General features: G+C 41.1%; 1 protein-coding gene across 1 annotated transcript; it reads left to right on the forward strand.

Moving 5' to 3' along the window:
• The first annotated feature begins 2,375 nt into the window (after positions 1-2,375).
• EXT1 (exostosin glycosyltransferase 1) lies at positions 2,376-275,512 on the forward strand. Its single transcript, XM_081070072.1, has 12 exons — positions 2,376-2,456; positions 2,583-4,173; positions 241,592-241,685; positions 243,184-243,291; positions 248,073-248,192; positions 255,478-255,610; positions 258,016-258,134; positions 259,473-259,568; positions 264,249-264,338; positions 269,591-269,751; positions 271,959-272,130; positions 274,971-275,512. The coding sequence occupies exons 2-12, from the start codon at positions 3,212-3,214 to the stop codon at positions 275,154-275,156; spliced, it is 2,241 nt and encodes a 746-aa protein (XP_080926198.1). The 5' UTR covers positions 2,376-2,456; positions 2,583-3,211; the 3' UTR covers positions 275,157-275,512.
• The last annotated feature ends 189,097 nt before the right edge of the window (positions 275,513-464,609 follow it).

Here is a 464,609-nt window from a genome sequence, read left to right on the forward strand (position 1 = left end):
CCTTCCAATCAGTGATTGTGTTCCACCTGTGTCAGGAACTACCCTGGGCCTTGGGGATTCAGAAGTGAGTAAGGCAGGCAGGGCTCCTGCTCTCAGCCAGCTCCCCTTACAAGGAAGAAATACAGACAGTAAACCAGCAACCAAATTACAAGGGATTTCAGCGCATGTGAAGGGCAGGGAAGAAAACAAAACAGAGGGAGATGCCATGATGGTGCCATTGTAGGGGCGACTTTAGATTCCAGTTATATTTTGAAATGTCACACACGTAGAACAATTTACAGTTTACAAATTCAAAGAGGCTGGCAAGAAAAGTATTATTATTTTGACTTTTTTACATGAGAAAATGAGGTTTGGTGAGAGTAAGCCATATACCCAAGGCAATAGTCAGTGATACATCTGGGGTCTGAATCCAAGTTTTCTCTAATTTTCAGTACCAAAGTTTTTCTCACAATATGCACCGCTGTGGAATGTGAGAGGAGGGCTGGGGAGCAGTCAGGCGTGGGATGAGGCCATCAGCAATGCTTAGGCAAGGCGAGGGAGAGAATGCAAGAGAACAAGGACAGTAGCTGGCTCCCCTTAAGGTCACACAGGACAACTGGTGGGATATAGAGGGGCTGCAATCCCCACAACCCCAACTTCCATAGGACCCAGATACTCTGTCCTAATCTCAGCAGTCCCCTGCGTGTCATGTGGTTTCAATCAGTGCATTAATCTGCATTGTAGTCATATCTGGAAGATGACTAGATCCTCATTTCAGTCCCAGGCCTCTCCAAACTGTGAGGGGGTACAAGTCAGATCTGGAAAAGCTACCTCATCTTTGGCACGGCAGAAATAGGGAGAGGCTTCAGGAATGTACAGTAATGTCCCAACCATGCCCCTTCCTCACTTTATTAAAATAAATCTGAAACAACAAATGTCTAAAATTTTCCACTCAATCTGCCTTGTTGTAACTTTGCCCTTCGTCCACACCCACTGGACTGGTTTTTTTTTTTTTTTTTTTTTGTAGCCTGAGGGAAGCTGGGAAGTGTCTGTCCCCAGCTCTCAGACACTCCCATAATAAACAATCACTAAACAGCTTGCTGCCCTAGGCAACTGTTTGTCCAGCCTGGCGGGGTAGGCAATGGGGTGGGAGGTGTTCTCTGTAAAGCAGAAGTCAGGCTGGAGGCCCGGGGAGCTCAGCTTGGACCAGAAACAGTTTGGGAGCCTCCACCATCTTTATGGTCCTGGAGCAAAGCACCTTTAGAGGGACTGCAGGTCTTCATCTGAATTGTCCGGTGACGTTCCCTGGGGGTGTGGAAGGACAGTTGAAGGAAGGACCAACCATCTTGCACTAATTTTAAATAAGGTCATTTCCTGCTTCCAGTTTCCCTTCTACAGCTGGGACAGTTGGCAGTTCTAGTCATCCATCGTAAGAGACATCTTACAAACCACCATCACCACAAAAAGAGTAACATCACTTTAGGGAGTGGGACAAATTAACCAGTTTCCCCTCAGCCATTAGAACATCTATTTTTTTTTAAATTTGTTTTCTTGGATGCTTTCTACAGAACAGACTTTCTACAGAATAGAAGGGACTTGGGGAAGTGAGGAAAGGATACTCAGGAAGATAATGAGGATTTAGGATAGGTGCCGTCTCTCAGCACAGACAGGAAGAATTGCAACCATGGGATCAACCCTTCGGATTGTAACATTTCCTCTTTATTCTTGGAGTTTGGGGTGTCTCTTTGGGGGAAGGAATAACAAAGGATGGGCTAGGTAGGGAATAAGGGACCTATTTAAATGCTTGGTGGGAAATAAAAAATACTGGGCCTCGAGGGTGCAAGGTGGGCGGGGAGAGGCACATTTCTGGTTGGCGATCGCTTTCCACCAAGTCTTTTCTTTCCTCCTCCACCCCTCGGGCTCGTCCCACTGTTCCGTTTTCGAGCATCCTCTCCGGGATCCCGCGCACTCCCAGCCGCCGGCTCGGGGAGGCGCTCTCGGCGGGGAGCCGAGGGACGGGATTCTCCAGGGCGCCCGGGGCAACCCGAGCAGCGGGGCCCGGGGAGCGCCGGCCGGTCCCGGGCACCCGGCCGCCGCGGAGCCTCCTCCGGGCGGCGCTAATTGCCGGCGCGTCCCAGGCCGGGGACCAGGCCCGGGTGATCCGAGGGGCCGCGGGGCTTGCCCGGGGCCACCCCACGGCCAGCCCGCCCGCCCGCCCGCGGTACAGACACCCCGCGTCCCCGCGCCCCCCGCGCCGCGCCGGCGCCTCGGCCGCCGGCCGGGGGTTATGAATGGGCGCAGCGGAAGCACCGCCCACCCCGGACGTGACGCTCGGCCAATGGCAGCGCGGGCTGCGTGGATGGATGAGGTCAGCGCTGTCGTGTCGGGAATGGAATGTGTAAGTGTAACATTCAGAACCGGGTAACATTCGGCGACCGAACGCGGCGGTCGGCAGCGATCGCGCGGGGCCCTGCGAAGCGCCGCTCGGGGCCGGCACTGCCCGCGGGGAGGACGCGCCGCCGCCGTCACCCAGCGCCGCCGCCGCCGCCGCCGCCGCCTGCAGCCGGGCCGCCGCCGCGCGTCCCGGGGGCCGGCCCCGCGAGCGCAGGAGTCCACACCGCCGGAGTCTTGGAGCCGCTGCAGAAGGGAATCAAAGAGACATGCAGGGATTTGTGAGGTTACGGCGCCCCAGCTGCAGGCTGCACTAGCCGGCTGAGCCCGGGGCTCGGCGGACTTGTGGGAACCCGAGTGCTCTGCACGGGGGTGCGGATGAGTTGAAGTTGCTTTCCCGGGGCTCGTTCTCCACGCTGCCGAGAGGAATCCGCGAGGCAAGGAAATCACTTCGTCTTGCCATTGATTGGGCATCGGGAGCTTTTTTTTTTTTTTTTTTCCTTTTCCTTCCCCCCCCCCCTCTTTCTTTTCCTCCGTCTTGTTGCATGCAAGAAAATTACAGTCCGCGGCTCGCCCGCCCTGGGTGTGCAATAGTCAGCCCCGCTGCCTCGCGTCCATTGTGCAGCCCAAAGATGAAAGACCGAAGGGGAGAAAGTTAAAGAAATCGCCCACATGCGCTGGATCAGTCCACGGCTTGGGGAAAGGCATCCAGAGAAGGTGGGAGCGGAGAGTTTGAAGTCTTTACAGGCGGGAAGATGGCGGACTGGAGCTGAAAGTGTTGATTGGGAAACTTGGGTGATTCTTGTGTTTATTTACAATCCTCTTGACCCAGGCAGGACACATGCAGGCCAAAAAACGCTATTTCATCCTGCTCTCAGCTGGCTCTTGTCTCGCCCTTTTGTTTTATTTCGGAGGCTTGCACTTTAGGGCATCGAGGAGCCACAGCCGGAGAGAAGAGCCCAGCGGTCGGAATGGCTTGCACCATCCGAGCCCAGACCATTTCTGGCCCCGCTTCCCGGACGCTCTGCGCCCCTTCGTTCCCTGGGATCCATTGGAAAATGAGAATTCCAACGTGCACATTTCCCCCCGGCAGAAGCGAGACGCCAACTCGAGCATCTACAAAGGCAAGAGGTGCCGCATGGAGTCCTGCTTCGATTTCACCCTTTGCAAGAAAAACGGCTTCAAAGTCTACGTATACCCGCAGCAAAAAGGGGAGAAAATCGCCGAAAGTTACCAAAACATTCTAGCGGCCATCGAGGGCTCCAGGTTCTACACCTCGGACCCCAGCCAGGCGTGCCTCTTTGTCCTGAGTCTGGATACTTTAGACAGAGACCAGTTGTCACCTCAGTATGTGCACAATTTGAGATCCAAAGTGCAGAGTCTCCACTTGTGGAACAATGGTAGGAATCATTTAATTTTTAATTTATATTCTGGCACCTGGCCTGACTACACCGAGGACGTGGGGTTTGACATCGGCCAGGCCATGCTGGCCAAAGCCAGCATCAGTACTGAAAACTTCCGACCCAACTTTGATGTGTCTATTCCCCTCTTTTCTAAGGATCATCCCAGGACAGGAGGGGAGAGGGGGTTTTTGAAGTTTAACACCATCCCTCCTCTCAGGAAGTACATGCTGGTCTTCAAGGGGAAGAGGTACCTGACAGGGATAGGATCAGACACCAGGAATGCCTTATATCACGTCCATAACGGGGAGGACGTCCTGCTCCTCACAACCTGCAAGCATGGCAAAGACTGGCAAAAGCACAAGGATTCTCGCTGTGACAGAGACAACACAGAGTATGAGAAGTAAGTGGCTGGCTGAGGGGGTCTCTGCCGGATCAGCCCTGGGCCCTGCCCACCTTGTCCAGGTGTGAGATGGGGGCATTCGGGTGGGGCGTAGGACCCCTCTGTACTCGTCCTTCCTGTTCTGAGCCTGGCACTCAGCTGCCGGCTCAAGGTGTGAGCTGGCAGCTAGGAGCTGGGGACCCAGAGTCAGAGCTCCTGGGGCAAACAGAAAAGCCTGGAGCACTTTCCTGGGCCAAGTAGGTGACAGTGTCTCCCTCTTGCTTGGAAAACCTTCAGGGCCATGTGTCTCCTGTGAAAGGTGTGGGTTTGACCCAAGTGTGGAAACTGCTTCACCAGCAGGTGCTGGGAAGGTGTTTGTGAGGGGTGGGGGGGGCGGGTGGTATCTAGGGCCCCCGAGAGGCTCTGAATCCACCCACAGTCTGGAGACCTTCCCCCAAGATTGATGCTTTCTTTGCCTTTCTCACAAGCAGGGGGAACTGCTTTCCCTGGGATTTTCCTAGGCTCCAATTGTCATCTTTACTTGAGCCTTATATTTCTGTTAGCAGTGGAAATGTTTTGCTTTTAGCTACTAAACTTTCTGTGCCTCTCTCTTCCTACCCCCATGGCATTGCCTTTTATGAAGGGAGAATATAAGTTGGTTGGGGTGGCCTTTGAGTCTTTCTTTCTTTCTTTCTTTCTTTCTTTCTTTCTTTCTTTCTTTCTTTCTTTCTTTCTTTCTTTCTTTCTTTCTTTCTTTCTTTCTTTCTCTCTCTCTCTCTCTCTCTCTCTCTCTCTCTCTCTCTCTCTCTCTCTTTCTTAAATTCATTCATTCATTCATTCATTCATGTCTATTTGTTTGTATGCATATAGCCTGTCCGGTTTCTAGAAGAAGCTGTTTTTAAAATCTGGGCCTCAGCCCCACTGCTGTAAACTCCAGTTGCTAATTTAGATTTCCCTATCCCTTTTGTCTATTTGCATATAAATCGGAGACTGTTACACTTTGAATGGCTTGTGAAGCCTCCTTTCCCTCTGTAGTGAGGCACGTTTTGTCCAGTTGCTAAGTAACTGAGTTGCTTACTTTGTAGCCTTTCTCACTCTTCCTTTTTCCTTCTCTTTGACAGTAACTGACACACAGGATTAGGGGTCAAAACTAGTCACAAACTTGCTTTAACTTGAGCTTGGCGGGTCTGTTTCTTAGTAGATGGGGTCGGTACCCCAGACTCACTTGTATCTGGCTATGAAAGAGGTAGTGAGTTCCTGCAGTGCATTTCCACGTTACGCCAGTTAAGAACCAGAGCAGCCTTGTGCTACCCATGGAAGGAAGGGGAACCTCTCAGCTGAGTACAAGAGGAACTGGCAGAGGTTGGCAGATTTTGCAGTTGATTCATGAAATGTAGAATAGGGGAAACGCTTCGCAAACCTGATTGGAACAGGGGAACAGGAAGGGGTATGATGGGATAGAGGCCCTGAAATGAAAGGTTTATTGTTGTCTGTGGATTTCCTCAGACACTCGGGCCTCTGTAGGAGTGATTGGAAGGGACATTAAAGTCCTCCTGTACTTGATCGGAGACAGTGGAGGAGAAAGTGTCCCACACTCAGATTCCCCAACTCCCAACACCTTGCTTTTCAAGCATAAGAAAAGCCTAAGGCTAGCGTCAATTAGGAATCTATATGTTACTCTTCTTCAGGGGAAGTTATATGTGAATTTTGAGTGCAGTTGCAATGGATTAAAATTTTGTCACAAAAGAAACAAACTGATTCCTAATGAACTGCTTTGTTTACACGACGTTTACATTGACCTATCCCGGTGGGTGCTTGTAAGAAAAAAAACCGCTTATAGCCTTTCAGGAATTTCTTTGTCTGGCTTATGGTGGAGTAACTCGAGATGAAGTCTAACCTTTCAGTGTCTTCCAACGCAAGCCTCACCGACTTTTGTAGCAAGATCCTGGTGGTCTTTATTTTTCTAAAGGCGCTGGAGCTGAGATCTTACCATAGGAAATTTGAAATATACATTTATTTGGGAAGCACCCTCAATCCAAGAAAACAGTCCTACCTTCTTTACTCTCTTACTCCCAAAATAAACATTAAATCTCTACAGCCTCTGCTGAAGCTTTTTCTAGAGATTGGCAATGAAAGAAGGAGTTGATTTCCTAGAAACTTTAATTTTTGCTAATTAAATTTAATTTTTGATTTCTTTGTGATTGAGCCAAGAAATCTGACACCCACACCCTACCCTTGTTTTGGTTGATGTTTAAAGACCACAAGGGGTCAGGACCTCAGGCTTGGGCCTCATCAGAAAAGTGGCATTGAGTTAGGAAAGCAAGTTTTCTCTCTTTTCTCCCGAACAGGGGAGCAGGGATTTCTTGAGCAGAGTCTCTCTGGATTTTCAACCTGTCCACCTTTTGCACACTTTCCAGTTTTAACCTTGTTTACTAGGATAGGATGGTGCTGCAGAATGCCTGGTCTACGTGCAGTTTTAACTCATTCCTCTCATTGAGTTGTCAGAACTCTGAGAAATGGTGCTGGCAAACATGATGTCCTTTTACTATTGACTTTGGGACACAAGAAGGTGAAAAATGAGCCCTGAATCTTGAGATCAAGTGAAATAAGACAGAAAAAGTCAAGAACCATACGACTTCATGAACTGTGGGATATAAAACCACAGGCAAAAAAGGAACAAGGCAAACACATAAAGAAACAAAAACTCATAGACACAGACAACAGTTTAGTGGTTACCAAGGAGTAAAGGGAAGAGGGGGTGGTAGAAGAGGATAAAGGGGGTCAAATAGGTGGTGATGGAAGGAGAACTGACTCTGGGTGGTGAACACATAATGCAATAAACAGATGAGGTGTTATAGAATTGTCCACTTGAAACCTATGTAGTTTTGTTGACCATTGTCACCCCAATAAATTAAAAAAAAAAAAAAAAGAAAAGCAAGGAAAGAAAAGAGTGAGCCCTGTAATGTGGCCAGAACGCTCTTGCAGAGGAAGTAATGCCTGTTGTGTTCTCAAGGGAGAACAGCTACTATGCTTCCTGTGCTGATGTTTTCTGTAAGTCAGCCTTGCATCTGCGAGATGCAGAACTCCAGAAATCCAGTGCTGACCTCCCCAGGGCTTTTAGAGAAGGAGGTGATGTTGAAGGTAGTCCGTAGAAGTCATCGAAGTTGGACTTTGCACACAGACGCATTGTGTGACTTTGGATGCGTTACCTTGAAGGTTAGTTTATCCTTTCGCGGAATGGGTTGTAGACTCCTTCAGGGGTGCTCTAAGCATTCATCTTGTTGTGGCGTGGAAAAACACGGTCAGTTTTCATCTACTTCTTCTTTTTTTTTATCAGCAAGTACCTCTGAAAACGCTTCAGTTTAATTTGCTGTCACAAGCAACGCCATGTAAATTGGGTTTGGACTTGTGGGGTCTGATAATCAGATTGAACATTTAGGGTATCATGGCGGAGTTAGGATACTATAGGATGTATGCAAGTGTGTCAACTAAGAAAAAGTTACTTTCAGTGAAATTTAATGTTAGGCGACGATAAAGATCTCGTGCTAAATGGTCGAGGACATTCATCTCACCTGCGCTTTGGTGAAACTCAGACATTTGTTATTAGAAGTATAGAGAGCGACATGGAATAAAGAAAAACACTTTTCTCTTGTAAGAGAGCAGTGCGTTTTATCCAGAATTCCAGAATTATGTTAAAACAGCCATCTTTATGACAGTGATAATTAATTTTCATCAGTTACATATATTAACAGATGTAGATGACTCTGACTAAAATAAGTTGCTGCAGTGATTAGATGATTGGTAATGAGGCTTTACAGAAATTCTTTCTATTTTACATTCTTGGAACTTCTTATGCGTCCTTCCAGAATCACTGTATTTTTTGCATGACTTTTGTCGTGCAATCCTTTCACAGGGCATGATTGCGAAACTTCAAATTCGGCTTTCTGAAATAGAAGAAAGAGAAGGAAATGAGAGGTGGCTTCTATCTTTGACCCCTCCAAGGAAAGCAGTAGTGAATATTTTAAGCAGCTCTTCTGGGAACTGGCAGGGTTCTGTGCCCGCCTTTTGGACATCTTTTCCTGTGTTTATTGAAAGTACCTCGCTATCCTGGTATTTTTAAGGGTCTTGAAACTAAGTGATCATTCAGCTCCAACATCCTCATCTTACAGGTTTGGAAACTGAGGGATAGAATGTTCTTAAGGGATTTGCTTCAAGTCAGAGAGCGAGGTAGAGAGAGGCAGGGGTAGCCCTAGCATTCAAGCTTTCTGAATTTTTCCCTCTGACCTAGAATCTTCCACTGTCTGTTACAGACACACCTGCAAGCTCTGCAGACACTAGACCCTTATTGATGGTATTTCTTAGGGAATTTCTCTTGGAATCCTTTGGGAAGCTGATGAAGACTTTGGACAAACTTTGCAAAACAAAACACACGCACGTAACAATTTGTTATAAAGTTTTAGGGGTTGACACAGCCCCTACTAAGGGCATCCTCCACTTACAAACTCTTGCTCTAGGGCTTACGTTTTGCTTTTCTTTGCTAACGAAGATGTCAAGATGTCAGTCCCGGAGCTTTTTAGTTTAGGAGTTTTTTGGACCTTTCAGTTTGTCCCTAAGAAGTGTAGGGTCTAGGCTGGGAATTAACTGAATGGTAAGTTGCATTCAGGTGCATTTACAGCTAAAAGAAGTTGTACACAAGACACATAGTAATTTTTAAATGATTATTTGCTTATTCCTCATTATCCCAGACTATATTAGCAGACACCCTGAGCAAGTGCGTGGTGCAGCAGGGAACCTTAGAGGACGGTTTTCTTCCTCCAAAATGAAAGGTAGAAATTGTACTTTTCAGGTTTTGTTTGTTTTGTTTGTTTTTTTTTCAATAGTTTACTTAAATTTTTTTTAATTTTAATTTTTTAATTTTTTATTGGTGAATATTGGGGAACAATGTGTTTTTCCTGGAACCATCAGCTCCAAGTCAAGTTGTTGTTTTCAGTCTAGTTGTGGAGGGTGCAGCTCACTGGCCCATGTGGGAATTGAACCAGCGACTTTGGTGTTACGATCACTGTGCTTTAACGAACTGAGCCAATCGGCCTCCCCATACTTCTCACATTTTAAATGTAAAATATTAGCACCTTTTCCCCAACAGGTGTATCAAAGCATTTCTAAAATAAATCACATAAGCACAGTGTAAAAACAGATAGGGCCAGCCCTGTGCAAAAGTATGAAGTTGGCAAGCACGTCTCTCGCTGAGGTTCTAGTTCTCTCTGCTTCCCCCTTTCTCACCTCCTCTGAACTTGCCTTTTTGAAAACACCTGAGAGCCTCATGTATAAGGACCCTACGAGTGTAGGTTGGGGGGTTGTGTGCTGCTTCTAGGGACATTTGCATTTTGATTGAGTGCAGTTCAACAAATGAAGGTTTAGAGTGGAATCGGTGACTTAGCGAGGAGCCTGCAGGATTTTATCATATAGAAAATGGCTTGCTGCTAAGGCTTCCACAGGCCCCGCCTCTGGGAGGCCACCTTTGGTCCCCCTGACTGTGACAGCAGCTTTGAATGGGACAGACTTGGCAAAGGGGGAGCTCTCACACCCTCAGGTGGTGTTTGTTCTCTTTGTCTGAAGGCAGATGTGCCTCTCCAGAACACTTGTTAGAAACACCTGCCAGCAATGACCTTGAGTATCCTAATGTCACACCAGAGGTTGTGTTTGATAGGGCCTGGCTGCTGTGCCTCACACCCATCTTGCAAGGTGTCTTGACAGGCCATTTTACAGGTGTGTAAACTGAGGCCAGTTGTGGTGAGGTGCTTTGTCTAAGGCTGCCCAGCTTGCAAGTGGCTGAACTAAGGCTCCCGGTTCTCCCGTTTTCACTGAGGCTTGCTTCTACCTCATGACATTCACTTTTCAGTACAGCCTCTTCAGAACAAACCAGGTCCGGCTAAGTGGTCATTGGATTCTGCTGTCTTCTGAACATGTTCCATGTTCAGACGTGAACATGGGAGCTGGTGTTCCCATGAGCTTAAGGACAAAGCGCTTTTACTTAGAGCCCTTTCACCTGTGACCATGTTCCTTTAATAAACGGGACACCCTCAAAACCAGAAGGTTTATCGAATGCTTGTTACTTAAATTTACCTTCATTGGCTCTTTTAAGCCTTTCAACAACAGTATGAAGTGGGTTAAACCCCCATTTTACAGACTGGAATGCAGGCCCGGAGACAGTGAAGTAAGAATCCCAAAGTCACATCTAGGGAGTCCATGGCGGTGTTTTAACCAGGGTCTTGGATTCCCGAGACCATTCTCTTTCCTCCACAAACTATTACCATCTTAAAGAATCAAACAAAATGTCTACCTGTTTACATGGTAGTTATTAGTGAGTTCAGTGTAATTCAGGTATTTGTGCATCCGATCTGATTTCCATTGCTGTCCCTTATAAACATGTTTCCCATGAGGGGTTGAGAATTGGCTCAGAGGTGTGATAAAAATGCACCTAAGTCTGACAGTAAAGCATTGAGCGCCTCGAAGTTTTCTACTCTAGGAGTTTTATAACCTTGTCTACATAGATTCCGCTTTTGATTCTCTCCTAGAGCTCCTCTAAGAAAAGTGGGCAAGGGAACCAACCGTGTATGACCTTGCCCTCACTGATCGCACCCTGCAGGGGTGCCTTCTGTAGTTGTAGGTGAATGGTGAGATGGGATAGCAGTGACTGTTGTCCCTGGGGGACAGTGTGAGCCAACGGAAGTGGTAGAACCGCGGGAAGATTCCATTTCTGACAGAATGGGCCAGGTTTCTGGAACACACCCCACCATGGCTGCCATGTCCTCAGGCTCCCTAAAGAAAAACGGGGCTGAAAAAACTATCAATAGCATATGCAAAGCCTTTGTGGAAAACTGGGGAAACTCAGACGATATGAATATGAAAATAAATTTCTTCTTTAATCCCTATGGTAAGCGCTCCCTACTATTATTATTAAACGGTGTAGTCGGCCTGTTATAACACACATATATCAGGAATGCCAAAAAAAAAATGTATACAAGTGGACACTTGGGTCAGCGTTGCTCAAGGAGTAGTTCGCCGTCATCAGAAGTGTCTGGACGCTGATGGGAACCACTTTGAGCACCTCTTGTCATTGCAGAAGTCCAATGTGACTTGCATTCATCTTTGGTTATTGGTATCTATGGAGTATTGCAATTTTAATACGCTTTTTTCCTTTCTTAAAATGTGTATACATTGTTTTTGGCACCCTCTGTACATAAACTGCTCTATGATTAGATCTTTTTATCGCTCAGATCCAAGTACCTTTTATAGATATGGTAATCATTACTTAATTAATAGTAAGTAAATAATGAATTCAGTACATTTTCTTTAAGTGCCTTGTTTGTGCCAGACACATAGGCTCAGGAACTGGGGCCACCGCAGGGAGCAAACTCCTGCTCATTCTCACCTTTCTTGTCTGTTGGTTTTATCAACTTGAAGTCAGGCTTTAAATGCATTTTTGAATGTTGCTTTTTTTTCTTGACAGTATCCAAAAGCATTTTCCTCATTGACTAAATAGGAAAATCCTCTTAAAATATTAAAATAGGATTTTTAAGGGGCTGCAGGATGCTTTTTTGTTTATAACTCATAGTTTTGTTTATAACTCATTATTTAACCATTGACATTTTCTTAGAGATTTAACTTGTTCCTCATCCCTTTTTTTTTGTTTGTTTTTAATAAATAAGTCTGTGATGAATCTTACTGTATTGAGTATTTGTTTTCTTTTCGACCAGGATCTCTCTCAGAAACCAACACAGAACTTCTTCTCCCTCACCCCCAACCCAGTCTTTTGGGAAGAATAGCTATTTTTTGAGGTGAGGCCAAGCACCCATTTCAGTGGAGTAGCCAACATTAAATGACTGCTTAGATAAACATTTGTAGGTGTTAATTGGTCCTACATGGGATCTTTGAAGCTCCCACAACTTCTGTTTCCTTTGAAGTTTTGTTTTTGTTGGAGCCATAAACCTCCATGCCTTTCTTACTGAGCATGCGTCTTCTTTCTTTCTCCCTGCAGTATACAGCCTTTCCTGGGTTTCAGAACCTGCAGGCTTAACCTAGGTTGATGTCATTCTGTTAGCTAACTGTGTCAGTTAATCAAGGCCCTCTTTCTATTTTCTCTTTGATTGTTGACTCCATGGTCCATTGGAGGTGAATTGGGGCTTAGGTTTACCTCTGGGCATCCAGGTAAGGAAGGTCTGGGATTCCAAGTGGAAATGAAGCACTATTGCAAGTGATTTAAAAACTGAGACAGAAAACAAAGGGAACCTAAGTGTATGCCTAGTTATGTTCAGGGCTTTTGCATTGTAGTTGCCTTGAACCGCAGTGAGACTTGTGGGGATATACTTCCTCATTTTATGTGCCCTCTTGTCTTCTGGGAATCTCATTAGAAGAAAGCCTGTGACCCTGCACCAGGGAAGGAACTGACCCACACGGAGTCCTGTAAGCCTCAGTTTCCACATCTGCAAATGGGGATCGCAACATTCGTGCACAGGGTCGTTCAAATGAAGTGAAGGGTGTGAAGGTACCTAGTAACTCCTGAGTGTTCTACAAGGTGTTGTTATTACTAAAAGCCATCTCCCTGCCATTTTCTAATCAATCTCAGTGGTTCGCTTAGTTTCATAACTTGGCTGTTATCAAACAGGCCACAGAAATGATTCTGCTCATCTCTTCCTCGATACTGAATCCACAGGAAATTGTGGCCGGTGCCTTGGAAGCCCAGCCATTGTTTGTGTGGGCTGTGGAAAGACCTACCTGGGTCCTTCAAGCTGGAGCTTGCAGGTGGGGTGGCGCAGGGTGGGAGCAGATGGGGGCAGTCAGGCACTTACTTGACTGTATATCTTCCAAGTTCCCTGGTTGACTCCTCTAAAAATGCAGGTTACCCCTTTTGCAGTTGACTTTGTCGCCTTCATCAGTTGAGGGTGACATTTGGGGGGACACGTCATCCGCACGGAGCTCAGCTACACGGTAGCCTCACAGGCTCTTAGGTTGCAAAGAGCAGAAAATCACTCAGGCCACCTTAAGTACGTCACAGGATATATTGTGAGGTGACAGGGAACACACTGAACTGGAACTGGTTCCAGTACGTTCTTAGGACCCAGCGCAATACCTGGGATTACTGGCTCCTTTATTTCCCTTCTGGGCCTGTGTAGCTTCCTTGTCTAGAAGAGTGTTCCTGGGTGTGTCTTTCAACCCCTGGCCAGTCTTTCCTGAATCCTCTCTTCCAGGCTCTGGAGGAAGCCATTCTGATTGCTTTGCTGTGACCACGACTCCTTCTGGGAGAGCCATTCATAGGAGGCCACGTCTTAGGTGTGATGTGACCTCATCATTGAAAAGACTGCCCCGTCACATTGCCATTCTTGATTTAATTAGTGGCAGTCCTTTTGCAAAGGACAGCCTAAAGTTGCTTCCTGGAACAGAGGACTGTGGTTGGGGAAAGTTGGCTGTGGCAGGTGCTGTTGAAGCCATATCCTGTTGGCACTGACCTGTTCGAGCCCAGTTGATGATGGTGACAGTAACAGCTAGTATTTCTGTAGCGTGTACTGTGTGTTGAGTCATGAGCAGTAGTATCTTCTGTAATCTCGGTGTCCAACTTCGCAGGAAGATACTCATTTTAGATGCAAAATGGAGGCGGAGAATCTTTAAAAGTGATTTTCCTCAGAGCATGCACCTAGGATATGCCCCGAGGTCACCTGACTTCTGAACCTGCATTCTTCACTGTAGCTTCGGCACAGCTGGAACTGATGTCAGAAAGGCCACACAATCACAGTGTGATGGATGGATAGAGAGTATCATTTGGGTTTCTCACCTAGCATTTATTTCATCTTAACTTTAGAGGGACAATTCTCACCAGTTTGGCAATCTGGTTTCGCAGCGCGCAGTAGATGAGAAGCAGTAAATTTAAAGAGAGCGCAATTCTTGTAGACAGATCTGGGAAGAAGGGACAGCTGGCAAGCCGAATGCAAGGGAGCAGGCCAGGAAATTATAAATGTAACGGCCAGAAGAACGAAAGAAGCACTGCCATTTAAGAACAGCTGGCCCGGAGCCCGAGAGTGTGTCCTGCAGACACTTCTGGAGTCTGCCTGTAAATCCCACCCCCTAGCCCCGTGCCTGTCACCAACCTGAGCTTCTGTAAATATTTAATGGACTACACCACTGTGCCGTGTTGACCCTGCGTGATCACTTGTGTACACTGTCCTTTGTTTAAGAAAGTGGAGCAACCAGGAATGCATTCTACAACTCCTTTTCCCCAGACGGTGAACATGAAAGTGTTTGGGGGCTCCTAAGAATAAATTCTCCATTTGAAAACTTCCTACCCAGCTTAGCAAGTTCTCCCAGGGCTCCGGGCCTGTGGGGGTCTCCTTTGAGTTAGCATTGCGGTCCTGGTGCTGGCCGCTAACTCAGATTTCTGGGGTTTTATGACACCTCTCTGCACTTGTTATGAGCAGTCAAGTTTCCTGGCATTGTGGTGCATGCTTATGATGCTAGTGATTCTTGATTGACAGGTGCCCAGAGTGGGCCATGGGCTCAGGTAAAGAAAATGGCCCTGGATCATTCTGGCCCGCCTGCCCGAGGTATTGGGGCATATGGCGGTTGGGGATTGGAGAAGGGAGGTGCCCATGAGAGGATGAGGGGACATCTGATCTGTTACTAAGGGGTTGCCCTGGCAGGTATGTTGGGGCGCATGTCATTAGCCTGCTTTTCCCACCTTCCCGGGGTGCCCAGGATGGGGGCTGACGGGTGGAGGTATAGAATGGATTGCACACTTCCTAAATATATTCCAGAACCCTGACAGATGGGTGGAAATCATGTACAGCTCAGCTGATAAAAGACATGACCATGCCACCTTTGTAGTTGCACTTGCCCCAGAGGCTTCTGGTATCACATGACAGCAAGGTGAGAGTGCTCCAGCTCAGCCTGCCTTTCCATCACCAGCCCAGTGGCCGAACCACATTATTCCTCTGTCTCCCTCGTCTCTCTTTTTTGAAAAGCTGCACCCTACCCCCAGCTCCATATGTTACGTCTTCCAGAGTCACTTCCTTGATGGCCTCAGATGTGGACAAATTCTCCTGGTATGTGCTCTTAGAGAACATGTAATACTTGCTGCAGCTGTGGTTTTCTATTCATTTAGCTATTTGTTTTTCTGTCTCCCCAGTAGATTGTACAGGTCCTGAGGGGAGAATTCATGTTGACTTTTCATTAATGTACTCAACAAATACTTGTCGAACACCTACTCTGTGCAGGCACTGGGGATGGGGATTGAGCAGTGAGCAAAACAGACACATCCCTGCCCTCTGGATGTGTATTGCCTGGTGGCTGGAAGCTGATACCATGCCACTTATGGCTCCTTAGAAGGCGCTAGATGCTGTGAAGAAAAGCAGCTCATGGACAGGGTTTAAGTCAGTGGATCCCTATCTAGGGGGGCCCAGGCCTTACTCCCAGCCAATCAGACTCTAGGGATAAAGTTTCAGGTTTTGCAAAAGCTTACAAGGTGATGTGGGTGCAGGATGAGAGTGGAGGTGAGGGTTTTGCAGTTTAAAACACGGAGGGGAAGGAAGGCCTCATTGGGAAAGTGACATTGAGCTCACTCACCGATGTATTGTCACAGCCTAGCACTGAACCGAGGTACCCAGTTTGAATAAATGAAAAAAAAATCACATTTATTTAACCAGTGGAAATGTTACCCCTGTTGATCATGTATTCAAAGGATGAATTCTGCAGATTTCACTGTCTGGTTTACAGCACAGGCCTCCCTTGCGTAAGCTAAGCTCTTTTCCATCGTTTGCTGATTCACCGAGAGTTTTTTTTTGTCTTCAAACGGGATGTTTCTGCCAATAAACCTTTTTTCCCCCAAGATAGTTTCTTTCTTTTTTCTTTTTTCACTCTTCTGTTGGATATGAGTATCAGTGAAACCAAATTAAAAATGAACTGAGGGGGTTTACTGCATACTATGAATCGAAAGAGTTTTTTTACAGGGGAAACCATGATGGTCTTTTTAGCATTTAATTTTAACAGTCTGTAGGTATTGGGACTTTTTGTCCCTCCTTCATTGCAACTTTTTCCCCAAGTGGTTGGTTGCATATAACTTTTGGCTTACGTTTTTTTTTTTTGTTGTTGCTCAGGTTACATCCAAACTCTGTTAACTGATATTGAAGCATTGCCCCAGAGTATATAATAACATAGTGCTTAATTGAGCTATCAGACTTCTGATGAATTCATATTGAGATTTACCATTTAATTAAAAAGCGAAGGGGAAGAAAAAGCAGAGGGAAGGTGTACGATTGTTTCTCCCACTGGCCTCCATTTTCTGCCTGTAAAACCTGGCTTGTTTCTGTTAGCTCGTATGGGATTTTGCATCAAAGGACTCAAGGTATGTAGATAAAATGGAGAATGCACTGTATCTCTATCACTTGGCTTCTTAGTAGGTCTTTATAAAATGGATTCAGATTTGGTAGCAATCCTGCGACACTTGATGAAGTCTGAATTATGTTTTATGTTTTTACAAAGCTTGGTAAGGTCATTTACCCAAATGATTTTTAGGTCTGTGTATGTGCACCAATCTGAAAAATCTAATCAGAGAGGTTCTAATACTGTAATGCTTTTGCTTTGCTGAGAGGCAGAGAATAAATTTTTCTTGAAAACACCCATTTCTTATGTATCCTGCATGCTCCTTTAAAATTCACACTGCATTAAAAAAGCCACCTTTAAGCAACACCTTTTATAACTGCATTTTTAAGTATGCAAGTGCAATGTTGCAAACCTGTAGGGCAGTCAGTCTTTTATTGATTGAAAGAGTAGAAATGTATAATATTTTCTGTACTTAGAATGTAGAGTTATGTTACATATTTGAAAAAAATTGAACAGTATTTTATGCTAAGGTAAAATTATATTCCTGAATGTTTAGTACAGTTAAAAGATAGAGTAGTATTTTTCCTGCACTTATTTTAAACTTAGCTACTATGTCTGAGTCCCGCAAGTAGGATGAAAGAGGGCAAAAAAAATTATCAAAGTAAATCATTTTGTATTGATACTGTTGACGTGTAACATTGTATTAATTTTAGGCATACAACATAGCGATTTGGTATATGTCTGTCTATATTGCAAAATGCTTACCTCAGCAAGTTTAGTTAGTATCCATCACCTCACATAGTTACAATTTTTTTTCTTGTGATGAGAATTTTCCAGGTCTGTTCTCTGAGCAACTTTCCTATATACAATATAGTATTATTATCTGTATAGTCAGGTGTTTCTGAACGACTGGAATTGTTCTGAGAAATGCGTCATTAGGTGATTTCATCACTGGGAACGTCAGAGTGCGCTTACCCAAACCTAGATGATATCTCCTTCTACACACCTGGACTCCATGACGTAGCCTATTGCTCCTTGGCTACAAGCCTGCACAGCCTGTTACTGTACAAAACAACGTGAGATTAAATCAAGCCCAAGAGAAAAGGGTGCAATCAAGAGACGTGGTAAACACGAGATGTGTGAAGGCTGCTACCGGTGTAACACGGTATACTGTTTGACAGTAACCTTTTTTTTTTTTTTTTTAAGTAGAAAGAGTACACTGTAAAATAATGATAAAAAGTATAGTATAGTAAATACACAAACCAGTAATAGTCGTTTATTGTCATTATCAGGTATTATGTACTGTACGTAATCGGAGGTGTTCTAATTTTATACAACTGGCAGCACAGTAGGTTTGTTTGCACCAACATCACCACAGACATGTAATGCGTTGCGCTACAATGTTACTATGGTTGCCGTGTCACTAGGTGATAGGAATTTTTCAGCTCTGTTATAATCTCATTGGACCACTGGCATAGATGCGGTCTGCTGTTGACTGAAAACTTGTTGTGCGGTGCCTGAGTGTAGTTACCATGCTGTACATTTCATCCCCAGGACTTCTTTGTCTTATAACTGGAAGCTTGTACCTTTGGACCACTTTCACCTATTTCGCCCATCCCTCCACCTCTTGCCTCTGGCAACCAGCAATCTGTTTTCTGTATCTATGATTTCAGTTTTTTTGAGATTCCACATATAAATGAGATCATACAATATTTGTCTTTCTCTGTCTGACTTATTTCACTTAGCATAATTCCCTCAAGGTCCGTCCATGTTGTCACAAATGGTAGGATTTCCATGTTGTCACAAATAGTATTCTGTGTGTGATGTTGTCACAAATAGTATTCTGTGTGTGTGTGTGTGTGTGTGTGTATATATAAATATGATATATGTTTTCCAAATATATATGACAATGGGTGATCTTCATTCATCCATTGATGGATACTTAGGTTGTTTCCATGTCTTGGCTCTTGTAAATAATGCTGTCAGAAGAAATCTTAAGTTTCTATAAAAATAAGCTAAGAAACAAGCAGCCTTCAATTCAAAGTATGAAGTAGATATTCTAGGGCATGTTGGCGACGGAGCCTCTTTAGGCCTCAGCTTTCCTTGTCTGCTTTTCCTGTACAGAGACCTATGAGCTCATTGCTGATTGTGTACGTACAGAGTATATCTGTATGTCTGTTGTTGTCTGCATGATGTTCAATCATGTTATGATGATGTCAGATAGTTTTGTCTGGAGCGAAAAGTAATAAGAATGTGGAAGTGACTTTGAAGAACTAGTGTAATTCTTGCATCATATAGATAAAGAAATGAGAGCCAGGGAAGTTTGGCAACTTGCCCAAGGTCATGTGGCCTGTGTGACAGAACCGGGAGTAGAACACACATCTCTTGATGTCCAGCCATGCATTGCCTGGCGTTTATGCACATGGGCTCTGGACATTGGTAGCTTGATTTGCAATAGAAGCTCTCCCATAGCTGTGAAATCTTGGGCGGCTTACTTCTCTGCTTTCTTCCCTTGTGAAGTGGAGATAATAATAATTCCTACATCACAGGGTTGTTACTGTGAGAATTAAATGAGTAATATTACACATAATATACTTAGCACAGAGCTTGGTACATAGTAAGCACTCAATAAATAACCATTGTTACTGTCATTATTTTGTCTGTTCCGTTATACCACGTGAGACTTTTAGGCTCCTATAATTTCAGTCTTACCCCTTGTGTGTGTTTACCATTGTTTTCATTTCATTTCTTTCATTTGACCTATCTGTTTACAGCTCATTATAATTGTAATGTGCAATAGGATACAGTAGCTTGCCAGTCATATAGAAGCTCAAGGTGGTTTGGCAAGTGCCCAGAATTCCAACCACCTGTTGTAACTGTTGCCAAAATGCAATAGATTTTCATTTCCCGTTAAGTCGTTCAACCAAGGATTCACATCATTCATATGACTTTGTCTTTAAAAAAAAAAATTCTTTCTCCTTTTGCAAAAGTATCGTGTTTCCCACCAGTTCTGGGAAGCAGCGTAATCACGTGGGTCTTCTTTTTCCTGCCTGGTGAAAATGCATTAGAAAGGTGGCAGCTGTGCCAGTGGGATCACCTGAAATGACTTTCTGAGATAAAACGGAGCAAGATAGGAAGATAAAACCAGTTTTTTTCTTCTCTATCAATTCAGGTAGCCAAACTGGGTGATCCCATCATGATGGGGCACTTAAGCGAAGCAGGAAGCGATAGCAGTGAACAACTTTCTACTTTCAACAGTTTCTGCGGCTCTTAACAATTGACGCCTTTTAGGATGGCATTATCCACAGCCACTGGTGCTAGACCTGCATACCGTGTTACGTTTAAGCAGCGTGTGACTGTCCTTCAGGATAAACTTCTCATCGCAGTCAGATTGAATGTCAGCGGTGTAACTTTTAGCCGGTGTTGTGCAGACCTGGGAGGGTTCAGACACATCGTAGCTTATATTTTCATTCTTTTCTCTCAGAGGGCACAGCTGCAGTTATGAACAAACACATTGTAAAAGCTTTCTTATAACACCATGTCTGCTACCAAATCCAGATGTGGTCTGATTCCTACTGGATTCCACACTGTAGCTTACTGTGATGGGGATGTACCACAGGTCATACCTTGTCCCTTGAAATGCCACCATATCCAAAAAAGAAGAAAAAGAAAAAGAGCATGTTAGAACAGGATTACATCCTGTCGTAAATCACAGAATCATATAGAGTGTTCTTTAACAGCAGCTTTTGAAACAGAGACTCTAGTGAATGGTTCACCCAGTAAACTGCGACTTTCTTGTCCTCATTTCAAATTTGACATTACTTGGCTTCAGACAAGAAGCTGGTGTATATTTTCTGCAGAACAGTGACGGATAGGCCTGTGTTTGCACGTGGAATACATATTTCAAATCCAAATTTTTTTTTTCTGGGAACATTATTGGGTCAGTATTGGATATTATTTTCTACCAAGAATCAAGATGCTCTTTTTAAAAGTACTATTTATCTTTCTTTTTGGTCCCCCTCTTTTAGTCCCAAATCCTCTTATTGCTTCTCCAATAAATACAAAATAGCCCTTCTTTCTCCCAGTAAGCTGACTTGTAGATTCACATAGCCGTGAGATGAAACTACTGTATTGTATTTCCAGTTAACTCATTTAATTAGGTGAGGTGAATTAATTGGAATTTTTGGACATGTTTCTGAAAGCCTAAAAGACTCTGTTTTGGAATTCCCAGGTATGGTGGCTTGCGAGCTCACTCTCTCAGTTTAATCCTGTTCAGGACGTGGCATAAGACCTATCATTTGAAGCCTGTCATTTGAGTTCCTCTTGGGGGTATAAAAATGGTCTAGTAATTTTTCAGATAGCAGAGCATAAATCAGTAGGCCATTTGGCCTGCCCTTCAGCCCAGGGCATTCTTTGGTAACCGCCAGCCTCAGCGGCCAAAGCCTTGAGAAAGCCTTTCTCTGTCCAGACTGTGCAGGTGAAATGGTGTCTAAGGGTTAGTTTCCAGCACCTGTGGAAGGACTCACTGAAGTTTTTCTCCCCGCTCTGTTCTCTCACCCAGTATAATTTTAGGGGTCTGGGCATGCAGGCTTTATGTCCTGTGAATCAGGGGCTGGGGAAATTCTGCAACTTAGACTGGCAGCAGTTTTAAACCTTAGAGCATTCTACTTGGTGCTGTAATCACTTAGTTTTGATCTCTCTGGGTGTAGACACTTTCTGAGGGAAAGCTAGTTCATTCTCTCTGCATGCCAGAGTTCACCCCCCACTGCAACTGTGTGCTCGATAGGTGCTGAGTTAAGTGTTACTATTGTTGATGAGCCCGTCCTTTCTTTAATCTAGAAATTCTAGAACCAGAACAGATGGAGGCATATTCTGGAAGTTTCCATGTCCTTCTTTAGTTTTCTTTGGCATAGTCTTTTTCAAACATAGATCAAGGAAGTCAGACCCAAAAAATCTTGGTATCAAAGTACACAGTACTTCCTTTCATGGTAGGAAAATTCACCCGGTAGCTTCTTTCTCTCTACCAGTTGCCTCCAGATAGCTTTTAATCATAGTTAATTTGGATGTTTCACAGTTTTTATTCTATGTGGACACAAATCTGTTAAGTCTTGTCTCAAGACTTCTGTATTTGTTTTTAATCTGTTTCCCAGGCATTAGCCCATCCTTAAGAAATACTTGTCAAATGAGTACCATTGGTCATGGTGGCCAGTTAGTGCAAAAAGAAAGACTTTTGGAATTGAATTATTAGAATTCTTTAATTTTGTTTGGAATCATCAGTCCAAAGGGCATGTGGGCATGTTAAATAGAAAAATGAGAGAGAGAAAAATAAAAGTTTAGAAGGACCCTGCCTCCCTTGAGGGTCAGCGTAGCATGCATCAAATTAGAGATTCACCAAAGTCAGATGATTTGCAATATTGAAACAGTTTGCACCTTTGATTGTCATTTCCATTCCGAGTAGGTTCCCGGTTGCATTCTGTAATATCCCTAAAAGCCTGCTTTATGAACTTGCACTCGATGTATTGTGTAAGATGGGCCTCAGTGCTTGGCCAGCTATACAGTTGTTTTTTAAAATTTTTCGATTATAGTTGACATTCAACATTATTTCATGTTCGTTTCGGTATGGTTTCTAGTACTTGGAATCTTGCTTCTTTTTGGGGTGCAGGCTGAGAGAGCAAAGTCACTGAAGAGAATCGTGGTGGAACTCGCCAGGCATCTCCACAATAGAAGAACCCTCTGTTCGTTCCTTTGGTGCTTCAGTTCCCCCTCCAAGGAGGGGACCAATTGTGCTGTGGGGACCAGAACCTCAGCCCTCACTGTCTGCTGATGAATGGGGCTCCAGCATGCTGTGCTCAGCCAACCACTTGTGGAACAATCAGTTTTCCTGGACTTCAATCCCTTAGCATATATATATGCAGGAGGGGCAGGGGTACAATTCTGTGGCCTCATCCACAGGGGACATGGTTTCCCACAGATTGATTTCAGTATCCACACATCATCCCTAGACCACTGCGTCCTTTTTTGCAGGCCTTTGGCGGACACTTGTCTGCAGAGCCGCACCTGGCACCTCCCACTACCACTGGCAAAGGATGGATTTTACACACCTCTTTTTCCTGGATACTTTCTAGCGGGTTATCAGGGACAATCAGAGGCACTTTGTGGCTGTTCTGAAAGCCCTCCCTCCGTTATGAGTCACACCACCCTGTTCTTTGCTTCTTCCTTTTAGTTACCCTTTTTTTTGCAGTAACCCTCCCTTCTTCCTGTGAAGGCTTATGCTCACCTGGGTGCGCACGCGCATGCACACACACACACACACACACACACACACACAGAGGCACGCACGCACACGCTTCCTGTCTCCTGACCCTCGCGCATCCTACCTCAATCCCCCAACAGCCATTCAAGTCTGGCTCATAAGGGTTCTCAGGTCAGAAGCTTGGTTTTACATCAAACTTTTAAGATACAGCCACCCAAGAGTTGCATCATCAACCACAATCTGGTGAATGTTTCGAAAGAAAAAAACTTTTTTTTTTTTTAAAATCCAGATTGCAGATTGCAGAAGTAATACCTGAGCTTTGTTCAAAGTGCCAACATAACAGAAAATGAAAGTTCCCTAGGTCTCCCCTTTACCGCCTTTAACAGTTGAGTGTTTCTTTTTTCTAGGCACATGGCATATTATTTTCTTGAAAAATAGGATAATTTTGTAATTTCTCTTTTCAATCACTTAATTATATCAAGCATGGTTCCATGCCAGTATAGATGTACCTGTCCCTTATCAGCTATAGGCTTATGAAAGTAATCATTTGGTTAGGTTATAACAGAGTGTAAAATGTGACATTTGATTTCGATTACCGTCTCTGTATATTCACTCTTGATTCTTGTCCTGAGAACGAGGAGTACCATATATCTATATCTATATCTATCTATATATATATATATATATATATATATATATATATATATATACATACTTTTTTTTAGCAAAATGAGGTGTTTTTTTGTGGGGGGGGGGATAACTAGTTTAAATGCTTTACTTTCTCAGTTGCCCATTCCTGTTTAAAAATCTATTTAAAGGCTAAAAGAGCATTTGGATTTTAATTGCTTTTTTTTAATGTGAAAATAATATATAGTTTACCTTTTCCATGTAGCCTGAAGACCAAAGTCCACTATCCAAAAAGACTGTCAGCCTCACGCAAAGGAATAAATGAAAGCTTTCCCTGAATCAGAAATACTCTGAGGTTCAGAATTGCAGATAGCCGAAAGTGAGCTATGACCCCTTAAGAAAGTGTGATTGGAAAAGGTTTGTTGATATTCTTTGTGGAAAGTTGGTTGCCAGATACAATTGCAAGCTGTTTTACATTCCTGCACATGGTGCTTTCAGAAGGTCTGTTTATTTTCTCTCTTGACATTAGTGAGTACAGACCATAACTGGCTAGATGATATCAAAGTCTAAGACCCGCCTGGAGAGTGGGTCTTACTATGTGATCAAAAGCAAACAAGAAAGCAAAAGCGAAGGACGGAAAAAAAAAAGTAAAAGGATACCACATTTTTCTCATTGTGGGACGAAAATGCTGCATGCTGAATTTTCACTTTCTAATTCGAACTGACAGTTGAACAGATATGATTTATTTCTTTGAGGTCTGGAAAAAATGGTTAAATTTTGTTCTTTTCTGTCTCCCCCCACTTTTTTTTTTTAAGAGTATGGGTGTATTAAGTCAGATAGCCACTTAATAACATGTCTTTCTATGATAAGTGCTTGCAGGTTAAGTCTGAACCATGCTAGAAATTACTTTGTGTTTTTCTGATATAGCAGAAATGAACGTGGTTCATTCCATCTCAACAGCTTTACCCAAATGGGTCAGAATGGACTGGCCTGATTTCATAAAGGAGGGCTAATACAGGGTCTGCTTTAATCCAGGTGCCAGTAAAACACATTGATTTTTTTTCCCCTCACCTCCAGCCTTTATATTTCCATGAACATTGGCCTTAATTTCCCCCCAGCAAGTCTATGAATGACCTTGTTCAAGTATCTCTTGCTGTCTTTAGCTTCCAAGTAGTAAGTCTGGCAATATTTCCTTTCTCAGCTCAGCCGGAGGAAAAAAGAGGTATTCCGCAGTTGTTGCTTGATACATTTACTTTCTACCTGCTGGCTTCAAAGAGTATTAATTTTTATGTGCTCCTTGTGCATTGTGTTTAATTAAAAGCAGTTCTATTCACAGAGGTACTTGTACAATTTTTTTCCCCCTGAAATGAATAAAACAAATAGGCATCTGGTATTTGTTTTGTATAACACGATCCCCATAAAATGAAGAATAATAAAACATAATTATCTGTAAAGGGTTGTTTTATAAGTCTGAGAATGGGCTTGTTTCTACCAGGTTTTTAAATTCTACTCATACGATAAAGAATCTCTTTGTCCATTAATACATAACAGCATTAACAACAAAAGCTTCCCAATTACGTACATGAAGCCAACTTACCTTTTATTAAACAATTTTTTTTCTATTACAGTATACATGATGAAAGCTTGTCACCACATTCCTTCTAGGTAAACACGTTAGATTGAAGGAAAATACTTATTTTCTGTTCTATATATTCCGTCCAATTGGGATAGCTTTATTTCTGATTTTCCCCCATAATTAACGAAACAATTCTATAGTCAGTTGCTGAATGTTTTTAGGCCACAGACCACTCTGTGGATTCTAAAACCTCCTTTTGGAAAAGTCAACACTTCCAACTTTTACATTGGTTTGTGTAGGGTGATAGGCCTTCTGATCCTTGGTTCCAAAGCCCTGGCAATACCTGATAGTTATTTTGAAAACTTCATCTGAAGCTAAGGTTTTCGCGTTAGTATATGAGTAGCTGATGACAGAATTTTGCTCAGTGGTATTGCTCATTGGATTTAATGTCAGGGTTCGACTCCTTCCTAGAAATGGAGGTACACTCTCATCTAAGGTTTAAAAAAAAAATCAGATTGTGGGAGGTATACAAATTATTAATTTCAGAGGTGGATTTGCTGTCAGAGTTGATGGCAGTGCCTGCATTCCTGGGGGTTCCTGTTCCCAAGACTTTTTATGTTTATCCAGCGCTAGGCACGAGCCTGGAAGTGGCGAATTTATCCTCTGAGGTTGTGTCCACTGCTGCAAGAATAAAAGAAGCAGTAACAAAGTCATGCAGTGCAGTATTTCAGGATGACAGTTTTATGTGCTTGTGTGATGTTGCAGATTCTTGTATGTGATATCGACCCTTTTCTTTTGAATCAAAGCACAGGGTTTTACTGGAGAAGGGAGGCTTCAGAAATAACTGAGTCTAGCCCCAAATCAAGCCTCGAAAGAATTATCCCATGCTGTCTACTATTAAGCTAATTGCTTACAGGAAGTAAAAGTACATATAGCTAATATTTATATCCAATTTGAAGAGTGATTTCTAATTTTAGACTTCTAACCCCTTTTTACCTTTTTACGCTGAAACATTCATATTATTATGAATGCAAGTTGAATGAAGTAGACATAGATACTTGGTTTCCCCTTCATGTTAGCATCTATTGGAGAATGGCTAGCTTAAAATAAGAGCATCCTCATCCAAAGGGAGCCTAAATATTCCAATTCCAGATCTGTAGGCACTTTGCGTGTTTATTTGAAATACCATTTGTGAACATACTTGGCAACTTGAAAGTGCCCAATTAAAAAGCTCTGTAGAAAGAGGAAGTCTGCGGATGTGCAATTAGTCTTTAGGATTCAGAGTGTTTCCTTTATGTCTTAGAAGGCCATAATATGAGATCTCTGGACACAGTAGTTTTATGCCAGGTGCTTAGAATAGAAAGCATTTCCGGGATGGATTATTTCTGTACTTTTGCCCCTAAAATGGTTTACATAAAGAGACTCCCAACTCCATCAAGATACTGGTGATGTGCAAAAAAATTTGGTGGTGTACTTTCCAAAATTTTACGCAACTGATAACTGTAAGTAGCCATATAAGTGATAGATGATACTTCACCATTATCCAAGAATGCTTAAGTTCTCAGACTCTGTATTTTGTTCGATTGACAGCCTTACCTCTCCCAACTTTTTTTTTTTTCTTTTAAAAGAGATGCAGATTGGGTGCCAGAGAATATGCCCAATATTGTGCTCTTCCTTACTAAAAAATGAAGCCTCACCAAGTAGAACCAGATGAGCCGTAAATTCTGAGATTATTTATAGTGTTTATTACAGAGAGACCAAAAACACTAAGCACTTAATAGCTTTCCTTATTTACAAGTCAGATTCATCTAAGGGATATTCTTCTTTTATTTTTCTGGTGCTGGAAGTGTTCCTTTAAAATAGATTATCAGGGAGGATACACAGTGACACAAAGTTTGTTGGCTGTAAAATGCAGAATGGATGAAGCTTTCCTTTTTTAATGCTCTGCAACAAAAAAAGATCCATTTTTATTTAAGTAAAAACACTGCTTTTTACCTAAATGAAGCCTCTCTCTCTCTCTCTCTCTCTCTCTCTCTCTCTCTCTCACACACACACACACACACACACACGTAACAGGACAGATAAATGTATGGGAATATGTGGCTCTTATTTCCCAATTATATAATGGATTCATTCCATTAAAGTTTGCGGTAAAGTGAATGTCTATTAATGTCTATTAAGTGAATTATTTTCCCCCTGTGACTTCTGTAGAAATGGTGTTGTCTTCCACTAGGCTTTGAATGTAAAATGTTTTCATGTAAGAATGCCAAGAAAAAAAAAAACGAAAGAAAAGAAACAAAAGAACAACCCTTTAAATACCATAAATCTAAAAGAAACACTAACTTTCTGATGAAGCTTCTTATGACTCTCAAAATAGTGCCTGTCAGTTAAACGATGGTATATGACTTTAATAACAAAACGGCAGTACAGGAGAGTATCACCATGCTGAAAGTGTAACTTTTCCCCCTCACCCTTGTCTCATTGTTCCCATGGGAGAGAGAACTGTGACCAAAGCTTTAGTAAATAGGTTATTTTCATAGCCTCAGCATTCTTGTGTCCATACTATATAAATTTGACATCCCAAGTTTTCTTCTGTTAACTCAAATATATAAGCTGAATATACTCACCTCTTTTTAAACATTTTCACCTAACCCTTCACCAACTTGTTACAATGTCTTTGCAGGAAGATACATATATATATATATATATATATATATATGCTTAACAATGTAAACTTTTACAACTCGTTAGCAATTAAGTATCATCTGAGTTCCTTTCAATTAACATCTGTTGGGATGCAACATGGGTTGTGTAGGGCACTGTGCTTTGGGCCCCCAGCCCAAGTACCTGATGTGTGTTAAGAACTAACTGTCTAGGGGTGGCCGGTTATCTCGTTTGGGTAGAGTGGGGTGCTAATGACACCAAGGTTGCTGGTTCCATCCCCACATGGGCCACTGTGAGCTACACCCTCCTTACAAAAAAATAAAATAAGAACTGTCTATCAGGAAGTTATTGTGCTTAACACACACTATCTTAATTAATCCTTGTTTAAGCTCTGTGGGGTATACATTAGACAGATCTCCGTTTTATAGATGAGGGCAGGGAGGCTTAGACTTGGTAAATGACTTGTTCAGAGCCACTCGAACAAGAAGCAGGGTTAGCATTTGACCCCAGCTCAGGTCGGGTTCTAGAACGTGGGTGCTTACGTCACGCCATGCCCTGGGTCTGGCCTGGGCTGTGCTTTCAGAGCCATCCGGGATTCTTCAAAACACTGACGTGCATGGACTCAGCCTCTCGAGGACCTGGGCTCTGGGCTTCTGTGTCTGGAAGATTATACTCATGACCCTGATGCCTGAATTCTATAGCATGTCCAGCTTAGTTTCTCCCTTGGTTGTTGAATTGTTGAAGGAAGATCTGATACCCTCCGTCTTTGAGCTTGCAGTCCCGTGAGAGAGACGGATGTGTGTACAACCAAGCCTGAGCAGGATGTGTTAGGACAAGGTCTCTGGTAGTGTCTTAGTTGGTTCGGGCTGCTATACCAAAATACCACAGTCGGGTGACTTATAAACAGCACGGATTTACTTGTCATATTTCTGGAGGCTGGAAGTCCAAGATAAGGGTGCCGGCATGGTTGGGTTTGGGTGAAGTTCTTTGGGTTGTAGACTGCCGACTTCTCCTATATCCTTACATAGTGGACGGAGAGGGGAATCTCTATGGAACCTCTTTCGGAAGGGCATTAATCCCATTTATGGGAATTCTGCCCTCACGATTACCTCCCAAAGGTCCCATCTCCTAATTTCATCACCTTGGGGGTTAAGTTTCAACTTACGAATTTGGGGGGAACACAAACATTCAGACCGTAGCAGATAGTATAGACTTCATGCTCTGTAGTAATCTAGAGAATAGTCACTTCAGCGAGTCCTGTTGATTCTAGTTCAGAAAAGTCCTTTGCATCTTTAACTACGTAAACCCTATAGTTACCAGATAGCCTTGGTCTAGGTTCTCCTGAAAGTTCAAGTTGGGGACCTTGAACCTTCCACATTCAGAGTGTCTAGGAGAGCTTGTCAAATACAAAAAGACCAGTCATTTGTATTTCTTCAATTTTCTCCCCAAACTAACGGGGACATTCCTGAGGAGCCATCTTACTAGGGTTATTAGGTCTCAGTTCGGGGAGAAGGCATTCGCTAGGGCCAACCAGGCTGGTGTGATGGTCTCTGTTCTCTTTCACCTTTTTCTTACTGAGACTTATTGAGCAGAAACTAGTGCTTGATTCCTGAGTTTAGGAAACCTCTGTTGAGCTGCATACTATGTACTGTGCAGTGAGAACACCAGCATGACAATGGCTAGTTAGGAGGCAATTAAACCAATCTAGGCTAGGAAGAGAGGTGTCGAGGTATCAACCAGAGCATAGGCAGAACACTTGTCTGCTGGTGATAACTGGGGTTTAGTTCTTGAGTTCTTTATATTCAGAATGTAGGATTTAGGGCCAGGCGGGCTTTGACAACCAGGATCATTAAACACTTGGGTGACTGGCCACTTTGTAAGAAGATACATTCCTGGCAGCTAATCAGAGCAGTGGGGGCGAGATGAAGAGTGTTTAATAGAACAGTGTTCTCCATACCTGTTCTTTAATTGTGGAGGACTGTTCTGTGGATTTATACATTCATGCATTGAATATGCACTTATTAAGTGCTTTCAGTGTGCCACCCTCATTCAAAAGTCTAAATTTCAGGGGTAGCCGGGTGGCTCAGTTGGTTAGAGCGCGAGCTCTGAACAACGGGGTTGCCGGTTCGATTCCCACATGGGCCAGTGAGCTGCGCCCTCCACAACTGGATTGAAGACAATGAGCTGCTGCTGAGCTTCCGGAGGGGCAGCCGGATGGCTCAGTTGGTTAGAGCGCAAGCTCTCAACAACAAAGTTGCTGGTTCAATTCCCTCACGGGATGGTGGGTTGAGCCTAAAGATTGAAAATGGCAACTGGACTTGGAGCGGAGCTGTGCCCGCCACAACTAGGTTGAAGGACAGCGACTTGGAGCTGATGGGTCCTGGAGAAACACACTGTTCCCCAATATTCCCCAATTAAAATTTAAAAAAAAGGTCTAAATTTCAAACATGGTTCTTAGATTACTCAAGTTCAGAGTTTAGCTAAAAGCATTGTTGTATCCTGAGAAGGAATTTCATCAAATTATAAGCTTAAAATAAAGGGGGAGTCTGTCTTTCCATCCCCCAAGCCCCACCAGTTCTACTTTTGGTTGGTCTTGTCAGTCTGCTCTAGGAAGTATAAAAATTTCTTGAGCCGTAAGTACCATCCTCCACAGAGTGTCTTGATAACACAGATTGAGCAACTGGAAGAATTTAATCGTTCGTGCTAGCCTCACTGTTCTGAGATTTCAGACTTCTGTCCCTCACCACAAGCTTAATGCTTTATTTTCTGTTTTCAGTTTCAGAAGAACTTTAGAATGAATGAGGGAAATTCATTGATGTTGGGGAGACCAGCAAAGATGTGATCGGTGATATAGATAGGGGCGACTTGTGAGAAAGGTATTTGAAGTTAGATTTAAAAAAATAGGGTCAGCTCACTCCTGCAGCTAATATAAGATTGTACGTTAGCTATATCTTAATAAAAATCTTAAAAGAAACAAATATGGTCAGCTCACTAGTAATTGCATTTAGTCCAAAATGGTGTTTTGGGTTGCATTTTCTGTAAGTTTGGAACGTTTTTGTTATAGAGAATATCGACACCCACATTTTCCTAAATTAGCCCATCCCTTGATTGCTGAAAAACCAATGCTGTGGACATCTGATAAAATATCCTTGTTTTAGCATATTCCATCTTACTATGACTTTATAATAGTTTTATTTCTAGAGAGTTTTGTTCATATTGGTTTGATTGAGAAAGAGCAGACAGACCTTAGTAGAAGACAATTTTAGAATTTTCCAAACAATAAAGTCAAAGGTTTACAGTTGTAATGTTAAGATGCCCTCTCGATGTGCACAGTTTTAGAAACATTCTTTTTTCCCAGGTGTGAAGAACAATGATTCCTAGGACAATGGTGAGATTTACCACATGAAAATTGTCCTTTTTGCATTGTCTTATACATAGTGCATGATGTAAAGAGTTAGAAATAAATACATCCCTGGACACAACAGGCCTCAGCTAAAACATCTACTATTTTTAATACATTTTGCTATTTTTGGCCTGGCACGGTGTCTTAGGGTGAGAAAAGCCATCCACTTGCCTTGGTCTGAGGTCATACGTAGCTGTCAGTGCTCGATAATGGAGGTGATGATGTTATAGTTCTAAAATAAGTGAAAATTGACATTTCTTGTCTCCATGATTGGGGCTGCAAGCATGCTACCATTTTTATGCTATTAATCACACTCTTCTTTTAGTAGAATTCCCTTCCCTTCCTCCTCCCCCCGAAATTAGATGCCATGATTTAATATATCTAACTAATCCATGGCTAAAATCCTGTGATTTTTGTTTTGTTCTCCCGTTTTTGTGACAATGTTGAGAGGCAGCCAAGTAGTGTAGGGGTTGGATTGAAAGAGAAAATGGAGCCGTTGTCATCCCCCAGGGACAAGGTAAGAGACTGTTAATACATTAATGGTAGGAGAGCTCCTGCAGAAAATCGGAAGGTACAATTAAATGGGGCTATTAAAAGCACGCCAGTATCAATTCATTAAATGGTGGTGGCGATGTCTGTCTACTCATGGGACGCAGTGTTTTCAGGGAGGAGAGCAGAAGCACAATGACAGGAAGACTGCCAGGGAAGAGACATAGTTACTTGGATGTCTGCTCCCCTCACTCCTTGCTTCAGGGCAGATTCCCTGATGAAAAGACTTATGGAAGGAAAGGTCCCCAAATACCCTTCTATTCTATAGACACTGGGACTGAAAAATGGGCCATTTTGGGAGTGATCTGGTATTTCATTCTGAAGCACCCCAGATTTTATAGCAGATACCCGTGTAGACTACATCTGCTTGGATTAGAATATTTCTATTCCAAGTGGATACTGAATGCATATTTGGCAATCTTTTGTGAAAAACTGCCAAAAAAAAATGTTTCTTTTTTTTTAGGGAAACAATGTGTTTTAAAAATCACTTGGCATTTGATTACCTGAGTGACCTAGTGAGAAATGTCAAGGCTTGAGTTTAGCCATTCAGCGTGTTTGATGTAAAACAGTATAGTTTGTAGTGTGGTGGGAATTCTGTCCTGGCATCTCCATGTCAGTTAACTACCTCAGCCCCCTGTTTCCTCATCGTTAAAATGGGGATCCAAGTATCTGTCTTATTACAGTTGCTCTGTGAGATTAAATGGGATATGGAATGGAGAGCATTTAGCCCAGTGCCTGGCGTAAGATAAATACTCTCCCCCCAAATATTAACTAGTTTTATTATCAATTTAATTTTAGAACCAAAAATATATATCTAAAGACTTAGTGATCTATCTACTGAAGCGTTAGCCTTGAGGAAGCTGAACCCCAGGGGAATGAGGAGTTCATTAGTGGAAGAGCCAGGATTAGAACCCACATCTTAGGATTTCCACTGGATCATGGTGCCTCCCCCATTGTATGGGGTTGTTCTGCATTTTGTAAAGGTGAATGTGCCCGTAAGAATTTTCTGTCTCATGTCCTGAGCCTTACACAGCTCAGAGGGACCACGTGAACTTTTCCATTTGGCCTCAACACCTCCTCTGACCCCTATTATTGTATATGATGTATGACTTTCATATGTTGAAGAAAGTCGTTTTCAGTTCTCCATTGCTCAGGTTCTTTTGGAGGCAAAAATCCATGCAATTCTGCAGGCAGTCTCATTGTCTGAGTTTTAAAGACCTACCTTCCGAGAAAAATTCATATATTTTTATCGTGCTTGAGGCCTGCAAAGGACCAGTGATAAAAGAAAAGCAAGTATTTGATTAAAATCAATCTCCCTTCAAGACTAATGTTTCAGTCTCCACCAGGCCTTCTTCAAGGGAATGTCAGTATGGTTTTGCTGATGGCTACATCCAATGGATGGGGACTTAAAAGAAAAGTCAGTTATTTTCTTAATTCGTCTGTTAGCTTCCAGACTGATACAGGATCTGAGAAACAGTGTCAGATAGTAGAAGAAGCCGGGTGCTTACAAAATGGATGACATGTCTTGTACTTTTAGGAAACCGCTATTTGATCAGATTTCAGGATGGTACGAAGTTCCCATTGGTAACAGGCAAGTGGCGTTTATCAGCTGAACAACTCAGGAAGCATAGATGATTTGAACTAGTGGAGTCTTCCTCTATGCAGCTTTCTGCATTGCTTTTGTGCCTCTCTGACGTCTCTGGAATAGTCACATTTTAAGTTCCAGTCTCGTTGCATTGCTATTTTCATGGCCCCGTGTGTCATCTACCACTAGCCTCACCCTCACCTAATGTTTTACTCACCTTTCTCTTTTTCAAGATGCGGCTATGGCACTACCTCTGAGGAAGAGCATCTTCCCTTCCTCTGTCCATCCATCCATACTGGCTGAGAGGCCCCTATCTTTGGGATTCCACAGCACCCTAGTTTTGCTTCTTCTCTTACCCCTTATGGTGCAGCATTATACTTGTATTACAATCATCTGATTAGGGGTCTCTCTTTCATATTACACTGTGAGCTCTCTGGAGACAGGGACCACTTTTGTATTTTCATCCAGTGCCAAGCGGGGTGCCTCTAGGTAGAGACAGCCAGTAGTGACTGTTCATTGAATATGTCAATGGATCCCTTTCTGCCCAAACCTGGCTTCCCTGAATTTGTATGCCCTGGTAACCTTTTGTAAATGAAACTATTTTGATATAATTAGCCGTTTCTATTCTTCTTTTTTACTGAAATAATTTTTTATTTTCACATAAATCTTGTTATGTCTACTCTCCACTCCCCCACCCCCGCACCCAAAGTGACTTATGCTTTTCTTTTTTAATTTTTGGAGGGGTGTGTACAAGACAGAATATAATGCAAGCTAAATCCGGGTCTATTCAACTTGGCTAGACTCTTTTAGCCTTCTAGAATGTTGAGAAAGTAATTAGTGGTGGTGGTGGCGGTGGTGGCGGTGGCGGCAGCGAGGCGGGGTTTAGGGGAGGGGAGGAGGTGTTAGAAGAAATGACTGAGATTCTTTGTATCCAAAAGAATGTTTCTCCTTGGTGATGAGGTAGGCATTGTCACCCTTCTGAATACGTCCTTAAACAAAGTACAAAAACACCAGCCGGTGAAACAATGACCAGCCGCCCTCCCTTTGGGATTGCAATATCTTTATGGGTAAGTTTAGAAATGGGTTTCCTGTTCTGGTCTTTGGCGAATCATAATGTTGAGTGGCAGGCTAACCTTTGAACTTTCTGTGGTTTTGACATCAAAAGAAATTCTGTGCTTTACCAAAAAAGTTTTAGTCAAGGAATTAATACTCTTAACGGCACAGAGGGAAGTTAGCATTAGACTTGTAGATGTGGTGGAAAAATTAGTATCTTTCGTTTGCTCAGTTTATTTGGTTTTTTAAAAATTGATTTTTTTTTTAAAAGCTGGGGAGGTCAAATTTCCCTAATCTTGCAGCACGTTGGCTTTAATACCCATAAAATTATTTTTCCTATACAAAATTGGATTTGATGGAAATTTTTTTTGTGGATGATTTCAATATTCCCCTGATTATCCAATACATCTAACGGTGTTAATTTTACTCATGAAAAATCTCGATTATGAGGGAAATGTTTTTAGTAACATTTTTACAGCATATGACAACTTTAATAGCAAAAACTAGAATCTGTGTGTGATTTTAGCATAACTTTTAATGAAATTCAAAATCTTAACTCTTGTTTTGGCAGCAAAATTTTGCACAGAGTAGATTCTTAATAGTGAATTGAATCCAGTTTGACTGTTTTTTGTGGTTTCAAAATCTAATCTATGTTTCAGTTTGGCCTTCACACAAGTGGTTTTTTTTCCTGTGCACATGGAGATATGTCATGCTTGATTTTCCTATTCTTAATTATAAAAAACTAAACACATTCATTTCTCAGTGTTTTCCTATTTGTGAATAAGAGTGATTTAAATCTTTCCAACATGGTGTATGTGATGATATGTATTGTAACCAGAGGCCACCACTTATCATCTTTATTTCTTTATTCACCCTTCATTTTTAGAAAGATGACTTACTTGTTTATAACGTACCACGTCTTTCATAATGACCTTTGCGACTGAGACTTTTTCCCCCCTAAAATGACCTTGATCTAGGAAGTCTTATTATTAAAATCTAGTCAAATGCCCCTCATTCTTCAACAGATAAATAGTAAGTTATATAAAGATAGGATTGGAAGGGGAACTTGTAGAGTCAAAGTGACTTAAGAGGCATAACAAATTTTGTTTGAAAAAATGGGCAAGACTAAATCATAGTGCGTAGGGAGTCACGCTTAGGTGATAAAACTAGAAAGAAATGCAAAATAGGAGTACTATTAAAAGCAGTCTATAAATATATTAGCAGTAGTACAGAGAATGAACACTCTTATGACAAAAGCATTTTGGTATTTATAAATGCTGTCTCTAAATTTTTAAGAAACCACGAATGAAATCAGATTATAGGCCATAGGTACAGATTTTAATTATAGCTAATGTGAAAGTGCTGAGTTGTTGATAAAAATGTAAGGAATATTTTCTGAAGTATAGACCTTGCAAGAATACTAGAAAGAAAAGTGTCTCTTTTGTTTTCAGTTATGAGGTAGATTTATTATTGTTTTATTTGCTATTTATTACTAGAGTCTCTATGTTAATTCTAGTTTCGCTGCTTTTTGGAATAAGACCTAAGTCTTACGCTCCATTCTGCTTGATGCTGTTATTTCTTCTGCCTTGTTCATTCATTCCACAAAAATTATTGAGCATTTCACTGCCATGCCTTGTCCCGAGGCTACATAGATTAAATACAATGAGGTAACCCTGCTTTTAAGGATCTCCCAGGATCTAGTCTTGAAGAGCAGTAGTAAGGACTTATTATTTTGCCAAGGTTTATGGCTATGGAGATCCGTCTGCAATGCCATTACTGGAGGACATGGCTTTTCTTGTTTGGTGAAAATATGCATTTTGTCCCTTTTCGGTGAGAATTGACCCAGGGTAGTCGCAGTTGAATCTTCAGTAGGGAAGCCTGTGAGCTAGATCTCGGGGGATTGTGTAAAGCCTGGTGGTTGTCTGGGAGGGCTTGAGAATGCCTGAAGCCAGAAGCTCCCTGCTCTTTGGTGACCTTTTTCCGTGGATAGCAGAACCCTTGGCATTCCTAGCATACTACCTTGAAAGACAGTGTATTGCCTCCTGGGAATTCTGGACATTGCAGGAATCATTGGTGTATGTTATTTTTCAAAATCTAAACTGCGTTTCTTGGAAGCAAAATGAACCTGCTTGTTTAACTGCAACAGCTTGAGTATTTCTATACTATTTCCTTAATTGAAAATTCTGTCTGGAAACTGAATTTCATCTTCCTTTCCTTCTTCATATTTTTAAAAGGGTGGAAATTGGAACATTGCTTTCCAAACAATTTAGTAAAAACAGCCCTGAAAATGAAATCTATATTAAGCCTTTTATTATTTTTATTATTATTATCATCCTGTTTTTATTTTTCTATTAACATGACTTGATTTTCTACCTGGATGAAGTTAAACAAAAATTACTGTATAATTTTTGTTTGGTTGCTCCGTCAATACAAGATAACAATAATTTCAGTGAATATTTTTCTAGAAGGGCATCTCTATCTACTAAGAATTCCATCAAGTATTCATTCAACAAACACTTCTTCATAAGAGTAGGCAACGTTTGCTGAGCACTTACTTTGTGCCAGGCATTGGGCCTCCTGAGGAATCTGTAAGGCATGAGGCTGTGGAACACAGCGCTTTGCCTCCAAGAGCTCAAAGATGGACAGCGCACTGTGGGGAGAGGGGCCGAGGCAGTTACATTCACAGGAGGAATAGTCACTGAGTGAAAATGGCAGTGCGTACAGAGACTCCGAGAGTAACACAGAGGGGCTCATTGAAAATTTTTTAATGTTTGCATTTGTTGTTAAAAATCCATCCAAAGCTGCCAATCATATCTATATTCTCGGAGACAAAAGTAAAAAACGAATACAATGGACATTGTTCAAAACTCCACACTTGACACCATTCCCTTTGCCTTCTGGAATAGGGATGTAAGAAAGTGGAATTTGTTTTTGAAACCTTATCAGAGAGGATTCCTCACATTTACATTTCAAAGCAGCCAAGTTAGTGTTTTGTGGTCTTTGAGGTCCCACATTGTTATGTTATCAACTGGTGACTTCTCTGGGAGGTTCTTTGGAATTGTTTTTGTGTTTTGTGTCACAGATCGGCTTCCCTCACTCCTGTATTACAGTAGTGGGGATATGCAAATGTACCGCCAACCTACAGCATAACCTTGGCTGTATTTGTTTTCTCTTTTCAGCATCTAAAATGTCAAAGAAAACAAGAATAATGACCCCCTACAGTACAAATAACAGCTCCTTCTTCCAAAGGAACTTATTTCTTTGTGTAAATGATGAGAAACGGGTGTCCTTAGGAACATTACGTCCTATGCAGTGTCCTCTTACAAGACACATTTCCATGCCTCCCCGTGTAGGTTCCCTCCTGATGCTTCCTGAAGATGAATAGATCAGTTTCTCTTTTTTATGTACAACCGAAGTGCGAGACAAGGGGACACATCCCAACCGGGGTTCCTCAAAGTAGAGGTCTTGCCACGCCAAGCCTTGATGTGAGAATTCCCTGGCCTTGTCCTTTGTCCCTCAAACTGCATAGCCTGATCTCAGAGCCCAAGCTTTGGGTGTTTCTGAAAGCTTATTTTGCAGATACCACTGGAAAGATGTCTCAGGTCAAAGATTATTGTATGTCCATTTTCTTAATCAAGATAGATGATCTGTTTCAAGAATTTGGACCTGAGTTTGGGCAATGTCTCAGAACAGTAACATCTGTCAAATGTTAACCATGTCATTAGAGTTGAGGGTTTAAAAAAAAGAGAGAGAAACTTTTAGGAGAAAAAATGTCCTTTAGGAGTGTGGAGTAATTGAAAGCCCACTTTCAAGTAGTGTTTTATTGTAGGCTTTGCAAATGACTGGGACTGGTATCCATACCTACTGGAATGGGTCTAAATAAAACCCGTAGCCAACTCTCTCTTCTCTCCCTGAAATCCCAACCGCCTGTGGTCCAGATTTTCATGTTCCTCCCAATTTGCCCCAGAGCACGCTGTGACCCTCATCCATCTTTTTTGCATTTAACAAAGTTGTAAAGGGATTTATATGCTTTCCATTAGCCTCAGCAAAGCTGCTGTCATGAATATTTAATGGTGCACACAGTTTGTTTTCTTTTTCTTTCTTTCCCAGCCTCTACCACCTCCCCACCCCTCAGCTCTCCTTTAGCCTGCTAGGAGAAATGTAAATATCTCGGCCCCTCACCCCTGGCTGGGTCCCAAAGCCGCACTGGGCTTTCTCAATGCAAAGCCTTGACCCTGTAAGGCAAGAGATCTTTCTTTTTTTTCTCGTTTTCCCCTTCCTCCCTCTCTTTGCTGGAGTTGTGGTCTACCTGCGTGGTGGCTAGGCCCTCTGTGGCGCAGGGATGGACTTGCGTGGGGCTCTGCTCGTCCCCGGGTCTCCCGCGCCCCCCAGCTTTCCCCCAGCCTCTCCGGATGGTCTTTTCCTTTGAACTTCACTGAAGCACAATAGCTGCCCTGCAACTTAGCTGGGGCTCCCTCGGATGCATTCCTGACACTTCACGGGTCGCTGGTCCCTTTCTCTTTGCAACAGCCAAAGGAGTGAATGTCTGGGACAGAAAATGACTTTTGAAGACACTGAAAGATTTTCCGTGTCTAGAGCAGCTTCTGAACTTTGTGGTTGTTATCTCAGAAATATGCACTTTTCCTGTTGGTAACAGGTCTTCACCCTCCTCCTCTCTTTCCCTTCCTCCCCTCATCCTAGCATTTACTTACGGAATTTTCCTTTCTCCTTCATGCTTTGTCTATTCCTGGGCCAGGGGAGTGAGTGAGAGAATCCTAAAGATGAGGATCCAAGGGAACTAAAGAGCTAAATTGTTAACTGAGGGCTAAGGTTAAAGGCTGTGGAGCCCCCCTCTCCCTCCTAATGAAGAAAGAGCTGCTTGAATACATGATCTCCAGGTACCTGCCCTAAGGGATGATTTGAGAGCTAGATGTTTAACACAGTATATGGCTACAGTAATTGCTCAATAAATATATGGTATAATTAATGTTATATACATTTACTCATTTTTCTGAAATTCCTGTGTAGTCTCAAAAATTCTATCTAAATCTTCCCCATTTAATTAATTGCAGAATAGAATAATGTTTGCGCTACTGAATTAGATTCTGTGTATCTTTTACCTGTACAAATACAGCTTTCTTTTTCCATTGGTTAAACAAAGTGAAGGAGTATGAACTTGTTTTTTTCTTTATTGGCCTCAGACGTTTACTTTTTGGCTTTTTCCTTTCTCCATGTATCCTGGGCTTCTCATCAAACTTTAATCTTAGTTCCTTTGCATGTGATTTTACCCACCACACAATTGTTAAAAACTTCAAAAGTAATATTTCTTCCTGGTCCAGAATGCAGGGTATTCTGCTGGCACTTCCACCAGTCTCCATACCTCTCCCACTTCCTCTGCTTATAACAGTAAAAACTCACTGGACCTCCCCCTACCTTAAATTGCAGACACCAGTGTTAAAACAAGGATTGTAAGGTCACAGCAAACACAGTGTCCCAGGTGATATGTAACTTTCCTTTTAGTCTTCTCGGTGAAACTTCGAAGAGGAACCAGATGTGTGTAAGTCAGATTTATCCTGGGATATCCAGGGGTTATTTCTAACAGGAAAGCGCAAAAAAAGATCACTGCAGTTTAGGGAAAGTCACCAGACAAATTTTATAGGACTCTGTGTTAATCTACCCTTAGGCTCTTATAGACTCATTCTCTTTGCTTTCCTAGTACTAGTACTAGGGTACTAGTGCTAACTGTTGTTACCTGAGGAGTTCAGTGCACTAACCACAGGAATGAATGCATGTGGCTGTTGAAGGAACTGAATGGGAATGCAAGTAAGATTTATCTTGTGGGAGCTTATTCATTTGCAGAAAGAAAAACATATGACAGGAGTTGGATGTGAGTGGTTCCCTCGCTCTGCACGAATTGTTTTTTACTAGATCCTTCTTAAGTGCTTATCTATCTCTGATGAACGCCAACCACAGCAAGCTTAATTGATGGGTCGGCTGTTTTTATTTCTATTCAGGTAACGTGAAACTGAATTAGTTAGCTTGTGGGTAACCTTATCTCACAAATTCATAGTGAAGTTATGATAAACTAAAATACTGTCTGAAAGATTTCTGCATGGGCTACTAACTAAACATATCCTCCTCTCTCCTGTGAGAAGGACTTAACAACAGCGTTTACATATTTCTTTATTAAGTTTCTTCCTAATGGATTTGACCCAAATGCCAACTGAGGAGATAATTTTGAAGTCTGCCCGTAAAGTCTGTTAGGTCACTCTTGCCCAGCTTCAGACTTCCCTCAGGTTGGATACGCCTATTACCTGTGTCTTCTGGTGGTTATGTTGACAAAACAGTAGCAGGTAGGAATGCTACGGGTTAAACCCACTTGCCTTGAGTTGACACAGACCCATTAGTAGGTCCTTTTGGGTAAGAGGTCCCACCAATGGTGTTTTCCTCTCCATTTCCTTCTCATGCGATGAGGCTGGCTGGAAAGATCTTGTCAAAGGTCTTACTAAAACCCCAACATTGACGAACAGATCAATGTTGGTGTGATTAGGCTGGATGAACAAAAAAACAATGTGTAGCCAGATTCATCTCCAGAATAAACCGATTTCCCCATTGCTTTTGATCTTACTTATCCCTCTATGTTTTCTGTAAGTAAGACTTTTACTGCAAATATTAATTAATATTAAGTCAATGAGTGCCGAGGGCCTGATCACAGGGGCCTAGGGAGGATGGAGAGAAACAGAAGGGGTGTCTCCCTCAGAGTAAGCTAGAGGCTGGCTGGGTCAAACAATTAGGTAACAATGTAAAGCACTGTGTAATTAATTGCTAAATTATGTAGAGCAGATTTTAAGTGTTATGGAATGGGAAAAATGACGCTTACTACATTTTTAATGAACGGGTTTCAGAACTGTTTCATGCCAAGTCTCTCTATTCTGAGGCAATTCACTATCATTTGAGACGTTCCTGTTTTCTAGAAGCAATGGTAATCGTTCATATTTTCTGAGTAACTGCTATCGGTCAGGGGACTAGTCTAAGAACTTGACTGCTATCAACTGATAATGCTCACTACACGCCTCTGAGGTGACTATGCTTTTTGTCTCCATTTTACACATGAGGAAACCAAGATGGGGAGGCTCATACCTGCCCAGCGTGAGCTGTGATTAATTCCTTTGCCTTGTTGCCATGCATGGGCCTGTGGTGAGCATAGCTGGGGAGAGGCAGGGCTGCATTCTGGGAAAGCAACTTGGATTTTAATTCTGGCTTCTTTTGGCCTGCTTACCTGTGCAGGTAGGACCTCGGGCAGGTGGCTTAACTGTCAGAGCTTCTCCACTGTAAAATGGGGCGGGATTGTTTGAAGGATTTAAGGGCCCCCATGTGGTAGATGCTCAATGAATGGGAACCGTTACTTATTAAAAGTAATGATAAAATCATTATGATATTCTCCATTCAAAGTGACCTGTTAGGATGGTACAGAAAAGGGACATAGCGGTCTTGGTCAGTATTTAAATGCCAAGTGCAATATGAGATCTTAGTGGAATATTTGCGGACTAGATGGATGGAGGGCGGGAATCGGACAGGGATCAGAAGCATTCTTGCAGCAAGCGGAAGCAGTATCATTTTCCAATGGAGTTATTCTTAGCCTACCTCATCATTTGTTAATCGAAACAGTCCTTTTCTTAGCTGTACCCTCTACCCTTTGTGCGGGCAATGGTCACCACATGAGTGTTTTTTCTAGGGAAAACACAAGCAAACACACTGTCTCTTTCTGTCATGGAGATTTTGACAATAAAAACTCACTGCATCATTATTCCAGACAACAGCAAAGGACATTGAAACATTGTGTCAACACAAAGACAGAACTATGACATTTTATCCTGTATTAATACATTGTTGTATGGCAGGTACTATCATTAGATGGCAATCTATAAAAATGGCCCCTGAGAACAAGCACTGGCACAATGGTTTAATCTTCAATTATTTATTCAGTCCTAAGGATGCAAATGCTGACAGACACTCCGAAGTGCACTGCCTACCAATTTAGAGAAACCGAATGACGAAATCATTTGCAGACTGAAGTAGCTTTTTATTGACACTCTCTTGATTTATTTAAATTCTTCCTTTTCTAGCCTAACGATGTTTACTCTACCCACTTAGATGGCTGAGACGAGAGGCTGTTTTGTTCATAAAAACTACTTCAAAACAAATAAATTAGTGTTTAGCCTGAAAGGGTCAGATCAGAAAGGGAGGTTTTAAAACAGCCTCTGGAACATCCAATCACATTCTTAATATTTTATATGGTTTTATATTTAGATTGGATATTTTATGTAAAGTCTCTATTCCCTTTTTAGTGCTTCAACCTCTTGAGACCCCATTTCTAGCTGGATTAGAGAGAACAGTGACACTTAGGCTCCATTTGCAGTAAGTAATTTCAATTTAATTTATCTCAAGGGAGATTACCAGAAAGATCCTGCCCTTCTCTCTTTCTTCTCCACGTAAATATATTGATAGGTGCTGTTGTTGTGAAACCAATGTATTATTTGTACACGATAAAACGTAATTCCTATGAAGTTGCACTTCGCAGTCATAAAAGAATTAGTCTGGACTTAACTCCTAAAGTTTAAGAAACTACTTGTATTTGTATTGACACTGGAGTCCAAAAATCGAATCTTTTCCCAGATTGTATGGCTTTCTTCAGAGATCAGTTTCAGTTTTTCTTTAATCAGTTATTGTCACTTTTGATTTTTCGGTATCTTGGGTAATCCCCAGGTGATCTCACCATCTAAGATTTCCAAAGAAAAAATAATTTTAAATTTACATTGACTTTAAAATACCCTTTTGCCAAACACTTAATTGATTTGAGGGGACTGATTACATAAACAGAAATCCTAAGAAAGATAGAGAACTTTCAATGTTTTAGGAGGTGTTTTTTTGAAAGAGCCACAGTGCTTACTCTAGGTGTGTGTATGTGTATGCATGCATTCATTCATGATACACACAGACACACATATAGAAATTTATGGTGTGTGTTAAGAATATTGAGAATGCCAGAGACAAGTAAATCAAATTAAAAAAATTTTTTCAAAACTATATTCCTGGAGTAAAAGTGCACCATTCGTGTTATTGTATATAAATCAAACTTAACTGAAATTTAAAAACAATCCAAAGTTTTAATGATTATTTTAAAATGATTGCATTTTTTGCGATCATTCTCATGGATAAAATGGTGTGTAAGGATATCACGTAGTTCATAAGGGTCTTGTCAGAATTAAATTAGCTAATACAGAGGGTGCCATAAAAAACGTACACACATTTTACGAAAGGAAAAAAACTGTATTAAAATTGTAATACTCAGTATATACCGATCACAAAAGATGAATACGAGTCACATTTGGCTTCTGCAATTACAAGAGGTGCTCAAAGTGGTTACCAACAGCATCCAGACACTTCTGATGACGGCGAACTACTGCTTCAGCAATGTTGACCGAAGCGTCCACTTGTACACATTGTTTTGGGCACCCCCAGTATAGTGCAGACCTTTGTTGGGGGCCTGGGTCATAGCTCACCTGTATGGAACGATCATTATATTACTACATTATTGCTAGAGGGAGGCTTTCATCCTGAGTCTTACGAATGGGTTTATAGTACCATGGGTGGTGCAGAGCAGGTGACAAAAACCCTTGCTGGTGACCACCAGAGCTATTGCTACACAGTATCTTTCAACATGCGACCTTATTTCCTGGAGGTAAAGCTGGTCTCTCCACTGCCCTTTGGTGTTAATTTGATTTCTGCAGTACCTCTCTTCCTGTCTGTCTCCACGAACTCTACCTATAGTCTTTCCAGAGACACACCTCACCATTCGGACTCTGCCAAAGTGGACTCTGTGTCCTTTTCAGCTAAACCCGTGAATTTTATGATTTGCAAGTGGGAGGAGGTGCTAGGTTTACATGATTGACCTCCAGCAGGAGTTCTGAGATAACCCTTCTAGAGAGGAGAAAATGGATTCAAGATAACAAAACAGGAACAGACAGGGTACTGGGCAGCAAAAACACCTTGCTGGATAGCTGTTAGTGATTGACACCGCCCGAGTGCCAGGTATGAGACTGCCTTTTGGTTCTATTTGCAGAAATCTTAAGCTAAAAATGACAGGTTGCTGCCTCTCTGTGTGTAAAGCATTACACGTTAACAGACGTTAACCTCTGCCACATAATACTGACAAAGACGAGTCGTGGGCAGATAGAAAAGATCTACCGTGTTTCCCCGAAAATAGGACCAGGCCTTATATTAAGGTTTGCTCCAAAAGATGCATTAGGGCTTATGTTCAGGGGATGTCCTCCTGAAAAATCATGCTGGGGCTTATTTTCCGGTTAGGTCCTATTTTCGGGGAAACATGGTACGTGCTTACTTCTGTCCTACTGGTGTCTCATTCTCTCTTGTTACTACTTCCCACGACGTGCTTCTTCTAGCTCCTCCAAGCTGTTTGTCTAAATAAGAACTGCCATTTAATGAACACTTGCTGTGAGCCAGACCCTGTGATGGGGCGGGGGTATCCCGGGAGAAAGTCTTCCCACAGGTAAGCTTGACCCTGTTCACCTAGCAGCAGTGTCCCAAGAGCCCAAGATTGGAAGCTGCAAGGCTTCTCAAACCTTAGCTTAAACTTACCAAAAACCAACAGCAGCAAACCAACAATGGTAATTGTAATAATGAAAACAGCGCTTCTAGGAAATTTGAGACCAATCTCCTGTGCATTGAACATCAAAAATATTTATGCTTAAAGATTATTTTAAAAATGATTGAGTGTTGTTTATCAGGCCTGTGCACTTGGGATAAGGTATTTTTTGTAACACGTTCTCCCACCTCAGAAAGAGTCAATATGTAGTTGGACTACAGGTATTACACAACTTTATCAATTCTAGTTTCTGTTTATCTTTCATGTTACTGCGTTAGCCAAACTGTTTCCCGTGTGGATGAAAACTGATGTGACCTTTCAGACCAGTAAGATTTTAGAAGTGTCTACATTGTTGAGCTTTAGAAGTGTCTACATTGAGCTTTAGAAGTGTCTACATTGTGGAGCTTTCTTTCAAGATGCCAAGAAGAGGCTGACTAAATTGTATGAAGACTTGTTAAGCATTCAGACTTTGAGTCAGGGAGACCTGAGTTCCAGGCGCAGCTCTGGCACGTATCATCTTTGTGACCACACACCTTGCTGCACCAATTTGCTTAGCTACAACATGCGAATAGTGATATCTCCATTGCAGGTCCTTAGGAAGAGTAAACGACGAGAGTGTGTTTCTAAAGCTCTGACTACAATGGTGCCCATCGCGGGTAGTCAGAAAGTTGTAGTTTGGTTATTCTTATAGTAAGTGCTCCGAAAACAGAACTCAGTGGCTACCTCTCGTAGATGGTGAGTTACGCTCACTTTCCACACTGAGGAAATAAATGATTTACTTCCCTTTCATAGTTGTCACTTGGTTGATTCCACCCTGCAAAACTTACCTGCAGCACAGGGCTTCCGAATCATGGATCACCACAGATGTTAGCAAGCTACACGAGAATTGAGCAGAAGTAGCCCGCGTTAAGATAAGGTCTCTGATTTAATGTGCAATTTCTAAAAACCAACCGGCATTTAACGGGCCGTAGCCCTGTTGAGATAAGACCTCTGGATAGTTACTTTGCAATTTTGGTAATTGGAGGAGGATAATTCCCATAATTTCCAATTAGTATTGATCTGACCGCGCTTTGGTCTGGGATGAACCCCCTTTGTGTCAGTCCCGTTTCTTTAGCTGCGGCTTGCACAATCCAGTTTAAAGCTAGGCTGTTGTGTGCTATGTCCAAATGGGAGGGTTCACTGGACAAGGAATGGAGATTAGTGGGTCTCTCAGGCACAACTGTCAGCCCGCCAATGAACACCGCAGAGCTTATTTCCTTCCTGCTAGTTCCTTTCTCATTCTCTCTTGTTACTTCATACCACTTGCTTCTTCCAGCTGGTCCAAGCTATGATTATCTAAGAACTGCCATTTAATGAACACTTACTATGAGCAGACGCTTTGCTGATCGAGGGTAGGGGTACTTCAGGAAGAAGCTCTCTCCAATAGGCTTGAAAGTCTCGGGGTGTCATTCCCACCACACTCTTGGTCAAAGCATTGGCCTGACTGAATCCAGAGCCAGTGAGGGATGGTACTTCTGCGGCTTTCGTGTAGGCAGAGGATTATTGTGCCCTGTGGCAAACAATCTGCCAGAGACTTAGAGATGGCAGCTATCTTTTCCCCATTTGTCTTTATCACTTATGAGCAGACATTAATCAAAAAGATATTGGGTAGCAAAGCAGCAAAGCATTGAGTTTTTTTTTTTTTTTTTTTTTTTTTTTTACTTTTTCTTCATAAAGTTTAGTTTCATGGAACACATATCCATAAAACTCTAATGTTCAAAGAGGTGTGGTGGGTAATGGAGAAAAACTTTTTTTTTTTTTTTTTTATTAATTAATTTATTTATTAGTTTCAGGTGTACAAAACAAGGTAATACTTAGACGTTCATCATTTATATCCCTCATACTGTGAACCCCCCTCCCCCCATCCACTATCCCTCCGACCTCACACTGAACCATCACATTATATATATAAAATTATAGTTGGCATTCATTAATGTTTAGCTTCTGATGTACAATGCCATGATCAGGTATCCACAGTATCCCTGAGGTGGTCTCCCAAATAGGACGCATGTCCATCGGATACCCAACAAAATCTTTACAACATTATAGAATACCTTCCCCAAATTAATTTTCAAAAGAAAAACCCTGAGGCCATCTTGTGGTTACCAGCTGCTTCCAAATCCCTTCACCTTTCCCCTTATCCCCAACCCCCTCCCACACACCCATCTAACCACTCTCGGTTTTTTCTCTGCGTCCCCAAAACTGACTCTGATTAGTTCATTCACATAGTCTTTTCTTTAGATTCCATATATAAGTGAGATCATATGGTACTTGTCTTTCTCTTTCTGACTTATTTCACTTAACATAATGTTCTCTAGATCCATCCATGTTGCTGCAAATGATAAGATTTCTTTCTTCTTTATGGCTGCGTAATACTCCATTGTATAAATGTACCACAGCTTCTTAATCCAGTCATCTACCGATGGGCATTTTGGTTGTTTCCATATCTTGGCTATTGTGTAAAGTGCTGCAATAAACATAGGAGTGCATACAGATTTTTGAATTGGAGTTTTGGATTTCTCCGGGTAGATGCCTAGGAGTGGAATTACTGGATCATAGGGTAGTTCCATTTTCAGATTCCTGAGATACCTCCATACTGTTTTCCATAGTGGCTGCACTAATCTGCAGTCCCACCAACAGTGCACTAGCGTTCCCTTTTCTCCACATCCGCGCCAGCATTTGTTGTTTGTTGATTTATTGATAATAGCCATTTTGACTGGAGTGAGGTGGTATCTCATTGTGGTTTTTATTTGCATTTCTCTGATGGTTAGTGAGGTTGAGCATTTCTTCATATGTCTTCTTGCCTTCTGTATGTCCTTTTTAGAGAAATGTCTCCCCAAGTCCTCTGCCCATTTTTTAATTGGGTTGTTTGTTTTTTTGGAGTTGAGTTGAGTAAGTTTTTTATAGATTTGTGATATTAATCCCTTATCAGATATATCATTGGCAAATATCTTTTCCCATAGAGTAGGATCCCTTTTTGTTTTATTGATGGTTTCCTTTGCTGTGAAAAAACTTTTTAGTTTGATGTAATCCCACATGTTTATTTTTTCTCTTACTTCGCTCGCACGAGGGGATATATCAGTGAAAATCTTACTCCGGGTAATGTCCATGAAGTTTCTTCCTATATTTTCTTCTAGATATTTTATGGTTTCAGATCTTACATTTAAGTCTTTAAGCCATTTTGAATTTGTTTTTGTATATGGTGTAAGGAGGTGGTCCAGCTTCATTTTCTTGCATGTGTCCGTCCAGGTTTCCCAACACCACTTATTGAACAGACTATCTTTACCCCATCGTACATTCTTGCTTCCATTGTCGTAGATTAGATGGGCATATAGGCATGGGTTTACGTCTGGACTCTCTATTCTGTTCCATTGATCTATGTATGTATTTTTATGCCAGTACCATGTTGTTTTGATTACTGTAGCCTTGTAGTATAGTTTGAAATCAGGTATCGTTATACCTCCCACTTTGTTCTTATTTCTCAAGATTGCTGAGGCTATCCGGGGTCTTTTATGGTCCCATATAAATTTTAGGATTATATGTTCTATTTCTGTGAAAAACGTCGTTGGTAGTTTGATAGGAATTGCGTTGAATATGTATATTGCCTTAGGCAGTATGGAAATTTTAATTATATTAATTCTTGGAGAAAAACTTTTAAGACAGTTCAGGACAGTAGCCTATTAGACCAGGGATGCAGAACTAGAATCATCTTTAGCATCTCTGAGTCCAGTTTCTTTTCACTCCCTTCTCCTGATCTCTCCTCTCCAAACATGACAGCTGAGACCGAAAGAGATTTCAGTCTCACGTCCAAAGAATGGGAGATTTTAGGGACAGACCAAGGACTGCAGCCCCACCGTCCAGTGGGAAGAAGATGATGACAGGAGTGTTAAGAAATGCCCACCCACTAAATTTTATCTGCCAAATTTTCACTACACACAGATATGCCCAAATTCTTAAAAACTTTTCTTCGGTGGTGTTTAGTTTGCAAAATGTATGATTCAAACCACTCTTTCTTTAGCCAATTCCCAAGGTATAAGCTCAAATCTAGAAGTATTTTGTTTTTCCTGAGTACCTTAACAAAGTATGTAGTTTTACGACACACACCAGCTTCTTAAAATTCATTTGATGAAGCCTCTGAATGTAAACCGTTAATTTTTTTTATTTTTCTGATTTGAAGCCAGAGAAGAAATAGAGAGTTTTTACACACAATTTTGTGAAATCATGGTTCCTGGTTTTTCTGGTCTCTTTGTTTCCACCATTTAATTCCTCACTTGATGTGTCCTCGTGTGCACGTTAGAGAGTTTCCGTTGGCTCCTGGGGAATCGGGGGCCTTTTCAAAAGACTCCATCTGGAGGCATATTTGAAAGCATATTTAAAAGTGTGTAGCTCCAGTCTTACTAAGTGTATGATTGTCTCCATGCAATAACAGTAACATAAGAACTGAGAAGTTAACACTTCAAGTAACACCTACGGCAAAACAGCCTCCTGAACTTGGCCTGCCATCTCACAGGTGAGTCTAATTGGCAACTGAAGGCCAGAAATTTGTTGCGGATGCTGCAGTTCTACGGATTTGTAAGAAGGTTTGCCCTCTCTCACAGTTGGTATTGCCACAGAGAAGTGAAGCAATTTGATTCAACACCCAAAAGAGCAAAACATCTGCCTGTGTTAGAAAAATCAACCCATGGAGTGAACTTGGTGGGGACATTCATTGCCATGTTTCAATAGTGTCCAAACTGTGATTGTATGATTAGCACTTCAGCAAGCTTAGGAAAATGCCTCAGCTGCTGTTGTGAGAGGTAGAAAAATAACTAAGTAGCTGCTTTCAGTGAATACAGCAAGCCTTGTTGAAGCGTACACCTTTCATACAAAAACCTCTAGATGAACTGCAGTGGAAAGTATGGGTTGGTGATAATTCTGAATGTTGTGTGATTGCCTTGATTAGCACTATAGTTACTAAGCAGATACGCACTTCTTTGTTTTAAAAAGGAACTTGAGTTGCCTTTTTTTTTTTTACTGTAACTGTCAGTCGCTTAATCTCTACCGTCTTTCGTCTGTTTTCGTTAAAAAAATTTTTCCGCCTAATCTGTGCTTGTCAGTGATGGCAAGTTTTAAAAGTAATTCAAGTTAAAAAAAGAAGAAAACAACAACTATGCAAGCCATCATTTGTCAAAAGTTTGCATTTAAGTATTTTCTTTCAGGTAGAGGTGAGACATTTCCTTCTTCTGCTTTCCAGATTTGCATGCTTGATGTTCCAGAAAGCTAGGCATCGATACATTGAGTTTATGAATTTATAATGACCTGGTAATAATTATGGGCAGTTGGGGAGTGGAGGAGATGAGTAAGTCATAGGAAAAATGTTAAGCAGAATAAATTGTGCATTCTTATTTTTGATAAACAGCCTAGCCTACAGTTTCCCTGCTTTCTTCAATCCACATAGGGAACTTGTCTTTCTGAAACACCGATCCAATTAGGCAAAATTCATGTTGAAGAGCTTTCTGTTCTTGCCCCTTTCCTGTAGGCAAAAAAAGTCGAACTTTGAGGCATAGTTCTTTTTAAATTGGCCCTATTCATTCTTCCCAGGTCATCCTTACTTCTATTACTCATCAGTATTTCACACCCCTGGGCTGGGAACAGGCTATTTCTTCTGCTTTGAATGGCCTGAAAATCCCCTCCTGCCACTGGCTGGCAACATTCCATTGATTTACATAGACTTAGATCAAATGTCCTCACTTTGTTGAGTCTTGGGATAATGTCCCCCCCAACGCTCTCCCCCCACACACACCTTAGGTTGCCTGCCTCAATTCCTCCTCTGCTTCCTGAGTTCTTGAGCAATCCTTTGGTAAAGCATGGCGCACCCTGTTGGTTGGGAAGCCCTAGTCTCCAAGTATCTGGTCCCTCATACAACTTATTCATCTCGGACCTCTCGGCTCACCAGGGCTTGCCACATAATAGGCCTGTGCCTAAAACTATTGAACAAGTCGATGAATGAGCCTTCAGTGTTGTTTAGCAGGCAAATCATCCTTTCATGGAACCTGTGTCAACTGGGGAAGGATTGTTCAGATGCAGAGATCATACTGCCAAGGAAGCTAGGAAAAAAACGTCATTGACTTCATGTAGGTGTCCTTTCAGTTCACCTCTAAAAATGAATGAAAGGCCACCTGACCATTGGTGTTGTTTGTTTGTTTGTTTGTTTTTTAATGAAGCTCTACCATGACAAGCCATTTCCCCTCTCTAACTTTCCTGTGGAATGTCTTTCCGTATCAAGGTAATCATACTTTGGAGTTTTGAAATTCTACAATTCAGTAGAAGTAGTTTGTCATTTTACCTAAGTACTCAGATGTTTGCCCTATAAAATGGGGACAATGTCCTTGCTATTAGTTTATCACGAGGGGAACAGCATGGACATACTATTTGATCTACATATCTTCTGCATAAATGAACATCACTGTTTCTTGGACTGTTTACTAGAAACCAGCCGGTGTTTTTAAAATCTTGGACTGTTATTTGGCTGACCAACTAAACCTATACGTATTTTACTTAGCTTGCCCTCTTTCCAATGACTTGTGGTTGAATCTTGAGGTTTGAGTTGAACAAAGTGCTTTTCAAACTACCACAGAGACCTAGCCAATCCTGCCTCTCACCCAAGAGTGTGCTGAGCCCGTCATGGGGCAATTTACCTTATTTTATGTGTGAACAATTGGGTAGAAAGCTTGGGGTGTTGAACCTTGTGGGCTATGAAATGGTTTTAGGTGTGTAATGAGCCACGCCATGATTCTACACAGATGAGCAATTTTATTAGCACATTTTCTGGGAAATGTATTCGCTGGTTACTCTTGAACCAAACCAAACACAGTCTCCAACCTGCGTCACATACAACCCCCACTTTAAAGACCCTGGATTTACAAATGTCTCCCTTTTTTATTGCAGTGGGAGCCAAAGGAATCCCCTTCCCTGTTTTGGTTGAATGTGCTTTTAATTTAGGCATGGATTGTCTTGGTTGATAATAATAGAACAATAACAGTAATTTGAGACTTTTCTGAGGGTGTGTGCCAGCCCCCTGCCAAGTTGCTTTGTATGTAGCATTTCATTCTTTCTCACTGCAGTGCTATGACTGATTCTAGATGAGAAAACCAGGGCAGTGAGGAGGGAAGTAGCTTACCCCAAGTCCCCTGACCACAGTTTGCAGAAACGGACTTTGTGTGGAGTTTCTGTGCGTCTCTCTGATACTGCTGTTCCCTCCTTTCAGGCTCAGGCACCGTGCTTGCAAATCACTTTCTCTTTAGAACATCCCCTGTGCAGCCACTTCTGCTTTTCCTCTCACCTTCTCATGATGTCAAGGAAGAGAAAATGATACTAGGCACTATTTTTAATCATAGAAAGCAGATGTATAAGTGTCTTCCTCACTGCTCTCCTTGATGGAGAGTAACAGACGTGCTTGGAAGGTATGATTTTCACCTGGAGCAGCCGAGCTGGGTGGTGTTACAGCTTGTTCTTGGACATGTTGATACAGCCCCTTAATTGCTCAAAGTATGTAGCTCTTCTTAATCTCCTCCTTTAACCTGAGGGCTGTGCTACACCGTGACCTGGAAAACATAGGCATTTTTAGCAACCCCAAATGTAAGTGGCGCTTACCAGCAGGGGCCACTCAAAAGCACAAGCCATCAGCTGAGAACCATTCCATAGCATAAAAGAGTTGAGGAAACTCAAACATCTCACAAAGGCCACCTCTTCCAGCCCAGTCTTGAGACTCTAGCCTCAGAAGCCACTGAGAACTAGCCTCCTAAGACTATAGGTAGGTGGTTGCAATCTTGAATGTTTTCGGGGCCCAAACAGGTATTGTGAGTGGAGCCAGAGTGGGGACTCTGCTACGCAGAAAAGTGGGGCTGGGGCTAGGGGCGGGGATGGGGGTGGAACGCAAGATCATCAGGTCTTTCAGGAGAAGGTGGGAATGTGGAATTTTAGGGGCCATCTCCCAGGTTTCAAAATTCGGAACCAATGGAAACATTTGAAAAACCCTGAGGGCCAAATCAAACACTCCTGTGAGCCCAAATCAGCTTTCAAGGACCCAGTTTGTGACCACTGGTTTAAGGCATGTTGATAAATGGATTTATTGGTAGTTGACTAAATGGAATCTGGGACTTATTTTGTTTTGGGGGTGAGAACATAGCTTACAAGAAGGAAGTCACTTCATCATCATTACTCAAGTCGTTTGTTCATCTTGCAAAATATTGGTAACTTAGCAGTCTTGGGCCACTTGGTGGATGGCAGAGCCATCTCCAATGCTGGGAGCGTTTGCTGTGAAGATCTGCTTGGGTTCCGTGCGGCTCTAGTGTGTGGATGGGTCATATGTGTGGGTTTGTCGACATGTTCTTCAGTGATCAGTGTTTGGGCCCCTGTGTCTGGTGGCCTGAGATTGCAAGTGATTTCATAAGTGGGTCAATGATATCTAGGCACAGCAACTACGAACTGAGGTCTTTTCGCTGTGCTATCCTGTTTATCAGCCAAGTTTCAAAGTAGTAGAACTATGGCGACTGCGATGGGATTAAGAGATTTATTATGGCCATGGGCCCTTAAACATGAGAGGAGCTGGAGAAGTGAAGGTTTTATGGGGTGTGTCAGAGGATTAGAAAAAGTCCCACCTAGAGGCCACCCAGTAGGGACCACAAGGGGGAAGCACATGAGTGGTATCTCCAAGCCTTTGCTCTGTGCCTGTGTGGTTCCCACACCTACAGTCTGCAGCCCAGTGGCTAGTGGTGGCTGGGGCAACTGTCGGTCATCAGGGTCATTCATTGGGAAGATGGGGGTGAGAGCAGAAGTAAGCAAGTATGAACTGAGACCCATCGGGCGCCTGGCATCAGTCCATTGACCTTCTAGGAGCGATAGACCGGACTTCACTTCTACTTTCCAAATCTTGTACAAGCTCCTGCATGTGGACCATGGTGGGAGGTCCCAGCCCACCAACCTGACAGCAGGAGTATCAGCATACTCAGCGCATAGGAATGACTACAGCCATAGGACTGTGCTACTGAGAACTCCTGGATTCTCCCCTCTGCCCCTGAAAAATTTCTTCCCACTCTAAATTATGAGCCTGAAATAACAGGGTTTGGGACTCCTGTCTTGACCGGGCCAAAGTCAGTGTTTTCCTGTTCAGGATCCGGCCAGCAATTCATCAAACATTCATATGCACGTTAACATGAATTAATTTATCGAATCAGAATTGCGTCCTGGAAAATTTTGGTCTGCTGGGTTGGAGGAAAGAGGGGTATTTGGAACCATCATGCAGAGGAGCAGAGGGGAGACAGGCAAACGTTGGAGGTTGGGTTAAGTGAAGCTGAATTCAGTTTTGCTTTGGGGCCAACCCATGTAAATCTCCTGTCTCCCTGCTTATCTGTCTGTCTGTCAGTCAGTCTACCCTTTCATCTATCTATCAATCATACCTATTTGGTTGGTGCAAAAGTAATTGCTGTTTTTGCAATTTTTTTTACCTTTTAAACTGCTATTACTTTTGTACCAACCTAATATCTATATCTATATTTACTTTGATCCATATACATATATCTATCCATATGTTTATCCGATTTTATATATAGTATATTTATTTAACCTACATCATGCTGTCTATATATACATCAAAAGCTTTTCAATGGAAAATTTTAGGGGTTTTTGACCCATTTTATGTTAAGAGTATTTTGTATCAGGTAGCTATGGGAATCTCTTTAGAAAGAAATTTCAATTCTGGAAATTATCACACAAAGTCAACTCAAACCAGTCTTAGATGTCTGTGTCTTTCTAACATTTAGTGAGATCATTGGTTTCTCTCTAAATGAGGAGATACTAGGCTAAATAAAAACTTCTGCTGCCTAATTTGTCCATTCTTTGCCTGACTACAGAGTTCTTGTTAGCGAGTTAAGTCTTTTTTAAGGGAAATTTTTTAAGTTAAATCTTTTACGAAGGGAAACATATTTATAAGTTTATGGCTGAAGTTGGCCATTTTTCCCAAAGTGTGAAGTGCTTTTAGGTGATGCTTGAACTTTTTATTGAAATATGGGCTACTTCTACTTCTTGACTGGTAAGTAGTATGACTGCTGAACAAGATAAGGTAAATTGCTTTCCAAGTTGAGAACATTAATTTGGAAGTCTTAGAGCACAGAAACAGGTTTTTTCCTCCTCATTTCCTGTAGCTGCAACTACACTCTTTCTTATCACCTCCTCCCAATTTGGTAGATGCTTTTTAGTAAGTTTTCCTTGCCATGAAAATGGCCAAACTCCATCTTTCTTCCTTACGTTGTATATTTCTGGTATGTCTTTATGTCTGTAGGTGTGTGAGTGGGGGAGTTGGTTGGTGTAGAAGTATCGAGAGATATATTATCATCAAGAAATATTCTTCTGAAGCAACTAAGCATTCTGGGTAGAGATAGCAATTTGCTTAGGTGCAGATCATTTTAGATATTTAAAGAGAGCCGACATATATTGAACTCCTTCACATGCTAAGTACTGACCTGGCTGCTTGGCCATCCTAGGTACTCAGTGGAAGGGTTGCCTGCTAATCAGGACCCAGGTGCAGAACAAAAGAATGGAAGTTGAACATTTGCGAATTCAACCTATCCCATGCATTCATTTAGCATGTATTTCTTGAGCACCTATTATGTGCCTCAGGCACTGGGCTGAGTACCGAGGGTATGGTGATGAGCAAAAAGAGAGCCCTGTTGGAGCTTACAGTGTAGCTGGGGAATGGACAGTAATCAAATGATTAGACAAATAAGTATATACATTAATTACTATGGTAAATGCTGAGGGTACTTGAATGGTATGATGGGAGCCTGAATTTGGGACTTAGTCACAGGGCCAGGAAAAGCTGTTTAGGGAAGGTCGCGATTTGGGGTGGAGATGCAGTGGGAGAAAAGACTGGCCTGTCTGCCATGTCTGTATTATTAAGCTGTCCTGCAGCCCTCTGCATACTGTCATCAGAAAGAAGAGCCTTCTCGAGGGGACTCCTGTTCCTCATCCCAGAGCCAGTTTGGGGAAACGAAGTCACACCCCCAGGGCTGTGTGGTGACAGGGCACTCTGCTCTTCCTCTGAGGAGCTCTTCTCCTCCATGCCGAGTGAGCTGCCCCCTGAGCTCTTCAGCTACACCGGCCATGCCCCCCAGGCACTTCATCCCCTGTCAAGGTGGGAAACACACACTGTTCCCCTCCAGGCTCACTGCTCTGGTAGAACTCTTGTCATCTGCCATGTCCTACCATTCTTCTGATTCCGTCAACATCTAGGGAGCGTGTCTGTCATCTCCTTTGGTGGGGATCTTACTGTTTTGTCTAGACTAGATTGCCCAGTGCAGGATCCCTTCCTGGCCTTCCTCACAGATGGTCACCCAGGCTCAAATTACACACGTTTCTTCTTCCCCCAGGGCCCATTACTTCTCTTCCGAACCCGCCCTTTCCAGACTTGCCTGCGCATGTGCAGTTACATGGAGCGGAGCTGAGGGGCTGGAGAGATGGGGGATGGGGTGGGGATGGGGTAAGAAGCCCGCGTGCAAGGGGTGTTTATCACAGTCTTCCTGGAAACGCGTTGGGTTTCACTAAATTCAGTCATTTCCTTTTCTCTGATGAAGGAATAAATAGGTGATTCAGAGTGAGCTGCGAGTCAGAACTAGTTCTCACTAGTTCTGTCCTATTCGGCCTAGGGAAAACGCTTACGTTGGATGTGGTTTTAGGCAGAATGTGTCAATTCTTCTGAGATTTTTATTAAAACTTCCCCCCCCACACCAAAGGCGGCATGGTGTAAACAAGGTTTGAGAAGCACTGTGTTAGTTCATCGTTTGTTTGCTGTCTGATTTTGAAGTGGTAGAGGGATCACTTAAGGTAAAATCAGTATAGAAAAATTAGGCAGAAATAAGAGGACTTTCTGTTTGAAGGCATGATGAGGCTTATTTTTCACAATAGATATTCATATTAATAGTAATCATAGCCTGTATTTATCAAACACTTATCGTGCATTGGGTTCAGGAATACAATTGTATGTGGATTTTATCATCATTTAATCTTTACAACAGCCCTATGAAGGAGGTTCTATTATCTTGATTTTATACATAAGGAAAGCGAAATAAGGTTCAATTATTACTAGGGATGAATCCAAATGGCAGGACAGGCCATCTGTCCTGAAAGAACATGTTCCTAGCTGTTTCTGCAACATGCACTCAGTAAGAGAGCAAGGTTTTGTTTCTCATCTCCATTTCTTCATGCTGGAAAAAGCATCCAAAATTTAACACAATTTCATAATATGGCCAAATTTTCCTTTGGATGCAGATGAATTTAAAAGAGAATTGTGACTTGTATACATATGTTCATAGCAACTTTATTTGTAATAGTGTTAAGCTAGACACAACACAAATATCCCTTGACATTTCGCTGGATAGACTGTGGCATATCCATACAATGGAATAATACCCAGCAATCGAAGGCAATGAACTATTGATACACACTCACATGGGTGAGTCTCAAAATAACGCGGAATGAAAGAAGCCAGAGGAGAAACAAGAGTCTACATGCTAGAGGATGTCATTTATATAAAAATCTGGGAAGTGCCAATTAATTTGTGGGGAGGGATAATAAAAATTTGTAGAGTGGAACCCTCATTCGCAGAGTGGCCCCTGAACCCCGAGAGGCTGTTCTTGTCGGATCAATCCATCCATGGGTGTTTATCGAATATTCTCCCAGGTACCTTGTGGGTATTGGAGGGGTGTGTGAGGCATACGGTGACCTGTGCTTGGGCAGGGGGACCCATTCAGAAAGAGCCTGAGCTTGGGAGTCCCTTGGACATGGACTTGAATCCTGGCTCTCTCACTTCCTTAGGGTGAAACCTTTGAACTCTCTTTACTTCTCTTAGCTTCAGTTTGGTCGTGGGGAAAACCATATCTTTATTTCAGGGCTGTCTTAAGGATCTAAATGTAAATCAAATGCTTGGCCAAAGTATGGGGCACGTGGTAGAAATGCAGTGGCAGTGATCATTATTAACCGTGCCAGCCGGTGGTGCATTTTAACGGGAAGTACAAATTGGAGATGCAGATTCTAGGGGGAGGAAATAGTTGCTGCCAGCTGGTCTTTTCAGGCAAATTCAACTTGAAATAGCTTTTGAAGCCTCTATGGGAATTAGATGAAGTGGAATGAGCTGAGGAGAAGTGTAGAGATGGGATAAATGTTAGTGTTTTGGGGGGGTTGGTAGAGGGAAGCCAGGTAGGGGAAGAGCGAGAAAGCCTACTTGCCTAGGAAGATAGTTTTCTAGATAGTTTGGGGTGCAAATAGGCTATAAGCTTGAAGACAATGGAGGAGAAAAGGAATGGAGGAAAGATCTGATTCTGACATTGTTGGTATTTTGGTCTGACTATCCTTTGTTGTGGGGGCTGCCCTGTACCTTGTAGGATGTTTAGCTGTATTCCTGACCTCTACTCATCTGATGCCAGTAGCTCCACTGTCTTTATCCAGTTATGACAATAAAAAATTTCTCCAGCCTGCCATGTGTCCCCTGGGGGCCTCTGAGGACCACTGCTCTAGTGGTTAGACTAGGCTTCCCTGGTGATGATATTTTCTTTCCCTCATTGGAAGGGAGAAAGGACTGGAGCTGGTGTAGTCATAGACTAAGCTGTTCTAGTCGTAGAGGTTTAGCAGAAGTACAGTGGTTCAGAGCTTTGATCAGGCGTCAGAACTGATTCATATCCTGGTTCCTCCACTTACAAGCTGCACAGCCTTTGGCAAATAACCTACTTGTACTTCAGTTCCCTTATCGCTAAAGTGGTGGTAATTATAGTCCCCACCAATAGGACTGTTGTGAGAATAAATAAATTAAATTGTAACTGACACCACTAATTATTTGCTTAAAGAAAGCAGCCTTCTTCCTTTTTTTCAGAGGACTTTGAAAGCTGCCTGTGGGAAGACCAGGAAGTCTTCCAGCCTCTACCAATCTTGAGTTGATTTTTAAAGTACCCATCTCACAAAAAGACCTGTTAAAAAATTTGTTTCAAATGAAGGTATCAAAAGATAAATGTGGAAAATGGCACTTTGTCTCCAGGCTGATACTTCTTCCCTGGGCCAACGGAGAGATCCTTGTGTTATTATGTAGGAGCCAGAGATCCTTGAGCAGAGCAGAAAAATGATAGCCAGCGCATGAAGTGGCTGTTACTTGTATTGAAGTGAGTGGCTGTGTGCTGTAACAGAACTAACTTCCCAGAGTGGCTTTGGCCTCACAGAAATCTCTGTTTTCTCGGCACTGAAGGAGACCACGAAGGGGTTCACAAAGGGCTTCCATTCCGATGGGATTTTTCAGTGACGCGAGAGACCCCGTGGGATAGCCCGATTCTCTTCTGTGACCATTTTCCAACCGAAGCCTTTTGCTGCTCTTACAATACACTTGTTTTAGAGGCTGCTTAGGAAATGCTATTAGGGATGTGTCAGGCTTCCGCAAATGAGAAGTTCCTCCCCGCCACCCCAGCGACTGGCGACTGGCGAGAGCAGTGCAGAGCCTGGCAGAATGACGGATGCAGTGGCTTATCAAGGTCATGAGTGGCAGCTGGCCCCATTGTGTCCCACATGCAAAGAAGGATCCCCTAACATTGCAGCAGTCCAGGATTCTCTCTCAAATTCCTCAGATTCCAAACACACAAAGGAGGTGCCCTAGTGCTGGAGCCACCATCCCCAGGGAAGGCAGGTTATTTTTAAGCTCTTCTGTGGCTCTCACTACCGACAGACAGATGGGCCTCCTCTATCCTAAATGCAGGTTATTTAATAGCATTTGCTTCTTATCATTCACTTTCTTGACTCACTTAATCTTGTGAATCTAAACTGCTTTGGAACATCACCTGAAATGTTCTAGAACACAGTGAGAATCACTTGGTCCAGTACTTCCTTTGGAGAGGTGAATATTAAACAGGGTTTAACGTTTTTTTTTTTTGTTTGTTTGTTTGTTTTTGTTTTTTAACCTTAAAGAATTGAAGCTTGTTTTATAGCCTAACACATATCGTCCTGTGAGTACAATGCTTGTATTAGTTCAGTTATCTTAAAAGTATGTTAAATCCTCTTAATAATTCAGGTTCATTTGATGGTTTCGCAAAGTTTATTGGGGTTAGGACTGACCCCAATAAAAAAACAACAGACATACACGTAAGCCAAATCAAAAACACTAGAATAGCAGGCAGTGAAATACCAGCAAAATGTTTATCTATGTTTTGTCATTCAGAGATATTGATTGAAAAACAAAAGTGCAGAGATTTAAAAAAAAAATTGGAATGCAATTATTAGAGGGAAATGTCCTGAGGATTTATTTTGGACAGGTTTTCCTAAACCTTTCAGGCTGATTGACAAAGGATAAAAAGGATATTACCTATTGGCCAATGTCTCTGGGACCTTCATTTCTGAATTGAGAGAGTGGCCTTAATTTATGTTCACTTGCAGCTCCTGCTCACACCCAGTGTTAAAAGTTGGACAGTGGGCAGGGCTATTTAACGTGACTCACACATGACCTTCATGTGGAAAGACCCTGAGAGGGCAAAGATTCCCAGTGTCTAAGTCTAGTTTATTACCCTCAAGGAGGTTTTTGACACTTAGAAATGCTCCCACCCCCTCGCATACCTTTAGTCTTCAGGAGGTGTGCAGTATGTTAACTCCCCTTTCCAAAGGCCAATGGCAAGACCTTTGGAATGAGGTTACATTTTATGTTGGGAATACATCGGCGGAACTAGCAGGCCACCCATGTGGAGAAACACAGCCAGAAGAGACAGTATACTTTCAGGAGCAATTAAGTGCATGATTGATCTTACGAATACTGATAGTGCAGTGTTTAGAGCTGACAGGTTTACTCGCAGCCACTGGTCAGTGTTTGGGAAAAGTCAAGGGAGGAAGTACATTGATTAGCTGGTAAGTTAGCGCTGCACTCTAAAAGTAGGAAATCAGCCCGTCATTGCTAATTTGGAAAGATGTTCATATGTCGTGTGTCTTACTCATCTCTGGTCAGGGTCACCTTCTCTTTCCTTCGTTTTCCCTGCCCAGTCTATTCATCTCCTACTTTTTTGATTTTTCAACTGGTTTTGTTTGATCTTCTTTTCCCTCCAGAGTAATGAAGAGGCAATTGTGCTCAGGAAGCAAACTGAATTTACAGCATGCTTCAGAGATGTAAAAAACGACGGATTTTGAAATGAAACTGTATGCTACTATGGGAACTGAATTCATTTTAATTAAACATCACTGTATCTTCATATATGCGTTGCCTTTTCTAGTGTCGATGGTAAGGATTATTTTTTTTTAACGTTCTCTGTGGCGTGGTGACAAGACACTTGGCTTATCAGATGGAAATGAGGTTTTAAACAACAGTAAACAACCCAGGATATTCCCCCCCCCATCAAATTCTTAGGGCAGCCGTAATCTCCCTTCCTCTCCCTGCCCCCTCCAGAATTGAGATGTTATCTCTGCATGCTGGAGAGCAGTGCTTGCTGTAGGCTAAGGGTGGTTTTCACATTTTAAAATCATTTAATATATATATCTATATATATATATCTATATGTATCTATATATAGATACATGTATCTATATATATATATCTTGAGAGAAGGATAATGTTTTGTGACGTGCAAAAGTATATGAAGTTCAAATGTCACTGTCCGTCAATAAAGTTTTATTGGAACCCAGCCACACACATTCATTTCCTCATTGTCTCTGGCTGATCTCCCCCCACCATGGCAGAGTTGAGTCATTGCAACAGACACTGTGTGGCCTGGAATGTTTACTATCTGGCTCTTCACAGAAAAGTTTGCTCACCCTTGTGTGGAGGAAGATTGAAAATTGAGAACTATCAGTAAGAGAAAGTGCACAAGCTTTAGAGTCAGGCAGTATGGATTCCATGCTGTGGTTTCCTCAAAAGTAAAATGATTACAGATTGTTCTACTTTAGAAGGTTTTGATGAGGATGAAATGAAATAATATAAAAATATGTAACACTTTATATAGATGTATGTATACATAAAGTGGACTAATCTGTAATAATATATATACTATGTACACACACGCGCGCCTCATAGGCCCTTAGTCAATGATTGTGTTTTTTCCTTTCAGTGTTACCAGTATTTCAAGTTCATTTTCTTACCTCAGGTCACTTGTTCAAACAGAGCGATAGCAGAAAATACCCTTTTCCAAGCCAGACAGTAGCGGAAGAGTTAGAAACTCATTTCACACTCCCAGGGTCCTTCTTCCTCTATTCAGTGTCTGTCTTTCCTCCGCAAGCCTGGTGGCATTCAGCCCCGTGAGGACAGTGAAACGGGATTTTACCTTGAGGCGAATGGGTATATAGAATTCATCTTGACCTTGAATGAAAGAAAAGCACGCCAGGCAACATCCATTCGGGAGAACTTCGAGAGACCTCTGGGTGACAATAACGTAGAGCATTGACGACCACTGGTGGAGGGTTTCCCACGTGGCATTCAGAGCCCTGTGCAGTGTCTCCCAGGTGGACAGCGAGGGAGGTTCCTGCGATCACCTGGCCACCTCCACCTGCAGGGCTGTGTGCCGCCCTCCCCCGTCCCTTAACAGGCTTCTTGTTAAGCCGATGTGATTGCTTTCTAAACTGCATATCCAGCCGCCACCAAGAAAGAAAAAGCATCCCTGCATGAAGAGGAAGGTTCTTTGGCAATGTCTTCCTCTCTCTGGGAGCACAGCAAACAGAGAACTCCCTTCTTTTTGACTTAAGTTACACATATTTTTTCCCTCTTTTTTTTCCTTTCCGAGCTGGCAGCCTTATAAGAGCAGCATTCAAATAGACTGCTCCAGGGATGCAGGGCATCATGAATGGGGCATTTCTTGTCCTCCTGGCCTGCTTGTCCCTTTGTGCTGCCTCTGCACCATGTATTATTAACCACCTTGCGACGCCGGAACTTTGGCCATAATCGGGTCCTGGATCCTGTGGGTTGCTGTCTGAATCTGCTGCTTGTCCGGTAAAATGAGTTAGTTTCTACTGTTTGCAGGGAAAAAAAAGTAATCGGACCGTTTTAAACGCACTTCAGGTATTAGTATGTGTGGCACCTAAACGAAGCAAAACTGGGGATGATGCTATGTATACTCATCACAGTTTGGGTTTTAATGTGAATTTGGCCCAGACTGTTGAATGGTGTGCCTATTTGGCCTTTTACTTGTTGCTAAAAAAAAAAAAAGAAAACAAAACACCAAGAAAAAAAAAAACACCCAAAAAACACTTCTACCTTCTTATCTTTCTCCTTTTTAAAAAAAAATATTTTCAAGGAGAACTGATTCTGGGTGGTGAACACACAGTGGGATTTATAGATGATGTAATACAGAATTGTACACCTGAAATTTATGTAATTTCACTAACAATTGTCACCCCCAATAAATTAAAAAAAAAAATTAAAAGAAATATTTTCACACTACCTACCAGTTCTAAGTAGTTGGCTATAAAGTGGTGGGGTGTCATTTTGAACCTTTCATAACTTGGGATTTATTTTTTTATTTTTTTATTTGGAGGGGGTTGGATAACAGAGCTTTAGTTCTTGTTATTGGCTTATGATGATAGTCTGGAATTATTTTATAGATTGTGTTTGGCTGCCAGCATGGTGCTTGGTGAGATTAATTTGTGCAGCTTTCCATTGGATAAATAATATTCATTCCTTGGATCCTTGTTCAGAGGGATTAGCCAAGTGAACTGGAAAACATGCCTTTGCAGGAGAGCTTTCGCTGTTTGTGATAATCAATGAACAATCTAGTGGCTGATTTAATTCAATTCTTACAGAACTAGTTGACTCATCGGCTCTTAATGCTTCTTAACTTCTTCTGTAGTGTTTTAATCTTCCGTTTCTTGAACATATACCAAAATTATAGTGGACATCATTCAGAATGGAACATTTCCCCTGGGACCTTGCTCTGCGAATTCAACATAAATACCTCGAGAAATGGGTTTCAAGAAAGTTGTTTTTCTGATGGGTCTGTTTTAGCTGCCTTCCTTCTAATGGGAAAAATTGCTTTGAAAGGGTAAAATAAACTTAGCTTTTTTGTAAAGGGAGGGTTACAACACAATTAAAAAATAAAACACGTGCCACCTTAGAGACCTGTAGAGGTCATAGAATTCTCAAAGCCCATAGCATGGCTTTGGGTTTTGGTATTGCATCATTTATAGGGCTGAATAATTTATAGTGAAGCCTTTGCCCTGTGGGATGGATGCAGCCTGTTCCCACGAGGAGGCAAGGGTTTCTGTGCAAATCTGCAGTTCAGATTTATGTATTAGGTAAGTGACTGCAAAGTAGAGGGGTCAGTTTAAGAAAGCTTTCTTCCTTCTTGTCGTCCTTTGCCTTTGAATAGTTTCCACCTGGGTTTTGTTCCTCTGAACAACGCATTGACTTGCCCGATGGAGGGAGCTGGCTAGTTGCTTATAAATTGTAGTAACGTGTTTTGGCTACCAGGGAGCAAAGCAGTAAAGATCCCAGGTATTGGGGTGTGTGTGTGTGTGTGTGTGTGCCAAAAAAATGTATACACATGACTTATATTCATCTTTTGTTATCGGTATATATTGAGTATGACAATTTTAATACTGTTTTTTCCTTACTTAAAACGTGTATATATTTTTTGGCCATATATGTAATTTATATATATATATACATATATATATATAATATTTATTTATTTATTTATTTATTTATTTATTTATACACACACACACACGTATTTATGTATATATATATATATATAATTTTGCTGCTTCCATGTACTAGATTCGGCTTCCCCTGCCTCATTTGTAGCCTAAGTTTAAATGGCAGGTAAATGTAGGGTGGCAAGATTTAACAAGTAAAAATATGGGGTGGCCAGATAAATTTGACTTTCAGATACACCGTGAATAATCTTTAACATATGAGTACGCCCCTGTATTTTATCTGGCAACCCTAGGTGAGTGTTGGCGAGCTGGGTTTCTCTAGCCTGAGGACCCTCAAGTTAGGTCTGGTATTCAGAGATAATAGTGAGTGGGATGTGAGAATGGGAAAAGAGAGTGCCATTTATTAAGCATTTCTTACATGAAATCCTTTGTATGTAGTCCTCCGCTTGTGTGTTCTAAACTCTTTATATCTTTGAAGATAAAAGTAGCTAATATACAGTGAGTGTCTTCAGTGTGCTCAGAACTTTGATGGATCCTCAATCAGTGCTGAAAACAACCTTATGAGGGTTAAGGGCTATTAGGATTCCAAGTGTCTGTGTGTGGGGGGAACTGAGCTGAGGTCATGTAGCTAATTAAGGGATTGTTTGGGGTTGAAGGAAAAGCATGCATGGGGGAGTGTCTCACTTAAATAAAGTCACATAATTAGTAATTAATGGAGCCAGCATTCCAGTGCGGTTCCCCTTACTCCAGTAGTTTTTACTTTTGCTGCACTTTGGGACCTCCTGGGGAGCTTAAAAAAACACCCAGATACCCAGGCTCACCCCTAGGGAGTTGCATTGAGTTTGGTCTCACATCAGCCTGGCCATCCAGATTTTTAAAACTTCCCCCAGGCCATTCTTATGTGCAGCAACGGTTAAGAGTGGCTGCTTTATCCCATTTTTGGAGTAAAATGAATTACTCTCCTTAGGAAATCTAGTCGCTGCATGTGGTCATTCCTACAGCAGTTTGTCCCCCTCCTCCACAGAAACGCACCATTCCAAATCTGGCAGCTAATTTTTCATGGTCTTTGTTTCCTCAAAATTATTTTCAGGAAGTCCTGGTGAATATATGTTGGGGTATAAACAAACCACAAAAAAAGGACTTCTTGGGGGTATTCTGTTGATGGATTTTTCTGAGCGATCTTTTCTTTTCCATTCCTCCATTATACTTCCTGGAGGAGGGAATAACTCTTTGTTCTTCATTTAGCTCCAGCTGGGTACCAGGCTGGGTGTTGGAGGAGGCTTACAGTTTAATAAAATGAGACCACTACCCTCCAGGCGGTTTCAATTTTGGAAAGGAAGTCTATAAATGTAATTCTAGGTTTAATTTTCTAAAAGTCACTTCAAGGAGTACCAAGTATTAAGGAGTTCAGAGGTGACAGAGGCAGGGGGAAGTGGTGTGGACAGTGGCCTCTGCCATCTCTTGCCTCGGTTTGACTTTCTGTCCCACCACTTATCCCCGTACTGTCGTCTCCATGCCCTCCTTGGCACAGGGGACATACCAGTCCTTTGATGAGAGGCCAGAGTCCGTTAGTGCCAGTGGAGTGTACACAGCTGACCTGGCCCAAGGCGCAGGCTCAGTCAGTATGAACTGCCAGCTTCTATGTGTCTCTTTAAGTTTTCCAGAAGGCCTTACTTAGCTTATACTGCTGGGCCTAAAGCACGACTAGTGAGTTACTGAGCTTTATCTATTATCTCTTGAGTTCACAGCGCCAAGAATTTTTCTTAATTTGGTAGCCCCGGAGGAGTCAGGAAGGTATATGAATGGGAAGCCAGGCACACTTGTAGAAGATAACCTGTGGCCCAGTAGTGTGAAATGGGACCCCAAGATCTGGCTTGGCTAAAAAAAACCCACACACACAAAAAAACCGGTATCTAAGCCAGAAAGAATGGGGGGGGGGGCTTGACTAGCTTGAAGGACCCATAAATAGAAAAAGAGGAAGGCCTTTGAGACTCAGGCTTGATGGTGACATTCACACAGACGGGTGAAACAGGAGGAGAGGCTAATTGTTAAAGGGAAAATGATGATGCATTGGATTCTGGGCAAAGTTAGAGTGCAGCCTTCATCATGGGCAAAGCAGGGCCACGTTCTGTGTTGTTATATACGTGCCGTCATTGCACGTTTGGGGATAATGTAGAATTTCTCTCTCTCTAATATCCGCTGGTTTAAGAGCTTGAATGAGGGAAGGTTCACACCACTACTACCATCCCATCTGTCCTTTATGTTGAACTTGTGCTTTCTTCCCCAGTATGTTTAGGTCTAAGTATAATACTTTGCATAGAAAATCGATCAATCTTCTATTACTGTTTGACCGATGGGGCAGTTTCTTTATTACCAGACAGTTTTGCAAGCCATAAATACTTCTAATATCAGCGTATAGTTATTCCTAAATGGGAGTTAGAGTAATGAGGCATTTACTAATGCCAGGCTCAACTTACAATTCAGAAACAGACGGCAGATGACTCTCAAAGACTGTTCCCACTCTACATTTTTAAGGTCACGGGAGAGGAAAGCTTCCGTTTTTGTCACAAGCTCAGTGCTTTGTGTACGATATGTTGGGCCTTTTAGAAGTTTGCTGATGCTTAAACATTTTATCTTTGCCAGTAAGGCCTGGACCAAGGATTGGCAAACTTTTTCCTGTGAAGCGCCAGATAGTAAATATTTTAGTCTTTCTGAACCATACCATCTCTGTCGCAATTGAATTCAACTCCTCTGTTGTAACATGAAAGCAGCCACGGACGGTGTATACACAGATGAGCTTTGCTATGTTCCAATAACGCTGTTTACCAAAGTGTGAGGTAGGCTGGATTTGGCCCTCAGGCCATAGTTTTCTGACTCTTCAAATGGTATGAGGGTTGTGGGGGCCATAGCTCTTGTTTTGATTGGTCGATTCTTACCTGGGTGACTTACCTCTCTGCGTCTTCATTTTTCTCAGTTGTCAAATGGGATTGATCAGTAGAAGGACCAACATCATGGGGGCTGTTCTGATGTTCAGTGAGATCACACAAGTAGTTTTGTATAGTAACCAGCACATAGTAAGGGCACAGAAAATGGAAAGGAAAAAGAAACAAACAGAGCAACAGTCCATTTCAGTCTGTATTATACAGTAATCCTGATGTTTGATTGCAGTCATTTTAAGGTAAGGAGGAGAGACCAGCGAAGCAACATTTTTGAAGGATGATTTAGGATCAGAACTGTGTGCATTGAACAGATGTAAACTAGTTATATTGGCTTTTTTTTTTATTAGTTTCAGGTGTACAAAACAATGTAACTAGTTAGACATTTATGCCCCTCCCAAAGGGATAACCCTTCCCAATCTACTACCCCTCTGACATTGTAAATAGCGGTTACAATTCCATTGACTCTATTCCCTATGCTGTACTCCACATCCTGTGACCATATATATATATATATATATATATATATATATATATATATATATATAATTATAGTTGACATTCAATATTGTTCAACTTCAGCTTCAGGTGTATAGTGCAGTGGGTTATCTATTGGCGTTTAACAAACTAGAGAAAGTGGGTGAGATCGTGGAAAGCTCCACATGGCCAATATTGTTTATTCCTTGGATAGTTTTTCTTCTTAGAATTTTGTGTTATTCCCTTTTTGGAAGTGAGTTAGAATTTTACTTGTTTTTTTGGCATAGATTTGGGTTCTCCCTCCCTCGCACCTTCCCAGTAGCAGAGGTGTAAGAAGTAACAGTTTTTTTCTGAAAATTTAACGTCACGAGCTGTGTGCTCACGTCATGTGAGGCGTTGCTCCTGCAGACCTCAGTAATCATGGAGCTTTCAGTGAAGTTGGGAGAGAAATACATTATCTTCCTGAGATGTCCAGGCCCAATGCTAAGGCAGTATATATAAATGAGAGCTCATGTGACACCAGGGGGCCATGGGAAGATGCTGAGGGAATTCAGTGTGAGACAAAAGCCCTAGTAGATGGTGTTAACTAGTGGAAGCTTCATGAATGAGAATCTGGATGGCTCATGAGTGTAGTTTATCTGCCCGTTCCCCATAGGCATCAAGCTCCATTTTTGGTGGATCAAGTGTCTCCTCATTTTAAACACAGTGCACTGCGTCACCAAAGCAGTGATGTAGAGGGTGGAGCTTTGTGGTGACAACCCACGGGGATGATAATAGCTTTAGGCTTTTGGTTTTGCTTCGCACTCCAAATAACCCAGGAGTGAGGGTGATTTATTTATTCATGATAACACGCCACACGTAACTGCTACTTGTGCCCAGCATGCTTGTCGTAGGTAGTCAGGCTGCTCTGGTGAGAACAGTGATGGAGAAAGAGATAAGGAGCAGTCCCTCCCAGTGGGGTGGCAGTTTCACGGAGCAGGCATCTAGGACTGTGGGGTTCACTGCCATATACCTGGTCTATTGGAACAGAGGGTGCTGTGGAGTCGAAGCTCAATAAATATTTTGAGTAAGTAAGCAAAAGCAATATTTGAGGAGTGCCTGTTGCCCTAAATGTGGTCTGGCATATATGCAGAGGAGTCTGGTCACAGAATGGACATAAAACAAGTGAGAATAATTTAATAGATGGAGGTTCTGGCAAGAGTTCAGGTGGGCATAGGTGGGGGCACTGACTGTATATCTCAGAGGTCAGGAAGTCCTCAGACACGGTACAGTATGAACTTGGTCTTTAATGATGTGTGGAATTGTATCTAGTATGCCAGGAAAAGGACAACAGGGAAGGGCATGACTAGCAAGAGGACTAGCCAGGCACAAGCATGGTGGAATCCAAGAACAAGGTAGATTTTGGAAATACGTGCAAACCCTCTGTGATTGTAGTGAAGGGCTTATGAGGAGAGTCACGGGTACACATACCCAGAATTCCCTCACAGGTGACTTCTTGATGTTCTTTGATGCAGGGACCACAATTAGATTTCTTAGAATCCCTTCTTGGCCTCTAAGTATCAAAGGCCATACGGGTGTCCCCACCCTTAATGAGGAAAGTAACTTCTTCTATAGGGCAAACCCTGGAGAAAGAATAGGTAGGAGGAACCTTATTCATGCAGCTGGCCAGATCACCTCACCCAGCCCTGGGCTCAGTGGGTGACAGATGTGATAGTCCGACAATGTATCTCCCCCCCCCCCTTTTTTTTGGGAGTACATCCAACATATGTTTTCCAGATGGTAGGAATTGACATTTCCTGCCTTAAATCCTAGCTACCATCTATTGAGGAGCACGATTCATGGGCCAGACACTGTTTCAAGGGCATCATCTCCAATCTTTGATATGGAATTGTTATAATAGATAGCTACCTTTATTATCCTTACCCCTGTTGCTTTGAGGCAGGCATCTTATCTGTTTTCTTCCCTGCTGTACCTCTCGTGGCTAGAAAGGTACCTGGCACATATGAGGTATCAAATTTTGAAGGGGATAATCAAGTGCAAACATATTTGGCCAACTCACACTGGCTTTATGTGGGAGTTGGAGACTCAGACTGTATGACTTCAAAATCCAGATTTTTCATCCTACGCTATATCACCTACCTGATGTCTAGGGGAGGAAAATCCCAATGGTTTTGGACCCGAAGACTCCTTTTTTACTATTCGAGTTGTAGAATGCCGCACGCAAAAACTTTAGGCCATTTTTCTAATTTGTTGTGGATTAAAAAATTTACAGTAAATTAAGTAATGTTGAGAAATGGCTTTTTATTTCATACGTTTACAACAATGTATATGTGTACTTCTAATTCCATCTACAGACAATGCTTGCTTTGCATGAGAATGATGTCCCCTGGAATCACCTGACTCCAAAACTGACAGGTTGAGGACCTTGTGACTTAGAACATGAACTTTCACTCCTGGGGTCTGGGGAGGCCTGGGTCTGGATGGACTGACCCTAGAGTTGGAAATTTAGTGTCTCAGTAGATAGAATTCACGTGAAGAACTACGGCTGCTTACTAGCAGGCACAATTCATTCCCTTCACAGACATTTTCTAAGGCTTTGTCCTCCATACTGCGAGCAATTAGGAAATTCTTTGTCCCAAGGAGCTTAGTCTGCTGGAGGAGACAAAGCTCATTGGAAGTGGGGCAGAAGTTGGGAAGTGCTTTAATAGAATCTGCCAGAGCTTAGAGCAGAGAACTTGGGATGGCTGTCTCACAGGCTTATCTGCGGTCCTTGTATCTGGAAGAACACCCCCATTTTCTGCCTTCTTCCAACATGGGTATTCTCGAAGGAAATATATATCTCTAGAGTTGATCATGGCACTGACCCATTAGGCTTGCTATCTAATTTATGGAAGCAAGGCAAAAACATAGACAAAGGGAAGGAAGGTGAAGAAAGAGGTAATGAAGGAGAGATGGTTGAAATAATTAGTAACCCAAACAAATATGCCTAGCATCTTCTCCCACCCTCATCTCCCAAGGTAACCAAAAGGTAGTTTCACAAAGATACCTGAAGATAGTTTCTTACAATCTCCCATCACTTTAATTGCACTTGCGATTTCCATCTCTGGGGAACAAAGACACATGTAGGAAGAGAGTTGCCACAGGGTTGGCAAGAATCTGTGATTTGAGGACTGGTAATTAGACCAGCAGGTCTTTTTGAACCATGGAACAATTTGTTAAAAATAATGTTTTAAAACAAGATAACACCAAAATCTGGTTTCTCACCATAAGGGGAAGGAAGGTTTTAGAGGTCAAACAAGGGCTCGTTCTGTTTCTCATTTTGAGATTTTTACGAGCTAGAAAGTTTCTTCATTAAAGAGTAGTTTCAGCATTGCAGGACTGTATGCTGTGCTTTCACAGAATTTTTGAAATGTAGCCATACTTCAGAATGAAAATGTGAGTGAAAATGCTAACAGTGACTTAGTAGAAGTGCTATTATCTGCCTCTCTACTTTAGTGGTTTTGTTTTGTTTGTGTGTTCATTTATTTGTGGGGAAAAAAACCATCAAGGCTGCCCAGTCAGTATCCCATCTCGCCAGCCCAGCTGAAGGAAGTTGTAGACCTTTTCACCTTCTCTCCTAATTCATGTGAGTTATTGGTGCTCACTTGGGTGTTCAGTGAAAATAATTCATCAGCAATTTCTTCAAAAACTCTCATTTATTTTCCTGGCATTTTGATTTTACATAACCTGTTGGAGGTCTTTTCATTGTGCTTCTGGTTCTTAATGTTGAAACAGAATATAAGCTTAACCTTGGAGTAAAAGAAAGACTTAACAAATAAATTACGTGGGCATATCTGGCCCAGCACACCTTTTTTAAAAATAAATACTCCCACTGTTCAGAATTAGGTGATGTCAATTTAACACTTTACGAAACCTTTATTTCTGGGGTTTTCCATTTAATGTTTTTCTGACCACAAGTAACTGAATGGCAGGAAGCGAAACCGTGGATAAGGGGGTACCACTGTACAGCTCTGGTAGTGGGTAAGCTGGAATGCAGTGGGAAAAGGCTCACACTCAGAGATAAGTTATCATACAATTTCTGTGTCCCAGACAGGAGATGAATGATGCTCTGAACTAATGCATCGCAGAATGCAGAAAAGGAGAGGCAGCTGAGAGATATTTAGATGGCTGAATGGATAGGGTGTGGGGGAGCAAAAAAGGTGGGAAGAGATAAGAGGGACTTCTGAGGTGTCTGGCTGGGTTAAACTGGCTGGATAGTGGCATTAAGCTCAGTGAGGAATCTGGTGGCAGATAATGTGTTTGTGAACAAATCAACTCTGAAGTACCCTAGGGGGGGTGTGTATGAAGTTGTTTTTTAGCCAGCTGGAAATATACAAGTGGAATTTAGGAGTGAATTGGAATGCAGGAATAGATTTGGAAGCCACAGATATATGAAAAAACCAAAAAACAGAAAAAAAAAACACACACACACAAAACCTGAGATACAGAGGAGAGGCAAGAGACACAATAGTAAGAGGTGTCATGAATGCTTAAATATTTTTGTTTGTTTTGTTTGAGATAAGGGCCCACACTTAAGATTGTAATAGCTGAAGGGATTAGTAAGTACTTTTCACAGGTCAAAGAAGTTACAGAATCTGTTCTGAATTCGTCATATTTAACTTTTTATATTGAAACTGTAGAAAATTCCTAAAGGAGCTATTGTGTCAACATTTATTTATTTATTTTTTAACTTGGAAGAAGTCCAAATACAGAGTATTTACGAATCTAAAGAATTGTTCAATTGGGGTTGCAAGTGTGGTCATTCCCATAACTATGTGGTAAAAAAGTTGTGTTTCTGAGGAGGGTACAAGTTTAAATGTACCAGTGAGAAAATGTGCCTTTTAGGAGTTTTGGAATTTTGATATCGTGTGTGTGTGTGTGTGTGTGTGTGTGTGTGTGTGTGTGTATTCCAACTGAGTTCATAGAAATTATATCTGAAATCATTGCTTTGTCTTCTGAGGGAAAATTTTATTTTTGAAATAATTTTTTTCTCTTTATTTTTCTAAATATTCTACATGAAGAGGAAATGACAAGCATTGTATCCTAGTTTTAAAAAGTTTGAACTTGGGGTGGCCATTTGGCTCACTTGGTTAGAGCATGGTGCTAATAATACCGAAGTTGCCAGTTCGATTCCCACATGGGCCACTGTGAGCTGTGCCCTCCTTAAAAAAAAGAAGGGGGGCGTTGAACTTTAGAAAAGGCTAATTTATTTTAAAAATTTCAAAGAGCTGTGTTATTTGTTAATAGATTTCTGGCAGATTCTAATGTAGGTTTGGAACGCGCACTGACTTCTGATAGCTTCAGACCACCTGGGTTTGTCCCCAATGTTGCCACTGAGGGTGGTGACTCAGTACCTCTGAGCTTCAGCCTCTCCATTTGCAAGTGAGGAGAGCAACACGCATTGCACAGGATAGTTTCAGGATTAAGTTACACTCTGGATGAAAAGCATGAGCACAGTTCTAACCTGCCCAGGGCCGGTATTCCAAAAATGTTCATTTCCTTTTCATTCTCTCCTTTCCCCCACCCCCAAAAAAATCATGCTCTGACTCTGTTAAGACCCTTCTTTTTAACACTCTCTTTTCACACACTACTTAATATATTGTCAGAAACCATGTTTTCCAATGCATACGGGGCCATTGACAATTTCTCATTTTGCTTTTCATTTCAAAATGTAAAACATGTTAGCTTCATAAACTCACCTTCTGCTGTAACACCTATGATGGTGGTAGCTTTCTCTTTTTCTGGTCAAAACTGGGTCCCTGCTCTCCCAGTAACAAGTTGAGACCCTATGTCTAAAGAGGACACGAGTGCCATGCTTTGGCCATTAGCGGCATTATTTCTCCTGTTGGCAGAGTGTGGCAAGGGTAGAATCAGACAGGTCCCTGGCCACTGTGCCCTATTTGACTTAGCAGTCATGTCGAATGTCACAGCAACCTAGAAGCATAGACCACATCAGGAACGGAGAGAGAATTCTGTCCAGTGTCACTCTGTTTCACGACGCTGCAGGCCATCAGGAGCGTGGTGAAGTCCCACGAGGACCCGAGGCCAAGGCACTGTCACATTCACATTTGTGTGATTTAAATGCCATTTCGTTTTTCTGTCATTGCCAAGGCTGCTGTTGTTTCTGTGGCTAAACATGTCGCCTCCAATAAACAGCCTCCAATCCAGAACTCTAAGAGATGTTGTTGGCTTTTATCACTTTCCTCTTGGATAAGAAGATAGACTCAGCTCAGGCTCCAGAAATGTTGTCCTAAGATAGCTGGAAGGAAGTGTTTGAAATGGCACATGTGCTCGTGATTCTGGTAACCAAGGAAACATGTCCCCGATTCAAAGCTTCCTTTTAAAAAAAAATGATAGTACCTTTTGAGGATTGTCTCAGAATCACCCACAGCAAGATTCCAAAGAGATCTGAAATTAAACTAGGTCACTTCCAGAAACTGTACCAAGAATTAATGCAGCACATGATGAAACACCTCTTAAAAAATACACTGTTTAGAAGAGCAACCCAATACAATATGATAGGGGATAGAATAGTCTACCATCTGAATAATCTGAGTCTTGCATCCATTATAACAGACATTGAATAAATCTTATCTGGAGTAAGCTTTCCTCTGCTCTTGTCTTGTAATTTGTAGTGTTATTACTCCTAGTTTGCCTCCCATTTCCAATTAACCTTTAGAGTCTCTCTATTCCTTTGATAACAGTGACTAAAATTATATAGTGATGATTCAACCCAACAGCTACCCAGCTTGAGAATGGATTTTGCTAATACACATACCTTATGTGGAATCGTAGACATGAGAGTTGAATTAGAACATAATCACACACAAACTTTTCCTTAAATGAGAAACGGAATGTTTAGGAAGAGTTACTTAGAGGTGGAAGCCAGGCCTCCTGAACCTGAATGCACACATGTTGGTAATGTTCTTGACACATGAAGGTCTGAGTATTGGCACAGGTCATGTAGTGTTACTCCCAACAGCGTTTTAACATTTCTTGATGTTACAAATGATTTCTGAGTGCTGGAGAACAGGAAAGAAACACTGACTTCACAAACAGTAAAAGGATTAGCACAGTCCTGAATGTAAGGGTCTCTACCTCAAATGCTGCAGCAGTCAGACAGGCTTTACAAATATGTAGATTGGTCTGGAGCACAGGGAGTGGGCAGGCATTTGTTGAATTGCAGTGGGCACAAATACCTAAAATTACTTTACCTCTGAAGGACTCTTGATGGCCCGATGGGTAGCAACCCATGCTTTAGACTTTCTTGTTAGAAGCTATAAAATGAAATTGTGCTGCGTTTTTCTAAGTGACATATTCATGATTAAAGAGATTGAAGTGGGAAGAAGTATACATAGAATTTTTGCTTGAGGGTCACTTTACACCTGATGCCTGGCTATTCATTAAATTAGGTACCTGGGAATAAAATTTCAGTTTAGCTTAAAAGGTAAATTCACGCTCCGTGAAAGACACTGTGAAGTGCTGAGGGGATTTAAAAGATACCAGATTGTTGGAGTCGTGAACAGACCCTGAAACAAATCCGTACTGTCCTGAAGCCGTGGTTCTCAAACTTTCATGTGCTTCAGAGTCACAGGAGGGGCTTGTTACAACAGATTGCTGGATCTCACCCCCAGATTTCAGATTCCCTAGGTCTAGGGTTGGGCGTAAGAATTTGCGTGTCTAACAAATGCCCAGGAGATGTTGCGGAGGCTGCTATAGGGACTGCCTTTTGAGGGCCATTAAAAGAAACCCAACTTTTTACTTGATATAGTTATTCCATTTCCCTTGGCCCTTTTATTCTCAGTCTAGTTGCTCAGTTACCGAAGCTATGGCACCTTATATAGAACATGCTAAGCAGTGGTGTGCTGGTCAACGTTTAACAATTGGTTTTAAGTTCAGAGAGGAGCCTTAATTTATAGTGTAGTGTTGCCATTTTCTGTGGTGGAAACACTGCCACCGTGGCCAATTTCAAGCTCTCAATACCTCATTAACCAGCTAGTGTAAGAGTCTGAAAAACAGCAGTCATGTGGAGCACGCCACTGAATCATAGGGAAGTGTCAGAGGTCACGTTGAAATTTAACCTTCAGAAATGGGAACCCTTTGTGCACTGTGGATGGGAAGGTACATGGGTGCAGCCATTATGGAAAAACAGGCTGATGGTTCCTCAAAAAATTAAAAATAGAACGACCACATGATTCTGCAATCCTACTTCTGGGTATAGATCCCAAGGGAATGAAATCAGTTTCTTGAAGAGAAATCTGCACTCCCACAGTAGCATTATTCATGTTAGCCAAGATATGGAAGCGACCTAAATCAGTGGATGAATGGGTAAAGAAACTGTGAAATACATACAGACATTATTCAGCTATAAAATAGAAGGGGATCCTGTCACTTGGAATAACGTGGATGAACCTGTTATGCATTATGCTAAGTGAAGTAAGCCAGACAGAGAAAGACAAATGCTTTATGACTATCACTTATACAGAATCTAGAAAAGTCATACCCACAGAAACAGAAAGTAGAGTTGTGGTTGCCAGGGGATGGCAGATGGGGAAAATGAGGAGATGTAGGTCAAAGGGTACAAACTTCAGTTATAAGTGACATTGGGGGCGGGTTACCTAATGTGCAGCATGGTGACTATAGTTAATAACACTGTATTGTATACTTGAAATTTGCTAAGGGAGTAGATCTCAAGTGTTCTCACCATCACTACCAAAAAAAAGGTAACTATATGATGAAAGAGAGGGAGGAAGGAAAGGAGGGAGGAAGAGAGAATGGGAAGAAGGAGAGAGAGAGGGAGGGAAGAAGGAAATTAATGTAAGCTTATGTCAGACAGACTCCTACCATCCTTTTGAGGGTCAGGTATGGAGAGGGAAAAATAAACCTGTTTACACCTGTGGTGTCAACTGGAGATGAGTGTAGTTGATGGGGAGTAGACACTGTATTTGGAAGCTCAAAGACTGGGTGCCCAAAGAAGAGTTTTATTGGCTCTAAAGCTTTAATTTGTTGTTAACTTTGAGATTTTTCCTATGAAAAATAAATTCCTCATATTTTATCTTTTATTGAATGAAAAATTAGAAATTGTGGCAACTTCAGGCCTGGATTCTTACCCGAGAACAATTAGCTGGAGCTGAGTCATTCTTTCCCTCCTTCACCCGCACGGCATTTAGACTGGGCAGGCCCTTGCCAGTTCATCTCCATCCCCAGGAGCTGCTGTGCTACACACGGGACCTGCTGCATTCCTTCCTTCCTTTATGGGCTCGCACTTGCTCTTCTTCCCTTTGCATCATTTGAAGATGCAAATCTAGGAGAAGATGCAAATCTAGGAGACTATGCCTCCTTTTTTTCTTGGGTGCAAATTCCAGTGGGCGGAAGGCAACATCGATCACCTTGATGAACCTGTAAAAATTTAAGAGTGAAAGCCAGTCAGGTATCCCTTTTGTTCCTTCTTCAGTGTTTTTATCCCCCTCCCTCCTCCTCCCCTTTGCTTTGGGAGGGGGGAGGAGGAAAGAGGAGAACCAAAAACCCAGAGAACCCTCTACTTTCTCTTTCCAAACTACAGATGTGGAGTCTAGATGAGGATATTCCTGATGAGAATACACGCTCCTACATGCTTTAATTATTGTTTATCAAATACAAACACTTTCCTTTTCAAAAAGAATCCTGTTATTTGTGACGCCAGTGTTTCTGTTCCCATTTTTTTCCCAGCACCTTGAGTGTGTCCTGCCCATATTAACTTTTCTATGCTCAGCTTTTGTGAGTATGGGAAAACACAGGATAGAAGAAAACCCTTCTCAGAAAAAACCTTTACCTGCCTGAACCACTCTGTGGTTATTTTATTGAGGGTGATGGGATGAGGGAGATGTGTGAAGAGTCTCAGAGAGAAAAGCATGGATTTCAATCTGATCATTATCAGATTGAGGGCTAAATACTTTGGCAACTCTCACGAGGAAATATCTCTGGGAATTTTCTGGGTAAATATCACTGTTAAGTTTGAACAGTGTGCAGACTTTGGGCCACCCACATTGTATGGGGCATAGAACTGTTTCGTGAAGTTGAAATGCTGTGTGTCAAGAGTGTGGTTGAACTTGTAATTTAACCTGGGGGAGAGCAAACAAATACTTGTGAGAAAATATGTGTGCTCAAAATCAATAAGGAATGTGCAAGGAAGTTGCCTCCGCTCAGAGCTCTAGTTTGCAGCTGACGTTAGTACAGGGTGGCATTTGTCAATAGCAAGTAAAGAAGAGCGAAGATGTTGACTCTGGGTCAGGCACAGTGACTTCCTAAGGAACACCGCTATTGGCTGCATGGCTTATCACATTCAAATGAAGTTTAGCTACAGATGAATCATCAGTAAGATTTATTAAGCATCTATTTTGTGCCATGTGTTACAACACAGGAATATATCATTATCAAGACCCTCCCTTGTCAGATGGGGAAACTGACTCTTGGAGAAATCAGTTACTCTATGGTGGTTGCACAACTTGAGTCACGGAGCCCCGCTCCACCTGACTCCACAGTTTGAATCACATATTGGATGTGTCATGACCCTTAGAAGAGGCTTCCTTGTGAGTTTCATTTTTCATATTCATAAATGTCGAGTCTACAGATGCATCTCTATAAAAGTTTCTTATTTTAAACTCTTAAACTGGGTACATACAGTTCTTTTTATATTGCATAGCACATAGCACATACTCTCCAACTAGATATGAACATATTTTGATTTTTAATGTATACATCTTTATAACACATCTCATTATACCTTATGTTTTCTTCCCTTCTTTTCCTTTTCTTCCTTCTTGTCATCGATTCATCCACCAACAAACCATATATATATATATATATATATGTATATATATATATATATATACACACACACACGTATATATACACACACACACGTATATATACATATATATGTATATATATATATATATATATATATATATATATATATATGTATACAGCACAATGTATATTTTAATTCTCTTCATTTCATTTAGGAAAATTAGAAAACACCAGGTTTTCCAACATCCCCTAAGTAAAGCAGGCAGATTCCTATATTCTGTAAAAAAGCATAGCATCTGGTGAATGGAGCATGTTAGAATTTCCATTGAGAATTCTCTCATGCATCAAATTTCTGGAGCTATCTGGTGCTTTCCCAAGTAACCGGGAAGTCTGCTTTTATAAAGAATTTATTTTTCCTCGAGGCTACCGTATTGCCCCGAAAGTAAGACCTACTCCGCAAATAAGCCCCAGTTAAGATCGTCAGCCAGACGGATGCATTTGGTACCTTATGACGACGTTCCAGCAGAAGATGACACGACTGTATTTGAATACATGTAGATTGTTGTACGTGGAAAAAATAAGGCATCCCCTGAAAATACGCCCTAATGCATGTTTTGGAGCAAAAATTAATGTAAGAGCCAGTCTTATTTTTGGGGAAACACGGTATTTGTGTCCTTGTCCTTTCCCTGACATGGCTCTGGGCCACCAGTGCAGGGTTGGGAGTTTTGAGAAGAGAGTGACTGTGTCAGAGGCCCAAGCCTTGGGGACTTGACCATCTGTCCAGTGTTGTAGGCTTTCATTGCTTTAGATGTTGTTCTCTCCACAAGGGCCTTGGAGGGTTGGGGCCACAGCTCTCCCACTTCCTCTTTCTCCTCTTACTCTTCCATTACAGCTGCGTAATTGGTTGTAAAAGTCTCACATGTAGGTGAAAACTCATTTTGGCAACCATTAATTCCCACTGTAATTCATTTAGAAACTGCAGTGTTTCTATTCATGGAAAAATAAGCTCAAGCATTCAACAGCCTGGCTCATATGTGTTAATAATTGCATATTGTTGATAACTATAAACTCTGAGATTGCACTAACAAAAGGTACTAATTCCCAAGACAACCAGGAAGCTAACTGGGAGCGCCTGCAAATTCAGCCCTTGCCATCTTGCCGGTTGTTCAGCTCTACTAAATGAGTGGGAACTGATCGGAGTGCTGATACGGCTCTGGGAAATTCTGGCGGGGAGTAATGGGAGATTGAAGACTTTGTGTTGAATGTGCCTGATGATGGGGCAGAGGGTTTCTTAAGATAATTGCTAGGAGCTCAGACTGCAATGGCAAGTGTTTTTGAGAAGGGTGCAGCTCGTCACAAAGCTTATATGGCCCAAAAGGAATCCGCTGGCCTTTTGGAGCCACATTTCATGGAAGCTGATACTCAGAGCAAGCGCTTATAGAGAGAGAGGATGGAGGATGATGGGAAGACTTGGGCTTGAGTCTGAGTCTCTCCCTTACTTAACCAAATGCCCCTGGGCCAGCTCCGCTCAACTCACTGAACCTCAGTTTCTTCCCCATTTGTACAACGTAGCTATTGCGTTAGGGCTGTTTGGAGCATTACATGAAATAATGTAGATAGGCGAAATCACATTGTAAACGCAAAAGCACTCTTTCCACAGGAGTAAGCTGGGTACCTGCCCTTTCTTCATTTCCTGATGAGACAGACCCATGGACCCAGGGGGTGTGTCACTGCAAAACTGTTATCTGTCCTGGAGGTTCCTTCAAATCACCAACCCTGAGTAGTGCTTATAATTTCTCTCTTGAAAAGAAATTTTTTTATTAAAAAGTCAGTTTATGGCAGATTGTCTGGGGCTGGCTGTGCCTTTTTTGAGAACCTAGATTCCTGTGGCTGCGCATTCATTGGGTCATTACTTGGTACAGTCTGGTGCTCTACGTCTTAGATGAACCTTCTTGTTGGAGAAGGCAGCGCCCATCATGTGTGACTAATGGCTTGTCAGCGGTGTTAGATGGGACCCAGCCAGTCCAGTGAAGGGAGTCAGTGACTGTTGTCTGTAGTAGCTAACCCCATCTTCTCCCCCAAAGGTAAAAGGCCCCCAAGACAATTAAGTTGACTATAACAGCATTTGTGGCTGAGCTGGAAATCAAATGAAAGTCACCTGCCTACAACTCTTCAGGGGACTTTTCTCCAGCGAGTGGCCTCATGGGCCAGCCTTTTCAAGATGAGGATGATGGCGAATGTGTTATCTGAAGGAGAGATCTCAGAAATTTGTTTGACCCTTTTGAAAATGTGACAGTTTTATATTAAAAACCTATAACTAGGAGGCAGGTTTGCTATGTTTAATCGAATTCGATGAAATAAAAGGGGAGTTGAAAGAGAAAAGAATCTGGAGGTTGTTACCTTTTTGAATGTTTGTCAATGTTATGCCACTGACTCTGAATAAATAAAACGTAATTACCCAAGCCTTTGATCTTGGGATTCTGATGGATCAACGCTGTGGCTACAGCATTTGACTCTCCTCACCTGGGACTGAGAGTATCTGTCAGCTACATGCTGACATTCTCTTAGCAGAACCAATGTGGATCCCAAGAAGACTGTTGGGTTGACTTGGCCACTGTGTCACTTGCTGTGCAGGGGAAGACCTCCATGTGTTTTCATTATTGTGACAGTGGCTGAGGGTGTTTCTTACCATAACATCTGCATAACTGTAACCTTTTAAATTCAAGATACAATCCTGACACTAGCGTGCCCTCCTTTCCCACCCAGAATATGGCACCCCTTTTCTGCATGAGTTTTTGTCTTGCATTTTTTGCTGTCTGCAAAGCCTCCTCCAGCCAAATATTGATGTGCCTGGATGATTTATGGCAGTGATTGTCAGGGACTTTTGAAGCCCATCCAATTTCAGGATTCAGGTTCTCATTTCTTGTCACTTATGGCACATTTGATGAATTCTCACTATCAGCTGACATGTTTCATAATTGTCAAAACTTTGATTGAAGTGGTATTTAAAAAAAATTTGTGGAAGAGAAAAAACACAAAGCGCCTTCACCACATTTTTTTTTTTTCTTTACCCCAGACAGCTTTGCCTGAAGTTCACAGCCCCGTCATTTAGCCACTCAGCAACTTGCTGACCTTACAAACTGGTCTCCTCACTCTCCTTTGACAGTTTTGTGCCTGCATTCACTGGGCGTGTTTTTTTGCTTCTTTGGGGCTTTTCTAGCCCAGATGGTCAAAGCCGTTGAAAGTAGCCCTTTGGAGAAAGGTCCTAAGCTTTTCCTTCAGCAGTCTGTCAAGGTCCATCTGAGCTGGGCTTGCGTCGATAGTATCAGGTTCTTTCCGTTATCTTCAACCTGGTGTGGTTTGTTTTCTTTTTTGTTTTCATTCCACAAGCCAAAATTCTTTGGCTGGAATGCTGGCTTTCCAGGTCCTTGGCTGCTTTCACAACCTGGAGAACTGTTCCTGTGCTCTGGCGTTCTCATGGGTAAGCCAGCAGAAATCAGCCAGGCACGGATGTGGGTCTTCGATATGTAGAGCGTTTTGTTGTGTGGTTCTTTTTTTTTGGGGGGGGGGGTGTGCTTCCTCAGTTTTGTACATCTTTCTAATTCAGTGACTTGTTTTTTTTTTTTTTTTTTTTTTTTTTTTTAATAGCAGCTGACTCCTTTTCTTTCCCCAGGGTACGGTGACTGAAATCTCTCCTCTACTTCTAGCTTGTAGTTTCTTAGTTTCCTTCCCCAGAAGCGCCACTAATATCAGTTTCTTTTGTATCCTTCTAGAGATATTCTTGCAGATGGAAAGATGCACTCACATGCGTACATAGAAACACACGCATATACAAGATCCAAGATACAATTTGACCTCATAAATGTGGGCTTCTGACTCTCCTGTTTAAAACACAGCAATATCTAACATCTCCCTCCAGCAGTTGGAATGAAGGACAATCTCAGTAGGCCCTACAGTGTTGATGTGCTTCATGGGATCTGGTTCCCTTCTGACTCTCCAGCTTCCTGTTTCACCTCTCTTCCTCTCTTTCTCAGTTCTTCACACCTGCCCCTTCCTCTCTTGTTAGTTCCTCAAACAGAAGCCTTTTTTCGGGTCCTTATACTGGACCACTCACCCTACAGTATGCTGCATGGTTTCCTGGACTGTTCATTTATAGCATTTATCACAATTTGTAAATTCTATATTTGTGTGATTATTTAGATGACATCTTTCTCCTTCTATCAAACTATAAGTTCCATGAAGACAGAAACTTCTTTTTTCTTTTTTTCTTTTCTTTTTAAGCCCTCTTATCCCGAGAGCCTGTGCATTGCCTGGAATATTGTAGGGTCTCCATTGATAAGAAGTGAATGAATGGATGAATGAATGACAAGTCAGTGGATGGCCGACTGGATGGATGAATGCATGATGGGGACACTTTCTTTGGGTTGGGAAGAAGTGCTTTCTGGAAAACAGTTACGCTTTGGTATCTAAACACATTTTTCATCTGTTGACTTGAGGCCTTTTCTTTTGGTTGTTTCTAACCAATTCCTAAGCAGTCAGCCATCCCAGAAAGGTTGATCATAAAACACTGTCAAGAAAAGTCTTGGCAGTTATATAGGGTATTAGCTTAGAGCACTTACACTTTCTCACCTTTCTTGATCTATGTTGGTTCTACTGTGGTTTATTTTTTTGAAACACAGAAGCCCCCTATTCTTATTTGGAAATTTCTCGCATTGTCATCTCTCTGGGAGGCATTCCAAAAATAATGAGGGGTAGATCGGAGACAAGAGGAAGGGGAAAGTGAGTGACTGCCAAGCTGGATTTAGCAGTCAATCCTTTGAAGGCAAGGTCCGTGTCAGATACCTGTGTACCCAACATCTGGCACAAGTTAAGTGCTTTAATATGTGGTGTGGAGCCGACAAGTGACGATGAACAAATGTGCAGGAAGAAGGGAAGAAAGGAAGAAATGGCATGGCTAATTCTGGAACTGACATTATCATTAACGAGCAGCTCTGTTTTTTTGTTCAGGTCTTGCTCCTAATAAGCTGCTAGAGATATGGTGCAGCCATTTTTTTCTTCCAAATTTTCCTTCGCTTTTTTTCCCTTTTAGTTTTTTCATCTCACTCTTCTTCGGGGTTCATCTTTTGTCTCTAAAAAGAAAGAATACTTAAAACAGGGAGAGTTTGGGGTCGGGGCGGGACACTGAATTTTTTAGGAACAGCTCTGCCTCTGGACGTGGTGCTCATTCATTTTTGAAGACTGAGGATTTCCTTGATGACCACCGTGTTTTCCTAGTAGCCTCCGAGACAGTTTCTATTTCCATCAGTCCATTTCTGCATCTAAAATGGAAATGGGAGTTGAGCCATTCCTAGTTCCAAGCCCCTCTTCTGCTGACTGAACTTTCTTCTAAGCCAGATCCCAGAAAGGTGTACCTGTTGCTATTTCCTACTGTGTCGATTGTGGCAACAGCATATTTCATTGCCAATGGCCGGGAACCTTCCTTCTTAATAAGAATTCTTGAGTTATTTATAATTAGCTCATTACTGTATACCAGTAACGTTATTGTACTTGAAGTGCTTGGAAAGAGTTTAATCTCTCTTAAGTAATTACATAATTTCTCCTTGTTTACCTCAGTCTCCTCAAACTTCCTCTTTCTTTAACTAATAACAAAAGTCAACTTTACCTAGTAATTCATCCTAAGTCATGAAACTGTTTTGCTCTTTTATGAAACATTTTGAATTCTTATATAATGGTCGTTTTTTCCCCCAGGACATAATGGGACCTTGACCTGAAATTGTGTGTGGTTTGTGACTTGGTTTATGACACCAGACGGAAGCAACAGACTTAAATCATCCAACCACCTGTCCCCCTTTCCCTATGCTTCATTCATTTGGCTTTTGACTTTCGATAAAGTTCTCAAATATCAAAATATGTGCCTGGATGTCAAGCCTTATGTTATGAATGTTCCTGGGTTCAAAATATTTGATCCTCACTGATTTTCCCAGGCTTTTGCCTCAATAAATGATAGGACACACTTCCTTTTTTGTCATGAAAAGTAATTGGTTGTTTCTTTTATTCTGGCCAGCTGCATTGCAGATAGTAATAAACCTTTGAAATTATTGAAATAATGAGCAACAATTATAGATATTGTTGAGTTAACCTTGGGAGTTCATAGCTAATGCTTAGGGAAATTAAGAATGTATCCTTTTTAAAAAATATATCCTCCCTCATTTGTCTTTCTTTTTGTTTCCCCTATTATACATTTATATATATATCTGTTTCACAGATACTAAGCAGGTTATTGCTCTTAGGTAACATAATCGTACCTAATATAAAAGCTGTGACTGAACTTTCACTGATGGTCAGTGTACCCAGAATGTTGTGAGGCAGAAGGCTTACTGAAATTCTTGGTTTTCAGTCAAGTGTCTATTTTATTTGAGGTGGAAAATCCTTATGTGTGACCTGAATCTAGCCTCTACCTTCACTAAAATAGGTCGATCAGGGCAACTCAAATGATCAAGAAGATGTATAGATTCCGGATACAGAGCAAAAAGATTAGGACTTGAGAGTTGTAGGGTGAAGGGAGATGTGTAGGGAGTAGGCAGGTAGCATGTGGACTTGCTCACCAGATTCCACGAGGCTGGAACAAAAAGGCACCTCTTGAAGCTAGAAGGGGGTATAGTTCAGTTCAAATAAAGGGATGTCTTTGGCACGAGGATAACAAGTATAGAGACCTCATTATCCCGAGTACCGGCGCAGTCTAGAGGGCTACAGCTGTGTATTCTAGAATGGTTTGGGCAAATCCCAAGGATGGCTTCTTGACATCCAGCAACATCCAGACAATACTTGAAACCTTTGAGAGTATAATCATGCAGGCGAACAATTCTGTTGTACAGAATATGTTTTGATGCCATTGTCAGACATAAAGTCTGGTGGAAACTAGACTTCTGGTCTGACCCAGGGGGACAGTTTTTATGTTCTTAAAACTGGCCATCTTCCAGCAGTGTCCGTTTTACAGTGCTTATAGCCCAGTACCTGGACTTCTGCTTGGAAGCTGTATTTGAGTCATAAATTTTTAATGTCAAAACCTTCCTGACAATCATTAGCTAAATGTTTAGTCCAAAAGAGAGATTAAATATATATATATATCTTATAATTTAGCTACTAAATCCAGTGAAGATTTCTAGGTAAGAAGTGGTTTCATAAGACTTTGGGGAGAGACATCTATAGATCTCCCGTTTTAATGGTCACAACAAAACCTTTGTAATACATTATCTGCCTGCCATACGAATAATATGTTCATAAAAGCAACCCAAAGTGTATGGTTAGGCAGTCCTTACCAATTAAAGCCTCCTTCTTTCAAAGAAAATTTTTTAATAAAAGTTCATATTTGCACAATAAATGATTTATAGAGAAATTTTAATGTGTAAGCTTTCTACCGAGTGTAACTGAAATTAGAAAGCTTTGAAATGAACTCATAAATATGGTTGTAACGTACAAAATATACTGGAAGCTGTGAAATGTATAGCAGTTCATCACCGAAAAGGTAAGCGACACTAAAAGATGTAGATTTGGTTTAACTCTGTGCTTCCCGCAGGGCTTAGTGATAACTCTGTATGATGCTGAACAATTTGCAGAGTACTCTTTCCATCTATCACTTTATTTGATCTGTGTAACCATCCCGTAAAGTCTGAAGAAGGATAGAGATTCTCATCCTGGAGCTCTGGTTGAGAGAGGCTAAGTGACTTGTTGGAAGGTCACCGAGAGAGTGAAGGGAGGGCTGAAGAACATGTAGACTCTGTGAGTCACAAATCCCGGCCTTTTTCTCCTCGGCCGTGCTAACCCATAACATAATACTAGTCGATCAGGCACAGTCCTGAAATAACCTCAGGCAGTGCTTAATGCTGAACGGCATATGCTGCGTTTTAATCAAAGAAGACTGAGACAGCTGGATTAACTGTGCTAGTCCCTCTATCTAATGCTGGGTAGCTCAATATTTGAAAAACCTCTCTATTTGCATCTTTGATCAGATAATACCCTAAGCGTCATTTTATGGAGGATTATCATAGCATCTGTAGTGTGTTTTAGATAACACATTTAAAATAGTTCTGATTTTACTCGAGGCTTCTAAAACCACCTCTACCTTGCACACATATATCAATAGCTAGGTCTGTATCGGAATGTAGCACCAAAATTAAAAGCAGAGATATATGTAGAGAAAAGACCATGGGCTGACTCTTCTTACTTCTAGCAAGGGAACAAATTTGTAAATAGAATCTCTAATAGCATCGGAGTAAACTGGTGGTGTTAGAGCAAACTGTTAACATTTTATGTGGCAGTAGGAACCGAGACCAGATGGGTGGATTGTATCTGTCAGTCATTTCCAAAGGAAATTTTATTAAAATTCTCTCCAGACAAGCATTTTTGTAAGGATTACTAATAAAGCCCAAAATACAGATTTTAGGTTCTCTTCCTTTATAAAAGCAAAACATATTTATAAATGCATACATGCAAAATGTGTGTTTTTTGTTTTTTTTTTTGAAGCTGTTGGAAGAGCATTAACAGGACAAACACTAATTAAGGTAGAATAGAAGCGGAGATTGTGAATAATCCCCAAAGTTGTTAAGCAGGGCTGACGGACTGACATGGCGGGGATACCTTTTCCAACACTGGGCTGGTCGGGGGTCTGAAACATGAGACTGTAAATGAAAAGCATCCCTCATGCTTCGGATGTATTGCTTTTGGTTATGGAACCACTGTGTATTGGTTGTTGGTGGTTAAGACAGCAGGATTTGGAACCCGGACTCCTGGGTTCACGTCCTGGCTCTGTTGCTTCCCACCAGGCAGGTGTTTAACCTTTGCACCTATAAAAAGGGGATGCTACCAATATTTAATGAACATCAAGTGATAAGAATAGTCCTGGCATAGAGGAATCTTCATTCTGTTAAGATCAGCATGTTAACATGGTTGGGGATTCGGGAAAAGTAAGTTGAAGCCTGGAGACTTTAAGGCCCCGGAGAAGACCATTCCTATGAAGATTTAAGGATTGTTTTTCTGGATCCTGACAATGTGAATGAATAGTCACGGAAAATGAATCTTTCCTGCAGTTGGACCTGAACCCACCTGTCGTTCTCCTAACTATTTTAATGCTGGGTTACAAATATCGATCATTATTCCTATTCTTACAAGCATGTCTCTTTTTCACATTTTCTCTCTCTCTCTCTCTCTCTCTCTCTCTCTCTCTCTCCCCCCCCTCCCTCTCTCATACACACGCACACACACACACTTTTTTGAGTGTAAGAGTTCAGGGGACTCAGTGTTACCTGTGCTCAGGATTTTGGTTTCCCCCTGTATAAAAATTTGAATCTCTCTCTCCCATTTCCACCTCTTTTTTTTTTTGGGGGGGGGGTACTGCCCCACCTTACTATTTCATAAGTGAAAGGGAAACAAATCAATTCAAGTTAGGGAAAGCAAAGGTTTCAGAAATGAAGAACTGGATTTCTAAAGCCACTCCCGTTACACCGAGTTATTTTGTGTCTATTTCTTTAAGCTTCCCCCCACCCTCAGCCTGTAGAGCTACCAAAAGCACATTGATCACTTTTTACAGCTTTGCCATGATAGGTGCAGTAGTTGCTTTTTTATTGAACCATAGATTGCAGCATTATAAAACACACTCATTCAGAGGAGTAATGAAGGCCATTTTTAATTGCACTTGGGAAGCAGGGCACTATTATTAAATTATACCTGCATCTGTATTGGAAGGAAGCGAGCGAAAACCAGATCATGTTTCTCTTTGGGATTTGAGGTTTTGCAGAGCTGAAGTGAATTCAGGGCTGCCTGACAAAATTTGGAAATTCAGCTTTTTGGGATTGTGAGTCAGACTGTCTCCCCCAGTCCTGTGATGAACCTCACATTCCTACAACTATCGCGTATCAGACAACCCAGGGGTTCGGAATCTGAGGTTCTTCACTGGTAGGTGACGATATAGGTGCGCGTACAAAAAGCACACTGTGGCACAAAAGCTTGTTCGTGGAAATGTTGTGTATATACACCGAATTAGTTTGCTCAGGCCACCATCGCAAAGGCCATACACTCAATGGCTTAAAACACAAACCTCACAGTTCTGGAGACTGGAAGCCAAGATCGGGGTGTCAGCAGGGTGGCTTTTTCAGCGGGCTGTTCGAGAATCAGTTCCATGCTTCTCACCGTGTTTCTGGTGTTTGCTGGCAGTGTTTGAGTTCCTTGGCCTGTAGAAGCATGGCCCCAATCTCTGCCTTCATCTTCACATGGTGGTCTCCCTCTTCGAGTGTGTGAGTGTATGTCCCCAAATTTCCCCTTCTTAGAAGGATACTGATCATATTAGATGAGGGACCCGCTGTCCACCATTATGACTTCATCCTGACTTTAGGTAATTACATATGCAATGATCCTATTTTCAATAAAATCACATTCTGAGGTACTGGGGTTAGAATTCCGACGTATGAATTCCAACATTATATACACCTATAGATTTGTCTTTATTGGTATGTGGATATATCACAACGTTCTTCTAGAGGATGTTGAGAATTTCTAAGAAGTGTGGGAATTACTTGCAAGAAAAAAAATAATGCCTTGTGCAATGAACAGCATTAATTTTGTTCTGACATTTTAGGGAAGCATTCTGGGAAGTGAAATTGCTCCAATGCATGGAAGATCCTGCGTGAGAGCTCACTTTTCTTCTTGCATTCTTCCAAAGATTCTTTTGGCAGCCCTGTACACAGTCCAGATGCCGCCATGTCCGGTGGTTTAGGCATGTGTGTACACGATTGTGCACAGGCTTGTGCAAAGCCAATTATGGTTGGAAAGAGTTGCTTAGCTGGCAATTAGGTTCCTCGCAGTCTTGAATTAATCTGTTTTAAATTAAGATGGTGCAGATTTGAGTTGCTTTGGTGATTTGCAAAAGCCATTTTGGGGTTATAACTAGAAATGTAATCTTCCAATTAGGAGGTTTTCTATCTGATATACCTGTTTAGTTCGTTAGACTGCAGGCCCATTTTAAGTATTTCTCAGTGGCTTTCTCAGCCAATGGCTAGAGTGTTTGTATGTCAGCCAGGTGAGTGGGGGATACATAGGCAGAATCCTGAATCTTTGGCCCCAACCCTCGCTTTCTTGGAGGATCCAATTCTGGCTGTATTACTGTTTACTTTAGCAACTCAGGTAAAAACAAGCATCACATAATTCTTCCATTGTGTATAAAATCTGAGGTTTTGCAGGAGAAAAAAACAAAAAAAAACAAAAACCAAAGTGAGACCTGTTGTTTAAATATGAAGTAATATTCTGTGATTAACCAAGGCCAGCCAAGACATGCTCTTCAACTGGTGTACAATGCATAAGGAGAATGAGACAGATTTTACTTAGTCATGTCTTAAGAGGTTTAAAATGCATGCTAAGGTGATCACATTCAGATTGAAGCAGACAAATGGATAGAAATACTTTAAGTTCAAGATGATGGACATCTTATCCTTAGAAATGTGATTGCCCCAGTCAGTCCGTCTGGGGTAAGTGCTAAATGTTTCATTTTCCCTCTTTCATTGGAAATTTTATAAACGTTCAGTGCATACAGAGAAGCTTATAAGTCACTAATGCTGGGCTTGATGATTTTCCACAAAGTGAACTTATCGATGTAACCAGCACCCAGATTAAGAAACAGAACCCCCAAAGGCTGCAGCGTTTCTTCCAGCCACTCAATTCAATGTTTTGTGGTTGTGCTGACAATTTGCTTTGTGTACTACCAGGAGTAAATATTATGAATTTTGAGAGCATGCGTCCATCACGGTGTTTTCTCGGTTGTAGGTGGGTTTCTACTGGGTGCATTTTCATGCTTCTTACTCAGCCTCCTGGAAACTGGGTTGAGCTCCTTAGAGCTGGACCTCCTGCGTGGCATGACACAGAGCAGGAGATGGCCCTTAGTGCTGCAGGGACAGTGTCCCCAGCCACTCCTGGCTTTTTACTCTCCTCACCAGACTGAATTCCTGTGGTTCCTTGGAACCAAGGCAGTATTCTCCTTCCACCTGATCTTCACTTGTTGCTTACCCATGCCAGGATGTCAGCCCCTTGCCTCTCCCTGTTATGTTAGTTTCCTAGGACTGCCATTATACAGTACCGTAAACTGGGTGGCTTTAAATAACAGAAACGTGTTTTCTCACAGATCTGGAAGCTAGAAGTCCAAGATTAAGGTGGTGGCTGGGCCACGCTTCCCTATGAAGCTTCTGGGCTTCTTTTGGAGCCTCTGGGCTTCTTTCTGAGTCTCTTCCAGCTTCTCGTAGCCCCAGGCATGCGTTGGCTTGTGGCAGCGTCACTCTAGTCTTGGCCTCCACATTCACATTTCCCTCTTTGTCTGTGTGTGTCTCTGTCTTCACATGGCATTCTCCTCTCTGTGTCTCTTTCCTCCTCACAGAAGAACTCCAGTCATACTGGATGAAGGGCCCAACCTACTCCAGTATCACCTCATCTTAACGAATTATTATCTCCCACAACCCTGTTTCCAAATAAGACTACATTCTGAAGTACTGAGGTTAGCACATTATCTTCTGTAGGGGGACCCAAGTCCACCCATACCGTCGAGTTTTCCTTCCTTCTTGGTTGTATGTCACCTCCTCCGGGAAGTCTTCGGTGATGTTCCTTTCTCCGACATCGGGCTTTGATGCCGTTTTTGACACTGAAGACTTTCTCATGTAATACCTTTTAGCATATCTCATAATTCTTTCTTTTTTATTCTTGGCTAGACTCTAAGCAATAAGGTTTAATGTAGGATATTTTAGAAATAACATCCAATTCTTGGCAGTGCTATATTACAGAAACATGGAGACATTTATGCATTTTGATGTAACTTGAATATTGGCACCTGAGCCTTTTTCGTCATCTCTCTTTTTGGGGGAAGAAGTGACACTTCTCGGTAAAAGCAAAAGCTTGGGTTAAGTGTCACCCCCTCTTCTGGGCTCTTGTTAGTGAGGACAAACACGGTTCCTACATCCTTGGCTTGAGAGCACACGATTGTTGAGCAGACGTGGCATTGAGGGCTCTCGAGGACCCTAAGCTGCTTACCGATCCGGCAGTTTAGAGACTGTTTACTGGCCGTGGCAACATTACTTCTGGTTGCCTGTCTTAATTCATTTTAGATTAATCTGTCTTGTAGTTCGAAGGAAAATGAATTGAGTCAGTAACTTCAAGAGTTATGTAAAATCTGTACTGTGCTAAATAATTGAATGGGGTTTTATGTACGGTCTTGAAATTGGAATGTCAATTTGACACAAATGCTCCAAAACAGAGTGTTAGATGAGCTGATCTCTTCCTCACATAAAAGCTTTGAAGCTTCCATGCCTGTGTCACTCGAGAATTTGCCATTCCCCTCCCTCGCAGACTGTGCCAGGCCTATCTGTTTCCCTTGAGGACGTTCACTTGGGGAAAGGGGAGTCTGCCAGTGCAGCTAGTTCCTAGGCTTGGCATTACAAGTCTTGGGTGATGGTGTCCAAACGTCAGTGTGCTGAACAGTCCCCGGGGTATTTTATTAGAAAGGATACTTTCTGGGCCCCACCCTAGGAAATCCAAGTTGGTAGGACTGTGGTTGGGACCTAGGAAAGTCCTCTGGAATCCATGCTGGTCCTAATGCTGACATCCTCAGACCACACTGTAAGGAAGTACTGGTTTTGAGGATGTGAGGCGGAGAGTATACGAGCTCTTGAGAGAAAACTCAACAGTTTCCTATCGACTACATTTATACATCACCACCAGAAAGACCAAAAAATTACTTTTTTTGAGTGGGAGAGAAGGTATTTTGCCAACCCAAAGAAAATAAATTCTTGAGATATCCCTGGAGATCTGTGGGAGGAAGGCTAAAGTATCATTCTTACCAGAAAATATATTTAAATATTGTTATCAATACCTTTACTCCCAGATGGGAAATATTTGAAGCTCAAAGAGCAAAAAGGACTAATATTTGTTGATCACTTAATAAATGAAACAGCAGCAATCTTTGTAGTTATTATCATTATCTTTATTTTATTGACGCTGTGCAGCAGCTCGGTGAGGTGTTTTCATCACCATTTACAAATATGGAACATGAGAGTCAGGTAGTTCAGCTTGCTAAGGTTACACATTTAATTTGTGGTCAGGCCAGGATTCACACACAGCTCTATTTATCGCCAAAATCCATGGGCTTTTTACTGCATCCAGTAGATTTAATGTAAGTACATGGTTAGAATTGCCAGATGAACAGGATGCCCAGTTCAATTTGAATTTCAGAGAAACAATGAATATTTTCAGTATGGCCCATGAACTATTTGGGACATACTTATACTAAACCTTGAATGGGATGTACTTATTAAAAAAAGTTTGTGGGGTATACTTCTACTAAAAAATTCACTGTTTATCTGAAATTAACACATAACTGGCATCTTGTATTTTTATTGGCTAAATTTGGCAACTCTATCTATGGCTAGTGGGTTTCAGGTTGTAGGATCATACCCTCCTGACTTCTGACTCCAAGTCCATGCCCTTCTTCTTTCTGTCCAACTGTCTTATTGTTGCTCCCTAGCCTGTGTGGGCTAGAGGGAATGGCTTATCTACCCGAGTCTTCTATTCCTACTGAGGTAAAACATAGCTCTGGGAAGAATAGGGTCTGTCTTGGGGCGGGCCCGGTGGCTCAGATGGTTAGAGCTCCATGCTCCTAACTAGCAACGGCAACTGGACCTGGAGCTGAGCTGCGCCCTCCACAACTAAGATTGAAAGGACAACAACTTGACTTGGAAAAAAAAAAAAGAAAAGTCGTGGAAGTACACACTGTACCCCAATAAAATCCTGTTCCCCTTCCCCAATTAAAAAAAAAAAAAAAGAATAGGGTCTGCCTTAAATCAGTGAACACATAGCCATAGCGCACTCTTTCTTCACCCACCACGTGGATATTTTCATTTGCTTAATTTTAGAGACAAGAGTGGGAGCCAGAGTCAGGCACCTTCTTGGCGATGATAGAAAGAATCAGGCTACCACACTACTAACACAAATTCAGGAAGAAAGAGTGAGCTATGGCTATGTGTTCACTTTTATTTTGGGTAGGACTAGAGTCAGAGCAATAAGGGTGAGTTTGAAAAACAACAACAAAAAAAACCACCTCCTGGAGTACAATTTTTGTGAGAAAAACAACAATTACATTTTGGTTCATGTTAGATTGTGTGTCCATTATGTGCCAGGCAATTTACATATGTTATTCTTATAGGCTGCCTGTGAGGTAGTGATTATTTTCACCCCATTTTAAAGATGTGAAAGCTGATGGAGCAGGGACGGAGGCAGCCGCAGGTCTAAAGTCATGACGTGCAGAGCTGGCATTTCAGCCAGGTGTCTGTTTCTACCCCACAGTTCTGCCCTGTGCTGCTACCAGTGCTAGAACCTTCTAGCTGGGCACAGTCCCTCCACTGGCCTTGTCAAGTGGCTTTGTGGTAACGTGCTCTCTGGACGTGGGAGGCCCACCGCCCTGACGGGCTTTGTGAGCTCTGTCTGAGTGTGCCAGTGAAGGAATCGGACTGTGCACGCAGGTACTAGCAACTCATTCCCCCAAGGCATAGTAGTTACCTCCCAGGAATGGGTCACACCAGCGGTGCCTTTTTGATACCTGTGACAAACTGGGAAGCCACAGTGACTTCGTCAGGAATTAGACCTTGGCCCAGGGGAAGCACTGTCACACCTCTTCTGGGTACCATGGAAGCTTCCAGCAAGCCTTCTTAACTCGTGATGGTTGCAGAATAGCTTTGGACTGACAACCAGCATCTGACAGGCACTTAAAGGTTCCCTGCTTTGGGTGAGAGCTGTTGAAGGCCTACATCTATGAGTTTTTCTTCATTAGTTTAGTGATAAGGAGACCCTTTCAATAAAAGAAACATGCCATGGGGTCGTTCTTGCCATGGAAAGCAATGTGGAGATGGAAAGCGCGTCTTAGTACCGGTGGTTCTGTCGTGCTTCCTTTGTGGCTCCTGTGCGAGCGTCTGCCTCCCACCAGGGCCAGCTGCGTCTGATGTCCTAACGGCGACAAATGTCCTCCCTTCTAAAACCATTTATAAAAACAGACTCTCCCCATTTTTAAGTAATTAAAAGGGCTCCTTGAAAGAGTGAATCAAAGATGCAGTTGGGAATTCATCTTTAAGTGAATATTAACTGTGTGTCAGGGAGGCATTGCCTGAGGGAAACCTGATCCTTGTAGACTCAAAGGAAAGCCTTCCGAGCCAGGAAACGGGAAAAGGGGGAGGTAAATGCAGGGCATTTGCGATCATACATGAAGTAATCCCCTTCCACGTATATGATTTGGGATTGTCTTAGCTTCTTAGAACCTCAGTTTTTTTTTTCATCTGAAAGAGCATTAATAATGCTGATCTCAGAGAATCCTAGGAATTAAGTGAAATATATGTAAAATGCCAAGCATGGTGACTTGAGCACAGTAATTGCTCAGTCCTGTTTTTACCCCCTCTTCATATCATAGTATGGTAGTGGGAAATGAACTTTGATTCATCAAAATCTCTCTTTATAGGCAATTTTTTGAAATGAAAAAATAGCTATTGCTCAATTCCAGCTACTCATCCATTCCTGTTTATAACAGAAATATTTATTTAATAGGTGCCTGCCCTATTCCAGGCACTCTCAAGCCACTGGGGATGGCGTGTCATGGGGCAGGCCTGGTTTGTGCTTGTCTGTAGCTTCCATTCCAGGCAGGGAGATAGTTAATAGACAAATAAGCAGTTGGACTTGACTTTTATTTTATTTTATTTATTTAAAAAATTTTTAAATGTATTATCAGTTTCAGGTATACAAAACCATGTAATAGTTAGACATTTATACCGTTCACAAAGTGATAATTCCCCTCCCCCAATCTACTACCCCTCTGACACTGGACACAGCCATTACATTTCCATGGGGTAGACTTTTACTGCCAGGTATCATGAAGAAAAATCAGGCAGGAAAATGGGATACGAGGGGATTTAACGATGGTGGCCAGTGAGGACATCTCTGAGGAAATGGCTGCTTTGCTCGAGCTGACAAACTACCATAGCTGGCCAGATCCATCTTTGCCCTACTGAAGATACATTTCCTTTTGTGGGTCTTCATGGCTCTCACTTTCCTTACCCCTCTTCTCTCCCTGACTCTCTGGTTATCCTCCCAGCATCACGTTACCCAGCAGAATCGAATTACCCCACAGAAAGCTTTCATTAATGTTGTTCTCCCATCGGAGTGTTACCGAAACCTTGGCACCATAAGAGTCTGCCGTGGAAGTAGCTTCTAGCAAAAGGAGAAACTGAAGCCTGAGATGGGATAGAGGAAGAAAAAGTGAGATGTGAGCTGAAAGAGTTCTTAAAACTTTCATGAGGTTCCGTGGAGCCTGCGGTAGCACTTGGGGGCCACTCTGTTGCCTGTGAGAATTGATGCCTTCAGCTCAAGGTAATGGAAGGCACCCCACAAACTGACGTGCTCTGTAAATAGGCTCCTGATGGTCCCCAATGCTAATATCAAGAGTAACAGCTTGAAAGTTTCTCCTTCTAAGTGGGTGAGATGGATTTCAGGAGGTCAGTGTAACACACCCAGGTAAAATTTATGTTGGTTTTCTCAGCAAGCAGCTGCAGTTGGAAATCTTCCCAGCTGGGGGTCAAAGTTTTTCTGTTTCTCCCTTGTTATTTTGCTGAGATTTGGGGAGAGGTGAAGTAGAGGTGGGGGGAGGAGAGAGTAAACCAACAAGCCTGAAAATGCACTGGGATCCTGCCATCTCTGTCATAACAGCCATTTTTGACAGGCAAATGAAGACACTAAGGGGCAAAGATTGCTCTTGCGCTAACATTTCATCTCTTTATAGCTTACCCTGTTTGTGGATTTGCCTTGTTAGCTCTTAAGCGTACCTGTAACTCTTGGCTACCTCCTAAAACAGCCTCTTTCCCTCTTTATTTTGCACTAAGTGCACTTTTTTGGTGCAGCTACATGTAGACCCGATGTTGGTGTTTGCAGTATTCCTTGCCATTATGGGGTGTGCAAGGGTTGGCCAGTATCTGGACGTTACTTGCTTTGACCCACTCTCTTCTCCACATCCTTTTCTTGAACTGCCCTCTGTGGAGCCGAGCCACCAATCTTCCGTGGCCTCATTACCCAGTACTGAAAATAGGGACATGTGATCTTGGCCAAGTTTTTGATGTTTCTTCCAGGACTGAGAGGTAATCTGGGAAATGTAGTTTGGCTGCCAAGAAGTTGGCGTTTCTAGGACATTTTGGCGGTTTATGTAGAACAACAGACAAGAGTATTAGAACTTGGGAGGTGTGTTTTTTTTTTTCCAGAAGCAGCTCAGGAGCCACTCTCACTAGAAAGGAGATCCCAACTTCTGAAGTCACTATTGTGCTGTGGCCTCAGGGGCACCTTCAGTCTCTCTCCTTGCAAGTCAAAGCCCATGCCGCTTCCTTTCACCTGTGGATTTCTCCAGTCTTCTAGGACTTCTGTTACAACACCCCTTTCCCCATTTCCTTTTAAGTGTCCTGGTAGTTTCACCATTTGGAATTTATCCTTTAGATAGACTTACATAGGTATGAAATGACCTCTGTAATTAATTAACTATAGTCACACCTATCGCTGAGCACTCACCCAGTTTCTGGGAACTAAGGATTTTACCTATTTTAAACTAATTTTATTCTTAAAGCAACTCTGTGAGGTAAGACTACTAGCGGCTTCATTTCTAGATAAGGCAATTGAAGCAGGAAGAAGTTAAACTGCCACAAATGCTTAGTGACCCAGGCACTTTCCTTATATGATTTAATTCCATCAACCTTGGCATGATAGCTATTATTGGTACTGTTCGAGGGTGGGAAACTGAGGCTCATGAAAACCAGTTGATGAGTGAAATGCCCTGCTCTGACAGGAAAACTGGCTGATTCTAAAGCCGATACAGGTTTTCATTCCATCTCTCTGAACCCTTTGCACCTATTAGAAAAGAAACCCGGGCAAATTAAGTTCAACTAATTTGATCAAACTACAATAATACATTTTACCAGGTTAATTTGAGGGCTCAATGATGAGTTGGTTATGTTTTAAAACGTAAATCTTAAAAGATGAGACTCTCTTACTAGTGTATTTCTAAAAGGAATGCTTCTCTATAATTATTTTATTCTTTATTCCTTTGAAGCCTTTTTTTTTTTTACAGATAAGACTGGGGAGTCCTTTTGTTTGGCTTTTGTGCTCTAGATTGTTTTGACAAGATTCAGAATCCTGGAAAAAAATGGTATCTTAACCTGGGGGTGGGGGCCGGCATGGGTGAGCTTTCAAGGATTTGTGCAGCTCCATGAAACTGTTGGCACACTTTTGTGTGACTTGATTTACATGAGGACGTTTTCCTTGAGGGTGGAGGTTGTTTTAATCCAAGCTAGCAAAGATATATCAAAGATCCACCGAGGTTACTTAGGACGAGGCTGACTGTTCCTCGTTATCCTCAGAAGGTGTAACCTGTCTGCAGACGTGTTTTCTATGGCCGTCAGACACTTACAGACAACAACAACACGAACTAATTGCCAACTTAACACTTGGTAGATTTCACACGAAATGCTGGATTCAGTGCGTAGGTAGAAAAGTGAAAGCCCTGACAACAGGAGCCTTGCTTTTTTACTTGGCAGAAGTCTTCTGGAATCACTTGGGGTGTGTGCTCCTCTGGTTTGCCTTGGACCACAAAAGTCACTGCCCGCTGTCATCTAAAGGCATTGGCTTGGCTTGAAGAGCAGTGGATTCTAGTCTCTCTTTTCCTTAATGCAACTCTGATTTTTTTTTTTTTTTTTTTTTTGCATGATGAAAATGAGACTCAGAGAGGTTAAATGACATCAGCCCCGGCTGCACATAGAAATGGGTTAGGATAGCATGAAACTTGAGCTCGGATCATCTGACTTTATTCTAATAGTTTCTCCACTGCACCACAATTGTCTCCCCTTATTTTATTTGACCCTCATAGATAGCATCAGTAGAGATGAGGAAAGTATTATATCCATTTTACAGATGAACAAACCAAAACTCGGTGCAGCTCTGAAAAAGGATGAGGATGGACCAAAAGGGCAGAGCTGGCATCTGGTCCCAGACTTTCTGAATCCAGACTCCGTACCTTTTTAGTTGGACTCACAAACTACAGAGACCTATATGAATTCCCAGGTTCTTTGCAGCCGAGCGTTAATGATTCTAACACATTTGGTTCCAAACAGTAGCAGGAAAGGTGGAGGGACCCCCATTGTTGATGTTGTTTCAGAACAGGTCGAAAGTTCCTGGGGTCAAGCAGACAACAACTTGTAGGAACCTCATTCCTTGCAAGGCACTAACTGGCCTGGAAACTGTCGAGTGTGGCTGAGAAGTAGGAGGGATGTTAAGTGGGATACGAAATTGCTTCCCAGAGTTCTATAGACTTTTATAGGGAACCTAGCTGTATACACCTGAAAGGATCTAAGCAGCATTATAAAGGCTGCACCTCAATAAGTATGTTAACATTTTAACTCTGTTCTTACCTACGGCGTGAAAAGAGTTTTGTTTTGCATGATATCACTTAGAGATGGCTGCCTGGTGGAGACCTGTTGTAAGCTATTGTACAGTGACATTTGGAGCATATTAATCAGTGCTGTGTATTGGCCACTACATTTGTAAGGTGGAGGTTCTCTGCCAAAACTGAGGAAACATAGGGTTTGCTATTTTCCTGGATAGTCCTTTGTCGGTTGAAGAGTTTATAGTCAGCCTACAGTCTTCACTTACGCACCTCATTTAGATGAAAAAATACAGAGAGGTCTAGTGTCTCAAGAGACAATAGGTAATATACTGGTGTAGAACTTGGACTCAGAACCAGCCTGGCCGGTTTCAATCTTAGCTCTGTCACTTACCAGTGTGTGTGATCATTAAGTTACTTGACCGCTTGTTGCTTCAGTTTTCTCCTCCGTAGAGCTGAGAAAATACAAAATTCATGCACCACAGAGTTGTGAAGTTCAATGAGATACATGTGAAAAATGTTCAGGACGGAGCCTGGCGTATGCTAAATAATGCATAGGTATTAGCTGCTGCTGTTTTTGTCATTGTTGACATGGTGATTCCTGAGCTGCTCTGTTGTAGCCCACAGAGCTTTGGGACCTAGAGCCAAGAAACTGGTGGGCACGGATGCTGTAAATAGCACCCCCTGGGACTCCCTTTCCTAAACCTTAACGTGAGGACATTACACTAATCCTCAATAGTCTGTCCAGCTGCAAACAAGTCTGGGTACCCTTCCACCACGAGAAACATCATTAAGCGCTTGCTACTCTGTGAGGCTGGGACAGCCAATTGCACCTAAATAGCTGGCTGTCAAAAGACAGGTGACCTTGGGGAGGGACATGGGCATCGACCTTGAGTTCTGACTCTGCCGCTCTCTACCTCTAAGATCTCCTGCAAATTACTTATTTCAGGTGTTTGCGTCCTCTACTCCCAGGTGAAAGTGGGATAATAATACCGTCTTGCCACATCTGTGTGGGGAATGAATAGATGACATTTGGTAAATCCTTCGCAAAGTGTGGTGGCTTAGTAGGTGCTCAGTAAGTGGCAGCCGCTCACAGTATTATTATGAATGAAAAATTCGGGTCTCACATCCTGTAAACCAAAATATCCCCCCCCCCAACTCTTTAGGCAATATTGTTGCCTAAAAATCAACAGTATATCTGAAGACCAATAAATAATGCAGATTGCATATTACTTGGAGAATGTGGGTACACTAATTACATCTAGGCAGGGGGAGACTTGCTTGAGATTAAATCAAAAGGAATTTCCTGGGTTTGTGGTGGAAGGGAAGTTCACAGTGATGGTGGTGCTTGAGAATGCCAGGACATCGAAACTGTGGCTGCAAGTTCAGGAATAATGAATGCAAGTGGTTGCCAAAGTGATCGAAAGATTGAGCAACGACTGAGCAGAGCAGAACACCTACACTGTATTCCATGTTCAGTTTCCTTCCTTTAATGGCTGAAAGATTCGGTGTGCTGGTGCTCCTTCCTCTCCAGCCAAAAACGGTTCCATTTTTCTCTGTATTTCTGCCCACTCTCTTTTTTTGCCTGCATTTGCATTCATGCAAGACAGATTTATTTAGCTTCTACTATGCCAGGTCCTGGCGGTGCAACCGTAAAACCCACATGCACATACGTGCTCACACCCCCTCAAACGTGAACCCACGTGCGGGTGAATCCCTCCCGTCATGGAATTTACATTCTAGTTGAGGAAGGTAGACAATTTTTAGAAAGTTCAATAAAATAATGTAGTTGGTTCTCCTTAGGATGGATGTGGATTTCTCTGTTTTTCAGGTTTTGTTTTTGCCCCTGCTATTTTGGCGGTTGTGTATTCTATTTCTCTTCCTTGAGGGACCTTTGGCTTAACTATTTCAACTTCACAAAACCTCTTCAGACTCTTCCTTGAAGAGCCTTACAAGGTTTCAGGGGGCAAGGTGTGATCCACAATTCACTGAAAATTTTGTTCACATATTAGAACGTGGTAGTAATCTTGCTTTTCTGTTCTTTTTGCTAAAAATAAAAGTAGAGAGAAGTACATGAAAATATATCTTGTTGGAAGCAGATAAATTTGAAAATGCATTGTTTAGCTGCACTGGCAGTCAATTTCAAATAAATTCTATTTTTCTGTGGGATTTTTTTTTTAAGTTAGTTATTAGTGGGTTGGTATGTTTTATGTTGAGCAACATTTAAATTGGAACCAAAGCGGAATAAATGTATACAGCTGACCCTTGAACAGCATGGGGGGGCTAGGGACGCCCACCCCTCCACCCTGTACAGTCAAAAATCTGTGTATAACATTTGACTCCTAAAAACTTTACTAATAGTTTTCTGTTGAATATAAATAGGACTTACCAATAGTGTAAACAGTCAATTAACACATATGTATTTTGTATGTTACATATATTATATGCTATATTCTTATAATGAAGTAAGCTAGAGAAAAGAAAATGTTATTAAGAAAATCATAAGAAAGAGAAGATACATTTACAGTTTTTTTTTGAAAAACAATCGTCTATAAGTGGATCTGCACAATTCAAATCCATGTTGTTCAAGGGTCAGCTGTATTTTGACCAGAAATATAGGGCAAATAAAATTTGCTGGCAATGAAATAAAAAAAAAAACACATACACAAAAATCTGAGAGTTCTTGGTTTAAAATTGTAAATACAGTTTCCAGAATCTCCGAGCTTGCAATGCATCTCGCTGACTTTCAAAGGAACTGATACCTTGCTTTTTTCCATTTATTTTCTTCTATCATTTTGACTCTTGACTTAAGGAGTCCAGATTCCCATAAACATTGTGCAAAAAGGTCTAATGGTGCCTGGGAATTAGAAAAATCTCATTTCTTAGTGGCACTTTAGAACGTTAGAAAATATACAAACAAATTTTAATTTAAACCTCGTCAATGTAAAGATGACAGTTAGCAGTGCATTGTTTTTGAATGGAATTTAAAGAAAAATGGTTTTGAAAATAGTGTATTTGGATCTATTTGCATTGCTACATTCTATTGCTAAAGACAATGTATGCTTCCCACCTATTCAAAGAAAACTTTCCTATATTCTTACTTTAAAACAACATTGGAAAATGACTATTTTACTTTGTCTAAGAATCTTCCAGCAAGAATTTCAGTGGTGTCTTTTTAAAAATTCATTTGTTAAACACACAAAAATCCAATTTCTTCTGATAAATTTGCAATAATCACTAGTAGGCTTTAGGAAAGTAGCAATTTAGTAGTGAATTTCAGTAGAACATTTTTAATGAAATTGGTGGTTGGCATCTACAACCTTGACCATGGTTATTTAAGTGTAACCCCCAAGGCACTTCATTCACATATCTTTGGTAGCTTTCTAATTCAGCTGTAACCCTCCTTAATGCTAAGTGTTGGGGGAACAACTCTGAATTTTGAACCTGGTCTTTGAATCATTGGCCTATAAAGTATAACTTGAGTATAAAAATAATGAAGCATGTTCTATCACTTATCTTTCATGAAATTTTTCTTACTATTAAGAGGTAAGATAAAATTTAGTTTAAAATACCACATTTTAATTTTGTTCTTTTTTCGTAAATTTCATGATACATTAATTTATGTTTTATATTGGTAGAGAAGAACATGTATATTACCTAAAAATAAACCACTATGGAGGAGCTACAAGTTCTTTAAAAAAAAAAAAAATGATGGGGTAGGTGTACAGAAGGGAATTTACAAAATCAGTGTATGAGAAAAGTTTCATAATACTCAGCTGTATGGTGTGTTTCTCACCTGGCAAGGACCTTCCGGGAACAGTCTCAACTGTGTGTTTTAGTGTAGGTGTTTCATGAATGACATGCATTTTTATTACCAATGAAGAAAATATACAGGATTACCCGGAATGATTTTTGTCCCTCCTTAATTCTTCCTTTTAGATCCCCTTCTTTAGGGTAGGCTGGACTCCCAATTTTAATATGTAGACTGGGATATTTTGCTATATATGGGTCAGATCACATTCCTTGTATGTGTAGAATCCCAGGCTCTTTGTTTCCCTCCTCTTCCTTTCCCTTCCCTCCCTCCATCCTTCCCTCCTTTCCTTCTTCTCTCCCTGTCTCCCCCTTCTTCCCTCCCTTTCATGAAGATAATCTAACTCCAACATCCATGATACATGATTTGCCAAGTGTTCTCTTTCTCGTTACAGCTCCTAAGGACTTGTAAGACGCACTGGGGATGGCACTTGGCCTCTGCTTAGCTTTACTCACACTGCCGTTTTCTAAGGCCCTGTAAGATCAATGATGCATGTAGTGCTAAAGGGCAGCTGCAGGTCAGGACATATTTATTGCCTGCTGGGGCATGTTATTGACCAATAAGAAGTTAAACAGTGCCTGGCCACATGGCTCAGACACTGCCTCTGAGCCAGAAGACAAGAGATCATCTCAGGCCACTTTCGTTGACACCCACAGGTGTGCAAATGGAACTAAGGCTTGCAGCTCTAGGCATCCCATCCACCTGCCAGATATCCGGCTTATTTGGTCCTGGTAGAAAGGCTTTGCGACATGGTGCTATGCGTTTTTTGACTCAGCCTTCCTCAAGGGGGACAGGGGTTGTTCATTTTGAAATCTCAACGGGTACACCCAAGTTCACTGCAAGATTTTGCTTGGGTGAGATGTACTGGTTCGTGTTTTCTAATGCTGATGGATCTGTCTATCTCTATACACACAAACCTATTTACAATGTTCTTGTTTGTGAAAATATAATTTAGCATTGAATGAGGGATTTGGGTTGCATTTGATGAAATAGATGCGTATTTTGCGAGTGCTTGGAAACACAAGGAATCCCAAAGGTGCATTATTCAGAAAAAGTCAAACTCCTAAAACAAACAAACAATTAATTAAAACTAAAGAAACGTAGTGAAAATCTCCTTTTAGCTCTATGTTGTATCTGAAGCTCAGCTCTGAGGGTTTATGTTCTGGCTGTGATAAATAAAAATTCTTAATGAAGTTTTTAAAGAATGTTCCTCCTCCTTTTTCTTCCTAGGCGTAAAAAAAGTACCATTTTTGTGAACTAATGAATGAGGAAGGAGAGGCTAAAGCAAGGGAAACAATAGGAATCCAGACTAAAAGGTCCTAAGGAGTAAAAACTAGTGTTCCCACCCTTTCTGCCTCCCCCACCATCCACACACAGTGAGATATTCCTTTCATTTTGGTTCCTGGAGTTGAAATCGTATCGAGGATTATATGTGCGTGAGCTTCACAAAGTTTGAGATTCATGTGTTTTTCTAGCCACTGGCCTTAGAGTGGAAATTTTTTGCATGTTAGAGGATATGTTTTTGTGTGTGGGGATTGATCAGAACTGCACTATGACTTCAAAAGAGTATCCAAAACTAAAGCACAGGTATATTTTGGATTCTATTGTGTAATCACATTTAATGACCCTACAAAGATAATAAAATAGTGTGTGTCTGAGCGAAACAGGGGGCGTTGGGGTGGTGGTGCCCATCTTTGCAAACACCTGCCCTTTCTGCAGCTCTAGTCTCTATATGACCCGAGTGTAGGTGTTAAATTGTGCAGCGTCTCATATGAATTTAACCAGGCTCGTCCTCCTTTACAATTGGACTCAAATATCGGCTTGTTAAGTTGGGCATTATTTGATTAAATTTTCATTGTTTCAGGTTGTGGGAGATGTTTTGTACAGAATCTGGTTGTTTTAAAGACCTGAAGTAAGGTATTCCATTATTTATAAATAATTCTGTGAAATGCTGAATTAGAACAGCCAACTTTATGAATGATGGTATTGCTCAGTTACCATTGGTTTTTCACATTCTCTTTTAAAATCTCGCTGGTTTTCTATGTGCCAGCCTTTCATTCCAGAATCTCAGAAAGCATGAGGATGAAGAGAAAGTGAATTAACATTTACCAAGAGCCTGCTCTGTCTTGGGCATGGCCTTGAACAACACATGTGTTCTCCTGTCTCGGGAACCCTGGGGTATTTGTGGGATTACCTTCCTTTTACAAGTGAAGCAAGGTGAGCTAATTTGGGTAAGGCCACCCAGTTAGGGAGTAGTCCAGCTGGGACGCAGTGCTAACTTCTGTGCCTATAATCCTTCTGCTTCAGTGTCATGAAAATGGGCTCATTGAGACTCTTGGGTTTCCACCAGTTAGCCTTTGGTAAGAAGAGCCTAGAAGCGTTCTCCCATATTTAGCTCTCTTGTATCTGTGTGATGGGCATAGAGTACTTTGCTATGTATGCTTTCTTGTTTACAAGAAATGTTTCTACCAACAGAAACAAACTCCCTCCCTAAAAATGCAGACTTTACCTGTAGGCACGAATAGCTGTGGATTCCCCTTTTTCAAAGAAGATGCTTTGTCAAAGCGTAGAACTGCCAGTCACAGAAGATATGACAGGGAAGGGCTGCATAGTCAGGATGTCTTCACTGGGATGGGGGGGCCCATGAAACCCCCTTGGGGGCAGAGGTAAGCCCAGGTGAAACTGTTTTGTATTAAACGGTAGGGATTCAGGGCAAGGGGATGAGAGATGGAGAGGCAGAAACACCCATCCTGACCAACTAGCTTGTTAAGAGAATAGCTTATTATCTCTTGTTCAGAGAGATTTGGGGAGGCTAAACTCAGCTATAATAAAGGGTGCTCTATACCAAGGAGGGCATCTCAGGACTGTAATATGAGTGTCATTTGAACAGCCTGGAAGAGCTCCACCTTGGCAGAGTGCGAAATGGCCTGGGAAAGGCTTGGTGAGGGAAACCAAGGTGGGAGGTGAGATTCTGTGCAACTTGAGAGCACTCACTGATGAGAGCCTACATTTTGTGGAGTTTCTATAGGAGAGAGGAGGAGAACCACTGTTAGATTTTTTTTTTTAATTTTATATTTGGGGTCTTGATGACAGAGTCATTTGTGGAGGGCACAAGTTTTGCTGTGGGAAAGAACTGGAAGAGTGTAAACTACGGGCTACACAGTGCTTCCTGAATATTTGCTTTGTGACATTGGATCCTGTGTGATGACACAGGCCATTGGGATGTCGTGGAAACAGCATGACGCTTGGATGGGTATATTCATAGATTGGCCAGTGTGTGCCTTTAGGTAAAAGCTATATGCTCCTGGTTTTGTCATTTGTAAAAGTAAGGACATTGGCTTGGCGCCAGGATCACCTGTCACAGTTCTTACCTAACCGAATGGTGGTGTATATAATCTGTTGTTTTTTTTTTGTCTCCAGTAAAAAGAGAAGACAGTTGATTAATCCAGTAACCATCCACATCTAACACACAAAGACAAAAGGTTTTTGTAATGTTGTGGCTTTGTGTGCATTGGGCTATTAGTGGAACAGAAATGGTGCTTATTAACTTATATAAAATAATCAGACTGAGCTAATCTGAGCTCATGCTTCTAGACAAAGGCCAGAGGGGGCTGTTTAGTGTTCCATACCTCTACTGAATGATGGAAAATATGCATGTCAGTTCAGCCATTTTAAGGTTCTCTCTCTCTCTCTCTCTCTCTCTCTCTCTCTCTCTCTCTCTCTCTCTCTCCTTCCTTTCTTCCTTCCTTCATTCCTCCCTTCTTTTCTTCCTTCCTTTTTTAGGGCACAGCTCACAGTGGCCCATGCAAGGATCGAACCAGCAACCTTGGTGTTACTAGCACCATGGTCTAACCAACTGAGCTAACCAGCCGTCCCAGAAGTTTTTAGTTTTCTTGACCTTTCTTCCCAAAACAATTTTTGTTTAAGTTAACGGCATGAAGCACTTATTTTTTAGTCTGTATCAAGGATTGGCAAATTTATGGCCTAGGCAAACTTTACAGGAAAAGTTTCTGAACCTTGATCTATATTAATGAGTTTGGTTTTATTGTATCTGTTCACTTATTGTAAACAACTACAAACCCTTCCTAAATATAGGTGGGAGTGTGAGTGTGTGTGTGTGTGTATCCTAGATGGTCATATTGAAAGTTGACAATTATCTCTTCCTAGTGTGTTATGGAAATTTGAAGAAAAACAAACTAAAGTGACCACCACACACATAGGGAAAGGCCAGCGCCAAACTTCCAGGATGAGCACTTACATTGTACAGACAAGCTGAAGTGCTCTCTTCCCAAACCAATAAGCTACATCGCGGTGGATGGTTTTGCGAGAACCGTGTTTCCTTCAGATGTGATTCCCTGTTTAAAGGCTGCCACTGTGAAAGGGTGTGTGTGTAACACACAGAAGAAACCAATGGCATTTCAGCCTCTTACCTCTGTGTGTGCAAGAGCAGAATAAGACCTTAGAGAAGTATTCCCAAGTGAAGGTGGCTTGCACCCAAAAAAGGTATTGGTAGAAATTGGAGCTGCTTCTCCTATAAAATGTCAACTGCTCTACCCAGAGTGGGCTGAGGGTCAGTGACAGAGATTGAGTGTGCCATTGTGTTACAGTAAGCTGTGTCAACAATGACTGTCTGCCCTTTGATTGTTGCTTTTCTCATCCCTTTTCCAATCCTGCTTTAAGGAATGTAGGAATAAAGTAGTTTTGTACAGGGTCTTAGAAATTCTAATATGAGTGAATGTTTTTCCAGTTACTCTCGCTGCATCACAAATTACTCCAAAATTTACTGGCATAAACAGTGGTTTATTAACGTTGACAGATTCTGTGGGTCAAGCATTAAGACAGGGCAGAGCAGAGACGACTTGTCTTTGCTCTGTGATGTATGAGGCCTCAGCTGAAGAGCTCAAAGTCTGGGTCTGGAATCATCTGAAACCGTGCTGTCTCATGGGACTTTTTGTGCTGGTGAAAATATGCTATTATCTGGACTCTCCAGTATGACAGCCACTAACCAACCACACATGGCTATTGGGCAGCGGAACTATGGCTAGTGCAATTATGGAAGTGAAATTTTAATTTAAGTGATTTAGATTTATATAGCTACTAGTGGATAGTGGCTATCACATTGGACAATACAAATCTGAAGGCTTGTTCACAGAGCTAGGTATAGTATTCTTGTACTGCCCAATATGATAGCCACTAGCCACTAGTTGAGAATTTCATTGGAGTTGTCTCCATTGGAACCTCTGTGTGACCTCTCCATGTGGCCTGTTCTTCCTCATGGTGGCTGGGTTCCAAGGGCGAGCCTCTTGAGAGAAGAAGCCAAAGGACCTAGCATTAGATGAAGCAATATGGCTTCCACTGTTTTTATTCATCAAGGCAATTACAAAGTCCCATCCAGGTTTACGATGAGTGGCAATAGATTCCATTTCCTGATGATAAGTGGCAGGGTTCTGGAAGAGCATTAGGACTGGAAATACTGCTATAGTCATTTCTGGGAAATAAAACTGTCACAGTTGTTCCAGGTAACTAGTCCATTAATTCATTTATTCACTCAGCAGACACTGAGTGCCTACTCTGTGCCTGGTATCAGGTTACTTAAGGGATGGCAGTTGAGAGTAATGAAGCATAAATTGGAAGGGAGGGTGCGTGGGGAAGGTTGGCATCGGTATTTCCAAGGCAGTGTGGTGTGTGCCATGAGAATACGTAGAAAGTTGAGAAGAGACTATTAGCTCAGACACTTAGGAGTCTCTTTGAAGAAGCATCATGGAAACTGGATATTAAAGTCAGACTAGGCTGACCAAGGAGTTTGCCAGAAAGAGATGAATAATTTGGGCAAAAAGGTTGAATATATTCCAAAGGAGGAAAATCTCACAGCTAAGCTTTTCCTGGAGACACCTTAACTCTACAGTAGTCCTTGTTCGAGAAAGAAAACTGTACGGTTACCCTGCCAACCACATCCTTCATTTTGAGTGTGTGTCCCCACCCACACGTGCATGTTGAGAAGTAGCCACATACCCAGCAGGTCAACAATCCAAAAAAATCCATAGCCCAAGGGGATAGCATTGATGAATTACAGACAAGTTGCCTGTCAGCGGGGAAACAATGATTGGATTAGAGAATCTTCTGACCATGCTGACTTTTCTAAAGAAGGTCTGGCTCTGAGAGGGGAACAAAGATGCCTGAACACGTGGTCAGCAGTGAAAACAAATATTGATTGGCCCCTGCTGGGGAGCTGAGCTAGAGTGGGTTAGAGTCTGATGTCAAAAAATGCTGGCATGTGAAAACCATTAAAACTGTGCTGATTGACCAGAATCAAAGCTCCATCTATTTTTAAGATCTCAGAATTGAGGGTGAACTATTTCAACGAATGGAAGGGCAGCAGTGATGGTGAGAACCCAAGGCTGGGCAAAGGTACTTTCTCCAAGGTGGCCTCTGTTACTCTGGCTGCTGGTCTTGGACCGTCTTTCCCTATCTCCTATTCTGCATAGCGTTTTTCTGGACCTGTGACTGTTTCTTCATGCTGTACAAAATCCACTTAATTGAACATGAATGACCAAACAGCTGATGTCCAGTGATGTTCAGATTTAGGATTCAGACAGTCGGCTGGGGGTTCTTTCTTATTAAACTGGTAGAAAAATGCACTGGCTGTATCTGATTGCATCTGACTATTGACCGAGTCAGAAATATCTCCGTCACTGCCAAATGTACACGATACTGTAAAGAGAGCAGTTGTTTTTTTCAAGCAAATTAGACTTGCGAGCTTCACGGATCTAGATTGACTGAAGCAGCTTGTTCTTCCAGGAGGAAGGCTGGATTTGATGCAGTCATTTCTTTTACACGTACAGGATTTCAGAGGTTGGATCTAGAGTCCTTTCCATGATGATCGTCAACATCTGTGCCTTTACTTTGAAAGCAGAATGCTCCAATAAAACTTTCTGCGATGAGGAAACGTTCTGAATGGGCATGGGAACCATTAGCACCACGTGGATACTGAGTACTTAAGATGGGACTAGTGCAATTGAGGAGCTCAGTTTCTGAATTTTTTTTAAATAGCTGCAAGGGGCTGATGACGACCCCAGGGGGCTACACAGTTGTAGGGTCTGCTTTTAGAAATGGTATTTGCTGAGGAGAGTGTAGGAACTTTTCTAACTCCCAAATTTTTTAAGCGGTATGTGAACTCAGAACTTATTTCTTTCTTCTAGCAGCCATTTATGGAAAGAAGCCATGGCTGGGAGTACCACTGGCAGAGTAAGGGCTGGCATGGGGGTAGAGAGAATTGAAAAAGAGCCCCAGGGCAGTTATGATACTCATTTTCCCAATAGCATTCTCTGCAAGATACCCAAGGGTATATTGTTCGTGGGTTCAGTAGCCAAAGAAGTTTGGGGAAGGCCATGTGAATTGCCCTTATGCAGGTTTCCTTTCTGAACTTTTTCTCAGCCTGGAATACGCTATCATGGATGTGATCTGTAGATGAGGCTTTCGTGCCAAATGTATTTGATCTGAACAAACCCCTTTTGTCTTTCTGGTGTTATTCTATGAAACATGCTTTGGGGAAATACTGGCTTCAACAATGATGCTTTCTGCCGCAACTGGTGATAAAACTTAAGGTGTATTATATATAAGTAGCGACCCTGTCCCTGTCCTGGATTTGTGCTTTGAGCCTTGATTATTCCTTTGCTGTGTTTGCATTGTTAGTTAACCCTTTAAGTGCATAAATATCTGGGGCAGGAATGGCTAGACAGCCTACCCTGTAAGGCCAGAGGCTCGGGTATACTCTTTGTACAACTTTAGCACCTCTAGCCCACAAGTACAACTGGTAGGTACTTGTACCAAAGGCTTGAATGTAGCTTGTTTTTCACTCTCATAGAAAAGGGTGAAACTTGACTTTTCTGCTGCTGCTGTGCCTCAGCTATTGGCATTCTGCGAGGTTCCATTTAGTTCTTGTAGTTGGAAAAATGCCGGTGTTTTTCCTCTATCCACCATTGTTCACTTTTTCTGTTCTTTTTTTTAATCCTCACACAGATGTGTATATGAATACATGCATACTTATTTTTCCAAGTTTTTTTTTTTTTTTTTTTAATATTTGAGCATCTAGCAGAAGATAAATGGAGCAGATCACAACATCTGGTCATTTAATCACACAAGTTACTAAAGGAGGGGAAAAGAAAAAAAGTGCAAAAATGGAGAGAAGAATATTTCTTCCTCCTCCACCTCCCCTCTCCCCTTCTCCTCCCCCCACTTCTTCCTTCTTTCTCTTTCTCAATCTCAAAATTATTCAACAAGTTATCCACAGAAAACATCTGTCTCCCAACGAATAGATGTAATTTGGCTTTTGATCTCCGTAAGTCCCCGCTCTGGTTGGCGGGAAGAATTTTTGCCACACAATAGAAGTGAAATCAGCAAGATGCTGTCTGTGAAGCTGAACTATTGAGCTTTAGGAAATGATAGTAAAGTAGCAACAAGTGGCATTTTTCTGCTTAACATTATCACCACTGCGGGATAAGAAAGAATCCCGGGAAGAAGAGACTCAGACACGGGGATCTCTACTGTTCCCATGCCCTGCTAAGCTCCCCTGGTCTCACTGTCAGGGCCGTCCCACTGCCATGGAGTGAGAGCCATCTCCACTTCCTCTGCGTCAGTGGTTATCTGGCTTGTACTGATTATCTTGTCAGGAGACAAAGGATCTGCAAAGTAGGTGCCAGGGAAGGCTTGTCAGCAGAGCCTCTGCAGGGAGGAGGAAGCTGGGAAGGCCCGGGGAGAAAATGTAGGGCTACTTATATAGGAGGCCTGGGAGCCTCTGCTTTGTTAAGAAGATTCATGGGTCTCCGAGGAGTGGAATAATCAGGGCTAGGGGAAGAATTTGGGCCAAGCCTTTGTATCCTAGATCCATCTGCTTAAAAAAAAATTTTTTTTAGCTCGTTGAAAAGAGGAGGTCCCATTGAGGCTTATTTGAACAAATATTTGTTCTCCCTAATCATGTACCCAGAGCAGCTCTCCTGAATGTTTAATGCAAACCTTAATATTTACAATAGCATAAGGAAGAGTTTATAATGTGTTTGGGAGGCTTCTGAAGTTGGGGCCATAATTCTTCTTTGCACTTATATAAGACTTTTCTTCCTAAGAGACCTCAGCCATATTTACCTTAGCCACTGTTCACAGAAGTGAAGGGAGGAGATGAAGCTCCCGAGAAGGGAGGAGCCCCTGTAGGCAGCTGCCAACATGTTTTATAGGTGAGAGACACTTGTCTTTGCCAAAAGTTTTGCGCCAGCCACGAAACTTTCTTTCTAAGCAGGAATACCAGGCAAGCCGGAGCTTTCAACTACCTTTTGATATGAACAGTGAGTGTCGTGTGGCAGGGCCAGGCGAGCTCTTGTCCCTGATGGTGGTCTTCCGGCTCAGTTCCATGTCTGTGACTGGCCCTACCCCGCTCTTTCTTAGTCTCAAGATTTAGTGATACTTGGAGGAGTCCATCTGTACGTTGAAGACCTTGGAGTCTGGAAGAACTGAGTCTCCTCCATCCTGTGTATGGACCTTGGGAAGGTTGTTTAACTTCTTGGTGCCTCAGTTTACCCATCTGTAGAGTGGGTATAGTAAACACCATTCACACATGGTTGGTGTGAAGATTAGAAAGAGTGTGCTATTCAAGCACCTGGCCAGGGAAGGACCTTAGTGCCCACGTGGTGGTTATTACTTCTGTCATCTCCTGTCAAGCCTCGCAATACCTGAGGGCCGTCATTATTTGCAGGTTGGATTAAAAAAAGGGCCTCCGAAACTATTTCCTGAGGTTTTTTTCTCCATGCAATTCATGGTGTCTGACAAAACACAAACTGGGCAGTTAGGAGTCTTGGGTCTGCGCACAAGATAAGAAATTAGAAAAGAAGAGGTTCTGCCTGATGCGAGTATGCCCAAGACCTCTAGGAAATCAGGTTGTGGGCAGTGACGACATCAGTGGAAGCTCACCCCCACAGCACTGGACCTGGAGAGGTAACTCACACTCACTGATCTCAGGGCTGCGGAAATAGTGGTGTGATAGGTATAAATGGCGACTGGGCCTTAGCTCTCAGGGAAAGCGTGTCTTTAGGTGAATGTGTATATACACGTTCATTTTCTACGAGGCGGGAATGTGTCAAGATGTCTCCTCGTCTGAGGAGTTTGCTTTCCTCCCTTCTCCCTCTTTTGATTAAATCTGGTTTGATGGATGCTGTGCCTCGCGGTTGGGTCATCTCTGTTCTGTAAAATTTGCTTACCATGAAGCCAATGTGTCTTGTCTGAAGTCGTGAAACAGAATCGCTTTCCTTTTCTTAATCGTTACTGCCTTGACGGGCAGGACAAGATACGGAAAGAGAAGGAGACCCACCCTGGCTTCCCAGGGGTCATTTGATATTTTCCCCATTTTTCCCACACAAGCAAACACCTTGGCTCTGTAACATCACTGGTGTCACAGGAGCTGTGTAGGTGGGAAAACCTCAGTCACCTTTGGGCAGAGCATGGCACCTGTCATACCTGGGTACTCACAGCAAATGTGGGCAGATAACGAACATCTCATCCGGACTGAGGATGCTGATGATGAAAGCCGACTTCCCGTTCTGGACTCTTCTCTTTGGAGTGGTTGAGTGGGTGACTTGGCGGTTTGTAAATGAAGCTCAACAGGGCTTCCTCTAGTGGCACTTTCACGTGGGAGAAATAGTTAACAAGCAGAATGAGCTTTGGCGTCCATCAGTCAGAAAGTACTATGGAATGAGTACTTCCAGCTCCATCTTGAGGTCTGGGCCACAGCCGTGAACTGGACAGGTAAGGGTCTTTGTCTAGTTGGGGCAGATGGACAACAACCATGGAAGCAAAAATAAATATAAATAAATAACACCAGGGGAGGGGAGTGGAAGGAGCAGGCACAGTAGGAGGCTTTTGACGGACTCCAGACCGTTGCAATTCAGCTTAGCATTGGGCAAGGGCCAGGGGAGATGGGACATTCTTCCATATTTTGGAGGTAGATCCAGTGGAATTTGCTGGCTCTTTCCTCTGCTGTGGCTTGAGTATGTTATTTAACTTCTGTTTAAAACCTTCATATTTTTCCCCTTCTGTAAAGGAGATAATCAATAAACTTCACAGAGTTGTGGTTACAAATGCACATGTTTTTTAATTGTTGCTTGTATAGAGAGCAACAATTGTTATATGAGAGTAAGCACCTCATTTCAGGAGGAGCCCTGTCATCTCTCTGTGTGGCTACCTGTCCAGTTCTGAGGTGGTCAGCAAGAATGTGGGCTCCTCTGTCCATAGGGACCAGACTGCTGTTTGGCATCAGGAGTTAGCAGCTGCTTTCATTTGCCTGGTCTACAGTGTGGCAAGAGGCTGGTGGCTGTTCCTGCTGCCATCTCTGCAGGGCCTGCTCCTTAAAGCTGCGGGGGCTGGAAGTGGGGTAACTGGGGGTAGGGAGGAGAAGGGCAGCCACAGACCTGCACTGTTGCCCTCCCTCTGCCTGGTCGGTTCTGTCGTCTCTCCATTTCTAGTAGCTCCCCTCACCTTCCCTGATGCTGTGTTTACCCCTTTAAAGTAGCCGTGCGCAAAGTGTGGCCTGAGGTCATTGTTAAAACGATAGACCCCTGGCATTACCCCAGATCTCCTGAGTCGGAATCATTGGGGCTGGGCCCAGGAATCTGCACTTTCTGATGAACTAACTCCCTATGTAAAGCCTTGCACAACCTAAATTTTGAGACTCATTTAGAAAATTTGATTTTTGTTTTGGAGTAATAATAGTAGATAGTATTTGTTGAAGGTTTATGATACGACACTGCTCAGTGTTTTACACGGACCAGCAATGTGAGGTTGAGTCTGATAATATGTTGTCTTATCCATGGGGAAACTGAGGCAAAGAAGATTCAGTATTTGAGCCCAGATCCCCAGCCCTGCCCTTCACCTGTTCTCTTCAGCCTCCCTTGGGCAGTGATATTAGATGAATGAATCTTCTTAGTTTAAACTAAGTGCTGGGTGACTTCCTGTTACTGTAAACAGTAACCAGAATATTTTTTAAATGAGCTTTAACTTACATTACAACCTGGGATTTGGCTCCGACTTGGACTTAAGTGTCCACCCTGAGGAAGTTATTTTAAGGAATGTTCTCCTTTGTTTACTTTGGTCAGTCAGACCCTGGTGTGTGGCCCTGCTTCTCTTGCAAAATTTACCTGTTCTGCTGTACTGCCTGCCACGATCTGCTTCCACTGTCCTCTGCTTGCACCGGAATGTTTTCTGCTAACTGGCCAGCACCTGTGCAGGTAGAATGCTACCTTCGATCTGCTTATTGGAGGCTGCGTGAAGAGACAGGGGAATCTGGGGTTTTCCCAATGTCTGGAGGTAGCCGAAACGTTTTTGTTTTTTTCCCCCCAATGATTCCAGGTTAGTGTCTGCAAAAAGTTGGCCATCAAAATAGGACCAGCCCAAGCAGGCTTGAAGATAAAAATCAATCATTCCATTCATAGCACCTTCTTACTTCAGGTTCCCATTGCTTCCAACTCTGGGGAGGAATTTGCTAAAGAAACGACCTCACACGTAACTTAAGGTAGAGAGAGACTTCCAATATGTATAGACATTAGGTTCACCAGAGAATATTATTTAGAACAGGATGGGTATGGAGAGGGTTCTACTAACATTTTCTCCTTGCATCTCAGGTTCTGAACCTTTAAAAAAGTGCTACTTGTGCCTCCAAACGGCTCACGATTGCATTTCTGAAAGCAGTTTTGTTGGCGCTAACTGCCTTAGGGCTGTGATCACATTGAAAATCCAAAGCCTAATCTTTATGAAAAAGTAATTTTAAAATGTAATGGTCTTTCACACGAAACATTCATGAGTTTTTCATTTGTTTATAACAATCTCAAGATTTAAGAATAGTTGGCCCATTAATCGCTTGCCAAATATTTCCATGTCATCGGTATGCATTTTACAAGCTGTTTATCATAAGAACTCATGAAGTTTTCTGGCAGGTTCTTTTCAGCAAATGAACCTGTGATCAATGTGTAGTTTTCTATAGAAGTTGTATCTCTTTGTTAATTTGCGTTTCCTCTCTCTATTCAAGTATCGGGTATTGAACACGCATATAGGAGAATGTGCCCATGTAGAAACTATACTTCTACTGTGTCTGGAATTGTCTTTAATCCTAAAGTTATTCTTTATATAAAAGGAGAGGTAAAAAAAAGGCATTTTTGAGGTGAGAGAGGGACATCAGAAAGTTTGAACTTCTTGCAAAGAAAATAAAGTTTAGCACTTCTTGCTACTTGTCTTTTAAGAGCAATTCGAACTTTTATTTCCAGGGAAAAAACAGACAAAAAAAAGAAATGGGAAGAGAGAAGTCTCGGGTTAGAATATTTGTGCCTGTTGCTGCCCTAATATAAAGCATTGTGGATATTTTATTTTGATCCATAAACTCTGAAGAACAACATAATTAAAAATATATCTTTCTTGGAACATAGCCTCTAGAAACCGTTATTGGTAGTCGCCTGTTTGTAAGTTCAGTACTTTAAAAGCTTGAAATTTGCTTTTCTTCAGTTTTTTATGAGTGTCCCGATGTCCTTGGCATTGTGTGGGACCCGGAGATTCAGTAGTCAACAAGAAAATCGGGTCAGAGTGTGGAGATGTCTTAGTCCATTCGGGCTGCTATAACAAAAGTGCCACAGATTGGGTGGCCTAAACACCAAACATTTATTTCTCACAGTTCTGGAGGCTGGATCAAGGCATTGGCAAGACTCAGCATCTGGTGAGGGTCTGTTTCCTGGTTCATAGACAGCCATGTTCTCACCATGTGAGGACGTGGTGGATGATGGGTCTAGGGAATTCTCCAGGCTCTTTTATAAGGACACTAATTCAATTCATGAGAGTTCCACCCTCATGACCTAATCATCTCTCAAAGGCTCCACGTCCTAATACCATCATGCTGGGGATTAGATTTCAACATAAGAATTTTTTTTTGGTGGGGGTACGGACACAAACATTAGGTCCATAGTAGTAGATTTCAAAATGGTTGTAACTATAGTTGTTGTTTTTTTTCTCAATTTTTTTTGCAAAATATACATAAGATACTTTGCATTTGGCTTGGGGCATTATAAAGTAAGTGTTCAAGTAAGAGAAAAAGTCAAATTTTAATCACCTCTTCTGGTCACCTCCAATCCTTTCCTGATTGCTTATTCTTGACACACTGAAGAGTAAAGGGCGAAGGGCAGAGTGAGGACCGCCATGGGTAGTTTAAAGTGTGGGAATCAACTACGTACACTAATATACCTAAGGGAATGTACTTATTTCCTAGGGAACAGGATTCCCAGTTCCGTGCTTTAAGGAAATTAGTTTGTCCCATTATAAAGGCCAACTTTTGAAAAAATAAATACAATTTCTGGCTAGAGTTGTCAGCAAAGAGACAGACAGCCTAAGTGTGGTGGTTCACGTGCTTACCCTGAGGTGGCCAGGGTCCTTGTGGGCGCTGTGGAACATGCAGACGACATGACAGAGTCATTGCATTGTACAGTTATGGTGCCAAGATGTAGAAGAGAAAGCACCCAGCAGTGAAGAAATGTAGAAGAGAGGAGCCCAGTTTCTAGGCTTTGTATCAAGAGCCAAACAGAGAAAGCTTTGAGGAGAGAGAGAGAGAGGGAAGAGGGAGGGAGGGAGGGAGGGAGGGAGGGAGGGAGGGACAGAGAGAGAGAGGAGAGAGAGAGAGAGAGAGAGAGAGAGAGAGAGAGAGAGAGAGAGAGATCGTACATACATATGTAACTGTAGGATAATTGTAGGACCCTTTTTAGGCATCACTAAAAAAAAATAACTGGATGCCCTTTTATTCCTGGAGAGGGTTTGAAATTGAATCTTGACTTTATTTTCACTCAGAATACTTAGAGTTACTACTACTAATAAAATGTTTAGTATGTCTATTAAAGGAATCGCCTAACACTCAGGACCCACCACTTTCCTTTTGTAAAAATGTGAGATTACAGTAGGTTGCTGTAAAAGAAGAAATTTGCTTTCCAAAATCACTGAAATAAGGACACAACATCAGATTGTATTGTTCAAGCTAAGAAATACTAGGCGGGGGGAAAAACACCCAAAGCTATAATTTATGCCAATTTCATCAAAAAGTGATTTGTGAGTCAAATCTAACATGCTAGATTTGTTTCAATCATAGACATGATAAATTAGTTGAGGAACCTGTAGTTGATGAGATCTCATGTGAGCATAAATTTTGACTTCAAACAAATGCATTGTGTGGCCACACCCCCATCATTTCATCTTTATACTGTATATAAAGTTGCAAAAAATGGCTCAAGTGAACAGTTTATTTCTCTAAATTTTCAGCTAAAGTTTTTCCGATGGTTTCCTTCAAGTGACCTCTTAATCTGCACTCCGTTTCTTTGTTTTCTCCAAGGCCTTGGCGCTCTTTATACTTAGAGCACCCCGAGCATGCAGACGCTGGTTGGGATACACCTTCCTTTTCGGCTCTTTTGCCACACCAGGAGCATTCTCAATGCCCAGGGGTTCTGTTCTGGAGATCTCCATGACGAGAGAGGTCTGCAGATAATTGTACGATGCCTGTGCTAAGCGCGGGACGTTTCCCTCATTTACAGACTGAATTTCAAGGTCTTCACTGGCAAGATCAGGGCCTAGGAGAGGCTTTCTCCCTCATATCGTGGGGCAACGGTGGGAGGTAGGGCTGATGGAATGAAAGGACAACTGCATGTAAAGCAAAAGGGAGGTTGTGCCTTTGAGAGCTGGCAGGGTGTATGAGCACAGGCTTGGTTAATACCCCCAAATTATCAGGACCACCCCCCGCACCAGAGTCCCCCAAAGATTTGATTTATATGCCTGGGTTCTTTGTATGACTTCCTTTATTCCGTGCCTCAATGTTCAAAGAAGAGTTGCAACAGAGTTTCTTCCTGGTTCTTGGGGAGCCAGGCAGGTGGGCACATCATTCTCTCTACCAACCTGAAGATCTTGCCTCGTGATGGCACATGGAGCGTCAGAGCTCTGAGGGCTTTCCCAACCCTAGTGTTCTCAACTCTGTTATTCCTTCTCTGGTAGCTTTTCTGGGCCTGGTTCTGGGGCTTTTCTGGTCCTTGATAATTTTTGAAGTGGTGGAAGAGTTAAAATAAACCTTTTTTATTTTACTGTTATTATTTACTGTTGTTGCAAAAGAGAGTCACCCAGCCAACTTCTAACCAGCTCTCTCTCTTTCGGATCTTTACCAGAGACTCTTTCCAGCCTGCCTCCCTCCACCCATCAGCATGTTCTTTTTTATGCGTTAAGCCAGATCATGGCATCCATCTGTTCAAAACCTGTCAGTCAATGGCTTCTTAGCTACATTATGTGGCTCCGGCCACTCAGGCCACGGTCCTCACCACGCTGCTTGCTCAGCTCACTCTATTTCATCCACCCGGCTTCCCTGCTGCCTTGACTATTGAAGACCTTAGGGCATTTCCCTGGGCCACTGTTCCCCAAGGTACTTATATCCTTCTTCACAGCCTTACCTTTTGTTCAACATCAGTTGGTCATCAGAGAGTCACCTGGGTTCCCACACCTAAAAGCATCTGCAGCCCCCACTGCCACCACCCCTGCCTTATTTTTCCTAATTGCCACTTGCTTATTTTTGTCTTTCCCTCTAGAATGTGGGCTGCGTAAAAGTCAGTTAGTTCTCTGTTTTATTAATTAATCTATCCTTAGCTCCCCAAACAATGCCTGGCACACAGTAGGGGCTCAATCAGTATTTACTGCATGGGGAACAGTGGGTTTGGGCATTTTCCATTCCTCAATTACACATGCTCTGAAAATGACACTCGGCGGGAGCGCGGGAAGAAGACAGATAGATACCATAAACAGATTAAGGCAAGAGAGATAAATTCAGAGGTTGGGGTCCCAGGCAGGATGTGTAATCACGACGGAGAAAAATACTTGTGCTTCCATATTATCATTAGCTCTGAACACAGTAACACATCTATTTTTGTAGCCTTTTGCAGGAAACACATGCGTCCATTAAATCATTAGATTTAAAAGGTCCTATTAAAACGATGTTAACATTTTTTTAATGCCTGTCCTGTTGACCTTGTTTCTAAGTAGGACTGCCTCTCTTTTCCTGTAACTGCTGGTTGACGTTCAGAACATGCATTGTAGCTACCCCCATCGAGTGTGCATGTTGACATTAGGCGCTTTCTGACTTACTGTAGCCTTTAAGGCGGATATTCATTACTCATTCTCTCCTGCCCTGACTCGTGTTACTTATGTGAAGAATAGAAAAGAAAGACAGGCCTTGTTAGCTGCCTTCAAGGAGACTGCAAACCTTGTTTGATGGGGAGGCAGGGAGGGTCGTCTTAAAATGAAACTATTTTATTAGCCTTGATGGAGTGTCTAGAACATTTAAGTCAAGAGCAGGAGAATGGTGCTGGCTGGGGAGCAACTTTAAATTTGTTTTCCATCTTGTGAAAAGCATCATTCATTTTGAACAACTTGGGTGGAGGCAGAACTCTAAAATGCCCCCCCCCCCAAGATTTCCACACGCTGGTTTACACACCTCTAATCCTAGGTATCTAATCAAACATAAATGTAGGTGTTTCTCTGAAGAGTATTGAACATGCAATTAAGATCCTAAATAGTTGACCGTTTAGAGAGGGAAAATACCTTGTGTGGGACTGGACGCTTCTTCAAGATAAGATGAGAGGCATTTGACCCGAGGGAGCTTCTCCCTTGCTGGCTTTGAAGACGGGATGTGGGAAGTATGGGGGGTGTGGCAAGAAATGCAGGCGGCCACCAGCGGCAGAGTGGACTCTAAGGGATGGATATCAAGGAAATGGGTACCTTAGTCCCATAACCAGAAGGAACTGATGTCTGCTCCTGCCATTTGTGCTTAGAAGATGAGCCCAGGGTCCACGTGAGAATGGAGCCCGATTGACAGGTTCTGAGAGACCCTGAGCCGAGAAACCAGTCATGCCATGCCTTGACTTCTGACCTACAGAACTAGTATGTGCTAATAAATTGGTGTTGTTTTAAGCCACGGTGTTAATGGTAATTTATCACAGCAGCAATGGAAAACTAATACAGAAGGAAATCTCATTCCGATTCAATCGAAAAGAAAATAACTAAACTTTACAAAAATGACGTGCAGCTTGCTTTCAGAAGGAAAGTACTTTTTTTCAGGTACAAGCAGCCAACATACACAGCCAGTGGGATCAAGCTCAGTGTCGCCTGCCTTGCCCCTTTGGGTCCTGGTTAAACGAATAGATAAAAGAGTATTTGTAATTAGTAGATCAACTGTTTATAAATTGATGGGTAGCTGCAAAGTAGTAGAGGAGACCTAGCATAGTTTCTGCCAAGTGTTTTATCTATTCTTGGAACAACCTTATTCGTGCATTATAATTTGCTTAGTAGCTATCCTTTCTTCATAGGTAGACAGTACAAAGATTAGTTTCAGCCTTCCTTCTGGCTGCATACTGTAGCTTCTGAATTAGTTGTATTGGAATTGATAGTCTTGAAAAAAGAGTAAATAAAGCATTTAAAATTCCCAGTGTTTCTGGCTTTATATAAAGCGATAGTCTTTGATGAATATTATGATGTCCGTGGACATTTTTCTGGGGGCACATTTTAAAGTGGGTTTGCGTAAATGAGGTCTCTTTCCTGAGACTTGAGTGAAGCATCTTGATACCAGAAAGCTGTCTGAGTGTAGTCAATAAACTCATGAAAAGGGGCTTTTGAAAGCAAGCCACTGATGCATTCCTGGGCTGGCTTCTGCAAGAATGACAGAGCAGTAACAGGAAGGCAGACAACTGCTGCCCGGGCCACCACCGTGCACAGGCCGCCTGGGGCTGCCCTCCCAGCAGGAGTGTGTGTTTGTTCTGCCGGCTGGGAACTGTGCTTTGGCCTTTTTGTTTACAAGAGAGAGGACAGCAGCCTCTGTCCTCCAGCTGCTGTGAAAACATTGTTGGAAAACCAGAGAGAAGTTTCCACTCAAGAACTCACCCTGGAAAAAACCAGCCCGAACAAACAAACCTTCCTAATGAAAGACCATCTGGGTTAAAACACAGACCACTGGGTTAGAAACCAGATGACAGGAAAAACGTAATGCGAATAGGTGTGTTTCAGCAAACTTTCCTAGAGGGATTTCCATATATTAAGTTGGCCGAGGGCCCAATGGTGAATAGTAGTGAAACTATCAGGCATTTTGTATAGCTTGTCATGAAGATTTTAGCAGTGGGATTATTTGTGTGTGTTGGTTAAAGGATTCCCATCTTTGAAGGTCTCCCCCAAAGTGAAGTAGGTGTTCAGTATCTGGCTTAGTGTGGTCTAAAAATTTGGGGGGAGATTCTCCATGTCCCAGAAGCTAGGCTAAGTTCTCAGTGGAATCCTAGTGTAAAAACACCACTGTCTCTTCTTTCATTTAGTTTGTGATCTCCTGGGGAAAGGTAGAAAATACCAATGATTTTAAATTGGAATTTAAATATTATTGTACACTGTAACCTTGTCTTAGAAATTTTACTGTAAGAAACTCACAGGGTATAGGTGCCCGGGGCAGGCCATGGGAGAGGCACAGTGACACTGAGATATGGCAATCAGAGAAGGTCTTTTTGAGAAGGGGACATTTAAGCAGAGACTGGAATTCAAGATGAGCCAGCCTTTCGAGAGTGAGGGGAAGAATATTCCTGACTGGAAAAAAAACACGTGAAAAGCCTGAGTCACGAAGGAGTTTGGTATAGTCCAAGAAGGCCTGCGTGGCTGGGACAGTGATCGCTAGGAGGGTGTCACCAGATGGGGATGGAGACGTAAAGCTGGGTTTCCTTGCTCATGGTCTTCAAGGAGGTTTTGCTTTAGTGTCAGGGTGCAGGGGAGCCATTGAAGGTTATATAGCAGAGGAATGCCATGCTCTGTTGTGCATTTTACACCTCTCTCTGCGTGCTTTTATGGAGAATGGCCCGCAGAGGGGAAGGAGTGAAGGAAGGCCAGTTTGGCAGCTCTTTCTGCAGGCTAGGACAACAGCAATGATGAGTTGAATTGGGAAGTGACAGCAGAGGAGGCAGACAGGGAAGGATGGAGTAGTACTGTGATGAGACACACAGCACGACTTGGTAATTTTGCATCCTGAGAGAGGGGGATGGGGAGACGTGAGGAGGAAGGGCCGGCATGACGCCCAGGTCATTCCCCTGCTTCTTCCTGTTTGCTCTGTCCCTTTCTTCTGTATTATCATCTCAGGAAAAATGAGAATGAGCTTGTGAGATAGTTGCTTTGATCAGTCAGTGCCAGATGTAGTGAACTAGAATTCTGTGGATAGCTTCTGCAACCTCTGGGTCTGGATATCGCATGCTGACCCGCGGTGAATGAATCACACATCCCAAGCTATCTTAGACAGGAAGCTAAGTCATTTACACCGCGGGCGTCTCTTCATTATGGCTTTGGTACCTTGTCCATGGTGTCTACAAGCTCCACATTAAAGACTCCAGTCCCAATGCATCACTGCAAACACCTGTATTCACTCGTGGGGCTCTGGGGAGAAATACTGGGAAGCAGACACAAAATGAAACAATTTAGTTAAGTGAGAATTTATTCTCTAGCTTTTGTATGTCACTCACTAAAGGAACAGTCATCCAAATAAATGTTGTTTTTGTATGTCTGGTTCCCCATGGCACTCTCTTCTATTACAGAGCTTTGGAAAGATGAAAAGAGTCACTTTACCCATTCAAAGGTAGAAATTAAGGAAAGGTGGAACATTTTATTATGGAAATTATGCATGTAGTATTAATTATGTGTTGCCCGGTCTAGTTATTGAACTGGAGGGGAGCTGTCTTTGTCATGTTTTTGTTACCCACTTTTTTCAGTATCTGTCTACCATATTACACTTGGGTGTTGTCCATTTTCTAGGGTACCTTTCTCTCTCTCCCTCTCTCTCTCTCTCTCTCTCTCTCTCTCTCTCTCTCTCTCTCTCTCTTTTTTGATATTTTTCAGGCATCAGATTCAGTTCTAGAATTTTTGCTACCTGCCTTACCATGACTGCCAGCCCCCACCCTCCCCGTCATCCCCCAAAAAAGAATCATTAAAATATGCCTCTGTAGTCAGTAATGAAGACAGAAATAAATGGTGGATGGGGATCACGGAGACTAAATGGTCCCATTGATTTTTAACCCAACAATGTAATAGCTTTCTCTGGGGGCTAGGGCCTGGGGGACTGTAGCATGAGATGGTGGGAGAAACATGTCTCTCGGAGTCATTTCCACAGGGTCCATGCTGAGCTCTGCTGGTTATAGCAGCAGACCCTAACGTAAGTACCTCGTCAGCTCAGGTCTGTTTGCTCATGTGTAACATGGTAATAACGACACCCGTCCTACCTCCATCACAGGTTAAAGCGAAAATCAAATGAGGGGGAAAATCAAACAGGAAGGGACTTTGTCAGGCTTGCAGACTCTGTTACCATCTGTGCTCGTTAGTGTTATTTCTAGTCTGGTCATGGGAATATCGGGTATACCCCAAACCAAACCGAGCCTTTCCAGAGTCTTTTTTTCTGGTGGTAATCACCACTTTTCAACAAGTGCCAATAGGTCAAACCTAAAAGTGTGAGTCACGCAGTTGCAACACATTTGAAGAAAGAGAATCCATTCTGGACTTTCCTGGGAATGTTTAGTTTATTATTCTTATAGATGTCATCTAGTGGAGGAAATCTCTCCCCACTCCAACCCCGCATACAGAAACATTACCCAGTTGGATTTGTTCCCCCATTAGTTTAGATAAAGTCTTTTTTTTTTTTTTTTTAAGGGAGAACATTTCAGATAACAAGTAGTTTTATGTAGTTGAATGTGACCTCTACATTCTTTCATGTGTCCTAGCATTTGCATTAAAATTCCAAAGGGGTGATGTACTGGCTGAAGTTAGCTGACAGCTAGGGGACGAGAAAAAGTTATGAACTCATTACTTAGTTTTTGTTTTCGAATCACATCGAATAAGTATATGTGAAAAATACGAGTGTAATGGTGTGCTTTAAGTTAGAGCCAGATGTGGTTGTTCAGATAGAAGTCAGTAAAAGGTTGCCAGACATTTATATTTCACTGGGCATCCTGAATTGTTTCCTACATTTGGCAACGCTACCGGCGAAGCAAGGTAACAACCACATTTCTATTTAGTACGTAGCGCCTACACCTTTCATCCGCAGAGAGGCTCCTACACCTTCTGGACAGAGTGGATATTGAGAGGGCATGCATTCCACTGCCTCCATCCAAACACATCCTCCTTTAAAGAGCCAAGTCGCTGAGTTAAGGCAACTTCACTGTAAATTATTGTGGTCAAGAATTCTTGTCCTTGAAATGAATCCCATATCCGCTCTGCCTGTTTCCTCATTTACTCTTCTGTGAAATGCACAGCTCCTCTCAGGGAGTTCTCAAGTTTGGTGGAGAAAGAAAGCCTAGTAGCTGACTTCAGTTTTTGGTCCTTGCATTTGTAAATTTTATTACCCACCTACCAGGTCCCTGGTCTTGGATACCGAGTCCAGATGTTTCTGTGGATCTGATACCCTCTCTGATCCTTCATATGACCGAGGCCAGGCAGGGATTGAGAGGACCCAAAAACCCAACCGAGGCACTAACCAGTGTTTCATTTCATGTAAGGATTACCCTACCCCTTGTCCCATCTGTGTTCCTTGCTCCTTTTACATGTGTTCTTTGTATCAGGTTTGCAGATTATTAAATGACTACTGTGAGACCCACGTTATTCTTACCTCTCAATTTATTAACTCATTTTAACTTCAGCGTCGGGCAATGTCTTTTCTTACTAGCACTTTCATGTACTACTTTGCCATACCACTTGGTGTCCCTATGGAAGAAACACTTAGACATATGATAATCTATATGAAAAAAATCTCAGGATGAAGAATCCTTATAAACCGTAATGTACTATGCACTGTGGGTTCCCTGAGTGATCAGTTCCAAAAGCTTCTGCTCGCTGTGTCCAGGGACGCAAACACTAGAACTTAACCGCTCAGGGCCACTCTCCCTTCAAGGTTCAGACCTGGATTACCACCGATGACATCATCCTTTTTACGGTCACTACTTAGCTCATCAAGAGGCTCCCTAATTCCACCAGGATGGCTTATGAACTCCCTTTTCACTGTCAGCCGTTCTGCTCTTACTGTGCTATTTTAGGATTCAATCTCCCATTTCAGTTTGTTAAACAAATTTGTACTTATTTAAACTTTCATTGACGTGTAACCTTAATAAAGGACCAAATCCTACGTGTACAATTTTTGTGCATGTATACACCCACGTAATTACCACTAGATTTAAGACTTAGAATATTTTAAGCATCCTGTAATGCCCCTTATGTATTCTCTGTCAGTTCTTTCTTTTGCCGATGTTTAGATTTCACACAAATGGCGCCATACTGTATGTATTCTTTTGAGCCTAAGTCCTGTAACTCAGCATATGCCTGTGAGATTCATCCATGAGATTGTATTTATCTGTGGTTCATTCTTTGTTCATTCTCTTTGTTCAATGAGCAGTATTTCATTGTATGAATATGCCACAGCATGTTTACTGATTACTACTATGGACGAACATTCTGGTTGTTTTCAGTTTGGGGCTATTTATGAATAAAGCTTCTATAAATATACATATCTTTTGATCAGAGCAAACACTCCTTTCTGTTTGGCTATATAGCCACAAATGCAATTTCTGAGTAGTAGGCTATTCAGATGTGATTTTTAATGGGAGAAATTGAATTTGTTATCAAGAATTATGCTTCATTGTAAGCCGTATGGGGTGCATTTTTCCATGAGTTGCGAAATACTTCTAATACAGATCTGGTTTTTTGCTTGTTACTCTTAGAGAAATTATTTCTCCCATTTACCAATGTCATTTTGAATACTAATTCAGGGGTTTTGTTTGTTTGTTTTTAAGTCCTCGCCTACGTCTTTAAGCTCATGGGACTATTTTCTTTTTCCTCTAGCATTCAGATTATTTTTAGAAATAATAACATATGGGTCCAGGGTCAACATTGTCAGAGTTTCTCTTGTAAAATTACTCCTGGTTTGACATCAAACTATGGATGACAAGTTGGCCAAATTACATGAGGTAAAACTAAAACTAAAGATGTTAATTTTTCAAATAGATTTATTTGGGCAACAAGCATTTATGAAGCACTGTAAGAAGTCATCACTCTGTCAAGTACCATAAAGTATAGCCATTATTTGTAAGAAGCTGACAGTTTGGTAGTGGAGGGCAGAAAAGGAAAGCAGTGTATGTAATGTCCTTTAAATATTACCGTGCATTCGAGAGGGGGGGATTGGAGGGAGTTAAACTGGGAAGTGTGGGAACATGTGAGTATGGATGAGAGGCATCTGAATCAGAATGGGGACTCAGAGAAGACTTTCTGGAGGAGTACATTTGGAAGGAAGAGAAATATTTTGGGAGATGGGTGGAGGTGAGGGGCCTGAACTCCAGGCAAAGGGACAAAACAACATATTTAAAGGAATGGAAGCATGAAATACCGGGGGTGCCAAAAATGTACATATTTTAAGAGATGTTGTCCATATATTACTTTTCAAAGTTGAATTGAATTACGGTAGCAAATATGTAGTATGACATTCGCTAAAAAATGATGGCGTTCATCAAGTGAATGCTAGCGTCATTTATTGTATTACAATTGCAGTACAGTTTTTTCCTTTCTTGAAATGTATATACACTTTTTTGGCACTCTCTAGTATTATGCATCTAGTAGTCAGTTTAGGGGATAAAAGAGTTTTTATTCCATTGATGGTGCTATTGCTATACATATACTTCTAGAATGCCTCTTTTGGAATGACTTTCGAGCTAATTTTCAAACCACACCAGAAAAATCACTCTTGATACTTTATAGCTTTGACCCAAATGGTATTCCCCAGCTGGATACTCACCAGATTTGTCTCCTGAACACGTTTGGCTCATTCCAAAGAAACATAATCCGTCTTCAGAAGGTTTAAGACTTAACCACCATTGAGCACATTCAAAAGCTTGTGTGTGCCCCAGAACTCCGAAATCAATTCCAAAAGGCCAGTTGTGTGCAGAAAGCATTTATCATTGGAATAAGTCTACTGCCTCCTAAGGTTGAGGTTCAGTTTCCCAAAGACTCGGCTCGCAACCAAGTTTCTATTTTAGAGATTTTATGTCAAAATTGGATCATTTTTATATGGCGAGGGGTGGGGGGTGGAGATGGCCAGAGACAATGGATGTGCCTTACATCAAGCCCAACTGCTTTTTAAGGAAGAACTCTATTCTGGGAACATTATAACTAGCCCTGGATTTGGTTAGACTGGCTTGTAGATCATGGAAACAGGGTTATCTGAGAGACAAGCAAAAGCCAAATCCAGGCGCTGGTATCAATCACCCTGTGGTATCAGCCTGATTTCAGCCAACAGAAAGGCAGATCGGGAAGCTCTAGAGCAGATGGGGAGGGACAAAGGAGGAGGGAGAGGCTAGTAAAGCAGAACAATCAGTTAAATGCCTTGCTTCTAGCTGTGTATTTTGAGTTGCCCTTTCCTTATTTAGTTCATCGACTCCCATGACATGTAAATAAAAATAAACCAAAAGACTTCCTACTGTCCATGTAGATCGTATCTGTTATCTCCCATGTATTTGGTTAATCAATGCTAGTTACTTTTGAAGAGGGGAATAGTTTTATGACCCAGTGAGGTGAGAGGGGATAGGGAGAATGATAAATTTTTCACCTTATGTAAAGACTTCATTTAATGAGGGACTAAACTATTGGGGCTGGTCTACACTGGTCTAAAAGCTTACTTAGAGCCCCACTGGGTCACATATTTGTTTCTACTCTTCCAGCAGTGCATGTGAGTGGTTATTCTTAACTTGGCTGAAATAAAAACACATATACCATATACTTGTGTCAGTCATCAAGTTCCAAAATCAGTTTCTGCTAGTATCTTTCTTTCAGATGTTTCCATAGACGTTTTCTTTAAGGAGTAAAGACCACGTATTAAGCTAGTATGACAACTGTTAATTTGCAAATAGCCATCAACACATTTGGAGATGGAGATCCAGAAGGTTGCCAGCGTTTTCATCCATTTCTCCACACACGTGACAGATTCTTATACAGTTTGGGTTAGAACCACACTAAGGATCCACCAGTTCCCCCTGATCCAAGAGGGTTTCCAATATAGCACTTGGCAATGGAAGAGGAGGGACTTACTGGCATTTTCCACTCTCCTGTCATTTTATCTTGTATCATGTGTAGCCATCATTTCACTGTTTCATGAGGATGTCTGCATTGGATCAAGGAAGAGTGTCCAGAGAGATTTCATATTTTGGTGCAGAAGCACCAGCTCTTAATTTCTCACAAAAATAAAATATTTTACAGTGTCTCTACAAGTTCTACAATGAGTACCACATAGTTTGTGTCTGAAAACACCATTCAGCCTTAAGGCGACGTTCAAACAGGTCTGTTCTTGGTTCTCAGAATCTTTCTTTGCATTCTGTTGGAAAGTAAGAAATCTATGGAAGGAAAGTTATTATAATACCATTTGACTCTGCATTTACCGCCATAGTATGTGTGCATGTGTGTGTTGTGTGAGAATATGCTGCCCCCCTCCACCCCAGAATGGAACAAAGGCACTTTGTGTGATGACTTTGCTCTCCTGACATTGCTTCCTCTCTCTCAAACATCTCTGTGACGGTGGTTTCACATATCCTCTGCCAGCAACGGACCTTTCCTGGGTTTACCTATAATTTACTAATTTTATCTGAGTCCAATGCCCTGGCCACAGATTTGCTTTTCAAGTAGAAAACGGTAAATATTCCTCTGCAGTGTTTTACTGCTCTGCCAAATAAATGGGCAGATGTTATAAAATATTGCACACCACTCAATGCATTCTTCAACTGCTCTCTAGAAATCTGGGAACTTCTACTAGTGCCAAACTTGATTTTATTTTTCAGTTGTTTAAGCTGTCATATATCATGAATGGTCCTCTTGGTAATCCTGAGCATTCACACAGATCTCAAGAATGTCCTTTTGGAAAAAATCAAGAGTATCGATTAGCATTTGCAAAAAGAGTCAAACATTTTTTGACTCTTTTGTTAGGCACCTGTAATTTATATGACTATTAATTCAGTGGGTTTTTTTGGGGTGGGGGGGAAGAGGAGGGATGCTGAGCATTCTTCAGCTCTTTATCACCGGTATTAATTTGAATGGCTTCTTTATTTCCTTGCGGTTAAATCATTAATAATTATGAAGAGTTTATAAACTTCGGATTTAATCTTCGTTAACATGTAAAACTCAAAAGAGTAACTGTGCCCTTTGACTGTCATTAGACTTTCTCTAAATTATCCTCCAAACTGTGTTTCTCCCTTCAACATTCTGTGGTCCCGTTACCTCCGAGAGGGAAGTGCCATGCTCTGCTTGTGATCAGGGAACACGCATCAGTAACTATTTTGTCACTTTTAGCTCCTGCTGTGTTTTATGGTTTGGCCAAAGTTTATCACGTAATTTCCATTCTAGGAATCTGCCCCAGTTACTCGGGCTTTGGGGGCAGGGGAGATGGAGCAGTATTGTGGGCGGGGATGTAAGAGAGGCATTTTCACAGTGAGTGAAATGGTCTGGTTTAAGTGCAGGTGGTTACAGGCCACTCCCTTTCTAAACAAGACAAATATAGATTGCTTTGCTGTTTCAGGGAGCTGAGGACAAGCCCACACTGGGGAGGTCCTGAGAGACAAGCCTAGAGGACACCTGGGAGTGGGGGGACTGGTGCTTGTCCATAGGCCAACACCTCCCCTCCCCCACAGTGCCTCTGTAGTGAATGGGGCCAGGAGAGGACTGAACAGGCTTTGAGGACTTTCTCTACCAAGAAGCACACTAGGTAATCCCTCACGTTTCTTCAGCCTTCCTAGAATGTTGTGAGGTAAACCTTACTGTCTTTGTTTTTCCAGATAAAAAACTGAGATAAGCCAGGATTACGCTGCCTGTAAGTACCAGAAAGTGGTAGGGTTGGAGTCCTTGTTCTTCAAGTTGTATAAGCTCCTGTGTGCGTGCTCTCGCTCCCATGTGTTCTCAGTTCATTTAAGTCAGATGTGCAAGGAATTTGGGATCCATGTCAGTCAAGTTTGTAATTGCTAAATCATGATGTGAGCACCCATATCAGCAAGAATTTCAACGAAACCACTGTTTCTCAAAGTGTGGTCTGTGGGTCATGTATGAGGTTGGATGATTAAGTCCATGAACTCATCCTAGAAAAAGTGCTACATACCTCATTGCTGAATATCACTACAGTCACCTTTGAAATACTCCTTTTGGGAAGCTATGCACTGATGCCAGCACCTAGTCCACCCTTCGAAGCAATTCTGGAACTCTTTTTCTAGAATGGCGATCAGAGCCATCGTCGTATTACCCTTGATGTCCTGAATGTCATCAAAATGTCTTCCTTTCAACATTTCCTTTATCTTTTGGTAAAGAAAGAAGTCATTGAGGGCCAGATCAAGTGAGTAGGGAGGGTGTTCCAATACAGTTCTTGGTTTACTGACTGAAAACTCCCTTACAGGCTGGTGCATTGTCCTGATGCAAGAGCCATGAATTGTTGACGAAAAGTTCAGATCTTCTAACTTTTTCACGCAGCCTTTTCAGCGCTTCTAAATAGTAAACTTGGTTAATTGTTTGTCCAGTTGCTACAAATTCATAATGAATAATTCCTCTGGTATCAAAAAAGGTTAGCGACATTGTAGCAACACGTTCATGGACTTAAATTGTCAGAGTTAAGTGGTTAATTGAAACCACTTGGTGCCCTTGCTGAAAATGCTGATTCCTGGGCCCTTCTTACACCAAGTCTGGGCGTAGGGCTGAGGTATAAGCACTCTGGGGGGTTTTCTTCTGCACTAAAATTTGAGCCAGGCAATGCAACCTCTTTATAGAGCTCCAATATAAAAAAGGTCTCGGGGATAGGGGTGGCTAAACTAATATGTCTGCAAGCTGCCAGTTTGTGAATTTTGCCTAAGGAGCATCTGGTTTTATCTCCTCCTTTCACACAAAAGGAAACTGTGGTTTAGAGCATTTAAGTAACTTGTTAAAATTCTCATGGCTTATTTGTGGTAGAGCGGAGACTAGAACCAGTTCTTTCTCCACACTATAGGGCGCTGCCTCCAGCCTTTTAAAAATCAGCTAATCAAGGAAACTTGGATCCATTTCAATCCTGTCAGTGACCCTACACTCAACATAAAAGATGAGTCCTGTGAGAATGAGGGTTCTGATTCACACTCATTTGAATGTTGAAAAAAAACAGCGCATTTCTTCAGAGTTCTCTGTAGGAGGTGGAAAGATTCAATAAGCTAGCTAAAAAGGTTTCCATCTCACACACAGGCTCCTGCACACACACACACACACACACACACACACACACACACACAGAGCCTGGATCTGTCACAACATGAGATGAGGGGACTGGCAAACATCCATAACTTGTACAAAATTTTCATGGATTTTTCAGTATTTCATGGAGTTTTCAGTATTTGGAGGCGATTTCTTAAACTATGTGTTGAAACAGTGCCATAAAGATTAAGCTGGAATTTCACTGTGGCCTCAAAAATAAGAGAACCTGTGTCTCTGGGATCCATGTGCATCTATATATATATATTTAAAACTTTTTGTTTATTTGTGTTTTTCCAGGATCCGTCAGCTCCAAATCAAGTAGTTCTTTCAATCTAGTTGTGGAGGGCGCAGCTCACAGGGGCCCATGTGGGGATCGAACCGGGAACCCTTGTTAAGAGCATCGTGCTCGAACCAACTGAGCTATCTGGTCGCACCAATGTGCATATTTTAACATGAGGCGTTTCACTTTATGTAACATGGAGGGTCTCACACTATGGCTGACATTTTTAGTTTGTAGGGCTGAACACACTGGTTGCTATACAATACCGGAGAAACAAAAGCTGAAAGAGATTGCTTTGGAAAACTGTTCAATTCAGTTAAGAAACAAATTCCTGAGTACAGTTTACTTGTTTATTATTTGTGATTTCTTGTAGAGTAATGCGAAATGTACTTCTTGGGTGGGGGTTGATGGGGAAGAGACAAAATCTTGTTTACATTGTCACTTTAGATTCTAAATAGTGGGGCTTCTCATCGAAAGCTTGGACGCTGCCCCAGGACCTTCAGTCATGTATGTAACGGCTTTGTTTTGTTCCCTAATTGTTTCATTTGGAAAAGTGTATCTTCCCAGTACACGTGGTGAACTCCTTTGGACTGGGTTTGCTTTTTGCATTTTCCTTCTTTATACACCATCATGGCATAGAACCTATTTTTGTTTAAGAAATAGTTTGGGGACACAAAAAGAGATACGCATTTATTTTCTCTTTCAACACAATACTATTGAGTGCCTTCTGTGTTCAATAGTTATATTCCACCCAGATTACTGAACACAGCAATATACAATAGGTAGTTGAGAGTCTAATATGTATTGGTTTACATAAGGCAGAATGGGCAGTGGTTAACTAAGAGCATGTACTTTGGGATGGGGCAGGATGAACCTTAGCCAGGATTCTTATTGCCCCTTGTGTGATTTGGGGCAAGTTGCTTAATATTGTACCATTCCACCTTAGTTTTCTCTTCCATGAATTAATAGTATTTACTCTCAGCAATGTGAAGATTATGTAGCAGAATGCAGAAGAAAGCACTCAATAAATGGCAGTGCAATGGCTATTGTTGTTATTATTATTATTAGCAAGAACAATAACAACAGCAGTAGTTCTGTTATTGAGGGGGAGATTGTACTGAGCTTAAGTGCTCATCTCATTTGAATTTTGACCTTTGGCGAAAGGTCAAAATTTATCTACACTTGCTTTTTTTCCCCAAAATTTGGCTTGTTCAGTTCATATCTACACTTTATGATATTTCCATTTTAAACACATTCTCCCAAGTTAAAAATTTAAGCATGGACATCTGAGAATGTCTCCTCTTCTGAAAGGATTTTTTTTCTTTTTTAATTTAATGACCACTGCTTCTTAAGTTTCTGGTCTGAGGAAAGGGCAGCATTTCTTGGCTGTTGGCCCAAACAAAGACATAACAATAGGAACTGGTAATTGAACAGAAATGTGGAATTTGTGAGTGAAGAGTTGGTCATCTAGACAGCTCTCCTTCTTCAGACATTGAGGTGCATTCTGGGAAAGTTAACTGAATTCAAAACACTCACCTTGGCAGGGTCACCTCTGAGTGCCAGGCACAAAACAATAATGAGCTTCCTTTCTCATAATTCTTCTTTTCATGATTTTCTCAGCTGGATTCTTCAAAGGATTATTTGTAAAGAACTTTATGGTGTGTTATGATTTAATCACATGTAGCTCGAATTTCCCAAGATGTGTTAATTATCATCGCCACACAAGTGCAACAGAGGAAGCAAAATGTTTTTCATTTGGGCAGGTTGAGGGTTTGTTAAAAATGTACTTAGGGCCATTAGGATCAAATCAAAATATAATGCATGGTAATTATGCATGAAATAAAAGATTACCTGCTGTTTAAGTAGCCAGTTTCCTGATAATATTGCAGTAAAGTCTTAAAGGAAATTGGTTTCCCAATAGCAGTAGAGCACCTTAGTAAAGGGACAAAGTGAACTGTATTAGATTGAAAACTGAAAAATAGGGAAAAGAAAAAGTAGATTTTTATCAAAATTATCAGTGGCTATTATCCTCAGTCTTAAATAAAAAAATTGTTGTTTTAGTCTTTCCTTGATTAAATATAAAGTAATTGTTTTGCATTTAGTTAGCAATAGATTGGTATATTTCAGATTTACAAGACAGAATAAATGTTTCACGTGAGAAAGAAAAGGCACATGTTAGCTTTGGTATGTGAGAAGAGTCAAAAGCCTGACTTTAGAAATCAAACAAATCCCAAAAGTTGAAACCCGTGCTTACTAGCTGTGTGACCTCCTCCATGTTACTTACCCTCTCTGACACTCAGTTTCTTTATTGGCAAAATGGGAATGTGAATATAAGAGTCCTTGTTGTAAAGATGAAATGAGATTATGTATATAAAGCACTTAGGCAGACACGTTTATCGCACAGTATTGATAAATTATTATTAGATGTTGTTATTATCAAATTAACTGGGGCTCTGCTGATTAAAAGTATTCTGAATAGCAAGAGGGGAAGCTTTAAACTTTGGAGTTCTCTACGGTCATATAACGTATGTAAGGTAGGGATCTGTGTTCTGTGTTGAAATCAGATGCTGCTTTGTGGAACTGCACTGATGAGGATGATAGGAAGTTTACAACTGTGCTGACACGGAGAATTTTCAGTGTCACCCATCGGATTTATTTTCATTTTTTGAAGAGAATTAAATTATGAAATATACCTTTTTGTGATGGTTTGGCTAGCAAAACAGGTGATTTCTGGGAAGATTTTTCCTGTCACAGACCCACCATTGGTAAAGAAGAATCACTTTTTCTTGGTGGTTCCTCCAATAGGAAATGTGAACATTGGCCTTTCCTTTAGGGTGGGAGAAGTTTCTGGTTACTCTGCATAGCTGAACTATCTGTGTAAATAGTTAACACATAACTTAGGGTTAAAAATTGACTAGTTACTGAAAGTCCTTTTTTCCTCCCGCATTCTAAAACTGAGCTTCTTTTTTTGGATACTAGAGAAAAAGTTCAAAAGATTCACTGGTTAATATCGAACTTACCACATAGCTAACAGTGTGCTAGTGCTTTCACGGTTTGTAATCAGGAATCCCTGGAAGGAAAGAGGTAGAAAGAGATTCTTATTCCACGTGTATTAGAAAACTATTCTTTATGTTCCGAGGTTTGGATATGGTCTTCAGAACTGCGTGATACTTATCTGCAAGAACTTGAAACGATGTAATTGGAGGCTTCTGACCCCAAAGTGCCAGCATCCTTTTTGGTGGTCTTTGGAGTTAATTTCCCCTTGTTTTTCATGTGTCTGTTGAAGATGTAAATGGAGATATTTAGTACTCTGCCTCCGAAAGTCATCGAATTGGCAGCACTCATCTGGGTCTAGGTTGTTAACTGAACAGTTGCCATCATCCTGTTATGATCTTTAATATTCTGAGGCTGCTCACTGATGCCTAGCACATCAGACATTTTGTAATCGGATACGAAACCATTCTGTACTCATGAGCAAAGGAAAAAAAAACAACACCTCATTTAGACCATGTTTTACCTTTATCCTCAAGTTCCAGAGGATTTGCTGGTTGTCTCTTTTCCATGGTCAATTTAACTCTCCAACACTCCGTATCTCAAGGCCAACATGAAGGATATTGAGAGTAAATTATGGTGAAATCATTTATTTCTGACACCCCCTTTCCTTTATTCAACAAATACTTGTTGGATTCCCGCTGTGTGCTGGGAGACATTCTTCTAGGCACTTGGAATGTAACGGTAAAGCAGAGATGTTTGTCTGAAACTCACACTCCTCCTGCATGGCGGTTGTGCGGATTCTTTTAATAACCCTTTGACACCTGTGATTGTATTCGGAAGGAAGAGTTCAACCATAAGGCAAAATACTCTACAAATCATATTTTGGTGAATTAACCTCTATTTTCCTTCCTGAGCCCTACTGCTCTCACACACATCCCTTGATGGGAGAAGGAAGGGAAAACAAGATAAATTTACTGCATTAGGAAGTGTTTGCTGTGATCATACCAAAGACGTGTGTAACCCAGTCGCCAGTTTCAATAGTTGGCAGTTTATGGAAACAGCTTTGACTCTCTTTTTGTGGTCCCCACTGGACATTTCCTCTTTTTCCTGGCACCAAACGTTCTAGCTCCTCCATAAATTTATGATTACGGCAGTTATTTTTTTCCTTCTCTTTCACAAACGGTACGCTAGTTGCCAGTGTGATAGCTGACCTCCGGAGAGCCTTCTAGAAATGTAGCAGATAAGAATTATAAGCAGTTCACTGGAATTCTAATTCTGGATTTCACATCAGCTGGGAGGGTTGTCTAGACTGAAGCTTATCTCTGCTTTCCAATGCTATCTTCAAAGATAATGTAAATTATTAGGATAGAGGGGAAATATTTAAAGTATATAAATAAACGAATGATAAAAAGCACTGTCATTCCCTAAAGCAGGTTATTTGAGACGGTACAATGGTTAGTACTTAAAATTAATATTTCATATTTTATAACTGCCACCAACTTTAATCAGCACAGCCATTTATTCAAAATTACTGGAGACCTTCATCAGATGAACCTGGCTCTCCAGTGGCAGGACGGGGAGATGGGTTGCATATAATAACAGCAATTTATATTAAGGATAAGTAGCTACACACATCATACTCTTGGGAATAAAGTAGTTATCAGTGGCTAAATTTGACTTGTCCCGTTTATAGAAGCAACACAAGCAGTTTCCGTTTTTCACAGCATACATTCCTAGAAAGAAGAATATTCCAAATGGATAATGGTTTACTACAGCCACTGGGTAGCCTGCAGTACATTCTTGTACCAGGAGGTGGCGGTTCTTTTCATTCAGGAAGCTGATCCCCTGACCAAGATTACCTGGTAACTGAATGAGGGAGAAACCAATGACCAAAACTGACACATGAGCTCTTTGCGGTGGCACTAGATCAATGGATAAGATTGGAGGCACTGGAAAGAAGGAATTGATTGCCTTTTTTTTGCTTTTTCCCCACTGCACTGATCATTCCTAATTACTGTCTGAGGTCTCACCAAAACATCGCTGACTTGTAGAGGATACTGAATGTGGAATTCATCATTTACTTTGAGTTGGGACATCTCTAAAACCCCTTTCAACTGTGATCTGTGGTTCTATGCAGGGCAACCACAGGGGAAGATTTGTTTAGATACCATGTTTCAAGGCAGCAGCAGCTCAGCCTGTCAGGGAAAGGTCCTTCCTGTTCTAGGTGCCTCTTGCTATAGGGACCTGTGATTTCTGTTGGATGCTCCCCTGAGAAAGAGCTATCTTTCAGGTGCAAAACCAGTGCTTGTTTTCTGCAAGAATGTCTGTCCTCAACAGCATACAGCCGGATCTCACGTTATATGTGAGTTCTCGAGAAAAGTGCAGGCAAGTTGCATGTTTGCAAATAGCATCCACTTTGAAGAACTCACTTTAAATACGTTTAGGCATTCACAGATATAGACTCAAAAAAGGTCAACTCATCTCATAATGATTATTTTGGGATATCCAGGTTTCTGTATGCGGGGTTGGCTTAAATTCACTATTAAATTCACTACACAATCTTGGTTGAGACGTATGTTCACGTTAGTGATTAATGTCAAAGATAACTATTCATCCTCAGGCCTCCATGCTAGGATTTTTTTCCTCCTCAATCCCATGTGCTTCTTCCTTGACATCTGCTTCAAAATCAAGAGATGCTTTGGACAAGTAATTGTTCTGAAATTTGGTCAAAGTTAGAGTCTCCTCAATACCAAGGAAAATGATATTGAGACTATTTCCTCATGGGAAAAAAAAAAAAAAGATTGGGCACATTGGGCAAAGAGTATCACACCTTTTTTGTTTTTCTTTTCTTCCTGCTGGAATCACCAGGGTCAGGGCGTAGCATAGACTATGTCAGGCATATTTCACCAGTGTGGAATTCTTCCTTGTTATTATTTCAAAAACAAAGGATTCGTTGTAGCCCTTGAGTGCACTAACACTGGCATAATTTGCCCCAGGCTTCTCATAAGTAGCAGTATTCAAAATTAAATGTCTAATTTCACTGCTTAAACATCCTTTGTTGGCATAGTATCCAAGATGCTCATTATCACTTCCCCAAGATGGCCGCCTTAGGCTGTCGATGCAGTAAAAACCACATTGTAATTAAACTATTGTAGTGTTACACACCTGCTGTCACATTTTTCTCTGTTTATTATGCATGGTACTTAAAATTATGTGCAACACAAATGGAACTGTCTTTTCTAAGCTTCACTTATTTTTCTGATTTCCTTTTCTATCTACTCTCAGTTGAGTCACCTCGAAGATGAGGTGATGGTGGTGGTAAATAATTTGTGTTTGGTTTAGGTGAATGAAAACTGGAAGAGACAATTTAGGTTTGGAGTGTTTGTAAGTTTTGGAAGAAAACAAAGGCACAGTGGGGTAAAATGTTGGGGGGCTGTTGCGTTTTGTATATTACTTGTACAAAACTAGTTTTAAGTTTTACCGTGAAAAATGCAAGTTTTACTCACTTTGCAGATAAATCCATAACTTACGTTTTATGTGGTATTTATTATGTACACTCACTGTACTAAATCTGATGTCCTTTCTAATGGTCATGACAACCTTGTAATGTCACACTGAAGCTTTGAGATGTTAAGAAACTTAACTATGGTTACAGAGAAGGTAAATGGCAAAATTGGGCTTCTAGAGCAGAGGTGGGATATGAACTTCAGCGTGGGTCCCTAACCTCTAAGGCCAGGCTCCACTGCCTGATTCAGTGTGGTCTTGTTCTTTCTCTTCGTCTCTATGATCGCTAGTGTTCTTACTTGTGAAATGGGAATAATACATCGTTACCACAGAGGGTGGATGGGAGGTTAGGTAAGATAATGGAAGGTGTTTATCTGGCATCTGCATCAAGCAGGCGATGATGACGAGAGGACAGTGATGAAGATGATGAGGGTGGTGCAGATCACGGTCTCACTTACGAATCTCCGTCCTTAGGTAGTGTCCCTCCCCCATGGTTATCACTGGAGGGCACTTCTGGTAAAGAGGACCAGCTAGCCAAGGCTCAGAAACTCTTTGTTTGTGGGGAACCTGAAGCATAATGGAGTGATGGATGTTTTACACACAAGGTAGTGATGGGCAAAGGCGAGGCCAGGGAAGGAGGCAGGATTCTGGGCAGGGTGGGCCTTGTTTGCCAGGCATGAGAGTTCTGTGTCTCCTACAGGAGAAGGCCTGGCCCTTGGCGAGCTTTCCCCAGTGAATGCACTTTTTCTAGGCACTAGCCACTCTTAAGCCCTCACTCCAGATACAACTGATTGCAGTTTCCCAGGTGCAGAGTGATGCTAGTTGGAGGAAGTGTCCAATATTAGACCTCAGAGTTCATCCATGGGGACCTTTAGCTGATGGGCCCCAGTTCATTGTAGTTAGAACTAGACAATTTGATATCGGGCAGTAATGGGGAATCGAACTGCAGATAAATTCCTCCTCTTGCTAGTTCTCAGTGGTTTCAGAGAAGTGATTCGTGTGGCATAAAATGAGAATGTTTCATAGAGAAGCCAGAGATAGTGAGTGCAAGACTTATGGACGGAAATGCTGTATTTAGGAAAAAAAAGAAAAAAAATAGCTCTTTGAATCTATTTTTAGCTGAATAATTTACATTTTAATAAATTACTTATTTTTGATTGGGTGAATTGAAAAATGGTCCAATTCTACGTGCAGGGACTAAAATGGATGTCTGTCCATTAAATGCTCAATTAAAGATTTGCTACCCAATTGACTTGAAGATTCCTGTGTTCCTCTGGTATGGAATTTTTAGTTTATTGTTGTTATTGTTGTTTTAATTTGGAAAGCAAGTCAGCAGCTTAATAATTATATTAGAGTTAGCAATTTGAATAGCAGGAAAGATCAATTTTTGGTCTAGATTTGATTCAGAGAATACTTTGGTGGCTGAGTTTTGTTTGTGATTGTATGTGGCTTCAGTATCAAGGTTTCTGCAGTACCAAACTGTTGAGGGAGTGGGGGTGGTAAATTGTGTTTAATTCAAGTATGAGACAATCCAAAAAAGTTTGGTTTTTATGGGGGGAGTTAAGGTTTTTTAGAAGGTTTTGGATCATCTGTGGAACTGTGACGACATAACTATAGATTTCAGTTCCCAAGCCCTAGCCACACACTCCAGTACTGTTTCTTACTTTTCCTCAGCTCTTGTTCTCCTGCATGTTCTGTGAGATTGGAATATTGCTCAGAGAGAGCTTTGTGCTTGAGAAGAGCCATGAGGGATCTCCCTTCTGTTTTAACTTAGTCTCCATTTAAATAAGTTTCTAAACCTTTAAAAATTAAGTGCACCTATTACGGAGACTTGTTAACAGGAACTCTTGAGGTGGTGTTTGGTTTTGTTTAAAAAAAAAATTAAGGTCTGTTCTCTTCCCTCCTCTCCAAAATAACCACGAGTTCTGCATTTACTAGTCTTGTTTCTTTAGAATGAGTTGATTGTCATAGTTGGTTAAGATAAGACCAGTTCAGTATCTAAAGGTGCTATTCTAAGAAAGCCCATTTCAACAGAAACATAGTTAAGTACCTTGAACTGCACAGATACGCTTTCAACCTAACTAGAAAAATAATTTTATCTTCTTTGGAGACTGGGCAAAGAGAGAGGAAAAAAATGAATGTTTTTTACTCCCTCCGACCCATGTCCTCCATAAAAAACAAAAAAGAGGTACAAATATTGTCACATTTCTTGAAAGTCTTTGGTGCACTGTTAAAATATCTCACACGTTTGTCCTGAATGTGTAAGCTGGAAAGAGTTTTGCTGTTTTAAAGACTTACCTGGTGAGGGATCTTAAGGAGTTTATATGTTATAACCCCCTCACCAGACACACGCGCGCGCGCGCGCGCACACACACGCATAAGTGCCTCAGTCAAACGCCAGTCCTTTTCGTATAAGGTTAGGACTCTGCAGGCACAATTATAGGGGAAGACAGTCCCGATCAGAACATTGCATGGTACCTGTTAAGAACTTGCTCCCTTTACCCTTCCATTAAAAGTTTGGGTTTTCCCTTGCATAGCTTTGCTAATAGTCCCCACCAGAGTCATGGATTGGTAGAAGTGTATTAGATTCCTTATCATCTAGGGGAGGAAACTGAGGCCCCAGGAGTGGAAGTGACTTCTTCAGGGCAGGGCTAGGCCTGAAGCAAGGCTTTCTCAGTTCCTGTTTCCGGGTCTGTCACCATTGAAAGCCCAGTAGGGAAAGACCTGCAGCTGATAAAGGGCATCCTTTCTGTTCTGGGCAGGGGCAGCACAGACTCACTGGCATTCAAGGAATTATTGGCTGTTTATTAGAGGCCCTGACATCTCTTTCGGTGATTGCATTTAGTGGCGCTCTTGTGCTACTTGACCGCTTTGCAACTTTGTCGAAAGTAATGAATTTAACTAGCTCTTCTGCTTTCATCTTGGTGTTTTAGCAGTCTTTGGAAAACATGAACAATAATGAGGTGATGCAGAGTACTCTGAAAACAGTCAACGCATGGGATTTGCTGCTTTTCATATTGGCTACGGTTTCTGGCGCTTTTAAAATGCTTCCCCTTGGTTTGCACATAACTCTGTGACTGTTAACACAGTGTTGGTCGCTGAGACACAAAGCAAGGAGAACCATGTCTCCGGAACTGTCAAATGGTTCAAGTCAAAAAGGAATTTATGACTGTTGTGTTAGCCAGGAAAAGTGAAACAGTGTTTCGAACTTGCCACTTCCTCCATCAGAGTAGAAATGGTGTTGGTCTGTAGGATTGAATTTGGCTGAGCACTTTTCAACTCCCAGCCAGGTATGTCTTCCCCATGGAGGCAGGTATTGTGAACCCACTCTTCTGTGTATTTCTACCCCCAAAACCACCTGTTTCTCTCTTCTCTTCCATCATGGTGAATGTGTGCCCATTAGTAAGGAAATCTAGCTTAGAATGTCCATTGCATCACACTTGAGAATCTTAAGGTGAGAACACAAAAGTAGCCCTTTTTTCTATTTAAAAATATTTCCTCGGAATCATTTGTGCCTGCGCAGAGCATGGTTGTTGGGGTCTTCCAACAGGAATAAGGAAATACTATTTTTGCTTTTTCGTTTTGCTATTTTAAAAAATGCCTACTTATCTTCTTGGGATCTTTTTCTGTAGTGTCATCATTAATAACCACACTTAGATGCAGATATTCTAAAATCATTTTGATCTACTTTTTTAATTTGCTGCTTTGTCGTTATTGTTTGAAGATTCTAACTTCTTTGCATATTGCTTACTACAATGAGAGAGCTAGTTGTGAGGGGGTTACAGTTGAGTTGGCTCATTGTTTAGGGGAGAAGAGGGTGGGTGATGGCATGCTGTTGGTAGCACATTTGTTTTAAGTAAGTCACAGAAGCAGAGAACTTGCAGAACAGTGATGGTTTTGAATTTGAACTCTACTTGAGCACTGGTGGGATTTAAAGTAAGGCTCCAGATTCAGGCCTGGGTTTGATCCTCAGTTCTGAGCAGTTTGTATCCTTCTGCAAGGTTGTCTGTTAATCAACTGACAAGGAATGCTGTGGTGGGGGAGCTTCACGCTAGCTTCGTTTTGTGGCATTCCAGGTACTGTACACATTATAGCTATTACTTATTGAATGTTTCTTATGTGCCTGGCACTCTCTTAGATGCTTTATATGTATTAACTGATTTGATTCTCACAATAATCCTGTGCCATATATATATATATAGTGCTATATACTATATATATAGCACTATATACTATATATATAGTGCTATATATATATATAGTGCTATATACTATATATATATAGCACTATATACTATATATATAGTGCTATATATATATAGTGCTATATACTATATATATAGCACTATATACTATATATATATAGTGCTATATATATATAGTGCTATATACTATATATATATAGCACTATATACTATATATATATAGTGCTATATATATATATGGCACAGGATTATTGTGAGAATCAAATCAGTTAATACATATAAAGCATCTAAGAGAGTGCCAGGCACATAAGAAACATTCAATAAGTAATAGCTATAATTCATTGGTCTCAGAATAAATGTTAAATTAAAAAATGCAAGAGATGATAAAACAGGCATGGGAATGACCGAACTGCATGGCTACATAATGAATTGTAGTTTGAACTGGAAGCAAAGGCATCATTCAGTTTTGATAATTTGGGGCTCGTCATTTGGGAGATTGAGGCATAAGCATTTGAGTCTTTCAGGATGGCTTTGTTACCAGAAGTGTAGCCCACCAGATAGATGTGAGCTAGGAGGAGCGAAGAGAACAGAACAACTGAGAGAGAACTCGGGGCATTGATTAGCCTGTAAGCATTATTGGGGTTCACAGTACTGGAAAAAGCCATTTTCAGAATCATGGGAGCAGAATGACTCTCCCATTATCTGGGGCCCAGGCACAGTTATGCTAGCTGGATGATTTTATGAGGAAAGATTAAAACAGCAATACATATATTTATATAGCTTGGCAAAGTGACAGCTGAGGAGGCAGCTGGGTTAGAGCTCAAAATAAGATAATAGTCTACAGATCTCTGGAAGGCTTGAGAAACAAAAGAGGGAATTGTTATTTGGGGGCACAGTGGGGAAAGTGGGTGAACAGAAGAAAGGGAAATTAATTAAAATGTTCACATCCTTGCCAGAATTAAAAGCTATTATGTATTTGGTTTTCTAACTGTATTTTTCAGTCATTTACAAGCCATTAAATATGGCTTGTAATATGTCAGTTGGTGAATAATCTTTATAATACTATAAAATTGATGAGCCTCTTTCGTGCACACAAATCCATCTTCCATGGCTTACCTCATTTAAGCCAATGCAGAATCGAAAGAGGGGGAAAGGTATATTGAGGCTTTATTATGAAATGTCTTCTCACCCACAAATTTTGAGAGATGATTTTGTTTTCCTGCTAAATTATGGATTCCTTGAAGGAACTGTGTCATTCTCATCTTTCCATGGTCACTCTTTAGCAGAGTTTCTGGAATGAAATATTTACTCTATACATGTTTGCTGGGTAGGTGTTGAACAAGCGAACCAACTATATTTCAAAGGTAATATGACACAAATTTTGTATTCCAATAACATTCTCATATTTCATACTTCATTACCTATAAAACAAATTCTTGTGCTACTTCACAAAGATGGAATGTGGTGATACGTATTAAAAAAAAAAAGGAGGGGTTCTTTAAGACTACATTAGAGTGGGTATCTGTCCTAGGATGATCGCCAAGTAATCTGACACAAGCCCCTAGGAGACACATTTTTATGTATCCACTACTAGTAATTTCTGATATTGATTCAGTTGACTCTTATCTTAAGTAATGCCCAAGCCATCTTGAGCAGGAGTCAGCAAACTCTTTTCTTCAATAAGCACATAGTAAATGTGTTTGGTTTGGTGAGCCATATGGTCTCCATCATAACTGTTCAATTCGCCCATTGTGGCATGAAAATAGCCATAAATAATACTTAAATGAAAGAGCGTGGCTGTGTTCCAATAAAACGATGAACACTGAAATTTGAATTTCATATTCTTCTTTTGATTCCCCCCCCCCCCCCAACCATTTAAAAATGTGAAAATCATTCTTCGCTGGCAGGCTGTACCAAAACAGGCAGCAGACTAGATTTGGCCATGGGCTGTAGTTTGCAGACCTCTGATGTGTGCTGTCAGCAAAGGAAGTGGTCTTTGTAAAGAGCATGATTTAAAAGAAATTAGGAGCAGGCAGAAGAATGGTTTGCCTGTAGCCATTTGCACAGACCTCACTGCAGTCATAATTCCCTTGGCTGTTGTTGTTATTATTATTATTATTATTCCCCCCAGAGGCAGCAGATGTCCCTTCTGGGGGCAGAGTCCTGGCTCGTTCTTTCCTGTCTTCCAAAGGTCTATTGCCTATGAATGAATGAACATAAGAGTAAAATAATCACTCACATTTACATGTCACAGTGGGTACTTGTGGATACTGGATTACAAAGGATGACATTTCTTTAGAGAAAAACATACAAACAGGAAACCCACTGGACTACTCTCAGTTTGCCTAGAGAATCTGAAGGTCATGAAACAGGCTTTGTAGAACATCTGGAAAAAGTGACTAGTGAAGGCGGGCTATTTAAGTAAGAAAATATGCAAATCATTTTAAGATTTCTATTCCTAATGACTGGAGTTGCCGAGGAATTTCAGTTCTCCCCTTAAAGTGACCTGTCATTACTGATGCTCTAAAATGTTGCCTCTTCTCCTGCTTTCCACGTTTACAGAGGGACTAATTAACCCTCAAGAAAGGTTTCCCTGAGGAAATTATCTCAAACAGTATTTCATGTTTTAAACTAGGAACAATCTTTTTATGTTTATTCATTCTATTAAGTCTGATGTTGATTTAATTTACTCTTATCTTAATTAAGGTCCAGAATTCAATGAGATGCCCTGAAAATACAATTTTCCCCTTTGTTTAAAGGTAAAGAAACCCACTTTTTTTTCCCCTCCATGGATAGTGTGTAGGGAACCAGTAAAATGCTCCCACTAAACATATGATAAGGAACTATCTAGTTAGTGGCCTCAGTCTAGTGAAAGATCTGGGCTAGTTTCCATTAAAAAGTCAAGGTGGATTTGGACATTTTCTTTGAGCACAATTCATAGCTCATTCATTTAATGTTGCAATATACTGATCTTTATCCTTTTTCTATGCCTATCTTTTCCACCCATTTCTTACCCCAGTGCGCTCCTCCTGGTTCTATCAGGTTAAGCTGATGTAAGCCCCAAAGGGATGATTTGGACTTGACCGTGATACTGGCACAAAACAGTTTTTCTTCCTATTATGGCCACTTTCATTAGCTGTCGTGTTGTGGTGTTTTGACAAAGTAAAGGTTCATTGTGGCAGGAGCTTAAATAAACAGAAATTGGACTCATACCCCCTTTCCAGGAAAAAAATGGGAACAGCAGGCATTATCTGATGTAATTAAAGTGTGTTGAACCCTGAACAAAGTACTCAGTGTAAATCCCCATTTGGCCCTTAGAACCAGTGGCTTTGAATCAGTTCAATGAATTACTTGCTGGTTGGAAGGTCTGTGGCCTGTCCATGGGCATGTTGTAGGTTTTATGGCAAGCCTACCTGAGATTTCCTGGGCAGAAATTTGAGAAGGATACCAGATGCCATTTGGTCTCCTTTCTCTGAGTCCCAGTTACCTTGTCTACAAATAGACATAATTTCATTACCCATATGGGATTGCTGTTGGGCTTAAAAAAGGATTTTAAGTACAGTATTTAGCACAGTTTCTCATATTAGCAGATCCTCAAGAATGAATGACTGTTACCTATTCTGTCTTTCCTTTTCTAACCAACCCTCCGTCCCTCAAGTTTTAATTTATAAAAGGTCTCTTTCTTCCCAGGTTGAAATACTTACCATATAATCTATTTCCTGTTTTATATTATTGGGGACTTTCTATCATTATTTATATATAATATAGTTGAGTCCTAATCTCAGTCCATTTATTTTGTAATTTTTTTCACAAATGACTCATAAACAAGCCTGAGAGAATAACTTGCAAAAGTTTAGATGCTTTTTTACCTTTATACTTGTGTGTCACACACGCACACACACGCACACACACACACACACAGAGGGTGCCAAGAAAATGTATACACATGTTAAGAAAGGAAAAAAATTATATTAAAACTACACTGATGGTAACCACTTTGAGCATCTCTTGTAATTACAGAAGTCAAACATTACTTGTATTCATCTTTTGTTATCAATATATATTGAGTATTGCAATTTTAATACAGTTTTTCCTTTCTTAAAATGTGTATACATGTTTTTGACACCCCTGGTGTGTGTATTATATATATATATATATAATTATATATTATTGCATTATATATATAATTTTTGCAGGTGAATATATACATATTGTTTAAAAGTACTGACATTAGATTTACCTGCAAATTATAAATATGCCAACTATCTCTCTGGTCCTCTGTGATTTTTTTAATTCTCTAAAATATTTCTAAAGCTACAAGTGTGTAGGCTTCTGATGGGTCCATTGACTTCAAATGGATATTTGTTATTCAACCTAAATGTTATTCAGCCAGTTTCAACTGCCTTTTCTTTTATTTAGCTGAAACTTTTCTTTCTTCTGAGGACACTCTTATACACAAATTGCTGACATATTTAAGACAATAGGATTAGAAAATTGATTGAAAATTTGCAGATTCATCTGGTTCAGAGGGTGAGAATGAGAGTTTGGGATATTCGTTTGCCAGGATACATTACCCTATGCCTTAAGCATGCTCAACAAGGAATATTAGCATCATTAGACAACATGTAAAATTCAGACCTACGAGTATCCACCCTTCCAGTTCCAAGTTGGAATAGAGTTGTCTTCCACTGGGGAATAATTTGTCTGTATTAATTGAGAACAAATGTGCATGGGTGTTTTAATTACACAGTAAATTAGGAGAATTTAAGATGCAGAATATGTGAAAGCCAAGAATTCAAAACCAACAACTGGAAAACATAAGTAGATAAACAGGGTAAATATCTCAGCATACGAGTGCAAGCAGGTCCCAAGATAAAGAAGGAAAAAAAAAACAAGATGGAGACAAATTACTAGTCTTTCACTAAAGCTCCTTTCAAGCAGAACGGATTCTGATTTATGGTTACAAGCCATCATTGGCTGTACACGGCAGGTGGAAGAGACCATGTTCACTGGGTTTCTCTGAGATGTCTGGATTCCACGAGTGGCCTTGCATGCATCCAGTGAAGAATAAATATTCATTTCTTATGTGGGTTTAAACTTTGCAGAAAACTTCCAGAGCAAGTATTCAGTCTAGGTCCATGGAATCCTGAGAGTATATACAAAATTATATGATTATGAACTCATGTGGGGAAAGGGTCTAGAACTTGCCTTAGATTCTCACTGGAGCCTAAGATCCTGAAATGTCAGAATTCAAAGCTGCTGCTGGAGCAGCAATGAGGATATCTGTTGACTTTGTTCCCTGTCATTTAAGATTAACTAAAGTTGCCGTCTCATAAACTGTTATAGCTTTTTTTTTTCCAGGTAAAGAGACTGAGAATGACTTTTCCCCCACCCCACTATAGGGGCCAAAATACTTTCAACCCAATTTGATGCTTCCTTGCAAAACCAACCTGTTTGTCCGTAGTTCAAAGTACCCTTCTCTATTCCCTCTTACCATTTATGCACATTTAGCTATCTCTTTTTATTCTTTTTTTAATTGCCCTGGGCATATTAATGTTTATTGCAAGCTACCTTAAATCCTTTTTGGAAGCAGGTGGGATATGAATAAAACACAAGGTCTCGGAGCGCGGGTTGATTGATTACAGAGTGAGGGCAGTAAAGCATGTAGGTAGTAGTCTCTCAACCATCACTGAGGACAGAAAAATAGCTTCCAAGTGTTTGTTCTGCTGATGGCAGCTGGGAAAAGTCCTTTTCGAAAGAGAGTCTCATGAAAGGAGGAATTGGGACTTTGGCTGACCTCCGAAGTGAAACTAAGATAATTTCTGCTTTCTCAGTACTACTTTAGGCTAATTACTCTGATCTAATTACTTACACACTTGTTTTTATGCTTCCAATAGGGGTTGTGTCCTTGCTTTTACTGTTTCCTCTTCTACGCCCCCCAGTAGTTTTGAGCTCCTTAAGAATGAGGGCTCTCACACTATTTCTATTTATCAGTTGTTCTTTGGACAGGGCTTCCAGAACTGTAGACAAGGAGGTGATTTACCTTAATGATCAAGACAGTAATCTCCCTTTGTTATAAATTACCAACTTTTGACTTTCCCAACCTAGGAAGCTAACAGTGTCTTCTTTGTGGAGGATCCTAAAGTGAGCCTGTGGGGGAGAAAGGGTTGTTTGTGGGAAAAGTGTCTTCAACGTCCTGAAAGTTTCCAAAACGGAGTGATGCTTTGTGTTTTCCCAAGACAGTTTGCTGTGCCAGTGCTTGAGAGAGCAATGTTCTCTTTTAAATAGAGGTGATTGAGTTTAATTCCTAGTAGCTGATCCCTGAAAATTATAACATGCAGTTGTGTATTTTTCATATAAATACTATCTCAAGAAATGGAGAGAAAGAAAAGGGTGACTGGGTAAATGTCAAGTATAATTTATGTGCTTCAGTTCCTGAACTAACTGCTAGATCTTGAGGCCACTGAAATTGACACCATTTTACCTCTTTGTAAGTGGGATGCAAGTATTACCCACAAGGGTGATTATTTCCTAGCTTATGTGGATTAAGCACATCTGTGTATAATAATGTCTGCCTTTCCCTCTCCCTCAAATCCTAAGTGGAATTAATAACTCATTGTGGTCCCTTTTAACAAGACAGAACAGATCTCTGCTTACAGCTTAGGCGGTTCCTTTATAACAGTTCTTGGCTCAGGTAGCCCATATACTTCTCAAACATGCGTCCCATTAATGTCATGAAACTGGCCTCAAAGTCATCCACGGTTTCCTCTGTGAAATGCTGATGAAGCACTTGTGGAAGAAGGAAGCATTCTCAAGGAGCCAGAAGTGAATTCTTTTTCATTGCCCAACATAAGTTTCACTTTCCCCAAAGAAGATGGTGGACAAAATATCTCAGGACAGTGCCAGGTGGCAGAAGGGCCAATGATGAAGTCCACATGGGAACACAAGAAGTTAATGATTAAGAAACCATAGGCCTCCCACCAGCCCCTGGATCAGTGTCTGCTATTGGCTGAAGTAAGCTGCAAGCCTGCTCCTGGTCCTCAGGCCAAGGATAGGACCCATTTGTTGACAAAGCTTTTTGTCTGCTTTCCTTACGATCCCAAGCTATGTGCTGGCTCCTGCGGGTGGTTCAACTCCCTGGTTGTGTCTGGGCAGGCCCTGGCCTGCCGGTACCTTCATTCCGTGTGACTGGCTTCAGGAACAGGCCCTGGAGGGTGCCGGGATTAAGTACCACCCAGCATTTTTGTAGTGCTTTCCTGCGTGCTAAGTGCTTTGCCATACCCTTTTATTGCCTCTCACTCACTGATGTAAAGGAAGAAAATCATTACTCAAGCTTTGATGTCAAAAGGGAAACTGAGATAGGCAAGTCAAGTGCACCTCACAAACAAGTCCAGATTAAAGCTGACACCCTCTGAACCCCAATCATACTGGTTTGTATTAGATTACAGTTTTCCTCAGATATAACAGAGGAATCTTATACATTAACCCTTGTCAAATATTCTGTAGCTTTGGAATCTCATGGGGGAAGTCCAACATCTAAGAGAGGAGGATGGGGTTCTCCCAGATCCATTAAACTTGGTCCCCTCTGTCTAACTGGCCCCCGATGGGATTCCATAGAGTCCAGTTTGGGAAACTCTCTAGGGTCTTTAGATGCTAAAATGGAGACGCACAGAGCGAGGGCCTGGTGATTTGATTGAAGACCGGTAATACACAGGGATTGGCATCAGTCCCTAACTCTGCCAACTTGCTAACTCTGACACCTTAGTTACTTAACCTCACCAAGCCTCAGTTTCCTCATCAGTAAGGTGGAGACAATAAATGGGATAATCCGTTTTATAGCAGTGCACATAGGCCTGGTCCATAGAAGTGCTCACTTAGCAAGTCATAGCACTATTATTACTGTTGTTATAAAAAATAGATAATAGTTGCCCTTTGAACTTAGGGGAATAGGTTTAAAAATAGAAATAGTACCAGTAATAAGAACTGCCTGTTCTTCTTTTTTCTTTAATTTTTCTTTTTTTTGTTGGGGAATATCGGGGAACAGTGTGTTTCTCCAGGGCCCATCAACTCCAAGTCGTTGTCCTTTAATCTAGTGGTGGAGGGCGCAGTTCACTGGCCCATGTGGAAATCGAACCGGCAACTGTGTTGTTCAGAGCTCGCACTCTAACCAACTGGGCCATCGGCCACTCCTCCTGTTCTTTTCATATGTATATTCTTCTTTAGTAGACATTCCAACCATGATCCGAGTTTTTCCAGTTTAAAATTCATGAAGTGGTTTTCTGTTACCCTGTCACATGTGTCATTTCTAAGTAGAGTCTTATGTGCACAAGTTGAGTTGTAGTTGGGCAAAGCTGTTACGTAATGAATGTTCACTTCTTTATGTTCATTAAGTGGGAAAGAAATACCAAATCAATAGCTCTGAAGAGTAGCAAGAGAATGGTTACCATGTTTCCCCCAAAAGAAGAGTTAGCCGGACCATCAGCTCTAATACGTCTTTTGGAGCAAAAATTAATATAAAACCCACTCTTATTTTACTATAATGTAAGACCTAGTCTTATATACTATGATATGATATGATATGATATGATATGATATGATATGATATGATATGATATGATATGATAAAGACCCGGTCTTATTTTACTATAATATAATATTATATAAGACCGGGTCTTCTATGAATTTTTGCTCCAAAAGACGCATTAGAGCTGATGGTCCAGGTAAGTCTTCTTTTAGGGGAAACACGGGAGAAGTGACTGAGTGCTGGGACAACCTTTACTCCCTGCACCCATTTCTTTTCCCATACTAGTTAAAGGTAGAATTGGTGGAGATCAAGGAATGAAAACCAACAACCCCCCCCCTTCCTTATTTCCATTGTACGGAAATAGTTTCTGAGAGGCAATTGGAGCAGAACGGCCAGTAAATAATGGGACAATCGCTGAGGGAACCAGACAGTGGGAGTGAAGCCATAGCTTAGGGAGGTTTGTCAGGTATAGCTGCTGGGGTCTTGGCATGGGTTACCCTGCAACCGGAGCAGGGACGACAGAGTAGGAGTATGAGACCTAAAGAACCAGTTGACTGTCAAAGGAGATATCTTACCCTAGCTACCCACTGACTGGCCTGTGGGCAGTTATTTCAAATGCAAATTAGAAACAAAGTATGTTATTGCATGTGTAATAAATATCAATGGTAAAAATAAAAATTACTCGTAATTCCACTTCTCAGATTTTCTTGTTGATTGTGATCTGTGTGCCCATATGTGGATAAGTGCACTGTGCAACCTTGCACGCATGTGCGCACACACACACACACACACACACACACACACACACACTTTTGCAAGAATACCATCACTGCTTCTTCCTTCTTTCACCCAACAGTCTTCTATAGGTATTTTTTTTCATTCTAGTAAATATACTTCTATAAACATGTTTTTGTATATGGTTATGTAGTATTCCTTGGCTTATATGGACTATAATTTATCAAAATACTTATTGTTGGTCATTTGGTTTTTTGCAATATGCATTTTTATAATTAGTGATGCAGTTATAATAACTATAGACATTTCTTTATATCCCTCCTTGGACGTTTCAGTAGGATAAATAGTCAAATTGCCTTCCATGAAAGACTTCCGATTCACTTCCTTATCAGCAGTTTATAAACATCTATTTATCCCACCCCCTGTTTTCTAAAGGAAAAAAATTATTCTTCTGAGTTTGTTAGACTTAACTAGGTAACTTGCGTTAATTTGTGTGTTTATGATTACTAGTGAGGTTGCAACTCTTTCCATATATGTATTGATCATATGCATTTCTTCTTTTGTGAAGTGCCTGCTGATGTCATTTGCCTAATTTTCTATTATGGTGGCTCCATTTTTCTTATTTTATAAGAACTCCATACACACTCAGTCTGTTAATCTCATTGTTGGTCATAAGTCCTGGCAGAATTTTCTGATGATAAGGTGATCTTCCAGGAAAGACAATATCCTGGGCGCAGAATGAGCCGCTGGAAGCAGGACAAAAAGAAATCTCAGGTACCGCTGAGTCTTCGGTTCTTCACCGATAGGAAGCTGTACTTTGCGGGCTGTTTAGGGATTGGTTACCACAAAGAGGGTGTGCTTCTCGTGACTATTTCGATATTGTTATATGTTCTCAACTGAGAGAAAACATGCAGTTATTGCTTTGTTAGTAGAACATGTGAGAGCAACAAGGAAATCTTCTACCTCTGCCGTTCAGTAAGGATGGAGGAAGAGAGAGCTAGATTTGCAAAGCAGTTACAGTGTAGTGTCGGGGTAGTTATCGTTTAAATCTGGACGGTTCAGGGCAGAATCATGTTTGCGTGAAAGATTTAAACAAAACCATATTTTAAAATTGCCTGGATACATACTTCCTTAGAAAACACTCTGAGAAGAAGGAAGTAGTTAGGCTTTCCGGTGAAACTGTTTAAGGTTTCTACATGAGTGTTTTGACAAATACACATTTAAGAGAGATGCTGGGAAATTAGATATGGATTATTTCATGTTAGCATCAATGTGTGTATTGATTATATATTGGGAAGGATCTTTGTAATCACTGGAGAGGATTGAACCCCGTGAGCTCGTGTTCCAATGACCCATGGATAGGGGAAGCTCCTATTTTCCCAGGAGCACTTGATTGCTATGTGCCAATCAGACCCCAGGCCACCTGACTTTTTATGCAACGTATATTTTATTACATCAGCAGAACTTGGTGGATTTTTAAGTATAGACGTTTTCTTGTCCTTCCTTCATATCAACCACTGTGCCAGCCTCTGGGATATAAAAGATATGGGTCAGGTCTGCCCTGGGCCATTATCATATCATAGGGGACAGAGACCCAGCAGAGTTATAGTGAATAAATGAACGCCTCAAGTATACAGGTGGTGTGATTATGGTCCGTGCACGAGGGTGCAGAGAGGACACAGAGAAAGGTGTGATTCAATTGTAAAGGGCTACCACTTCCCAGAAGACTTAGAAGAAGCGAACCTTGAGCTGAGTTTAAACAGGTAAGGAATTGGGGCTTAATAGATCAATGTGTCTGCCATGTTAAAATTAATAAGTTTGGACATTAATGAGGCTAAGGAGGCAGCGTGAAGTGGCGGAGAGATCATGGGCCTTGGAAACAGTTCAACCTGTGCGTGTGTCCTGGCCCCTCGAATAGCCGATTGACGTTCTGTGAGCCTGAAGGTGTCCCGTCTAGAAATAGGAGCATAATAGGTACCGAACCCGTAAAATTTGGACTGCAGGATGTACCTGGTGCCTGGATCAGTAATGGCAAGCAGGACTAGTAGGTAGGGACAATGGTGGCATTAACAGTGTGGAGTGACACAGCAGGAGAGGGGTGACGACGGCTCAGCCACTTTGCCATTTCTCACGTGTGTCGTAAGTTGAATGGCATGAGGCTTGAAGTGATTTCTATCCTGTGTTTCCATTATAAAATGAGTGACCGCTTGAAGGGACAGTGAGTTTTGTGTTTGAGGTTTCTGAAGGACTCATTCTGTAATAACGAAGGATTTACTTCGAGGGTGTGAAATATATAACAGAGCCCTTCTGTGCCAGCCCTCTTTGGAGGCCTGTCATAAGTTTGGGCTGAAAAGTGGTCATTTACGGTCAGCCCTTTATGCACTGTGTGTGCGAAGGCCTTGGTTTGCTGCTGGAGCCACTAGTTTGCAAGGCTTGTTGCTGTTTCTGCAGGTGCCCCTTTTGCTTCAGACTCTTTCCTGGTCCAATTACCACTCACCACCCTAGATCCAACCTTATTGGAGTTTGCCCAGACCACCAGCAAGTAAGAAACTTTGATTTCCGTTTCCTCCTCTAAAGTTGTCCCTTGGCTTTGCATTGCCTACATAATAAAAATCCAAGCATTTTGCCATGACATTTGATAGTCCTGTATTCATCAGATATCCAAATCCACGCCTGTATCCCTTGCACTTGACCGTCTCTCTGCCTTGGTTGCTGCTCTCCCTCTTGCCCACTCTTGTATGTAAGGTTCCCTAGAGGCAGGGCTTCAGTTGATTCTTATGCAAGTGATTTATTGAGAAAGTATTCTGATGGAAACCAGTCAAGGCATGATGGAGGAAGGATAGGACCTGGCAAGAAGCTGGGCAAAGATGTGGGTTCTGGTGTAGTTTATCTTCAGCCTGGGAAGCTCTGCAGCATGAATGGCCCCACAGAACTGGCCCACCTTGAAATTGGAAGGCCAGCCTTTACACCCCCACCCCCATATCAATCAGTCATTGGCAGCAGGCTGCCCTCTGGGTGGGAGAGGCCACCAACCAGGCATTTCCTCTAGAGGTGACACCGTAGCCCCAGCTACCAAAGCAGTTCTCTGGAGAATTTAGCATCCAATACTCACAGCATTGGGATGCCTGCACTGACCCCGGAAAGAGGATCTGGTCAGGTCACCAGAAGTTTCCATTGTACCTGCAGTCAAAGTCCTACTGATCCTTCAAGATCCAGGCAGATTCTATCTGTGTGAAGTTTTTCCCCCACCCAGAAATCCTCATTCTGAATTAATGATGCTAGCTATCATCTCTGCTTTTTCTTTACGCCTCCTCATAGGCTTTATCATAACCAACCTTGTAGCACCATGGATTGGTTTAATGTCTGGCTTCCTGATAGACTACGGAGTTTCTTCTTGAAGCCACACAGCCTTGTTTGAATTCACCTTTTAACAGCTACTCCCCAGATTGTCCTCATGTCTCTTTTTTGTAAAGGTCATTTGAATGGAAATGAGCTGGAACATTCTTCCAGGCTACCTAGTGCTTTGGCCCTAAGGGAATATTCCTTCAAACCTTCCCAGTTTGTTGTTGTTGTTGGTGGTGGTGGTTGTTTTCTTTTGGGGGGGGTGCTCATAGGGAGAGTGTCTTCAGGAATACAAGCTCATTTTGCTGCTCTTTTTTCAGAATTTTCTCAGAATTAACCAGTCTCATAGCTGTTGAGATTTTACAACCCTATCTAGGTTTTATTTCTGGGCTAGCATTTTCTGCCCCCTGCCCCCTGAATGTCACCCTACTTTATCACTAGTCAGTGCAGGCAGATAGCCTGCTGTCTGCTGCTCACATGAGCTGGGCCCCAAGGGAGATGGGTTGAAACAGTACCACCACTTCTTGGATGACACTCTGGCTGCCACTCAGAATCTGGCAATTGGGAAATCCTGGCTCGTGTCATTCATTGCATGCCATGGCTTATTGGTGCAACTGTGAAAATTGTTCAAAGGACAGTTGAGACATCTTTGGCAGACCCAAGAATCATTTCTGGTGATTGTAAAGGGCTACCACTTCATAGGTGGGTCTAGAACTGGATTCTGAAAGTTGCAGTGAAATGCAGGTCCAATAGTGAAATGGAAGCATTCAGCTGTTCATTCACTTCCTCAACAATCTTTCTTCCTTGTTTTCTATCTATTGCCTGTAGGGGGAAATGAGTAAGATGTGGTCTTCACATTCAAGGAGTTTATAATCCAAAGAAAGAGATGGTATTAAGACAGATTTGAACACACCTGGCAATAATCAAAGGAATAATGGGATATGTACCACAAGACAGGAAATATGTAGGGTACTGGTTAAGAATTTAGTCTGTGAAGTTGGAGGGCCATAAGGTCAAATCCCAGGTTTGTGATTTATTAGCTGTGGGACTTTGGGTAAGTAATTTAATTTTCTTGGCTTCACTTTTCTCATCTGTCAAATGGAAATAACAATAATACCCACCTCACAGGGTGGTTTGTAAGGATGGAATAAGATTATCCATGTCAAGTATTTACTCTGGCACAGTTGATAAATGTTAGCTATTATTATGAATGTTATTATTGATGGGCCAATTCTTATGGCGAGGTGCACAGAATAGGTGGAGTTTGAGTGAGGCCTTGAATTTTCATAGGCAAGAGTGGCTTCCCATGGGAAGAAACAGGCTGAAAAAAAAAAGTGAGGGGATAATGCGTTTGAGAATTAGCAAGTGGTGTGGATTTTAAACGTATTGATGAATGCTTGATGGGTTTCTGTGGGAATTGAAGCTGTAAATATTTCCTGAATATTATATAAATATAAATAATATATAAATAATAAATATATATTTATCTATGAATAATATATAAATCTTTGGTCTGTAGACCTTGCATTACTTTTTTATGTTCATGCATTCACATTCATTTATGTTAAAAATGCTAGTGGACCTGGGGTCCAAATTTATCTTATTGCAACATAACAATAATTACGAATATACCACCTTTAATAGATAGGGGATTTTTAAAGATTGGCATGTTCCTTTACCTGTGCTGTCCAGTGAGCCAGCCATAGGTCACATGCGGCTACTTAGTACTCGAAATGTGGCTAGTTTGACTAAGAAACTGAATGTTTTAGTTTTGTTTAATTTTCATTAATTTAAACTAAAGTAGCCCCATGTGGCTAAGGGCTATCATACTACACAGCATCCTACTCTAGAAATTATTTTGGATGTCCACAGAGGGAACGTACACATGCAGAGCATTGAGTTTGGATTGGTGTGGGGCACGGGAGATGTTTCCTATTGATATTTCTAGTACTGTAATTCCAGAAGAGAAGGATTACAAAACTAGCTGTTTATTTTGATCAGTATTATTTTAGAGAAAAACCAGGCAATCTAGGACTAGAGTAAGCAGTGCTCTAATAGAGTGTCTTGAGAAATACCAGGCTGATTACTGAACCACAGGAAGCAATTGTCATAATCAGGCTCTGTTAATAAACTATAGACCACAAGCCAATGTGTGTTGTCTCTCTCTCTCTCTCTCTCTCTCTCTCTCTCTCTCTCTCTCTCTCTCTCTCTCTCTCTCTCTCTCTCTCCCTCCCTCTCTCCCAGTGGTGCTCACTCTGGCACATAGTTCGTAAGAGCTATTTTTCTTCCCGTCCTCAGCTTTTAAACAAATGGGGAAGATGGTGTGATCCCATTGAGTACAGGGGAAAACCTTATAGCCTTTATTGCGACTGAACTGCTAATGAGGAAACCCTTGACAAGAGTGTGCTTTGTGTCGTGGCTTCTGGCCTCCAGCCAGTGTGTTTGCTTGCTGGGACGACTCTATTCAAGCTGGCAGAGTTGAGCAATAGGGAGGGGGCAGTATGAAGAAACACAGACTTCATAAATCAGGACGATTCAGCAAGATTCCATTTGAATTGAATCTGGGCCAGGGACCTGAGCGCCATGGAGTATCTGCGTGGAAGCTGACATTTTAATGATTTGATTAGTTTAAGAAGAATGTTTTTATGGGTTGTGTCATTGATTATATTAAGTACTGAGTGAAGTTGTTACATTATGATGAACTTCCATTACCTTCCTCAGCTGTGTACAGTGGTCTGTGCAGTGATTTCAGCCCAGGACCCTAAGGGTAATCTCGTGCAATCCTCTTAAAGAAAGTGCTGCTTAATGACTAAAGCTGTTAATCATATTAAATGCACACAGTGCTGTGGGAAAAAGTGCCAAACAAGCATAAATTTAAAAAAAGTTTTTTGAATTAGCTAAATGTGCTGTTCTCAGGGGGTGTTGGGTGGAAGAAGTTGTAAAGGAGGAGCAGGTGAAAAGATGGGGGAAGATAGTAATAATAGCTGTAGTAATGGCACTGTTTATTGATTTCCTATGTGGCAGGCACTGGGTTGAGTGAGCGTATCAGAACACTTGGGCCACATGTGAGAGACCGTGCAACTCCAAGTAGCTTCAGCAAGAAGGACAGTTTATTATCTCACATAAAGAGAACTGAGAAGGTAGACCGTCCTAAAATGGTGCTTCTTCTTCTTGTGTTTCATTTGTACATCAGGAATCCCATAGATCAGGATTCGAGGTTAACATCTTGGTGATTCCCTTGGTTTTCTCTAGATTTGGTTGTTTTTAATGATGTTTCAGTTCAGAGGTAAAAATGGTAGCTGCTCCCATACTTCTTGACCGGTGGCGGTTTCATTGACTAATGAGGGGCCTGGGATGTAAGAAATCCCAAATAGATTCATGTGGCATCTGTGACGGTGGGACTTGGGGGTTCTAGATTCACACTCCACTGGAAGCCTTAACTAAGAATGGGTTCCAGCCCTCACTTCACCAGAATCAGGCAAGGGAATCCCCAGTCTGGAAGGTTTTTGTTTGTGAGGTGAATATGAATGTGGATGTAATTCCCCTCCCTGCACCAATCAGCTATCCAATTTGTTTCTTTTGCACAAGTTTCAGTAAAATTACATTGCTAAGTCAGACCAGCATTCTACCTGAGCAAATATGGATGCCCAGTTTTCCAAATACACAGGTTTTTGTGCGCTGATAGGCTGAGTTGAAGAAAAAACCAACCCCACTATCTCCTAAGACCTTCTGTTGACTGAGGCACGATTTTATAAAAGCGATTCATTCATGCCCCTCTGCCTGGTATTGTTATGTAAACCAGGAACCCGGAGCTTTGAACACAGCATGGTAACTGTAGAGGTTGGTTTACATGAAATATTATACCCACCCTGAAAGTTGATCACCTGGTGCTTTGACAGCCCAGGTTTTCTCTGCACCTGTGATTTTCTGTGTTAAGAGACGATTACAGAGGTCCAAAATTTTTTAGTATAAAATAAAATTGTGAATTACAGAAATACACATTTGCATTAGGCTATTTAAGAAAATGGAATTTCGATGCCATGGGATTCGAAGAGTGATAGGTGACTAAACACGATTTTGTGCAGAAAAAAAGAGTTGAGTGTGCGAGATGGAAGATTGGGTGAAGAAAATGAGAAGCCTAACCGTGCCGAACACAGTTGACTCTGCCCCTACAATGGCTGTGTTCTTTCTTGAGAGCCACCAGGGGTGGTGGGCGTCTTTAACTCAGCATCATTGCAGGCAGTTTGCAGGTCTTTATTTTAGAGATAAAAACCTTGAGGCCAAGAGAATTTAATAAGCAACAGAGCCGATTTTCAAGCCCAGATCGGTTTTGATAATGAAGCTCATATGCTTTCTTCTGAACGATGCTCTTGTAAGCTGTGTTCTGCTGCATCCCAAACATTCTCTAGGGTAGATGCATGTCTGGGACCAACTCAGGGAGAAAGGGCTCTGGAGTGGCTTTGAGACTTCCAACCTCTGCTCTTAATCAGTTTTATGTCATGAGTTAAAACATACCATTTTTGTGGAGGAAAAAGTCCCTTGCTTTAAAAAAAGAAGAAGGGTGCCGTGCCCACTGCTGTCCTTTACCACAGTGCTTGCTTCAGGTGGGTACCCTTGTGCCTTGTGGAGGGAGCCGGAAGTATGGAAACAGTTCTGGGTTTTCCAAAAGCCCCGATGGCTGGCTTTCTGTGAAGTCACTGCATTCCTGCTTTCATTCTGTAGAAAGAAGCTGAAAGGAAAAGCCCTTGTAAGAGACAGAAGAAAGCAAAGAAGGTCATCAAGATGAGAGGGCAGGGAAATGGGGTATGACACTCCGTGGAGGGAATTTCCCCAGTGGGTGCTGTCTCCAGAGCTTCTCCACTAAAGCTTAATGGGAAAGCACTTCCTGGTCTCTGCTGAAGCCTTTGCCTGGACCCCTGAGACTCCCCAGACTCCCCCGTCTTTCCTCACTGGAGGCCCAGGGTCTGTGCCTGCCTCCCTCTTGTCTTATAAAGCCAGCTGTGTTCCATCTGCCTCCCTGGGTCCCTTCTTCCTTGCTCTTCCTGAAGGCAAGTAACAGCCCTTTTCTTTCGTTTAAGATGTTTATTGTTGAGCACACTGGGGAAATGGATGGAAGAAAACAAAACTCAACAAGCTCTCCTTGATCCTGCACTTCCTCTTTCAATTTAGCCCTCCACCACTTCCCTGTATGTTGAGGGAGACAGTTCTGAAAATTTACAGGTGTGTTCCCAGACGGAAGGGATTACAAAACATGGTGCTGAAGCAATGCATGTTGAAGGAGAAGGCACAGACTGTTCTGGAGAGGAGACATAATCTTTGTCCAGAATCCAAGACTAGGGGAGGTTTTGCTGGCTGGATTGAGGCAGAGATTCCCAGAGCAGGAGCCAGGAGGAGAAGGTCCACTGCCTCGGGAAGAGGGCAAATTCAGGTGGGGCAGGGCCAGGTGGTGGGACCCCCCCATCGAGCCTATAAACAAGAGTTTGCACTCGGTCGTTTGAAAACAAAGTAAGGAGTGCGGTGTGAAACATTCAGAATGGGATAGTGAACAGAGTTGAATAGAGAGCACAGTTATATTATCTTTCTATGCCCTGTGCCATGCATTTCTTCCTTACTTCATTTGTTCATTCAATAAATGTTTATTGGTTACTTATAATGGGCCAAATCTGATCTAGGCACATGAGACACAACTGTGTAAATAAGACCAAGAAGGACCCAGCGCTCATAGGGCTTATATCCTAGTAGACGACAAACTAACCAATGCTTAGATTAAAATATCCCAGAGTGGTGAAGGCTCTGCGGAGAATTAAATTGGTTTATGGTATGCTAGAAAATGACTGGATCTACTAAGAACCAGGAGCCCTCTCAAAGGGAGACCTTTTGAAGTGAAAAGTGAGTATAGAATGTTGCCATTCTTGTGAAGGTTGAGGAAGTACATACCACCGAGAACAGCCAGTGCAAAGGCCCCGAGGCAGGCAAGAAGGTACTGTGTTCAAGGAATGACAGGAAGGCCAGTGTGCCTGGAGTTGAGTGAGCAAGGGGCTGAGTGTTAGGAATGTTGTATGTATCCCTAATGCATGTCCTGGAGCAAGTTACTCATCCTATCTCTGCTGCTGTGCCCTTGCTGCCAGCTCTGGCCTTCACACACTGGATTTTGGGCGTCCACGGATGGTAATCCAAGTTCTTCTATTTAATGTTTTCATTTTGATCATAATCTAAGGACAGTCAGAAGCATTTTCTGGATCATCTCGATGACTCTAGGACTGAGCAAAGCTTTGGATTTCATAACGATTTCTGTTTGTTTTTGGCACTTGGCTTGTGCCGAAGTGAAGGCCCAGGAAGTAGGGGCATGCTTCAGGAAGAAAGATTTTTTTCAGTAGTTTGAATAGAAAAAAGGGGCAGGAGAAGCAAACTGTCCTGCACGTTTAGGGTGTGGGCAGGCCAGACTCAAAAACCTGGACCAAGCATACGGTACCATGTGAATGTTACGAGTGGGCCTCCGATTTTTACATGTCAGTTTATCACATTTGTTAGAAGCAGTTTTAACAGTTGTACGCTGTAGTCATCACTCCCCCCACCCCCACCACTCAATAATTGAATTTACGAGTAGATACCATTAAAGACAGCTTTCAAAGCCTCAAAACTAGCCCTGTCTTCATTTGAACAAAACACCTTTGCAGATTTACCCAAATGACTACTCAGTAAAATCAGCATGAAGGGATTGCTTTCTGGTCTACATGTTGGTTAAGCTGAAGTCTGATTATCTTGAACCTGCAAACCAAACCTTAAAGTTCCTAATAACTTCTTGTTCAACCTGCTTGTGTGAAAGGATGTTAAAACACCAAAAACCCTTAAGTACGGAATCCAGCCAGAGCCCTGTTGTTCTATGGTAACACTCAATGTGGACCAATGGGTTTTAGCAAAAGAACATGATTTCAGATCAAAATAATTTAAATTAATTTGGTTTTTAAAGTTTTCTATTTGTGCATAAGAAGTAACATCTCAATAAAAGTAATTCCAGTAATGCATCAATGCATGGTCATTTTTTTCTTCAAGTATGGTGCATAGTTACTTGCTTACGTTTGAGAATCCCCACTCCACTTCACAAGCTAGCTACAGAGCATTTCAAGTGGTCAGAAAACTAGGAACCAAATGGGGTGAAATGGAAGCTTTGGGATTCTGACTTTAGCCCCAGTGGAAACCTTGAGGGGTGAATACAGTTATTGCTATGATGTCCCAGTAAAGGAGTGGGTATGATAAAGGAATGGGATTTTGTAGCATGTGGCTGTCCCTTTGTGGTGTATCTGGGCTCGGGTCTCTTGAGAAGCATAGTTTTGAAAATATTTATCTTCCGCCTCTCCATGTCTTTTTATTTTTGGTCTCGGAAAGACTGATGAACTTGTTAAAACAGTCATCATAGTATGTATCTAGCTAATAACTACCCGTAGGTGTTTGGTTTCCTCCTCTGTCCTTCCCACTCTCCCCTTCTCTCTTTCCTCCTTTCCTTCCTTACATGCGCGCGCACACACACACACCATATATATCAATGGAGCTTATAATTTATAACGATTTATCATTTCCTAAGATCTCCTTCTACCTTGTTCCTAATCATGCCTCCTCTGTAGTGTACGTACTGGAAACATCTCAATCTGCTTGGCTGTTGAAGACTCTGTCAACTTGTCATGTTGCTTATATAAATATAGAAATATATATTTAAAAGTCGATAGACATTTTGCTGTCACTTTCTCTTCTCCTCTCCCACAGCCTGTAGCCCTAATTCATTTTTAGAAATGGTTTTGGGGGCAGGGTGTTGGACCAAATGTGGATATTCATGGATATAAGTCTACCAGTTGTCCAAATGAAGTCTGTGTGATGGATTGTGTGTGTAAGTGTCCTACTCTTTTGGATATATGGATAAAAGAATTAATGTGCATTCAATTGCCTAAATCTGTCTTCCTAGCCTGGGGAGAAGTGATGGTTGTCAATTGTGGTGCTTCCCTCCCTCTGTCACACACACACACCCCATATCATTTGGTTTTTTCATCTCTTCCTCTCAGGTGTGAGGATCTCAAAAATGTTGACTAGCCCACTTGTGGGGGTGGGTGACAGTGAGTGACAGGTAGCCTCGCACTTCTTGATTAATGACAAGATCATCCATTTGGCCAGCTCTTCCATGCTTCCATCAAGCACATAGCTACAGATTGATACCTGTCTTGAAAGAAGCACATTCATGTGGTTGTGTAGGCTTTGCCGTTAGGAATTGCTGGGAAGCTCTTCATTCTTTGGTGCCTGTTTCCACCTCATCCCCTGTGACCCGAATAGAAGCAGTTCTGGGGAATCTGGCTTGGTGACATACCAGAAAATCTGTTGAGCCTGCTAAGAATTCCTGGGATTTTTTTTTTTTTTAATCATTATTTTTCATTGGCTCACTTATTCAATAAAGACTAAGCTCGTCCTCCGTGTCTAATAACTGCTTTTCTGGCTAGTCTCTGAGCATAACAATGGAAGGGTGATGTGTGTTGTTTATGATTGGGTCGCCTGTGTCTTTCATATTGCGTAATATGGAGTAGGTGCTCACATTCACATTTGTGCTTGGAGTGACTGGGGGCAGTTCTCAGAGAACGTGACACTTTCTGTGACCTATGGGTCACCTGCCTGTAGAGCTTGGGGCTGGTGTCTTTACTTGTGTCTCTTTACGTTCCTTGTGGTCCTTCTTTCTTGAGCTCAGCACTGCAGGCACACCAGTACAGACCACTGCTTAATCAGCCTTCACCCATAGGTAGACAGCACGTTTTGAGCACTTACTGTATACCCAGCACGCATTCAGGCACTGGCCATGTCTGAACCCATTTTCTCCTCCCAGAGGTGTAGGAGGTTTCTGCTTCCAGTAGCACGTGGGTTGACGAAGCCAGGATCAGGAAGGATTCAGACTTACCTCGAGTGATCCATCATAAAGCAGGCTTATTTCATCAACCCGGGCTCAGTTATTTCAGTTTTCGATTTGGCCTTGGGCTTTTGAGTTGTTTTAATGGGAGCATAACTCAAAGTCCTTGGCCTTTTCATGCTCATTTTAGTCTGTCACAAGCACTTGCTCCATAAAGAAATGCTCTCATTTTTACTTTTCTCTTTAAAAAATGCCTACTCCGTAATGCATTGGTTTCATCTTTTTTGTTTTTGAAATATTGACCAATGTGTCAGGAGACCCCGGAGTCTCTGAGCACATGTATCTCCAGTCATGTCTGACAGAGGCTCTGGTCCTGGCCTGAGGTTTCACATCGCCAGGTGTCACCAGGAGGGGGACTTGTTATTGCTCATTTCTGTTGGATGTGAGATCTGAGCCACTGGCCAGTGAGATCTCTCCGCTTCCCTCAACTGTCATGTTCTAAATACATGTTATTGCTCTTACTATCGTCATTATTATTTGCAATCCCAGTTTGATATTTTTCCAAAGAGCTGTTCCTTCCTTGAAAGATTTCTTTTTTAATTTGATTTTTCGAGAAAGTTTTTAAGTAAACAAAACGTCAGAATTTTTTGATTTGGTGCCTAGTGAGATATAATTTATTTTATTGCCTTTTTCATTCATTCATTCATTTCATTCATACATGCGTGTTCAACCAAATATTTACTACATGCCAATAGTGTGCCACACACTGTGCATAGGTGCCAATTTACAGCAACGAGCCGGGCAAATTCTTGCCTTGGTTTGCTGGGCTCATCAAATAGAGCTTCAACTAGTTGACAGACCAGTGGCCTTGGTTTTATCCTATCTTCCAGGAGCTAACTGTTCCTTCTTTGATGAGTCACCCAAATGTCCAGCTCTTCACCAGCAAAATGAGGCCTTGGCCTGGATGTTATCTATCAACTCTAAAGGTCTAAAGTATTTATGATAAGGGATGTGCCCAGCCAATGAAGATCAGCAGCAGAGTTCATATCAGGCTTGTCCAATAAGAGGGAAGTTGCTTTCTTAAATCGAGGCTATACTGAATAAATAATATGCCCTGTGTTGCCTCCAGGGTTTCTCATTTGACCCTCATGGCCAATATGAAAGGGAACTTTTCATAAGCCAGTGAGACTAATGCTACAGGTTTTAGCCTGCCAGCAGGACCAACTCCATCATTTATGAGGCCCCGCACAAAATGAAAATGTGGGCCCCTTGTTCACAAATTGAGAATTTCAAGGCACAGAGCATTGAACCCACCATGGGACCCTTTGGGGTCACTGCGTGGACCACATGCTCACATAACCAGCCCTACTTGCCAATGAATCTGATTAAAGACTGAAGTATCTTTCTATTTTTCTAAGCAGATTAAGTGAGTACATTAAGGCTTCCCAATGTGTTGTTATTTTTGTTTCTATTACTGTGATTATATTAAATGACACTGCTCCCTCTGCCTATCTTCTCTTGTGGGAGTAGAAACTCCTCGAGACAGGTACTATAGCTTCCTTAATTTATGATTTCCCCCAGCTGGATGACTGGTGTAATATGTCTGTTGAATGCAGTGAATGCAATGTTCATTTGTTGTAAGGAGAAATTGGGATTTTTGAGAGAGACCACTTTTTCTCCCTAGGGAAATGAGTTTTAAAAATCCAGTTTACAGAAGTCAAGAGTAATGTTTGATAAGATATTTGTTGGAAGTTAAGATGGGCTGTTTGGTAAAGTGCTCTAAAATAGCTGTGGGCCTCCACTGCATCAAAGGGAAAAGTCCTTAGTGAGAGGTTTTGTTTTGTTTTAAGGCTTTTTGATGCAACACAAACCAGTATTTTTATGGCTAATTGGGACTTCGTGAAAGATGACAGCCAGATAGGTAGAGCTAAGAAAATCGGTGAGTGAAATTTATAGGTTAGCAGTGTTTGTAACTCTGCATATCTTCCGGGTGCTATTTTAAATCAGTGGTTTTCTTAGGTGGAGGGTGGTTATTACTGTGCGTATCCCACATGGCAGGGAACCTACAAGAGGGTGCACTGAAGGAGTTATAAATTGCACTTATAAATGCCTGGATTTCAGAGTGTTGGTGAAGCCTCAGAGATGAGATTGATGAAATACATTGTGACATTCAGGGCGTTAGTTGCTAGTTTTTTTTCCAGAATTTTTGGCAGGTCTTAAACCAAGAGACATGAACATTGCAGTTATTTTCAGGAACCTGGACTCTAGGAAAATTTAGAAATCCATCCAACTAGAAGTTAAGTATGTTTATAGGTAAAGCCTTTCCTATAAGCATTTTTGTGGATATGGAGCCTTTACATTGAGCAAGCTGAACCATCTGCCCTCTTATTCTGTTGGATGACCCCTTCTTCCCCCCTCGCTCACCTCAGTTCCCTAGAAACAAATTATGTTTATGAGCTAATGCATTTGGGTGTTTGAATTTACTCTGTGATTTTTGACGATTCATGATATTTTATAGATTGAATTCTCAGGCATCACCACCCCATCCCTGCACTTATCCCTGACTCTGCATTCGTGATGGAGCCTGAATGATGAAATGGCACATGGCAGCGGGTCAGGGAAACTTGTCTGAAGAGCACTCAGTGGGGGCGTGGAACAGGAGGCTCTGCCTGGGTTTTTTACTTGGTCCATCGTAAAAGGAACTCACCTGAGTCCTCATTCTCAGGACAACAGGCTATATGAGGTAATGGTCAGTGTAGGTCTGTTTTGGGGCCACTAAATCTGTCTGCAATATTTTAACTACAAGAAGAGGGAGAGGATTGAGGAAAAGAGACGTTCTACCATCCAGGTGAACTAACAGACAAGATCAGAGTTGGCTTTGGGCGTCTCACTGGGCTTGCACTGCGATTGGAGATTGTGTCCTGGTGAAGAGGCACACAGCTCCGCCTTAGAGCAGGAGTGTTACCATGCTGCCGTGAAAAGAATACTGGATTGAACCAGGAGCTAGCTGGCTTGGGGTCTAGTCCAGGCTCTTCTGTGGACTTGACTTAGACCCGAGGCAGATGATTTAACCCTCTGGGTCTCAGTGTCCTTAACTTTAAAATGAAGAAGCTAAAAGAGACAGTGTGTGAGATGGCTATTGCAAGATAACTATGGAGGAAAGCAATTCCTTGTTAATAAGCCCAGAGGTTAATATACCTGGAATCATGTGCCTTACATAACTGGAGAAGGCTTCGGGAATGCTGTGACGTAATGATTACCATTTGTCCATAGGCTTTTTGAGAGCAAAAAACTTTTCTCTGCAAACTTCTGCTCTAACTCTGAAATACACTGCCAAGATTCCCCCTGTAATAGTAAGTTGTGTTTTTTTTTTGTTGTTTGGTTTGGTTTGGTTTGGTTTGGTTGGGGGGTGGGGGGTGGATTCACTGATCTATTCAATCTTTTAACACTTATGTGCTAAGGACTGTACTAAAAGCCATGGAAAGAATGATGAGTACTTTAGCCTTCTCCTGCCATGTGAGGAAAGCCACCGAATATAGCATGGATGAGGGGAGTGACATCGTATGGATAAAACATTTCAAAAGCGTTCCCGTTGCTAGTTGAAAGCTATCTACTATGGCTGGGGATGGCGTTAATATAATCCTTTCCCACCTAATAGATTTCAGGTCTATCTTCTGGGATATTTTCCTCCATGGAAACATGTCTCTGTGTTTATAGGGAAAATCATTTTGGAGCCAAAATTAACAGGACACATACTTGGGAGTTGTAGTTTATTAGGGAAATGGGCTGCAGCGTTTTAAGCACTGCATAGTGAGCCCATTACATATCAAACATTGTATACATTTCAAGAGCCATTTACTTACATGCTTTATTAGCAACTCCTGTCTGTGATATAAAATTCTCTTTGAACTGGCAGAGTCCAATGTGCAGAATAAAGGGATGTTTTTGCCTAATCTTTATCAAACTCGGGTTAGGTTTTATATCATCCCAACCATACTGGACCGTACTGGACCGGATTTCTCCTTCCTAATTCCCCTTTGCATCACTTCCCTCCAAATCGGTAGTGCAGAAAGCATTATTTCTCTAGATTTCCTCTTTACTTGTTTTGGCCTTAGTGATAATTATTTTTCCTGAAGTGTATGATGTAAGAAGGAAGCCAGTGTGAGGTCAGTAGTAAGACACATGGCCCGATAATTACTGGCAACTGCTAATTACCTTTGTGCTCCAAAGATTTGGAAAGATGGTGCATGAAGGTGCAAACAGACAATTTCCTTTTAGCTTCTGTTAGCAATACACCCTAAGGGGATTCCACTAATTTAGCATAGTTCTTGTTCTCCCTTTGGCTTTTATAGCAGCCCAAAATACCCCACCCCTAGAGTTCTACCCTGGAGGGCAGCTGATGACACAGTAAGTAAATCTCTTAACTGTATGTGATCTGAAGATCAGATTGGTCAGCAACTTATAGATATTCTAATAATACTAGCCCAGTGCCTCGCAAAGAGAGGACATTCAATAGGTCACTAAGTGCCCATCAATGGACTATTGGATAAAGAAAAGGTGGTACATACATACAATGAAATGTTACTCAGCCATAAAAGGAATGAAATCTTAACCATTTGCGGCAACATGGATGGACCTAGAGGGTATTATGCTAAATGAAATAAGTCAAACTGAGAAAGACAAATACCATATGATCTCATTTATATATGGCCTCTAAAGAACAAAGTACATGAACAAACAAAACAGAAACAGATTCATAGATACAAAGAAGAAACTGATGGTTGCCAGAGTGGAGAGGGATGGGAGAGCGGGGCTGGGTGAAAAAGGTGAAGGGATTGAGAAATACAAATTGGTAGTTACAAAATAGTCACAAGGGTGTCAAGTACAGTGTAGAGAATATAGCCCATAATGTTGTAACAACTGTGTATAGCGCCAGGTAGGTACTAGAGGAATCGGGGGATCACTGCATAAATTATGTAAATGTCTAACCACTATGCTGTACCTGAAACTAATATAAAATAATATTGAATGTCAACTGTAACTGAAGAAAAATTAAAAATTATGTCACTGATAAAGTAGAGACAGACAGGAATTGTTCCCAACTCTGGCAAGTTTAGAGTTGGCTATACAAATTACCTAGTTAGTTTCTGACAATGCAGATAGTGATTCAGTTGATTTAAAGTAGAGTCTAAAATTACGCATTTCTAACATGTTCCCATGTGATGTCAGTTCCTCTGATCCAAGGGCCTCCTTTGAGGACAACGTAGGCAACACTGGGACCAGAACCCAGCTGTTGGAACCCCCCATGTGGGCGTCCTTTCCAATGTATCAGTGATGGTGAATACATGTCCCTGCATTTTCCGTCTCTCTTTTATGTGACCCCCTAATACTGACTGACTGGTGAGCTTGTTCCCACTGAGCCCCGAAGATTCAGTATCAAAGTCATCCTGAGTGGGGGGCTTCTTGCTGTGAGACCTGTTGTGTAGTTTTATTCCAGATCATGCTTGGAGAGGGGTGGGTAGAGAAGGTCATCCTTAATTCTGCCTGTTGCTTCTCTAAGTTGGTTAAATATATTGATAATCCACAGTCCCACCAATCATTAGCATTAGAAAATGTTGCCTCTTTATCCTGTGATAAGTCCAGTGAATGGTCTTTGCAGCCAACAATAGGAATGGACTGTGGCTGACTTCACCAGAAAAAAGAAATTATGGAAGAATATTGGACAGTTCACAGTGTTGACAGGATGGTTAGGACTAGGCTGGAAGTAGTGGTTGGAACTGACTGGGTCCTGCTCGGAAACAGCCCAGGGAGCCTGGATTCTGGGCAGTGCCACAACTGAATGCTGATTGGCTACCATGTCTGACCCCACCGATGATCCATGTCTAACCTTACGTAGACAAGGGGGGGAAGGGGAGAGAGAAGCTGGCCTTTTCCAGCTTCTGTAATACGAGACAAACCCTGCCCACCCCCAAAGACTCTCACAGTGGAGAAGTCCTCCATCATAGAAAAGAGGGATCAAGTTATTAGGAAGCCAAAAAGATGGCAGATGTCCATTGTAACTTTTATGCTCATGGAAAGTTACTTCGCAGAAGTTTTTCAATGAAACTGGAGTTGGCTCCCAACCAACTCCAATCACACAGCAACTTGCCCCCCCTGTTCTTTTGAGTGCTGACTTCTACTGACAGTTTCTTATTACATTGTCAGCTTTTTGGGAAAGTACTGTATATGTTTTTAAAGCAAACTGCCAGGTTCCTTTCACATTAGACCTTGAGAGATCAAATCAGTTGGCCTCTTCAAATGGATAGGGGCACCCCTTTTCTTCTTTAGGAAGGGAGACCCTAGGAAGGCAGGATTGCAGGAAGGAGCGTCGGGTGTGGAAGCACTAAAGACTGCATGGTTCCCCACGACTGTTTTGAGAAGACATATCTCCTTTCCAAGATCTGCTTCCTCTGAACCAAAGTGGATTGTGTCTTCCCACAGCAAATCCAAGTGGCAATTGAACATCTACACTCTTACAGGGATTGAAGTGAGACTTTTAAAGCTACGATCTTTGTTACTGGGGTAAAAAAAAGAAAAATCTGACAAGCAAGATAACCCTCTGTGGAGTTTGACAATGTGGTTATGTCTTCTATTATGAATATTTTCCAGGCAGATGAAAACAATTGTTTGAATGATGAATGTATGCCAACATAATCAAGGACGACTGTTGTGTCTGTGTTCTCTGACTCTCCCTTGGCTTTCTCCTTCATCTCCTGTACCCTATAGGAAGGGGATCACAGATAAAGACACAGAATTTGCATTTATATAAATGATGCTCATGCTGTGTGCAGGAAAGGCTCCCTGTCTGGGGCACAGTGTCTGGAGATGGCATTTTCTGCCTCATCTCTACGTTTGCTTTCGATAATAGAAATAATGCCTTTTGTTTGTGTGGATCTCAGAATTTCCTCGGCATCTGTACATTTGTTCCTTCATTTGATCTTCACTCTAACCTCATGAAATTGGCCAAATGGGCGCTATTATTCTCGTTTTGCCAATCAGGAAATGATACCTAAAGAGAGCATCCAGATTACAGATTTCTAGGGGGTGTTCATAATGGCACCTTCCGGTAAAATTGTTACCTATCGAATATATGAACTGGCTGCTCTTTTCTCTCTTTGGTGAATAGGATACCCCTTTATGTGTCTCCTTGGCTCTGTCGCAGCGGCCTTGTGAGACTTAATGAGTAGTACCTGGAAAATGCCAGGAGGATACCAGGAACCTCAGCTAAAAGGAACACCTGTTAGTATTTACTATGAAGGTAGCAGGGCCTCATGCGTCCCTGCTCCCTTGTTAATGAAGCTGCCCTGTGCTTTACCTGAAGCCTTTACTAGTCATTACTGTCCTGACCACCAGGGCGTTACTTTTTAAGCTGTACGTGCATTTTTAATGCAGAGGCAGGAAGATAGAAATCACCTTTCTTGATGTAAAATGTTGAACGATGACCTGTGACTGTGCTCCTGGGTTCTACAAATTTGAAGGTAGAGGTTGTTCAGAATTTTACATCTCATGTTTTTTCCGGGTCGGGAGTACCCGCAGATCCATGCAGTCCGTCATGCTTAATCTTTTAGAGGAACAAACTGGGAGCACCCATGACTCTATTCTGAACCAGCCACTCCTGTCATGCCAGAACAGCTGTGGATAAGATATCTTAATAGCAAGAGATCTGTTTCCTCCTCCTCCTCCCTCAAGTAATCCTAAGATAATAATGCTGACCTACTTCCCCAGGCATTTGGAAAGAGTAACTAGTGAATGATTATAAAGGCATTTTGGATGTATAAAGGAATGCTGCAAACACTAACTGCAATAATCAGAAAGCAGTGGTGCTTTTTACTTCCCAGGAGATTTGTTATGATGATGATTTTCCACCGTGTTTTCTTTGTTAAATGAAAATATTGCCCATGCTTAGGAGAGAATGCAGGGAAAGAACCCTCTAGACTAGGATTTAGGAATGTGTTACTAATTGTTGAATAATTTTGCTGTTAAAAAAATCTCACTGATGCTGTTAAACAATAGAAAATTGATACTTCCTTCTTCTGTTCTCTCACTCTCTTTCCTCCAGTCTTTCACCTCAACTCCCCAATTCCTTCTCCTCCCTCTCATCACCCTTACCATAGCAACTGTCAATATTATGTGAAGGAATCTTGCCTCATATTAATGTGAGAAAAATAAATCAGACGTTAACAACTCTTCTTGACACATGGTAAATATGTAAAACCCCCATTCATTTATAAAATGTCATATTAGCTGACCTTCTAAATAACAGTCATTTTTAACTCACTGGATTTGGAATTTGGACTTGAAATATAAAGTGATTATTCTTTTAAAAGTCAGGTGTCATCTTAATTTTCCCGTTAATGAGCACAAGAGTAAGGAGAGGTTCTATTTTATTTTTCTATAGAGTTGCATTCTTGGTTCCCCAAGGATATGTGGAGGAAAACAAGGTTCTCCTCCACAGCGGAAGTCAGCTGTATTGAATCTAGCAAACCTGTGGATTTTTTTCTCAATAACTTTAAATGGTTCACTTAGAGCAGGGGTGTCCAAACTGCGGCCCGTGGGCCAACTGCGGCCTACAATCCATTTTTTATTGTCCCGCAGCAAATTCCAAAAATATATTTAGTTTACTTAAATAAACCAGGTGAGGCAATACGTACTTCACATTGAGTGAGTGGCCCGGCTGTTTGTGTATTTTACCACATATGGCCCTTGGTGAAAATCGTTGAAAAATGTTTGGACACCCCTGACCTAGAGGAAACGATGCATGGTCTTCATATTCATCTATAGGTCTTCATATTCTAGTCCTACAATGTGCCTAATGGATCGTGGCATTGATGATTCACATGACCAATAAGACACTCCAAAACAGAATAGCTTAAAACAACAATTCATAATTTCTCAGAATCCCGTGCTTTAACTGGGTTCTTTGTCCACTCCATGTGTTGTCAGCTGGGGTCATTTATCTGGCTGCATTCAGCTGGTAGTTCAGCTGGGGCACCTTGTAGCCTCTCTTTCCAATGGGAGAACTTAGACTTCCTTACAACATGGCGGCTGGGTTCCAAGAGGCAGATTCCTAGAGAGCACAAAGAGACATGCTAAGCCACTTAAGGGCTACATTCAAAACAGACAATGTTATGTCTGCAGCAATTCAGCTGGTTAAAGCCAGTCACAAGGCCAGCCCAGATCAAGAAGAGAGAAAATAGATTTCACTTCTAGAAAGGGGAAGCAGCGTACACATTCATGGAAGAGGCATTGATGGTGGCCATCACTGGAGACTAGCACATGCCTTCTACCCATGCAACGTGGTCATTACTGTATACAGTGGACCATATTGCCAGGTGAAGATGATAAATGGAGCACCTTTGGAGCAGGACTCATGGTATTCCTCATGTTACTCATAGGACCTGGCACCGTGCCTGGTGAAGGGCAGAAGCCCACTATTGTTGAACAAAAGAACTCGCTGTGAAATTTTAGAAAGTTGAATCTAATATAAATCCTAAAAAGTCACATTGCTGAGAAATAGGAAATACCAATTTCCTGTTTGGTGTAGTGATGTCTTCTGTGTTCCACCATCTCATATTGTTTAGAGCTACATTTCAGGAGGCTTTAAAGCTCAGAAAGGAAGTCATTTGGCAGATAACAATGCTAATTGATGGTTTAGGTAGCATACCCTGTTTCCCCAAAAATAAGACCTAGCTGGACAATCAGCTTTAATGTGTTTTTTGGAGCAAAAATTAATATAAGACCCGATATTATAGTATAGTATAGTGTAGTACAGTACAGTATAAGACCTGGTCTTATAGTAAAATAAGTAAAATAAGTAAAATAAGTCTTATAGTAAAATAAGACCAGGTCTTATATTAATTTTTGCTCCAAAAGATGCATTAGAGCTGATTGTCCGGCTAGGTCTTATTTTCGGGGAAACACGGTAGCTGGAAAGGACACAGGGCTCCCCTCATTAACAGGATCCATGCTGTCATCCCCCCAACAGTATGCCGACCCAGCCTTGGTCATCTGTGTATCTCCAGAAGGGCAGATCGTGCATGTTAAGAATTCAATAAATGCTAAGTCAGTGCGTTAGAGTGTGTGACAAGAAATGAGGGAACATAGGTCCTGTATACCAACAATGCCACCAAGCGAATACCTCTGGGATGGAATATATGATTGCTTTTCCAGGCACACCCTCATCTCTCATCTCCTGTTGCCTTCTTTCTACTGGACAGACAGTAGGGATGTCCGTGTTACATGCACGTAAGAATGTACAAATGTACTAATCTTGCCAGGTACAAGAAAACCTTTGAGTCCTCGACGATATCTCATTAGCTCTGTTAAATGAGTTTTAGACCCTCCACCTCAGAAATTTTGGGTGAGAATTTTATGAAAGCATATTAACAATGAAAATATTAAAGAAGTAAAAGTGGGTTTTAGATTTTCCTATGAGGATTACGGTGCAGACAAAAAAGACTGTAGCTACTGATGAAAAGATGTTTTGCATTGTGGTAACTTATGAAAATTCTTCTCCTTCAGTTTTCTGCCCACAAATATTATTACTAATATTACTATTTCGGTAATGTCCAGAGAGAAGGAATTGATTTCGATAGGTATTCTTGAATTATTTGTATGCCCTTTTATCCATTATACACTGAAATATTAATAGCTTTTTCTTAATCAGTACTACTAATAAAAGACAGAAATCCGAATCCTTGGTTAAAAGTGCTAATTTCCGACTTTAATTCTCAGTCGGTTTTAATGTCTCTACCTTTTCATGACATTTTAATTATGTATATTTTGTCACTCTAAAAACTAAATTTCAGAACAATTGCAGGCCTTCATCCTGAAAACTATAAATCTCTTAAAGAAAGAGGAGGCCTAGCTAGATTTCCCAGATAATGGATGTAGGGGTGTGTGTGTGTGTGTCTGTGTGTGTGTGTGTCTGTGTGCGTGCGTACGTGCTAATACTTGGGCCCTGGAGACTAGTATCAGAATTACTCTGACCTAAAAATGCACTTTAGATTTTAACACACCTTCAGTAAAAGAGAGGAGAAACATTTACCACACGAAATTATCAGTCCCATTACCACCTCCGTGGCAAGGAAAGGAAGCGTTTCTATTACAAGATTGCAGCACATCACATAGTAAGATGGCAGCCTCGTTAACATGGGTAAAGTTACGGTAATTTATGTATAAATAACTTTTCTGTGTCAAGACGTAGTATCATTCAGTCCCTCCTGGATAATGTCTTTTCCATGAAAAAAACGGAAATGCCAAAATTAGCAGGTCTATCAAACAAATCCATAGAAGACAATGGATTTTGACTGTAAAACTGACTTTGCCATAACCCACAGCATCTCTGCATTATAGTTTTAGGTTTTTATGTTCAGCCAACACAGAATATTCCAGGCCTTATTTCAAATAGTGACTTGAGGGATTGTTAGCTTTGATCAATAAATTGGCTGGGAACTGGTTTAGGGCCAAATGATTAGGTAAGGTTCTCCATGGTGTTTTCTGGAAAAGGGGTTATGTTGGGTGAAGAAAGTTTCTGTTCTTGATTTTATACCCAACTCATGGCAATAGCCAAGAGGATCTTCTGCATGGTTCGGAAGGGGAGATTTTACCCAGAGTCCTTGGAAAGGTTGAAGTATCTGGGAGAGAGAGAGATCCTGAACTCCCATGATGCTCTGAGGCCCCCAGGACTGGAAGTGAGCCCAAGCTGTCGTTACTGAGGACTTCACTGGGGTTTGATATTAACTCCTAGTGAGAGAGCAGGCAAACAAGGGGGACCAGGACCCTTATGTGGGCAGGGGTTCCCTTGGACGGCCTGACGCCTTCTAACAAATGCTCAGTTGTCCCATTACCAGCTTAAGCTCTACTATACCCACATTATTCTTATCTCCCATCATTCTTAAGTATGGCTATAATTATCTGGAACCTCGCTCATAGTTTTCACTTACTTACCCACCCAGTGTTATTAGCAATAGAGATCCTGGATTCCAGATGTTTATATAAATTCTGGGAAGGAATTTTTCTTAAGGTTGGTCTTGTTACATAATCATAATAATCATTATTCAAACTAAGAAATTAACATTGATACAATACTATTAATTACAGATTTTATTTGGATTCCATCATTGGTTTTTTTTTTGTTTTTTACTTTGTTTTTTACTGCTTCTCTTTCAGTTCCAGGATCCCACACTGCAGTGAGCCTTCCTGTCTGCTGAGTCTCCTGCAGTCTGTCACAGCCCTCAGTCTTTCCTTATCTCCCATGATACTGGGAATAATTACTGCATTTTAATGCTCTTTCCAGCCCTTTTCTCTGATTTGTTTTATAGTTAACATTATCATACTGTAGCTGTGCTTTTTACATTATCATCCCATTATAAGACATTTTCACTGTATGCCCTATTAAGTGTTTGGAATTTCTACCTTCCATAAATTTCAGGGTTTGGTTAGTGATTAAATTCCTAAAGCCTTACTCATCACAGAATGAGTAAGCAACAGGACTTCGGGTCCTTTTCTCCAGCCTCCCTTGTCCATAAGAAAACTGAGAGGGGATGAATGAGGGGCCATGCTGGGGGACACACAGATCATAATGGTTAAGAGAGAACTGTAGCCTTAGTTTGTTGGCATGTGGGAAACTTCCTTAAAACCTCCACACTTTGCCCGTTATACTTGGAATCAAATCCATTCCTGTTACTATGATCTACAAGACCCTCAGAGACCTAGCCTCAGCCTGCCCCCCACCCATCTTCACTCTGTCCCCACCTCCCTCATTTCCTAGCCACACTGGCCTTTTCTCTTCCTCAAACATTCCAAGCTCATTTTTACCTCCCACCTCAGGGCCCTGGCTCTTGTCATTCCCTCTATTTGCATCACTTTCTGCTTTATCTTTAGGTTACTGCCTTCCTGCTGCCCATTTTGGCTTCACCTCCAGTGTTTAAGAATGGCGTCTTCACACAGGCCTTCCTTGGCTATCTTGTCTAATTTGGGGTGCCACCTGTCACCTTTGATCACCGAATCCTGGTTTATTTTCTTCCCCTCACCTCTTTCTGTTGGAGATAACCTCTTGCTTGTTGTCTCTATTTTTTTTATGTAAAAATAAGTGTTTATTGTGTGTAGACAGTAGTTCTCAGACCTGTAAACATTGAACCTCATCTGTTCCATTTAAAAATTGGTTTTAATAGCTGTCCGCCCCATTCTGATTTTCCTAAAAGCTTGTCACCATAATCCTTGATTTTAATAATAAATATTGGCTAGACAATACACAAGCTTATCTCTTCTAGTTATAAACTGGCCTTGACATATTCAGTTTGCTTTAGTAAGCCTGCCCTGAATTGCTATCCCCGATAGAATGTGAGATCAGGGGAGTAAGGATTTCTTCGTATTCCCATCCGTATGTTCAGACCCAGAACCATGCCTGGCATCTACGAAATAGCTCAATAAATATCTGTTGACCGATTGAGTACATTTTCTGAAAGTGGTGGTTACTTTGCTTTGGAGCATTTGAGAAGAAATCTTCCCTGGGTCACCTAGTCAACAAGAAAATATTGGAGGTTTCTGTGCCAAACACTGTAATCGTCCTTGTGTTAAAGCTGCCCCTTTCTTTTTCTTTTTAACTTGAATAGTGTAAGGGACAGGTGGCAAAAAAGATGAGCATTTCAAAGGCATTTAAATGAATTGTCCCCTGTGTCATTAGGCCTTTGGTCTGTCCTCTTGGAGACCCCCCTTCTCTTAAAGGTGTTACAGGACTTCTGTTTCCCAAACATTTGGGGTAGAACTGGAGTCTTTAAAGGATAATAAAATGCCACGGTTTAAATACGTTTCTACAACTTTTGACAGCTCCATTATGACTCCATTGTTACAGGAGTGGCAGTGAAGCCTGTGAAAGGGCCTTTACCAGCAGATCAAAAGAACGGAAGTGCTGAAGGCACTCCAGACTCCCTGGCCTGAAACAAAAGGTGCAGCCTGTTTCCTTTCCTAAGGCATGTGCCCCACCCCCAGCCACACTTAAGTTCTTAGTGGAGACCGGTCTTATTTGAGAGTGGGGTCAGGCTTTCATTATTTAAAAAAAAAAAAATTGTTTTTGCAGTTTATATAGCCAACTCTTTGGGCAGGATGGACAGCGCCTGCTATAGATAAACCTGCTGTAGTGACTGGAAATGAACAAAACCTATGTAATTGTGACCTATTCTAAAGTAAGAGTATGACATTAAGAAATGCCAAGTCAGGCCATTCAGCTGCAATTAGATACATAAAACTATCCTTTTCATTTACAAGACACAAAATCACTTCTAGCGTGTTACCTTTGTTAATGGCATCAGTCTATTTGACAAAAGAGTACACACTGGAGTTCAAAGAAATCAGGTTGTCAGCAATAAAAGATGAACCAGAATCTTTAAAAATTATCGGCATACATGCACATGAACCTTTTTGTGGACCAGCAGGGATTATGCTTGTTTGATTTAGTGAACTGTATGGAGGATGAATAAATTCTAAAAAGGCTTTCTTGGTTTTTGTTCCCATTTTGTTTTATATTTAGTTCAAGTTCATAAAATAACCAAACAGGCTGAGCAAGAGTTCTTGAAAAGAAGGGCCCAATATGGACCCAGCAAGCCTGGGAATGGCTGGCTCTTCTTTCAGTCATCAACTAGCTTAACTATGTGTGAATTGCGGACCTTAAATATATCTTGAGGCCACAATTTCCTTTACCTGAGTAGTTCTAAGTTTTCATCATTTTTTTGACCCTATTGTAAAATGAATTTTTTTAGAAACTGATTTCTAAGAGATATACAGCAGCTTTAAATTTCACTTATTTTTTTCAGTTTGGTAAATAGTTTTCTTAAGGGAAGAAATATCATCCCTCTAATTCTATATGATTGATAATATTTATTTGCTTAAAGAGACATTTTCGGTGTGGGGACAGAGCCAGGAGTGCAGTTTCCAGGCTCTCGGCCTCACATGGAAAGGTGCTGGCTTAGGTAGTAAATGGCCATCAACTGTGATTGGATGGCCAACAGCTGTGGCTAGTTGGCCATCAGCTGTAACCAATGAGCCATTGGCTACTAATGTAACTGCTGTGGCTATGCTAGCAGAAAAATGGGGGCTAGCAAGAAGATGGTGCTAGCAAGAGCGGATTACAGCTAGCAAGTGGGGTTGGTTGGTTGGCAGAGAAGCAGACGGCAGGTTGCAGATACTGTGGCTCCTGCTTCCTGTGTCTCCAGCCCAGCCGCCAGTGAGACTATAGTGGTATGACTTCCCTATCTATGGCTCCGTGGGTGTTCCTTTTTGGCCTCACCCTATCCTGTGTTCTTATGTGGGGAGCGGGAGCTGAGACCCCGCCTGACATGCTGCACGACATTCGGTATACAGTATGTAGGCTCATTAATACCAAATTAAAACAAATAATACCAAATTAACCAAATAAATGTTGCCTAAATGAGTGGAAATGTTGTTTGGCTAAGAGTCAGGAAGTTATTTCTATAAAGTTTAGCTCTTAATGTGACAAAGAGAAATGTAATCCACATCGGTAGATTGTCCCTTGATTTTACAAATGATGAAGTAGATATTTGTTTTCTTCCAAATGTTTTATAGCCAATGCTGTCTTAACTGTTCAAGTGTAAAAAAAAACAAAAAACAAACTTCACACACAAAAATAAATAAAAACCCCCTACATGCAGCTGGTCTACTTCATAGGCTTATAAATACCCGAACTTATTAACAGGCTGATCAGCAAACTTTCTTGGTTGCCTTAAAAAGTAAGAGTTTCCTAATAGTGGATAAATACCTCCCAGTTCAATTGTTTTGAAAAGTGAATTTCACCAATGTCATGCGGGAGACCCTGTCATGCGGGAAACCCTGCTCGCTGCACCATTTGTCACGCAGGGCAGCCTGCGGGGTCTCAGCTCCCACTCCCCACATAAGCACGCAGGACATGGTGAGGCCAAAAACGAACACACACGGAGCCTTGAATAGGGGAGTCATTCCACTGTATTCTCACTGGCGGCTGGGTTGGAGACACAGGAAGCAGGAGCCACACTGTTCGCAACCTGCCGTCCTAACTGCAATCCGCACTTGCCAGCCACCATCTTCTTGCTAGCCCCCATTTTTCTGCTAGCGTAGCCACAGCAGTTATATTAGTGGCCAGTGGCTCACTGGTTACAGCTGACAGCCAACTAGCCACCGCTGATGGCCATCCAATCACAGTTGATGGCCATTTACTACCTGAGCCAGCACCTTTCCATGTGAGGCCGAGAGCCTGGAAACTGCACTCCTGGCTCTGTCCCCACAACCAAGCAGGCCTAGGATGGATTCTTACTAAGTTAAGTGTGGTATGACAATAAACTCAGCAAGCACATTTCATAAATTCATAGGTAATATGGTAGAACTGGTGGCTCCTAAAAACAGCAAAGTGAGAGGATATTCCTCTCAGAATACCTCATTTTCCATTATGAATAATGAATAGCACTTTTTATTTATAAGTGTCCCTATGGAAAGCACCAGTGTGCTCAGTAGTGAGCAATTACAGAATGTTATTTTAAGGTGACGGTGTTCCCACTAACAAACAGAAGTCAGAGGATGGGCAGGAAACATGCTGGTTATCAGAACTGGGCATCACCCTGAAACAGACGGAAGCTTTGTGGATTGTTCCCCCAACCATTTGCACACAACTCTGACGCTAGGTGCTTAGAACAAGCCGATGGGAGTATTCGAAAGCTGTGAAAAAGGGGTGAAGGTAGATTGAGGTTGTTGATCGGCACATTTGCGAGGCCCGTAGATGGGCCACTTGTCTTAGCTACTCAAATGCTAACAATTCATTGCCACCTGTTTGTGTTTGGGCAAAGATCTGGATATTGGTCCACTTGCCCAGGTAAAAGCATTTGCTTTACTGAGGCAGTCTTGTTGGATCTGAGAATTGTTTGGAGTTGGGGGGGGGGGCGTGCAGGGAGAAGGATGTCAAGAAGGAATTCTGTGAGGAATGCTATGTCCTTTGCTGAGAATTCAGGGCAATTTATGGGTGAATGTGCAGGGTCACGCATGGTCTGGGTCATGGTAATACTGAAAGGTGAGGGAAATGTGCTAAAATAAGCAGTCTCTCTTCTCTTGTTTGTTTCCTGCGCTTGGAATTCTCTAAATTTTGAATGATAGCAGTTCTATATTAGTCGAATATTATAGGATGGGTTTGTGGGGTGGACTAAGACCTGTGTCATATGTCCTCTGCCTTCTGATTTCGTAGGTTAATGTCAAGTCGCCTTAAAATAGATGAAAACACACACTGTTTCTTTCCCAAGGAGACAGTGTTTTCCCGTAAAACATTTCATTCATTAATTTTTAGGTGCCCAGGGCGTACATTATTTTTTTTTGTTTTATTTTGTTTTTAGGTATTAGTTGTATGTAAGAAGTTTAACACACGAGATGTGATTCTTCTGTCCTCTGAGGAATTACATAGGAAATAGTGCATGTGTTAGGGCAGAGTTTGGAAAAGTGCCCTGAGCTTATAAGGTCTTGGAGAGCTGTCATTGGGAGGATATTTATTCCTGGAGGAGACTAATAGATTTCAACTGACGGCAACTCTATCAATTAGTCATAGCTTCCTGAACTGTGTTGAGAAGGATACTGAGGGCTCCTGCATTCAATAAGAAGGAAATCGATTACTTACGTCTGCCCCCAGCATCAGTGTTACAGTGTTTTTGCCATGGCTGGTTTACATACTCCTCAGCATGAGGTGGATTGAGCAGTGTTTAGATGCATTCTAATCCAATGTTCCAAGAATTAAATCCAGTCCAAGCATTAAGTCAATTAAAATAGAGTACTTGTGGAGCACTCAACATGTGTTACATGCTGTGCAGAACACAAGCATGCAAAGTTAAAGTGAAGTGTTAGGTAAGATATGGGAAGGTAGGGAGTGTTCAGACCACAACACTGTGAGAATTAGGAGGAAGAGAATACAGGCCAGGGGTCAGGAGAATCAGAAAAGCCGGGATGCTAAAGAATGGCAGAGGGGAAGCCACTTCTGTGGGAAACAGGGCTTTTAGGGAAGCAAAGGCAGCTAGCAAGAAGTGGAGCCTTTTCCAAGGAATGTAAGGATGCCAGCCTATTTGGAGAGATCGTTTGTGATTAGGAAGAAATGGAGCTGCCAGCTAGTAGAGGGCCTTGGAAATTGTTTCCATGGTCTTCATGCTACTCTGTTCTAGATTATAGGTCCTTAGAAGATAAGAAACTGGCTATCAGTCACCTTCCTTCATTCAGCAAAGATGTATTAAACTGCATGCCAGGCACCATATTAGATAAAGGGCTTTGCATAGACCCTGACTTGGAAGATTTTTCAGAGTGGAGTAGGAATAAGGAAGGAAATTAATGCACATTCATACCCACGTGCCTCTTTAGGGAACTCACTGTTAGCTCCATTGTACAGAAGAGAAACCCAAGGTTCCGAAACATCTTTAGCTTGACGGCCAGCAGCGCTAGATTTGAATTTCGGTCTCTTGCACTTAAATCCTGGCTTCCCTTCACCGGAGTTCTTATAAATACACTTTGATCGAGTGGTATATTATGGGCCCTTTTGATTTAACTTCTGCTTTGCCCAAATCTAGAGATAGAATGTTCTTTTTTTCTTTTTTTTTAAAGCTTAAGTTTTCTTTTATTAAATTAAAAAAGTTCAATCACAGTTGATATTCAATATTATATTAGTTTCAGGTGTACAGTATAGTGGATAGACATTTATATACCTTATGAAGTCATCCCCCCGATAAGTCTAATATGCAGCTGACACCATACTTAGTTATTACAATATTATTGACTATATTCCTTATGCTGTACTTTACATCCCAATTTATACTTCTTCTTTTTTATTTTTTTTATTTAGACGTTTATCATTTATATCCCTCACACTGTGTGGACCCCCTCCCCCCATCCACTATCCCTCTGCAGTTCTTTTTGAAAGACATTTAAAGTAAGCATTTATATGGAAGTATAATATGCATACAGAAAAAGGCCACAAATCATAAGTTACAACTTGACCAGTTTTCTCAAAGTGAACACACCCTTTGTAACTACTACCTAGAGGAGCTTGCTTTTATTTTATTTACTTAAAATGAGTGGAAACTAACCATAGGGTATTTTTTTTTCTTTCACACTTCTTGCCCTCCATTTCTCCTTTCTCATTCTTTCCTATTCCCCTTTCCCCACTTCTCTTTTCCCCATTTCTTCCATGCTAAAATGTTCCTTTGGGTTTCTTGATCATAGAACTTTGTCCCAAGGATTTTCATGAAGTGGTACAATGCCCTAAGTGCCCCCTTTCTGGGAATCACTTGGCTGATGAACATGAGAAGTGACAGGAATCGTATGTGGTGATTTAATTCTACTTAAAGTCACATTCTACTAACATTTACCGTATACTTAGAATGTACCAGGAACAGGGATATTTTAAAGAATATACATTTCACACATAAAGAAACTGAAGTTCAAAGAGGTTAAGTGACTTTTGCAAAGTTATGTACAACCTAGTAAATGATAGATTTCTTTACACTCCATTTTCCCTCAAAATACACCATAGATACCTGCCTTTGCCATCACTATCTGCTAAACATAAGTTTACATGCTTAAAAATAAAACTAAATAAACAAAAGAATGGCATAGACACCCCAGGTTTGTTATAGGACCTGCCTTTTCTTCCCTTTCTTTTTTAGAATAAGAGCTCTGATTCCAGATAATTGCAGTCCTGGAAATAGGACAAAATGTCATATTTTGAGAGGCTGTTCTCACGTTTCCACAGCTCTGTAAGAGCTGAACTTGGCATGCTTGTTTAGTAACACTGATGGCTTGAAGCTGTTGCAACTGGTTTTCTTAGCAGAACCAGAAGATCCTGAAGAGGTACTAACAAGATAAATCAGATTTCTTTGTGTTCTAGTTAACTGAAAAACAAATTTTAAGAACTTCAAGTCAGTTATTCCTGTTCCTAGGAAATATTTTATATGCTCTTTGAATTGATAAAAATGAAGTTCGAGGGAAGGGTATCTGACTGACTGTTTCCAACTTCTGTTCTAGAACAACTCTTACAGTTTGAGTTTTTGGGGGGGGATGAGAGTCTATTATGTTTAGCGCCTTCTCATGCCCTGGCGAACCCAGGAATACTACCATGTCGAGATTGAGCCTGTCCTTTGAATCTTGATAAGAGGTATCATTTAATTTGATATTTTGATAAAGACTGTCTGTGTCAACTCGTAAGACTAACTTCTCTGTGCAAACAAGAGCCTCAACAAAGAGGAAGAAATGGGAATTTCTGTACAGGCCATCTGAGATTGAAAATAATTTCCAACACTAACTCCTTTCAGGAATGCCATTTTGATTCATGTTTAGTTGAATAGATGATAAATCTGTAAATGCTTCTATTTTTTAAGTGTCAGTTCTAACTCAGGGGTGATGTGACATTTAGGGAAATTTATAAAATGCTCTAATTTATTCATAATAAACAGAGTTTTTAAAGTGGGAAATGAGTCTTTTCTTTCCTCCCATCACTCATCAGGGAGTTTTTGGCTCAAGGGAGTGTGTTCTGCAGATATCTGGGGAATCCGTGGATCTAAATTAACACCTCTACCCCATTCCTTTCTTAATATCTTTAGGAGTATTGGAGTGTTTGCCTTGCCACTTCCTACTTCCTCTTCTCCATAGTTTGAGTCTTCATATGTAGGTGAACACAATAAAACACTCCTCAATACCACAAGGAAATATACATGGGTTTAGGCTTCCTTTGTGCAGGGCACAGCTCTAGACATACACAATGTCATGTGTATAAAGGGTTTAATAACTAAAGACGGACTGAATGAATGACTTGGGACAGTGAAGGTTGGGTAGCTCAGTAGTAATATACACAGCTCCTGGTTCATGTCTCTTGTTTGTAGAATAAAAACATTTCCCTTTTTAAAGCTGGAAATTTGATGGGACAATGAAGGAACACCGAAAGGATTAAAGAATGAAATTCCTTGCACCCAGATTATTGAGTGTATTTGTAATGTCCTTTTTGGTGGCCTACAACGATGAGGATTCTGTTTTAGGATATGTGTGCCAAATCAAGAACCTGACTTTTTCCTTTACCTTAAAAGAGGAAAAAGGAAAACATGAACGGGAGAAGATATATAATGTATTGTTTCACCCTCGGGAATGCCCCCTCCTCTTTGGACAGGGTTCCTGGAGGCTGTAGCAGACCTATGTATTGTTTTGTGGTTTTTAAAAAATATTTTCTTGAATGTCTGCTATCACTTTCTTTTTTCTTAAGTTTATCGGGGTGACAATGGTTAGTAAAATTACTTAGGTTACAAGTGTACAATTCTATAATACATCATCTATATATCACATTTCCTTGATATGTTTTGCCATTTACCTTGTTTGGCTGGGAAGCCATAGGAGTGCTGGGGAGCTTATTATCATCACAAAGCATGGCCAAGTATTCTAAAAATCGATGCTTTGGTTTGTGCCAAGTAGTGCCTTGGAAAATGCTGGACTCATCACTGCTAGGTCTCATTTCTTGCAGATCAGAATTCTGGCTTCATTAGGGCTTAAAACTGTGTCCTCTCTGCTTCCATATAGGACTGAGTCTTTGCAGAGTTTACCGTGTCCACTTTCGTCGGAAGTAGAGAATGCTTGTAATAGCATGTGCTTGAACCGTGGCTGTCCTGCTCATTAGCCGTATGTCTCTGAGCGTGTGACTTTACCTCTGAACCTCATCAGTAAATCCGAGGGTGGTATTCCCTACTTCTGAAAGTAATGATGACTTGAGGAAAAGTCATGAAATCTACGATTCCTGAAAGTGACTCACGCAAGAGTTGTGAGAGCGAAGGCTTAGAAACACTAGGCTGTGTGGTGGAGGTTGGGTCTCCAGCTAACCCCCGGGCTCTGGAATTCAAGCCAAAGGAGTTGAGTGCACTCACCTTGACAGCTGCCACTCAGCAATACACGAGCACGGTAGTTTTCCCAGTGTGTCAGTAATGGGAGTGATTACAGAGTAGAATGGAGTCCTACCCAAGAATTAGACGTGCGGTGAACACCCGCCTCCAGCAGTGAATTTCATGGGACCAGCCATGACGCTCAGCCCTGTAGCCAGCTATGGTAAATCTTGACTTGGAATGAAGTCAACCAGGTCCAGGTCTTCTCTGCCAGACGGTACCAATTTCATAACATTGTTTTCATCTTGCTTTTAAAAACAAAGAGCTTCCTTGTGGAATTTCCCTATGTGCAAAGTGTACAAAATTGACCACATCCCATGCCTTTGGAGAGTGATGGTAATGATGGTCATAGCTGGGTACTTCAAGACCAATTCCCAACCTGGGTGTCATCTCTGCCCATCTTTCCTCATCTCCAGGTAGGACTCACTTCTTCCTCCGCGTGATCCCATAGAGCACTTCTCTCAAAGCACCCACCACACTGTGTAGAAATGAGCTGTTTGTGTGCTGGCTTATCCCACTGATGACAGGGCCTCGTGAAGGCAAGGGTCTTCTATGGTCATTTGGTGCATCCATCTCTTAGCCCAATGCCTAGCATGAAATGGAAGTGCCATCCACCTTGCTGTGGTTGATCTCTTCTCTCCAGTGCGTTAGAGGGCTCTCCACCTCATGTAACTCCAGTCTGAATTTAGACCCACACTTATGAGTACACACAGAGTGCAAGGTAATGTATTTTGGCATACAGCGTTCTGTGCTCAAATTGTCACATAATAGAGAACAATTTTCCTCAGACAGACGTCCCTGATCTCCAGCCCCAAAAGGTTAGTTATCCACTACAAAACCCAGACAACTGATAAGCTTTGATTTTATGTTGGTTGCATTTATCTTGCTGCTCCTTCAAAACTGGGTCTCTGTTGCCTTTGAGACATAATCTTTGGTCTCCCTCATCCCTCTAGATTGGATTAATAGATTTATGTAGCTGTTGAACACAAAGCTGCCTCAGAGTGCTTGTGTTTTAACCCAGTAGGAACCCAGCTGATCCTTTGGAAAGAAACTTCTAAGAGAAACTGAGGTCCTGTGAACATGTTAGTGAGCTGTCATTGTGATTTTGTCAGTGGGCTCATCTCAGAGCAGCTGCAGACTCATTTTGAGATTGCCTAATTATTTATACACCCAGATTTCTCTCCTTTCCAGGGATAGGCTCAGACAGAGCTGGTTCTTAAGTATAGGAAGATAGGTTCTGAATGCTTTATCATTAAAATAGGTCACTATTCTCTTACGTTTTCCAAAATCTTAAAGCGAAGTACTGGAAACTTGTATTTCTACCAGCTTCTAAAGTTGTAAAACTGTTCTTTAAAAAACTTGCCTTTATAGTGTTTGCAAATTTGAGCACATGCCCCATTGTCTGTTTAAAATAAGTGTGTTTGTGTGTGTGTGTGTGTGTGTATTTAGACGGAGAATGTAAATTTAATCCTATTAAGTGCTTATTCTGAAGACCTTTCTAGTGTAAATGTGTGTTTATCAGTATGGAATAAATGTATTCCAAAAAATAGAGTAACTGTTTTTTTTTATTCAAATTGCCTTTTTGAAAATTTAATAGTGAAAGCTTTATTATCAATCACTTTATTTTTCTCCACCTACACATTTGGAAGGTAGAAAAAGAAAGCAGTTGGGGGCCAGGTTTTTGAATCAAAACAAATCAGGAATCGGCAAAACTGTAGTTTCCTGACTATTTACTGACCTGATTGGTATCATTTTCTGAGCTTGGGAGAGCCGTGTTCATTCATTTTTATTTTTCTTCTGCAGACTGAGTTTAGTAGGTAACGTGGAAACCATCTACCATAAATAAATTGCTGCAGGATAACAAACAGAATTGGAGTCTGTGCTTGCATTTGCCTGTTTGTTTTTTTCTCCGCTCCCTTAACACCCAGCTCTGCCGAGAAAAGCCAGTAGTATGCTTTCCAGGGTGTTCTAACTTACAGAACTTCATGTGGTCCTCAGACGTTCATGCATTTTACAAAGATGGCATTGAGGGCGGAAGTTAGAATTCAATTTGTCTTAGACGTATAATTTCACAATAGCTAAATTTAAAATGATAGGATTAAAATCACACTTAAACCTGTGAGGAAACCACGGTTCCAGACTGCATTTCTAGGCCACCTCTATCTAATTCAACATTTCTATGGCTTTAAAATCCCTTATCCCTCTATTCACCAAATTTGCAAGATTGAAACTAGGAAAGAAAACAAAAGCATGAATGTTTAGAACATCCCTAAGATGGCGTTGTCTGGTATCTCACAGAGAGGCACTTCCTCTGAAGAACTGGCTCACCACACGTTACTTGCGAGAAGAAGGAGATCCAAGTAGAGACTCCAGTGTGGGCTTGTGGAAGCCCTGAGCGTGTGCTCAGCCAGTTTAAAGCTTTGGTTGAAAAAGAGCCTAGATACTTCCACTTTCGGTCTCTCTCCATATGGTGTGGAGTCACAGGGAGAGAGTAGTGTGTTGTGGGAAGAGCACATGCTTTGGAGTCAGGACAAATAAGGGAGCCCGTTCCTGACTTTGCCTTGTGGACAAATGACTTCCCTTTTCATCTATAGAATGGATATACTAACAACAACCACTGACGAAGCATTTCCTATGTGCCAAGCCCTCTGCTCAATAATATTCATATAACCAGCCTGTGAGGTAGGTTCTTGCACTCAAAGAGCAGTCAACTAGAGGCTTAACAGTAGCCAGTGACTGGACAAGATGGCATCTTGGAAAGTGGTAGATGTGGGATTGAAACCAAGGTGTGCTTTAGATTCAGAACTGAGGCTCTTCACCAGCACAACATTATAGATTGTTACAAATGTTTGTTGAAATCACACGTGAAGAGTGCCTGGCACGGATTCTGGCACATAGTAGGTCCTCAGTAAAGATGAACTTAACCTTGGAGCTAACATTCCTTGGGGAAAGCAGTTAGGCCATGACTTTGCCCCGTAGCTGTAAGAGCGCCACATCTGTTACCTGACAACCCGTACGTTTGAAATCACCTCCACTCAGGTAGGCGACGGGCAAGCCCTGTACCCTGCTGGGTATGGTTTAATATTCTCATTTGTATACTGGGGGTGAGGTTCGGCAGGCTGTAGGTGACAAAAGCCAGGTGCAGCTAGTTTTGTCCGTTTTGGAGAGAACAACTAGTTTGGGTTAACTTACTCAGTGTGTCACTAGCTGCTGCTTTGGCGTCGTAGAAACAAGCACAACCGTAGTCTCATTTTCTTTGCAGTCGAAGACATACTTGCGTAGCGGAGAAATTTGGTGTACAGACTAGCTGGCATGTGGGGGCATTTGGGAGCAGGAAGGATGCAGAACAGTGTCTTGAAGATGATGAAGGGGACAGGGGCCACTGGGTGATGACCAGCCCAGCACAGAAGTTTGTCATTCTCCCTGGGGGATAAAGCCTGTGAAAATGGACCTTTCATTTAAGCGCAGTGGGGATAGAAGGCTGCTACTCTCTGTGTTTCCACTGTCCTTTCTCTAAATGTAATTAAGAAGACTTTGAAGAAGGAATATCGTGCTAAAGCCTAGATAAGAACCTCCCCAATTCCCCTAAAGCCTCATTTGATTTTAATATTTTTGTTTTGGATTCCGCTTTGCTGCTGTGTGAGGGGCAGCAGGTGGAGAGGATAGAAGGGTTCCTGGGGAAGCAGAAACCCTTGTGGAAACCCGTTTTCATCGGGGTGATATCTTGGTAATGTAAGCAGTGAGAGTTGGCAGAGGAGTGAAAACTGTAGGATTAATGGCCTTGAGCCTAATTCCCTGATACCTTTTAAAAGGCCAGCTCACCAGCTGGCTTTCTCCTTTTGTTTCATATACACTCCCTCCTACATCCCTAGTGCTTTTTTTGCTTTTTATTTCTATTTTTGGCTGATTTTTAACTTCTTTGAATCTGAATTTTAGCACCAAATATGCGAGAGTTATATGTATGTGATCAGTTACACTAAAGATGCTTAGAAATTAATATACTAACAGGATGGCTTGATAATAACATAGGGGAGATGACTTACTTCATTGTAAAGTAACCTGCGGGTTTTTCTGGTGCAAGTTTGTAAACAATGTAAACTCCTTGATTGTGTGTACTCACATACACATACATTTATGAGTATGTGTATATGAACATGATATATGAACATGATTTTCCATGTTTAAACTCTTGAAATATATGTTTTCGGTGTAAGTAGCAGTAAAACCCAACACATGATATCAATGCTCATGATGTTCCAGATAAAATATAAATTCATAACCCTATTCACATTTTAAAATATTACTGCTTTTCTCAAGTGCTCATTTACATGTCTTTCAGAAACCCATGTGATTTTTAAGACAGAGAGACCAGTATACAAGTAAATATGTTTTGGTATGTGTGTGGGGGCTTCTGAAGGTCTGAGTGTACAGGTATGAGCATTACTTTGGGTGCGGATGGAGGCACTAGGTAGGAAGTAACACGAGTATAACTTAGTCCTGCAAACAGCAATGTGATTCGTGTTTCCAGCATGAAACCTTTGAAGTGGGGTCAGCAGGAAAGGAAGAGAAAGCAAAGCAGCCAGATCTTGTAGAATAAAAACATTTCTTGTTGCTTAGGTATTCTGGTAAACTTTGAAATACCAGTCCCTAGTAGTTTGATGGGTAAACGTTCTCATTATTTTCTGTAATTTGCATTATTATTGGAAGGTAATCAACGACACTGACATTTTCATAGGACACTTAGACCTGGATGGTCTTAGTGATTTCCCTTCAGCCTTGTGTGATGTTGTTTACAGTTTGATTTTTGGTGCTCAAAACTACTTACGGTTCTGGCTGTGAGTGCGCTCTGCTGGGCCTGCTATGTTTTCTAATAGGATTGCATTTGCCATGTCCGTTAGATTACCTTCGTTCTTTCTGCTCTAGTCTGATGCCTGGCCAGTGTAAGCACTCAGTCAATGATAGCAGTTATTACAGTATTTGTTAACCAAAACATGGAAGCCTTTTTATAACTCTTGTCATCGTGATTGGTGTATGATCATATTTTTGGATTGTAGAATGCTTTTCCCGAATCACAGATAAACTCCCACGTCGTCTCTATGAGAGCTTAGCCCAAGCGATTTGTTAACAAATTACTCCCCATAACTTCACAGCCTTCCTTGGTTTACATCCAGTTAGATCATGTCACCTAAGTTTCCCCGTTGACAGTGGATTAATTCACCCATCCGGAGGTTATGCCAATGTGATACAGCAAGCCTACACAAAGCTTATAGACATTGTATTCTCCAGTTGATGCTTGATCCAGTCAGCCTGTTTATATTCAGTGAGATGCTCCTATCTACACATCTCCATGTTTATTCTTAGTTCCTTCCTCTATCACTTGCTGTCATTTCCCTTTGCTGCCTTCTCACCTCCCCAAATGCCATTCCGGGATTAAAGTGGGCATTGTGAGAAAGGAGGCAGTGCCATTTGGAGCGTGTTTCTTATAATGCATTTAATTTGCCACAGTCAGAATCAGCCGAGGTCTCTCTAACTACAAGTGACAGAGGTGGCAGTCTTGGGAAGAGACACATACACTGTCCGTTCTCTGCTTTGAAACAGGGCCCTGGTCATGGTGGGAAGGATGTGGCGTAACTAATTCATAGTCACTTTAAATTCATTCCCAATAGGGATGTATTTCTCCTGTGTTACTTAAAAAGGAAGTATAGGTGGGGTAAGGGGAGCAAGCAATATTAGGAATGTAGGTACAAACGGGGCTCTCATCTTGGCTCTTTACTCCGTGGCCTGATTCTGTTTATTTTAACAGCATCACGAAACAGAGGTGGAGTCAGGGACCTTGAGCTACTCTCCGTCGCCTGGCTCGTCTCACCACCACCTCATATTCAACTCCAGCAAGACTGCTATGGAGGGAAATATTCCAAGGGGTATTTACTCCACTGCTCACTATCTGGTCTCCGTAAATGTGACCCGGAAATGCAGCAAGGTGGCAAGTGTCTCACTGCTTTAAAGCATGGTTAATTTCATGCCAGGGAGCGAGCAGAAGGCACCAGGGATTAGGGACAGGCTCAGATGTTAGGCACCCCCAGGGGTTTATTGGCCAGCTTGAGTGCAAATATCTTGAATTTGTGTTGCTGTACCCCACGGAGGTCAGCCTGGATGTTTCTTGCCTCACTGCCCAAATTCCATTTTCACCCAACAACTCTCAGAGGATTCCAAAGACCTTTTATTTCTTCGTGCTATTCTTCCTGTAAGCTTCCCATATGGCCTTGGCATAGAACAGGTTGACCTAACTCTGTGGTATTAACAGCACGGATTTGGTTGTTCTCGGAGACCTTTGCTTCTGTCCAAACAGCTTTTCTGTGCCTCATCTCTTGACAGATTAGAAAATGCTAATGTTTTTCCTTTTACTTCTTTATCCTTTTGTATTCCTTTAGTTATTTATTTAGCAGATATTCCTTTAGTTATTTATTTAGCAGAGGGTTCACTTAGATAAGAAAGATGGCGTGTCATAGCCATTTCTGTTCTGAAAGAAACGACCAACGTGAGGAATGAAGAAACTTTCCTCTACCCTGAAGGTCCTTTTGGCTGGTCTAATAATGAAATAGACATGAGACAGATTAGCAAGAGAAAATGACCAAATTTAATTACATACATATGTATGGGAACCCCATATACATGAGAGGTTCCGAGATAGTACGTTACAATGAGGTATATGTGGCATTCGAGCTAAGGATGAGGTAAGGCTGCTTGGGATTTCAGAGCGGAGAAAGTCATTGCAGGATGATAAGAAAAGCAGATGTTCAGTAATTAGATGTTTGCCCTGCTATGTAGATAGGGAAGAAACAGTATCTCTGATAATCTCTTATTATGGGCTAGACCCTTAATTCAAATTCTTCTAGGTAGTTGGGGGTGAAGGGAGGCAGAAGTTTCTCTTGAGCCTGCAAGTTCTTCGTTGCCTTTGCAGATTGCTCAAAACAATCTGTATATCACAGAGGCACATCTTGGGGTGATTTGTTATGAACTTCTACACCAACTCAAGGAAAGAGAAGAGTATGGCATCCATACATCAATCCATTCTCTCTCTCTCTCTACACACACTCTCTCTCTCTCTCTCACACACACACACACACACACACACACACGTGTACAAGTATGTGTATGTGTATAAATGTGGCTATAATGTGTCCGATACTTTTTCGGGAATGTCCAAAAATGAAACTGTAAACTCAGTTTTAAACATAGATTATAATTTAGAATAACATGTCCAAAACCAAGCTCTTGATTTCTCCCCGTTCACCCTCCCAAATGTGCTACATCTGTAGTCTTCTCATCTTAGTAAAAAGCAAGTTCTTTCTCTCATAAACCATGTCCAGCTTATCCAGAATACCCTGTTTATTGTAGCTTTAATGTACATCCAGCATTGGACCACTTCTTACCATCTCCACGGCTTCCCCCAACGTCCAAGCCATGGTCACCTCTAGCCTGACCTTGGCAATAGCCTCTGTCTTGGTCCATTTGGGATACTACAGCAAAAATACTACAGACTGGGTGCCTTATGAACAACAAACATTTATTTCTGAGAGTTCTGGAGGCTGGGAGTCTGAGATCAGGGTGAAACATGGTTGGGTAAGAATCTTCTTTTGAGTCACGGACTTCTGGCTGTGTCCTTACGTGATAGAAGGGCCAGGGAGCGCTCTTGGATCTCTTTATAAAGGCATGAATTTCATTTATGAGGGCTCCACCCTCATGACCTAATCACCTCCCAAAGACCCCACTTCCTAATATTACATCAGGCATTAGGATTTCAATAAGAATTTAGTGGGGGGTGGGGTGGGGCACTTTCAGACCTTAGCAGCTTCCTGTCTTCCATGTTTCCACCTCCCACCTTTGCCCCACTACAAATTCTTCAACACACAGCAGCCACCAGAGGGATCTTTTTAAAAGATAAGTCAGTTCTTATTCCTCCTCTGCTCACAATCCACAATAGCTTCCCATCTGACTCACAGTACCGTGTTTCCGCGAAAATAAGACCTAGCTGGACCAGTAGCTCTAATGCGTCTTTTGGAGCAAGAATTAATATAAGACCCGGTCTTATATTATGTTATACAAGACCGGGTCTTATATTGTAGTAAAATAAGCCCAGGTCTTATATTAACTCTTTTTTTAAATTAAATTTATTGGGGTGACAATTGTTAGTAAAGTTACATAAATTTCAGGTATACAATTCTGTATTACATACTCTATAAATCACATTGTGTGTTCACCACCCAGAGTCAGTTCTCCTTCCATCACCATATATTTGATCCCCTTTACCCTCATCTACCATACCCCCCCTTACCCTCTGGTAACCACTAAACTATTGTCTGTGTCTATGAGTTTTTGTTTCTCATTTGTTTGTCTTGTTCTTTTGTTGTGTTTGGTTTTAAATACCACATATCAGTGAAATCATATGGTTCTCTGCTTTTTCTGTGTGACTTATTTCGCTTAGCATAATAATCTCAAGATCCATCCATGTTGTTACAAATGGTTCTTTTTCATCTTTTCTTACCACCGAATAGTATTCCATTGTGTATATATACCACAACTTCTTAATCCATTCATCTATCAAAGGACATTTTGGTTGTTTCCATATCTTGGCCACCGTAAACAAAGCTGCAATGAACATTGGAGCACACATGTCTTTATGGATAAATGTTTTCAGATTTTTTGGGTAGATACCCAGGAGAGGGATTGCTGGGTCAAATGGTAATTCTATTCGTAATTTTCTTGAGGAACCTTTGCTGCAAAAGACACATCAGAGCTGATGGTCCGGCTAGGTCTTATTTTCGGGGGAACACGGTACTATCCAAGTCTCTTCCTGTGACCTACAAGGTGGTATAGACTGATGTCATCTTCCAACACTCTTCTTCCTCACTAGTCTTCCAGTTGACACAAATTCTCCAAACAGTACTAGTAATAGTAGGAGTAGTAGCAATAGTAGTAGTAATTTTTTGACCAAATTTAAGCTGACTTTTGCTGGCCAGAATCCTCACATCAATACTATCTTTGTAAGACCATTTACATTGGGCATTTTTTTAGGTGGGTGCATTTGAGACCTTGCTGATGAGTCCTGACACAACGTCTAGAGTGGGCAGTGTAGTTTTCGGGAGGCTGGAACCTTCCTCTGGGAGTCAGAAGCTCAGGAGATGGTTAAAACTAGGAACAGAAGCTACTGTCGGTTTTAGCCTCTGCCATCAGTGAACTTGTGTCAAGAAAGCCTCATCAGCCCCTTCCTCTTGCTTAGGACAGTGCCCGTGCCTTCAGCCTGGTCCCTTTGATGGGGAAAGCCCTTCTGAATATTTTCTATGCCATAACTAAGAAAAAGCAAAATAAACGCTGGCGTTTGGTGCTGCCCCTACACCTACCATGCTTGGCGACTTCTTTCGACTTCACATGAGAAACATGTTTAACTATAGTGAATCCCTGGTGACGATGATCACATCCACTCACTGTCTACCTGTCTTGGAGCCTTTTTTTCCTCAAGGGCATTTCCAACAAAGCAGTATAGCTTTCAGATTTGTAAACTGCCATCTTATTATCTCCTATTAGTCAATTACAGCTGCTGAAGAGCAGGGTAAGTGACAGTATGGCAGATTACAGCAATTTATGTGCCGTTCTCATAGTCTTGTTCAGCATATCATCAGACTGTTTAAATTTAATGATAGGACTTTTACATGTGTTTTAGAGCAGTTAAAGTTGTAATCAAAATGTTTAGGAAAACCCCTACTGACCTGCCTAAGTGCTTCCTTCTTCGGTGTTTCTTGTAATGTCTCGTTGTAATCTTTATTAGCAAAGCCTGACTCCAATTAGGAGAGGCAACCTATTTTCAAAAGAAAGTGGGGCTGTTTTGTGTGCTCGGGAAAGATGGAGCTGATGGAAATTTTTTACTTCAGATAGCATTTATTTGGCAAATCAGTTGCACACAAATAAGTGCCATGTAACACAGCCCCCCCCAAGAAAGTTGATAGTCTGTGTGGATAGAAGGGGTGTGTGTTTGTGTGAGGTCAGTATGGGGTACGTACCATGCCATGGAGAACAGCTTGGAGGAAGGAGAGTTAGTTGTGAGTAACAGAGGAAAAAATAACTGCCCTCTAAATGTGTCTGGTTCTCTTTCAAGCTAAGGCTGATCGTTTTGGTAGTCCGGGCTGCAGTGAAAAACAAGAAAACCTCTGAAAGAGAAAAAAGTTGAGTGCTTAGAATTTTGGATATTATGTAGCAAAATGAAATATTAAAGGACCTGTTACCTTGAACTTGTTCACACCTTTAGCTTCACTGGTGGACGTGAGAAACTGTTGCTATTAACTGACTAACCTGGGAATACCCAGTTTAGTCTAAGCTTCACTATGCTATCTGATCCTCACCCATAATTACATACTCATACTCATGTTTTCTGTTGTGTTCTCAGGGCGTGTCCTGTCAATCGTGAAGTCAACAAGGCCTTACCTCCTCAGAGTTTAAGCACTAGGATTTAATACTCATAACCTCAGGCAGATGTCAGACCAGGGTTTCTCAACCCTGATGTTATCAACATTTTGGGTCAGATAATTCTTTCTTGTGGGGGCTTTCCTGTATATTGTAGGATGTTTTGCAGGATCCCTGGGTTCTAAGATGCAAATAGCACCCAACCGTGCCCCAATTGTGACAACCAAAAACATCTCTAGATATTGCCAAAGGACCCACTGGAGGAAAAATTGCCTCCAGTTGAGGACCACTACTCTTGATGATTTAAACTTTACATTATCACTGGCAAATAACTCAGACTTTTGGTGTATGTTTAACAAATACCAGGGGTGCCAAAAAATGTATACAGGTGGACACTTTGGTCAACGTTGCTCAGGCAGTAGTTTGCCATGAGCAGAAGTGTCTGGACGCCGACAGTAATCACTTTGAGCACCTCTTGTAATTGCAGAAGTCAGACGTGACTTGTGTTCATCTTTTGTCATTGCTATATATTGAGTAGTACAATTTTAATACAGTTTTCCTTTCTTAAAATGTGTCTACATTTTTTGGCACCGTCTGTGTTTAGTGAATCTCTGCTGTACGTAAGTTATCACAGGAGATACTGAAATAAGACACTACTTTTACTGTTTTGTTACAGTGTGTAGTACCTGTTGGTGTAAAAGACTCATCCTGAATTTCAAGTAAATCTGGGGAGACGATTTCTTCATTTTCTTTAATCATATATTCTTTGAAAATTATTTCAAGTTGTTTTGTAAGGAAAAATCACTATTTTGTTCATATAAAAATTGTACTTTGTGTGCCAGAGTCTATCTATAGGTTTCTCAGAGTTGGCAAAGTAATTAAATCGTATGGGCAGTATATGCTGTAAAGCAGAACAATGGGGTCGTTTGAACTTTTCTATGTAGTTAGACCTAAGATGATTTTATATCTTTGGCACGTTGTGTCCCTTCCATAATAAAGAACCATTGAATGCAAAATAACTTTTGCAGACTCTTTTTCTGGGGATGGAAGAGGAAGGTGGAATACATCTAATATGTTAATAATATCAAAATAGGTCTATGGAGTACCTTTCCTATATACAGCCATGGAGTTCGGGATTAAAAGTGATTGCTGACTTTTAGGAAATGGCATATGATTGTAGAGATAAACCACCTCCTTTGACATTCATGAAAGATTCATTGGGCTCTCTGGCCCCAGACTCTGTACACAAGTCCCCTGGGGATATGATATCACATGAGAAACAACTGCTCTTCTTATGGAAATTATAGTCAGGTGGTGATAGATTAAAAAAGCAAATACGAATGCAAACTATAGAACAAAGAGGCCCTGAGCCAAATCTGCTGTGCACATGTTTTGTCTAGCTCATGGTGTATATTTTTAAAACTTGAATTAGTTGCGTGTTAGAGTGATAAATAGCTGTGAGTGACAGAAATCTCCAGGAACCAATGACTGGAACGAGGCAGGTGTTTGTTTCTCAATCACCTAACTATAGGCAACTCAGTGCGGGTAAGGAGGCTCTGTTGACTGTTAAGGAACCATGCTCCTGTTTTGTTGCTCCACCTTATTTATTAAAGATATAGCTTCCACCTTGGGATCCAACATGGCTGCCCAGCTCCAGCTATCACAACTGCATTCCATCTGTTGGAAAAGAAGAAAAGAGATGGAGAAGGGTCCCTCTCTTAAAAGACATTTCCTGGCTATTATACCTTCCAGTTCTCTTGGAGCTGCAGGAGCTCCTGGCGAGTCACCATGAAGGCTACGAATGGGTTTGGACTGATCATGGGAACATCATCAGTTTAGGTTTTTGCCTCAGGGGAAAAGATTGTTTTATTAACAGTAGAAAGAGCATGGGTTTGGGCAGGCTAAGATTTGAACACAGTTTGCATTAGTTAAGGGAGCAGATGTAAGTGCTAATTGATAACAGATGTTACCAGAATTTAAACAAAGGGTGATATCAGGGACCTAGGCTGTCAAGGAAGGCAAAGGGAAGGTGGTACACCTTGAACAGGACTTAATAGGAAGACAGAGTTAGGATAAGGAACCCAAAGAGAGTCCACTGTAAAGAGATTCACACCAGTTCAGGGCATTTAGCTAACACCTGAGAATAGGGATTGGTCAGGTACTTGGGGGTCCAACAAGCATTCACAGTTTTCTATAGACTGTTTACGAGATCCATAACTAACATATTGCCCTTTCTTTAATTAAGGAATTTCTTTAATTAAGGAGATATATTTATATCTATACCTACACCTGTTTCTATGACTGACGATATGTACTGATGGCCTTCAGGGTTTTGCAGAATAAGAAATATGATATTACTTTATTCAGCCGATTTCCCAAGCTGTTAAATAACCAATTCTGAAGGTTTGAGACTCAGGCTGTCTCCATCTACAAGGATCATGAATCTGTATGAATGTAATTGTGTTATTTAATCTATTATTATATCATCTATTATTTTTATTGCCACCATAATCTTGAGACAGTTCATTACAGCATAAAAATGATAACCTCCATGAAAATGGCATGTATTTCTACTAACTTCATATGTTTGTGTAGGTACCTCAAGTGTGCAGAATTTTTGCTTTTAACGTGTTAGAAATAAGTATTCTGAGCACTGGCATTATATTTTAATAGAATAATCTTACTGTTTTCAATTTTGGGACAATAATCCTTCAAATTGCAGCTATTTGACCAAAAAGAGAAGTCAGATAAGCAATGAGAGAGGAAGAAACTATTGAATGAAAAGAGTAAGAAAGGGATTGGAGATATTCCTAAAAACGTTTTGCTTGGTGGTGGTAAGTCCTTACAGTATTTTTTGGCCTTTCTTAGTAGAAAGGCAGCATAAAGAAATATCTCAGAGTCATATAAATATCATTCCGAATGAACTGTTAGCTCTATTTAAAGAATCATTCGCCAATAGATGTCCTAGAGAATTAAGGTATGGCCTGGAAAATGAACACAACAACATTGGTTATACGTTACAAAGGCAAGGCAAAGGTGTTCACTTTTCATGAAAAGAAAGCTTTCTTGGTTGAACTGTTACGCAAAGATTATATTATCAATGGCATGCTTCCCATGATTCATTTCTTTCCTAGTTTATAGATGTGTAGTGGAGGCGCAGAGATTAATTAACATGCTCAAAGTTATAAGCTAGTACATTGCAAAATGAGGGAAATCTAACTTCAGATCCTAAGCTTTTTTTTTTTTAATCCTAAAATTTTAACCTGTCTCCTATGTTATATGGGGTTTCTAACTAAGAAGATTGAAGCCCGTGAATAATTTTTCTCATTTCAGCAAGGTAAGCGGGTAGGAAACTGCTAAGTGAGATGAACGGGTTATAATTAGCTTGGTTAGCTTGAGCACAAAATGAGAAAATGGAACAAAAGGCGGAGATCTGTACGTTTCGGCAGGGTCTTGCCCAGTGACTGGGTAAACATCGAGTTTCTATTCTACTGTGTAGAGAATTTGACATTTCTTGGGCTCAGCCAATTTGCAGGTGAACCAGTTACTTATGTGGTAGTACTTGCAATTGGATTTAGTAAATGTTTACTATGTTAGCAGCCCAGCTACTTTGTCTTTAAGGGTAAAGATGTTCATACTTATTTTTGTGTGGGGGCCTCAATAGGTAGCTACCAAATATTTGTGGAATAAAATTGACTGGCAAGCACTTGGGTAGTATTTCTATTCGAGCTCACACTGAGATGGAAAGAAACTAAAACTGAAATCCTAGTGGCAGTCACCATGAGACTGAATTTAGTGCAGTATAATGTGTTCCACGTTGTACTACTACACCCGAGAGGACTGACTTGTGAGAAGACCAAACGTTCTTTATTCTGAGGCCAACTCACTTACAAGTTATAATTATATATATAACATGTTACCATTTTTATCTCTATATTATGTGCCTGGCATTTAACAAATATATCATCTCATTCATGGTTTATAACAACCTCATGAGGTGTGTATTATTAGATCCATCGTATAAACATGAAAACTGAGACTCAGAGAGAGGTAACAGTTTACTTTGTACACAGCCACACAGTTTACAGCTTTTAACTGATAGGATCTGAAATCAGGTCCCATAGACTCAAAATTCTAAGTTCATGCCACCATTCCCTTAGGTGAAGGGCCAAAGGGCCAAGGTCCACTGCAGAAGACAATGGAAATTCTGTCTCTTGGGGAGATTGTGGAGTTGGGAGAACCCCAAGTATACACACCTGGATTAGAGTGAAGCATGAGGAGATTAAAAAAAAAATGAGTGAGTTCTTTCATAGTACAGCCAGTAGAGAGAAGCCTTCGACTTCCTCAGAATATGTGAATGGGTATCAGAAACACTGAGGTAGGACAGAAAGGAAAGTTTTCATGGAACAAGTTGGTTGAGGTGAGTCTTGTCAAGGATTCCAGCACTACATTTTGAGCCCCAAAGTGTTTTATTTTCCATCTTCCTGGTATGTCACCATTTTGAATCTATAAGAGGTGCTGACATGTGTCTTCATAACAGCATGTCATGAGAGTCGAGATTTTTTTTTCTTTTCCCTTTCATTTTCAGAAAAAAAAAAATCTGAGCATTCCCCTCCGCCACCAATACTAATATCAATATTGCTGGAACAACTTTAGATTTTAGATACTAAGAAAAATTGCTTTACTAGAACAATTCAAGGATGCTAATTGACATGTAAATCTCCAGGCAAGTTCCCATCTGTTAATATTTATTTAAAATATTTCCTGTTACACCTATACACAGCACTTGGTAGCGATGCATTTAAAATGAGTGTTGATTTATTTGGTTTGTTTCTTAGCGGTCAATGCCATGTGTATTGAAATAAGTTAGAAGGGGCTCGTCATGTCAGCTAACTCCTTAGCCTGATGAGTCCATCGATGTCTACATTATGCTGGACACCATTTTCTGTACTTGGATAGGGCATTGTAGCTGGATGTTTTCAAAATAAACAACTATTTGTAGCTACGTTTTTAATTCATCTCTAGTGTAGCACTCGGAGGGCAAGGAAAACTCAGCAGACTGTATTACCAGGGAAGCCACTTTTGTGTTGCGTTTCGATCCATTTAAGCTAAAGCTGATTAGCACTTTTTGAGAAGTGAGTCTAAATCCTTGTGCTAATCAAGGGAAATTGAGCCATGTTGTTACGAGGGAGAGCTGGAGAGAATGTCTATAATGGCAAGTTTCTTTTGTATTAATCATGCAACATATAGCCTGGTTTCACTCCCACCCCCTTTCCCAACAAGCCCCTCTCCTAAGTGCTTGTTTAATAAAGCAACCCAGCAGGTGAATTTTTAGGTGTTAGTGGGATTCAGGTAGTTTCATTTGAGTGCAGTAGAGAGAGAGAATGGAAGAGAATTTGGGGGTGCCCGGCCTATTTACATCATGGCGTCAAAAAAAGTATGTAGATTGTTATATATTAATGACCGTTATAATTTGAAGCATGAGGTGAGTCTTTGTTGTGTTTAGTGTGTTTACTGTAATTAGTGGCTGTGCATGCTCGCCTGGTGTTTTAAAATGCAAGTTTTGTTATTATTCAGGTACAGTGAGGCCAACAGATCAGGAGACGGTTGCTATGGAGTTTGTTACTGACAGTTCTCAAGCGGAGGGGCCAAGCCCTGCCACTTAGGGCCACGTGGGGAAGCAGCGGGGTTGGTCAGAAGGCATAGGAAACAAGGGGGAAGTCAGGACAGGAGTCTTGATGTGATTTCTGTGGGACGGAAGGATGAGGTACAGTAAATAGGTATAGGAGTGGCTAATTTGAATAATTTCAGCAGACTCTGGAGCATAGGGACTCTTGAGTTATCCAGTACCTAGCCTTGGGAAATACCGTCGTCCCCCTTAGCCACAGTTTCACATTCTGTGGTTTCAGTTACACATGGTCATCAGCAGTCTGAAAATATTAAATGGAAAATGCAGAAAGGAACAATCCATACGTTTTCATCTGCATACCATTCTGAACAGCAGGATGAAATTTCGCACCGTTCCACTCCATCTTGCCAGGGATGTGAATCATCCCCGAGTTCCGCAGCTCCGTGCTGTATATGTTCCTTGCCCGTTACTCACTTAGTAGCTGTCTCAGTTATCAGATGGACTGTCGCGGAACTGCAGTGCTTTTGTTCAAGTCATGCTTATTTTACTTAATAATGGCCCCAAGATGAAATAATGCTGGCAACTCAGATATGCCAAAGAGAAGCTGTAGAGTGCTTCCTTGAAGGGAAAACGTAAATATGTGTAGGAAAAACATGGTCTACGGGAGGTTGGACAATTAAGTTCGCGAATTTTCCACCGTCCACTTACACAGTGGAGAGTTTGTGAACTTAAATTGTCTGAACTTCGTGTATCCAGTACTGTAGTCCAGTACTATTTATGGTTTCAGGCATCCACCAGGGGTGCAGTGTAAGAGCCTGATAGAGGAAGTGGTTGCTTGACCATTTCTAGGAATTAGGTAGCTCTGGAAGGGGCAATCCTTCCAGTTATCAGCAAGGCCCCTAATGTCAAACGCACCAGAATAAAAGGACATGGTTAATACAGAGCGTATGAAGCTGACTGCCCCGTATACATTTGGTATTGATCACATCTAGGAAAAACACTCATCTGCCTCTGCCATCGCCAAATGGGTACAAATCCCAACAGCAGGAAAGGCCGGGGGTAGACTTGACTTATGGCTGATTTTAGTCTTTACCAAGCAGTGAAACTAGGATAACCCCTTTCCTCCTTCCTTTTTGTTGGGGGGGTGGGGTTCCTTGGGAATCTGAGACTCCTCTTTGTCTTCCTGCTGTCTAGTATGGAGTGACAGAAGCTAAGGAATGAGGTGGAGGAGGGAGAGGGAGGTATGATAATATTTAGTTTTATTCTTTTTGTGCTTAAACAGATTTAAGGAATTTTCAGAGCAGAATCTTGTTTCAAGTGTATGGCCATTTTTCAATTAGAGTCACTTATTAACCTTTACTTCTACAAGCAGAAGCTCTTGAGTTTCTTTGAAGACACAGAAAAGAGATTGCCTTCTTCCCTCCAGCCCTCTGCAAATCCCCAGTGCTATTCATAAGCTAGTTGAGAGGGTGAAGAGCTCACAGATGTGAAGACAGAAGCAGATTTACACCTTTTGTCATGACAACTTTGATGTCTTACAGAGAAACTACCTTGTGTAATTCAAAATTTTAAATGTACATTCAAGTCGGATGGCAATGGGCTGCTGTCTAACCTAGACTCCAGCCGATCTGTGTTCTCTGAAAAGACAGCCACACAAAGCCATTTGCCATAGCTGCCTACCCCTCCAAAAGGCCCCTCCAGGATGCATTCACTCCACTGCAACCATTGTTTAGCGAAGCGACTTTCATCATAGCTCTAGTTTGGATGTGTGTGGTTGTGTACAGTAAGTCCTCCGTTAACCTTATCAATAGGTTCTGCGACTTGAAGTGAAAAGATGTATAATGGAACTCTTTTTACCATAGGCTCATTGATATAAACAAGAATTAAGTTCCTATAGCATCTCATCAATGTTATAATGAAATGGCATTGAAGGAAACGTTATATGAGGACTGGCTGGACAAGTAAGGTATTGAGGGAGTCTCAGAAAGCCAGAAAGAGAAATGGTACCAATAGAAGTGTCTTTAGAGGAGAGCCTGAATCCACTCAAGAGTCAGCTCCAGCCTTTTGGAATTGCCAATGGGTGTTTCATGGCTGTGATGAGTTTGATGGGCTCTTACTGTTGTTTTCTCTGATCGCACCATCTAGGTGCAATAAGGGTAAGTACTGTCTGGTGAAGAGCAGTTTCTGAAAATACGTGGAAGCGGGTTGTAAACTCAGAAATTGTAGCACAGAAGCCAAAAAGTTTATAAAGGAAGTAGAAGTTGATCAGAAGGTGATGCCAAACAAATGGAACCTTAAAAGTTGATTTTTTTATTTTTATGTTTTTTTATTCCCCAAATGCTGGGTGCGCAGGACCGCTGTTAAATGTTCTAGTACATAAAAGGAAAATTCAAAATTACATTAGTAAACCTTTTTTTTTTTTTTTAATTTGTGTTTGAGGATAACATCATACCCCTGGGGTGGGTTAACTGGGTCGGAAGCCTTCACTGAATATTAAGTGTTATCGTATTTTTATCTTCATTGCTTTCTTCCTTTTTTTTTTGTCCTTGATATTTCACGAGCTTAGGTCTTTCTTTCTCCCAGACAGTCAAACCTCCTTAAACAACAGTGTAAAGCCATATCATATTTTATACCCAGAGCACCTAGCACAGTGATACGTATGAAGGACTATTTGAGTGACCCTGGTTTGGAGGAAATCACTTGACTTCCATCGTCTCTAAAGCTGCAAAGCTGCATGTCTTCATTCTACCATGGGAGTTTTATTGAGGCTAATGGGGAATTGGTAGAACTGAGTATGGAATGGAGTGGAGAGTCTTAATAGAAGTGACCTTCAGACGATAAGAAATTATGCTGTCAGACATCTCCTCTCCTCTGCCCCCAACAAACAAACAAACCTGACCCTTGCCATTTAAAATAAACTTAAATATCAACAATAAAAATCCAACTCAATTGATTTTATTTGATTATAGTTTCCTTAATAGGCTTTAGTCTTGAGGTAAGTGTCAAAAGGCAAAAACATTTCCATTAGATTAATCACTGCCTGACTTCTTAATAATATTTCTTATCAGAGTAATGTATGGGGTAGCTCCTTTATATTGGAACAATCCCTTTGAATCTCTGGAAGAAGACAGATGTTTTGTTGGGTTCAGCAGCAACTGTAGTTTGGGAGAAGCAATGGGCGTGGTTTTGTGGTTTCCTTCTTTTCAGGCCAGCTCATCATCACTTCAACCACAAAATCACTGCCAACCTTCAGAAGGGGAAAGAAATATTGGCCAACCTACATTTTGTTTCTTCTTCTTCTTCTTCTTCTTTTTTTTTTTTTTGAGAAGCAGTTACTTGGGTTTTTAGAGACAGGCCAGCTTAGCTGTGTTTGGCATTCCCCAGTGTAGCCTTCGCAGAAATGTCAGTTGGTTTCTGCATTGCTAATTGACTGCATTAGGGTTGGCCTCTGTCCTGGAACCATAGAAGTGGTTTGCTCTACCAGTTTTTGACTCATCTTGCCTAACTTCTGTGTCGCTGTGAAGAACTAGCATCCGTCACCAGCCCATGAGGTTATAAGACAGTGAAGATGGAAATGAGTGGTAAATGCTGGCCAGCTTGCATTAAAAACCAAGAGTCATTCATTCATTCATTCATTCAACTAGTATTTATAGAGTTCCACCCCCACCCCCAAATTAGCCAGGCATTGCTCTAGGAACTATGGATTCAGAACTAGGCCAGCAATTGCAAACTTTTTCTTTGAAGTGCCAGATAAATATTTTAGGTTTTGCAGGACTTACTGTTTCCACTGCAACTATTCAACTCTGCCTTTTTTTTTTTTTTGCATAATAGCAGCCATAGCAGTATATAAATCAATATTGGCTGTGTTCTAATGAAACATGATTTATAAAAACAGATAATATGTGACCCATAGTTTACTACCCCTGAACGAGACCATAATATTCTTGTCGTTGTTGAACATACATTCTATTAACCTGCATTGAAGTTCTAGGTGGGTTTTATTCTGTAAAAAAGACACGTTCCTAAATACATCACCTAATTCAAAACAAGAAAAAGTCAGAACTTGAAAGCTTAGGTTCATAAGATAAAAGATTCCTGAAAATATTAAAATGTCAGTAAAGCCAACCAACAAAAAAACTCACATAAGAATCAAAACAAAGCAATATATATTTTTAAAAACATATGTATTTTACCAAGTCATTATTAATTATGGAACATATTTTCTACACATTAAACATTCACAAGAAAACTAAATCATCTGTAGCTTTTGATGAATTGACCATTCCTTAAATTCTCTGAAGACAAGATGGAAACTTCTCACTACATTTCGAAAGCTCATGAAGTTTTTAAGCTCATCCGATCCTATCATATACAATCTACTGCAAACTCTATAAATAGCTTGAAAAAACAAGTTGTTCATAAATTTGGTGAATGCAGAGAATTGTTCATTCAGTATGCTGTCTTTGGTGAATTGGTCATTCAATGATTTGGTAGGTGGGTATGTTGACTTTTAGCAAAAGGACCTAGAACTGCTAAGCACAGTTCTAGGTACATGTTGTGACTTCAAATGCTCTTTCAATAAGTGGCTTATATACATTGTGAATAAATGCATAGGGCCTAATTTGTTAGTAGAATGGTATTCATTGTTTAAGTTATAAAGCTTATCAGCCATTCCTACATGGCAAGAATACTTCATTCATGAATGTATGGAGAGTTTTTGCTTCTGAAGTTCAAAGGCTGATTCAGTTCTGGGCTTTTTGAAACATTCCCCCCCTAATATTTTATTTATAAATTAACATTTGTAAATTTTCAAGCCTATAGAAAAGTTAGAGTTATTGTCCATTGAACACCTATATGGCTTCTAAATTTTTAATCATAAGCGGTAGCTTTTGGCTTCCAACGCAGCTAAAAGAATACTAACTCAGATCAAAAAGACAACTTTATGTCTGCTGGTTTTCTTTGTGTCATAGAATTACCATGCTAAGCCTTACAGTAACTGAAATCAGCATCACTAATTTTTAATGCTGGATATGAACTGGTATGGCTGAATCCTGAAGTTTATTCCTTGGTATGTTGCTAAGAAACTGGAAGGCCTAGGATGCCCTTTCGAATTGATAAGGTATGTCTTGCCAGTATTTTAATTCCATTTAATTGCTGTAGAACTGAAATTCAAGAGGTTTGTGTTACCCCAGCCTGTCTCCTTCCACCTGGCAGAGTAAAGTATCACATGGATCTCAGGAAGAATTTACTAGCTGCAAAGTAAAGTGCAGTCTTCCACACTGTAATTTCTTGAGTTCGTTTTCCTTCATGTGGAAAGAAATGATTGAGGGGGAAAAGAAATTGTTTGACATATAACCACAAAAGGAAAAATTAGTCTCCTCGAACTTCTCCGGGCTGTTTCTGTTTCATTTTGCATCCTGTGCTTCTGGTCTGGTGAGGAATTACGATGTGAAAGGGAGTTATTTCCCTTCAGAAAACTCGATCACAATTTAATAGTAATCACAAGTTTGGGAAAATTGAAGGGTTGGAGATATTTTCTATATCTTCTTTGGTAGTCAGCTGCACTCTGATGAATGCTGCAACCTACCCATCGTTGGTTGTTTTATTCGCCATTTCTGCCTGTGGGATAATAATATATGTATTCTTGCTCAATTGACCTCCAGCTGTATTATCTGCTTTGGCCAATGAAATGTGAGCTCAGGTCATCCGTGCCACTTATGAGGAAGAGCCATTGAATGGCTCAGCCATTCCTTCTGTCCCTTTTGCACTGAAGGCGTAATGTCTTAGAGGCAAGCTGCCCGGTAGCTTGGGTCCAGTAGTGAAGTTGTGTAGCGTAGACCACAGCCGATATACGATGGCCATATTGTGGTAAAGCCACTGGTCCAGATGCTGGGATCATTGGTTAGTGCAGCAGAGCTTAGCCCAACCTGACTGACATGCCACCCTTATCATACTTTAATCCCTGTTTATAGTTCTCTGGTTCTAGAATGGAATCATTGAAAGATTGGAAACCTGGACTTGTGTGATTGTGGGAGGAGGGGAGGGCTTTGAGCAAGTTGCATTTAGAACAACAAATTTTTCTGTCTTGCCGTAACTGGTTGTTTGAAAAATCTGCTTTCCCAGATTCTCCTCCAATTAGCCCTTTGAAAGACTTTAAACTGAATCATAAGTGGCTTGGCCATCCTGAAGCAAGGACACCTAATTTTTAGAGCCTTGTCTGTTTATTTAATGAAGGAATAAAGCATCCATGCCTGCAGGAGGTTGTTTTCAATGATGTATCTCAAGTGTCTGGCATACAATTGGGGCTCACCAAATATTTGGTGAGAGAATGAACTACCTCATTTATTTCCAGTTGGTTTCTCTTTTGATTTGATTTTAGTGAAGTTTATAGTCAGGATAATCACATTCCTTAACTATGTTTCTGTGTCTCTAATAGAAAATCGGGTTCTGCTTAATAGGCCCAATATTTCTTTCTTTTACTAAATTAATTGTCACCACAGATTAAATCACCGAGAGTCATGATCTTGGTTTCCAACAACCAAGGTGTTATCAATGACTAGAAATATTGCCTTTGCCTCACTTGGGGGGGAAAACATATTAAAACTTGCAGTTTAAAAGAAAAACGTTGATTATGAGCTCGTACCTTGCCAAAATATGAGAATCTGCTTGATTTCCAATTTGGATTCGTCACTGGACCAGAAATGAGACATGTCACCCACCGTATAGTGTTCATGGCCTTGCAGAACCCTGCCCAATTTAAGCGGGAGGGGCTGGCTGTGTTTCCTCAGACTTAGCGTGTTCACTCATTTCCTCTGCTTTGTCATCCTTGGGCTGGTTTTCAGTAGCATTACTGTAAAATTTCCCACTGAGAAATTTCAACATGAAGAGGTTTTCTGATCTTTTTAAAATAAAACGGTTAAAAATAGACCTTGTGGGAACAGTTTTCCACTTCAAGAAGAAAATCCTGCGAAAATGTTTTAATGCAGATTTGGGACCTAATTATTTTTTCTCACCTCAGCTGAGCTGTAGTTGTTCTGCAGTGGGAACAACAAGTCTCGGTTTTATAGACTGTGGTCAGCTAGACCCTCCCCTTCCTGTGGAGCTTTTTAATGGAGTTGGCCTCAGCTTGCTTCCCCTCCCCTCCCTGGGGCTTTCCTTGGGACTAGAAGGGACTACATCTAGTCCCTCATTAATTCACTGACCTTCCCTTACAAAGCCAGCAAAAGCCTAGCCATTTCAGCTACTGTGGCCTCTAGTTATTGCAAACATTGACATCGGCGCTGGACAAAGGTAAAGCGACCAAAAGGAGAACAGTGCTCAAAAGAGACTCTGTAATTAAGATCCAGGGTCTTCAATTCACTCAGTCATTAGTGCTGGTTAAATCAAGCCTGTGTGACATGCCCCAAGTCTTGGTTAGTCTGAGGCATGTGTGGGAGCTCTATATATAGAAAAGCAGACTCCTGACTGGCCATATCATCTCCTTATTTTAATGTTATTCCCTTCCCCACAGCCTTGGTGCACTAATCTCTATGAATGTCTGCTTGTGAGAATTTCTTTACCGGTTTTGTTGTTTAGTTCTCATACCTTAGAACAGTGCCTGGGACTTAATATGTATTAATAGTTGTTGAATGAAGAATGAATGATGAGCAGATAAATGAATCTCCAATTACAGGTGACTAGTAATTGTTTGACTTTGGGTCTGTGTTCAGTATTTTACTGCCCTTTAGGTACTGTATCAGGAAAGCGACACAAGAAAGAGAGAAAGTTCCAGGTGTTAAGATCTTTTGCAATTGATGCTTTACCATGGCCCACATCCATCCTCATCATCATCATCATTATTAATATTTACCCTATACCCTTAATTCTAACAGCAAGTAGAAAATTCTTTTTAAGAAATGCCAATAATTCAAACTCTATTTTAATGACAAGGAATGGGATGTACTTCTCCAAACTCCTGTTGGAACACATGTGTGGGACATTTTAAAAAAGCCTCTGGGTCTAGGGTTTAAGTGTCTTTCTAAGCAGAATTTGAATGTTTCTGAAACAAATTACTCTGTGCTTCTGCCTGTTTCTGTTGCAAAGTTCTCACTTTTCTTGTGCTCTTTTTGCCTTCTCTCCTTCCACACGTGTGTTCCTGCACATGTGTATTTCTCCTTCCTCACCGATAGATAACTCTATCATCCTTTCCAATTCATTTCTAGTGTCGCTTCCTCTAGATACGGCCCTTGTGACTGAGCGGCTTCTCTATCTTGGAGCACCTGATATATTCTGAGCGCACTGCCAGCATGTAATGTTTATCACCCTGTATTGTTGCTGTCTGATTAACTCAGCCCCTCTAAGCCAAAGCCTGAATATTAGTCATCTCTGCAGGTGGGCATCTAGGCTAGTGCCTGGTACCAACTGCTGCCCATAATACTTGTTGCGTGAATTTAATTGTTCACATTCTGAAGAAAGCTTCCGTTCAGTGCTTATCACGAGCATCTCGCTTTACACGAGGCAGTTGCCCTCTTCACTGCCTGGGAAGTTTGAGCTTAGGGCCAGATTCAACCGGCTGCAGCAGAGCCCGTGGGCACTGTCCACTGCTTGTGTGGGAAGAAGGGCCAGACGGACATTTGTGGAACTGGGAACTTGGAAACCTGGGTCCAGATTTGTGTTTTCTCCGTTTCCCGTTATACAGTCCCCGACTTACAAGGCTTCTACTTATGATTTTAAGACTTTACCATGGTGCAAAATCGATACTCAATTCAATAGAAACCGTACTTTGGATTTTGGCCTTTTCCCGAGGTAGCAACCGCAGCATGGTACTCTCTCGTGGTGTTGGACCGTGGCAGGGAGCGGCAGCCCCCAGCCAGCCCGGCGACCACAAGCGGGCAACAGACACTCTACATTGTGTTTATTGTTAGAGGACGTTGTCCACTTGTTGGCTAACATAAGTGTCCTGAGCACGTTTAAGGTAGGCTAGGCTAAGCTATGTAGGTTAGGTGTGCAAAAATGCATTTTTGACTTACGATGTTTTCAACTTACAATGAGTGTATTGGAACATAACCCCATCGTAAATCGAGGCACACCTGTATTTCCTCCTGTCCTTTTTTTCCTCCTCCCCTCAATCGTCTCTCCCAAAGGTGCAACCTGACAACTGATTATTTGGTTCACCCAAGCATCATGGAAATAGAGCAAACAGAAGAGTGACCCCGACAAGTCACTAGAACACAGTTGGAACACTGCCCAAAACAGTCTTGCATGTGGGATTAGCCATGAGGGCTCTGAAATCACAGCTGTTGCTTTAGAAACAAGTGGCTGGAGGGGACAAATACGGAGGCTTCTTCCTTCCCCATCTCCAACCTTTAGCAGATCATCGAGGCGGGTGATTCCCAACCTCAATATCAAAGCACAGGGAAGAGTACCACCATTGCTGGTGAGAGTCACACCAGCTCTCTGATCCGTAGAAAACCTGACCAACATCCTAACACTATTTTCCCCTCAAGCTGCAGTTTAAAATCTTCCCCTCTTGCCGCTTACATGTGTCGAAGGAGAAGCTGGCTAACTGGGAAGGAATTCAGGAAATAAAGCAATGCTAAAAACTGGGTAATTTGTAAGATGCAGTCACCTGTATCTGTGATTTGACGCTATGCGAGATGGAAAAGGGATATATTTACTAGTTTCTGTGATCATGGGTATTGGAACCATTTGGATAAGAGGCCTTTTGAAGTTCATGTTGTCAATGATTCGTTTCCTATGTTTTTTCAGAGAATTAGAGAGTTAGCAGATCAGTTGGGGGGGACTCTGTGATAGCTCATTTAGCTAATTACCCAGGAGAATTGGGGCAAAGGGAGAGAGTGCTGTTATTTTAAAGATATAGTGGGAACAGCACTGAAAGACTACGTGGTCAAACAAATTGACAGTATATGTCCATTCGTAACCATGCATTATTAAATCATCTACCCAAACCATTTTGTCCCTCTCAGCTCATTTCTGTGTTAAAAAGAAATATTTAAAATTTAGCAGTTTCTCATGGTTAGAACAAACCAGACTCCTCATTGTATCCACATTGACTCGCCTACTAACTTACACTTAGTGCCGAGGCTTCTAAGGATAAAGAGAATTGAGGTATCCTGGGCAAACAGATACCTGAAAAATTCCCCGAGGCCATGTTGTAACCTTATATTGGCCACCCCACCCATCTTTCGAGATGGAGTAAGATAGTCATAGTGTGTGGTTTGGGTAGCATTCTAAACAAAGAAAACAAACCAGACAGAAAATCAGAAATACCAATTGAGTCTCCTGAGAACTGATGGATGCACTGTTTTCTGTCTGAATGTCAAAATCACTCTGCTCGTATGGACATGTGCATCCATAGACACCACTTGAATTCTCTTCCTACAAGTGGGAGAGATAGGTCTTAACGGCGATTGCTGATTTTCTCTAGTTCCTTAACCCCTCCCAATTTCAGTGGAAATTATAGTTTTACCTTCAAAAAGAGTTTTGCGTATGGACTCTTTTAGTGAACTATTTTCAGCTGATCAACCCAAGTATTTACTGTAAAAACTCTAAAACTCTAGCATCTCCTTATTCCTTGTTGTGGAAAATTCGGAATCTATTATGTAAAATTCCACCTTGGCTTCCTCAACCCTAAATGGGACATATATTTCCTTTTAGTTTTTTCACTGCCACAATATTTTATTTGCGCGTGTTAGAGATCTTAGAAATTGAGTGAATAGTAGAATTTATAACAATTACACCTCAAACTGCGTCATGTGATATTGCCATTTCTTTCTTTACCATATTACTAATATTAAAAATAATAATTTGTCTTTTGACTGAAATACCAATATAAAAAAATCCAGCTTTCCTTTTAATGCTACACAATCAGCAGCCATCCAAACATCTCATGGTAAACATAGTAAAACCCACACTCTGTATTTTTAGGTAATAAAATGTACATTGAGATACTCTTCATTTTGTAAATTAGGTAATCCCTGTAACATTTGATAATGTTATTCTCAATTCTTATCTGTAGCTCTACAGTCATTGAGCTGAATAAAACGATGCAATGTAGCAATTAACATCCTATCTTTTTTTTTTAATCCACAAGTTCAGTAAATTACAACTTGATTGAGTAAACAATGTTACCTGCTGTGGCTGCTTTGTTATAGAACAGAGTTGTGCATGCAAATTAACAACAGTTACTAATTCTCAATATGATGGAACCGACTTTTCCTATAACTGAAACTTGCCTTCTCCCAGCCCAGGAAAATAGATTAAGGCAAACACATTGCCGTAGTATCCCTTTTCTCCCATTTTTTTAGCCCCAGGCAACCATGCCCACCCCAGACCTACCCTAGGGGGACCCTGTGGAAGCACTTGCAGCAAATATGCCTGTGTGTGTTTTATCACCCCTCTGGTCTCACGATTGTATTTAGCAATGCTGCACCAAAGCATATGCAACCTAACCAAGGTGGACAAAATGCCAACTCATTTTCGCATTAGGGGGTGTCCATTTGTGTGGACCAGAGTATGCATAGTCATTCTTGCATTGGGGTAACCTGTGGTATTTCAGTGAGGTCCTGCTCTTGTGTACTGCATATGGTTTGCTGTCAGATAATTTAACACCCAAGGAAATCTGCCATGAATAAATTAGAATATATTTGCAAATTAATTGGTTAATTAGATTTGAAACATCTCTGGGGAGCCCAGCTGAAACAGATGTGTGCAAAAGCCCCTCACAGAGCAGGGGATGAGGGCTTCATCCTGGGCTTTCTGAAGGAAGAGTTCTCCTGTCACTTTATCCTATTGTTGGTGCCAGGAATTCCAATATATGCATTTATGCATAAAGCAGTGGAATGATATTTCTGCCTTGGAGTTAATTGTTATAGGGCCATGCTCTGAAGGTGCCATCCTCTTCAAATAACTACTGTAAAATGCCATTAGAGTTGATTCTTTCTTGATCATGTGAGGAAATCACGTGGGGATAGAGTTTCAACTAACGAAGGGCAGATTAGGGGATGTTTTTAAACACTCCTGTAACACATAGGTATTGTGCATGAAGACACCAGAAAAAGCCAAAGTTTGACTCAAGTCTTGGAGTTCAAAATCAGCCAGTATTTGTCCTTTTAATTATTTTTTCTTTACCGCTTTCCCTTCTATGGAATGGCAACTTGGTTGGTCTTCCCCTAAATACTGCTTATAATACTAATATGATTTTTCTAATTGGATAGTTGCAGTAGATTCTATTTTATTCCTCCGTTCATTTTTTTTTCATGAAGCATTTATGGTATACTCGCTGGGTCCTACAGATGGATGCTGAACAGAAGTAGAGTGACACAGTCCCTGCTTTCAATGGGCTCCCAATCCCTTTATGCTTTGTGGAGTGGTAAAATTGGTTCATATTTCCTAGCACTTGTGGAGGGAAGAGGCAGCCCACTCCGCTGCAGGTTGCATGACAGGGAAATATGTACAGAGTCTAAGATTATTTACAAATAAGCCACATGGCCACAATTAGGAACTCACTGTTGGCAGACCCACTCTGTGAGAACTGGTATAGGTTGTGGGGCACTGGGCTAGAAACTGAGAACATACGGTGTGTCGAAGGTATAAACAGCAACGTCAGTTTCTCTTTCCTCTATTTGCCCACTTGTTACACTGATTTTCAGTTCCCAGAGGATACCTTTCATGCCTAGAAAACCCTTAGCACAGAACAGACTGACAGCAACTATTGAAAGTGAGAAGATGCCCAGATGTAGCAACTCTCAGATGTTTGAATAAAAGAGACCCACACCTGGAAAATCCTAGGGGAAAATTAGAGGTCGAAGATGTATATTTGGAAAGAGATGTCCTATGGTCACAATTAATTGTGTTAGTTTTAGTTTTGCTTACGTGTTAAGAAAAGTGAGCCATCACAGAAGTAATTTGTGAATAGTTGAGTCATTTTTAAAGTTTTTTCCTTTCCTAAATCTGACCTTTTTGTTTGTTTGTTTTAAAGAGACAAAGGCTTAAAGGTACAGAAATGATAGTCTCATTTGAAATCAGTGCTGTGAGCTTGGGGACCACCGCTTCTTGCAATATGGGTTGCATGTCACCACGTGTACTGTTTTCTGCTTTATCTCCCATGATAAATGAATTTTCTTCTAAATTTTAAAAAATTAGCTCATAGTCTAAAGGACTCTTATATTTGATTTGATTTTTGTAGAGCTATATGATTTAAAACATAACATTATTTCCAGGAGAAAAATATATATTTCTTTTAATGTGAGAAAAATAAATATTTATGGAAAAAGAATTTAAACTCCACCTTCCTTTTCTAAACAAAATCCATTAAAATGTAGCTTAATCCGATAGGATTATTTTAACATCAGAAACCTATATGCTGCTGGTGTGTATGTTTGACCTCAAGATAGGGATGCCATAAAATGAAATGTTAAATCGAAAATGGGCTTTGTTCCTCCTATGCTCTCTTTCAGCAAGTGCCAATATTGCCAGGACAAAAAGGAAATTTAGTAAGTTTGCTTCATTTTAATTTCCAGGCATGGCTTATGAAGGGGCGGTAGATGTTTTGGAGGATTTCAAGTTTCTGGTAATTGACTTCAACGTACACTTGAGACTAGAACATCCCTGTATGCTGGGACTTGAACTGCCCTTTAGCCAACCCTGACTCAGATAAGAGCTTACAACTTATCCTTCCAATCCTCTGGGTTAAAGAGACAAAATGCTTTTTATGGGTAAGATCGAACTTGTTCATCTGTTGGGTTCCTTTCATTAAGTTCTTTCCCCTTCTGGATGTGGAAGCAGCCATGGAAAGGTTAATCAGAGTTCACAGAGCAGACCATTGTGGGGGAAGAGGACCGAGGCCTGTTGAGAAGCCTTACGTACCAACTGGAGGGGGGCAGACTCTGGGGAGGGGGAGGCCTCGCCCGCCAGGCAGAACACACACAGCAAGGAACAGAGCTGTGCAAAAAGTGAGTTTTGGGCAGGCACTTGGCAGTTGGGAGGTGAAGAGGGCACCAGAGCAGGTGAGTGGAAGAAGTCTAGGAACAGACCTACTTACAGTACTGAGAGAGCACTTGGCTGCTTCCTGTCAGCTTTTTTGTGGTCTGACACTGGTCTCAGGCCTGCTTCCTGGGCTTGGATTTTGGCAAGACCCCAGAAGTTGTTCTGAGATATGGTTTCCTTGGTAGTGAGGATGTGTGGAAGGATATATATATATATATAGTTTCTTCCTACCTCTACTGCAGACTCTACTAACATTGACTCAAAGAACTTGACCAGAGGAAGCAGCCATGTTGACTTAAAGGGTTCCCAGCACTGTACCTGAAAAACTGTGGCCTGGGGAACGGGAGGATTTGCTGATGGCTTTCAGTGCTGCCCCTGAGGCTAGGAGGGGGGATGATCAGTCCCACCGACTCCAAAGGCACTGGGGAGCTCCCCAGACTGGAAATGGGTGCTGGGAGGGAGGTAGCAGTCATGCAATGTAGGAAGCCACAGGGACGCCCCTGTGGGCTTTGGGCTGACATCCACCGTGGGCTTTTCTCCAGGAGGCTGTTCACCCTGGTGAAGGGCTCCATTTGCCTGGAGAAACGTGTGGGAAAAGATGCAGTTGGCTGATGCTGGTGGTGGTTCCTGGGGTCAAGTTCCTGGGCCTGTAATATAAAGTGTGGATTTGGTGTCTGGAATAAGGGGAAAAGTCCAGTTACTAGAAGCTGACACAAATAATTAAAAGGGCTAATGACATCAGTCATGTGCTGAATTTCTCAGTCGTAAACCCAAGCTCCCCGGGGCTTCTGTCTTCTGTCTCATAGGTGGACTGATTCTAGAACTTTGGGTTGAATTAAACTTGCAAGTCGGATGGTCACGTGTTTCGCTCTGGGGCTTTGAAGACTGAAAGTATGGGGGACTAGCAAATTTATGTCAGAACATACAAATTGGTTATTAATAGGCTGGTTGGTTGGTAGGTGTGTTTATGTTCAGAAGAACATACAGCCTCCCCATGAACAAGACAGCTTAAAACAAAAAAGGCTAAAGAGGGGGGGAAGAAAGAGGAAAAGATGTTTAGGGGAAGTCTCTGAAAATTTTTAGGAGTTTTTCAAGCCTATTTACCTCTAAGTCTCCAATCCAGCCAAGACGTGGTGACTGAAAATCATTATCATATGACCATTTGCTGTTTGGAGGAGTGTTTGGAATGAGCTGGTTAATCCCATTCCAATTCATAACGGGCAGGTAGCCAGTTCATACAAAACACCTTGATAATCCATACTAATTGGTTTGTCTCCATGGAGCAACCAAAATTGAATTGGCCACGGAGACCCAACCAGTCTCTTCTTTGAATTCTCCTCATCCCCTACACTACACACACACACACACACACACCCTACTAGAATGATTTTTGCATTTAAATAGCATCGGTTTTTTCCCACCCATCTTCCTGGACTATAAATTTCCCCAAGCTTTCTTTTTAAAAGCGAATGGATTAGAGGTAAGGAAACTAAACTGAATGTTCTTGGAGTCTTTTCAGGGTCGTTTGTATTTTCAGAGCTGGCTTCATTGCCAAGGGTAGTATGAAGTGAAGTTATCTGTGAACAAAGCAAAATACACGTCATGTTTTGGAAGGCCAGGGGAACACATTCCTAGACAAAGATTCATACAGCCTAGAAATAGTTTCAGAAAGATCTACAGACCCACATAAACGTCTACCAGCCCACAGAATCATCTCCAAGAATGGCTAATCATGTGCTATGGAGAGATACCCAAAAAAGGATAAAAGTATGGGTTTATGTAACTTTGATACCTGGTTTCTGAATAATAATCACCCTTTACACCTGAAAGTTGGCTTTCCCAATCATTGACTACTTCTGGGCTCAGTTGATTCTCTGGGCATTTCTGAGTGGCAGGTGGGATCGGTAGTCCCCTCCTTTTTTAAATGATCTGTTCAGTTGGCTAGATGGGCAAACAGTGGTACTTTGCGGCAGTTAAATTTGAGCTCTCAAGCTGAGCAGAATCCTGACAATATCCCTCAGCAGCTCTGTGACCTTTGGCAACCACTTTACTGCCCTGTGTTTTGTTTGTCTCTGTCTGTCTGTCTATCTATCTATCTATCTATCTATCTATCTAGCATCTATCTATCTATCTATCTATCTATCTATCTATCTATCTATCTATCTATCTATCATCTCAACCATACTTGAGATAAGGTCTCTGCTTTATTGAAAATTATATTTTATAATTAAATAACATCTTTTTTTTTTTTTTAAAGGTGTTTTTTTTTGTTTTTTTTTTTAAAGACTAGATTCTTTTTTTTTTTTTTTAATTTTATTTATTTTTTTGTTTTTTGTTGAGAGCCCACTGGCCCATGTGGGAATCGAACCCGCAGCCTTCGGAGTTAGGAGCACGGAGCTCTAACCCCCTGCGCCACCGGGCCAGCCCCTAAATAACATCTTTTTAATGTTCAGTTTTAAGTGGCTTAACTTTTTATGCATTTGGGTTTTACATAAAGAAGGGAAACCTCTGTGTAATGATATACTATAATACCATCTTCCTTTAGTAATGTGATATTGCCCACCCCTATTGCCCCCCCACCTGAGGGTAAATTAAAGCAATAGAACTCATTGTAAACATTTGTCAGCGCAAATGCATTTCTACATCTTCAGTATGTACATACACCAGGTTATTTACACAATTTATACGATTCGTGCCATCATCTCTAGATAGAATGGATTTAGAATACCTGCTCCCAGTAAACTTTGCTGTGAGTTTGACAGTCGGAAATAAAGAAGCGTTCCCATAATTATGTCTGTGTGTAGAATGTGGTAGATAGGGAACAGTGGGTGTGAAATACTCCAGCCTCCTGGGGTCCAAGAGGGATGAAGGAATTAGAGAAAGTTTCCGTAAAGTACAAGACGAAATGAAGTTATTTCTAAGTAAGCCCATTTGATATTTTTCTTGCTCTGTAATCACAAGGCCTACCCAGCACTGAATGGAAGATGATCTGATAGTCTCCTCTTTACTGTTACTGGGGGGTAAAGGAGGTTTGAGTTGAGCTTCAGGCTTCCATGAAAAGTAAAATAAATAGGAAGTGAAATTTATAAGGGATTCCAACTAAACCAACAAATGTTTGCATGGGGTTGACCAGCACATCTCAAGCACTCCTTCTGGCTCTCAGATGTTGGTTTGGGCTTCCGTCATGGTAATTCATCTTTTATCCAGATGAATGAATGCTAGAGATACGAAATCTATATAAGAATCTCCAGCTTCTTAAAAAAAGCTTCTACTTTTTTTTTTTTTAATTTAACTAAGCCAGGCATAATTGTCCAGTAGGCTACCAAATACAAATGCTATAACCAATTCACTGATTAGCTTGTGTGATTAAACAAAATACATTTCATAGAAATGATTAGAAAATGCATTGCAGATAGAAACAGAATATCTTTGATCTTACAGCACTTAAATAATTATTAATAAAAGCCAGGCAACCCATATGGTAAATAGAAGTTAGCAAGCCACCAGTTGTTTCTTTATTTCAGTCAATAAAAGAAAAAAGCATGCCAGCTTCTGCTTTTTTGAAAAGTCTTTATATTTTTGGAAAAGGGAGCGTTAAGTATGGACTCTCTGGATTACCCTAAAGAAAACATGAGAGGCTTGATAACCTAGCTCCCTGTTTGTTTTTTTTTTGGGGGGGGGGGCAGTTTCTTATCCTTCGTGTACATAAATCACTAGATAGTGTCAAGGATACTTTTAATATAGGGAGAAAGAAAAACGTGTAAACCTGTTCCTTCGTCTGGGAAAGAATGGATTTTTTTTTTAAGTTCTGATTTTTGGAGTTTTTGCCCTTGGTTTGGAACATGTACTTAAGGGGTTTTTTTGTTTTGTTTTGTTTTTAACGTTTTGCTGGAGTCCACTTTTCAGCATTACTCCCTCTCCCTTTTGAAGGATGGGATAAGTATGGAATCGTCTTACTATTAGGTCAGTGTGTAAAATTCTATGCATTTGTTGGTGGAAGAGGTTGGAATAAATTGTTGTAGACTCAGGCTGACTGGCAGCAAAAACTTTTTTCTGCCACATGTAAAACAACTTCATTTTTTGTAAAACTGTGTCTAGGTAGTAAAGGCTGGCAGTGATTGATGCTGACTGGTCCTGTGGCTCCTTATATGCATGTGTGAAATACCGCTGGGCTCCACGGGGCTTCTTAAAGAGATGCACTAGATCGCCTTGCAGCCTTCTTCCTCAGCCTGTGTTGCTGACAGACCTGAGGTGTGATTTGAGGGTCGGCGGGAGGAAGGAGCCAGGATCTGGAGCCATCTGGAGCCTGGGAGAGTAAGCACACGGTGAACATCTGTTTGATACTTGGTGGAGATATCTAGCGCACTGATTTACAGCCCTTTGGGGAGCCAGTGTTCTGAACCCAGACTCATGAGGAAGCTGGTGTCTGGCAAGAGTTGGGGTACACAATTGTGCTTGCACATCAGGACATGATAAGTCTGTCTAGCCCGTATTCTCTGCCAAATTGTAGAGAATTCTTATTTGGGCCACATCGGTTCTCTCGCCCACCCAAAACAAAACAAAACAAACATGAAATCAGACAAAATTTAAAAGCCGACTTATCCTACATCAAAATGTGCACAGTAATACTGAAATAAAATTGACAGTTCTGAGAATTATTAGCGTGCAGAAGCTAAGAGCATGCACTTTGGAATGAGACCGATGGAGTTCTAAACTGAGCTCTGCCATATAGTTGCTGTGTGACTGTGGGCAAGTCACTCACCTTGTCTGTGCCTTTGTTTGCTCATCTGTAAAAAGGGGATGCTAGAAATAGTGTTTACTTTGGGGGTTAGTTTGAGAAGTAAGTGAAGTTTGTATATGGGAGGAATCTGAAAATAGCACCTAGAAAATTAAACACTGTATAATTGTGTGTTTTGTTTTTTTCCCTGGACCTCATGAGTGCATCAAAGCCAGGGACACCCACTTCCCTGTCAGACAAATGTCTTTGGCTATTATCGTTTGCCTTCCCTCCTCTGCCAACATGTCCGCCACCACAGGCTTGGTTTTCCTTACTCCTTGAGTGTCTTAGCAATGTTCCAAATTGATGCTCTGCACAAATGGCCCCCACTTCCTGATACGTTCTTCCCACACACCCCTTTACAAAACTGGCTTCTCTTTAGCCCTCAGGCTGTTTCAATGTTGCCCTATCAGAAAGAGCTTTCTGGACCACCTAATCTTTACTGAGATACTACCTCCCTCCGGTTATCACCTCTAATGTCCACCTGTTCTTCAGCTCCCCGCCAGGCTTTATAGTCACAGGTGACTTGCATTGGCATTTCTCCAGGATCTGTATCCCACATTCGATGAACTTCATGGAGCAGGTCCCATTTCTGTTTGAGTCCCCAGTGCACTCCCACACAGTGCCAGCATAAAGTAGGCATTCTGTAAATACGGGTACAAAGTAAGAATAAGTAAGTGACTGAATGGATGGTATGCTTTATAGAGTATATTCAAAATGGTATGGACACTACATGTCTTCCACCTGAGCTGGCCAACCCTGATTCTCTTCTCATCCCACCAGTCCCCACTCCCTTTAACTTACATTGTAAAGGAGTGAAAGGAGAAATCATGGAGGTAATCAAATGCCTCCTTTAGAGAAGAGATAAATCCTTCCCCTCCTGATTTGGTATCTTTTTTCGGTTAGATACCAAAGAGCTAAGAAGGAGGAAGCAGAACCTACTCTCCTTTCTCACCAGCCAAGTTCCGTGGGGACTCTTGCTGTGTGGATGTGCCCCATCTACTGGTCAAACTGGGTGGCTGCTTTCTTAATGGAGGTTAATGCCCATCCAGTCTCTTTAAAAGCAGCTGAGACTGTGCTGGGGTTTCTATCACACATTATTATCCTGAGGGCAACAAAATTAATGGTAACGAGTGTGGTTTGCTTACGGAGCACACATTTTGGTATCCCTAGTGTCTAAAATTTCATCAGGGTTACACACAAGCAGTTGTGTGGCCTTTGCAAGTTTGAAGTCACAGAGTTTCACACTCGTGTCCACAGGTTAAAATCTGTAGTTTACCATCAGTGTTCACTATTTCGTTGTTCCCTGTGTAAATTACGTTGACCCAAGTTGCAGCATTTAGGGTATACCTTCCCTGCAAGATATCTCAAGGAGATATGGGCATCACACCCAGTTTTCAGTGTTTCTTTAGGGGTCATGGGTTTCTAAGATAAATTTTTGGGGAGAAAATAGAATCTCCTCCCTCTCCTTACACACACACACACACACACACGCACACAAACACACAGAGCAAGGCTTAAATTGCTTATTAAAAGGCTCAATAAGTAAATTGGAAAAGGTGGAATTTGCTGGTTTGTTTTAAGAAACATATCTATTTCAAAACAAGAAACTTGTCCCTTTGTCAATAAATGTGTTCTATCTTAGCTTCCATGACTGGATACCTTGTGTAAATTATAAATTAGCTTGTAAGTAGACTTTGCAAAGCATGCCCAGCCAGTCTGAGGGCTGAGTGGGAGGTCCTTCTGACATCCTGATTCTTTGCTGCTGCTGCTGCTTTCAGGTGGGGGTGCATGTCTGATGTGAAGTTTATATATTTAACTTGTGCTACATGACAAGGATCTATCCCGCATATCCGCCCAATCGAATCTCCTCTCATACCACACCTTCCTCATTTGCACATCAGAAGTAGCAGGAAGAATAGGAAGCCATCTTAATTCACTTGAAGTTCACTCACTCTCAATTATAGGGCTTAAAAACAATTAAGTAGTTGCTAACTTATTCTCCCTTATTATTATTCCTCAGAGTCTCCATTCAACCTCCCAAGGGGCAGGAAGGTTTTGAGCAAGGGTTTTGTGCCTGTATGTTTGATCACTAAGTTATTGACTAGAGGATTTCAGTGACAAGTAAATTGAATGGACGTGCAGCTTGACTCTGTTCGGGATGATTTCAGACAACTGAGCATGTACTTCCCACCCTATCAGAGGAGATGAGAGGGAGAGAGAAAAAGCAAGACTATGGAGGCAGTAACTTATCCAGAATGCAACAATCAGAAAAACTTAGAGGGATGGCCGGTTAGCTCAGTTGGTGAGAGCCAAGGTTGCCGGTTTGATCCCCGCATGGGCCACTGTGAGCTGCGCCCTCCTTTTTTTTTTTAAAAAAAAAAAAAAAGTAATTGCGGCTTAAAAGTTTAAAAATAATTGGGAAAATTGCAATTTAAAAAAACAACAAAAAAAAACCTGGAAATAAACCACTGTAATGTCAGCATGCCTGTAAGTTCTGTATGTGAAGGTTTAGTAGAACTTCATCAGAATTACCCACTGGAACGAGCACCAAAATACGCGTATTTTCAGTGCCCCATACTTTGAAAGATCTCATCTATGCTTCTTTTCTTCTTAAGACATCAACTACTACTGCCGTGAAGTCTGGCACTTTCTCTACTACAGGTTGAGACAGACCTTATTTGGACTCTGTCCTTCTTTACTGGCTGTATAATTCCAGGCAAATTATTGGACTTCTGTCAGTCTCTCTTCAGTTGTAAACTGGGGCTAACGGGACTAACCTCAGACTGTGACATTCAGATTGTTTCCCTCTGTGTAAAGCAGTTAGCACCGTGCTTCGCGTCTGAGTGTACTGTAAATAGTAGTGCTTGTTCCATTGTTCTCATTATGGTTATTTCCAGGCGTGGAGGTGTTATTTTGTAAGTCTATTTTACGTCTTTCACTAAGAGCCGTTCCCTGGACTCTTACCATCAGTTTTCTTACTCTAGGCAGGACTTTGATTTGAAGAATGGAAAATGGTGTACTTTGTAACGTTTAAATTATATTTTCCCCCAACGTTTTCTTCCAGTTTTTTTTCTAAGGGATTAGGAGCTTTAAAAATGCAGGTGGCAGTTTGGTCTGGTGTGGCCTCACAATATGATCTTTATTTTGCTGTGTCGGAGGTTGGGGGTAGGTCCTATAATCCCTAAATTAGTCTAGGAGGCAGATGGATGAAAACAAGTGTCTTTGTTGGCCAAATCCCAGTTGGGGCTTTTCTTTCCTTCGCGACTCCAATTTAAACTAATACCTTAGTAGCTGAAATTCCCTCTTCACCCCTCTCACCTTAAGGACTATTAGTCAGTGGGAAGGACTCATCACTGTGGCAGAAAGATGCCTTCAAAAGGCCTCCCCAGGCCAGGCCCCACAGTGGTCAGTACTTGAGGACTGGCAGAGGCCAAGACCCCTGGGGTTCCTCCTGCACTTGCCATCCCAACAGAAACTCGGCGTCCCTTTCCTCTTGGTCCATCTACTTCAACATAAGGCTGCCTCTTTCTGCAGTTAAGTCATTTCCGTATTTCCTGATTTTTTTCTTCACCCTAGAGATGCTCGATGTTAGGGCAAAATACAGGCATTCAAGCTGCTCGTAGCGTTTAGGGAGTTGGGGATTTGGCTTTTAATTACTGTGAAAATATGATTATTTAGGGACTCGCACCATCTCTACTGAGCCCGTTGAATTTTGCAGCAACAGGAAAAGGGGCTCATAAATAAGTGCTAACATAGGTGAGTTGGCAGGTCCTGGGGGAAGAGCAGGTAAAATGAACTGGAACAATCTGAACTCTCTTTCATTAACTCTAATCAAGGCGTTAAGTCTCTTTTGCACCACAGCTTTTCTATCTGTAACATGGGCTAAGGTCTGCTGCTCGTTAGCTATTGCTTAGCAAGTGTGTGGAATTTAGAATCTTCTAACACGATGAGCGTGTTTCCCAGAGAGTGCTTATCTGTCGACATCCAGGCTTTCATCACACTCATTTTTCCAGGCAGCAAGAAGCCCCAACCTTTCTTTTACATCACAGCCTATGGATTTAGTCCACGTCGTGGCAAAGTATTTTTGACTTGTTGAGACGACTGGCTGTGGTATGTGTACTGTGCTTGTCCACATGTATTTTAAATTGCTTGATGGCCTGATGGCCTTCACACCAAGGCCATGTTGCTGGCCTTTGACAGTTTGCTGCCACCCCTGCTCACAATACTTCATCACCCCCAATCCTGTGTGACCCTGATCTATCTTTTAGGTCTTAGCTTAATCTCCCTCCTCCTGATTAGGTCAAATTCCCCTTCTCCGTGCTGTAGTAGAACCATCCGTCTCTCCTTGGAACACTCACCACAATTATTTAATATCAGTCTCCCAGACAAGACTATGAATTCCACAAGATAAAGAAATGTGAGGATGACGAGGATTAAGTTTTGCTCGCTCGGTACTTAATAGGTTCATAGCAAGTATTATTGATAGGGTGAAATCTATGAATCAGTGAGGGAATGAAATGTCAATGTCACCTGGAGTATTTATGTCTCTTCCTTATGATGGTGATGTGGCCTCAGGGACCAGCATGCCTAGCAGGGGCCTCACACAAGTTTATTAGGTAACTAAATGGCCTGTTGTGGGTCTTGATACCAAAGGTCTGCAGTGGACTGGGAAAAGGAAAAATTATGTAAGTTCTTAGGAAGAAGCCTAAAGGTTTCTGGGTTCCAAATGTGGGCCTGCCTGTCTGGGATAAAATGTAGCAAATGAACAGCCAGTTGTTTCTCCCCGGCTCTACCTACTGCTCGGGACCTGGGAGTAATACATTAGATGGGAGTTGACTTTGGGAAGGATACCACCTCTAATTCAGAGCCAGATCAAAGATCTGATGTGTTGCCAAGCTAATTGATGGCTAGAAGACCGTAAATCAGCCCCGTAGATTCCACAGTGGTTCTCACGGTGTCCCTCAGGACCGAGCTCACTTAGCTAGTCCACGGGACATGTCCAAGGAGCACTCTAGAAGGGAGGCAATGTGCACAATGTATAATAATTTGGGCCCGACATGCCCAAAACAGCATGCCTGAGTTCAAATCCCACCGGCCCACTTATTCAGTGAATTTAGACAAATTAGGTATAATCCTCAATTTCCTCTTCTATAAAGTAGGAGACCTTATACTACCTACCTTGTAGGGTTATTAGAAGATCAAATGGTCAAACAGACATAACATGCTTTGCAGAGCGTCGGACAGGGAGTAAGCTTACAATTCATGTTAGTTACAATTATTAGCATCATGTTTATTGATTGTAGGAGCTTCCACGGCAATCCCAAGCGAGTACCTATGAATGTTTCTTCATCCTCTCCCTTTCAGATTATACTGGGACTTACATTTTTTTTTGTCTTGCCCTTTCTGCCCACAAGCTTTTGGGTCAGACATCTACTATAAGCACCCAAACACAGTGTCCAGGAATGGCCATTACACTGCGTCTTGCCTTATGATACCTTTGACAGTACTGTCCAGGCCAACTTGAACTGCCTGAAAATCCATATTGTGCAGGGATTAGGGCAGTGTGCACACTATACGCAGGCATAACCAAGAGAAATAATGCTGACAGTGTGTGTGTGCCCAGCCAGACTGCCCTGCTTTCTTAAAGCATTTAAGCACACTTTACCTAATGGAAGATGTTAGGACTTCAGCAGCTTCTGAATAAAAGTTGGAGGAAAACAAATCTGAAACATGGCACCAACTAAAACCCCCATACAATTATTTAAGGCAACGTAAGCACTTCTACGGAAAATGGGCTCTGTTGAAGAAATAAGCAGTGCTCTTAGAGAAGGAATCCTCTTTTATTTTGCTTTTAAAAAAAAAATCTTTCTTTTATTTTTAGATGTTGAATGAGAATGGGACTCCCAATCTATTTTCAAGCTGTCTCTTCCTTTCTCTGCTTGCTCAGAATTATCCTTTTTATCCTGCTTCTGCCCCTGATAGAGGTATCTTGGGTATGTTACTTGACCTCTCCTAGCTTTGCTTTTCTCATCTGGGATGTTTGGCATGAACGATCTTTGTGGTGCCTTCCAGCTGTTAACACTTTTTTTGATTTCATGATTTCTCTCCCTTGTTATGACTGAAAACACAAGTGTTGTGCCTTAAGCAGAAGATAGGAAAGTATTTATTGGTCAGGTTAAAAAGCCTTCCCTCTCCACATTCCAGGACTCTTCGTTTGGGCCCAGTGTGTTACAGTTGTTTCTGTGCTAAGGGTAGGTTGGGTTTCATTTCTGTTTTTCTTATTTAATTTCTTAGACCTTATTGGACATATGGGCACTTGCTCTCAGGAGAGAATACCGTGTCTTGACACACACCAATGCCCTTCCCCTTGGCATGTTTCTGGAAGCCCACAGGTGGGGTCCTGAGGCTGCCTGAGTCACTCTTAATGAACCAAATTACCCAAAATGCTCCAATGGCTGCCTTTTGGCACTTGGCAGGAAACCCCTTTTCGTGTTAGTTTCAAGGTTGTCAGATATCATTATCCCCAAGTATTAAAGATTTCAAAGAAAGGAGGCAGTGTGTTTGATTTATAGAATGATTATCTAGCTTTAGCTCTCACTTGGCTTTAGCAGTGGTTTTGCAAGCACTCGAAATTAAATCCATTTTTTATGGCACTACAAGGTATTATCTCACAGCAAATGATAATTAAACACCTGTGAAATCAATTAGCCCTTTAAGCAGAGAAAAAAGTTTTCCAATTATGTTTTCGCACCTCCAAAACTTTTATAATTCCGAAACCAACACTCATGGAAAGGGACATGGTCGATCCGTGTCGCGGGGTCAACTTTCCATAAAGATCGTCCCTAAATTCTGCCTTGACTTAATGCCAAGTAAAAGCCCTTGGCAGTACCAGCTCCCTTCCAGAGAGGATGAGATTGCCTTCGGAGCTGAGTCTTAGCAGCAGCTCTCTGACACACAGCTGAGCTGTCAGCTCCTCTACAAAGAAAGTTACTCACTTTGTGTTTTGATGCCAAGTTTTACTTGACAGTTTATGTAAAAGCCAAGATACCTTAATGGAAACCAAGCAACAAGACGTTCCATGTGACAGAATTGCTCTCTCTTTAAAGGCTCTGTAGCCAACACTTCTGAGCCATCTTCATTACAAATTCCAACTCTGAAAACAGACGGGGTGATAGCTGAAATCTAACAGTGGAAAACTGGAAATCAGGGCCGGCCTCTCAGCCCCACAGGATCATGTGTGTTTAATCACTGGCTCCAGTAATGAATTAGCTCTTCCAGATGCTTCTTTTGGAAGAGAATCTGCACTTCTGAAGCCCTGGATGGATTTGGGGTAGAGGCCACAACAATTTGGGACTCAAAAAAAAGAGAAAAAGAAACAAATGATGCCAGTCCTGTGACATCTTCTGCATTATGCCTCATTTCATTATGTACAAAGACCATTCCAAGAAAACGTTTGCCTTGTCCTAACACTCATATGTGCTTTAGTTTGCATAATGCTCTCATGCACACTGTCTCCTTAGATCCTCAGTAGACCTCGTTAGGTAGGCCACCCTAATATGATTGTCCCATTTTTATGAACGAGCCTGGTTTCAGAAGTAAAGTGCCTTGCTTAAAATTAAACAAAGTCAAGTTCATGACAAAAGTCAAGACCAGAAACTACATTTTTGAGATATTAGTTTGTGCGGGTTTCATCCTATCGCTCTACATAAACATCTCTTAACGACATTCTTAAACAATCCTCCCCCCACCCCAAACACATGTTTAATGGAATCTTGCTTTCATAGCAGATGGCATTTGGAGAAGTTGACGAATCTTAACATTAACCAGAGAAATAAGGCTGGCATTGCATAAAACAAAGAGGAAAGAGAATGTTTCTACATTCTTTTAGAAACTTGTCGTATGAATTTTCCTTGCGAACATGGCCAGCCACTTGGGCATTCTGACCTCCTAGGCATTCTTCCCTGAGGAATGAGAAAGAGATCCGACATTCACTCCACAAACATTTCTTAAGATTATTGTGGTCCAGGCACAGGTCTAGGAGCTGGGGTCACAATGGTGAAAACAGGTTAGCTCCTGCTCTCATGGAGAACACATTATATTCCAAGAGAAAGACCGTGAGCCAGTAATATTCACAAATATCATGTGTGAATTCGGACAATGGTACATCCGAGGACAGAGATGAAACAGGGCAATAGGACAGTGAGTTCCAGGAACACACGCTGGTCAGTGAAGGCCACTCTGAGAAGCAACTGTCTGAACGTTGATATATATCTTGTAGATTTGGGAGAAGAATGTTCCAGGCAGAGGGCATAGCAAGTATAAATCCAGGAGATGGTAATGAGTATGGTGTGTTGAGAAACAGAGAAAGACGTTGTAGCTGTAAGTGGTCAATGAGGAGAGGGCAGTCAGAGCTGTGGGCAGAGGTCAGCTCTCTGTCGGCCAGGGCAAGAGATGTGAATATGATTCTAAGTGCCATGAGGAAGCATTGGAGGGATTTTCAGCCTGGAATGAGCATTTTAAAGATATCTTTGGTGGCTCGATGGAAAATGGATTGAACCTGTAAAGACTGAACCTATTCTAGCCTGAAACTAATATGAACCAGAGTACGTTTCTCATTGCTCTGCTCCTGTGGAGACCCACAGGAGGAATAGAATTAAGAAGATATAGGAAAGAGGGGTGTGAGGACACTCTGGTTCCCATTGAATTACAAAATCCATTAGGTTTTTGCCTCTTTGTTTCCCTAGCATTCAGCGAGCTACCGACATCCAGGAACTGCTCAGTGTTCATTTACCCAGTAAGCAAATATCAGGGCATGAAGGTATGTTCAGGACCATATGGTCTACCTCTCCCCTCTCAGATGCTTAATTGTTTTTCTCTGTCCCGCAGCGTCTTCCCAGAATGAGGCCACCTAAGAGTTGGCTAACTCCTTAGCTGCTTCTCAAGGGAAACTGTGCCGAGTAGAGCCGGCTGGAGGAGGAGCAAGAGGTGACTCTCAGCTTCGTAGGCCTTGTCTCCCAGGGCATCTTCTGCCAAAGGAAATGGCAGAATCTAGATTCATGGGTCTTCCCTATCGCCAATGACCAAATCCTCATGGGAAGGTGATCTGGTAAAGAAACAATATGTAGCCTTAGGTTGTTAACCGTAACATGGGCTTTTATGTCCCATGGACACACACATCCACTCCACATTTATATATTCACATACCCCAATGGGAAAGATTAAACTGTCCATAGGCGACTCGCTTCATGCAGCTTTTATATTATGTTGGTGTCTTGTCATATCTTGAGATTGCACTATCTCCACCTCCACAGAGTCCTGAGGTCTCATTTGTCTCTTCAGCGCCAAAGGCCGGGAGTGAGCTGGCCCCTGACTGTCAGAGTCAAAAGTGGATCCCAGGCAAACCTAGGAGAGGAGATGGGAAAGTGAGATTCAGTGAAGCAGCCATGATTTCATTAACTGTAATTGGATTCTCCAGGTATTTTATAATCACTTAAGCGCAAGGAGCAGACGAAAAGCTTAAGCGCTGAGGAGGAATGCAGGGCATGTCAGATTCACCACTGGATAGCCCCCACGTGGTGCCTACTCCGGTGAGGAGTACAGCCCAGCAGGAATTCCAGACATTCTCCTAACCCCAGGGCTTACCGAGGCTGGCTGTGCTGGCAAGAATGTCTTGGCTCAAAGAGGGAAGTGGTCAGAATATTGGGGTTTCTTTGGGGGATGGGGAGTCACTGCCTTTGGATCCATGCAGTGTTTATCGTTGCAGAGGCCAGGAGGAGGTTCTGCAGTGGTTCTTCCTCCATGTCAGACGTGGAGGAAGGTCAAGAGAAGGTTCAGTTTGAAAAGTCCTGTGCATATATTCAACTTGATTTGCAATTACAGGCTTACCTTGTTTTATTGTACCTTACTTATTGTGCCTCACAGATGTTGCATTTGTTTGTTTGTTTATTTTTATTGAAGGCAAGGTACTCCACCAGTAAAAAGCGTATGACTTTATTGCTGTACTCATTTAAGTATGGTGGTCTGGAACGGAACCACAATATCTCTGAGGTATGCCGATAACGCTCTTTATCAGGGCTGGTGAAATGCAAATTTCCCACCCTTCTCAGTGTACAGAGAGAAAACGAAATGTTTAACAAGCTGCCAGGCGTTTAGAGATAAAGACAGAGAAGAAGGGATAGAAAATGTACACACAGAAGACAAAAAAATAAATAAATAAAAGACATGTTTTCTGTGCTTTACGTTGGGCTCCGACTAAACATAGGAGTGAAACTCATTCTAGAAGAACTGGCATAATCAAGAGCTGGGCATGATAGATTGTTGGAATGAAGGACTTGCTTCTCTTCTGTGTCTCCATTTTGCTTTCACAGCCCCTCACACACCTAAATGCAAAGCAGTGGACACTGAGCACTTTGCATGCCTTTGATGGTTGTGTTCGGAGTGGCTACTGTGGGTCAGACCCTGGGGGTAGGTGCTGGTTCTACAGGAAGTCGGACTGTGGTGCTGTCTCCTGGAGTCTAGGCTAAGGAAACCAAGAAAACGGACCCCTTGATACAGAGTGAGCAACGGACAGGTCAGCCCGGGTGTCTCTGGGCAAGACTGGGGGATCAGAGGCTTTCTCCAGGAGTGGAAGTGGAGCAGAGAAAAGAAAGAGGGGTCGGGGGAGACCAGTGGCCCTGCCTGCCCCCTAGGGACTTGGCCTGTCCCTGAGGAGGAGGTGCCGGCTGCCAGTAGATTCTGCGCATTGCTGGGCCCTGTGCTGGTCGTTTCAGCTTCAGGCCACACTTCCTGGCCCTGCTCCACTTGGCCAGTCTTCATGGCACAGAGCCTGGTGAAAGGTTAATGGTAAGATAATGACCTCGGGCTTCCCAGCTGCCCTCGGGTCTGTCACGGACACTTACTTCAGCCAGGGCCTTTGTGTGCCTCTTCTGGACCCGTTTATCCATCCGAGGTCATTGTGGCTGCCGGCTCTTTTCTTGTCACTCCCTTTTCTTCCCCCCTGTACCCAGGTAGCCCTTTATTTAGCATTTTCAGAAATGCTTTATTTTAGCCAAAGAATGTAGAGCCATACATCCTGGAAATGCATTTATCTCGGAGCTGTTTGAAATTTGGCATTGGTCACCGCAAAAGCTGGTGCCCCAAATCCTCGTCTCCTTTAGCAAGCCTCCTGAAATTAATGTCACCTGGCTCCGTGTCTTCAAAATCCGTTTTCATCTTCCCTGGCAGTGGCACTCCTTTCTAGGCCTCTCCGAGAGACAGCAGAACATATTGTAATCCTGCCCTCCTTGTCCAAGCCCACAAAACCTTTGCTACTCCACTTCATCTTCTGTAAAATGGTGCCCTTTCACATGTGATTGTGCAGATAAAGTGCAATAACAAGCACAGGTTGCGGAGCACAGTGTCCTGCCCGTGGGAAAGATTGCATCAGTGGCAGAATCATCATTATTACCATTGTGACTATTGATGGCTGTCATATTTATATCACTTGCTTTTATGTACTAGCTGTTGAGCTGCTAGTTCATGAGTGGGAAGTGAGATGGGCTTCTACTCCTTTTGAAGCATGAGGTGCCTCGGTACATGTATTTATTAATTAATATATGCAGGTAGCAATTACCAACTGGGCCAAGTTTAAAGTTCTGAGCTGTCAGCAGGTGTTTAGGGTAGGGATGGGGTGGGGGGAGTTGGACATGATATGGGATTTTATCCAGTGTGTTCAGATGGGATGTTGGATTCCGAACATCCTTCCGGCTCTCTCTTCTTCCCTGTGCAAAGCAGGTAAAATCATGTCCACCTCCCAGTGTGGCTATGAAGCTTAAATGAGGTGATGTGTGTGTCAGAGAGTCAGTACCTCCCTGACACGAGGGCCTCACGCCCCAGCCAGAGCCCACCTCCCTCCCTTGACTATATTGAAATGGATTTTAAATGGACATAAAAAGGTGACGGTCTTGCTTGGAAAGCCAAGTGTGAAAGGGGGTGAATACAAGTGCCTGCCCCTGATTGGTGCTGAGCAACACTCTCTTGGTGGACAGCTTGGGATGGGAAGCTTCATTCTGAGGAACAGAACAAAGAAATTCCTAATCCTTGACATGGCTGGGTGCCTGGAGCTTCTAGCAACAGGGAGTGCTCAAAGGCAGAAAACTTCCCATGTGAGGCATCACACTACCTCCGAATAGTGAGCGCCTTTCCATTGTGGGGGGATGGGGGGCCATTGAGTGTCCCTGGGGCTGCAGCCAGTCTGGTCAGCCATACCCAGTACCACACTTCAGCATAGCTCACCTGCATTTATCTCACTCCAGGACCTGTAGCCCATTCATGTGCGTAAAGACTATGTGAGCAGGTGGCGTGAAGAAACTGAGGCTCAGTGGGTCTGGGGACTTCTCAGAGACCACAGGGGCCTATTCTTTTCTGTATGTAGGTTACAAGCCAACAAATATAGTATGAACCACTTTCCAGCTACATAATTGGCTCCTACTCATGTGTTTCGCATTTAAAAGTTGTGCCTTGGACTCATTTCATATTATTACATGTTATGGACTTTTGAGTCTTCTCAAAAAAAAAAAAAACCACCCAAAAATTGAAATTTTAAATGTTAAATCTGTAAAGGCCAATAACGAGTCTATGGCACCATGGTTTGTAAATAACAGAGCATGGCCACCTTGGATGGAACTCCTGGTTTGACATGGGGCAGATTTTTATGTAGGACAGAGTCTCTTTTTAGATGGTAGTTGGTTGTTGCTAATGCTTGAAACTAGGTGAACTGCTTAGGACTTCACTCCATAAGAAATGTCATTTCCAGACACTGCACTTGGGTGGGCTCACCGAGGGGGCAGCATGATGTCGTCAATATCAAAGACCCTTCAGAATCAGAAAGCCTGGTCTTGGAGCCCTGATGGCTCCATAGTGGTCACCTACATTGGCAGGGTTATTGGACTCTCAACTTAGTGATCCCCTGTGTAGCTTTTACCAAGTCCTGAAGCGTCCATTGATAACATGTCATTCTTCTGCTTGAGCCCTTCAGAGGCTCGTGACCACCCACACAGGATCATGTCTGACCTCGAGGAGATCTCACACAGTCTTTCCAATGGGACCCCACCAGTATCAGCAACCTCACCCCCCTCTACTCCCAGCCTCACCCACCCCAGACGAGGTGGGTTCTCTCACTTTGGTGCTGTTGTTCCTGCCATGCTATCTCTACCCTCAGAAGCGCCCATCACCTCCTCTTAGCCCTTTGCCAGGCTGACTCTTGCTCCTCCTTTAATACTTAGCTTAGAGTCTCCCTTCCTCCAGAAGAAACCCCTGATGTCCCTCTCCCCACCAAAGCCAGGCTGTGGCCCGTGTTTCTCCTCTCTACATAATCCCCACCTCATGCCTCCATCCTGCCATTTCCCTCACTTAATAATAATCGTTCGATAATACATCTGTCTTGTCACTGGACCGTCAGTTCCTTGAATACTACCTGACACATGGTAGGCATGCAATTCATGTTTGTCGGATGAATAAAAAAAAGGACAGAGTAAATGTTCACGGATTTCGTCCTATTCCCCTTATCCCAGTGCACTTTATAGAACTACGCCAATCGTACGTTGTTTTTGTTTTCTTTATGTTTTTATTCGGGGATGTGATTCAAACCTGGGTGTAAGCAAAGAAAATTAAGTGCTTATGAGGATGGGAGCTGGCCTGGGAGCAGATCAGCTGTAGATGTAAAGTTACTTGATAAGTAAATACCTGAGACAAACTGTACCAACATCATGAGGAAACTAGGATTGTGTGACTACGGAGATGAGAGGCTGGATCACTTGCTGCTTCCCTATCCTCTTTGATTAGCAAAATGGAAAACGTGCATGCTACAGAGGAATTGTGGGAACCACGGGAGGACCTCTGGGCACCCTGCTCCAGCAATATCCCTGTCTGTGTAGCTTTTGATAAGAAGGTCAAATCCTTTGAATTAGAAGCTGCTTTTCCTTTGTGATTCACAGCTTCTGTTTTTATTTTAAGGGGTCTGCTCCACATTTCTTCCTGGCTGTCTTTGGGAATCTGTTCTTTTCTTTTTATCGTTACTGGTTTTTAAAAATGTATTTATTCCTCTCATCCTGATATAATGTACCGCGATACCTTGTGATGGTGCAGTGTGTTACAGTTTATACTGCCTGGACATGATCTCACTTGATCTTCACAGCTCTGAGGCTCAGAGAAGTTCAGTAATGTGCACAGGGTCACATAGAAAGTAGTGGGTCCAGAACCCAATTCCTCACACAGGTTTTCTAAATTCACGTCGGCTGTATTTTCCGTTGTATTCCATTGCCTCCTTTCAGCCGAAATGATAATACTGTGTTTCCCCGAAAATAAGACCTAGCTGGACCATCAGCTCTAATATGTCTTTTGGAGCAAAAATTAATATAAGACCCAGTATTATATTACATTACATTATATTATATTAAAGACCTGATCTTATTTTAATATAATATATTAATTTTTGCTCCAAAAGATGCATTCGAGCTGATGGTCCGGCTAGGTCTTATTATCGGGGAAACATGGGAGCTACCATATATGGATTGCTTCTAATGTGCCCAGGCTTTACTCAAAATATATCATTTAATTCTCACAATGTAAGTATGACCCACACTTTGCCAACTAGGAAACTAAGATTTAGAGAACTTTTCCAAGATCACTGAACTTGAAAATAGCAAAGCTGAAATTCGAACCCACGTTTGGCTATCTCTAAAGCTGCTTAACCACTAAGCTTTTAATTACTAAGCTCTTAACTACCATGCCAATGAGTCTCAAAATTTAGGGGGTGCATCACAATTACCTGGAGGGCTTTTTAATACACAGAATTCTGGGCTCTTCTCCCAGAGTTCCTGATCGAGCAGACCTGAGTGAGCCTGAGAATTTACATTTCCATCAAGGGTTCCGATGATGCTATTGATTGAGAACCCCTGCACTAGGCCACACTGTCCCCCCTTCCCCGGTTGCACTGAATTGCTGCCAGCAAAAATGTGTTTCATATGGAGGGGAAGGACTTTCATTACGCTTTATTACATGGCCCGTTTTAAATGGGGTATATTCCATTCATTATCTGACACAACTTTAAGGAGAACATTATTATGGCATGGAATTGTACTGGTTTCTAGGTTAAATTTTTATTGCATTTTTCTTTATAGTCGTTTATGAAAACTATTCTCTGGGTGTCATCACCTATACAGTGGGGGAACTTCATCATGCCCATCTGAAAAGGGTAACAGAACCATTTATTAATTAGAGCTGTAAGTTCTCTGAGATTAGTTGCTTCCCTCATCCACTCACGTTCTTCCTTAGGATATCATGGGTTAATTGTCTCTTGTTTTTAAGAAGTTCATGCTTTTGATGTGGTTTACATTTCTAAACGTAAGTAATATCGAGGAGAATTAATCCTTTCAAAAAGATTGCCCCCTCTCACTTGATCTGTCGTCTCCCCATTTCCCCCCCAATCCCTGTCCACTGATAATCACTAATCTGTCCTCCATTCCTATGACGTTATTTCCTTAATGCTATATAAGTGGAATAATGTGGTTTGTATCTTTTGAGATTGGCTTTTTTACTTAGCTTAATTTCCTTCAGCTGGTTGTGTGTATCAATAGTTCATTTCGTTTTATTGCTGAGAAGTATTCTGGGCTACAGATGTACTACAGTTTGTTGAATCATTTACCCCTTGAAGGACATTTGGATGCTTTCCAACTTGAGGCTATTAAGGATAACACTGCTGTGAACATCCGTGGATACGTTTCTGCGTGAAGATAAGTTTGCATTTCTCTGGGACAGATGCCCAGGAGTGCAATTGATGGGTCATACGCGAAGCCCATTTTTAGTTTTAAAACAAACTGGCGAACCATTTTCCAATGTGGCTGTACCATCTTACCTTCCCAGTAGTGATATATTAGGGTTCCAGTTTGTCTGCAGTCTCATCAGCACCTGTTATCATCTGTCGTTTAGATTAGAGAGAAGTGGCATATCACTGTGGTTTTGATCACCATCTCCCCAGTGACGAATTATGTGGAGCATCTTTTCGTGTGATTATTAGCATTTTGTGTTTTTTCTTTGGAACAATATGTCTTCAAATCCTTCATCCGTTTTAAAATTGTAGGATTTGTCTTTTTATTGTTGAATCTAAGAGTTCTTTAAATATTCCAGATAAATTCCCTTTCTCAAGTTTTCTGATTTGCAAATATGTTCTTTCTATGGGTTGTCTTTTCACTGTCGTGGTGGGAGACGGGACAGAGGGAGCTCAGTCTTCTTGACTGTTCTTGCCTGAACTTCTAGACGGTGGAGCTGGTAGGCATTATTAATGGAACGAGACGTGGCTCCAATGCCCCAGATGCTCAGTTCTTGCCGAGATTTGGTGGATTCTCAGGAACGAATGTTTTTCTATTTGTCAGTATGCCCTTAGGACAGTGTTCAGAAACTTTCAATGAATTTTTTCAATAATTATTTTTACCAGTTAAAGTGATGTTTGACTGTGGCAAGCGGCCACTGAGTTCCTGACTGAGTGCATCTGGAAGGCCAGTGTTCCATAGTGTACTTTGTACATAGTGTACCATGCACGTACCCCCAGGTGATATTACGCCTTTGCTTCTCCTCAGCCTTTTTTCTCCTTAGTGAATGATTCTTTGGTAGGTCTAGCAACCGGAGAAGGATCTCTGCACAGCACTTGCAAAACAGGAACAATGCCTGGAACGTAGCATTTCTTGAAAAAAATGACTGCATAAATGAATGAGTTAAGCATCTAAAACAGGGGTGTCCAAACTGTTTTCAACGTTTTTTACCAAGGGCCATATGCGGTAAAATACACAAACAGCCAGGCCACTCACTTGAGGTGAAGTACGTATTGCCTCACTTGGTTTATTTAAGTAAACTAAATATATTTTTGGAATTTGCTGCGGGCCAATTAAAAATGGATTGCGGGCTGCAGTTGGCCCGTGGTCCGCAGTTTGGACACCACTGATCTAGAAGAAAGGAGATGTGGGGTGTGTGAGAACATGAAAATGGAGGGAGGGAGGTCCACAGAAGGTGTGAGTGGGAGGGCACCAAACACACTGTGGCTCAACAGGAACCATTGCCTGTCTTCTTGTGGGGCGTCAGTCAGTTATAACACAGTAGTATTTACAAGTTCATTGTCCCTAGAGCATAGAAGAGAGGCTGGTTCATGTGCTGGGCATGTTAGAAATGTGAAAATCATTGTTGCAAGTTATACATGTATGAGTATGTGTTCCACATGCGTCTTTTCATGTCATTTTGAATATACATATTAAACACGTTGTGTATTACAGATATACACACATATATACGGTAGTTATGGAAGGCTTTGGAGCAGTGGGGTGTTCTTCTTTCTTACCTAAAAATAATAACAAAGAATAATAGAATTTCAAACTACCTTTAGTCTTCTAGCCCAGCTGGCCCATTTTGCAGATGACAAAACGGAGGCTCAGAAAGCTCATGTGTTGTGTTCATAATGTCACGTCTACCTAGTGGGTTCCTGATTCTTGCAAGAATACTCATCCCACATCTCCTGTTAACCTCCTATGTGAACAAACGCAAGCTTGAATCACGGAAGCTTCATTGGCTGCATCAGCAAATACTCGTTCTAGACAACCACTTAAAAATCAACACTCAGGCATAACTGTCATTTGAGTTTCTCCTCTAACTTTTCTGCTTTTCCTCTCCCCCCATTCCTTACCTAAGGTAAATTCTGCAAGTGGCAACTTTGAAACGTGTTACAATCCAGACCGTTAATAGGGTTTTACATTTTTAGCAGCCTAATGATGAGGATGTAGGATCTTCCATGCTAGTCCCTCAGGGGTTTCTATTCTAGGCATTTCTTAAACTTTGCAGTAGCCTGAAGTATATTTGACCTTTTTATATGAAAAAACTTCAGTTTAAACTTTATACGTGTGTGTGTGTGTACACACGTATTTCCCTCTTCTCCATCGATTAGTTAGAAATTTAGACATTATTAACAATTGAGCTTAAACATATTTGTCAATATTTTCCCTCTGTTTGGTGAGGAAAAAAGAAGCCATTACCATCATAATTTAATATTTTCTTCCTTAGCTAAGTTTGAGCCCTGTTAAAAATCTTTTCTATTTTGAAGTCTATTTTGCGGTTTAATTAATGCATCTAGGGTTTTTATTTTACTCTCAGTGGAGATATCTTAATCCATTCATAGTGACCTTTTCTTGTGCAAATTAGTTGTACACGCTTGTTTAAGCAAATGGTCCTTTGCATGATGTCTCTTCTTAATGACGGGTTTATAATTGAAAATTGGCTTACTCCCATATGCCTAGTTTGTATGAGAATATAAAAATAGATGTGGACTTTAAAAATATAAATGTATATATCAGTATCCCAAAAAGAGGAGGGAAGTATCCAGTGCCTTCAGGCTATGATTAAATTAGACTATTAAGAGTCAGAAAATGCTGATGACATATGCTACTGTCAAAGTCACACCTGTCTGATGAGCGTTGGAAGCTCTTGAAAAATGAGAGTGATTTCATCTTAGCTCTGAGAATCTGGGCCTTCACAGAAAACCAGTCATCTCCAGTTTCCCAAGTTTTCCTAAATTCACAGTGAACTTGAAAGTTTGTGTTTGTGGAATGTGTTTGCAGAGAAATCACTTTTAAAGGGATAACCTTCCACGAAATGAAATGCTCCTTATCTTTCCTGCACTTCACCAGCATAAAGAGACAGGTTACACTCGTGTTATATTTTACATTTTTTTCAAGTGCAAAAATAGTGCAATACCAGTAATGGTATGTGTGTGAAAGAAACAATCATCTCTTCTGTGGCCCAGTTCCCTGCATCCCCTATTATTTTATTTTTATTTTTTTAAAGATTTTTTATTGGGGAAGGGGAACAGGACTTTATTGGGGAACAGTGTGTACTTCCAGGACTTTTTCCAAGTCAAGTTGTTGTCCTTTCAATCTTAGTTGTGGAGGGCGCAGCTCAGCTCCAGGTCCAGTTGCCATTGTTAGTTGCAGGGGGCTCAGCCCACCATCCCTTGCCGGAGTCAAGGAGTCGAACTGGCAACCTTGTGGTTGAGAGCCCGTGCTCCAACCAACTGAGCCATCTGGCCACTGCGGAGCCAGCAGCAGCTCATTGACTTCATTCTAGTTGCGGAGGGTGCCGCTCGCTGGCCCATGTGGGAATTGAACCCGCAGCCCTGTTGCCCAGAGCTCACGGTCTTACCAACTGAGCCACCTGTCCGCCCCCCCCCCCCTATTATTTTTTTTTTCTCTTGATATTTCTCTTTTCCCATTTCTTAGGCTAGCTCCTTCCCCGATAGGTCATGTCAGCCACTCTTACACGGGAATATTTGTCTGGGGTAACTGAATGTTCTGAGTTAAATGTAGAAACTCCAGGTTGAAGGAGACTATGAATCCTTTTTTGTACTGTAACAGAGGTTCCCTGAGTAGGTTTTAATAGCATGGTTTTATGGGCGCGGGACAAGAGCAGTCTTAGTTTGGTGAACAACACAGCATTAAAAAAAGAACAACTAGCGGTGATTCTTTTTTTTTTAAGCTAATGGGGACAACACATTTAATCAAAACACAAAAAATCTGGTTTTGTAAGCAAAGGCTGAGCAAGCCAAATTGTTCTGGGACTGTCAGACTTGTTTTCTATGCATTGTTTGCAAATGGCCTTGATTGTTTTGTCCAACATGAAGGTTCACATTTGTTTTCCATGCAACAGCCCTCACTCACCCATGGAAAAATGAGAACAGCCCACCCAGTGTATTTCCCTAGTTGCTCTGGGAATTTCACGCAGGTGTGTGCCCACAGGTGTGCCTTCTTCCCCCCCATTCCTAACAGGTCTTTGTTCACTGATGTCTCCTTCTATTTTTCAGGTATGATTATCGGGAAATGCTGCACAATGCCACTTTCTGTCTGGTTCCTCGTGGTCGCAGGCTTGGGTCCTTCAGGTTCTTGGAGGCTCTGCAGGTAAGAGACCCAGAATATGGCTGAGGACTAAAGGCAGACTGGGTGGGTTGAATTTTAGCTTTTCTCCTGGGATCTAAACAGAAGGCGTGGTTTGCCTTGAACACCTGAAATCTGTTTTCCCAAGAACATCTGCAATGTTTTTCATAAGTGGGGGGCACATTTACTCCCTGCCTTTGGACGTGAGAAGATTTAGTGGTTGCACCACCAGGGAGGCTGGGTTCCTCAGGGACATGTCTGCAAATACAGGGAGAATCTGATGGCCACCAGGCAGCCTAGCTGGACCCCTCGCAGAGATCCTGCTCTTTTCATGGAAGCCAGTCTCAGGAGCAATGGAAATGGCTTATGGGTGGTACTCCCCAAAAGCAAATTGTCTGCTCTGTCCCCACTGTCAGTCATTGCTCAGTTCGTCTAAACTGAGCGTGATGCCCAGCAGGGTGGTGCTACTCACTCAGCCCAGCTCCTCCGAGGCTCTGCGGTTCAGAGGTCCCGGCTGCAGCTCCGGGACCTCTGTGGAGTCTCTGTTCATTAACTTGGCTCTGCAGAAATGCCTTCTCCTATTGAGACAGCTGTCCAGGTTTCCCACCTGGAAGCTGCAGCCAGCCTTCCTGGATTGCCCGAAAGCGTGCTCTCCACCTCTCTCCTCCTTGTCCCCTTGCTGCTAAGTACGTTCCTCCTCTGCGCTCTGCACCTTGCCTGAATCTGTGCTTTTGTCAGTACTTCTTAACTCTCAGGATTCTCCCCTGTGCTCCGACGGAAGAGGTCCCTTCTCTCGAAAGCCTTTTCCAGCACACTCTGTATGTTCTGCGAAGCATACCGTCACTGAGCCTCTTGGGATCAAGAGGATGCATGGAGCATTGTCCTCTGGTTTGGATTACGAGTTATCTGGGGCCAAAATGTTGTCACTAGCTTGGTGTTTCTTGGCTGTCAGATCACTGTGCTGGTAGTAAACTGGGGCAGCTGGTTTGGATCCTTCCACACTGAAGGGAGCAAATTTCTGGTTCAGATGTTTGCAAAGCATGGGGAAGGTACATACCCTGTGATAGTTACATCCACAAAATGCTTTGTCAGGAATGCTGAGCCCTATTCTACGCTCTATTGCTCATGACTTTGGGGTAAAGCCTTTGCAAGCAGACTTGTGGCAGTTACATTGACAAAACCGTTTATATTCAGGGTTGGTTTTATGCTAGGATTTCGTTGGTGAAAGATTTTGTTGCAACAGTAAAACGTCTCCAACGAGGGCCATCGTCTCCATGGAAGTAAGGTCAGCCAAACCATATACTAGAATAGAAATGGGGTTTTAGCATTCTAGGGCAAGACTTGCAAATACTAAAATCTCGGCTGAATACATAAAACCTTCATGTGACTTGATAACTCATAAAAGCTTACTTCCCTTCTGGCCTAAACAGTCCAGGATCCATGCCATATAAGAAATGCCCCTGAATGGAAGGGCTGCTGTTGTCGTTTCCGTCACACTCATGAAGTCCCCGTCTTTTCATAGGCTGCCTGTGTCCCTGTGATGCTCAGCAATGGATGGGAGTTGCCATTCTCTGAAGTGATTAATTGGAACCAAGCTGCCGTCATAGGCGATGAAAGATTGTTATTACAGGTAAGGAAGGGGTTGTGGCCTTCAACAGATCAGTGGATTATTACTGCCCCATCCAAACTTTCAAAGAAGATGAATCCAAAAGGTCAGCTCTATAAAAGAAATTTTATCAGGAGAAAATTGCCTGTGTCATGGCAAATATGAAGTCATTTAATATGACACTGTGCATTTTCCAACATAAAATCTGCCCAGGTCCAGGAAATATATTAGGAAAAGGAGAAGTTGCAGGTAATGGGTATAAGCTTTGATGGTGAGTAGAGGTGTACATCCACCCCCTTCGATATACAGAATTTTTAGAAATCATACAAGAGAGGTTTTGTGCAATCCGACAACTTCGTATTCCTCTCCTCTGTTTCTGTTTACCTTCAGATTAATTTTCAGAAAGAGAGAGGCCCCTAGGGTTGATTCTTATAATTAGTGCTCTCATTGCTCAAATGTTCCACACTGCGTACCTGCACGAGTGTTATCTTTAAGATCTGTAATTGAAAGAGCAGCCTCTAATAAAAATGTTTTTCTAATGCATTTTTGGCCACTTAGATTTTTTAAAATTTAATTTTATTGTGGTAAGAACACGTAACCTGAAACCTCTCTTAACCGATTTTGCAGTGTACAGTACATTCTTATTGATATAGGTGCAGTGTTGTACAGCAGGCCTCTAGAGCTTTCGTCTAGCTTAACCGAAACTTCATGCCGAGTGGTGCCCTTTCCCTCCCCGCCCCCCAGCCCCTGGCAACCATCGTTGTACTCTTTAAGTCTATGAATTTGACTCTTTTAGATACCTCATACACGTGGAATCATGCAGTATTTGTCTTTCTGTGAGTGGTTTATTTTCCTTAGCATAATGTCCTCGGAGTTCATCCGTGTTGTCCTATATTGTGAAATTAAGACTTAATGTTGTTCAAACGTCCATAGTACCCAACGCAGTCTACAGATTCATTGCATTCCCTATCAAAATCCGTGTGGCATTTTTTTACAGAAATAGAAAGGCAATCCTAAAACTCCTATGGAACCACAAAAGACCTCATCTAAGCCTAATCAATCTTGAGAAAGAAGAGCAAAGCTGAAAGCATCATATTTACTGATTTCACAATATATTACAAATCTACAGTCATCAACACAGCATGGTACCAGCATAAAGACAGGCATACAAAGCAATGGAACAGAACACAGAGCCAAGAAATGAGTCCACATAAATATAGTGAACTAATTATTGACAAAGGTGTCTAATAAAAGTTTAAACTTCTCTAGAGCTGCCTGGGAGGGAGATATAATACAGAGAATTCTGAGGGCCGCAATAGTTGGTCACTAAGGATTTCCCAAGCCCCGTTGTGCAATAATCTTTAGGTTCTACACAAATTGTCAGGCTCCTTTCTCTAAAATTATAGAATATTTTAATGCTTTTCTTTCATGGCATTGTGTACGTTATGTTGAACTACCAAAATATTTGTAGAATGATTTTTTTTTTTTTAATGTCCTTTCTTTGCTACCCAGAAAATTAAGTTTCTAACTCGGTTGTTGATTCTCCTTCTGTGCTGCTGGCTGCTGTGCTAGCTGGCTGGGGAAGGGAGGCGCTACTCTCCCTAAAGTAACAGGTGAAATATATGTAGCTGAGAAGACTATGGATTAGGTAAGCCAAGCTAAACACCACTCCCAAAGCATTCCTTCTGCCTGCTCCTCTACTCTGAGAGCTTAGTGGCCCTTGGGACCTCCAAAACACATGAGGAATCATGGTCTCTGGCAGTGTTCTCCCCACACAGAGATGGTGTGTGCCTAAAATATTTACTAATGAAAGGCCAAACGGCAGTGATAAATATGGTTCTTTTCCATGTTGCCTTTTTCCTTTTATGATTTTGGAAAAAAAAATGCATGTTCATTAAAGGAAATTGGGGAAAGGAAGGGAGTAAAATACATGAGCCATTATTTCTCCATTTGCGCACCAGTGTTCCTGAGAATTTGACATGAATAAGTTGGGAGTTTGTCTCCGAGCTAGAGACCATTTCCAGATACTAAATTGTGGCTGTCCATTTTCTACCATTTCACCAAAGTGGAGGTGTATTTCACCTTCCAAAGCAACCTTTAGCGTGACTCTGAAGATTTCATGTTTCATTTTGCGGCCACCCAAAGTTGCTAGTATTTTCCCCTCTCATATGCAGTTTGTCTTTGCATAGCTGCCTCCATATTGAACAGTGACTGCACTGCCGTTGACAGTGGCTTTAAAGAGCTGGCAACGAGCCCAAATGTCTGCTCTGGGAAATGTTTTTGTTATGTTACAATTTTTCATTTCCTGTTTTAGAACAGCTCGGATGTTTTTATTTGCATACGTTCTCGTCATCATGTCACAAGAGAGCTCCGTGTGGCTTTTCTGTATCTATTTTGGTAGATCCCATGAGTTTTGTTACCATACATGACTTTTTATTAAGACTTCATTGAGTTCTGCAGCTTCCAAACAATCTGGCCACATCAGAATTACTTTATCACTTTCCATACCTGTCTCTCAGGACAAGCAGATTAATAACCAACAGCCAAATGCCATTAAGACTTGGAACTCTGTCTTTTCAATCAGTTGGAATTATCTTCTGGAACACTTTGCAGAGCACTGTCAGACACTTGTATGGTGCACATAAACAGGTAGAATATATTTCACTTGGTGTAGGAACATCAAGATGTGACTTAATAAGAGAGGGGAGTGTTAATCCGTGATAGTCCCTTCATCCTTTCATAACCACTGCCTCCTCAATTTTCTGGAGAGCACATAATGATAACAGCTTTCAGCCTTTTTTCTAATGGACTGGTTCTTCATGCCCATGATAAAACAATGAAGTCAACTTACATAACACTTAGAAAATAGCACTGACATTTAGAAGAGGTCATGATTATGAAAATCGAGCGGAATAATGTCTGTCTTTGACAATCTAGGTAATTTTGTCTGTGAGTAAATAAAAATAAATTTGCTTTGACTCCTCAAGCATCCATGATATAAATGGTTTCTCTACCTTCTCCAAGGATATTTTACTTCCGTTTGACCTGAGCTCTGGTTTCAGGCTAACGTGTGCCTGCTAGTGTTTCTCCTTTACCTGTCACCTTCATGATTCTTCAGTGCTGGGAATCCAGATACACACACTCTGGAGCACAGATTTACCATCTGCTTCTGGGCAAGGCCAAAGCCAGTGAGCTTGTTCTTCTGTTCTTATTGTGAAGCTTTTTTATCACTCCTCTTAGAGTAATGTTACCACCGCCTTCCCTTCCTGCGGAAATTCAGATGTAGTCTGAGTCACAATGCCATGGGTAACTTTCTTCTTAAAGCAGTGAAAACAACATTCCCATTTCAACCCAGGCCCCATGTCTGATTAGTTATGCATTAGGGAGGCAAGCATGCAGAAAAAGGTGAGCACAGAAGGGCAGTTGCCAATCACAAGGTCTCTCCCCTATGCGTATAGACTCCATCAATGAAAGAGACCTTCACCTGTACACGAAGGTGGGCAGCAAGCTCCGGCAACTCCCCAGAAACCCAGGAAGTAGCACGTCAACGCTGGTCCAGACCCAAACTACTTCACATGCAGACGTTAAGCAACGGGTCCACCTTTGAATAGTATCACCCTTATGTCAATAATAATCACAGCAGTTGTCATGAATGCTATATGAATTAAGCTTCCCGTGCTCTAGGAGCTTTCCTAACACTCATATGATCTTTATTACAACCTTCCGATGTTAGTCCTGTTTGCTCTTCTTAAGAGTAATGTACCACCTCCTCCCTTCCAGTGGAAATTCTGATGTAGTCTGAGTCAGAATGCTATGGGTGATTTTCTTCTTAAAGCAGCAAACATGACATTCCCATTTCAACCCAGACCCTCATTTTATAAATGAGGAAACGGAGTCTTTGAGAGATCAGGTAACCTGTCCAACGAAGCACAGCTAGCAAACGGCGGGGCCCAGGATCCCAACTTGTTCTGTCCAACACTTGTGTCCCACGCTTCACCATTAAGCGACATTGCTACTAAAAATAGTGAGTGGCATGCCTGTGGTGACTTCAGATGGCCACGGTCAAGTCAGCTCTTATTTCTTAAATAACTACTACATTAAAGCTGTTCTCCTAGTCTTAAAATGTGCAGCAGTATGGACAGGACACAGATCCCTCCTTTAAAATTGTGTAGCATGGTAGAGAGCGGGGATAAATACACACGCCATTGGTTGGAAAGATTGCGTTAGATTGGGGTTAAGTGCTGTAGCCAAAAAGAGAGTTCTGGGGAGCAGAACAGCTCTGGGGAAGTGGGGAGGGAGAGGTAGATGTTCATAGAATTGACTAATCGCAGCTTCAATTCATTGGAGAGGCTCAGAGACATTCCCTGAAATGCCCTTGAGTAGGAGTCCCTGGCTTGGCATGTCGCTAAAGCACTTGGGGATGATGTCTTTCAGCCGTTCCCCAAGACCTGTAGCTCCTATGTAAAATTTGGCTGTCTGTACGCAGGATCAAGGATTTCTGGGACTCAGAGGGGAAAACGGCAATCGCTTTCCGTTTGAGTTGTGAGAACACCCTCCACAACTGATTCAAACTGCCTCTGAATCTTAGAGGTGAACTCTCACTTTCATGCATGAAAGGTCATTAAAGCCGATTCCCAATAAGTGCTGTTTTGTACCTGACACCTCTTCAGGGCTTTTGAACCTAGTAGTTCTGTATGCTGGAAGCTGAATGCTACGAAGAATAAAAGCCAAAGTGGGTTATTTCAATCCAATGGCATCTCATTGTTTTTCAGTTATAGTTATTATGTGTTCACCTTGTGTTACAGATTCCTTCTACAATCAGGTCTATTCATCAGGATAAAATCCTAGCACTTAGACAGCAGACACAATTCTTGTGGGAGGCTTATTTTTCTTCAGTTGAGAAGATTGTATTAACTACACTAGAGGTAAGTGGGACCACTCTGCTCTCTGTCTTGAATAATGGTCCTTTATACGCTTCTCTCCGCTTTCTGCTTTGCTGGTGGTGATGTGTAATTAATTGGTCAGGTGGGGCAAAACCGCATTTTCTGTGCTTGGACGTGACAGTTAACCCTTTTTTACCCACTCCTCCATGCCCACGCAAATACCTCCATCACTGACAAACTCCACAAGGGAAAACTGACCTGAGGAGAAATTACACTCCTGACACACAGATCAGCTCTGTCCCACATCACGTCAGGGATATGTGGCTAATGACTATCCTCCTGTCACTCATACTTAACTGGCATCTTTGGAAGACATATTTCTGGAGCCCATTTAGAAAACACATAGTGACACATTAGGGGGGAACTTTTCTGCCATTCTAAAAATACGAATGCTTTACTGGGCACCATATGCCAATGGCATTGGAGGACAGCAAAATTAATGCTCAAGACATACAACCCAACCAGCATTCATGCTGCAAGAATGTGTTAAGAAGAACATCAAGATTTTACCATCTGGTGCAGAAAGTGTTAAACTTTATGAAACTAGAAAATCTTCTAGGCAGGTGGGTACCCATCTTCAAGTTGCTTTTCTTTTTCTTTTCTTTTCTTTCTTTCTTTTTTTTTTTTTTTTTTTTTTTTTTTGAGGCAGGAGGCAAAAAGGAAAGGGAAGCCAAAAGATGATTCAAACCTTTGGAAGTAGAGCAGATAGCAATGGCCTGAGGCTACACCCAAGTAGCACAAAGAGCTAAGAAAAGGTTTAGGAAACTGCATACTCATGAATTACATGCTTGTAGGAAGGGAAGCAGACACCCTCTGGTGAGGCACTGCTCTGAACGGATTCAGAGGTGTCTGCATAATGAGGCAGGGGCGTGTGTGGCCTCACTTCGGCAGTATTTACTTTAGGAAAGTGATTACTGCTCCAAAAGTTATCGTAACTTGGAGCACACACTGAGAAATCGAAGTTAATACCAAGAAAATTGAAGTCACCCTGGTTTGTTCCCATCGCTGTTTTCTTGCCATCCTGGGTGTCAGAGCCAGTGCTGATCCTGCCCCAGGCACAGTGAGGCATTTACTTACCTGCCTGGAGCCTACCGTATTTCCCCGAAAATAAGACCTAGCCAGACCATCAGCTCTAATGCGTCTTTTGGAGCAAAAGTTAATATAAGACCCGGTCTTATACCGGATATAATATAATATAATACCAGGTCGTATTTTAATATAATATGCTGGGTATAATATAATATAATATAATACCGGATCTTATATTAATTTTTGCTGCAAAAAACGCATTAGAGCTGATGGTCCAGCTAGGTCTTATTTTCGGGGAAACACAGTAGCTTGGGTTCCTGCTCTTACCTGGGGGTATGCTCTAGTCAGGTTGTCCTCTTACGACTGGTACATTTATTTTTTTTCTATCCTGGAACCAGGTGAAAAGGGCTACTTAGGACTGAGGTCCACCCATCAAGGTATCAGCTTCAGATTGGCTTCAAAAGGCTTCCTTATTGCAAGCAAACTTCTCATTCCTCCAAAAGCACTCCTTTCAATTAAAATTGATTGAATCTTCTCTTTTGTTCATAGCAGCAGATTTGAATATGTAATAGACACTACCCTTTTCATTTCTTTGATCCTGTCCTCCATCCAAGACCCTTCCTAGACCCTTCTTAAGGAAAGTTGAATGTCAATTTTTTTCTTTTTTCCTATTGGAATAAGAGTGCTTTTTATCAAAGAAATGCATGTTAATTTTAGAAATAATGGAAAATACTGAAAGCATAAAAATAAAATATTCTACCTTTGAAAAATCACTATGTCATATATACACACACATAAACATATGTTAGTTCTTTGCTATGCAAATGTATAAATATGTTGTCATTTCTTTTAATTTAAAAAGGAGTATTTCTATACTTAGTTTATAACCTGTTTTTCAGCTTAATAATGTGCTGTTAATATTTTTCTGATGTTATTAGATTTTTCTGTAATTATTGCTGTGATTATTTTAATGACTATATAATACCCCATTCATGATATCACTTAATTTCTTTAATGAATCCCCAATTTGAAGACTTATAATTGTTTCTGGTTTTTTATTATTATATACATTGTTGAAGCAAATAGCCTCAGCACAAAATTATTGGGCTGATTCAAGATTACCTCCTCAGGATAGTTCCTTGAATTAGATTTTCTGGTTCAAAGGCTATGCTGAATGCTTAAGATTTCTAATATGAATTGTCAATTTTCCTGCAATAGAATTGAACTAATTTATACTTCCTCTATCTTACATGAGAGGATTTGTTTTGTTTATTCACTTTTACCAATATTGGATATTGGACAGTGGATATTGGACTACTACCAATATTGGATATTGGACTACATCTGTAAAAATGATAAATTACTATTAATTTATATTTCTTAGGCTATTAGTAAGAATGAATATTTTTCATATATTCCTTATTCAGACAACTCCCAAAGAAATAGAAATGGCCACAAAGTTGTCCCACTTTTTCTAATTGTTAATAGCTTATTACATTAATAATATTAACTCTTTGGCTCTTTTGTTGCAAATGTCTTCCCCCAATTGGTGGCATGCCTCTCTATTTTGTTTATGATTGGGCAATCTTTTCATCTGTGGCTTTTCTATTTGCTACTGTTTAAAGAGGACTTTTCAACCCATAATTTTGTTTCTATACACACACACTTACATTATTTCTATACACACACACGTTTAGTTTTTACATTTATCTTTTTAATCTAATTTGCATTTATGAGTGATCTGTATTGAAAATATAACCTTTTTTTGTTTCAAGGACAAATTGTTGTGTAGTTGTCCCAATGTACTTCTTCAGTTATTCTTTCCTCAGTGTTTTCACATGCCACTTTTAAGAAGCTTTGGGTCTGTTTCTGGCCTTTTCCTTTTGCCCTATGTGTTGTCCACTGTAATACACCTAGATCACATGTTTTTTGTTATGTTTTTTTTACCCTGTATGCCATCCTTTGGTGAACGTCTATTTATTTGACCAATTTGCTAGTGTTGACTATTAATTATTTATTTCTGATGATTTATTTTTACAGGTATAGATTCCTTAGTTAAGCAATGGCTTCTACATGTATCTTAGACTACATCTCTATTTCTTTAGGATAGAGTCCTTGAAGTGGGATTACTCAACCAAAGAACCTCAGCATTTCTAAGGCTCATGATATGTAATGTCAAATTACTCTTCAAAAAGGTTGTATCAGTTTAGACGGTCACAAGCTGTCTGGGGGAGACCCTCTCGCTGCACACTTGTCAGCCTTAAGGATCATCATTTAAACACACACATACCCAATGCTGCTAATTTCACAGATGAAAGATGGTATCTCATTAATTACATTTCTTTTGAGTATGGTTTATGGCATAGATTTGGTCTCTTGCCTATTAAGTTATTGGTGCCAAATTCTCCTGTAATAACAGTTAGATGTGTTATAATCATCAGAATAGGAATTTAAGTCCACCTCTTTTTATCTTTGTGCCTGTAAAGACTTTCTTCCCCTTGGATTTAAGCCATGTTGTTCTTCAGCAACACAGTTGTTTTGAAAACACTGCAAACCCTATACTTCATTCAAATTTATAGCAACTGTCAAATATCCTTATATAGTTCCAAGATTTGATTGTAACAATTTAACCTGTCAACCGAATTGCATGAGACCCCCTGCCTTCTGGATATTTTGACTCAGACTCTTTCTTCCTTGCTTGATGTAATTTTGGCCATGAGAAGGCGATTACTTAGGTTTGGAGATTAGGAATCTTCGTGTTGTAGGTAGTGTTCAGACACAATTGAAAACAGGCCACCTCATCCTTCTCTCCAATGCTAGGGTCAAGTTATTAGCCCATTCTGTTGTGCTCCACTCTGTCATACGAGTATTTGGGATTTGACTACAACAGTATTTCCAGGGTGATTGAAATTTCCTAGTTTTGCAACTCACAAGTAAGGAGCTATTTAATCATAGCTAGGCTCTTAGAAGCTTAGCTCTGTGTGTGTGTGTGTGTGTGTGTGTGTACGTGTGCAAATTGAGAAGGAATGATGAGGAAGGACAGTGGTAGAATACTGTAAAGTCAGTGTTCCTTCATGGATTTCATGATTTGTCACAACACTGCAAAACAGTAACCTGGCACAGAAAATTGAATCATAGGGCTAGCCCAGTCAGAAGCAGGGTGGGCACAGGAACAGTGCATGACATTGTACTAATATATGAAAACAACTCAGGGTAGTTTGGAAAGCACATTTTTCATGGAGTTTTATGAAGTCTTCATTCTCCATTTTTCTCGTCAGTTATCTAACTATGCACATTTAAACCAGTCTTGCTGATGCTGTTATACAGTGAAATTGTAAAACCAATAGGTGATGGAAATAGAAGACTGCTTTGGCTTGGAATGAGGTGACATATGGTGGCACTGTGTGTGTTAGGTAACATTGCATTGGTCAAAAGACCAAGTCAGGAACATGGAATGACTGTAACCTATAACCAGTAGTCCATTATTTGTAAAAAAGATGGCACAGAACAAAGAAAAATAAGGAGGCTGTCATTCTTCCCATCAAATTCACATTAGTAAAAAACTGTTATTACTGAGAGTGCTATTTGGGAATATACTGAATTAAAAAACCTTGTATTATTTGTGTGTGCATATATAAATATAAATATACAGATATATACATAAATATAGATGTATAAATCTCTATCTCTATCTCTATATCTATATATTTTATTGTTTTCCTTATAGCCAAAGAAGTGTCCAATCTCTAAATGTAATGTCTTTTTTCACAACAATAAGAGGGGGTACTAAGTGCTCTGAAGAGAGCCTGGGAGATGTCCAGTGTAGCAATAGGAAGTATTGGGCATTAGGAGAGGGACAATATGATCTTTCTATTTGGTGAAATGATAGCTATACTCTTTCAAACGTTTGAGAAGGCAAGTTGATATAAACCTTTTGGAAAGATACTTGGTAATAACATGAACATCTTTAAAAGTATTCATACCCTTTGACAAAGTCTTAAATCCTAAATGTAGAAAAATTTAATTCATAAATGTGTTCATTGCTTTGCATGGAAAGAATTGCACTATTGTTGGTCATTTAATAAGTAAACCATGAATACTATTAGCAATATGGAAAGATATCTATAATATATATCTACGATACTATAGCTGTGTGAAAATGGAAAAACCTATGCCTAGAAAACGAACACTGGAATGAGATTTTTTATTAATGGCAAAAAACAACAACAACAAAAATTAAAACTTAGGCAGCTCTTCCTAACAACTCTGAGAGCTTGTTATAATTAATGCAATGTTTTATAGTTTTATTACAAAAGAGAAAAGTGAGACATAAAAGGTGGCCAATTGCTTGACCCAGTTTAAATTCAACATTTGCTGTTGCTTTCATACCTTTGCTGATATCTTCCTGTCAAGATCCATTTGAAGAGAATATAAAATGCTTATTGGTATTTCAGAAGAGTACTACTATACCTTATTATTGTATCCTTGAATTTTAAAAGATAGCAATGTTGTGATACTCACCCAAAAAAATCAATGCCAATGAGAAGCATACCACCCTGAGACCTGAAGTGAGTGATGACCAATTTTGTGTCATTTCTGAGCCCATGCCATTTGTGTATAGGTCAGATTTATGATGATATCTATTGTCAATTTACTTTGTGTTTTGATATCCAAACTTATTGAAGTGACTACATGCTGGAAGATACATAAATTTGGACAGCAAAAAAAGAGAGGATTTAATTGAAAAACTATAAAGGAAACTAAACAGATAGTGGATTTGGACAGATAATAAAAAACTGGAATAAACGGTGTACAAAGTGAAATGGCTAGCCATGTAAAAACCATGACAATTTTCTCATAATTAATCTCTAAACAATGACATTTTAACACATCTCTGCTATACCACAATGAGTAAACATTAATATTTTAGGTAGATTCCTGAGGTCTCCACCATATTAGAAACCGCTACCTAGCCATATAAAATTAGCAATTTTGATCTGGAGGAAAGAGAAAATGCAGAAATCAGTGAACAAAGATATTTGAGTTCTTCTAATTTTCCTCGTTGCTTCCTTTCTTCTTTCTCATTAAGAAATATAAACATGATAAGGTTTGCAAAGACAAATGTAGCTCACTTTATTACTTGCCTAGTGACCATGTGGGATGAGATGAGGGTGTTAATAACCTTAGCAAATAATAAAATTCCATTGAAAATGATCTGTACATAAAATCACATTTCATTAAATGGGGACCTGGAAAATGATGATTTAGGTTCTAAATCTCTTGAAATGTAAGGCAGGCGTTTTCTTTCTTTCTTTCTTTTTTAAATACAAAAAAGAAATTGCTGAAAACATGAAATTCTCTGTCAAGTTAATTATTTGCCAAATCATATTTTAATGAGTGGTTGGTATAATTACAAGAATTTGAAAGACACAGAGAAATCTGTAAAGTGGACTAATCACATTCATCTGACAAATGATTCAGGATGGGAGACTGTTTGACTCTGAATGTAGAATTTAATGATCTGCAAGGTTCCAAAGTCCAAAGAAACTAATGAACTAGCTTGACTATTATTAGTCTTCATATGCCATAGCTCTTGTCCTGTTATGTAGGATGTTTTAGATAATTGTTAACTCACTCCTTTTTGAGATGAAATATAGGAAAACTTCAGTTAACCAGTACCCCAAAGTCCTACAGTTGACTTTGAAAGGAAAACGAAATAGGACAAGCAAATACATCTGCTTCCTGAATTAAAGCAACAAATCAAAGCCTCACAGCTTCTACTAGAAGGTAGAGAGCAAAGTCCTCCCTTCAGTATGCTCCCAGATCAGGCTTCACATGGTCTACGTTGACCTCTCTGAGCATGGGAACAAATCTTTCTGATGTGAATCCAGACCCAACTGCTAGATGCTGAGCCAGCCATCCAGGAAACCTTTCACACTCTCTTTTGAAATGAACATGAACTCATGGTTACAGAAAGACAAGATAAAATGTATGGTTAAACTGAAGTTGAGTTAGGAAATTTGATCAGCCATAATTCATCTCTTTCTCTTGCTCTCTCCTCCATAGCTCTGTTACTCTCTTTGTGTCCCAGACATTTTTCTCAGTGGAGAATTGAGGTGGGGAGGGGGTAGGGTCACTACTTTGAGTGTCTTCATCCCTCCAATCGGGATTGAGCACTATCCATATTAAATACCATCAGAGTCTCATCCTCACCATGTGCTATGTTTTCGTTTTCTAGATTATTCAGGACAGAATATTCAAGCACATATCACGTAACAGTTTAATATGGAACAAACATCCTGGAGGATTGTTCGTACTACCACAGTATTCATCTTATCTGGGAGATTTTCCTTACTACTATGCTAATTTAGGTAAGTGAGTTCCTTCCAGGGAGCTACCCTTGTATATGCTCCAGTGTTGTCAAGAGTTGAAGCCCCTTGATTTTTCTATTGTGCATTGGAGATTGCTTTCTAGAGCCCTGTCATAAATGGTGTATCCAGGTCGAGAATTACAAATCCAGCAGAGCTTTGCAAAGTGGAAAAAAAACCCAAAAAACAAAACACCTTTCTTATCTGAGCAGCTAAACTTTATGTTTAGTAGAGTCATTTCGTTTTGAGAAACAGGCCCCCAAATTATGGATCATTTTGAACATGACAATGGTTAGCTATAATTTAAAGTCTCATTGTATATAAAATAGAGCTAGAAGATCTTGCCCTATTTTTTTTTCACAATCCCAACTTCTCTCTCTCATACTAAAGAAAAATGGAATTTATAAAGGAAAAGGAGAAAGATTTAAGAAATATGACAAGGGAGAAATGTATCACGCATTCAACATTTATTATGCTCCTCTTATGTGCTACGTTAATGCAATACTAGGTGATAAAAAGTCAAATGAGATGCAGTCTCTGCTCTCAAGCAGGTTTTAATTTAATCCCAATGGGGCAAAAGGAAATGAGCAGAGGGACAAAAGTCTACAAAATGCTACTGTATTGCCATAGATATTTTTGTATTTGGGGCCCCACTTGCTCTAGTGACATCTTAGTAGATATTTTCCTTCATTTGCAGTTCCAAATTTGAGAAACCTTGGGATAGTAAAGCATCTTTCAAGTTGACGTGGTAAAAAGACTAGATTTTCCACCCAATACTGACATTCTCCAATAATTATCTCACGCTTTTTTGAGTTGTACATGTTTAGCTGATAAGATGAAACTTAAAGAAATTCATGGCCTGACGTATCAGCCAGTGACAAAGAACCCTTTAATCCAAACCAAACCTGGTATGGGAACCATATCAAAATCAGTAAATGGTTCACCCCAGGCAATATATTTAGAATTTAGTAATTTTCGCATTGAGGCAGTATTTGATAAAATTGCTACGTATTTCTTGTAGAGCAGTAAGATCTTCAGTTAGCGCATAGTGTGTAAATGATGCTTCTTAAACTGTCATAGAAAAATCGAAAAGCAATGATTTGTCCTCACTGTTAAAAAGGGAACCCTCCATGAGATTTGTTCTTGATCCCTAGCAGAACCTTGAATGTGTATCTCAATAGTGGGAAAGTAAGCTTCTTTCCAACATGCCATTAAAGTACTAATTAGGTGATATAATTTGCTCTACAAACATTTGTATAATGTAATGTAAACATTGTATATGTAAACATTTGTACATATATAGTCTGATTCTTACCTTATTGTGTCAATATCAAAGCTTAATTTGAAAGTCCCTGCACTCTTGTTCACATTGAAGCTACTAAAATGTGAAATTAGTGGGTCTAAACTAATGAAGTTTTAAAACTCATTTTAACTGATCTCCAATTTCTTAGTGAGTTCTTACAGGAAAACTCATGTGGGTGAGATGCCACCTCATTTCTTTCTCTTTTGCGGCAGTTTCGCATGTTTATGATAGCTTTCTACCTAAGGCTTCAGAGCACACAGTTGGCAGAGGTCTAGGTCGCATACTGTATCTCTCAGCTATGTCACTGCTACACAAACAAGAGATTCTTGGGAGTATAGAGCCTTCCACTCCAAAATAATGATGATGGCGATAGTGAAGATGATAGCATCTAACAAAGATGGATCCCTTGTTCTGTGCACTTGTAAGTGCTTTGTATTCATTAACTCACGTAATTTAATTCTCATAACAACCCCATATGTTTGATGGTATTGCTATCAACCTCATCTGACAGCTGTGAGAACACAGGGGGTTAAGCAATTTTTCCAAGATCCCACCACCACGAAGTGGCAGAATTGGGATTCAAAGCTTAGTCAGGCCCTGGGTGCTGTTTTTTTAAAAAAAATTTTACCACTTGCCAGTTATTATTTGAAATAGTAATAATCAGGCAAAACCCCCCTAAGTACATAATTAGGAATAAGACAGATATAAAGAAATACACTGCAAAAGAGTACATTAAACGCTTACTAAGATGTAAGCGAGTGGAGTAGACCCTTTCTTGAGTTTGAGAGGGGTGTGTGTGTTTAGACTTTAGGTACCTACAAAGCAGAAGGGAGGTCAAAGACATGCATCCCCAAGAGAAGAAATGGATACCAAAGGAAGAACCTGGAAAGGGACATTGAGTTGTAAATTATCAAGGTCTCTAGACTCAGGCAGCAATGAACCAGCAGCTTTTCACCTTGTGTTTGTGCTGTCAGGACATAAGAGGTGAAGGAATAATACGCTATAAGGGAACATTAGCTCCAGGGTGAGGCAATGGAGCAAGGAGAAATTCTCCAAGTCTTGTTTTTCAGTGCTTCATTAGGCTCCTCTCCCCTTTCTGTTTCAGGTTTAAAGCCCCCCTCCAAATTCACTGCAGTCATCCATGCAGTGACCCCCCTGGTCTCTCAGTCCCAGCCAGTGTTGAAACTTCTCGTGGCTGCAGCCAAATCCCAGTACTGTGCCCAGGTGAGTGGGGGGGGTGACAGAGCAGCACCTGCCTCCTCCCGCTTAGTGGACCAGAGCCTCCCACTGCTTACCTGCTACACACTTTGCTCCCTGGGGCTCATCTAATGCCATGTCCTCTTACTCCCCTTTCATTTATCGTGCCTTGTTTGTTATGCCCTTTTCATCAACTTAGAGGTTCTTGGAAGTGAAATCTGCCACAGGTAACAGGTCGATTGCAAAGAGATCTTTGCACTGGGGTAAGGATAAAATATATATATATACATATATATATATATATATACATATATATATATATATATATATATATGGGGGTATGTGTGTGTAATATATATCAACACATACATTTTTAAAGAATATATTTTATATATAATATATATAAAATATTTTATATGTAGATATTTATAAGGATATGGATATATATATACACAGATATATACATATATACATATGTGTGTGTGTATATATATGCACACACACACATATATACACACACACACAAACACATTTTTGAAAGAATATATAATAAGCCCATTATTTTGCTTTTAAATGCCAAAGTGCTAAAATAACAGAAATACCACTGGGAGGACCCAGAAAATGAAGTTTCAATGAAGAAACAGACTTGGTGTCAAGAGGCATCAACTTTTCCTTCACAGCAGTCATGACTAATTATAAAATTGGGAGCAGCTTATATCTATGGTAACAATGTTTTCCAAATCAGTATCACTCCCATGCTTTTTACCAGTGGTTTTTCTGATTTGTAAGTTAGTTGATAGAAGAATGAGGAAAGAATGAAGTCATGTTGAAGTATGCATTTTTGAACTAAACACATTTATTAAAAATAATAAAGTCACACAATCAGCAGCCGTTCTGGAGAATCCAAAACATGAGCTCATGCTAGTTCTATCTTGAATTCTTTGATGTCTCCCACATTGCCTGGTGTAGTGCAAGTTCATAGCAGATATTCAGATGTTCAATATACATTTGTATTCAATTTGAGCAGTGCTGTTATCTCACTCATCATCATAAGATCAGAATTTAGGAAACCACTTTATTAAGATCCTGCAACCCTGATTTTTTTTTTCTCTCCAGCTTTCTCTAATCCCCTTGATGCAATGTTTTAGGTGACTCTTTTTCTCCTCTCTTTAGTAGTTGTTGAAGCCATCAGGCTCTGAAGGTTGTGTGGGACTGGGCTCACTTTAAGATCAGTTTTGATGTCTGCCATTCTGCCTTGCTTGGCTTTCCTCTCTCTCTTTGTGTCTATGAGAAGAAACGTTGGGTTGGAAGCCTTATATAAATCCAGCCTTACCAAGCCATCTAATGATCCCTTGTTCCTTTCAGATCATAGTTCTATGGAATTGTGACAAACCCCTACCAGCCAAGCACCGCTGGCCTGCCACTGCTGTGCCTGTCATCGTCATTGAAGGAGAAAGCAAGGTAGGACTGGTGGAGCCACCATGGGACCTCCATTTCCCCGTGGGGCACTTTGGGAATGGACCCTAGATGTCTTCCCTCAGCTCCGGGGAGCTGCTAGCCCTGGACTATATCTTCTAAAACTGTACCTGTCTCTGAATGTCCTCAGCTTAGACAGTCATGGGCTTTCGAGATAGGGCATCCTGGGTTCCTACTATTCACACTTTCGGAGATTTGTGATCCTTTCCTTCTCAACTTCCTCATCTACAAAATGGAAATCACAACACATAGCTCCTAGGGTTGCTATTAGGATTAAATGAATTCAGGGCCTGTGCAGAGCAGTCTTTCTATAAATAATGAGGATAAAGTTGCGGCTGCTGATGATGGTGGTGATGGGTGCATGAGGTTTGCTGAGCTGATGAATCTGAAGGAGTCGTGTCTTTCAGGATAGTGGTTCTTCCTCACGTTTCTCTTTAGAAGGACATTTCCACCTAATTTGGTTTTAGTGTCTCCACCAGACTCTCACGAGTGCTGCCTCACTGGTTCCCTGCTTCCATTCCCCAGGCATTTCCCCGAGAACTGAATGATTATCTCAGGGCCCTCGAGGGACTCTCCTCGCTAATGCTTTCAATTAACATTTGAGGCCTTGTGTACTCTTGTCTCAGCTGGCCTTCCCAGTCTTTGCTCTCATTGTTTTCCCTTACGGACTTCGTCCTCCAACCAAACTGGCCCACTCACAATTATCTGAATTGCACTGTGTCCCTTCCTACCTCTCATTTATGTCTTTCCCACTTTGCTGTAAGTCTTAACCACCCCTCTCAACCCTTCATCTCTATTGTCAAACTTCCCATCCATTCTTTAGGCCCCTGATCACATGCTACCTCCTCTTTCAAACTTCTTCCATTATTGGAAGCCAGAGGTGAGCATATTGTTTCTCTGGCTTTGGCTCATTGCTTTCTTGGAGATCTTATCCATTGTGAAATTAGTCACTCAACTGAGATTGGTGAAGCATTGTCACCTAAGAGTCTTCCTTTCTCAGTCCCCAATGGGTCGGATCCTGAGAGATTGTCTCATACTAAGTAAAACCCCTTTGAGCTAGAATAACAAAATATCGATTTCTTAGGTTATACCATTTGAAATCATCGTTTCACTCCCTAAAAGTGACAGTTTCATGTGCTTCACCATAGTACAATGAGACTTGGAACTATCACGTGGACGAGATGATCAGTGCATTATCTAGTCACTTCGTGATGATCAGTGCATTATCTAGTTACTTCCAATGTATGAGTGCCTACTGTGTGCTGGGCGCTGTGCAACATGTTGGAACACAGTGGGAAATATGACAGATACAGTCATGTCATTCTTAGGACTGGATTCAAGCACCATGATTATCAGAGAGCTGCTTGGTAAGCATTTCATGAGAAAAGGAGGAATTAGAATAATCACATGGCTCCTGACATCACTCTTACTTACCCTTATGAATCCATCTCACCATAGATGTGTTTCCACAAAAAAATCTCCTGCCTACAACCCCTTTTATCTGTCTCCCTAATTGCAATGCCTGAGACCCAGAACGGTGGTCAGATTAACTTGAATTTGGGGATCCTTTGTTTTTTATGCTTCCGTGGGTGACTAGATCTCCTTCTAGTAGACGACTTCCTTTGACTATGTCTGGATATTCAAAAAGGATCTAATTTGACGGACTCACCAGGAGCTATTCTGACTTTTGGTTAGTATTGCATTTTTATTCACAGACTTATGGATTGATTTTATATTCTACTCTCAGCAAGGAATCCCAGTTTATTTATAAGATGCTGATGATAACAATAGTACCTGGGTCATGGGCTTTATTGCACTTATGTGTCTTGTAAGATACCCGACATTCTCGCAACCAGAACTATATTTGGGCTTCTGGCCACTTGTTGTGTCCCAGCGTCCACTGATTCCCATGGGGCATGTGGTTCCTTTTTCCTTACTCTCTCTGTCTTGGGATTACACAACCTGGAAAAGCATTTGCGCTTAAGTCTTGCTTCAGGCTCTGTACTCCAGGGAACCTGGGCTAAGGCTTGGGCCCATTTGAAGAATTAAATGAGATACTGCACTTCAGGTGTTTAACCTTGTACCTATTGTACACCAAGGGTTTAGTGAATGTCTGCCAGTCTTCTGGGAGGCATTATAATGTTATGGTTTATTTCATGAGTCAGACTTACTTTTGTGTGACCTAAGGTGAGTTATTTAACTCTCTATGCTCCACCCTCCTTCAGTAAATGGAAACAATCGTAACTAACAGTGTAGCTCAAAGAATCAAATGATATGTAAGTAAGTAGACTTAGAAGTGTGGATGCACTGTGATAGGTGTTAATTGTGTTTCGTATAATTACTTAGGGACATTTTTTGTCTTCCCTATTAGATAGTAAACTTCTTGAGTCTTGGTCATTTCCTAGTCATATTTATTAATTCTAGAACGGGTTGGGCTGCTACGTGGTAGTGAAATATTTCTTAAATGAACTAATGAGGAGTATTCCGTTCCCTCGGGATTGGCTTTGTAAGTACCTGGATTCCTTTCATGCTAATCCATTCAACTTTTGGGATGTAGCTGAGGCAAGGTACTTGAAAGAGAGCCTGGAGTTCGAATTTGACACTACTAGAATTTGGTAGTGGCTGGTTCATGGGCTCTTAACCTCTGTTGATGAAGCAAGTTCACAAAAAGGAAATGGATCATTTTAAAACGAATGGTTGGGCACCTGATGGAAAAGAAGCCACATTCCCTCCCATTCCCCATTTCAAATCTCCATGTCTAACCTTGAGTTTAAAATTGATATGTTTGCTAGTTTGGCTGCAAAACTCTACTTTGAATTTATAGGCCTTGTCTTTGCAGTTCTCCCCTGTAGGCTTAACAAGGGAAAGGTCAGGGCATCACTAAGCTGACAGCTAATGGTTTCTGTGTTAGTCAGTAGACGTGTAAACAGAATCGGGAGAATTGCTTCAGGCTGAGATTTCTGAATACTGTGTATATGGGGCTGCTGATCGCTTTGTGTTTTATTTTATTTTGAAAGCCTGAGAAAGGGGGGGAAAAAACTTGACCCAGTTGACATGTGTAGGAGCAGACCTAAAGCCATTTATTCTGTAGATACATTCCTAGAGCTGCCAGAGATGGATTGGAGTGGGTACCTTCCATCCTTTAAAGTCATAAACCCTCTGGTAGTTTCAGAGGCCTGTAAACCCAACCTGAGACGAAGCCCGTGGATGAACTGGCTTCTTGATGTAAATATAGTTTGGGCAACTTTTGGTGGGGGCGGGGAGTTCTCAGATTTGTGGAGAATATACTCTTAACAGCCAGATTGGGTGTCTGCCATTTTTCCCTTTGTCTTCAGGGTCTAGCTGCTTCATTCTGTGGCTTTTGGGCCTTGAGAGTTGATGGCAAGTGTGTCTTTTCTCCTGAGTCTCCAAGTGTGAATTCCGAGAGGTTGTCATAACGATCACTGTAACTTCCAGAGGAAGGTGGTGAATGAGAGATTGCCGTATATGCCCCAAATTCACCTTTGAGGTCCTTTTCAAACCTGAGACAGGTCAAGCATAGTGGCTGAGGTGTTTTGTAAAATCACGCCATCCGGGGTGAAATGCTGGTGGGGTCCACTTGGGGCAAGACACTTAATGTTTCTGTGCCTTAGTTTTCTCACCTATACAATGAGGTTTTTTATAAATACGAAATGAGAGGAACTACATAAATAACCTGAAACATTGGCACATTGTAAATGTTTAAACCTTGTTAGTTAATCCTGTGATACCATCATGCTTACCGTTATTCTTTGGTACATTCAGCACAAAGGTTTCAGCTGTGTCTGTCTCAGGGCAGTCTCTCCAGCCTCCGTTTAGCATCTGATCCTCTTGTCTCCCAAACTCCCATCCCCCACACGTCGCTTGCCATGTCTTATCCTGGAATTGCCCAAACTTTACTCATATACTACCTTCACAATTTTCCTAAATTCGTGGGCCACCTGTGATATTGTTTATTTAATAATTTTTTTAAATCAGCTTATTTTATATTTTAATGAAACTATTTTTAAATAACTTTACTACTATCTTGTATTGCTATGGCGACTACTGTTATGTGAGTATCCACTTGTTTCTAATCCATGCTAGAAAAAACGAATAGTAACGTTTTTCACTGTCCCCGTGGTGTGTGTCCCACACTTGGACTCCATGCATCTACTCCTTCCTGGCCTCAGAGTACTGCTTCTCTCCTCTGTGGTTTGCATTTCCTGAGAGCTCTGTTATGCCTCATTTCCCTGTATAGCTGCTGAATTCCTCTCCATCAGGGTCCGGTTTCAGTGTCCCTTCTCCTGTGAGGCTTTCATCTGCTCATCTTCTGTTCCCCTGGCAGTTTTCCTATCAGGCTAGGCCTGACCATCTGCGTCACGCTGCATCTGTAGACCATGCACTCCTGCAAGATAGGGAATGTCATCTTTACCTTTGTACTCTCTTGACTCACAAGGTGTCTGTACACAGGAGGTACGCCAAGTTGTGGGGCCAATAATTCTGCACTGATGAGTAATGGACGTCTTTCCTGTTGAGCAGTGACGTGGTGGTAGGACCTTTTCTCCGAAGGTTGAGGATGAGGAACTGGTCTTGAAAAAAAGTCTCAAAATGTACCTCTCTTTTTCCTAATTTCTTCCTTCCTGCTTGTTTTCCACTTCCTCCCAGGTGATGAGCAGCCGTTTTCTGCCCTATGACAACATCATCACAGACGCAGTGCTCAGCCTTGACGAGGACACTGTGCTTTCAACCACGGAGGTAAGCGCCCACCTCTGGGGAGCGGGCAGTGAGTGGGCTCTTGGGGCTGTAACCCCAAACCTCAAGGTGCTAGCGCTTCTTTTCCCAGTGCCTTGGCTGAATCAGAAACATTTTCGAAACTTCCTGCAGAGTCAGTTTTAACCAACCCAGTTTCTGTGAGCACCTTGCCACCACCTGGCAACCTGATGAGGGCATCTTTCCTTTTGTTTTCTCTGCTAATTGGCTCCTCATTTGCATGGCTGTACCTCACCTCTCCCCTCCTGCCTGCCCTCTTTTTTTTTTTTTTTTTTTTTAAACAGCACAGCTACTGGCAGGTATGCAGAAACACCAAGGAGAGGTGGTGGGGGAAGGGGGGTACCTGTTTAACATTATCTTGAAAACACACTGTCCAGACAGAGCAAACAGTCCATCCTTCCCAATGATTTCAATGCCTGTGTGGGTGTGTGTCGCCTCTGTTAGGGAACACTGTTCTGGGTTCTAAAGGCAGCTTTTCTGTCTTGGCTTCAAGTGCTCATTTTCTTGTACCCACATAAGCAAACGGTTTCACTTTAAGCCTGAGACGGAGATCCCTGCTATTTGAGACATTCAGGTATGTGTGCCAAAAAAAAAAAAAGGATTGCACAGAGAATGTGTGAGGAGGAGGAAGGAGAGAAGAAGAGAGATATGATAGAAAACCAGTTTTTACAACTCAACTGAGTATTGATCTCTGAAACCTGACTTTAAACCATAGAGGGGACCAAAGACAGTTCTATAAAAATGTAGTATATCAGAAATAAATTAGTTATGGTAGCTGCTAAAAAGCACAGAGCTACTTATACCTTTCCCCTCCCTTTCTTTCTCCCTTTTTATTCAGAATCATTTCCTTTTCAATTTAAACATGGGCACTTCCCAGCATGCACGTTCCTGGATGCCAGTCTGATTCTAACAGCCTGCTGCCCGATTAGCCAGGACACGTGTTAACCTAGGCTACCCGTCTCAGTGTCCCTTTCTTGAAATTCCATGGATGCTTCCAACATCCATCAAATACAGTTGAACAAACACTTATATGCAAGGGCAGCCTACATAACCCCAGGACAAAATGTGCTGGGCCTCACCTTGATAGAATGCTTTCTATGTAGCTGAGGCTCTATGAATACTCGGTATTGAATGAATGATTGGAGAGATGCATGCTGAGGGGATTAGAGCCAATTGTGTCATGTTTAAAGAGCCAATTGCAGCAGGAGAAAGGGGTGGGTGGGAGGCAGAAGAGAAGATATGCTGACTTTTCAGAGGGAAAGGCAGCTATGGGATACAGGGTATACGACACCCAGCTTGCATTTTTCTGCTGCTTCCTGCAAGGGAAGCTGGCATCCCAGAAGCACATTCGTTCAACAAGTATTTATTGAGGGATTTCTTTGTTCTGGTCTCCATGCCAGGTGCTTTGATTACACAGTTCCAGCCTGTAGCCATCAGAGTCTTGGCAGCTAACAGAATTCTCATCAGGTGGTTTAAATGAAGGGCTTTAGGATTATTTAGAAAGGTGGGTGGGGTTAAAGTACTCCCCTCCCCCTGCAAGAGACAGTGAGGCACCTGGAGAGTAACAAGAACAGGAAGCAGCTCCCACTCCTAGGCCTGAAGGAGCCAGGGAAGGAAATAGTGTTTCCAGAGTCCCCAAGAGATAGGACTGGTGAGAAGAGGCTGCCTATGGAGGGACGTGGCAGCTGCCAGAACTCTGGTGCCAAAGCTGGGAAGGAACAGGAAGAAATACCCTGACCTTTCTCACGGTCCCATCTTTGTTTTCCTGCTCTAAGCCCCCACTGACCTAATCCCATCAGCCACCAGCCAGCAAGGAAGGCCAGGTTGTTGCAACCCTAGGCTTTTATCATCTCAGAATGCAGAACACGGCAAGAAGAGGTGAGAGTGGATCTCAGAGGGCACATACAGGAAAGGCATCCGATTGCCAGGGTGGAACCTATGGTCAAGACAGCTGTAGTGCATACCTAAATCATTATCCTATTTCCCAAGGTATCTACCCATCATCTCACAGCTTCTCCTGGGCACAAGACTATTAGTCTCACTCTAGGATTTGTTTTTCCCTGTCCCATGGTGATATATCCATGTGCTGGTGGGTTTCTTTTCAAAGAATAGCAATTCCAGCCATTCAGCACACCCTGGTAAGAACATGTGTTGGATGTGAAGTAATTAGACCTCAACTGCAGGTTGAAAATGATACATAAATTTAAGGAGGCTGGCAGTCTGGTTTACTGTTGCCTGCTGATCAGGGGAGGGGGTTGTGTTGCCTAAAATGGCTGAGGACAAGGAATTCTCCTTTCTCTTTTTTTTTTTTAGGGGAATAGATGTTAATTCATTTTATTTCCTCTCTAAGGATTCGTAGCTTGTTAAATGTCTCTCTGTAGTATTAAGGAGAGATTTTTAAACAGCCTCCTTTAAAGGGTATTAGATGTAGTTGGTTTCTGGTTATTTACATTTATCTGGGTTGCAGCAAATTCTCAAAAGAAAACAGATGTTGGTTTTTTAGGAGAAAAGGCTGTGAGCTGACCTTTGCCTTCTTTGATGTGTTAATGATCTCCATGAAAGCAGAAGTATCACACGAATCCCAGTTTTATCTGAATTTACTTTTGAATTCCTTTGAAATGACTTGACTCAGCTTGGAGACAGTAAGAAATTCATGTGATGAAAACACCCCATCAGGTTCTCTAGTGGTTGCCAGTGCATGTGTTTCCTTTACAAAGATGGAAAACTCCAACGAGTGCTGACGGCCAGGCTGATTCCTTGACGGGCTGCATAATAGCCAGTCCCATTCGTTGGCACCGTTAGTATTGAGCAGCAGAGATGCTGGGCAGGTTAAGAGGGTAGGTTATCACAAGCTGATCTCACTTTCCTAGCACATAGTGTTCACACCCCTGTTGTCTTTTCACTGGGAGATGCCCCATGCCCCACCAAGTTTCCTTCATGTATGCCTCACCACCCTACTTTCCTTCCCCCGGATGTCACAGTTTGGGGGAACACACTATATTGTTAAGGCTTTCTCGTCTTGAGGTAGGACACCAAACTAGATTTTCAAAACATGTTAAATTCATGCCTGTTGACAAAAACAGTGACTTGTAACTAGGCCCAAAGAATTTAGAGATAAAAGGACCCTTACGGGTCATCTAGGCTTAATGTTTCCCAAAAGATGGTTTATGCACATTAAATGGTTTCACAGCGTTCGTGGCAAGTGTGTGTTTCATTTTAACAATTCCACATTCACTTGAATGTTTGTTAGAAAAAGATATAGCCAGCAATCAAACCTAGGATTTCACTGATATATTTACTTACCAAGGATGAGGCAAATGGAAAAATTGTTTTAAGAGAGTAGTCAGTTTAAAGAAAAATATTAAATAAGTTGTTGAATGTGTGGTATGGGAATGTGACATGCAGGAGGGTGATATTATGCATATAATGACAGCTTGGGAAATACTGATCTAGGGTTATTTGCTTTGTCTTTTCTTTTAATTGAGGTAAAATTCACACAACATAAAATTAACCGTTTTACAGTATATAATTCACTGTTGTTTAGTACCTTCTCAGTGTTATACAATCATTATCTCTGTCTTATTCTAAACCATTTTCGTCACCCGTGAAGGAAACCCCATATCCATTGATCAGTGACTTTCTAGCCTTAGGAACCACCAATCTGTTTTCTGTCTCTACGTATTTGCATAATCTGGACTTTCATGTCAATGGGATCGTACAACATGTGGCTTTTTGTGTGTGGCTTCTGTCACTCAACATAGTGTTTCAAGTTGGTCCCTGTTGTCACATGTATCAGTATTTCATTCCTTTTTATGGCTGAATAATACTCTGTTGTGTGGATATCCCATATTTGGTTTATTCATCAGTTGATGTTTGGGGTTGTTTCTACTTTTTGACTGTTGTAAATAGTTGTTTGCTCTTCTCTTACACTTCTGAGAGGGCAGGAGCTGGGCTTGCCATCATCACTCAGTCCCCCAGGTACCATCACAGTGCTGAGACTTTAAATATTGGTGGAATAAATGAAATTTCCATTTTCTTCGCTTATCAAAAAAAGGTAGGGCAAAGGTTGTAGGGTGAATGTATAACCTGTATGAAAGATTGATTGCTTTGAACACTACAGTAACAGAGCTAAAAGAGAGGTTATGAAGAAGTACACAGCAACTCTGAAACCAGGGGCCCTGGGTCCAAATCTTGGCTCTGCCACTTACTAGCTCAGGCAAATTATTTGAACCTCCATATACCTTAGCTTCCGTCTCTAAATCTGCGACTATCAAATTACCTTTTCCCAGAATTATCGTGAGGATTAAATAAGTTAAAATGTGTAAGTCTCTAATAACCATTATAATAACAATTATGAGCATTATACAGTTGTTTGCTGTGACTATTTTTATGTTCACTTTCCATATATTATTTTATCATTCATCAAATAATCCTAGGAAGTCAGACATGAGTTTGCACATTTGAAAACAGACTATTTGCTAATTAGAAATGTTAGTTTCTAGCAGGTTCAGAAGTGCCTGCTTTGGGTTATTGTAAGTACTGGAAAGTCATTCAGCTGCATTGCCTTTCAAATAATCCTGTGGCTTCACTTGGCCTGGTCCCCACTTGGTCTTAGTGATTTTTCACTGTGAATGCTTTTACTAGATTTCCTTTGCACTGTGCATTTTCAAAGCTGCGAGGCCTGAATGACTGTTTCTTTATGATGTCTCCTCCGTGTTCCTGTTAGAACTTGGGCGCTTTTTTAAACATCTTTTCTCTTGCTCTTAAGAGGATGCTTTCATTCTAGTCGTTTGGCTTTGCTGTGTGCTGGTTATGATATATGCTGTATTGTCGTACTCTGGGTGTATACAGGAAATCTCTCGCTTATAAAACAGATGTGTTTGTGCCTCACACAAATCAGTGATCCCATGTACTTTTGGGGGTGGGAAAGCAACGGCTTTTGGACTTGTTCTTTTAGCTTACACAGACTGGATTTCTAAAGGACAGATCGGCACATGTTTTTTTTCCTTCTTTCCTTTCTGCACCAATCTGAAGTTTCTATAACGGAAAACATTAAAATGAGCATAATTATGGGGCAAAATGTCAAGCCGTCAGTTTAATTTGCTGATGAATACACGGAACCAATGTTTCTCAACAGTCGTGGGATTTCGCGTTATGAATTAGCAGGGGGAAGGTAATGTTTTGTTGACATTTGTTAACACTCTTGATTGCTTGTTTGCCTTGTGTTCTGCCTGCAGGTGGATTTTGCCTTCACAGTGTGGCAGAGCTTCCCGGAGAGGATTGTGGGGTACCCTGCACGCAGCCATTTTTGGGATAACTCTAAGGAGCGGTGGGGGTACACGTCCAAGTGGACGAATGACTACTCCATGGTGTTAACAGGAGCTGCTATCTACCACAAGTGAGGACTTGACACATCTCTCGTGTTTGGGTTTTTATATAGCTCCTTATATTAGTTTCTGGCTGTTGCATAAATAGGAAACTCTGGCCAAATCTTGTTAACAACATGAATGGAAAATTAGTTTGCATCCCTCTTCCAGCTTTGTTGATGTGGCCAACATGTGTCTTTGAAACCAATAAAACCTCTTGGCTTATTGTAGTTCCAGAAATTATGGCAGAGTAGCATCTTCAGTTTATTTGAAGTGTGAAGACGTACGCAAGGTGTATTGAGTAACTGACTATTTAGAATAACAACAGCAAAAGTAAATACTCAATTGAGCATCCCCCAGACATTCCTTGGGATTTACCATTGAGTAAAATAAAAAAATAAAAAATTCCCCGACTATGTGTATCTTATATTCTAACAGGGGGAAACACAATATACATACATAATAATTCTATAATGTATTCAGGTGAGAAGTTGTATAAGAAGAAGAGAACGTGTAGAGCAGATAGTGCCAAGGAGAAGGATCAGAAGTGCCAGAGGAAAGGGGCAGATGAGGGGGTGGCCGGGGTGACCCTCATGGAGCAAGTGAGATTTGAGCAGACATTTGAAGGAAGTGAGGAAGTCAGCCAAGAGAATGTCTTTAGGAAGAGAGTTACCGCATAGGAAACAGCGAGAATCAATGCCCCAAGGCAGAATAGTGGAGGGATATCAAGAAGACCAATGTGGCTAGAGTGGGCTGAGTGGAAAGCAGGTGAGACAGGTCATGGGAGCCCAGAGGCAGGACCTTTTGTCCGTCATGAGGACTTGACTTTCCTCTAAGTGACGTGGGGTTTGAGCAGAGCGATCTTAATTATGTTTTAGGGGTCCACTCTGGATGCTGTGTTGAGGATAGGCTCTAAGGGGGCCAGGGTAGAAGCAGGGAGACCTCTTGGGAGGTGATTAACATTATCTAGACAAGAGATGATGGAGCCTGAGACCAGGAAGTGAGCAATGAATGTGGTAAATAGTGATCAGATTATGGGCATATTATGAAGATACTCCAGCATGATGTCCTGACAGATGGGATATAGAGTTTGATGACTCTTAAGTTTTTGACTTGAAGAACTAGAAGGACAGAATAGCCATCAACAGACAGAGAAAGCTGTAGATGGAATAAATATTAGAGGACGTGCAATTCAGTCTTGGGGATGGCAAGACATCCAAAAGGGTGTGTTGAAAAAGGTCAGGGATGGAGATAAAAATGTGGGAGTTATTTGCATATATTGGTCTTTAAAGCCAGGGACTCGGGTAAGATTGCAATAGTAGTGAGTACAGATGGTTAATGTTCCTGACTCCATCATTAATGAAATCCTGCTCTTCTGCCTTTGTAAGATGAACAGAACAATCTTAACCTAGTCTTTTTTAAGTAAAGAATAGAGAATCTTGCATATCACGGATAGAGTTGGAAATGCACAAAGTATAAACGTTTAGGCTGACTGAATCTTTATCTCACAATTTCGCTTCTTGAAAGTTCATTGTTCCTTTTCTTCCTGCCCCTTCCCCTCAGTGAATCTGACTCACTTCAATATTTTTTTTCTATGAATATATGCCATATGTCCCTTCTCCCCAGAAAGAAAATAGGGCGAAAAATAATTCAAGAAAATTGTGGGTTCTCCATCATGATTGACCACCAGATTAATTAGGGTTTTGCTCTCACAATGTTGAAATACAAGGTTCATAGCCCGCAAAAATAGAACCCTACATATATTGTTGGACTCCGAGTTATGGGGTGGTATTGAATATAGTTCTGATGAAGTCAATAATTAAAATTGTAAAGCAGCTTATAATGATATATAGGTATATATATGTAATTTCTCTTGCCATCTAAGTATTCTGTTTCTTACCAACCAGGCTGATAGTAAAGTTAGGCTGGTTAAGCAATATTTGCATCAGTGTGTATCTGTGAACCTCGTTTCCTTATCTGTAAAATGAGGGTAACAGTTGTACCTACATGATAGGTTCTTAATAAGAATCAGATGAGGCGTTTGTTGTAAAGCACTTTAGCATGTTATCTGGCATATAGTCAGTACCACAGAAGTGATAGCTATCACCGTCATCATCATCTTCATCCATGAAATTGTCATCCAGGGATTCAAAGAATGGGTATGGGTTTTTGGCCAAAGAAGACCACTTGTCCTTATATAATGATGGCCCCCTGGTAAATCTCTCTTTGGTTTGTACAGATATTATCACTACCTGTACACCCATTATCTGCCAGCCAGCCTGAAGAACATGGTGGACCAACTAGCCAACTGTGAGGACATTCTCATGAATTTCCTGGTGTCTGCTGTGACAAAGTTGCCTCCAATCAAAGTGACCCAGAAGAAGCAGTATAAGGAGACAATGATGGGACAGGTAAGAGAAGGAAAACTCTCCTCCCTTGCTTTGCTTGCGGGTGCTACCACCGGAAGTATTGAGGGCTCGTTGTTCTTCTAGGAAGCGTAATGAGATTACAGAAAAAAGGTAGTATATGGTTGGCACGCGGATAATTGGGAAGGCATAAGGCAAGGGTATCTTTATGTCCAGAACATAAAAGCTTTCAGATGACCTACAAGGTGGCATGACAAAGCCATAGCTTCTCCAGAGTTTAAAGGCCGGCAAAGAATTTATGTAAGTTTATCACTGGTGCTTCATTTAATGAATAGCTAATAATACTTTCAACACAGTCCTCTGGAGATTGCTGTTGAGTTGGATCAGCATCATGGTGGCAGACCAGGAGTCACACTATTTGGTTTCCAGTTCTAGAACCAGCATTTATAAGCTGTAGGCAACTCAGTTGCCTTCGGCAACTCACGTGACTCATCTTTAAAATGGAAATGTTGAAATCTACTTTATCTCACCCCTGTGAGATAACATGTAGGAAAGATTTTTTTTTTTTTTAAAGTCAAGTATTGCATTGAGTCATAAAAGTTTCGTCCTAAAGAAACTTGCAAGGGAATATAATCCAACTTTCTCATGTTACAAATAAGAAAACTAGGACCCAGAGAATTTAAGCATACTGCTACCAGTCGCCCAGTATTAGAGACAAAACTGGAAGTTGAATCCCAGGCTCTGTTCTTTCCACTTCTTGTCCTTCCACACCCCAGGGTCCTGTGTCAGGATGACCTGGATATGCTGAAGCTCATCTTCCCTTATTCATCCCAGACAAAGCCCAGTACTATAAAAAAGAAATCAAATATCTTAAGTACGCGTAAGACCATTTAAATCTACCCAAGTTAAAGCATAGAGCGTCATCCTACAGCATCAGAGAGAGTCAACCCGAAAGGACATGTTTTAACATGGTTACATCAGTGCAGTGGTGTAGGGTTTTCCATATTCTAAGAGTTACTGAAAATCACATACAAGATCTAGCCTTTGCAAAGGAACATTAGCCAGGCTTCTTCATAACACAATTGATGGTTTTTTATTCACTAAATTTAGTCAGAGCAACAAGTTTACAGGGTGTTAAGTGGATAAAAGTTAGTCATTCAATAGTTAGTGAGCATGTACAGGTTATTAGACAGGGTTCTAGGTATTTGTTGTGACAGAGCTACTGTCTGTCCTTAGCAAAGAGTCTAGTGGAAAATTCTAGTTCCCTCTAAATACTAAAGGAATTGCAAGAATTTTTAATCTTTAAGGCTGAAAGATGTATTGAGTGTCTACTATGTACTCAAGCATTTTCATATAGATTCTCTCATTTAAGGACACAGAATTCCTTTAATATTGTTTCTCAGAGAGTTCTGTGAACTTCCCTAAGGTTATATACTAATTAGAGTAGAATTCTAATAACACATGATTTCTTCGGGGTGGTTTTATATCCTTCTCATAGATTTGCCTAATTCGACCAAACTCATATTTCTAATAGTTTTACACATTTTTTTGGACAAATCTAAATTTAGCTTTAGGTCTAAATAGATGTACCTCATTAGATATAAACTGTATTTGCCCACTTTTCCCGTCATACACATATGTTTCTTTAATTTTTGTATGGTAAAGTAAATGATAACAGGCTGAAAGTTGTACTTTTATTACACTGTAAAAGTCCCTTCTCTAATATGTTGGTTGACCCCAAATAAATGTTAAACTCTAGAGACAAAAAAGATACTTGAATGATTCAACAGATTTTTTCACCCTCATTTTTAAGAGAGAATAAGAATGGACTGTCCGCTCTGATATGAACTCAAATGGTTAGCTTCAGTTGATACTTTCTCTGATTTACCACGCAGTTCTCCTGACATAAATGGTAAAGAATGATACCTGAGTTCTATCTCTTTTTAGCCTGAAACAAGTAATTTTAACTTCCTTGGACCTACTTCCTCATCAATACAGTGGGAATGTTATTACCTGAGTAGATAGCTTGACCAGTTTGTTGAGGCTCAAATGAACTTCATGAAAACACTTTACAAATCTTATTTTGTTTGTGTTTCTGCTGCTCAGAGGTAACGTGACATTTGTCTTTACCTTCAGTGGTTGCTTTCAAGCATGTAGACACCTGTGGTTTTAAAGTGACTCTGGGTGATTTTCACAGTAAAATGTACCTAGTTGTCTAATGACAAAAAGGAGTTTGTGTTGTTTCCCCATAATTAGGCAGCCTACCTTTTCCTTGTTTTGTAAAAACACGGATTCAAAGACATTATGCTTAGTTTGTCTATTAAATTTCAGCACTGACATCATTTCAGGCTTTCTTTTACACCACTGTCAGTCATTTGCATGGTCTAAAAATATTTAACCAACCTTAGGGGCAACACAGAGAGCTAAAGAGTGGTAGCCATCTTTTCTCCTTACCTAGAATCCACCAAGGAAACAAGAAGGTTTTAGAATACTATCTCTGAAACCACAAACATATTGTTAGTCATAGTATTGGATCCAAAGTGCAAAGGGAAGTTTTCTGTTTAGTGACCATAGTAGGTTGAGTTTCCATTGGTAAGTCATTCACTGAGCAGAGAATTAAGTCAGTCAATATAGATCCTTGTTTGTGCATATGTTTAGTATTGAGAATGGTAGCGTATCTGGGGAAAACCTTCTGTCCAGGATGGAAACCAGGATCAGTGCTTGAATTTTCAGCAGGCGCAAGGATGGAGGGTCGGGGATGATAGTGGCCAGGCCAGCCCCTGAGCTCTGCTGCATGCCCATGCCTCTGACTTGGTTTTCTGCAGTGTCTCCATCTCATCTTGTACTTGGCTCATTGTTTTCCTTGTTTCTCTCCCTTTCCCCAGACTTCCCGGGCTTCTCGCTGGGCTGACCCCGACCACTTTGCCCAGCGACAGAGCTGCATGAACACGTTTGCCAGCTGGTTTGGCTACATGCCGCTGATCCACTCTCAGATGAGGCTCGACCCTGTCCTCTTTAAAGACCAGGTCTCTATTCTGAGGAAAAAATACCGAGACATTGAGCGCCTTTGAGGAACCTGGCCGAGTGGGGGAGGGGAAGAGAGAAGGGCCTGGGGTCAAGCTGCTCTCTCTTCCCAGTGCAGATCCACTCAGCCGCTGAGCCAGATTGTGCCAAGTATCCAAATAAACTTATATGAACAGAATGACAAAAAAAAAAAAAAAAAAAAGGCCAATGGGAACTCGACTCCTGGCTCCTGGGACTGCACCAGACTGCTCCAAACTCACCTCACTGGCTTCTATATCCCAAGACTAGGTTGTGTACAGTTTAATTATGGAACATTAAATAATTATTTTTGAAATGATTGCTATGCAGGTTTAAACTTTTTTAATGATCAAAACTATTAAAAACCAGAGTTCTTTCTTTAATCAAAATTGTGTTGGTTGTGACTGTTTCAAAGCTGCTGGTCCTCTTCCCACAAACATCATTGCCGTTGGTCATGCAGGGCTTCCCGCCATTACAAAAGTTCAGACCTCATGGAAAACACAATGAGTCACTCCATCCAGTGTCAGGAAATAACTGTGCATAAGTTAAGACAAGTTCGTTATTCAACTTGGCCTGTGCAGATTGTTTTCCACTTCGAATTTGCAGATCCACTTGAACTTTTATCTCTAAAATGTCACTGCATGAGAGAATGTATTGTGACTTCTAGGTAGACAGTTCTAATTGAAAACTTTGAGATATGTAAGTATGATCATCTTTTTCATTGGGGGGTGGGCAGAAGCTAGTACTAAGAACACACTAGTATAATTAAGAAATGTTCAGTTTGCACGAGGAACCAAACAACCTAGAAAGATGTTTCCACCACAGAAACCCAATCCTTTTCAGGAGTGTGGGCTAAATGATACATTCAACCATGAACATAAGTCTTCTTAGAGCTGGGGAAAGCTTTGGTTTAACGGCAAAGGGAATATATCGAGAATGAGTATATGGTAAGGAACAGATTATGTATGAGACAGGTTCTTTCATGTTTGTGATAACCTCACATTTCAAAAGCTTCTCTATTGAGAAAAGTAGTCAGGTATCAGTTCTCACCACTGAACATGAGGATTGATGGGAATTCACTGAGGGTGGACCTCCTCATTGGGGCTCTGATGCCATTTTTTTGTCCAACATGATTTTGAGGAAGAGTCTGGCAAACAAAATAATCAGAAACAAATGTGAACACTGTTTTATTTCAGTTTCATTTTTAAATCTGGAGAAGTTTAGTTGTGCTTCTTGTGAAAAAAAATTTCTATCCCTGAAAATGCTTCTTTGAGCTTCTGATTATTGTAATACTGCAAATACAAACTAACAAATAAACATATATACATCTGAGTTAAGGGATATATGTGTATTTATATCCCTTAACTCCACTGTAAATGATGGAAAGGAAACTTCTGATATTAAATGTTTTTTTCTACTTGGAAGAGGCAAGAGAGATTAGACAAGAGAAAGACATTATTGGGTCCTACCATTTCTTATGCCGAATAAACAAGAAGCACTTTAGTTTCCCCCACCCAAAAAATCCTCTCATACATCTCATAAATTTATTTCCAGTGTTGTTCAGAAGAAAATTTCATCTCAGAATTATGTTCAAATAACTTCAAGTGCCTGTCTCAGGTCAGGGGAAACCATAAATCCAGGAGACTGTAACTTATCTTTGCTTTGTAGACAGCTGAAAGAGGAACTTGTAATGAGAGAGCAAGGAAGGAAGGTGTTGTAAACAAGAGCCAAAGTAGGTGTTTGCCTCAGTCCAGAGAGGTGACTCAGCATGTTACCTAGTGACAGAGCAAAGATCAGAGTCCACACGTGCAGACCCTGTGTTGTGAGTGGTGCACAAGTAATGAAGTTTGAAAGAAGGGGCTTTCTCTCTGGCCTGGTGACTCTGAACAGATCCCTCCATCTCTCATCCAGTGTGAGCCAGCCTTAGCCCACACTCAAACATGTGACATTTTCTCCTAAGTGGATGTGATTATCTTTTATGTATTTGTTGAAAAATAATTCTTAGGTCCAGCGTCCTTGCACTTGTTTCTTTCTGTAAAATGTCCAGTCTATTAGTTCTCATGCCATTTAAGCTGCAGCTCTCAGTGACTTCAAGGAGGTCACAATTAATCCTTAGTCATCTGACCTTAACAAATGCCCTGTTTCCATGAAAATAAGACCTAGCTTGACAATCAGCTCTAATGCGTCTTTTGGAGCAAAAATTAATATAAGATCCGGTATTATATTATGTTATGTTATACTATATTATATTATGTTATATTATAGACCCGGTTTTATGTTAATTTTTGCTCCAAAAGATGCATTTAAGCTGATTATCCGGCTAGGTATTATTTTCAGGGAAACATAGTGTGTGTATTGAAATTAATTTTTTTGGACTGCCAAATTATTTGTATGTTTTTGTCCTTTGCAAAGATAAGTGCCACATTTTGTTCAACGACTCCAAGCCAAGCTGAAACTCCTGTTGTCGCTTTGACTTGCAGAGCAGAGCTTCTAATCATACCCAACGTAAATGGATTCAGGGCACTGTTTTACCAGATTTACCTGTCACAAGGCTCACAGGGCATATTCCCCACACACAATGTGTGTTGCTTGAAGAAAACAAAAAAAAAGTTGGTAATTATACATGAGACCGGGATCTGACACACTTTTCAGTCACTTCAAAGCTTCATGGTATCATTTTATGTCATTCTCAGAGAAAATTTCTTTGGGATGCTAGCTAATGTGTTCTTTTCCCACTTGGAACATACAGCTGGGAACCGAACAATGCTTAGCAAATTAATGAGGCCCAACGGTAAGATGTAATTTGAATTCACTTAGGAAAGAGTTATATTTCACTGCAGCAAGTTGACAAATCGTAGCCATCTCTGTCGGATGTCAGGAGTTATCTCAGCCAACTGTAATGATAACCAGAGGTCCCTAAGTGGGCCAACATGAATTGGTAAGAAGCCAAGAACAGAAAGTGCAGTGACGACCATGTAATGAATTACATGCAGAAACTCCAGACAGGACTGGACCACTTAGGATTTCCACACATCCTTTTCCAGTTCCACATTAGGACACATGATCTTAAAAATAATTTTTTTAAGCTGGCTTATATATTTATGTCTATGAGAAGGCTTATGAATATCAATTCAAGCTTACATGTACTTTAAACATATCATCTTTGTTGAAAACAATAAAATGACCCTAAATTGAGACTGTACGGAAAATTCATGAAATATTGTAGTCATGTTACAAAAGATAACAGCTAGGTGAACATACCTGGACATATCAGCACACATTCCAATAGGATGCTTCAGGAGAAAGGGAAATCTCTCGTGCTGGAGTCTTATGTACATTATAGTTTTACTTCTTATTACAATTGGTGCTCAAAGGATAAATCTCAATTGCTTCCTTCTGTTTTCCTTTTGGAGTGATTTTTGTTTTTCATCTACAGTAGGCTATGTTAGCCTTTGTTTCAGTGGTTCCGGAATACATGGTCACCTGAAGGAATATTATACTGGCGGCCTTTCATAAAGGTTACTGAACTTTAATCGGGTGAGATGAATGAATGTGAACAGACCTATACACTGTTCGGGGGGGGGGGGGGGTGGAAACAGCTCTTGATTTAAGAATTAGTGAAATTGTAATCAAAACTGTTTAAAGGGCGGGAGTGGGGAGAAGGCAGTGAACCTTGGTGATACGCTGAATAAGGCTCTTGCTGGACAAGTTGAATTATGGATTCAAATGCTGAGGCAAACTTCCCAGGCCTGGAAGTGTCTTATATTCCCTCAGGTCTCAGAGCACCACTTTTAAAAAGTACCAGTTATTTCCATGAACTCTCAAAATCGTCTCAGCCTAATATCCTGTTTCCCTGAAAATAAGACCTAGCCAGACAATCAGCTCTAATGGATCATTTGGAGCAAAAATGAATATAAGACCCAGTATTATATTATTATATTTTATATTATATTATATTATATTATATTATATTATATTATATTATATTATTATTACATTAAAGACCCAGTCTTAATTTTTGCTACAAAAGACGCATTAGATCTCATGGTCCGGTTAGGTTTATTTTCAGGGAAACATGGTAGTTAATATAGTCAACATGCAGCTGTATGTTAGGACCTCAGTTACTAAATTCATTTACCTAGTGTCCATCTGCAGCAACTATGGACAAGAACATTTCTGATGGCTTTGTCACTGGGCCAGATTTAACCAGGAACGTTCTTTCACTCCGAGCCTCGTCTTCTCAGGCTTGATGGGGACAAAGTTTTGACTTGAGTCCTCAGTGAATACTCATCGGACTGTGCTAGACTTGTCTTCTTCCCTCCTAGAGCTTCAGCGTGTAGAGATTAGATTATTCCTTGACTTTAAATCTACCTTAAAAAATGGGATCAAGAATCCTAAGAACATAGCCTCTCCCGTTAATTTAGTATCGCTGCAGAATCTCTGGATAGAAAAGCTGCTATGTACAATATAATCTCGATAATGAAGATGATTCCCAGAAGCCATTTCCCCTTTCTGTCCTTTCCAAAAATCAAAGGATTTTATTTCCATGATTTTTATTTAGCAGGGGCTGTCTGTAATTGTCACTAGTCTAGAGTTCCAGTGTGTTCCATATCAGGAGCCAGGATGAGCTACCCAAATTGGGGACTTCCACTGTCCAATTAAATAAGTGAGGAAACCTATGTTATGTTCTGGAACAACAGACAAGTGGCAACCATCGAGAAAGCTGCACCATCAGATTAGCATGGTCTCACCCTCACTTAAAATCCAGTGAAGCTAGCCTTTCAGTGACTCTATTTTTGTAATGATTTGCCTTTTTGGCCTCAAAGGCCACTTGATTTCTGCAATAGTTCTCTGTTCACCTACAGGAATACGACCCTTTACTTTTGGTTGTAATTATTACTAAATTAGGACCATGTAACTGACTTGGTTACCGTGTAATGAAACTTGTACATTTATTTTGAGAGAAAAATACATATATGATATGTGGAGAGGTAGAAGAAAGACATCAAAAACAAACTATTTTAGGTGCAAATTGTAAAGCAAAGAAGAAATATATACCGTATTTTGTATGCAATGTACGTTTGGGACTGTTTTCTAACATGTTGCCAACGTTTTTTGTAGTGTCACCACAGGTCTTTTCTGAAGTGTTTCATTCGTTCAACCCTATTAATAACATAGTACAATTAAGCCCTGAGGTATGAGAGCCTATGAGAGAATTCAAAGCCATAGATCTTGATTTACTTCATGGACCTGTGTCACTTTGTGTCTGCGTTTCGCCATTCAAGATCGATTGTTTTGTAGAGTGTCATGAAAGACTTTTTCCTTCCAATTTATAGAAGGAAAAACAGAAAGACGTTATGAATAAACAACACGACTTTTCAACTGCGTGGTTTCCATTCCATCTTTTTTTTATTTTATTAAAGTTTATTGGGGTGACAATTGTTAGTAAAGTTACATAGATTTCAGGTGTCATTCCATCTTTTCTGTTGTCTGCAGAAAGACGTCAGCTCAGGAGGATTCAGTGTGCTTGTGTGGAGATTCCAGGGGTGACAGGCAGATGCAATTGGACCACATGTGCTGGCTGGAGGTCCAACTCTTGGAGCCTGGGGAACACGGAGCTGCCAGCAGCAGCCATCCTCCAGGCCAGAGGCAGCTGGTGCTGTTGGAGGCAGGCCAGGTGAACGGTGGTGATGGGCCCAGTTCGCAACATTTCTCCACGCGAACACTGGGACAACGTGGCTGGGCTGGGCATCTGGAGCCTGACAGCTGTGGCCATTACCCCCTTTGGTTTCAACTACTGCGTAGCGCTCATGAATTACCAGCTGGCAATGCATTTATTCGACTAACTTTTCTCAAAAGAATTTATAAATGGTTCCAGGTGTGAATGCAGCACCATGACTCAGGACCACTGCAGTACTGCTGTGTGACAGTGACGACCCCCTTCTCATTCTCCTGTTTCCTCCTTCCTTACCAGTGGCACCTCCTTCCTGTCTCTGTGACTCTTCATCTACCCTCTCTCTTTGGATATTTTTAGAGAAAGGACATCGGTTATTAACATCCCGTATTTGCAGGGGAGCGAATACCCAATTGCATTTGGGAGTGTTGATTTGTTTTATGACTTCAATTGAGTTTTATGTTCTGTATTTCAGTCTGTCCATCTGTAACATGGTGACTTAAAAATATGTTTTGACCAATAGTTTCTGAACAAGTCCCACGTACTGAGCTCTGTGCTAGGTGCCTCCGAGGGACTAAAGAAGAAAAAAAAATCCTACTCCTTCTTCTCAAGCAAGAGAGAGAGAGGAGTCAGGGTGAGTTTGGATAAGGTAAGTCTAAGGCAAATCATCAGAGGAGGCTCAGAAAGGAATTTGCAAAGTCACAGGTTCCAAACTGGAACATGGCAGTGACAATGCTACTTGTAAAATCTGGCCCCACAATGTGACTGATGACAGAATCATCCCCAAATGTGAGGACAAATGCAAAAGACTTCTTGGTGAAGCAGCTTTTAAATTCAGTTCAACCCTACCTCGCGGACATTTCGAGGAACGTGGTAGTATGCAAAAAATACCTGGAGCAAACCTACCTTATAAATAAAAGATGGTGTTTGCTTTATAGTCCGAGCATTTCCACCACGTCTAGCCACGACCTGAGAAAGCTAGAATTTATTTCTGGGTGTCTGAGTCCTTTGACATTGGCCTCCCTTGACATGATGCAGTCTCTGATTTTCAGGAATTCAGAATATAGGGCTTTGGGAATTAGACTGTATTGCCTACTGTTTGAGGCTCAAATATGCTTTGGAGGATACAGTGGACGAGCTCACCTACTACAAGGGTTTCAAGGGTTTGGGGTTTTGTGTTTTTGCTTTTGACTTCACTCAGAGGTACTGTCCAAGTATGCTGGTTAAAGGTCTTTGGAACACAGCCTCCTGGATCTGAATCCTGCTTCTGCCATTTGGTAGTTCTGTGGCCTTATAGAAATTGCCTGCCCTCTTTGTGCCTCAAAAATAGTACTAGTCTTTACATCATCGGATTCTCATGAGGATTAAATGAGTGAATAAATGCAAAGGTCTTAAAATAACACCTGGTTCATCATAAGAAGTGTGCAATTCTTCCCTATTATTCTTAGTCAATATTTTGCCAAAATGGTTTAAGACTCTTTTCTCTTAACCTGTTAAAGAAGAAACATTCTAAGTTTAATGTTTAAGATATTAATTCTGACACACATTACACTGGTCTTTCTAGTGTCACAGGCATTGTTTTCAATTATAATCATGTTTTAATGCCTATCAACATGAAATCATCCTAGCACTTAGGAATGGGCACTCCATCAGCAGAAATTATGCACAGTTGAATTTTTCTTTTCTGGCTGAACTTCTTTGAGGAATGGTCTGTTTCTCATTCTCATTTAATGGAACATAGTTGAGGTAGTTCAGGACTAAAATGAAGTTTGGGTGCCAGTTATTCTTGTTTCTTTTCTGGTGGCTTCAATTATATTAAGAAAGAAAACGTGTTCTTGCCAATATATAAATTATTTGCCAAGTTTGAATTTCTGTTCCAAACTGAACTGTAAATAACCTCGTTTCCTTGGCTAAATCTACTTGTAAAACAAACCTAAAATGTGTCTTTAATCAGAGAGGAACAGAGCATCCCATCTTAGAGTAGGAAAAGAAAAAAAAGGTTAAGCTATGAAGAGGAGAACTTGGAGGCTGTTTTAACTGTTCCCCAAAGATCCATATATATGTTATTTTATAACATGCTTTTTAAAAACTTAATATATAGTGAACATATTCCCATGTCATTAAATCATCTTGAACAATCAAACTGTAATGAATGCATAGCACTCCATTGTATGACCGTTCTATATTTTCTTTACCCAATTCCTACCTGTGGGATATTTAGGTACTTTAAAATTTCTTACAATTATGTGGTGAATGTTGTAATCAATATTTGATCAATGTGATTCATGCTGTGGTAAATATTCCTAAAGCTAAATATTTTTTCACATCCATGACCATTATTTTAGGATAAATCAGAGATATGAAACTGGCAGGTCAAATGTTTTAAATATTTTATAGGCTTTTTTTTGCTACATATTCACTAAATATTTCAATATATTATAATGCATACTGAAGGAAAATTTAAACTTACCCAATAAAAAGCTATTCAGAAAATATAATAATTCTGCTTTGGCAGCCAAATTGCTTTAAAAATTAGGGTTCAATGAGGCAAAATTCACAAAGGGTCATCTTCAGTGACAAAAAGTGTTGGATATCATTTCCCTAGAGGGATTAAGGTACTGTGGTAACCCTCTTCTTGGATGTTGGAAATTTTCTTCTATATAACATGTCTTGTCTTTAGTTTGAAATCCAGAGTGAAGAATGTAGCTTCCCTTTCAAATATTTTCCTTTTCCTCCTGGTAATATCCATATCAAGTAAGTTTTAATAAACTTACTTGTATGTGAGTTCTCGATTTGTATGATGCTGACCTCCCCTCCCCCCAATCCTGACTCTCAGGGAGTTATGTATTTTATCAGGTCATTGAGACCCTATTCTAGGTTGTCTGTTGGCACTTTTAAGAAGGAGGCAGCATCTTTCCTCTAGAATTATGTGCATAATATAATTCAGTAAAGATTACATTAATGGTAGAGCAAGGTTGGAAGTGTTGGAGAGTAGGCATTTAGCATGTCGTAGGGAGACGCTAAGAGACATCTTAGGAAAGATGTCATTTAAGAGACATCTTAGGAAATAAGTAGGAATTTAACTGACAGAAAAGAGTGGAAAGGGCACTCCTTACAGAAAGACGTGAACACAGACACCCTCCATCAGAAGTATGTAGCAGAGGGAAATGTGAGAGCCTACATTTATATGAAAGACATCATAACACAAAGATTTGGTTGATTCAGTTTGACAAGTCTCAGATGACTGCTTGGCTGAAAGCAGGTACTCCCAACAAAAGATAAAGTAAGTCGTAGTAATAATAATAATAGTAATAGTTCCCTCGATTCCTGTTTTCTTTCCTCCTAATACCAAAGTTTGAGTACAAAACACTGAAATCATGGCACCTATCTGATTCTATGGCACCTACCAAAGAAAGTATGCAAGGGTAGCCAAAATCATATTTTTTTTTCAACGTCTTTAGGAAAAATCTGTCCCTGAAGATTGTTGAAATGGAGAAATGGACTCCTATTTCTGGTTAGCATATAGAAATTTGCAGAAGAGCTTCACTCTCCTCCTTACACTAAATACAAGTTCAATAAGCTACAATATGGTAATTTAAAGACTGGCAGAGAGCTGAAAATGCAAAAAACTTAAACGAACTAAATCTTAGGAAGAGACAATCCATTCCTAAGAGAAGAGTATCCCGTGACTGCTTTCATCCTAGCGTCACCAGAACGTTACTCCACCTGAGAGTGGAGTAAGGAGAAACCAGGTGAACTGCTAAAAACCTTTTAGCAGCCATGTGTGAGCTAGCATGAGGGACTGAAATTTTTAGATGACCTGGTGGCATATTGATATGCACCCATCTACCATGTCTTTTGGTGAGATCTCCAAGGGTATGCAGCAGGATGCTGACTGCTAGATGCAGGACAGGACTGATGTATTCCCTGAGGCACAGTGCATCTTCACTGCGTGGAAGGACAAAGCAGCACCTTTCCTAAAAGTAGACTGGGTGCACCATAGGGGGACATTTGGAACTTAGGAATGTAGATTTTATGCTACGATGGGATGCTAAAGCAATTGTTTTTCAACACGTTAGAGTCTCAGACTCCTTTGAGAGTCAATCAAAGCTATGACTTATGGCCCAAAGAGCTACATGCACACAATATTTGACATACTATGAAAGAGTTGCGTGGATTCCCTAAAGGCTATCCATGGATTACTAGGGTTCCATTGATAATAGGATAGGACATGCTTTCCTACATCCTCAAAACTATAGAAAGTTATAGCACAAAGAACCCACCTCTTACTAAATAAGACAGTTGTGTTTCTTAAGTGGTCTTTCCAAATACTGGATTTTAATTTTGTAAGAACAGTTCATCTTCCAGTATATATGACATTTCCACTGAAAACAGCATGACAAATCCCACCAAACCTTCTGTTACTTTTGGCTGTCCAAACTGGTGGGCATGCCCAAGGGTAATGCAAATCGTGAATTACCCGTGGTCCTAAAATGGCGTTCAATTCATTGGTCTGAGAATTCTCACTAAGAAAATGAACCCATTTCTAAATCCAAGTCACTGTGAGTCAGGATTGAAGGGATTCTCTCAGTGTTCCTGCCCTTCTCTGAGGCATTGGTGGGCTACTCGAGTCAAAGGATCAAACAGTGGGTAAACATTACCAAGAATATGAATCATGTGGTAGAACCATTTGGTAGAAACAATTGCCTGCATGCCATAATGATGGGAGAAGAGGCCAAGGCTGTGGGCTGGTACACATTTTGTATTTTTGACAGATGTGGAAGATAATCTGTGGCTAATTTTTTTTTCTTCATGATCCCAAACCCTTGGCCTAGCTGTGGTTTAGACTATCTATGAATGGATGTATGTAATCTGACCTACTCTTTCCAATAAATAGGTATGGTATTCCATCCCCTTCCTGAAGTAGGAAGAGAACATTCAGGTTTTTCATTGAATGGCATATCTACGAGTATGACCAACCTTTTTCCAACTTATTTGAAGAAATAAATCTCTTTAAACCAAGCATATCTCAGAAGCATTACATGCTAATTTCTTCCTTTCATGTCCTAACCCCTTATTTATAGCTTCTAGATATTGACAGAAACCAATCTCTTTAGCTATTTTTTGCATAACATTGTCTAAATGTTTTATTTTGAGGCTCTTTTCTTCATCCATCAACTTGTAGTGTCTATAAATAAAGCCTCAACTATTTAAAGGCAATGAAGTTTGTCATTGTCTATCACTGAATCTTTAATTACAAACACAACGGTCTTTGTGTTATTTAGGTGACTACCTTAGGCCCTCTATGTAGATGCCAAAAACTATTCCCAAGATGGTCACCCAAAAGCTAAGTATCCTTTGGTGGTTAGCATGGGTCACATGTCATCTAGGAGAATCACCTTACTACATTGCTCAAGGTGAGTCATAGCTCTTGCACAAAAATTTCCTTTACCTTGTTCAGTTATGATTATTCTATTGTATTCTTCCAGAATAAGGCCACATTTTTATGTGAAGTTAGGACTGCACTTGGGTGAGGTCATTTATGATGTAAATAAACGACAAGCCATGTGGGTGAGTCCTGAGTAGCCAAGAGTGATGGGCTAAGTCCTGACCTGTTGGTCTGGACCAACATCTCTTGAATGTATCTGCCTAGCAGCACCACTAAAGGAGCTTTAAAAATTGTATAGATTTCTAAATCCACATCTAGAATCTGATTCAATAAGTATGGGGTCCTGTCATCTGAATATTTTAAAAGATGACCAGACATTCCTGATATATACGTAGTCACATTTAAAATTATTTCCAATGACCCAAAACTATTCCATAACTGTTTGGGGTCATTGATGCCTTTCAAAATCTTACGAAGCTATAAGCCCATTTCTTGGATAAATGCATATATACAAAAAAAAAAAAAGCATAAGGAGTGCTTCATCTCAATAACATGTCTGATCACATCTGTCTGCTGCATAAGCACTCAGTGTTTCTCCATTGCCTAGGTGATTTTGTTCAAACTCCTTTACATGGTTTGCTGTGTTTCTCATGATCTCTTCTCTGAAGCCTCTTGTGTCCTTCCAAGTTTCCTGTTTGAAAAAAAATCATTATTTTTAGTAACATTGACCTGTTTATTGTCATCTGCACATATTTTTCTCTTTTCAGCCTCCTTACGTTTGCTTAGACTGTTCCTGCTGCCTGTTTCCTATTCTCTTTCCTACCTAAACCTATGCTAAGTAATTTTCACTGATTTTTCAAGGTGGAACTGAGCTAATACTTCCTCCAAAATTTCTCATCCATTCTTCCCAGTCCTTTTCCTAGAGAATATTAGGTCCCCTTCACCTGTTCTCCCGTACTTCCATGCATATTTCTTTCACAGTACATGGCACATGATGCTGGATGTTTCTGTTGATGTGTCTGTCTGGCACCAGATGGGGAGATAAGTAAGGGCAAGGAGAGTATTTTAGTCACTGTGGCACCAGTGATTAGCCAGTGCTGACCTAGACTTAGCACTCAGTGAATGTTTATGGGTAACGTGGGAGGCTTAGAGGGGCTCGTTCAGGTGGGGACAACTAAGCTTCCTCTGCAGCATGGAAGCAGAATAGGTGGTTTGCAGCACGTTTTCCTGACGATCATGCATTTATTGAACTGTATTTCTGAGCCCAGACAGCACACTGTGTCTTGCCAATCAGAATACCGAGTATGTTTCTTTCATTTTTCTCCTGTTATCCCCCAATTTTAGTAAAATAAGTTTTAAACATACTGGCCCTAGTTTCTGCTATGCTATGAGTCAAGGGCAGAATTTATAAGAAGAGCAGAAGGTTCAAATGAATAATTTCTGCCTTCCCACATTCCCCAACTGGAGGATCTCCTTTCTGTGCCAGTCCTAAGAGAGCTGTATTTATTTTGTTTTGTTGTTTTGTTGGTTTCCATTAAACAAGGCATGCATGGCTCCACTAGGCATTCATTTATTCACACTCATTCATTTAAAATTATTTGACTATCTATTTTAAGTTTTATCGTCTTCTAGGAAAAAAACCCTTAAACTACAAAAATTAATTTAACAATCATCGGAAAGTTCTTTCTCATCTTCCGAACTACTACTACCAAACACACACACACACACACACACACCACACACACACACACACACACACACACACACACACACACACTGGGTCTGGCTGCAGGAGGTGTCACGAAGGAAGGACTTACTTCTCTGAGGCCCTGATGCTTTCTGTTAACGCAGAAGAGTTCCGAGGCTGCAGCGGACATTAATCTTGGCAAGCCTAGCACTCAGGAAAGAACACTCAGGTGAAGCAGGAAGCTGAGGCCCTTTTGCCTCTTCAGTTTTTGCCATTTACTTTCCTCTTCATACCACCAGATGGGTGGTGGTTCATCGGTGGATATATTTAGCAACCTGAAACAAAAATTACTGGACTCTGGAGAGAGGAAGGGGTGAGTGTGGATGATTGTTTTTTTTAAAAAATTTATTATTATTAAAGAGGTTAGACTTTTTTTTTTCTATTTTTGTAGTTTGTGTGCAAAGTGGCCACCTTAAAACCATGCAATGCATTAGGAATCAGAGTATGAGAACACAAAGTAGCCTTTTGGGTAGGTCTGCAACTTGTTTCATTGTGGTCTATTGCCATGGGTGGGGTGTGAGGGACATTAACAGTGGCTTATACCCTGGTACTGTCACACAGAGGTGCTCTAGCTAAACTTAAGGGTTGGGACTAGATGTCTTCCAGCAGGGTATTTGTCTCCGGAGGTCAGAAAAAGCATAAACAATGTCCACATCAAGGACAAGGGATGTCGTGGACCCAGGTTAGCATATTTCATTATCAAAACTAGAGAGTGGGTAAAAGGACAAGAATATTCCATAGGACGCAAGTATATCACAGGGTAAGAGAATAAGATACTCAGGAACAGAACGTACAGTGGTATGGGAGGTGAGTCAGGGCACATCATTCAAATCAAAGGCTATGGACTTCCACTTCTCTCTATGATGGCGTAGCTTGGAGTGGAGCAAACCCACGATCAAGAATAACTAGAAAAGCACGAAAAATCTGTTTGAAAAAATGGGAGAGTTTTCAAGGAAGTCAGGGTTTGAGGGGCTTGCTTCAATTAAGAGGACAGGGAATCATAAGTTAGTTCCATTTCCAATTTTTTGAGATACCTCCATACTGTTTTCCATAGTGGCTGCACCAATCTGCATTCACACCAGCAGGGCACGAGGGATCCTTTTTCTCCACAGCCTTGCCAACACTTGTTGTTTGTTGATTTATTGATAGCCCCTCTGACCAGAATGAGGTCATATTTCATTGTGGTTTTTATTCGCATTTCTCTAATGATTAGTGAAATAAGTCAGATGGAGAAAGACAAATACCATATGATCTCACTTATATGTGGAATCTAAAAAATAGAATAAATGAACAAACTAATCAGAAACAGTCTCAGAGATATAGAGAAAAAACTGAGGGTTGCTAGATGGGAGCGGGGTGGGGATGAGGGAGAAGTTGAGGGGATTAGAAAGCACAATTGATAACCACAAGATTGTCACGGGGATACGAAAGACAGTTTGGGGAATATAATCCATAATGTTGTAAAGATTTTGTAGGGTATCCAATGGGCACTTGTCTTATTAGGGAGACCACTTCAGGGACGGTGTAGGTGCCTGATCACTGCAGTGTACACCTGAAGCTGAATAATAATGAATGTCAACTATAACTTGATATGGAGTACAGCATGAGGAATAGAGTCAGTGGAACTGTAACAGCTATATACAATGTCAGAGGGGTAGTAGATTGGGGGCGGGGGGTTATCACTTTGTGAGGGGTATAAATGTCTAACTATTACATTGTTTTGCACACCTGAAACTAATAAAAGAGAGAAAGAGAAAAGGGGGATTTAATAATGTAAGCATAACAGTCTGTGCCCCACTTTTCCCAGTGGAGCACATGCCTATCCATAAGCTTTGCAAGGCAAGGAGCTGAGGCATTGGGCAGAGAAATATCATAAGAGGCAGAGATCCAACAGAGCTTGTGGAAATCTCATGGTGTTGAACAGACAAATATTAGGTTTGGGACCATGAAGGCAGCCATGGCTTGAGACATCAAGATTCTGGAGAAAAGGATAAATGGCCAATAAATCAAATAAAAGTCATAGGATAAAAACCACGTGGAGTTTTGGTAACCTCCTAGTATGGAAGGGACATAGATTGTAATCCAGGACCCATGAAAGAAGAGAGGTTCTGTTAAATACCCCAGTTGGGACCCCTGAAAGTTAGATGTTAGGACTGGAGGCAAAGAGAAAGAGACAAAACTTTCAAAATATGAAATCTAGCCTTAAGACTGCTAATTGGAATGAGATCATCTACTTCACCAATTTTACCATTCTTCTGTCCTTGAGTCTGCTTGATCAATCATATGTCACACAAGTGACCCTCTGGGACTTCTGAGTCTAAGACAGAATGAGCTGGGCCTTTAGGAGTATTCTCTATTGGCATACCCACTCTGTGAGAAGCCAACTGCCATGAAGACCTCCTACTACCTTGAGACCACAATGTCTCAGTGAGGATTTGAGGAATTCCAGGTATGGGTCGATTCTTTGGCAGGAGCCAGAGAGGAAAATGTGAGGTGTGCTTGGGGAATCCTGAGAAGCCCTGTGTGAATGAATGCTAGGATAGGAATTGGGTGGGGTGTCTTGTTTTTTCTGTTTTGTTTTTGCAGGGAAAGAAGACTCATTGAAGTTTTTCAAGCAGGGATGTGACAGAATTGGAGTGGTGCTTTATGAAAATCAATCCAGCAATCGTTAGAGTGCTTTTGACAGCAGACCGATGAAGGTGGGTAGACGAGGTAGGAGGCCATTTTAACAATCCAAGCAAGAGTTAATAAAAGTCTGAATTAAGGTGACAGCAAACAGAATAAAGAGGAAGAGGCAGAAAGAAGAGAAGTCAAGAGAACTGACAGGTCTTGACAGCTGGTCGGGAATGGGAAGTGAGGAAAAAGAAATCTTCATCCTGACGGAGGCTTCAAGCTTGAGTGAGTGACAGATGGCAAACGCATTAACAGAATGAAAGAGTGGAGCGGGAGAAAGTGCTCTGGAGGTGGAGTTGGGATTTAGGTTCTTGATTGAATTTGGTATTGCTCCTGGCACTTTGATCTTTGGGAGGCCTTTACCCCATCTCCTTCCTGGACCATGTTCCTCTGCCCCATGGAATCCCACACCTTTGAGTCTAATCTGATCTGTTAGTTGGTCAAGTGCTGTGGGGTGTATGTGGAACTCTGTCTGTGGGCCTTCAGGGCTGGGGCTCAAAGTTCGATGAAGCCTAAGTATGGTTCTAATTTCTTCATTTGGCTCAATTGCTTTTCTGCTGCAAAACCTAAAGAGGATAATGATTCTCTGAGCCAAAGGATGAGGGTCAATTGCCTGGAGAGCTCGGCTCAAAGAAAGCAGCTACCAGTGCCAGAACATCTGTAGGAAGGAGCTAGAACTTCCCCAGCATGCCCCCACCTATCGCCCAGGGAGGCTCTGCAGCCGAAAGTCCAAATTTGGCACTCATCTCGGTTTCCTCCTGAGAATGCTTGCCGGATAACTTTCTGAGCTGCTCATCTACTTTAATGAGCAGCAAAATACTGTTTGTACTAAAATAGTGGCTGCTAGCATTCCCAGAGTAGCCCCAATTACGTTTAATGTACAGAAAGGCAGGACAAGGAAGGGGGTGGTTTTTATACGGAAAGACCTCACTTGATGTTAATAACTTATTCTTCAAAATTCCAGGACAAGACCTTTTCATCTTGGAGCTTCTTTTAGTGACTATTGAGAAGCTCACTATTGAAAGGAACCTCTCTGTCTTTGTAAGGAAAGAAGTTGTTTAACAATGTGACTAACCATTTTCTTCCTTTACTTGTCTGGGAAGTTTTCGTTTCTTCAGATAAGAATTAGCATGGTAGACAGGAAAAAGCATGGACATCGGGGTGACCCAGACCTCGTTCATGTTCCATTGGGCCACCATAGTGGCCTACCTCACATACTTTGTACTTTTCTCCTTCACTAAAAACAGCAGCATTTCTGTGGTTCCAGAGTATCCTTGATTGGCTTAAAATAATCCCATGCCCCTTTGCCAAGGATTGGTTCACGAATGGGCATGTGAACCCAGATGGGGGCCACTGAGAAGTGAAGAGCGGTCTGCTGAGAGATTCTAAGAAAGTTCTTGCTCACCCTTTTAGGGCCACCTTCCTAACGTGACCTTCTGTGACCACTAACTGCAAAATAAGAAGCCACCATCTCATGACTGTGAAAGGAGTTGTCTTTAGGGTGACGATGAAACCATGAATGCCTGACCGAAAGAATGTAAGTCCTTGTGCAACTTTGGGGCTTCTAGATAGAGTCACTCTAAATTCTGTGTCACTTCTGAACTTGCAGTTCTGTGAGCCAGTAAATAGCCTCATTGTTTACGGCTGTTTGTGTCATTACTGCTGTTATTGCCTCGGAAAGCAGCTTAACTGACACAGCCACTATTTAATTGGCAGATTGTTTCACCACACCAGCCTCAATATCCATATCCATGAAAAAAAAGGAAGTAGAAAAGGAATGGAGAATTTTGGAGAATATGGCAGTCTACCAGTTGAGCTGTGATGCTTGGATGTCATCATAGTTCACTTCTCTCGTGTTGCATTTCCACCGATGGCCATGCATTCTTCCATATTGATTCATAGGTTTTTAGTTAGACAAGATCCGGTGACATGACTATGTAATTGTATCTTCTTGATTCCTAAATGACCCTGGCCTTGACTCCACTGGATATTAGATTTTGCTGCTGAAGTATCGTTACCTTTGCCCCAGTGACCTTTTGGGGGAAACATCTTCTGAGTCTCAAATAGGGCAGCTTCAAATAGAGCGGGGAGCCACTGAGCATCCAGACCTGTTGGTGTGACTACTTTCTGGCGGCTGTCAATCAATGTCTACTTGTGTGGCTGGGTGTGGTCTGAGATGCGATTTCATCAAAACCTGGGTGTCAGCTGCCACTTGCTCCATTTATTGTTTTATTCACTCACAAAATTATTATTGAACACCTACTGTGTGCCAGATGCTTTTCTAAGCCTTAGGGATTATATTAGATTGTTACGGCTGCCATAACAACATACCACAGTCTGGGTGGCTTAAGCAACAGAAATTTATTTTCTCATAGGAGGCTGGAATTCTGAGATCAAGGGGTTGACAGGGTTGATTTCTTCTGAGGCCTTTATTCTTTACTTGTAAATGACCATCTATGTCTGTCTTCACATGGTCTTTCCTCTGTATGCATGTCGGTGTCCAAATTTCTTCTTCTTATAAGGATACCAGTTATGTTGGATTAGGGCCCACCCTAGAGACCTCATTTTAATTTAATTATCCCTTAAAGACCTTATCTCTAAATGTGTGTACATTATACTGGGAGTTATGGCTTTAACATATAAATTTGTGTGTGTGTGTGTGTGTGTGTGTGTGCACGCGTGTGTCGGGGGAGTGAAAGGGGGACGGGGGGAATGAGGCAATTCAGTCCCTAAAAGGGATATAGCCAGATACAACACAAATCCTCAGATTCTGAGATTTGAATGTGGGCTGTTTGCTCACATAGAGATGTTCTCTTGTTTTGTTTCCTCAATGAAGTGATGGACTGAAGGGTAGTAAACAGATGAATTTTTAGTGGCAAAGGAGCCTTTCTAGGTAGTTCTGTATCCTTCCTCTTCTTTGCAAGAAACTCTGATCCTTTACACATATATGCCACTACTCATTGACAGTACATCCCGTTACTGTTTTTGCTGATACTATGCAAAGTGATAAATTTAGCCTAACTCTCAGAGTTGTAGGTACAAACGCATTTAGAATTACAGAAGAAGAAATAGCAAACTGTCTGCAGAAATGTATTCAGTGGCAGGATGACTATTATCCATAGATATTATGTTTAACTATAGCTATATTATGATTGTGGATCACCTTTAGTAAGCATTTGTTCTGTTACAGGCTTTGTGTTAAATGTGTGATGTACCTGATTAGGGCATAGAACAATGCCTGCATATCATCATTCCCATTTTTCAGATGAGAAAATTGATACTCAAAGAACTGAGGTTACCTTGCCCAGGTTTCGGTCCTCTGTCTGGACCCAGACAGAGCCTGTGCTATTAACTACCAAGCAGCACTGCTAGGAAAAGGTGGCATTGATTTCTGTTTAGGGAGTCATGGACTAGGAAGTGGTAACTGGTTGAGCTTTGCTGAACTTTAAATTCTGTCAAGCTAGAGCTGGAAGGGACTGATGAGATCATCCAGTCCTTGCTCAAGGACATACCTTAGGTGAGTTAAAAAGACAGAATTATAAGTTTGGTTTTCTGATTCCAAATCTGGTATTCTTTAATTTATCCTGTGAGGTCCTTTTGATTATTCATTTACCATATTATAATAATAATTATGATAACAAAACCATAATGTTATTTTCAGAGTGCCTTTTAGTTCTCAAAATATTTTCACCAACATAAATTGGAAACAAAACAATGGGCTTTAATTGGCTAAACAGGAAGTTCATTGGGCAGTTCCAGGCAAAGAGGAATTTAACCATGATGAACTGGGAAATGTCTTGGTAGCCATGTTTCTCACCAATGTGTGTTGTTTTTAGCCTGGATCCCAGTCACTAAGATAGAATAGAAGAAGCAGACTATACCTCCCTTGGTCATCACCCTTAGGCAGAGAACAAAGCTTTCAGAATCAGGACATAAAGAACCCAATACAAAGAGCAGAACTGCAGCTCTTTGAGGAAAATCAAAGAGAAGTGATTTCAGGGGAAAGTAAGAAATTAATAGAATCCTATGCTGGCTAAAATCGTGAGGAGAATCAAAAGAAATACATTGTCCTGTGGTAAGGTACATCATAGGATGGAAAGGAAGGTTGGAGAAATCCAGCTTAGAACAGAGGAACTAGGCAATTCCAGATTGTCACAGAAACTGAAATGAATGAACATGAGCCATATTTTTTGCTATAGCTTCATTTCAGTCAAGAATTAAAATCCCAGAAGAGAAAGTCCAATTGGCCAAGTTTAGGTTACGTGCCTGCCCTTGACTTTATACTGCGGTTAATAAAAACACCTGTAGAGGTAGCCTCCAAGGACAGCTTGAGGTGTCGTAGTGAGAGAGCAGACACCTGGTTTTCTCACTTTTCCCACAAAATGATATCAGAACCCCTTTATACTCTTTAAAATTATTAAGGACCTCCAAGTACTTTGGTTTATATAGATATCATATTAGAAATAAAAACTAATACAATTTTTAATATTTATTAATTCATTTAAAATAACAACAATAAACCCATTGCATTTTAACATAAATGGCATGTCTTAAAAATGAAAATAACTGTATTTTTTAAAACCAGAAACATTAGCAGGGAGAGTGGTGGTGTTTTATGTTTTTGTAAATTTCTTTATGTCTGGCTTAATAGAAGACAGCTGGATCCTTATATCTGCTTTTGCATTGACTCTGTTTTGAGATTTTATTTTGATTAAAGTATTTGAAGAAAACCTGGCCTCACACAGATGTGTAGTAGGAAAAAGGAGGAGCGTTTTAATAGTCTTTTAGTTAATTATGGAGATTCTTCTTTAATATAACACCAAAACTCAACAAGTAATAGTTTCTTAAATCTTTGAAAGTGTTCATGCTTAGCTACTTTAAAATCAATTAGTACCTCTTATACTCTTAAGTGGGTCTTTTACCCATGCATAGTTTTGTATCATCATGCATTGGTCATTTGGAAAATATTGGTTCATTGAGTTATACAGAGCTTGCAAGGTTCATGCATTTCATCTATAATATGCAAAACCATAGTGATCAATATCACTGCCAATCTCACCAGAAAAATATTTAAGCATTGGAATACTGTCAGTCTCATGGTGGCAGATACTATGTTTCCTAATATTTTTTAGCTTTCACATGAAATATTATTAGTAGCAAAAATATACTAGTAAACATAGTATCAGTTGTTTTCCTTGAAGTGACAGTCACATTTCATTTATTTTTTGAGAAAGTCTCTTCTCAACACTCTCGTCTGAATAACCATAATTTATCTGTAAGTCATTCTTTTAGTCAAAACAAAATTCCAGAAAATGAAACCAAAATGGTTAATCCAGCTCACACTCAAGCAATTGCACAAGTGCTTTTCTTCAAGGCAAGTATCATACTTCCGCTGTAGCAGTAGTTTTATGTGTACTTCCCATTTCACCACAAAGAATATTAAAATGACATGTACCAAGGTGCCAGGGCTTAATAAGTTAATAATTCTTTTTTTTTATTGAGGTAATATTGATGTATAACTTTATATAAAGTTTCAGGTATACAAAATTATATAATAATTCTTATTGCTTCATCAATGAGAATTTTAAATAAAACTAGCTTATTTTTTTTTACGTGGTGGTGAAGAGTATAATATAATGGTCACTAGTACCATTTGATGGCACTGCCTGAATTTGTTCAAAAGTATCAGTAATTTGACTCATTATTATTAATTATTATTATTATTATCATTATTTTGGCTTTTCATTTGGAAATAATGTTAAAGTTAAAAAAAATTCAAAATAATAACAATAATACAGAGAACACCCAAATACTCTTTATTTTGATTCACCATTTTTTAATGTTTTTCTCCATTTGCTTTATCATTTGCCCTCACCCCCTCTCATTTTTGTTTGCTGAGTCATTAGCAGGTAAGTTACGTACCTCATTGCCATTTACCCCTCAATATTCCCATTTGTAGTTCCTAAGAAGGATGTTCTCTTTACTAACCACAGTACAGATATCAACTTTATAAAGTTACATTGATACACTGTTTTTATTGCTCACATTCCAATTTCATCAGTTGACTTAATGAGGTCATTTGTATGTACAAGATTCAGTGTGGAGTCAAGTATTATATTGAGTTCTTTTGTCTCCTTAGCCTCCTTTAATTTGAAATATTTTTCCACAATATTTTTTTGTTCTTTCAAAACACTGACATTTTTGAGAGTAAAGACCATACTCCTTGCAATATTGTGATTTATAAGAAATATATATTTGGTCACTCAGATAACCAAAATATATTTCTCATGTATATATTTTGGTCTTTGTCCACAATTCCTGGTTCATAACTCTTGAAACCCTTACAATTTTCCAAGTATGGAGAATGATAAAGGTGCCTTTTGTTATGTAATTAAGGTAACTTTTGGAAGCACCTAAGAATAGAGGCTGGTTGTCAGAAGTACCAACCATGTGATTCGAGGATTGAAATTTTCAGTCCCTGATCTTGGGAGAGAAGAGAGGGACTGGAGATTGAACCAATCACCAATGGCCAGGGATTTAATCAATCATGCCTATGTAATGGAGCCAATGGGGTTTGGAGAGTTTCCGCGTTGGTGAACATGTGGAGATACTGGGAGAGTGGCTCATCTGGAGAAGGCATTGAAGCTCCAAGGCCCTTCCCGCATACCTTGCACCATGAATCTCTTCCATCTGGCTGTTCCTGAATTATACCCTTTTACAATAAACCAGTGATCAAGTAGTAACATGTTTCTCTGTGTGCTGTCAGTCATTCTAGCAAATTCATCGAACCCAAAGAGGGGGTTGGAGAACCTCTTATTTATAGCCAGTCATTCAAATGTACAGGTAACAACTGGACTTGCGATTGGCCTCCTGAGTTGGAGGGTGTCATTGGAACCTTCGATCTATGGCCAGTTCATCAGAAGCAAAGGTAAGAACCGGGGCTTGCAGCTGGCATCTGAAGTGCTTGTGTTTGTGTGTGTGGGTTGGTGGGGAGAAGTGGTCACTCTTGTAGGGCTGAAACTTTAACCTATGGAATCTGATACTATCTTCCAGTAGTGTGAGAGTTGAGCTGTTCTTGAACACTCAGTTGGTGTCTGAGAATTGTTAGTATTGGGAAGAAACCCTCTCCCGATGTTAGAATTCGGTCCAAGACTCTTCTATACTTCCATGAAGAAAAAAAGAATTCTTCATTTTGTGTTTGTCTAATGTTTCATTGATTAGATGCAGCTTATGCATTCTGGCCAAAATCCTGCATAGGTGTTCTCAGGAACCACATCTGGAGGCTCACCACTGCCATATGCCCTTCATTGACCATGTTAACTGTGATCCCCAGTCAAGGTGTAGTCTGAGTTCCCCACTGTATAATTATTGTGCTTTATTTGTCTCTTTTACCACAATAAGTAGTCTATAGGGAGGCATTTTAGTACCATGCAAATATCCTACTTCTCATCAAAATTTCCCTGTAGGTTTAGCATCCATTGATGATTTTTTCCTGATCTAAACTTTATTATGAAGGTTGCAAACCTTCATATTATTATGAAGATTGCAAACGCTAATGCTCCAACTCCAGCACTCCCTCCACATTTCCCCTTTGGCTTTGGCATTTCACTGTAAGCAAGAACCCTCTCTTCTCCCCCTCTTTTGTATGTATATGTCTATCTGTCTATCTATCTATCTATCTATCTATCTATCTATCTATCTATCTATCTATCTATCATCTATCTATCTATCATTTTATCTATCATCTATCTATCTACATATTATCCTTAATATCATCTATTTATCATGTATTCATCCATCATCTATCTATCTACCTTTATTGATATAAACACATGAATTCTTATTTTTTTCAATTGTTTATAATACATTCCTGTACTTCATTATTTTGGTGCTAAAATTGTCCCAGATCTGGCAAGTGGGAGCACTCCAAGTTGCCTCCCAAGTCATTGTGACATGTTTTAATCACTCTTCTTTCCTGAGCACTTTCTCCCTTTCTGATATAGGTTGTTCCCAGCTCATCTTGTACCTACTTTGCCCCAGTCCCTGACTCAGCTATTTCTTCAAGGAGGCCTGATCCCTTTTAGCTCCCATTGTTTTTGTACTACTGGTGCACAGGTCAAGTAAAAGGAGCGAGTAAAGTCTTAATGTTATTTCAAACATGGTTTTGACCTCTTGGACTTCCTGAAAGTGTTTCGGGGACTCTCAGCGATCTGTGGGCACTTTGAGAATTATTACTGAATATAAATTATGCATAAGTTCATTATACACTAAGGCATTTATCATTTATCTTGTATGATGTGCGTTACAATAGCTTCATTGAGGAGCCAAAGATCCTCATTTAGTAGCTGTGAGATCTTGGTCACTCAGCTTCTCTGGCCTCCATTTTTATCATCTGGAATGGACTTCCCAGGACTTCTGAGGATTACATGAAATAACTCACCTACATGCTGGATGCAGGGCCTAATATAGAGTGAAAGTTTAATAAACGATGCCATTAAAAGGCAGATAACTTGTCTCTTTAGTTCACATGTGATCAGATAAAGGAATGGTACTCAAGAAGAAGCAATGGGAGGCACCTCACGCACAGCGAAACCTTATTTAGTTGATGAGCTCCTGGGCTTCAGTGGATGCTCTAATTGTGGCCTTGGGAGAAGGGTCCATATTGTTTGTATGTGAGAGAGAAGTGAAATGTGGTCAGAAGGCAGACGATGGTACAGTATTGTTTCCAAGACGGTCACAACAAGATCTTCTATCCCACATGCCCTTTTTACAAGGTGATGGTGCCATTCCTTTCATTGAGAAGTGGGGTGTACAATCCCTCTGCTTGAATCTGGGCAGGCCTATGGCTATGGCAGAAGTGCTGCTATGAGGCATTCGAGGCTAGGTCATACAAGTCCATGCAGCTTCTACTAAGGTATCTTGGGATGATCACTCTTGGAATCCAGCCCCATGCTCTGAGGAGACTCCAGCCACATGTAGAGGTTCTGGCAAACAGCCTCAGGTGATGTCTCAAATGACAGCACCAACCACCGGACATGTAAGTGAGGAAGCCTTGCAGATACCTTCAGTGCTTCAGCCACATGAGAGAGCCAGCTAAGCTCAGTTAGCCCTCGATGTGAGAGATAATAAGAAAATGGTGTTGTTGTTGTAAACTAGTACATTTGGGGTGCATGTTTACACAATGATAGAGAATAGTGCCTCCACATAGGCGTGCAAAGCTAGGAACTAACAATGGGTCATCAATACCCAGACATGGGCTATCAGGCAGGTCATAGGTGATATGGGAACACTTGTACTCACTTGGCGAATACCCCAAGAAGAGGCCTGATGAAGAAAGACTCTTAAGAAACTTATGCATATCAAATACTGCTGTTTTGTATCCAAATTGTAAAATGAGGAGTAGGTGGTTTCTGGCATTGGTGACACTCTAAGTCCCAGTTGAGGCAGCTGTAGATATCCCTCTTCCCTCCACTCTTTCCATTTCTTTTCCTCGCTTCCCCTTTCCTGTACCACTTCCTCCACTTGTCCTCACATTCTTTCTTCCTCCATCCATAGAAGTTTGATTAAAAAATAAATAAAGAAAAAAGAAAAAAAAGGAAAGAACTTAAATTTTGAAGTGAAACCGCCTGGGTTTGAATTCACTTATTAGTTACTTGGCTTTGGGAGAGTTATCCTTTCTTTCCTAGCCCCCTTCCCCCATCTGTAAATTAAAACGAATACAGGCATACCTTGTTTTATTACACTTTGCTTTATTGCTTTTCACAGATTTTGCATTTTTTTACAAATTGAAGGCAAGACCCTCCACTAGCAAAAAGATTATGACTCTCTTTGTTGCGAGACTCACTTTATTGCAGTGGTCTGGAATGGAACCCACACAATCTCCGAGGTGTGCCTGTACAAACTCCATAGAGCCATTGGGATCATTAGATGACATTAAAAGCATTCAACACATTGCTAGGCACACAGAAGATCCACGATCCACGTTAATTTGCTTCCCTTTATTTAATCACAGCCAGTGTTTTCTCCTTTGCTTTCTCCAAAGCTCCTTGGCTGCTGTCCTTAGATTATCCCATTTCACAGATGCTGTTTTGTTTCCCCTCATGCTTTGCTCTGCCAGTGCCCCCAAAAGACCTATAAATTCCAGATGCCGAGAGAAAAGCCCTTAATTCCAGCTGAATGCACAGATGATATTCTCTAAAATGCAGATGGCACATTAGGTACCTGTGGGAAGCTTGTGTATTGGATTGAAAACAGGCAAAAACAAAATTTTTTTGGCAAAAATGAGCTCTTGGTAGAGGACGGGCAGACAGGAGCACAGTCAAATGAAGGCTGACTGATGTTGCCAACACCTTCTGCAACCTCTTCTGGAGTCCAAACCTCCCCCCACAGCCCAGGTATAAATGAAGGAGATGTTTTTCAGTGAAGAGGGGGTCACGTATCTGAAGAATAAGGATAGGAGAGGGAGAGCTAGGATTCGAGGAGACAATATCTTGGAGAACAGAGTTGAAATCCACAGGGTGTTTAATTACCCACCTTTGTGCCAGATGGTTGTGCTGGTTCAATGGGCCTGAGCCGGCCATGAGTGCACAAAATCGATGGGGGTTGTGAGGGCAGATCGAATGCACCACTAGGAGAACTGTGAACTTTCCAGTCAAACACAGGCAGAGGCTGAGCTGAACGATGTGCTAGGACACAGCCTTTATCTAGACATTTCTTAGGAACAAAAACTGGTCAAATGAGAAATTATGTTCGCAAAGACCACTGCAATAACCACGTAGGAATTATAACTGCAGGTCAGAGAGCAAGAGCTGTTTTGTCCAAGGATCCTTCCACTTCTATACAAATCTTTCCCTTTTGGCACTGGTTTCTATTTTCAAAACCCCGATCCAAGTGTTCATATGGACTCAGAGATTGTTCGTGCCAAAGACATCCTTAGAGATCGCCTAGTTCCACACTGTCATTTTTTTTTGCTAAGATTACGAAAGCTCAGAGAGGTCTAATGAATTCCCCAAGGTCACACAGCTTGTTTGGGGTGAGGCCAAGGCTAGAAGCTTGGCTGCCTGACTCCCTATCCAGAGCTCTTTCCCAGTCTCTGTTTTCTCCACATCTTCTCAAAACTTACAGATTCTGCACTTTCTTTGCTCAAGTACTACTCATGAAAAATATTTATTAGATGCCACCAGCCAATTCTACATCCACATTTTTGCTGTAAGTGAAGTCATTTCCCCCTTCAGGGAGGTTCCTTAATAATCTGAAATACAGGAATACTCTTTCAATACAGGTCATAGTTCAGCAGAAACTAGCTCAAGGTTGTTTATACATTCATTCAATAGATATCAATCACCTGCTATGTGCCAGTTTACTGTGTTAATCACCATAGTTTCAGTAATGAGAACAGAGAAACTTAACAGACACATACACAGCAGAAAAAGGCCTGGCATTCATAATGGACCATACGTTTAATACATTGTGGGGGAATAAAGAGAATGTGTTCTGTGAGGGTTGGGAGGTGGTTATTTTTGCTATGAATTAATCAGATATTATAATGTCACATGGCTCATAAAAACCCATAGAAGAATCAGAAAAAGAAAGAATATATAGTGATTTTAAAAATGACTCCCATAATCCTATAAGGACAAAAATAAATGGGAGTGAGGTATTTAAATGAGAATTTAGAAATGTAAAGTCTAACTTGAATATGGGGAAATGTTAACTGCCTCTGCTCATAGAGAACTTTGCACAAGAAAATGAGCTTAAGGTACAATGGGAGAGATGATGGCTGGGTATAGCTGTGTTAAGTGTTGAGAAAGAAACATTTCTTAACACTCAAGGTGAGAAATCTAGGCTTTGGGATCAGGACAGAATCTGTAGAGGAGGAGAAAGCTCGTTTTTTTGTTGGTCGGTTCTTTCCTTTCAAGTTCTTGGTCAGAAATGGTTGCAGTGATCTCCCCCATACCACCTCCCCCCACCCCTACCCTCCCCACTCCCCCCCGCCAAGGTTTAGGCAAAGCCATGAAATCCCTGAGGACTTGTGGCCTCTGAGTTCCTGCTCGGCCCCTCTGGGCCTGTCCACAGGCATCCAGTCCCATCAGACCTCCCACAGTGAGAGCTGGCCCTCCAGGTCTGAGCCCGGGGTGCTGTCTGGCGGCCACCCCCAAGCGGTTCCCGTAACACAGGCATTTAGGGTCTCGTCCTTAGAATGTGGTTCTGGGCTCAGCAGGAGTAGCACCGCCCCAGATCTCCTGAATCAGAATCATTCCAGTTTAATCCAATCCCCAGTGATGTCTATGCCTGTTAAAATTTCAGAAGCTTTGTTCTAGAACACTGGCAACCAAATCGGACAGACTTGACTTCAAAGCTTGGTTCTGTTATTATTACTGGACTTTGTGACTTTGGCTAAGTCACCTACTTTATCTGAAATTCAGATTTCTCATCTATAACATGGGGACAAGCGTTCTTACCTCTTAGGCGCTCAGAAAGGTTTTTTCCTGGCTACCTCATTTCACATGGATCCTTCCTATTATATTCACCTCAGTCCTTTATTAGATTTTTCTTTGAGAACCATTATTACAACTTGAAATTACTATGTCTATACTGTTTTGCGTGTAAGTTCCATGAAGGCACAAACCATGCTTATCACGTTTTTTTTTTCTGGTTTTCTGGGGCCTGGCACATTGCTTGGCACCTAAAGGCTGACTCCATATTATTGTAAGAATTAATTGGACAATGCAAGAGAAACATTACCTCGATGTCTGACTTGGTGAACATATTCACTAAATGGTAGTTATTGATAAAAACCAGTTGTTTAATTTGTGGAACCCAGTGCAAAATGAAAACGTAGGGCCCCTTGTTAAAATATTATTAAGAATTTCAAGATGGAGACAGCAGAGCATTAAACCAAGCCTGGGGCTCTTCTCAGAGCTGGACCCTTTACAATTGCACAGGTTGAACATCCAGGAAGCAGGCTCTGGGTATTGAGAATGTTCCTAATATTGTAGTTATTCTGTGGGAGATGTTGTCACCTCCAGAGGATGGGACATCTCACCCTTCTCCCTGTGTGAACTCATGGCCAAAGCCCCACAGGCTCACATTGCTTTCCTGGGCTCGGTGTCTCTCCTTTACCTGCTCAGCTGAAGACGCTGAGAGAGAACTTGAAACTTGAGAAAGTACAAAATGGACTCTGTCCCGTCGGCCAGCCCTAAAGTATTCCTTGCAGCAAAATGCTGATTTACACCTGACTGGTAAATGTGGCATTCATTGAATCAGCAAAAGTTCTGCAAATGTGTGCTAAACAGAATTTTAAATGAGTTGCCATAATGCAAGTACATATAATGTATGGCTTTTAATTTACTTGATAATGTAAAAATACAGTCTGAGATGAGGAATGAGGCAGACAGAGTCACTCAATTCTAATGTAACTACTTTTCTTTATGAGAGACTGAAAATTAGGGCAGGACTCAGAATATAAAACAGCTATGAGGATCTGAAGCTTCAAATGGGGGGTGGGGAGAAGATGAGTTCACCAGAAAACAACCAGCCTGGTGCTGGTTCTAGGATCAGCTGAATGATGGGAACGCAATTACGGTTAGTCCCCGCCTTATCTGCAGTTGCTCTTTCCGCAGTTTCACTTAACCGCGGTTCGAAAATATTAAATGAAAATTTCCAGCAATACACAAGTCCTGCGTTTTACATTGTGCTCCATTCCGAGCAGTGTGACAGAACCTCGTGATGTCTGCTCCATCCTGCCCAGGACATGAGTCCTCCCTTGGTCCAGCGTCTCCACGCTGTGGATGCTTCGGCCTGTTAATGACTTTGTCGACGGCTTGGTTATCGGGTTAACTGTCACAGTACTGCAGTGCTTGTGGTCACGGCACCTTGATTTTACTTCAGAATGGCCGCAAAGCACAAGAATAGTGACGCTGGCCCTTCGGATGTGCCAAAGAGAAGCCTTAAAGCGCTTCCTTTAAGTGAAAAGATGAACATTCTCGACTGAAGGAGGAAAGAAAAGAATCGTTTGCAGGAGTGGCTCATCTCTGTGGTAAGAACGAATCTTCTATCTGTGAAATTGACTAATTTATAAATTAAACGTTGTTATAAGTGCGTATGTACAGGAAAAAAAACAACAACACAGTATTATCCGTGGTTTCAGGCATCCACTAAGGGTCTTGGAACGTATTCCCCTTGGAAAAAGGGAGCTAATGTACTTAAAGCCAAAGCGAGTTGTTTCCAGGGGTCCCAGCCCTGCTGGGTTTCAAATGACACCCTTACTGGGCTAAGTTTATTCTTTCAGAGCCTCACACTCTTTAGCTGTTAAATAGGAGAAAATCACTCACCTCCTGCCTATATCTCATGACGTTGTACAGAGAAAAAAGAATGTTGCTCTTGTGAAAATGCTTTGTGGCATACACAAGCAAAGTGGTGTACTTCGTAGAAACAGCACTGGCCCAGAAATCAAAAGTCCTAGTTTATGATGCAAAGTTTTCTATTTATTAACTGTCCATCTTCAGCACTTTGGAGCTGGGCAGATTGGCCTGGGTGAAAATTCCCAACTTGTCACTCTGGCTGTGTAAACTTGGGTAAGTTCTTCATGTTCTTTCAGCCTCAGTTTTCTTATCTGTAAAATGGGGTTGAAGTAAATCCTAGGGAGTACAGGCATACCTCAAAGATATTGAGGGTTTGATTCCAGACTACCGCAATAAACCAAGTACGTATTGCAATTAAGAGAGTTGTAATCCTTTTGCTGGTGGTGGTTCTTGCCTTCAATTTGTAAAACACACAACATCTGTGAAACACAATCAGGCAAAGCACAAGGTATACCTGTATTTAGCACACCTGACACATGGCAATTCCTCAACCCGTTCTTTCTCAGCCCCACGTTCCTGTTGATTGGGGTATTAGATAACTTCAAAGCCCTGTCCAGCAATCTGATGTTCCTGTGTGCTGTACGCAAGCGACAGAAGCCTTATTGCCCCTGTAGTTCCTCATCCTCCCATCTGCTGGCTTCCAATTCCCAGTAGTTCTGGGTTCTGGTGCTGGCGGTTCTTTTTGTTCAGAGTCATTTGCTAACTACTCCTTCCAACAATATTAACTTGTATCTATGGTAGGAGCTTTCTCGTAGGGGCTTGGCTTGAATGGAGAGATTGTGAAACTCAAAGAGCTCTCAGAGGCAAAAGAGCAACAGGTGGGTGGAGTTGCTGTTCAGAGAGACCTGGCCCTGCTGGGTGTACTTGCAAAACACACAGCTCAGGCACCACATGCTCCTGAGGCTCATTTGATCCAAGGTATTAAATACCTATTTGGCTAGAAATGCAAGTGTATCTTAATATTTCTGCTCAGCCTTAATGATTTTGATAATGACCGCGGTTCTGCCATCTATTATTCTGCACAGTTCTCAGCATTACACATAGGTCTAGTAGACACAAATCCTGGTGGCTGCAGCGTTCATGATTTCCCCAGCACTTGTGCGTGTGGTTCCCCAGCCTCAACTAACACCAGAGACTACCCCACTTTAGCTAGCTTTGTAGACACAGCACCTAGGCTGACCCAATGGTCATAGCTTCCCCTCGTCACAGTGAGTGGGTCAAGAGAGATGGCCGAGTGACTCAAGGCAGGACAATTTTGTCCTTTTCCTAGTTTTTTTTCAACAACCTGGTAAACACAATGAAAAATGTGAGGCCAGAATGGTCTACAGCCCAGTTTCTCTGTTGGCACACAGCTGCAGAAACAAGACAGATGGATAGCCATACAGAACACTCCGACGATGTTCTAGCCAGATCCATTCCTACTCTTTCCAAGGTCCTATCATTTATAAACAGAAGTCTTCATTGTTCAATCTGATACAAACATTCATTTGGATGACCAACAAGGCATTATTTGTTTTGGAGTCATGGTAACAGAGATGGTATTAGAGGGCACAGAGTAAGGAGTGGTGATTAAGCAGAGGCGGGGGGGTACAAATTACTCTTGCAAGAATATTGGGGAGAGGAAAGAGAAATCAGGAAATAGTAGGTGTGATATTGTTATATAATAAATATATGCAGTAGACCCTTGAACAGCTTAGGGGCTAGGGTTGCTCCCCCACCTCGTGCAGTCAAAAATCAGCATATAACTTTGACTCCCCCAAAACTTAACTACTAACCACCTACTGTTGACCAGAAAGAAGCCTTATTGATAATAGAGTCAATTAACACATACTGTGTGTTTTATATGTATTAGGTACTGTATTCTTACAATAAGCTACAGAAAAGAAAATGTTATTAAGAAAATTGTAAGAGAAAATACATTTACAATATTTATTGAAAAAAAATCATGTATAACTGGACCTGTGCAGTACAAATGTGTTGTTCGAGGGTCAACTGTATTTTTCCCTTGTTGCTGGCATAGAATTTCTAAGACCTTTGGAATTTCCTGAGTCATGGGGTGAGAAAAGTGTCTTTTGTTGTTCTTAATAAACCCTTTTAACCATAACTGAGTATATGCTAATGAGGTGACCTTTGGTGGACCTCTAGATAGCTTCAGGTTGAGGGCTGGTTACCAGAGAAACCAACCAGGTGGTTAGGGGACTGGCACATTTAGCCATACCTTCTGACCTTTGGAGAAGAGAGAGGGGCTGGAGATTGAATTAATCACCAGTGGCCAATGATTTAACCAACCATGCCTACAAAATTGAACCTCCACAAAAACTCTAAGCAAAGGGGCTTTGAGATCTTCTGTGTTGGTGAACCCAACACATGCTGGGAGGGTGGCACACCCCAAACTCCATAGAAGTGGAAGCTCCTGCTCTTGAGACCTTGTATGTCTTCAACTGGCTATTCATTTGTATCATTCATAATATCTTTTAGAAGAAACCAGTACCAGTAAGTAAAGTGTTTTCCTGAGTTCTATAAGCTGTTGTAACACATCACTGTACCCAAGGAGGGGGGTATGGGAACCGCTGATTCATAGCCAGACAAAAGTATAGGAGGCCTGGACTTGTAATTGGCATTCGAAGTGTGGGCAGTCTTGTGGGACAGAACCCTTTAACTTGTGGGGGCCTAACTATCTCCGGGTAATGTCAGGATTGAATTGAATCATTGGACACCCAGTTGGTGAATGAAGAATTGGTTGCCGGTGTGGAAAAAACGTACACATTTGGTGTCAAAAGTGTCATGGTATTGTAAAAATAGCAAATCTTGTTAGTAGGGTAGCAGGCTCAAGGGAAAGTATGTTTTTCAAGGTAGAGCAGAACTTTAAGTGCCTGAATGATCTCGATTCTTTTTAAGAGAGGGAGCGGGTAACCAGTGTAGCAATGTGTCAGGAGAAATGCAGAAGAGAGAGCCAGGAGAGGCAGTAGCATTGGTCAATAAGGGAGACACTTTTTTGAGAGTGCAGGAAAGGAAGAGAAGATGATAAGAGAGAAAATCTGAGTGATGGAGACAGTCGAGAGAGCTTATGCTAGAGGGGCCACAATTTTCTCATTGAAAGAGAAGATCTGAGAGTTTAAGTTGTTGTTTGGACAGAAATGGATCCCTCTGATGCAGGGGCTATGCTCCCATCTGCTCCCATCCTCAAGAACCAAGGAAGAGAGAGGGTGGTGGCAGCAACAGACTTCAGGAATGACAAAGCCTTTGGGATTGACGTCTACATTATAAATGATGTGTTGGCATTGACTGTCATATCTCAACGTCCCTCCCATGGCAAGGGTATCTGTTGAGGTTATGGGAACATGCTCTGCTCATGGTTATAAAGAGAAGACAGGTTCTGTTACGTCAGTGAACCTGACAAAGCAGAGGGAAGCAATGGGCTGTTTGCCCATGTAATCTTTCTTTCATCTCCTAGTCAACTGCTGTACCGACATTTCCCAAGGGGAAATTTTCTGATCTGGTCCCACTGGGATTGTGGACAGTGATTGTCTTGCATTGCCATGGCTCTTTATTATTCTCTGGTTCCCAAGATCACGGACTCATATGAAGCCTTAAGGGAGTGTCACTTGCCTTAAAAACATTCTAGGGGTATACTCATTGTTGCCAACTGAACTTTTTGTTTTTAATTTGGCTTCATATCTAATTGAGACAGTATAAAATGTAGAGGTTAAATGCTCTGCTTGTAAAGTTAGGTGGACTTGGGCTTAAATCGCATTGCTACCTCTGATTAACTTGCATGACCTTTTCAAAGTTATTTAATCTCTTTAATATTCCATTCTTTATTGGTAAAATGGGATAATGAAAATATCTATTTAATCTGCTATGAATATTAAGTGAGAAGACATATGTGAAATTGTTAGAATGTATCTTGGTAAACAATAAGTACTCACATACACAAATTCAATTAGATAGCTAGTGAGAGAATGTAGGGTTTTTCATTCCTTCATATATAATGAGGATTTGGGTGTTTCTTGTTTGTTTTTTTTAATTTTTTAATTTTTTTTAACCTGTCACAAGATTCCAAATGTACTTTGGGCATTTCTCTATACAATTAACCAGGGAGATCAATTTAAAACTTCCTTTACTAACTTTATTTTTAATTCAGTGACTTATTGAAAGGTTAACCACTAGATCTTTCTGGTCAGTGAGTTTTATTATATGCAAAATTTAACCATTGGTAGTCCCCAACTGGTGCATCTTAATGAGGATTTTCTAGGTCAAATTGAAAGGAGTGCTGTGATTGATTAGTAATGTCTACCATGGCCACAATAAAGGTAGTGACTTCACCTCTTCCTTGTATGTACTGAGTCTGCATAGACTCTGAGGTCATGGGTCACAGATGCATGTCAGAGGCTAAGGAATGTTACATAACTTCCAGAATTGCCAATGCTAATGGAGAAGGTCCCTGCTAATCTGAGGAGGCTTGAGAATTGGCTGTCATTAAACCCTAGGTCATGGAACAGTGGATAGCTATAGTGAGAAGGAAACATTTCATTTTGCAGTTCTATACTTGGAAAATGATAGTGAATGTGTAAATCTGGAGCCTCTAGAATTGAAAGGTTTAACACTGTGTCTGCATGATCTCAGGGAAACTGTTTGCAAGGTTAAAAAAAAACAAAAAACTGCCGGTCAACTGGTTGCTGATGTCAGGACTTGCCCGATTTCCTGCTTCTCTGTTCCTCCCCACAGCTGGATCTACTTGAATCCCTCCTGCAGTTCAGCTGCTGCCACCCCATACTCTTAACTGAATCCTTCTTGCTGTTGACAGGGATTTTTAAGAACTTTAGTGGGCTTCCAGGTAATGTAGCACCACCCACCCTGGTATCTAAGCCAGCTCTGCTCCAAGTCTGGCCTTGTCATCTTCAGCCCTTGAGGGTTGGGGTCCACCTTTTTGATGTCTCTGAATGCAGCCTTGTTGTCACCCCATTTGCTCAGATCTTTGAACTAATTTTTCCACTAGATTCTGTATACTCACCTGTCAGGATGTCCTATTACCTCTTTCTCCCACATGTCAAATACTTTCTTAGATTATAGCTTGCATAGTTATTAATAATGAGGATTTTAACTTCCACAGGGTGGTATATATAGGCAGTGGAGATAATGTGGGCTTTGAAATCAGCCAGACCTAAGTTCCAATTTTTGCTTGGCTTTTTCTTAACTGTGTGACATTGGACATGTGGGTCAATTTTCTCATCTATAAAATGGGAATATTAATAATAACATAGCAGGGTGTTATATCCTGGAGGAAAATAGACAAATATGTTGGAGGACCTAGCACATAGTAACTGCTAACACATGAACAACAACAAAATACAAACAGCTATTATTTATTGAGCAATTATCGTGTAGGAGGCATTGAGCCAAGTTCTCCCATAACAAACTTAATACTATGATCCAAGTCTCACAGATGAAGAATCTGAGGTTTAGCAAGGTCAGCAACTTACCCAACATTACCCAGTGAACAAAGGCCAGAGCCTGTTTGTCCAACTCTAAAGCCTACCCTCCTTTAATGACACTATACTGTCAACAAATGTTATTATCTATCCATTTGAATGAATTTTCTCCTTTACTCTGAAGCTAGGTTTGTCCCAGGCATTTACTATACCCCTCTGGATATAAATGATTACAACTTTCCTCTTCCCACTCCCCTCAGTGTGCCCCATTCTGTTCCTGTGGAACATTTTATGGCTGACCATGTCATAAGATATGACATCCTCCAGTCTATTATCCCAAACAAATTTGAGTTTCAAAATATTGAATTGCTTTTAGATACAGCCATGGGAGTAATTTAAAAATCTGGGCTCCCAACCAACAAAGTAATTTCCCTTTATTAATGGAAAAATAAACATCTCCTATAAAGATGGCTCTTCCTTCCATGGCTCTTGTCCTCAGAAATCCAAGGCTGGGTGGGCATCATTCATGGCTGAGGATGTCATGTGAGATTAAGGGAGCAGATTGTAGACCCAGAGCAGACCTTATGCACAATAGTTCCCTCTTATCCTGGGTTTCACTTTCAGGGTACCTGTGGTTAACTGCGGTCCAAAAATATTAAATGGAAAATTCTGGAAATAAACAATTCATGAGTTTTAAATTGCATGCTCTTCTGAGTAGTGTTCTGAAATCTTGTACCATCTCTGTCTGTCACCCCTTTGTCCCATGTATCTATCCTGCAGATATAGTAGCCATCGGGGTTATCAGATTGATTGTTGTGGTATTGCAATGTTATCTTACTTAGTAGTGGCCCCAAAGCACAAGAATGGTGATGGTAGCAATTCACATATGCCAAAGAGAATCTGTACAGTGCTTCTTTTAACTGAAAATGTATGTATGTATAAGAAAAAAAACCATTGCATATATAAGGTTCAGTATTATGTGGCTTCAGGCATCCACTGGGAGTCTTGGAACATATCTCGTATGGATAAGGTGGGGTTACTTTAGGTGTCTACTTGGCCTGGCCCTGTGATTGTGCTTCTTGCTCCCTTTGTTCCTATAGAATGTTGTCTTTGTCTTCTCATTGAAGTTTAGGTGGGGGTCATGGAGGAACTACGTTTGCTGGGTGTCTGTAGCACGCCAATGAATTGGGAGGAAGTTACTCAAGAATTGGTCATTTGAAGTACCAAACAACCATCCAGGTGATCTGGCAACAGAGCATAGGAAAAACTATACTTTATTGATCCAAATATTGTACCGGGTACTCGGTATACATTATCTTATGTCCTTATCCAAAAATCCTATAAGGATGTCATTATTATTTCCATTTATACAACACTGTGAATCAGAAAATTAAATAACCTGTTTCAGACTAAACAGTTAACTAAATAATGGTACAATCCAACAAACTTTGTAATAAGACCCGCCTTTTGAACCCAAAGTTTAGATAGTGAATAATGAGTGTAAACTCTCAAGACTAGTGTCAAAAGTTCTCATTGATTCAATGCCTATTATATCAGATACACAATTAGAATCTACCCAAAACTGATGTGAGTTTATAGCCGCAGCCTGCAATTGAGAGATGCTGTTCAGCTATTTGCATAGAAATAGACTACAATTATTATGAAGTATAGTCCATTATGGAATTCAGTTTAGCTTGCATTTTAGCTAAAACCATAAAGTCAGATAGGAAAGAGTTAGCTTTATCAATTACTTTTTTGTGAACCCAGTTTTGTTTTCTAAGTTTGAGCACTCAATGGATGTGCTCAAGGGAAAGAAAAATACCCATGTGCTAAAATTGTGTAATCAACATTGTGGGAAAGGAGATGGAAGTTTTTGAAAGTTTGTGTTTCTTTCTAAAGAATGTGCCAGAAATCTCCACCATCACTTTGATTTTTGGCTCTGATCTCAATGTTGAATCAGTGCTTGAGTGTCAACTTGTGGGACAAGGTTTGGATAGTATGACCTCCCCGAAGCACCAGAAGATTCCTGGATTCCAGACGCACAGTTCTGGCTCTTTCTTTCTTTCTTTCTTTCTTTCTTTCTTTCTTTCTTTCTTTCTTTCTTTCTTTCTTTCTTTCTTTCTTTCTTTCCTTCCTTCCTTCCTTCCTTCCTTCCTTCCTTCCTTCCTTCCTTCCTTCCTTCCTTCCTTCCTTCCTTCCTTCCTTCCTTCCTTCCTTCCTTCCTTCCTTCCTTCCTTCCTTTCTTTCTCAACAATCATGGCAGCCAGTCTGTGGGGAGCTCCGTAAGTGATAATGTGTGGGATTTAGAGTTAGATATGGTTCTGAGAACTGATGTTGTCATTACTTACTTGAGTATCTGTGAACAATTTTTTTTTTTTTTACCTCTCCATGTTTTACAACTTCCTTATCTGAAAAATGAGACTTGTAGTAGCATGTACCTTAAGTGACTGCTGTGACAATAAAATGAGATCATGAAGGGAAAGTCTTCAGTATAGTTCATGGTACATGTTAAATCACACGTATAAAACTCATTATAATTGCTATAGGATTAATTTTTAATATACAGAACCTAATAAATTCCATGACCCATGTGGTCTAGTTACAAACTTGTGTGTCACATTCAAGGAAACATAGTTCTACACCTAAAAGCAGTTAAAAGTAATAGAAATCTTCTATTTGCATTTTTTTGGAGAACTTCAAAGAGAATCCCATTACTAAGAAACCTTGACACTTTGTAATATCACTTTTTCTTTTTTCCTCCTCCAATTTGCTTATACCCTGTAACTGTTCCAGTGTCTCTTTCTGATAAATTTCAGCTCCAAAAAACTCTTTCTTGATAACTAGGTGACAAAGTTTTTTGATCTCTCATCTCTTTACCCCTCTTTCTATCATTTTGTATATAGGTCAAATTAGCTTCTCTCTCAGTAAGCGAAAATCTTTCCTTAGTAGGATTGGGAAGGAGTGGGAACTGAGCAGGCAACACAGGATTATTTATAATGGGCTGGAGGTGGATTGAGGGTGGCTATGAGTACTCATAGACTAAAAACTTTAGTTATATCACATAAATATTTCCAGAGCAAGGAAAGTTCTGGCTCCTAAGCTGCTCACTCTACACCTGAAGCCCTACTTCATGAAGAATGTTGATGCATTTAACTATGTGGAGAGGAAGAAATCAGTAAAAAAAATAATCCTGTGTTATTGAAAGATCTTTCCATATTAAAATTAAGTGACTGACTGCCTTAGATATCTAAAAATGGCCAAACAAGAATCAGTAGAATTTAGAGGAGTGGACTTTTAGCTCAGTTTAGTGAAGAATGTTCTTATAGTCAAAGATGTTGGAAGACAGAAGGAGCTTCCTTGGGAGGCCATGAATTATCCCTGACTGGAGATATTTAAAATAAGGCTGATGACTTCTAGGCAGACATATTGTAAATGGTGTAAAGTATCCAAGGAAGGGTAGGTGAAATACAGAGGTCACTTTCCATGCTGAGATTCTATATGTCGGTTCATCAGAACAGAGTTCAATGCATACTTTCAATATTGATAATGTGTAGCTCCTTATCTGAGGTCCATTCACTCATGGTAACTGAAGAGTAAGTTTTTTTTTTTTTTTTTGGTGTGATTTTTGTACTCTAGTGCCTTCTCTGGCCCTGTCTCTTCTCTCCTTGAAGAAGGAAAGAAGCATAGTTCTCATACCCCAGTCCCTGTCTAACTCCTGTGAAATAGTTGGTGTGAGTTCAAACATCATTGCTCTTCTTGCCAGTCTAGAGGCATGGATCCAGCAGAGCAGTAGTATGGATTATGACACGGGTCACATAATGACCACATATGTCTAGATCTTAGGAGCTTTATGCTGTGTCCAGGCTCTTGTCCAGACTCTGACACATTCTGTAACCCTCATCACACCTTTGGGTTTCCACTTCCTTGTCTTTAAATAAAGTCTAGCAAGAGCTTCTTTCTACGGGTCCTGTGGTTCTTCTAACTCATGATACTAAGGGTCTAAATACCCCTCTAATAGGAAGTAAAATGACTTGAAAAGATTGTTAGTTGACTGAGGCAGCACCTGGAATCTTAATATTATACTAGTCAACTGATATTCATTATACACCCACTATGCACCACATGCTCTTATAAGGCATGAGGAATGTAGCAGCTGATAGGGTAGAGGAGGTGCCTGCCTTCACAGAGCTTACATTCTGGGCGCTATGGAACCTATAGAAAGCTAACTAAGTAGACAAGCTCATTTCATATTATGAAGAAGGTAAGACAGAGTGTTATGCTTGAAACTGACCACGAAAGTCAAGAACAGCCTGTCAGAGAAAGTCCATGTGAGCTGACTTTCAAATTATGACACAGGCCAGCTATATAAAGATATGGGAGAGAACAATAAAAGCAAAGGGTTTTGTTCTTCTCAAGGAGCAGAAGGAAGCCCATTGTGTCTAGAGCATGCTGGTGTGGAGAAACCAAAACGGTAGAAAAAGTAGGGAGCCTCCAGGTCATCAAGAGTTTAGGTTCAATTTCATGTGTACTGGCTGGCCACTTGAGAGTTTTCAGCAAATAAAATCAATGATATCTGTGGCATAAAATTCAAGAGCCGCTATGTGGAGAATGGATTGTAAGGAGAACTACGTGGGCAAGGTGGTCATAAGAAGTTTAAATAAAGGGCTAGGATTGGCATGATAGTGGCCTGGGTTAGGTGGAAGCAGGAGCAGCAGAGAAAAGAGAGAGCATGCATTCTGAAAACATTGCAGTGGAGTCCGTATGACTTATGATGGAGTAGATAAAGTAGTTCTCCCTCATCTGCAGTTTTGTTTTTCCTTAATTAACCACCATGTGAAAATATTAAATGGCAAATTCCAGACATAAGCAATTCATAAGTTTTAAATTGCATGCTGTTCTGAGTAGTGTGATGAAATCTCATGCCATCCTGCTCCATCCTGCCCAGTATGTGAATCATCCTTTTGTCCAGTGTATCCACGCTGTAGACGTTAGTCAGGTAGTAGCCATTTCGGTTATCAAATGTTCAACTGTTCAACTGTTGCAGATCAACTGTTGCAGTATTGCAGTGCTTGTGTTCAAATAACTCTTATTTTACTTCATAATGGCTACGAAGCACAAGATGAGTGATGCTGGCAATTTGTATATGCCAAAGAAAAGCTGTAAACTTCATCACAGGTATACTGTACAGGAAAAACCACAGTGTATATAGGGTTTAGTAGTATCTACCGTTTCATTGCAGGTCTTAGAACGTACCCCCCACGGATAAAGAGGAACTACTGTACATGGTGGGGAGCATGAGACAAAAATAGGAATTTAGGATCATTCTTTGGTTTTCCTCTCTGAGCGCTTTAGAATGGATGTGTCATGGGAGAGGAACAGGTATTATTAAATATAACAGTGGCTATCCCAATGGACACGTATGAGTATTTATGACATGAGATCTGTGGGGGTACCATTGCCTGTGCTGTTGCCTGCTTGTATCTCCAGTTCAATCAATTTGTTGAAAGACAGTGAATGTCAGGCACTATTTTAAGAACCTTGCCTACATTATTTCATTTAATTCTCAGTAGGTTTTCTTTTACACAGTGACTCAGGAATAGTAAGGAGCTTGCCCAAGATAACACAGCTAATAAGCTACAGAACCAGAATTTAAACCACCTCCGTCTGATTCCAAAAGCCAGGTTCTTAATATCTATAAATTTATTTCTTAGCAAACTAGCCATGATAAAGGGAGGTACTGATCAGTTCTGGGCACCTGAGTGGTTTCCCGAGAGGTGTCCTCAGGAGATACCATCACAGAAGCATTATTATGAGGAATGATGTTATTTATAAAAAGGGGATCTGAACCTCTAACTAAACAAAGCTCCATATTACAACTCCTACTAACCACGACCATAGCAAGACTTTAATGTTGTTTCTAAAAACTGCATTGGAATTCTCCAATGTTATAGGCACACAGTGAAGCCAAAACCATACGTAAAATAAATAATTACAAGTCTACTCAAGGGGTATTTGGCTTTTTTAACTGACAGAAATAATTTCTTCCAGTAGACAAAGGTGACTGAAAGTGTAGTTTCAACCACCTAATGATATGTCAAAGAAAAAAAATTTCTTCACCTGTGTGTAATTACCAGGATCTATGCACACTAGGTAATATGTTCTGATTTTCTATAATTCTGCAGCCAGTCACATCTTCAGAGATCAAAAATAACCTTTAAAAGGGAAACTTCCAGACTGATTCCAAGAACACGAACCAAGTTGAAGGAATATGTTTTATACTTCATCTCTTAATTCTAGGAAGGTGTACTCCTTTTCTTCTCTTAAGATATTGGGACTAAGGACAAAAACTGATAAAAGCATGAGAATTAGCCAACTTCTATGGTAACATGAGGGTATTGCCAGTTTTCCATTGTTTTAACCATAATTCACTGACAAATTGCAATGCTGTATAATTCTGTGTTTGTCTACACTAGGCTGTGAGCTCCTTGAGGGTTGATCATATCTCATTTACCTTCATATATTCTATGAATTAGAATGTGTATGGCTGCAAGTAACAGAGAAAAAAAAGTCAGGCAAATGTAAACAACAAGGAAATATATTAGACTACAGAACTAGAAACCCAGAGACAGAGCACGGTTAAAAGCTGAGTTAATGTTGTGATGCTGACCCTGTTTCCCTACAGTTCTTCGGCCCTTGCTTCTCTGTCTTCAAACTGGTGGCAAGATGTGAGCAGGAGTTATGGGACTTCATATCCATAACATGGCTATAACGAGAGGAAAAGGGACGTGTCTTCCTGTGATGTTTTCTTCAGATCAAGGAAGAACTTTCCCAGAAGCCCCCAGCCAACTCTCTTTATTTCAGTGGCTACTTAGGAATACACTACTGACAATGTGAATAGTTTTGCCATGAATCGCTTAGATGGCTCTGTTCCCCTAACCATATGGCTGTTATCCTATGGAGGACTGCAGGGAATAGTTGAACACTGTAAGGGAGACAGGCCCCAGTGTTCTCCACCTATGGCCAGTGCTTAGAAGAGAACTTGGTAGTGAGATGCTGCTCAATAAGTTTTTGTTGAGTGAGTAAGTGAATTATCATGACCCCTCTACTTGAAATGCCCTTTTCAGACTACTGTATGTATAATTAGCACCTTGTACTTGGCTCAGTAGTTAATTATTACTCTTTGTTATTCTTTGGTAATGTCACATATGTTAGTTTTGTATTAACAATCAAATGTTAGCTACCTAAAGTCAGGGTCCATGGCAAATACATGTTAGTTGACTGAATGAATAATGCTTTCTTGGTGTCCTCTCCAGGGTGGAGACCAGGAATAGACATGTAATACATGTAGTGGGTTATTTGTGAGTTTCATTCTCTAGTGAAGAGCAAGGTATATGCCGCTTTAATAGGAAACCAGTTAAAAAAGGGAAAAATACCTTTTGTGTTGAATTTAAGGCTCTCTGAGGCTCAGTTGACATAAGCTGGAGCCAACAAGAAATTAATCACTGGATAAGAAAATCTCAGCACTTGCTACAATGGAGTGCTCTGCATGAGAGACAGTGTGTCTTCATATGAGAAATAAATGCTTTCTTCTTCGTCCGCTACAGTGAACGTGGCGTGGGTTATCAGGTGTAAACTACCTGGAAGGTGAGCGGCACTGGGAGAGAGTGGCAGCAGGTTGACTGAATTGTCCACACCGATGTTGAGTTGGCAGAAAAATGCCTCACAATTGCTAACACTTATTGAGCAATTCTGTTGTGCCAGGCATGGTTCTAAATGTTTTGCATATGAATTATTTTATCTTCTCAACAATTCCAGGAGGTGCTGTTATGAGCACCCTTTGGTAGATTAGAAAATTAAAGTTTAGAGAAATAAAAGACTTTGCCCACATCACACTGTTAATAAATGTTGGTGTTAGGATTTGAGTTCAGATAGGCTGGCTTCAGAGCTTGTGGTCTTACCCACTATTGAAGAAGGTCTCAAATTCAAGGCTAAATACAAAGGCGCGGTCATCTGCAAGAGTACAGGCTAAAAGGATAAGTGTTCAAGAAACGAGAAATGAATTAGAGCAAATGGTTCAGGACTAAATTGTGAATAATGCAAAACATTGAATGAAGGCCTTCTTTTATTTGAAGCCAAGGGTACGGTATGTTAGGGGAGGCAGTCCTAATGACTTACAGTTTGTGTCTAGAGCTGGATGTTCTCTTTCCTATATAACTTATGATGTAAAAGGGAAGATAAGAAGTACCGTGTTTCTCCAAAAATAAGCCCTAGCCAACAATCAGCTCTAATGTGTCTTTTGGAGTGAAAATTAATATAAGACCCAGTATTATATTATATTATATTATATTATATTATATTATACATTACATTACATTACATTACATTACATATACTATACCGGGTCTTATAGTAAAATAAGACTGGGTCTTATATTAATTTTTGCTCCAAAAGATGCATTAGAGTTGTTTGTCCGGCTAGGTCTTATTTTCAGGGAAACACGGTATATATGGAAAATATTAGTAATTATATAAGGACATAGATATTCAAGAGCAGCTGAATGGACATTGTGGATTATATGTAGATTGTATGAAAGATCTTTTTCTCTGTTGTCATCATTTTATGTTTTATGCAGATTGCATTCATTGGACACTGTTTTCCCTGGAGTTAGAAATTCCAAGTGTCATGGGACATCTTTTCCTGCGCTCTATGGAATTATCTATTTTTTGTTTTTAATTCAAATTGATTGGGTAACAGTGTTCAAAAAAACTACACAGGTTTCAAGTGTACAATTCTATAATACATCATCTATATAATGCATTACATGTTCACAACCCAGAGTCAGTTCTCCTTCCATCATAGGGAATTATCTTTATGAGCAGCACTGTGAGAAGGCAAGAGTGAGCAGCTCTGGCTCACCTGGCTGAAACATGCCCAGTGCTCCTGCTCCGTGGAAGCCTTCTCAGCCTGACTCTGGTTGTTGAAGGCTGTTTACGTGGGCCTTCTGTGAGAAGCCTTGTTTCCTTTACTGTATTTGGCTAAGACAGCCGTCCTGTGGGTGGCTTCAGTATTAAGTTTGGAACAGAGGAAGTATAGCAGCACATGCCAAGAATTGAATTTTATTTTTAAAAGCTGCTTTTTACAGAAATGAATATCTGTGGCCCTCCCTGATTACAGGAGACCCACACATGGGAATTGGTGTGTGTGTGCATGTGGGGGGATGTGACTTGGGCATCATTTAGTGACAGGTATATATTCAAGAACTTTTCTCAAGGGTACCACTTCCTTTTGGGAGCCCTTTACAAGCTCTCAACCTCTTTTTTGTTGATCTTCTTCGTGTCCTGGTTTCCAGCATTGTGGACAAGCCTTGTGACTGTGGTAGATTGCTTTGCGTTATGAAAAAGAAGGTGTACTTTGTTGTTTCACGCTCAAATGTCTTGTTCCTCTATGTGACCACTCAGATGCAATAGTTCAAATATAAGTCTGGGAAGTGGGGTTGATGGAACAACTCAAGACCACCAGCACCTTGCCCTGTGGCCTCTGGAAAAGCACTCACTTATCCTCTGCTTCAGGTGGCCCTTTATAATCCAGGATTAGAGCATCCTTGGAAGACATGCTGAGAGAAATGTTACAGCAAACACTGGAGATGTCTGCACAAAAGAAGGCCTAAAGCACCAATGGCACCATTACTCGCCCATCCCACCAATCCTCAGTCGTCTCTCTTAATTTCTTAGCTGCAAGAGGGCCCTGATTTTTAGGGGATGAGAACATTGGTGCTGGTAAGCTGGACTTAGAGGTCAATGAGTGGGATTTCCAGATCTCAGGAATGCAAGGCAAAGCTGACCCACTGAGTGTGGGAGGAAAAGGCATATGTTTCTTCAGCTGTAGCATGAGGATCCTGACCCAGCTCTGTGAAGGCTGTGGGCACAATCAGTGTACTAGCATGGGTGTAGCAGTAGGGAAGTGTGACAGAGTGATTTTGCTTTGAAAGGTCTACCTTCCCCCTCCCGAGCTCTGGTTCCTAGGACTGGAGGCATCTCCCTCCAACAAGACTGTACTGCCAAGCTGCCTGCTTAGAAGGATTTGGAAGCGTTACAGAGCAGTGTCTTCATCAGACACCTGCCAGGGCAAGCTCTGCTCGGGATTGCTATCCAGTTGGCTGTGTCCTCCTCTGAAATGTGCTTTTAGTTAAGTGATAGATGCACTTGATTTTTGACTTTGCCTAACATTGGGTATTAACTCAACACTCAGTTTTGTTAGCTGTTAGTCAGTGCTCTGGAGGCAGGATTGTCGTGGCACTGGAGGGAGGTCCTCACAGTAAAGATTGCGTCCCAGTGCTTTAAACATCAGTTTCAGATGTCGGTCTTTACCCAGGTGCTTGAAAATGGGGAGGGTTGGGAGGTACAAGGAGAGGCACTTCTGCCTCTTTTCTTGAAGGCTTAAATCTTTCAAAGCTTTCAAGTGATTTCAAGGATACTTTAATTTGTTATAAAATATATCACAAAAAGGTAGAGCCCAAGAGAACAATATGCTCTGACTCCAAAAATCATACTTATCAACTGAAGGAAAAGGGATATGTGTAATTTTGATTATTGTTTATGTATATATGCATTTTTATTTATTTATATCCACCCTCCAGCAAGGATGAAACATAAGGAGAAAGAGAGTTGAATCTATGAAGATTTCAGAATTCATTAGAACAACAGTCCTTTTCTCGTTTTTCCAAGGTTGGAAACACAGAGGACACTTTGTGTGAGACATGGGGCACACATACCAAGAGTCAAGGTTAAGACAGATGGGACCAATGATGTAGAAAAACCAGGAACTGTAGAGCAAAAGTGCTACAGATTAAAATAGGTCTCAGGATAAACATGGCTCCAGACACGTTGGCCTATAGAAGAAGCTCATAATTTCTTTCCAGCCCCAAATTTTACCCTCAAGAAGAAATGTTGATAAAGGATGAAGGACAAGGTCATTTACTATTCTCCTCACGAGACTGGAATGTCTTTTCTAGCAACTAAAGGGGACAAGTCTCAGGTCCCATGTGGCAAGAATTGCTCTGGAGTCCTCTAGCATCTCCTGGAATCTTCTTTCCTCTTTTTCTTACTCAAGACAGATGCAGAAAAAAGCCCTGAAGCTGCACCTGGGTGGTGACTGCCCTGCTCTAGGATGCTCTGGAGTTGACCATGGGAACAGCTAACAGGGGCACATGCTAGGTGTCCAGCTTGTCTTGGCCTTGGTATGACTGTTCAGTGACTTCTTTTGCCTCATTATGGCTGTGGGTCCTGGGGGTGGGGGGTGGGGGGAGGGTGTTGCCTTTAATCTAAATAGCCCTTCACATTGTTTGGCTTCGCTCATTAAGAAATGGACATGGAGACTGATGTTGGAGCTAAATTCTCAGGAGTAAAACATGTTTTTTCTGGTCTTCTCTGCATGTATCTTCTTGGGTTTCTTTGAGGAGGGAGTTTGTAGGAGGGCAGATTCAAGGATTTGAGATTCTGTATTTTGGCCAAGTATAATTTTCTCAATATCTTCCTGTCATATCATGATTTATGGCCCTCAGAAGCTGAAGAGGCAGAGCAAGGAATTTGGACACAGGGCCAAGATGTCAGCAACTCAGAGAGCTATAGAAATTAAGAAAAATTATTCATTCATTCTCAGTCATTCAAAAAAAGTATACCTTGGCATTATATAAAATGTAGTTGCAAATTTACCTAAGATAGGATCCCTTGTAGCAAAGAATTCACTATTTAGCAGAGCAAAGGGACTTACAAAAGAATAATTATCAGTGGGAGGAGTCCTGTATGTAACACGGAGGAAAGTTAGTAGCAAGTAGCAACTGTTAGGCAGAATTCCAGACTCTTTCTCCCTCCTAAAACCCCATCCCCGTTCTCCTGTCCTATCTGTCTTTCCCTCTTTTGTCTCTTTGTAGTTTTATTATTTATTTATTTATTTCTTGTAAGGAGGGCGCAACTCACAGTGGTCCATGTGGGGATTGAACCGGCAACCTTGGTGTTATTAGCACCACGCTCTAACCAACTGAGCCAACCAGCCACCCCTGTAGTTATCATTTTTAATATTTGTAAATTTAAATATTGGTAACACATTTCAATGGATCTAGAGATTCTGCTGCTCCAAGCTTTCCCACCTTGAAAAGCCAGTGTGTACGTGTATGGGGTGGAGTGATAAGACCAGTCCACAGTGGGCTCCAGTTTTCTTCGGTCTCTTCTTGGACTTCTTTTTTCCCTTCAGATGCACTAATAAGGCACACAACAAAGTGGTAGGTGTGGGTCTGAGGGGAAAAGACAGAAGGACATTATAAGGGCTTTCATGCCAACACAGGGCACATTCTTGATGTCATGTGACCTAGCCTAGCTCATCAAGAGTGGGTACTGGCGTCTGGGGTCCAAGCTTCAATGAGTAATAACATTGCCTGTTCTTGGCCCTGTCCCTTGTGAACACTAAGAAGTATGGCTGTGACAGGATAGAAATGAGTGTTTCCCCATGGGTGATTTCCAGTCTGCAGTGGAACTGAGGTGGGTGGGTGGTAGCTGAGGATAAATCAAGGATGAGAATTCCTGTGAGCGATGGTGTGTTGAAGAGGATGGGTTTCCTTTCCTTTCCCTCCTAGAAGAGAGAGGTTGCCCGGTGTTTAGCATCTACATCTCAAAAAAACAAAAAAAAAAGAAAGAAAAAGAAAAACGTATGTTTGGGAGGTTGGGAGAATAATGGCTAAAAACTGTGAAAAGATTGGTAGGATCCCTTTCTGTTTATCCCTCTAGTCAAGACATGCAAGGCCCAATCCATGGGCATACAGTTTCAGTTAAGATGAACAAGCTCTAGAGAGCTTCTGTACAACCTTGTACCTATAGTCAAAAATTACGTTTGTACACTTAAAAATTTTGTTAAGGTAGATCTCATGGTAAGCATGCTTATCACAAAAAAATAAGTAAATGGATAAAGACAAAGGAGTAACAAAAAAAAGACATGCCAGTCCCGTGCTATGGAGGTGGGTCAGCAATACCTTCCTGGTGTAGAAGCAGTGTCCCCTGGGTGGATACTTTAGGAGTAGAGGACTGGTTGGAATCCTAACTTTACCACTTATTGGCTGGACACATCTTGGATAAGTGACTTGACTTCTCTGAGTCTCAGTTTGTTCATCCGTTACATAGAGTTATTTCTTTTCTCACAAAGCTATTATATGGACAAATGATATGCTGTATATCTATACAGCTAGAGCCCTTGGCACAGTCCGTGACACTTAAAAAGATCCAAATAAATGATGCTTTTGCTGTGGTAATTAAAGGATAGCCTTGTTGAGAACTGGGACATGAGCCAGCCTTCTCAAACTCTTAGCATAGGACAGAGGCAGACTCTCTTCCTCTTGATGGTTCAGAAATGTGGCTATTGGACTGGAAAAGTAAAGCTCAGTCCACATCCTTGCTATTTGGATTATCTAAAGCTGCATAACTACTCCACAATAGTGGCTTAAAACAACATTTCTTGATTTCTTCATTGTTCTGCAGTTTGTCCTGGATTTAGCAGGATCACCTCTGCTCCATGTTGCAGTGGCTAGCCTGGCTCCTCTGGAGAGGCTCAACAGGGGCTGCGGGATCCTCTTCCAGGATGTTTCACTCAGCCAAGATGGCTGACGAGTGGATACTGGCTATTGCCAGAGTGCTCAGCTGGCACTCTCAGGAAAGGCCTCAGTTCTCCTTCATGTACTTCTTTGGGCTTCTCATAGCACGGTGGCTGGGTTTTGAGAAGGCATGTCCCCAAAGCAAGCATTCCAAGAGGCCAAGCGTTTCTTTACATCTTGGTTGCTTATGTCCCATTGGCTACAGCCAATCCTGTGGCCAAGCCGAGGTCAATGTGAGGATAGGTGGGGGGGAGGTGGCACAAGTCATGGATACTACCATGTACACATGGTTCGTTCGTGGCCACCAAAGTGAGGTTCTCAAAAGTAAGTGAGAAGGATTTACAACCAAAATTCTATGAGTTCAGAGCAGATTCTCTATCCACCAGCATCTGTTCTTCATTGCAATAGATCCTTATGAATTATTCTTTCAATCAATGCACACGTGATCTTCAAATAGCCCTGAAAAGTGCCAGGCAGCTTTTGCTAATGTGCTACTTCCCTCATCCTCCATTTTCCAAAATATAAACATTTTACATTAATGTACAAGGAGTCCAGGGTGGATTAATGATTTAGGTCTAATGTGTGCAATTTTCATGAGCCTGAGCTCAACCATCTAAAAATACCCTCAAATGGACTCATGTCCCCTGTCCCCTGGCATGAATAACGTTTTTTTTTGTTGTTGTTTGTTTGTTTGTTTGTTTGTTTGTTGTTGTTTTCTTTTTAGTTTTATTGACAGGGAATGAAGTCTCTGAAACCAGCAGCAACACCATTGTGTTTTACTGATAGGTGCATATTACCTGAATAAACGAATAAAAGGCTTTATTTGCAAGAGAAAAAAAAATCCATTTTGTGATTGAAACAACTTGCTCTTTTATAGCTTGTAATATTAATTAACCCCCCTTTTTTCTCCCCTTTAAAAAGAGCATATTATAATTGTTGTCTTTTCCATATCCCTTGTTTTATGTCTGCGGTTTCCAAATTGATACAGGGCCTGCTAGTAATATCTTAAAAATAGGCTTGTACTACTTTTGAGAAAGACTATTTTCAATTAATTATAAATGATTTTCATTTCAAAACTCAGAAACCTACTGTGAATCCTGAACCTAATACTTATCTTCTCTAATTGCATGAAGGGGAAGGCAGAAATAAATTTGGTTGAATATGTAATTGGCATGCTTGTATTAAGGTTACTACTTTAGCCTATTTAGGCTTCCCAGGGAATGTACAGAAGTCTCCACTCCCATCAAAAGCTTTTGAATTCTTTGGCATCAAATGGTTTAGGAGTGGAAATGTGCAGATGACAAGTGGGGCACCCACAGTGAGGAACCAAAGGGAGGAAACCAAAGGGAGGAAAGGATGGAGCAACTCTCCCTTGGGGTTCTCTCCACAGTCTTTGTGTAGATCAAGTCATGCTTGCAAATGTTCCTTGTTGCTCATTTCTCCTAGAGCTACAGGCATGAAAACCACTGCGTCTTGCCCACACAATCAACATGGTGCTTTCTGCTTTTCCTCCTCTTCCCTCCAGCTGAACTTCCTTTGTTTTAGACCTGAGTACCTCAGCACATATTACGCCATAGAATGGATGACACCCTTACCAAGTGCCCGGCACTGGAAAATGCTATTTATGAAGAAGTAGATGTCATTCTTCTACTTTTACAAACGTGGAACCCAAGATGTAGAAAGCTGACATGTTTTATCTAAAGTCACAGGGCTTTGCCCTGAGCTTCATTCTCAAGTTCATTCTTTTTTTCCAATGATTACTTCATTGCCTTTCATGGAAGCACGAAGAAAGTTATTAGGACACACGAGGCTAATTTGTGTAGATAACTTCTCTAGGTGAAGACATGCTTTGAAGGCAGTAGGGCAGGGTTTGGAGAGCATGGTTTAGGGATCAGCAGATGCCAGATCTGTCGTTGGCTCACTGTGTGACCTTGACAATTTATTTCATTTCTCTCAGCCTCAGTTTTCTCGTGTGTAGAATAAAAATAATAATACCAGCCTCAGAGAGAAGCATAGTATGGTGGTTAAGATTGTGACCTATTTGGAAGAGAAATGAAATGCTGATACATAGTAGAACATGCATAAACCTTGAAACCATGAAACTAAGTGACACAAGTCAGTCATGAATGATCATGTATTACCTGATCTCATTTTACTAAATGTCCAGAAGAGGCAAATCTGTAGGAACAGGAAGTTGGTTAGTGGTTGCCTACAGCATAAGGGCCTGGGGGATTGGGAACTGACTAACTAAAGAGTATGGGGGTTCTTTTTGGGATGAAGAAAATGTTCTCGGGTTGATTATGACGATGGTTGCACAACTCTGAATATACTAAAACCCATTAAATTGTACAATTAAATGGGTGAATTGTATGGTATATGAATTACATCTTAATCACTCTGTTATTTTAAAAAAGAGTGTGGTCTGGGAGCCCGAACCCTTGTCTAGGTTCATATCAGACCTCCGCCAGTCAATACCCAGGTGATGGCGGCTCCATTAAATGACTATGCTTCATCTTCCTCACTAGTAAGGTTGGGATCACAGTACCTGTTTGATGGTGCTGTTGAGAGGATTTATGCATTAAAGTACATGAAGAGCATGGAACAGTACCCGGCACCCATAAGCTCTTAACAAATGCCATTGTCGTTTTTCTTATTATAGTTATTGAATGAATGCAACATCTAACCTGTGAGAAATGCTTAATCAATGGGAGCTACGGGTAATAGTGACTGGGGTTGTCAAGGACTTCATCATTTACAGGAATTATCTGAATTATAGAAAGTCTGTGATGGGACTGCTTTTGCCACGTCAGGTATAACGGACCTACAGATCCCACTGTTCCTCCTGCCAAAGAAGCCCTGAGTTCTGGATTCCAGTCTTGTCTCTTGGCTCCATGCCCTCGATCATGGCATTTGTCAGCAATTCATGTTTTGCTGTCATCATCTGGACAGTCCCAGGGGTGACCTCTTCATCTTCCGTGCCGAGGCTTTGTGCAGGGTGAGATTGTCCACTCCCTGGCTGGGCAGGAGGGTGCTATCCGTGCCCACGGAGCTTTCTTAGGAAGGAGATGCTGAAGCCTGCTTCCCTGCTTCTCAATATTCAAATTCCTCAGTGCTGACTTGTACACACTTGCAATCTGTTCCTTTTTCTGGCTTAGCTTCAGGAAAACTTGAAGCCAACATTTTGCCCAAGAATGATAATCAACTCAGTTCAGGCTACAGATAGCACTCATCCCTTCTGTTTCCTTCAGATGAACTGTGCTCAGTTTTATTCTTAAACGATTTAACATTGTTTCTCAAATCCTATGAGGAGCAGATGGTGCCAGAAACCTTCCCTTAATGAAAACATGGAAAACATAAATACATTTAGAAATCTCAACGATGTAATACCTGGAAGTCGAAATGATGTAAATGGGCTTTTTTTTTTTTTTAATTCCTAACATGAATGTCATCTAGAACCTACATAGATCACTCAGAACCAAAGAAAATTTAGGGATGAGGAAAAAAGATGAGGATTAGATTCATGAACCCATTTTCTCCACTGTGTTCGTGAAACCTTTGGGAGACTTGAACCTCTGAGCCACGAGAGGAAACAGACATCCTTAGCTACTTGAGAGCAGAAAAGTGGAGAACCAGTGGAAGGCTATCTCTTTGGCCCCTTTCATCTCCTACCTTGCTATTTGCCAGGGAGAGAAGTTGCATGCTGCATGCATGATTGACAGCACTGTGCCTTTTACTGGACTGCATTTTATTTTTTTTAAAGGGGTTAGTTTGCGTGAAAGCCTCTGTGCCTCATGTGTCAGCCATGAGTCATCACTGGTGTCGGTCTGTCATGGAACGCCAAGAGCCTGATACAGGCTGATGTGTTGCTTTGGCCAAAAAATCTGGGAGAGCGGCATTGTGATAATAAAGTTGCTTCTTATTTGACTGCTTTTCTTTTAAAATAGAAACTTCTGTTACTCACAAGAAGGTGCCAGAGGCTGTTTGCATCTCCTTTTTCTGTGTAAAATGGCTTGATTTTTAAGCAGCCTATTTTTATCGTCCTTTCCCACCATTACCAGGACAACATATTTTTATTTTGAGAGCACTGGAGTCATGTTTTCTGAACTTGAACGTTAGTGATGGGCGATGAGGCGGAGGTCACAGGGATGGACCAGGTGGTTGGCTTGGCTTCTGTCCTCTTTGGAAACTGGAAAAGAAAGTCACACTTACAGTGAAAATGAGAGCAGCTAAATGTGAAATTGCTGGAACGCTGAGAATGAATTCATTGCAGTCACTTGTACCGAGTACCTACTAAGGGCTGGGTGCTATGCTAGAGACTTGGGAAACTAAAAATACTTGGACATGGTCTCTGAGTTCCAGTGAGGAACTGATGGGGAGGTTGAAAAGGAGACAGGCCTGTGACCAATAATGGCAATGAATTATTGTCCCTGTGCTGGCATTACGTATAGGTTATGGTTGGAGTGCAAAGGAAAAAACTGTCCCTTCTCCCTGGTGGGGGAAGTTGTCAGGGAAGTCTTCATATTGAAAGTGACATTTTGAAGCTTTAAAGAATAGGTCTTCACCTCATGGAAAGGCCTGAAGGGCATTTTGTTGCTTTGATGGTTCATCCCAAAATGACATCAGGGAATGTGTGGAATGCAACAAGGATTCTCCACTGTAAACAACAGCAAGCACAGCACTTGACATGTCATTGGATCCCTGACATATCACTGGATGGGAATCAATGAGAGACTCTAGGGTTTATGCATGGCTACAGGATAGATCCATGGCGCTACCGATATTTTGGGCTGGGTCATTTTTCTGTTGTTGTTATGGAGAGGCTACTCTGTGCTTTGCCGGTTGTTTGGCAGCAACTCTGGCCTCTACCCACCATATGCGAGTAGTACCCCAACTTCACCAGTAGTCACAAGCTGAAATGACTCCAGACATTACCAAATGTTCCCTAAGGGGTGAAACTACCCCCAACTGAGAAACAGTGAGCTGGAAAGACAAGTGGAACGATTCTGGAGCTGAAGAATAGGAATTGTGCTTAGTAGAACTTAAGAAATATTAGACATTTGTAGGCCTACCCAGGGTTTTTTGGGAGAATTATTATTATATCAACAAAATCCTGGAGCTACTCATCTGGAGAGCAATGTAGAATATCAGAAGGAGCTTGGTGACACATTAACACCTGTGATTCAGAACCTGTGAAAGTCATCAGCAAACGATGAAACTCACTGGTTTCCTCAGTCTACTGTCATCATAACACGTAGAGCAGATCTTTCCCAGTTGTCAGCCAAGTTAGCGCTGCGTTACATTCCATATCAACTTCTCTGAAGGATACTAGCCTTTCTTTGTGAGGTGACCAAGTCTCACCAAGTGAATTTCCCTTTTAAATCAGGCCATCACAAACGTACTCAGCAAATGTGTCCAAATTCATCTGGCCATTTCTGCATGATCTGTTAAGATACATGCAGAGAGCAGTTCCATTTTAATATACAAATGTGTTAAGGTCTATTCAAAGCATTGAGATGGAGGCTCTTTTTTTAGAGCCATACCATTATGGAGCATGGAAATATGAGGGACACACTGTCCCTGTTATGCAGGCTCTCATGGAACAAAGATTAGAATGCTTGGTATTCTTAAACAAGTTAATTAATCTCCGTGTCTCAATTCTTTCCCTTGGAAAATGAGTTAATATAAATATGTTTTGTTTTGTTTTCTTACAGTGTTGGTGAGAATTGAAAGGAGGTCATCCAAGTAAGCCATCAGCCCAGTGCCTGGCATTCATTCAGTAAGTACTTTATACATGTTAACTGCCATTTATTATCGCCAATATGTTAAATGCCATCATAATATGCTTGGATGCTCTGGATGCATTGAAATGGATCCTTAATTGAGAGTGGGCAGTGGGAGTCAGGAAAGGCTCTGAGTAGTGGGAGAGACCCAAAAGGAATGCTGAAGGATGAGGAGTTAGAAGCTGGGTAGCGTGAACGGGACGAGGAGGCATTTTCAGCTTTATTGTTCTCTCCGCTGGAATGACCTTGCCTAGATATCTCCTAGACTCCCTGCCTTCCTCCAGCAGGATTTTGCTCAAATGTCATCTTTCTCATTGAGGCCTTCCACCTACATCCTATTTAAAATCAAACTTCTCATTCTTTCACACACTATCTTTGTTGATTTATTTTTTCTCTTCGGCACAGGTTACCAGCTGACCTTTTACTTCCCAATTTTGTTTATTGTCTGCTAGTAGGACAGAACTTTTCTTACTTTTGCTCACAGCTATATAATTACCATCTGGGTTCTAGAATAATGCCTGGCACGGAGTTGGAGTTCAATAAATATTTGTTAAATGAATGTGTTCCAGGCATGTGGGCAGAAGCATGGAGGTAAAAGAAAACATCTGTTTAGGGAAATGAAAGTAATTTAATATGGCTTAAGTGTAGAGTGTATGCTTTGAAGAAATACCAGACTAAGCTGGAGAAGTAAGCAGGGACTTGATCAGAGAAGCCCTTCTTTCATCTTGGCCTTTATCTGAGGAATTGCTAGAAGGTTTTAAGGGACTGCTCATATTTTTAGTCTAGTAAGCTCATGCTACCTTCAACATGAGGGAGAGAAAGCAGACTAAGCACAAGGAGAGCAGTAAGTCATTTGACTCGTGTCTGTTTAGGTAAAAAAGGATGAGGGCTTGAACTGCACATAGAAGATAGTAGGAGACGTCTTTGAAATGAGGAGTTTGAAGTAGTAAGATGTGACAATCTATTGGAGGAAGAAGATACACAGAGAGTGAGGAATCCAAGATGATTTTAAAGTTGGGCATTTAGGCAGCCCCCAAAGCAGGCCTGTGCCCAAGACTTAGTCCATCTGCTATTCTGGCCTGAGACTTTGAATCTGGAGTGAGACATGCAATAAGCTTGCACCTCTGGAATGTTCCAGGATCCTCGAGTCAGCAGCAGTGCCCTGCAGAGCAGTAGAGGTAGCCATCCTGAGGCCATGTCTCTGACTATTGTCCTTTCTGCTTATTTGCCCTATGGCTTTGCTTTTGTCTTGCCTTGGATTAGTCCTGGGAGCAGACATTGAGTCTAGAATTTGAGTGCAACTACTTTATTAGGGAGATGATCCCTAAAAACACTGGTAGAGGAGCAGGAACAACAAACAAGGGAGGCAAAGCAGTCAAGAAAGAGTGTGTTACCACTCTGAGCATCTGGGGCTCACTCAATTGCACTGGGGACTCCTGGGAGTTTGGGTCCAAAGTGTTCTCAAAATGTGGTCCCAGAACCGGCAATATCAGCATCACCTGTGAATGTGTTAGAAATGCAGGCACACAGCCTCCCCTCAGACCTACTAAGTTAGAATTTCTGGAGATGAAGCCCATTAAATTATTTTAGCAAATGCTCCAGAGGATTACACCTTAGAGATAGCTTCCATGGACCACAAAACGTTGGGTGTATTTTTCTACCAACTCCTGTTTCTTTAGGCCATTAAAAGTGAAAGAATAAATGGGAAATGCATGGTTATACTACAGTCTTGAGTGAATTGATTTGGCATTTTGAGGTACATGATAATTCTGTGCAATGAAGTACTTTCCACAATTACACCCAAATTTGGCTTACAAGGTAATGTTTTCACAGCACTGTGGGAAAATTTGGTCTTATTGTATTTGTTCCCTTGCTGGGGCCCTATTTCACTAGCTGTCACATATTTCTTTTCACTCTGAGACCTCTTTTCTTTGGGCTTCACCTGTGTTTCATTAGGCATCGTTGATAAGAATCAGAGAGATAAAAAAAAAACAAGAAGAGGTGCAAAGTAAAGTTGGTATACTTGAAACGAGCTGAATGACAAAGGCCAGTGGCTCTTGATGTGAAGTTTTAAATAAACTTGGTTGGATTTCGGAAACATTTCATGAAACTTCATAGACTCAGAGGTATTTGAAATGAAGATGGAGGCTGTCTAACTAGTAATCTAGGGGCTGGTGTGGGGAGAATTCTGTTTGGAATTTGGCTCTTTTGTTGAGATGCTCACTCAATTTTCAGAAAGCATCTACCTGGTAGGATTTGATAGCTACTCTCTGGTCCTCACGTAGAGATTTCACTTGGTTACCAGGGCTAGTGAAAACATTAACACTACAGATTTGCAGATGGCACCTGTGGGGAGAAAAACCTACTGCCCAGAAGTACATAGTACACATCCAAGGGAATATTTCTCTACTCTCACTTACATCCCAATGTGCTGTACTTTTGCAGATAAATTTAGTCATCGGGAGAGAGAGGAGATGCCAACAACTGGGGTTGGCCTGGAAGAGTGATAGGCACCCTCCCTTCCCCCACATGCTCATCCCATCATTAGAGTTGAAAGAAAATCTGTCCCTCATTCTTTGAGGACTCAAAGCCAAGCTCTCCTCAGTGACAGTTAACAGCAGTTAATTCGGCAGGTAACTGAATCTCACTCCCTCAATTTTTTCTCTTCTCCGTTTTCATTCTCCCTAGGGGGTCTCCTCATTTATGGGGCTTTACATAACATGTACACGTTGAAACTTCCAAATTTCTGTCTTCATCTCAGACGTCACTTGATTGTGTCCACCTGACTGCTGACAGCTCCTGTGGATAGCTCCTAAAACTCAGCTGGTCTAGCAGGGGACTTCTGATCCCCCTGCAGGATCCAGAATGTGCTCCTTCTGCAGAGTTTCCCATTTCAAAAAAGTGCACCTCCATCCATGCAGTTGCGTGAGCCAGAAATTTGGAAGTCATCTTTGTCGGTTTCCTTTCCCTCATCTTGTCCATCGCTTCGGTTACTTTGGGTCATTGAGTCTACCTCTAAAAATGTTATCTTGAAGCCAGACACTTTTCTCCATCTCCACTGCTCCCATGATCGGTCTCTCCGCAGTCTCTCTGCAGTCCATTCATTACGTGGCAGCCAGGGTGAGCTTTAAAAATACGGAACCGATCATGTCCCTTTCCTGCTTAAAAATTCTGTGGTGATTGTCCATTGCTTTTAAGATCATGTTCTAAAGATCTGGATGGTCTTCTGTGATATACCTCTCCAGCCTAATCGCTTGCTTCTCTTTCACTCAAAATCTTTCCTGATTGAAGGTCATCTTTTCTCTGTTCCTAATCTAAGTAATTCATCTCTCCCTCCATATGTGACTTTTCCAAAGGACGCCTTCCCTCGTTCCACTGAATGGTTTAAAGTAGTCTTGCTCATGATCTGTTGCTCACTCAACCTTTTTTTTTTCCACAGAATGTATCAAAAGTATAGTTACAAATTATCCATATGATTGCTTATTTACTATCTATTGTCTATCTATCTAGTTAAATTCTGGGGGGTTAAAGGTGGCAAGAGAATTGGAATGTCCAGGGTGAGTCAGGAGAGGTGGCTGGTATGGTGAGCCAGTGTCAGACATTGGAGTGGAGAGACTCTCCCTCCTCTCTTTTGTGTACTAAACTATAGAGAAGAGACATAAGGATTGCTAGCCAAATAGGATCAAAGCGTCTATTTAATGGTGCTGAACAAGTCAGTCATCTCCTGTAGTTCAGAGTTCCTGGGAACCTAGTTGGAAAAGCTTACCCACCTAGAGCCTTGGGCATGATTCCTATACCCAATCACTGGTACAAGACGGAGGTAGAGGTGGAGATGGAGATGGAGAGAAAGAGATAAGGGGAGGGAGGGAGAGAGATGCTATATGGTGGGGAGGCCCTTTCCACGCTGAGGCAAGAAGTACAGAAGAAAGATATTTTCTGCCTAAAAACCCAGATGTCCAAGGGAGCGAGAGGCCACTTTGAGGGGACTCAATGAATGGCAACGGACTTATTATCCTGGCTACTACTCCCTCTGTCCTGGGGAGAGAATAAACCAGTAGCTGGTGGAATGAGGGGGCTAAGTACTCATTCTCGTATGCCCCTCTAATTGGAAGGTAACAAATATCTTCTTCCAGTGAAGAGAAGAAATATGGTTTCTCACCTTGTGGAGAGGAGGTTGAATGTTATCACATGTTCTGTTAGCACCTATGGAGAGGATCCTAAGAATTTTCTCCTTTAATCCATCAATATGGTGATTTCCCATTGTACCTCTTACCTGTATTCTTTATATCCCTTTTATTATTAGATAGTTATAATCTCTTTATGAATCAATGTCTCCAATAGTTTTTGAGCTCTTTGGAGGAAAGACCACAGTTTTTCATTGTTGTAACTCCTAGGTCTATGCACATGTGGACACATTTTATACGTAGTAATGTTTGTCAAATGAATATCCTTGCAAAAGAAAAAGTGGTCAAAATCCGAAGATGATAATATTTGTAATATTTCAGCTTTTAAGCGGCTCCCTGTCTCTGCTGGTACTTGTTCAGTTCCCAGACTGTTCTGAATCATTAATATTAGCCCATGATAATTATAATTATGTAATTCTCCAAATACTCCATGAGTATGCATTTTAATACCCTTTTTTCTCCCTAAATAATCCAAGGAGAGACAACAGGCAATCATGATTCTGGGCATTCAGAGTACACATAGATTTTCAGGACCATTCTAAGCTTACAAAAAAAAAAAAAATCTCTAGCTTGTTGCATTGTTTTCACATAATGAACCAAAGTGTCTAACGTCCTCATGTCTGCCTGAATGGGGCTATGCGTTTTATTTTCTAACCCAGGTTTTGTGTGTGTGAGTGTGGAGAAACACTTTGAAATCAGAATAACTAGTGCCTTGTTTTTAATGAGGATCCAGAAATAATGAGATCATGGAACCAGCATGAACTTGATGCTACATAGCTAATTTAATCCAAGAATTTCTATGCTACATAAAAAGACAAAGAGCATCAGCTCCACTGAGGTTTTCCTTTCTCTCTAATGATGGATTCACCCAAACACAAAGATGTATAACACAACTGCTCATGTTTAAAAATAAGAACTATGTTTTTCTCTTTGCTGTATGATCAAGGAAATGTATCAGTCCCCAAGACATGACCAAACAGTGTCAAAGCAGGAGTGAAAATGTAGACATTCCCTGCATAATACTTCATAAAGTCACCAGGAGGTTATTAAAAGATTTGAAACCAAGCACTACAGTCGTAAGATTCCTAACAGGGGAAGCTTAGTTGTTATGAAAGTCACATCTATATGTTTGGAAAGGAGAATGGTTGCATGGAGAGCAAAGAGAAGGAAAAACAAAACAAAGCATTAAGTTACTAAAAAATGGGTTCTCAGTCTCAAGGATTTTTTTTTTTGAAGATTGTTATTTTAATGTAACTTTTAAGAAATTAAATGAGATAGGATTGGGAAGAAACTGTGATAGTGAGCCATAGGAGCCTGGCATCTGTGCTTTTGTTTGTAGGGCGAGGGATAGGGGTGTCAGGTGAGCCTAAAAGAAATTCAGGCTATTTGGGCATACCAAGGAAGTGGTGGGGGCATCTATTTATCTGAGGTGATTTATGTGAGATTAAGAAGGCTTCTTTTAAGGAGATTGATGCCTTGATTCATGAAAAGGAAGAGAGTTGGAGGACATGAGAGGATCAGAGTGCCTGAATCCAGACTCGTGGGTTCTGTTGGTGTCCCCTGTGGGGCAGGGGGGTGGGGGGGACAGGGACTATGGCTAGAAGTTGAAGACCCATTTCTACCAGGAAGACTTGAGAAGGAAGTAATCCTGTTTGGGGGAACTATAGAGCAATACATGATGGAGACTGAAAAACAGACATCTCTCTACTTGTGAAGGACACTGCTTTGACATTATAAAGATTTGCTTATGGATCACAAGAAATTAACTCAGCCTGAGCCTCACTGTTGATATGCTCCTCCTTCAACATCTTCTCCAAACAGGAGGCTGGTGAGGTGAATTTTAAAGAGGGGGGATAGTTGATGGGCCACAGTGCTGGGAACAGTCTCATTCTTCCTTAGGGTTCCTTTTCCTTTAATATGCAATGCTCCTGAGATGGATAAACTATTTAGTCCTTAACGCTGAGGACACAGGATAATATGGGGAAAAAATGGGACTTAGGAAAATGGGACACTTGATGAGGAAAAAAAGAGCACAGGCAGAGAAAGGATAGGATAGATCACACATTTTACTGACATTACAGGTTGGTGTAGGGTAAGCTTTGCTCACAACCATCCTCTGTTTTCAGGGTATTACATCCATCTTCAGAGCTCTCACCTAAAAATGCAATTTTCCCTTCTCTGACCTTACGAATTCAGAGTGAAAGTATTCCTGCGAAACTTGAAACCAACATATTACAACACAATGTGGATTTCACATGATCAATTCTAGGTGTGCGTTGGCCGTAATACGGATCTTTTATCCAAGCATGACAAGGTGCTTTATGCCCAGTCTATATTCTTTTCCACCTTTTGCAATTAATAGAGAGAAAGGTAGAGAGGCAGCTGGCTGGCTAGAAAACAGAGGCAGAGCCAGAAATAGAACCTAGAAGTCTAACTCCTTTTTTCTTTCACATTCTTTCTAAAATTATGGGGCGGGTTCCTTTCTCCTCCTTTTCCTTGTCGCTTTGCTCTTCCCATTTGTGTTCACACTAGGGCTTCATGGAAATGATGGCCCTGGAAGTGAAAAAGATAAAATTGTGAAAGCAAACTCCTGAATTTTCAACAGCCTATATTCTTGGAATGCCAGAGTAAGATATTGCTCTTCATTTAGAGAGAAGTGCAGGATTCATTATGAAAGTATTAGCAGGAGGTTTATACTCATATCTAAGTCAGATATCACTGAGCTTTGTTGCCTTATGTTAAAACTTGGTGTTATGACCTACAAAAATGGGCGTAAAGTTACATCCATGGTAGGGTTTGATGAGGATTAAATGGGGATAATTTATATAAAATGCTTAGTTGTTTTTAATTTCATGGCTATCGACTGAAGGAAGAATGGTACCATGTTGCAACCTTCAGTGTAACACAATTCAGATAATTCCAATTTTATCAGTAATTCCTGTGTGCCTGTTTAAAGAAGTGCCTTCTATTCCTGGGAAGAGGAGGTGATGACTGAGTTATATTAAGTTTCGATTCTAGGTGAGTGATTACAGAACCACTGTGGGGGAAGACAATATACCAACAACAGTGTTGGTACCTTCTTTATTGGGTATCTCTTTAACGTAGTGTTTCAGAGCATGGTTTCTAGAACTAAAAAACAGCCTTGAATCAAATCCCGCCTCCGGCTCTTTCTGGCTGTGTGACCTTGGCAAGTGTCTCAATCTCTGCATATTGCCTAATAATACCTATGTCATAGAGTGGTTGTAGGGACTGTAAAAGTTCAGGTCATGTAAGACATTCAGAGTCCTGCCTGGCCTAGTGGTAAGTGCTCATTCACTGTTAACTCGTATCCTTATGTGTCGCCGTTTGACCAGACAGGATGTACTGTCATCTCGAGGGTTTGGCTGGCTCTCTATCACAGCGTCACAGGAGGAAGTACCGTGGTGGGTCACGGTGTTCTAGAATCTGGTCCTTCATGTACACTGTAGACTCACTGTCGCTTCACAGTTTTGTATATGCACTGAAACTTATAAATATGATGGCTTATGTGTTTATTTATTTATTTACACACAGTATTTATTTAGTAACACACAGTAAATATAACTGCTGTGTTTTTGTCCTGGTTAAAAGTATGGACCTTAGTGAAGTGTGTTAACGTTGCTTGGCCTCAGACATAGTTGATTGCCGTTCTTGGGCAAATTCCTTATTCCATCTGTGCTTCAGTTTCCTCTCCTGAAGAGTAGGATCCTGTGAGTACCACCTTTTATGGAACGTGATGAGGATTCCACGCGATAATTCATGTAAAGCCCTTAGTCCACGCAGCAAAAACTATTAAGACGTGTCACTTTCTAGGTTCTTCTTTCTGCGTATTCAGGCAGACAATATGTCTCAGCTTCCTTTGCAGCTAGCTGTGACCATTGGAAGGTGAACACAGATGACATGTCTCCAAGGACCTGGGAAGTGGGGGTTGAGGAACAATGATGCTGATTATAGGAGAAGCCTAGGTTCCTGATTGAATATGTGGATTAGAGCCTCCCTGTTTTTTCCCACTAAAAACCCACACTTGACCATCAGTGAGGAAAGTTTAAAACTTTTATTGGGATAAGCCACTGAGATTTAGGGTTATTGAAACAGCACTTTTAATTTATCCTGAGTAATATAACATAGTTGCTGGCTGATCAAAATGATGAACAAATGTTAGCTAATAACCATTGTCAGAAATCAGCCCATGATGCTCATATTCTCTCCCCATATGTGGCTCTACAGATGGGAAAGTAAATAAGGCCTCTGGACATTCCTCAGAACATTTCTGAGCAAAGGAATTAGAACAAAGGGAGGTGGTGAGATGCCAAAGCAATTTCATCCATGCAACAATGATACGGACAAACTCTACTTGTCCCCCAATAGTGCACTCCTTTCTATTGACTATCATGCTTCTGCTTTGTAATCCAAAATCAAGACCAGGCTAGGTAAATGCTGATGCATTTTTTTTTTCCTTTGGGGTAGCCTTTTATAGATGGCATGCACCTCATTCCCATTCTGCTTGCGTGTCCTTTTTTTTCAAACAAGATTCAATGCAGTTGATGAGGTATTAGCTCTGGCCAAGTTATCGAGAATCCATTTTTTTTTTCTGTGAAGTTGGCTGGCCCTGATGTGCCAAACTAATGCCCTGGGTATGCAGTCTGAGATCCGCTCGTATAAGTTGTACTTCCTTGAGACTATTTCCTAGTTACCTTGATGGGAATTTGGGGCATTTCCCCAAACTCTGTAAGAAGCAATAAGTTGACATTGACAGAGAGGTCAGGTCATATTTTAGGCATAGATTTTTAACAGGTTTATCTACAGAGAGTAACCTCAGTTTTAAGTTCTTAATCACCTCACTTTCGCCCATACTATCGCCTCACTGATTTGCATTCCGTTTATATTTTGTGCCCTTCACGCCCTCACTGAGGCTACATCTCGGCATTCCTACGTATCTGCCAGCTCCTGGGCTCATTTTGGGTTGGTGCTTTCAGAAGCTTGGCTATCTCCATGTGGTAGTTGGCATGATTTATTGGCCCAATACAGTGGAAACAATGGATTCTTAGAGATTTACCATCTGGACTGTACATCAGATGAGCTGGAGAGAGCACTCTAAAAAGGAAAACATGATAAACTTATGACCTCTCATGACTATAATTCTGTACAATTCAACATTGATCATCTACTGGGTGCCAAGAAGTATAATTATGAATTAGTTACAATTTTGTGCTGGGGAACCTGTTGACATGTGGAGGAGAAATAGGCTTCTTCTCTTTTTTTTGTTTTTAACAGCTGACTTGTTTTTGTTTGCTTAATACCTAAATAATGCATAGCTTTTGGTTTGAGCTTTTTAACTGAGGCATAATTCATATACAGTGAAGTACAAAAATCTTAGGTACAAGGCTCAATAAATTTTTACATACACTGGGGGTGCCAAAAAAATGTATACACATTTTCAGAGATGTCATCTATGTATTACTTTTTGAAGTTGAATTGAATTACGATAACAATGTGTAGTATCATGTTTGCTCAAAAGATGGCATTAATCAAATGAATACTAGCGTCACCACGAAACAGGCAGGACAGTCAAAGAAAATGGCAGAAGCACAGTTCTTGTTTGAGGAGCACAAGACCATTTTGAAGTGGTATTTGAAATTCGAGAACATTGTAGGTGTGAATATGCAACAGAACCTCCAACACACCTACCTACCTAACAACTGCACACATTCGTGATAAGTTTGAGACGCATGGTACTGTGCGTGATGTGCATGAGGGAAGACCCCGAGGGCTTGCACAGCAACAAGTCCTGCTTCTTCTGCTGAGGTGTTGGAACAGTTTACACGCTTACACCACAGAAGTCTGTCTACCAAACAATGTTCACCATGCTCATTAGTGTCTGGATGCTGATGGGAACCACTTTGAGGACCTCTTGTAATTGCAGAAGTCAAACGTGACTCATATTCATCTTTTGTGATTGGTATATATTGAGTATTACAATTTTAATACAGTTTTTTCCTTTCTTCAAATGTGTATACATTTTCTTGGCACCCTGTGCATATACACCTATGGAACTATCACTCAGATCAAGGCACAACATTTCCAGCACCTCTGAAAGCTTGCTCATGCCTCTTATTAATCAATACATACCGTTCAAACTATATCTCTGACACTGTGGATTAACTTTGTGATTTTCGATTTCATAGAAATGGACGCCTATGAATCTGTTTGCAGACAAAATTTGCCTAATATTGTCTGTAAGAGTCATGTTATTGAGTGTGACCATAGATTCATCCATCCTGTTCTTGGATATTTTTGTTATTTCTAACTTGGGCATTTTATTATAGAACTATTATACATGCATTTGTTGGACATGACCACTCATTATTTTTTAATTTTTCACAAATAAAGGAATTTTTATTTTGTCACAAATAAAGGGCATTCTAAAAGAGCAATTAAGTAAAATCTTGAAAATCCTAAACATCTGTATTATGCCTGTTCTTCATAATCTCTTCATATGCCACATTATAGTTAATTTAATGTTTTCCTATTTCTTCCACTTTCATAACCAAGTTTCTCCAATGCGTTCTTTTTTTTAATACTTAGACGTGTATCATTTCTATCCCTCACACTGTGTGAACTCCCCTCCCCCCATCCACTACCCCTCTGACATCTCACACAGCCATTACATTTCCACTGTCTCTATTCCTAATGCTGTACTTCGCTTCTTGTAAGTATATACATACATATATATATACATATATATAAAATTATAGTTGGCATTCATTATTGTTCAGCTTCAGGTGTACAGTGCAGTGATCAGGCATCTACATCTTCCCTGAGGTGGTCTCCCACATGGGACAAGTGTCCATTGGATACCCTACAAAATCTTTACAACATTATTGATTACATTCCCCAAATTAATTTTCAAAATCCCATGGCCATCTTGTGGTTACTGACTGTTTTCTAATCCCCTCACCTTTCCCCTTATCCCCACCGCCCCGCCCATCTAGCAACCCTCAGTTTTTCCTCTATATCTCCAAAACTGTTTCTGATTAGTTCATTCACTTATTCTTTTCTTTAGATTCCACGTAGATTCGTTTCTTTAGATCTCATGTAAGTGAGATCATATGATATTTGTCTTTCTCTGTCTGACTTATTTCACTTAACATAATGTTCTCTATGGCTGTGTAATACTCCATTGTATAAATGTACCATAGTTTCTTAATCCAGTTGTCTACCAATGGGCATTTCGGTTGTTTCCATGTCTTGGCTATTGTGTATAGTGCTGCAATAAACATTGGAGTGCATAAAGATTTTTGAATTGAAGTTTTGGATTTCTCCGGATAGATACCTAGGAATGGAATTGCTGAATCATAAGGTAGTTCCATTTTCAGATTTTTGAGATACCTCATACTGTTTTCCATAGTGGCTGCACCAATCTGCAATTCCACCAACAGTGCACCACAGTTCCCTTTTCTCCACACCCACGTCAGCACTTGTTGTTTGTTGACTTATTGATGATAGCCATTTTAACTGGGGTGAGGTGATAGCTCATTGTGGTTTTTATTTGCATTTCTCTGATGATAACCACTCATTTTAGAGGGCTGTATACACAGGAGTAGAATTGCTGGGTCATAGGAACACATATGTTTGATTTAGTAAATATAGGTGAAGAGTTTTCCGAAGTGTATCACTTTGTACTCCCTCTAGCAGTTTGAGAACTCCGGTTCTCCATTCTCACCATAACTTGGTTTTGTTACTTAGGTCTTTAAATTTTAGTCATCCTTTGATAGGTGTGCTGGTATATTATTGTGGCTTTAATTTCTTTCCCTTGATGATTAATACATTTGTTTATTGACACTTGTATATTCTCTTATACGAACGACCTTTTAAGGATTTTGTCTTTTAAAAAGTTGTTTCATTTGTTTCTTTTCTTTAATTTGTAGGAATTTTATTTACATATTCTGACTATGGTATTTTGTAGGATATATGTACTGTAATATGCTTATAATTTCTGTGAGAACCGAAATGATGGCTCTCTTTTTTCCTAATATTGTGTCTTCTCTGTTTTTTTACCTTGATCAGTGTTGCGTGGGGTTTATCAGTTTTGTTAATCTTTTAGAAAACACTTTGTTTTGTCTTTGTTGATTTTTCTCAACTGCTTTTCTGTTTTCTATTTCATTTATGTCTACTTTTATTGTTAATACTTCATTTTTCTACTAACTTTGGGTTAACTTTTTCTTTATTTATTAGCTTCTTAAAATGGAAGCTTAGAGCATGAGTTGTAAACCATTTTTTTTCTAATATATGCACTGTAGCTTTATACCACACATTTTTATACATGTTGTATTGTCATTGCCATTTGGTTCAAAATAATTTCTAAATTTTTTCATGACTTTTATTTGATCTTTGGGTTATGGTTGTAGATTTGCTTACTTGCTCTTTTAGTTCTGTCCACTTTGATTTATACATTTGGAGGCTGTGTCAATTGCCTGTCATTTTCAGAATGCAATATCTTCCTGCGGAGATATCTCTTTTATTATTATGAAATGCTCTTCTTTTTCTCTTACCTTAAAGTCTACTTCATCTGATATTAATGTAGCAACATCAGCTTTCTTTTGATTAGGTTTGCATTGTATCATATTTTTTCATTCTTTTACTTTCATATTTTTGGTTGACTAATATTTAATTTCTGTCTCTTGCATACATTGTATGTTTGATTTTTGTTTAATCTAGTGTAACAACATTTGCCTTTTAATTTAATGTAAAAATCATTTATATTTAATGTACAGTAGTACCTTGGTTTTTCATACTTCTCCGTTGACAAACATTTTGGTTCATGAACGATGTAAACCCGGAAGTAAATACTTCACTTTTCGAACACGACTCAAAAGTTGAACATGTCACACGGCTTCTGCTGAGTGCAAGATCCTAAGGCCTAGCTGTGAGCTGTTTACGAACGTTTCAGAACTCGTGGATTACGTTCAAAAACCGAGGTACCACTGTAATTGCTGATTTATTTATGCTTACCATCTTATTTTTTTAGCTGATTTTTATTATACATCTTTTTTATTCATTAATTTTCTTGTTATTTTGGATTAAGCAAATGTGTATTTTGTAAATACGTTCTATGTTATAGACTCCACAAGGTATTAATATGATTGTTACTTTAATCAGTTAAAATTTTTTTTATATTAATAGTTGTTACCAGAATTCTTCTGATAAAATCTTGAGGTCTAGGGGGAGCCAGAATTACTTTGCATCTGTCAAAGGAAATACTTTTCTTAATTCTTGATGAAGAGGGACAAGAAGGAGAAAGAGAGGGAATGTGGGAGCGGAGCAGGAGCCGGTGAGATGGCAGAAGGCCAAGAACTCTCTGATATAATCCCCCCTTAAAAGTACTCAAATCTTATGTAAATGCTACAGAAATGTTGAAGTGCTTGAAAAGCATGTACTTCTTGTAGAATAATTTGTTCATTCAACCATTTTTTTATTCATTTGTAAAACATGCAGTGAGCATGTATCCAGGTATGGAACTGGTTGTCTAGTATAAAATGATAAAAATAACATAGAGCTCCTGACTTCAAGGAACTCATAGTCTGTTAGGGGAAACACGTGTAAATAGATATGAAGAAGTTCTCATTTTGCTCAGAAAAAAAATGATTTGATAATTTGATTAGGTCTCCTACATCTCAAAAATCTCCACTAGATTTCTGTTAGACTTCGGAATAAAATATAAACATCTACATGATCTGCCACTACCTGTCTCTTTCCTCATCTTTTATGGATACTTTCTCACTGACCTTTTTTCCAGGACTCACAAAATTCATTACAATCTCAGCGTTCTTGCCTTTATAGTTCTTTCAGTTTACAACACTCATCTCAAGCTTTTTACAAGGCTGATTCATTCACATCTTCAATCTCAGCTCAGACATCACCTCCATAGGCAGTCTTGCCTGACCACTGTATCCTAATTCATCACTGTTCACACAAGTAAGTGAATTTCACATCACCACAACCTGAAATCATCTCATTTATTAATTTGTTTTGTGTTCTGCCAACTAACATATAAGCTTCATAACTTGTCTACTTTTCTTCATCTCTGTGTCTCAATCACATTGCATATAGTGGGTGCTCAATAAATAGTTAAATACATGAGGGCTTGGGCTTGGAGAAGGATGTGGCCACCCTTCCCTCATACTCTATTCTTATTCCCTTGTGGTTTCTTCATTCTATAGGGTCTCAGAATGAGTCACCTCAAGACATGCTTCTGTGGTATGTGGATTATTTTTGAGCTAAAGACAGTGAGACCCTGAAGGCTGTTAAACTGAAAATTTTTAACTCCCACGTCTGAATGTCTTTTTGTAAGAAAGGTTTTATTGAGTCAAGAATGCTAGCCAAAAGACCGGTTTTGGGGTGTGAAGTCTAAACCACCAACAGCATGGCTAGATAGAAAAGACAGAATATCCACTGTCCCAGAGTTCTGCTAGTGTTTTTTACGTCAGTGAGGGGAAGGGAGAAGAAAGAGGTAGTCCGAAAGAATTTAGATGAGCTATAGGCAAAGGGATGGGGGTGGGGGGGACAGGAAAAAGATACAGCTCTGGGATAGCAGAATCCATGTGAACAAATGTCTGCTCCTGTAGGTTGGCTGGGGGCCAAAGTGGGGGATACCGGATTTAAATGGTGCCTAGCTAAGATATTCGGCAGAACTAGCCATCTGGAAATTAATCTAAAATTCCAACAAGCAAACAGGAATATGAGAAGTCTTTTGTTAGCTGGTCAGTAGCCATTAACATTCTAATAGTTCTGTCTCTTTCCAGCCATTGTAAATTAATTTAGAACATCTAGGAATTTTTTCCTTATCATGGCTCAAGAGAAACGTCTGCCTCCACTTAACTACCTAGAAGAATTCCAATTAAGGGCCTTGCCCATAATAAGAGATTATCAGAAGATAACCTTTTTTGACCCATCTATAGGTCAGGGCAATTACTGAGCATCTGTGTTTATCATCCTGGGAATGACCTTTCTCCCCCTCTAAAGCCCCACGATGATCTTTAGCTCAGAATGTCTCATTTTCCCTTTCTGTCTCTGAACCTCTTATGTACGTGGGGTTTCCATTTGTACATATATAATTAATTTGGTTATTTTGTCTTGTTAATCTGTCTCATGTAGATTTAATTATTAGACCAGTGGAAAGAAACTTGAAGGGTAGAAGAGGAACATTTCCTCTCTGTCCCCCCACCCCCAATTCTAAAGCCTTGATGGTAGTTGATGGTGACAGGGTTCTGGAGGAAATTGCTCTGCATAGACTGTGTGAAGAATCGGAGGAATTATTTTACTTTCAAAAGAGAGGGTAAAGCATGGTGATTGGATAGAGAAGACAATACAAGGCATAGTGCTACATTGTTGGCTCCTTTTGATGCCCTTCTCCCCAAATTATGAGACTCAGGAATACCTAGTATTAAGTGTAGAAATCAAAAAAGGTGTTGAGTTTATTCTCAAAGTGGAATACTGATAGACAAAAGCAAAACCAGAGGAAGCTGAATCTTGAGAGATAGAACAGAACAAGAGCTGTAAAACCCTTGGGAATTAGCAGAAATATCGAAAGGGTACTTCCCGAAGCCCTAAACCTGAGGAGTTCAAGGCCTGAGAGCCTCTCTGTCATGGAGGAGGGAGATAACGAAAATCTCTGATACATAAAGAATGGTGCCACAATAGAGATACGTAGAAGTGTGGAGGAAATGATTAAGACTGTCCACCAGATGTGGGAAAGGGGCTTTTCTGTAGTCTTTTCATACTGGACATAATGACTAAGAAAAATCTTGAAGAATCAGTAGATGTTTTCCGGGTAGAGAAAGTAGTCGTGAGGGAAGAGCTGATCAAGAAGAGAAAGGAATACGTATGCAATCATAGTGGTGTGAATCAGCCTTCAAAAAAAAAAAAATCATTCAATCAATCCTTACAGCATGCCCACTGCCAGGCTCTGGACCAATCAGGGAACTGCAGGGGTTCAGATTGGCAGGCCTACAGGCAGCAGAGTAGGGTAGACGGTCACAGCATAGGCTTTGCTCCCAGACAGACATGGGTTCAAATGTGAGCTCCACTATTTCTGAGTTGTGCACACTTGAGCAAGTTGGTCAATCTCTTTGTGCCTTGGCTTCCTCATCCATCAATACTTGCTGTGAGTATACAGGAGAAAATGTATGTCCAGCGCCTTGTCCAGTACCCTGTGTGTGATCAAATGTCAGCCACCAGAACTCACTTCCATGTAGCTAATGTGGCATTGGTATAATAAATGAGTTACATATCACTTGTATGGGGGTACAAGATCATAAACTTTTTGTAACCGCTTACAGGTCTTTTTGTGAGTCATTTATGGGGAAAGCAAGAAGCTTTTCCAAACTTCTCTCCTGAGAAAAGGGGTGGGAATTCTTGATGTCATTCCATTGCTTATGAAGAGTTTTCACACTGAGGCAGCACACATGTGCCTCTCTCCTGGGGGCTGGAGAGAGTTGCTGGGTGGCTACATCTGCATCACAGCTTTTCTGGGGGAACTGGTCACTCCCTACTGATTTGTTATCATGTTGCATGTGTCTCCTCCTTGCCTTTCTGGAGCTTTTGCAGCTGTTCCTGGAAGGAGACCCAGTTGAAAGGGGTGGTTATGGACCAGGAACAGCTGGGATTTTTAATGAGCTGTCAGCAGCTCACAGCAAAGTTCCAACACCCTGAGGTAATCATGGGGGTGGGGGAAGACTCTGAGGAAATGCTGACTGGACAGTAAGCTGAAAACCCCTTTTGAAATTTGGTGATATCGCTATTGAGAGACTAGCAGGCTGGAAAAGGACATGGGGGAGGCATCCTCTCTGGGAATGACTTGAAGGCAAACATAAGGTCCTGGGGGAGACTTCCAGGATGGGCAGTAGGGGAAAAAATCCTGGGACCAGGAAATTGCAGGCTCCTAATTAGCTGGTCAGAGCAATCAATAGTCATGTCGATTGCCATTTGCTTGCAAATTGCACACCTGGTGTCCCTCAGAAAATTTTGGCCTCACGACTCAGATTGCCTCATCTGAAGGTTATGAATAATGATTACTCTCTGTTCCATCACCCGTCACAGTAGTAACCCCACGGTCCTTTATCTCTGGATTCTAAAACAGGGTACAAAGGACCCAGCAAGTTAGTATGGAGAAGCGGGAGGCAGAGTGGGACCTCCTCTTGCAGTGTCCAGTTTTCAGGAAGACTAATAATGAGCCGAGAGATCCCAAGCCCTGGGCTTAGTCCCAAGGGGGTGGTTAGTTTTAAATTTTACCACACTCTATGGTTTTCAGGGCTTTTTGTTTGTTTGTTTTTGGTTGCAAATGACAAAAACCCAACTCAAATTAATAAATGAGAAAGTGTTTATATCCATGGAAACTTAAGTCTCAAATGATTTTCTTTATTGGAAAATTCAGAGGATGACAAGCTTTGGACATGGCTCAATCCAGAGGTTCGTGGTGCTTCCAGGACTCAATATTTCTCGGTTGTCATCTCTTAGTTCTTCATTTCTCTGTGTTGTTCCTTACGTGGAAGGTTTCCCTCTATGGGTGGCAGAGAAAGCTATTAGTGACTTTAAGCCTTTATTCTACTAGCTCTACCAGCCCAACATAAAGAGGGAGCCTTTTCCCCAAAGGTTTCAGTGTAAAAGCATGGAAGGACTCTCATCAGCCAAACTGCATCACGTCCTGGTGCCTCTGATTAGCGAAGCCTGAGTCACAGGTGAGTCCGAGTCTCCTTGAAAGAGGTAATAAAATTAGTTCCATGTAAATCATATGAATGGAAATGGGAATGTGATGGTTCCCTGATGGAAAACTGGGGTCCAGTAAGCAGAATGTGAATAATTGTGTGCTGAGCAGGCAAAAGATAAAGATGTTCCACTCCATGCCTAAATCCGGTTTCAAATCTGTGCTGCTGTTCCAATCATGAGCCCACATACCAGGAGAGAAAGTCTAGTTCAATTCAATTCAACAAACATTTACCAAGCATGTGGGAGGCCCTGGGAAAGGAAAGATGAATGAATCATAAACTCTGCTGTCAGAGATCTCACAGTTTAGTGACTAAGACTACAATAGTCTGGGTGAGGTTCTGTAGTGATGGGACGGACAAAGTCCCATAAAAACACTGAGAAGAGAGTATTTAATATAGATCGATGGGTGGCTCTGGGTGCTGAGCAGACCCCAACAGAGGTTCTTCAAGACTTAGAGTCTTGAAGTTTGAAGAGGATTTTATTGGAGGAACTAGAAGCAGGGAAAACTTCCAAGCAGAGGGACTGGTGTATGCAAAGGTATATAGGTGTGTCATATGGTTAAACATGGATGACACCAGACAGGAAAGAACACTTGTTAGGTTGTTACAAAAGGCCATGTGAAGTTATAAATTCCTGAATTTGGGCAGGGTGTGTGGTGGGCAGATTCTAAGATGACACCCAATGATCAACGCCTTTGTATAATCTCTTCTTTGGATGTGGGTGGAACGTATGAATATGATGACATATTGTTCTGTGATAAGGTTATTTTATATGGCATGACTGACTAAGAAAGAGAGGCTTGGTGGGCCTGGCCTAATCACATGAACCCTTTAAGGGTAGAAAGTTTTCTCCAGCTGGTAGCAAAAGAGGAAACCAGAGGTGTGAAGATGGATGTGTTCACATGGAAAATACCTGATGGTGCCCTCCAGCTGCTGACAGCAAACTCCAGCTGACAGCCAGCAAGAAAACAGGGACCACAGTCTTACAGCCACAGGAGCCAGACCCTGCCTGCGACTATAATAGAATGAGCTCCAAGCTTGATTATTTCCCTGAATCTTCAGAGAAGAGCTCATCCTGGCCGGCACCTTGATTTTGGCCTTGCAAGACCTTCAGCAGAGAACACAGTTGAGTCTGCCCAGCTTTCTGAAATCCAGGATGCGAGTTAATGCGTAGGTGTTGTTCTCAGCTGCTAAGTTTTTGGCAACTTGCTCTGCATCAATAAAAAAAATAATAATAACGATGGAGGTGAGAACAATGAAGAGTTCATCATTAAATTGTACCTGCTTAATTCTAAAACTCTCACAGAGGTGTAAGTGCCTTGGAGCTTGGATTGTGGCTGTTTTATTTACCAGTGGATAGCTAGCAGCTACCACTCTGCCTGATACATGGAAGATAAGAACCGGTTGAATGAATGGATACATGAATGATCAGTGCTAAGCACATTTATGTGAAGTCATTGCTTTGCACATCCTTTAGTTGCTAGTGAGTATATAACCTGTCTGAACATCCACTGCACTACCTGCAAGGCTGAATTCCCAAGATGGCCCACATCACAGCAGCCAAGTACACATTTGCTCAGCCACCAAATTATTTTGGAATGCCTATCCTACACACAGTGATGCACAAGGCTTTCTTCAGGTAGAACCCAGAAGCTAAAAAGACCTGCCTCCTGTCCTCAAGAAGATCACTGTCTTATGGGATGGGGGTCAAGATTATCAAAGGGAATATAATTAGAGGCAGTGTGTTCTGTCAGGGAAACCAAGGGATTTGTGATGAGAAGACATGGGTTTGAAACCTGGCTCTGCCACGTACGAGCCAAGCAAGCTTAAGTTATTACGTAAGCCTTTTCGAGCCTCAGTTTCCTCATGTCTCAGGGCACAATGGTAATATTTATCTTCTATTGCTGTTGTGAGACTCATACAAAATGCGTGGGAAAAACAATTTGCAAACTGTAAAGTTATAAGTCCAATGTTAATAATGAAATGAGATCACAGGAGTGTTATAGATACCCTAGAAAGTGCTAGAGAGAAAAGCAGAGGAAGATGCTGACCCTAGGGAGTGCTCAGGCATGTGAAAGGACTTCAGGAACTGTTGCACAAAGTCTGCCTTGGGTTGAGATCGCAAAGTCATGGGTGTGGTTTGGTAGAATGAGACAAGGGCACGGAAAGGGGTAATGTGTCGCTGGGGCAGAATGATATTCAGAATTCATTTTTTGAATCACTCAGTGCACAAATATATATATATATATATATATATATATATATATATATATATATATTTTTTTTTTTTTTGGTTAGGCATACATAACAAAAAATGTATATATATACACATAATATATATATATTTTTTTGTTAGGCGGCTGGGTTGCTGGGCTAAGTCTTGGGCTATGATTCAAGGATTCTGTCTTTTGACAGTGGCTGCAGCAATCCAGTGACAATGGAGTGACCATATAGAGAGACACATCTAAGATATGGAGAGAGAGAGAGAGAGAAAGAGAGAGCCCTGCTGACTTACTTTGGACTTCTGGGTCTAGCAATATCTGAAGTCACTTATTTGACTTTGCTGTTATATAAGACTAAAGTCACTTTTTTTTTTCCTGTCAACCCTCTATGGCTTGCAATTGAAAATGTTTTAACTCATACAAGTACCAAACTCAAAGATCAAAAAGCTTCCTGCCTTGGCAGCTTAACTCATTAACTCATTAGTCTAGAGCAGGGGTATCCAAACTTTTTTCAACGTTTTTCACCAAGGGCCATATGCGGTAAAATACACAAACAGCCGGGCCACTCACTCGAGGTGAAGTACGTATTGCCTCACCTGGTTTATTTAAGTAAACTAAATACATTTTTGGAATTTGCTGCGGGCCAATTAACAATGGATCATGGGCCGCAGTTGGCCCACGGGCCGCAGTTTGGACACCCCTGTTCTAGAGCCATCTGGACATTAAGTGTAAGGCATTATTCTAGATGTTAACAGCCACCAAGATTCATCCACCCATCAGTAAACATTACTGAAGTAAGTACCTGCATGAAGCAGGTGCTGTGGATGCTGAGGTTATTATGACACTTTTTTGTCTTTGAGGACATCACAATTCAGGAAGATATATATGATCAAATCACTAATGTCCACAAGTGTTTTCAGAGTTCAGAGCATGATGATTCGTGTTAAAGATTACTTCCAAAATAGGAGAAAGATACAAAAATCTGATTAAAATTTGAAAACATGGTTCTTGCTGCTCATGAGTTTGCTGTCAGGAAGGAAGGGCATTCAACAAAATGAAATGAAACCTCCTGGGCTAGAAAACAGTGTGGGGTTGAGACCCAATGACAGAGTGGGGTAGTCAGTTGCTGTAGAGTCAGGCACAAGAGAGATCCAGAACTACCAACCATCCGTGAGGGTTTTGTGGACAAGGTTGGCCTTGGCTTTTCAGACTACCTTGGATTCTGACTGGCTGCCCACAATGCAGCTGGGGACTTTAAATCTGTGGGTAGACAAGCCGGTAAGAGGGTGGGCAGGCAGCACCAGCCAAGTAGGTCAGCCTTGCCTGGTTCAGGGGAGGCTTAAACAGTGCCTGAGGTGAGGATTTGTCATTAACAAGGCCTGGATATTCACAGATCTCATGATACCTCTGTATTAGATCAGATTTACTTTCCTCTGTAATAACAAAGCCCTAAAATATCAGTGATTTAAATAAGAGAGATGTTCGTTTCTCTCTCATCATTCTAGGGCTGACATGGTTTCTCCAAGGGTCAAGGACTTAGGCTACTATTATCTGTTATTGGCTTTCAGAAGGGTAGTGCTCTTGTCCACATGATCGGTGAAGGCTCACTACTATGTCTGAGTCTCATACAGGCAGTGAGAAAGAAAGGGGAGGACACACATCCTTCCCTATAAAGGTAGGAACTACAAGTACATTCATCATTACTGCTCATATTCCATTGGCTGGAACTCAGTCACATGACCACAGCTAGCCAGCTGCAAGAGGGGCTGGGAAATGTAGTTTTCTTCTGGGCATCCATGTGTTAAATCCCAGGGATTCCAGGCTTGAGGGAAAGAAAAGCATAAATTTTAGGGTAAAAACAGTTACTGTTACAGCTTCCTTTTCCAGGAAGCCATTGGAGGGTTAATGACTAAGAAACACATGCATTAAGATTTTTAACAAAGACTAATCCACTTCTTTCTTTCTTCCAGCCCTATCCATTAGCCTCCTAATAAAATTAGGGAAAATGGAAGGAGAAGAGAGAGAATATTTGTTGAGCACTGTTCCAGGAACTTTCTGCTGTAGTTTAATCTTCACGCCACCATTATGAACTAGGCATTAATATCCCCATTTTAAAAATAACAAACTGAGATTCAGAAACAGGAGACAGGGGGCGGGGAACTAGCGTACAAGTATTTGATCCATTAAAAAGAACCAGACACATTATATTCATAAATATGTCAATATGTCAAGCATTTAATGTTTGTTAACTCATTAGATCCTCACAACTCAGTCAGATAAGTATTGTTTCCTATTACATGTGGGAAACCAAAATTGGTAAGATAAGCCTGGAATTTGAATTCAGGTCTAACCCTGAATGCCAAAATATTAGCATTGTACAAACATGCTATGTCTCACCACTGTCCATTACAACTTTTGTGGGTATGAGTCAATTGCTTTCTGCCATCACTGATTAATTAATCCATGACTTCAAGAAAAAAAAAAAATTTAAACACCCAGGATATGTCAGGTTCAAGTCTCCGATTTCCTAGAGCTTACATTCTAGATTGGGAAATATTCACCCATTAAAATAAATACTTATTGTATGCTTATTATGACTAAGATTATGTTACAAAGACAAATAAGTACAATGCTTGGCATATAGTAGTACTCGATAAATATTGAACTAATTAAAGACATAACCCTTAGGGATCTCATAGTCTTTTAGCTCAGATTCAGAACAATGTGAATTTGGGAGAGGGTGTTCTGAACACTACCATCTTAGCTACAGCTCAAACCAAAAGATTATCTTTGGGTGAGGAAGTACTGTTGGAGCTAGGTGTGTCTCAGTGTCTCACCTCTACATTCTTCTCTGAGCTCCCTGTGAATAGGATCTGCTCTGAAGACCAAGAGCATGCAGAACGCAGGCAGGAAACAGGACCTGAACTTGGAGCCTGTGACTAGCAGATGAGTTCATTCCATGGGCCTGTAGGAGTTGCCTTCTTGTACTTAAAAAATGTGGTCATGATTTCAGGGTGACTAAGGGCAACTTGAGAGAGAGGAAAGAGAAAAGAACTCCTTCAATACATCTGCATCCAATTATCTTTGGGTTTGGTAATGAACGCGAGGCATTCCTGGATCAGATGGGCCCAACATGAGGAAAGTGTTGCTGAAGATATTCTGTTTATTACCCTTTGTTTTCTCTCCACCTCCTATCTCCCTCTCCGCCCGCCTCCCCCAACCAAGCTACTTCTGAACCACATATAAACTTATCTGTGCTAGAGCCAAGGGTAATGATGGCTTTACGATGGAGATTTCTTAAAGGAAGATATGAATTTTAATGTATGGATGGGTGCCCAGATGGAAAAAAAAGTATGAAAAAGAGGAGAGAGCATTGAAATAGAATGTCTCTAGAATGGAAAATGAAGTGGGAAGGTGATGGGATTCTCATTATTCCAGGCCTCTCTATGGGGCTGCTGGCTTTTTATGGCACGATCATTTTCTCTATTCCTATCTGATGGTTGGGCTGCTGACAGTTGGCAAGATAATCTCTGATTCTGAAAGAGGAGAAATGGAGGATAATAGCCATTCTTGTTGAACTTGGTGCCATCTATTAATCCATCTCCTAATGGGACTGTGTTTTTAGTCGGAGGAATGGCTACACGTTATTTAATAAAGGATATGGGTGCACACCTCTATAGAGGTATCAAGGTTGTAAGCTCTGTAGTGGGAGAGAGAAGATTCAAATCAAGCAAGCAAAGCAATCAATCCAAAGGTTTACCTCCAAAAATTAATATTAACATTAGCTTAGTCACCTTGGAAAGTTACACACTGATTACTATGAAGCTACCACTTAGAAAAACATTTTTGGAGTTTCTTTCTCATTTTCTTTTCTTTTTTCCAAATTACCTTTGCAACCATGGACCGTGCCCTTCAACAAAGTAATGCTCATTGTTTTCTAGCTAGTCTTTGTTTTAAATATATATTTGCATATTAGGAATGGAATTACAGAAAAAGAAATATAGTTGATATCATAGCGTGGATAAAGTAAAATTGCAATTTTTAAATTATAAAAGAACCTATATTAATTGTAGAAAATTCAGAAAATTATAATAAATACAAAGAAGAAATTAAGAATTTTCCTATAATCCCAGCACTTGGTGAACGACACTGGCTACATCCATTTGGCTTTTTAGTGCACACATGTGGCAAGTTTGATGACTTGTTCTCCCTGCTTAGGTGAAAGAGAATAAAAATACAATTTTTCTACTTCTCCCATTACACCCCTTCCATTTCTATTCTCTTTTAACACACGTATATTTCTGGGGGGGGGGAAAGTATATAAAAACCACTCTTGCCTTTGTATTCTAAGGTTTAAGCTCATCTATGTGTTTTTGTGGGTTTGTGTGTGTCTGAGTATGAGTGTGTACATGTATGTGGATTTGGTTTGAGAGATAGAGATAGACAGTTTATTTGCGTCTTCGGGGTCATTGAAGAAATAATCAACCAAGGCCTTGGTTTGGAAGATTAGGCTTATCATGGAATTAAGGCAGAATTGTCCTATAAGAGGAGGAGAGACAGAGAAATTGGAGCTTACGGTTAAAGGGAGGCGTGGCTCTAGAAGAGGGCCCTACAAAGAGGTGACATTTCCAAGAGAGGTTGAGAGGAGAGGATGATGCAAATTCTCTAAAGGTCAGAGGCCTGCATTCCTTCCACCTCTGGTGGTGTACCCCTGGGAACAGAACCCTGAGCAGCACTGTTCTGAGATCAGTGGCAGAAACCTGCTGGAGCCAAGCCTATGACAAGTCCAGTTGCTCTGAGGATACTTCTCTTCCCACCTCCAGACTGCAGCCCTAGTCAATATCAAGGTATTTTTTTGAACACAATAGAAGCAGCAACTGCGGTTTAAAGATAGGTGCCTCTTCCATTTCTTGGTATTACATTAGCCCTAGAACAGTAGGAATATCCAAAGTAAGGTGTATGTGTGTGGTCAGGGATGGGGTGGGGGCTTTGGGGGTGGAAGTAGAAAAATAAAGAAATGTGATAGTTCTTGCACCTGTATGGAAGGAACAAAGTCATGCTTGAGATATATATATATATATATATATATATGGTTTTTAAAACACAGTAAGGATGAAATCACATTGTATCATGTATCATGATCATTTCATGCTGTTCCGTATTCTTTTGCAACATAATTTGAATAGCTGCATGGTAACTCATTGTGTAGCCAGAGTTCAATTTGTCCACTTCCCTACAGCTGGATATTTAGGTGGTTTATATTAGCCTTATAAAAATGTCTGAGATAAACAATACTATTGCTGTATATCTTTTTTCACATCCCTTATTTCAGTAAGATAATTTCCAAAGGAATTCCTGGGTCAAGGATTTTACAGAATTCTAATGTTCTTGAACTCTTGATAAATTGTCCCACAGAAAGGAAGCATCAACTGACTTTTCACCAGGAGGAAAGGAAATTGCCTATTTCCTGGCACTCTTTTCAATTCTGGGAAGTAACATTTATCAACCATTGACAGTTGAATGGGTGAGGAATGATAGTGCCATCTTTTAACACCATTCTTTTTTAAATAAAGGGGCAATTATTTCTGTTAATTGCTCACCTTAGTTTCAGACTTTTGACTAATTTATAGACCGGATCCTGCTCAGTAGATGATCAGTGTTTGTCCTGCTGAGGACAGATCACAGGATGTGCTTGCTGTCTGCCTTCTGGTGAGAAGGCTCCACCTGGATGCAAAGGAGTGAGGGGGGCTGGGGAAGGTCCCTGGCTCAGCAGCTGCTTCCCAACCACACTTCTCCATTAGAAGAGGAGGCATGCATCTTGAGGGGCAGCCAGCCTTCGTTGTGGCAAGCACTTGCAGACTGTGCTTTTGGGTGGGTTCCTTCACCTGGCTCGGTCTCCATGTTCTCATCTATTACATTAAGTAAGATAATCCTATTTACCTCACTGGGTTGTTGGAGAACTAACTGGGACAGTTCATGTAAAGTGCTGAGCACAGCGGTGGCACGAGTAAGATGGCAGAAAGTGTCAGCTGTCATCATTAATATCTAAGTCTTTATTTGGGGGTTTCTATGTTGGGATTTACCTTTTTAAAATTGCAGGCTATGTCTTATTTTATTATTCCATATACGAGGTCTGCCAATTAAGTTAGCGAACTCATCCTAGAAAAAGTGCTACATACCTCATTGCTGAATATCCCTACAATCACCTTCGAAGTCCTCCCCTTGGGAAGCTATGCACCGACTCCAGCGATTAGTCCACCCTTCGAAACAATTTTGGAACGCTTTTTCTGGAATGGCCATCAGAGCTGTCGTTGCATTACCCTTGATGTTCTGAATGCCATAAAAATGTCTTCCTTCCAATATTTCCTTTATCATTGGGTAAAGAAAGATGTCATTGGGAGCCAGATCAGGTGAGTAGGGAGGGTGTTCCAATACAGTTATTTGTTTACTGGCTAAAAACTCCCTCACAGACAGTGCCGTGTGAGCTGGTGCAGTGTTGTGATGCAAGAGCCATGAATTGTTGGCGAAAAGTTCAGGTCTTAACTTTTCATCTAATGTTTTCATTTAACTTTTCATGCAGCCTTTTCAGCACTTCCAAATAGTAAACTTGGTTTACTGTTTATCCAGTTGGTACAAATTCATAATGAATAATCCCTCTGATGTCAAAAAAGGTTAGCAACATTGTTTTGACTCTTGATTTTGACTGATGAAAACTTTTGGTTGTGCAGCATTGGCTGACTTCCATTGTGCACTTTGACGCTTTGTTTCATGGTCACATTGGTACACCCATGCTTCATCACCAGTGATAACAGCCCAAAACAGCATCTTACTTCTCCAAAAGGTCTTGGCAAACTTAGACTCTCCTTTGCTTTTGTTCATCGGTGAGCTCCTTTGGGACCGTTTTTGCACACACCTTTCTCATACCAAGATTTTCAATTAAGATTTTTCTAACTGTTTCTCTATCGATGTTTACTTGGTCTGATGCACTTCTCACATTCAGCTGATGGTTTTGATGCACAATTTGTTGAATTTTTTGCAATGTTTTCATCAGGTCTGCTCGTTACTGGCCACCCTGACCTCTCTTCGTCAGTGATGCGTTCTCTCCCCTCAGAAAAATGTTTACTCCATTTGTACGCTGCCGTTTTCTTCATGGCATTATCCCCATAAACTTGGACTAACATGTTCCTGATTTGACTTCCACTCTTGCAAGTTTAACAAGAAATGTAATGTTTGTTAGTTGCTCTAATTTAAACTCAGACATTCTCAGGACGGCACACAAAACACGCAACAACAATAACGAATGCCACTCAGCAACACACCACCACACGTCAACACGAACACAGTTGTGAGGCACTGATATACCAAGGTTATGAAACCTTCCCGAGCTGTTTGTACAGTGCTGCCAACGTAAGCGCAAGGTGACAAGTTTGCGAACTGAATTGTCAGACCTCATATGGCCACCAATGGTTATTGACTGTCTACATAATACATAGAAGTGTCCAGACACTTGGTGTGAGCATTATAGTCGGGAGGGTGCGAATGGACACTAACATGCAGAGATGTGGCAGAGAGTCCGGGGTTGGCCAACAGAGCAATGAAGCCCCACACCACGTAATGAGGGTAGGGTGAACAGCTTCTCCAATATTTATTGGCATTTGATTTATTCTTTTGTGAATTTCCCAATTAACTCATTTGTCCACTTAAAAGGTTTTTTCCTTGAGTACTTATGGATTCTTTTCATATATTCTGATTATCTTTTGAAATGTTTTGTCATAGGTATGTAGGAGAGAGACAAAGATTCTCTCTCTCTCTCTCTCTCTCTCTCTCTCTCTCTCTCTCTCTCTCTCTCTCTCTCTCTCTCTCTCTCTCTCTCTCTCTCTCTCTCTCTCTCTCTCTCTAGATTGGGTTAGTTTGCTAGGGCTGCCAAAACAAAATACCAGAGTCTGGGTAGCTTAAGCAGTAGAAGTCTATTTTTCTCACAGTTCTAGAGGCTCCAAATTGAAGTTCAACACTTTAGCATGTTTGCTTTCTCCAGGTGACTCTCTCCTTGGCTTGTAGATGGCTGCTGTGAAATAATAGAACAAAAAATATGTATTAGTCTCTGCTCCTGGTTGCTGGCATACAGCTCCTAAAACTGTTGTAATTTCCTCCATGATAAGAGCATTAGGAGAATCTTTTGTTCCCATATTTGGTCTTTGGCCCTGGTTCCTGACACACAGCTTCTAAATCCTTTGGAATTTCCTGGGTAATAGGAGTGTCTTCTGTTCTTATGAGGTGACTCTGGGTGGGCTTCTGGGTAACTTGAGGATGGGGACTGGTCACTAGAAAGACCAAAGCACGATTAGAAGCTTGGAAATTTCAGCATCACCCCTATCCTCTGGGAAGGGGACAGAGGCTGGAGATTGAGTCAAAGACTGATCATACCTATGTAATGAAGCCTCCATAAAAATTCCAAAAGCACAGGGTTCTGAGATCTTCTAGGTTGGTGAACATATCTATATGTGGCATGAGTGACACATCCCAACTCCACAGGACAGAAGCCCCCGTGCTTGGGACTCTTCTAAACCTTGTTATCTTTATCTGGCTGTTGATCTGTGTCCTTTATCATATCTTTTATTATGTAATAAATTGGTAGACGTAAGTCAATGTCTCCCTGAGTTCTGTGAGCTGTGGTAGCAAATGATCAAATGTAAGGAGGAGGTCGTGGGAACCTCCCATTGGTAGCCAAGTGGACAGAAGCTGTGTGCAACTTGGGGACCGGCCACTTGTAACCTGAGGTAGGGAATAGTTAAAGACTGAGCCCTTAACCTGTGGAGTCTGCTGTAACTTCGCTTAGTGTCAGAACTGAATTGAATTGCAGGCACACAGCTGGTGTCAGAGAATTGATTGATGTGGGCAAAAACCCCACACATCTGGTGTCAGACGTGTTCTATGTGTGAGTAAAGGAAAAACACAGGGAGTTTTTCCTAGACAGTGGCCGTCTTCCGGTATTTTCACATGGTCATCACTCCCTCTGGTCAAGTGTGCCCTGGTTTCTCTGTGTGTCTAAATTCTTCTTTCTATAAGGACACCAGTCAGATTGGACTAGGGCATACCCTAAGGACCTCATTTTAATCGAATCTCTCCTTTTAGGGCCTTATCTGCAAATACAGTCACTTTCTTAGATACTGGAGGTTAGGACTTCAATATATGGATTTTGGGGGGGACACAGTTGCACCTATAACATAGATATATACTGATGCACACGTATATGTACAGAGACATAAAGTAAAATATCTTAACATTTGTTCATGAGATCGTTCCACTTAGCTACTTTTTTATTTAGTGAAATCAGGTATCAAATTGAGTTTTCTGAAAACAGAGGCTGAAATGGAGATTTCAAGTGAATTACTCTCAAGACAAATACCAGTGATTTACTCTCAGGGAATGGTGGGAATTAGGATGGGGAAGGGGAAGATGTGAGGATGTAGTTTTGGGTGAGCCCTCCGCTTCACAAGGGTGACAGGAAGAGCTCACAGCGACTTCGGCTTCGATCAACCGGCCAGTGGTTAATTCTGCAGGGAGTCCATTGTAGCAGTACCTGCAGAAGCAGGGCTCTAGCACTCCCAAGAGAAAAAAGATCTCAGGGGACCTGGTACCAATGGTATCTACAACATCACTTTTTACTTCATTCTTCCTGAGAATTGGCCCACAGGTAGAAGAATGGTCTCCCACATTTGCTCATATTTCCTTCCAATCCTTTTATGTTTTAACAAAGTCTACTTGGAATTAATTTTTCTCTCTGGTATGAGGTAGAGATGTACTATGATCTTTTCCCAATAGCTAATGCATTTTTTCCACACCAGCCACTGAAATAGACCATCGGGAACTCACAGGGCCAGAGTAAACAGGAAAATGTTACCAGGTGCTGACCTGGGTATGGACGTTGAAAGAACAGGCTTTTGGCAAAGTCCTCATTTTCAGCTCCATGCCTCCTTAGCTGGAGTCTAAGAACAAGTGTCCAACAACCCGCCTCTACCCCCAGAATGAGCAGGAAATACAGAGAGAAGGGATGAAACTTGGCAGTAAGGAAGGGGGCTTATATCCAGCCTTGATGTTCAGCTTGGGAAGTGAGGTCCTACCATCATGGCTGAGGTGTGCTGTTCGGAGGATGGGGGGGCTTGGTCCCTGACCTCCTGGAATTGAGACTCTGAGAAGATGAAAACTTCAGCCTCTCTCATTGAACCTTGTACTCATACCTGCTTTTCTTCCTCTGTGAGAACACTAGGAATCCTTGGCTGGTATTTGCAAATACACGTCTAGACTCCCTTTCTCCTGGAGAAAGTGGTGGTCACTATTGCATTTTCTTCCTTAAGGAAAGCACTGCTGCCTTGGCACACAGTGTATTTTCCTCCTTGGCAAATCCTGAAAAGACACATTCATTCATCTTTTCTGTAATGTCCAACTCCTCTGTCAAGTGACTTTCCTTCCAATCTTGGGAAAACCCTGCTGAGTCTTTAGTTGACCTCTTTATTCCTTTTAGAGTAGAAAAAGAATTGTTCTATTATTTGTCTGAACTTTCCATAAAATCTTCATTTCGTCCTGTACCGCACTTTTCTTATCTTGTTGGTACACTCCTCACCACCAATAAACTTCCCCTTCCTCCTCAGGAAGGATACCCGATGTGTATATTTTTATAACTCCTGTGGTTTTTTTCTTATCTCTGATTACTTCATGTTAAATTAGCTCAGTTTGGCTGGGGGCACTCACACACATGATTGGTTTAGTGAGTGGTACAGCAACCTTTCTGGAAAGGTCTCCTAGTATTGCTGATGAACTATCTGAAGAAAAAAAATGCTGACTTAAGCTGAACATGTGACCATGTCAGGGATGGGAGTGGGACATATCCCTGACTTCAGACCTATAATTTGCTTGCTCAGTTAAGTCTCCCAGAAGCTAATGTAATAGGAAATAAAGCCTCCTTGCCATAGTAAAGAAGGAAGTAGGGTTACTTTCCATGGCAAATAATAGCACGCAATCATTAAGTAGGAAAATGGTCAGCGAGGTTGGTGAACTTGCAAATTGAGGTTATGGTTCCTTTGAATCAGCATGAAAATGACTTTGTCATGGGCTTAGGCAATAGATAAGAAGGAACAATGATCTCTGGGTCCAGCCCTGGGCCTGGAGTATCACTGAGGCATATACTGGTCAGCAGTCATTCTTCCTGAAGCTGCCAGTCATGCAGCTTCAGTAGGCTAGAAATGTTTGGAAGATGGGTGAATACGTCCTATTTGAGCCTGTGTTTAACCACTTAAACCTGTTTCCCCACCCTCCCTCCTTCCCTCCTCCCCTCTGTTCCTCCTTTCTCTCTTTCCATCTCTGTGTTACAGGTTCAGGATAACACTGGTTCAAACTTGTGAAGTAGGTAATTTTTCTTGTCTATTACCTCCTCTTGAATTGAGGCAATCTGCTTCTCCCCTACATCCTCAGCTGCTGAGGGCCCTCGTATTTGCTCTTGCTCTCCTTAAATTAGCCCCTCTACTTCCCCCTAACATTGTATTGCTTCTCTTGACTCTTGCAACTTCTTCAAAACATACCCATAATGGTTCCATCCCCACAGGACCTTGACGAACCAGCTGGACGATCTGCTGAACCATTTGCCTAAGGTGTTGCAACACGGCAGCCTTTATTTAGCAGTGGCTTAACTCCTAATCTAGGAATTTCCAGCATCAGGGGAGCAGTTTGGAGAAATTTTTTTTAGAGGATGCCAGCATTGGAAACCAGTTATGCCAACATTGGTCAGTGGAGAGCATGCAAGTGGCTGCCTCCTTTCAAAGCATAATTTTCAAAAAGGTTTTAAAAAGATGCAAAATACCATGAACTCATGTTAAAAATGTAATATGGTTCATTAATGAGGGAACCAATATCATGGCAAAGCCAATTCAAGGAAAAAAAGAGAAACTAGGTATTTGTAGACAATGAAAAACAGACTGTCAGAATAAGATGTTACATGAGAAGTAAGTTGTTAGGGAAGATACATAGTTGTATAATATCCTATACAACAATATTATCATGGGGCAGTAATCATTTGCATGTGTACTGGATAAAAGAATACAGGTTAATTTGAGAGAGTGTCCCGGATCTAATCAACAGTAAGGGAAACATTAAAGAACGGTGTGTTCCCCTAGGTGATTGAATATCTTTGCCTGAGAAACATTGTTGTAGTATGACACTGAAAAAGACATACTTTCTTTTTCCCAAGTTTTGGACACACACACACACACTCACATCACATATATATTTTGTATCCGTATGTACATATACTATACATATATATGTACTAGGCCAAAAAAAGTATACACATGACTTGTATTCATCTTTTGTTATCAGTATATATTGAGTATTACAATTTCAATGCAATATTTTCCTTTTAAAAATGTATATACAGTTTTTTGTATCTCTCTCTATATATATACATATATATGTGTGTGTATATATATATATATGTATATATATACACATATATATGTATATATATATATATATATATATATATATATATATATATAAAATCTCTGGTACTTGTACCTGGATACTGCCCGCCAGAGATTCTGCTTTAAGTGGTGAGGCGTAACCTGGGCATCATAATTTTCCAAAGTTTACCCTGTCAACGACTTCTATCCCTTCCCTTAGGGGAGACTTTCTATAAAAGGATAGGAGTTTCTTTTACCTCATGGGAAAGGAATCCTGCACCATCTTCCTCCACTCCTCAGGTTTCACGTGTACAGATTCTCCTTGATCTCGTTGTTCTTCATTACATGGCCAGGATATCCACCACCTGGCTAACAGAGCAGAACTCCAAACCAGCGGAGATTCAGTATTTCCCACCAGGAGTCTGGTAGCCTAATAAGCTGGGCTAGCCAGTTTGCAAAGAGCGCCTGGAGACACAAGCCTCCTTAACCAGGGGAGAGATCTCGTGTGTGCAGCTGGTCGCAGAAAGGGCAGCCTATCACACGAGGTATCCCAGGCACGCTCTGCACAGACAGCTCCACTGTTGGCTGTGTGTGGATTTTTTATGAAGAGCCGCTGCTCACTCTCTTGGAAAACTTTTAAGGCCGTGTGGCTGCCTTGATCCCTTTATCCTGCAGTTTCTCAGCTATGGATGTTATTTTCACCTCTCAACTGCACTTTCCCCCTTTCCATCCTGTTCTTCAATCCCATAGTAGGTGTTGGGCTCAGTTTTCTTCTACGTCTTTCTCCTCTGGCCTGGTTTCCAGGGCTCCTGTGACTTTTCCTCTCCATCTTCCTCAGGGAGGTGGAAAGGGAGGCGAGTGTCCAAGAAGAGAAGGCGACACTTACAGAAAGCTTTGGAAGTACGGTCCAAGCAGGAGACTGTTATAAGTTAGATGGTGTCCCTCAAAATTCGTACTTTGAAGTCCTAATTCCTAGCACTTCAGAATTTTATCGTATTTGGGAATCGAGTCATTGTAGATGTAATTTGTTATGATGAGGTCATTACTGTGGAGTCTAATCCAATATAACTGATGTCCTTATAAAAAGGAGAAATTTGGACCCAGAGATACACACACACACACACACACACACACACACACACACACCCCACACACTCCTAGCTTCATGTGAAGATGAAGGCAGAGATTGGGGCCACACTTCTACAAGCCCCAAACACCAAAGATTGCCAGTATACTGCCAGAAGCTAGGGGAGAGACGCACAACAGGTTTCCCTTTATATCTCAGAAGGAACCAACCTTGCCGACCCTTTGATCTCTGACTTCTAGCTTCCAGAACTGTGAGATCCCAAATTTCTGTTGTTTGATCCACCCTGTATACTTTGTTGCAGCCTTCGAAAGCTAGTACCTGGACCACAAAAGACTGGGCCCTCCCTCCCTTTTCTGCTTGGAGATGTCAGCTGCCCTGGAGTTGCCTCAGGGGCCAGAGGAGGCCTCCCTTTTTCAGCAGAGCAGTCCAGCGTTTTGTGTTTTTATACCTTGAGCCTCCATGTAAAAGTTCATTTGCAAAAACAATTCACCTGCCAAAAAAGTTAGGAACCCCACAGCTACCCTAACAACAGGGACTCTTTTTCCAATATTTTGTGAACCTTCCAAATGTTCTCTTTCTAAGTGTTTTCTTTGTGCTGAACGATGATAAGTTCCCTCTCACAATCAACTGTTTTCATGGCTGCACAATGGACCTGCTTCTGGAAATGTGGGGTCAGGAGAGGGCAAGTATTGAGGCCCTGAAAAAACTGGCCTGTGTTCCCATGTGCCAGGAGGCCAGCTTTACACCAATCACTGTCCAGAGGAGCAGGGTCTGGGAGCAGCATGGCTGGGTGGGGTAGTTCCGTGTGGCAAGGGGAGCGTAAGAATGGTGACAAGCTTCACTACTGAGACAGGTCTTCCTGGCCTCATGTTGGTTTCTTAGCTGGCCTGGACCCCTGCTTGACCACACTGGTCCAGGCTGCTCAGCACCTTTCTGTCACCTGTGGGCACTGTACCCCTCCTTCAAAACCAAGGGCTCATTTGTTTCCATCATGTGGTGGGAGCCTGGGGTTACCTCCCCTGTGAGCTGCTATGGTCTTGGAAGCATATTCTAACCTTCCCTCCCCGAAATCTTCTCATTGAGCCCTGCTCCAACTACTCTGAATTATCCACTCATGGAACAGCCTGTCCAATGACACTTTTGTAACTACACCTGGGATCACGGGAGCAGGCAGTAACGAGCTGAGAAAGGGAGCAGTCTCAGTAATAAGAAATACACATTAGCACTCGGGCCATGAATGGTTCTAAGCACTCTGGCGACAACTCTATTATGTAGGTCCTTTTATCCTCCTCTAACAGATGATGAACTTGAGGCTCAGAGAGGTTAAGTAAGTCGCCTCATGTTGCATGGTCAATACATAGCAGAGTGGGACTCCAACCCAGGCAGCCAGGCTCCAGAGCTCTGCCCTGAAGCACCATGTTATATCACTTTAATGACGATTCGCATTAGTAGACCTCAATTGCAGGCCCAGGGGAGTGTATGCTTGGGTATGTGTCTGAGGTCTAAGAGAAAGCGCTGAAAACAGTGTGGAAGGTGCAGGTTAATAGTGATTCACCAAAGTAATAGGGATATTGCTGTTATACAAAGAGCTAAATAAGGCCTATAGTAAGTATGGAGCTCGCCTGCCATTGGGAACTGGTTTACCAAACACAAGCAAGGAGCAGATTATAGCTTCCCCTGGGGCCTTAGGCCAACCTAAAGGAAATGGTACAGACTTGAAAGGGACCCCGGTCTGTCCACAGTAAGGTGGCTCTCCCTCTGCAAAGAAGGTGATGAATAACCCGTGCACTTTATTGCCATTTCCGAGCCTAAATTTCCTGGGAAGGGGATTTTTTGACAAGAACTACCTAGAAATGCTTGCAAACAGAGAATTATTTCCTAGTGGGAGTACATATTTTTCATCCTGTGCTGGTTGTTAAGGTCCTTCCTCTCCAGGTTGTGGGATCGAACTGCTTTCCTGGAATGATAGCTAGCCTTTGCCACTCGCACGGTTAACTGTGCTACCCCCTTCTCTGGGAATGGGCTTTCCGTGTGATTTCCATGGCAGGGTCTGGGGTCCACCTGATTGACCGGGTCCACACAGTTGACTGACGGCCGCAGCTGCCTGGCTAATTGGTGTGTGGGTCCTTCCTGACTATAGCTTCGGCTTTATTGAATGCCATTCTTTACTTGGCCCTGCTCTGGTGGAAAGTGCAATTGCCAGCTGCAACAAGTGGTCCTGTGAGCTCCAGTCCAGCCAGGCTGCCACTGTGCCAGTGAAGTAACTGGAGCCGAGCCTTTGTTGGACCCACTGCCGGGCTAACTGGGAGCTTAAAAGACACAACAGCTAATAGGCACGGAAAGCAGTGGTGTCTCCCTGGAGGCACCGGCAGCTCCCACAGGGAATCGATATGGCAGAGGTTATTCTGCTTCTACCATGGTCCCTTTTCGCCAGACCAGGTACTGGGAGGAGTGTCCTCAGAGTACACTATTCATTTTACATGGAGAATTGGAGGTGAGACCAGAGGAGGTAATAGCTGCTCTTTCAAAGTGCCTTCTGCTGGAGATTTTTGATGAGGGGACTATCGACCAGCCTCTTCTTCTAGAGAGGAGATATTCTCTTTAAAAAAAAAAAAAAAAGAAAAAGAAAATTCCACACATGAGTTCCAGTCAAATAACTGTGAGGTTGTCAGTGCTCTGGAAAGCAAATTATGGTAAGCGTGTAGGGCTTGCGGCTCTGGATTCCCACCCCTGTCTCACCGCTGCTGTCTGGGGCTTCCACAGGCAGGTGTGAAAAGGAAGTAGAGTACTGCTGCCCCCGCCAGCTCTGGGCACTCTATGTACAGCCACAACTGACATGAATTCGAGATCCGGGCCCAGGAAACCCAGGGTTACCGGCATCCTTGCTCAGTGGAGAAGCTCAGGAGAACATATTACCCCATTTCTCTTCAGTATCAAGAAATACTAAAATTTAGTTCTCAGTTTCTGCTTCATTTCTGGTCTTGGTGGAGAAAGCGTGAGGTCGTGATGACTCTGACCTAGCTGTCTGAAAATAAACTGGGCCTTGGGGGTGGTGAGAAACATATGGGTACCTCTCCTACAAGAGAGGGCCCCAAATACTAACCATAGCTCTGGAGGGAGGAAGAATCAGTGAACGTTGGGGATATTATTCGTATTCTCTAAATATCCATTTATGTATCTAAAAATGAAGGAAATAATAACTGCACCAAGAATCATTACAGGGACTGATTGAGCTAATACACACATATTGCGAATGTCCAGGACTCTTGTGTCCATAAATTGATGGAGTCACCCTGTCCTATAATGCACAAATAAAAAAGTCCAGAACCATATGATTTCACTGATATGTGGGATATAAAACTGAAAACAACAAAGGAACAAGACAAATGAGAAACACAAACTCATACACAGACAATAGTTCAGTGGTTATCAGAAGGTAAGGGGGGTAGGAGGTGGCAGATGAGGGTAAAGGGATCAAATTTATGGTGATGGAAGGAGAACTGACTCTGGGTGATGAACACACAATGGTGATATATAGATGATGTGTTACAGAATTGTACACCTGAAACCTTTGCAACTTTACTAACCATTGTCACCCCAATAAACTTTAATTAAAAAAAAACAAGATGCCCCAACCTGTTGGTACATGTAGGGTGGGCAATCCAGTATCTTCCCTAAGCCTTCTACCTGCAGGAATTCACACAGTACCTATGTATCTCCTGGTTGCCACTCTTTTTTCTGCACATATGCCAAATGTCCTATGTCGCTTAGTTCTCAACTCACTCAGTTGGGCTTTTCTCTCAGCCCCGCTTGACTTCATAGTGGGGCTCCTTCCCTTTTACTTTGTTTCCACAGGATTTCCTGGAGCACCAGGCATTTGGCTGTAGCAGTCCTTTAAAGAACCAAGTTTTCAGATCACAGCAGGTGCTATAAAGCTGAGGGTCACTCCTGCGATGGCTGTCCCACTGGGCAATGTGTCTACAACTTCTGCCCTGATGAAAAGGCTTTCTCTGCCCGTGTTGTTTCCTCCCAAGCAAGGGCATAGATGCCTCCCTAATTCCTTCTAGCATAACTGAAAATGAGCATCATGAAGGCCCAGGGGCACTGGAACTAAAGTACCATGCAGAAGTCTACTTAGACATGGCACAAACTCTTACTGCTTTGGGGTCCCTAATGAACCTTATTTTTAGCCTGCTCCCGTGTGCCCAAGTGCACTTCCCACAACCACAGGGAGAGATTGGATAGCTGTAATTCATGGAAAACAGACCAAACTTCCTCTTGGTGCTAGAGTCGGGCAGGAAGATTTTCCTTTAACTTAGTCTAGAACCTACCGCTGAAGTATCGCTATTACCCACCCAGGGCAAAGCACTTCCCAGGATGGTCTACAGTGTCAATATTCATTCCCTTCTGAAGAAATACCATCTTAACAGCAGTATGGGATAGGCTGGTGGTCAGACAAGACTTCGTACAATCGTCCAACGTGGGTACAATTCTCAAAGTCTGAGATATTGGTCTCCCTCGTGCTTGTCTTCCTACGTAAACGTACAGCACTTAGTTCAGTGCCAACTAAGATCATCATTGGCAAATTGTAGTCATGGTTACTGGTTATTGTTATGACAATGATGATGATGATGATGATGACTGATGAACAACATCCTGGTTTTAACCACTGTGTACCTGGTTTTGCCTTTCCTGTAGTATTCATTCCCTTCCCAGCACCCAGCTTCCTCTTGAATTTTTCTGCGAGACCTACTATAGCCATGTTGTCCTGCCCTGGGACTTATTTTTCACAATTAGAAATGGAGAGTGTTAAAATACATATACTTCAGAATGCTTTGCTGTGCGAGCATTTTTCTGTATTTCCAAATTGATCTGCACGCTCCTTAACTGTTTACCTATTTATAGAGGGGGATTTTCCATTCACCCTTGGTACTGAGAGTTCTGTTATTTCCTTGATTGATGTAATAGACTCTGCAGACACACTGCAAGTTTATAAACATCAAACAAATATGCATTTCTAATGAATTATTTACATTGTGTATGAGCATTAGTGCAAGTGGTTTTGTTGAAGTGGAATTACAAGTCAACAATCAGGGCGAGATGAAAGGAGGGGACTCTTTCTTCACTTCCCGTTAGCTGGAAGTAAAGATTGCTGGGAAAAGTGAAGATTTTAAGAACTTTTGTATGAGGGAAGGGGAGGAGAACTGAAGGCATTTTGACAAAGAGAAAATATTAAAGTGGTAGGGTGTGGAATAAGAGAAAAATTAAGATGGGGGAGAAAGAAATGGTGAATTTGGCTGGCTGGGTGAGCTTCGTGCAAAGCAAAAGTCATCAGGCTCCCCCACTGTAGGCCATGTTTGTATTGATGTCCAGCAGTGTTACGTACTTTGTAAAGGAAGAGAACAGAAAATATTATGGAAATAATAATAACAGTGATCCTAGTGATAGCCAAATATTTACTGAGTGCTTACCATATGTTAGATATTGGACTACGTGTGACCTTATTTAACCATCCCAATATGCTAATACAAAAGGTAACATCATGATTTTCCCTTTGTCCATGAAGAGACTGAAATGCATTATTGCTAGCAGCGTTCCCAAGGCCACACAACTATTAAATGTTGGAGCTAGAATTCAAATTAAGGCTTGTCTAAATTCAAAGCACTATGCTGATTCTTATGCACTAATACTTAAATAAATAAATACTATGCACATCTAGAACAAACTTTACCCTGAGGATATTCACTGAGCTCTCTGGTTGGGGTGACCTCTTAGTTCATAACCTTGAAATTTTCTCTCTTCTGAATTTGAACTACTTAAACTTGCGAGACTTTCTAGAGAGTCAAATCATTTTCTCAGCAGTTGACTATTTCCTTTTCATGCTGGAAATTATAATTGGGTTGACTTCATCACTGGTAGCTAAACTTTTTGAATTACATGAGTATGAAGAAATGTTGATATGGTTTTCAGAACAGGAAAGTTTACCTATTATTTTTATTTTTCCTCCCTCCATCCCCTCCTCTCTTCTTCCCTCCCTTTCTCCCTATTTTCCTTCCATACCACGTTAAATAAAAGCTGCCATTTGCCTTTCATGTTAAAAAAAAAAAATATTGCCTTTCAGAAGAAATAACACTTGCAAAGTTTTACCCTGAAGTAATATTAGAAGGGCAATTTCAAACAAACAAATTTGGTATCATTATCAATAATTGAGCATTTTTTATATGTCGAACATTGTGCTTAGCACCTACATTATTATCTCAGACATCTTTGGAAGAAAGCACTATTATTATCTCCAGTTTAAGTGATATTATTAGCTCCAATTTAAAAAAGAATAAGCTGAGGTTTTCACTTGCCCAAGAGCACACAGCTAGTATGTGACGGAGGCAGCACTGAATCTAAGCTGCCGGATTCCAAACACTGTGCACTTAATCATAACACCGTATTGCATGTTACCTGAGCAAGAGCCAGCCCTGCCAAATCCATAGTAGACATGAGTAATGGTTAGCTATTAGACATCTGTCCATCTCTTTGTCCATCCATCCATCCATCCATCCATCCATCCATCCATCCATCCATCCATCCATCCATCCATCCAAAAAGTATCTGTTATGTAGTACAAACAATATATTGGCTTTCTGAACAAGCAGGAAAATAAACTGCTTGGAGTATTCCATCCCCTTAATAATCTGTGATGTTTCTAAAAAGAATAGAACTAGAGGAAGGATGTGCTGAAAGAAAAAGTTGAGAGCCTTGTTTCTCCAAATAATTAAGGTAGTATATGGTATAAGTAGGTAAAAGATTAAGGGGCTAAGCAGGGCATTAAATGTAGGGTCGGAATGATGCGTCTCTTATTTTCTGATTCTTGGCACTTTTCTTTAATGGGGACAGGAAACATGGTGTGAGTCACTTAGTTTGTCTCACTTTGTTTCTGCGATAGCAGAGGCTCAGCAGATTTCCCCTTGTAAACACTTGCTTCTATGGACTCCTACCTGGAAAATATTCAACAACATTCCGTACCTACTATGTGCCAGGCACTGAATAATATGGAGTCCCTTCTCTTAAGCAGAACTCAGTAAATGATAATTTTCTCATGTTTTATACTGGCGTGCTTTCCAAACGCTGGTCCAACAACTGTATGCCTCAGAAGTATCCACGGAGCTTTATAGCCATCACTTTTTTTTCTTTTTTGGGGATAATCAGTAGTCCAATGTGATTAAAGGCAGACTCTGAAGACTTGACTGCCTGGGTTCAAATCCTAGCCTTGGTCAAGTTACTTAGCCCCTCTGGGTTTCAGTTTCCTCATTATGAAGGATGAGAATAGCAGTTTCTAATTTACATGACTATGATGAAAATTTAGAGAGTTAATATAATACATAACTGTCTGCCACATAGTTTGTACTATAGATTATCAGTTATTATATCAAAAGTATAAATCATAAACTGCTAAGATGGGCTGGATGAGAATTTGGGGTTTGAGGCCCAGGATCCTTATTTTTTCAGGTATTCCAGGTGAATACCTGAATTCTGCTTTTGGATCTTGTTTTGAACCCAATGACATAGAGCCAGTGAAATATTCATAAATATGAGTTTGTGTCCTAGGTTTGTTTCTCTCTCTCCTTTTCACCAATTGCTTTTACTCCTTTGTGTCCTATTAAAAATCTCACTTCTTTCAAACATCTTTTTCTTGTTTGGATTCTACTGAGTCCTCCTCTTAACATGTGATGTTGATTAGAAACTACTACTCAGAATCTAGAAGCTGATTCTTTCCCCTGCATGTGATCCATCTTCCCTGGCTGTTATTCGCATTGTTTGGTTGGCCCTGTGAGGTTATAAATCCCTTGGTATAGAGCCACTCCTATGGGGTTGCACAGTCAGAACTCAATAAATATTAAGTTTGGTAATTATCTAGGCACATAGTTCAAGCAGGTCTGATTATTCTTGCTACAGTCATTTACAAGGACTTTATTCAACTGATGGGAGTAGTTTTCTTGATATCAGCCATGATAAATAAGTCACTATTCTATATTTATAAACCTTAAAAATATAAAACTAATGGGGGAAAAATCACATAGTAAGTAAAATATTACATATTTTGGTATACTTTTCTCTATCTGGGACTCACTGTCTACATAATGATGACCACACAGCCTATGTAAGAGTAACAAAATCAGGAGAGTTCTAAGACAAGCAAGAAAAGCTATTAACATGCAAATAACTCTATGCAATATCTTTAGAAGGGCCATATCTTTAGAAGCTACAGATTGGCTTTCTGGTCAACAACAATTCTTAGGCTATAAAGAAGTTGTTCATCTCCTGCTTCAATCATTGATTCTAGAGGGGGCTGCCAGCCTGATTTGTCCAAGATGTGGGTACAAGACCCATGCAGAGTCAGTTTGGGCTGCTATAACCAATGACCATAGATTTGGTGGCTTAGAAACAACAGAAATTTGTTTCTTATAATTCTAGAGGCTGAAAGTTCAAGGTCAAGGTGCTAGCATGGCTGGGTTCCGGTGAGAGCTCTCTGCTGAGTTGCAGATGGCTGACTTCTTATATCCTCACATGGCAGAAGGAAAGGGTGAGAGAGCTCTCTGGGGTCCTTTTGTAAGGGCACTAATCCCATTCAGGAGGGCTCCACCCTCATGACTTAATTACCTCCCAAAGGACTTTCCTCCACGTATCACCGTACTGGGGGCTAGGATTTCAACATAAGAATTTTGTGGAAGACATAAATATTCAGTCCATTGCATTGGGTCAAGTAGAGATCTCCCCTGAGAGTTCCTGAATTGAAATTACTGATGAAAATCATCTAGATCTACTATGGCCATGGCCGGCCTCATGCAGTTGGTGGTTTAGAGAATAAATCCAGCAGGCAGAGATGCATTGCGGAGAGGGAGTGGACGGGAGAAAGGGAGTCATGGCAGCATTTGAGGCCCTGGTTGTAGTTCTCTCAGCCTTCTTCCAACCCCATCCTCTCTGCAGTGTGGTATGTGATGTGACTGCTTTCTCTTTCTTGCTTATATTAATATAAATTGGTTTCATTTGAGTGCCTTGACATTCTGACTTGGTAGAATGGAATTAAGTGTGGGGTTGAGACTCTGTAAAACGTATTCTTCTATTAATATAGCGGTAGCAGGATACATTTTTGATGTCTAAACAGTGTCACACTGTTGGATCACAGCAAAATAGGGGTTAACGAACATCTCTAGATAGTTTTTAAATAAATTACTGTCTAGTTACCTCTGCTTTCCAGTAATGGCATTTAGCTCTTTCAACTAAATGCAAGATTTTATCTTTATCTTTCTTAAATTCCATGTTGGTGGTTATGGCCCGGTAGTCTAACTTATGTCAAATATGAACATTGATGTTTGTCATCTATCAGATCATCTCTCCCTTCTGAATTTGTGTCATCTGCAAATTTGATATATGTGTATTTTAATTATACAAATTTAAAATGTTGGAAAACAAAATGACTGTTTTTGACTTTGTAACTTTCCTCCTAGGCATATATCCTCTCATATCTGCCCAAAGAGACATGTTGAAGGATGTCCCTTGCAGACTTGTTAGAGAGAAAATTGGGAATAACCATAATATCCAGTCACTGATAGATAAATAACATGTGGGATAGTCATACAATGAACTGCATGACTGCAATTAAAAGAAGTGAACTGGAATGCTAAGGCTGAACACTGATTGTCCTTAAAACATAAGGGGGGTTGGGGAGAAGAAGATGAGGGTAAGGGGGATCAAATATATGGTGATGGAAGGAGAACTGACTCTGGGTGGTGAACACACAATGGGATTTATAGATGATGTAATACAGAATTGTACACCTGAAATCTATGTAATTTCACTAACAACTGTCACCCAATAAATAACTAAAAAAAACAAAAAAAAAAAACATATTGGTGGCAAAGGCATTCTGCAGAGTGACATGATGGACAATGCAATACGATATCCTAACAAAATGTTATAGGACAAAATGTTAGAAATGGTCAGTCATGGGTGGTAGACACATGGGTGATTATTATTACTACAGACCCAAAGTTTGTGTCTTCACAAAGTTCATATGTTAAATCCTAAACCCAATGTGATGATATTAGGAAGTGGGACTTTGGGGTGGGGGTGTTCGGTCACGAGGGCAGAGTCCTCATGAATGGGATTAATGCTCTTCTAAAAGAGCCCCCAGGGACCTCCTTCACCTCTTTTGACCCTGTGAGGTGACAGCAAGAAGACAGCCATCAATGAACGAGGAAGTGGGCTTCTCCAGATACCAAATCTGCTGGCACCTGATCTCCTGATCTCAGACTTCCTAGTCTCCACATTGTGAGAAATGTTGTTTTAGGCCACCCAGTCTGTGGCATTTTGTTATAGCAGCCTGAATGGACTAAAACAATTATATTATACTTGTGATTTTCTAAATAAAAACAATTCTAAAATATAGTCTTTGGCGCTGTGGGGACAGAGTCCCGAGAGCAGTTTCCAGGCTCTCGGCTTCACGTGGAAAGGAGCTGGTTCGGTTATTAGATGACCATCAGCTGTAATCAGACGGCCATCCGCTATGGCTGGGTGGCCATCAGCTGTTACCAGTTAGCCATTAGCCACTAATATAACTGCTGTGGCTACGTTGGAGGGTTGGTTGATTGGCAGAGAGGCAGGCGGCGGATTGTAGATGACATGGTTGGCAAGTGCGGATTGCAGCTAGCAAGTGGGGTTGGTTGGCAGAGAAGCAGACGGCAGATTGCAGCTCCTGCTTCGTGTGTCTCCAAACCAGCCGCCAGCGAGAATACAATGGTATGAAACCCCATCCATGGCTCCGTTGGTGTTCCTTTTTGGCCGCACCATATTCTGTGTCCGCCTGCCGGGAGCAGGAGCTAACTTCCTGCATGACAGGCAGTCTAGTAGCAGCATCCATCAAGGTAATTGACCTACTTAATAAACATCAAGAAAGCAAATGAATTTGGCTTGAGATGAGAAGTTCAGAGAGAATAGCTAGGTACTCCCCAGTCCCATTCTTCTTCCCGGACATAAAGGAAAATCACCTTTACCTGTGTCCAACCTTGTAGTTGGATCTGGGCCATGTGACTGGATTCTGGTCTGTGGAAGGGAGATGTGGGGACAGAGCCCCAGAGAACAGTTTCCAGGCTCTTGGCCTCACATTGAAAGGTGCTTGCTCGGGTAATAAATGGCCATCAACTGTGATTGGATGGCCATCAGCTGTGGCGAGTTGGCTGTCAGCTGTAACCAGTGAGCCATTGGCCACTAATATAACTGCTGTGGCTACGCTAGCAGAGAGGAATGGGGGCTAGCAAGAAGATGGTGGCTGGCAAGCGCGGACTGCTGTTAGGACGGCAGGTTGCAGATTATGTAGATCCTGCTTCCTGTGTCTCCAGCCCAGCCGCCAGCGAGAATATATTGGTTTGACTTCCCTATGTATGGCTCCGTGGGTGTTCCTGTTTGGCCTAGCCACATCCTGCGTTTTTATGTGGGGAGAGGGAGCTGAGACCCCGCCTGACACCCCACGTGACAGGAGATCAGGCCATCAAACTCCCTGCATGATGCTCTGTGCTCTCCCTCCTTTCCATAGTGACAGTGGAAGCCTAGGGATGAAAGTAGTTACCACTCAGAAGACAGCCATCCAAGGCAGCTTCCCCACCTGCAGACTGTGATGTAAATGACTTATCAACCTCACGTGCATTAATTCACTGACAACCAGGAGATTATTTTTCAGCACTTAGTGTTGCTTAGCTTTTCTACAAAGACTTATTCATTGAGAAAGTAATATTAAAATATTAAAGGAAAACAGGACAGATACCAGTCTATGATCCAGAATCAGCTTTTAACATATTTTTCCTTTTCACTTTCCAATATCATCTATGGACACATTTCAAGAGAGTTTTGATTAACTTGTTGCAAAATTATTTGGAATAATTAGTCCCTCAAAACAAAATTTTTGAAAACTTTTTCCTTTTTTTTTTGAGAGTTATTTTAGGATACATTTTGGAGGTATAACATATTTAATTTTTTTTCCAAAATAATTATATCAAATTGCAATAGCATCCACAGTTTTCCTGCAGTATTACAAGCAATAGCTTTTAACAATGTTATTTTTTACAATGGAAATAGTTGTACCTTCCAAAAATATTACAGATGAAAATGGTTATACCTTATGAAAATATTACCATCCTCTTTGGGAATTTCAGACAATAGAGAAAAGTTTGAAGAAGAAAGTAAAAAGCATCCATGTTGCCTTTACCCGGGACCCATGAAAACATTTTGGTGTGGAGTCCTCAGTAACGTGTGTGAACACACTCACTCATGCACACACACAAGGTTAGTTGTAAATGTTCTCTGTATAACCTACCTTAGCAATATATTACAAACATGTTTTATACCAAGAAATACAGATCCATGGTATCATTTTAAATATGAGCTGCCTTTTTCCAGCAGCCACTAGCCAACATGGCTATTTAAATTGAATGAAATCAAAGTAAATAACATTAAAAATTCAATTTCCTGTCACATCAGCCACGTGTCAATGCTCAATAGCCACACATGACCAGTGACTACTGTGTTGTACAGCACAGAGAGAGAACGTTTCCATCAGTGCCAAAAATTTTGTTGTACCAGCACTGTTATAAATTTATAAAGGTTTGCATAGGTTTATTGAACAAATTCTCTATGCTTGATAATAGGTTATCCCTAGAGTGTTATATTCTCAATGCTAAAAAATAGGGCAAGGAATATTTTTATAGCAATCTATTGGCAGATCCATAATCACTTTCTAAACTCTGAGCTGGGTCCTCACTCCAACAACAATGGCACATGCCAGTTACACCTCTGACTCAGCTCTTACCATACTTATTTCCTGATTTTCTTTCTTTGACTTGTAAAACACATGCGGATTCTGTCTTCGTCCTTTCAGACTGTTATAAACAAAATACCATAGACTGGGTGGCTTAACGTATAAATATATATTTCTCACACTTCTGGAGACTGGGAGGTCCAATATCAAGGTGCTAGTAGATTTGGTCTCTGGTGAGGGTCCACTTCCTGGTTCACAGGCAGCTGTATCTTCCCATGGTGAAAAGGGGTGAGGGAATTCTCGGGAGACTCTTTTTTATAAGGGCACTAATCCCATTTATGAGGGCTGCACCCTGATGACATAGTCACCTCCCAATGGCCCACCTCCTAGTACCATCACATCAGAGGTTAGGATTTTAACATACGGATTTTGGGGAGGACACAGTCTACGGCAAACACCTTGTCATCTCTTGTTTTAACTATTGTTTCATAGACCTATTTTTCACCTTTACTCTCTGTAGGTGTGTAAAACAATTATTGTCTTTCTACTCTTTCTGGAAGCAAATTTTCAGAAACACTCTTCATTTACCTTTTATTTCTGTATTAGTCAGTACAGGCTAGGTTGTGCTACAGTAACACAAATTCTCAATGTCGTAGTGGCTTAGTACAACAAGGTTTTATTTTTCACTCCTGCTATAACAGGTCGCTAGGATGCTAGTTATCTTCACTCCAGAATGCTAGCTGATGGAGTAGCCACCATCTGGAAGGTTCCAGAGCTAGAGAGAGAAAGAACTTGGCAAATTCACACACTAACGCTTAACATCGCTTCCCAAAAGTGATACACACAACACTTCCACTAACGTTTCAGTGATCAAAACAAATCACACCATCCTGCCAAATTCTAAGGAGATGGGACATACATGGGCCAAGAAGAACAACCAGAAATATTTGATAAAAACATTAATGATGCATTCAATATTAATTTCTCTTCTATTAGTTGCAAAATTTTTGCAAAAGCGTAAAAAATTAGTGGTGATAATAATCATACCTAACATTTACTGTGGACTAAACATTTTGGTAAGTATTTCACATACTTACTTAATCTTCACAATCTTCATTTGCTTTGTGATGATTACCCTCAGTTGATAAATGAGGCATAGAAAGGATAAGCATGCTGCCCAAGGTTATATAGCTAGTAAGTGGTAGAGCTGGGATTCTGATTCTAGAAACTGTATGCTTAAATGCTTCCTACATTACTTTGTGTTGTCTTTTAGATGCATACTGATGGTTTTCTCCTTACTCATCTTTGAATGGGGCAAGTTCTAGCCAGATTTACTGTCCCTAAAACATACATACGGGGTTGGACAATTAAGGTTGTGAACTCACCTAGAAAAAGTGCTATAGACCTCATTGCTGAATATCACTACAGTCACCTTCAAAGTACTGCCCTTTGGAAGCTATGCACTAATGCCAGCACCTAGTCCACCCTTCAAAGCAATTTTAGAACTCTTTCTGGAATGGCCATCAGAGCTGTTGTCGTATTGCCCTTGATGTCCTGAATGTCATCAAAATGTCTTCCTTTCAATATTTCCTTTATCTTTGGGTAAGGAAAGAAGTCATTGGGGGCCAGATCAGGTGAGTAGGGAGGGTGTTCCAATACAGTTATTTGTTTACTGGCTAAAAACTCCCTCACAGACAGTGCCGTGTGAGCTGGTGCAGTGTCGTGATGCAAGAGCCATGAATTGTTGGTGAAAAGTTCAGGTCGTCTAACTTTTCAATGTAGCATTTTCATCACTTTCAAATAATAAACTTGGTTAAGTGTTTGTCCATTTGGTGCAAATTCATAATGAATAATCCCTCTGATATCAAAAAAGGTTAGCGACGTCATTGTAACTAGTTCGTGAGCTTAATTGTCAGAGCTTGTAGGTCAGCTTCCTTCCATAATTATTTGGGTGCTACTTGGCTTCTCCCCATAGAAAGTAAGTGGAGGCCTGGATGAGGTAACATCATAAGATGTTATCAACCCCAAAATGGTAGAAAGGCCCCATGAGCCATGGATCTTGAAAACCTTGGTACTGCATAACTTTTCTCTGTTGAAACTATTGCAAAATTGGTGGCTTCACTGAGCTGGGGGAGTATCCAGTCCCTTGGGAAGAGGTCTTTCCAGTTCTGTATTGAGCCTTAGGTTTAGGGAGAAGGGACACTGTCAGAAATAATTCAATTAGGAGATGAAACCCTTGAAACTGTGGACTTTCTGCTTGATGGGACTATAAATATATTCCCCACCCCCACAGCTACCTTTCCTTGTTATTCATATTTGATTAATCTGTATCTCTTCCACAGTATGCCTTTGCTTCTAGATTTCACCACTTCAAAACAAGAACATTTCCCCCCTCAAGCCCACATTCACCTGACTAGTATCACTATGAGAAAAATGGCTAGGAGTGGCATGAGACATTCTTTTCCTTTCCTTTCCAAGGGCTGGGAACTGGCCCTAACTATAGAGAAATTGACTCCAAATGTGGTCATTTTCCATTGGCTCTTGACCGACTACTCATGGACTTTCATAATTTCCTTCCCTTCCTTCCTTCAGCTGCCTTTGAGGAAAGGTAGTTGCTTCTTTTCATAGTTGGTGCTGAAACTGGCAGAAATTCCCCCACTTTGTGGCTCTTATGTGGTTGGCATCATTCCCTGGTTCCCTGCTGGCAAATTTGTGTTCTTACCCTTTTCCCATCTCCCTCCTCTGTGGTCATTTCAGTGATTTTCCTGGAGGGGAATGGAGACTGTGTTTATGTTGTCATCCTTCCTGTAAGTCTGTTTTTTATTTTTTCAAACATTTTTAAAAAACTTAGCAGATGTTAAAAAGTTGCTTAAATTTGCATTTCTTGATTACAAGTTAGCTTGAACATTTTCCCAGACATTTGTTTCCTATTTGTGTTTTCTCTTGTGTAATTTTTGTTTGTTTGAGACTTGCTCATGGAGCAATTGGAATCCTATGGGTAGTTTCTAAAAATATCTGTATGCATCTTGAGATCATGAAGGAAGTGTTCCTTTCTGTCATTTTTGATGCAAAAATATTTTATGTTCAGTTATGTTCAGTTATGTTCTCTTTTCATTTTATAATGGTTTTTCTATTGTATTATCTTGGTCTTTCCTAATCTGTTTACCTGTTTAGTGCCTGTCTCTTTTCTCTAGAATGCTGTCTCCTTGAGGGCATGGGCCCTGCCCTGGCTGACCTGTTTCCACTGACTTCCCAGTACCTAGAATGCTGCCTGGCTTACAGTAGTTGTTTGATGAATATTTATTATATAAAAATATATTTGATTGCTTCAAACCTTCCAAGGTGATCCTCTCTTCCTAATGTTAGAAATCTTTAATTTAGTTTTTTCCAGATTATTTGAATAAATGAAAACATTTAAGTTTCTTTAATTTTACTGAAATATATCTATGTTGTTTTCCCTTCACATTATTATCTTAAACCCCTTACATTGTATGATGTTTCCTTCTTCCATATTTTTGTGGTATTTTTAAATCATGTATTAAATTATTGTGTTCCATGTATTAACTTTCCTAGTTCTGAAATATCATATGGGTTCCATTATTATTGCTTAGAATATGTTTTAAAACAGATTTCATATGTTTAATTCTCCCTCATACTATTTCTTTCAGGAATATTGTTTAATAATGATATTCATATTCTTTCAATTTAATTTTAGAATCATTGGAGGGGTTATTACTGATAGTTCCTCATAATTACCACCATCTTTCCTAAATGCCTAATGTTAATTTGTTTATGGATTGACATCAAACCTACCTGTTTGACATTTCCAGCATTTACTTTTCCCCACTTCTATTATAAGACTTTATTTTCCCATCTCTGAACATTTGAAGCCTTTTCCATTGTTCACGATTGCTTGAGTGTTGCTAAGAGTAGCCCTGAGATTGCACCTGTGAGGTTTTTTAGTATTCTGGAATGCAATTCTCTTTGTATTATTGATTTGAACGTATTCAATGAATGAAGTGTGTTTTAAACTATCTTCATTGATATCTTAAATTGTAATTTCCACTCTATGCATTCCACCCTCTGCTTTAAAAACATTATCCATAGTTAAATCAGAAAACTAACTCATTCCTCTTTTATATAGCCATCCATTCACTTTTCTACATTCATTCAATCAAAAAAGGACTTATTTCTCAGGTTCCAGGCTAGGTGCTGTGGTCATAGTGATGAGAATGGACATGGTCCCTGCTCTTGTATAGCTTAAACTTTGAGGGTTTTTTCTTTCCCCAGTCCCAAAAATAACTAGTAAAAGGGATGGAAAGAGATAAAAGAGAGACAGCCACTGAAGTTTTTTATCTTCAGCTTTCTAACCAGAACAGTAGAATTTTTAGAGGCATATTTTAGTTATTTCTCCCAGTTTTGTCATTTTTTCCACAGTTAATCATCAAAAATGGGTAGCAATTAGTGGGCTTGAAGAGCCTTGTCAGACTCTCTGCCACATCTGGGATATGTGTTTCAAGACCACAAACCTACGCAATTGCTTGGTCAGGTCTGAGCTCCTAGAAGAACCTTAGCAACCACCTGGATGAGCCTCCTCTCTTTGAGGAACCAGCTGTGTTCTTCTCCAAAGTATCAACATTTCAGTTCTTAGCAGTCAGTATAGGACGGTCTTACTTCATTCGGAGGTTTGAAATTAATCTCTGAAAGAGGAAACTATTGTGCTTTCACCACTTAGTCTTTTCTTCAGTCTTATATATACGTTCCCAATTCTTACCATTAATTTCTCTATTCCTTACCGGTTTCCTTCTGTGGGTGATGCTTTAGTGCTTTCTGTTTGTATTCGCCCTACCATTACATCTTAACAATCAATTGTCTTCTCCTATTAGGGTAGTGTGAAAGAGTGTTCTTCAACCCTTTCATTCATGTTCCTCTCATTACAGGTTACATAAATAGCAAATACAGTTAAGTCTTCAACATGAGCTTTCAAGATCCCTAAAACAATTCCTTTGGTATTCATAATTTTGATGCTCACATTAACTAACTCTCTCCCCCCAACCCAGGAGCTTTTCTATAAACCTTGCAAGTAGAATTTAGAAGAATCGAGTTGTTTATCATGGAGGTTATAAAGTTGAGAGACCCAAGTATGGACTGGGCTTCTGGTATACATTGGAGTTGATAAAGGAGGTTAGAGGGCAATTTAAGCTCTGTAAAAACGGCACCATCTTAGAGAAAACCCAGTTGGATGCCCTGGGATGACCAAGTCTAAGAAAACTTGCACCAATGAAATCACTCTGGAATCTGAGGCAGGTCCACAACCAGAATCATTAACACTGGCCTGATCAGCACTTTCCTTCCAGGAGCGAACTATATATTCACCAAGGCAGCACTTTTTTATTCAGCATCTGCAATGTGCCAGAGACATTGTGCTGGATTCTGAGGCTATCGGAGATAAAAGAAACACCTGGACCCTGATATTAGGAATCGTATACTAAGGAGCAGATAATAATATACTGGATAAGATGGGCTGTGATAGAAGAAGTGCAGAATGCTATACAAATATACAGGGGAGGGAGTCCCCAAATCCAGATTAGGTGTCTTGGAGAAAGCCTTCCGGGAGAAAATGACCTCTAACCTAAAAATTGAACATGAAAAAGTTATTAACTAGTCAAAAGTGAGATGGGGAATGATCTGAATGGTGGTCCTACCTGAGGGAACAAGGGAATATAGAGGTTACCATCAAGCTGTACTAAATTTGGGCCTTTATTTCATAGTAAATAATAAATTGAAACCAAGATCTACTTAAAATCTAGTGTATCTATCCAACTACAGAGTGGAATTGTATCAGCCTATGAACTAGAATACTCTGAGTCCATTAGCCAAGGCTCTGTTCTCCCTGGACAGTGCTTGGCTGGACACTGCTAATATTGGCCTTGATGTCTTCCTTTTTTGTTTGTTTTCATAATTGACCAACTTTCCCCCTTTCTTCATTCCCAATCCCAAGATTGACATAATCTTAAAGCTGTAATAATATATTCAAATAAATTACCTCAAAGTTTTTTGGCCTAGAAGCCATCCTGCCTCCATCAAGGATCTTTACTTACTATGTGTATTCTGACCAGTAGTTCTTATTTTGCAATCTGACTCTCAGACAATCTATAGTTCTGTTGCTGGGAGTCACCTTATTTTGGCTTTCCACAATCTTGTACTCCTAATCTTTGCTTTTCAGTAGACAGAGAAGAACACAAATTTAATTTGGAATTAAAGGGATTTTCTATACAAAGGACCAGTATCCAGCAATGGATATTGCCCACCACTGATAATAGTCAAGCATTGTTTTGTGATTATCTATAAGGAATGGCACTAATGTGATTCCAGCAGCCTAGGGGAAGTTGACTCTATTTTCTAAAGATCCTTCAAACCTTAAATTCTTGTTTAAAATTAGCAGAGATAAAAAAAATCAGAAGATAAATTTAAGAGTTGATAGAGTCCAGTGGTACACAATCTCTGGAATGAAGATAAAAATGTCAAGAAAAATGGATATTAAAGGCTACTGTTTTCATTGTATGGAAGGTGGCAAACATATCTTTAAGAAACTTCTGGCTCAGTAATACTGCTTTTTTTTTTTCACAATGCACTTTTAAAACTCTAAGATGACCTTTCTGGCCTGTCAAAACTAGTGCAGAAATTTTTAATCATACTCAGATCTATTGATGTTTTATGTGCTAAACTTTTTTGGAGAAATCAGGGGACAATATGCCATTATAAAATTTCAGTTCTACTTTTTGTCTCTTGCTACTACCATAACTTTTCATCACTTTTTTTTTTAAGAACTGCTTTAGAAAATGTCATTCTTGAGATTTTTGGTCTATGTTTTCACAGTTTATTATTTTGGTTAGTCATCAGATGGCTCTGTGACATTTGTGTCAATATATAACAGAGCTATTGACAAAGAAATTTCATTGACGTATAATGTCGATCATTCATACGCAAGAGTCTAGACTTCTTTCTCATAATGTGTTTTAGAAGATAGCTCTCCCTCATTCCCCACTTTGAGATTTTCAGAAACTTGTGCCTTAAGATTACATGACCTTTGCCCTATCTGTATGAGGGAAATGAAGAGTGATTTGTCTGTGGGTAACCACAAAATGGTTTTGGGTTATGAACTCATCCAGAGTTGACTGGCCAATGTTTGTGCAATGGTGACACAGGGCCCTGAACACCGTGGGTGTATTGAGAGGTATCTGGAAAATGTAATGTACTTTAAATTACCAAGAGGTAATTTGATCTGAATAAGGCAACTCCAAAGAGAGCTCATTATGTTTCACCAAAATGCAATTGCCAACTATAATTAGATTTCTTTTTAAAATGAACAGCAAATCCTGGGAAGTGATGCATTTATCATTTTTTGTCAATTCCTTTCTAGAACTCGAAAACTGGGGTCAATGGCATACAGTGTCACCCCCTTAGGAACAGAGCAGTCTGCATCTCAGATAGGTAGGCAGATATTGCTGTTGCTCTTCCTGTCTGCAAAGACTGTTAATAGGCTTAGAGCAGAGGAGACATTATTCAGTGGGCAATTTTAGAAGGTGACTCTGAGAGCAGTGTTTAAAGAAGTTTGGGGGTCAGGAAAGAAATGAGAGAAAGAGAGAATATGAGACTGTTGTCTTAGTTTGGACTTGTAATGTTGGGTGTTTGGACCCAGGGAGGGGTGGTGGGATTGAAATGGAAGATGTGGGTATGAGTAATAATTCAGGGCAACTGCAACCATAGCACTTAATAACTAGGTGCATATTGAAGACTGTGTAGGGGAAATAACTCTGGTCTAAGCATCAGGAAGAAAGGTTTTTTCAGGTCAAGGTTCAGGCTTAGTTTTCTCTTTTATAAAATAAAGGAATTGAACCAGAATGATCTCCAATTCCTTTCCAGGTCTAACTTTTTAAGATAGGAAGATGTTAAGACATTACAAATTTGCTCTTCATCCCCTAAAGAGAAGTGTGACATATTTGGTATCATCCTGACTTCTCACTGGCACCCCAAATAGATCCCTGGCTAACCTAGGCCCTGAGTTTTACAGGCACATTAACCGTTATGGTCTCTCTCCAGAGTCAAAGCTCATCTACCCTATGATGTACTTATGTTACTTATTGTGTCCCCTGAATTGATTTGTAGTAAAGGATAAATAGCCTAGGGTGTCTAAAGCATTTTCACCCCCTTGGGGATGATAATATTTGATCTTTGTATAGTCAGACCAATTTCAGCAACATTCACACTTAATTTAGACTTCTCAGGAATACTGTGAGGCATATATAAACGTTGGAGGTGGCAGTATGTCTCTTTTACAGATGAAGAAACTGAGACTCGGGTCAGTTAAATAGGTTGCACAAAGTCACAGAGCTAATAAGTGGCAAAGGCAGACTGGAACACAGGCTTTCTTACTCCAAGTCCCTTGCACTTTCCACTTTTAGCATATTTGTGGACATTTTAAGTCCCTGGGCAAGAATATAGAGAAGTATTTTGATGCCAAGGGCATGTGAACCCATTCAAAGATCCCTATTTAACCTGTTTTGTTTTTTCTACTTCCAAATAGAGTACCTGCAACCATCTCATTTTGCAAAGTTCTAATACTATTTTACCTAGCAATCCATAGCAATAATGATCGTAATCACGCTTTTCCCCTGACCATCCCAAAGAACGTTTAGTGTATTAATGTTGTTAATTAATCTTCATGACATCCTAGCAAATGAAGCAGATTGCAAGGAGGACGTCCCACTTGGCTGACTGGGAAGCTGAGGTAGAAAGCAAGGTTACAGAGCTGCCTCAAGGTGAGGATAGATCAGGAGAGGTGGTGAGCCAAGAATAGCCTCTTCATAGCGGAAGCTTAAAAGTCTGTTGGGAAGGGGCTGGTGCTAGAAGATTCCTGTTCAGGCACCAGAAAAAAAAAATCAAAAACAATAACCTGCCGCTTTAAAGCCAAGCTTTTCTTCGCTTAGTTATGTATCAGTACTTTTTATTAATAATTCACTATTTCTCTTCTTCGATGTTCCCACCCGTTAGCCACTGAGGTGACTCAATCTGTCTCTCGAAATCATGCCTAATTGTCCTGCCGATGACAATCTCCTTTAGCCCTGCAGGGTCACCTCCCCCTTACCATCTCTGAGACTGGGACTCTCGTTTTTAATAGGTTCTCAGGCATTTGTCCCACTGGTCTTCCTTTTTCCTACCCAGGGACCTAGCCCAGAGTCTTGTCTTTACAGCACACATTTCTCCATTGGGAGGAAGAGCATGGGTTTCCAGGGTTGTATTTCAGTATTTTATTTTCGTCAGAAAGAAGACTGAGTGACTTCATCCCTCTGTGTTCAAAACGATGATTGTGTCCTAGCCACGTGCTCGGCCTAAGCTCTGTGTGGTTTCTGTGGTTACTGGAGCTCTGGGGGACCGGCCTGTGCAGCAATGACTGATTGCCCTGTGGCAAGCGAGAAGAGAGTTGTTTCTCTGTGGTGGGGAATCCGGTTACACTGGGGGAAAGGGAATGGGATTCCTGGAGGCTGACAGGAAGACCATACTTATCTGTGGCAAAAGGAATGATTATGTTGCTCTGTTGTTGGGAAATGTGGTTACCTTTAACCTTGAGCTCAACCAAAGAATCCTGTTATAATTTACTTTGACACGGTATTTAAATCCCCCACAATAATTAACTATCTTTCAAACATCACCAGGAAGTGGGTTATCCAAATAATATTACTCTGATGGTAAAAGTATCTTTACAAGCCCAAGCCACTTAGCTCAGCAAAGAGAAAAAGGCCAAACAAAATCCCCACTAAAATGTTACCAAAATATTTGCTGGCCCTCTTTTCAAAATCATCTGTGACATTTTCTTAAAAGCGTCATGTAACTCAGACAAGTAGGACCTGGGACAGGGCCCAAGTAATCTATTTTACAAAGTATTTGCTCAATACTGACCTACTGTGATTTGCAACAAATGAAATGTTAGAAGAGAAAATGAAAATGCTGGCAGGGTTTTTGCAGCCTCGAGGGCAGGGATGGCAAATAAATGCTATACAGGTCGCCACCTGCTATTCCCAAGTTCATGGCAGACATCACTAATGGATCACACCACACTTTTCCCTGCTGAACCTGTTCTCAATTCAGCCTTTCTCCTCATGGTATTAAGCATACCCACAATCAAATTACATGACTGAGTTCTCCAGTTGAAAACCGTTTACCATTCTGCTTTAGAGCAAGCTGACTTGCCCTACTTTCCTCCAGAATAAAACTAAAGATACAGAGAACCCGGGTGTAGGTGATAAGCCGGATGGGTTGGTATGAACATGGTTCAGGTATTTTTCAAGAGATCTGGGGTAATCTGAAGATTGGGGCTATGATAGAATTTTTCATGCCAAGGCTCCAATAAACAAATGAGTTCTGCATCCTTTCCATAGAGATATAACTCCAACCTAACCTCACAGAGACCAGTCCCCAAAGCTGAGACTGTAGGTGGAGACGAAGAAAGGGAAGTGGCAGTGATAAGTTGCTGCTGCCTGGGTTTGTGTTCCTGAGTCACCAGGACGAAGACAAATACTAAGAAGTTTGGAAGCTGATTGGCAAATGCTTTCTCTTGCTCTTCATATTTTTTCTATGTATCTGTCGATCTCTATTAAGGCCAGAACTGACCTTTTCCCTGTGAAAATCAAGGAATCATATTCATAGCATATTTAACATTTTTCTCATTTAAAAATTATGAAAAAGTCTGACCCCAGGCAAAACTGGGAAGTAATCCTTTCCCTGTTCTATCCCCGGCCAAAACAACCAGTTTTACCTTTGTCTTGTTCCTTACAACATGATGGCTGGTTTCTTTGTGATTCTTTTGCTGGAAAAACAAAAATCACTTTTCCCTTGAGGCCATTGTTCCTGCTGTGTCCTCTCCGTGAAACATCCCCTCTTCAGGGCTCACATGTCACCTCATCCAGACACCTGCTTTGTCGCCCAAGGCCAGGTAGCTGTCCTCCTGTATGCTCGTTCAAATGAAATGTATTATCATTTCATATAATATAGTATATGTATATAAGATAGTATTATCATGTATCTAACAGAAATGGGGAACCGTCCTGTTCTGCTGTCAGTGCCCATTTGTTTGTCTTGTAAGCTATTTAAGGTCAGGCACTGTGGCTTATTTATCCTCGTAGCCCTAGGAGCTCGTCCTGGAGTATAACAAGGGCTCAATAAATGTTTGTTGAATCAAGGGGGAAAAATGCTGATTTAATAATCTGTACTCAGATGTTAATGTCTTGCCTTTTAGGAACTTTTTTGTGTTTATAATAGAAAAGGGTACAGATTTTAGCTTCTTCCATTCACAAGCTGGTAGGGCACCTGTTTTTTCCAGAGGAGCTTTCTGACTCATACGGTGACCAAGTGTTTTGATTTGAATGGAATCGAGAGATGTCCATGGATGTGGGACTTTCAGTGCTAATATGGGGATAGTCCTGGGCAGAAGGAGATGGGGAGCCACCCTACCTTTAGATCAATCACATAAGAACCACCAGTGCTTCTTATATACAGATCAAAGCAAACTGAACCATGCTCTTCTCATACAGTTCGGAAGGGATACCACAATTAATACCTTATTGCCGATATTTTTCTTTTTCCTACCCTTTAGGTGATCATTGAATTTTCATTTATAGCTCATGTGGTTTCTCAATGGGCACGTAAAGGATATTGATTAAAATCTTCCATCCCTGCCTGCTGTGTCCACAGAAGGCTGTCAATCAACATGAGGAATTCATAAGAGATTCAGTCCTTAGAGGGCAGGGACTATGGCTGTGTGTATAGTGACAGGGCTGTGGCTGAACCAATGCTGCTTTCTCATCAGAGCTTTTTCATGCCAGTAGTGGTGATGAGAGGAAGAAGGGTTTCAAGATGTTAGGCATACTCCGAGTTACCACAAGTTATTCAGTCTGGCTAAGAGTCAAGAACCCTTATGCAAACACACCTCAAATAGTCTTCCAAGGAATGTTTATATGCTAGAGCTAAGCAGACAAGCCGTTGTCTTTGTCAAGTCTGCAGGTTTCTACCAGAAAGAAGTTGAACTCCCTTTCCCCAAAGGGGAAAGGGTTGGCTGAGGCCAGCTGGTGGGCACAGCTGTTCAATACATGGCTTTCCACATCCAGACTGTCAGGAAATCAGCTCTCTGGCCAGCAGGCAGCTGTGCTCCAGCTGTAATGGAGCAGAGCACAAATGGCTGTCCCAGAAGACAGCTGAGTGCGAACCAGATCCCTGCTCCCCAATGCTCAGTCCTCTCTGGAACACTGAGGTTTTCTCCAGGAGCATCACATGACACTAAGTAGGAATGTTCTCCACACTGGCTTGGCGAAGCTTGGAATTTTGCAGAGTCTTGTCTCTTCACTGTACTTTCCTCGAGAAGTTCTGTTCTGGGCCAACTGGAGGCCTGGGGGAGAAGGGGCAGAAAGAAAACATGAATACAGAAAGGGCAGTGCCTTGACTATTCATTCAGTCAGCAAATATTTACTGAGCACCTACTCTCCCTTCGTTGTGTGTTCTCTGTGGCCCCGGGCACATAATAAGCAGTTTTATCTGTGACTTTCCTTTCTTCTCTCCACTGGGTCAGGCTTGGACAGGATCCTTGAGAGGTACACGGGGTGGTGAGTTTCGAGATAGAAGCACATTCTACAAAAGGAATATGTTTGAAACATTTTTTAAAGATAACATGTTGATATGATAATTACTAAAACTGTGATAATAAGATGTTAGAAGAAGCAGTATACATGCAAGACAGTGAAACATGAAGAGAAGAAGGCAAAGGGAAGGATGTCAAAGATTGACTGTGTAGCCCATCCCGTCTTCCTTTCCCCACCATCATCACCTTCAGCTTGCTTTCCTGATGTTGTTACCTGGATTAGGCTCTTCCTCCAGTGATGCCTATAATGGCTGTCATTTCTGGTTTCACCTTGGCTCTGGGTAGAGGCAACCCCTTAGAATGGGAGTGGTAACCATAAATGGTGACATAGCACCATTTTTGGTGCTCCCCACAGAAAGGAAGAAAGGATTTCTCTTATCCTGGCTACTATTGCTGAGTAACAAGCCCCCCCCCCAAAAAAAAAAAACTTAGGGGCATAAGACACTCATTATATTTTGCTCACAGATTCTGTACGGCAGGAATTAGAACAAGGCAAAGCTTGTCTCTACACCATTCAGTCCAGTACCTCAGTTAGGTAGGCCTGAACACTGTGAGTGATGTGATAGATGGAGGCTGGCATTGTCTGGTGGCATCTTTACTTGTATGTGGTCTCTTTGCATGGACTACTTTGGGCCTCCTTACAACACGGTAGCTGGTTTCTGAGAGCGAGTGTTCCAAGACAGCGGGAATGCGTAACACTTTTTATATATCCTTAGAGGTCAGTTCTGTCCTACCCTGTTAGCTGAGGCAATAACTAAGTTCTATTCAGGTTCAAGGGGGAGGAGACATCAATTGAAGGGGGAACATTAAAGTAGCATTGTAAGGATGAACAGGTAGGATGGGAAGGATTGTGATGGTAAGGATGGTAGGTATTGCTGTGATTGTGTGGGAAAAATACTATCTGCCACATCTTCCTAAATTAAAAGTTTGATAAAAGCGGTTAGAATTTAGGCAGGTTGGGGGCATGGGAAGCCATGATGTTTTCCTTTGGAAATTCTTCTGACTTCTGGAATGTGCCCTGCTGGTGAAGGCTCCGTATCTCTTCGTTCTGCAGTTGACTCTGCCATAATTGCACTTTCCCGTCTTTGTCAGATTACTTTGATTTAGTGTTCCAGACATAATTCTACTGGCACCTCATTGATAAAATCTTCACTGACGAACCAAGATAAAATTAATCATGCATATCTCTGTGCTCCACATACCGTGTTTCCCCGAAAATAAGACCTAGCTGGACAATCAGCTCTCATGCGTCTTTTGGAGCAAAAATTAATATAAGACCCGGTCTTATTTTACTATAATATAAGACCCAGTCTTACATAGTATAACATAAGACTGGGTCTTATATTAATTTTTGCTCCACAAAACGCATTAGAGCTGATTGTCCAGCTAGGTCTTATTTTCAGGGAAATGGGGTAGTAGCTAATATGTAATAAGCACTTTTCTATGTACCAGGCATAGTTCCAAGTAATTTGTGTTTTAAATAATTTATTTTTACCAGCAAGCCTATATGGTAAATGGACATTATTATTATTTTACAGATGAAGAAACTGAGGCACAGGATTAAATAACTTGGTTAAGGGCATATGGCTTAAAAGTTGGTGGAGTCAGGGTTTGAGGCAGAGTCGGGCAGTACACCACACCTACTGTGAGGAACTATGGGAGAAAGACTTCAGAATGAGGTTTACAGAAAATCTTTACTAAATCATTTACCCAAAGAGAATAGGTAGAGGATGGAACCAAATTCCTGAAACCTTGGTCAATTCAGTTCTTTCAGCAACCTTAGACACCAACTTCCCCTCACGGTGTCCAATGAATCAAAAATCAATTAAGACAGACTAACAGGAAAAAATTTCCAGCGATACAAACCTATTTTTAGAAGAGGAACATAAGAGAAGCCTAGGTATGCACAATTTTAAAATCATTATATCATAAATATTTCTGGGAAGTCTGGGAAGGGTTAAGGATATGATTGTCTCTTTGCTCCCCATGGAAGAGAAGCAGAATTTTAAATAGTTTCTCTTCCCCAGCTTGCCAGTGTTCTGACTTCGAAGGATGCCTGTAATTGCTCAGAAGCCACAACCTTTTCTCTTTGAGAATCCTGGCAAATTATTTAGGCATTTTACATTTTCTTTGCAGCTTTCCCTGCCCTCCCTACCATCCTCCCACCCAACATACATCTGTGCAGTTGCTAAGCACAAATGTGGGTTTGTCTGACCTCAGACTCGAGGCACCCTTTTTTAGGGAGTTTCTAAAGTGAACGGACAAGAGATTCTCAAATGTCATTGGGCTATTCTTAAAATAAAATAATGGAAACTGTCCTCTGATTGCATGGGTATTTAGCATCAAATATGCAAATGGCTTGTTCGTTTGGAAAGAGTTAGTACTCGAGATGCCAGGTATTGCAGATACTCCCAGAAAGGGGGAAACTCAAGCTTCTCAGACACAGAGATGCCATCCTGGACCTTTATTTCTTATAAGAGGCTTTCCAAAGACTGTGTCCCCAGGTTTCTGCTGTCAATAGTGCTACTACTGCCACAAATCTGAATTCCCCCTCCAAAGTTTACGCGAGGTTATAGCAAGCCATGAATTGCTTCCAACTTTGGAGATCCAACACTCACTCTCTGTCAGAGGTCCTTAAAGTTATCCAGTATCTAAGAAGCAGGTTAAAATGCTTACCTGACTCCACATTGGAGGAGGTCATCGAGAGGAAGAGATCACAGGTTGACCTGAGAGCTCGACCCAGGCAATCCCGAGGCTCCCATCCCCTCCCCTGTCCTTGGAATGTACCTTCTGCCCACTGTTCCCATAGTGGGAGCCTTTTCAAGGATGATTTGAGAGAGTAAGGTGTTACTGAGACCATCTGGACTGAATAGGTGATTGAGCCCCATTAAGGCTTCTATATAAACTTTTAAGATTCTGGCTGCTGGGTGTAGAGATCTCTTTGTTTTGCGGTCACCCAAGACAAGCCAAGTATGAAAATTCTCTTCCTTATTAAACCTGCCAACTACTAATCTGGAGAGGTCTACTTCTTTCTTTGGTCTCTCCTTGCCCTCCATGCATGGGTCAAGTTTATGAACCAATACTCCACGTAGCCAATTCCCTCTCATTTTCCCTAAGCCCGAGGTTCCCAGCAGAGTAGTCGTCTCAATACCATAGTGTTGTTGCCTTACAATTCATCTTTTTATAGCACTACTTTCTATCATTTGCCTCTGATTGAATGGTGGAAGTTTATAGAAATAATGCTTGGAATCAACTGAGGGGTTTCAGGACTGAATATGTCAGAATTTAAGATTTATCAAACTTTCAATGAGTTTTCCCTGAGGAGACTGTTAGTCTTCAAAAGTGATCTTTATAGACAACTGTTTTCTCTTTGATGAGTTTCAGTCCAACATGGCTGCCTCGTGGCTGTTTTTATACTTTCCCTTCCTGATTCCTTGTGAAATGATTGGTTGTAAATGTGTTCTTTGAGCTAAAAATCATCGATATACTTTTGTTTTCTGTTTTAACTTTTTTCTATTCTTTTGACTCTCGTGTAGAATTTCAGATACATCATATTGGCTCTGCCTGTGGCTACTTAGTGCTCAACTCAATCCAGCGATCTGGTTTTGGAGAAGGGATGCATGGCAAGAAATACAAATTGCTGTACTCTGCTCCTCAGCCATCAAACATCCTTTGTTAACATTCTCATTTTCCATTGAATGAGCTATTGTTGCTACAAGCCCATGGTTCCACTGCAGAATTTGTAGCACAATAAACAAAGTGTAAAATGTATGTAATGAGGACTGCCTTTAATTTTCCTTAATTGCCCATTGAATTACAGCCAGCATGACCTTGACATCAACATTACTTCCTCAATGCATAGTCTTGATGTACAGCAAATTTTTCTTCTATGACAGGTTTATTCCTTTGTTGAAGAACTGTGTAAGTGGTATTTCACTGTACGTGTAAAGATGTAATTGGGCTCTGGCTGGTTTGTTCACTTAATAGGTAAGGTAATTATTACATGTCCCTTTTTAGTATATGGGCTCCTTATTCCTTTTCAAGTTTATTGCTTTATCTGGAGGCATCAATGGAGTCACTCCAAAATAATATCTCTGGGAAGATGAACTATAGATTTAGTTCTCTCTGTAAGCTCAGGGCTGTGGCATATTCACAGAAAAATAGTAGCTTCCTATCAATTAAAGCAAAAAACAATGTAGTAGAATCTGTGCCTAGGATTATTTTTACTTAATCTTTAAAATATATTTTTTCTTGAATGGCAGGGATGATCTCTAAAGGTATTGACTACTTACCAAACAACTACCAAACAGGAAAAGGAAGCTGTACACTGGGATTAAGTTCCAACAAAAACATTCATGATGCTGGGTGATATTACCTATCACATGCCATTGAATCCAAATTTTTTTTCATTTTATCTTTTGCACTGCCAACCTTACTCCTCGCGGCCAATCTATTTTCAGTATTGTTCTTCATATTATCTGATTTCCTGTGTCTCCATTTTCTTTCTTAAACTGTATGTTGAACCCATCATGAAATTCAGAAATATCAACATACGTATTGAGATTGGGTAGGTCTGAGAACAGGAAAGATGCAGAAGTCTGGAAGGGACAGGTGATTCTGGGCATCGCACAGTAGAATTCAATGAGTGAATCCCCAGCAGTGATCTGGGGGTCATTCACTTGGATGATGGCAATGTGGCATCACTTGCACAAGCAGCAGGATTGGCATTGATACAATTGCATGCTGGTGACAGAAACCTGGCTGGCTGTGGTCATTGATGGTGGCTGTTTCAGTGACCACGTTGTTCCATAATGTATAAAATAATGCCAAAAAATGTATACACATCACCCATAATGCCAAAGAATGTATACACATTTTAGGAAAGGAAAAAACTATTAATATATACCAATAACAAAAGATGAATACAAGTCATCTTTGATTTCTGCAATGACAGGAGGTGCTCATAGTGGTTCCCGTCAGCGTCCAGACACTTCTGATGATGGCGAACTACTGCTTGAGCAACATTGACCAAAGTGTTAACAGCTCTTAAAATGTGTATACATTCTTTTTGGCACCCCTGCTATATCCTCAATGTAGACAACATCAGTAGCACAGTCTTTATCAGACAAAAGCCTTTTGTCATAGCATCTTTCGTGGGTACATAGTATGGCTGACATATTTGGTGTCAGAAGTAACGAAAGATTTCAGCACAGCAGTTAGACAGTGGAGAGAAAAAGAACTGACACGCTGTAATCTCCACTTAAACTGGAGTTCCAAGGAAGATACTATGGATTATCTGTGGCTAAGCTTCAGGTATAGGGTGGGGAAGCTATTTTTCCAGTCGAGCTGATAGGAGGAAAGTCAGAAAGTCATAGTATATATCTTGTGAGATTGTGGTATCCAATGCAATGGGAGGTGTAAAGCACATAAAACAATACCTGGCACATATTACAAAGTAGCTAATTTTATTCATATAATATAGTAATAATATGATTATTACATTTCCCTCTTGGTAAACACTTATTAAGTCCAGTGACTGGACTAAAGTTCTTTCCTTGTATACTACAGACAAAATGTTTTATGCCACAACTTTAGTAACAGTTATGAATAGCATCGTGTCCCCTCCAAATTCATAAGTTGAAGCCTTCACTCCCAATAGGACCGTATTTAGAGACAGGGCCATTAAGGAGGTAATTAAAGCTAAATGAGGTCATAAGGGTGGGGCCCTCATCCAATAGGACTGGTGACCTTATAAGAATAGGAAGAGACACAGGAGTTCTCTCTCCTTCGGTGTGCACGGAGAAAAGACTGTGTGGGCACAGTGAGAAAGTGCCATCTGTAAGCGAGGGAGACAGGTCTCACCAGAAACCAATTCTGCTGGCACCTTGATCTTGGCACCAGCCTTCGGAACTGTGAGAATATAAATTTCTGTTGCTGAACAGACCACATGTAAGTAAAGATACCCGTAGTCTGTAGTATTCTGTTATGGCAGCCTGAACAGATATTTACATACACTAAAAACAAGCCTAAAACCCACCCTTTGCCGCACATCTTTTATTTTCCATAATTCATTCTTTTTTCCCTATGGCTTTACTTCTTGTTCTTCTACTCTACAGATAGGGAGAACACATGATCTTGCCAATGAAAATCTTCTTGTCTTTCTGGTTTAAAATGAACTATTTGGGTATTTATTCCCAAGCAGAGGAACACTTACCTCTTCTTCAGGTTTTAGGGCATGAAGTCCTTCTGGTCTTTTTCCGGGAAAGGGTCTGTTCTGTAACCATTGCTGGAGTGTCTACAGTGGAGTGATTTGTTTGCATGTCACATTCAAGGCCTGGTGATTTCCCTCATGGTCGATCGGGCCTCACCTTAGCTATTCTTGGGGTGCTGGTCTTTCAGAGCTGGCTATGACTCCTGTTCCAGCCTTAGGGCTCCTGGGAACTTCAGGTTGCCCACAGACTTTGGGAATGGGGTGAGGGCAGTGTTGAGGGTAGAGGATGGAAGAAGGCTCTCTCAAGCTCTTCTACCTGCCACTTTTCTAGATCATTTCTACTCCAACACCTAGATACCATGTCGGCCTTGTGCCATGTAGACTCAGTTTATCTATGAAAGGCATGAGCTCTGGGGAGGTAAGAGATAAGCACCCTACTTTCTAATCCTGACATTAACTAGAGGGTTTTAGATACCCCCTGACATTGACCTCAAAGTGACAAACTGAGTTCACTTATGTCTGTCCTCCAACTTTTCTTCCCTTCCCATTCTCACGCTTCATCTGCTCATTTTAATACTCAACTCTAATGGCAGAAACTGCCCTTCAGTCCAATTCTCTTCCTTCCCCACCTCAAGGTTCATGCTAAAACCCTGTGCTCCAGTCTTTCTTGCTTTGGCTCTTAATTTATAAAGCTCTGCTTTTGGAGTTCAAAGAAATCACCTCATCAACATCCTGGATTCTGACAGTTAAAGGCACTTGTCTTTAGCCTCTTGTCTTACCCTGCACAACAACCATAAACCTGTATTATCAAGTTCAAAGCTAAGCAATGACTTAATTGATCTACGATGTTCTATCTTTCCCCTCAAACACTGAATGCCTCAAGGGTGACAGGGACATGAGCCACAATTAAGGGTTTAAAAGGAAAGGCAATTCATCAATTAAATATTTTTAAACATACTCTCACTGCTATATTTTTCTCTTAGAAAATCTTTCCACATTCAATCCCCTCTCCAAAATATCTTTATCTTGGCATCCTCTTCCCTTCAAAGGAAGTGGGAGCTAAGGTTATCTAGATTCTGTTTTGATCCTCCCTCCCTCTTCTCCATAGAGTTCAATCAATGACAGCAGGCAGAAATTTTGGGTGGAGAAGATATAAGCCTTGAAACGACCTTGAATTACTATAACGTATTAAGCAACTTTTTGGGGGTTAAAATCTAGAGTAAGCAAAGACTTTCTCTCTGACTCCAATCCCCATCACGTCCCAGTGACCATTTTGTCTCTAGTCTCAGAAGGACAAAGAGCAGCAGCAGCTGAGCACAGGCCACCAGAGAGCAAGAGCAGGCTCCATGCCATGACCCCAAGCTTACTTCTTTGTAACCCAAGTCATGGGTTGTCTTTCCAGCCTAACTTTGGAATCTAGTTTCTATTTCAAAAACACAGCCTGTCCAAATCATGGAATTGATGATGTGGCTTGTAATCTCCCTCTGGAATCTCCCTTCCCTTTCCAGGAAATCTTATGGTTCTTCCAAATATTTGTTTATTTATTATTTTTTTAAACATGCATATTTTACTTATTAGAGTCTGACATATATATTCAGAGATCAGCCAGGACCAGCTCTATCTGAATGAATATATATAATATATAAATATATATATTTATATAAATATAAATATTTATTTATGTAAATATATAAATATTTATATTTATTTATATAAATATATGTTATATATACATATATACACACACACACACACACACACACACACACACACACACATATATATATTAAAGGTTTTATTGGGAAGGGGAACAGAACTTTATTGGGGAACAGTGTGTACTTCCGGGACTTTTTCCAAGTCAAGTTGTTGTTCTTTCAATCTTAGTTGTGGAGGGCGCAGCTCAGCTCCAGGTCCAGTTGCCATTGTTAGTTGCAAGGGTGAAGCCCACCATCCCTTGTGGGAGTCAAACCTGCAACCTTGTGGTTGAGAGGATGCGCTCCAACCAACTGAGCCATCTAGCCACTCAGGAGCTGAGTGGCAGCTCACTGACTTCACTGTAGTTGCAGAGGGTGCAGCCCACTGGCCCATGTGGGAATCAAACCGCAGATCCGTTGCCCAGAGCTTGCGCTCTAACCAACTGAGCCACCTGTCCACCCTCTTCCAAATATTTAGATTTCAAGAAATGGGCTTTCAGTTTTCATCCCTTGTTTATCTTTTTCTTCTTTCATTTATCCCTGCACACTGTTCCTTAGTAGGTAAAGAAAGCAGAGATCAATAACCGAGAATCCCTACTTTACTGACTAGGGAGATGTTGGGAAGATTGGCACCCTTCCAGAAAAATCCCATTATTGGCTATATTCAATGCCCATTGTGGGATGGGCATGGGTGATGAGCCTAGGTAGCCTCCCAGGTTCTTAAACACCCTAGTATATGTGTGAAGTACTTGAGAGTTCCCCAGACTCCCAAGAGGGCTACAGTATTGAAGAAATTACTGGTGCACAGGACTAGGTCTGAGGTCAGGAGAGGGAAGCTGAAGAAGGCAAGGATCTTTTGAGCGGAGGCATTGGCTGAGATTGCCAGCCAAACATCACAGAGATCAGGCAGGACCAGCTCTATCTGAATGGATGCCAACTTAGGATGCCCAGGACTTTGTGGGCCCAACTTTGCCAGAACAGATGAGAAAGGAAACAGGCCAGCCACCCATGGCCAAGCAGAATGAGATGTCTCAATGGCAAACCATCAAGGAATGGAAGCTAGGACATTATATCACACTTCTGTCCACAAATGTATTCACGTTCAGGTAGAAGGTGAGGTCCAACAGGGTAAACCTTAGAAAGAATCGGTTCTTACCCAACAATGTCTGAGGTTTGAATGGGATCAAGACTGAGAAAACTATAATTTGGCTTTATAAAAATCATTGAATAAGAATCAGGTATTTTATCAAGGATCAAGACTTCTATCAGTGAAATGTGATAAAATATCTTTTGTTATAGGCAGACTGGGAATTTATATATTCAGTTGAGTTCACTTATAAAAAAATAAGTGACTTTTTGTTTTTCAAATTTGGGTTTTTATATCTACCCATTATAGTTTAATATTTTAATACACCCTTTAAGGAAATTAGGCTCAGAAAGACGAAATAATTTGCTCAAGGTCATGGTTAGCAATTGGTAAAGCCAAGACTTTTATTTACCTGGTATCAAATTCTTCGTTGCTAACTGCTATGCCTAAACCTCGGAGTTATATGGTTATTGTTTTTATCCTCTGTACTGTTTTTAATCCATAGGAGGGTGTCACCTGAAGAATAAGTTATAACTATATCCTGTTGTAAATGTTCTTTATTTGCTTTGTCCTTTGTTCTTATTTTTTTTCTCAACTTTTTTAATCTCTCTGACTTTGCCCCTTTTATTTCATTCGTCCTGCATTTTGTCCTTCGCTTATCACTCCACTGAGCTCCCATGGTTGACAAGTGGTTCCTCTCAGACCTGCCTTTGCCTATCCCAAGACGTGTGGTCCTCAGGATATCACCCATATAACATGGGGCCACCTAGCCTGACATCTTTCCATACCTTAGAAAGCAGAACATGAAGGCAGTACTGTCTTTGGATTTGGAAGTCTACAAATTAAGTTTATTGTGTTTGAAAGGTCCAGGAAGGTTGAGTTTAAGCTGAATGGAATAATCATCTTCCAGAGAAGTAAATTTACTTGGCGGGTTTCCATTAAAATGGATCTTAAAAAAAATGTCAGATGGAACTAAAACATTTAAGACATATGGTGCATTAACTAAATGTTTAAACATTTGCCTTTAGCTGCGTGAACATATCATTGATGAGATGAGCTCAGTCAGCTATGTTGAACATATTTGACTGAATCACTGTCCAGTTGAGAGCTCTATTTCTTAAATCTATTTGATATAAGCCATCCCCAGATGCTTACAACAGATACCAAATACGTGTTATAATTTCACTGCTGAATGCAAATGCACATAAAAATGAAGGCTCCAAATGGGAAAATGTATCTGTAATCTCAGTCATTACCTTTTATCTGAAATAGGTTCTACAGGAGAAGGGTGCAAAAATATCATTAGAGTATCACTGCATAAAGCAGGGAAAGTCACTGGAATGCCACCACCCTATTCCACTGTCTTCCAGAAAGTCCCTTAATGGTGAGCAAATAGGCAAGTGTGAGAGTGTACCCCCTCATGTACCCCCATGGCCATAGCAGGCATTTTTAATCAATCACAACACTTAAGTTTCCTGCTGAGCCTGCACTTGGCCTGAGGATTTCTCTGCACCTAACACTCCAGGAAACCAGCACCAATTGATCCAAGTAGGCACTTAAAAAGAAATCTACTTGCAATCTCCAGACAGAACAAGGATAGAGCAGTTGGGAGTTTCAATGTCTGATATATCTAACAGATGTGATCATTGTGGGTACTAGACCATTTGGGTACTGTTGGGATTTCGTCCTTAAAAGGATGGCTTTGGGGATCCTTGGGTTCTGAAAGCCTCCACTAGGACTTGAATTAGCCTCTGTCTGGTTGTATAAAGGGCCAGTCTTCCGCATTCAAGGCAGACTAGTTCCACATGTGCCTACATCTCTCCCTCCTTCATACTCTGAATTTCACAAGCTCAGTGAAAACCGTGAGGATTATAGGGCCATTTGAAATAGAATGTGGTGGGGAACTACTTGAGACCCTAAAACTAAGATAGTCGCTTAAGTTCTGGATACTACAGAGAACTTCCTGGAGTAAAAATGTGTGTGTGTGTGTGTGTGTGTGTGTGTGTGTGTGTGTGTGTGTGATGGAGGGGACTTATATTTAAGGTCTGATATCATATGCATTCATATTTCCTACATAGGCTGTAAAAAAAATAACAGCTACTGTTTACGTGTACCTAACAAGGTGTTAAGCACCAAAGGACATTCACTTACATTTAATCTTCATAACATTCCTCTGAAGTACAATATCCCCATTGTATAGATGATGAAACATGCTTATGACGCTAGGGAACTTATCTCAGATCACACAGCCAGAACACATCTGTTGGATAGAGTCTTGATGGAAACAAATAGCAAATTCTAAAAGATCATTGAAGACATTTAATGAATAAACAATTTACAGAGGTGAGGGTAGAATTAAGGGAACCCATAAGGAATTGTTTCAAAACTTCCAAAGCTGAGTTTGGAAACCTTTAGCACCCTAGATACAGCGTTACTGAAATAGCAAAAACTTGTGTGAGAGATCCCTGAATGTGAGCTCTTGCCTTATAGAGAGGAAGTTCCTTTACTGCCCAACCCAACCATGTCTTGGGTGGCTGACTGGGGTAGGGGACGGGGAGAGTGGTGCCTTCCAGAGGCCAGATCTAACTGGTAGCCACAGGTGAAGGAGCCCAGAGGAGCCGTCCATAGTAGTCAGCACAAACCAGGGAATGCATCTGATGGGCGATGAGATTAATGAGTTTAATGGTGGGTGGCAGTTAAACCCAGTATTGCTCTGCACCCGTTCTCATAACTGCTACTTTATATTCCACTCCTTGCCTGGGGTTTAGGAGGTCTAGGTCTAAACATAACAGCCAGTGCTTGCTTTTACTCCAGAGGAGAGAGGAAGAGAAGTGACGCTTCCTGAGTGCACCATGGGAGCAAACACTGTCCTTAGCCCGTAACAAGTGCTCAGTGAGTCCTAGTTGTTATTATTTCTTCGTCTTCCTTCATTCTTTGTCCAATTCTCCCTTTATGTGCCTTAGTTCCTTGAGCAAAGTGATGGTACTCAGCACGAAGAAAGTTGATTTGCAATTTCCAATGCTTGACTTATAGCATCTTGTTTATAATGAGCTACGCGGTGGGTGGGTATTTATTCCCAATTTCCAGAAGAGGAAATTGAACCTTACTGATTTGAAAGCCAATATTCTTCTAATACTGGAAGTTTCCACTAGCAAATCAGCGGTAGTAGACTCTTACAGTATGGGGGTGGGAGGGCGGGGGCAAGATGACTATTGAAAAAAAGATGGTAGCTGTTTTAATAATTGTTAAATTCATTCAAGATTTGCCAAGGCACAGATTACCTTAACTGTTAGCCAGAGAAGGTTCTGGTACCATCTCGCTGTCTCTTTCTCTCGCTCGCTCGCTCACTTTTTCTCTCTCACTCTCAGTTTCTTGCCTGTGTTTTCTCCTTTATTCCTTCTCACTCCTTTTTCCACCATCCCCCACTTTTTTCCTTCCCATTGTCTTCCCTCTTTCCCATCTCCTTTCCCCATAATTTTTTTGTTTTCTTGTTTTTCTTTTACCCCTGTCCTCTCCAAAGTGTTGATGCAATATAGCTTAGGGGTTATGACTGCAGTCTCTAAATGAAAACTGCCTGGATTCAAGTCCTACTTTATTAAAAATGTGACTTGAATAAGTTATTTAACCTCTTTGAGTCTAAGTTTCCTCATATGTAAAATAAGATAATAAAAATACTAGTAGTGTTGATCGAAAAATTAATAACAAACATGAAGTACTCATTACTACAATTATTGTTCCTCTCTCTTCCTTTTTCCAACATTTCCTTCCACCTTTCTTCCAAAGCTATAGTGTCAGTGCCAACATTTTTGCTGACTTGTAAATTAATAAAATGGCAGAGGATTGGTCAATTCCGTGAGTCCGTTGTAGAAGCAAGATGCAATGAAACAGCAGGCAGGGTTGGAAGTGTGGTAAGGAATGCTTACATATGAAAAGGTTGTTGTTCGTGTGTAGTTTGGAATTTTTTTTTGTTTTTTTTGTGTGGTTTGAGAGACTTCTTGAAGGCAATGTTCCTGTCGCATTCAATTAAGAGAGAGCAGCAGCTGCCTCCAGGAATAGCAGGCATTCCTGGAAAGACATCCTTTTGGATGGGAACTGCAAAGACCCATGGGTTGACAGAGAGTTGCATAATTGTTCAGTATTTAACTCTCCCTGGAATGGCTCAAAGAGGGAGCTCTGTGTGACGTGAACTTGTGGATAAATAACTCTGGCACTGAGCTCCACACCATCTGCAGACGTTGCAGAAATGAGCAGGGGAAGCCAACAAGCTGTGAGTGACAGAGATTAATCTTCAAAGTCACACAGGCATGTAGTTCTGTTTGGAATTCAGGCAACACTGGAGAGTGTCACAGCCCCGGAACATTTCTTTGAGGCAATGAAGACATTTATCAGCCATAACTCTCAGGTGACTGCGTGTCCTGGAATCCCTGATACCGTCGAATCAAAATAGAACCTAGCAGAACAACACTTCCTTTTAAAAGCAGGAGAAGCAGTAAGATGGTTATGTTCAATTTTTCACTCAAACCAACTCATCACGATGCCTTAGAGAAGCTGACCTACCCCATTTTAAGGGCTGGAAAGGAAGCAGAGAGGGTCAGCCCACCCCACAGGCCGCACTTCTCCCAGGGGGCAGATGGACTTCCTGGTTGGGTGTGTGGCCACATAATTCTTAAACTAAAAGGAAATGCTTAAAAATTAAAATTATGCTTTTGGGAATATTTACTTATTGATCAGTACATTTGCTTTTCTAAACTGTATTTGTATTTGTGAAATAGCTCCATTGGAAACACATTTTCAGAAATAAAATTATTCCTAAAAGTAAAAATAACACGTGTATTTACATATAAGCAAAATAAGGAACACTTTGCATTGATTACTATGTTGATTACATGAAACATAAAAATAATGCAAACAAAATAACTATGCTTGACACACTTTACATACTTGAATCAATTTATTGGTATTGTCTGTTTCTAATACCACTTTTCTGGTGTTCTCATACATGGTCTCATTTAAAATTTTATTTTATAAAATTGCCTGCAGTCTTCTTCTAAGTGTAGTTTATGGCTAATAAATTTTGAATTATTGGCATATTTAATCGTCTCATCTGTGAGTCGTAATACGTTTAGTAGAGAAAAATACTCTCTCTTCAGTTATAGAAGTACCTGGGAAGATATGAGAAAATAGTGCTAATGGATTATATTTTCAATTCTGTTTTTAAAATCATAATGTGTAAATATGTCAGCCTAAAAATATTCACACACATTCTTTTGGCTTCCATTCAGAATAATTTTCTTTGAAAAATATTTTAATCAAAGTTCTTCAATTAAATTGTCTCCATGATTCTTTTGAATGTTTCTTCAAACTCAGAAGCTGCAAAATCATAGGCGTTCTTATTTTCACTCCATTTCAGTATAGAATATAAATTTAACCAATTAGTAAGTTCCATTAAGAGTCTCACGACAAGTTGGAATATTCCAAACTGCATTATAGAATTTCAAATTTAAGTCTTATACGCAGCAAGAGTGTTCATCCTTTTATTTGTTCACGTCCTTCTTTGATATTTTAATGAGAAGTTCAGTGTTAAGTTTCATTAAATCATTACTTTCAGGAAAATGTGCACAAAGTAACTATTAGCTTATGAAAGATATGCTGATTTTTTTTTCAGTAGCTTTGCACCTAAGTATCGATATGATCATGAAATTCATGGCCCCATATTAGATCTCAAGAACCAGCAAACATTATGTGCAAGTTATGTGTTTGTCAGCTTTTTTTTTTTTTTTTAGTTTCAGGTGTACAAAACAATGTAATAGTTGGACATTTACACGCCTCACAAGTGATAACCCCTCTCCCTATCTACTAGCCCTCTGATACCATATATAGCTGTTACAATTCCATTGACTCTATTCCCTATGCTGACTCCATATCCCGTGAAATATATGTATATATATTTAATTATAATTGATATTCAGTATTATTCAGCTTCAGCTTCAGGTGTACAGTGCACTGGTCAGACATCTACACCGTCCATGAAGTGGTCTCCCTAATAAGACAAGTGCCCATCTGACTCCCTACAAAATTTTACATTATTAATTATATTCCCCAAACTATTTCATATCCCTGTGGCTATATTGTGACTTTCTAATCCTTTTACCTTCTCCCCCTTCCCCTCCCACCTCCCACCTAGCAGCCCTCAGTGTTTTTTTCCCCTATATCTCTGAGTCTATTTCTGTTTTGTTTGTTCTTTTATTCTGTTCTTTAGATTCCACATATAAGTGAGATCATATGGTATTTGTCTTTCTCCGTCTGACTTATTTCAACTTTCTTAAGAAACAGAAATTCAGGAGTTAAATTTTTATTAGACATGTGTTTTTCCCCCTAGAATTCACTACTGCTGATGCTGATGAGTCATTTTTCAGCTTTTTATTTTCAGGTACAATTGATATTCAGTATTATTTTATGTAAGTTTCAGGTGTACAGCATAATGGTCAGATATTTACATGATTTATGCAATGATCCCCCATTAAAGCTACCAAACAATAACAGAAATAAAATGCTGCAGATTTAACGCTTATAATAAATGATAAAACCACTGTAGTAGGAGCTACTTTCTACACATCCTACAGAAGGACTCTCAATCTCTATTCCCCACACATTTTACACACACCTGACCTACAGTTTCCTGAGTTTCTCCTGCCTCTGTTGGCTTTGTGCATGTTGTGGGCTATAGCACTGGCCATGACCATTTTCACATGTTCTCTGTTTACTTGGAATGGACGGCAATATTGAATACTTTGCCACTAACACCACCAAAGGCAGAAGGAGTTCATTTCTTCCCAGGCCCTAGTGTACAAATCACTTTGTTTCCTTTCAAGGAGGGTACCACTACATTGCCTCTAGAAAGGGTCAGGAGAAAAAAGAAAGGTCATCTCTGATTGCTTTTCAAATATACCCAGGGATTAAATTGAAAGCTCTCTTTGTGGCATGTGCATTTCACATATAGATTAGATGAAGCCACGGCAGAAGCTGGAAGTAAAGGTTGAAGCCTAGAAAATCCAGTATGTTTTAATACAACTACTAATAATAACACGTTTATTGAAATGAAAAATATGAGACACATGCTAAACCAGATGGAATGCTGGGATATTAGGCATAAATAGAGACTGTTGGGGGGCAAACCTAGATACATGCTTCCCCTACTTGGCAATTAAGAACCCAATCTTTAGATCATCCAGGACCAAATTCTGGCTGTATCAATTAATAGCTATATGACCGTACGTAAATATCTACTCTCAACCTTCTCATTTGCAAAATGAGGGCCAAAATGTCTGCCTGACGGCTGTTATAAGGAGAAAAATGTATGAGAAGTGCCTACAGCAAAGACCAGGTACACAAAAACCGTTCATTCTCTGAGAGAGAGCTGCTGTAATGATCACCACACTCTTACCAATGATTTATTGGGCACAAACGCTACGGAATGATTGCGACTCAGGCTGATTTTTCTCATGAAAAGATGAAGCAGGATCAGAAAGAATCAGGGCGAATAGAAAAGGAAGAAGACTTGGTAGGTGGTAATGTGGGGTAACAACCACGCAGTAAGATGGCTTAAATTTTTGTCATTATCCCTTCCAAATGGGGAGAACCATGATTTATGAAGCACTTTCTCCATGTCCAGCCCTGGAATGAATATTTACTCCTTCTTATAATGGGGCTATCATATCATTTTCAATGACGCTTTTCCTGTAACTGCTGCATAGGGCAGTATTATTCTCATCTCCATTTTATAGAGGAGGAAACAGACTTGAGGAGGTTAGAGAGCAAGAGCTCACTCACAAGGAATGCAGTCAGAAATAAAACCTGTGCTCCTAAGTCCGTGCTTTTTTTTTTTCCCCTTTCTGACTACTTGACTTCTCAGAAGTTAAAAAAGTCCGTAGTTTACCCACATCTGATGTGTCTAACACATGATTCTGTTCAGCAACACTAAGTAGGATTTTATGAAAAGATGGGACTGTCCTTTCTATGACCAACCTCAAAAATTTAAAAATCCTTAAAAGCCTGTCATGGATGGTTCATTTCTAAATTTATCTAAACAGCATCCTGGGCCTATTTGTAGTTTTCACCTATTGGCAATAGCAAGTTACAGAATGTCTTAGCCATAAAGCATAAAACTTGCCTGTGCTGCAGTAACAAATAACCCCCAAATCTCAGTCGTTTAAGGTAACAAAACATTATTTCTTGGTCATGCTACCTGTCTATGGCAAATCAGCAGAGGCTGACTCCTCCTCAAGGTAGTAACCCAGGAAATCGGACTGACAAAGATTGTTGCTGCCAGTTACCAGCCAGAGGGACAAGAACTCTCAAGGCTCTTGCATTGTATGACCTAGCTCAGTAGGCACACACGCATATCTCTAGATAATTCATTGGGCAAAATTAGCTACAGGGCCCCAACTAAACACAAGGGGGCCAGGAAGTACAATTTTGCTATGTGTACACCAACGGAAAGAGAGAAATAAAAATATTGGGCAAATAGCAATAATCACTGCTCCACATAACGTTACTACAAATGTTGTATTTATTATTCTCCCTTGATTATCATAAAATGCCTTATTTCAAGCTTCAGGTGGTTCCCTCTACTCAATCCATTCTACTATTAGGCAAACAAATTCTTGTTCACACTTTTTAAACAAAATTTCTACCTTGTTTCCAATGGAAGAATATTGCGTTTAAGAGTCACTTATGTCTTTTCTAAAAAGTTCCTTTAAAAAAATGACATCAACTCCTAGCTAAGGGGGATTCCTTAAGGAAATGTGTCATTTTCTTGTCTAAAAGTCAATGAACTCAAAGAAAAATAAGCGTAGGGCTGAAAGGATGTGGAATAAAAGACCCAGTTAATGCCTAAAAGACGCCAAATTGGAAAGTGTTACTGTTCCTGTATCATCCATCACTGCAAATGGCTCAGCAGGAAAAGACTATCTCAAGCTGGCAGTCCTGCCATAGAAATAGATCATTTCAATAAGGGTGGCAGAATTGCAGAGCTCAACATGGCCAATGACAGTCCATTGACTAGTTCAGAACCAAAAAATGGTAAGAACTGAGTGAATGAAAATTCAATCAAGTCCTAATCAAAGTGAGGTTCAATAAATCTGGGATATATTCTTGTGTTGGATTTTTTTTTCGTCTCTAAATATTAATCAGCTGTAAATTACTTTCAGGTTATCCATTCAGCTTTTAAAAATGAATTGGCCTTTTCATAGAAATCTGTATTCAATGGTAAAGATGGAATGTAATGACCTTGGCTTAGATGTACTTCACAGAAGTGAGCAGTCTTTCCTGGCTGCATTCTTAGCACATAATAAAGAATGAGATTGCAGCAGACATTTCAAGTGCATGGGGCTGGGGACATGCAAGACAGAGATTGGGAACAAATTCCACTTTCAGGGCATTCAGTGCCACACAGAACATTCTTGTTCATGTCATAATTAAACTCCTATTTATTAATCATAAAAAGGATAATTCCATTCAACAAATACTTATTGAATACCTACTAAAAGTGCTTTGCATACTTCAGTGAGCTATCTGAGATGAGTATTATTGAGTATTAATACTGATGAGTATTATTATAAAAGTATTATTGTTATGACACTGTACTTGACAACACAGGTCAACAAGAGTAGGCAATGAAGAGAAAAGTGATAAAGTAATAAACTGATGGGTTAAAGTATTAATTAAGAAGATTTCTATTTTGCAGAGTTAATGTATGTCCAAAGCAAGTATTGGTGAAAAATCAATGTTTCACTTTCGTATCTATGTCAAAGCACATTTTAAATATTACAGAACAGAGAACTTAAACCTAGTTTTATAACTATGTGATTCTAATTGCTACAACAGCCTAATTATTTATCATAGCTGATTAATTAAGAAAGTTTTTTTATGTGTTCTTAATTACATCAGCATATTTAGATATCATATAATTTAAGACATAGACATGATTGCTTATTGGTTAGCAATTCATAACTATTAGATGTTTGAAGAAACTGATAGAAATATCAGGTACTCGAATGCAACAGTTTCCTAAAAAAGGCCACATGTAAATGTACCTTGTAAAATTTAAAATTCTCCAAATTATTATTAACATAACAAGTTAATGGCACATCAAATGTAAAAAAATATTTTAATAAACTTATAGGAGAGGCTGAAAATATATCTGATTTCATCTAGCTGATGTAATTATATTAACATCTGCCAAAATGTATTTTAAGGAAAAAATATTACTAGATGTAAAGATGACCATTACATAATGATAGAGTAATGATAATTTACCAGAAAGATGTAATAATCCTAAACTTGTATGCACCAAATAGCCTCAAATATATACAACAAAAATTAATAGGACTACAAGGAAAAAGTGACAATTTCACTATCAAAGTGGGAAATTTTAATATTTTTCTCTCAGTTGACAGATCAAGCACATAAAAAAAAATCAGTTAAGAATGTTGAAGACTTGAATGAAACCTGATAGACATTTACAGAACACAGCATTTAACAACTGCAGAATATACAATTTCCAAGCAAACATAAAAGACTGATGAAACTTCACCATGGTTAAGACACAAAATTAGTCTCTACAGATTTCTTTTTTTTAAAATTTATTGGGGTGACAATGGTTGGTAAAATTACATAGGTTTCAAGTGTACATGTCTATAATATATCATCTACATATCACATTGTGTGCTCACAACCCAGAGTCAGTTCTACTTCCATCACCATATATTTGACCCTCTTTATCCCCTTCTACCATCTCTCCTCCCTGCTTACCTTCTGGTAACCACTAAACTGTTGTCTCTACAAAGAATGGACATCTGTGGCAAGGCCCAGCTTGATATTCACTAACTGTGTTTCCTCTTCCTGGGTCTACAACTAAACTACATTTTATAGACTCCTTGAATCTAGATGCGAACGTGGGATAAGTTTTAGTTAAAGGAAAGTAGGTAAAGGTTATTGTACCATCTCTAGGTCTGGCCCATGAACATATCCTATGTGATCTCTCTGCATTTTCTTTCTTCACACATCAGCCCCCTCAGAGTAGCAGGGTGTCCAGTGAGGCCCTAGGGGGCAACGCTATTAGATACATTTTGCCTCAATCCCTGAGTTTTTGCTTAGAGGAGAGCCACTCGGGAAAGTCTACCTACCAGTTGCTTCATGTGAGAAATAAACGTGTGTGTGTGTCTGAAACCATTGAGATTTTAGAACTGTTCCTTGTAACAAGTAGCTGAGTAAAATAATATTATACCAACTGCATTCTCTGACAAAATGCAAGTAGAGTTAAAAAATCCAGCATAAATAATAATGAGAACAAAGCTTATGGTTGGAAGTTTAAAAAATACATTTTTAAACAAATCAGGTGAAAGAATAATTGATGAAAATTAGCATGTAATCAAAACTATGATAATTAAAACACTAATCATCAAGATGTGTAGGTAATAGCTTAAACAGTATTAACAGGAAAACACATAGTCTTACATATTACCATTAAAAATAAGGAGGCCTCAACAATACTGAGCTAGGTTTCTAACTTATTGAATTAGGAAAGTTACAGCAGGATGAAGATCAGACCAGAAATTAATGAAATAGAAACCAAACACATCATAGAAAGGATCAATAAACCAAACGTTGATTTTTAAAACTGAAATGTGATTCACATACTATAAAGCTCACCCTTTTAAAGTGGACAATTCACTAAAGTATTCTTTAGTATATTCACAAATGTATACAACCATCATCACTATCCAATCCCAGAACACGTTACCTCAAAAAGAAACCCTGTACTTATTGGCAGCCACTCCCCCTCCCCCCTCTCCCAGCCCCTATCAAGCACTAATCTAATTTCTGTCATTAAGGGATTGCCTATTCTGGACATTTCATATAAATAGAATCATACAATACGTAGCCTTTTGAGACTGTTTTCTTTCACTTTGCATAATGTTTTTAAGTTTCATCTATGTTGTAGCATGTATCAGTCCTTCATCTTTTTGATGGTCAAATAATTGTCCATTGTACGCATGTACCACATTTTATTTATCTGTTCACCCATTGATGGATATTTGAGTCATTTCCAGCTTTTGGCTACTATCAATAATGCTTTTATAAACATTCATATATATATATATATATATATATATGTATATATATATATATATATACATATATATATATATATATATATATAAGTTTTTGTGTGGATATATGTTTATATTTATATATAACCAAGGGTGTATATAGGCATAAAGTGTGTACATGTTTATACTTATGTATACCTAATTATTTTGGATACATACCTAAGAGTAGAATTGCTGTGCCTTATGATAATTCTATGCTTACGTTTTTGAGGAACTGCTAAACTGTTTTTTCTAGCAGCTGTACCATCTTACATTTCCACCAGCAATGTCTGAGGGTTCCAATTTCTCCATATCCGCACCAACATCTCTGACATCCTTTTTTTTTTTTTTTTTACCATAGCCAGCGTGAGTTTTAGGTGGTATCTCATTGTGGTTTTGCGTTTCTCTAATGACTAATTATGCTGAACATCTTTTCATGTGCTTATTGGCCCATGTGTACATCTTTTTTGGTAAAAAATGTTTATTCAAATCCTCTGCTCATTTTTTAATTGGGTTATTTGTCTTTTTTATTGAGTTTTGAGAGTTCTTTATTCTGGATACTAGGCCTATAAGAGATATATGATTTTAAAATACGTTCTCCCATTTGGTAGGTTTCCTTTTGACTTTATTGATGATATCATTTGCTGCTAGAAAGCTTTAATTTTGACAAAATCCAGTTTATCTTTTTTTTAATGCACACGCTATTTCATGGGTGCCCGTGTGCCCAGCGCTGACTGTCAGGGCTCTGTCCCTCCCCAGAAAGCTGCGACTCTTGGTCTCATCACCCTTAACCCAGATGTGACACACAGACACCAGTGGAAGCCACACATGCAGATAGAGAAACCGGAAGAGACTGGCCGCCCCTTTTCCTGATGAGCAAACAGCAAAAGTACGCTTTAAAATGGAAAGCCGTTGTTAATAAAAGAAAAAAAAGAAAGAAAAAAGAACAGATCTTAAGAGAAAACCCAGTACAAAACAGGAATGAGTGTCCCTAAAATCAAAGTGCTATGTATATGCTTAAAATAAAGTATTAAGTAAAAATACTACATTTTAAAACCTTAAGAAAAAAAGTTTAAACTTCAAGATGCTTTCATGTGCTGGACCATGGGAAAGCCCCACTTGGTCTCCAGTGCTCTGCAGGCCCGCGTGGCAGAGGGTGGGCACACTCTTGGCCCCACCCACCATGCCAATCAGGCTTCTCTCTTCTGGGCTCCTCTACGTGTCAGTGGAGGATGGAGAGCAGGCAGGCCATCCCTCAGTCCATCCTGGGGGCCTCAGGCGGCACTGTATGAAGCTTTGCCAACCCCTTACAATGTCCCCAGTTCCCTGCTCTGGGGTCTCCTTTGGAATTCAGTCTCTCCCCTAGTCCAGTGCCAATGGGAAGGCCCAGCCCAGGCGGCCTTGCCATGGCACGGGCGGCTCCTCCCCGCAGGCCTGGTGGGAGTAGTGGGGAGGGCTGCTCCTTCATCACACGTAGGCGGGTGCCAGTGGCTGCGGCAGCTGCTTGGCCTCCTTGATGTACAGCTCCAGGGGGCCTTGGTGGGCTGCTTGTGTACCTTCTCCTTGGGGACGCCATTGCTCAGGAGCCAGCCCATGAGGTCCCTGTGCGTCAGGATGGACCCCAACGTGAGCTTGCACGCTGCCGGTGGGCTCTGGTACCAGAGCAAGCCGACCTGGGTTATCGGCCGTTTGGATTTCCATCACCGCCTCCATCGCTGTCATCTCCTCTACGAGCAGGCTGACCAGCAATAGCTGCGGCTCAGAGGGTGTGGCTACAGAGGGCGTCGCGTGAAGGGTGCATCTCCAGCATATCCTTGTGCATGGGCCACCGGCAACGGCACAGAAGACAGGCGGGGGGAGGGCCACCAGCAGTAGAATGTCCGGTCAAGCCTGCCTAGCCCGTGCACCAGCTAGATGCTTTCTTCCATGGTGGTCTGAGGGCAGCTCAGTTGCTTTGAAGTGCAGGAAGGACTCCCAGCACCATCGCCAGGCCAACAGCAGCCAGGGGGGCCTCATCTTGCCGCAGTAGGTGAAGATGGCGTTGTGGTCAGATTGCCCAGCAGGGGGTGCAACCTGGAATTCAGGGACAAGGCCGGGTCCCCCTAGTTCTTACACTCGCAGGATCCAGGTGTTCTTGAGCTCATTTTGGGTTCTGTTGGAAGTGCCGCCAGATGGCCAAGAGCTTGGTGTACGGGTAATACCGGTCACCCTGTCCTATCTGGGTGGGCACCAGGGCTCTCCAGGCCATGGCCAGAGCCACCCTTGGAAGGAAACAGAAAGGGAGCCCACCAGAGGCGCTACCACAGGCACGAGAGTGTTGGCCTGGACCTTGACTTCTAGAGGGACCACCAAGATGGGGTGGTGGGCAGTCCCCCAGCTTAAAGATACAACCAACCTTCCCGCTCTTCAAAACCCAGTTTATGTACTTTTTTATTTCGCTTGTGCTTCTGGTGTCATATGTAAGAACCATGCCTAATCCAAAATCAGGAAAGTTTATACCTGCTTTTTTCCCCAAGAGTTTCATAGTTTCAGCTCTTTATATTTAGGTATGTCATTCAGTGTAGTTAATTTTTGTGTATGTTATGACCTAGTGGTCCAACTTTCTTGTTTTACATGTGAAACTCTAGTTGTCTTGGCATCATCTGTTGAAAAGACTGTTTTCGCCCATTGAATCGTCTTGGCACCTTTGTTAAATTGACCATAAATGTATGAGTCTCTTTCTGGACTGTCATTTCTGTTGCATTGATCTATTTGTCTACCCTTTTGCCCGCACCACACAGTTTTGACTTCTACAGCTTTGAGTAGTAAGTTTTGAGATTGGGAAGTGAGAGTCTCTAACTTTATTCTTCTTTTTCAAGATTATTTTGCTTTTGGTGAGTCATTTTCATTTCCATATGAATTTTAGGGTAAGTTTGTTAATTTCCTGGAAAAAAAAAAAGGTAACTTGTATTTTGATAGGGATTCCACTGAATCTGTAGATAATTTGGGGGAGAATTGCCATCTTAAAATATTAAGTTTTTCGTGAACACAAATGTCTTTCCATTTATTTAGGTTTTTAAATTCTTTCAGTAATATTTTGTAGTTTTTACTATGAGAGTCTTGCACTTATTACTGGGATAAATCCCACTTGGTTGTGGTATATAATTGTTTTTATATGTTGCCAGATTCAGTTTGCTACTGTTTTGTTGAGAATTTTTGCACCTGAGTTTATTCATAAAGTATATTGGTCTGTAGTTTCTTTTTTAGTGATTTCTTTGGTTTTCATATCAGGGTAATATTGACTTCATAAAATGAGTTGTGAAATGTCCTTCTGTTTTTTGGAGAAAATTTGTGAAAGATTGGTGTTAGTTTTTCTGTAAACATTTGGTAGTATTCATCAGCAAAATCATCTGGTACTGGACTTTTCTTCGTAGGAGACTATTTGATTACTAATTCAATCTTTTACTTCTTTTAGACATATTAAATTTTCTATTTCTGTTGAGTCACTTATGTTAGTTTGCGTCTTTCTAGGGTTTTGTCTATTTTATCTAATTTGTTGGCACGCAATTATTCACAAATATCCTTATAATCATTCTTAAGTTTGTTTCCGGTTGGTAGCAATGTTCTGTCTTTCATTCCTGATTTTAGTAGTTTTAGTGTTCTCTCCTTTTTGTCTATCTAATTAAAATTTTGTCAGTTTTGTAAATCTTTTCAAAGATCCAGCTTTTGTTTTCATTGAGATTTCTCTATTCCATGTTTATTCTCTGTTTCATTTATTTCCACTCTAATCATCATTATTATTATTGTTGTTGTTATTATGATTTACTTCCTTCTGCTGCCTTTGGGTTAGTCCCATTTCTGTTTACAGAGAATATGGCTTAAGGATCACGGTAGACTTTAGCCATTCTGGATTTTCAAGAGGGTCGTGGAGAAAAATGTTTGCGATGAGCACAAAAGTGAATTTTGCACTTGCTTCCTCACAGCTAAATGAGATGGTATTTTAAAAAGCTTTGAGAACAGAAGGGCGTGCTAAAGAAGATAACCAGTGAATTATTGCAGTAGGACTAGAAGCTGAGCAGACCTTATTTTTGCCAGGGGGATTTGGTCTCAGGTAGTGTATATGTAAGTAAGTCTGTCAATGCAGGTGCACATGATAACCAATGCTCGGTGTTAGCATGTTGAAGATAGATCAGTGACCCAACTTACCAAGTGCCTATAGACAAGTGGCCTGGGCACATTACAGGTACAGAGAATGTTATCAGAAGCAACCAAAACATCACAGACCGAAGCAAGACATGTTTGCAGTGTGGCCAAGAGAGCATGTACTTTCACATCTTGGGCAAAGCAAGAACTTAATGCTGAGAAAATTGATGTCATAAGGAAAAATGATTTCCTGAAGTGGCTTTTGCAGGGTGAAAAGAGTTGAGATAACACGTGGGACATTAAATGAAAATTTCAGAATAAATATCTAAATGGACCAGAGACATTATAAATTAACATAAAGAGCCTTTGCATGCTGTTTCCACTCAAAATTGTTTTGACTGCCATGATCAAAGAGATCCTTTGACAAGCCAAAAAAGGTTTGACCTAGGCATAGCTTGAGAAATATTAGTGAGATATACTGGGCATGCAAGGTGTGAAAAATGAAGGCTACAGGTGGGCTTTAGCGCAGAGCTGGAAACTGCTCACAAATTACACAAACCAGAAAAAAAAAAAAACGCTCTGTGAAAGAATTGTGAATCAAGAGGACAACTAAGATGGAGGTTGGCTTCCAATTATAGTGTCACAACTTAAATGAGAAATCTTTATATTTATTTACAGCAATGCCTAGGGCAAGTCAGTCAACTCTGTTGGTGGGAAAGTTGGGCGCAAATAATGCTAAGTGACAGAAATTTAAGTATTAGAGTGCATTAACCTTTCAATGTGGATTTTTCCAGGTGTCGAGGGAAGGCAAAGCATAGTCAAATCACACGAGAACTTTTTATGTATTAATACTTAGCATTCTGTTAAGTAGTGTGCCCAATGAGATGGACAATAAATAATGATTCCAGCCCTCAGAGACTTTATATTCTAACTAAGGGCACACTTTCAGGGTGAAATCAGAAGATAAAAATACAAGGCCGACTCGCACACTTGCTTTTATGGAAAGCTGTCAGCAAACTCACTTTCTGTGTCCTGGGAAAGAACCAGGCTCCTGGATCGTCTGCTGCTTACCTGCACAGGGACCCTCATTCATTCTTCTCAATTCCTCCTTGGGCTCCTCTTTGAGCTTATATGCAAAAATTGAAATGATTCCTACAAGGGCTTTGCTTCGAGCTTCCTACAAATTAAACACAGGACTTGAAAGGAATAAATATTGCTTGGAGCAAGAGCATTGAGAACTGATAAAAGGGCAACTGATAGTGAGAAAGGACATCTAAAGGCTTTCAGAACACAGCTCTGAAAGAAGCAGCCGCCAAGGGCACTTAGCATAGGAGAAAGCAAGTCCAATGGCTGAGAGCCCTGTGCTGACTTTCCCATTAAGAATATGTTAATAGCTTTATATACGTGTAACTAAGCTGGAAATTGCATAATTTGTTTGAGAAATCTTTCCATCAAAATTAGTTCAAATACAACCTTTTGGCAGGCGGAGGCAGTAGGCCTGTTACCAGGACAAATCACAGTGGACCACCTCATTACCCAGCCATCCTGGAGAAATGAGGCATTACTCCATATCGCTGAGTCTGCCATTGTGGAGTGTGGAACATATTTCCTATATCATTATAAAACAAAGTTATAATAAAATACGATTTTTGCAATATCACATCTTTTATATGTGGTTCCTAAGGCAGAAAATCGGTCACATTTCTGGCACACTAGCAGAAGAAGAGTCTAAATCAAATGGCTTATTAAATAGATAAGCTCAGATGAAAATAAGTATATGTTTCATGTAGGCCTTCTGTTTTCATATTTGAATGCAAAGTTTTTCAATGTTCTGGGATAGTGCACAGCACACGTCTAAGGCCGTGACAGTGAATGCCATGACTCACACATGTTTGTATTAAAAAAGAAAACTGTGCATCTAGATTTTCAATCAGAATGTGACGGTGGCTTCCAATGATGGCAACACTGATTTTGGAGGAAAAAAAAAAAAATGGAAGGAACAGTAACCCAGGCTTAAGCAACAGCAGATTTTTCTCTTATTGATTATCCATTTATTTTGTGGGGTTTTAACAGTGAGAGAGACCTGAGAAGCCATAAAATCAATCCCTCAAATTGAAGTTGAAAAAAGCAAATCATCTCTCCTGATTGGTAGTAATTAATTTGGGAGCACCTCAGTTACTCTTCCATTAAACAGTTCTCATAGGGATCGAACTTATGTTAGTTTACTTATTGGATTCATCCTAAGCACTCAAGGTGCTTTTGAAGGATATGATGCAAATTGTTAGCATCACTTAACATTTATTGAATTATACCATTGCTGTAATGACTTAGAGCAGACACCACACGTAGTGAGAAATGCAAGACATTGTTCCCATTTTATAGAGAAAGTAGCCAAGGCAGGCAGGTGGGGGAAAGGCTCGCCAAAAGTTGGACACAAATTGTGGAGACGAGAAAAGAATCTGGTTAGGTTTTCTTTGGTAGATTGCTCTTTTTACTTGTATATAGGCTGAGTTTGCTGGGAAAATATATCTCAGGAAGAAATAAAATGTATTGAGAAAGAGAGGAGTTAATCCTTGGACTTTGGAATGGTAGTTGGTATGCCTCAGCATAAATACTCGGGGTTTGCAGGGTGGTGGTAGTTAAACTCCTGTATTTATTTAGTCGTCATTCTGTTTGCATTTGTCACTTGGTCTCTGCCAGTGGGTGTCAGTCACTAGCCAAGGAGAGGAGGGATGGACAGGAAAGAGAAATAGCAAACCCAGGTTATTTTTTTGTAAGTGTATTAATGGATGGATATGGTAGAATTTTTTCAGTGTGGAAACTCAAAGTTCTGTGCCTATTTATTTCAGAAACCATTTTGATTGTGTCAGTTGACCCAGCCAAAAGAGAATTTATTTAAAATCCTCTTTTCTGATTGGAATGAATAAAAGGGAATCTTAGACTTCCATAGGATTTTAGCCTCCCAGGTTTGGCACCCTCCCTCCCCCTACACCCCTAATACATGCAGACAGAGATGGCTCTCAGCTCTTTCCATGCTATTTCCATGGTCATGGCTGCCCACTACTCTATGAAATTTCACCGTATGCTCTGGCTGAAGCAGGTTGTTTAGGGCCCCAGGTTGAGGTTTTTGTGTGTGAAGGGGGCATGTGTCTTTCTTTCTTCAGGTTGGGCCCTGTCAAACTCTGTGCAGAGAGTCATCCTTGAAAGTCTATAAATAGGATTGTAATCCTCGGCACATCTTCCTGTGAAATTCCAACTTTGGCTGGAATTTTGTATTTTAGAATTTTCTATTAATATAATAAGTCTTTTTAGCATCTTATACCCTACCCCCAACAACTTGTTTTTCATCTTTTTCCTTTATTTCGAATAAAGGCATTTCTACCGGAGAAGAAAAAGGGAATGGGGAATGAGGAATAGTGGAAGTTGATTAATGTATTAAAAACAAAAATGATTATTTTTGATTCATGATTTCTGAAAAAAATATATATGATGGTTCTTCGACACAAGGAAAAAGATGAACAAAGAGAAAATCTTCGCGGTTTTATTGATCGGCTTTAATTGTATTTTTCCATCTCAGAAATAAGCTTGCACAGAAGCTGCTGCCTGTATGTGCTAGATGGATGGATACTTCTCTATTCACATCATTCCTGTTGCTTTTGCCATTCCAGCCCTTTGTCAAAGCAGTCTGTTCTGATACAAACAAAAATCATACAAAACATCTAAAGGTCTTCTGGTTTCTAAATGGATAAGCATTTGTTACTGAACTAAAAGGAACATTTTTTTCCCCTAACAAAATCTGATCGTTTCAGGATACAACATAATATGATAGCTCAAAATTATTGCTTTCCTAGTGACAACCCTGAATGGGGTGACCCAACAAAAGGATCCCGTGTCAAATTAAAAACAAGAGTAATAACAGTTACTGTGCTTAAGCATGGGGGTGAGGAGTGATAAACACACTCATAGTATATATATATATATATACTATGTATGTATATATACTATCATAGTATGTATATATATATTTATTTCAAGTATAATTACTATCATGAGAGATTGGCACATATTTGACATGAGAGACATGATCAGGGGAGAAAAGTGAATATTTGGGGAATCAAGACGAGAAGGCCTTAGAGAGGGTGTAAAGAATGTCTAAGCAGGAAATCGAGGCCCATCATTCCAAAGGTGGTAAAGGTGGTGTGTCTTTGGGGAGAGCAAATTGTCTGTCTGACTGTGGGATATGTTTTCAAGGGATGAGACAAGGAAAGAGGAGCCTTATTGCGGAGGTCTGAAACATTTGTGCTTGAATTGGTAGGCAGTGGTTTTTAAGCATGAATGTTAATAGGTTTGGCGTATAAGAAAATTATAGTGTGAACTGGCAAGACTGGAAGGGAGGTAGAATTAGCAACCTAGAGAGTTTTGTAGTGGCCTAAGTGAGAAATCATGAGAATCTAAGCTGAAGGAAAAGCCCAGATTTCATTGACTGTATCTTCACAAAGCCGTCACATCTAGTGATTGAATATGCCATAGATCTCTTAGAAAACTTAATAAAAATCTCTGGAAACCCTCCAGAAAAATAACAGATTTGCACATACTCATGAAATGTTGCTTATAATTTCATGGGGTTTATAGATCCCTGAGAATCAGGGACCCTTTAGAGACCCGTGACTACAATTTAAGCATCTTCAAGTCTTATTTGATTGGCGTTTTAAAAATGAGTCAATCGGTTACATAACAGAAATTGTGCAGCATTTTGACAACATGGATCAGCATTTCTTAGTTTTTTAAATAACCTAGTGGAAAGTTTGTGGTCAAACAATTTTGGAATTTGCTACAAACTCCATTACCCTCTGAAAGATGAATATCACTCATCCTCGTGTTAAATCTCCTACAGTAATGAACACCGACTTAACCATTTACTTCAGCACTTTGCTGCCATTGATCCAATGACTGCCAGAGCCTGTCCCTGCAGTCTTCACTCAGGAATAACTGCTAAATGGGTACAGAGTCTTTAGATGTATGTGGGACTCAGGCTCCATGGGCCTCAAGTCCTTTGACAGCTGCCTTCACCTCTCCCAGCCTGCCTTACTGTGAACCAGGTGACAGATATTCGGGTTTTTGCCAACTATCTGTGTGATCTTGGAAACATTAAGTACCTCCGAATTGGTGTCTGTAAAAAGTGAGGGTGTGAGGTGTGAGGATCTGTGCTCTAGATCAGTGTTTCTCAAACTTGAGTGTTTATTAGTCATCACAAAGACTCGTTAAAACAGACTGTTGAACTTCTCACCAGTTCCCAATTCAGAAGGTCTGTCTGTCTGTCTGTCCAGGGCCTGAGCATTTACATTACTGTGGAGTTTGCAGGTGATACTGACACTGATGGTCCAGGGACCGTACTTGGAGAACTGCCGCGGTAGCATTTTATGTGATCCTGTGAATGGCTCTGTTATTTAAGTCATTTCCTCTCCAGAACTGCTGACTCACTGCCTAGCTGCTCCTGGTTGGTGTCTGAAGCTCCACCAATTCTCGGTGCATTATGCTATGTGACGGATGCTGTTGGTGTTTTCCGAGGAAGACTCCTCAACGCATCATAAATGTTTTTTTTATTTTTAATTTCACATGTGTAGAGGGTACTAATGAATTCCGTTGCTGTGCTGCAGATACAGTATACATTCAGAATTTTTAGGATATGTCATATTTGATGAACCCAGCCAACATACGTCTGAACTTGGTTGTACAGAAGACCTATTGACATGACATTTCTCTTTTTAATGGGCAACGCTGCTCTTTTTAATGTGTGTGTTAACGGAGGTGCTGTTTAAACGTGGAGAGGATTCCCTCTATTCAGAATGCATGTGAGCAACTTCTGCAGAGCCGATGCTAGGACAAAATGATGACATTGATGAAATTTGACTTTGGGGTCCCTTCACTCTGTGTTCAATCGCTTAATAAATATTTACCCATTGTTGGCATGCGTATAAGGCATTAAGCTAGATGCTTTGGATAATACAAAGATAAATCAGATCAAATCCTTGCCCGTGCTCAAATTTATAACCTACTGTAAGACCTATGATGTGTATGTACATTCATGGAGACAGTGAGCAGGGCTGTTGCATTATTGGCAGGGTTTAAATGACAGTAAATCTAACTAGTGATGTGACCTCAGACAATTTGTGTGACTCCTTTGTGCGTCAGCTTCATAATGGTAGATAGGTAAAACAGTAACCCGTAGGATCAACTATGGGTTCATTGTGAAAACCCAAGAAAAATGCTTTTCACTGAGCCCAGAATATAGTATGTGTTCAATACATGTAGCAGTTTTAAAACTATCGTAAAAGCAGAGAGTGACAGATATAATAGATAATTATTGGTCGCTTACTTTGTGATGGCTGTTGAAGTCAAAGTTTTCCATGTTACTGTCTCATTAGTAAAGTTTTTCATGTTATTGGCCTCATTAGTCCTCACAATGTTTATGAATTGATAATATGATTTTCTTCATTTTGTAGATGAGAAGCAGAGCTCAGGGACCTTAAATAATTTGCCCAAGACACTAGGGCTTGTATGTGCTTTAGCTGGTATTTAAGCAACAGCATTCTGGTTTCAGGGCTTATACTGCTGCTTAGTAAACACTCTGGGAGGGATAAACATGGCATTTGAGGAGGTCAGAGGTAGGAGTGAAGACGTCTCTCTAGGAGGAGCTGCTAATACGATAAAGGCTTAACATGTGAGCTAGAACTTGAAGGACAGGGTGACTTGGGCTCCATGTTCTCATCCACCCTTTTCCTGGTGGACGTACTGATTTATTCAGTACGTTTGTGGTTGGTGCTGGCAGTGAGTAAGATGCAGCAGTGAGTAAGAAGGGCACAGGGTTCCTGATTCAGCGCCCCCACCTTCATGGACCTGATGGTCCAGAGGTGGAGACCACGATCCGGCAGGTGCTTCTTAGGTAATTGCAAAGGAGAACTTCAGGATGCTGTTTAATTCAGGAGCGATGAACTGAGAACCTCCTGCTCCCCAGGCTGTGCTACATACATTCCATGGGGACACAGAAGTGAGTAAGACATGGTTTTCTCCCGTTTCGTAGTTAAACCTTCCCTGGGAAGTACTTGATGTTCTCTTTGTGTTTCTTGTGGCTGTATGGGTTCCCTGCTGGAGGTGCAGTGTCTCTGATCTGCAATCTACTCATTCCAAGTTGTTTGTGATCTCTTAATTTTTAAATAAAGGCATGTGATAGGATAACATTTTTTTAAAATTATTGATGGACTTCCCCCCATCTCCAACATTTATCTTTTATCTCTCTCTTCTACCCCCTACCTACATTCATGCAGCTAAAGTTTTGTACACAGCTTGCCTGAGGAAATAGATATCGTAGGACAGAAAATTTGGGGGAAAGGTGTCTTTTTGGCTGCAGTTTGTATAAGCTTATGCCCTCAAAGGGAGGACTAGGCCACTTGGCATAACTCACCCCAGTGGGAAAAGCTTTCCCGGGCAGATAATGGCTCTAGCAATGTTGGGAAATGATTGGGATTCCTTTTCTGTCACTTGAGGTATGAATGAGGAATTGAAAAAAAAAATTCAGTTACATTACAGAAAAATAAAGAAGGTTAATACTTTTTGCCTGATTACCTCGGTAGACAATATTGGACTCCAGTGCACTGACTCATGTTAAGGTTTACAATCCTTTCCAGGTAATCTTGGATTTCAGCAGAGACTTTTGATATTTATGCACTTACTCAGCAAATATTTACTGAGCATCTCCTATATGCCTGGTAGGTGGTAGAGGCTAGTAGTACTGTGTGGAGCCAGAATAGACATATTTCTTGCTGAATAATTTTTACCTTCAAGGCAGAAAGTGATTAACCACACAGGTACACAAATAGATGTGAAATGATAAGTGTGAAAATTGCCACTGATGAAGAATATCTGGAGTATACAGCAAGGGGATCTGACCTCATCTTGGGGGAGCTGAGAAGTCCCTCTCAGAAGTGACGTTTGAATTGAGACCTGAAGATGAACAGGAGTTAATTAGGTAAAGAGGATGGGAGCGAGCCGACATTCTTGGCAGACAGAAACAGGATTTTCGGCCCTTCGTGTGGTGGTAGGACTAGTAGAAAAATATTTTGGTTGGGGAGAGGAGAGAAAGAGACTTTTGATCATAGAATGAGGGCAGCTGCCCACATCCCATGTTTTCCTGAGTGTGAAGGTGTGTTCTGTGTGTAGGTGTTGCTTGTGTGTTTCTCCCATTACGTTTGTGCATGTCTCCTTGGTGGGGCCAGTTGTCCCGACCCGCGGGACACTACACGAGGGACCCCGAAGCACCTAGAAGGGAGGAAAATGGGAGACACAAAGACCGGAGACAAGACAGGAGTTCTGATCAAGTCTCTCTTTATTGCAGCTCAATCAGGGGTTATATACATTCTTCTGCTGGGTGGAGGGGCATTAACATAAGAAGGGTTGCCCCAGGCTAGCATCTTAAGCCATCCAGACACCCCCTACAGAAATGTGGGTGTTATCTAAAGACCCAAGTAACTTCCTCTATCTCATGCTTCTCAGTTATGTGATGGTGCCTTATAGGCACCCGCCCCCTACAGGGAGAGGAGAGAAAGAGACTTTTGATCATAGAATGAGGGCAGCTGCCCACATCCCATGTTTTCCTGAGTGTGAAGGTGTGTTCTGTGTGTAGGTGTTGCTTGTGTGTTTCTCCCATTACGTTTGTGCATGTCTCCTTGAGGTCTCAAAGCCCAGGGTGGTCACGGCTAAGTCCTTCATCTTTCCCCACATGTCCCTGCTCCTGAACATCCCTTCTTGACCAGTGATGGCTCTGGGTTTGCATTTTGTACAAGCCCAAACTTTCAACACCATCTTTCCCTCATCCTTCTTCCTCATCTCTCATGTCCAATCGATCTCCAAAGTTTTGTCAATTCTGTCTCATTAATATCTCTTACATCTAATCCACTTCACTTCATTTCCACTGCCACTGCCTGAGCTCAAGGTGAACACACTGTACCCTGGCTCTGTACATACTGAGCTGCTTTAAATTCTGCAAGAAGCTGTCCCTTTCCCTGTCTCCAGGCTTTTATGCATATCTCTCTCTCTGTCCAGAATCCTCCTGATGGTCCTCCCCTAAGGCACTCCCGTTCGTCCCACAGGATGACTCCTTTGAGACATGTTCCCTGACCACCAGCCACAACAATCATGGGATGAGGTTGGCTTTTCCTCCTCATATTCACTCGAACTACCTTGGGCTTCTCCCAATCAATTATCTGGTTATTCAACTGTCTAGACCTGGGCCGTCCAATATGGTGGCCACGAAATACCTGTGGTATCTATGATGCACTTGAACTGTAACTAGGACTAATTGAGATGTGCTGTAAGGATAAAATGCCATATTTCAAAGACATAGCACAAACAAGGGCAGAATATTTAATTAGTACTTTTTAAATGCTGGTCACATGTTGAAATGATAGAATTTTGGACATATCAAGTCAAATAAAACATATTATGAAACTTGAAATTCACCTGTTGCCTTTTGCTTTAAAATGTACCTACTAGAAAATTTTAAAGTATGTATATGGCTCCCATTTGTGCCTCATGGCATATTCCTGTTGCATGGAGCTGACCTACTCTAAACAACTAGGGCAGGAGTCATCACACTATGACTAGTGGGTCAAATCCAGTCTGCCCCCTGTCTTTGGAAATAAAGGTTAAGTGAAACACAGCCAGGCTCATTCACTTGCATATTGTCTGTGGCTGTACATATTGTCTGTACATATTGTCTCTTTTCTACTATAGCAGCAGATTTTGAGCAGTTACCACAGAGACCATATGGCTCACAAGCCTAAAATATTTACTACTTGGCCCTTTACAGAGTAAGGTTGCTGACCTCTGTCCTAAAGGGCTGGTACTGTATCTTATTCATCATTGTATCTCCAAATCATTATACAGGACCTGGCACACAGTAAATGTTTGCTGAGTGCATAAATATGTATTGAATGACTAAATGTCTATCTGAAAGATGTTTGTTGAGTGATTACAAGTCTGAGAATTGTATTGGCAGGATAGTTACTAAAATTAGTTGATGACCCACAGCTGTGGTGACCATATGACTGAAACTAAAAATTGAAGTATGACCTGAGAATTAGGTATGTACGTGGGTTATTGTTGTATACAACGTTTCAAATTGGAATGCTCATGAAAAACTCAGACTATATGGTCCCTACTTCCATCATCATGAAAGAGAATCATCTCATAGGTTGGAAGTTTGGGTTAAGGGTTTAGGTGATAATAACCGTTACTGTTCTGTCTGACCAGTCACTCTGATACGGAGATGTGTGCTCTATTATAGAATAGCATCTGAAAACTAGAGGGGGTGTGGTGATGAGGACTAAAGACCAACAAAAGAAGAGACTCCTGAAAAAGCAATGTTTCAATCCTTGCACAAAAGATCCTGATCTTCCAAAAGAGATTCCTTGATGGAACTTTTGTTTAAGTTCATCAACAGGCACATTTCCTTGGTAATTGAAAGCAGACATCACATGGAAATCTGAGTCTGGTTTGTGTACATGGGAATTAATTCTTGTGTCTTCAAAATGGGGGTGAGAATGAGTGTTGGAAGAAAATTAAGGACATCTTCACACTGTGATCCAAATATACTCCTGTCATTTACTCTCTGCTCTCAAATCTGCAGCTGTTAGAAGACACAAAATCATTTTCTTTTGCCTTCTCTGTCAAATTGTTGATGAAAATGATTTCACAAAATTGAAGCAGCCAGCGTTACCATAGATGAGAATCAAATTTCAAGTCTTGGTTATGCAACATTATCTCATCTCATAAGAAGCAGCCATTTTTTAAAAATCATAACATTTCTCTGTGTTGAATTGGATCTTTTCTTTTTTAGCAATTAAAGTTGTAAAAACAACTAGATGTATTCATTGGAGCAGGTAAATTACAAAGACTTTTCTGAAGGAAAGCAGAGAGTTTTATTAGAGCAGATTTGGGAAGCCAACAACAAAAGAAAGAGTAATATTCATTAATAAAATATGCTATCAGTATAGAAAGAGAAAATTAAATATTTGATGATTTTTACTTCAGCTGGTTCAGAGAAATGAGGGATTATGAAGTAGATAAAATCACAGGACTATATCTCTTCATCTATCCACCCACCTACCCACCCATCTATTTATCCATGTACCAATAGTTACTTACTAAATTTATTAAATTACATTTATTAAATTACTATTTGTCTAGCTCTGTAGTAAATGTTATAGAAAGTATAAGGGAAACAAAAGGTAATTCTTACCCTTGAAGATTTATAGAATGTCGGGTGTGAAGACACTTCAAAGATGATGTAATTTAACGCTCTCTTTTTTTGAGATAAAGAAACAGTTGTTCGATGATTTGCATAATGCAATACTCAAAGAATTATATAATGGGCCACAGGACACTAGTTCCTAGTCCAATAATTTTTCCATTTACCAGTTGGGTAAGTCAGACATATTTATGTACCTAAAAAATTAGAGAATGAACAATCCCAAGTCATCATGTAAGCAAGTGTGGGATTATCAGACATGCCCGGTCTATAGGACTTTGAAGAATATTCATTATTGATCAAGATAAAGGGACTATTGGAGGGTAGAAGTGAGATTGACTTAAAGGAAATACAGAGTTTGGGATCCAAATGGTAGGGAGAAGATATTCTAAGAATGACAAATAAAAGAAAAAAATGTAAGAGGAGGTAGCCTAGGCAGAAGAGAAGAGAAAGTGAGGCAATTAAGTTAGATAAGGATCAACAAACATGGTGGCCCTGAGTGGAGCAGAGAGCCTCTGTGGAGAGCTGCTGGGATGAGAGTGGGTCAATGAGGTGAAAGCTATCTATATAAGAAGGTTGAGTGCTGCCGAAGAAATTCTTTTCTATTACTAAGAGACTAAAGGGTAAGTTAGGTTTTTGGAAGATATACACACTGTATTCCTGCTCTAAAGAAAGACAGATTCTTCCTCAAGAACCCAGCAAGGAACCCAAAAGGAAAAATCATTCTGGCAAATTAAATAAATATGGCAGTAAGCGTATGATGTTTCCTTTTTCATATCTTCATATTGCACACCACTTCCTGATGTTTGATCAAAATTTACTAGTTTGGTGGGCAAATCTAAATGAGGATATTTGAAAAAACCCACAGAAAACTAATAATATTAAGGATATCCACGCACTTATTTTTGGAAATTCTCAATTTGTACTCCACTAGGGTTGGATATTTTTTTTTAAAAGATTTTGATGTACTGCTCAAATTACTGTACATGCAGGATGAAATGTATCCTTAAACACTGTGCTGTAACAGTCATATCTGCAAATCACTCAGAACACCATCACTGGCCGACATTAAATATTTTATATTTTATTGAAAAATAATATTTTCCTTATAAAGTATTAGAATCATATTCCTTTTAGGCTCTCCCCAAAAATCTCCCTTGAGAGCCTTAGAAAAATAACTTTGCCTAAAGCTTCGTCATACAAATTTGCCAGTGAATTTTCAGGGCAGGAGGTTTTGGATTCGTTTTTAACTTCCATCAATGTGATGTACTCAATTCTGTCCTATACCATCACTGTGTATTGCCGTTGCATGTGGAATTGGTATGGAAAAAGAATCTGTAGCTTTTTACTTTTTTTTCCTTTCTAGCTTCTTACAATGTAAGGAGAAAATTTATATCTGCAAAAATAATGCCAACCTTCAGGTATTTCTCCAACTCCATTTCTTTGAGTCTGTAGAAGGCGGACCCATTAGTATGACCAGGCTCTTTCAATTGCACAACAGTCACTGCCTTTATTTGCATAGTTAACTTGTCTTTCAGTGAAGTGGGACGAGATGAACAGAGGGAAAACATGGACATCCATTGTCTGTTGTGACTGAGGAAGTGAACCTGTAGAGTATAAGTGGAGATGTGACTGGCCCTTTATCTCTTGAAGGCCTGGCTTGAGTAATGGGCCACTTTAACACTTTCTTAAACCTTCTTGCTTGTTCTTTTTCAAGCATCTGATAATCTTTCAGGGGAAATAGACGTGGAAAAAAATTGTATCGTGGAAGAAGTGCTATAAAGTGGACTACACAAAGCACCATGAACATATAGGATTTGCCCTTTTTTGCCAAGTTGATAGAGCAGGTTCTGTCAACTACTCATTTTAGTTTTGGATGTACACTTCTGAAAATAACAGGTGTGTTCTGCTTAGACTGTGATGCGGAGTTACTGTCATTCTCATCGTCTTCAAGTACGGGCGGGATGTTCTGAGTAGATGATGTTGTGGACGGCGGCAATTTTCTGTGCTCTTACACAATATGGCTAAGGGTGTGGGAAGCTGGGCACTCCAACTTTGTTGGCAGGACAGTGTGTCATGGGGGACATTGGTACACGTTCCCTGAAAACAGTTTGATAATATGCTTCAGGAAAGCTTTGTGCAGCTTGATTACTACTGAATCCCTGAAGCCTAAAATTCAACTTCAGTAAATGAATAAATGCTAAAATATTCAAAATTTTGCATAGGCTTTGATCCACAAATTTTAATAAGAATTAGAAATCATATGAACTTACTATTAAGATTTAGCTATTAATATATGAATATACATTATATTATTTATATTAAAAGCTCAAACTGGCTCATTTAGGTTTATCAATATGGGATTGAGTAAAAATTGCATTACATCCCTTCTATGGATGATTAGGCAGTCACGCATGATGAGGTTTTAGAGAAATACATAAATGATACCAAAAAAATGCATGAGACTGTTTTATAAGCTGGTCATAAAACAGTGCCTAGAGTATTAATCCATTGTAATAAGATGATAAAATAAGTGTTAAAAGGATGTTAAAGACACGAGTTCACCAGAGGCTCAGGTATTGCCTCTAATAATCAAATAACTCTAAAATTTGAGTGGCTTAAAATGATATATAGCTATGTGGCTACTGTGAGTCCACCGGGAAGCTCTACATATGTAGCTCAGGGTCCAAGGTGAAGCAAACATCAGCACCAATACTGATCACTGTGCCATATGGGAAAGAGCTCCGGAATGTTTCACACTAGGCATTAAATGCTCTAACATGGAAGTAAAAGATACCACTTCTGCTCACAACTCATTGGCCAGATCTACTCATAGGCTCCATCAACCCAAAAGGGAGCAAGGAATTACCATCCTCCCATGTAATAGGGGATGAGAGAATTAGAAATATTTGGTGGGCAACACTAAGGATACCACTCAAGGTCATGAATATTCAACTCAGTCTGTACCTGGGGAGACACCTCCAAAGTCCTACCTGGTCTGCATATCAAACTTGAAGCCCATGATTTCTAGGTGGTGTGTGATGACCAGGATGTGGCTCTTCTTGACTTTAAACCAAATGAAAAAATAGGTTCAAACTGGCTGTTCCCCCCACAGCTAGGACAGAAGGTAGCATAGGGGTAGGGTGTCTACAACATTCCCGTTGGGAAAGGGGAAGTCACTGATTCATACCAGTTCTGAAGTCTGACCACAAGTTCCAGTTCCCTTGTTTGGGGGGGGGGGTGGTGGCAGGGGGAGAAAAGTTTCTTGATTAGGTTCTGATTGGGCTCTGGAAAGGTTCTTTAGTCCATTGTTTTCCATGGCTCTTGGCTCTGCCCTTTAGGGGGTCTTTCCTTTCTTATGATTTGCCTTGGCTGTAGCTGAAAAGTGTGTCATAGAATGTGCCTTCCTTTAAGGATGAGACGCTTTCTTAGACTGCAACTGACTCATAGAAGTTTACAAGCCCCACTGTTAAAGTTTCTGTCTTTAGACTACACAGAACAGCCACAAATATTTTTAGAGGTTCATTGTTCCTTTGGCTGCCCAACTTTCTCAGAAATTTAATGAGCTTCTCTTTCTAGTTTTGGTCAGCTCCTTGTGTCAGTAGCCACATCCACAGTTCTTGATTGAGACATAACCTCTCTCTGTTTCATTAGAACTGCAGGTATCTGAAGCCAACCAGACTTCATTGGAAGAGCTACAACTTCAGTCTTTTTTGTTTGTGCTATTTTGTCCAAATGAAAGGCGAACTAAGTGCCATCTTAACTCATTCAGAAGTTTAACAGTGGGTGTGAAAACCATAGCTTTGATTTATTCCTGGATGTAGGCTGAGTTCTAATCTCTGTGTCTTTCACCAACTGGTATAAGAAATAATTGCCTTTTCCAATTCTGCAAATCTCCAAGTTTTCTGGACCATCTTTGTTACTTTCCATACTTGCTTACAAGTTAATTCTATTCTTAGCTCCATCTTTTCATTGTAGTATCAGAGGCAGCCAACAGCAGTCATCACCTGCCAGAATAGTTTTGTTTCCCAATCACTTCCTGTCAAGCTACAAGTTCACAAAGTACGTTACCTTCGTTTTACGTTATCACAGGTAACAATTTTTCAAATTAGGTAACCTGAGAGTAGATTGCCATCTTTCCAGCTGCAACCAGAGATTCCTTGCTCATGAATACCTGATCACCAAGCCAGTGCTGTACACTTTAGGTTTTCGAAACAGTGTTACTCCAATTCTAGGCACTTATATTTATATTGACTAAGATGGGAGAGATCTAGTCATCAGTTTTGTAGGCCCCTGAAATTTGATTGTCATCAAAATAGTTTGTCCCAAGCAACTGGAATACACATTCAGAGTTGTAAGAGATGATGGATAACAGTGCCGATTTGTTAATTTAAAATTGGACATCTACTTAAGCAGCTAGGAGATCTGCGTTCTCTAACCAGAACATATTATTCCCCAAGTCTGGAGACTCCAGATACCAGTATTTTAATGTGAGTGTTTCTTGGTTACTAAGTGTTGGTGGATTGTTCAATCATGAGGAGATATCAGATCGTTTGTCCAATCTCTGTAGTAGCTTGACCTCCCTTGTAGCACCAATAGAGCTCAGCTGCTCATTGACTGGCACTCTTCCTTTTGGACAGGGTTCCTTTCTTTTTGCTTACATTCATTACTGGGAGCAGAGACCCACAAAAAATGGTGAACACAAAACTACACTTATCACATAATGGGAGTGCTTTAAAAATGATCAAACTGGGTGAAGGGACATAGTGGAACATGGAGGAAGGAATGGAGGAAGAAAATTTCACCACAGTGGCCAGTGAAAGTCATTCTAAGGTGGTGGCATTTGAGCTGTGGCTCAAGTGAGGGGAAAAGGGTAATCATAGGAAATCTGCAGAAAGGAAATTCTGTGTAGAAGGAATAGCAGATTCAAAGGACAGCGGCTTGAATGAGTTCAGTGTGTTGGAAGGATAGAATGAAGGCCAGGACGGCAGGAGAACGATGAGGAGAGAGGTATGGGCCATGTCTGAGAGACTGGCACAGGACATGTCAGGTACAACTCTGTTGGATATGTTGAAGAGTTTGTGTCTTACTTTAAACCCAGTGGAACCATGGGAGGATTTTAAGTAGTAGATGGATTTGATCTGTTTTTGCCTTTAGCAAGATCACTCTGGTGGGCTGCTGTGTGGAGGGGAAGAACTCAAACAGCTCGTTGCAGCCCAGGTGTGAGATATTGGTCACTTGGATTTGGGCTGTAGCACTAGAGATGGTGATAAGTGATGGAATGTTGAAAATACTTTGGAAATAAGAACTGGCAAGATTGGCAGATAGCTTGTTTGGGAAAAATGAGGAAAAGTGAGAAAATGTTTTCTGGCCGAAGAAACTCAGTGGTAGTCATACCATTAACTGTGATAAGGAAGAAAGCTGGGGGTAAATCAAGAATTTTATTCTGGACAAACTAAATTTGAGAAGTGTATTAGACAGCCAAAGAGGTGACATCAAGTAGGCAGTTGGATATATAAATCTAGAGCCCAGGGGAATGTTAAGAGCTGGAGAGAGAGACTTATGAATCACCAGTACAAAAATGTTATTTTAGGCCTTTAGAAGAGGATGAAATCCCCTAGAGAAAGAATTTGGAGAGAAAAGAGGGTGGATGATAGAATTCAGGATTAGCAGAGGAGAAGGAAACAGAAAGGGCAATTGAGAAGGTGCAAGGTGAAAGTTGGAGGAAAATCAGGTGTGAGGGTATTCTGAAAACCAAGTGGAAATATTTCTGTAGGAAGAAAGCCCAATGCTGAAGGTTGATTAGTGCCCTAAATCCCGTTTCTTGCTTTTCTCTTTCCTGAACATCCATGATACCATGTTCCCCCCACTTCTGGCCCCACCAGCGTTGATCTTACTAGAAAGGAGGCTAATTATGGAACAGTGTGTGTTTGTGTTATGATACTTTATTGTCACTTATATTAAGAAGTGACATCCTGATAGATCAGCTGGATCTTGGACCCACGTTGACATCTCTGATGATAAATACTCACTAGCTGTGGAATGTGGGAAGGTTACGTAAACTCTTAGAGCCTTGGTTTCCTCATCTGTTATCTGAGGATGACAATACTCATACCAGAGTTTTGTTAGGGCAGGATTGATAGAATGTATACAAAGTGCTAAGCTCAGGGCCTGGCAGAAGGTAAGTATATCACAAAGGGAGCTTTTATTATTTCTTCCCCGACATTGATCAGCTAACTATGGAAACGGACACGGTCAAGTAATCCTGGGAAGATGAGTTGGTTAACTTCTTAGAACTACGTTGGAAAGATAATATCTACATCCATTTGCTCTAAGATAGAAACCACATGCTCAACCTAGATAAGCAGATGCCCCTTGCTGCCCCAACCCTCACTCGCAAACACTCATCCTTTTCGGTCAGGATGTGTGAAACTCAGATAAGTGATGTTTCAAGAGATGGAGCATCAGTGATAGAAACATAACTCTGTGCTTCTCTGTGAAGAATTATTCAGGCCTGGCCTTGAGACTGGTGGATCAGGCTGCCGGTGAGCATGTTGGGTGTGGATGGTGCCTCTAGAACCCAACGAGGGTCACAAACTCCATTAAGATAAGCAGGAATTTCCCCACCTTTGGGCAGTTTGCAAGCCTATATTCTCCTTTGAAGCACTAGAGAGTGGGTCAGGGATATAATAGAACAAGTGTCTTGGGTTCATTTTCTACAAAATGAACCCAAGACACTTTGGTTTTCTAGAACCAAATCTAGAAATTTGGTTCAATTTCTAGAAAATGAACCAAATGAACCCCTAGCTGCTCTGAGAGGTTTTTGTTAAACATAACAATTCCTCTGAAAAACGTTATAATTCCCCTAGGGTTCCTCTTTGTGCCAGCCACCTTCATCTGAGGAGATGAGTGGGTGTTGATGGTGGCCCTGGAGTAGGTCAGGGGGTCAATGCTGATGGAGGTCTGTCAACCTCCTTCCTGAAAACAAACACCCCCCTGCCCCACCCCTTGCAGTCTCCTTGAGGGCATCTCATCTCAAATTTGGAAATAATGCTCTTACCTGCACTCCTCCCTCAACACACATACCTATTTTTCAGTTCAACTTGACCTGTTAGATTAATTTTTCCTTGAGGGGAGTCATCACTTTGGCCCAATTATGAAAATGGGAGTATACCAGCTGTGGAGTTGGACTGCATCAGTTTGAGTCTAAATTCCATCATTTAAGATCTCTGACCTTGATGAAATTGGCAAACCTCTCTGTTTCCTCATCGATAGCATAGAACTATTTTACCTTAGTACTATTAAGTCTTAAATTAATGCTGATGGGATATTTTATCTATTTTTTGCAGGAACACTGAGAAGCTCACTTTAAGAGCCTTCTTCATTTTATTTTCATCAGTGGTATTTTACATATTGTTGGTGGTTTAAATATTTTATTTCATTCTCTCTGACGCTTTAAAAAAGGAAATACCATGTTAGGAGCATCTAGGAAACTAGCTTCATGATAGAGTAGAGGATAATGACACCTCCTCTAGTTTTATATTTATGAGAACATCTAACCCATCAAACAAAATGTCAACGCAGAGCTGGAGTCACTTAACTGGGTATGTTTATCTTTAGGGTGTTTACAGCTGCATGTAATAGAAAACTGTGACAAAAACTGGCTTAAATAAGAAGAAAACAGATCTCACAGAGCTAAAAGTCCAGAGGTAGTACGGTGTAGCCATATTCTGTAGGCTCCATTATTTCCACATTCATGGCACTCAGAGGACTGCCCTGGCCATCAGACTTGTCCCCCTCTGGTCATAAAATGGCTGTTAGAACCGCAGGTATCACTTCAGACATAGCCAAGTCTAGAGAAAGGAGAAGGGCCATTTTCCTCATGTCTCTTTCTTAAGGAATCCTTTGGATGACTACAAGAAGTTGTTGACGTTTGCAACCTTCTGAACAACCCCTGTGATTTCCATTCCAGTAGATCGTCCCAAGAGTTCAGCATAAAATAGTTCAACAACTTGCCAGCCCAGCATACCGGAGTCCTTGCTTCTCTCTGCCCCTACCTTGTGTGTGTGTGTGTGTGTCTGTGTGTGTGTGTGTGTGTGTGTGTAAATCTAATTGGCTTAGCTGTCACACATAACAGAAAACAATTCAAGTTGATTTTGGCAGGGAACACATTTATTTAAAATGTATTAAATAGTTCCAGAATGATCTTGAATTTTCTTTGGCTATAAAAGGACATTAGGATAATTGGCAAATTTTGAATAAAGTCTGCAGATTAGATAATATATCTGTATAAACTTTTGAAAATTGTGCTGTGGTTATGTAAGAGAATTTCTTTTTAGCCAATGCACAATGATATATTAGGGAAAAGCTATGTTTGCAACGTACTATTATATTAAACAGTTTACAAAAATTACACACACACACATACACACACACACACACACACACACACACCACACAAGAGTGAAGCAATGCAGAGTAATATTCACTCATATTGGGAAGGTGGCTGATGGGTTTCCAGGAATTCTTTGAACTGCTCTTGTAATTTTGTGTAAGTTTGAAATTATATCCAATTAAAAATATTTTTTAATGATGCAGAGAGATGCCAGGTAGGGTCGTAGTGCTGCACGAGTTCCAACGACTTGCTTTAATAAACCTCTAGACAAGAGGAAGACACTTAGTGCACAGCTAGCTTCAGAAGAGCCTAGATTGCAAGAGATCAAGGCCGGAAGGCATGAGAACTGGAAACAACGCTCTAGATCACTCCATGGAGCTGGACCCCTGTGTCAGAACTGCCACATCCATGATGTGCTGGGCATTGCAGTTTGCACCACTCTGTGGCTGGAGCCCCACAGCCTCCACCATCAGCACAGTTGCTGCTGCTGCTGCTCCCAGCTAATTAATCTTTGTGCCACAGCCTCTACTGCCTGGGACTTGTCTCTAGGACCTTTGCTTTTCAGCTTTGCCACGTTAAAGTCAGAGTCCAGGATGCAGGAATCAGATTGCTAAAGCCCAAGTCGTGGGCTGAGACCTAGATGCAAGTCAGGCTTGTAAAATGAGTGTCAGGAATTTGCAGTTTCTAGAGTGACACCCTAGTTCTGACTTTGCCCCAGAGGGAGGGATTCTCTGAGGAGGAATGGGTTTCAGACACTGTGCTGCCCACAGAATGATAGTGTCCACTGCAGGGTGGTGTTTTCAGTTCTCTCCTTTAGGGTGTCCGAATACACTCTGGGTGGTGTTTCCTTAAAAGTAGAAGCAAAAGGAAATGTATTCCTCTCAACTTGAAAGGAGTAAAGTATTCACAGATGTTGGGTCCTAACTCTCACATACACTCATGGTGGGGTTAATATGGAAGAAATTATCCTTGATGAGATTTAACTACCTCCTGACATTATGTGCAGAAGTTGAACCCTTTGTTTTCAGTTGCATTGATTGTATTCTGAATGTTCTTTTACTGCATAGTGATGTATTTTTTGTTTCCGCTCACATGCTTTTTAAAGTTTACCCTCTTCTATCTTGTTTTGATGAAAATGATGGGGTTATTTTGCTTGATGTTGATATGTTTGCTTCTAGTCTTGTCTCTTAAGAAGAAAATCCAGCCCTCCGCTATGGTACAGTAGCAGGAGCATAACACACACTTAACATATTTTTGTTTCTTACTCAAACCTTGTTTTATTATATAGTATAAGTACAACTATATAACACACTATGGAGGTATTACTGTGGCCTAATAGTATGTTAAGTGCTGTTTGTACATTAAGTGTTAAGTACATATGTATACTTAATATATACATACAAAATATATGTATGTATTTTGCTCTTCATTATTATTGGAAATTAAAGACTCATGCTTCAGTTAAGGAAAAAACAGCCATGTCGTATCATTCTTAAGTGCAAAATATTTTTTATAAATGTTCTCCATATAAAATGATTAGAGGAAAGTAGAAAGATATGAGACATTGTACTCTGAAAGTACTTGACATCTGGTTGGAATTGTTATCTTATTTCAAAGGGGTTGAGGGAATTTTAACGTTTCGTTTGGCAGTCAGGTCTGGAGATGAATTTAGCTGGTCCTCAGTAGTGCTGGCCTGTTCCTGAGAAAGAGATGAGTGAGCGTGAGGATGTAGAAAGAGGGAGGAAGAAGTCTTTACTTACATTCCTTGTGGGATGATTCAGGCAGACAGTCTGAATTATGGGAGTTATTGGCAGCAAGTCAGTACTGCCTAAGTAGATTATTGCAAAATGCTTTAGCTGGGGATGGCTTTGAAAACCACTCATCAATTACAGAGAGTACTTGGTCTAGTAGCACGATTATCCTCAAGGGCTTTTGTCCAGGAAATTTGAAGAAACCTGTTATCTCCAACCTCCTCTAACCACCTCTTCCTTCACGGGTGAGCCTTCTTACCTAAAACCCTCACCTGTTTCTCACAAACCTGCCATGCCAAACTGTAGATGAATTATTAAACAATGCCCAAGGCAGTACAGTGACTTTAAATCGTCGCAGAAATGATAAAGACCATCATTTGTCTTTGTTAACCCACTGAGTGATTCTGTGGTCTCCAGTCCCAAGTGAAAGGATCCAGTTTGGGATTTCTAGACACCAGAATCACATTGGGGTTAAGCCAAACTCCAGATTTCCTGAGTTCCTTTAGCCATACTTGTTGCTTATTTGAGACAGGAAGTAAGATGAAATGTTAAAGTTGGTAGGCACATGCATCCATCTAGGGGCAGTAGGTGATAACTGCCGCTGCTGGAGTGTATGTAGTCATTCATGGTAGCTCGGGTCCATGGACAGATACATGGAAGATTCATGGAAAGCCTTCAGGATATTCATGAGTCTATTCAAAGTGTAAGAAAAATTTTGTGTGTATTTTTTATGTGCATTTATTTTTCTGAGAAACATCCATTCTTTCCATTCGTTGGATTCACAAAGGGCTCCAGGACCTGTGAAATTCTGGAAATAGTCTTCTATAGTGAATGGCACAGACCTTCAATGTGGGATGTCTCTAGCCTGAAGCAAAGCTAGGTTAAAGGGTAGAACAGTGTCAGTTTCCTTGAGTTCTGTCTGTAAGAAACACTAAAACATGACTGGATTCATTTGAATAACGTAAATTCATCTCATTTCTGGATATTGCCCTTGAGTGGAATTAAAAACAGAAACTTTTTTGACGTATCTTCAGAGTGTTTTTGTAAAGCACTCATGTAGATACGTGCAAAATTCTGCAATTAAATGATGCTTATAACGCTATACATCCTGGAGACCTAAGTGGTTATTTCTTAAGGAGTCCTATTTAAAAAACTATAGTTGAGTAACCCAAAATAAAAAAAAATTGGTTTATTCACATCTCTCATAGAAATGAAAATCTATCCATGTCATATCACATTTCTCATAGCTTCTACCACATATTCCAATTTCCTCATCGATGCCACAGCTGTTCCAGGGCCCTTCACAGGCCAACCCTCCAAATTCCCCATCCCAGGTCAGTATTCTCCTCTCTCTGGTCTTCTCCCGGTAGCTTTGCTCTTTATGATGTAGATCAACTTAGTTGCTTAGACTTAGTCCTTCCTCCTGTCTTCTCGTTCTGGGCCTGTCCCTCTCCACATATAGTCCAGATTCTGCATCATAAATGTTTTAGTACCTGGGCTGGACAAGATTCCCTTTGTGAGCAGGAGAGGTGAAAAAGGGAGAAAAACAAGAAATGCACACTTCTTGTTCGGGTTGCACATGGCAGACAGAGTGCTGAATATCAGAAATGAGTGATGTATTTCATTACTTAATTTTTAAATCTTATAATATGCCTCCCAGGTAGTATTCTGATTTGGAAAACCACAAAAGAAAATTGACTGTTTAATGCTTTCCAGAATTCTTTTTTTAATTTTTTTTTTTAAAGAATTCTGCTTCAAATTATGGAAATGAATTGTAAGTGAATCTGATTCTGGATGTAGTTTTCATTAATATAAACCCAGTTTCCTTCTATCCCTACTAAGAGTTGATGAGCTCAAACGAATCTTTGCACCTGTGCCAGATAGCATGCTAGACGCTGGTGAAATGGACATGAAAAGGCTCATCCCAACTTTCAAGGGGTGACTGTCTGGACAAACAGACAAAGGGATGATTACTGTGTGAAGATAAATGCAGCAGTGGGAGTGTGTGTACTGGACACTGGGAACCCACAGTGGGAAACATCTACCTTTGTCTACAGTTAGCCTTCGGCTGACTCCTAGAAACGAATACACATTAGGCAAAGGTGAGAATTTAATTGCAGAGGGCACACAATGCACCAAAACTGAAGGCAGGAGAGGGCATAAGAAGGCATGAAAATATGGAGCTAGAAGAAAAACACTAAAAACAAAAATAACTGGTCAGGTACCTTTAGTCTACACAGTAAGGGATCTTTGTTTTCCTGATGGGGAATTCGGAAACATGGAATTACTACTCCATAACCACCATTGCAGAGCTTCTCGGTGTGGCCTGGTGGCTAACTGGGTAGGCCCAGAGGCCAGACTGTCTGGGTTCTCTTCTTCTTGCAGGTAAAGTGCCATTGTGCAGTTTATCTGGCTTCTCTGTGCATATTTTCTCATCTATAAAATGAGGATGTCTCCTTCACAGGGTTGCAGGAAAGATTTAATTAACCCATGCAAGGTTTTTAGAATTGTACATAGTGTAGGTATTAGAGTGCAAAAAACATTAACTGTTATGTGCATTTCCTTTCAAACTTCAATACATTGAATGTTCTGCGACATTCTAAAGTTTGATCTTCTAACAAGCTTGACCTTGGGAGTAGACAGGTGGATCAGACACCCCTCTGTATGTGGTAGGAAGCATAGTGTCAGCTGTTCTCTGTTCTACTGTATTTCCTCTACTTGGGGGAGTCATGATACCCAGTCATTAAACACTACTAGCCTCTGAAGATAGTTGATAATTAAACCATTAGTAAGCACTAATATCTGGATGTAACACAGTTATCAGAGTTGGGAGCATAGCCTAGAGGGGATGGGTCACAAACCTGGTAAGTTGAAAGCACAACGTGAAAACTGTAGGAATAAATTATTAAATTTTGTCTGTGGCTTAATATGTGATTTAAAGCTTGTTGACGATATACATATTCTTTATTGTTAATAAAACACTTTAACATGTTATCTTCTTGGGTGGTTATAATGATCCCAAGAGGTGTAGGTACAGCATATTTTGCTATTAAAAAGACATCCAAAATAAGGAAATGAAGGCATAGATAAAGACAAATGTGGCTACTTTTGTTCTACTTCCCCTTCAAACCCATCCTCCATATCTAGCTCTGCAGTGTTTTTGTAGAGAAGGGAAGGAAAGTCTAACATCCACTTTGGAGAGTTGCATGGCTTCTAATGGAGTATTTGCTGTATTTACCAAGAAGTTACAGTCGCTGGTATTATCCTTCTCTGGTAGTTTCTGCTGCCCTGAGCAGGAAGCTTGCTTCGGATGTATGTATTATTCATATTTACTAGCTAACCCATTACAGAAAACCTTTAGCATTACAACTTCATGTTTATAGACACATAGGAACAACAAGGCACAAAGAAATGGATTTGGAATTTATTCTGTGAACATTTTTATAGCCTATACTGTGTGTAGATGGGTAGAGTCACCATGAAGTGTGACCAATAGGGGAAGGTGTGAACTGCCCTTATAGAAGGTTAAATAGAAATAAAATGAACAGGAAAAGAAACAGAATAAATGAACATAGCTTTAGGTACCATATTTCTATAGGTACTATCAAGTAAATGGAAATGAGTGGCTGACAGAACATCTCATAATCTCAATTCCCACTTAAAAAATATGCTCTCTAAACTCGTGAGTCAATCCCTCATGACTCAGCAAAACCCTTATAGGATAAGCACGTGGGGGAGGAAAGAGAAAATAAAGAGAGACTCGGATGGAAATACCGAGTGTAAGCTCCATGAGTTCAGAGACAAAGTTTGCATGATTGGCTGAATCTCCAGAGCCTAATATAAAACATTAGTAGATGCTCAATAAATATTTGCTCAGTTTATGAATGAATGGATACCTGGATAAATGCCTGACTATCATAGGACTGGAAAAACATATCGTAACATTTTCCAAGGCGGGGGGGATTTTTGCAATATATTTTTGTTTTGTTTTTTGATCCTTGGCAGGTAGCACATAATAGGTATGCAATAAATGTGGAAAAAAGGAAGGAAGGGAGGGAGGAAAGAAGGAAAGGAAGAGGTTAATCTCATAGGATCATAGGACTGGAAGGAAATTTGTGAAGTCATTGGTCCTTCCCTTAAGCCTCAAGAAAACATCTGAGTATAGTGCGAAACCAACCAATCAACCCACCAACCAAACAAAAAGTCTCAAAGAGGTAACATTTAAAAGTGTTAACTAGTCAATTAGAAAGAAACAAAGGGCTAGAATTTGAGAATCCTGGCTTTGCTGATTTTTCCGTCTATGACCTTGTACAAATTGCTATACTAATTGGACCTCAGTTTTCTTGTCTCTTCAAGGGAAATAAAAAAATCACTGTACTACAGATTTTTTATAAAGATTAAATAAAATACTGTATTAGAATGTGTTCAATAGCTCAGTAAATCTTTATGTACAGAAAAAAATTCCTCAAATATGCTGGACTGTTAGTTGTTAATAAATACGCTAAGGAAAGATTTTTCTTTGGAATTCTTTAAGAGAAGAAATGCTAACTAAAATTACAAACATCTTTTCTTAAAATTTAATTTATGGAAAAACCTAGTTCTTTTGGTTGGTGGCATGTCTTAGAGGATTTTGCATACTAGGAAAAGTGCTTAAAAATAATATAACATGAGAGTGTGAATTATTTGGCAACAGGCTGTCATGTTGTGCCACAAAAATTCCTCAATATTTAGTTCAAACCTCCAACAACTTAAAATTTGGGACATGTCAAGAACATTAATTAGGGCTGTAGACTAGTTGTTGGAGGACTTTGGCTGTCAACTCCAAAGCCAGACTTTCTCTCCTGGTTCAGATTACTGGGAAGGCTTTGAAAGCATGGATCCAACTGCTCTTATAGATGCCTGTGGTTGCAGCAGGAAGTGCAGATATTAGTGTCTATTTTGATGTGCGCTCCCTGTCTGAGCTCCAGAATAGGTCTTTTGAAGGGTCAGAGATGGAAGGAAATGAAAAGCCTGTGAGAGCTAACAGCCCAGAAGGCTCTGGGGTGTATGGGAAGGGTAGCCTTCAATCCTGCAGGAATTATAGCTGTGCCAGGAGCTATGTAAAGTTTTAAAAATATTAAATAAATGAAACCAGTCCTTTCAGTTTCTTATACTACACCCAGTGCCAGGTCTGGGCTCAGGAACAAATTCACTGACAAGTGATAGATATCAGGGAGAACCACCCAAATCCAGAGACATACATAATTCTGCCTTCGTCTGTTCTTGGTTGACAGTCGCTTGGATAAGACACAGTCACTGGGCTAAGACATGCCTACCAGGTCAAGTGTGGTCATGGCAAAAGTTGAGTTTCAGTTTCTCCTTGCCACCAGTGTGCTTTTGTTTAAGGGATCCCAGAGGGAAGCGACATTTGTTTTCTCAGACACTGTTTTGTGAGCTAGGAATGATCATTTTCCTGTCCCTTTGACTGCGATTTTATCAAGTCACACAAGGAAATAGCTTATCCTCCTCTGACCTCAAGTAACCTCAGCACTTAACGAAAATCAGAAAAAAGCATGAACAGAAAATCAGTATTACAGCTAGCAAGGTCCTTTAGGATGATCCAGTCCCCCACCCAGACCTCATTTTACAGATGAAAGAGATGTAGACTTGGGAGGAACTGTCATCATATAACTGGCTTATGATCAGAACCCAAATTAGAACCCAGCCTGTTAGCAACCAGGCCAGACTATTTTCTAGCATTCCTAGCTTGAGAAGCAGGATGTTCTGAAGATGATGCATTGAATAGCAGAAAAGAAGGAAACTAGGAAAAGCCTACCAAGAAAACGTCTGAGCAAAAGATATTTGCAGATGGAGTGCAATTCTAAGAAAGCAAAAGTATTTGATATGTGTGAATAAAGTGAAAATTAAAGGAGTCTGCTAATTTTAAATGCTATTACATGGAGTGAGCACTGATCGTCCTCCAAGGAGATAAGTGAATGAATGAATGCATGGATCAACGATTTTTTTTTTTGTCTTGATATTTCTTGTCCAGAAAAATCTAGTACTGAGCTAGTCAGGGATATGAAAGAGAAGGAGGGCAATGAAAGTCTGTCTGATCCTCCCAGCTGCATGGATTTCGATCCACGTAAGAACAGATATGTGTCCCATTATGGGGAGAGCTGGATCCAAAGATTGTGGTCTGTCTGCATAGGGAAAGATTGTGGTCTGTCTGCAAGGGAAAGAAAACAATCAATGGAACTGAGAAGGAAATGGAAATTTCACTTTGTGCTTATCAAGAATTGCTGAAGATTGGAGTTATATGAGAATAGCTCTCTGAATTCCCTGGGACAGGTTGACTGACTGAAACATCTCAAGCCCTCGGGTTGTCCATGAAGCCTATTCAATCAAACAGCCAACTGGTCAATCATTCTGTTAATGGGTCAATCAGTTCAAATGGTTAACTGGTGGGATATGATGAATGTAGCCATCGTGTCTCTTCATGTATAGATTCTGGGAAATGCCAACTTTTCCTGTTGGATAAATAGTCCTTTGAGGTTATGATGTTGAGATGTGCTGATTCATATGGTGCATCTATAGAGTGACATTTTTGATGAAGTAAAATTTGGCGGCAATCCAGAATTGAATAAGTAAGACCATTGGACTAGGTAGGCTCCAGACTAGCCAAATCATGGGGAAATGTACTTTAGAATAGTGCCTAAGATGGTAGGCTTCACATGCCAACTGCCTAGTTTAAACCATGCCACCGTTATTTATTGGGTTTTTGAATAAGTTACTTAACCTTTTGCTCTGTCAGTTTCCTCACTTGTAACGTATAGAAATAATAATTCTGTCCTAACATTACTGTGAGAATTAAGTTAGGAAATATTTATGAAGGGGTTAGAAGAGGGTACAGCACAGAATAAATGCTCTATAAATATTAATATTATTAATCTCATTTAATTATTAATAATTATTAATGTTATTTAAATATAGAAAGCCCTGCTGACATAGGAAATGATGGTTGAACACAATATACACTTTAAACACATATGTATTAACATATAAATGTAAGATTATTAATGGTGATAGTAATATTACTAGAGGCAGTGATTGAGGAAATACTAACAAGAAATCTTTTGGCAAATAAACAAAAACTCATAGACATGGACAATAGTTTAGTGGTAAAAATAGTTTACCCAGAAGGTAAACCAGAGGGGGGTGGGAGATGAGGGTAAAAGGGATCAAATATATGGTGATGGAAGGAGAACTGACTCTGGGTAGTGAACATACAATGTGATATATAGATGATGTAATACAGAATTGTACACCTGAAACCTATGTAAATTTACTAACATTATCACTCCAATAAACTTAAAAAAAATCTTTTGAGTTATTTAATCTCCTCAGAACAGCAGGTAACAATTAACTGGAAACTTGGTATCACCTAGCTTTAACCTTAGGGTTTAGGGAGAAAGTAGTTGACTCCCTGGTTCAGAGGGCACAACAAAACCACTACAAATATCACTGAGCCTCTATATAAGCTCAGAGATGAAAGAAATAGGCATAAAATACGGTTCCTGTCATCAGGGCCTATATAGACTAAAAGGGAAAAGAGCACACAAACCACTAGCTATAATCCATACTATTTTCTCAGCCCACCTTGGGATCTTTAACTACAGCCCCTCACTATCTCTGTCCTCTCTCCTCTCGCTTCACTCAGCTTAGGAATCCAGTGGCACATCCTCAAAACTCCATGTTCTTATTCCTTGTAGACTTTATCATTATTATAATTTAAAAAAAATTATTTTTGCAACTTGAAGTTTCACACTTGTCCCAGCCCACTTGACAATAACTTCCTGAAACACCAGACCATGTCTGCCCTTCTTACTGCCAACTCCTCAATACTTAACCCAATGCCAAGCACAAAAGTACTATATGACTATTTGTTGAACGAATGAAAGGGAGGAGTCCTGCCTAGTAGAGCTGGGGAAAGGTACACGGAGAAGGAACTGGGCTTTGAAGGGTACAGAAGAGTTCAGTGGAGGATATGCATGTTTGAACATTTAAAACCAACGGCACGCTCCCAAATAAGTCAACTGTTGGACTTGATCCTACCACATGGGCCCATTATTTATGCAACATGTGTCATCATTTTGACATTTTGGAGAACTGTTTACTAAGCAGGACAGGCTGACTGCTATACCTGTGTCAGGCATCTGAGCTCAAGTTCTCTTTCTGCCACGTCGGAGCCCTGGACCTGTGGCTTAAGTCCTCTGCGCCGTATCTCTATAATGGGAGTAGCAACATTCACCTCCACTGAACTGCTGTGAGGATCGAGCCAGTTCATGAGGGGGAAACCTTTAGTAAATTGCAAGCATAGGTGAGTCCTGCTTATTAGTATACTCGACCATCACTGTGTTTGCAGAAGTCATAACCACAATGATACCAATAGCTCTTAACAACTGCCTTTCCTAAAACACTGTCCCATAGAAACTCCCACAAATGGCAAGTCCGTGTGTTTTACAAACCAGGTTCTCCATTAAAGGGAACCAGCACATCAGAGACAGGAGCTTGTCAGCTTTCCCTCCCTCTGAATCTGGGCCAGGTCTGTTGCCGAATTTTATGTTAAATAACAAAAGCACTGACATTCAATGTGTTGCCACAGATCAACCACCTATTCAGGGTAAGAAATAGCACAGTAGTCCCCAAGCTATGTGTGTTTTTTAATATATTTAAACCTGCAAGTGCTTTGTGTGGCTGCTTTGCAAAATCACGAGAGCTGAAGTATTTGTATTTTAATGTTTATCCCCAAACTGGCCTGCTGTTTTCAAATTGCCCAGGAAACGAAATGTTGAAAATGGAAGGAAACCAGCATAAGCTTGATTTAGAAATGCATTGTTAGTAAGGCAAGCTGTGGGGTTCTGATACTTTTAACAGCACCATAAAATGCTCATAATTAAATAACTGTTTTTCTTAACACGGTTATTCCTATTTTTTCCCCAGCCACTTATGTAAAAGCATTTAATGTTCATTCTTTCATTATCAACCAGAGACTCTTGGAAAGAGATAACTGGTCCCAGAAATTGTTGAAAATGTTTTAGTAGTGGTGTCCTTTACAAAGGGGAAAAATGTATTTGAAAACAAAACCAGGCCCTAGATACTTCCTGCCGTTATTTTTATTGGCAGTTGACCCACAAATAATGATTTATATGGAGGAATGTCATACCATGGATCTGCTATATGACACAGTGGTGAAAGCAATAACCAAAAAATTCACTGTGATTATCAGTGTCCCAGACACAATGGCAGAGCATGAGGCTACCAGCAGCTGAAAAGAGAGAGACAAGTTTGCTGGGGAACCATAGAGCAGCCAGGATTCTAAGTAATTGAAATGGGAGCGAGGAAAGAAATGGTACCAAAAAACAGCCAAGATTTATAGTGTCACTACTGTACACCAGCGTAATTTATATAGTGTTTTGAAAGCCTCGCACCAACTGTGTGAGATGAATGTGTCACGGAGGCAGCTTAAGAGCCATCTCAAGGTTGCACAGGTAGGACTTGGCAGAGCTAGGATTATGTCTCCAATCTGTGTGACTCACAGTCCAGTGTTTTTCCTACTATTTAGTGAAAAATACAGAGATCACAAAGTTAAGCTGTCAAGGCTAGCATGTAATGGGGAGTGTTCTGAAACTGGCAAAATTCATGCAAAGGGGAAAAGGTTGAACAATGGTATCTCCCCAAGTATGGGTTTGGGTCACCTGCCTCAGAATCACCTGCCTCAGAATCGCCTGCCTCAGAATCACCTCAAAAGCTGTTAAAAATGAAAATTCCAGCTCTTGCCATTTTAGATGATGGAATCTGAATCCCTAGGTGTGGGGCTCAAGAATATTAGGAAATTCATTTTCCTCCAAGAAGGTGATTTTCACACAAGCTTAGGAACCAACAATAACCATTTACATGTCTTAATTTGTTCTCTACACTTACCTTGACAGGAGTATTCTTTTAGAGATGCCTCTCATGACACTACTGTGGGTGAAACACATTTTAAGAAATGTTGGTATATTTTTACACAATTATAAACCTCTCCGACTCATCTATCATGTGAACATAGGAGTTCTAGGAACATGAGTTTGAGGTTACTATACATTTCTGTGGTATGATGGACCACAAGAGGTTACTATACATTTAGTATACTATACTTTTACTATTTATACATACACATATAGTATTTAGTATACTATTTAGTTACTATACATTGAGGTTACTATACATTTCTGTGGTGTGATGGACCATAAGAGGCATTCAGTAAGCATTCATGTTTCTGTACCCAATGGGAAATCTGTTTTCAGCCCACACTGTAATTAGGAAGCATTTTCCCCCACAAGAGTGAGGTATGAGTTATCTATTGCTGGGAAACAGATCACTAGAAAACTTAATGGCTTAAAACAAACAAACAAAAGAACAGATGGATATCAAGATCACTATGCTGAATGCAAAAGCCAACCTCAAAGGGCGATGAATTATATGACTTAAATCATAGAACATTCTTGAAATAACAAAATTATAGAGATGGAAAACAGATTAGAGGTTGCCACGGGTTAGGGATGGTGTGTGGGGTGGACGTGACTGTAAAAGGGGAGCAGGAGGGACATCTTTGTGTTGATGGAGCAATTCTGTACCTTGATTGCTGGGTGGTTACATGCACCTAAACAGTGGATAAGATGGCATAGAATTCTACACACACACGGTACCTCGTTTTGTTTTTGGTTTTGATACTGTTCTGTAGTTATGTAAGATGTACCCACTGGGGTAAACTGGGTGAAGTATACATGAGACCTCTCTATTATTCCTGCAGTTTCCTGTGAGTCTATACGTAGTTCAAAATAGAAAGTTAAAAAACAAAAAGAAACAAACGGTTATTATCTCATAGTGTCCATTAACTGCAATGGTGGGTACATCTGGCTCAGGGTCTGTCATGAAATTTCAGTGAAGCTGTGAGCTGGAGCTGAGGAACCACCTGATGGCTTCATGGAGGGTAATCTGCTTCTAAGGATATTCATGTGGCTCTTAGCAGGACTCAGTTTCTTGTGGGTCATTGGACTGAGGACCTCAGTTCCCCACTGGCTGTTGGCTGGAGTTCTCCCTCCATTGCTTGCCACTTGGGCCTCTCTATAAGTCAATTCACGGCATGGCAGCTGGTTTTTCAAGCAAGTGAGAGAGAGTGGGCAGGCACACAGATGGCAGCCACAGTCGTTTTGGAATCTGATTTTGGAGGTGACATCCCATTATTTCTGTCATAGCCTCATCATTAGAAGTGAATCAAAAAGCCCAGCCAAGAACACTCAGGGGAAGGGCTGACATAAAAGCATGGACATCAGGAGGTGGGGACCCCTGGGAGCCATGTTAGGGGTGGTCAACCACAAGGACAATTGAAAAATATCCTTCTTTTTGACACAGTATGAGGAAATGTTAGAATACACACAGTGATCACGCTGAAGGAAGACTGACAAAGCTCCAGCACTGAGCAGCCATTCTGCAATTAATACCTGAGGCAGGCCACTGGTGGTTTTCAGTCTCCTGAAAGAAGCAGCCTCCGTAACAGTAATTCTGTCAAAGAATGTACTGAGAGGGACATGGGTGAACTCAGAAGCAAATTCATAAGCAAATATTAAAGATTCCTTGCAAATAGTCGTAAAGGCCCTGATATGAAGGGTAAACACTATGGATAGTTATTTCAAGATGTGCCTGATTTATGCCTTTGCGAGTTGGGGAGGCTAGAGGCAGAGGAAGGATAACCAGCAAGCAGTGTATCTCCATGTTTAATTTGCTAGGGTGGTTCTCATGTTCTCATGGGGACTGATCCGCCTAACACCGGGCATGCCGGTTGTCCACTTCAGTCAGGGGAGAAACTTCTAAAGCCTTAGAGTCTTGCAGACAAAATGCTCTACGCTAGGCCCCACTGAGACGTAAAACATAATTTGGCATGGACAGAATTGAACTTGGGTTGAGAATTGGAATGGGGCTGTCCTGACATTGGTTGGCTAGGTGGGCCCCTGGTAGTTAGATGCTGCACCTATGGGCTGCTGATAGAGGACTATTTGGGTTGTCCCCAAAAGCCCAGACTTGCAGTATATCTAGTTCATGGGCAAGACTGTCCAAGTCTTTACCCCACAAGATACTACATCTACAGTGTGACAGCCTCAGCTGTCACCTAAACTAACCCTGAACAGACTGCTCTGGGGTACTGAACATCAAGGAATGGCTGGTGAATTTCTGCAGAAATGAGTGTTGCCAGAAGTACTGGGAATAGTATGGTGGGGCCCTGGAATGCGTCTTCTCTGGAGCTTGTAGGTGCTGAATGCCAGTGGTAGAAGGGACTTGCTGGCCAAGGAACCAGAATTATGGTGGCCATGATGATAAATGGATGTTTAAGGGCGTGTGTGTGTGTGCACGTGCATGCCCCGTATCAGACATTATCCACCTTCCCCGGTGGGATTAGGTGGGATTAGGTGGGATGTAATTCAGTCCTTGGTGGTTTTAAACTCCCGATTGTGCCTGGAAGTTCCCTGCTAGAACCAACCCCTGCTTATCTCTCCAACCACGTCACATACCCCTCTCTCTTCATCCTTGCACATTATGCTCCAACCACACTACTCTGGGATCACTTGCTCAGACATACCAAGCTTTTTCTAGCCTCCGACCAATTCCACATGACATTACAGTGTGTGTTTCCTTCATAGCCTTTATCACAACTCACAATGCTGCTCTTGGAGTGCTTACTTTTTGGGGGGTGGGGTTTCTTTCCTCATAGGCAGTGAACTCTATGATGCTGGGCCTGTGTCCTTCCTTTTCACCGTTGTATTTTGGTATATGTCAGACACCCAATCAATGAATACATTCTTGAGAGTGTCTTATAATTTTCATTCTTTTAACATGCAAGGTCCAAGGAGTCAGGGCCAGGTAGATAATCTACAATTGGGGTATTTATCCTAGTGCGGATAGTCAGTGAGATGGATAGAATGTATAAAACTAAATGAGGATCAAACAGAGGGGACCCAATGAAAGAGGAGCTGGGCATACGTTGTCAGGGTGTTTCCTGAACCAAAATGCAGGACTCCAGCCTTAACTTCCCGTGATGGCAGACATGAATGTGATGGTGGGGCTGGAGAAAAAGAAATAGCAGTTTAGTTAAATCAGACTGTTCTCAAGCTGTAGAAACTTACTTTGTATAAAACTGTTGAACCAGAGGTATGAGAATAGCAGAGGTACTTTGCTATTCCAGTCTTGACAGTTGTGAATGGGTGTTTATCGATCCGTTACCAACTATTATGATCAGTGGCACACAAAAAGTATGTAACGTACTGCAAGAGCTTGAGAGCCTAAATAGTTAACCCATGGTATTTTGTTTGCAGAATGGTGTATGTTAGAAATACCTACTGCTGAGATCCGTTTGTCTCAGGGAGAGGAGGTGAACTAGCTGCTTATAAGCATTGCCACTGGTAAAGATAGTTGTGTATTTTGGAGAAGAAACGAGGCCCTTCTAACAAGGGTCTATTTAAACATCTCTGGGGAAACTAAGGAGCACAACACTTAACTGGAAATTTCACACTGGCAGAGAAAGCTGGTACTCAACAGTATCTGTGTTTCTCCCTTTCTTCCTGGATGCAGTACTAAGTGACATTTCCCAGACTTTTCTCATTTAGGTGGAGCCACATGCCACAGTGTGGGCAGAAGGGAGGGAATGCCATTTCCTGCCCCGGCCCATAAAATCTCTGCATGATCCTCACCTGTGATGTGAATGAGAATCAAACTGTTACTGTGCTAGGCCACCGAGATTTGAGGATATCTGAGACAGCAGTTAGCCTTCCCTGGCTAATACAGCCATTGTTCCACAAGACACGGTCTGAAATCAAGACTTTCTCCAGAATCTCTGATAGTTCCAAGGACATGCTTCATTGCCTCGAACACAGGAACGCACTGCAGGATGGCCGCCAGCTCGTGTTTACAAACAGAGAACAGTGTAACGTGAGTGAAAAGAGACACTTGGACACTGTCATGACCCATGGCTTCATTTGTGTGCATTTGTGTTCATGTGATGCCAAAATAGAAGTCTGATTAACAGGTGCACATTTCACAGTATTTGGTTATAGCCTAGTCAGTCATAATATTTACTGTGCGAGGTATTCCTTCTCCTCAAAATTTCCTTTCATCATTTCAAACCCTTGCTTATATGAAACACACAAAGTTGTATTGAATCTAAGACTCAGGCGTAGGAGGCATGCTGTCTCTCATTTTAGTGTAAGGATCACTGTTAGGAGGGGCAAAGAGGCATCAAGGAAGCACCGGAGGAAACAGACTTATCTCATCTTACGCGGGGGTGGGTGGGGACAACTGTGCAACACTCTTGGCAGTGGATGTTCTTGACAAGTGGTAGTAAAGAACCATAGGAGTTCAGCGGTGAATCTAGGTCCCATTTCCTGGAAGCTGAACCTGAGATGGGGATTCTTCTTCCAGTGAGTTATTGAGGCTGTGCTCGCACAGAAACCTGTCAGGAAGTGAGGGAAGCAAGATGGTGCAGAGGAAGAACCTTTAAGCAAAGATGTGGTTTCAGGGGAAGTCTAACCTCATCTTGATCTCAAGGCGAGCATGCCTTGAGAAGCATGCATGGTATCACAGAGCTATGCCATCTGAAGGCATTAGACAGTCATTTGCCTGAGGTGAGGTCCCAGACATTCCTGTACAAGGCGGCCAACACTGACAAATGGCAGTTCTCCAGAGAAGGCTAGAGCTAACATTTATCAGCAGCCATTACTCACACTTTTTGGGAGTTGAGTGCACTGCCTCTATGAAGAGGATATGGATGAGACCCCAATCATCTACTGCTGCCCCCTGTTTGCATTGCTTAGATTCAAGTAATTCTTACATTCTGTTTACTCCATTCGTGCAAATCTCCTCTGAGATTCTGATTGATCATAGTTTCTAGGGAAACTTACAAGACTGGGGCTTAGTGAAGGTAATATCCCAAGGTCATAATTGGTACACATCATCCCTCCTGCACTACCTTTCCTAGAGTACCCTGCCTCTCATGTAGACCCTTTGCTGGTCAAGGTGTCTTGCCTGATAGGGTGACACAGATCTTCATCCTTGGGAGTGTCCAAGCCCTTGGTTCCCGGGCTCTTTTCTAGCTATGGTTGCTGTCCTGGCCTATTGACAACTAAACTTGAGCATGATAGTACCAAGGGGTGCTCAGCTCATCCTCTGAGTCCTAACCATGTTCTTACCTACCCTTATCATATAGCAGTACCTATATCTCTTAATGATAATTAGGGTCAGTTACCTCGGTCCACATGGCAAATCCTTTCTATTCCTTTTGGTCTCCTCGTACAAGGAGCCCAAAGCGATGGGGCGGGAGCAATAGTTTTAAGTCTAGTGAGACTTTTCATGGATTCCTGGTGGAAACATCTTCTCTCTGTGAACCAGGACCTTTGCAGCCACACAAAAGTTACAGGGGTGAGAAGAACAAATTCCTAACTAGGTCATTGAGCGTGATGGAAAACATGACCATTCGTACTTTATCCCTTGATTCTTGGACTTGTGTATATTCTCCTGGTTGCACACAGAGCATCATGCCTCTCTTCTGCCTTTCCCCTGGGATTTGATGTTTTTAATTACTGTCTTGGCTGAGAAGTTTTTGCCAACAGTTAAATTTGTCCATTTAGATTATACGTTTGATAACCAGGCCAATAGCACCAGGTGCTTCCAGGTTTCCAGTAGACAGACTACAGTCATTCTGTATCAGGAGGCCACTGATTCTTGGCTCCACATGAAACCCTGCATTGCCGTGTGGGCCATGGTAGCACTTTGGGTCCAGGTGTTAGTATCAACTTGAATCTAGCTCCTAACTGCCCTCAAAAGATCTGCATATTTCTCTTTTCCCAGTGTATTGTTCCTCAGGGAAAGAACTATAGGTCACTCTGGGGGAGGACTGTGTACATTTGCTGTGGTTTTACAGAGTCCTATTCCTTCAGTTGATGGAGACTAGGTTTGAGAATTGGCTCAGCTCTGGCAACTTGGACAAGGATCGTGATTGTTCTTTGGGGCACCTGACCTCATCCTTCTGCCTACCCATCCTTGATTTATTTTTATTACCTATACGAAGCAATATGTTTGCTGCTTGTCCATCTCTTTTACCCTTAATAACACCATGTTCTCTTAGCCAACTCGGTAGGTCCCTGTGATTCAGGGCCTGCTGGCAACAATTCCAAACTGCCTGCCAGTTAAGGTAATTATCCCACCTTCCTTTGGAGGGCTGAGTGCTGACACTGGCCTCTGTCCTTCTGGACCCTATCCCCATTACCACCAGGTACCCCAGCTCTATAACAGCATGGACTCCTGTCACTTTTGCTCTATAGAGGACAGACATCGATGAGCTTCTCAGTAATGCTGCTGTCCTTATCATCAGAGTCTTGGAAAAACAAATGAGCCTCAGAGCCTTCCAGAGGAACACAGCCATAGGTTCCTGGTCATGTAGAGTAGGTCCATTCTTGCACGCATACTTCTCTGAGCTTTCTGACCCTTTCCTTCATACTTTGCTACTGAAATTCGGGAATCTGTTCTTAATCTAGTATGGCCATTACTTTTTCCAAGCTTCTGAGAGCCATGTCTGCATTGTATCAGGACCAGTGTTCAGGCTCTTACCAGGATGTTGAGTCCTGTGGCATGTGAGGGGTCCCTGGACTGATAACTTATCCCTATCCAGCTGTATATTTCACCTCCCTCTACAGCACCCTTAGGATGTTCTCCCAGTCTTACTATCAGGATCAAGGTCTAACTTTACCCATCAGTGTCCTAACTTTGGTTTGGGAGACTTTTCCAGGCTGAGATTCAGTCCCCTCTGAAGTTCTCTAACTCTTGCAATTGAGTTCAATTTTCAGCACAACTGGCCTTCCAGCTACAAGAGATGGGGGTCTTTTTAAACATCACCATGAAGGCTTCCTGACATTCACCGCTTGCTTTAAACTGATAATTCATCTGCCTACATCAATATTTTTTTCTCTTTAAGAAGCAGCTGCCCAGTTCTACAGTCCTTGTCATTACTCCCTTCCTTAGTACCCCTGAAATGTTGGGGATATTACACGGAAGTCAGTGCATGCCCTTCTGTCTGTGTCACAACCTAGTACATTCTGGGTGGAAAATGCGAGTTCATGTGCCAGGTAAAAATGTAGCTACGCATGCCAGGGATTCTCAATAATTCATCTCCCTCAGGGGATGGGGCTTTTATTACCATCCAGTGCTGAAAATGGGATTCTTGTGCAATTAATTTATTAAGGGCATGCTCTTGGGAGAAACAATTAAAAGAAGTGAGGATGCAGGATATGACAGGACGAAGCCAAGCAGAGATAAGGGTTCAGCTAAAGTCTGGTGTGACCCTGTTCCCACAGGGAGCTGTGGTGAATGAATGACAGCATAGAATTGCCCACCTTGAAGCAAAGGGACCAGACTTTTCACCTCATTGTATGTTTGAACCATTCTGTCGTTGGCTGTCATCCACTCCCAGGCAGGGGGTCTGTTACCTTTCAGACAACTATAGGTGAGGCAGCTCTTGTCAGCTGAGGACAGTTTTCCAGAGAATGATGCATCTATGTGCCCTTAGAGGTTGACATAAAAGCTGGAGGATGGGTGCCACCCGCCTTGTAAGGGGATCTGGGTGAGCTGCCAAAACATCTGGTAGAGTGGGAGAGGTCTCTGCAGACTGAATGATTAAGGAAGCTACCGTATTTATGGAGACCCTTAAAGAGTGAGTATTATCACCATGATCCTTGATGTGCCAGTTGGTTTTGTGATACATCCGTGCATTCATACATTCCCTTATGCATTCATTCAGCAAATATGTATTACATGCCTGTTACGTGGCAGACACTGCCCCTCTCGGCACTGAGTATACAGCAGTGAAATAGGAAGGTGTGGTCCCTGACCTTAGGGGGCGTCCAGCCTAGTGAGGGAAATAATTGCACCCCCATTAAATGGACTTGCACTGTGTGTGAAGTAGCAATCACTAGTTGAACCATACACATTCAGAAAGAAAATGATTGAACTGTTAACTGCGGTGGACTCTTCTTCCCAACATCAACTCAATGAATGCAGTCCCCGGCCTTAGCAGAAGATGAGACATGTGAAACAGCTGTTTTCTCAGTCAGAACTTAGCCTAAATAGAACCTAACTGCCATGTTGGATATTCTTCTCATTCTTTGTTTTTTTCAGTTTCACGTTTAAGGTTGGCTTATTCCAACTACTGTTGGACTAAAACGATGAGAACACAGAACATGAGTGGAGGGATGCCCATTTCAGGAAGCTTGTGAGTAGGTCTCATGCACATCACTGGATGTAAAATTTAAACTGAGTCTAGATGTCTATAATCTAGTCTACCCAATTTTTATAGATGCCTGCCAGCTCCAGAACAATATTTCCCTGACCTGCATTTTTCCTGAAGTGCAGCCTGTGTGGAGCAGGTTAAACCTTGGAGTGGGCAGGTTTGGGGGAGGGGAAGCGCTGGTTTCTTTAAAAGACAGCATACAAATAGGGCTGTTAGGTTTGTTCAAGCCCAGACTGATTTGCTGATTCTGGGGCCCTGGCCTCAGCTTTCCACTGGGGCTGAGAGCTCCGTGTTTATATTGATTGGCTGAAGGCGAGTTTGAGTCGGCTGATGTGTGGCAATGCAGTATTGAGTTGTTGCGTTGTATTTGTGGCTTGCCTAGAAATGAAAGCTTTGTATTGGATTATTGTGAGGATGGGTAATGAAAGCAAGTAGTCATTGCAGTTATTGATGGCTTTGTGTTTGGAATCAGCAACTTGGGTGCACAAGGCTGGTTGATTTGTTAGATTTAGCCATAAAGGATGAATGAGAATTAATTGGTGAAATGCTTGTTAATAGATCATCATAATGCATTCTTTCCTTGTCTATTGGAGAAAATTTCAGCCTTTGAAAAGGAATTGAGAAAGATCAATATTCTATTTGAAGCTATACGTTTTACAAACACACACACACACAAATCTATCAGGGTCAGAGAAACTATGGAGTTCCATGACATCTACTGACGGTGGGGAGTATCACAATCCAGGCTGTGCTCAGAGAATCTGTCCCCCACGTATGGGTACTCATCACAGATGCCTGCATGTGGAAATACTGTGGCTCCAGCCTAGGAAACTAGAATCCTGGTGCTGAAGCTTCCCGGTTAGCTCCTACGCTTGTGGAGATTGGGTGGGAAGTGGTCAGGTCCAGGTGCTGGTATTCGATTTAACTTCTTCCAGGTTGAAGGATGATGCCAGCTGCCAGCTTCTAGCCTTGCCAGAGAGCAGCCTGCAAGAGATTTGTGGGCTGTATTGTACACAGGAGCAAAACACATCACTGTCTTTCTACCAAAGGGGTGCTGCTCGCTCTCACAGGGCAGAAATCGAGCGTCACTCAGATGAAGCCCAGACCCAATGCATCTTGGCAGAGGAAATTAGATTCCCAATGTAGGCAAGGATTTACGGTTCTTGCTGTATGCGTTATCTGTTGCCATGATAATGCTGCGTAAAAACAACCACAAACACATATTAGTAAACATTTGGTTTTGCTCGTGCGTCTACAGGTCAGTGAGGCGGCATTGCTAATCGGGGTCAAACTCGGCTGACCTCAGCTGGGCTCGCTCATGTGTATGGAGTCAGCTAGCAGGCTATCTGGGAGGGAGGGATGTCTGGGATGGCCTTGGCTTTGATCTGCTGGCCCATCCTCCTCCAGCAGACTAATCCAGGATGGTTTGCCAGATGAGACAAGGTCTAAGAGAGCAAAGGGCAGCATTCAAGTCCTGTGGAGGCAGAGGCTTGGAACTGGCAGGCTTTCACTGTCTCTGCATTTTTTTGGCTCAAGCAAATCACAAGGGCAACCTCGATTCCAGGGGATGGAAAGAACTTCAGAGCCCCACGTAAAGGGCATGGATTCAGGAAGAGATGGAGAATTGGCCGTTTTTGCCACCAATTTACCATACTCAATTGTGCATAAAAGCTCCAGGTGAAAAGGAAATGTATTGCTAAGTGGTTTCTGATAAGCCAGTCAAAATCAAACTAGACCCGTGTGAGAGGAAATCAGTACTGATGTGTCAGTCCTCCCTGAACTGAATTTGTAGACTGGCCACCCTCTAACATAGGCAGAGTTAGTGTTCAGTATCCTCTCCTGTCTTTGATTCATCCTTTCGTTATTTTTCTACTTTTCAAATCTGCTATTTAGCAGTGTTTAGGAATCAATTATTTCTGACAGGGGTCGCAATGACTGATGAAACGTATTGATTGCCACTGTGCCTTTCCATGCAGTGAACCAAAAGGAACGTAGTGCCAGCTGTAGAGTTTCAGGCATTGGGCAATAAGTTGGGGCTGGGCAGGAAGTGTCCTTCTCTTGGAATTGCCTCCCTGTGCGGGAGCAGGGCTCTCCTGTCAGAGATCTAGGCTCTGACAGGGTTAAACGGCTCAGTAGCTACATGGGTTTTGGCAATGGACTTGATCTCTCTGAGCCAGTGTGCCTTCCTCAATAAAATAGGAAAAATAATATGTACTTTAAGACTTTGTATAGAATTCAATGAGGTAACGTAATGGACTCTTTGCTGTGCCTGATAAAAAGGAGATTCACAGCCAAGTTCATTCCTCCATCACCCCCTTCCATGTATCTCTCTGTCTGTGGCTCAGTGAGCAAGGCTGATTGTCCTGTTGTGGCTGAGACTCACTGCCAGGGTAAGGGAGAGTAAGCAGCAAACCTATATTGGGTGTCTCCCTATTGGCACGTACTGTGTTTACTGGTCACTGATGATATGAACATGTCTACGGAATGGTCCCCGCCAGTGAGGCATTTATAATTTGTTGGTGCTGAGGAGTGAGAATGGGAATTTGGGCGTCCGGCTAAGGAGATCGATGTCCCATCTCTACCCGCTGTCATTTCCATAACATTCACTAGGAACCTGATTGTCTAGAGAACAAAACACCCCACATTGAGAACTGGCTGAGCCAGTTCGTGGGTTCAGCAATGGGCAGGGCCATAGAAATGGAAGAGGAGCTTTGTTGGAGAAACGTGAGTGAATGGGGTAAAGCTCCTACCGAGAATCCTAGTGCACAGTAGGTCCTCAGAATGCTCGCTGTCTTCCTCTTTCCTGCAGTGGCCCCAGCTGAGACTCAGGGATATCAACTTCAGTCCCAAGCGAACTAATTAAAAATTTAAAAGTACCCAATCATTCAAATAACTAAATTATGCGTTCTTGAAGGGCAAAAACTTCCATTTCTCTTCCATGTGTTTTTAAACTCTACTTCACATATACATACATACACATGTATATGTATATATACTTTTTAAAGATGTATTATTCTAAAGGAAAGCATGAAAATGTCCTTTGGTCGTGATTGGACAATTCTGTCTCTTGATTATTGTGTGTACATGTAATAAACTTGTGTAGAAGCACACATACACACCTATACAAAAACACACACATGCAACTGAAAGCATGCAAAAATTGGTGCAATCTGAATAATTTCCATAGATTGTACTAATGTTGATATTCTGACTTTGATATTGTGCCATAGTTAGGCAAGATGCCACCATTGGCAGAGCTGGGTGAAGGGTACACTAGACTTATCTGTATTATTTTGGAACTTCCTGTGAGGCTCTCATTAATTCACAGTGAACAGTATATATATGTTTTAATGATGTCAGTGTTATTTATTTGCTCTTATAGAGACTGTCCTTACCTGTTCAGTATAACTCAATCTACCATTTGCAGATCTTTCCCTCTTGAGGACGGAAACCCGGTCTCGCATACTGTTGTGTCCCCAGGTCTAACCTGGTATTCAGCAAATAGTTATCAAATTATAGAAAGAGCATTTGAATGAATGAATGAATGAATGAATGAATGAATGAATGACTCTCCCTTTCTGAGGAATCTAAGGCTTGGCTTAATTAATTAGGCCAATTAACTAACAGTTAAGGCCACTTGCCTAAGTTCACACAGTTAGTGGTGGATTAAGGGTTTCCTGACACTATACCCGGAAATGACAACATTAGGAAGGCAAGTCAGTTACACCCTGTCTAGTGACAATGTATTAAATTGGAATGAGTACCCATCCTGACTGGTCTTCATGGTACCACATTTATCTGAGATTAAAGCAAAGCAAATAAAGCCTTATTCATGCTGGGCATTTTGTTTCCCCAGAATTGTCTGTTTATCTATAGCAGCAGGACAGGATGGCCAGATGTGGGGGACAACACCAAAGAAGAAAAGCTTGTCATGAGGCTTTATCACGTGCCACTACTCATGCAGGGTCATTTTAATACTATCCCCCATGTTGCTTTCCCTCCACCAAACACTTTATAGCCATTATCTAATTCTTCTTTGATCATATTTGATAGCTGTCCAATACATTGCCTTTCAATAAATGTCCAGAAAAGAACAAAATCCCCAAACTGGCTCAGCAAGCACATGACATCATCAAATGCCAGACAGCACTTTCCATTTTCGTCTAACCAGGATTACATGGCTTTGGAGAGCAGAGCCCTGATAGGACAGGAAATGCTATAGGAAGCAGAGAAATGTGACCCTGTGATCATCCTGCTCCCTGCTTACAACCCTCAGTGGCTTCCTTTTGCTCTTAAGGTGTAAGTCTCTTGCCCAAACTCACAGTCATCATTACCTGGTCTTTGCTTTCAGCACCAGGTTTTTCCTATGTCAAGCTCCCAGTCGCTTTCTACCCTCTGGTCACCTCGGTTTTTTCTGGATTCCCACATTCACCTTGCCCCTTCCCTCACCTGAGCCCTTTCCCTGAATTCCCATCCTCCTTTTCCTTCCCTTTCTCACCACCTCCTCAGATTTCACATTCCCAGCTCTAACAATAAGTTTTTAGGAAAGACTTTTCTGACCCATAATCGGCTGGATTAGCATATCTTACTTTCTCAGACTACTCAATTATTTCTTTTGCAGTCATTATCATAATTGCAATTAATCAAAGTTAATTATATAATTAGCTGTTTATCGTCTGCCTTCTCTATACTAGAAGCTCCATGGAATTCTGAGGCAAAAATATGAACAATAAGTATTTGTTGAGAAAATGAATCCAGGAATGAACCAATGAATTAATATTATGGATTTAAGAAACTGTGGGAGGAGGTGAGTAATGACATTCAGAGTAATACTTCACGTATCCTCTTAAGCTACTAAGTCAGGTACCTATAAAGAAGTTAAAATGTTTCCCTAGTGGATGGATGAATAAACATGGTACATCCAGACAATGGAATATTACTCAGTACTGAAAAATGAGCTATCAAGTCATGAAAGGAAATGGAGGAAACTTAAATGTATATGGTCAAATGAAAGAAGCCAATCTGAAAAGACTACATAGTGTATGATTCCAACTATATGAGATTCTGGGAAAGGCAAAACTATTGAAACAGTAAAAAGATCAGTGTTTCCATGGTCTGGAGGAGGGTAAGGGGTAAATAAGCAGATCACAGGGGATTTTTAGGGCAGTGAAAGTACTCCATATGATACTGATAATGCATACATATCATTATATATTTGTCCAAACCTGTAGTTTCTGTAATACCAAAGATAAACTGTAAACTATGGACTTTGGGTGATTATGATGTGTTGATGTAGGTTCATCAGTTGTAACAAATAACCATACCACTCTGGTGGAGATGTTGAAAATGGAGGCGGCTACCCACATATGGGAGCAGGGGATATATAGGAAATCTCTGTACCCTCCCTTCAGTTTTGCTAAGAACCTAAAACTTCTCTAAAAAATAAAGTGTTAATTTAAAAAATGTCAGTTAGGGGTGGCCAGTTAGCTCAGTTGGTTAGAGCACAGTGCTCTTAACAGCGAGGTTGCCGGTTCGATCCCCACATGGGTCACCATGAGCTGCGCCCTTCACAACTAGATTGAAACAACTACTTGCCTTGGAGCTGATGGGTCCTGGAAAAGCCCACTTAAATAAATAAGTGTTTTACCAAAAAAAAAAAAAAAAAAAAAAAAGCCAATTTCTTACCCCAGAGGCTGGGGGATGGGGGGAAGCATGGGAAGTACCTGTTAATGGATAGGGGGTCTTCTTTGGGGATGTTGAAAAGGTTTTGGAAATAGAGGTGATGGTTGCCCAACGTTGTGAATATACTAAATGCTATGGAATCATTCACTTTAAAATGGTTAATTTTATGTGTATGTTATGTGAATTTCACCTCAATGAATAATAATAATAAACACTTCCCCAAAATCTTTCCTAGCAAAAATGGCCCATGAAACAGTAGTTGCTTCATGATATTGTACATATGGAGATGACGTTAACTTAAAATTTTAAGAGAGAATTCAGGAAAAAATAATATACAGGTTTTCATTATAAGTACATTCGCTGGTTTCAAGAGCTCCTGGCCTCGTTCTCGAAGAATGAGTTAAATATTCTCACTTATAATTTTCTACTTAGTAAATTACATAATCTTAGATGTAGGAGTGTAATCCTTTAACATGAATCTCAATAGAGTAATTTTGATTTTGAATGAGAAAACATAAAGCATAACAATTTCAATATTTCTTGAATTGACACCTTTATAAAAAAGATGATTTGCTAAACTCGGTAGCCTTACATATGAGTTTTTTCTTGATGGCACTTACTTTCTTTCCAGCCTCACTTTGCATCTTAGAAATCTTGCACTGAGTTCTATACAGGAGGCACTTGAGTCACTGAAGACCTTTTCTTTCTTCTTTTTCTTTTTACCTTCCTGCCCAAGTCTCAAAAATCCAGTTTTGCTCCCACCGAGGATTTTTATGACAAGAGTACTTTCTTTCTCATGTTTATGCTAGCTTTCATTTCTGAGTGCCCCACATTAACTGTGAAAATATAAATAGAAGCATGGATAATAATATTAACAAACATGGACGTCTTCGCTTAGGCTGACACAACAAAATACTGGGTTGCTTAAACAACAGACATTTTTTTTCTCGCAGTTTCTGTGTCGGGAATTCCAAGGTCAGGATGCCAGTAGGATTGAGTTCTGGTAAGGACTCTCTTCCTGGTTTACTTATTGCTATGCCCTCACATGGCCTTCCCTCAGGGTACATATGTGGAGAGATGGAAAGAGAGATGGAGAGAAGAAGAAAGAGAGAGGGAGGGAAACAAGGAAGGAGAAGGAGAGAGGGAGAAAGGAGAAGGAGAGAGGGAGAGAGACAGGAGGGGGTGAGTAGTCCCATTGGATTGGGACACCACTCTTATGACCTCACTTAACCTTAATTACCTCTTAAAGGCCCTGTTTCCAAATACAATCAAATTGGCATTTAGGGCTTCAACTTATGAATTTTGAGGGGACACAGTTCAGTCTGTACAATGGTAATATTAAAAATTTCCCAATGAATTCTCAGTACATTCTTTATGTGGATTTACTTTGTTATATATTTTCAAAACAAATCACGTACGTTATTTGGTTGATGTTTGATTGATGGTTGATGTTTATGTATTTCAGATTTCAAAACACTGAGAATTAAGAGATAAAAGTGACTTTTCAAGGTTGTATGGCAGAGCAGGGACTCGAACTCAGATTTTCTGATTCCTTATCCCGAGCTCTTTCCACTGCAGAGCTATGTTCTCCAGTATTATTTGACATGGAACCATTTTTTTTTTTTTTTTGGAATGTCAGTTGTTACCCTCAGGAATACACTTAGGATAATCTATGTCTAATTTTATAGCTGTGGAATTTGTAGGAAAAGGCTGAACTAGAAATCCTCCAAGAAAATGAACACCTGAGAGTAACTGAGAACTCAGGGATCATATTCTGTCTTTAGGAGAAATTGGCAAACCTCTTTCTCAGATTTCATGCTGTATATTAGGGTTGACGTCATTAGTAGGAAGGGGTGATGTGTGGCAATGAAAACACCCTTCTTTGTTCCGAATTATATTCTTTTTACTCAGCCATGTTGACAGACAGATTCCATCCTCTTCTGCACTTCATATACACTGGTCCCATTTTTAATCCCTCCTTTTTCCATAAGAACCCTGTACACTGTTCCTGAAAGTCTGTCACTTCCTTCATCACTCCCCTTTAGCTACCTGCTTTGGTTCCACTTTCCTCCTCATTTGCTTCTGGGCCTAGGCCTGACCCCATGGCACAGCACTTAGTTTCCATTCTTTCTGAGGCCCTACTTGGCATGAAGGTTTTTTCTCTGGTGTCCATTTATCCCCCAAGGACAAGGCTTCACTGCCAGCTCCCATCCTAGCCACCAGGCCCCTCCAGTCATGGGTGACTTCTGTTACTGTATTCCTTTGTTTTAATGGGATGGGCTTATTCTTTGGGATGGAACAAACTAGCTTTCTGGAAAAGACTCCTCAATAAAATGTTTACCAAACCAAAGTAAATGCTTTATCTGAGATGCCCATGAAACTCCTTAAAATGACTCCCTGCAAAAGGTTCACAGGGGTCCAAGGATCCAAGCAGGTGAGATACAACAATAGCGTGAAACCCTCCATATGTATAATCCTCTCTTATTCATTTCTATGATTTAGAAACACATTTTGGACACAGAAAGGGAGGGATATGCGAGTATAATTGTTTGTTTTTCTATGAGTTGGGCCAATTTTTTAATAATTACATTTTTAAAAATTAAGTTTATTGGGGTGGCAACGGTTAGTACAGTTACATAGGTTTCAGGTGTACAATTCTGTAACACATCATCTATATATCATACTGTGTGTTCACCACCCAGAGTCAGTTCTCTTTCCATCACCATATATTTGACCCCCTTTACCTTCTTCTACTATCTCCCCTCCCCACTTACCCTCTGGTAACCATTAAACTATTGTCTGTGTCTATGAATTTTTGTTTCGTTCTTTTGTTGCTTTCAATTTTATATCCTACATGAGTGAAATCATATGGTTCTAGACTTTTTCTGTCTGACTTATTTCACTTAGCAAATAATCTCAAGATCCATCCATGTCGCAAATGGCAGTAATAATCACATTTTGTGTGAGTTGAGTCAATTTTATTTCATTTTATTTTTATTGATATAGAAAAAAACTGCACATATTTAATGTGTATAATTTGATAAGTTCAGACATAATCGTGTACTCATGAGAATCATATATTTTTGAAGAGGGAGAAGCAGAGAAGTAGAGCAAGTATTTGAAAGGAAAAATGTCAGCATCCTTCATTTGACTCTTGGCTCGGGAAGAATCTCTCAGCTTTGCAGAAAGTATCCAGTGCATTCTTTCAAATAGGAAAAAAACACACATACATTCTCCATATTGATCTAAGCCTAATAAAAAAGAACAACTGAATTGTAATATTGGCTAACGATGTTGAGCATTATGTACCGGACAGTGTCATGGGGCTTACCGTATTACGGACGTTGAAGTTGTACTTGAAAGACTGCTGTTACATTCTCTCCGTTGGCCTCGGCTGGTCAGCAAGGTGTATGGGTACTAATTGCAGAAATCTGATAGTGTACCAGCAGCAGGCAGAACCTGTCTGTGCGGCTTTGCTTGTTCAAAGTTGGGGAAGAGGCTGGTTGGGCCGGCTTACGTTATTCTCATTGTGTCTTGTCATTTGTTTGTGCTGCACTATCCTGCAGTGTGATGCTGTGATGTGGGAAGCAGAGCCTTTGGGCCCAAGTTCTCGGTGTCGGGGCTGCCAAATGCACTGTCCGCAAGGCGGTAGGGAGATACTTCCTTTCGTGGGGCCTGAAACTGACACTAATCCAAAGGCATCTGGAGGCAGCTGTTTCGGATTTGATGCAAATGTGACTCCCAGTCTGTCAGGCTCTCTCTGACGATGATTGACATATTTACTGTTGACGGTACAAGGTGAGCCCTGAATTCCTCTTAGATATGTGGCTCTTTGCCTCATATTCAGGGTGAGAAAGGGGTTTTGTTCCAGATGCACATCTGCCTGGGCATTTAGAAAAAAAAAGCAAAAACCTCCTGAGACTTCTCCGGGCTTCTCTTGACTGACAGCCAGCTTAGAAGTCTTGTCATCTACACATGGAAATCTTCTGGAACTGGCATATGTGGTGTTGATAGAAGGAGTTTAAGATCTCATGTATGATGGCTCTTCTTGGTTTCTTGTACCATCACAGTTCTTTGTAAGTTTAGGTTTTCCGTTGACGAGCAGATACATTCTGACCAGCGCTGATGAGAAAAGCACCAATTAGAAGTCACATTCCTAAAATAGTGGTAGCCAAAGCTGGTTTGGAGAGGTTTTTTTCCCCTGTTTTGGCAAAGTCCAGTATTCTGACCAATCTGGCAGTTTCCAGCATTGCATTCCTCAGGACATATGGTTTGTAGAATATTAATAGGTGCCAAAACAACAACAAAAAAACACACACTACTTATCTGTAGTCAGATAAGTCTGGAATACTCGTCTGCCCACGATGTCTCACTTTTTGAGTAATTTTGAAGCATAACAAAAGTTCTGAGAAGTTCTGCAGCCATGATGCTCAACCACATCACCCCTAGTAATTTACTGTGGAATATTTTCTGATAGCATCTATCTGTATCCTTTAGAACCTATTAACATTGTGTAGGATGCATTTTGGAAAATACTCACCTGGGGGGAAAAAAAGGCTCTCATTCCCTGAAATGGGGCTTCCTCAATGTAATCCAGCAACTCTAACTGCAGAAAGACAGAAGAAAGATGTGGGGCTTGCCTGGAAAGACAGGCAGGGGCCTGTGAGCAAGTGAGAGGATAGCCGGTGATTTAGAGCCCAGCAGCACTTGCTCTGCAAGGCTCACATCAGGTCCTTCGTGCCTGTGATATCTTCCCTGGTGACCCCATCCCAGAGTCACTTCTATTTCCTGCTCACACCACTCTTTGGCTAGTGGACT

This window comes from Rhinolophus hipposideros (assembly GCF_964194185.1).
Source record: "Rhinolophus hipposideros genome assembly, chromosome: 13".
In the NCBI taxonomy this organism is placed as follows: Eukaryota; Metazoa; Chordata; class Mammalia; order Chiroptera; family Rhinolophidae; genus Rhinolophus; species Rhinolophus hipposideros.

Bases quoted from the DNA above. Each gene is read 5' to 3' on its own strand.
- EXT1 (XM_081070072.1), top strand. From the start codon at position 3,212: ATGCAGGCCAAAAAACGCTATTTCATCCTGCTCTCAGCTGGCTCTTGT. The intron at 259,569-264,248 runs GTAGGACTGGTG...ACTTCCTCCCAG, and splicing joins TCATTGAAGGAGAAAGCAAG to GTGATGAGCAGCCGTTTTCT. The intron at 269,752-271,958 runs GTGAGGACTTGA...TGGTTTGTACAG, and splicing joins GGAGCTGCTATCTACCACAA to ATATTATCACTACCTGTACA.